The following is a 576,716-nucleotide window of genomic DNA, read 5'->3' as shown; positions in this document are numbered from 1 at the left end:
TGGCTAGAGGTGCGGATTCCTGAGCAACGGCTCTTGCACAAGAGCTGCTACTTCTGACGGGGGAGAACTGTGTCGTGAGGCAACAGCGTTCCAGACGGTGAGGAGGTCCTGGTAAAAGACAGGCAACTCCCGCAATGATGACGGGATAAGCCCCAGATTGCTATGCAGGTGCCACACGTCATAATTGAAGCCGCGCCACTGGCAGAAGAAATACGTCACCAGGGCGCACCATCGTGGAGGAGGCTCAACGTAAAGGTATCTCTGCAGGGTCTAGAGGCAGAAGGTCGCTATCTGCACGCGGAGGCACACCAGATCTTGGCCACCCTCCTCAATCGGGAGGTGCAGAACCTCGGCAGAGACCCAGTGCAGTTGGTTATTCCAGAAGAAACGCATGAGGGTTCTCTGGATATTGGCGACAAATCCAGGGGGAGGGGTCAAAGTGACCAGCCGATACCACAACAAGGAGGCGACCAGCTGGTTTATGACCAGAACTCGCGCCCTGTAGGAAGCACTCGGAGCAGTCCTGTCCAGCGAGCCAGGCGGGCAGTGAGGCACTGACTTTGGCCTCCAGCTCCTGCTAGTTCTCTTCCCAGGATTCCTCGGCTGGGCAGAGATGGACCCCCCAGGTGCAGGAGGTGGGTCCTGCTCCAGGTGAAAGGCCTGAGCTCCTCCGGAAGGGGGCCTGTCTCCCAAGGACCAACCAGGAGTCCGGAACACTTGCCCAGTTGATCCTGGCAGAGGACGCGGCGGAGTACACTGCCTGGTATTCTCACATCCTCCGCAGGTCAGCTGGGTCCGTGAACATGAGGAGCACGTCATTGGCGTAGGCTGACAGGACAACCCCTACGTCCGGGCCGCACAGAGTCAAAGCCGACAACCTCCTCCGCAAGAGACACAGGAAGGGCTCCACGCATATGGAATAGAGTTGGCTAGACAAGGGGCAGCCCTGCCGTACTCCTCTCCTGAAGCGAAGGGAGAGGAGTACGGCAACGACCTGTTAACCTTAATCAGACACTCTGCGGCAGAGTACAGTAATCGGATCAGGGCGACAAAATGCGTTCCGAACCCGAATGCCCGCAGAGTTCCGAGTAAATACTCGTGCCCCACCCTGTCGAATGCCTTCTCCTGATCTAAAGACAAGAAGGCGCTCGACAGACCAGCCCTCTGGGAATGATGGATCAGGTCTCGGACAAGATGGATGTTATCATGGATGGAGCGGCCCGGGACCGTGTAGGACTGGTCAGGGTGGATCATGTGGTCCAGCACGGATCTGAGGTGCAAAGAAACACCCTGGCAAAGATTTTACAATCCGTGCTGAGGAGGGAGACCGGATGCCAGTTTTTCAGCAACCGGAGATCCCCCTTCTTGGGCAGCAGGGCAATGACGGCCCTGCGCCACGAAAGGGGCATCTCCCCGGTCGCAATGCTCTCCCCCAGGACCCCTGCGTAGTCGTTCCCCAGGACGTCCCCAAACGCCCTGAAGAACTCCACGGTCAGCCCGTTGATTCCCGCCTTACCCCGTCTGAGGCCGTTTAAGGCGCCGGTCAGCTCAGCCAGGGTGATATTGGCCTCCAGCTGACTGATGCCCTCTGGGCTGACCTGCGGCAGGTCCTCCCTCAGAATTCTGCGGGCATCCTCGCTGGACAAATACGGAGAGAAGATGGAGGTGTAATAATCCCGGGCGACGGCCCGGATGCCCTCCGGATCCGAGACGGGGGAACCGTCGATGGCCAGCAGCATAAGGAGCTGCTGACAGTCAGCCCGCCATTTTTACAGTGAGTAGAAGAAGGGGGAGCCGTGGTCCAGGTCCACTCAGAACTGGATCCGCGACCTCACGTACGCGCTGCGAGACCCGACGAGTTGCAGGTCCTGCAGCGCGTCCTTCTTCTCCCTGTACTCCAGGCGCAGGGCCGGGTCCACGTCGGGCCGACCGAGACGTGCCTCCAGGTCGAACAGCTCCTTCTCCAACTCCTCGAGCCTGGATTTCCGCCTCCTCGTCGACCCCCTCGCGTACTCCTGACAGAAGGTACGGACGTGAGTCTTGCCCACATCCCACCATAGCCTCAAGGAGGGGAAGCCTCCCCGCTTCCTTCTCCAGCCGGAATGATCTCCTTCTCCACTGTAGGGATTCTATGAATTTGGGTGGAGCAATGGAACCCCAGACTATGTGATCTGCTAGTATTTATTGCCCAACCTCACAGTGAAGGATGACTTTTTGAAGACTGCCTACATAATGGCCACTCTACTGTACAAAGTAATCAATTTGCTGTACAAAGATAACTTGGGACATCTGATAAACTCATATCAATGGGAATTCTTTGCTGTTAAGTTAAATGTGAACACCATGGAGTTATACCCACTTTCCTAACACCAACTTTCCAATTAAGAAAATAATACTTTAACCATCAAAACTAATAGTGTCTCTGAAATCAAGAGAAAATGTAAAATCTCAGCAGGTCTGGCAGCATCTGTAAGGAGAGAAAAGAGCTGCTGTTTTGAATCCTTTGTCAAAGCTAAAAGGCATAGAAAGTGGGAGATGTTTAGGGTGAGGGAATGAACATAAGAACATAAGAAATAGGAGCAGGAGTAGGCCATCTAGCCCTTCGAGCCTGCCCCGCCATTCAATAAGATCATGGCTGATCTGTCGTGGCTCAGTTCCACATTCCCGCCCTCTCCCCATAACCCTTAATCCCCTCTCTTATCAAAAACCCATCAACCCGCGTCTTAAAAATATTTAGCGAGGCAGCCTCCACCACTTCAACGGGCAGAGAATTCCGGAGATTCACCACCCTTTGAGTGAAGAAGTTCCTCCTCAACTCCGTTCTAAACCGCCCCCCCTTTATCTTGAGGCTGTGCCCCCTAGTCCTATTATCCTTTCTGAGTGGGAAGAGTCTCTCCACCTCTATCCTATCCATCCCATTCATCATCTTATACATCTCAATGAGATCTCCCCTCATTCTTCTAAACTCTAACGAGTACAAGCCTAGTTTATTCAGCCTCTCCTCATAGCTCAACCCCCTCAACTCCGGCATCAGCCTACTAAACCTCCTCTGCACTCCCTCCAAGGCCAAAATATCCTTGCGTAAGTACGGCGCCCAAAACTGCACACAGTACTCTAGCTGCGGCCTCACCAATGCCCTATACGGCCGCAGCAAGACTCCCTACTTTTATATTCAATCCCCCTTGCTATGAAGGCCAGCATCCCATTAGCCTTCCTGACCACCTGCTGCACCTGCAAACTGGGTTTTTGCGACTCATGCACAAGGACCCCAAGGTCCCTCTGCACTGTCGCCTGCTGCAGTTTTTCGCCACGTAAGTGATAATCCTTCCTACCATTATTCCTACCAAAGTGGACCACCTCGCACTTGCCAACATTAAATTCCATTTGCCATTTCCTGGCCCATTCGCCCAGCCTATCTAGATCCTTCCGTAGACTCTCCACACCCTCCGCACAATTTGCCTTTCCTCCAATCTTGGTGTCATCAGCAAATTTCGACACCATACACTCGGTTCCCTCCTCCAGATCATCTATATAAATGGTAAATAGCTGAGGCCCCAGCACCGACCCCTGAGGCACTCCACTAGTCACCATCCGCCAATCCGAATAGCACCCATTGACCCCCACTCTCTGCCTCCTATTTGACAACCAATCCTCTATCCACGCTAACACCCTACCCCCAACTCCCTGTCCCCTGACCTTCTGCAGTAACCTCTTGTGAGGTACCTTGTCAAACGCCTTCTGAAAATAAGATGATTCATAGCCACAAAAACAAGGGGAAAGGCTAAGAAGGCAATCCATATAAAGAATAGAAGGTGTGAATGGCCAAATGGCAGAAAACTGAAACCAGTGGGTAAGCAGTGACAGGTGAAGATGTGGAGGAAAACACTTTAAGCAGCTTGCAGCTCTTTCAATTTGGTCTATTGCATTCGTTGCTCCCAATGTGGTTTCATCTATATCGCAAAGACCAAATGTGGATTAAATGATCGCTTTGCTGATCACAATCAGAATTCTGATTTTCTTTAGCTTGCCATTTTAACATATGATTCTGCTCCCATGCACACATGTCTGCCCTTGGCCTGCTGCTCACCTGATGAAGGAGCGGCGCTCCAGAAGCTTGTGGCTTGTGCTGCCAAATAAACCTGTTGGACTTTAACTTGGTATTGTGAGATTTCTTATTCCAATGAAGCTCAATGCAAACTGGAGGAACAGCATCTCATCTTGCTGCTAGGCATGTTACAGCCTTCCGGTCTCAACATAAAATACAACAACTTCAGATGATTAGCTCTACCCCACCTTGACCCCTTTCTTTTCATTTTATTTAATTTTTAATGGTTCTCTACTTTCATTTCTTTATTCTCTTTATTTTTCTTTCCTCTATTTTATCCTTTTTCTTCTCCCTTTGCTTCCCTTTTCCCCCTTTTTTCTCAATTTTATATCTCTCCCTGACCCCTTTTCATCTGTCACAGTTTACCCTCTGATTTCAGCTTCTCTGCCATTTGGCCACTCACACCTTCTATTCTTCCTTTGGACTTAGCAGTTCTTAGCCTTTCCTTTGTATTTGTGCCTATGACTCATCTTTCATTCCCTCACCCTATAGTATAAATATCTCCCATTTTCTATGCCTTTTGGCTTTCACAAAGGATCATCTAGACTCAAAACGTCAGTTGTTTTCTCTCCTTGCAGATACTGCCAGACCTGCTAAGATTTTCTAGCATTTTCTCTTTTGGTTTCAGATTCCAGCATCGGTGTAATTTGCTCTTATTAACTGTGTCTTTGTTCTAACGAAGGGTCATCGAGGCTCGAAATGTTTTTTCTGACTCCACAGATGCTATCAGACCTGCTGAGATTTCCAAGCATTTTCTGTTTCTGTCAAACTACTATATGCATCTGTGGCATGATCAGAAAATACTGAGGGTGTGCAGTATTGTCATAGGAGCTGGTTTTTGGATGAGATGAGACTGTAATCTGCTCACAGGTGAATGTGTTCATGCCATTGTGCAACTTGGAGGCAGGAATGAGTGCCCTGGCCAATATTCACTCAATCGTCATAAAAAAAACAGGTCTTTTATCTCGTTTGCAGGATTGTCTGTGTTATAGCAAATAGAGATTAATGGTTCATGGATGCTTTACAAACTGGAGTAAGGTTTGTAGCGGAGTTCCCCGGGGGGCCCTTGCTTTTCCCGGACATAAACCTTGACGTACAGGGCATAATTTGCACTTGGTATGAAAGATGGGCGCATTGTGAACAGGAAGGATGATTGGAACTTCCAAAGGACGTAGACAAGTTGGTGAAATTGCTCATTCAGGGAGCCAACACTAACGTGACGGGCTGAATGGCCTCCTCCTCATACGGCTGTGGCCATCCTGACTGCTCAAGGTTTCTTCACTAGCCCGCGAAGCTGACTGACCTCCCAGAGCTCACTAATCCGCTGCACTCGGAGTGCAGGAAACCCGCTAATCCTCCTGCAAGAACCGGGGGGGGGGTGCAAAGGGGAGGCTAGTCAGCTGACCAACGCTGGTCATGTGATCAGGGGTCCGCGATCAGCGGGTGACGCGATGGGCGGGGCTGAGAGACCGCACATGCTCAGGAGGGACCCTTGCTGTTGGAGTGTGGGAGTTGCTGTGGCAGCGCTGGAGAAGCCCCGCAGGCAACGGTAAGCAAGCCGCTCATGGGCGACAGGCAGGTCCTGGGTTGGGCTGATTAGCTGGCTTGGTCAGTCAGAGGCTTGTGTTTGATTGACTGCTAGCTCAGCAATTTGTCAAGGAACAAGGGATGTAACTGTGCGAAGTTGTCTGTCGCTGCTGATAGCCGACTTCCTAAACTTAATGTGTGTGTGATTTATTAACCTAATCTTAGAAAATATCTTTTTGTGTAAATGGATTTGCAATCTGCCTCATTTAAAACTAAAAGCAAAGTATTGCCAGTACCGGAAATCCGAAATAAAAACAATTCTGTATGAACTCAACACCTTACGGATCTATTTGATGCTTCTGAGCTGCTAACTCTTGCTTTCTGTGCAGATCTACTGGGTTTATCCAACACCTTTATATTTCAATTTAAAACTACCTGTGGTGGCCTTTCCTCCTCTTTCAGGGTTCTCGGTTCACAACTCATGATATGACTTGTTTTCAGTCCCGTGACATTGCACATGCACTTCCCTCTTGTACAATATTTGCCTTTAGTTGATATCTTGCCAGCTCTAACCTGCTTGACTTGATTTGAGATTATTAACATGTTATAAATAAAAATGCAAAACAGTGGGAAGATTTATAATAAACCATATTTAAATAAACATTACATTGTCTACAGTACTGACTAATGACAAACAAGTGAATACCCTTGACAACAAAAACATCATGAATGTATTTTTTTGTTATACGTTTTTACAACAAGTTACAAAAAACCCAATTTAATCCAATAAAGTGAGGCTCAGATCTCAAGGAGAGTACTGCTAAACATTAAATAAAAACAAAAAAAGTGTTGGACCTACTCAAACTGAAAACAGTGCTGGAAAAACTCTGTAGGTCCGGAAGAGAGAGAGGTTAACATTTCAAATCCAATATGACTTTTTGGAACTGAAATGGGAGAAATGCAATTTTGTTTTGGTTGGAAAAAAAAGGAAGGGGTACTGGAATGGGTGAGTAGAGATTGAGGAAGATTAAATATCAAAGATATCAGGGAGCAAAAGGCAACAGGAGGAGTAATAGTTGTGTTAGCAGGGTTTGCAAGGTGACAGGGTATCGTCGAAACTTCAGATGATAAACTCTCAAAGGCAGTGTCTGTTTAAAGATGTATCTTTCATTTGACCAGCAGCTGCTAGGAGTAGTCACGAAAGGGTTGGGGTCCTCTAAGCAGAGAGCAGCCAGGCTTCACCAATGAATTCTGATGTATACAATTTTAAACAGATCAATTGTACATTTTTTTACCAATTACTGGTGCATTTCATTAGCTTTAAGTCAATCATCTTCAATTCATAAGTCATTGAAAATACCTGTCATGTACTTTAGCCAATGGCAATTCATCTTCTGGCATAAAGGAGTTTTATTAGTCTGTACAATCCAGAAGCTAATTCCTGTCCTGGTTAAGCCCATTTCCTTTATCACTTAGCAATCCCAGAAGCCTGACCTCAGAGGTTAGAGGTAAGATTCCTACCAGCTAGTTCCACATCATTGGCCAAACCAGATGAATGTGGATTTCCCATATCTGGGTAGCATCTGTCTTCTCAGGACAATGAATGACGAATGCTGTTCCATAAGAAACTTTACTGATAATTTGCACATTGAAGTTTTTACTGTTCACTAAGAATGTGATTCTGCACTTTTCACTTTTACCATTCTGCTTTACAGCAATTTACCTTTGACTAAATTAATACATCAATTTTAAAAATACATTAATACATGAAAAATATCAGCTTATATATTTTAAATCCTAATCACTTCAGTCTCTTGCTGAAGTGATTTCATATGCATGTAAACTGCTTTCTTGTTAGCTTATGAGTCTGTTTTTAAAGTCAATGCTGGTAGTTCTTAATGGCTAATGGTTTAAAATCATGTCTAACCTATTAAGATTTTTTGCCCCTACATTGTACTCCCCTTCTGGCCATTGGCAAGCTCAATACTAGGCCAGTAAATAAAGGTATCTAAGGAAATATACTTAAATCCTAAAGGGTGATTTGGCTTCTTGATTTCTGTTTTTTTACTTTGATTGTCTTCGCTAATGCTGTATTGAATGTGCATAACTGTATTAAACTGATCATCCCCACTAATACCAAAATCATAAGGGAAAATAATATTACCTTGTAGGCTCTGAAATATTTGATAATATGTATCCTCATACATTGGAGGAGTGCTTGGTACCGGGGACATCTTTGTCCACGTGAATTGATGCAATTGCTGCTGCACTCCTCATAGACTTCCCTGCTGAAGAACAGCAGCATCTAAACATTCATATAATGACAAGAACATTAAAATAATAATGAAGAAAAGCACTATCCTTTGTACTACGGTCGTTCCCAGAAAACCCATCCAGCCAGTTGCCCAGTTCCATAGAGGAAAGGATTTTGGTTGATTGAGCTTATCAACCCCCTTTCAAATTAGTTATGTTCTGTTAAGTAACTGGTATATATGTATAACATTCTTATCCAATGAAAGCATGTGTTCCACCCTTAGCTGCCAAGATGAAGTCTAATGCCGTTCGATTTGGTCGTACAACAGTGCACATTTCAGTGAGGGAAAAGCTATACCTTTGGGAAACTTGTACACATTATGGTTTCAATCTCAATTGACAGTCTTATACATGCATACAGGGGCATCATTGTACCAAGGAAGTTGTTTAATCCCACACCGGCACGTTGATTTTTCCCAGAAGGGAGCTGGTGAGAATGATAAATACATAGAACCACTTATCTAAGGTAATATGACCCCCTTCTAGCCAGGAGTATTCCACAAATTCAATATCTGCCATTGAGAGTTGGATAAGTGTTCTCCTTGAAACAATAAAGAATATTGCAGGATAGATTGAGGCCGCAGCTGGAGTACTGTGTGCAGTTTTGGGCGCCGCACCTGCGCAAGGATATTTTGGCCCTGGAGGGAGTGCAGAGGAGGTTTACTAGGCTGATACCGGAGTTGAGGGGATTGAGCTATGAGGAGAGGCTGAATAAACTAGGCTTGTACTCGTTAGAGTTTAGAAGAATGAGGGGAGATCTCATTGAGACGTATAAGATGATGAATGGGATGGATAGGATAGAGGTGGAGAGACTCTTCCCGCTCAAAAAAGACAGTAGGACTAGGGGGCACAGCCTCAAGATAAAGGGGAGGCGGTTTAGAACGGAGTTGAGGAGGAACTTCTTCACTCAAAGGGTGGTGAATCTCTGGAATTCTCTGCCCGTTGAAGTGGTGGAGGCTGCCTCGCTAAATATTTTTAAGAAGCGGGTTGATGGGTTTTTGATAAGAGAAGGGATTAAGGGTTATGGGGAGAGGGCGGGAAAGTGGAACTGAGCCACGACAGATCAGCCATGATCTTATTGAATGGCGGGGCAGGCTCGAAGGGCTAGATGGCCTACTCCTGCTCCTATTTCTTATGTTCTTATGTTCTTATTACTGGGTGGATCCATACACGTCTGGCTGGTTAAACTGAGTGGTGGCTTCTGCATGTGTCCAAGTCCCCTCCAACCTTTTCTCAACACACAATATCCCTTTCAGTTTTGGTTCTACTTCATTTAAAATAAGGCTGGGTGCTGGACTGGGTGTGTTATAAACAGGTGAGTACCTATTTGTGTGACCTGGCCCACCTGAACAAGAACTACTCCCATGAATGTCTACCCTATTACAAGATCTAGGAAAACCCAGTGCCAATTTTCCAGGATCTCTGAAAGTTGTTCGTCCATCGTCATTGATGAGGACCTTAACACTATTAGTCATTTTGAGGCTGGTTTTGGTGTGTCCGAAGATGACTGATCAGGCCAATTCGAGCACAGAATGTTATGGCACATATTGGACAGACTTGTGTAGACACTGTAGTTGTTGCGCTGGTGGTTCTGCACTTGCGCAGCTCATGCTTAAGTTGTGCTTCAGCAATGCACTTTGCTTCGTAAGCTTGACAGTCCTTGTGAATGAGGCAGTGCCAGGTAAGGCGATTTTGTGCCAGTGTTTCCCAGGTGGTCATGTCTATGTCAGGCAACTTCAGGAGGCCTTGAGTGCGTCTTTGAAATGTTTCTTCTGCCCTCCATGCGAGCGTCTTCCAGCAGAGTTCCCCAAAAAGGAGCTGCTAGGGTATGCGCTCATCTGGCATACAGATGACATGACCTGCCCACCGGGTCTGCGCTCCCATCAGCAGTGCATGATGGTAGACTTGCTATAGAGAGAACTTCAGTGACTGGTACTTTGTTTTGCCATCTGATGCATAATATTCTGCGAAGACAAGTCATGTGGAAATGATTGAGCTGTCTTCCATGCCTTCGATACACAGTCCATGTTTCACAGGCATACAGGAGGGTACTGAGTACCATGGCACTGTGGACCTTCAGTTTTGTTGCTGGACTGATTCCTCGACGTTCCCAGTGAAACGCAGTGTACTGAAAGCAGAGCTTGCCTTTGCTATTCTGTAGTTAACTTCTGTATCAATTGTCACTGCTTGGGAGAGGTTGCTGCCAAGATAAGTGAACTGGTCCACTGCCAAACTTTCTGCCCTTTGATTGTGATTAAGGGTTCTGTGTACGATGCATGAGGAGCAGGCTGGTGCATGACTTAGGCCTTTCTAATGTTGATGGTGAGTCCAAAGTTGTCACAAGCCGTGGAAAATTTGTCCGTACTGACTTGCACCTCTGGCTCTGAGCCAGCATACAGGGCACAGTCATCAGCAAAGAGGATGTCTTGAAATTTTCATGCATGTAATATTCTGTAAATATAAACAGAGTGCCTTTCGACATTTAAGTTAGAATCATTTTAACTGAATTTCTCCTTCTTCTAATATTTCCCTGATTCTTTTGGTGTCATGATTTTGGCCTAACCTAGTCACTCATCTGCACATTCAAATTATCCCTATTATTAGTAATGCAGCTACAAGAGCTGTGATGATCCCTGTTCCACAGGATTATCCATCCACTAGGACAATTCCATTATTACTAAATTGCTCTTTGGGATGTGGTTCTGCTGTGTCCAATGTCACCATCACAGACTGTACTTTTCATCAATTAAGGCACATATTTGTCCTGTGACAATCATGCTATAAGGCTCCTTCCATTAGACCACTAGCCCTTTTTGCCTGTCATGAGTTTCACTGTTACCTTATCCTCTGGTGTAGGTAACATAAGAGTGTTCTCTGCCAATCTTATCCAGTCCCTGTACTGCTGTTGAGCGATTACTGTTTTTTGAGAGAATGTAAACAGTCTACTAAATCTCTCATACATCGAATCACTGCTTCTTGGCTAACTCCCTGTTGTTATATCCTCTGGGAGGCGCATTGCCCTACCAGTCATCAGTTCAAAAGGGGTTAATCCTGTATCTTGAGAAGGAATAGCTCTCTGTCACAACAATAGTGTAGGCAAAGCCTGTACCCAATTGTTTCCTCTTCTAAAATAGCTTTAGCTAGACCACTTTTCAGTGTCAGTTTCATTTGTCCTACCATTCCTGAACCCTGGGGGTGATATGGTATAGGAAACCTTTGTCTTATCCCTAACGTTCAACAGATTTAAAACTCTTCCTGTGAAGTTAGTTCCCTGACCTAAGTCAAACTCACGGCAGTTATTATTTCATTTACCAATATCATAATTACAGGTTTGACTATGGCATCTGTGCACAGGAATGTTTCCACCTATCAATAGTTTCTAAATAATAGGTCTTCCCTTTTGCTCTCGCTCGTGGTCCTGTGAAATCTATCTGCAAATATTCCCATGGTCATTTGGGTTTTGACTGGTTCCCCATCTTAACCCTTCATTGATGATCTGGTTCCACCAGGGTGCATGTAAACATCTTTGACAGAATTTTGCCATGTCTTCTCCCATACTTTTTCACCACCACCAATTTTAAACTAAACTTTATCACTTCCTATATGAGCTAATCCATGGTATACCTATAACAAGGTTTGCTGTACTGCTTCTGGAGATATTATTTTCCCTTCTCCATGAGCCATCTTGACCTTTCTGCCCCCCTTGTTTTTCCCACTTCTGCCCTTCCTCTAACACTTGTTCCTGTAATATCACCGTCTTGTAATGCTGCCACACCTACTGTTTGTGTCCCTTCCAAACTCTGTTCTAACAAATCTTTTGCTGCTTTGACAGCTTGACTATTTCCCTTCTGTGTTAATCTTGTATGTTGGCACTTTTATTATAATTGCTTCTAAGGGGCTATGAGCCACTTGGATCAGCTCTTTAATTAAATTCTCATGCCGTACATGCCCCCTGCTAGATTTTATAAAACCATGTCTATCCCAAGCTGTCATATAATCATTCACTACCCCAAAAGCATACTGACTGTATCGATGTTAATTTGATTCTCTTTACTCCATTCTAAAGCTAACAACTCTGCTACTTGTGCTGAGATTTGTTCTCATGCAATCACTGTTTCTTCATCATTTACCACTGCCCATGCAGTGTGGGGGTTTATCTTCAACATTTTCGAGCTCCATCTACTTATAGGTTGATTGCCCCTTTACCTGAGTGGTTCTTCTGCTAAGCCTTCTTCCTTTCTCAGTTAATTTTGCAACACATTCATGTTCTGTTTCCTGCACTGTCAACCCTCCTGTGGGATTTTCCCTTGCATCTCTGCTAATTTCTATATGCCTGTCTCCTGGCAAGAGATTTCCTTCCCATTTTCAATGTCTTTCTTCAGAAACTCCTTTTCAATCTCCCAGCTTCTGAAATCTGGGAGATTGTGTGAGGACTGTGGAGGATTATTTTTCCCGTCAGGACGAATGGCTCTGAAGCATTTACTGCCCATGGTTAGGATATTTTCCCCCTACAGATTGAAATAGAGTGATGCCACCTTTTTGGCACCACCTGTGTAAAGAGTTAACAGTGAAAGAAATGTTAACTTTTCTACCCACACAGGCTGCCCAGCTTTCTCAACATTTCCAGCACAGCTGTTGTTTCAGATTTCCAGCAGCCACAGTATTTTGCTCATTCTGCAATACGTTTATGTCATGTTCTTTGCCCCCAGTTCTACGATCAGGATTTAGAATCGCTGATTATGTCAGCGATCTCAATCTGCAAATTGAAGCTCAGTATCAGTGCAGGAAAGAAAAGGGCTAAGCAAGCCTTGACTGCTGGGGTAATACATGTGATGTGTGTCCCGCATATACAGGTAGTTTTGCCCAAGCCCTCATCAGTAGCAGAACTCAAGATACCAATTGGTGTTCTAGTCAACTCCCGCTGAAGGCAGCAGTTATGAACCTTACTGTTGATACATCAGTAAGCAGTGACGGATGTGGACTTAATGGGGCCGTGTGCAGTTCATTTTCAGTGGTCCTGGTCATTTGGGTGGTCCAATGTGCTCTTTGTGAATACATTAACATGCATACCTGTTCATACGACTTTTTTTTCTCTCTGCCAACTTTCCTAACAGTTGGATCCAATCTCTGTGGTTATGTAGTTACTTCTCTGACTGTGTTTGTGATTTTTTTTTTAAAATTCAGATGCGACTCTGCAAAGCTTTTTTTAGCAGAATCTTTGAAAATTTCCCCATTTTTACAAACAGTATGACAGACTCTCATGGATTAATAGAATAAGGCATAATCATTTTTCCACATATGCATACAAAGTGACAACCATCAAAGCAGTTGATTCAGATTATTCATTACAAGTGGCACCTCCCAAGATACAAACAATAAAGGGGGAAAACAGGGAAACCAGATAAAGCCTGACAACATGGCATAAAAGCTCATGCCCTTGCTTATAGGGTACTAGAGACAGCCACATAACTTAAGATTCTCGGACTTTCAGAGTAGCTACTGCTATTGTATATTCAGCCAAGGAGAAAATAGGATGCAAAGAAAATGCTGATCAGCCAAAGGCTCTCTCACTATGCCTAGGCATGCACGAAAGCATCCTTCCCCATCTCCACCTATATCAGAGGTACTACTGACATAAAACAATGACTTTTCCCAGGACATGTGCTCTGACTGCACCTTTACAGGCATTCATCAGAGATTCTTTGATCCAAAAATGAAGAAAATAAAATACAGAAGCAAGTTGTGTGACACCAATAATTCTGAGAGGGTTTTCCTTACCAGTTGTATGGGCTTATTGAGCTATCCCCGCAACCTCCACCAAACAGCCCAACCACCACCTCACGGTGGCGCGACTCATTAGTGCTGACAAACAAAAGATACCACATAGTACATACCACCACCATTATAAATGCATGGATTATAAGAAGAAAAAATAGCACAGCCCCCAAGACACTCAAGCCGTTCAAGGATATTAAACCATTAGGATTAAATTTTGAAACTGGACCAGAAGCAATCCATGCCACTTTGCATCCCTGGCATAATAAGGACATGATGTGGGTATGCCGGCGTTGGACTGGCGTAAACACAGTAAAAAGTCTGACAACACCAGGTTTTAGTCCAACCTATTTATTTGATAATATACTCACTAGGACAATAAGGACATTGCTGGATCAGATCTGTGTCTTAAGCTTGGAATAATTAAGCCATTGAAAGTAGAATCAGGGGTAGACTACTTGGAGCCTGCTCTGCCTTTCATTTTGATCATGGCTTATCATCAATTAAGTATTCTGAATTCCACCCCCCCCCCCCCCCCCCCCCCCCCCCCCCACCGCCACCGCCGCCACCATGTCCCTTGATCTCTTAGCCCCAAAAGCAAGATCTAATTTCTTCCTGAAATCTCTCGATGCTTTGGCCTCAACTACTTTCTGTGGTAATGAATTCCACACATTCACCACTCTCTGGGTGAGGAAATTTCTTCTCATCTCAGTTCTAAAAGGTTTATTTCTTATCCTCAAACTCTGACTGCTAGTTCTGGATTCCCCAACTAACAGGAACATTCTTTCTGAATCTACCCTGTCTAATCCTCATAGAAACTTAGAAAATTCTAAGATCCCATCTTACTCTTCTAAACTCCAGTGAATATAATCCTAACCAATTTAGCCTCTCCTCATAAGATAGACGTGCCATCCCAGGAATCAGTCTGGTAAACCTTCCCTGTACTCTCTGTAGCAAGTACATCCTTTTTCAGATAAGGACACCAAAACTGCACGATGCTCCTGCTGCAGCCTCACCAATGCCCTATATAATTGCAGTAAAACATCCCTATTCCTAAACTCGAATCCTCTTGCTACGAAAGCCAACATACCACTTGCTGCCTTTACTTCCTGCTGAACCTGCACGCTTGCTTTTAGCGACTGATGCATGAGGCCATTAATATCTTGCTGAAAATCCACCTCTTTCAATTTACACCCATTCAAGTAATAATATGTCATCTTATAAACTTACATTGATCCACATCTGAATGCATCTGCCTTGCATAGTCAGCCTATTCAAGTCACACTGAGGGATGCATTCCATTATAAACAAATGGACATTCCTGGTATTTGAAGGATAACAGGTAAAATTTGCCTCTGTTCTAACACCAGATCACCCCTGTCAGCTCGACTAAGACTAAAGTTCATCCACTGAGTTCAGAGAGATCAAAGTCTTAGTTGGATTGTCGAAGCCTGGAGGATCCATCAGATATCACCCTCAGGACTGCAGTGCAAACTGCAGTCATAGTTTTCGGATGTTTACAGCCTCATTGAAATCTCTGTGACCAAAGCTTTCTAAAGTGTATGATTACGAACTGGGGTCAGACCTTGAAAACAGAATACAATGTGAGCCTTTTACATTAATACCCACAGCTTTTCTGTCAAGATTAAGTAAATATGGTAGCCAGTTCTCAAAACAGTTAGCTAGGAGCTTACCCTCAGGTCCTTCTGGAAAGGCGTCATTCTCCAGCCCTGTTTCTCCAAATTGATCAGAGTATCTAACATTCCATTTACCTGAAAGCGGCCTCAACTGAGGAAGCTGTATACTCAACAATAAGGATCCTTTCTTCTGCTTCTTCAAACTTCTAATCAGCACTGTGCAGTTTATGAATATGAGCACTGAAATTCTTTACCAAAAGCAGAGTTTGTCATGCAAGCTGGCTAATCACTATGGCAATAAATTGCCTTGTTTGCAGAAATAAAACTCTAATCATCCCAATGAGCAAGACAAACTCTGAAAAGAATGCTGTTTTATAAATAGTCATTCAATTGCAAATTGCAATTGTTATTCTAATGCAGAAAAGTTTATTTTCATGGGTGTTTGATTCTGAAGTCATTTCGTGAATTCTGTATGTTAATCTTAAATAACCCATTCTTAATAGATGTGTTTACTTTTGATTAATCAAGATATCACCCTCTCTTAAATAATATGCAAGTTGGCAAATAGAAAAGTGAGATTTGCTACCAGAGACCTGACTGACTGTAGGCAGATGGAGATGCATCGGAGGTTTAGGCACATGACTACCAAATGATGTAGAGATATGCGGAATTGTGCATGAGAGCAGGGTGAATATTGCTCCCTTCAGGGAAAAGTACTGAGGCTGATGGGAGAGAAAAAAACCTGCTTGCTCACACACGATGTCTCAAAAGTTGTGGCTGCTGTGAGCAAATGAAACACTTTTATTGTCCTCTTAGAAGTTCTTTGTTAGACTTCAGAATGCAATTTTGGTTTCTTCCAATAATGAGTGATATTGAAGATTTGTAAATGGACAAGAGATAGACCATAAGTTTAAAGCATAATCTGTTCTAGGACCCTTGCTGTTTGTCATTTTCATAAATGACCTGGATGAGGAAGTGGAGGGATGGGTTAGTAAGTTCGCTGATGATACGAAGGTTGATGGTGTTGTGGATAGTCTGGAGGGATGTCAGAAGTTGCAGCGTGACATAGATAGGATGCAAGACTGGGCGGAGAAGTGGCAGATGGACTTCAACGTGGATAAATGTGTAGTGGTCCATTTTGGCAGGACCAACGGGATGTAGGAGTACAATATCAAGGGTAGGAGTCTTAGCTGGGTTGAAGAGCAGAAGAATCTTGGGGTCCAGGTCCATAGGACTCTTAAATCAGCCTCGCAGATGGAGGATGTGGTCAAGAAGGCATATGGTGTACTGGCCTTCATTAATCGAGGGATTGAGTTTAGGAGTCAGGAGGTAATGCTGCAACTTTATAAGACCCTTGTCAGACCCCACTTGGAGTACTGTGCACAGTTCTGGTCGCCTCACTACAAGAAGGATGTGGAAGCTATTGAGAGCGTGCAGAGGAGATTTACAAGGATGTTGCCTTCATTGGGAGGCATGCCTTATGAAGATAAGTTGAGGGAGCTAGGTCACTTCTCCCTGGAGAGACGAAGGTTGAGAGGTGACCTGATAGAGGTTTATAAAATGTTGAGAGGAATAGATAGGGTGCATTCTCGGAGGCTATTTCCCAGGGCTGAAATGGTCGCTGCGAGAGGACACAGGTTTAAGGTGCTGGGAAGCAAGTACAGAGGAGATGTTAGGGGAAAGTTTTTCACTGAGTGGTGAGTGAGTGGAATCGGCTGCCATCGGTGGTGGTAGAGGCGAACTCGCTGGGTCTTTTAAAAGACTTCTGGATGAGTATATGGGATCTAATGGCATTGGGAGTTGCACATAGTTCTATGGCTTGGTAGGTAAAGATGTGATCGGCGCAACTTGTGGGCCAAAGGGCCTGTTTGTGCTGTTGTGTTCTATGTTTGTAATCCCAAATCTCTTTACCAAGAGCAGCATAAAGAGCTTGGGCTTTACATTTTTAGAGGAGCTTAGGCTTTGGTGTCATTTGATCTAGATTGAAAATCATAGGATAGATTGACCTGGATTTTATGATCAATATAATGGCTGCATTCTCAAATGACCCAAGAAAGTTGGCTACAAATATCTAGTGATCTCCATTGTGTGAATTTCACAATTCCTGATGGTTTGTTTGTTTCTGTCTAGTTTACAGAATCTCCCAGTATGCAGCAAGAGCAATGTCACCGGGCAGGATTAGTAGAAAATATTGAAGAATTATCACAGACAGCAAATTGGGAAGTAAAAACAACTGATCTTTCATTTTAAAAATTGAATAGGGACTGCAATAGATTGGGACTGACACATTATCATTAGTTTTAAAAGGAAATTGGAATTTGTAGAATTTTTTTTATTGTATTTGTCACAAATGTCAGATTTGGACAAGGGTTGTTCAGCAATAGTTATCATTTACTACGTTGTCACAACACATTAAATGAGACATAATTTTTCAAGGCTTTTTACTATTGCAGTCTAAAAGGGGAAGTTCGCATCCATTCAGTGATCTCTAAGGTATTTCAACAATGTATCTGTGAGGAAATGCAGTTGTAGACAACAGAAGATTCTGTCAGTTTCATGCTTTATGACAAACTTGAGGACTAAGGTGGACATTTAGAGTTCTGACTGATTTTTACCTGATCTCATGACCACATTCTGTTTTTGTACTGCCCAGCTGTCCTAAATAGGGAAGAAATATCACAATGTTTATTAAATTTGTCTACGTTTTTTGGGGGAAAAAATGAGTTTGCCCAAAATAATATGACCGTTCCATCCAGAAGGCTGCACTGTACTGAATGACCTTTCCTCATATAGCACAGTATAGGCACTTTGAAGTACCTTATCATAACACCCTGTAATTTTGAATACCATATCAGATCTCATAACCTTGCTCCAATTTCTCCTGTACAAAAGCAAAATAGTGGAAACCTGACAACGCACACTGCTGAAAATGCTCAACAGATCTGCTTCTCTTTCTACAAGTGCTGCCAATATTGCTCACTTTTTCCAGCATTTTCTAGTTTTGTTTCCAGTTTCCTCCACCTCTTCTAATGACTAAAGCTTGTCCCCCTTATTGTCAATTTAGTGAATCATCTAAGAGCACCTGAAGTGCTCTTGCCAAGAACCAGCATGGATGCGATTATTAAAATCGCTGTCTCCTGTAGAGTAATCATTCTGTGATTCTGCACGCAATTGATGGCCTTGATATTCTTGCTGGAATGAAATGCCGACGCAATATTCTATCCAGTTATGAATTATTTGATCATCTTTCTTGTAGTTTATTTCTGATGGAATATTACTAATTTTATTTTGCAGACGTACAAGCTATTCGAACTTATGGTTTCATGATGTCATGGGAATGCCAGCAGAAAACTGTGTGCATTTAAACTTGGGCAGATTTCCAACTGCCATGATGCACTGGTTAAATGCTATGAGCATTGCATAGTATCTGGCTGTTTAACTGAGATTTCTGAGTATCGAATCAATATTAATTTTTATTTCAGATGGCAATACCCAGGAACAAGCTTTGTGGTTTAGTAGCGGCAACCTTTACACCCATGACACAAGATAAGTAAGAATGTTGGTGTTACTTAATATCTGATATCTACCTGCTTATTGTCATATTGGCCTAAAATTCTTTCTTGTCTTCCAGTGAAATAAATCTGTCTGTAATTGGTCAATATGTTGATTATCTGGTAGAAGTCCAGGGGATTAAAAATGTTTTTGGTAAGTTTATGCCAGAGTTGCAGGTACTGTTTTTTTTCATTTTTATTCTTCACCTTCCCAATAATTCCAAGTAATTTATTCTCACTTTACTATCAGAACTGCAATATCAATTGGAAACTGCCATCTACTTCAAATTGCTTCCAAATTGAAGTGGAATTATGGAAATGGGAATTGAGCATTGGTTGTTAATTTTTTTTAAATTGTATGTTAGAAATATTTCAGTTAATTTGCAACTTAGTGAAATATACATTTTTTTTAAAAAAATCTTTCGATTCCACCTTTCCTGCCATGCTCCGACTGTCCCCAAGTAAAATGTTGGTGTCTACCTATTTCACGATCTTTGTCCATGATGCATTTTTATTTTTTCTTTGTTCATTTGAAGGGGTGGAGTTTTCACTCTGCGTCTGTGGGGTTTAGCAGGAAAAATATTCTCTTTATTTGCATTATCACAGAACACATGATCTGTATTGAACCAGTCCAACCAGGCAACGTTTTAGAATGTAATACCGTCGCTAAAACACTTTTTAATTTTCTCTCATGTATTCAAAATTAGGTTTGATTAAAACTTTTTCTGTTATACTTTCATCACAATGTGCGTCTTGCACCATCTCCTTCCTCGGTAACGTGATTTTACATTTCTGAAATGTGCAAGACTTCTAAGTTTTGGACATGTGTAACTGATAAACCTCAACATAAATTTTATTTACACTAAACCCTGTCATTTGAGTGAACAAGTTTCATGCCATAATCTTGTGGGAATTCAAAACCTAGCTATATGGCCAATGTTCCAACTTAATATATCATCTGGTTCCCAAAATATGTGACCGTTGACCATCTTGGACTTTTGGTGCCAATGCCTTTAACATAGAGCAGTCAGCTAGTAAAATAATTGAGAAATGAAATAGAGGACAATGCAGGAAATTTGTCATTAAGAGAGGTACTAGTTTTATTTTATGGAATGTTACGATCCCTGAATGGACTGATAAAATGTGAAACCTTGACATGTCATTCCTTTAGCTATTAACTGGAAGTTTGCAATTATTTTAAAGTTAAGCCATTTACTGAAACAAACGACTAAAAACACTATCCCTTTATAGGCCATCTTTATTTTAAACCACAGAACAGAATATTTATGCATATATTAGGAACAAGAAGGTAGCAAGAGAAAGAGTAGGCCGACTCAGGGACAGTGCAGGGAAATTATGCGTGGAGCCACAAGAAGTGTGAGATCCTTAATAGATACTTTATTTCAGTATTCACCAAGGAGAAGGACATGGCAGATGTTGAGGTCAGGGATAGGTGTGCGAACGTTCTGGAGAATGTCAGCGTATTGAAGGAGGAAGTATTGCATATTCTAAATTGCACGAAGGTTAGACGAGTCCCCAGGGCTGGATCGGATCTATCCTGGGTTACTGCAGGAGACAAGGGGAAAAATATCTGGGGCCTTAACAAATATTTTCACTTTTTTGACCATAGGTGAGGTTCCAGAGGATTGGAGAATAACCAATATTATTCCCTTGTTTAAGAAACAGGGATAATCCAGGAAATCATAGGCCGGTGAGCCTGATGTCAGTGGTGGAGAAGCTTTTGGAGAAGATACTGAGGGACAGGATAATTGCACATTTGGAAGAAAATGAACTAGTTCATGACAGGCAGCATGGTTTTGCAGGGAAGGTCATGTCTCTCCAACTTGATTGAGTTTTTTTTTTGAAGAGGTGACAAAGATAATTGAGGAAAGGGCTGTGGATGTCGTTTATATGGACTTTAGTAAGGCATTTAACAAGGTCCCATATGGCAGACAGGGACAAAAACTAAAATCACATGGGATTTGGGGTGTGCTGGCTAGATGGATACTGAACTAGCTTGGTGACATAAGATAGTAGTGGTGGAAAAGTGTTTCTCAGAATGGAGATCTGTATTTAATGGTGTTCCACAGAGATCAGTGCACACAGTCCAGACAAATGCGAGATGATGCATTTTGGAGGATCAAATTTGGTTGTGAATTATACTGTAAATGGCAGTACCCTTAGGAATGTTAACATGCAGAGGGATCTGGACGTGCAGGTCCATCGATCCTAAGTGTCAACACAGGTAGCCAAAGTGACTAAGATGGCATATGGTATGCTTGCCTTCATCAGTTGGGGTGTTGAATGCAAGAGTTGTAAAATCATGTTCCAACTATATCAAACCTTGGTTCGACCACATTTAGAGTATTGTGTGCAGTTCTGGTCACCACACTACTAGAAGGATGTTGAAGCTTTGGAGAGAGTGCAAAGAAGGTTCACCAGGATGTTGCCTGGTTTTGATTGAGGTGAGGTTGAATAAACTAGAGTTGCTTTCACTGGAAAGACGGAGACTGAAGGGAAATGTGAAAGAGGTCTACAAAATTGGGAGGCATGAACAAGGTGGATAGTCAGAGGCTTTTTCCCAGGATGGTTTAAAAGGGAGTGCCAGCTCAAGATGAGAGGGGAAAATTTAAGGGAGATATGCAGAGGAAGTTTTTCATGTTGAGTGGTGGGTGCCTGGAACTAGCTGCCAGAGGAGGTGGTGGAAGCAGGTGCATCCGCAACATTTAAGAGATGTATGGATGGGTACACGTACAGGGAGGGAAGAGAAGGATATGGATCAAGTAAGAGAAGGCTTTTTTTTAGTTTAATTAGAGCATCATGATCAGCACAGGCTCAGGTCGGAGGGGAAGGAGCAAAGGCCCATATCTATACTGTTTTTTCTTTGCTCTCTTTGCCTTTTTATACTTATTACACATTGCACTCTCTCTAAAATTATAATCCTGATAGCAAACAGGCCCAATTGCTTTTTGAAAGTGCACATTTCCCCATTTTGCTATGGGCATGTTGTAACTTCAAGTGACTGCTTCCAGCTGCTTTCCTTTGTTTTTGGGGAGTTTCTTCAAAAACACACAAACACACACACACACACACACACACACCACCACCACCACCCCCAATACTGATGAGTTTTCCCCTTGGGCCACTTCATGATAGATGTCCTGGAATCTGTAGATGGCTATGGACTAAGTTTCGTCTGTTATACTCCCACTTTTTTTTATTCATTTGTGGCACATGCATTTATTGCCCATCCCTCATTTCCTGAAGGCAATTGAGAATCAACCACGTTGCTGTGGCTCTGGAGTCGCATGTAAGGTAAGGATGGCAGATTTCCTTCCCTAAAGGACATTAGTGAACGAGATGGGTTTTTCCAATAATCAACAGTGGTTTAATTTAATGACTTGGAGACTGCTGCTGTTATCTCCAAAAATGAGCAACTTATGCCATCACCCAGTTACACAATCTGGGCCTCCCTTTGATATTTACTTCCCTAGACCCGTCGTCAAGCTAACTTACAGGTCACATGGCTCCATCCATTATATCTTAGATTAAAGACTCGGTTCCAAAACACAATCTTAAACCTTATAATTGTAACAGGAACAATAAACTACAGAAGTGTTGAGCATGGTGACTGGGACTGGTGGGGAAAAGGGTGATAAAGATACAGAATATGATACCATTTAATCAACTTTAACTGAAACTTAAATGAAAAATCACAGTTGGAGGAAAATTCGTCATGTTGGCTATGTTATCAAAACGCAATAATGTTTTTCTTCTGCATAATTGTATGCTTGTCTCCATCTTGAATAGTTTCCTTTCACCTATCAAATGTGATGCTGATTTCCACAATGGCACCTGATTTGAGATTTTTTTGCCAGTCATAAACTAACTTCCAATATCTAGATAACGTGTTTTAACTGTTGCTTTTCAGTGAATGGCACAACCGGAGAGGGCCTGTCTCTGACTGTTGAAGAAAGAAAATTGCTTGCTGAAGAGTGGATTAACCAAGGAAAGGGCAAGTGAGTAGTCACATTTGGATCCAGTCTGTGGATAATAAATAATTAATCTTATCCAAGTCACTGATTTCTTTTTTGTATCTGTTTGTTTTTCCCCTTCCAACTCTGAATGATCTGTCCATTTCTGCTCCTCCCTCAAAGGTAGACACTTGGATTAGGATGTAATTTCAAAGGCATGTTAATTTTAAGAAATGCAATGTGACTGAACAAATGACATTAACTGCCCCAGTAAGAGGCTCGATATTATACAGGAGAGAATCATCTGTAATGCAGAAGGAAGCCATTTGGTCCATTGAGTCTGTACAGACTCTCTGACAGAGCATCTTACCCTGGCAATTTATGGCATTTTTGGAGTGTAGTCACTGTTGCAATATGGGCAATATAGTAACTTTGCACAGCAAGCTCCCAAGCAGTAATATGCAAGTTATCGGTTTAACTGTTGAAGGATAATTATTGACCAGCTCACTAGGAGAATTACCATGCTGTTGAAAATAGTGCTAGTGAATCTTTAAGTCCACAAACGAGAATAAATGATACCTTTGGCATAGATGTACTCCTTCAGTTTAGATTTTGCACTTATTCTCTGGGGTAGGACTTGAAATCCTAACCTTCTGACTTGGGTGACAGTGCAGCCATATGATCAGTGACACGTTGATTTATCATGAATGGAAGATGATCAGTTTTCCTGTGTCTATCAGGATATTGAATATCAAAGTGCAGCACAATTTTGGTCTGTCATTGGGCCAAATTATTCCTGCTAACTGAAAAATTGCCGAAGTACATTGTTATGCCACTTTGTATTTTGTGGATTCAATCGTGAAACTGGACATTTTCTGTAGAGAGTTTTTGTTAGTAATCTTGCTGAAATGTTTCAGCAAAAATGTGGATGTTATGCCGAAGTGCAGTTTACTCTATACCTGCCATTAAAATTTTTTGATCTCATTTCATTATTGAGAATTGCAATGCTAATATTATAGGCCTAATATTGTGGAGGATCTATCAGCATTCATATGGTACATTTAATTTTTTAAAAAAGGAACAAGAACTTGAAATTAAGTGTTGGGATTTGTGATAGAAATAATGGTGAGATGATTGGTAATCCAAGTAAATTTTAGTGACTGTAGGTATGCAGCTAAATTTTGAAATTTGCTGTCTGTATTATCCTGCTGATGCAGAAGTTTTGTTTGTCCATCAATAGTATCTTGCTGAGAGCTTGGCACCAAACCATGTAAAATGCCATGAAGTTGATGCACTCTCATAATAAACCATTCATGGATTCGGCAAAAGTTAAGGCTTACCCATTCCAGTGGGAATATCCTATTAACAGTGCAGTGGGATTAATTACAGCCGAACAAACTCACTGGTATCTGTGCAAAAGAATCATTCCTTCAGATTTGAACTTTTTCAAAACTATTTTCTCTTCCTCTAAATCTAACCTTTCTTTCCTTCTCTGTTTTGGATTTTTGTACCCAATTTGACGCTGAATTCAATAATCATCTGCTCATCAATAATTCTTCACAGATGTACAGTTTGAACTGCTGATCCAGAGCGTCATATTTTTTCAATATTTGCTTGACAGGGCCTTCCACTGCGAAGGTTTGATGTAGCCTGACAATTCAGCCCAACGTTAATCTCTTGCATTTTTCGACTTGAATTAATTTAAGCGTAATTGTCTTCTTTCTCTCTAGGTTAGATCAGGTGATAATTCATGTGGGTTCCTTGAGTATAAAAGATTCGCAACAGCTGGTGAGCTTAAATAATTTTAATATACTAACAGTAGTTAGATTTCATTTTTAAAGAAATTAATATGAATGATAAAAGTCATGTGTCCTGAAAGTCGCTACTTGGATAACACAACTAAAATCTGAGAATGCATAGAAGATTCATCAATCAGAAAATTAGGGAGAGGGAATGAGAAACCATGAAATACTGGATTTGAGCCACAATAAACAAGAGGATGACTACTGGAAGTTGAGGGCTATCATTAGATTATGTGGTTATGACACTTCTATGTATTCCATACTTGAACAGCATGCATACAAAGAAAGCTATGCTGACAAACAAAATATGAAAGAGCAGACCAGTGGGGTGTTGAAACCATGCTTTCACTGTCTGATTGCCTCTGGAGAAGTTCTGCATTTTCAGTATCTATGGTTCTGTAAGGCCACAATTGAATCCACAAAATACAAAGTGGCATAACAATGTACTTCAGACACATGGAAAGAGTGGCAGCAGCCTGACCAGCTGCCTGACTGAATGTCAAAAGCAGATGGAGCAGCAAGATGGCAGTCAAACGCTGTCCTGAGACAGGAGAAGAGACTAGTGCTCCATGGTGCCACTGTCATTTGCCTGTTGCAATCTAATGTTCTGGAGGACAGACTGCTGGTTAACATTTTGCAAGTCCCCTTTGAGTACTGATAAATTATCTGAGCTTCCATTACAGCACCAAGTTATTGAATGGCATCTTTTTATGCAGCAGTGGAATCTTGTTGCATCTGGAAGTGTGTTAATGGAGTTGACCAGCACTTAGAACTGGAAAGAATGGGCTCCAGGCGTTGTCCAAAGTTTTTTTTCCTTTCCAAAAATATACTTTATTCATAGCAGTCTGAAAAACACATTACAAAACATTTCCAATTATTTCCAACATTTCCAACAACAAAATTTGATATTTTCACTTTCACTTGGTCAAAATTTATGCTGAATTCAGTTTGAGACTATTCCATTTTGTTACAGATTCATTACAAACTATGAACATTGCTTACTTTGCATTCTTCAGTGCTTCAATAAAGTTAAAGTTCAATAAAGTGAGGGTTATATACGCAATCCATGGGGTGTACAGTTACTAGCTCCTCAGTGTACATTGGCCGAAAGGCTTTACACATTGGACTTTCCCCATTGCATCTTGGCAATCGCTGCCCCAAGCTTAGCACATAGGCCTGGACCTTTAGAATGTGCCAGTCTGCAACCCTCATTTGAGGATAGTTCTTTGCATTGGAAGATCAAGTTTCAGACAGACCAAAGAGCATCTCTCACTGAGTTGATGACCCTTGGAAAGCAATAGATGTTTGTCTTGGTGTGTGTGTCCCTGTCAACCACCTGAAGAGCATAGCATCCTGAGTCACAGAACTGCACAGGATGAACCTTGACAAATACCACGGCATCTCTCTCCTGACCGTCTTTGCAAAGAAGGTGGCGTGAGACCATCTCTTCTCCCCACAGCCACTTCGAGGGCAGCATGCAGGGGCACTGAGACTTCTGATGTGCATGAAGGATCTGACCAGGAATGCTCTTCTGACTACGAGTCAAGCTAGGTCTGGGGTGCTTGTTTGAAAGCTCTGGTGAAATTGTGTTCTGCCAATTGACTCTGGCAGTCTGTTCAGGGAACCAATCAATGGGATTGGCCTCCTTCTTTTCCCTCAGGGCCCTGAGGACATTACATACAGACCGCTGCCTTCCGGTCCCAGGAGTTTTTCTGAATGTATTTTTGCACAGGATCAGGTGATACGGTATGGTTCAACTACTTGAAGCATTCCGCAGCAACATGGCCAGACTGATCCTTCGCTAGACCAGGGACAGTAGAACCTCAGAATGTAGTGACACTCGATATTTACATGCTCAAGATCTACACACCGCTTGATGTGGCTGCACCTCAAGGTAGCTGTCAGGATGATGGTGGTGTGGGTACGTTTTTGTCTCCCTTGTCCAGAGATTTGTGGGTGGTGTCCCTCGGGACACGATCTATCTTGGATCTCCAGATGAAGTGGGAGATGGCTCAAGTGACAGCAGAAGCTCAGTATTACCATTTGGACCAGATGTGTTCAATGTATACAGCCCTGAGAGTACTTCACACCTGATGACCAGGTTTTACCCACAATAGAGGGGGAACATTGCTCACACGTGCCTAGTTTCTGCTTTACCTGAGCAATGTGCTTCTCCCAGTTTCTGGTGCATGCCCCAGCCTCTCCAAGCTATATCCTCAGCACCTCCAGGAAATCTGACCTGATGCAGAAGGGGACAAAGAATTAGTCACCCTCATTCCCAAGGAATATGGCCTCGCTCTTGCCTTGGTGTCCCTTGGCTCCTAAGGCCAGTTCAAACTGGTCACAGATGGTCAGGAGTCTATGCACCTGAGCAGAAAATGGCAATATCAACCATACACAGGGAGACTTTGACCTGCATGCCTCTGCTGCCCGGATCCCTCATGGGTTCGGCAAAAGCTTCCATACAACATACCAGCAGGATAGTGGAGAGAGGGCAGCCCTGCCTGATGCCAGATTTGATATGGAAACTTTCTGATTCCCACTCATTGATTGAAACTGCACTCCTGATGTTTGTATAGAACAGTTGAATCCAATTGTGGATTTCCTCCCTGAAATCAATTTTGGAGATAACCTCCATCACATGATATTCTGTCAAAATTCTTCTCTGGTTCAGGCTGATGAGGCAGGTGTCCTCTCTTCTGTCCTACGTCTCGACAATTGTGTCCCTGAGTAGTGCGAGGCTCTTACTGCTGGATATAGAGCAAGTCTGGTTAAGGTGGATCACCAGCTCCAGAGTAGACTTGATCTGATTGGCAATGACTTTGGCTAGAATTTTTTAGCCCACAATTAACAATGAAATGGGTTGCCAATTTCTAATTTCTTTTCTCTCCCTCTTATGCTAATGAGCTATTCCTCATGGATTTTGACATGATGCTGTCCAGAAGCGTATCTTGTAAACTTCCAGCAGGTCTGGATCGATCCAGTCCCAAAGATCCGAATACAGCTCAGCTGGTAAGCTGTCATTTCCAGGAGTTTTAATCAAAGGACTTAACAGCCTTTGTCAGCTCATCCAAAGATAATGGCTTGTCCAGCCTCCCCTGCTCATAGTCATCTAAGACCCCCTTGACAGACGACAAGAAGCACTGGGAGGACATGCTGTCTGGCTTCACGTTATACAGTCCAGCACAGACTCGTAGAATGTCAGATTGCGCTGACTTTACCGAACCGCTACTGATCATAGAGAGCTCTGTGTGGAACTTTTGGAAGAAGAAACGGGAGCACATTTTATCCTGCTGCTTGGAGCAGACTCTGGTTCGGAAGATGACTATGAAGGCTTCCAAGGCAAAGAGCAAAGCTTATTGGCACTTCACCTCCTGGAGATCCTCCTTGACATTGGCTCCCATTGACAGCAGCTGAAGCCGGTTCTGCATGTTTTCTGAAGTCAGGATATTCCCCCCACCCCCAATCCTCAGTCTCTCTCTTGCCTTTTGAACACCTTTTAAGGATGAAGAACCTCTTCATATTCCCATTGATTGCTTCCAACAGAGCAATGGAGACTCAAAGAAGGATTTCACGGCTCTTCAACCTCATCCTTTTGAGTTCCTCAAGGTTCTCTGGGATCAATGGTTTTACATTTAGCTTCCATTTCCACCTGACCACTTTCTGATTTCCTTGTAGGAGGCAGTGGTCAGAGAAGAATACTGGCTTGATGTTGATGGATCTGACCATGAGCACATGGGACACAAATGGGCAGTCACTCCTGGAGCAGACAGACCCATCTGGCTGCAACCATGTGTATCTATGCTGCGCTCATCTGCAGGTTTGCTGAAGATGTCGTGCAGCTTGGCATCTTTTACCGTTTTCATCAGGACTCTTAACATGGTGTCCATTTTGCTGTTGGTCCTGCTGGATCATCCAACTGTGATGCAGTTGAAGTCATTGTCCAGAATGATCGGCTTGGAAGTGGTCAGCAGCAATGGGAACTGCTGAAGATCTACCAGCTGCTCACTCTTTTACAGCAGGGCCATACACACTAATCTCTCTGAAGGGAGCGTTTTTCTACATAATGTCTGCTACAAGAAGGTATCCTCCCAATTCTTCCTTAACTGCAGAGCTGGTGAAGTTGTCCTCCTGCAGCAGAATATCCAGGTCGGAGAAACAGCGGTCGTTTCCTCCTGATCAGATGGATGGCTCTTGGGACTACAAGCTCGTCCAGCGTCTGTAGCTGCTGAGATGTGGTATCCCACGCTCCTGCAGGAGCAGCAAGTCGAGTTTGACGTTGGCTAAGTAAGTTGGCCACGTGTTGAACGTGTCTTTAATGTTTCACATGTTGATATTTTTAAACCCATTTTAAAGGAAGTGGATTAATGAGTCTCAAATGTCCAGAGTCTCTTTCAAAGTAGGTACAAGTTGTTGCATGTGTCTCTGCGTACCTGTTGTGTTGACAGGATTAGCTATGTGAGAACGGTATGGCTGTTATGTCCTCACCTCAATTCAATTAGAGGTGATTGTCATTATTGAAGTGGCCATGGCCAGCACTGTTAACTGAAAACATCAAAAGGTGATCGCGCCCTCAAACCTAATTCTATTTCTCGTATCTCACTCCCCTTCAATCCATGGTCTCTTCTGATTTACAAGCTGCAAATAGTGCAGGGCTGAAATCGAGTAGCTCTTCCTGAAAACTGATTTCTTGGCCTTGATCCAATACTTGATCTTAGCTTAAAGCCAAAAAGCTCAATTCAAAACTTTTGACACCATGTTGATGCACTCAGGCTTTCTAGCAGGCCTTCCAAAGTATTAAGCATTTCATTGCATATATCCATCAGCATTCTTCTGTAGCCTGTCTCACTAAAGTCCCCATCCAAGTCTTCTGCTGCAGGACTGGTGTGACATTATCATTTGATATGCTGACACTTGTGCTACCCTTGTTCCCTGCCCCAGCTGCAAGCCACTCTTATCCAGTCTCTTGCCATCTCCAGTCCTGTCTCCAAATTCTACCCTTGTAGTTAATATCTGAGCTGGTGGCTACACATATGAGAGCAAGTGAAGGTATTTTTTCTTTGCTGTCTTCCCATTTTTTAGTCACTACCTGACCAGGCTATCTGAAAGGGAAGGTCACAAGGATGGCGTTCAAGTGAGGGGACAGGGAAATGCCAGAACTGAACTTGCACTATTTGTAGCTTGTAAATCAGAAGAGACTATGGATTGAAGGAAAGTGAGATGTGAGAAATAGGATTAGGTGCGAGGGCGTGAATACCTTTTTGATGTTTTTAATTACAATGTTGGCCATGGCTGCTTCAAGAATGACAATCACCGTCACTTGAATTGAGGTGAGGACCTATAGCGGTACTGTTCTCACACAGCTAATTACAACTGTCTCCAGTTATGAGCTAACTTCTACATGAGAGCACAAAGTGCATCAGTAAAAGTGGTGCCATATGATTGGGTTATATAGTTGCTGTGGTTCAATAACTGATAAATGTGTGCGTGTTGAAATATGGGTATGCATCTGAGTAGCACTAAGTGTGCAAGAGTGCAATGAAGCTATGAATGTTAGATATGTCGTGATGAAGAAACTTGATTTGAGGTCACTATGTCAGTGTGTGTGTGTGTAATGTAATGTTAGCACAATGGAAAGTTTAATTTACAATTAGTCCACAAATCTTTAATGTTGAGCATTTATGGACGTATCATTAATGATTTCATTCATTTTTTAAGGTACACTAAGCTGCATTTTCTAACTATGGTGTCATTTGTAATGAAAATTATTTTATTAATGCTTCAAATGTTCTTATAATTAGAATTTGAACAAGCATAACTTGCCCATGACGAATTGGTGGTCATCCAGCTTCTTGAATTGCTGCAGTCTATTGGGTATGAGTGCACCCATAGTGCTGATGGAGAGATTGAAAGAAGGGTGATATAGTTCCATTCAGGATGATTTGGAGGGAAACTTGCAGGTGATGGTGTTCCCATGCACCTGCTGCTGTTGTTGTTCTAGGTGGTACTTAAAAGATGCTGTTGAAGGAGGTATGGTGAGTTGCTGCAGTGCATCTTGTATATAATAAACACTGCTGCCACAATGCACTGGTAGTGGAGGAGTGAATGTTTAAGTTCGTTGATGGAGCATCAATCAACCGGACTGTTTCTACCTTGAGTATGTAGAGTATTCCATCTCACACCTCGTGACTTGTGTCTTGTGTGGTGACCAGACTTTGGGAAATCAGGTGGTGAGTCGTTACTGCAAAATTCTCAGCCTCTGACCTGCTGTTGTAGCCAGTGTATTTGTATGGCTCGTCTAGTTCAATAGTAAAGCCTCAGGATGTTGATAAGAAATTCAGCAATGGTAATGCTGCTGAATGTCAAGGATGATGGTTTAATTATGTCGTGGGATGGTCATTATGTGGCAGTTGTTCGGCGCACGTTACTTGCCATTTCTCGCCCAGCCCTGAATGTCTTCCAGATCTTCCTGCGTGGCAATATGAACTGCTTCAGTGTCAGTTCTGTAATCAACCCCCATTTCTTGGAGAGAAGATGGTTGGGCCTAGAATGCAACCCCATGGAGATCCTTGGCTGTGACATGGTTAGTCTGAGAGCACAAGTCTTCAATACAATTGCCAGGCTGTGGTCAGAGCCCCTAGTGTTTACCGAAGCTATTGACTTCAGCCATTTCTTGATATCGTGAGTAAACTGAATTGGCTGAATCTGGAATTTGTGATGCTGGGTACATTGGGAGGAGGCTGAGATAGTTCATCCAACTAGTGCTTCTGGTGGAAGACAGTTGTCAATGCTTTAACCTTGTCTTTCACAGTAAGTGTGCTTGGCTCCTGAGTCAGAGGATGGGTTATTTGTGAAGCAGCCACTGGTTGATAGTTTAATTGTTCACCAACATGAACAATTGTATGTGGCTGAACTGCAGAGCTTTGATTTGATCCATTGGTTGTAGGATCAGTTAGCTTTGTCTATCACATGCTCTTCAACATGCAAGCAGTCACGTTGTTGTAGCTTCACCAGACTGACACCTCCATTTTCATACACCCCATCCCTATTTTGCCATTGCCATCAAGCCAAAGATTAACTCAAGTTCAAAGCATGTTGAGGGGTATGTAGGCAATAAAGTTGCAGCATGTGGTTGAATACAATTTTGCTGCTACTGATGGCCCATGACACCATGTGGATGCACATCTTCAAACTGCTAGATTGGTTCTGAATCTATCCCATCCACATGGTGGAAAGGACCCATAACCACTAATCTCAAATTATAATGCATTGTTTTAGAGCCTTTTGACAGTTTAATTGAAAATGGTGACCAGAACTTTTCAAACATCATGGGCTGGAGTGGAGGGAAAGTTGATCATTTCCAATTTGATCAATGAAAACACAAGGTGCGAATAATTTCTCAAACCACAAAAAATCGAAGAGATGCTTTGATACTTGAAAGGGAAAGGTTTATGTTCCCTTTTGTGTCCTTGTGTGAGGGAAAACATTCAAATCTCATATGTAGTTTTGATTGTAGTATGACCTCATACAGAAAGCAGTTAGCTCAAATGGCTGGAGTGTGATGCCAACAGTTCGTAAGACCTATTACTTTATCTTGGCCACATCGTGTTGTCATAGTATAAGCCATGATTAATGATCCTCAGAAAATGAGGGTACCACGTGAATAGAGAGTTGACTACATGCAGCCATGACATCGAATAAGGTGATTAATAGTGTTATTTCTTTGTATTTTGTTTCAGGCAAAACATGCTGCTGAGTACAATGCTTCTGGGATTGCAGTCATTTCACCGTTCTTCTTCAAACCTCAAAGTATAGGTTGTGTATTTATGTCAGTATTCCACAGATTACCACACAAGTGCTGACTGGTTATTCAGTTCATAGTACACAACATAGATTGAACTTTGTAGAAGATTGATATTTTTTATGCAGTGTAGGTGGAAAAACTGCTTTTGAAATGGAATGTGTATGAACTCCCCATTGAAAGGAAATCACACTGATTAATTTAAAGAACATTTTCAAGTGTATGAATGGTAAAATAAAACCCATGCTGAAAACCTGTATCTTCCTTACAATATCAGGGTAAGCTGTAGATGATCTGCCTTGACAAGTGAACTAAACTCTATTTTGCTTTTCAGTTTTCTATCCCTTTTTCTTAAAAGCAAACTTGTCGTGGTTTACACCTTCAAGGGCAACTGGATTTGTCGAACACGTCACAGAGATTAGTCTAGGCTTTGAGTATCAAAGGATAAGCAGTTAGGCCATATTCTGTCGGTATTGCAGCTGCATGTGCATTTTCTACTGGGGCAATTGGAAAGCGATCAGAAGAAGCCATCTTGACATTTTTTTTCCCCCTGTGACTGAGAGGTCCTGAGGCTAGATATAGCATTCGCCTTGCAATAGTATAGGAATCAAACCTGATCTGGTTCAGTAACACCATGATGGATTAAATATTTACCATAATCATCAGATCACTTGGGATTCATTACCCATCATTATAATGAAAACTAAGGTAAAATGTGATGAGTAGTAAACACACCATCCTCCTGACCACTTCAACCTGTCTCTTTAATACAGTAGTTGGATGGACTCCCAAATCAACAGCCTGCTTCACTCAATTATTTAAAAATGGCACTTGAGCTTGTTAAGAGGACAATGTATCGGGATAATACACTGCCCAATCTATAACATGATTGGCATAGGCAGGCCATTGTTAAAATTTAAAAAATTAAGTCAGTAAGGAAGGTGGGGAGCACAACATTTAGTGAATTGCCATTTGGTTATCAGGAGCACCACCCAATTAATTACCTCTTGCCTTGTTCTTTCCCGTCTGGTCTCCAATGTGTCCTCGCGCCTCTTTACCATAGGGCACTGAATCCAGCTTCGTTCGAGACCCCTGACCTGTTTGAGTCCGGATGCTGTTGTGGGCCTGCTTGTAGTTCCATCAGCACCCACTACTTGGTTCTGGCATTGTTGGCCCATCAGATTGCACTCATAGGGACTTAAGTTCACTCTGTCTATTCGCACCACTGTCAGCACATTCTTCTCAGTATGTTGACTGCAAGGTAACTCTTGCAATGAGGTGGGGTGAAAAATAACAGCACCAGCAGCACCACCACCACCACCACCCCCCTCTCAATATCACATCCTGTGACATCCAGTCAATGATTTCATGCTGCAACAAAATACCCTGCTGCTTTGGCTATGAGTGCTTCTAAACTACTTTTGACAATTGTAGATTTAGCTCCATAATCTCATGGGTATCTTTAGCACAGAAGCATTTGACTGTTTCTGTTTTAGGGTGTTCTCTGCCCCCTCTTCCTGTCCACTATGGCACTTTGGACCAAATCAAGAACACCTTTCTATTATCTATTTTTACTGGTTCAAATTTTAATCTAATTAAAAATAATTTTGATGAATATTTAAAAAAAATTAACTATTCTTTTGACCTGACTTTCTTGCCACAGCATGCAAATCTCCTCTGCCCTTTGTTGCTCAGGTTTAAATAATGTAAAAGACCCACAAGTTATATGTGCAATTTTTTTTTCATGTTATATCTTGGCATACTCCAGAGTGAATTATTTTGAAGTGCAGCAACTACTTTGTAAGAAAGGTTATGCCACAAAGTTGATAAATTAATTTGTTGTTACAGAGGCTTTGACAGAATTTTTAAAAGAAGTAGCTGCTGCTGCCCCCAGCACCCCTTTCTACTATTATCATCTCCCTGAATTTACTGGAGTATCTTGTAAGTATAAAAATGTGCAGCAGACTCTGGCTATTACAAGGACCTTCTCAAATCTAACACAACTTTTACTCATTGCAGTAAATATTGTGGAATTGCTAGATGGAATTGAGAAAAGGATTCCCACATTCCAGGGATTAAAGTTCACCAGCAGTGACTTGTTGGACTTTGGTCAATGTGTTCACAAGTACAAGGATAAATTTGCTATGCTGTATGGGAAAGATGAGGTATGAAAGTTTTTTGATAATTTACAAATAACATCTCATTCTTAACTAAATTGAGCAATAGCATGTTTTAAAATAGTGATTGGACTTGCATAACTTGAGGAATGGAAAGCCTTTGGAAAGGGGGAAAGGATGTCTATACTCTTACTAAGGGAACAGATAAGTGATGGGGAGCATATCTCTATCAAATTCTGCTCCAAAATGTACTCTGAAGAAATCACTGTGTAGTTTGGAGTATATATTTTCTATTGCAAACAATAAGAACATGATCTATTGAGTTTTTTTTTGCTGTCTGTAAATGTATTTCATTTTTGACATTAGATTGGTACACCTGTCTGGATTGAAAATTATATAAGCTGATCTCTATTATATAGAATTGTGCATTCTTTCTGCTTGACCTTGGCAAATTCTAAGGAAGTGTGATACAGAGCTAGGGGGAAATAATAAAAAAGCTAGGTTGTACAACTTGTATATAGTTGTACTAAAAATAGGGATGCGGACATTCCTTCATTATCTGTTTTCTAAAATTTTCCTATTCCTTGAGGTTCTTCATGTGCTGTGTAACTATGCCCTACTACCACTGCAGTAAGTGATTTCCTCTTAATGATGGTGCTCTATACTCATTGCTTTGTTAGTTCCTACTTGTTGGAAAAACATTCAAGATGTAGAAAAACTGAAACTCCCAAGGTTCACAATAATTCCCTGAAGGTATGCATGCACAAAGATAATGCTATATAAAAGGCTAACAGTGTTTTGGGCTATATAAATTAGAGATATTTGCCTACTTGAGGAAAGAAGAAAAAAATTAGCACGTAACATTATTTAGGCTACAGTTCGAGTAACCTCTGTAGTTTGAGGTACCAGATTAAAGAAGTACGTTGAATCCATGCAGAACACGCAGTAAAGATTTGCAAGGATGATGCCAGAGGTGAGACACTGGTTATGACAAGATTATGTTTGGGTCTACAGTTGTACCAATTTGTTGCTGACTATTGTAAAATCCAAAAGCAAACTTTGGTGTTTCTTCATGGAAAAGTCACATTTTTTGAGACCAATTGTTCAGTTAAAAAGTTAGATGAGTAATGTCTTTGAGAGATTGACATGCAAAATTGATTTGGGTCCAAAAAGGACCAAATTAACTGAAACGGTGTTCGTATTAGTTCTCTTTTTAAAAAAAAACTTTTATTGTTTTATCACTTTACAAACTAATGCATGTCATCCAATATAAATAATCTAGTATAATGAAATAACCAGGATAGTTAGCACTGCAGTTTCACAGTGCCAGGGACCTGGGTTCGATTCCAGCTTGGGTCACTGTCTGTATGGAGTTTGTATGTTTACCACATGTCTGCGTGGATTTCTTCTGGGTGCTCCAGTTTCCTCCCACAGTCCAAAAGACATGCTGGCTATGGTGTTAAATTCTCCCTCTGCACCAGCGCATGGCAGTTAGGGGATTTTCCACAGTAACTTCATTGCAGTGTTAATGTAAGCCTACTTGTGACAATAATAAAGTTTTTTTAAAAACTTGAAACAGATTACAGTAAAATATTTTAAGCACACTGATCACTGTCTGATTCGCCCCAATCACCTGGTTGTATAAAGTCGTCATATGAATCCATAAGTAATTGGCCTTGATATCATTTTAATTTTTCAGGTTTTAGAAATGATTTTTAATCAATATTAGGATCAAGTTTCCAGGTACCTGTGACCAATTGTGACAGTCTTGCTAGTGAGGATGTTCACGCATTGCTGCATTTAGTGAATGCTTCCAATTGTTCCACATATTTTGGATATTATCCTTTGGAGATTTATTTATGTGCGCACACTCAAGGGCTGAACAAACACTCATTGGACTGTGGGGAATAATACCACATTGGTGTTGGTTGATCTCACATCATGAACCACATCGTTGACAAAGATGGTATTTGAATGTATCTCAGATGAGCAAACGTTTTTTCCTTTGCATAGTCCTCTTGGGCTCAAATTCCTCACTCCCTTTAATACATTTCTTGTAATGGCCTTCATCCATTCTGCATTTGAACATTGATGACAATGCCTTTCTGAAATTTGCACTTGAATATTACCATTGGAGTTAATTTTGTGCTATTTGCCATAGTTAGGGACCACATCAGAAACCCCAATGTATATTCTGAAGTTGTACTAGAACCCATCTTTTTTTGGCATAAGTGTGAGAATAAGGGTTTTACTTAGGTGGGACACTATTGACACACTAGGAAGCTTTTAGCAAAACAAGTTTTATTTTAACAATACAGTTTAAATACGACAAATGAATCAGCTTACCCATTGCCAATTAAAATACTTGAACATGATAAGATATAATTCTTAACTGCTAGCCTATTTCTATTCATTCCAATTTAAACAATATTCCTCATAGATTTAAACCCCTTACCAAAACCACTCAGCAAACAGCACAGGCTTAAGTGCTTTTATTTGTTAGCAGTCTTAGAACCTTTGAACACTTCTAGAGAGAGACAGTGGGACATCTGTCTTCCACTCAGAACAGCAATCTTCAGAGAGGAAACAGAAACCCTTTGCTTCTTTCAGTATCAAAATTAAATTGAACAGCAATGAACAGAAAATTAACTTTTTTTTCCCCCCTATAAGCTTAGCTCCACCTATTCAAATAACACTGTCTTATCAATCAACCTTCTGAAACATAAGAACATAAGAACATAAGAACATAAGAAATAGGAGCAGGAGTAGGCCATCTGGCCCTTCGAGCCTGCCCCGCCATTCAATAAGATCATGGCTGATCTGTCGTGGCTCAGTTCCACTTTCCCGCCCTCTCCCCATAACCCTTAATCCCCTCTCTTATCAAAAACCCATCAACCCGCTTCTTAAAAATATTTAGCGAGGCAGCCTCCACCACTTCAACGGGCAGAGAATTCCAGAGATTCACCACCCTTTGAGTGAAGAAGTTCCTCCTCAACTCCGTTCTGAACCGCCCCCCCTTTATCTTGAGGCTGTGCCCCCTAGTCCTACTGTCTTTTTTGAAACCCTGGGAGAAAACCCTGAAATGCACAAAAATGCATTGACTCATAAAAACAAACGCCCCATTATCTTGAAGGAATTATTCTCCTGCATTCTCAGTATGTGGAATGCCTTTTGCAGACAAATTGGCAGCATCAACACAACAGACTTCTAAATGTATCCTTCACAAGAAACATGACATAAATACATTTGTTAAAGCCACAGTATCATTACACCATACAACATGGAACTACTGTGAACCATTCCTTATGGTTGGTCTTTATAAGGACATTTTGTTCATTAATCTTGGTAATGCTCTTCTTTGCTGCTAAGTTGAAGTTCATTAATGTTTCACTCATATTTCCAATGCAAGGCAATCACTGTTGGATAGCAACTGAGTTGAATTTGATTATTGTTGGGTTCAGGTGCTATGAAAATTTTGTTTCTTGAAGGAATGCTAAATCATGTCTTTTCATGAATCTTGTGCACCACCTGGCACTGACCTTGAATTCCAGGTCAGTGGATTCCATCTTTCTTTGCTTTTCTTTGGGTGATAACATTTTGCTGATTCCCGTTGATCCATTCTGCCACATTATTTTCTCCATTTAAATTGAGTTACTTGTTAATCTTTCTCAAAGGCATCTTGATAGATCATTTGGTACACGTTGGTCCAGGAGTCAATTGGGTACTGTTGGCAGAGGGGAAATCCAAAAATTTCCTGCATAGATCTTTTTAAATTAATGAACTGTAGTGGTTACTGAGAAATAATAAATACTTGATCCTTGTAAAAGTAGGGCCAACTTTTACGCAAGATATATGAAAAAGTGAAAAGATTTTTTAGACCAAAGATCATGGGGTCAACGTTTACATGAAATTAACTTTTAGACAAGCATATATGCTGTGTTTAAATAAAGCAAATTTCTGTGGGTGCTGGAATCTGAAACGAGAACAGAAAATGTTGTAAAATCTTAACTGGTCTGACAGCAATTGTGGAGAGAACACAACTAACCTGTACTGTGTGGATGACTCTTCATTGCTGAAGAAAAGTCATCTAGACTTGAAAATATCTTTTTCCACAGATGTTGTCTGACCTCCTGAGATTTTACAGCATTTTCTGTTTTTGATGTATATGCTGTGTGGTTCTTTTCACAACCAACGGACTTCTCAAAGTGTTTCACAGCCAATTACACTTTTTGGAGTGGAGGGAGCTGTTGTATGAAACAGCAAAACAAATATCTGAATTAGGAACAGGAGAAAGCCATTCAGGCCCTTCGAGCCATGAATGGCTGATCTGATTGTGGCCTCACTCCACATTCCTGTCTACCCCAACACCTTTTCACTCCCTTGACAGTTAGAAATGTCTACCTTTGCCTTAAAAACATTGAATGACTCTGTCTCCATTGCAATCTGGCAAAGAGCATTCCAAACCCTTTGAGAAAATTTCTCCTCATCTCCATAATACAAAAAAAGTCAGATAATCTGTTTTTTTGGTAATGGTTATTGAGGAACAAATGTTAGTCAGAACACCTGGGATAACCCCCTAGCTCTGCAAAATAATACTATACGATCCTTTGCAATCACCAACCAGTCAGACGGGTCTTTAGTTTAACGCCTCATCTGAAAGACAGTATCTCCTTCAGTACAGTACTCTTTGGCTGCACTGGAGTGTGGGGTTTAAGTTTGTGCTCAAAAACTGGAGGGGGACTTTAACCCAGTGATGGCCATATTATCACCTAGTCTTAAAACTTGTGACTCAGACAAGAGTGCTCCTGACTAAGCCACAGTGGACATGCAAGATAGATTGTGTCTTTCTATTCTGTTACCTTGAAATTACTTTCTGGTTATTTTTCCTCTAAAGTATTCCTTATTCCAGGTTTTTCCAAGAACATAAGAACATACCAAAAGTTTTTTTTATGAAGTGCTGATCTGTTTGTCTTACAGTTAAACAAAACAAAGGGTGCAAGCTTTTTTGGCTTTTTAACTGCTTTGAGTACCATGAAGCCTCGGAAAACAAATGTATTTTAACTTCTGTTATCTAATTAACTTGATTATAATAGATCTTATTCTGCTTAGGGATTTATCCATCTAGAAGGCAAGGACATTAAGAATGGCTCTTTCAAACTTCTAGGCTCATAACTTCAAACAGGAGAAAACATAAAGTAAACGATTGAAGTAGACCCAGCCGGTTGCCTAGTTTTTATGGACTTTTTGCAGTTTGCTCACCTGCTTGTATACCAGTTTTAAACTGAGCTTTTGTTTTTCAGCTACTCTTGTCTGCAATGGTATTAGGAGCAAGTGGAGCTGTTGGCAGGTAAACCTTTAATATTCAAACCCTTACAGGATTTGAAATTTCATTAATTGTTTGCATAGCATTATTGACAAGACCACTGATTATTAGTGATAGGTAAGTCAATTTTAAGTATATAACATTCTGGGGTTTAAATTAGTGCTCTTGTGATTAGGTTCTGCAGTTGTATTTTGATAGTAAAAGCACAAGCCCTTATCTCTAATAATAAATGGACTGCCTTGGCATTTTTATTTTTCTGGGTGTTACAAAAGATGCATTATATTTATTAATGATGGCATTTTGTTCTTCAGATATTGCTACCTTTTAGCAAATATCTGGGTCAATTTTCTTCTGTTGCATTCTCTCTAAGGTTCTTCAATTTGATATTCTGTTTTCCTGTTACACAAAAGTAGAACTTTTTTTTGTGTGGTTATGTAAAAATGTTTGGAACTGTAAATGATAAGTGTTGCTGCCTGTGCTAGTCAGGCCTCTGGAAGCAAGCAAACACGTTTATGTTAGAAAATATAATTTTGTTTAGAAAGGTTTGTGTAGTTTCTTCATCAGGTTCCCAAGATGTTGGGTAGTGATTGCAGAGAAGACCGTTTGGCGCAAATTGTAAATGCGCTAATATTATGCAACAAAAAACATGCTGGTCAAACTAAGAACAAACGCATTAAAGAATCATTTTTCCTTCACTGTATGCTCATAGGATTTTAAGATTTTGGCTTCTATGTCTAGTATTTCTATTAGGTGATTTTTCTTTTTATTAGGTGTATCCCAAGTCTTTGAAATACAATTTTTACCATCAAGTCTCGCTTCCCCTGTCAAAATGTATAAATTTGCCACTGCAAAATTGTTCTTCTTCTGTATTAAGTTTTTTCTTCCTATGATGCAGCTCCTGGAAAATGGGGTCATGATATTCCCAACTCAGAATATTCCCATTGTGACGACTGTTCCTTTTATGTAATATTTGAGCCCATTCAGCTTTAGTTTTCATACGAAATGAGTTGAAATGTGGAATGTGATTTCAGAATACAAATTTTAAAAATTGAATCACCCTAGTTAAATTCAGTTTTATTGCAGCCACTTTGAAACAGTGGTCTTGGTCATTGGCCTTCACTCGTGTTTTTCATTAGCCTGTTTAAAACTATTAATCAGTTTTTGCAAGTTTTCTCACTGCCATGTATGCCTCCTGGTTACTGGATTGCAGTGGCTGAGCTGAAGACCAAGGCTCAGTGTTGATCTTTGCTGTTTTACATTGTCCCTGAGCAGTTGCAGATTTCTACATATATGCACATAGTGCTGCAATAGTTTTTAAAAAGCGTGCACAGAAATGCTGTCATTTAAAATCTGAAAAATATGGGAACACTCAGCAGACTGGGCAGCATCTGCAGAGACGACAAAGTCAGTCATAGCCCATTCACATTTGTCTGAAATATCAACTGTTTAGGTTTTCCAGTCCAAAATGTAAATTAGCAGTTTCTCCAAAAATGCTGTCATTCAGAAATGTTAGCTGGCTGAAGACCGATGAACTGCAACTGTTGAGAGTAGTAGAATATTAGTTTCAATCAAATTTAAATGCATTATAGGTGCCTGACCAGGAGTCCAGTATTTGTCTGAGATGGGACCTATGATCAACTTATTTTTCAGGATTACTTCTGAATTCTTGGTGCAAAGAAAAGGAACAATAACGGCCTTAAATGTTTTTCCAGCTACTTATTGAAAATGAAGACTTGAATATTGAAGATCAGAGTATTTGTGCAGTATTCTTGCTACTCACTGTGATATGGTGTTTTCTTTCAGTACCTACAATTACATTGGAAATTTATGTAATAAAATGCTGTCTGTTACGGATAGAGGAGACTTCAACATGGCCAGGGAGCACCAGGTAAGCTCATTTTACAGCGTTCCTTTTATTTTCACTTCTACCAGTACAAAACATTTGTATGTATCATTTCAGAATCTTGTGAAAAAGCTGAAAAGTGAAGACCTTTAACTCACAGCATGATGATGTAGGAGTTTTATCCCAGTTTTCAAGAAATGTAACTCTAACTTGAGTTGCTGTTTAAAAGTCATTTTGGTGACCTCTGATGAGGATAGTTTAAAATCTGTTCCACGTTTTGTAACTTCACTTCAAATTGCCATTTGTATAGGGTGACCCATATATAAAATGACCTAATACTTTCCAGCCTCAAAACACCCTCAAGGTCTTGACTTATGATGAGGTACCTGTCCTCCAACAATGTCTTTGATCCTTTTCAATCTCCCTTTCCATCCTCTATTTGCCATTTATTGTTTTCACCTAGAAAGCATCAAGATGCCATCTTTTGGAGAGGAGATTGCTCGTGACCTTGGTATCGTATCTGACCCCAAGCTGTGTTTCCACCTCATACCTGTGCCACTAAGGCTGCCGAGCGCCACCTCTCACTTCACCCTGCTTCAGCTCATCTGCTGAAACACTTATTCATACCTCTAGACTATTCCAGCACCTTCCCCGCCTGCCTCCCATATTCTATCCTCTGTAAACTTTAAGCCATCCAAAACTCAGCCTATATCCTCCTTGTGCCATGTCCTATTCATCTATCACCCCTGTGTTTGCTGATATGCATTGGTTTTTGGCTAGGTGATGCTTGGATTTTAAAAATTCCCATCTTAGTTTTCAAATCCACCCCCACCCCCGCACCACATCAATAGCCTTGCCTCTACTCCCTCTTTGTAATTCCTCCAGCTCCACAACCCTTAGCTATCAACTTACCTCTAATTTTAGCCTTGCGACAATCCCCAATTTTAATTGCTCCACCATTGGTGGCTGTGCTTTCAGCTGCCGAGGCCCTAAGCCTGGGATTCCCTCATGAAACCTTTGTGTCTCTGTTGCATCCTTTAAAACTCTCAATGTCTAACTTTTGTCCAAACATTTGGCTATCTGTCCTAATGTTGACTTAGGTAGTTTGCTGGTTTAGAACATTACTGTAAGTGGTTGTGTTTCATCTTACAATGTTACAGGTGCTAACTAAATATAATTTATTGTTACTGAGTACTATGAAAATGCAAATTGTGAGGAATGCAGAGGGAGGGGGATGAAATCAGCTGGACCTCTTCTGATTACTGTTTGGTCTAAATTATGCGTTTGTAAATATTGAATGAGAATACAATTGGTCTGTGCTTTGTATCCAGGATCAAATAATCTGCCCGCTGTCTTCATTTGATATCATACATGGTGAATGAGGTATCAGAACTGCTGGATTTATAGCCTAGCATGAATCTGCATACTTAACTCTGGAAGGGAGGGCAAGATTTTGAATGAATGCGACCGAATATTGAAGCCATACAAGTGTATTTTGGTTCTGTTGCTTTTACTTTCTGCTTCCTTCCGCACATCTACACCAAGGACATCATAGTCATGCATAGCCTAATCATTTTCTTTAATCTGTCATCTTTTGCAGGCTGTAGTCCAGGAATTCATTGGTTCTGTGAGTCGATTTGGTGAGTAGATTGGGATTGTTATTGAAGATTCTTGACTACTTTTCAATTTACTGGATGCCAAGGCAAGGTCAGCATTTATTGTTGATCCCTAATGCTCTTGAGAGAATGCTGATGAGCCATACTCTTATACTGCTGCAGTCCATGTGAAGCAGGTATCCCCACAATGTTGGTGTGGCAAAAACATCATAGGCAGGATTTTCCAGTCTCGCTTGTCCCAAAACTGTGAAGTCCCAAAGGGAATTCCAATTTGATCCTGAAGGCAACGAACCTTTCCATATTCTGCCCCTCACCTGCTCTGATTCCCATGGCAGGCGGGGCAATAAAATTTGACTCATATGATACTTAATATCCCAAGTGTTAATATTATACTGTTGTTGCTGTCTGTTGGTGTGGACTGTTACCTTTCCAGTTGATTTTGCTACTGGATGGAAAGGTCCCAGAATGAAACCCTGCTTCAAAAGACCGTAACTTTTACTTTTTTTTAGCAAATGTGGATGAACAGAGGCACTGGACTGCTAATTAGCTTTTACCAGCAGAAAAATAATTATTAGACATGAAAAGTTGGATTATAATGCAATGCCCCTTCAATCTTCACAAATATACCCAAATTTATTGGATAACACAGTTTACATCTTAGTACAATGTCCTCAGTAAATACACAGTCCCTGTAACCCAGCAGTTCTAACTTCTACATTTTAAACCAAGGTTCTAATTAATGTCAACATTAACCTATCCTGATTGGACATATGGGGAAAAAAATTACTTGTTGTTGATCCACTCAAGTGATTGAAATGCTTAATCATCATGCTCTTAATAATAGTGTCTTTCAATTCACACTCTGGTGTATTTGTTGTGCTATCTGTTTTTACTTTTGGCCTTAAAAAAATAATTTTTAAGCAATATCATCACAGTTTCTTCCCAAGTAAATTCATTTGCAAGATAGAGTAGAATCATAGAATCCCTGTGGTGCAGAAGGGAGAAATTTGGCCCATTTGAGCTTCCCACCCAGGCTCTATCCCCATCACCCCATGTATTTACCCTGATAATCCCCCTGACACTAAGGGGCAATTTAGCATGGCCAATCACCTAACCTGTACATCTTTGGAGTGTGGGAGGAAACCAGTACAGTTGGAGGAAACCCGTGCAGACAAAGGGAGAACATGCAAACTCCACACGGACAGTTCCCCCAAGGCTGGAATTGAACCTGGGTCCCTGGTGCTATGAGGCAGCAGTGCTAAATACTATGCCACTATGCTGGAGGTGCTGTTCCTCCAGTTTGTTTTGGGCTTCATTAAAACATTGCAACAGGCCAAGGATGGACATGTGGATAACGGAGCAGAATGGTATGTTGAAATGACAAGCGACAGGAAAGTTTGGGTCCTGCTTGCGGACGGACCAGAGATGTTTTTGCAAAGCAGTCACCAGTCTGCAGTTAGTCTCTCCAATGTAGAGTAGGCTACTGGGAGCAGTGAATGCAGTAGACCAGATAAAGGAGGTGCACATGAAACGCTATTTCACCCAAAATGAGTTTGGATCCTGGGATGGTGAGCAGGAAGGAGGTAAAGGGGTTCCACCTTTTACAATTGCATGGGTAAAGTGTTGGGTATGATGGACAATTGCATGGGAAGGTGTGGTGGGTAAGAGATTGGGTGTGATACCGGAGTGAGCCAGGTTATCCTGGAAGGAACAGTCCTTGTGGAATGCTGTCGGGTAGATGTGTTAGATGGTAGCATAATCCTGGAGTAGGTGGAAATGGCAGAGGTAATTCTTTGAATGCAGAGACTGGTGGGGTGAAAAGTGAAGACAAGGGGGGGCCCCCTGTCCTGGTTCCGGGAGGGAGGGCAAGGAGTGAGAGCAATGGTGCAGGAGATGGGTTGAACACAGTTGAGAACCCTGTCGACTGCAGAAAAACCACGATCAAGGAAGGTGGAAGACAGCAGCAGTACTTCTGACATTTTGGAAAGTGGCATCATCAGAACAGATGTTGTGGAGGCAAAGGAACTGAAAGAATGGGATGGAGTTGTGACAAAATGTGATTTGATTTGTCTTGATTTATTATTGTCACATGTATTAGCATACAGTGAAAAGTATTGTTTCTTGCGTGCTATACAGACAAAACATACCAATCATAAAGAAGAAAATGAGAGACTGCAAAATCTAGTGTTACAGTTATGGCTAGAGTGTAGAGAAAGATCAACTTAATGCAAGGTAAATCCATTCAAAAGTCTGACGGCAGCAGGGAAGAAGCTGTTCTTGAGTCTGTTGGTACGTGACCTCGGACTTTTTCCCGAAGGAACAAAGTGAAAGAGAGAATGTCCAGGGTGCGTGGGGTCCTTCATTATGCTGGCTGCTTTGCCAAGACAGTGGGAAGTGTAGAGAGAGTCATTGGATTGCATGATGGATTGGGCTACATTGACGATCTGGGGTGCGAAGAGCTGTAGTCAAGGTAGCTGTGGGAGTTGGTGTGCTTGTAATGGATACTGGTGGACATTCTTATCACCAGAAATGTAGAGAGGTCAAGGAAGGGAATAGAAGTGTCAGGAATGGACCATGTGAAAGTGATGTTGGAATGGAAATTGATAAATTTTCCAAGTCCACATGGGAGCATGAAGCGGTACCAAAGTAGTAGTTGGTGTCCCTTGCAGAAGGGGGCCAGAGTAGGACTGGAACAAGGAATGTTCCACATACCCCATAAAGAGACAGGCATAATGAAGATCCATGCAGGTACCCATAGCCACACCTTTAATTTGGAGGAAGTGAGACAAGTTAAAGGAGAAATTGTTGAGAGGGAGAACAATTTCGGCCGGACAGGGGAGAGTGGTAGTGGATGGGGATAGTTCAGGCCTGGTTTGAGAAAGAGCTCTCAGGCAACCCTGATGGCGAATAGAGGTGTGGAGAGATTGGAATCCATCATCTGCATCCAGCATCTACAGTATTTTGCTTTTGTCTGAGGGATTTTAGGGGTTTAGGTTCACAGGATTTGAAGTCGCACCTTTAGTTGATAAAGTCACAAACAAAACACAATTCTATGTTTCACCACAAGGTACAGTCTAAATGAAGAAGTACTGATAAGATTACATAAAACAGAATTGTGTACACTATTGAACAGTATATTGTTGAGAATTGGAGAAGATACAATGAACTTTCACTAGAATTCTGCGTTATGTGAGGAAATACAAATGAGATGAAAGAATTGGAAAAAGTGGTTCTTTTTTCGTTAGGATAGTCCAAATTAGGAGACAAAACACTTAAGTCCAAAATTATGAAATAGAACTGAATAACTTGAGAGATTGTTTGCAGTTGCTGAGGAGTGTAGGCCACAGACAAAAGATCAAATGGAAGAGAATTAGAACAGAGGGTGGGGAAACGTTATTTCAAGAGTTAAAAGGCTGTGAAATTCTGAGATGAACAGCATAACATCTCTGATCAAAACTTCTGGCAGGCAGCTTGCAAAATCCTGTGCACCTGGAAGATATTTTTTCAGTCAAAATTTATATTTTAGACAGTTTATGAACATTCAAAAGCTGTGAACTCCATGATTCCTGGCTATGATGATTCACATGTAATTTTCTCTTTCTATTCTAAGTCAGGTGTAAATGTTGGGATTTCTGGATTAGCAGCTTTTGTTCTTAACATGCTGTCATCTGTGAAATATTCATTTTTTTAAGCCAGTAGTTTGATTATATTTCTTCTGGTGACAAAGCCAAAGACACTGCCATTTTTGCATGAACAATAAAATTTTGTTCTATTCCATTCATGTGCATACACTGTTTTGAGAGATTGATCACATCTTAAATAGATCAAATGCCACAGGTTAGTCAGATGTTAATTGTTAAGTTAAATTTCTAGAAATGCTACAAGTCTTTCTGGGGACAATAGAACTTAAGTTTTAAATTGAATTTCAGCATTTGAGTCAGAACTGTCTTCTTTGAGGTTTTTGTGATTTTAATTTTTATGTTTGAGGTTCATTTTCTAATTAGGTCTTGGACACTTGTAGAGTGCAGTGCATTGAAGTGTATGCTCCTACTGGTCTATCTACTTGTTAATACAAAACATAACTTGATACGATTGCTCTTTCAGAAGCACTTTTTCAAACCTTGATTTATAGTATAAATAGAAAATTATGGAATAGCTCAGCATAGCTGTGGGGATCCAGAAGAGAAAGGTGGGCTGAGTGTTCCTTGGATGACCCTTCAACCAAATTGACGAAAACGCAGTTAATATTTAAATCTTTTCTCCCAATTCTAGTTTAGAACTGAACTGATCTGCACATTTGTCTGACTTTTTATTCCTTCATTTACAATGGACTATTTAGTGATTCGACAGTCCCAACCTGGAAGCTTGATAGTTGGTAACGTAGGTCAGAGATACTATAATACCATTATATTATAAAATGTTTTGAAAACATATCCCAGTTTGAATCAGTTTGTAAAATAATTCTTACATTTTTCAAGTCTTATGTTTGGTAATTCTTTCCACAGGTTTTGGAGTGGCTGAAAACAAGGTAACAATGATGCTTGTATCAGGAATTCCACTTGGACCCCCTCGCCTACCGTTATTAGAATGCACTGAAGAGAAGCGAGCAAAAATATTGGCCAAACTGAAAATCCTGGGAATATTGACATGAGCAATCCTAGTAACAATGGGTGAAATTTAAGCTTTGGATATTCCTATTATGGTGTATTATTATCATTCAGTTTTTCTTTGCTATTGTCAGTTGGATACAGGATAAGGAAGACTCTGAAAATCACAGAATTGTTACAGCATGGAAGGAGGCCATTCAACCTGCTGTGTGCATCAAATGAGCAATGCACCTGTTGCAAGTCCCCTGGTTTCTCCCTGTAATCCTGCAATTCTTCCTTTTCTGATAATTCAATTCTTGAATGCTTTGATTGAACCTGCCTCCCTAAACACTCAAGCATTGCGTTCCAGATCTTAACCACTCACTGTATGAAGAAAGATTTCCTCATTTTCCATTGCTTCTTTTGCCAGTTGCCTTAAATGTGTGCCCTTTCATCTTTGATTCTTCCTGCAGTTGGAACAGTTTTTCCCCAGTCTGCTCTGTCCAGATCCCTTACAATCCTTCATAATTTTGAACATCTCTAACTCTTCTTCACCAAGGAAGACAGTCCCAACTTCTCCAATCTAGATGTCACAGAACTTCCTCATCCCTGGAACCATTCTCATTCATCTTTTCTGTGCTCTCTAATGCCTTTGTACCTTTTCTAAAGTAAGGCATTTGGAATTGGACAAAATAGTGTTTTAAACCAGTTTAACATGACCACCTTGATCTTGGCATTTATGCCCCTATTAATGACGCCGAGGATACTACCTGCTTCATGAACCATGCTTGCAACCTTTCCTACAAAGTTCATTAATTTCAGCATACATAGACTAGGACCATCTGCTCCTCATTTGGAATTGTACCCTTTATTTTGTATTTTCTTGGTGTTCCTCCTCTCAAAATTGTCTATGTCCTTTTGAAGTTCTACACTATCCTCCTCACTGTTCATAATGCTTGAAAGTTTTGTTTCATCCAAGTAAGTCCTATACACCAAAGCCTAGGCCATTAATATTGTAGGAGCGTTTTTCAGAGACTATTATGCTGGCTTTCACTTAATTATGAGACTTGGGGCAGTTCCAAATCACTCTGAAATTACATCATTCTCAGTATTGCAATTATACAATTTTCAAAAGCATTTGCCCATCCCTTGCTCGCCCCAGCTGGGTATGAGCCAATAAATATTGGTATAGATTATTTACCTTGGCCAATAACATTTTCTCCTGGACAGCATGTGACTGTGTGATCAGCTCATGGGCTTCAGCTGTCTTCCTCACCATCTCCTGATGCTTACTAGACAATTCTTATCTGGTGTAATGTATATCCTATTCATTACAAGTGTCTGGGACCTCTGGTGTGTCCTTGGTTAGTGAATATCCTACTCATTAGGCTAGTCTAGAGATACTGTTAAGAGTTGTTCTTCCCTTTGCTTAGTAGCTGCATTGTTCCAAGGAATGTGGTTCTTTTTACTTGACTGTCCCATCATGCCTTAGAACATTGTACTATTGACCAGGGTATATGCTTTTAGTATAGAATGTTTTTAAAAAATGCATATCGAAATTCTCTAACCGTGGTTATATATGCCTCTATGCAAGCAGTATTTTTAAGGCACTTTGTAACTTTTCTATACTCTCTCCACTCTGAATTTAATCTACCCTGATCAGTTAGGCTTTTAATCCCAAATTATTCTAAATGTTGTTTTAGAAATATCAAGAAAAGCAAGAGTTCTGATACTGACCCATGGGGAACTCCAAACCTTCCTCCAATCTGAAAAACATCCATTTACCACTATTCTGTTTTCCTACCACTCGGCCTATTTCGCATACCCCTTGTTTCTGACTCTTATTCCATGAGCTATAACTTTGCTCACAAGTCTATTGTCTGGCATTATACCAAGTGCCTTTTGGGTGTCCATGTAGAGCACAAGGATGACATTACCCTCCTCATTCCTCTGTTACTACTTCAAAAAATGATTTGTCCTTAAATCTTCAAGTAACTATTAAATTTAGTCCTGAATTATTGTTTCTAGAAGCTTCCGCACCATAGAAGTTAAACTGACTGACCTATATAGTTGCTGGGCTTATCTTTACACTAAAACGTTAAAAAAAAACACTTGCAGTTTTTCAGCCCTCCAGTACTAACCCCGAGTCTAAGGACGCCTGGAAAATTATTCCTGTTCCGCTGCATTTTCTATTCTCCATTCCATCAGTTTCCTTGGATACACCAAATCAGTTTTATCAAGTTTGTCTACAGCCAATCAAATACCTCTGTCAATTTTAAACCCTGCAAGTGTCTGAATTACCTCTTCTTTCACCATCATCCCAGCAGCATCTTCCTTGGCAAAGTAGATGAAAAGTCTTACTCAACCACGTCCCCTTCCTCCATGCATAAATCCCCTTTATGGTTTCTGATTGGTCCCACTCCTCCTTTTGCCACCCTTTTACTTTGGGATTCTCATTTATGTTAGAACACAGAACATTACAGCACAGTACAGGCCCTTCAGCCCTCAATGTTGTGCCAAGCTAAGCTGCCAATCTCTCTCCATTCTCTTAGCTTCTCTTATTTGCTTCATTTCTTCCCCTCTTAACCTTCTGCATTCAGCCAGATACCTAGTTGGATTATCCATCTGGCATGTCAGAAGCAGACTTTGTTGTCTTCATCATAATTTCTATCTCTTCTGTCTATCTCAAGGGATTTGTTTGCCCTACGTTCCCCTTTGTTGGACTATGCCTTGACTGTACCTGTACTTCAATGGTGATCCATTGTTCTGTTACTGTCTTGCCTGTTAACTTTTGATTCTAATTTATCTGGCCCACGTCCATTCTCTGCACATTCATGTTTGCTCTCCCTAGTTAATTATACTGGACTGTTCTTTGTCCTTTTCCATACCCAATCTAAAGCTTGTGATAGAATAATAAATGAGATCTAAATGTTCACATACTAACCATTGAACCACTTCATTTCCAAGAACCATGTCTACCAGTGCTTCCTTTCTTGTTGGATGGGACACATACTGCTGCAGAAAGTTTCCCTGAACACACTCGCTCCAGGAGCCTCTGCCTTTTACGCAACTACTATCCAAGTCATCTTCTGATAAATATTATCCCATTATAACTATATAATTCACGCATCTCTATAATTTCTGTGTGAATTTGCCCCTTTACATCTTTTTGCACTATTTGATGGCCTATGAACAATACCAAGCAATGAAATTGCACCTTTAATGTTCCTTAACCCTAGCCAAATAGATTCTGCCCTTGATGACTCTTGGAATATCCTCACTCTCCAACACTGTAATCAATTCATCACTCTTCGCTCTGTTCTTCTATTTATACCTTTCCTGAGCATCTTGTATCCAAGAATATTTAGTTCCCAGATCTTTCCTCGAGGCTAAGTTTCTGTTGTAGCGACAACATTGTATTTCCACATGGTAACTTGAACCTGTAACTAACCATTTAATTTGCTACACTTGGTACATGCACAGTAACCTTGCTATTGATTTGTTTGTATCATAGAATCCCTACAGTGCAGAAGGCGGCCATTTGGCCCATCAAGTGCACTGACTGAACATTTTACCCGTTTCCCACACAGTAACCCAAGACTGGAATCAAACCCAGATCCCTTATGCTGTGAGATTGCAGTGCTAACCACTGTGCCATCCTCAACTTTCTCCCTGACCCTGAACTCACCTAATAATTTCTGTGTTCTGTGCAATTTGGCATTCCTCTCTGATGTTGCCTCCTGGCTCCCACACCCAGCCAATTTTAAACACTTTCCAACTGCAATTGGAGTAGTTCATTCATTTTATCTGTTAGTGTATTAAAACTATTGCACTTTATATTGCTTGACATGCTTTAAAAGGCTGCAATGTGTTTTTATTACCAATGTTGTTTTTAAGTTGCACTGGTGGGTTGCCAAACAGTGATATAAAATTTGTTGCATAGGAAACAAACAGGCCGCACCTGTACAGCCACTCATTTAAAGCGACCACACATTGCCACAAAATCGACTATGCGCAACAAAGAAAAAGGGAACATTGGTTACGCATCTTATTTGTGGAAGTGTGATGACTGAAGTATCATTCCAGATTTCTACTCTTGCAACCTTAGTTTCCACAGATTAACTGAGGATAAAGTTTTCCATACCTAGACAGATTTAGGTAGTGCACTAACGTAGTTGAGTAACACACAAACAGTTTACTGAAAAAGAGTCATATTCAAGTCAAAACATGAATTCTCTCTTCAATGCTTCCAGTCATGCTGCTGATTTTCAACACTTAAGGCAGGGGATTAAATTTGGAATCTTCAATCTATATTCTAAATTATCGATTAAATAAACTTACTGAGGTATCTTGGGAAACACTATGAAATTCATTTGGAAGTCCATTTTCGAAAACATGAGTTTTGTGCATATAAAATATGGTGCTTTCTTTATATCGATGGAATTGTAAACTGAAAGAATTAAAACTTGACTTCCAATTTCCTATCCTTCTGATTCACACTTGTGCATTTATTTTTTATTGCATTTTTGTACTATGTAACAACATTTCACAGTCTTGTATGTTTTTAATCCATGCTTTTTGTTACTGGGCTGTCAAAATGTTTTATTTGTTGTAGTTAAAACTACTGTTCCCCTCAAGTAGCAAAAGTCACGGAGTGGATTCAAGATTTATTAACTGTAGCGCAATCTTTAAGATCTGTCAGGAGTCCAGAATTCAGAAATACACAAACAGTTATAGTTTCAAATTTGATTACAAGTAATTGGCAAATATCAATCGAGGTATGAGTTGTCTCTATCCATTCTTATTGATTAAGGTTACACCAATCAGATATTAAAACCAATCACAACCTCACAATTGCTTAATTATAATATCCAATCAGTGTGAGGTTTAATTACATCAATAGGTCTTTCCGATTGACTGGATTAAATGCCTTTCCCAGCATAAACTATGAACAATCCCATGCTATAGTATCTTTCTCCCTTTCTTATCTCAAGGTCTGGCATCTGGAACTAGTGACTTACTATTCTGATGTACATGTTTCTGCAGTTAAACGTTTTGTAGGCTTTTGTCTCTTTTAACCCTTTCATTGGACAGTTTTAGTATTGCCACTATTCTCTATAATTATTAGTATCGGTACTATTCCCCCTCACTTTTACCTAGTCGGTGGTTAAGTTTAATTTCTTCCTCCTCACCAGCTTTCCATTAACTGATAAATAATAAAGCTATTGGGAGTTTTTCTTGGCTGTTGTAAGCGGGTGACCTATAATCTCAGGATGAAACTGAGCTGATTGCTTTTATGAGACTGATTTTCTATTAATACTGATCATTCCAGATGGTTTGAAGTCAACCTTTTTGCCAACAATTTATGTCAAGATAACATAAATGAGCATAATATAACATCTTGGGTATAAAATTTATTTTCTCTGAAAGCAATACAATTCAATTGATCATCCTAACCACCAACACAATATCTAGTGAAAAATCACCATTTACTTCAATGTGTAGATGTAGCTAAACAAAAATGTTCAAACCAGTTTAATTTAAATTTTAAGTTTAAGGTCAGAACAATCAGGGTTTCATTTTGTCATGTTGATTATTGATGCAAATATTAAAGTTTTCACATTGTAGAATCTTGTGCGCTACAGTTGAAATACAAAATGAAAGGCTGTAGTTCCCTGTATGCTAAGAAGATGAGGTAATTTCCCATCGTTGTTGCCAAAAAAAATCATTTGTTAGCTGAGGAAAGACTTCCACAAATGTGTAATATGTTCCTAACAGAATTGAAGCAAAAGTTAATTTTCAGTTTTAAAAATCACAATATACTCTTAGCTAATTTATAGGGTGTTCCATGATCATCAAACTATATTGGGGAATGGTCTGTTGAAATAGCTACAAGTGAACCATAAGATTATGGAAAAAATTTAATTTGGGGGCAAAATGGTGTTTTGTAAACAGCACTTCAGTCAATTCAGTTCAAATTATTTGTAATCTGACTCTTTATTCAGCATTATATTCCTTATGGATTGCATATCTATAGCATACTGTGCCCAATGTGCATTTGATCTGTGCTCTGTGACACTGAGGGACATCGCATCTTAAGGCCTCACCCCATCGTAGGGAGAAAAATAATTGGCTGAAATAAGCACTTATGTTAAATTCTTAGTCAAAAATTGAAAAGCAACAATATCAAGAGGGCCAAAAAAGCCAGACTTTTTTTGTTCAAATCTGTTAATGTATGGAGGAACAACTGCACAACCAATTAGCGACACTTTTTAAACTTGTTTTTCTTCTCCATATGCATTGCTGTATATAATTTTTTAAAATGCTTTTGTGTTATGTGGGCATCATTTGCTAGGTCAGCGTTTGAAGCCTATTGTAAATTACCCTTGAGAAGATTGTAGTGAGCTGCCTTCTTGCACTGTTGCAGGTGTAGCTACAACTACAATGCCGTTAGGAAAGGAGTTCCAAAATTATGGCCCAATAATTGTGAAAGAACAGCAATATCTTTCCAGATCAGGATTGTGAATGGCTTGGAGAGAAGCTTCTAAATTGTGGTTCCCATATGTCTGCTGATATTTTAGATGGTAGCGCTATGAGGTTTTGGAGGTACTGCCGAGGAAACATTGGTGAGTTCCCACAGTGTCTTTTATAGATGGTTCATTGTGTGTTGGTGGTGGAGGGAGTGAATGTATATGGAAGGGATACCAATTAAGCAAACTGCTTTGTCCTGGATGGCGTTGAGTGTTCTTGGAGCTGCACCCATCCGGCTATGTGGACAGTATTCCCTTATACTCCTGACTTGTGCTTTGTAAATGGTGGACAGGTTTTGGAGAGTTGGGATGCAAGTTACTCACCACAGGATTCCCATTTCTGACCAGCTCTTGTTGCCACAGTATTTCTTTGAGTCCAGTTCAGTTTCTGGTCAATGGTAACCCCCAGGATCCAGATGGTGGAGGGTTCAGCAGGAATAATGCCCTTGAACGTGCGATGGTTATATTCTTGTTATGATCATTGCCTGGCACTCGTGGCATATATGCTAATTCTCACTTATCCGCTTGAGCCTGGATATTGTCAAGGTTATCTGCATTTGGGCATGGACTGCTTTGTTGTCTGAGTCGTCGTGAATGGTTTTGAACATTGAGCAATAATCAGCAAACATCCCCCACTTCTGACCTTAGAATGGAAGGAAGATCATTGAAGCAGCTCAAACTGGGTGAACCTTGGACACTATCCTGAGGAACTGAAACTGCAATAATTAATGAACAGCCACAGCAATCTCTTTGTGCTAGGTATGAGTTTTCTCCGATTTTCATTGATTTCAGTTTTGTGCGGACTTTTTGACATCACAAGTGGTCCAATGAAGCCTTGATTTCAAGGGCAGTCACTCTCCTCCCATCTTTGGAGTTCAGCTCTTTTGTCCATGTTTGGATCAAGGCTATAATGCAGTCAAGAGTTGATTAGCCCTGCCAGAACCCAAACTGGACATTAAGTTATTGCTGAGTAAGTACTGCTTGATAGTACAGACAAATCATTTTGCTGATGATCCAGAGTAGACTGATGAGATGCTAAATGGCTGGGTTGGAGTTTTCCTGCTTTGTGTGCACAGGCCAATTTTCTATTTTTATATACCAGATTTGTAGCTAGAAATTGTTGTAACTAGAAATAATATTTCAAATATACAGTTGCTGCAAATCAACAAAATTATATATTCCCAGGGAATTGTTTTTAATAAAAGCACTGCCGATAAATGTATCATCTCATGATTTTTTTTAAAAAAATGCCTCCAAAGCCTAGAAAAACATTCAATCATCAAGTAAAAATTTTGGTTTACAAGAAATCCCTGGCTTATTTTATAAAGCTATAATCAAGTGATTTTTTTTTTGATTTTGACAACAGGAATGTGAGGACATGTCCCTTTGCCTCCAATTATTTTTTTAAATGATGGTCTGCCTTAATAGCCACATGGGAAAATATTCCATGGTGTCATGTACCAGGTTAGATAGTGTCCACTTGTGATGTCATAGAATCCCTCCAGTGCAGAAGGAGATGATGTGGCCCATGAGCAACAATCCCACCCAGGCCCTCTTCCTAGAACACCAAATATTTACCCTGTAATCTCCCTGACACTTTGGACAATTTAGCATAACCAAACAACCTAATCTGCACCTCTTTGGACTATGGGAGGAAACCCAGACAGATGCAGGGATAATGTGCAAACTCCACACAGGCAGTTACCCAAGACTCAATGTCACTTCTTCAAAGAAATTATGGTGTATAAAGCAAGATCAGGCATCATGAGATATTTGAGCTAAAGCAATCGTACCATATAAGGTTCCAGAAAATGACTGAGAAGGACACAAGTAAGACAAAAATCATAACCTGGCAAATAAAAGTTGATTTGAAGATGATGAGAATGGAATAAACAATGAACCAGAATAGCAGTGGGAAACATTTAAAACTGTGATCAGTAGTGTCCTGGAGCAATATATCTAGCTGGAGAGCAAAATGAAATTAGCCAGTGCTGACACACCATAATTCAATAAGTATGGGCAACACTGAAATTTAAAGAAGAGTGTAGACTGAGTACATAGACAGTAAAGAAGAGGATGACGGAAGGCAATACACAAAGGTTAAGGAAGAACTTTTAAAAATTGGAAAGCAAAGAGAAAATGAAAAGTTTAACTCAAGGGATATAAAAAGAATTGGGGTTTGGCAGACCAACAAATAAAAATCAGAACAGGGATTGGGCTACTCAGGTTTGCATGATGAACTTGTCGATAATGATAGCGAAGTGGCTGAATTGGAAGTTATCAGGGAGAATGACAGGTGAACTTTAGAAGTAATCAAAACAGATATGAAGGCATTTAAAATAGAAAAGGGAAGATTGTTGATAAACTAAACTTAATATAAAATCCCTGGTTATAGAGGCACTGGAAATGATGCAAAAACATTTACTGAATGATGCCACAACAAAGCAGCTATCAGAAAAATTGAATTGGCTGGGCTCTGTTTTTGCTATAAAAAGAGAGGAAGACATGGCCTGATAAAGGTCTTTAAGATTATGGAAGTGTTTGGTGTTGCAGCTGTGGAGAGGATGTATCTACTTGTGACAATCATGCCACAGCTGAGCATTATTACCTATCAGCGAACAACTACATATGTGGCATTTGTGCCAGACTTTGATCTGTTTGTACCGTAAGTACTATGTAACCCCACATGTGAAAATATTTATTCCAATTTCTTAATTATTTGAAACAATCTTGTTAATGTCTGTTTGTTATACAATCCCAAGTTATGAGTGGGGGTGTACTAAGTTAGATTTCATTCGGTGGTCAGTCCATTCATTCACTCCTCTAACAATCACATACAATACTGGAAACACTTCACATCTGGAAAGAGAACCAGGTGATTTAATATTTAAATTAAGGGGAATAAAACACACTTTGCAGCAAAAATAAAGATTAAAGAGATAAGAGGAGAGACAATGTCAGGGCAGATGATAGATACAGAGCATATATTCAGCCTCCTTGATTTAGACTTAGAACTTAGAATCCCTACAGTACAGAAAGAGGCCATTTGGCCCATCAAGTCTGCACTGACCACAATCCCACTCAGGCCCTACCCCCATATCCCTACATATTTTACCCACTAATCCCTCTTACCTATGCATCTCAGGACACTAAGGGCAATTTTAGCGTGGCCAATCAACCTAACCTGCACATTTTTGGACTGTGGGAGGAAACTGGAGCACCTGGAGAAAAGCCATGCAGACACGAGGAGAATGTGCAACCTCCACACAGACAGTGACCCAAGCCGGGAATCGAACCCAGGACCCTGGAACTGTGAAGCCGCAGCGCTAACTACTGTGCTATCGGCTGCCTCTGCAGCTATATTTGCTGAGCCATCAGTCTCTTAAGGTCTCTTAGCCCTAACCTTGAGCTTGCATATTTTTCATGTCCGTGTCCTTTTGGAGGTCACGTTATCCATGAGACCCAACTGCTTTTTCTTTGACAGTCTTCCTGCTAAACTGCTAACCACTTAGTTTTTTTTAAAGTTTATGTATTAGTCACAAATGAGGCTTACGTTAAAACTGCAGTGAAGTTACTGCGAAATTTCCCTAGTCACCACAGTCCTGTCGGGTCAATGTACCTAACTAGCATGTTTTTCAGAATGTGGGAGGAAACAGGAGCACCCAGAGGAAACCCACACATCTTTGGGGTGAACGTGTAAACTCCACACAGATAGTGATCCAAGCCAGGAATCGAACCTCGGTCTCTGGCACTGAAGCAGCAGTGCTAACCATTGTGCTACCATGCCGCCTAATGTCCCTTCCTTGCTCCCATGTTAACTGACATTATTAATCATCATCTGTCCTCAGGTTCTGTTATCTGCTCTTCTAGATCTACCACCATCACCCTTCTCATTAAACATCATTCTTCTCATTAAACATCGTTAACACGGTTTCCTTGCAAATAACCATAGCGATCTTCAACTTTCCTTCTTCACCACAGTCCATGAACGTGTTGCCACTTCCCAAATCCCTGCCTATCTTTCCTGCAACTCCATGTTTGAATCACCCCAGTCATGTTTCCATCCCTACTACAGTTCTGAAACAGCTCTAATCAAAGTCACAAATGACATTCAGTGTGTGACAAAGGAAAACAATCTCATCTGTCACAATCTGCCCACAGCCTTTGAGATACTTAACAAGTAAACAGAAATAGGAGAAGATTGAGCCATATGGTCTGTCGAGCCTGTCTTATTATTCAATATAATCATGCTTGATCTTGGGGTCAATTCCACTTACCCAACCACTCCACGTATCCTCTGATTCCCTGGGAGCCTTAAATGTATTCAGTAATGGAGAATCTTTAAATCTCTGAGATAGAGAATATCAAAGATTGGTAATCATAGAATCTCTGCAGTGTAAAAACAGGCCATTCAGTTCATTGAGTCTGCGCTGACTGTCCAACAGAGCATCTTACCCAGGCCCACCCCCTACCCTATCCCCATAACCCCACACATTTATCCTGCTAATCCTAACCTACACATCTTAGGACTGTGGGAGGAAACTGGAGCATCTGGAAGAAACCCCCATAGCTGGGGGGCATGCGCAATCTCCACACAGTGACCCAAGGCTGGAATTGAACCTGGGTCCTTGGTGCTGTGAGGTAGCAGTGCTAACCTGTGTGTCACCATGCCACCAAACCCTTTGAACTAATTTCATCGTGGTGCTAAAAAATTGGCATCATATTCTGAGGCTGCCCTGTGTTTTAGATTTCCCAACCAGTGGAAACAACCTCTGCGATTATCCTCTTCAAAATCTTATTGGGTCATAACTTCCGTCCCAAATCCCAACTTAGAGTCATAGAGATTTACAGCATGGAAACAGGCCTTTGGCCCAACTTGTCCATGCTGCCTTTTTTGTATAAAGCCCCTAAGCTAATCCCAATTGCCCTCATTTGACTCATATCCCACAATACCCATTGTACCCATGTAACTATCCAAATGCTTTTTAAAAGACAAAATTGTACCTGCCTCTATTACTACCTCTGGCAGCTTGTTCCATATACTCACCACCCTTTGTGTGAAAAAATTGCTCCTCTGGACACTTTTGTATATCTCCCTTCTCACCTTAAACGTATGTTGTCTAGCTTTAGACTGTCCTATCTTTGGGAAAAGATATTGACTATCTAGCTGATCTGTGCCCCTCATTATTTTATAGACTTCCATAAGATCACCCCTCAGCCTTCATATGCTCCAGAGAAAAAAGTCCCAGTCTATCCAGCCTCTCCTTATAACATCAAGTCCCGATAGCATCCTACTAAATCTTTTCTTCACTCTTTCTAGTTTAATAATACCCTTTCTATAATGGGGTGACCAAAATTGCACAGAGTATTCCAAGTGTGGCCTTATCGATGTCTTGCACAACTTCAACAAGACATTCCAACTCCTGTATTCAATGTTCTGACAAATGAAACTAAGCATGCTGAATGCCTTCTTCACCACTCTGTCCACCTGTGACTCCATTTTCAAGGAGCTATGAATATGTACCCGTAGATCTCTTTGTTCTGTAACTCTCCCCAACACCCTACTATTAACTGAGTAAGTTCTGTCTGATTCAATTTACCAAAATACATCCCCTCACATTTGTCTAAATTGAACTCCATCTGCCATTCATTAGCACACTGGCCCAATTGATCAAGATCCCATTGCAATTGGAGACAACTTTCTTCACTGTTCACTATGCCACCAATCTAAGTGTCATCTGAACACTTACTAACATGCCTCCTATATTCTCATCCAAATCATTAATATAAATGATAAATAACAGTGCACCCAGCACTGATCCCTGAGGCACACCACTGGTCATAGGGCTCCAGTTTGAAAAACAACTCTCTACAACCACCCTCAGGCTTCTGTCAAGAAGCCAATTTTATATCTGTTTGGTACGTCACTCTGGATCCTGTGAGATTTAACCATTTCCAGAACCTACCATGCAGTACCTTATCAAAGGCCTTGCTAAAGTCCATATAGACAACATCAACTGCACTACCCTCATCTACTTTCTTGGTTATCCCTTCAAAAAACTCAATCAAATTTGTGAGACATGATTTTCCACTCACGAAGCCATGTTGACAGTCCCTAATCAATCCTTGTGTCTCGAAATGCTTGTAGATCCTATCTCTCAAAATACCTTCCAACAATTTATCCACCAGAGATGTGAGGCTCACTGGCCTGTAGTTCCCAGGCTTTTTCCCTGCAGCCCTTTTTAAACATAGGCACGACATTTGCCACTCTCCAATCTTCAGGCACCTCACCTGCGACTATCGATGATTCAAATATCTCTGCTTGGGGACCTACAATTTCCTCCCTAGCCTCCCACAATGTCCTGGGATACACTTCATCAGGTCTGGGGATTTATCTACCTTGATGCGCTTTAAGACTTCCAGCACCACCTCCTCTGTAACATATACACTCCTCAAGACATCACTATTTATTTCCCCAAGTTCCCTAAAATCCATGCTTTTTTCAACAGTAAATACTGATGAGAAATATTCATTTTGATTTTCACCCATCTCTTGTGGATCCACAAATAGACTATCTCACTGATACTTAAAAGGCCCTACTCTCTCTCTCGTTACTCTTTTGCCCTTTATGTATTTGCAGAAGCTCTTTGGATTCTCCTTTGCCTTATCTGCCAAAACAATTTTGTGTCCCCTTTTTTTGTCCTCCTGTTTTCTCTCTTAACTCTACTCCTACACCCATTATACTCTTCAAGGGATTCACTTGTTCCCAGTGGTCTATGCATGTCATGTGCCTCTTTCTTCTTCTTGACCAGGGCCTCAATATCCCGAGTCATCCAGGGTTCTCTACTTCTGACAGCCTTGCCCTTCACTCTAAGAGGAACGTGTTTACCCTGAAGCCTGGTTAACACACTCTTGAAAGCGTGCCACTTACCAGATGTCCGTTTGCCTTCCCGCAGACTCCCCTAATTAACTTTTGAAAATTCCATCCTAATACCATCAAAATTGGCCTTGCCCCAATTTAGAATTTTAACTTTTAGGCCAGACCTATCATTCTCCATAGCTATCTTAAAACCAATAGAATTACGGTCACTGGTCCCAAAAGTGATCCCTCACTAACACTTCTGTCACTGCCCTTTATAGTTCCCAAGAGGAGGTCAAGTTTTGCCCCCTCTCTAGTCAGGCCAACCACATACTGAACGAGAAATTCCTCCTGAATACACTCAACAAATTTCTCTTCATCCAACTCTCTAATACTATGGCTGTCCCAGTCAATATTGGGAAAGTTAAAATCACCGACTATTACCACCCTATTTTTCTTGGAGTTATCTGTAATCTCCTTACATATTTGCTCCTCAATTTCCCACAGAATATTTGGGAGCCTATAGTACAACCCTATCAAAGTGTTTTCCCCCTTTTTATTTCTCAGTTCTATCCATATCGACTCAGTGGCCGAACCATTGGATATATCTCCTCTCAGTACGGCCGTGATGCTGTGAGGCCTTCCATTGTTTGCTGGAGCAGAGGAGTGAAGGAGCAGAGAGAGAGAGATAAGAATTTACCTGTTAAAAACCTGTTTAAATTTAAGTTTAAAGCACTTTGTTCCTTGTAGAACTGTTTAAATCATTTAAAAGTATTTTTGCGGGCTTTTTGTATTTACCTCTTTAAGAATTCTGAGGGAGTGGTTAAAAGGGAGTTGTGGGCCAGCAAGCTTTAAATCAGCGCCAGGTTTAAAAAGAGGCCTGGTGTAGACAGCGGGCAGCGTCGGAGTGGGCAGCGGAGTGAGGGGGAAGCAGAGTGAGCTATTAGGGCTTAGGAGCAAAGGGCTGGGGAGAAACAGGGCCAGGTAAGTTATTGTTGAAATTTTCAATACTACTACAGTGAATAATGGAGGGGCATGTGATGTGTTGTTTCTGTACGATGTGGGAACTGGTGGACCCCAGGGTCCTTCCCAGTGACCATGTCTGCAGTAAGTGCAGGTTGCTGGAGGAGCTCCAGCTCAGGGTAAATGAGCTGGCCTCTGAGCTACGGACGCTGAGGCTCATCAAGGGGAGAGAGGGTGCCATTGTCAATGGGGTGCAAGTGACATCCACCCCCCCTAGACTGGCTAACTCTAAGGGTCAGGAACAAGAGGGGGCTGCTGAGAGGAGGAAGGAGGGTGGGGAGAGGAGGAAGGAGGGTGGGGAGAGGAGGCCTCAGCCTCTCAATCTGCATAACAGGTTTGAGGCTCTTGCTTCCAGTGTGGACGAGGACGAGGGAGGTGAGGTTGGTGAGCAAACTGCACACGGTACAGTGATGCAGCAGGGCATAGGCAAGGAGAAGGTGAAAAGGAACGTAGTAGTGATTGGGGATAGTGGGGTGAAGGGTATTGACACTGTCCTTTGTCACAATGACAAAGTGCACAGAAGGGTGTGTTGTCTGCCTGGTGCCCGGGTCTAGGATGTCGCATCTGGGCTGCAGAGGAACCTGGAGTGGGAGGGTGAGAATCCGGTCGTTGTGGTACATGTGGGTGCCAACGACGTAGGCAAAATGCAAACTGAGGATCTGGGGAGGGAGTATGAGAAGCTGGGAATGGAATTAAAGAGTAGAACCGACAAGGTAGTTATCTCTGGGCTAATGCCTGAACCGAGTGCAGACGGGCGTAGGGTAGATAGGATTAAGGAAGTGAATGGGTGGCTCAGGGATTGGTGTGGGAGGAATGGGTTTGAATTTATGGGGCATTGGCATCAGTATTGGGGTAGGTGGGACCTATTCAGGCGGGATGGGGTTGGTCTGAACCGTGCTGGGACCAGAGTGCTGGCGAATAGAGTAAAGAGGACTGTAGACAGGGCTTTAAACTAATTGGGGGGGGGGAGGGTGTGAGGGTAGGTGACGTTACGGGGGCTAAAGTTGAGGAGAGGGTACAGGTAAGGGAAGAGGCCGAGGATGTCCCAATAATAGAGGGAGTAGGGGGCGTGAGTATGGTTGGTGACATTACGGCAAATAGGGTCCAGGTGAAGGCTGGGATGAAGGCACTTCACCTGAATGCACGAAGCATTTGGAATAAAGTGGATGAGCTGGTGGCGCAGATCAGCACAAATGGATATGATCTGGTGGCCATTACAGAGACGTGGCTGCAAGGTGACAGGGACTGGGAGCTGAATGTCCAGGGATATCAAGTGTTTAGGAAGGATAGGCAGGAGGGAAAAGGGGGGGGTGTAGCTCTGCTGATTAAGGATAGCATCAGGGTGGGAGCAAGGGATGATATTGGAGCCAAGGAGCAGAAAGCGGAATCGTTGTGGGTAGAGATTAGGAACAGCAAAGGGAGGAAGACGCTGGTGGGTGTCGTCTATAGACCCCTGAATAATGATCTGGAGGTGGGGCAGGCTGTTAACGCGCAAATAAGTGCGGCGTGCAGGAATGGGACAGCCGTAGTTATGGGGGATTTCAATCTACATATAGATTGGTCGACCCATGTTGGATGCGGTGGGCTTGAGGAGGAGTTCTTGGAATGCTGCCGGGATAGTTTCCTCGAACAGTGTGTGTTGGAGCCGATGAGGGAGCGAGCTATCTTGGATCTGGTGCTATGTAATGAGGCGGGTAGAATTAGGGACCTTGCGGTGAAGGATCCTCTTGGGGAGAGTGATCATTGTATGGTGGAGTTTCTGGTGCAGATGGAGGAGGAGAAAGTGGGTTCCCAGGTGCGTGTCCTTTGTTTGAACAGAGGGGAGTACGGTAGGATGAGAGAAGAATTGGCGAATGTGGACTGGGGGAGTGCATTGGAAGGTAGGTCTGCTGAGGAGCAATGGAGGATCTTTAAGGAGATCTTTCTTGGTGCTCAGCAGAAATTTATTCCGATGGTCAAAAAGGACCGTAGGAGGAGAGGTAATAAGCCGTGGATAACGAAGGAGGTGAAGGAAAGTGTTAAATTAAAAGTGGAGGCGTTTAGAGTAGCAAAGAGTAGTGGGCGAGAAGAGGATTGGGAGAGGTTTAAATGTCAACAAAGATTGACAAAGAAGATGATAAAGAAGGGTAGGAGAAACTATGAAGCTGGGCTTGCGCTTAATATAAAAAAGGATAGCAAGAGTTTTTATAAATATATAAAAAGGAAGAGGCTGGCTAGGGTGAACGTTGGTCCCTTAGAGGATGAGAAGGGGGACTTAGTGGTAGGGGATGGGGATATGGCTGAGGTCCTGAACAACTTTTTTGTTTCTGTCTTCACGGAGGAGGACGTGAATAATTTGCCGGGTGTTAGCGATGGAAAGGTGGTAGGACTGGAGGGTCTTAATGACATTACTGTTACTAGAGAGGAGGTGCTCGACAGACTGGAGGGACTGATTGTGGACAAGTCGCCAGGACCGGATGGAATGCATCCGAGGGTTCTGAAAGAAATGGTGGAGGTGATAGTGGATGCCTTGGTGGTTATTTTCCAGACGTCGCTGGATTCCGGGGAAGTGCCGGAAGATTGGAAAGCGGCTAATGTTACACCGTTGTTTAAGAAGGGTGCCAGGCAAAAGGCAGGGAATTATAGGCCGGTTAGTTTAATGTCTGTTGTAGGTAAAATGTTAGAATCCGTCATCAAGGAGGAAATAGCGAGGCATCTTGAGAGGAATTGCTTGATAGAGCAGACGCAGCATGGTTTCGTTAAAGGGAAGTCGTGTCTGACAAATTTACTGGAGTTCTATGAGGATGTGTCTAGGGCGGTGGATAGAGGAGAGCCGGTGGATGTGGTCTTTCTGGATTTTCAGAAGGCCTTTGACAAGGTACCTCACAGGAGGTTATTGCAGAAGGTCAGGGGACATGGAGTTGGGGGTAGGGTGTTAGCGTGGATAGAGGATTGGTTGTCAAATAGGAGGCAGAGAGTGGGGGTCAATGGGTGCTATTCGGATTGGCAGATGGTGACTAGTGCAGTGCCTCAGGGGTCGGTGCTGGGGCCTCAGCTATTTACCATTTATATAGATGACCTGGAGGAGGGAACCGAGTGTAGGGTATCGAAATTTGCTGATGACACCAAGATTGGAGGAAAGGCAAATTGTGCGGAGGGTGTGGAGAGTCTACAGAAGGATCTAGATAGGCTGGGCGAATGGGCCAGGAAATGGCAAATGGAATTTAATGTTGGCAAGTGCGAGGTGGTCCACTTTGGTAGGAATAATGGCAGGAAGGATTATCACTTACGTGGCGAAAAACTGCAGCAGGCGACGGTGCAGAGGGACCTTGGGGTCCTTGTGCATGAGTCGCAAAAACCCAGCTTGCAGGTGCAGCAGGTGGTCAGGAAGGCGAATGGGATGCTGGCCTTCATTGCGAGGGGGATTGAATATAAAAGTAGGGAGGTCTTGCTGTGGCTGTATAGGGCATTGGTGAGGCCGCAGCTGGACTACTGTGTGCAGTTTTGGGCACCGTACTTACGCAAGGATATTTTGGCCTTGGAGGGAGTGCAGAGGAGGTTTACTAGGCTGATGCCGGAGTTGAGGGGGTTGAGCTATGAGGAGAGGCTGAATAAACTAGGCTTGTACTCGTTAGAGTTTAGAAGAATGAGGGGAGATCTCATTGAGACGTATAAGATGATGAATGGGATGGATAGGATAGAGGTGGAGAGACTCTTCCTGCTCAGAAAGGATAATAGGACTAGGGGGCACAGCCTCAAGATAAAGGGGGGGCGGTTTAGAACGGAGTTGAGGAGGAACTTCTTCACTCAAAGGGTGGTGAATCTCTGGAATTCTCAGCCTGTTGAAGTGGTGGAGGCTACCTCACTAAATGTTTTTAAGACACGGGTTGATGGGTTTTTGATAAGAGAGGGGATTAAGGGTTATGGGGAGAGGGTGGGAATGTGGAACTGAGCCACGACAGATCAGCCATGATCTTATTGAATGGCGGGGCAGGCTCGAAGGGCTAGATGGCCTACTCCTGCTCCTATTTCTTATGTTCCCCCTCCTCTCTTACTTCCTGTTCTATCTTTCCTATAGCATCTGTACCCTGGAACATTGAGCTGCCACTCCTGTCCCTCCCTTAGCCATGTTTCAGTAATTGCTATAATATCCCAATCCCACGTACCCATCCAGGCCCTGAGTTCATCTGCCTTGCCCATCAGGCCTTTTGCATTGAAATAAATGAAGTTTAATCTGGGCTTTCTTTGCTCTCTGTCTTGCTTTTGCCTGATCTGTCTGATACTAGGATTACTGATACTGCATTTACTACTTAATGTGCTCTCTTTAACTTCTGTGCTGTCCTCACACTTCTGTCTCCCTACTGCTTTGGATCCCACCCCCCTGCCAAACTAGTTTAAATCCTCCTGAGTGGTTCTAGCAAATCTCCCCGCCAGGATGTTAGTCCCCCTCCAGTTCAGATGTAAACCACCCCTCTTGAACAGGTCAGCCCTTCCCCAGAAAAGATCCTAATGATCCAAAAATCTAAATCCCTGCCCCCTGCACCAGCTCTCAAGCCTGGTATTCATCTGCCTAATCCTCCTATTCATACTCTCACTAGCACATAGCAGCGGTAGTAGTCCTGAAATTACTACCTTCACGGTTCTACACTTTAGCTTTCTGTCTAACTCCCTATATCCACATTTCAGGACCTCATTCCTTTTCCTACCTATGTATGGGGATTGTGCACTGCACATGCACTTCAGGATAATATGGAAGTCCCAATGCAAGATATGCACATTGAAAGCACACCAAGTTGAAACTTCTGGTTGACGAATAAGAATTGAAGTGCTGAAATCCCTCATAGAAAAGCTTTAACTTTGCTTACTTGCCCTGATGATAGGTGAGTATGGTTATTTATTTGCACACTTTTGATCTGCTCCAGCTGCAGCCAGTAGAGGTAGCAGACATTCTTTGGGTTGGTTAATCTTTTTTAAAAGATATTTAAAATGTATGTAATGTACAGAAAGTGAAAGATTTTTTTTACAACTTTGCCGTGACATACTGTTAATTCTATACAAAAATACGTTCCTATATAACAAGTGGATTTAAAGTCTGTAATAAGTTTCAACCCAAGTTCATTTGGAATTTGCTATGTCTTTTAAGCAGTGTTGTTTATCACAGTTTTAAGAGTCTCCCTGATGCAATGTTGATCCTTAGAAGCCTATTAAGACATAGGATGAAATGAGTTCTATATTTTCGGTGAGAGGCATGTGATTTGGCTATTTTAAATGCTTTAGGAAAGTGCATTCCTTAAGATGACATATACAAGCCTCCTGTAAGCTGATATGAACTATCTCTCTGATAGGTTTTGCAAAATTCAGTGCAGATTGAAAATCTGGGGTGATGCTCCACCGCCGCTAGCACATCATCACACTTTTGGTTTGGCTTCTTAAAATTGCTGAAGTTCTTTTGAGGCTTTGACATAGGTTCAGAGATCATGATACAGGCTACTTGTAAAAAGTACAATTAATATGTCCAAACGCTCCCCCTCCCTTCCCCCTCACTTCTCCTCGTCATTCTTCCCTCCTTTTCTTCCTTGTTTACAGAGATAACAAATCTGTTCTTTCAAAATAAAAATAAATTATTGATCATTGTGTTAAAGGAAAAACAGTTAATTGTAAGAAAATTGGAGAAGATGAAGCAATTTAACAAAATGTCACAGCATAGCTGCTAAAGTAAAATCGAAAGAGAAAATGCTGGAAAATCTCAGAAGATCTGGCAACATCTGTAAGGAGAAAAAAGAGCTGATGTTTTGTGTCCAGCTGACCCTTTGTTAAAGCTCTTTTGGTTTCAGATTCCAGCATCTGCAGTAATTAATGCTAAAGTAAACTGTTTAGTTAAATGTTAACATGGTGTCAAAGTTTTATATTTATAACATTATCTTTGTTAATAAATATTTTCCATTAAACCTTACAAAATTCTACAAGTGCTTTATTGAAATATCAAAGCATACAAACACTTGCACATGCCATGTGTAAAGTTGTACAATAATATGATGTAGATTTAAATAGTAGCTTCACCGATTTAAAACAAATAAAACCTATGTTCACTTATACACATTAAAAGTACTCATCTTCAATCATAAAAATAAAAATTACACTTTAAATGAGCAAATAATAGGATTATCTGCTTAAATGAAATAGCAAAAGGAAGGAAAAAATTCAACATACCTTTATAATAGCAGGGAATCCTTTTGATCTCTCTGCCCTCACTGTAAACTGCTGTTTCAAAGCTTGACCAAGCTGGCTGTCACAAGGGAGCAAAGCTAGAATCCTGCTGCGCCATGCTGACATCTGTGGAGATTGTTCCGCTGAATGCTGCTACTCCCATCGAGAATAAGATAACAACTTTTGCAGGTAAAAGTGCACAAAAATTCTCCTCTATTTGGTGGCCCATGGCTTTCCGCAGCTAGGTGGAGGTTATGGGTCATTCATGTTTTAATGTGATTGCCTCTCATTCTTTTAAACTTCAGAAAATATAGAGCCCAATTTATTCACCCCCTCATACTAGGAACCAATTTGGTGAACGATGCAATGTTTGGAAAGTTGTAAGATGCCTAACTGAGGTGTTGCTCCTCAAGCTTGATGAGGGAACACTGCAGGAGCCAAGGACTGAGATAAGCATGAAAGCAAAGTGGAGAATTAATCAGTATCTTGGGATCATTCTTGTGCAGAACAAAGGTGTTCTGCAAAACAGTTATCTAATCTGTATTTGGTCTCATTATAATATGACAGAGATGTGTTTTTTTTAATTAAAAAAATTCCTAATTTTTTGGCTGGATTTAAAAAGCAATAAGATATATTTCCTATTAAGACAATGATGGTCAGCCAAAATTTACAACTTGCATTCCACCTAAGCAGCATGAAAAAAGAACAGACACCCAGAACAGGGGGTTTCCCTGAGGAGCTCGAAAACTCCAGCTCCTTTTGATTTTCACATTAATGTAAGTTTGTGATACTATATAAATGCACATCCATAATCAGCGTTTAAAGTCTCCTTATACATTAAGTTTTATTGCTTTCTTTTCACATAACATAGCAGTCCATATATCCAATTGTGCTATAAGTATTAGTATTTTATATCCTGTAGAATTTATTAAAACGGAGACTTATCGATGTGTTTTTCTTGAGAGGTCTGCTTTGCCTTATGTTTTTGTTATATCTGTCATTGCTTGGTATGAGTCAATTAAAATGCAGAATAGCTTTACAAAAATTACGAAGTTACAGAAATTACAAAGTCTATACAAGGTGTATATGAGTCAAGTGCTTGAAAGGGATTGATGGCTAAATATAACATGACACATTCAACTAATACATATTTGAAAATTAAAAGAATAATAGAGTTGCAAAAATTAATTACAGAACTTGATTCTAAACTTACAAAATCAATGATGGTTCCATACCTTGAAAGAAATTGACTTCTTAAAATAATGCTTTTACTGAAAATTTTCAACTTTATGTTCCATATGGTACGGAACAAATTCACAGGATTCAGTACAGTGCAGAATGATCATCATTTCACATACATACATTGAATAGGAATTTTGTGTCAGTCTTCACAGTTGAAGATACAAATAATGTGCCAAAAATTGATGACAAGAAGGCTATGGCAGGTGAGTACCCAGAAACTATCATTATCACAAAAGAGGTAGTGTTGGGCAAGCTAATGGTGCTAAAGGTAGACAAGTCTCCTGGCTGTGATGGAATGCATCTCAGGGTACTAAAAGAGATTTTGGAAGGTCTAATACGGATAGGAAATATACAGTAAATGACAGAACTCTTAAGAGTATTGATGGACAGAGAGATCTGGGTGTGCAGGTACACAGGTCACTGAAAGTGGCAACACAGATGGAGAAGGGAGTCTAGAAGACATACGGCATGCTTGCCTTCATCGCCCGGGGCACTGAGTTTAAAAATTGGCAAGTCACGTTGCAACTTTATAGAATCTTAGTTAAGCCGCACTTGGAATATAGTATTCAATTCTGGTCGCCACATTACCAGAAGGATGTGGAGGCTTTGGAGAAGGTACAGAAAAGATTTACCAGGATGTTGCTTATGGAAGGCATTAACTATGAGGAGAGGTTGGGGAAACTTGGTTTGTTCTCACTGGAACGTCGGAGATTGAGGGGCAACCTGATAGATAGAAGTCTACAAGATTATGAGGGGCATGGACAGAGTGGATAGTCAGAAGCTTTTTTCCAGGGTGGAAGAGTCAATTACTAAGGGGCATTGGTTTACGGTGAGACGTGAACAGTTTAAAGGAGATGTACGAGGTAAATTTTTTACACAGAGGGTGGTGGGTGCCTGGAACTTGCTGCTGGGGGAAGTAGTGGAAGTAGATACAATAGTGACTTTTAATGGGCATCTTGACAAATACATGAATAGGATGGGAATTGAAGAAACTGTTCCCGGAAGGGTGGGGGTTTCATTTTAGCCGGACAACGTGGTTAATGCAGGCTTGGAGGGCTGAAGGGCCTGTTCCTGTGCTGTAATTGTCTTTGTTCTTTGTTAAAAGAGATGGTGGGAGAAATAGCAAATGCACTAGTGGTAAATTACCAAAGTTCGCTGGACTCTGGGTGGCTCCTGTAGATTGGGAAACAGCAAATGTGACACCACTGTTTAAAAAAGAAGGTAGACAAAAGATGGATAACTATAAGCTGGTTAGCTTAACTTTTGTAGTAGGGAAAATGCTTCATTCTATCAAGGAAGAAATAGCGAGACATCTGGATATAAATTGTCCCATTGGGAAGATGCAGCATGGGTTCATGAAGGGCAGGTCATGTTTGACTAATTTGATGAATTGTTTGAGAACATTGTATGTGCAGTGGATAATGGGGAACCTATGGATGTGGTGTTTCTGGATTTTCAGAAGGCATTTGACAAGGTGCTGCAACAAAGGCTGCTGCGTAAGATAAAGGTGCATGGTGTGACAGGTAATGTATAAGCATGGATAGAGGATTGGTTAACTGACAAAACAAAGAGTGGGGATAAATGGGTGTTTTTCTGGTTCGCGATCAGTGACTAGTGGTGTGCCTCAGGGATCAGTGTTTACGATTTACGTAGATGAATTGGAGTTGGGGACCAAGTGTAGTGTATCAAAATTTGCAGATGACACTGAAATGAGTGGCAGAGCAAAGTGTGCAGAGGATGGTGAAAGTTTGCAAAGGGATATAGATAGTGTAAGTGAGTGGGCAAGGGTCTGGCAGATGGAATACAATGTTGGTAAATGTGAGGTCATCCATTTTGATAGGAATAACAGCAAGATAGACTACTATTTAAAGGGCAAAAAATTGCAGCACGCTGCTGTGTAGAGGAACCTTGTGCATGAATCACAAAAAGTTGGTTTGCAGGTGTAGCAGATAATTAAGAAGGCAAATGGAATTTTGTCCTTCATTGCTAGAGGGAGGTTATGTTGCAGCTATATAAGGTGGTGATGAGGCCTCACCTGTGTATAGTTTTGTTTTTCTTACTTGGGAAAGGATATGTTGGCACTGGAGGTGCAGAGGAAATTCACTAGAATGACTCTGGAGATGAGAGGGCTGGCTTATGAGGAGAGATTGATTAGACAGGGGCTATATTCATTTGCATTCAGAAGAGGGGTGACCTTGTAGAAACATATAAGATTATGAGGTGAATAGATGAGATAGAAGCAGGGAAGTTGTTTCCACTGGCAGGTGAAACTACAACTAGGAGGCATGGCCTCAAAATAAGGGGGAACAGATTTAGGACTGAGTTCAGGAGGAACTTTTTCACACAAAGGCTTGTGAATCTGTGGAATTGCCTGCCCAGTGAAGCAGTTGAGGCTACCTCATTGAATGTTTTTAAGGCAAGGACAGATAAATGTTTTAACAGTAAAGGAATTAAGGGATATGGTGAGTGGGTGGGTAAATGGAGCTGAGTCCACGAAAAAATCAGCCATGATCTTATTGAATGGCAGAGCAGACTCGAAGGGCCAGATGGACTACTCCTGCTCCTCGTTCTTATGTTCTTACATGGAGAAGACCATCAAAGATCAATGCAAATAATTCAAAGAATCAGACATCTATTATTCTTTGTTTAAACTCATACAACCTAATTCTTTATAATCTGAAACCACACAAAGCAGGACTCCTACAGTATTAACAATATACATCCTCTCTAAGTTCACAAGAGAAAGCCGATACAGTCAGACCTGGAGTGTCGAGTACTTGGATAAGGGAATTTTTTTTGGTTCCTCTTTATGTGCTCATAAAAGTGGAGCAGGTTACATGGTGAGCAGTGAATAGTACGCTGAACTAAAAGTGGCTCACATAAATCACTGTTTCCCTTGAAAGGAGTGCCTTGGATGAGAAGATAGAAGAGCTGGTGTTGTACTGCCTGTGCTTGTGTGGGAAGGTGCAGTGGGAAGGGGGTATTGGGAAGGTGCAGTGGGAAGGGGGTATTGGGAATGATTGAGGAGTGGATCATGGTGTTACAGGAGGTTGGTGGTGATATAAAATTGGCTGTGGGTTGGAGGCTGGTGATATGGTTCTGTTGTGGTTCTGGATGGAAAAGGAAGAGGAGAAGCGTGGGAAATAGATAGGGCAAGATGGAGGAAGAGTTACACCCACCTCACTGACCAAACTGTTTAACTAAAGCTTTCTGTGCTTTGATGTTTCATTGCGTTTTATGGGGTTTTTTTGGTCATATCCAATTCAATCCAATCAAAGTCTCAACAAGTGAGACATTCCAAATCCAAGCTGACAAGACAGGCAAGCCTCTTCAGGTCTTAGGTTTGATCTATAAGATCCAAGCTGTTTGGAGCAGGCATTGCAACCCCTCGGGTGCTTGATCTCATTTGCATCTTAGCCAAAAGACCTAAATGCCGATTTAAAAAATACTTCAGATGAAGTCTCAGTGTAACCTCATTGACTTCTATCAAGTGCAGGGCACAAATACTACACTTTATCTTAGTTAATGGATTGTCAGCCTTACTTCTACAGGCGCTTTCTAAATGTAAGTTGTTGTTGGTGTAGGCTGTTGTCACCAGATATTATCCTGAGACAAACCAACTGACTCCAAGAGAAGGGGGAGTTCTATCAACTTTAAATAATAAATTACATTTCATACGGCTCAGTGTTAGATAATCACATTTTAGTTTTTAAGAATTTACAATACATATTCGCATTGTAATCATTTCCAGCACTTAGTCAATGTATATCTTTTAAAATACAACGAAGGCTTTCGGATTAATTCCCCCGTTGCTGCGGAAACCGCTGATCCGGGGGTCCAGTCGCCATTTTGATGTCCTGGGTCGGAGCCCCAAGGATCAGAGCCGCGGATCGGGGTGAGAGACCGGGACCGAGGAGAGGGAGAGACCGAACCGGGATCGGGATCGGGATGGGGGAAGAGACCGAACCGGGACCGGGAGAGACCGACAGGCCGAGGCTGGGACGGGGAGAGGGAGAGACTGAGGCGGGGAGAGGCCGAGGCCGTGGAGAGAGAGAGAGACCGGGAGAGAGGACTGGGGGAGCGGAGGACGGTGAGGGGGGGGGGGGAAGGGGAAAGAGAGACTGCGGCGCGGGTGGGAGGATGGAGTATCGGGGAGTGAGGGGAGAACGCATGGGGGAAGAGTGGCTGCGTGGGGAGTGATCAGATGGCTGGCGCATGTCAGGGGACAGGAGTGGGGGCAGGATTGGGCATAGGAGCTACAGGCAAGAGAGCAGGGTGAGTGAGTTGGAGGATTGGGGAGGGGGTGGTAGTGTAGGGGAGCGGAAATGTGAGTTCGAGGAGAGGAGAGGGGAGGGGAGGGGGCGGTTCGGGGAGAGGGATGATAGTTGGAGATGGGGTTGGCTTTGATGAATGTGAATGAAGAGAAGTTGGGGGTGGGGTTGTCCTGCTGCTGCTATGAAGCTGATGACTGCCGATGGCCACCTCCCCCTGCTAATGTGGTGCTGTTGGCCGAGGGGCTTCGCGGCATGGGGAAGTGGAGGAGCTGTGAGGATGGATAGGGGTCTGAATGAGAGTGTCTGCGGTTGTGTGGCCACAGTGCTTGGAGCTTTTGATTGTGGGGATGCAGATTGTAACCAACGGCGGGTTTTGTGATATTTTCAGAGAACTGTTACCTTTCCAGAACTAGCTGTATAAAGTAAAAGTTTGAGATTTGGACCTTAATGGAAGTTCCATGTTCGTAAGATTGCACCACACTGTTTAATTTCTCTCTCTTATGATGTGTCTTAAATCTTGTTTGAAAAAAAGTTGTCTTCATAATTGATAATGACCATATTAATAATTAAAACTGCCTTTGCAAGTTGGTTACACCAACTCCGGCTTTTGGTGTTGCTGTTGGAATTATATTGTGCCTCCTTCATCTGAGCACTTGGCCATGATGCTCAGTGTGAAATACAAAGAACAAAGAGAAGTACAGCACAGGAACAGACTCTTCGGCCCTACAAGCCTGTGACAATCATGATGTCCTAATGAAACAAAAAAAAACTTACTTGGTTCATATCCCTCTATTTCCTCCGTATTCATATGCCCATCTAGATGCCTCTTAAATGTTACTATTGTGTCTGCTTCCACCATCTCCTTTGACAGCGCATTCCAGGCACCCACCACTCTGTGTGGAAAAATATCCTCCACACATCTCCTTTAAACTTTGCCCCCTTGTAGGGGAAAAAGCCTCTTGATTATCAACCCTGTCTATGCCTCATAATTTTCTAGACAACTATCAGGTCTTCCCTCAGCCTCCATCTTTCCAGTGAATACAATCCTAGTTTGTTCAACCTCTCCTCCTGGTCAGCACTCATGAGACTAGGCAACATTCTGGTGAACCTTCCATGCACACTCTCCAAAGCTTCCACGTACTTCTGGTAGTGTGGTGACCAGAACAGCACACAGTATTCCAAATGCAGCCTATATAGCTGCAACATGATCTGCCAGGTCTTATAATCAGTCTGCTGGCTGATGAAGGCATGTGTGTCATATGCCTTCTTAATTACCTTGGTCACCTGTGTTGCTATTTTCAGGGAACAGTTGACCTGTATGCCCAGATCCCTCTGTAAATGTTCTGCAGGGTTCAACCACTTATAGTATAGTTCACAGCTAAATTTGATCCTCCAAAATGTGTCACCTCGCATTTGTGCAGATTAAACTCAATTTGCCAATTCTGTGCCCAAGTCTTCAATCTTATCTATATCCTATGCAATAGAAAATTGATTGTCAGCTTTATAGAGAAGCTTGTAGATTAGCTGATTACATTTTTTACTTGCAATATATTGTTCATGTGTTCGATTGTTGCAAATAAGGCATGCATTTTTTAACTGTGAAATTAGAATGATTTGTTACGTTTGGGATATTTATATTAGGATGTAAATCCAGATGCAATGGGTTCTGTGCCCATTGTAAACTGTTTCAACTAGATAGCAACTTTCTTGTAGTTTAAATTTATTTTTATCGTGATAATAGATTATGAGACATTGCACAGCATAGCTGTAAAAGAGAACTACCATCTTTGTAACTGGAAAGGGGAAGTTGAGGCTGTTAAAAACGGACACTGGATCCTTGATTGGAAGGTTGTGTCCAGTGGAGTCCTGCAGGGGTCACTGGGGTCGTTGCTGTTTGTGTTATATATCAATGATTTACACTTGAACTTGAATGTAAGAGGGTTGATCGGTAAGTTTGTGGATGATATGAAAATTGATAGGGTAGTAAATAGTGAGGAGGATAGCATTAGATTGTAAAGTTGTTAAAGTTTATTTATCAGTGTCACAAGTAGTCTTACACTAATGTTGCAATGAAGTTACTGTGAAAATTCTCTTGTCGTAACACACTGTACCTGTTTGGGTACACTGAGGGAGAATTTAAGATGCACCTAACCAGTACATCTTTCAGACCATGGGAGGAAACTGGAGGAAACTCACACAGACATGGGAGAACATACAGATTGCGCACAGGCGGTTATCCAAGCCCAGAATTGAACCTGGGACCCTAGCGTTGTTAGACAGCAGTACTAACCACTGTGCCAGCATGCTGCCCTTCAGGAGAATTAGATGGACTAGATTAGATGATCTGTGACAAATGGAATTCAGTCTGAATAAGGGTGAGGTGATGCATTTGGGTAGGGTAAACAAGACAAGGGAATACATGATGAATGGCAGGACTCTGGGAAGCACTGAGGATCAGAGTGACCTTGATGTCCATGTACATTGGTCCCATAAGGTAGTACAGGTGGATAAAATGGTTGAGAAGACATATGATGTTCTTGCCTTTAATTGCCAAGGCATCGAGTTTCAGAGCAGGGAGGTTATGCTGGAAGTAGCTAGAGTATTGTGTGCAATTCTGGAATCCTCATTATAGGAGGGATGTATAGCTTTAGAAAGGGTGCAGAGGAGATTTACCTGGATGAGCTTGGGCTGGGGGCATATTTTTTATGAAAAAAGATTGGATAGACAGGGATTTTCCTTGGAGCAGAGTAAACTGAGGGGGAACATGATTTGAGATGTATAAAATTATCAGGGACATAGATAGAGTAGACAGGAAGAAACTTTTCCACTTGGTGACGGATCAAGTGCTGAGGGCATAGATTTAAGATAAGGGGCAGGAGGTTTAATGGGGATGCAAGGAAAAACTTTTCCACCAGAGGGTGGTGGGAGTCTGAGACTCATTGCCTGAAAGAATGGTGGAGGCAGAGAGACTCGTACCATTTAAGAAATGTTTAGGTGTGCATTTGAGATGCCAAGGTGTACAAGGCTATGGGGTTAGAATAGTTGGGTGGTTTGTTTTTGACAAGCACAGACGCAATGGGCTGAGGGGCATTTTTTTGTGCTGTACATCTCTATGACTATGTATTGAGGTACAGGAGTATAAATACAAAGAAATGATGCCCAACCTTTTTTTTGTTACTGATTCAGTTTCAACCAAACCGTTATCCCCAATTCTGGGAGAATTTCAAAGCTTTAGAGAGGGTCCAAAGGAGATTCACTAAAATGCATTGGGACCACGGAAACAAGTCTTTAGAGAAAAGGATCTAAAAGGGAGACCCATCTGATGTCAGTAACCAGAGGGCACAACTTGAAGATCATTGATAAAAGAAACATACAGGAGTTTTTTTTAAATCTTCAAGCCATTATGAAATGTAATGCCTGAAATGAGTGCTGAGGCAGATTCATTAGTAAATTTTCAAAAGTTAATTGGATGCATACTTGAAACGGAAACATTTACTGAGTCAAAGGGAAGTGACATTAACTGGCTGCCCTTTAAAGAGCCAGCACGGTGTAATGGGTTGAGTGGCTTGCTTCTAAGCTGTCTGAATCTAAGATCTTTACAGCATCAAATCAAAAACATAAAATCAACAAAGCATAGAGATCAGACAAATTTGTTGACATCTTTAGTTACATTATGTAAATATTTACTTTTCTGGATCTTAAACCCATAGTGCAGGAACTTAGCACAGCTACTGACTTGATTGCCATGGACAAAGTTGTAGGTGTTGATGTTGTATGGCTTGAACTCATCAAACATGGGAAACTGACACTCCAGCTTCTGCACAAACTTTTCTGTCTTTTCTGGAGGATGTTGCAAAGATTGTGATCCTATACAAGAATATGGGTGACTGCAGTGATTCTAACAACTTCGGGGCATCTCTCTGCTGAGCAAGGTGGAAAAATATTTGCCCGTTTTGCCCTTGTCAGACTGCAGTTCTTAGCTGAGTCCCAGTTTTGTTTCAGAACTGAGATCTACAATTGAGCTGATCTTTTAAGTCTGGCAGCTGCAAGACAAATGCTATGAATCAAGAAGAGCACTATATATTGCCTTCGTTTATCTCAGCAGCGTATTTGATACTATGAACAGAAGTGGTCCATTTAAGATACTGGAGCAAATTGGCTGCCTGCTGAAGTGGCTCCATGTGATTTCCTCTTTCCAGACAACATAATGCGTAAGGTCATTTATGATGGGGCAAAAACCATTCAAACAGGATTGTGTTCTGGCACTGCCATGCTTCGGCATATTCTTCTCTTTGCTGCTGCCATATGTCTTCAGATCATCCACCGAGGATGTCTACTTACCTATCAGAACTGATAGAAAGCTGTTTAGTCTTCAGTAGCAAATGGAGATCCTTTCATGCCTGTAAATGGTTGATTTGACCAATAGCATCAGAAAATCAAATGTTACGGTCCAGATTGGCAATGCTGAAAAAGATGATTGGAAACAATGTGGTGCTGGAAGTTGTTGATAGCGTCACACAATTGACATATCTGTTGCTTCATAGTGAAATGAACATGCATCATAAACGCTACACTGCTGGACATTATATGCTAGGCACGAGAAAGGTTGAACTGTTCCCACCTTCACTGTCTCCGATGTATCATCAGCATCTCTTGGCAGGATGAAGTCACTAACTTTGAGATCCTGAAGGGGGCTAAGTCCATCAAGCATACACTCATTGCTAAGCCAGTGACATCTGCACTTGCTTAGCCATGTTCGTCAATGAATGATGGCCAAAGACCTTCACAACAGTGAGCTGATCACTGCATCACAACTTCCTGGATTTTCATACCTTTGCTGCATGGGCACTCCCAAGTGCAGTGTAATGATGGTGAACATTTACTGACAACTGAGCTGGTGGTCATAATGCCTGGGGGCTGTCTGTTTCGAAGAGGCGAACAGAAAAGATTAACACAGTTGACCGAGGAGAGTACCCAGAGAAATCAGGCCAGAGGATCGAATGCCCTGTCAGCCAAGTGTCTAATTTTCAACAAGTGTGGTAGAAACTTCCAAGCCAGAGTAGGGCTTCTGAGCCACACTGGGCAATGCTTAAGAGTTGATCACCAGAGCGCGAGTCACTGTCTCATGAGAGGGAAACCTACTGCCATGTAAATATTTCAAATCAAAATGCAAATACACAGAAAATCTGATAGCATCTGTAGAGAGAAAACAGGCATTCAGTTTTTGATTTGTATCAAAAATAACATGCAAGCCTAATAATGGAATTCGAGAAAGCTGCTGGGAGGGGAAAAACAAAATGGCGGAACATAAAAGCAGAGAAATATTAGTGTAATAATTGAATGGTGTAACTGATCTAGATATTTGAACGCCATTTTTCAGACATTTTTGATAGGAAGAGTCAAGGAGAGGAACCTTCAGTGTTTTTTACATTCGTTTATGTTGGGTCACGTGAGGTGTCCTGGGATGTCCCAACATTGATTTTGGACCCCGTGAACTCTCAACAAGTCAAACGTGGGCAAGGAAACCACTTGCTAATTAACATATACAATTTCCCCCTCAGCTAACTAATCAGTCTTCCTCTATGTTGAACACCACGTGGAGGAAGTACTGAGCACAGAAGGACACAGAATGTGCTCTGGTGGGGACCTTCAGTGTCCATCACCAAGAGTGACTCAGTAGTACTTGCCACAGATTGAGCCTAAAGAAATAGCTGTTAAACTATGTCTGTGGCAGGTGGTGAGGGAACCAACAGAAAAATCATACTAGACCACATTCTCATTGACCTGCCTACCTGCTGGTGATGTGTTGTCCATGACAGTTTTGATAGGAGTGACTGGTGTCCTTGCGGAGACAAAGTCCTGTTTTCATATTGAGGATACCTACCATCTATTGGCACTACCACCATGCTAAATGGGATAGACTTCAACAGTTCTAGCAACTCAAGACTGGGCATTCATAAGATGCTGTGGGCCATTAGTAATAGCACAATTATACTCAACTGCAATCTGTAACCTGATGGCCTGGCATATCCACCACTCTGTCGTTACCACCAAGCCAGGGGATCAACTTCAATGGAGAGTGCAGAAGGTAATTTCAAGGAACAACACCAGGCATACCTAAATATGAGGTGTCAACCTGGTGAAGCTATAACAAAGAACTACTTGTTGCCAATCAGCAAGTAATGTCCAGTAGACAGGGCGGCACAATTATACAACCAAGGAATCAGCTCTGAACTCAGCAGTCCTGCTACATGGAACCGTGAATGGTGGTGAACAAGTAAACAACAAATTGAATGATAAAAGTAAAATATTGCAGATGCTGGAATCTGAAACAAACAAAAAATGCTGGAAAATTTTAGCAGGTCTGACAGCATCTGTGGAGAGAGGAGAGCCAACATTTCAAGTCTGAATAACCTTTCGGCAGCTAAAGGAGGAGGCTCCACAAATATCTCTACCTTCAATGCTGGATGAGCACAGCATCTCAGTGCAAAAGAGAAGGCTGAAGCATTTGCAACAATTTTCAGCCAGAAGTGTCAAGTGGGTGATCCCCTAGCGGTCCCTTTCACTACAGATATCAATCTTCAACCAATTTGATTTGCTCCAGGTGTTATTAAGAAACGGTTGAAGACATTGGATATTGCAAAAGCTATGGGCCCTGATATTCTGGCAATGGTATGAAAGAGTTGTGCCCCAGAGTTTGCCATGCTGCGAGCCAGGTTGTTCCAGTACAGTTACAACACTGGCAACTAACCAGCAATGTGAAAAATTGCCCATGTATGTTCTGTATACAAGAAAAATCCAACAGTCAAACCTGGCCAATTACTGCTTCCATCAGTTTACTCTCAATTGTTAGTAAAGCAATTGGAGGATTCATCAACACTGCTATCAAGTGGTACTTAGGGCCACCCAACCTCATTACAACCTTGGTTCAAACATAGACAAAAGTGCTGAATGTCAGAGGTGAGGTGAGAGTGACTGCCCTTGACACCATACAGGTTTACAGCATGGAAACAGGCCCTTTGGCCCGACTTGTCCATGCCACCCTCTTGGCTGCATCAAGGTTACATTTGATCGAGAGTGGCATCACAAAGACCTCACTAAACTGGAGTCAGAGAGAATCAGGGAAAACTCTCCGCTGGTTGCAGTCATATCTGTCATAAAGGAAGATGTTGTAGTTGTTAGAGGTCAATCATCTCTGATCCAGGGCATCACTGCAGGAGTTGCTCAAGATCGTGTCCAAGGCCCAACCAGCTTTAGCTGCTTCGTCAAAGATCTTCTTTCCATCAGAAGGTCAGAAGTGGGGATGTTTGCTGATGACTTCACAATGTTCAATTTGCGACTCCACACACTGAAGCAACTTGTGTCCAAATGTAAAGCTGATAAGTGGCTAGAAAAATTTGTGTTGCACAAGTGCCAGCCAATGACCATCCCCAAAAAGAGAGAATCTAACCATTGCTGCCTCTTGATCAAGGGCGTTAAAATCCCTTTCTGGAGGTACCATTTGGCCAGAAACTGAGCAGGACTTATTCTTCCCTGCTGACATCAAACTTTTTGAATGGACCTTTTATGTTTTAAGCTGATCTTTCTCTTTACCCTGTTTGTAACTACAACATTTCCTTCTCCCTTATGTATTCAATGAACATTTTTGTCTGTGTAACATGCAATAAACATGCTTTTCACTGTATCCCAATACACGACCATAACAAAGCAAATCAAATAAAAATACTGTGGCTACAAGTGCAGATAAAGGCTTGGAATCCTATGAAGAGAAACTTGCCATCTCACTCCTCAAACCTGTCCACCATCTACAAGCCACACATCAGGAATGTGATGGAATACTCTTGGCATGCGTTGATGAGTACGGTTGCAACAACACTCGAAGCTCAACAGTATCCAGGACAAAGCAGCCTGCTTGGTTGGTACCCCTTCCACAAACATTCACTCCCTCCACCACCGATGGGACAGTCGCATTAGTGTGTATCATCTAAGAGATAGAACATAAAAGATGTACTGCAGGAACTCGCCATGGTTCTTTAGGCAGCACCTTCCAAATCATGACCGCTACCATATAGAAGGACAAGAACAGCAGATACCTGGGAACACCACCACCTGAACGTTCCCACCTAACTTACTCACCATCCTGACTTGGAAATATATTGATGACCCTCTTGATCATGGAGCAAATTTGAAGTACCTCATCTAAGGGAAGTGACTGCCACTTGGCCCATGTAACCTCCCTCCCCAGTGCATTGCAGTGTCTGAAGCTGATCAACTCTGAACCACCAAGTTTGTCATGTTGCTGATACTTACTATAAATGTGACTGTTGTGGATCACACTGATGTACACCAGCACACACCCCCATCCCCATGTTGCAGATGCTACAAAGCATCTGCTCTCCATCTTCACTATGATGCAGTAGAAATATTGCATTTAGGAATATCACTGAGCAATTACTTATATTTAGAACAAAAGGTGTATCTAGTTAACCTATAAACTTAATACTGTTTATCAGTATCTGTTTATAAAGAGGACAACAGTTTAGAGAGCAGAATATAATATCAAAATAAATTATTGGGGAAAGTTGCTCTTGAGAGACACAGTACCTGGAAACTGCTTGCCCATTGAAAAAATAAATTGCCTTCTCTCAATGGCATTTTTAAAGGTTTTGGTAGTTGACCACTGAGGAGCAAGAAAGAAATAGGGTAAAAAGGAGAAAAGGAAAACTTGCATTGATGTCACACTTCACATCTACCATGATGTCTCAAAGCTCTTACAGCCAGTGATGTGTCACTGTAATGTAAGGAATATGGCAGCTTATTTTCACTCAGCAAATTCCCAAAAACAGCAATTGCTAATTGATTTTTTTTGATATGTTGATTAATAAATATTAGTTTGCACTGGTTCATGTGTTCCCAGAAATTTGCCCTTTTTGCAATCTTGCTGAGTCCGTGGACCATGTTACAGGCTGCACTCCCTTTTCAGTTACCTTAAAAACCTTTATTGATGTTTTCTTTGCACTTCAGCCCTATGCTCCTGGTCAGTGGGCACCTAGTGGCAGGGAGGGGGGTGGGGAAGGTGGAGGACCTCCTAGTGAACCTGCTCCTAGGCCTGGCCAAACTTGCCATCAACAGATCCAGTCAGTTGGTGACCAAGGGGGCCGTCCAACTGTGCTCCTCTACTGCAGCTACATTTGCAGTTGGGTATCTATGGACAGGGAGCATGCGGTGTCCGAGGGTACTGTTTGAAGCCTCCCATGCTCATTGGGCACCCCAGAGCTGGGGTATATTATTGATCCCTTCAATCACATTTTGGTTTGATGTTTTAAGTTTTGTTTTCTGTTTCAGATTGTTCCTTTTTGGGGACTGGGCCTTTTAATTTGTCCCTCGGTTAATTTGATTTAATTTATTCATTTAGTCAAAAAGATTGACCAGGGATATCCCTGGTCCTCTTTAAAATAATGCAGTAGGATCTTTTACAACCAGTCAAGCAGGCAGGTGGATCCTCAGTTTAATGTCTCACCCAAAAGATAATGCAGTGCTCCCTCGATACTGCATTGGGGTGTCTGCATAGGTTTGTGCACCCAAGTCTGAAGTGAGACTTGAACCTGTTTGCACTACCACTAGAATCATGGCAGAGATGGGGTAATGTATTAAGCAAACAAAAAAAAACACTTTCAAAAGTGGACTTGTAACAAAATGTTCTAATTAACTATGCCTTGCAAATTCCTTCCGTGTTTCTATTTTGGCTTTTCATTTAATGCTGTTCTGTTTTCACAGGGAGCAAATAATTTCCATTGATACTGGCAGGGACTGAAACAGAATCATGACAGATATAAAGAATTTTCTGTACGCTTGGTGTGGAAAGCGCAAGGTCACTCCAAGTTATGACATCCGTGCAGCTGGTAACAAGAATAGACAGAAGTTTGTTTGTGAGGTATGATACTTTGAGTTTTCTGTTTAAATTGGTGTCCATGGAAAAATAGGACCGTGAGATTAAAACTGACATGTTGTTTGCAGAAATGTATTGATTAAGGAATAAATAATCTGTGGAGCCTGATATTTTGACTGACCCAGCTTTGATCGTTATTATTTTTGGACCTACAGTAATTGAAATTCTTTCCATATAGAATTTTGATTTAATTTGATTCCCTTTGTAAGGTGCTGGAAAAATTTATTTTCACTAAATCACTTCCCTTTCTCTTTCCCTTGTGGGGCTGATTAACATTTCAATTTAATGTGTTTTAGCCAAGCAGGGCAATTTTACATTAGTCAAGTTGATTAAATGTCATGAGTCTTCCTAATGACCTGATGCAAAACTGTGGAGGATGATTTTTTTTAAACTGCTGTTCATCTATTAGGTTTTCCCTTCAGCTTTTCCTCATGAACATTTGTACTTCCTATGTTAACAATAATGTTCATGCCATTTAAAAAGAAATCCTTGTAATTCTCAGATTAAGCAGCACCGATGGAGACAGAAATAAATTTAACACAGGTTATTCTGTTTTTCTCTTTCCACAGATGTCAGAACTGAACTTTTCAAGTATTTTTGCTTTTACTTCAGATTTTCAATAGCTGCAATTTTAAAAATGTTTTTGCCACTGTTTATTCTTTGCTATTTTTGCATGGGAGTGTGTCCTGGTGCAAGTTCATTATGTTCCATTTATTTACCTTTCAAACCTGGTAGTTAGCTCTGAAGATTTATGTTTGATTGGGAACGGAATTGAACAGGAAATTTAGATTCAATTTAAGTCTCTGGAGTTTTGGTGCTTTTATGAGAGACCATATTTAAGAGTCTGTTTAATTCGAGCTAAATTTAGGCTGGGTCTTTGCTCGTTTGAAATTTTCAGTGGTTTTGAATCTGATGGGATTCTTGGTCTTTTAATATCACCAATCAAGTAGTTATTGTCATGATGGATAGGATGGGAACCTAAGAAACTATTGCAAGTACCTATCCTACTGACTGCTATCACTGGTGAATCAGACTGCAGTTCACTTGCTCAAGGGAAGAGCATTCCTACGTTAGGCATACAGTTAACTGCACAATAGAATAGATTAGTTTAAAATGCTTACTGTTCAGTAAAGAGGTATGATGTGGCAATGCTGCCATTGGAGTGGAGTGGGCACAGTAAGAAGTCTCAACATCAGGTTAAAGTCTAGCAGGTTTATTTGGTAGCACGAGCTTCCAGAGCGCTGCTCCTTAGGAACAGTGCTCCGGAAGCTCGTGCTACCATTAAACCTGTTCGATTTTAACCTGTTGTGAGACTTCTTATAGTAAAAACGTAGGCATAGAATGGAACAATTTATGCCTGTAACAGCAAATTTAGCTACAAAATATGTTAGCTCAAGTACAATTAATACATTGTCTGCCAAGTAGACAGCCACACATATTTGCAAAGCTTTCATTTCCCCTGATGTTTGGTTTATATTCCATTTTAATATGCAGCTGTGCCCTCTCTCCTGTAATGTAATTTTATGATATTGACCACCTTTTTGAAACAAGTTATCATTTTCTTCCCTTTCCACAGCACTTTTGTGTTAAGTAGTTTTTCTCACAAGGTGAAGTCACTGATTATAAAAGAATGGGCCCCATTCTTCTGTGACATTGTTGGCAACAATCGTTATTTTCAAAAGTGATCTGAAGTATCCGCATCAAAATACAAACCCAACTTTTGATATTTTACATGTCCTTGTATAAGCTAGCTGCTTAGATGGACAGTCAACAAAAAGGTATTTGGAAAGTGGAAATGGAAACCACATTCATCCACAACCCAATTTTATTTAGGTTCGGATAGATGGATTTAATTACACTGGTATGGGAAACTCTACCAGCAAGAAGGATGCCCAGACGAATGCTGCCAGAGACTTTGTCAATTACCTTGTTAGGACTGGAGCGATGAAGGCAGATGAAGTTCCCAATTTGAAGGTTAGTATATGTGCATTTTTTTCCTCAAACGTAGTTAACGCAGGAACGAGTAAAATAGAAATTTTATTTGTGACCTTTACTACTTTTTGCGTTGTAGCAGGTCTTTGCCGTCGAGCCAATTCTGTTAAAAATATAAAAGGATGCAGGCACCTTTTTAAAAAAGCTTTAATTATTCTTGTTGTAGTTGGGATGCTTTTAACTATGTTCTTTTTCCTTTTCTCCTTGAATGTCTTTATAAAAAAAAACTCTAATGTAAAAGTTTGTGGATTGTACACAGGTTTTAGATCAGTGTTACAAATTACAGAGTAGAAGTTTCATGTTTGAACAAAGAACAACACAGCACGGGAAACAGGCCCTTTGGCCCAACGAGCCTGCGCCGCCATCCTAACAAAGCATTTTCCTTCACCTACCTTGACCCGTGTGTATGCGCATGGTACCCCCATAGGAAACCAGATTCAGGGGAGAATAATTTAGGGACAATTTGTTACACCAATCAGCCTAAGAGTACATCTTTGGGGTGTGGGAGGAAACCCATGCAACCACAGGGAGAATGCGCAAACTCCCACAGACACTGGCCCAAATCCATGTATCTGTACAGCTAGCAGTGATAGTCACTGAGCTGTTGTGGTGCCCATCTGCTGGTCCAGTTCTAAGCACACACATGACGCGAAGTACTAGGCCACTCTCGAAACATCCAAGAGCAGCCCACACACGACCCACCGTATGCATGCCCCTTGTTAGACAACTGTTTGCTGTTGCTTGAACTTTTATGCGAAACGTATGGCTAAAACCTTGAAAGTACCTCTAGCCTAGTTAATTACAAAATTATAAAGTTTACATAAGAAGTTGCTTTGTCATACAGAACTTGAATACAGCTGAAAAGAGAGACACAAGTAAGTAAGCAAACGAGCGCTAAGGCATCAGCTCATCACTGAGTACAGCTAATCACAGTGTGAATTTGGGGGCTGTGAGGGAATTCACTGCAGTGAAGGAGGAATGAAACAAATAATGAGGGTGGCAGATGGGCCTTTTAACTGAATAATGGAGACTGGATGGTATGCGAGAAGATGTTGAAATCCAAGGATAATGATAAGGACCAGAACAGGGTTGTGATTTGGATAAAGATAACCAGAATGTGACAGGAAGGAACAGAGTACAAACTTATTGCACCAGATCAGGCCAGAAATTACAAAAATGATAAAAAGACAGGCTTAAAGGCTTTATATCTGAATAGGTGCATTAACAAAATGAATGAACTGTTAGCAAAGGTAGATATAAATACGCAAGGTCTGATGACCATTATGGACCCATTGTTGCAGGGGGACCAAGGCTGGGACTTGAATATTGACGGTTATTTGACATTTCAAAACGATGTGCTGGGGCAAGATGTGGAGCAGCTGTATTACTTAAGGATGTCATTCATACAGTAGTGAGAGGATGACCTTAAATTGAAAGAGAAAGATGTGGAATCAGTTTAGGGTGACATAATTGTGGTCACAGTTTGTAGGCTGTCTAGCAGTAGTTGCACAGGACAGAGTATACAGGATAGAGGTAAATGGGATATGTGAGAAAGGTATCGCAATCATCAATCTATATGTAGATTGAGTGAACCAGATTTCACAGAATCTCCACAGTGCAGAAGGAGGCCATTTGGCTTTTGAGCCTGCACCAACAGCAATCCCGCCCAGGCCCTATCCCCTTAATCCCCACCTATTTACTTTACTAGTTCCCTGACACTAAGGGGCAATTTAGCATGGCCAATCAATCTAACCCACACATCTTTGGATTGTGAGAGGAAACTGGGACACTTGGGTGAAACGCGCACAGGCATTGACTTGAGATTGGCAATCTTTTCACCTGTGATGTGTAAGTTGTTATGATAATTTGTTAATTTTGCATTTGTTCTGATGAGCACAAGACAAAAGGCCTTGCTAACGTATCTCTCTTGTCAGCAAAATTGAATTTTATATAGATAAGAACATAATAAGAACATAAGAAATAGGAGCAGGAGTAGGCCTTCGAGCCTGCCCCGCCATTCAATAAGATCATGGCTGATCTGTCTTGGCTCAGTTCCACATTCCCGCCCTCTTCCCATAACCCTTAATCCCCTCACTTATCAAAAACCCATCAACTTGCGTCTTAAAAATATTTAGCGAGGCAGCCTCAACGGGCAGAGAATTCCAGAGGTTCACCACCCTTTGAGTGAAGAAGTTCCTCCTCAACTCCGTTCTAAACCGCCCCCCCTTTATCTTGAGGCTGTGCCCCCTAGTCCTACTGTCCTTTCTGAGTGGGAAGAGTCTCTCCACCTCTATCCTATCCATCCCATTCATCATCTTGCCAGCATCCCATTAGCCTTCCTGACCACCTGCTGCACCTGCAGGCTGGGTTTTTGCGACTCATGCACAAGGACCCTGAGGTCCCTCTGCACTGTCGCCTGCTGCAGTTTTTCGCCACGTAAGTAATAGTGCTTCCTACCATTATTCCTACCAAAGTGGACCACCTTGCACTTACCAACATTAAATTCCATTTGCCATTTCCTGGCCCATTCGCCCAGCCTATCTAGATCCTTCTGCAGACTCTCCACACCCTCCGCACAATTTGCCGTTCCACCAATCTTGGTGTCATCAGCAAATTTCGACACCATACACTTGGTTCCCTCCTCCAGATCATCTATATAAATGGTAAATAGCTGAGGCCCCAGCACCGACCCCTGGGGCACTCCACTAGTCACCAACTGCCAATCCGAATAGCACCCATTAACCCCCACTCTCTGCCTCCTATTTGACAGCCAATCCTCTATCCACGCTAACACCCTACCCCCAACTCCATGCCCCCTTACCTTCTGCAATAACCTCCTTGTGAGGTACCTTGTCAAACGCCTTCTGAAAATCCAGAAAGACCACATCCACCGGCTCTCCTCTATCCACCGCCCTAGACACATCCTCATAGAACTCCAATAAATTTGTCAGACACGACTTCCCCTTAACGAAACCGTGCTGCGTCTGCTCTATCAAGCAATTCCCCTCAAGATGCCTCGCTATTTCCTCCTTGATGACGGATTCTAACATTTTACCCACAACAGATGTTAAACTAACCGGCCTGTAATTCCCCGCCTTCTGCCTGGCACCCTTCTTAAACAATGGCGTAACATTAGCTGTTTTCCAATCTTCCGGCACTTCCCCGGAATCCAACGACGTTTGGAAAATAACCACCAAGGCGTCCACTATCACCTCCGCCATTTCTTTCAGAACCCTCGGATGCATTCCATCCGGTCCTGGGGACTTGTCCACAATCAGTCCCTCCAGTCTGTCGAGCACCGTCTCTCTAGTAACAGTAATGTCATTGAGACCCTCCAGTCCTGCCACCTTTCCATCGCTAACACCCGGCAAATTATTCACGTCTTCCTCCGTGAAGACCGAAACAAAAAAGTTATTCAAGGCCTCAGCCATTTCCCCATCCCCTACCACTAAGTCCCCCCCTCTCATCCTCTAAGGGTCCAACGTTCACCCTAGCCAGCCTCTTCCTTTTTATATACTTATAAAAACTCTTGCTATCCTTTTTTATATTAAGCGCTAGCCCAGCTTCGTAGTTTCTCCTACCCTTCTTTATCAACTTCTTTGTCAATCTTTGTTGACATTTAAACCTCTCCCAATCCTCTTCTTGCCCACTACTCTTAGCTACTCTAAACGCCTCCGCTTTTAATTTAACACTTTCCTTCACCTCCTTCATTATCCACGGCTTATTACCTCTCCTCCTACGGTCCTTTTTAACCATCGGAATAAATTTCTGCTGAGCACCAAGAAGGATCTCCTTAAAGATCCTCCACTGCTCCTCAGCAGATGTATGTGTTTAACTTCAGGTAGGTTCGTTTTATCAAGTTCTTGATTATGGCGGTAATTGTATGGTTTCAATTAGAACCACTCTACACTAATCTATTTGATCACTTGTCCATCCATGTATATATGAATGGGTTCTTGGTAGATGTTATTTTAAATTTAAATCAATGTTGCTGCCTTTAATTTTGATAGGGAATTGAACCTGATGCTGTTGATAGTGGTCAAAGTATCATACCAGGAGAATTGCCATCCAGTGTTCCCAATGCTCCTCACTTGGCTGTGAAGAGGGAAACCGGTGAGCCTTTCTGAAATTTTTTTGAAGTAGGGCTATTTCCGGCAATTATAATACACTGAATAAATTTCTTCATGCTTGGGAGCTGTTAGTAGGAAGTGAAAGTTAATTCAAAGTGGAGTTGCAGTCAAGTATTTAGTGAAGTATCAATTAACATTTTCACCGAATAATGTTCATGCAGCAATGTCTGTTTTGATTCATCTGCTTGGGCTTTTCTTTTCAGACTTCATGCTAACTTTGTTGCAATTACTTCCCTCACAGTTCAGAATTTGTCATATACTATGAAGCACTAATATAGTGCCATTTTTTTTCTTGCAAGAACAAACTCATTACACTTGAACTGTGTAGAATAACCGGCCAAGCTTCTTTCATTCTTTTTGTATGCTTGAGACTCTGGAAAGAACTTGTACAGTAGTTATTGTTGGATTGTATGGAAAACATTGTGAAAGTTGCAACAAAGAATTAAAAAATGTTTGAATAAGTTCATAGATACACTAAGTATCTTTCTTGAGAATTATTCAGATATCTTACCCTCTCCAAAAGGAAACACTCCTATGTTTAATTAAGAAATGATGCAGCAAATGACGGAGGAGTCAAAACAAATTGATTTGACATGTTAATTGCCGTATCTACTGTCTTCATAGGATCCTTTTCCGTATCACTTTTAAGCACATCTGCACCATACTTATTGTGACAGACAAATTCTTTTCCTTGTGTAAGTAGCACAATGTGAACTAGCTTGTATTTTTTTTTGCCTGCCACTGATTTTTTTCAATTTGTAAATTTTATTCTTTTGCTGTTTCCAACTTAACTTCCTTCTCAACTCTTATATAAACTTGGTTGACCGGTGCACATTAGGATGTTAAATGCATCTCATTTAATGAATATTGGAAGTGATAAGATGGCTCTTCAATAAATTCTGAAGTGTTTTACTCCATACTTTTCCTTTCCTCTGCTTTAACATCACTATCCCCAATTTTTTTAATGAACACCCAAGTTTTACTGTGAGTTTCAATCCCCCAAAGGGTTCTAACAATAGCTTTTGGATATTTAAATTTAAATTGTCCACTTGAAAAATATTCCTTTAAAACAAAAATCTGTGATCAGGCATGATTTTGTTCCTCTAAACCCAATGAGATGAAGTTCACAAATCATGCACAGTAAGAGACTTGCTTTTGCAGAGCAACATTCACATCGTTTTGGACTCTGAAGTGTTCTTTGAAAATGAACTTCTGAAGTACAGTCATGAGCAGTTAATTAGCATGCAGCAAGGTCTCACAACAATGAGCTAAATTATCAACTCATTTTTGTGGTTTTGGCTAAAGCATACTGGGACAACTCTGCTTTTATTAAACTAGTGCCTTAAGATCATTTACATTCACATAAGTAGGCCGAGAAGACACCTGTTTTATATCCCAAGCCTAAGGCAACAGGTTTTCAGTACAGTAACTAGTCAGCCTAGATTATGCAGCCAAGTTTTGAAGAGGCTCCAAAGTGAGACCCCAGCAAGTGCCAGATAGTGATTATCTCCACTCGACGTTGAATTCCATTGCCATAATTGAAATGTTCCAGCATATAATCCTGGAGGTCGCTATTGACCAGAACCTTAACTGGACCAACCACATAAATACTGAAAGAGCAGATTAGAGGTTGGGTATTTTATCGGAGTTGCTCCTACCTGGACTCCCCAGAAAATTCATCATTTTCAAGGCAAAATGCATGAGTGTGAAGGAATACTTTCACTTGCCTAGATGAGTGCAGCTCCGATAAAATTCAGAAGGCTCAATAACATTCAGAGCCAACAAGCCCACACAATCAGCACCCTATCCATTGTCTTAAAGCATTTGCTCCTTCCATCTCTGGTGCACTGTGTTCAAAATCATGGATTGTTTTGATAGTCTCTTGGCAGTCTTCTGTATCGTGTGGCAATGATTTACACCTTGATCAATTATCTGCCCCATTCTGGCATCTGCTGCATTTTCTGCAGATGAACACAATGGGCTGAGAAAGTGCAAGCTTTGCTAAGCTCTTTTCTCTAGGCTCTCTTCTTAGTCAGTCGAGATTTCTATTTCATATTGCTGTCGGGAAAAAGATACAAAAGCCTGAGGTCATGAACCAACTGACTCAGGAACAACATCCTCCCTGCTGCATATTACATTAAGTTGAGCTTTCTCTACACCCTAACTATGATTCTTAACACTTCATTCTGCACCCTCTTTTCTCCTCTATCTGCTCTATGAATGGTATTCTTTGTTTATAGTGCGCAAGAAACAATACTTCTCATTGTATGCCAATACATATGACAAATCGAATCAAATCTTCCAATGTTCTTCCAGACAGTCAGCCTCTAGAGGTAGTAGCTGTCAGCAATTCTCTCCAATTTGTCTGTTTTAGTGTATGCAGTCTCCATATTTTCATATCTCATTTACAAATATTTTTGTAGCGGAGATGTTGATATCCAGTCGGTTGTCACCCAGTGGCTACTTCTCTGTATAGAATGTTTTTGGGTATGTAGTTGTTATCCATCTGATGAACATGGCTGAGCAAGCACAGATATAATGGGCTTAAATGTGAGTGTATGCTGGGAGAAGTAGCACCCTCCAGAACTTCTGACTTGATGACCTTGCCATGTTAAGAGATGCTGAGGATATGTCAGAGACAGCAAAGTTGGAAACTGTTCAGCAGTTCCTCTTGTCTACTGTATGTTGTCCAGGTCTCACCACTATAGATGAGGACACAGGCACGATAGACCTACAGTTTGGTTTTCTTCGTCAGGCTGCTGCTGTTCCATGCTCTTGCTTAGCTTGGACATAACAGCTTTTGATTCTGCATCAAGCAACAGATTGCTGATTGTGGAGCCAAGCTACGTGAAACTATTAAATCCTCCAGCGTCATATTGTCAGTGCTGATTCTTTTTGAATACTCTTTCACAGGAAAGGGCAACACCAGCACTTTGTTGCCCATCTCTAATTGCCCTTGAGATGTTTGTTGGCAGTATGGATGTACCTTGGGCCATGATATTTGCCCACCTGCTGCTGATTGGTAAACCCAACTCTTTACAGATGCGGGTGTGTCTGCCATGTGCAGGTATTCCTCTATATGGAATGCTAGTGTGGTATCATTGTGTCAAGGACTTGTCATGTCTTTGCGTTGGATCTGAGGCAGGCAAGGCTGAACACATTCCTGTCAGGTCTGGAATGTGAGATGACACGAGGACAGAGTAAATAAGGAAAAACTGTTTCTGGTGGCAGAAGAGTTGATTCTGGCAATCACAATTTAAGGTGATTGGCAAAAGAACCAGAGGAAACATGAGGAAACATTTTTAAACCCAGTTGTTATGATGGGTAACACACTGCCTGAAAGTGTTGTGGAGAAGTAGATTTAATAGAGAATTGTATAAATACCTAAAAAATGGAAAAAATATAATTGGGGGTGGAGCAGGATTAATTAAATAGCTCTGTCAAAGAGCCAGAATAGGCACAGTGGGCCTAATATCTCCTTATGCTCTTTCATTTAATGGTTCTATTAAGGTTGATCTAGATGTGGTAAGTTTAAATCTCCAAGCATCACAACTTGATTGAAGAGAACATGTGTTATGGTGCCATGTCCATTGCTTGTAAGCCTAGTGAAAACAAGTTTGCCATGAGTCTTAAATAATACGGGTTTGAATTGATATCATTGTACGCGGGATGTATGCACAGGCACCAACAACTCGAAAGTCATATCAGAGTGCTTTAAAACTTGGCCTGAGTGTATTGTAGAAAAGGTTAATAATATTCCTTAATAAATATTGCTTAAAATGATTTTGCTGTTGTAGATTCTGGCTTTGGAGGAAGTGGGGCAGGAGGATTCGGCGGTTATTGGGAGCGTGGAGCCAATCTGAAGGAATATTATGAGAAGAGAGATGAACAAGAAGCCCAAGCAGTAAGGGACATGCATAATGATAAGTACGGTTGTAGTGTGACTGTCTCAGTAATTCAGTATGTTCATGAAGATGGTTTGAGAAATATTTTCTGCACAATGCATCCTAATAAAAACGATACCATTTCCCGCAAGAAAAATACTGCGAATGCTGGAAATTGGAAATTAAAAACAAATACACAGCAGGTCAGAACATTTTCACTTGTTGCAATTTTGAATTCAGATTGAGCCAAATTATATTGTAAAAAAGATGAAGTCTGAAATAAAAGTTTTACAGATGTCTTTAGTTGGAATTGTGAATTTAGAAATATATTTGTGCCTATTTGTAATTTAGTCTTCCTCATGAACTGCATAAATGTTGGAATAAACAAAAGGAAATGATACTCCCCGGTGGATCAGTGCGTGGGATGCTGTGGCATTGGGTTACACAAAAAGTTTGATCTCTGATTGGTAATGAAGTAACTGAGTGATGATAGTGGTGCTGCAATTGGTATTGATATTGTTGGGCTTGGAAATGAGCAGATTTTCACTTCTTGAAAGGTGGGGATAGAAACTGGATGAAAACATGATTTTGCTCTTATGGATCCTAGGTGCAGGGACCCTGACCAACCTAGTTTAGACCTGTCTTTCCCTTTCAGGGTATAGCACTGGTTGATAGCTAACCACAGACCAAGGGTTGAGCCTGAGTACCTCGGCGTGTTTGGCTCCACTTAGCCATTACAGAAATAATTGTATTTCTTCGCAGTATTTTTTATGTGTTGAAAATATAGCCACTGCAATTTGTATAACAAAAAGATGCAGAAGGTTATTTTTGCACAACTTTTTGTAACAAATAACTCTTTTTCCTAGACTTTGGAATCTGAAGGCTTAGATTTGAATGCTGGCCTTCATGGCAATTGGACACTTGAAAATGCCAAAGCACAACTTAACCAATTCTTCCAAAAAGAGAAGATTCAAGCAGATTATAAGTATTTACAAGTGGGACCTGACCACAACAGGTTTGATACATTTTAATTGTGGACTAATCAATTGAGCAATGCAGCAATAATAATTTTTATGGTTTTCATGTTGTGCAATTCTGAAATGTAAACTAGTATCCCATTCATCCCCACTTGTCAAGTGAGGTTAAATGGGAACAATGCAACTATTGCTTCCCATGGATGTGCCCGTACTGGTAGTAGATTTGCAATTCTGCTTGAAACAAAAATAGTAACCCTTCTAGAAACCACATAATAAAGAATAGAGCACCTTTTAAAGTTCATCTAGTTAAATGAATAAATGTTCCAGAGTAACATTTTATCGAAAATATTCAGTAAATCAAATGTATGCTATTCTTATAGATCCAGAAGATAATTAATTCACTCATTTGTAAGAATTACAAAAGTTGCAAACTACTTAAAAACGTAGAGTTGGTTCAGTGATAGTACATATGCATTTGAATCAGAAGCTGAATTGAATACAGACTTCAGACATTTAAGCACATATTCTAGACTGACACTTCAGAGCAGGACTGCAGAAGCCTGCACAGTCAAGGATGCTGTATTTTAGATTAAATGATGAACTGAGTCTGTCTACCCCCTCCAATGAATGTAAAAGATCCAATGTAAAGATTGTCATGAGTAACATCATCCTGGCTAACATTTATCCGTCAACCAATCTCAAAGAAAATGCTTGAAGATCTCAGCATCTGCGGTGAGGGAGAACAGAGCTAACGTTTCATAAGGGCCAACAAGTTCTAATGTTTTTCTCATTATGACAATGAGAACATCTCAAATGTATTTTATTGAGAGGTGCTTGGTAAACTCGGCGGATATTCGTGGTGCTCTTCAAATGCTTATTTACTTTTTTCTTAAGCTGCTAGGATTTCTTGTATTTTTAATTTTCTAAATTGGGCACCAATTCATTTTTATATTCAAAATTGAAAATAATTTGAAAATGCTTCAGGAATCGGTTGCAATGTTTTTTGGCATGATTCAGACTTACCCAGATGACAAAGATGCATTATGCATAAAAATGAACTTCTTTACTAATTACTCAAATTCGTTCTCCTTTCTTTTGGTTTTTACCTAGTTGTCCTGGTCCTAGACGATATGTGAGTAGTAACTGAGAAAGATGACCCGGTAATCTCTCAGGACATTGCAATGCCTTTCTGAATAATACTAGTTTGTATAAAAGCTTGACTTTTTTTCAAAATGTATTTTCATTGAAGTTTTTTTTTCATTTTATACAATTAATGCAACAAGCTCTCAAAGATTGGTGCAGTAAGGCAAGATCATTTTCAAACAAGCACGTGTTGAAAAAGAAAGGAAAATTACAAATCCAGTTAGTTCAGATTATTCATTGTAGTCAGCACCTCCCATCTCACAAAGGAACAAAATGATATATTGAAGGATGGGGGGAGTATTAGGACAACAGGATATGGCCACAGTTGACTCAGCGGTGCACAACTAAGCTTATAGGATAATGGTGACAGAGCCACGGAACTTGCTGTAAACCTTGTTGGAGTAAACTAGACCATGTGGTGTCCAGACTTTAAGATAAGGGACCCATGCTTTACGGAATGTATCTGATTTAGCTCAAAGTAAACTAGTTATGAATTCCACTGGTATACGTTCCAGAATGATTTTATGCCGTATCCAAATTGAAGGGGCTTATCACTAATCTGTGGACAAAGAATATTCTTCCGTGTTGCAGATAGCATCTTATATAGCCTTTTCTCATTCACGTTACTGATTCTTTTGTCTGGGAGACCCAGTATTGAATGCGTGGGAATGAACTTTAAGGCCATATCAAAGATCCTGTAAAGCTATTTAAGAACATTGAACCAATAGGCTTTCATTTTGACATGGGACCAACAACAGTGCAGGCAATCCTCTGCGTCCACCTCACACTTCTGGCAAAATGAGGATGTGGCTGGGTCAACCCTGTGCCACAAACTTAGAGTAATAGACAGGCGATGCCATGTTTAAGCTGAGTTTTTTTGTTTTATTCCAAACTGAAATTTTATTACTGCATTCTCAAATACCACCCTATGTCTCCTTGCCAAGATTTACTGTGAGGTCTCTTTCCTAAGAACACAGTGTCCAATGTAATGTAAAATCTAGAGCATAGTGGGTCGGAAAATTTACTAATGAAGTGCTTGGGCTCCACAGATAGTATCTAAAAGAAGAGTTGCTTTAAGGTCAAAGTCCCTAAGTTGCAAATATCTTAAAAAAAAGGAGTGTTTTGGAAAATCAACATAGCTGCTCAAAAGATAACAGGGTAATGCTATCAATTATGAGCCTTTATCTACAGAGTCTTCTGTCCTCCAGATATCAAACCATGATTCATGCGACCAGGTGGGAAATCTGGATTACCCTGAATTGAAGAGTGAATGTTAAATTTGATCTCCCCTCCAACTCATGGACAACAATGTATGACCCATCCAATAGAGGCTAGTAGTTGAGGAAAGTCCACTGTTTAGAACCGCTGAACACCAGGGGCAATAGGAATGCCCAGATAAGTAAACCCCGGGGGGGGGGGAGAAGACCTGAAGGGAAAATGAGAAGAATGAGGGGTTTACCCTTTAACATGCCCAGGGGCATTGCCTCTGATTTCGTGAAGTTAATCTTACAACGCAAAAAAACTACATCTAGCTCCCTTATCAGTAATAGCAGGACAGCCGACATGGAAACAAGCAGCAACATATCATCCACATATTTTATGCAGTCTTCCTGTACTCTAGAACCCAACAACCTGGGTCATGTCTAACGACCTGCACCAAAAATTCAATAGCTAGAGCAAACAAAAAGGATGAGGGACATCCCTGTCTTGTCCCTCTTGAGGCCAAAAATCTAAGATCTAAAACCATTTGTAAAGACCATCGCCACTGGGTTCTTAAAAGTACTTGAATTCACTTCACAATCCAAACTCTCCCAATCCAAACTTTTTCAAGGTATCGAAGAAATAATTCTAATCTACCCTATTTGAAGGCTTTTTCGACATCCAAGAAGGATGAGATCTGACCCTTAATAAATTCAGTCTTATCACAGGTAACCACAGGAACGATTTTCTCCAGGCATCTTAGCCAACACTTTCAAATCGACATTCAAGGAAGAAATTGGTCTGAGAAGTGCACTGCTCAGAATTTTTGTCCAGTTTCAGGATTAAGAGAATATTCGGCTCCTGAAGTGACTGCAGTAGCAGACCTACGCCAAATGAATGATTATACACACGAATTAGTGGGTATAATTACACGATGAAGTTTGACCAGCGAAAACACACTTTTTTTGAATCTCCAGCAACTTTCTTTTTTTTCCCATAATGCTGTTATTGAACTTAGTGGCAGTGCTGCAACGTGAACTTATAATGCTGAATGCATTCTGACAGACTGTAAAAGATAGTTTGTCTCATTTGATCAGTTTGAAATGTACGGCAACTATTGAATGTTTAGGGTCTTCAATCTGAAGTTACTCAAATAAGGTTGTTTTCAGTAATGGAAAAAAGATTTCAGCTAAGAGGTACTAGTCAGGTCACATCAAGTTTTTAAATTGATTTTCAGTACTTCAGCATTGAATCTCAAGGATTGACCCATGAAACTTCTTTAACTTAGCTGACAGAATGTAATCCTAATACATTTAGAACACTGAAGGAGCAGATAATTAGGATATTGTACTAGGCAATGGGAAAGCTAGTGTTAGTGAAAAGTATTTTTTAAATTGTCATAATAATGTTCCTGTTGTAGCTGATGGTTTCTGTTTGAAAACTGAGTTATTCCATACTTCGTGGTATGGTACCAGTATGTTTCTCAGCCAGCTTGCCTTGTTATTATAGAGCTTTCAATGGGGTAGTTGCCCAGTACCCCTATGAATGCTAAGAAACTTAAATATGATATAGTAGATTCCTGCTAATTGGGAAATAACAGATTGTTGAATTTCTATTGGATTTCAAGATGCAACATATTGTTCAGAGATGATGATTTTCATTTATTTGGAGATTTTATGACTTTACAGGCCCAAATAGCAGGGATCTACTGTAGAAGCAGTTTCCTATGTTGCCCATACGTTTGAGAAGGTACTAAATTACCAAATTACATTCGACCTCCCAAAACATTGTGCACTTATGTTGAGTATGCAAAATTGTTTTAAAAACATAGATGCACATAAGTTATGTACTTTGAAAACTCAATGGGCAGAATGTCTATAATGTGCAATGATATTATTTCAAAACTTGTGTGTTCGATTGCAAATATTTTTAACCATAGATGATAAATTGTAAGGTAGAAAACTTAAACTAAATAAAAGTGACAAACCTGTCACTCCTTTAATGTCATGGGAGTGAGGTGACACCAGAAACCGCTCTTGCAAACATGTGACGTTGCTTAGGCTGCACTAAGCTGTCACATGGTATCCTTCCATTGTAGGAATGATGGTACAAGCAATCATAGACAGCTGTTGATTTCTGGTGTCACTTTTCCTATAGGTGTTCTAGGGGACCTAGGGCTGATGGAGATTGGAACTTTACTAAGCTTGGCAGAGAAACATACTGGCATCCAAGAATGGTGGATAATGGGCCTATTAACAGGCTTCTCTGAATCGTGAAGTTGCTGTGCTTGATCTCAGTTGACCAAATATAGGATCAGAAGTGAGTTATACAGATTAAAACAAGATGCATGCATAGTACTGAAGAAAAGCTGTTGATGCCAAGGACTAGATTCCAGAACTGAACCATATATTGATGGCACATCATTGGGATGTTATCTTTAGAACTGGCCAAAACTTGTGTTTGGGTGCATGTCAAAGCAATAGAAAATTCGGATGATATGACAGTTCTGTTTTACTTTGTTCTTTAATGAAATTGGTCAGTCAGGAAGCTAGTTCCAGCTCAACAGTTTTCCATTCAAATGCTAATGCACAGTTGAAATTAACCACATATACAATGCTGCAGTACTAAAGTGTATTGGATGCAACTTTCCCTGTTTTTTCATACTCAGTGCAGGAATGTGTTTTTCTTAAGTGCCTCACTGACATTTTTTAAATTACAGGTATAAATAGAGAAAGTTTTATTACAGCTTAAAATCTTTGTATGTTGCATTCCAATTCATTTATTTATATCAATGCGTTTCTAAAAGTTTGCCGCTAATATAAAATGGCTGCCTTGGATTTAATGTATATATGAATAGGTAGTTTGTGGCAATTAATTATGATTGGATTGAAAAATTTAAAAAAATTGCATGCCCATGCAAAAACTTGCAAACTTGAGATTAGAGTACATGGTTCTAGAGCACATTGTTCTTCAAAGCTAGGAAATTCAATACTTTCGGGTAGCCATTGTTTTGTTATGTACATCAATCATTTATTTTTGTATCACAGGTAAAAATGGATTCATAAATGAGTATGGAATTTATTAAATTCTTCCACGCAAGTGTATGGCAAATATTTTCAAATACTTCTGAGCCTGTATATGGCAAAGGATGGGTTACATAAGCTGCTGTACTCAGCTGTGATGCACAGTAAGATGATGACATTTAACCACATTTGGTTCGTGGAACTCGTAAATAAGTTCCAAACAATGGATGCCCTATCGGTTATGGCTAATTTTTTTTTCTGTTTATGCCAAGACTCTGTTGCAAACCCAAGTAACCATTTAAATTAAGGATTTTTGTTTTTCAATTGATATTCAGTTTTCTCTGCTTCCATTCAATATTTTTGTGATAAATGGTACATACATAATCATCTATTAAGTTACTCTAATGCCTCTCTGTAATGCTCCCCAATGCCCCTCTGTAATCCTCCCCTGGGAGGTCTGCAAGTAGAAGAGCCCCACTTGCTTCTTGGGTTTCTACTTAATTGCCTAAATGCGATTATCTCCCTGTGGGGAGACATTGGTGTAAACGCTGTCCTGCATTTCCTGCAGCAACCAATAGAGTTGTGCCACTAATTGTGCACTATGCTAAAAATTTGCATTGCTTCACTAAGATTGGTTATATTTGACTTTGAAGCCCTTTGTTTTTTTTATCTTATTGTTTTGATATGTCTTATTGTCATCTTTAGAAGCTAGAATAGATGGAATATTTCAACTCATTTTAAACTTCTAGATTACTATTTGCAGCGATTTTATCACCTACATCTGAAGTATTTGCATTGTACTGTATTCTCACTTTACAAATCATGCCTTTTCCCATTTGTTCAAGATGTGTTGGGCGTTATTTTGTTAAATTTTATTATATGGTTCAGTATCACTGGGTTGGTGGAAGTGCTAAAATGGCAGATTTAATTTCATGTTGTGCATGTCATTTCAGGAGTTTTATTGCAGAGATGACTATTCACGTGAGACAGCTGGGAAGAAGTAAGTAGTCACTTACATTTGGAGGTGCCTAGTTTTGCCCTTGACTGTAAGACTTGTAAACAATACTATTTTAACCAGCTGCAATAACAGCTCAGCTGCCATGAAATTGTATTGGACATTCAGCCCAGCAAATCAGCATGCATTATTAAACGATTGGAATATATCAAACAAAACTGAGAAAAATACTTGATATAACAAATCTTTGAAATTGCTTACAAAGGTGGGGGGAAATCATATTTTGGTGAAGACTGAACCTAATAAGTGTGGCGATTAATTGGAAAAAAATCAGGGGGTACTCTTACCAAAAGAATTCGAAATGCTGAATGAGTGTGAAAACGGGATAGAATATCACCAATTTTTTAGGTGAGCTCTCAAATGGTAACTTATGCCACTTCGTGCAAAAAAGAGGCAAAGTGTGAATCACATCAGTAGGCAGAGTGGATGGAGTCTATTCTTGTTAGGAAGCGAGCTGCTGACTGCAAGGGGCACTGTCACACATGCATCTTGGATTTCTGTGTACGCTCCCCCTCCGCTCCCCCTCCGCTCCCCCTCCCCTCCCCTCCCCTCAGGTGGCTTCCCCAGTCAATTGCCATCTCAATCCCTGCTCACCACCCAAACCCCAGTTTGAGTGCACAGCCCCACCCCCTCCCCTTAGGCTCTGTCAGTGGGAAGTTCCAGGGTGCCAGGCTGGCACTGCTCCTTCCACTCGAAGGCCATCACGTCTTGGCCCCTGTTGCTGGGATCATACACGATCCTTGCTGGTGAGGATCTCCACCATGAGTCCATTAAGGCAAGTGAGCCCAGACGATTCCGCCCCGGGCTCACTAATAATACTTAATTTGAGATTTAAATATTATAATCAGCCTCATTCCTTTTGGGGGCACAAGCCCGATCACGCCAATGCCAGTAGTATCCCAAGAGATCAGAAACTGGGCACAAAGCCAGGTTTTCATCTGTCTTGCGATCTTACTGGCTCACCACACTGATTGACTGACATGAAGAGCCGGTAGGGTGCGCGCCTGTATTTAAGAATACAGTTAACAATTAGCAATAATTTTTACCAATTACAAACAAGAAATAAACAACTATGATATTGTATAAAACTTAACTGCTAAGTGCACTGTTCGAAACGAGCACCCTTTTTGGGATTAACACAGGAAGCTCTTATGCTCATGTTTTGTTGTGGGATTCTGCAGTTTTCTTAACACACACTTTTCTTGACAGTTCTCGTGACGCGCACAAACTTGAGGCCAGAACAGCTTCCCAAAACACCACGTTGAAAGAGGCAGAACACGACATCCAGCCTGAATTCTCTGTCAATAAGAATTCTTGACAGAGAAAAAAAAACTGTCCCTCCTGACTTGTCAATCATTCTTACCACAACAATTCAAAAGGTCATAAACTCCCAAAAAGTGCGTTAGGCCCAGAGTAAAAATGAACAAAATCATTTAAATCTCTTGAACAAAAATAGAAAGGACATCTAATCAGGCAGCTGGTGCCACAATGAACAAAAACAAAGCTGCCTGTAACTATAGAGAGCATGATTAAAAAAATATTTTTTCTAAAGGCATAGTAACACGATAGAATGAAGCATAACATTTTCTACTTTTATTTAGATAAATTGGCAAGCTGAAAATTCCAGGAAATACAGTGACTACCGTATATAAGACTAGAAATTTTATGTAAAGGCAAAATACTGTGAATGCTGAAATCTGAAACAAAAACAGAAAATGCTGGAAAATCTCAGCAGGACTGACAGCATCTGTGGAGAGAGAATGATCAGATCTGAAACGTTGGCTCTATTCTCTCGACAGATTCTGTCAGACCTGCTGAGATTTTCCAGCATTTCCTGTTTTTGTTGTGAAGAACTTATGCACCTCATTTAGAATTAAAAGCTAAACAGTTCTCTGTACTTGTACCAAGTCCTCCTGCAGGTTTTTATGCCGCTCAGTTTCTTTTAAAACTATTCTTTTCAAAGTTAAAGGCTGTAGATGGAGTACTCTACTGGTATATGGCTGAACACAAATGTTGTCATTGCTCTACATTGCTTTTTTTTTATTGAATTCAAATTCCACTTCTGCTGTGGTGGGATTTAACCCAGGTCCACAGAGCATTACCCTGGGCCTTTGGATTACTAGTCCAATGCAATACTGCACCACTGCCTCCCCTACTATTGAAATGCAGTAAAAAATGTGTTCAAATTAGAATCAATGCATTGGTCCAAGGATTAGAAAGCATTTTTCATTCTCTGTGCAAATATAAACTCTGTTCAGGATTGGGGCCATCATCCTGTTTCTTAGCTGAGCTGCGATGCAAAGAGGTCTATTTGAATCCTCACTTGGAAGTAGGGAACTTGAGAATGAGGCACATTTGAGTCTTGGTTGTGTCAAAGACATTGGCGAATGATAATTCTTCTTAAAACTCAAGTATCTCCAATTTATTTACAGTTGTCCGTCCAGATTACTAGCTTTTTAAAGACACACTAATTTCTTAATAAATTGTTTACATTGATAAGGTAACATGACAATTATGCCAAAGATTGTGGCTTATCCATATCGCCTTTGGATATCGCTATATCCATTGGCCTTTATAGTGAGGGGGATAGAATATAAAAGCAGGGAGGTCTTGCTGCGACTGTACAGGGCGTTGGTGAGGCCGCAACTGGAGTACTGTGTGCAGTTTTGGTCCCCGCATTTGCGAAAGGATATATTGGCGTTGGAGGGAGTACAGAGAAGGTTCAGCAGGCTGAAAGCTGAACATAAGAACATAAGAAATAGGAGTAGGACATCTAGCCCTTCGAGCCTGCCCCACCATTCAATAAGATCATGGCTGATCTGTCATATCTCAGTTCCACCTTCCCGCCCTCTCCCCATAACCCTAAATCCCCTTGCCTATCAAAAACCTATCAACCCGTGTCTTAAATATATTTAGCGAGGCAGCCTCCACCACTTCAACGGGCAGAGAATTCCAGAGATTCACCACCCTTTGAGTGAAGAAGTTCCTCCTCAACTCCGTTCTTAAACCGCCCCCCCTTTATCTTGAGGCTGTGCCCTCTAGTCCTACTGTCCTTTCTGAGCGGGAAGAGCCTCTCCACCTCTATCCTATCCATCCCATTCATCATCTTATACATCTCAATGAGATCTCCCCTCATTCTTCTAAACTCTAACGAGTACAAGCCTAGTTTATTCAGCCTCTCCTCATAGTTCAACCCCCTCAACTCTGGTATCAGCCTAGTAAACCTCCTCTGCACTCCCTCCAAGGCCAAAATATGCTTGCGTAAGTGCAGCGACCAAAACTGCACACAGTACTCCAGCTGCGGCCTCACCAGTGCCCTGTACAGTTGCAGCAAGACCTCCCTACTTTTATATTCAATCCCCCTTGCTATGAAGGCCAGCATCCCATTCGCCTTCCTGACCACCTGCTGCACCTGCAGGCTGGGTTTTTGCGACTCATGCACAAGGACCCTGAGGTCCCTCTGCACCGTCGCATGCTGCAGTTTTTCACCATGTAAGTAATAATCCTTCTTACCATTATTCCTACCAAAGTGGACAACTTCACACTTGCCAACATTAAATTCCATTTGCCAGTTCCTGGCCCATTCGCCCAGCCTATCTAGATCCTTCTGCAGACTCTCCACACCCTCCGCACAATTTGCTGTTCCACCAATCTTGGTGTCATCAGCAAATTTCGACACCGTACACTCGGTTCCCTCCTCCAGATCATCTATATAAATGGTAAATAGCTGAGGCCCCAACACCGACCCCTGGGGCACTCCACTAGTCACCAACCGCCAATCCGAATAGCACCCATTGACCCCCACTCTCTGCCTCCTATTTGACAGCCAATCCCCTATCCTCGCTAACACCCTACCCCCAACTCCATGCCCCCTGACCTTCTGTAATAACCTCTTGTGCGGCACCTTATCAAACGCCTTCTGAAAATCCAGAAAGACCACATCCACTGGCCCTCCTCTATCCACCGCCCTACACACATCCTCATAGAACTCCAATAAATTCGTCAGACACGACTTCCCCTTAACGAAACCGTGCTGCGTCTGCTCTATCAAACAATTCTCCTCAAGATGCCTTGCTATTTTCTCCTTGATCACAGATTCTAACATTTTACCTACAACAGACGTTAAACTAACCGGCCTATAATTCCCTGCCTTTTGCCTGCTACCCTTCTTAAACAACGGCATAACATTAGCCGTTTTCCAATCTTCCGGCACTTCCCCGGAATCCAGCGAGGTTTGGAAAAAAGTCACCAAGGTATCCACTATCACCTCCGCCATTTCAGAACCCTTGGATGCATTCCATCCGGTCCTGGGGACTTGTCCACAATCAGTCCCTCCAGTCTTTCGAGCACTGCCTCTCTAGTAACAATAATGTCATTCAGGCCCTCCACTCCTACCATCTTTCCATCGCTAACACCCGGCAAATTATTCACGTCCTCCGTGAAGACCGAAACAAAAAAGTTATTCAAGGCCTCAGCCATTCCCCCATCCCCTACCACTAAGTCCCCCCTCTCATCCTCTAAGGGTCCAATGTTCACCCTAGTTAGCCTCTTCCTTTTTTGAGATGAGGGGGTTAGCTTATGATGAGAGATTGAGTAGATTGGGCCTCGTTGGAGTTTAGAAGGCTGAGGGGGAATCTTATAGAGACTTACAAGATAATGAAGGGGCTAGATAGGGTAGAGGTAGAGAGATTCTTGCCGCTTGGAAAGGATAGCAGAACTAGAGAGCACAGCCTCAAAATAAGAGGGGGGGGGTGCAGTTTAGAACAGAGTTGAGGAGGAACTTCTTCACTCAAAGGGTGGGGAATCTCTGGAATTCTCTGCCCATTGAAGTGGTGGAGGCTACCTCGCTGAATATATTTAAGTCACGGATAGATAGATTTCTGATCAATAAGGGAATTAAGGGTTATGGGGAGAAAGCGGGAAAGTGGAACTGATCCACTTCAGATCAGCCATGATCTTATTGAATGGTGGGGCAGGCTCAAAGGGCTAGATGGCCTACTCCTGTTCCTATTTCTTATGTTCTTATATCGTGGATAGTTTATCAGTTGTCATTATTGCTTGGCTCAGCTCTTTTTTTTGCTTAAATGTTTGTTCCTTTTAGCCAGCTAAACGTTTGCAGGTAGGTAGAATTGAGTGAAGTAAACGGCAACAAGTTAAAACAGACTGAAAAGTTACAAGTTTAGTTTCCAATATTTAGGATGGTGAGTGCCACACTTTTAAAAAAGATTTTAAAAAAAAAGTCATTGACATTGGAAATTAACTTATTGTATAATTTCAGAGAACAGTTTCTGACTGCAGAAGAATATGGTGGTGACGTGCATGAACATTCACATATGCTGATAATCGTGAAATTTGTGCACACAAAACAAAAATCGTAATTGCAATTTTATAGCTGAGTAATTATAATAGTTGTAGGGATGGGGCATCTTGTTGGATGAAGCAATTTATATTCATCTTTAAGTTCCTAGTTTGAGCACCTTGTGAAACTGCATGTGCTGCATAAATAACGTAAAACTCGTGCTAAAAGATGAATTGGAACGTTGTATATTTTTCTCTGTCAAGGAATCACAGCTCGTGAACATGGTTCAAATAAGAAACTAGCTGCACAGTCGTGTGCACTGTCTTTGGTCAGACAGCTTTACCATCTGGGGGTGTTTGAAGCTTTCACTGGACATACAAAGAAAAAGGAAACAGAAAAGGTGAATCATTTAACATTTTGAATGTTTCATGACTTTACATGTTATTGTACTGCAAGGTGAAGGTACATTTATGATTACATTTACTTTAATCAAATTTTCCTTTCATGATGGCAGTTTGAATTGTTTCATGATGCATAAACTGACTGACAAAATACCTATTGTAAAGGCTCCCACATTAACCTAATTGGTTTAACGATAAATATTGAGCAGATGTAGGAATGCCACATCTTTGATTCTTTTGTCAATCCTCCACTCCCATTTCAGCTAAGTAGAAGAGACACAACAATGAACTATCTTGTCTCCTGATTAGGGAATAAAATGGATCAAGGTTCCTGTTCCTATTATCCACTAGTCCCTGCTGTAAGTGTGAATGTTAGATGAGTACAGGGGAAACAATTGAAAATTTCTGCTTTTCATTATCTTGGTGATCATTGTGACACACGAAGACTGACTGTGGATGAGGTACTGGAGGGTGATCAGCATCCATGGAATATTGTGCCTGCCATAAGTTCATGTCTTTAAGAAAAGAAGAGAAAACATTAGACAGTATAAGGGAAATATTTGCTGTGGTGGCTTCAAGAAGGTAAGTGGCAGTGGATGAGGTGAAGTAATGTTCAGTATGAAGCACTTCATTTTCCCCTTCCAAGAAATTATGGTTAAAGCCAAGTCCCAGGTTTAAGCGTTTTGAAATTTTATAACTTCCAAGCACAATGAGAGGTGTTCTGACCTGTATTAATCTCAAATAAATGTGTTAGAGTCTCTGCAAATCACTCTGCAATATTCAGTGAGGATAAGTGATAATTTGGGTTTTAGATCCGTCCAAAATCTTAGCAATTGTGAAATACACTATAGGAAACTATTTCTGTTTTGAATAGTTTTCTGTAACTTGTTTCTCTGAATTGCATTCTTTGTAAGTTAAAACATAATCTTAACTTGTAAGAAGGCTTTTACATTGGTGTCATTTATTCTTTTAGGTGGAACCATATGAACTGAATATTGCCAGTGACTTGGAACGTCAGCTTGAATCTGTTGTAAATGAGTTGGGATTGCAGCTTGTACCACCAGTAAGTATTTTTAATAACTAAATCAATTTATTGGAAATATTGAGAGGAAGAAAGTGGTCTTGACTGTACTATTATTAATTTGAAGTATTGTAACAATGTTGTCCCTAGTTTATCTTTGATATGGTAAAATGAAATTCATTTACTGTTTTTGATACTGCTCAAAGCAATCACATATTGGAGCACCACTGCAATAAAAATGCATAGGCTGTTTTCCTTTCATAAACTTATTGCTGTACATTTTTAAGATAAATCATTTGTTATCCAGCTATTAACCTCTCCGCTGGCTTTGTATCCCAGCAGATGCATCATTTTATTAGTTTGATGGCTGTAAAGTTAATTTTGTTTATAAATTATTGGTTACATTTAAAAAAAAGTTTAGAATGTGCTTTAGTTAGTTAAGGTTTTATCATTACTGAAATTTTAGAGAAAATATCTCAGACTCATAATGCTTATGCCTCGATGAATTTGGTGCCTCTACTTCCTTTTAGTGAATCAGCTCTATTTAAACTGGAATAGAGTCATAGAGGTTTACAGCATGGAAACAGGCCACTCAGCCCAACTTGCCCATGCTGCCCGTTTTTAACCACTATGCTCGTCCCAGTCTCAAATTCTGCTGTCTCTGCCTTCTGTCTCAGCCTGTTTGTTGCTGAAATCTGTTGTCACCTCTATAAATGTGTATTCTACTGCTGTCCACTGTCCATCTTCCATAAGCTTGAAGTAAAAGCCGTGCTGCCCATATCCTAACCCACAGCAAGTGCACTCAATCATCACCTCTTGCTAATCTACGTTGACACATGATGCATCAGTGCATCACGTTTAAAAATTTTCATTTGCATGTTCAAAACCCTTAAAGGTTTTGCCTGTCCCTTTCTCTGTAACTTTTTTCAAGAACTCTGCACTCTAATAACTCTAGTCTCTTAAAATGGACCTTTAACTATGTGGGCCTGAAAATCTGAATTTCCCTTTCTAAAAGTGCCCACCTTCCATTGCTCTATTTTTCTTTTGCATTACTCAAAACTTCCCTCAGATTAAGTTATTAGCCACCCCCTTCCTCCAGCGTAATATCCCCACATTATCTCCTCCTTTGACCCTCTGTCAATTTTGGCTAATTCGAAAGCACTTTTTAGTAGCGTAATGTTTTCCAACATCAGAGGCACAAAGCAATGCAAGTTGTCATTTCAGTGTTCAGTTTTGGCCTTGTGGGGAAGCACTTGAACAGGGGAATGTTAGAATACATAGTCAGAATGGTGGTTCGCCACAGATTGATCACCACCTTCATTTGGTTCACTGTTTTCCTTTTTTTAAGGAGAAGGAGGAAAATAAAAACTAAAATTTAGAATTGCTCAATGCAAGTACTTCCTGTGATTATGGTAAACAAAATAGTGTTGAGAATCCTATGTAAGTGTACAACTTTTGCACACTGATGCATTCAAAGCTGTTTTGTATACATATCATTAACGTTGATCTGCAATCATTTGATTCTATAGCCCGAAGACCCAGATAATCCAGTTTCACTTACAGTTGGCAAGCTTGCCCATTTTGAGCCATCAATTCGACAGAACTTTGCAGGGGTTGTACCGTGGTCACCTCCACAAGTCAACTGGAATCCTTGGACCAGTAGCAATATTGATGAAGGGCCTCTTGCATATGTAAGTAATTCCGGAAAATGGAGCGACTGTTACTGGAAACTTGAGAGTTGTAAAATGCACAATTATGTAGCTACTGAATAGACAAGCACAATTGATATAATTTCCAAAAATGGTTTGTGATCCGATTATATGGATGTGAGGAGCCATGTTTTCTTTTTTTGCTGTACAAGTTATAACTTCTGAGCAGTGCTGTTTTTATCCCTGAGTAACTTGGCATTTTAAAAGTTGCTGAACTTGCACAGCTGTGTGAGCAGACTGCATACACGATTGCAGCTTACCTATCCTATCTTTTCTCCTTCTCTGGTCCCTTCCTATCCCTACTTACGCATCCCACAGCTGGACTTCTAGGTCCCCTTTTCACTTAAAAGTGAGGAGGATATACAAAGTTTACAAGATTGGGACTAGATCATGCACAAGCTTAAAAATCCATTCATCTCACCAGCCGAAATGGAACCTGTGACATGGTGTCTTATCCATTAAGTATTAAGCAATGCATGTCAATTAACTTGCCAGATTCCAGACTGGCTTTTTATTATTTAGTGAAAGCAAATCTCTGAGTCGAAGCGATAGCCTCTTCATTTGCTGAGTTTAAAATAATTGGTCCACCATTTTGTCGGTGGTAATTTGCAGCATTGTTTTGTCTCTCCACGCATGCATAAGGGGTTTGTACTGATGTCCCAGTAGTGAAGGTTGACTGTGCAGGGTTCTGGTCTGCCCTGAACCTATTTAGCAAAGACCATTATTGCTGTAATAGTTCAAAGCCTGCCATTTGACAGATTAATTTGTCACAGAGAACATGTTAGTGACTTCCAATGTTTCCCATTCCTTGATCCAAAGGAACTCTGCTGGTGGATCTTGCTTGGCATATGGGGCATTGAGATGGAAGATGGGCAGTAGATGGGTTCAACAGGTCATCAAATGGCAAGGAAGGTGCAGGACACATTGTTTTGATGTGAGTTTTCGTCAGTGTACGTGTGGGGGCTGATCTTTTGAGAAGACTGGAAGCCGGGGAGGAGCATTGCATGGAGGTTTTCAGTTTTAATGCACATTGAGTTCAGTTGAGTTCCACAAGATGTGTGAGAGATGACCTTTAGCAGACAGGTGCCCAATACTCTGCTGGAGAGTATGATGGCGCAAATGCTGACATCCAGAATGTTGTGGCAGTAACAACCCACTTAGATCCTGGCAAATTTGGTTAGCAGATTGTTTCTGGTTTGAACATTGCTACAGTTTTTTTTCAAATGTTTCTGAAAGACAAGGTACTATCTAGAGTTGCTCCCAAGCATGTTAGGATGGGATCATGCTTCGTCTCTGGCCATTCATGTAGATATGCAATTTATTTTTTGGGTGCTGGCATTGTGGAGGTGGAATACATTACATATGGTTTTGGAGGGATTCAATGTGAGACGAGCTGCAGTAGTCAGTTTTGTAACATCTTCGTTAAGGGTCTGGTCGAGAGTAGATGGCTCAGTTTTAGCAGACTGAATTCCAGGCTGAAATATAGGACTCAGTCAGTGCTAAAGGTATGTCTTCTCAAAGATCACTCCCCCACACATAGGCTGACGAAACCCCATGTTGAAACAATCTGTACCGCACTTTGCTTGCCATTTGATAATGACCTGTTCAACCCACCTACCGTCCATCTTTAGTCCCCTTTATGGAGCACCCACCCCAAGCAAGATCCACCAGCAGAGCTCCTTTGGATCAAGGAATGGGAAACATTGGAAGTCACTAACAAGTTCTCTGTAACAAATCATACCTGTCAAATGGCAGGCTTTGAGCTATCACAGCAATAGTGGTTTTTGTTGGCCATATATAAACAATCTAATATCTTTCATAAACCTGTCCATCAGAAAGCATTGGTAGGGGTAAGGATAGTAAGATTCCTGTGGCTTTAAAATGGGCACTTTGCAGTGAAGTGCTCGGAAACTAATAACTCATCAGAGAAAATTTCCTTGTATTTTTGGAATTGAAAGTACTGTGGGTTGGAGAGATGGGTGGAGGAGTTCTTTTGTAAATCTAGAGAAACAGCAGGTTTTGTTTCACATTACACAAAAAGCAGTAAAGTTCTCTTATACAAGGAATAAACTAATGAGGAAGGCCATTAGATTCTCTAGCTCAGTAAAGTTTGTCTGGCTGGTTTGGAACTTTGATGACAGGCTGACCAGTACGACAGTGCCTTGCAGGAAAACCATGCAGCAGCATCACTGTTTGATTTAGACTTTCCATTCAAAAATTATATTTCCAATAAAGATGAAATGGGAGTGGTGGAATCTCCCTTGTTATGAATTTCATGCCACCCTAAGAGGGGAGCACCATTTTGTTCTCCATATAAGGGTGTTGATAAAACTTATTCTGTTATACTAAATATGCAGATTAAGTTTTCAAGCAAATCTTTTAAAATTCAGTCTCAACATTTCATTAGAAGATCCTAGTCATAAATTACTCTTTGCATTTGGAAACTTGAATTTATTGATGTAATGGCATACCATATTCTGATTTCACTAAAATTTGCATTATCTGTTATTGTGGAACCGTGTTGTGTAATCAGCAATACTCCTAGCACGTGTGTAACTTCAGCTTTCCAATTTAACACAAAAGGAGCTCATTAAAAACACTGCTTTGAACATGACCACATTCCTCTCCCCACAAGCTCTGCCCACATGCATGCACACACACGCGTGCGCACACACAGTACTCAAAGAGTGGATAGTATCAATTACCACAGTAACGCTGTCAACTAGTTTATTAATTTCAACAGTCCTAGCGACTTTGAAGGTGAAAAGAGAGGTGCTTTTTAAAATTTTTTTTTACTTACCTTTAACAACATTTTTGTCCTAGGCAGCCACATTAATTAGAAGTGCCATTGTAACTCAATTGTATTTTCTGTAGGCAACACCAGAACAAATCAGTGCAGACTTAAAGAATGAGCTACATTACCAGATGCAGAATGATAGCAACCTGCAACACGTATGTACTATTTTTCCTTTCTTGTGTATACTTTTAGTTTTGTTGCATAATAACATCAGCTGTTATTTTTGAGCACTGACCTGGTGTTGAATCATTTGACAGTTTTGCATAGTACCCAGCACATTCATCTCTTAATTAAAAATTGAGTTCAGGCTCATTCGGGGTTTAAGCACACAATCGAGACTGACAATTCCGTGCAATACTGAGGAGGAATACAGTATTTTCAGAAGTGCACCCTATTGAATGAGACATAATCATCTCAATGAATCTCTGTCTCTTAATCCAAGACTTTGAAACCCTTCCTAAGTACTTTATAAGTACTTATATTAAAAATCACACATGTGCCCACTACTTATGTTCACAATTTCACTTCAAGTTGCCTTTTTTTGTTTTTTTTTAATGTCACCCTTTTCCAGTTAGAAATTTCTGTCATTATTATGACTATGCAAAGTCTTCACTACTAGCTGAGCACTGGATTCTGATTCCAAAATTGCTAACAAAAAATGATCGTTATCAGAAAGGTGGAGCACGGGAAGCAATTTTGTTTCTAAACCAGTACTAATTTCACTCTTTACAGCTTACCTGAACTTAACATGGGAATTAAATTTTAAAATTCAGATCTCCCCATGGCCTTGTTCACTCCCTCCCCACCTCTGTTGCTTCCAACTTTACAATTCTCTGAAATTGATGTGTTCCTCCAATTCATATAAATCCACAATTTTAATCTTTGCTGTGCGATCAGTTGGCTGGGTCCTGAGATCTTGAATTCCCTTCCAAAATCTGACGTTCACTTTCTGAAGTGCTCCTTAAAGCCAACCCTTTTGACCAAAATATTGATCCCGTGTCCTAATATCTCCTGATGCATCTTGGTGTCACATTTTGTTTAATAATGCTGCTGTGAAATGCTTTGTGATGTTTTGCCACACTAAAGGTGCTCTATAAATGCTGGTTGTTGCTTCATCAGTAGGTTCTTGTTCTAAATTGTATCAGACTTTTGGGCCAGTGTGCCCTTGTGAGGGTGAAACAAGTTCAATAGCATGTCCTTTTTTAAGCTTGTGTTTTTAAATCAAAAGTTGAGTATTGACAATTGTGTTTTGTCTCACTACAGATACTGAATGAAAGAAGCCAGTTACCAGTCAAAAATTTTGAAAATGAAATCCTTAAATCAGTCAGCTGTAGTCCAGTAATCATTATTCGAGGCCAAACTGGGTGTGGTAAAACTACTCAAGTCCCTCAGTATATCCTGGATGACTACATTAGAAGTGGCAGAGGTTCTGAGTGTAACATTGTAGTCACACAGGTGCGTGAGAAATATTAGAACATAGAACATAGAACATAGAACACTACAGCACAAACAGGCCCTTCGGCCCACAAGTTGCGCCGACCACATCACCTACCAACCTACAGACCTATCTATAACCCTCAATCTCATTAAACCCCATATACTCATCCAGAAGTCTTTTAAAAGACCCCAGCGAGTTCGCCTCCACCACCACTGACGGCAGCCGATTCCATTCACTCACCACCCTCTGAGTGAAAAACTTACCCCTAACATCACTTCTGAACCTCCCTCCCCGCACCTTAAATCTGTGTCCTCTCGTAGCGACCATTTCAAACCGGGGAAATAGCCTCTGAGAGTCCACCCTATCTATTCCTCTCAACATTTTGTAAACTTCTATCAGGTCGCCTCTCAACCTTCGTCTCTCCAGGGAAAAGAGTCCCAGCTCCCTCAACCTAACTTCATAAGGCATGCCTCCCAGTCCAGGCAACATCCTTGTAAATCTCCTCTGCACCCTTTCAATAGCTTCTACATCTTTCCTATAGTGAGGCGACCAGAACTGCGCACAATACTCCAAATGAGGCCTGACAAGGGTCTTATAAAGTTCCAGCATTACCTCCCGACTCCTAAACTCAATCCCTCGATTAATGAAGGCCAGTACACCATACGCCTTCTTGACCACCTCCTCCACCTGCGAGGCCGATTTAAGAGTCCTGTGGACCCGGACCCCAAGATCCTTCTGCTCCTCAACACTACTCAGACTTCTGCCCTTAATAGTGTACTCGTTCATCCCGTTGGTTCTGCCAAAATGGACGACAACACATTTATCCGCGTTGAAGTCCATCTGCCACTTCTCCGCCCAGTCCTGCATCCTATCTATGTCCTGCTGCAACTTTTGCCATCCTTCCAGATCATCCACAACACCACCGACCTTCGTGTCATCAGCGAACTTACTTACCCATCCCTCCACTTCCTCATCCAGGTCATTTATGAAAATGACAAACAACAAGGGTCCCAGAACAGATCCTTGAGGCACTCCGCTGGTGACTGACCTCCATTCAGAAAAAGCCCCATCCACAACCACTCTCTGCCTTCTGCAGGCAAGCCAGTTCTGGATCCACAAGGCCAAAGGCCCTTGGATCCCATGCCCTCTCACCTTCTCAAGAAGTCTTGCATGGGGGACCTTATCAAACGCCTTGCTGAAGTCCATGTACACTACGTCCACGGCACTTCCTTCGTCAATGTGTTCAGTCACATTATCGAAGAACTCAACTAGGCTTGTAAGGCACGACCTGCCCTTGACAAATCCATGCTGACTATTCCTGATCATGTCAAACCTCTCCAAATGTTCGTAAATCTTGTCCCTCAGAAGCCTCTCCATCAGCTTACCAACCACTGAGGTCAGACTCACCGGTCGGTAATTTCCCGGGCTATCTCTGTTCCCTTTCTTAAAAATAGGAACTACATCCGCAATCCTCCAATCCTCTGGAACCTCTCCCGTCTCCATTGACGACGCAAAGATCATCGCCAGGGGCTCTGCAATCTCTTCCCTCGCCTCCCACAGTATCCTGGGGTACATCCCATCTGGTCCCGGCGACTTATCTACCTTGATAGAATTCAAAAGTTCCAACACATCCTCCTCCTTAATATTCACGTACTCAATCCTTTCCATCTGCTGCAAATCCATAACAAAATCTCCCAGATCGGCTTCCACCGTGAATACTGAGGCGAAGTACTCGTTAAGCACCTCCGCCATTTCTTCTGGTTCCACACAAACTTTTCCCCCCTCACCTTTTATCGGTCCTATCCCTTCTCTTCTTATCCTTTTACCTTTCACATATTTATAGAAGGCCTTGGGATTCTCCTTAATCTTACTCGCCAAGGTCTTCTCATGACCCCTTCTGGCTCTCCTAATTTCCCTTTTAAGTTCCCTCCTACAGTCCTTATACTCCTCAAGATCTTTAACATCTCCTAATTCCCTGAACCTCTTGTACACCTTCCTTTTCTTCCTGACTAGGTTCAACACATCCTTTGTGCACCACGGTTCCCTCGACCCACCAAACCCCCCTCGTCTCATCGGAACGTTGTCATTCAGAGCTCTAGACACACATTCCTTGAATATCTGCCACCTTCCTTCGGTACCTTTCCCTAAGAACGCCTCCTTCCAGTTTATTTGTCCAAGTAACTTCCTGACTTCTTCGTATCTCCCCTTACCCCAGACAAACGCCTTCCTAGCCTGAGAGTTGTATCTATGAGAAATATACTTATTCGCTTTATAGACCATCTCCAAAGGGATGAACCTGTCCATTTGATTCCAGATAATTGTGTAGTAGGTGGGTGATTCAACTTGGGTAGATAACGGGAAGATTGTGGTGCTGTCTGTTAGTAGCTGCAGTTTCAGACCTGATTAGAACCTCACCCAAGTCCTCTGGGTTCAGATAACTATAGAGTTCATTCTACGTTAGGCACGTAAAAATTGATGTGGTTTTGGAGACTCTTATAATTAAAACATTCTGATGCCAGAAAAATTACTCTTCCAAACCCACCACCTCCCAAAAAAACTCCCTTGTAAAGGAATGCCATTTTGATATCTTAGGTTACTCAAATCAACATAATGTGTGCAGGTGGTTCGTAGTTGACTGCTTGTAGAATAAGACTAAATTACTATTGCAGCCTACATTTCAAATTTAGATTTAATGAGTATTTTTGCGCATGCAGACATGTTAATGGATTTTTAATGTATTCAGTCAGATTGTTTTGGGTTTTCAAAATAATTAATACAGTGCATTTTTAAAATTCTGCAAGCTGGTTCGTAGCATATGTTGAAAGAATGCAAGTTGATGTTTTGGGCATTGAAACTTTCTGCTACTGGAAATTTATGTTTGCAAACCTATATTTAATTGCCTTTTGTATTATTTTCCAGCCTCGACGCATTAGTGCTGTGTCAGTTGCAGAACGTGTTGGTTGTGAACGTGGAGAAGAATTAGGCAAGAGTTGTGGTTACAGTGTTCGTTTTGAATCCATATTGCCAAGACCACATGGCAGCATAATGTTCTGTACTGTAGGTTAGTATTGCATTGCAAGATAGCTGTCTTGTAATAAAATTGTTTTGTCAGAAAATATAAAGCTAACAAGCAAATTTCAAAATTTTGTTTTGGTTTTGAGTAAAGAGCTGTTGAGACATTCTCATCTAAGTAAGGGATGGTTGGTATCTGGGGAAAATTAGAACGCAGTTGTACTTTTAAAAGATCCCATTGAAATTAAATGTTAAGCTGACTGAAGGGGTTCCTGAGCAACAATCACAGAATCATTCAGCACAGAAGAGACCCTTTGGCCTGTTGCGTTCACACCTGATGCATTAGAAACACCTGAATTCACACCTCATCCCATCTGCCAGCACTTTGCCCAGAGCCCTGAGTGTTACGATGTGCCAAGTGCTCATCCAGATACTTTTTAAAGGATGTGAGGCAATTCGTGTCTACCATCCTCCTAGGCAGCACATGCCAGACCGTCACCACCTTCTGGGTAGAAAAATTTTTCCTCACATTCTCTCTCTCTCTTCTCTCTCTCCCCCCCACCCCGCCCATTCCCTCTAGACCTTCAATCTATGTCTCCTTGTGACTGACTCTTCAACTAAGGGGAATAGCTGCTCTTTATCCACTCTGTCCATGTCTCTCATAATCGTGAAAAACCTCAATCAGGTCGCCCCTCAGTTGTGTCTGTTCTAATGAAAACAACCCAAGCCTATCGAAACTCTCCTAACCTAAATGTTCCATCCCAAACAGCATCCTGGTGAATCTCCTCTGCATCCCCTCCACAGCCATCACATCCTTTCAATAATGTGGCAAGTAGAACTGCACACATACTCTAGCTGTGGCCTCACCAATTCCAACATGATTTCTCTGCTTTTGTAATCTGTGCCTTGATTGATAAAGATAGGTGTCCCATATGCTTTTCTTCAGCAATCTACTAACATACCCTTCCTTCAAAGACCTGCGGTCAAATATGCCAAGGTCCCTTTGTTCCACAGAGCTTCCTCTATCCTACCATTCCAGAGTATCCTACCATTCATGTCAAATTCTTCGAAAGTGTGTTGCCTCACACTTTTCAGGGTTAAATTCCATCTGCCACTTATTTGCTCCTTTGACCATTTTGTCTATTTCTTCTTGTAGCCCAAGATAATCCGTCTCACTTAACTACCCATCCAATAATGTCCGGCCCTTTTCCCTTTGTGGGTTACTTTGCTTTGTATCAGAGAGTCTGCAGGCTACATATAAGATTAATTTTCATAGATTTAAAGGGGTGGGTAGTGCCGAGACAAGCCAGGGAAACTCAGACAGAAAACAGGTTTGGGGGAGTCATGATGGAGGGTCAAAATTATTGAATTACTTGTTGAATCCAGAGGACTGTAACATGCCTAACTGGAGGGTGAGGTGGTTTTCTGGTTTACATTGGGCTTCACTGGAGCATCACAGAAAGGACAGACTTAGGCATGAGGACAAAGTGCTAAGTTGAAATTGTAAGTGACCGGAAGGTTGAGGTCATGCTTGTGGACAAAGTGAAGATGTTTTGCAAAGTAGTCACCAGTCTCCGCAACGTAGAGAAGACTGCATAGGGAGCAGTGAATACAGCAGACCCAGTTGAAGGAGATGCAAGTGAAATTCAGTTTTAACCTGAAAGGAGTGTTTAAGCTCTAGAACAGTGAGAAGGGAGGAGGTAAAGGAGCAAATGTTGCAGCTTCTGCAATGGCATGGGAAAGGGATGAAGGGTTGGGTGCAATGGAGGAGTGGACATATGTCAAGGAGGGAGTGGTACTGGTGGAATGCTGATAATGGGAGAAGATGTGTAATTGATGACATCATGCAGGAAATGGCAGAGGATGATCCTTTGAGTATAACTGTGGAGTTGAAAGTGAGAGCAGAAGGGACTCTGTCACGGTTCTGGAGGTGGGTAGGGGAAGCGGTGAGGGCAGAGGTGTGGGAGATGAGTTGAACACAGTTGTGTTTAACTCATTGGTGGGGAGGAAACCTCTATTGAGGAAAAAGGAAAACAAGACTGAAGCACTGTTTTCGAAGGTGGCATCATCAGAACAGATGCAGTGGAGAAAAAGAAACTGAAAGATTGGGATGCAGTCCTTACAAGGAGTGGGGTGTGAGGAGCTGTTGTTGAGGTAGTTGTGGGAGTCAGTAGTTTTGTAATGAATATTGATGGTCAGTCTATCACTAGAAGTAGAGACAGAGTGGGGTCAAGAAAGGAGAGTGACGAAGATAGATCATGTGAAGGCTTGAGAGGGGTGGAAAATTGGAAGCAAATTCAATTGTTTTTTCCAGGTCTAGATGAAAGCATGAAGTGACACCGATTTATAGTCATCGATGTAGTGGAGAAAGAGTTGTGGGGAAGGACCGGAGTAAGACTGGAACAAGGGATGTTTCATATCCTCCATGAAATCCAGGCAAAAGACAATGCCCATGCGAGTACCCATTGCCACACTTTGTATTTGCAGGAAGTGAAATAAGTTAAAGGATTAATTTTTAAGTGAGAGAATGAGCTCGCCTAGGCAGAGGAGAGTAATGATGGATGGGGATTGTTCAGATCACTGCTTGAGGAAGAAGTGGAAAGCCCTTGGAACCTCCTGAAGTGGGGTGGAAATGTAGAAGAATTGGAAGTCCATTGTGAAGTGGCAGTGATTGGGGCAAGAAGTGGAAATTATTGATGTGACGTACGGCATCAGAGGAATCACAAATGCAGAAGAGACTGGACAAGGGACAATGAAAATTGAGTCAAGATAGGGAAAGAAAGAGTGACCAGAAACAGGCTGATATGATGAGCCTTCCTGGGCAGCCCTTGTTGTGGCCTTTGAGAACCAAGAAGGAGTGAACTGTGTAGGGTTGGAGGACCAAGAGGTTGGCAGCTGTGGAGGGAAGATTTCCAGAGGTGTTGAGGTCGGTGACAGTCCTGGAAACAATGGCTTCGTGTTCAGTGGTGGGGCCATGGTCCAATGGGAGGTAGGAGGAAATGTCAAAGTTGGCTCAGCCTCTGCATGGTAAAGGTCAGTCTGCCAGACAATACAAGCAACACCAGTACCCTTGTCAGCAAGTTTGATAACCCAGTCAGGATTGGACTTGAGAAAATGGAGTGTAGCAAGTTCAGAAGGAGTCACATTGTCGTGGGTACGAAAAATTGAGCCAGTCAAGGCTGCTCCACCAGTTCTCAATGAAAAGATCGAAGACTGGTCGGAGGTTAGAGGGAGAAGACTGGAGGCTGATGAAAAAGTCCATTGAATCAGGTACGTTCTCCCGCCCAAAGAAGTGAGCATGGAAGTGAAGGCAACAAGAAGAGTTCAGCGTAGTGCCAACCTGCAGCTCATCAGGTAAGGGTGTAACGAGATAAAGTGGAGTCCTTTGCTGAGTACTGAATGTTTGACATCAGAGAGGAGAAGGTCAGAGGTCATTATGAATACATAGCAAGGACTGAGATTGGAAGAAGGATAGGATCAGAAGGACGAGAAAAGTGTGGAGGTGTTGGATCGACATTGGGATCAGTAAGTCGCTGGAGCTTGCATTCTTTAATACCTGAAAGAAAGAGAGCTTTTTGTTCGTGTTGGGTGATGTGAAGAATGAAATGAAATTAGTGATAAGTATGACTTTGGGTGCTGCTGGTGGCATATGGTACTGTGTAGATCTCCAAATGCAGTGAGAATAGCAGTCTGAGGAGCATTGTATGTCATGGAGATATCTGTAATCCTAGGTGGATTCAAATCATGAAGGATGGAACTTCAGTTGAAATCCACATGAGGTGACTGCCCATGTGCCCACTGTTAGTCCTCAGCCTGATGCACTGCTCCAGTGAAGCAAAGTGGGAGAGCAACACCTTATCTTCCAATTGGGCATGTTACAGCCCACTGAACTAAATGTTTGAATTCTACACACACCCCCTCCCCTGCCTCAGTTTCTCTGGCTTGTTCCAATGCTACTCACCCCTCCCCCACATGGTCACTATTCCTTGTTCTTCCGCTTTGCCCCCACTGAGCACTGAACTGACCTTTGTTTTCCTATTAAACATCCTGCTATCCTACCTTTGTCACTATTGTCACTTTTCAGTTCCCAGTGGCACCATTAACAGCCCCTTTGTTTCATGTCTATGACACCATTAACAATCTATCTTTAGTTCCAGTCTATCATTGACTTCCCATTCTGACCCACCCCCTCCCCCGTACATAATTAATCATATCTTTTTAATCACTTTTCAGTTCTATAGAAGGGTCAGATGGACTCAAAATGTTAACTGTTTCTCTCTCCATGGATGCTGCCAGACCTATGGAACTTCTTAGGGTCCTACCATTCAAAATGCTCACACCTATCTGTAAACTCCACTTGCCATTTCTCGACCCATTTCAAAATCCTGCTGCAATTTTTGATGACCACCATCGCTGTCTACAATACCACCTATTTTAGTGTCATCTGCAAACTTACTGATCATGCCTTGTACATTCTCATAAATTGTTGATATAGATAATAAACAGCAATGGGCCCAGCACTGATCCCTGAGGCATACCACTAGTCACAGGCCTCCAGTCTGACAAGCATCCTTCCACCATTACGCTCTGCTTCCTACCATCAAGCCAATTGTATATCAAGTTTGCCAGTTCTCCCTGGAGTTAGTCCAGTATTTTCTGTTTTTATTTCCCATTTGACTTGCTGAGAATCCAATTCAGGATATTTTGCTTTTGAAAGTGGAGTGTTTTATCGCCTGGAACAAAAATGAGGAAATTTGATCAATACAGCAAGTGGTTAGATCTCAAATGCATTTTCCTGAGTGTGTAGTGGAGGCAAATTCAATGATGGCTTTCAAAACATAAGTGGATCAATATTTGAAGAGGGAAAAAAAAATCAGGATTATAGGGAGAGTGGGATTGGGTGAGTTGCTCTTCCAGACACAACAGGTTGTATGGTCTCACCATTCTCTGATTCTGTGGTAGGATTTTGAAAATTAATAGAAGGCTAGTGTGAGTACAGAGAAAGCTGCCTGTATATATATTACAGAAATTCTCAGCAGAGCCTGTGTAGGTTGCAAAAATGATGTCTCATCTTTTAGTAGACCAGGAGTGACCTGATGCAATCTACCTGAAAGCTTGACATAAATGTCAAATAGATTTCTTTGTACTTAATGAAATTGATGATTGTTGTTAACTTAGGTGTACTGCTAAGGAAATTAGAAGCTGGCCTTCGTGGTATAAGCCATGTAATAGTGGATGAAATCCATGAGAGGGACATTAATGTGAGTATTTGCACATTTTTTGCTTCCAGTTGGACATCCAATGTATCTGTCCTCCACTTTAATGTTCTTTTCTGTCATTTCAATTTTTTTGATGGGGATTTCTTTTCCTGTCAGTTGTCTTACATTCTATATGCTGTAGACACCATCCCCAGTCAGGGAAGTATGCCTCTGCAGACATCAAGTCCATTTGTTTTTGCATCGTTCTACAGAATTGGCAAAAATAGCATTCTGTGTTGGCTACAGATTCCAATTCAGAAGGCCCAGATTTTTGCAAGCTCCTGCACATATTTAATGGCAATCCCTTTGTCAAGGTCTCATTCTGTGTAAAATCTACAGCAAGTCCCAGAAGTTAACGGTGCAGCAGTGTTTCAACCATTTTTTCCAGATTATCAGCCAGAATCTTAGCTGAGCAAAGCCACACATGAGACACTGCTTTATTGTGTTGTATGCTAATACCTGTCCTATATTGTTTGGGATAAATTATCCCCATGTCCAGAACAAAACTTCAATTCATGTCAGCATTATTCTTAGACTCATAGAATCAATGGCATGGAGACAGGCCCTTTGGCCCAAAGTGGTCCATGCCAACCAAAATGCCCATCTAAGCTAACCCCACTTGCCTGCATTTGGCCAATATCCCTGTAAACCTTTCCTATCCATGTATGCAAATGCATTTTAAATGCTGTCCATGTCCCTGCCTCAACCACTCCTGTGGCAGCTCATTCCACAAACGTTCTCAGGTTCCCATTAATTCTTTCCCCTCTTAATTTAAACCTATGCCCTTTAGTTCTCAATTCCTCAACCCTAGGAAAAGTTTGAGTGCATTCACCCTATCCATGCCACTCATGATCTTATACACCTTTTTAAGATCACTCCTCAGTCTCCTACGCTCCAAAGAAAAAAGTCCTAGCCTGTCTAATCTTCCTGTAGTTCAGTCCCAACAATATCCTTGTAAACCTCTTCTGCACTCTCCAGTTTAATAATATTTTTCCTATAGCAAGATGACCAAAACTAAGGCCATCCAAGTGCAATCTCACCAACATCCTGTAGGACTGCAACATAACTACCCAACTTCTGTACTCAGTGCCCTGACTGATGAAGGCCAGCATGTCAAAAGCTGCCTTCACTGTGACTCCACCTTTAGAGAACCATGCACCTGAACTCCAAGGACCCTTTGTTCCATGGTACTTCTTAGGGTCCTACCATTCAAAATGCTCACACCTATCTGTATTGAACTCCACTCGCCATTTCTCGACCCATTTCCCCAGCTGATCAAAATCCTGCTGCAATTTTTGATGACCACCATCGCTGTCTACAATACCACCTATTTTAGTGTCATCTGCAAACTTACTGATCATGCCTTGTACATTCTCATAAATTGTTGATATAGATAATAAACAGCAATGGGCCCAGCACTGATCCCTGAGGCATACCACTAGTCACAGGCCTCCAGTCTGACAAGCATCCTTCCACCATTACGCTCTGCTTCCTACCATCAAGTCAATTGTATATCAAGTTTGCCAGTCTCCCTGGATTCTATATGATCTAACCTTCCAAAGCAGCTTTTGTGGAACTGAAGTCTACATAGACTGCATCCACACCCTGCCCTCATCAGCCTTCCTGGTCTTATTTTCTTCATTTGACTGAGAATATTGCTGTAGAATATGTTTGCTGGTGCTACTGGGGAGGGTTTAAACTAGAGCGATTGAAACCAAAGTGAAACATCAGCAAGAAAAAGCAAGCTGCACAAAAGATTTGCAGAGACTGATAGCACTATGTCAGAAATTGTGTAGTATTAGGTGGGATGAGAGTAAGATGGAATGCAATCAAGTCTGTTAGCTTTAAGATGCATGTTATGTGAATAATCAGAATTTGCAGACATTCAGTTATTCACCACTTTTCATTGACCATTGTTAGTGTAGATGTTTGGTTATTTAACACAAGGCACCTTTGACAAAGTGAAAAGGCTGCAAATTAGATGTGTTAAATTGAAAAAAGGGGGACAAAAAGTCATTATCCTTTTAGCACAGAAGCAGGCTATTTGGCCCACTGAGTCCCTGTTGTCTCTCTGGAGCAATCCTTTTCTTTGACTGAGATATCTTTGTAAAAGTAATTAATTGAATAAACTATGCCACATTAATTTGCTATGAATTACTGCTGGTATTTCTCTTCACATTTCAAAATGATGACCACCCACACCAGTAGCTGACATTTTTATACTTGCGTATTATTTGGAAAGATATTTAGAGGCTGCCAAGGTGGACTTATATGCCATAAGGTAGCCATCGCTTTTTTTCCCCAAATGTGAACTCCTGTGTAGTGAACTGCTTTCATTGGATCCCAAACTTCTTAAATCTCTTTCAGACGGATTTTCTCCTTGTGGTTTTGCGGGATGTTGTTCAAACTTATCCTGATATCCGTGTCATTCTCATGTCTGCCACTATTGACACCACCATGTTCAGAGAGTATTACTTTAACTGTCCAATAATTGAAGTATTTGGAAGAACGTTTCCTGTTCAAGGTACGTAAAACCTGGTGGAATGCATTGTACATGAGCTGCAAATTAAGGATTATACTTAATGTATAGTTACTTATTTTGTAACTTGAGGTTATGTATAATTTAAGTTATACATACTTGTATCACTTTTTGATTAGTTGTTTGTGTAAATTTAATCACTGAAGAATTTTATTGGAATAGGTTTTAGGCAGCATCATTCACCAAGCTAATTTGAGGTTATCTATACACTAAAGACATATCAATCCTCGTACAGTTGGACTGTCTTTTAAGATGGGTGGTTAGCAAGAATAATTGATCTATTACTGTCATAGTCATTTTGATGCTTCAACATACAAGTCTAATCAAAATAAGTTATTAAAAATCACACTTTGATATACTGTAAAAACTAGACATTCTAGAGAAAGAGGTTTAGTTGTAGCAACAGGGGTGCTTCAGTGCTGAAAGTGTTTTATGAAATAGTTGCTTTTTTTAAAAAAATGACTACCAAATTGTTTTCAAATTTTATTGTCGTATTTGTTTTAATGCTGTATGCAAGAGGTATAGAAAATAATATAAATATTTGATGAAATCGTAAGAAAATAAGAACATAAGAAATAGGAGCAGGAGTGGGCCATCTCTCTCTTTGAGCCTGCCCCGCCATTCAATAAGATCATGGCTGATCTGTCGTATCTCAGTTCCACATTCCCGCCCTCTCCCCATAACCCTTAATCCCCTTGTCTATCAAAAACCTATCAACCCGCGTCTTAAATATATTTAGCGAGGCAGCCTCCACCACTTCAACGGGCAGAGAATTCCAGAGATTCACCACCCTTTGAGTGAAGAAGTTCCTCCTCTGTTCTAAACCGCCCCCCCTTTATCTTGAGGCTGTGCCCTCTAGTCCTACTGTCCTTTCTGAGTGGGAAGAGCCTCTCCACCTCTATCCTATCCATCCCATTCATCATCTTATACGTCTCAATGAGATCTCCCCTCATTCTTCTAAACTCTAACGAGTACAAGCCTAGTTTATTCAGCCTCTCCTCATAGTTCAACCCCCTCAACTCCGGTATCAGCCTAGTAAACCTCCTTTTCACTCCCTCCAAGGCCAGAATACCCTTGCGTAAGTGCAGCAACCAAAACTGCACGCAGTACTCCAGCTGCGGCCTCACCAGTGCCCTGTACAGTTGCAGCAAGACCTCCCTACTTTTATATTCAATCCCCCTCGCTATGAAGGCCAGCATCCCATTAGCCTTCCTGACCACCTGCTGCACCTGCAGGCTGGGTTTTTGCGACTCATGCACAAGGACCCCAAGGTCCCTCTGCACCGTCGTATGCTACAGTTTTTTGCCATGTAAGTAATAGTCCTTCCTACCATTATTCCTACCAAAGTGGACAACTTCACACTTGCCAACATTAAATTCCATTTGCCAGTTACTGGCCCATTCGCCCAGCCTATCTAGATCCTTCTGCAGACTCTCCACACCCTCCGCACAATTTGCCGTTCCACCAATCTTGGTGTCATCAGCAAATTTCGACACCGTACACTTGGTTCCCTCCTCCAGATCATCTATATAAATGGTAAATAGCTGAGGCCCCAGCACCGACCCCTGAGGCACTCCACTAGTCACCAACCGCCAATCCGAATAGCACCCATTGACCCCCACTCTCTGCCTCCTATTTGACAGCCAATCCCCTATCCACGCTAACACCCTACCCCCAACTCCATGCCCCCTGACCTTCTGTAATAACGTCTTGTGCGGCACCTTATCAAACACCTTCTGAAAATCCAGAAAGACCACATCCACCGGCTCTCCTCCATCCACCGCCCTAGACACGTCCTCATAGAACTCCAATAAATTCGTCAGACATGACTTCCCCTTAACGAAACCGTGCTGCGTCTGCTCTATCAAACAATTCTCCTCAAGATGCCTTGCTATTTTCTCCTTGATCACGGATTCTAACATTTTACCTACAACAGACGTTAAACTAACCGGCCTATAATTCCCTGCCTTTTGCCTGCCACCCTTCTTAAACAACGGCGTAACATTAGCCGTTTTCCAATCTTCCGGCACTTCCCCGGAATCCAGCGAGGTTTGGAAAATAATCACCAAGGCATCCACTATCACCTCCGCCATTTCTTTCAGAACCCTTGGATGCATTCCATCCGGTCCTGGGGACTTGTCCACAATCAGTCCTTCCAGTCTTTCGAGCACTGCCTCTCTAGTAACAATAATGTCATTCAGGCCCTCCAGTCCTACCACCTTTCCATCTCTAACACCCGGCAAATTATTCACGTCCTCCTCCGTGAAGACCGAAACAAAAAAGTTATTCGAGGCCTCAGCCATTCCCCCATCCCCTACCACTAAGTCCCCCCTCTCATCCTCTAAGGGTCCAACGTTCACCCTAGTTAGCCTCTTCCTTTTTATATATTTATAAAAACTCTTACTATCCTTTTTTATATTAAGCGCTAGCCCAGCTTCATAGTTTATCCTACCCTTCTTTGTCAACTTCTTTGTCATTCTTTGTTGACATTTAAACCTCTCCCAACCCTCTTCTCGCCCACTACTCTTAGCTACTCTAAACGCACCCGCTTTTAATTTAATACTTTCGTTTACCTCCTTCGTTATCCACGGCTGATTATCTCTCCTCCTACGATCCTTTTTAACCATCGGAATAAATTTCTGCTGAGCACCAAGAAAGATCTCCTTAAAGATCCTCCACTGTTCCTCAGCAGACCTACCTTCCAATGCGCTCCCCTAGTGGAATATGATCCCCAGAACTTTGAAAAATTTTCAAGAAATTTCTGAATTTTATGTCAGGCAGCGTAAACCAATGGCAATTGCTGTAGATTGTCACCATTGTTAAAAAGTGTCCTGCCTTTTTAGATTTCATATTCATGTTACTAACTGCCTTGATGATTTTCATGCTTTAAATACCTTTGCTGATTATTTCAGAATATTTCTTAGAAGATTGCATACAGATGACTCGTTTTGTTCCTCCTCCAAGAGACAAGAAAAAGAAAGATAAAGATGAGGATGGTGGTGGAGATGATGAGGAGGTATAAAAAGAACTGAGTTCTGATTGGGATCTTTTAACTGTTCAAATTTTCTTAACTTGTGCTTTTATAGCATATGTAAATTACTATTACTATTCTAGTGGGAGAGCCCTGTAATTCCTCTCCATACACCAGCTTGGCTGTCACACTAATCCTTGTAGTAAAAAGTCTGACAACACCAGGTTTTAGTCCAACCTATTTATTTGATAATATACTCACAAGCTTTCGAGGGGACTGCCTCTGGAAAGAGGCAGTCCCCTCGAAAGCTTGTGAGTATATTATCAAATAAATAGGTTGGACTAAAACCTGGTGTTGTCAGACTTTTTACTGTGTTTACGCCAGTCCAACGCCGGCATACCCACATCAACACTAATCCTCCACAGAGGACCTATTGTACTGAGCAGATGTAGTACATTTACTGCTGTCCCAGCTATGATCAGGTCAGCATAGATCAATGAACAAACATAGGAACTTATATCTGCATGCCTCAGTTAATCACTGGAAAAACAAAGCCTTCATGGAATCCACCTTGCAGTTTTAGTGGAAGAAGTTTTAGTGTACATTATATCCAGAGTCACATTTGCTTGTCTCACCTCCAACTGGCAGTTGCACAAAAGTGGCACTTTTTTTTAATGAGGAGTAACAAAATGCAATAGATATTGTTATTAAACTTTCTGTTGGCAGTGTGCAATTATTCTTGATGCTTTGAATCCTGCACTCTTTATTCAATCTGACAAACCTGAAATTCACGCAAACTCTACATCTTTCAATCCAGGATCTTATTTGAAACATTGCACTGGAGGTTTGAATTTGTTATTGCCTAAAGATCTAAATTTGAAGTTGAAAAATGTAATCAAATGAGAAAGAAATATATTTAATATAATTATGCAAAGAAATAGAGCAATTTATGCTTTTCTTGGAGTTGCAGGTAGCAGCTTGGATCTCTGGGCAACAAGGTGGCACATTAATTAGCACTGTTGCCTCATGGCACCAAGGACCCAGGCTCGATTCCCAACTTGGGTCACTGTGCGGAATCTGCATATTCTCCCCATACCTGTGTGAGTTTCCTCCGGGTGATCCAGTTTCCTCCCACTGTCTGAAAGGTGTGCTGGTTAGGTGCATTGGCCATGTTAAACTCTCCCTCAATATACCCAAACAGGCGCCAAGTGTGACGATTAGGGCATTTTTACAGTAACTTCATTGCAGTGTTAATGTAAGCTTATTTGTGACACCAGCAAATAAATAAAATGGATATTGGTTGTGTTTGAAATAATGTCAGTTTATTGATGTTGCAGTTGAGTTTTTTGAATTTAATGAAGAATCTCTACCTTACTAGGTGAACTGTAACAATATCTGTGGTGATGACTATGGGCCAGAAACCAAACGTGCTATGGCTCAAATGAGTGAAAAAGAGACCCCTTTTGAACTGATAGAAGCTTTACTTAAGTACATTGAAACACTGGATGTAGATGGGGCAGTTCTTGTTTTCTTACCAGGCTGGAACTTGATTTTTGCAATGCAAAGACATCTGGAAACAAACCCATATTTTGGTATGTATTTGCCTTATTTTATTGTACTTTTTTTTTCGAGTGTGTATGTTGACATCTTGAAATTGCTCATTATGACCCATGAACTTAATAGTCTTTTTGTGCTATTAGTTCTTGGTTTGTCAATTTACTAAGTAGGAGGAAGGAGTTGTTGACTTAAACTTTTGTTTCCCTTCAATGGATCATGCAAAATACTTAAGATTTGCTTCCAAGCTTCTACCACTGAATCACGAAGAAGAATATGAGAAAGGCTTAAGGACAAGATTGCTTCTGCTATTTTCCCAATTACCCTAGCAAGCCTCATTTTTCAAAGTTATTTATATTTTACTTCTGTTTTTCTTGAAATTTCTTCTTCCATTCCGCCATCTTATTTCTCAATTCCCAATTTCATGCTTTTGCATAACTATATGGGTGCTGGTGCGCAGGCACACACATTATTCAAGATAGATAATGGTTAGGAGCAGGAACTCTGGGTGATTTTCACCTCCCTAAATCCAAGGGCATTGCAACCAATTTTAGCATCTTCATCGGGATTCTGTGCAGGATCAGATAACTCGAGGAACTGTGGTCAAAGGCTAGGATATTCCTGGTCTCCATGGCTCAGTTATTCACCGTGTGAATTCACTTAGCCGTTTGGCAGTGGTAAATATTTTTCAATGTCTGAACAAAGGTCACTTGTATTTGCCAAATCTGGATCATATTAGGGACCAGAGCAGAAACTCCAAGGTATATTGTGAAGTTAGCCTACATTCCCAACTGTTTTTGATTTTGGCATTAGTGTGAGCATAATGTATTTCACTCCGGGTGTGATTCTATTGACCCATTAGGAAGTCTTTATTAAACCAACCGTTATTTAACAATGCAGTTTAAATAACAGAAAGAATTAGCATAACTTCTGCCAACTGAAATACTTGAAAACAAGGTATAAATCTTAATTGTTAGCTATCTCTATTCATTCCAATTTAAGCAATATTCATCACAGATGTAAACTCGTCTTCAGAATCAGTTAGCAAACACACATAGGCTTACGTGAGTTGTTAGTCTTCCAGCTTGTTAACACCTCTGGACAGAGATACAGAGGGACACATGTCTTCTGACTCTCAAATAGCAACCTCCACAGGAAAACCTGTTTTCATACAGCAGAACTCCGGAATGAGTGAGGGAGAAAATGTCTCTTGCCTTCTGGAGTGTTATATCTATTTTCTAGTAGGTCCCCAGAGTTCAATTTCCAGAAAGAAAGAAGAGGTGCTGCCCTGTTCAAAACCAAATAGCAACTGCCTGTTTTTTTTTGCCTTATTTTCTTGTCAATCAAACACTACCCTAAAAACCCCAGGGACAACCTTAACGTAACAAAACTGCATTACCCCAGATTTAAAAAAAAAACTTCAATAATTAGGAACAATTAACCTGCTGCAGTATCAGCAGCTGGTGTGCCAGATGTAGACAATTTGGCATTGTTAAACAGAGTTGGCTTACAAACGCAACCTTTAGAAGAAGCATGACATGCACACATTTCTTAAAGGCACTGTATCGTCACAATCACGGGAAGTGAAATGGCGATGCTCTGATTCAGTGTGGCACCTAATCCCTGATTTTTAATCAGATCCTTTGCGTGAAGCAGTGAATGAGACTGATCATTTTTATCAGTGGCAATCCACAAATGATCTCTTAATGATTTTCACAACTTGAGTTTTAAACACAGCATAGAAGGAGAACAGTCAGGCCATTGTGCCTGTGCCTGTTCTTTTCTAATAGCATAACTACTACATCATTGATCTATTTTTCACAAGTAATTCATGTGAAAATTACAAGACATTAATCATTTTTTATTTTAATTATATTGTAGTTATGTAGAGATATGATTGGCGCAACTTGTGAGCTGAAGGGCCTGTTTGTGCTGTAATTTTTTTTCCTATATTCTGGAGAGCTCAAAATCTTGAGGGGTGTGAAACACAGGTGGAAGCGCTGTCACATTCTTTTCCTCAATAGCTTTCAGTACTGACTACTCTGATTAACTCACTAATATGGTTGAGAATTTTTCTATGTTAAATCATAATGTTTGAACTATGCAAGTTTAAAGTCTATGCAGAAAACTTGAGTATAGAATAATTTAAAAGAAATGACTGCTTAATAAATTGAAACTGTGAACCAAGTAAGTTTCCATTGCTTGACTTTTAGTCCTCAGATATTGCATGCACCTTTAATGTTGTTAAACTAATTTTTTTAAGCTAACACAGCTTTAACATACTTTAAAAGACTTAGAATCACCAGATTTGTTTTCAGTATTACTGATTTATAAGCCATTTCCTTTTATAATGCCAGTACAGTTTATGGTACAATAAATGTTAAAACCCTCTACTTAACAGGAAGCCACAGATACAGAATTTTGCCGTTACATTCGCAGATTCCAAGGGAAGAACAACGCAGAGTGTTTGATCCTGTGCCATCAGGAGTCAGAAAGGTAAGATAAATTATTATTTTGAGCCAAATGTGCATTTAACATGCAAGTAATGTTACTCGGCCCTTAACCAGTTGGTAGTATAAATAGTATTTTGACTCCAGTGGTAAAATATGAAGCTCGATGCTGTAGTTTTACAATGGTAGGGGTGAGAAACATAAAGTCTCCTGGCAATTTGATTGTGGAAATTTTTTTTAATATTGATTAAAATTGAGGTAGTGGCATCTCATGGGTGCAATGATATGTGGCACACAAATATCTTTTCTTAAATTACTATTGACAAAGAATTACGTTTTAGCAAATTAACTTTAAAATATCAAGAAGGATGGTTTGCATCCTGGATGTTGATCTTAGCCACTTAAAATTCAGGAAAAATACAGATGTTTGAGACATGGGAAATACTTCTGCACCTCTGCCTCCTACTGCCCCAACACAATCCTTGATTAAGTTCTTTTTGGGAACGGTAGGAGAGATGATTGAAAGACTTGTCTTCTACTTGAGACAATGCAATTTTACGTCCAACCTGTAGTAAATGATCAGCTTTTGAGATCTATAAAATAGATGACATTTTTGACATCCTGAGAAGTGTTGAACTGTTCTATGATTAGGACAATGCATTGAGTTTATGAAGTTGTGAGCAGTGCACTTTGTTTTAATTATATATGCTGTATGCTTTACTACCTCCAGGTTATTTTGGCCACAAACATTGCAGAAACAAGTATCACCATTAATGACGTGGTTTATGTCATTGATTCGTGCAAGTGAGTGAGCAGCTTTGCATTTTGAATTTTGAGGAGATTATGGTTTGTACATGTTAACTGGCATCAATATGTGTATTGTGTTCAGGATGATCCAAAGTACTTCACAGCCAATCTTTGAAGTGTAGTAATTGTTAATTGAGAGGTGAGTACACCACCCAGTGTATTACTGTCACTTCCCACGATCAAAAATGAGATAATGACCAGTTAATCTGTTTCTATGGTTTTGGTTGAAAGTGTGTCCCAACAGGGCAATGTGGCAAGTCTAGTGCGTGTTTGAAGAGAGTCTTCTGCTTTTGAGTTTGTGCTAAAAATAGTCCCAAATGAATGGGCGTGGGGAACAGTGGGAGGGACTTGGGTTTCTATTGATCAACCTCGTTGGGCAGCCCCTGACTAGTACGTTGCTATCCTGCCACAGTCCATCTGCTGCAATGGGTGTTTGAGCTTGGAGCTCTATCCGCAGAAAGCACAGGAGAGAAACTTTCTGTGATTAGAGGAGCAACTACCTACAAAATCTGTCACTTCCACTTGGTGTATTTTGAATTTTAATTGGCAGGCTAAATGGAAACCTTTGACAGTCTGGACTCTGGCTCACAGCAACATATGTAAGACAAGAACAAAGATGACCACAATGATCGAAACAACTGCGGAGGCATCTCTCTGCTGAGTATCATGAGGAAAGTATTTGCCTACATTGACCTAGTCAGACTGCAGATCCTGGCTGAATGCATCTACCCCAAATTTCAATATGACATTGAAGCTGGGATATCTACAGTTGACGTGGTATTCGCATTCCAACAGTTGCAAGAGAAATGCTGCGAACAAAGGAGACCATTATATATTACCTTCATCAATCTCACCAAGGCATTCAACCATATGAGCAGAGGTGGTCTATTTGCTACTGGAAAAAATTGGCTTAATGTGATCTCCTCTTCCCATGGCAACTAGATGGGTAGGGTCAGTGATGAGAGAGCAACATTGTACCCCTTTGTTATCTGTAATGGGGTCAAACAGGTTTGTGTTGTGGTGCTGACATACTTTGGCATATTCTTTCTTCCTGGCATATGCCCCAGGTCATTTACAGAGAGTTAGTTGCTTAGTGCCACATGAGCATTCTATATTGAGGAACTACTTCAGCAGCAAATGGACAGACTCTCATTCTTGTAACGAGTTTGCTTTGACTGTCAGCATCAGGAAGGTGAATGTCATGGTCCAGGATGTTGCCATACTACCAGCATTAACAATGTTGGACGTTGCTAATAGCTTCACAATCACCAGCATTCAGTCACTTAATGGTGAAATAAACTTGTGCATTTCAAAAGCTACAGTTATGTAATGTCCAAGCTAAAGAGGAGAGTGTGGAGTAACGGCAACGTGATCTTCCTATGTAATGATGCTGCAGTCAACCCAAAAAGACATTCTGCCTGCCATACATTTGAGCATCATCAAGTATGAATATCAGTGCTGGTGCAATCCTGACTGAGCTAAAAGCTGCATTAACAATCAGTTTAAGATAATCAATTAGATAGAGGTTTATAAAATGCTGAGAGGAATAGATAGGGTGGATTCTCAGAGGCTATTTCCCCGGGTTGAAATGGTCGCTACGAGAGGACACAGATTTAAGGTGCGGGGAGGCAAGTACAGAAGTGATGTTAGGGGTAAGTTTTTCACTCAGGGTGGTGAGTGAATGGAATCGGTTGCCGTCAGTGGTGGTGGAGGCGAACTCGCTGGGGTCTTTTAAAAGACTTCTGGATGAGTATATGGGATTTAATGGGATTGGGGGTTATAGATAGGTCTATGGATTGGTAGGTATTGATGTGATCGGCGCAACTTGTGGGCCGAAGGGCCTGTTTGTGCTGTAGTGTTCTATGTTCTATAATAACGCAGGAAACGCGACTTGAAAGGAACATCATTTATTATTATTAATAAATCCACAACCATGATGGGCACACACTAATCCCTGTCTGGTACTGCAGTTCAGCAGGTTCAGTCCTGGGCCTAACTTATAAAAGACTTTGGTAATGAGTTCCAGCTAGGTAAGCTACTGCCTGTTACCAGGAGAACTTGTACTCAAAAAACCCCACAGGGAGACCAATCGGTGATTCCCCATGGGCCTCGTGAGGGTTATCCTATCAGCCAAGCATATAACATAGCCTCATTTACTTTAGCAAGAAGTGCAGTTAACAGTCACCTATTCTCTGAAAACAGAAGGAATGAATTCAAGACTTGTGCTTTTTTTATTGAATAACTTGGGTACATGGACTGTCTATAGTTTTCCCCTTTTTTTACCATGGCAATGTCTTGGCCAATCAGAGTTGATTTGTTGACCAGTTGGCACCCTTACCTTCTGTAATATAAATTATTGTGATCATTTGAAATTTGGCATTTTTCATTTGTCCTGTGGAGTGTTAAATGAAGAGCTTCAGCATTTTGTATCTTTTTCAGCAAATTCAAGTTTTGTATTACCAAGTGGCTATTCAATAAAGCATATTCAGCCTGCCTGGTGCAGCAAACTAAACTAACAAATGAGTTATTGTGAATGTTGTTCTTTGTGGGATCATGCTGTGTTAACTTTGGTTGCTACATTTGCACGCACAACAATGAGCACATTTCAAGAGTCGTACATTGGCTGTGAAATGCTTTGGGCATTCTGAGGACATTAGAAGTGCTATATAACTATAAATTTTTTAACCCCTCTGCTGTTCAGCTTGTTTAATGTCAAACATTTAGCACATGTCCAGAACATCTTCAATAATTAAAAATGAAGGACTGAGATTTCACACCTCTTAAAATGTCAGTGCAAGAGATAGTTGCCTGTAATTACAATTTACACAGCTGTTTAAAAAATTATTTATGCTGGAATGGACAAACACTACCATTGTCTGGAGTGTTTAACATTTGTTAGGTGGGTAAGCACTGCAACTTCACATACTGTGTGTTTCGATGCCAAGTCTCTTGTTGAGGTACCAGCAAAGCTAAGTTTGTGAGGGTGTTTTGTAGGCCGTATAGCATCGTCCTGATTTCTACACTTAACAGATTTGTGGATGCTGCTAAGGTGCTATCTGATGTACTCCCTAAAGATGATGAGAACTGAGCTTTGTCATTCTTCTTGCAACAAAATCTGGGCTGTTGTGTTTCAGAAATGAAAAGCTTTCTGCACTGCCATCCAGTGGATTTGTGCTGAAACTGCATACTAATTTACTGGACCAAAGTGTAGTACAAGTGGTTTATTTATTACATGATAATTCAGTATTGATTGCTGTGATCCACCTGTTGTTTTTAAAATATGTTGTTACTAAAATATGTTGTTACTTAAAATGCTGGCATTTGGAAGAAAGCACAAGATAACTAATTTGCTTGCAGAATGTGAATATAAGCAGCTAATCAGTATCTGTCAATTTGTTAATGTTGACCATGCTCATACCACACTGTTTTTGTCATTGATACATATCCCTCAAGTAATCAAGATTATATCATGTCTTTACTGCACTTCTAAAAGTTACTTGATAACTGTTCAATTTTTGTCTTATTTAAACTTGCTTTTCAGGCAAAAAATGAAACTATTTACATCTCACAACAACATGACCAACTATGCGACAGTGTGGGCTTCAAAAACCAATTTGGAACAACGACGGGGTAGAGCAGGGCGTGTCCGTCCTGGATTCTGCTTCCATCTCTGTAGCAGGGCACGGTTTGAGAGGTATGAATTAAATTTCAACTTCAATGCAAGCAAACATGTGCCTGTGTGGTTTGCCTTCCAGTGCAAGTCAGTGAGCTTCCATGTTTTTTGTAGCTTTGTAGTCAGGTTCAAGTTTATTGAAATAGATTTCAAATTTGCAGAATTGATTTTAAAATTGTTCCAGGAAACAAGACGTTCTTCTTTCATCATCAACCAATCTTTGCCCACTCTCAGACTTGAAACACACATGACTCCGGAGATATTTCGCACGCCTCTTCACGAAGTTGCTCTGAGCATCAAGCTTCTTCGCCTAGGAGGAATTGGACCATTTTTGGCTAAAGCTATCGAACCCCCACCACTGGATGCAGTTATTGAGGCAGAACACACTTTGCGAGGTGACTCCTAGTTACGTGGTTATAAAGCTGCTTCGTTTTTTTAATAAAGACAAATTATTAAAACTGTAATGACCCTAAGAGACTAAGGCACCTTACCTTGCTGTAGCTTAACATTTAATTTTAGATAAGATTGTGCCACTTTTTAACTTTACCTAATGTATGAAAAATGATAGCTATGAAAACTCATTTAGTAATATGTACTCATTATAGTTTAAATTGAGAAGATTCTAGAGGGTTTTTCCAATGTAGTTCATCAGCCCTCAGTGTAATATTGCAGCACCAAGTTCCTAAATTGAATGGTGCCATTTGATTGATCACAATATCATCCTAATTCTGTCGTTTCTCCTCTTTCGCAGAACTTGATGCTTTAGATGCAAATGATGAGCTGACTCCCCTGGGCCGTATCTTGGCCAGACTTCCTATTGAACCACGTCTTGGCAAGATGATGATTATGGGTTGTATATTCCAGTGAGTCAATGCACAGAAAATGCTGGTGTGAATTACTGGGAAAGGATCATATTCAATAGAGTAGTATTGTCATTCTTTGCTGGCCTCAGGACTTGGAATTTAGAACAGAAAATGCAAATCACATATAGACAGTGACTTAGGCTTCATTAAATGTTCTCAATCTTTTACATAGATCCTTTAAGATGCGTGGAAAAAATGTAAAATTGTTGACCTGTTATTGGATGAACCAATATTGTGCGGTCAACAATAGAAAAGTATTAATAACTGGGAATTTTTGCTGTTGATTTTGTATTAATGGTCTTATGCTGCTTTCATTATTGCTCATCAAGGAAAATTGATTAGTTAACATAAGAATAATTGGAGACAGTAAGCCTACTTCCTGATCTAATGGCTTCCAGCATCCCTACCTATTGGTATAACAAATTAATTATTTCTGAAAGTATAAGTTAATTTTAGAGTCTGGAGATCAGCAACTCTTTGCAAAACCTCCTGTAATATTTTTGACATGTCATGTTTCCATGCAAGTCCTTCCTGCTGTTGCAAAGTAGAAACAATTAAAGGTGCACTTTGAGGTGATGGGATTTCACTGTTAGGTTAATCTGAGACTCATGCATTTCAAACTTGAAGTCTGCCTGTATCTGCATGTTGTCTGATGATCCCCACAGAATTTTTTATATATTATTTAAGGCACGTTCAAAGGAAGTTTCATACAGATGCACATTTGATATAATGTTACACAATCTGCTTCAAATATTATACAGATCCTATAATTTTGAATTAAATTAATTTCTGATGTTGACATTCTAAAATTGTAATTATAAATCTTGTGTGAATTCAAAAATGTCAACAAAATAGCTTGAAATAGCAAAACATTAATGTATAGCAAAGTAAAGGAACAAGCTGTATGTTTAGTTCCCTCAGTCTCACTCACTCTACTTAACAGTGTAACAGAGTAGGATAAGCAGGTGGTCATACTTCTTCCTGTATTCCGTCAACTGACCAGAGGGGGTTACAGCGGGACGTTGGGATTTATTATGTGGTATGGCTGGTGGGTCCAAAGTAGCAAATATAACCCCTCTATTGAAGAAGGGAGGAAGGCAGAAAACATGAAATTATAGATCAGTTAGCTTGATATCTGTCATGCGGAGTATTAGAATCGATCATCAATGTTTTAGGGGGGCACTTGGGAAAACTTGAGGTAATGGGGAGGAGTCGGTATTGTTTGGTGAAAGGGAAATCATGTTTAACCAATTTATTGGAGTTATTTGAACGTGCAACATGCCTTGTGGATAAAGGGGAGCCTAAAGACATACTGTGCTTGGATTTTAAGGCATTTGATAAGGTGCCACATGAGATCATGGTGTAAGTGATTACATATTAGCATGGATAGAAGATTGGCTGGCTGACAGAAAACAGTGTATACATAAATGGGTATTTTACTGATTGGCAGGAAATGACAAGTAGAATCCCATGGGTCTGTGCTGGGGCCTCAGAGCTTAGGAGCACTGTTTTTAAAATTAGGGAGTTGTTTTTAGGATAGAGATGAGAAAAAATTCTTCCTAAGGGCTGTGCGACTTTGTAGCTTTCTGTCTCAGAAGGTGGTGGAAGCAAGGTCATTGAATATTTTTAAGGTAATAGTACGTGGATTCTTGTTAGCAAGAAAGTCAAAGGTTATCAAGGGTAGGTGGGTTTGTGGCATTTGAAACACTTCAGACTGCGGGCAAGTTGGACATCAGACATGGGATGAGCATCTTGCCTGGTCAGTTTGTACAAAATTAGGATGAGGAGAGCATAGACTTCATCTTGTATCGTAGGCACAGTTGCATTGAATGCAGAAATGCTGAGGACACTTTGGTGATCTTGTACAAGTGCATTAATCCACAGTCTAGATGGTAATAGAAGGTAACAGAGGGAAAACACATTTTTCCATCTGTTTTACATATAACAATTTGATTGATTTGAAGTGGCCTAAAAACATTTGCGTTCACTATAGATCATAAAGGGCTAAAATTAAATGACTTCTTGTTGCAAAATTTCAGACCACTGTCATCCCTATTATTGCATTATAGGATTTCTACTTGTGAATATCCCATCTTCTATCCTCCATAACTGTGTTCATTGACCTACATTGGTTGATTTTAAAGATTCTTATGTTTTCAAATTCCTGCACGACTTTATTCCTCCATAGCTGTTTATTCTTCTCCAGTCCTGCAAGCATCTGTGATAGCTGTGTACCTCCAGTTCTTGTGTGCATCCCTGATTTTAATTGTTCCACACTTGCTCTGATGTCAACAGCTGCCTACACCATAGATCCTGGAATTTCCCTCCCCGTCCTTCTCCTTCAAAGCCTTCCTCTTCTACCTAATATCTCCTTATGTGACTAACTGTCAAACTTTGTTTGATAATGCTCATGTAAAGCACTGAGGTCCTTACTTTGAAGGCACTATGCAAATACACATTATTGCAATGCTTGTTTTGTTTGAATAGTCGCAACTGTTCCTAGCTTGTCATTTGTATGATTTTATTTCTACATATGTCTTTGTCCTAAATAGGATTGGAAAGCTATTGCTTTTGATGGCAATGTTATAGATTTTTTTTATCTGTTACAGTGTTGGGGATGCAGTGTGCACCATTTCTGCAGCTACCTGTTTTCCAGAGCCTTTTGTTAATGAAGGCAAACGTCTTGGTTACGTGCACAGGAACTTTGCAGGAACCAGATTTTCGGACCATGTGGCTCTGCTTTCTGTTTTTCAGGCCTGGGATGATGCAAGGTATTATTCCAGCGATAAACATGAGAACAAATCCCTGCCAAATATTGTTTGTTTTCGTATAGTACTTTATCAATTTTGTAAGCTTCATCATATCTGTATTTGTATTTCCACTTTTTCCTAGAATGGGAGGAGAAGATGCGGAAATGCGGTTTTGTGATCATAAAAGGTTAAATATGGCAACTTTGCGGATGACATGGGAAGCTAAGGTTCAGCTAAAGGATATCCTTATCAATTCTGGCTTCCCTGAAGGTAATGCTACGCATTTTTTTAATTGTTCATTAGATGTTATGAAGTCTAATATGTAATTTATTTTTATGTAGGATTCAGAAATATTTTAAGATTATAAAACTGAGATAAAGTAGAAGTATTCCAAGTGATGTACTGTATTTGTGTGTTTTTTTTCATTGAAAATAATGTGCACTATTCCTGTTTAATCTTATAAAAGACAATTTTTTAAAAAAACCTGGGTATATATATCAACTTGATGACATGCTGTAATCATTCAATGTCTGGAAGGAATCAATATCTTGCTTTAGAGTTTGGTGGTCTGAACAGTTTCAAAGCACTGTTGGCAACACCTGGTTGAAAAGCTTCCTTGCCCTCTCTCAGATAATGCTCTTTGTTGCAGGAGTTCTCAAAGCATGTCACACAAAGAGGTTGTTTGGTCTATCTGTGCTTGTGTCTGCTCTTTGAAAGAGCTGTCCCACGCCTCTGCTCTTTTCCTATCACGGTGCAATTTTTTCCCCTTCAAGTATTTACCTAACTTCCAATGGATGTTACCTTTGTGTCTTCTTCCATCACTCTTCTCTGACAGTACATTTCGGATCGTTGTAACTTAACTGCCTTTAAAAAAAAAGTTCCCTTCCTCCCTCTGGTTTCTTTGTCAGTTACCTTAAAACTGTGACCCTTTATTCCCTATCCTCCTGCTAGCAGAAAACGGTTTACCCTTATTTACTCCAAAACCCATAATGTGTTAGAACATTATGGAGAACAATTCAACTTCTCCAATCTCTCCACTAAATGAAGTCCCTCGACTATGGTATCATTTCTTTGAATCTCCACTAAACCGTCTCCAAAATCTTGGCATTGGGTACCCAGAATTGCACATTGTTTATAGCTAAAGTTTAACAAATGCCTTATAAAAGCTGCTTAGGTTTACACAGGAATCCACCTGGATAGTAAGTTTAATACATGAGCCTAATTTCATTCATTGCGTATCTGCAGCATTGAGACTTGTATTCCACATTAACATAGTTGTGGTAGTTTACAACTAGAATTTTTGTCCTTTTGCTTACCTTAAGCAGACTTCTGAAGCAGATGTTAATTGAAACACTTTTTCTTCTAAACAGAGTGCTTGATAACACAAGTATTTAACAATACTGGACCTGATAATAACCTTGATGTGGTTATCTCACTTCTTTGCTTTGGACTTTATCCCAATGTCTGCTACCACAAGGAAAAAAGAAAGATCTTAACTACAGAGGGACGCAATGCACTTATCCATAAGTCTTCTGTTAATTGTCCCTTCAGCAATCAAGATACAAAGTACCCTTCTCCATTCTTTGTGTTTGGGGAAAAGGTGAGTAATGTACTAGTGCAAACTACTTGCTTTTCAGGCTGTTCTGAACATTTATTTCATTTCAGAAATTTTGACTCGCAGATGATCAATTTCCACTTAATTTGTTTTCTGCCTTGTTTCCCATAGTTCCTCCTGTTAAACCTTTAGACCATAAGATACAGGAGCATAATTAGGCCATTTGACCCATTGAGAGTACTCAGCCATTCGATCGTGGCTGATAGGTTTCTCAACCCCATTCTCCTGCATTTCCCCTTAACCTTTTGATCCCCTTACCAATCAGGAACATATTTATCTCAGTCTCAAATATACTCAATGACCTGGCCCACTAAAATCAGCCTCTCCTATAGGACAATTTTAATTGCACAGTTTATCTTACTTTGAATTTTCCTAGCCAACTGCTAGTTCCCCGACTCCTCCAACCAGCTGAATTGTCACCCCCCCCACTCCCCCCGCCAAACCGGCTGCCTTGGCTGCCTTCCCCCCTGCTCCTCTGACCGGCTGGCTGCACATATGAAGATGTGCAGAATATGAATAAAATTGAACTTTTACCGAGTACTTAGTCTAATTCTTCACTTCAAATCTCTTAAAACAAAATCTTTCAAACTGCAGAGATTTGCATTTCATGCTGTGATTAATTTATTGTTGTGTTAGAATCTGAGGTATGGCCAGGCAACATTGTATCCTATTGTTTTTTCCTTAAGTTTAACAAATTTGCTTTGAAAAATGTTTAAGTGTTGAAAAATAACTGGCTTGGCCAATTCCTGAGATATTGATGGGCAGGTATTTCTCCTCAGATACGAACTCGGGCTGTATCTGCAAAGGCAATGACTTTGGTTAGCCCACTCCAATTACTCTTCTATGGTTCGAAGAAGGTAACTGCAAATGGAGAAATTATTCTGATGGATGAATGGTAAGAAAATTTGAAATTCCACAAACTATTAGTTTCAGTTTCTGTTGGAGCTTAATAATTGATGAAGGATCATTTCAGTCTATCAGTTGTCCTGTGTCTAATCATGGTTAGATGATTCAAAAAGATTACATTTGATAGTGTTAAGTAATGTCATGTAAAAGTGTAGTACTACATGATCATTGGCTTTTAAAAGCTGCCTATTTTGTGATCCAACCAGTGAATTATTATTCATTTTCCTCTCCCATTTGGAACTTTACAATTTCTGAGAAATGATATTGAATTTATTACTTCTGTTCACTTAAATTTCACTGTGTTTGAATTACAACTGTTACTGGAGCTGGCAAAGTTTCGTAACCTGTTCATACAAATGATCTTTCCAGTGACTAAATAGTGCTGAAGAGACTTTCATGGAAGTAATCATATATTTTAGCTGTGATAGCTGAATTGCTCCCTCTGGGAAAATGTCCCTGGGGTGGTGGCGGCGATGGGTAGTTTCTCCCAATAAATCACGGTGGTTTCTTCAGCGGGCATTTCACAACTAATCTCTCTCTCACTGTGAGTACTGAGTGCATTAGTGTGAATCACTCCAAAAGTCAGGAGGTGGGGCTTATCCCCACTGAAGAGGCCACCAGCATAGCGCTGAGTGGGCCACTGTGCATGTACTGATCTGTCAGCACTGAGATTGGTGCAAGCGCAGTGGTCTCACAGTGCTGGCCTCCAGATCACTGACCCATGACCAAATTGCAATCACTTCCAACATGCCCAGGCCAGTTTGACCCCCCACAACCCTGCCTCGAATCTCCCCAGTCCTCTTCACCGCTACCAGCCCCGCTCGCTGGCCTCCCTTCCTCTGTCATACAGCCCAAATGTAGAGTGGCAGCAAGAGGTCCTGCCCCCTATTAGGCCCTGTCTTGTGTGGTGGGCAGTGCCAAAATGCATTGGCACTTTATCTTCTTGGGCAATGCCAAGGGGAAACCTCTGGGAGGCCTCGATGGCTCCTCTTTCACTCCAGCAGGGTCAGAGTGAGTAAATAAATTATGCAGCTTGGCGCCCAAAATGCAGCTGCTGGAGACGCTCAGGGGATGTGCTGACCAGCAAGGAGCCTATGAAATGGCCTCCACTCAAGTCCCCTGGCCCGCTGCGTTACAAAAGCAGTGCAACCGCTGGGATAACCAGCCCCTCCAAATCTGAGTCAAGCAGTCTCTGATGAATGTATTTCTTCCTGTTAAGAATATGGTATACTAGTTTACAACATTCTCAAGATACTTGAAGCATTCTGTGTTTGGTTTGTCACCACTATATGCACCTGCAATCCTCTACTTAAGCTATTTTTAAAAATAATGTGTATTACAAAATGCGTCTGCATTTAGGGTAATGACTGTTTCCTGGGGCATTGAAGTTGATACTTACTTCCTAGGTTTGCAATGGAACGTCCATTTTAGTAGAGAAATATCTAGGGATATAGGGCGGCACAGTGGTTAGCACTGCTGCTTCACAGCTCCAGGGACCTGAGTTCGATTCCCAGCTTGGGTCTGTGTGGAGTTTGCACATTCTCCTTGTGTCTGTGTGGGTTTCCTCCTACAGTCCAACAATGTGTGGGTTAGGTTAATTGGCCATGCTAAAATTAGTGTCCTGAGATGTGTAGGTTACTGGGATTAGCGGGTAAATGTGTAGGGATATGAGGGTAGGGCCTGGGTGGGAATGTGGTTGGTTCAGACTCTATGGGCCAGATTGCCTCTTTCTGCACTGTAGGGTTTCTATGGTTCTATAAGGTGGGAAATTATTAATATTGCCAATTCTAACACTGGAATGTATTCATATTAACTTTGTTCTCCCAAAAATTATTTGTAATTTTGCCTTTTACTGGACAAAATGAAGCATTCTGCAACAAGAAATGCTTTCCATTGGTTTAAGTATATCATTATTTATTGTTGTATGGTTTTACTTTTCAGTTCTCATTAATTCTAAGGTGGCTTTTGCAGACCAACAAATAACTTGTTGATTTGTTTGACATTGGTAATGTTAAATACTAAATATAATTTATACCTTGTAGGATAAAGTTGAAGATGCCTCACTATACAGCAGCTGCAATTGTTGCTTTGCGTGCAGGAATGGAGGCATTGGTTGTCGAAGTTGCCAAAGATCCAGAATTCATACGTCAGCTGGATCCTACACATGAGCGGTTGTTGAATGTGATCCGGCAGATTTCAAAACCTGGGGCAGCGGGCATTAATCTCATGGCAAATTCAAGGTGAATTGCATTTTTATGATTTTAGATTACACTTGTAGGGCAATTGTGAAGGTCGAATAATTTCATAATTTTGCAGATTTTATTCTCTGATCAATGTGAATCCTAGAACTGATTGCAGAAACCATTATGCATTGTGCAAGGCTCTTGTGATCTAACCGTACCCTGTTATCTTTGCAGCATGGTTCATGTTGTCAATTGTGTAACATGTATATTACTGTTTAAAATTGTGTTCCTTAGAAAAATGAGAAAACGAGGCAGTTGTTGCACTCTTACCAACGACCCCCCTCCCCCCCAAACACACAAAAGATGGTGCGTATGCAAAGCCAGTCCTCAAGGGGACTTTTAAATGGCAATACCAGAACAAAAACATGATGGATGCAATGTTTACATATTTGAAGTTGTAGAAATAACTGCCTGGAAGGTTGTAAAGCTCCTTAAACTTCTCCATGAACTAGCCAGTGTCTTATTTGTCAGTGATTCATCTGTGTGTGCGGATACTGGGTAAGGGCAGGCTTATAGAATCATAGAACCCTACAGTGCAAAAGAGGCCCTTCAGCCCATCGAGTCTGCACCAAACATAATCCCACCCAGGCCCTACCCCCCATATCCAAACATATGCCCACTAATCCCTCTAACCTACGCATCCCTGGACACTAAGGGGCAATTTCTTAGCATGGCCAATCAACCTAACCCGTGCATGTTTGGACAGTAGGAGGAAACCGGAGCACCCAGAGGAAACCCACGCAGACACGAGGAGAACATGCAAACTCCACACAGACAGTGACCTGAGCCCTGGACCCTGGTGCTAACCACTGTGCTACCATGCCGCCTGTTTTTTAAACACACTTATAGCAAGCAATATTTCCACCAGGAGGCTTCCCTGCCTTTGAACACATAATCTACTATTAACATAAGCTATCCAGCCCCAGGCCGCCTCCTGATCTCACCAGTGCTTAATGGAGCAGGTCCATTCCTTGGATGACAGCAGCAGAACCTTGTCCTTCTGAAGCATGCAGATGGCCAGGCTTGGCCATTGCACACCTCATTTCAAAGAGTCTGCTGCTGCTCAGAAAATCAGTTCACATGAAGGGAATGAGCATTCAGATAACTGCTCGTAATTAAGTGGTCCAAGTGGTCTAATAGATTCTGAGGAAGTAGATTAGTGTGAGTGAGAGAAGGACGTAAATTGAGACGGCGAGTGTCTGACACATCCCAGTGAAGAGATTGAAGAGTACAGGTAGATTGAGATTTTTGTGCAGGGAAGATTCCTGGCAGAGCATAGGAATTTTTCCCAGCTAAGAACTAAAAATAGTTAGATTGATGCCTTGATGTTCCAGATCAAAATATCCTGCTACTGTAAATACTAGGCAGGAATCTTGCTTTAGTAACCTTTTTCTGCGATCTTGTATGTGGTTAAGATATTTTGATTGCAAGCCAGGGAATGTTTGCCATTACTGGTCAAGAGCAGTGGGTAATCCTTGCATCCAGTATATGTGGCTCCTTAAACTTTTCCACAAACTAGCCAGTGTCTTATTCATCAATGATTCATCTGTGTATGTGGATATTGGGTAATGGCAGGCTTGGCCATTGCACACCTCATTTCGAAGAGTCTACTGCTGCTCAGAAAATCAGCTTGCATGAAGGGAATGAGCACTTGGATAGCTGCTAGAAAGTAAGTGGTCCAACTACTCAGCTGAAGTCAGTAGATTTAGGAGGTGGGAGAGAAAGTAAATTTATTTGGGCAATCAAGTTATTCAGTTGGACTTGCCTCAAATACTGGATTAATAGAACAGTGGATTGGATGGGCTTTATTGTGAGGAAAGGTTGGACAGATTATGCTTGTATCCATTGAAGTTCAGCAGAATAAGAAATGACTTGATTGAAACCTAAGAGGTGGAGAGGTTGTTTCCCTTTGTAGGTGAATCTAGTACTAAGAGCCAGTTTTAAAGTAAGGGAGTCACCTGTTTAGCACAGAGATGAGGAGAAATTTTTTCTCAAAGGATTGAGTGTCTTTGGAACTCTCATCCTCAAAAGATGGTGGAAGCAGTGTCTTTTCATGTTTTAAGACAGTGGTAAATAGATTCTCGATAAGCAAGAAGGCGAAACTTTATTGGGGTAGACAAGAGTTGAGGTTACAATCAGATCAGCCATGATCTTAATGAATGGCTGAGCAGGTTTAAAGAACTGAGCGGCCCACTGTTGCTTCTAATTCACATGTATTCCCTGGATTGGAACAATGTTTGTAAAATAAAGGTAAACTCAAAGTCAGAGCTGCATTAATTCATTTGCATTTGGAAATTGCGAATGATGGAAAGTGCTAAGAGTCTGTCCCAGCTGCAAAGCTGAAACTGAAAACCAAATATTATTAGTAGCATCAGGCTTATGTATAAAAGAAAGTTTGATATATATTTAGAACGATTACAAAGAGCCACAGCCATTGAGAATTAAAACTTTATTAGAGGGAAGTTATAGTCAGCATTATCATTTTTCACTGATGTGGCAGAAATTAATTTGAGGTAAATGTACTCTGAAGGAAGAACAAGTCAGAAAGCTAAACTAATGATTTTGTCTTTTTGCTGTACTAACAACATTGTCATTGTAGCCCTCTGAGTATGTATTTGTGTTTTTTAACTCCACTTTTGTACTGATCATTATTGGAATTAAGTGGTTTAACTTGTAAAGACTAAAAAATAAGTTAGTAGGACAACTTGTTTACCAACTCACCACTTCACTTTCTTTTTTTTAATGTTATGGCTTGCACTGGTTATGAAGTGTTTTTGTAATCAATTCTGATTTATTTCAGATTTGGTGATGGTCCTCGTCCTCCCAAAATGGCTCGGTATGACAGCCAAGGATTTGGTGGAAGAGGAGGGGGTGCTCGTGGCTCCAGCTACAGGGGAGGAGGTGGTTACGGAAGAGGCAATGGCTATGGTGGTTCCCGTGGCAGTTACAATTCTGGATACTATGGAGGAGGAAGAGGTGGTAGTGGTGGAAGCTACCAAGGTGGTGGATACCGCAACTACCAAGGTGGTGGTGGTAGCGGAGGAGGATATGGAGGTTATCAAAGTGGTGGATATGGGGGCTACCAAGGTGGTGGGGGAAGTGGAGGATACAGTGGCTACCACAGTGGTGGCGGTGGAGGAGGATATGGTGAAGGCAGAGGTAACTATTAGAGATTGCAGGAGACCAAAAGTTGCAGTTTGTGCACAGTTTATAAGCACTGATAGTAATACAGTTTTGTATTTAATTATTTTCAGAACAGAAACAATGCATGCACATTGCAAATGTTGTAATCAGTTTGTCAGTTCTTTTTATGCAACTATTTTCCGTATTGGTGTGTACTTTAAAGTGCAGTCTTAGAATAAGCAAATGTACTTGTGACCCATCTTAAATGGTAGTTTAGAATCCTTAAATATATTAAAATTTACTTAGCGAATCACTAGTTTTGAATGTCTGTTTGATTCTCATTGTATTACAAAGAAGAAATAAAAAGGCAGTTGGAGAACAACAATATTTGTATTTGCTCTTTATTGCCTAGTTTCAATATAGGATGAAGTTGAGCAGCTTAATATAAAAACCTGTTCTGACTTGAAGTGATGATTAAACACTCTAATCAAGGCCAGGACTAGCAAAATTAAATGAACCACTCTGAAAGTAAACTCATTCTTCTACGTGTGTTACCTTTTAGCTCAATTGAAAGCACCAATTAGCATGGAAGGAATATTTCATCATTCATTTGAACCAAAGATTTAATCAAGCTGCACCTTGGCCATTCCTCAGCCTTAAACAGTACATCCCATTGCAGTTTGTGGGACCATGATGTATTTCTTTACATCAGTGATTATTGTTCAAAAATAATTAGTAGGGTGTGAAGCACTTTGGAACATCTAGAGATTCTGGAAGATATTATAAAACATGGTGAACTGTCAAAGATCAAATTGGATCACTGATGGATAATCGAGGACAAATTATAATGGACTTCTGGAATATGGAGAAATTTGAAACGAATACTTTGAAATTATTGATTATTAAAATAAATATTTAGAATGCTTATTAAGAATTTCACTTTCTTAAGTTAGCAGTAGCAGTTTACATTGTAGACTATCCCGGTATTTGGATGGTTTTAACAAGGCAGTTTCTGCATCAGTATTTCTGATTGGCCAAGAGCAAAAGTCTCTGGAGTTTCCATTCCCACTTCTAATAATTTACTGAGTGCAAACTGTTAATATATAGACCAAAGCAACCATTATCCTCTTGGATGCTTCCAATCAACACAGCTCATTATATTTGACGATTTTCACCCACTTTCCAGGACTAGCAGAGTTTCTTAATCCTTGTATTACCTTCCACTCATGCTTCCTACCCAGCTCACTATGCCCTTTATGGCAGTTTTTTTGTTCACATGCTACCTCTCATTAGGATAATGTTTCATGATCATGTGAGCTTAGGCTGTGACAGGACATTGTAGTTAAATCTCACCGTGTCCCATCCCAGTGTGAACAGGTGAAGGCTTTACATGCACTTGCAATGTGATAGGGGACTGGCATCAAGATTAGCCGTGGAAATTGGAACACCTTTTTATTCTTTCATGGGATGTGGGTGTCACTGGTAAGGCAAGCATTTGTTATCCATCCTTAACTTCTCCTTGAACTGAGTGGTTTGCTGGACCATTTCGGAGGCAATTTAGTGTCAACCTCATTGCTGTGGGTCTGGCATCACGTGTAGGCCAGATCATGTATTTACGGCATCTGTCCAGCATTGCAAAGTGTCATCACATCAGACTTTGAAATATGCCATTTAATTAGAACAGCAATAGTTCTATTTCTGTTAATCTAAATACTAAATTTGCTAGCAAGTCATCTGCTAGCAAGTCATCTGTGCTTATTATGGAAAACACAACACAAAATGTTTTCTGTCTACAACATTGACACTCACTTTCTTTTATACCATTATTAATTGTTTGTGTACTAAGGTGATGAAAATTTGGGTACACCTACTGTTAAGGTTATGACAAGTTTATATATTATTGTGCTCTTAATTTGCTTTGCATCATTTTGAACTGCCAGCTTTCTGGGTCTGCCAGTTTTGGTTTCTAGATCACTATGATTTAGGTAGTGTAGTGGTTTGAAAACAATCATGTTGTCTTAAAATGATATAAAAAGTCTGAAAAAATGCTATTCCCTTTGTTGATGTATTTCTGCAACACTTAGATCTTAGTCCAAAATGAACACAAATATAGTAAATTAGCAAATGCTACTGTCCAGACTACTCTTAATTGCTTGTGTAACATCATTAAATAGATCTTTGTGTACAGTCATTTGTAATTCAGGAAATCATTATTTCAGATTATTATTGTTAACAATGTCAAAAAATCATGGGGTTTATTAAGAATGATCTGTAAGATAAATAATCTGACAGATTTAACCACATGACTTCAAATTACTGAGCAAAGCGGTATTATTCACGTGTAGCCTTTTATTTTAACATGTCTCTGTGAAATGCCTTGGGCTATATTTCCGATTAATGGAGCTATTTAACCGCAAGGATATATTGAGGTAATTGAATTAGAGCAAATCTGAAATTAATAAAAGTGAGAGTTGGTCTATAAGCAAAATGGTCTCATAGTGAATAGAAAGCCAACTTTTTTTTTAATGGACAATCATATCTCCAGTGAAATTCACAGACTGACAGCTCAAACTTTTGAGACTTTTTCTTACTGTCATTTTAACTTAGTTTGGGAACAGATTTACATAGTTAAAATGCTTAACTCGTAAGATACAGTAGGAAGGAAATAATCGATTATTTGGTTAAAAAAAAGCTTAAAAGATAAAGCTCAAAGTGAAAAAAGTGAAAACATGATGAACAAAATAAGAGTATGTAATATCAAGGAAATGAAGTATAACCTAGCACAAGTAAAACAATACAGGAAGTTAACCCCATACAATGCCACTCCAAATGTCATTTCCCATTAATGTTGATCTCCAATACCCTGCATTTGGATTGCATTGCTGCTGTTTCACAATAATATGCAATGGATATTGTTGGAACTCTTACAACAACAATGAGAACAATTCTTAACACTGATAAAATTTTAAAAATTCTGCATGTTAATAACTCCTTTAGCCACTGTTTGATTAAATAGAAATACTGTAATTATGATGGACATGGGAAGACATTTCAATTGATCAAATGCACATCTTAATGTTAAAGATTATGGTGACAGTTCAAACATAGAACTATTTAATGCTAGTCATGGATAGTTTGCAAGGTATAAAACCTTACTGATTTGCAAAACAAAAGGTTGTAAATAGAGAAATATTTTATGGGATGTGGGTATCATTTGGCAAGGCCAGCATTTGTTGCCCATCCTAATTGTCCTTGAACTGAATGGTCTGTTAGGCTATGTCAGGGAGCAGTTAAGAGTCAACCACATTACTGTGGGCTTGGAGTCATAAATGGACTGGATCAAGTAAGAATGGTAATTTTCTTCTCAAAAGACATTAGTGAACCAGATGGGTTTTAATATTGATGATTGTCATGGTCAGCATTACTGATTTATTGATAGAATTCATATTCCAATAGCTGACATAATGGGATTTTGAACCCATGACCTAGGCATCTGGATTTATTGTGCTATTATCACATGCCACCATCAGCGAGACTAAGGATACAAATGGGTGGGATTTAGCATGAAAGAAAGTGAATATGATAGTGCTGTGCACAATTTTGAATTAGTTGAGGGTGGGTAAAAGGAGCCAACTAAGGAGAGTCAAATGTGGAAGTGCTGAAGCTTTAACAAGAGTCTTTCTGCTATGAGATTGGGGACATGTCTTTGTTTCAGAAGCCCTTACTGGCGGGACAATGCTCTTCTGATTTCTGATTAAATTAGTCTGACATAAGCTAAATTAACATCAGTGGGTCCTGATCAGTGCCTTTAGGGGATGTGGTTGGTTGCTGTTAAAAGCCCACATCCTCCATTGCATTGCTCACTCCTTCATAATATGGAGCTGGATTAGTGTTTTAAAGTCATGGATCATGGCTCTCAGAGGAACCTAGTCTGTACCAGGGTATCTTCTGAAAGGTGAGTTTAAGAAGTTCTCCTGAGCGTTCCCCCAGAAACACTCTCCTTCCAGACAAATCCCATGGCCCCTTACGCTCAGTGCTTTCCCTCCTATTCCATTTGGCTGCTCGTGCTCCTGATGCCGAGCTATGATACTTCAATGCTTGGCGACTTCATTTTATACTGTATAGAACCAATGAACCCAAAAGTGACAATAGGAAATGTAGAAGTTTCAAAAAATTTTCATAACCAATGTTAGAAAAAGTCATTTCACTGTAAGCTAATGAAAGTGTCAATCATTCAGACCCTTAAAGTAGCAATAACAAAACCACATTCTTGAAACCATTTAACCTTGTGCAAATATTGTGACATTGAGTGCAAAGATGAGGATCACTTAAGCCGAGTTTTCTTTGGGGCACAAGTCTTTCAATAAGTTTAATGGATCTCTGGGCGCTCTGTCTAACCTTGGGTGGTTTGGAGGGCCTTTGTGTTTTTATTTTAAAGTCCCACTGCATGGAGGGGGAATCTTATAAATAGCATACCTCTGCACCTGCCCACCATTGGCAAGGAAGATCTCGTCTTTGTGACCACTTTTCTCTTAGGTGTATGGGCTGAGCTGGGAACTTTCACGACTCCCTTTACCCAACTTAGCATTGCAAAATCCTGATGGTGCAAAAGGCCATTTGATCCATTAAATCTGCACTGACTCAGCATTTTACCCAGGCCCACACCCCAGCTGTCATATCCCCGTAACTACTAAACCATACAAGCTACACACTAAGGGGCAATTTAGCAAGGGCAATCCACATTTTTGGACGTAGGAGGAAACCCACACAGATATGGGCAGAACATGCAAATGCCACACAGTTACCCAAGGCTAGAATTGAACCCAGGTCTCTGGCGCTACGACAGTAGTGCTAACCACTGTGCATTGAGGATGAAAGTCAAGGCCATAATTTGTTGTACAATTTGGAATTGCATCAAGTTTCTTACCTCGTTTCAGCTTTGAGCAAATGGATACTGAACAACCTATAAGGTGTAAGATATGATTGTACTTTCTGCTAAACTGGCATTCTATGAGAATGAATTCTATGTCCCACTGAATCATCTGTAGTAATCGTTTCTTAACCGATGGTTAACTCATCTAGGCTTCTGGTGTAAATGTTTTTGCACTAATTAATTGTCCTTGGTTTCACCATATTGGCCTTTACCAAAAGGAGGAGGAGGACAGAAATGTCATGGCCCCAAAAATTGGGTTGCGGTTTTAGACTTGTTATCACAAAGTGGTTGCTCCCTTTAAATTCAAGATTTAAATTGCTGTAGCTCAACTGACAGTTTTACCTAATGTATCAGTAATGGTAGAATAAAAATGGTCAGTGTGAATTCAAACATCAATATATCATTTTGCTGATTGTCAATATTTCCTTAGTTGCCACTTTAAATTTGAAACCAAAATATAATCAGACAACTCTTAGATCAGGAAGTCTGATTTTGACGCAGATTTAGTTTATTTCAAAGTTCAGGATTTATAGATTTCAATTCGATCTGCACAAAATTTGCAATTCTGCAGACGTTTTACACCCACAACATAATTACACTGACTGCTCACAATGCTGTGTCTGCAGACATTTGCATCTGATAGTGAGATAATACATCATTTAATGAAATGCATACATACTGGAGTATACCCTTTAATATACAGCTGTATACTGTCATAAAAATACATTATTTCATACTTAGATCACAAGTGCTCTTGGATGTTAGGCTTCAAAGACTTTTATTATATATTTCAGGGATCCATACAGAATATCAATTTTGTCTTCTGAGAAATTGGGTTACACCATTTTGGGTAAATTTTCTTAAGACATTAAACTTGCTTTCCTTCAAATCAGTTGTAATCCATAACAATGTGGCAACTTTGTGATAATTCCATGCCATTTAGTTTGTCATAAACTTACAAAATATTCAACGTCTCTGCAGGTTACTTAAATACAGAAAATGTAACAAAATTAAAAAACAAGTCCCAAGTCTTTAATCAGCTTTTAAGTATAGATTCTTATCAATACTGGTAGCAAAGAGCAAGTTTGAAGCCCAGCTAAAGCACACTTTATGATTATCATTACTGCCCAACAGAGATAGAAAATAGTTGAAACAGTTTAGTATACAGATATCTTCTGAACTATTTTGATTTATTGTTTGCACTTGTATCTTAGCTGTACCACTTAAACATCAATGTGTTTATTACTGATTTAAAAAAAGAACAAGTATTACAAAACTGGTAATTAGAAATCTTTTTGATTCAAGACAAATGTTAAACAGAGTTTCTAACTCTGCAATATTCTTTCATATTAGAGTAATTAACAAACAATGACACCTATTTCTCCCATTGAATTGTTTTCAAACTTATTATTGTTCATTTCAAGACTCATGTTCTGCATTGCTTTGACAAGATCATCTCTCATATCACCCCCTGCAGCGCATTCTAGTACCTCCTCATCTGCTTCACGGCAATGTCTGTCATCAGGCTGGATTATGGTAACAGCGTAGCCATTATTAGAATGAACATAATTGTTATGAAGTTTCAGTTTTGGTGGAGGTAGAACCTAAAGAAGGCAATGTTTATTTAAAAAATATCAGCCATTACTCAAGAGTCCCTTCAACCCCATTCTTGCATGGATCCCAGAATTAAGAATACATTTTTAATTGGTGCTCCTAATGGGGACTTTATATGCTGAAACACATCTCAAAAAAATTGCATTTATACAGCCATTATACTATATTAGGACAGATCTTTAACAGAGCAAGGCCCTTTCACCCATCAGCCCTTTCCCCAATGACATTGGCTCTTGGCTTGACAACATCTTGACTTTAAACTCTTCTTGTTATCACAAGGAATTCAAATGCTTAAGAAGGCAGCTGAAGGCATAACCTTCAATGGATGAGTGTTAAAAATGGTGGAGTGCTTAAAAAATTGTGATTTTGAAGACTGAAGGTAGTTACAGAAATATTGAAGAGACGTGAAAATGGGAAATTTTAAAAATCGAAGTGTTGCCAAACCAAAAGGCAAAGTCATTGGGGAAAGGGGTGATGAAGCCAGGGTTGTGGAGAATTGCTTCTGACTGGAGGCCTGTGACGAGTGGTGTGCCGCAGGGATTGGTGTTGGGTCCATTGTTGTTTGTCATCTGTATCAATGATCTGGATGATAATGTGGTAAATTGGATCAGCAAATTTGCTGATGATACAAAGACTGGAGTTGTAGTGGACAGTGAGGAAGGTTTTCAAAGCTTGCAGAGGGATTTGGACCAACTGCAAAAATGGGCTGAAAAATGGCAAATGGAATTTAACACAGACAAGTGTGAGGTATTACACTTTGGAAGGACAAACCAAAGTAGAACGTACAGGGTAAATGGTAAGACTCTGAAGAGTGCAGTTGAACAGAGGGATCTGGGAATACAGGTACAGAATTCCCTAAAAGTGACGTCACAGGTGGATGGGGTCGTAAAGACTGCTTTTGGTACATTGGCCTTTATAAATCAGAGTATTGAATATAAAAGTTGGAGTGTTATGGTAAGATTGTATAAGGCATTGGTGAAGCCGATTTTAGAGTATTGTGTACAGTTTTGATCACCTAGTTACTGGAAGGATGTAAATAAGGTTGAAAGAGTGCAGAGAAGGTTCACAAGAATGTTGCCGGGACTTGAGAAGCTAAGTTAGACAGAGAGATTGAATAAGTTAGGACTTTATTCCGTGGAGCATAGAAGAATGAGAGGAGATCTGATAGAGGTGTATAAGATTTTGATGGATATAGATAGACTGAATGCAAGCAGGCTTTTTCCACTGAGGCTAGGTGAGAAAAAAACCAGAGGGCATGGGTTAAGGGTGAAAGGAGGAAAGTTTAAAGGGAATATTAAGGGGGGCTTCTTCACGCAGAGAGTGTTAGGTGTTGGAATGAACTGCCGGATAAAAAGTGGTAAATGCTTTTAACATTTAAGAAAAATTTGGATGGGTTCATGGATGAGAGGAGCGTGGCAGGATATGGTCCAGTGCAGGTCAGTGGGACTAGGCAAAAAATGGTTCGGCGTGGACAAGAAGGGCCAAAAGGCCTGTTTCTGAGCTGTAATTTTCTATGGTTTCTAGGAAGTGAAAGGGCCTTGCTGCAAGTTAGATAATGGAATTTTGGATGAACTCAAGTTTATGTACATAAAAGCAGGAGTAAGAGTAGGCCATTGAGCACTCTGAGCCTATTCCACCCTTTCAAGAGCAGGGCCGATTTTCTATCTCAACTCCACTTTACCACTCTATCCCCAAATCCCTTTCCATCCAAAGAATCACGGATCTCTGGTGTGAATACACATAATGAGTGATCATCCATGAATGAGTTGAAGAAATGTCTCCTCATTTCAGTGATATTTGACCATTAGCCTTATTCTGGGACGATAATGTCTAGTTCAAGACTCACCAGCCAGGGAGGACAACCTCCCAGCATAAACCCCTTTAGAATTTTACATATTTCAATCACATCACTTCATTTTCAAACAAGATGGAAGATGAGATATATGGAATAAGGTAACAAAAGCATGAATGAGGTCAGCAATGTAAAGGAAGTGGAAGTAATCTTGCAATCTTGTGCAGATAGCTTGCCAGAAACTCATCTCGTGGTCAGATACAATACCAAGGTTGTGAATGGTCTGGATTAGCTGCAGACGGTTGCCAGGGAGAGTGATGGAGTCAGTGGCTAGATGGGGACAGAGACAATGGCTTTGGTCTTTCCCATATTTAATTACAGGAAAATTCTGTTTGTTTGACATCCAGGACTGGATGAGCAATGTAACAAATTAAAGACGAGAGGCAAAGGAAGTGATGGTGGAGTAGAGCTAGGTGGGGTCAGTGTACATGTGGAATTGTTCAGAGGTGAGAAATGGAAGGGGGCCTCGGATGGAAATTTGGAGAATCCAGAGATAATCATGCATTGTGGGAAGAGAAGCCATTACAGCTGATTTTCTAGCTATGACAGGCTAAGTAGGAATGGAACCAAGCAGTGACTGTCCCACCCAAATGGACAATGGAGAACAGGAGATGGAGGGTAGTGTTAAGGGTTGCCAATAGATTGAGAATGATGAGGTGGATTATCTTACCCCATTCAGAAAGGATAAAATAAAATAATGCAGATGGATTTGAAACAAAAATAAACATGCTGGAAAAACTCAGCAGGTCTGGCAGCATCAAATTGCAACAAAGATGTGTAGATCATGAGGCAGATGAAGCATTAATGGCAGGGGTAGGTGCTGGTGGATGCATAAAGGTAAGATGTAAGAGTGTGTCAACGGAAGAATAAAGATCAGTGCTCAGTGAAAGGAAAACTTAAAGGACCAGTGTTGGATGGCCCAGTGAGGGAAGAGTTTTGGGATAAAAAATGCTTTGGCTGTACAAAAAGTCACAAAGGATGTCACAAAGGCTATTTCAGTACTCAGTAAGGCACACAAACCTGACTGAAGACATTCAAACATGAAGTAGCAAAGAATTTTGGAGGCTTCAAAAGATTCAAGAACTTTAGAGGAAAGCACCGGTGTTCCTTTCTAAAAGGTTGGACTTGAAAAACAGAGATGAGTTCAACTTGTACGGCACTGTGGTTAGATCAAACTTGCAGAAAAATACAGTGTTGATATCCATAACTTAAAGAGGACATAGAAGCACTGATAAAGAGTGCAAAAATGATCTAGCAGGATGATACAGAACTGAGAAGTTATGCCATAGGAAGGATTGAACCGGTTGGGGCTCTTTTCATCAGAAGGGAAAAGGCTAAGAGATGTAAACAGTTTTTAAGATCGTGAAAGGGTTTGGGCGGCATGGTAGCACAGTGGTTAGCACTGCTGCTTCACAGCTCCAGGGACCTGGGTTTGATTCCCGGCTCGGGTCACTGTCTGCGTGGGTTTCCTCCGGGTGCTCTGGTTTCCTCCCACAGTCCAAAGATGTGTGGGTTAGGTTGACTGGCCATGCTAAAATTGCCCCTTAGTGTCCGAAGATGCTTAGATTAGAGGGATTAATGGGTAATAATATGTAGGGATATGGGGGTAGGGTCTGGGTGGGATTCTGCACTGTAGAAGATGTTTCTGGGACCATAGTTCAGGACCATAAATAAAAGATCATTAACAAATCTGATTGGGAATTTTTCAATCTGAGGGCGAAAGGAATAGAAAGATATGTTGACAAGGTTACATGAAAAGGGGAGGGGCAGCTCATGTTGATCACAGACACCAGCACAGATCAGCTTGACACACGTGACCTGTTTCTATGATTTTTCACTCAGTTAGCTAATGGGAATGAGGAATTAACAATTCTGGTAGAAGATATTTGGAAATTAGGCGTGGGATGTCCAGAGTTATCCTTTAAGATATGCAGCTCAATTTCTGATATGTTCCTCTGGCTGGTGAGGCTTAAACTCAGAAAATTAAGATTTTATATACAAATTGCAGGTCTACTGATGACCAAGGTGTGACACTATCCACAACCCTAAGGTCCCAGGTTAGAGTCTCACTTTGTGACAGACTAGTTAAATTTAGTCAGGGCAGTATCTGGGACACTGTGATTGACCTCAGTGCCCCTGAACAGGGAGAAATAAGATCAGGCAGGGCTCCAACTCTTGATTACCAATTTATGATCACCAATGGAACCACATGTAAGGATACGAGCTGAGAACTGGGCTGTCTGTGTACAAGATATCCTCCAAAGGCCACTTGTACCTGTGCAAAGACTGCTCAGCATCAGCCAGCACCTTCAGGACAGCAGGAATGGGGATAATACTTGAAAGAAAATTATTTAATTATACCTTGTTATTGTATCACTTAAGTAAAGTCTACAATCAATTTTAATGATTTATTCACAACCTTATTTTACAGGTTAGCTTTTTGGGAATTATTTAACAAAAACTTTGCAACACAAAATCTTATTTCCAGTTATAAAATTTATACACTAATTTATAGATCAGCAGCAGAAAAGTAATAATTTAAAATGCCTTTCTCGATCACTTAAATGCATTTCAATGGCAAGTTTCAAAGTACCCATACTGAATAGTTCATGGTTCCAACTTCATCAGTTCTCTACAATCAAATGACTCTTCAAAAATACTTTTATCCAAAGTGAAAATGATCATTACTCTAGACTTACCTTCAATTTAATTCCTCCCAACATACTCTTGAGGACATCAGAACTTTTAATACTACTGCATTTGTGAATATCATTTCCTTCCAAACAAGCTACACTTCCTGGGTATAGCTCAACACCTGGTCCCTGTTAATATTAAGATTGCAAGTTTGACATTGTAACATAACATTCAATTAAAGTACTACATATTTTTGTAAATACCAAAAATTAGAAATGATGAAAATACTAGCTGAAATGAAATTTTAATTGGCTTTGAAATGAAATTTGACAGGCTAACCTATCAAAGCAACCTAGGTTCAACAATCATTTGCAGTGTACATGTATAAAATAAAAAAAAGACCATTCAGCGGAACCCATGATGAACCATGCACCACCACTTCTGAAAAAGTGGATCACATTAAAGTGAATAAATAAAAGGAGATTTAGGATCAGTAGACACATTTTTGGATAGATTTTGCATTTACTGTTTAGCTTTCATATTAGCTTGCTATAGAAAATGCCCTATTTGCAACACTGATTTCACAACCAGACAGCAAGTTGAAAATTTACCCAATAAATTCAAAGAATGTGGTCAAAAATTTAAACACCATTAGAGTGCTGGGATGGATAACCAGAAAAATAGAATATATGCTCAGTGAAGTTTTGCTTTGGCAGAACACAATTAGGATGCAATCTACTTGTCTTATTATTTCAAATATACTTAATTAAAACTAATTTAGTATTCAAAATTCCCACTTGCCTGTGTCTTTTATCTGTTTAATAATTCAAATTATTGAATAATTCAATGATTTTGAATTAACAAAATTAGGGTTAGTCTACACTATCTTTAGTTTTGGTCACCATGACAAAAGAACACGCATGTGCATTCAACACAGAAGAAAAACATGGTTGTTCTAGGGTTCCTGAATTTGGTATAGAAAATTATCATTTTTTGTTCTGTAAAATAAAATCTGCTGCTCGTTAGATCTAGTACTACAAAATAGCCTGACTTCCATTTTAGTGGCTTAGATTATCCCTACTGAGGACATATCATCGTCCAGACAGATGCTGAGCTGATAAATTCATTGCTTTATGTCTGCACCATGCCTCCACAAATATTCTAAGAAAAAGCTAAATCTGGGAATCATAGCTCTACCATGATTTGACTCAGATAGTTCTCAAAGTAGTTGATGGTCAACAAAACAACCTTACTAAGGTTATTATGCCAGCAGTAACTCTGGAAATGCCACATTCCTAAACTCAATCCTTCCTCTTGGGCTCTCTTCTGAAAAGAATAATGATTCCTAATAATAGGGGTAGAAACTGCAGTCACCAACTTGCCAACAAATTTGTGATTATTCTCTCTTTTTCGCTATGTTCAAATTCAGGGTAAATATGGATTCCTAATTGCTTGCTGTACGTGCATACTAAGCATTTGACATTTATGCACTAGGATACACAGATCTTTCTGCACCTCAGAGCTTTTTCTTCTCTCACCACTTAGATAATATGCTTCTTTTTATTCCTCTTGCCAAAATGGAAATTTCATCTTTTCCTACATTATATAGGGGTGGCACAGTAGCAGTGGTTAGCCTGCTGCTTCACAGCACCAGAGCACTGGGTTCGATTCCTGGCTTGGGTCACTGTCTGTGTGAAGTTTGCACATTCTCCTCGTGTCTGTGTGGGTTTCCTCTGGGTGCTCTGGTTTCCTCCCACAGTCCAAAGATATGCTGGTTAGGTTGATTGGCCATGGTAAAATTGTCCTGGTGTCCTGAGATGTGTAGGTTAGAGGGATTAGTGCGTAAAATATGTAGGGATATGGGGGTAGGGCCTAGATGGGATTGTGGTCAGTGCACACTCCATGGGCCAAAAGGGCCTCTTTCTGCACTGTAGGGTTTTATATATACGCCATTTGCCAGATTTTTGCCCACTCCCTTAAACTTATCTATATCCCTTTGTGGCTCCTTATGTCCTCTTCACAGTCTACTGTCCTACCTATCTTTGTGTTCCAAACCATGACGCACAAGTAAAAGCATAAGTCAAGTTCAAAGTTTCTGAATGCAGACTAGTTTCTATTTTGTCACCATACTAACTTGAGCTCCTGTCAGTTCACAGTTTTTCATCGTTAAGGCTGCTCCTGTGAGAACACAAATGCCAGTGCCTTCACATTTTAAAAGACAATCTTCAAGAGTCATGTGGCCAGATTCTACCACCACAATGCCATCAGTAGTTCCCCGCTGTACTAATGTCAGGTGAACTAAGCTAATGTTTTGGGATTTTGATGCCACAAAATTGTCTTGTGTCGGATCTGAAAAGATTACAATTTCTTCACGGCTTCCAGCTCCTGTAAATGAATCAAATATATCTTTATTCTGAATATGTAAGTTTTAACAATTGCAATTACTAGCATCACCTTTGATTGAAATAATGATTTTTTTTATAAGGATCTTTAAATTTCAATGTCGCTATTAAAACAAAGAATTTTTGCGCAAGTTGAAAAAACGTATTTGAAGTTCTGCACATCATATAACCACTATGAGCAGTTCAAAGACAGGAAACAGTTAAATCATTAAAATTTAGGAACTCTCAGATAGGCCTTGTAAGATTCAGTGCTTCCTGACATTGATCTAATTATTTTGTTATAATTGGAATTTTAATACCACAATTATATCAGCACTATTGGAAAAAAAAATACATTAGTAAGGATGTACAACAGGAATGTTTGAAAGCAGCAAACATTTGGGTCAGTTCTTGTCCTTCTATTTCCAGGAAATATTGCAGATGGAGTTCTCCATCTGATTTAACCGGACCTCATCTGTACAGGTAATTTTAATCACCCCTTAATCTGTAGCAAGGGCACTGATGATGTCTTCAGGATCTTCTAAGAAGTATTCAGAAACTCTGTCACTCTGTGGGTACATAGCACTCTTGTCTCAGGATATTGTGAGTTCAAGTCCCATTCAGGAGATGAAAACAAAATCTGGGCTGCATCTCAAGTAGTCACCATAGTCCCAAATGACTACAGAGAGAGCTGACTGGTGGTGATTTAACCTAAGGATCACCACACCTCAGGACAGGGCTAAGGGTGAATAAACTCAGCCAGTGTGGAAATTGAACTCACATTGTTGGCCTCACTCTTCATCACTAACCAGTGGTCCAGCCAATTGAGCTATCCAACTCCAAATACTGCCGTCCAGCATGGGGCCCAAACCATGACCCTGAGATTAAAAGTCTTATGCTCTCTCTTAAGCTAAGCTAGCCGGGCAGCTTGCACTCTGAGCGAGTGCTGTGCTGTTGAAAGTGTTGTTTTTGGAAGAGATATGAAAGCAAGGCTCCATCTACTCTTTCAGAGGGACATAAAAGATGCTGAAACACCTTGACAGAAGAGTAGGGAATTATCCCTGTTGACCTGATCAAATGAGGTCAGATACAAGTCACATTGGAATGGCCAGCATATCAAGTTCAATCAATCCGGTCAGTCAGGCTGAGGTGGAAGTTGGCATCAAGGCCATGACTGTGTTTCCCCAGGTGGACGGGATCATTGACCCTATTCAGGTGCAAATCAAGGATGCCTCATAACAACCTGACACCTTTGTAAACAGGGGGAGGATTCACTCACATAATGTTCCAGTTGTTTGCAACCACTGTGAGGACGGCATGGTGGCAGTGTGGTTAGCACTGTTACCTCTCAGCGCCAGGGACCTGGGTTCAATTCCATCCTTGGGTCACTGCCTGTGAGGAGTCTGTACGTTCTGTGTCTGTGTGGGTTTCCTCCTACACTCCAAAGATGTGCGGGTTAGGTTGATTGGCCTTACTAAATTGTCCTTTAGTGTCAGGGGGATTAGCAGGGTAAATATATGGGGTTATGAAGAAAGGGCATGTGTGATGTTGTGGTTGGTGCAGACTCAATGGGCCAAATGGCCTCCTTCTGCACTGTAGGAATTCTATGATTCAGATCATATAGGGTTTGTGCAGCTTCCAGGAAGCTGCTCTGGCTCCTTCATCTTTAGATAGCCCATTTGTCTCAGCTATTCAGGCCATCTAAATATCTTTGTGGCTGAATCCTGGGCTAAGTAGTAATTACTCAAGTCATGGCTTCTGGCCCTTTACACAAATCCAACTGGCACAGGACATATACAACCACTGCCAGCCATCAAAGCATCTTGAGGGGAGCTCCACTGCCTGAAGCTTGCTCCTTCTCTGTCTTTTCACTCTTCTGCGGTTGCCTAGAATGGCAACAGCAAATGAGCAAATGCCCATTTTACCAGCTCATCGCTCCATAATCTTCATGAGTGAGGCCATGTTACAGAGGTCTATAACATACGCTATGTTCAACAGTGCAACGCTCTATGTGTCTCTCTCTCTGAGGTTTGCCACTCCCTTAAATGGAGGATTGTGTGCATTCACATGTCATGGATAGAGTCCTCATGGTTTGTGCAGGAGGCTTCTTGGCCTTTGGAAACCAATCTTCACACATATGGAACAGCTGAAACTTCAGCTGCTTTGCTGATGACACCCAAAGCTTGCCATTTCAGCCTCTCCTCATTCCTTCTAGGGGAAATGGCCACAGTTGTCACTGCCTCCATTACTTCCCCTGCAAGTTTGTGCAGTGTCCAGATTATGCCACCTATTCTACATGTGGAACACAATCCACTCTCATGAGCGTATCTGCATTGATGGAAGGTGCCCTGGAATAAAAAAAAGTGCAGTGCATCCTGTGAACTTTCCAATGTAGAAGCAGACATGGTTTGTTCTTCATCTGCTGTTGTTCCTGATGGAAATAAATTATTTAAGTGAAACAGCTGCTCCTTCAACCAAGCCCTGGTGCATCCCCCTTAGTCAGGAACTTCAGTGGTGTTAAAAGCCCACACAGATGTGACAGGTCTTTCACGATCTAGCGAACAAAAACAGAAAATGCTGGAAATACTGAACAGGTTTGGTAGCATCTGTGAAGGATGAAACAGAGTTGACACTTCAGGTCAATCCACTTAGACCTAAGTGAGTAGAATTCAGTGATCAAGGGGTACGGAAGTAATGTACACTAAATATAGAGCAACATAGTGAGAAAATGCAGTTTTAATTTTTCTGTTCTCTTAAATGTCCTTCGTACACTCTTCCTTTGTTATTTTAGCAGAGATGCTAGCATATATAAAACAAATAAGTTAATGTTTGTTAATTTAGATGTTAAATTTCTATACAGTCTGTCTAATCATTAAAACATTTATAATTCAGTCAAGATTGGCTACCTTCCAAGTGACAAAACCAATACTAATTGGAAGCCTTCTATGCGGTGGTTGAATATTCCCAAATAAACTGTACCTAATATTCTTCCATATTTACATAATTATATAGTTAAGATTATCTAATTAGTAAACGGATACGTAAGAATACATGTTATTTCAAGACATACCTCTAATGATGATATCATCTGTTAGCATTCCAAATCCCGAGGCATGATATTCTCCAGGAAAAATTACCACTGTGTCACCACTGAAACAATTGTCCAAGGATGCATCTAAGTTGTCGTGTTGTTGAATTAGTGTATTAGCAGAGAAATCCTTAACCTGCAGAAAGCAAGCATAACTGTAGCCCAAATAAGTAATTGTATTCAATTTGAAAGATAATATCATCTTGTGTGATCAATAAATTGAAGAAACTTGGATAGAAGTCCCTTTCAGCTTGTGCACCCAGCTTCATGTTGCATTAAATCATGCACTAGAGTCATTCTAAGACGTATCTACTGAAAAATCATTGGCTTTATGGCTGATTGCTCATGCTCTATACCAGCGTTTCCCAAGCTTACCCAGCTGTGAAACCTCTGGTTACCTCCCAAGAGCACTGGGAAACCCTAAACATTCTTATCATGTCAAAGATACTTCTTTGTCATGAAATAGGTGCGAACACAGAAACAAGACATATACAAGTCTTTTCTAGCTATATGTATAAAGCTACATTCACTAGTTCCACGATATGCGCATGTCATCTCCCCACAAAGTCGTCTTTCCCATGGCCCCCCACACATCAGCCTCTGCTATGGCCTCCATCACATGAATCCCATCCCATTGCCTCCCGCTCACATCAGCCTCTCCCGCAGCTCCCCTCACATGAATCCTCTGCTTGGTCTCCCTCACATCAGCCTCTCCCATGGCTCCCCTCACATAAATCCCCCACCCTCCCCACCTCACATTAGCTCTCATATGGGAAAATTTTACTGCACTGTAAGAGGGAAATAATGAATATGGTTAAAGGATCTTTAAAGGATTTGAACGATCACATCAAAACGAATTAGGGAAACTATGTAATTTAGTAAAGGGATTTTTTAGAAGGATTTGATGACTATATGGTTGAATTTGGAAATATTTTCAGCGTTGAATGCCTAAGTAATTAAACAGACTAGTATCAGTAAACTCAGATGTCTCTAGAGCCCATATCAGTAACCTGAATGCCTTTTGTACTCCTCAAATACCTGGTTTAGTAAATAAAGTCCAAAGAGAAAGGCCGAGCCTGGTAGCACCAGACACTGGGACAAAGGTTAAAAACAGCCTCTGGGAGACAGGAAGGACGGATAATGCCTGGGATAGTAGACACTCTGCCTCATGAAATTCTGCAGTCAAAAGGTATTTGTTAAATGTAAACCTAAACTAGAAAAGGTTGGAATTCAAACAATATACTGTCTGCATGCTTCTCAATGTATAAATGACCTATGGTTTGGGATGGCACGGTGGCAGTGATTAGCACTGCTGCCTCACAGCACCAGGGACCCAGGTTCGATTCTGGCCTTGGGTGTTTGTCTGTGCGCAGTTTGCATGTTCTCCCGGGTTTCCTCTAGGTGATCTGGTTTCCTTCCACAGTCCAAAGATATGCAGAGTAGGTGGATCGGCCACAGTAAATTGCCCCTTAGAGGGCAAACTTACAAAAGAAGCTGAACCAGCATGAAACTGGGGGAGTTTCAGGCTTGTTTTTTTTGGAGAGTTGAAAAGTGAAATCTTATGTCTTTTAAAAGCATTTAGGCAGTTACATGGGTAAGATGGGTATAGAGGGATATGGGCTAAATGCGGACAATTGGGATTAGCTTAGGGTTTTAAAAAAAGTGGCATGGACAAGTTGGACCAAAGGGCCTGCTTCCATGCTGTGAACCTCCTTGACTCTATGAGTCAAAAAAAAACCTGATTCTCAGCAGCAGAGGGAGGGAGCCTATTGGGAAGCCGGCTGCTGAGGTCTAGGGGCCATAATGTGCTGGGAGAATAGGGCGCCTGCACACTGTGTACGCTTGACACTCCACCCGTTCCCTCCCTCTCCATGGACAATGGAACCCATTGCCAAAAGTTCCCTATGCCAGGCTAGCCCCCCTTATCCTGTCACCCCCCCACCTCCTCTCTCTGCCCAAAGGACCCCCCACGTAGAATCCCCACAGTGCAGAAGGAGGCCATTCAGCCCATTGAATCTACACTGACCACAATCCCACCAGGCCCTATTCCTGTACCTCCATACATTTACCATGCCAATCCCCCGACACTAGGGTCAATTCCGCATGGCTAATCAACCTAATTTGCGTATTTTTGGAGTGTGGGAGGAAATCAGAGCACCTGGAGGAAACCCACACAGACACAGGGAGAATGTGCAAACTCCACACAGACAGTGGCCCAAGGCCGGAACTGAACCTGGGTTCCTGGCACTGTGAGGCAGCAGTGCTAACCACAATACCACTGTGTCACCCTGCAGAGCTCCCCCCGCCTCCTCCCCCATCACGGCCCTGGCCCCCACCCCTTTGGCACTACCTGGTGAGCAGTGCCAGAGTGCCTGGTGGACACTGTCAGCATGCCAGCTGGAAGTGCCAGGATGCCAGTGCAAGACTGGCACTACCCAAGGGACACTGCCCAACCCTGCCCCTGACCATGTGGAGGTTTCAATGACCTCCGTACCAACCAGCTTAGTCATTATGCCTGGCCCCTTTTGGTGGGGACCATACATGATCCTCATCAGTGAGGATCTCGAACAGTGAGGGGGTAAGTGCAAGTGAGCTCAGGTGATAGTGTCCAGGACTCAGTCATGTTGAAATTAAGTAATGAATATTTAAATTCAGAAAGGCACAAAGCCAATTTCACCAGCAAGTCTGCAAACCCGATTTAATCGCCTCTCATGATCTTACCAACTCACTGCGCTGATTGACCAGTGTGACAAACCAATACGATTTCCCCCTGGTGTCTAAAGATATGTCAGGTGGATTATTCATGGTGAATGTGTAAGGTTATGGGGATAGGGGAATGGACTCAAGTAAAATGTTCTTTTCGAGAGTTGGTGCAGATGTGATTGCCCAAATGGCCTTCTCCTGCTCTTTGGGGATTCGATGATAACTGGGAGAGTCTCGCTTCATAGATACCCTCTGAGATAGAACTCTCCCAACATTTTGAATAAGTGATTGTTCTACACCCGAGACTCCTGACATTATTTTGTATAATAATCATCTCCTACAACAAATACAGTTTCTCTTTCTTAAACCTTTCCTCCACTGCCTTTGCTGCTCCTCCGACTGCTACCTCCAATGTTTCTTGCCCATTGCACTTCTCTTCAGCACAAAGACCACTCTTTCAAATCACTCAACCCCTGCCTCCCACTTTTATTCTTGGTGTCCAACAATGGAAAAAAACAAAAATCAAATTGGCCAGAGTCAGGATTCCCCATGAGCTTGTTAATGATAAGCTAACTAGCCAATCTATCACAAGCTAATTCTCAGACAGGCTGGCCTCTGATTGGACAATGGGGTCTTTTTGTTCTTTTCTAATGTGGTCGTTGTTTCCCTGCTTTTTTTCGAATCTTTGCTGCAATATTCTACTCTGACTCCCATACTAAATTATTTAACGTGCTTATTTTTCCAGTTTTTTAAAAATGTTTTTTGTCATGTTACCCCCTGGACTTCCATGGAACTCTTAGAGGCCTCTTGTGGAACCCTGGTTCCAAGGAACCCAGTTTAGGAATCCCTGCTCTGTAGAAAGTTAATGGGGTGAGTATACTTGGGGTGAGAGGTTTAAAAGGGGGATGCCCCTTCGAAGAATCCCAGCCTACTCAAACATTCTTAACGGTTCCATCTTTTTAAAACTGCTAACATTCTTCTAGCTCTTTTCTGCACCATCTCTAGTGCTTAAATATCCTTTTTGCAATATGTAGACCAAAACTGTACACATTACTCCAAGTGTAATCTAATCAAGGGTCTATATAAATTGATCATTAGTTTCCTCTATGTATTACTTCAGAAATGAGCTTTAGTATTTTCTGTATTGTTTGTATGGTACAGGACAACCAACACCATTGCTATAAACTAACTTTATTAGTAACAAATTTTCAAAAGCAAACACAACTGCAAGGCATCTAAAAGCTTTATTCCAAATATCTCTAAAGTGTGTTATCTGACTTTTGACCCTGAGATCAGGTGATTCTTTATACAGTACACAATTTACCATTTGGTCTAATAGAGTCTATACTCAAAATCGTCTATTATCGTGACATTTCCCTTTGTTAAAGCTGGTTTCTGTTAGAACAAAATAGGTTGGAAATATAGTCTACTCAAATACACAAAGGCTGTGCTCATATCGGCCTCATCAGACCAGGTTGATTGGCATGGCGAGCAAGAAAGATTGTGCGAGAGGCCAAAAATTCGGTATGCCCGGTGCAAAACAGTTTCTCGCCGCAGGAAATCTTAACAGTCCTGTTTTGCTGGTGAGATTGGCTTTGCGCCCAGAAATAGCCAAAGCTGATTTAAATGTTAATGATTTACTTGAAACATCATTAGTGAATCCTGGATGGCATTGTCCAGGCTCACTTGCACTTACTTCCTTACCGGTTGGACCTCAAACCGGCAAGCCTGATTGGCAAGGAGGGGTGGGGCACACAAGGGGATGATTGACATGACTGGGGGGAGATCAGCATAGAAAACAATTGGCAGTGAGTGGGGAGGGAAGAGACCAATATAGGGAATGATCGGCAGGTGAATCGCATTTCTGTCCAAAAATGTAGTAGATTGTCATTGCATCTTTAAACTCACTGAAAAGACAGGTCTGACATTCTCCCATTTTGTTTATTTAGTACTTAATGGGTGCAATCCTATCAGCTCACCATGCTGGCCGATCAGTACGGCAAGCCCATTAGATAGGTGGAGAGGCAAAAAACAAAAATCAGGTTCAAGCTCTTACCTCTAGTGATCTTGCCCAGAAGGGGCACAGGACTGACTTCAATAGTAATGATATGATTAATTTGTCATTAACGAACCCTGGACACTATTGTCCAGGCTCGCTTACTCTAGCCCCCTCTCATTGAGGCTCTCTCATGGGGACCAGATGTGATGGCTTCGCCAGTGGGACTAGAGGCCACTGAAGCCCCCAAGTGGTCAGCAGCAGGGCTGGGCAGTGCCCATGGAACAACACCTGCCTGACACTCTGGCGGTGCCAAGGGGGCAGGCTGAGAAGGGATGGAGCCTGATTGGGGGGTGAGGGGGAGCCTCATGGACATCGGAGACCCTCCCAATATTACTGGCCCCCTCATCACCCCCGTGCCCTGATGGCTGACTGACATGAGCCTTTCTTTTCCCTGCTCCCAATCACCACCCTCTCTTCCCACCACACACACAATTCCGTCAGCACACCTGCAAGTCCTGGCTTGACTTGTCCATCATGGTAACAACGCAGACTGCATTAAGCTAGTTGGGATGCTCTAACAGGGGCACGACTCGCCCAAACTGCCTGCACCTGATCTGCCCGAACAAGGGAATGCTCCATAAAAAACCCCAAGAAAGACAGACAGGCAGGCAATACAGGAAGAAATGGCCTCCAGGAAGGCAGCTCCCTGTTTTTCAGATGCAGTTCTGGCGGCGGTGGACGAAGGGAGGACTCCCTCTTTCCCCCAGCAGACGCCATCCCAGAGGAAGGGATGGAAACAAAGTCTGGGAGGCAGTTCAGCACGCGTTAGAGCCAGGGCACTGGCCAGGAGAACCAGGAAGCAGTGCTGCAAAAAAACGGAAAGACCTCATCTGGGCAGCAAGGGTTTTCCCCCTAAAGTATCTCAACCTCTGACAGCCAGCCCCGGAAATCCTCCAGGACTCGTGCATCAGATTTTACATGGCTCCTTTTGTCCCCAGAGAAGAATAACCATAACTACCAGGAGAGGGCAAAGACAGGAGGTGGCCCTCACACCCACCCACCCTTTAAGCAGCAGGCACTGGAACTTGTGGAAGAGATAGGGATGTGGTCCATTAGTGACAGCATGTTCAAGCTGGAGCATGGAGCTAAACACTTGCCAATCCTCCAATTGTTGGTGAAATCACAAGCAAGTTGCATGCAGCCCAGATTCCTCTCCCTCCCTTGCGTCCTATGTTACAGGTAGGGACCCTGACATGCCTGGGCCATCTGGCGTCACGGGCCCCACCCATCCTGCCCTGACAGCTCGGAGGACTCCAAAGGAAGCCGATGAAGGGACCTCTGAGGCTGGCACCAGTTTTGAGTCAGCTTCCACCTCGCAATTCACCATCCCAGAGATTCTCTCATCGGTGGGTCAAGTTAATGCTGAGGCATCTGGATCACTCTCTGATGTACGTTGGGTGGAGGAAGGAACGCTGAGGCCTCTGGCACATGGGAGCCTGCTGCAGGTAAGGACTACATGTTGGGCCTCTGTGATTACTTCTCCCTCAGCTACTGGAGATGCAGCAATAGAACCACGGAATGCAGGAGGGGTTGACAGCAATACTGGACTGACTACAAGGCTGTTGCAGACTAGCTATTGCCTGTTTTGCACAATTTCCAAGCCAAAACTATAAAAAGGGAGGAATCTGTGGCAGAAAGCCTGGGGCAGGAAATTCTCACCATGAGTGGCAGGGTCCAAATGATGGCCAAGTCACGGAGGGCCACAGGCGAGGGCCTCAACAGGCTTCAAGATTCTGCGGCCAATGGCTGAGCGGTTCGAGAGCTTGCAGGAGACCCAGCGGACAGCGCTGAGACACGGTGGGCTACGGCAGCAGTCCTTGAGAGCATGGCCCTATCAAAGATCATGGCTGAGGCGCTTTAAAGTGTGGTCCAGTCTGAGGGCACTTGCTGCTGCCATTGACACATGGCTCTTGACTCAGAGGGCCTCTCTGCAAAAGCACCTCTGTCCCATGGAGTGACCCAACAGAGGAGGAAGGGCTTGAGTCCATGCCAGGGCCTTCCACCCAGAAGACAGCGACTGTGGCTACACCTTCTGACTCCCCTCTTCCTGGGGCATCTCAGGGGGATGAAAAGGGTGTCATGGATATGTCTGTGACACCTGGAAGCCAGACAGGGCCCTCTAGGTCCAGGCGCTCCAGAGGACAATTAAGAAGGGCATCACAGGCTATAGGGCACGAAAGGCAGCTGGTCACTTCCAATCTCCATCCTGGGGAGACACTTAAGATGGCACGAGTGAAGGGCAACACTAGTAGGTTTTAAAGTCTCACATTCATATGTATATCATTTATTTTGAAATCACTATACTACTGGCAACAATAAATGTTATTTCACCCCTCACCTGTGACTAAATTGTCTCTAATTAGCCTCTAACAGAGGTGCATTTACCCCAATGATCGCCAGAGGGACCCTGTTGATGCCAGTGAGGGAGGTCTTTTAATGCAATTCTACTGAGAAAATCAAGGCACTCAAATAATTTACTGGCATACATTGGCAACGACTTGCAGCAGCCATGGCATCTCCAGAACCCACTCCCTCTCGCACTACTCCCCACCTCAGGGCTCTGCATGGAGGTTTAGTGCTCCCTTACCCAGCATCCAGATGTGGGCCCAGGTGCCAGCATACATGCAGGACTCAGGCAGGAGTCAGACTACTTTGCATCAGAACGTCATCACAATGATATTTCTTGTCACCACCCTCCTGCCTGCCATAGAAACTTGCTAACAATGTATCCAGACCCATCACTCTGGTTTACAATCACAGAATCCCTGCAGTGCAGAAAGCGGCCATTTGGCCCAACATATATCTGCACTGACAACAATCCCATCCATGCCTTATCCTGTAATCCCACCTATTTACTCTGCTAATCCCTCTAACCTGTGCATCCCAGGACATTAAGGAACAATTTAGTATGGCCAATCTATATAATCCACATATCTTTGGACTGTGGGAGGAAACCCACACAGACACAGAGACAGAGAGAATTTGCAACTCCACACAGATAGGTGACCCAAGCTGGGAATTGAATTCAGGTCCCTGGAGCTGTGTGACAGCAGTGCTACCCACTGTGCCACCCTACAATGTTGCAGGAGATTGCAGGACTCCAATGTTGGGGGAGGGGGGTTGGGGTTTGATGGTGGTGGTGGAACCCATGTGTGGCAACACAAGCCCCTAGTGACTGAAGCGTGGTGATCCGGACCTCCCTCGCATGCCTGATCGTTGGTCCTGCCAGCCCTCCAATGCCTGGGTGGTGTTGATCATCATCATCAGTGGTGGTGGTGGTGGTGGTGATGACAATGACGATGATGGGTAGCCTCTTCCCCAGTGGTCAGCTTCCATGTCCTCTTCCTAAAAAAAGTCTCCTCGCTGCTGCGCCAGGTTGTGTAGGGCATAGCACACCACCATGAAGCAAGATGATAGTGGGGGCAAGGCACGTGAACCTCATTTTGAGGAGCCCTATGCAGCTCTTCACTAAACGATGGCAACGTGGACCTCCTTATAATCAGGTCTCTGCGTAAGTCTTAAGCCTCCACATTGGCGTCATCAGCAAGTACCCTATGTCCCCCGCGAGCCATCTATCACTGTGGGCTCCTCCTCAAAAAGGTCTCCGGGCCACCAGAACTGCTCAATATAAAGCTGTCATGCATGCTGCTAGGGTGTCTGATGCAGACGTGCATGATATTCAGCTGATGGTCACATACCAATTGCATATTTATTGAATAGAAGGCCTTTCTGTTTATGAATCCTCCTAGGGATTCGTCACTGCGGCCTTGAAGGCAACGTGGGAGCAGTCAATAGCACCCTGCACACTTGGCATCCCTGCGATGGCCATGAATCCTGTAGCCCAGGCTTCAGGCTGGGCTTGGTCCAGGTCTAATTTAATATACTGACCAGCCCAAGCATATAGAGCTTTCCATACCTCCTTGACACATTTGTGGAGAGATGATTGGGAATGCCATAAAAAGTTTCCACTGGCAGTCTGGCAGGACCAACGATCAGGCATGCGAGGGAGGTCCGGATCACCACGCTTCAGTCACTAGGGGCTTGTGTTGCCACACATGGGTTCCACCACCACCATCAAACCCCAACCCCCCTCCCCCAACATTGGAGTCCTACAATCTCCTGCAACATGGCGTAAAAGGTTTAAGGGAGGGAATTTGGGAAAGGAGAGACACAGAAGGAGAGGTTCATGAACTCTGCTCACCTCTAGCCCAGCAACACACACTCCTCATACTCAACAGCCCCCACAACACCTCCCCCCCCCCAACAGATACAAGAATGGGAAGACAGCCCCCTTACCCCAATATGGGTCCCAATAGCTTTTTCCCCCACCATAGTAAAAATGGGAATAACATGCAAAGGGGGCATCACACGATTCAGACTTTCCAGCTGCAAAACAGCCACAATGAGGTTATAAAATTCCACCAGTCTCTTATCTATTCTCTTGTACTCTTTTCGCTCAGTCTGTTTTGTCTTTCACTCATTGCCACAGAAGACTGTGGAGGCCAGTTCATGGAGTATGCAAGAGATCAAAGGTTATGGCAAAAAAGGTAGGAGAATAGGGTTGAGAAACTTATCAGCCATGATTCAATGGTGAAGCACACTCAGTCTCTGTATCTGTGATTTTTTCACAATTCTTCCACTGGGCGTTCTGAATGGTGACAGATGATATTGAAGGACAAGGGGTCATCTCCAGCTTTGTGTCACTTTCACTCAGACAGTTTTCAGGATTTGCAGGCTTTAGTTGATTATCTATTGCTTCACTAGAGGATTCTAGTCTTTGATCTTCAACTGCACTTTCTGGTTCAAAGCAGGGTTGTTTCATTTGGTTTCTGTAGGAACCTCCAGTTTCTCTTGTCTGTTTGGAGTGTTTCTCCTGTGATTCCTACGACAACAGTGGAAGTGAGTCCCTGCCTGTTGAAACCTCATTTAAGTGCATGACCCCTGTCTGAACTTAACATGGGACAGACGAAGTATTGTTTCTGCTTCTACTGCCTCAGTTTGAGCAGGTCCTGTATGCTGTAGTTTACTGAGTGTGGAAATAGAAGTTTAGCTCTTCATCTTCTATCAAGAGCTGTGTTGGAGATGATCCAATGCTCTCTTCCTGAAATCCAACAGGGCCAGGTCTGTGTTCACCTTCTTTGACAGTTGTTTTAAGGTCTACAAGGTCCACCATTCCCTTGGAGCAATCGTTACTGTTGTGATTCACTATATTTTTGGCACACTGCACACATTCACCATTTCAGTTGTGCTCCCATTCCAAACTAATGCATTGAATCTCGAGCTCTTCTCCTGCATATTTAATACTGAGGCAACTTTCATGTATACATTGCAGCATTTCTTTCTTCAGTGTTGCAGGAATTATCATTTCTCCCTTGAAAAGTATTCCCACTGAAGTTCCTCCATGTGAAGTTCCTCACAAAAGTTCCAGTACTCAGAAGGGGCTTTACTCCAATATAGGCCAGCCAGTTTGCAAAATTTGCTGCAGCTTTTTTCAGGGTGGCGTCGTCCTTGGTCTCTCCCCTGATTTCATTCAGTTTGGTTACAGCCACAGGCAAGTTTTTTTCAGCACATGAATTGTGCTTCCATTCTTTGCCCTCTTATTTGATAGGTAGATATGCATGTAACAGAATATTAGCAATGTATGTTTCTCTTCCCGGTTTATATTTAACTCGGACCTGATCTTCCTGCAGACGCAGTAGTAATCCTTGGATTCTTTGTGGTGCGTAATTCAAGGGCTTTTAAGTAGAGCTTCCAAAGGCTTATGATTAGACTCTGCCTCTACGTTTTCGTCATAGACAAATTTACAAAAAAGTGTTCTGGGTCAAACACGATTGTTAGTATTTCTCTCTCACACGTTTATTGCTGCTGCATTTCAGTTGTTGCTTTTGAAGTTGACACAAACGGTGCCTTAATTTGCAATTGGTCTGCTTCCAGGCCAGGTTTTGAAGTGTCCACCAATATCTTGACTTACTGACATTGTAATATTTTAACACTGGTGTCTGGCTCAGTGTTTTCTTTAGGCTGGTCAAAGCATCTTGGTGACTTTGTTTCCAGTGCCATTCTACAGTATTATGCAGATGTTCTCAGAGGTGCTGTCAGGTCTGACATGTGTGGAATTAATTTCTCAAGACAGATCACTGTACCCGAAAATCTCCGAGTCTTTCCTACATTCTGGGGGTAGCATGTTTACGACGGCTCAAATTTTACCCTGATCTAGCTTCAGCTTCTCACTTGTTAGCATATGGCCCAAATAGTTGGTTTCATGAAGACCTATCTTGCACTTTTCCTTCTCAATATTGAAGTTCCTTTCCCTTGCTCTTGCCTGCAGCTGCCTCAATTTGTGGTTGTGTTCTTCCCTAGTAGCTCCCCTGACCAGCATATTGTCAAAAGAGGTTTCGACACCTCTAACCTTCAAACAGCTGCTTCACTGTTCTGTGGGACATCGAAGGAGTTAAATTAATACCAAAAACTACGTGTAAAAACATGTAACACCTGTGTGGTGTGTTGAAGGTAGAGAAAGAAGCTGCGTTCATCCAGCTTGATCTGCCAAAAGCCTGAACTCGCATCCAAGACTGAATAATTTCCGCTTGATCCCTTCTATTGTGGGCAACTGATAATGCTCTTTGTATTGCCTAGTTTAGGTCTCTGAAATCCAGACAAACTCATAGAATCCCATCTGATTTTTCTACGATCACATCTGGTTTAACCTGTTTTGTTGGTTCTTCAAATTTCTTGATTTTGTGAAGTTTCTCCATTTTGCCCAGCTTTGCTTTCAGTTGGTCTCTCATTACTGGTTTTTTTTCCTGGGTGGGTATATATTGGGTATCACAGTTTTGTCAAGTTTGATTATGTCTTCCCCCTTTCGGCAACCAATCTTCTTAGACACATCTTTGTGTTCATTCAGGATATCAGAGGTGACAATCATTATTCTCTTGATTAGCTGCAGATTTTCAAAAGCTTTGATTCCAAAAATAGTGTGAATTTGGAGAGCTTGAAGAATCACTCATTCATGATACTCACTTGCAGGATCACAGATTGTTCTGAGGGAATGGCTTTTCAAAGAAGTGGATCTCACACAGGAGAAAGCAATAAATATCTGCTGAGCAGCAGAGGCAATAAAATTAAATTGATGGCAGAAGATGGTAAACCACACACGGTTAGGCAATTTTTAAAGTTTATTTATTAGTGTCACTAGCAGGCTTACTGCAATGAAGCTGTGAAAATCCCCTAATTGCCACACTTTGACACCTGTTCGGGTATACTGAGTGAGAATTTAACTTGGCCAATGCACATAACCAACATGTCTTTTGGACTGTGGGAGGAACCTGGAACACTTGGAGGAAACTCATGCAGACACAGGGAGAACATGCAGGCTTTGCATGTATATATAAACGACTTGGAAGAGGGTGTACGTGGTGTGATCAGCAAATTTGCGGATGACACCAAGATGGTAGGATTGGCAAATACTGAGGAAGACTGTCAGGTGACACAGCAGGATATAGATAGGTTGGTATATTGGGCAGATAGATGGCAGATGGAATTTAATCCTGACAAATGCGAGGTGATGCATTTTGGAAGGAATAATGCAGGGAGGAGTTATGTGATAAAAGGTAGACCGATTAAGAGTATAGAGATACAAAGGGACCTGGGAGTGCAGGTGCACAACTGTCTGAAGGTGTCAACACAGGTAGAGAAGGTTGTGAAGAAAGCTTATGGAATGCTAGCCTTTATAGGAAGGGGTATAGAGTATAAGAGCTGCTGTCTAATGCTTCAGTTGTACAGAACGTTGGTTAGACCGCATTTGGAGTACTGCGTCCAGTTCTGGTCACCTTACTACCGGAAGGACGTGGAGACCCTGGAGAGGGTGCAGAGGAGGTTTACCAGGATGTTGCCTGGCATGGAAGGACTGAGTTACGAGGAAAGGTTGGAGAAACTGGGGCTCTTCTCCTTAGAGAGACGGAGATTAAGGGGTGATATGATAGAGGTATATAAAATACTGATGGGAATAGATAAACAGTGGTAGGCTTTTCCCTAGATTGGGGACAATTACGAGAGGTCACGATCTAAGGGTGAAGGGGGAGAAGTATAATTTGGATATGAGAGGAAGGTTTTTCACGCAGAGGGTTGTGGGGGTGTGGAACGCACTACCAAGTAGGGTGCTGGAGGCAGGCATGTTGGACTTGTTTAAGGTTTACTTAGACAGACACATGAGCGAAGCAAGGATGGAGGGTTATAGTAGAGGGTATTAAATAGGGTCAGAGCCTCGGGACGACACCGGAAATATGGTTTTATATGTTAACGTATTGTCTTTTTATTCCACAGGGTCGGTCCACCTTGTTGTCAAATGAGGGGCATGCACACGGTGGGTCGTGCGTGGGCTGCTCTTGGAGGTTCCGGGAGTGGCCTAGTACTTCGTGTCGTTGTGTGTGCTTAATCCTGGACCAGCAGATGGGCACCGCAACAGCTCAGTGACTATCACTGCTAGCTGTGCAGATACATGGATTTGGGCCTGTGTCTGTGGGAGTTTGCGCATTCTCCCTGTGGTTGCGTGGGTTTCCTCCGGGCGCTCCGGTTTCCTCCCACACCCCAAAGATGTGCTCTTAGGCTGATTGGTGTACCAAATTGACACTATTCTCCCCTGAATCTGGCTACATTAGGGGTTCCACTCACATACACACAGGGCGGGGTAGGTGTGGGAAGATGCGGCGGCGCGGGCTCGTTGGGCCGAAGGGCCTGTTTCCCATGCTGGGATGTTCTTTGTTCGCAGTGACCCAAGCTGGGAATCAAAACTGGGTCCCTGGCACTGTGAGACAGTTAAACAGATTTCTTCAAGCTCTCCAAATTCACACAATTCAGCTTGTTTTCTCAGCTTAGTTACATACTGACTAATGTTGTCACTGCGTTGAATGCATGCTAAATATTTGTATTTTTCATGTAATTTTTTTTGGGTCTGCAATAGCCTTAGGATTTTTCCATTATTTCTTTCAAGTCATTTTGATTCTGATCAGTTTCAAATGTGGATGTTTCTAGGGCTTCTTCCTGGGTATATGAAAAAAAGATGGAACACTATATCTGCAGATCTTTCTTATCACTACCCATCGCTGTCAGGTACAGGTGGAAGTGCTGCTAGAAGTGCCTGTTTTCGTCGAGATTGCCCTGCAAACTAAGCTTTGTCAGTGGTTTCAAAACCTCCATTGATGCGACTAGTTTATTTCCAACACCATGCATTGTGGATGTGATGATGTCAGAAGAATGACACCATTGCTGTAAACTAACTTTATTAATAACATTTTTTGCAACATGAACACAGAACTGCAGGACATCGCAGCTTTATTGCAACATTCTCTAACATGTGCTATCTGACCTTCAATTCCCAGGTCAGACAACCCAATGTGCAGTACAAAGCGTATTGTGTAGTAGCTAATACTGGAATCCATAACCACAATAACCTAATAACATGACACTTTTTTTGCAATCTTTATGGCCTTTTCAACTTAAAGTCATGCTTAGTATTTTAAGTATTTGAATTCTCAGACGTTATTGCCCCCTTAATGATTTAGTTTTTTTACGTTCCAAGAATTAGGTGGCCTCCTTATGGATTAAACCTATGACCTTGTGCTGCATGGTAAAGAATGGCACAAAACAACAACCAACCCATTAAGGTAAGGTATCTCCAAAAAAACAAAATTTTACTTTTTTATTTTAACAATAACATTTGTACGTTACTAATCATGCACATTCATCAGGGCTGTTACTTCACATTTGCCAACAGGTATGCATATTTAAGCAGTCAACCTAATAACACAAAATTGTAATAACTCACCATGTCAGCTGTCATCATCTTTGCCACGATATGAGTTACAATTTTTCCAGAAGGTCGTTGTCCCTTCCTACGCCTCAATATTCGTGGAAAGAATGGTCCATGTGCTCTATTATCAACAAGAATATTGATTAAAAAAAAACTGAATTCATTTTGTAATATTAACAACTTTGTATTTAGGTTTTCACATCACGGAAACACAGTATTCCTTTCCATCACATATCCTTTTGAGGAAACTTACATTAGTATAGAATTTGTCAGAGCTTAAGTCCTTTGGGATTATCCAAGGTTTTTTTCATTAACATCCATTTTGAAAAAGTTGACGTCTTTATTTACAGCTTTTTCTACAATACTGCAGAGTTCAAAAATCTGATTGTCTTCTTGTTGACAGCCTCTTCTTGCGACCAATAGTATTTTACTTGGGGTCCTCCTGATTATGATTCGTAATATGCTCAGACTGTGCATCCCCCTCTCCTACTCCCCACCCCAGCTACAAGAGTCACCTCCTCTGGAGAACACTCCCCTACCTTCACAATCCACCTCCAACCCCAAAACCTCTCTTGACAAGGTCTTGCCTAATTTGCCCCAGCATGCCTGACATCTTTACTTTGCACTTTAAGCTCCCTTGAAGGTGACTAGTTCAAGGCCTGCTAGAACACAAGAACAGGCCATCTGGCTCCTCAAGCCTGTCCACCATTCAATAAGATCATGGCTGATCTTTTCGTGGACTCAGCTCCACTTACCCGCCCACTCACCATACCCTTAATTCCTTTACTGTTCAAAAATTTATCTATCTTTGCCTTGAAAATGTTCAATGAGGTAGCCTCAACTGCTTCACTGGGCAGGGAATTCCAGATTCACAACCCTTAATGTGAAGTTCCTCCTCAACTCAATCTCAAATCTGCTTCGCTTTATTTTGAGGCTGTGCCCCCCAGTTTAATTTCACCCGCCAGTGGAAACATCTTTTATGTTTCTATAAGATCTCCCGTCATTCTTCTGAATTCCAATGAGTATAGCCCCAGTCTACTCAGTCTTTCCTCATAAGCCAACCCTCTCCACTCTGGAATCATCCTAGTGAATCTCCTCTGCACCCCCTCCAGTGCCAGCATATCCTTTCTCAAGGAAGAAGACCAAAATTGTACACAGTGCTCCAGGTATAGCCTCACCAGCACCTTATACAGCTGCAACATAACCTCGCTGTTTTTAAACTCCGTCCCTCTAGCAATGAAGAACAAAATTCCATTTGCCTTCTTAATTACTTGCTGCACCTGCAAACCAACTCCTTGAGATTCCTGCACAAGGACACCCAGGTCCCTCTGCTTAGCAGCATGCTGCATTATTTAACCATTTAAATAATAGTCTGTTTTGCTGTTATTCCTACCAAAATGGATGACCTCACATTTACCAACATTGTACTCATCTGCCAGACCCTTGGCCACTCACTGAGACTATATATATTCCTTTGTAGACTTAGCGTCTTCTACACACTTTGCTCTGCCACTCATCTTAGTGTCATCTGCGAATTTTGACACACTATACTTGGTCCCCAACTCCAAATCATCTATGTAAATTGTAAACAATTGCAGTCCCAACACTGATCCCTGAAGGCACACCACTAGTCACTAATCGCCAACCAGTAAAACATCCATTTACCCCCACTCTTTGCTTTCTGTTAGATAACCAATCCTCTATCCATGCTAATACATTACCTGTAATACCATGCATCTTTATCTTATGTAGCAGTTTTTGGTATAACACCTTGTCAAATGCCTTCTGGAAATCCAGATACACCACATCAACAGGTTTCCCACTGTCCACTGCACATGTAATGTTCTCAAAGAATTCCACCAAATTAGTCAAACATGGCCTTCCCTTCATGAGCCCATGCTGCATCTTACTAAAGGGATAATTGATATCCAGATGTCTCACTATTTCTTCCTTGATGACAGAGTCAAGCATTTTCCCAACTAAGTTACGCTACTGTTACCTGCCTTTCGTCTACCTCCTTTTTTAAACAGTAGCATTACATTTGCTGTTTTCCAATCTGCGGGAACCACTTCAGAGTCCAGTGAACTTTGGTAAATTACCACTAGTGCATTCGTTATTTTTCCCACCATCTCTTTTAGTACCCTGGGATGCATTCTATCAGGACCAGGAGACTTGTCTATCTTTAGCCCATTAACTTGCCCAACACTACCTCTTTCGTGATGATAGCTTCTAGGTCCTCATCTGCCATAGCCTTCCTGTCATCAATTTTTAGCATGTTATTTGTATCTTCCACTGTGAAGACTGACAAAACACTTGTCAATGCCTCAACCATTTTCTTATTTCCAGTTATTACATCCCCCTTTTCATCCTATAAAAGGACCGATGTTTACTTTAGCCATTCTTTTTCATTTTATATATTTGTAGAAACTTCTGTTATCTGTTTTTATATTCTGAGCTAGTTTACTCTCATAATCCATTTTACTTTTCTTTACGGTTTTTTTCATGACTTTCTGCTGACCTTTAAAGATTTTCCAATCCTCTAGGTTCCCACTAATCTTTGCCACTTTGAATGCCTTTTCTTTCAATTTGATATCCTCCTTTACTTCCTCATATAGCCATGGCTGATTATCTCTTTTACTATAGTCCTTCCTTATCACTGGTATATACTTTTGCTGAGTACTGTGAAAGATTGTTTTGCAAGTTCTCCACTGTTCCTCAACTGTCCCACCACAAAGTTTTTGCTCCCAGTCTACCTAAGCCAACTCCTCTCTCATCCCTTTGTAGTCTCCCAGCAGCAGCCACTGCTCCCGATGGTTGCATGGATCAAAGGGTTGCTGGTCATCCAATTGGCTGACAGCTCCTGGAGGCAGGACATACTGCTTCAGGAGGTGCAAAAGTCATGGCTGCAGGCAATTAATTGAATTGTGGCTTGCAGGGTCAGTGGAGCCAGGCTTATCCCAATTTACTGGGTGGGTCCACCGCTTCCATGTAAAATCTTGGTTGGAGTTGCATGATGACAAAATATTTTAGGTATTTTTGCTTGTCTGTTCTAAAAGTTAAATGGAAAAGCAGGTGAGATAGCCCTAAAACTAAAAGGATGAGATAAAGACAGAAAAAAGAAAGGATCTTAGCCCAGAAAATCCGGGTGTTGAAGAAATATGTATAGAGTTAAGAAAAAACAAAGCGTGTGTATTTATTGATCCCTTGACAGTAATCATAGTGTTGGAGTACAAATCAGGAAATTATTTGATCAAAACAAACGATGGAAGTTTGAGGGACTAGTTAGCTGAGCTGGATCAAGGGCATAATTAAAATGTACAACAGTAAATGAGAAATGGTAAACATTTAAAGAAATAATTCATAATTCTCAAGGAATATACATTCCCTTGGGGAATAAAGGCTCCAGTGGAAAAATAGTACCGCCATGCCAACTAAGTAAGTTAAGGAGGGTGTTAGATTAAAAGCTTACACTATTCCTATAAAAGGGGAATAAGCCTGAAGACTAAGTGCTCTAAAAATCAGACAATGACAAGAAGTTGATAGAAGAAAATCTAGAAACATTGAAAATAGAAGCAGGAGTAGGCCATTTGGCCCTTCGAGCCTGCTCCACCACTCATTTGATCATGGCTGATCACCAAATTCAACATCCTGATCCTGCCTTTCCCCATATCCCTTGATTCCCTTTAGCCCAAGAGCTATGTCTAATTTCTTCTTGAAATCACACTGTTTTGGCTTCAGCTACTTTCTATGGTAGTGAATTCCAGAGATTCACCACACTTGGGATGAAGAAATTTCTCCTCCCCTTAGTACTAAAAGGTTTACACCTTATTCTCAAACTATGACCCCTAGTTCTGGACTCCCCCACCACTGGGAACATTCTTTCTGATTCTACCCTGTCTAATCTTGTTAGAAGTCCACAAGTTTCTAGGGGATTCCCTCTCACTCTTCTAAACTCCAATGAATACAATCCTCCCCATATGACAGGGTTCAATCCTCCCCGTATGACAATCTAGTTCTCAACTCGATTGTCAACTAATCCTCTCATTGCATATTACCAGGTCCAAATGGTCTATTCCTTTGTTCGTTTCTCCATGTATTAGACCATACACACGCCAGAAATTCCTTCTCTATTGTACCGTGACTAATTTGATTCACCCAATCTATATGCAGATTTGAGACATCCATAATCACAGATGTTCCTTTATCACATGCATCTCGGATTTCCTGTCTAATGCTATTCCCAACATTATTATTAAGTCTGGTGGTCTGTACACCAACCCCACAAATGTTTTTTGCCCCTTGGTGTTTTATACCTTGGCCCGTACAGATTCCACATTGTCTGTGCTAATATCTTTCCTCAATATTGTATCAATATCTTCTTTAATCAACAATGCAAATCCACCACTTTTTCCTTTCTTTGTCCTTCTTAAACACAGAATAGCCTTAAATGTTTAGTTCCCACCCGTGGTCACCTTGGAGCCATGTCTCCATAATCCCTACTATATCATACCTCTACACGTAATTCTGCAACTAATTCATCAATTTTGGACAGCAATGTGGTACAGTGTTTAACACTGCTGCCTCATAGTACCAGGGCTCAATTCCAGCTTTGGGTGACTGTGGAGTTTGTGGGTTCTCCCCTTCTGCATTGGTTTCCACCAGGTGCGCCAGTTTCCTCCCACACTCCAAAGACGTGTGGGTTAGGCTGATTGCCCATGCTAAATTGCCCCGATAGGAATGGGACCTGGGTAACATGCTCTATCAATCAGAGAGTTGGTGTAGAACCAATGGGCAGAATGGTCTCCCTTTGCACAGTAGGGATTCCATGATTTTATTTTGAATGCTCAGTGTTCAGGTACAAAACCTAGGCTAGTCCTTTAACATTCCCACCTTTTTTTTAAAAGCTGTGTCCTCTGATTCTGGTCCCTGATTTCTTTGCCTATCACTTTTATTCTCCTTGCTGTCTTGTTCTTGTTTCCCCCGGGTCTGAATCCTTGCAGGGGATTTTCCACAATAACTTAACTGCAATATTAATGTAAGCCTACTTATAACACTAATAAATACTTATACTTAAAGCATAGGGTATAACCCGTCCAGTTTGTACAGGTCCCACCTCCCCCAAAACCAGTCCCAAACTCCAGGAATCCGAAACCCTTTCCTTCAAACCATCTTTTCAAGTGGCATTGGTAGTAACCCTGAGATAACTACCTTTGAAGTCCTACTTTTCAACTTGCTTCCTAGCTCTCTACATTCTGCTTTTAGGACCTCATCCATTTTTGGAACATGGAACACAATGGCCAATGCAATGCTCATAATGAACATCTTGTTAAAGATGCTCATGACACCACAGACAGACAATGGATGAAGCTTGGAGTAGACCTCTTCACATTCATTGGAACTGATTATCTCATTGTAATTGACTATTATCCAAACAACTGGGAGTTAGTCCAGCTGATGACAGTGAGATTGTAAAAGGAGTATAAACATCTCTACACTATTCCCAAGTCAAATTGATAGCGGTGGCACTGAAAACCATAGGGATCATTTAAAAATTGATGAGATACAACATAATTGTGCACAAGGCAATCTTATTTGAGTGGAGAAATCCACCTATTGAAATCATGGAAAATAATGCAGGCAGTAACAAATGTCACAGCATAACCAAATTACTCTTCTAACAACTAAAAAAATCTATTGAAGCTTGAAGTGGTACAGCAGTAAATGACAAGATGAAAGTGAAACAATAGAAAACCAAATTTCAGTCCACCAAATCATTAAAACTGGCAGTTGGAGAGTTGGTCATAGTACAAATATTCAACTCATCTCAACAAAAGGTCAGCCTAATTAGCAACTTGGAACCTATAAGGAAAGGTTGTCACTTCAGTGGAAAGTGAACAATCAGATCTATCACCACAACTACAGCCATCTATGCTCAACTGGAGAAGCAGCTCCTGCATAGCAGACAGCCAATGAGGCAGATATTACATCTGGTGAACTGGATGACCATTTTCGTGGGGGTGGGGGGAGAAAGGGGAGGGCTGTTGCTTGAACATCCATGATTCACAAAAGCAGTTGTACATGTTAAACTGCAGCTGCCCTCAGTCTAGATTAGTTTTTGTTAGTGTGGTGTGCAAAATATTATGTGTGCATCTTAGGCCTATCAAGGGAAGGTCTAAACTTTCCAGAGTTCTTTGGAGATATAGGAAACCCTTTTGGAGAGGTAAAGTACCCTTTTGGAAGTAGTAAGGTCCCCTTTGGGATGATAAACATAGATATGAATGAGCATAAAAAGTGTATACTCATTGGAATGGTCAAACATGGAAATCTTTTGCCCTTTAAAATTTGAAACAAAAACTACAGCTTTATATAAAAAAAACAGTGCTTGCTATTTCACTCTGTTGGCTCACAAAATCCTGAGGGGTATAGGGATAGTATTTCATGACTGATTTAACCACCTTTTATCACAGTGGGGTACTTGTCAGATCACAATTTGATTGATAGTTCTAAGTGATTATAATGTCTTGGAAGTGGGACTATTATATAAAACTTGTTTTTAAAAAGCTATAGCGAACTCTAAAAAAAAATCAGTGATTTTTGAAATGTTGAATTCATTAAACATTTATCTCTGTATGAGTCCTGAGATCTGCCCTTGATGGACACTGGGTAAGTTGGGTGTAATGGTAAAGGGTGGTGGATGGGGGGCATGAGATGGCATGAATTGGCATTAAGTTTGCTCGAAGCTTTAAAGAGCCATGGCAGGTAGGTAGGCAGCATATGCTGGCATGGAGGGTATGAGTGTCTGGGGGCATGAAGAGACATGGGAGCTGTGTGGGTAAGTGAGGGCTGGATGGCTTTGTTTCATTTTATTATTATTTTTAAAAACAGTGCTGGAGCACCAGGGTAGACCTTTCCACAGCCCACCTCTGTATCTGAGAACACCTATGGCTGCCTCCAAACTTCGCCCCAAGTGTCATATCTAACTACTTCTTGAAAACACACTGCTTTGGCCTTAGCTACTTTCTGTGATAGCAAATTCCACAGGCTGACCAGTGTGGGTAAAGAAATTTCTCCTCATCTCTGTCCTAAACAGTCTACAACGTATCCTCAGACTGTGACCTTTGGTTCTGGATACCCCACAATCAGGAACACCCTTCTTGCATCTACCATATCTAATCCTATTAGGATTTTGTAGGTTTCTATGAGACCTTCCCTCATTCTTCTGAGCTCCAGGAAATACAATCCTAACGAACTCAATTTCTCCTCATATGTCAGTCTTGCTATCCCAGGAATCAGTCTGGTAGCCTTTTTTGCACTCCATTTAGAGCAAGAATATCCCTCCTCAGATAAGGAGACCAAAATTGCATACAATATTCCAGATGCAATCTCACCAAGGCCCTGTGTAATTGCAGCAAGACATCCCTGCTCCTGTACTCAAAATTCTCTTGCTATGAAGGCCAATATACCAATTGCCTTTTTTATTGTCTGCTGCATCTAGAATCCATACAATGCGAAGGACGCCATTTCGGCCAATTGAACCTGCACTGACAGCAATCTCAACCAGGCCCTATACTCAAAACGCCCATGTATTTACCCAACTTGTCCTCCTGACAAAGTCAATTTGGCATAGCCAATCAAGCCAACCCCATATCTTTGCAGTGTGGGAGGAGTACCCAGAGGAAACCCATGCAGACACAGGGAGTATGTGCAAACTCCACACAAACATTCACCCAAGGCCGGAATTGAACCCAGTCCCTGGTGTTGTGAGGCAGCATTGCTAGATCAGTGCGCCACCACACCTGCATGCTTACCTTCAGTGACTGGTATATCTGGATACCCAGATCTTGTTGCACATTCCTATCTCCTAATTTACAGCCAGTTAATGTGTGTCCCTGTTTTTGCTATCAACGTGGATAACTTCACATTTATCCGAATTATATTGCTCTGCCATTCATTTGCTCACTCAACTTGTCTAAATCACACTGAAGGATCTCTGCATCCTCCTCACAGCTCATGCTCCCAGCTTCATGTCATCAGCAAATTTGGAGATATTACATTTAGTTCCCTCATCTAAATCAATATATATAGTGAATATCTGGGGTCCAAGCATTAATCCCTGCGGTACCCCACTGCCTGCCATTTGGAGAATGACCAGCTTATTCCTACTCTGGTGGGGTTTTATGACCTCGCTCATCCTGAAACTGTAAAATCTGGCCAGAGATCAACCGACATTTCCATTGTCTGTCCCTTGCCTGATGTGACTCTGTGGCAGGCAGGATGGTAAAATTCCAGCCTTCGTTTCCTGTCTGCTTACCAGTTTCCTATCCATCTCAGTCCATTACCCACAATCCCATGATGTGGGACTTTGTCCCAGTAAACCACATCCATTGGTTTCCCTTCATCAACTCTATTAGTTATTCCAATAGATTAGAATTCCAATAGATTTGTCAAGCATGATTTCCCTTTTATAGATCCATGCTGACTCTATCCAGTCCTGCCACTGTTTTCCAAGTGTTTTGCTATAAAATCTTTGATAATGGATTCTAGAATTTTCACCACTACCAACATCAGGTTTACAGTTCCTCATTTTCTCTTTACCTCCCTTTTTAAATAGTGGAGTGATATTAGCTACCTTCTAATCAGGAGGAATAGTTCTCCAGTCTATGGAATCTTGGAAGACGACCACCAATGCATCCACTGTTTTTTGGGCCACTTACTTGCATAGTCCAGGATGTAGATCATCAGGCCCTGGGAATTTATTGGCCTTGAATCCCATCAGTTTCCCCAACACCATTTCCCTACTAATATGGATCTCCTCCAGTTCTTCCATCTCACTAAACCCTGTGCTCCCCAACAAGAATAAAGTTGAAGCCTTCAATTTTCCATGAGTTTCCAATCTTGTTTGCACTGTCAGGGAAAGATGAATTTCAATCAAGAATGAAATTCAAAATGGTAGGGTTTTCCAAGATGATGTCAAGTATTTACAAGTGACCATTCAAGAGTACAATCATCACAGCATTAAAATAAGATTGCCTGATTTCAATCGATTCTAAATGTATCCAGTAAGCAAAGGCTTAAGGAAGGGAAATAAATGTGATGGGAGATAAATTTTCAGCATAATAAAATTTAGCATTAAATTTTACATAATCAAGATTAATTTTGATGTTGTTACCTAAGACGCAAATCCTCCCAGATTTTTAACAGTCCGCAAATCATTAGGATTTCGTAATATTTTTTCCAACATTCTACTGCTTCAGCTGCTGATGGATCTTCTCTAATATTGCTTTGGTATTCTATCAGCTCCACACGTTTGTTTCTATATTTTTCCAATGTTCTTTTGAAACGCTGGCCTACTGGGCCTGGTATTGTTCCATCTTGAATATCATAAAATCTAAGAAAGTTTAAAGAAAAGTGAATTACAGAAACAAAAACACTTAAAATATTGCAAAAACTTAGCAATGGCTTAGCAAAGTATGTTACTAAACTATGAAAGGCATTTCCCAACTATTGAACATTATTAAATACATTTCTATCTTGGTCACAGTTTGATCTTCTCAAAAGTTGATATAGTGGTGATTTGGTTTTATGTGGTAACATAAAAAATTTAAAACGCAATTGCAAATATTTCTTTTAAAGGCATCCATCCACACCACAGTGCAGTGCAATCTTGAAGGGACCAGTTTTTAGTTTGATGAGAAAGAGTACAGGAAAGAGATAGAGGATCTGGTGAACTGGTGCAATGATAATAATCTCTTGCTCAATGTCAACAAAACGAAGGAGACAGTCATTGACTTCAGGAAGCATAATGGAGGACATACCCCTGTCTACTTCAGTGGGGACAAAGTAGAAATGGTCGAAAGCTTCAAGTTTTACATATCCAGATCACCAACAGCCTGTCCTGGTCCCTGCATGCCAACATTACAGTGAGCTTTCATAACTAATGCCCCTATTTTTTCCAGAAGACTAAGGAAATTTGGCATATCAGCTGCAAATCTCACCAACTTTTACACGTGCACCATTCTTTCTGGTTGTATCACAGATTGGTATGGCTCATGCTCTGTCCAAGACCACAAGAAACTAAAAAAGGATCGTGAACAAAGCCTAGTTCATCCACTCAAACGAGCCTCCCACCTACTGACACTGTCTACACTTCCTGCTGCCTCAGAAAAGCAGGCAGCATAATTAAGGATCCCATGCACCCCAGACATACTCTCCTCCATCTTCTTCCATCGGGAAAAGATACAAACATCTGAGGACATGTTCCAACCAACTCAAGAACAGCTTCTTCCTTGCTGCCATCAGACTTTTGAATGGACCTACCTCACATTAAGTTGATCTTTCTCTACACCCAGCTATGACTGTAACATTATATTCTGCACTCTCTCCTTTCCTTCTCTGAACAGTATGCTTTGACTGTGTAGCACACAAGAAATAATACTTTTTGCTGTATACTAATACATGTGACAATAAATCAAATCAAAGAATTTCAATGATTCAGATCCATTCAAGAGTAGAATTTTCTCTTCATCAGTTCTAAATGCTGACCTTTAATCCTGAAATTATGACCCCTAATTCTATACTCCCCAGCTAAGGAAATCAGCCTTTCAGCATCTATTCTATCAAGCACTCACTCTCATTTTTCTGAACAACAGAGAATATAGGTCAATTCTACTCAGTCTCACCTCACAGGACAAACCCCTCTTATCCCAGGAACCAATCTAGTAACCTGTTACACCCCATCAAAGGCAAGCATATTCTTCCTTTGATAAGGAGACCCCACTGCACATTACATACCAGGTGTGGTCTCACCAAAGTTCTATATAATGCAACAAGATTTATTTTCTTTTTTCAGTCCAATTTGCTAAAAACACACCATTTGGCTTTTTAATTGCTTGTTGCACCTACGTTACCTTTATGCAATTCATGTACAAGGACATCCACATTCCTTTGCATACCAACATTTAGTAGTATCTCATCTTTTAAAAAATGTTTACTTTTTATTCTTCCTGGCAAAGTGCATAATTTCACATTTATAGCACATCTGCCAAGTTCTGACCCACTCACTTAACCTGTTAATACACCTTTGCAACCTCTTTGCATCCATTCACAATTTGGGCAGAATTTAATGGGACTCACTGAATTGGGCAGGCAGCCCAAGAGAATTGCATAAAAGACTCTATGTCCAACTCCCAACTGGGAAAAAACTATCCTGCATTTAGTGACTGGTAGGAAGGCAATTAGATTCATTAATTAACCATTTAAATCCAATTATCTGAGATGATGGGGATTTATTGGTTCAGGGATTGCATGAAACTAACAAGTATTTGTCAGTCATTTACAGGAAGGAAGGGAGTTCATTCACAGCCAGTGTCCAATCAAGGGCTTCCAATCAAGAAAGCGAAAGCTCACTGAGGACCAACCCCTGCCCTTGAATCCAACCCTCTTTGCCTGCAATCCTTCCCTGTAACTTCCATCCCATCCCACTTACCTCTGCCAAAGGATGCAGCAACCCTCCCTGATCCTAATGAGTTACCAGCAGCAGCCAGCACTTCCAGTTGTGCTGCTTGTAATAGAGAGTAAGAAGTCTCACAACAGGAGACTGAAAGGAGCAGCGCTCTGAAAGCTCATGATTTCAAATAAACCTGTTGGACTTTAACCTGGTGCTGTAAAACTTCTTACTGTGCCTACCCAAGTCCAATGCAGCATCTCTATATCATGTAACGAGAGCTACCAACCTCTGATTGGTTGGTACTCTCAGAGGGTGGGCCTCCCATTTTACTGGGGCCTTAACTGCATGTAAGACCATGTTGTCTAGATAAGTGCCTGCTTACCTTGTAATTGTATCATGCCTCCTGGAGCAAATCTTGTACATTGTTGATTATCCCCTTAAATGATGGGAGTGACGGTGGTGGTGAGTTGGGGGGTTGCCCTTCATTCAGCTTAATGTTCAACTGTGCGGGATTAAGAGAGGGTGTAAACTGATACATGGAGGTCCTAAATGGCAGCACTGACAACAAAACAGCACCATATGTCATGTTCTATCTGCTTTGCTTGATTTCTACAGACAATAGGTAAACCCTTTACTAATATGGTGTCCTTTGCAATTTTCATCAGATGTGTGGAGGTCTGGAATTTCAGGAGCAGCGATTTTGCTCCTAATGTGACTGAATTTTAAAGTTCTCACTATCTAAAACAATTTTAAGCTTAGGCACCATGCTTTATCAGTTGTGTAACACAGTAGAAATGGTCCAATGTCTTATTTTGAAAAATAACTATGCTGGTGCATGGAGGCAGGGATCTTATTCTCCTAAACTTGTTCGTAAGCAATGCCAAGCACAACATGTACTCTGTCAAGTCAACAGGCTTTATAGCAAACATTCCATTCTTCAACATTTGTTTGATAACAGTCCTGTGAACTGCTTCGAGGTGCTTTATGTTAAAGACGCTTTATAATTACAAGTTGTTATTATTCTTTTACTGAAGGAACAGGCTTGTGTGGGATTAGACAAATTTGCTTGATTGAGAAAATATTCATTACATTTACAGATTCATTTAGTATGATCAAATTATAATTTTCCATCCTCTCTGACCAACATTTTGACAGTATTGTGGAGGAACTTAAGCAGGAACTGATGGCAATTCTTGTTCATAATGCTGTGAAATATAAAGTTGTGAGAGATTCAGTTGTGAACCAGTTCAGAAACTCTGTGGTTTCACCCCAATATGGCTTAAAAACATTTCTTTCACTCAATTTTTGAGACAATGAAGGGATAGTAGCTACATGTTGACAGATCAATTGGATTTATATCATTCAAAATTGCAAACCTATCATTTAAACTAAACACCTTTAGTGGAGGAGTTCCATTTTTGAGATTGACTTGTTTTCGAATTTAGAACACAAATGTACATTATTATTCAAACAGTTATCAAGCAATGTTTCATTCTTATAAACTATTGCCACTGTCCTTGAGTGTGCTAGAATCAGTTGAAATTTTAAGCTCCCCACAGGAAACTGGTTGGCAGGTGGGGGGAAGGGATCTAAATTCAGATGAGTGACAGGGAGTGGTGCCCAAATTGACAACCAAACTCCACTGGAATTTTATCAACAGCGGGATGAAATGTTAGGTAGCCCATCTGCCTTTGAACAATTGATGCTGTTAAGTGGCCAATTAATAACCTTTCTGATGTAACTGTGGGCTGGGGGTGCCTCCTACACTTAAATGGAAGAAGAGGAATTCTTGCTGGTGATTTGCATTCACATGCAAGGAGCCAAGAAGTTACTTTGTGTGACCCAGACTTCTGGGGCATGTTGGAAATCACTTGCCTTTGCCATCGATAGCTTCGTAGAGAAGTTGAGCCATTTACTGACTTTCAGACAACATCCAACTTCAGGACAGTTTTACCTGATGCATTTAGTTACCACTGAATTGCACTTTTATGTTACTGGCTTATATTTTCAGGGTTAGTCATCTGTACACTGATACATCAAACAGGTCACTTCAGCCTTATCTGCCAGAACCAATACATTTGCCACTTAACTAGTGGAAAGGAGGAAACAAAATAGAAACGACCCACACTAACTTTGACTCTTACATCTTCTGATAATTAATGGTACCAAAATATTGGAAAAGCAGATGAGAAAGATGGATGGCTGCTGGACTAGAGATATATTTCCTTCCACTGACAGTAATTGGGAAACTCCACACCAAAACTTAAAGTAAAAAGGCCTACATTTCCAGCTAAATTCTTGTTGAATGTTGAAACAATGTATCCAAAACCTGACAGTTTGAGGGTAGGATTCTACCCCACACGTAGCAAAAAGGATTATTTATGTTAGCTGTGTTCTGCACAACTTCACCAATAGAGTTGAAGAATCCAAGGAGGGAAAATGAGACAGTGGAGGAAGATGATGAGAAAGGAGAAGTCTCACCAGATGATATACAACTAGGCATACAGGCCGAGCATTTCAAGGCACTGTTCACCTCTATAAGAGCAGCCTCATGACTATCTATACATTATTTGCTCCATGTTATCAAATCGAGCAAAAATCATATCTACTACCTTTATGCATTTGCCACTAACATCAATAGATGGTACTAATTGGTTGCTATTGCTTCTGTCTGCCTCTTCTGCAACTAAGGTTGACAGCTGGGGTTCATATTACTCCTTATCCTGCCAGGTAAAATTGTTCTGTTTTCCTTGTGCCATATCATCATTGTTGGCATATTTCTTGAAGATGGCCAAAGATCTGTTCTTGGCTATCGCTAAACATAGTGGAGCTTAGTTATGAAGATATCTCCAAATCAGCTCGTAGCCTCTACAGACCAAAAGTACAGCCTATTGTAAAGTGGATCTTTAGGTCTTCACTATGACAGATATCGTGCTACCATACAAAACTGCATCATAGCTTTGGACCTCTATGCATAGGAGATTCATATCCCACATTTAAACCAAGATTGGGATTTTACAGGTTATTATTCAATTTCTTAATTTACATCCATGCATTAATCAAAAAACAGTGAGTTTTGCTCATCTCTGTATTTTGCATCATCCTTAGTTGTTACTCTTTTAGAAACAATTTTGTAGAGCTGACTTACAAACGTATACGTTCCTCTATAAGTGCAGTGTAATTTTCACAGCCTTCCTCATCATCCCAGTCTCGCCACAGAAAGTCGTAAAAAAACCTGAAAAAAAAATAACAAAAGTGTGTCTGTAGTTAACAATCCATGGAAATTAATGTGATTATTAATGCGGAAAAGCTTATTTTTGGATTTACCGAACATTTTCCAGAGCTTGAGCAATGCCACATACAGCAGAATCCTGATCATCTATTGGATAAACTTCCAACAATGGAACACAGTGATCTAACTCATCCAAAACTTCCTCAACAAGTTCCCTTGGCAAATTAGCAATATTAGAAGAATAAGGTTCTATAATTGATACGGTAGCTCGGAGATGAGAAGATTGGCTTTGCCGAGGCCTGCACGTAACCTACAAAGCATTACAGACAACATAAAATGTTAGATTGTCCAGAATTACTATGACCTTCATCATTCATTTAAAAAGTGTAGGCTCTGTATATTTAAAAAGTTACCATTATCATGCAAGGGAAAAATACTTGAAGATAAGAACATAAGAACATAAGAAATAGGAGCAGGAGTAGGCCATCTAGCCCTTCGAGCCTGCCCCGCCATTCAATAAGATCATGGCTGATCTGTCGTGGCTCAGTTCCACTTTCCCGCCCTCTCCCCATAACCCTTAATCCCTTCTCTTATCAAAAACCCATCAACCCGCTTCTTAAAAATATTTAGCGAGGCAGCCTCCACCACTTCAACGGGCAGAGAATTCCAGAGATTCACCACCCTTTGAGTGAAGAAGTTCCTCCTCAACTCCGTTCTAAACCGCCTCCCCTTTATCTTGAGGCTGTGCCCCCTAGTCCTACTGTCTTTTTTGAGCGGGAAGAGTCTCTCCACCTCTATCCTATCCATCCCATTCATCATCTTATACGTCTCAATGAGATCTCCCCTCATTCTTCTAAACTCTAACGAGTACAAGCCTAGTTTATTCAGCCTCTCCTCATAGCTCAATCCCCTCAACTCCGGTATCAGCCTAGTAAACCTCCTCTGCACTCCCTCCAGGGCCAAAATATCCTTGCGCAGGTGCGGCGCCCAAAACTGCACACAGTACTCCAGCTGCGGCCTCACCAATGCCCTATACAGCTGCAGCAAGACCTCCCTACTTTTATATTCAATCCCCCTCGCTATGAAGGCCAGCATCCCATTCGCCTTCCTGACCACCTGCTGCACCTGCAAGCTGGGTTTTTGCGACTCATGCACAAGGACCCCGAGGTCCCTCTGCACCGTCGCCTGCTGCAGTTTTTCGCCACGTAAGTAATAGTCCTTCCTACCATTCTTCCTACCAAAGTGGACCACCTCACACTTGCCAACATTAAATTCCATACTTTCCTTTCAAGACTTTTCATTCTGCTGTCAGATAATGTTCCCTCCTGTACATAGAGCTTTGTTTATGACATCATTTTTTTAACCAAAGTAAGCAATGTAACCGAAAGAGCATGAAAACATAACCAACTAAATATTAAGTAACTCCTAGCCATGTCAGAACAGAAAATGAAGTGACAGGCAGACTGCAAAGAAGCTTTTTATGAGGAGTTTGAATTTCTTTCAAAACTTGAGGAAGACGGCATCTAAGGTAGGAATCTAACAGTCTTCCCGATTAATTTCTTAATTTCATCTCTACCAAGTTAAGCACGTTATAGTACCAAAACAACTGGGTCTCTATGGATCTTCATCAGCAGACTGGCTGAAGCTCAGCTTTACTAATGTGACAACCATATCTTCTCCATCACAAAGACTACTCTACTGCAACATTATCTGTCTTCATCCCTGCAGATGGAACTCTCATCCATGCTCTTGTTACCTCCAGGCTACACTACTCCAATGCTTTCCTGAATAGCCTCCCATTTTTCACCTTTATAAACTTGAGCTTCTCTATTTCTACCGCCAACATTCTAATCAGTACCAAGGCCTACTGAACCATCACGTACATCTCAATCTAAAATTCTAAACCTTTTGTTCAAATCCCTCCACTGTTTCACCTGTATTTTTCTAAACTCATCCAACTCTATAACCCTCCAAGGACTTTGGTTTCTTCCAAAAGTGGACTCACCCAACAACTACTGGCTGTGGCACAGGTCCTAAGCTCTCGAACCGTTATTTGTATACCTCTGTGCCTCCTGATTTCTTTCCCCTCCCTCTTAAACCATACCTCTTTCTTCAAGCTTCATTATCTTAATATCTCCTTCTGTTTTTCCTAACTCCACCTTTCAAGTTACAAAGCCAATGCTCAGAGTGGAATGGGCAAACTCAAATCCATTCCTTTCTTGCTCCAAAAGCCAATTTAAAACAATAATGGTCTCAAGCAACAAGCTTCATATTAGTCCAGGATTTTAAAAACTGCATGTATGAATCAACCATCTAATTAGAACCCAATTTTCCAGAAAATAAAACCGGAACATACAGTTCACTTCACAGTTGCTGTGTGCTGCTTAGTGATGATTTTACCTGAAGTTCAATCTATAAAGTGGAGAAACACTGGCTGATTATTTTCCTTGACCAATCTGCATCCTTTGGCACAGTTCACCACACCATCCTCCTCCAACGCTTCTCCACCGAATCACTGTCTGCAGACTCTGGCTGCAGGATAGCAGTCTCTTCTGCAGACTTTTTTGCCATGCATTCCACGTGGTCCTGCATCCCACTGTGCCTGTATCTCTCCTCCTCCAGGTAGGTCGCTAGGACACTGCCTATGGATACCTGGACTCCTCGCCCTTATGTCTCTCTCCTCCTCAACTGGTGAGATCCCACCAACAGAAATCCTCCGAGAAAGTTGGAAAAATGAAAGAGACCTCAAACAAAGCTATTAATGCAGAGTTTAGCAGAAACCACAGGAAATGCCACGAAAAATAGCAGTAACCCAGCAGCAAACTCTCACCTGAACTCCTAACAACTCACACTGCCAATGCTCTAATTCTCTTTTGTCCCACCCTTGGATAAGAAGTGCAACAAAAAGTATGGCTGTCTTTCCATGTTACACTTACAATGAACACAAAATCATGCAGGTAGCCTAAAATTATGTTCAACTGTCATTAATGGAGTTAATTGCCCGTTTAATTGTTCATGGGTCTGCTTCCAATTCCTGCATGTGCCTACTGGCTATAATATTGTGAGAGAACAGTAAGATGTTGGGACATGTGCCTGGTGTGTTCTCAAGCAATTTCACATGAGTTTGGGTCAGGCATATGCTTCGTAGCAAGCAATGTAGAATTCTGGTCTCCCTGGTCATCCACATCTATTAGTCTTTCGAGTATGTGGTTCCATTATCTATTTTGCCTCCCAAACAATGTATTACTTCATATTAAATTATATCTGCTAAATATCTGCAGATATTTCTTCATGGCCAGTATTTATTGCCATTCCAAATATCCTTGAAAAGGTGTTCAGCCATCTAGTTGAGGTGTTGCAGCCCATGTGGTATAGGTTACCACAGTGCTATTAGGAAGGGAGTTCCAGCTTTTCAAACCAGCAACAGTGAAGAAATAGTGATATTGTTCCAAGTCAGGATAGTGTGGGGGAACTTGCAGTTGATAGTAGTCCCATGTATTTAATACCATTGTTCTTCCAGGTGGTAGAAGTCTGCATTTGGACGGCGATGCCCAAACAGCCTTGGTGAGCTGCTGTGGTACATTTGGTAAATGGCACATATGCTGCCCTTATGTGTCAATATTTGAGGGAATAAATCTTTAAGATGGTGGATAGGGTACTGATCAAGTGGGATGCTTTACATTGTCCAGAGTGGTGTCAAGCTTCATGAATTTTGGAGCTGCATTCATCCAGCTGAGTGTGGAGCATTCCAGCTGACTCCTAACATTTGTTCTGTAGATGTTGGGCAGGTCGTGAGTTACTTGCCACAAAATTGACAGACTCTGATTTGCTATTGCAACCACAGTATTTATGTGACCGATTCAATTACATTTCGCGAATGCTAGGATTTTGATGGCATGGGATTTCAGTAATTTCATTTAATGTCAGAAGCAGTTAATTTCATGTTGAAAATGGTCATTGACTGGCAATGGTGTGGCACTTATCAGATTAAGGCTGAATGTTGACCAAGTCTCACTGCATATGAGCATAGGAACATAACATAGGAATTGGAAGCATAAGTTGGCAAATTCAGCTTTTCGAGCCTGCTCCGCCATTCAGATCATGGCTGATCTCTCACTGGTCTCAAATCCACCTCCCCACCTGTTCCCCATATCCCCTTATCGCATTTTTTATTACAAATATTTCTAACTCCTCCTTGAAACCATTCAACGATTCAGACTCCACTATGCTGAGTTTCATAAATTTACCACTCTGCAAGAAGTAATTCCTCCTCATCTCAGTGTTAAATCTACCGCCTCTTAACCCAGACCTGTGACATTTTACTCCTGATTGCCTCATTTTGTCTACATTTACTTTGGTGGACTTTATTATTTGAGGAGTTTTAAATGGAACTGAAGACTGTGCAATCATCAATGACTATCCGCATTTCTGACCATTTAACAAAGGGAAGGTCATTTACGAAACCTGTGACAATCACCTAGATATCACTTCAGTTAGTAGAAAGTCAGTTCCCACTGATTTCAATTTTACTCCTTGATGTCTTGGCATCCTTTTGAAGAGGAAATCTGCTGTCCTCACCTGCAATGTTTTACATATGGCTCCATGCTGATGGCCCTCTGAAGTAACCTAGAAAGCTACTTAGTACTATCAAACCACTACAGAAAAGTTGAATAGGAACAAATCCAAATCGGTCACCCAGCATCAACATAGGAAATGAAAAAGACAAAGGCACACCCAGCCAGATGACTCTATGAAGCTCTCCTCACTAACACGAGGCGGAAAATTGGGAGAGTTGCCTCACAATCAAGCAACAGCCCGACACTGGCTGATTTTCGTTGAATTTGCCTATGTGCCAGACTCTAAGATCACCATTCTTGGATTTGTCCTGTCCAGAGGTGGTGGCACAGTGGTATACAGTATACAGGGAGTGGGCCTGAGAGACGTTAATGTTGATTTTGTACCCCATGACGTTTCATGGAATAAAATCAAACAAGGAAACCTTCTGCTGATAGCTACCTATCACCTTACCTTAACTGATGAATCAGTACTTCTCCATGCTGAATACTTGGAAGAATCAATTAGGGTAGCAAGGTCACAGACTGACAGAATGCACTCTGGGTGCAGAACTTCAATGCCTAACACCAAATATGACTCAACAGCATCACTACTGACTGAGCTGGCTGAGTCCAAATGACTTATCTGCAAAGCTGCACATAGAGCAGGTAATGTGCTACAGTTTCAAAGTATTTTATGGAGCCTGGATCATAAGTTTTGCATCTTGAATTTGGCTAGGATAAGCATGACATATTTCACTTCAGGTATGATTCAAATGACCCACTAGGGAGCTTTTATCAAACAAAGTTTATTTAAGAATACAGTTAACATGTATAGTCAGAAAATTAGCAAGAACTTTTATCAATTACAACAAGAAACAAAACAACCACTATAATGTATAACCCTTAACAAATATATCTAATGTGTTCCAATCAAACCAATCTCATAGACAAAAGACCCTTTTCACAGGTTTAGCATATCAAAGACTAACGCTCACGATACTGGACTTGAGTCCTTTGGATGAACGTTGCGAGCCTCCTGATATTCAGAACAGTTTGAAGTCAGACCAACAGGGAGAGACTCTGGTCAAACCACAACAGCAGATTTTCTCCTTCAGAGAGGCAAACCTTGCTTTCAGATAACTAGCAGAATTTCCAAACAAAACATAGAGAGAGAGAGAAATACTTCTTTCCAGCATGCTGTCCCTTCTAAAACTCAACTCTAACTGCAGCCAAACAAAAAAATGAAACCTTAAACTCACTGGAAAGAAAAGAAAAAACTGTCCAGAAACACATGACCATCAACAATGCAGGATCATAAAACAACCCACAGTTAATATAAACAGACCCCTTTTGAGCTATTAAAGTAGCAATAAAAGGACCCCTCATAGACAACCTGGCAGCAATGAAACCAAACTGAAAAAGATCTGCTTACAACTGCAGAGAACAGGATTAAAAAAAACACCTTTCCTAATGGTAGACAAACATCACAAATGGGAAAACAAATTGGAGTAAAAAACCTACTTGATCTTGACCTCACTAATTTACCTGTTGTAAGCATACAGTAAGTTCTCATTTAACATTGGAAAATCATCACTTTAAGTACAATGACAAGTGAAATATTTTACATTGTTAATTTTCTATATTGATAAATGAAATAACCTATAATCAAAAAGTTTAAAAATATAAATGAAAAATGTCGCTTCCTACTTATAATACAGCCAGTTTGCTGCCAATCCTACTTTCTGAGCCTCCTGGTCCCTAATCCTCCTGGTCGCTGCTGATTCTCTCCTTCCCCAATCCTCTGAGCTGTGGCCTCTCCCTCTCCCCAGCCTGAGTTGTGGCCTTTGCCCCTCCCCAATATCTGAGTTGTGGCCTCTCCCCCTTTACCTCAGGCATACAATGCTAGTTATGATTATAATACATTAGTTGTACTGCAACAACTCACCAAGTCTCCTTTGACGACATCTTCCAAACCCATGACCTACTCCACTGAGAAGGGCATGTATAACAAATGCAAGGGAACCTCAGCTTTAAGTTCCTCTCCAAGCCACACATCATGCTAACTTGAACTATATCATTATTCCTTCACTATTGCTGAGTCAAAAACCTGGGACTTCCTTCCTAATAACACTGTGAGCATACCTACAGCAGATGGACTGCAGGAACTCAGGAAAGCAGTTCACCGCCATCTTTTTAAGAGCAACTAGGGATGGGCAATAAATCCTGGTCTTACCATTGATACTTATACCCCATTAGAGTTTCTGCCAAGAAAGTACAAAGGGTTCTGAACATAGCCCAGTCTATCACGCAAACCAGCCTCCCATCCATTGAGTCCGTCTACACTTTCTGCTGCCTCAGAAAAGCAATCAGCATAATCGAGGACCCCACACTCACCAGATATACTTTCTTCCACACTGTTCCATCAGGGAATTAGGGATATGGGTCAAATGCAGGTAACTGGGAGTAGCTTCGGGGTTTTTTAAAAAAAGGGCGGCATGGACAAGTTGGGCTGAAGCGCCATTTTTTAAAGCTCTATGACTCAGTGAAAAAGATACAAAAGTCTGAGATCACGTACTAACTGACCTAAAAACAGTTTCTTCCCTGCTGCCATCAGACTTTTGAATGGACCTACCTTATATTAAGGTGATCTTCCTCTACACCCTGTAACACTACATTCTGCACCCTCTCCTTTCCTTCTCCCCTATGTACTCAGTGAACGGTATGCTTTGTCTGTACAGCGAGCAAGAAATGATACTTTTCACTGTAAACCAATACATGTGACATTAATAATTCAAAAATAACATTTCAACTTTCCCCTTGCTTGCACTGCCTCTGTCAATCAAATATTATTGATACTACATCAGTTCTTAAAGATGAATGTCTCAATACCAAGAAACATCAACCAAGGAAATTCCCTGATTTAAACTTCTGTCAGTATTAAGTTAGTCACTGCAGTGGTAAGAGCACACCAGATGGCCTTGGTGTCCCTGGCTAGGGCAAAAAAGATATTGCTGGGGAACCCTGCTCATTACCATTATCCAGTAATCATTACTCATTAAGTGTGTATGTCTGGGTAACAGAATTTGGCCCTGATTAGATGCCCCATCATGTGACCAGTGATTCATTAAGCAAGGTCATATGTTTTGCCTGGAGACTTACGGTCAATTAGGTTTAATAGTCATGAACAAAAGTTGTCAGTTTGGAAATGTAACCTACCTCAACCAAAACACCAACATAAGGTATAGATCCTTCATCATACTTTACAAAGAATAGCTCAGGATTTGTTTTCCATACTCCTAACCATGTACTTCTTGCACGGAGCTTTTCGGTGAGGTACTTGCTCATTGCTTCATCTGCTTCTTCTGCCTTTGTAGAAATATAAAAAAAAATTAAGTTTTAGTCCACACAAATGACAAGGCAGGCAATGAATACATTTAATCTATTTGACAAATATGTTCTGTAATTCAACCAAAACTATCACACTACATGATCTTTAAAACAAAACTGTATTTTTCAATTTTCTTTATGGCAGACTTCCATTATCTCATTCGAGTTACTATTTTTCAGGTGTTCTGTGCCGTATTCTATGTAATCTTTTATAATATTCCGTAAGCTGTTAGCAGGTTATTCAATCATTGGAGAAATCCCAATGAGCCAGATCCTGTCTTCACTTGACCTTGACTAGTGTACTTTCCAGCAGGATGAAGATAGATAGCTATTATGTGAATCCTTGCTAATCATTTTGCCTCCATAACTCAATCCCAGCTGAGGTTGCTCCTGGGCAACCAGATTCCAGCAGCTCAATAGATCGTAACTCCTATTTTTTTGTTTAAAAGACATGGATGAACAGATGGATGGATAGCCATTTAACTTTTAACAAAAAATAATGCATTCATTAAACAAGAAAATATTAACTATAAATACTACTCCTTCACCCCAGCTATACATTTATAGATGTGCACAGATTTATAAGGATAATACAAGTTACAAAATATCTTATATCTTAATATTCTCAGTAAGTAGTCCATGTAAACCAATAAGCAAAATGTGGTGAGACACCCCACTCTGAATCCAAGTGACAGATTCCACCCAATACAACTTCTGTGGATTTCTCATCAAATCTCCCCAGAAGCTTCTCACATTGTGAGCCAACAGATCGCACTGGAATTCTGACTTCCATACAAAGCTTTCTAAACTCCTGTCGAAGTACACAATTTGAAATCTTCTCCCACATGAGGCTGTCCCTCAGATTCATTCACCAAGGATCCACATCCAGGACTTCAACCTGTTTCAGTATTCCCCTGCCTTGGACTGCCACATGCATTCAAGTTACCACACAATCTTTAGGTACCCAGCCATGCCAATAGAACATAGAAACATAGAAGATAGGAGAAGGCCATTTGGCTCTTCGAACCTGCTCCACCATTCATTATGATCATGGCTGATTGTCCAATCAGTAGTCTAATCCTGCTTTCTCCCCATAATCTTTGATTCCATTCGCCCCAAGTGCTATATCTAGCCGCCTCTTGAATACATTCAATGTTTTGGTATCAACTACTCCCTGTGGTAATGAATTTCATAGGCTCACCACTCTTTGAATGAAGAAATTCTCCTCACGTCCGTCTGAAATGGTCTACTCTGAATCCTCTGACTGTGACCCCTGGTTCTGAACACCCTACCATTGGGAACATCCTCCATGCACCTACCCCGTCTAGTCCTGTTAGAACTTTATAAGTCTCTATGAGATCTCCCCTCATTCATCTGAACTCTATGAAAACAATCCTAACCTAATCAGTCAATCTCTCATCATACTTTAGTCCCACACTCCCCGGAATCAGCCTGGTAAACCTTCGCTGCATTCCCTTGAAAGCAAGAACATCCTTCCTCAGAAAAGGAGACCAAAACTACACACAATATTCTAGGCGTGGCTAGACCAAGGCCCTGTATAATTACAACATCACATTCCTGCTCCTGTACTCAAAATCTCTCACAATGAAGATCAACATACCATTTGCCTTCTTTTACCATCTGGTGCACCTGCATGCTTACCATGAGACTTGTGCACAAGGATGTCCACTTTCTGCTGCACATCCCCTTTCCCAATTTACAGCCATTCAGATAGTGATCTGCCTTTTTAGTTTTGCTTCCAAAGTGAATAACCTCACATTTATCCAAATTATACAGCATCTGCCCTTGATTTGTCCACTCACCCAACCTGTCCAGATCATGCTGAAGGTTCTCTGCATCCTCGTCACAGTACACCCTCTCACCCAACTTGGTATCATCTGCAAACTTTGAGATGTTCCATTTTGTTCCCTCATCCAAATCATTAATAAATGTTGTGAATAGCTGAGGTCCCAACATCGGTCCCTGTGGCACCCCACTAGTTACTGCCTGCCAATTTGAAAAGAACCCATTAATTCCTACTCTTTGTTTCCTCTCTGCCAACCAGTTTTCTATCTATCTCAATACACTTCCCCCAATCCCATGCACTTTAATGTGGCACAATAATTTCTTATGCGGGACTTTGGCAAACACTTTCTGAAAGTCCAGATATACCGCATCAACTGGCTACCCCATGTCAACACTACTAGTTAAATCTTCAAAGAATTCCAACAGATTTGTCAAGCATGATTTCCCCTTCATAAATCTATGCTGATTCTGTCAGATCCTGCCACTGCTTGCTAAATGCTCAGCTATGAAGTCCTTGATAATGGATTTGAGAATAGTCCCCCTTACCGATGTTAGGTTTAATGGCCTATAATTTCTTGTTTTCTTTCTACCTCCCTTTTTGAATATTGACCACTGCTTCACCGGCTATACTAAGCAGTCATCAATCATAGGATTACTGTGGACCTCTGGCTTCTTACTAGCTGACTACTCAAAGTATGTACCTTGCAGCTGTTGTTAACTAGGCACCTCTCTCTGCTTTTTCACTTTAGTGAATAGTACCATTTCAGATTTTGGTTCTTTGTTCCTTACTTCAATCTTCCAAAGATTTTTCCTTTTCATTCCTGTTTTTTGGAACTATCTGTACTTTAAGTTTCTGTGAGTTGTTTTCTGTCCCTTACTCTATTGTCCCCTGCCTGTCCTGGTAGCTTCTGTTAAAAGACTCTTGCTTCTCTGTGACCTGGTTACAACTGAATGCAAACACTTCTACTTTTCAGTGTGGGCCTCTGGTTATTAAGCAACAGCTTAGCCTTTTTAAAGCTTATAATTGTTTTTATGTCGTAAACTCTTAATTACAATACAGGCAAGTTTAAAGTGAAACTAAAATTTATAAAAGTGTAGGCACTTTTGATTAACATAAAGCGGCATGGTGGAACAGTGGTTTGTACTGCTGTCTCACAGCGCCAAGAACCTTCTGGCCTTGGGTGACTGTGTGGAACTTGCACATTCACCTTATGTCTGCGTGGCTTTCCTCCGGCTGTTCCAGTTTCCTGCCAAAGTCCAAAGATGTGTAGGTTATGTTGACTGGCCATGCTAAATTGCCCTTTGGGTCCCAAGATGTGTAGGTTAGGCGATTATCAGGGTAAATATGTGAAATTATGGTGATAGATTTAGGTAAGATACTCTGTTGGAGATTCAGTGCAGGCTCAAACAGCCAAATGGCCTCCTTCTGCACTGTAGGGAGTCAACGATCCTAGGCTAACAAAAGTTTTAATCCTTTCCTTGCACACAAATACAGAAACATAAATTAAGCTTGAATTTAAAACTTGTTCCCAATACACACAGTACAAATATAAATCACTTAAATGGTCTCTATTTCCTAACAAGCTGCATTGATGATTAGAGGATGGAAAGTAAATAGTAAGTCAGTTAATTATTTCTTAAACTGACAGGATATAAATATGCCTCAGAGTCCTCTGCTGAAACCGCTTTTGCTTTCCATTTATGTAATTATGTCATATGACACAGAGGAATTATATTGAAGGTTGCTATCCTCCCTGTGAGCCTGAAAACTCATCTCTCCATGCATTCCTGGGATTTAAGCTCTGTGGACTTGCTGAATCTCCACTTCTGTCCACTGCAGCTTCTCTCGCTGCAGGGACTAGGGAGCTGCCAGCCAATCTGATTGGCCAGCAGTTCTCTAAGGTGGACGTCCCTCACTTCCACCTGAGTGAGGGGCTGAAGTTCCATCTGCAGCCAAATAATGCTAATTTGAATGTGAAATGGCTGCACAGCAGGCAGTATTGGCAGGAATGTATTTCCTGTCTGACTTACCCCAGATTACTTTATATGATTTTATTTAAGAATGGACATAACTGCAGCAGAATCAGAGAAGGTTCACTCCACTGATTCCTGAAAGGAGGGAGTTAGCCTATCAGGAAAGTTTGAACAGGTTTGCCCTGTATACATTGAAGTTTAGAAGAACTACAGATAATCTGATTGAAATTATATAAAACTTTGAGGGAACTTGACAGGGTGGATGCTCTTTGTGGGAAGGACTAGAATGACGGGAACCATTTAAAAGTAAGAGTCTCCCATTTAAAATGAAGATGAGGGGAATTTCTTTCTCTCAGTCTATGGAACCCTCTTCTCTAGAGACAGTGGAAGCAGGGTCACTGAATATTTTTAAGGCTGAACTAGATTGACTCATTCGCCAATCAAGAATCTAAGGGTACAGGGGATAGGAAGGAAAGTGGAATTGAGGCCATAATTAAATAAACCATAATTTTACAGAATGGTGGAGCAAACTTAAGTGTTGAAATGGGCATGTACATAACATTTAAAATGACATACAATTCTCTAAGTTCCGCTCTTTTTAATGTTTCTCATTCAGTGCCCAAGCATTAAGATTTTAGATAGTTTTGCACCATTATTTCCTTTTTATGAATTTACTCATAACAAAAGTTAAGCCTATCCAGTTGGAAACAACATATTGTGAAAGATAATTCTGTACAGAAACCTATAAACAAGCTTTAATAGTACTTATTACACAGCTATAACAGTTGCATAACATACATCAAAATAAGCCACCATCTGAATGGGAAAAGCACCGTGATACTGTTCCTAAGAAGCATACAGAAACCTCATGGATCATTCTGCTGTATACTAAATTTCATTTTGGGAAGAATCCCTCAGTTCAAAATTGCTTGAATTTGATGACTAATTGTGTTGCATAAAAGATTATTTTACTCTTAATGTCAGTTCACTATTAAATACGCAAAATGCTTATGTTCTCTAGAACATATTAGCTACAATGCAGGGATGTTCATGGTCCAGACATTGCTATGAATCACAATATAAAATCTTGAGCAGGTTACAACTGTTAGGTAAAATCAGTTCCGTATTCTGATCACTATTTCGAATATCACTTTTGTGCTATTAGGACATTTTATTCTACTGTGGGTCCAATCTTATTTAACAGAAAACACTGTGAAAGAAGTATTGGAAATTCAGGGCAAATGAGTTTTGGGGGGAGGGGGGAGTGCCACACACACACACACAGGTTCTGCTCGCTGATGGCAGGAATCCCGATTGCCTACTGAATCATATGTGGGGACTAAAAATGGGATCCCTGTCGGACATGAAGACATTTGGAATTCACCCGGTCTGTCTAACTGGCCCAGAGTGGGCAAGAACCTCAAAATTATGTAAAACCTCTCATTGACATAGCATTAGTGGGTTGGATGGCCCATTCCATGGCCAACTGCTATTCACCTGCCACTCCAGTGGAAACTCTACTTGGGTGCCTTTGGTGTTGGTCATGACCACCACAGACCCGGTGTGTTCACCCCAAGAACGGTCAAGAAGGTAAACATGATGTGGAGATACCGGCGTTGGACTGGGTAAACACAGTAAGAAGTCTCACAACACCAGGTTAAAGTCCAACAAGTCTACTTGATAGTAAACCCGCAAGCTTTCAGAACGCTGTTATATGCCCTGCTTTTGATCAGAACTTTCCACTCACCTGACAAAGGAACAGCGTACGGCAGCACAGTCGTTAGCACTGCTGCTTCACAGCTCCAGGGACCTGGGTTCGAGTCCCGGCTCGGGTCACTGTCCGTGTGGAGTTTGCACATTCTCCTCGTGTCTGCATGGGTTTCCTCCGGGCTCTGGTTTCCTCCCACAGTCCAAAGATGTGCGGGTTAGGTTGATTGGCCATACTAAAAAAATTGCCCCTTAGTGTCCTGGGATGTGTAGGTTAGAGGGATTAGTGGGTTTAATATATAGGGGTATGGGGGTAGGGCCTGGGTGGGATGGTGTTCAGTGCAGACTCAATGAGCTGAAGAGCCTCTTTCTGCACTGTAGGGTTCTATGATTCTAAAGAAAATGGTTTTGTTAACAATTCGTTAGATGTGTCCAAGAAGGCTTTTTGATACAGTATGTTGACTATCCAACCAGGGAAGGGGCCATACTAGACTTGGTATTGGGGAATGAGCCAGGCCAGGTGATCGATGTTTCAGTGGGGGAGAATTTTGAGCTTAGCGACCATAATTTCAAAAGATTTCAGGTAGTCATGGATAAGGACAAGAGTGGCCATCGAGAGGTCAATTGGGTGAAGGCCAATTACATCCAATTAGAGAGGAACTGGGGAATGTGGATTGGGAGCCGCTATTTGAGAGCAAATTCACGTCTGGGAGGCTTTTAAAGGCTGGTTGACTGAAGTGCAGTTACAGGCATGACGTTGTGAAAAAGGAAAGATAGCAATGACAGAATTCGGGAACCATGGATGACAAGAGAAATTGTAAGCTAAGTCAAAAGGAGGCATACGACAGGCCTAGGCATCTAAAAACTAACAAAACCCTTAAGAAGTAGAGTGGAAGTAGGAAGGAACTTAAACACAGAATTAGGAGGGCTAAAAGGAGCCATGAAATGTCTTTAGCGAACAGGGTAAAGGAGAATCCCAGAGCAAGAGGGTAGCAAGAGAAAGAGTAGGTCCACTAAAGGACAATGGAGGGAAGTTATACGTGGAGCCAGGAAACGGGCAAGATCCTTAATGAGTCCTTTGTTATGATATTCACCACGGAGAAGGACATGACAGATGTTGAGGTCAGGGATAGGTGTGTGAATGCTCTAGAGAACATCAATATATCTAAGGAGGAAGTGTTGGGTATTCTAAATTACATTAAGATAGAAAGTCGACTTGTCTACCTTATTGTAATTTAGAATACTCAATACCCAACCATCTCAGGTTACTGTGAGAGGCAAGGGGAGAAATAGCTGGGGCCTTAACAGATATCTTCACATCCTCTTTGACCACAAGCGAGGTTCCACAGGATTGAAGAATAGTCAATGTTGTTCCCTTGTTTAAGGAAGGAAGCAGGGATAATCCAGGAAATTATAGGCCGGTAAACCTGACGTCAGTGAAATGGAAGCTTTTGGAGATGAACTGAAGGGCAGGATATATGCACATTTGGAAGAAAATGGACCAGTTAGTGACAAGCAGCATGTTTTCATATGGGGAAGGTTGAGTTTTTTAAAGAAGTGGCAAAGATAATTGATGAGGGAAGGGCTGTGGATATAGCTTATACGGACTTTAATAAGGCGTTTGACAAGGTCCCACATAGCAAACCAGTACAAAAACTAAAATCACATGGGTTTTGGGATGGCTGGCTGGATGGATACAGAACTAGCTTGGTTACAGAAGACAGAGAGTAGCAGTAGTAGGGTGTTTTTCCAAATGGGGATCTGTAGCTAGTGGTGTTCCGCAGGGATCAGTGCTGGGACCTCTGTTTGTGGCGTATATAAATGATCTGGAGGAAAACGTGGATAATCTGGTCAGTATGTTTGTGGATGATGCAAAAATTGGAGTTGCTGATAGTGCTGGGGATTGCCAAAGGATACAACAGGATATATATCGATAGATTGGAGACTTGGACTTTTCCACCATTAAACCCCAACACGATTTTCCAAAACAAGCAGTCTAAGTGACAGAATTTTGCAGAAAATCGAAGCTTATGTATGAGAGGTGCCAGTAAGAAGTCTTACTACACCACTTAAAGTCTAACAGGTCTAACACCTGATGAAGGGGCAGCACTTTAAAAGCTTGTGCTACCAAATAAACCTATTGGACTTCAACCTGGTGTTGTGAGACTTTTTACTCTGCCTACCCCAGTCCAACGCCAGCACCTCCACATTATGTATGAGAACTGTGCTCCATGCGACTCAACAACTTGGCACAGTTATTGACTGCCTGCGTGTTTTTTTTAATAACTGGTCAGTTTTTGCAAGTTTGAAGGCTGGCATGCAAGTGTACAAAAGATGGGGTTCAAAAACCAAAATTAGAATCATCCTTTCATGACCTCCCCGCACCTTGTGCCTCAGCTATTGCTCCTGGTCTTTGGCTACCTGTGTATCCCACACTTTCCTTTCCCTATCGCCTCCCCCCGCCCCCCACCATTCATCAAACTCCTCTTAGTTGCTTAAATCTCTTGGTCTCTCCAATTTTGCTTTATACCTTGCAAGAAGCTAAAATCTGATCACAGTACAGGTTCATCCTGCTCTCGGGGGTGAATTTGACGGTTGACACGTAAACCGGCGGCAGAACATTCGCTTCTTCCAACTCCTCGGACTCCGCCGGTCTGCGCTTCATCTCCCGCTGAGCTGCTCTCACCGGCCGAGGGGAGGAAGTCAGGAGTCGAACAGAGCTGCTTTCACCGGCGCTTTTGTCATCCAGCTCAACTTCTGCCGAATGGCTCGTTTGCACCTCGCAGGCGATATCCTTCTCCGAAGAGCACGACGCCATGGCTACTCTAGCCCGTTGCTCTCAGCCCAGTCCAACTAACCGCCCACAGGAGCGCGCGGTGCTGCCTGCCTGAAACAGGGCAGTGGGGTAGAGGGAGGGGCCGCGAGGGTGCAGGGGCGGCGGGGACAGAAGCTTGAGGGAAGGGTGGCAACCGCGCGAGAGCACGTCCTCTAACAGGCAAAACGACAAAGGAACAATTTGACGCCCAACGACACAAAAGAACACGAGACAATGAGCGTGCGTTGGGGCACAGGCGCAGAGTTGACCGGCGGGCGGAAAGCGCGCACGTGCTGGGCTTTGCTTTTAAATTGGCGCGTGCCGAGCGGTTGAGTAATGGCCAAAGCAATATCAAAAGAAGCTTTTGCTGCGGGATAAACTGAGCGCCAGGTGTTTACTGCATTAGATTTCTTTTTTGATTGCATTTTTAGTGCCTTTTGTTTATTTTGCGCTACAGCTCATCGCGCGCACCCATTTCCAGCTGTAGAGCGTTGGCTTCCTTGATTTTCTCCCCCCCCCCCAAAGTGGGCTACATCCTTCGGAGTCCATCCAACTAACCCCGTACACGGGAAGACAACAACCTGCAGGGTTCGTCGAGGATAACTTTCGATGTGCGGATGTTTGGTGCTATGTTGCAATGATGGGCTTAAAATTAAATTTCTGAACTCAACTGGATATGTGGGCGTTTTGTAGACGCCACCCACGTTGATAATTAGCTTTTTAAAAACTCATTCATGGGACATGGACATTGCTGGCTGGCCAGCATTTATTGCCCATCCTTAGTTGTCCATGGAGTGCAGTTGAGAGTTAACCACATTGCTGTGGCTCTGGAGTCACATGTAGGCCAATTAATCCCTGGATGAGAGGTGATAAATAACCATGCGGTAGCTCAGTCTTAAAGCCATTCCCGTCTTTTGTTCACCATTTTCTTTACTTTTCTGCCATCGAGTGTAATATTTGATTCTGTAAGCTCAGGTAATTTGATGCAGGCAGCATTCAGGCTTCGTGCTCAGCTCGCAACCACAATCGTGGCCAGTATGCTGCCCATTGCTGAAGATGATGCTGCTCCATGTTCAACAACCGGTAAGCTGTGCAAGGCTAGCACAAGTTTCAACTACCCAGCACGTAAAGACAACTTGCACCTAGTGTGATCAGCTGCTCCATACTTCAAATGATTTTCCCTCACATTGTGAACCCTGCCTTTTTGTCACAAATGATGGCCTGTGGGAGGTTGAGCTTGCTCTTCGTGACCAAGCAACTGTCTGTGGAGTTATGACCACCTTCCCCTCCTCTTATGGTTACATGGTCGAAGTATCCCTGCTTTTGTCTGGTAGAATTGGTCATCCCACCTGCAACTCTTAATTGGGACTGTGCTCAGCTTACTGGTTTATCCGTCTGTTAACTGCATTTCAGAGAAGGAATAAGACCAATGGAGCAAGAAGCAGGCTATAGAGAGAGTTCTCTTGTGCAGCCTTATTGATGGAGATGAAAAAGAGGATATTGGCCATTTTCCACAGAGGGCCAGGAGAATATAAGAGCAAAGGAAATAGGAAGTCCTTTGAATGCACACTGAAGGAAATGGGTGGTATCCATAAAGATTAACAAAGAATAAGGGACGAGTTATGATTCTATTGATACGGCTTTATGAAAGGTCTGATGTTCATCAATAAGGATGTTCTGCTCTGCAAGATATTTCATCAGCTATCAGTGATGAGTTCTAGTAATTTACAGCAAACACTAGTAAGCATAATAGGTCCAATATGTGAAACTGAGAAAGGCTAAGCCACAGTTGAAATCAAGCTTGTGAGATTCAGGGATTCTCAGAACACACATCTGCCATGGCTGGAAAGAAGATCTGAAGTTCTGGGTCTATCAAAGGGTTAGGTGTCCAAAGGGATGGGAATGTTCTCAAGCCACGCGTGGATGATCAGGGGTTGGGGACACAGTATGTCATTGAAGGCGGAGAATTGATTGCTCAATGGAGCTCTGCACTTACTTGCAGGAGAAGCAGAACCAAAACAACATAGAGAGATCTCTTCATTGATGGTGGGGTGCATAATCTGGCGATCCTCAACAGCCATGCGCTGGGAAACCTGGTCCTTAAGTGTGAGCAGTGAGGGAGCAGAGACAGGCTGGCATCTGTGAGGAAGGTAAGAGTTCAGTGGGCTGAAACGTGACAGGCTGAGAGTGAATTTCTCATCCCTCATAAGGACTTCAGTGATACACCAATTCCTGAGCCATAATGCCGTTGAAACCAATTACACCAGACAGCATGTTGTGGAAGTTGACTCTGATATGACTAATAGTTCTGACTGATTGACTCGTCTGATGGATGAAAACATTCTCCAGAGCCAGCCAGGAGGCCAATGACCCTCCACTGACACCAGAGCAGTGTCAGTGGAAAACACTGACACTTGCAACAGTGGAAGATGCACCCATGGCATACCCTCTCCCAGCACCAAGCACCAGCACAGATACAGACATGTTAAGGGAAATAGCTCATCAGGTTGGTTGGTGGTGCACAGTGGTGATGGCACATTATGGTGGCTGGAGCAGATGGTGATGGCAGGGAATGCCCAGGATGTCAACATTTGGAGGATTGCTGGAGACCAAGAAGGTGAAGACTCTAGATAGTCATCTATCAGGTGGCAAATGCTGAATGTCCAGGATGCATGGCAAGATCTGGTGGAGATCCCAGTGGGACTGTGTGCTATGGTCTCTATCATGAGGAGTCCTACGCAGAGCATGAATGTTTAATTGACCATTAGCTCTGACCTCACAGCTTCATCCACAGAGAGAACAGTGAGTCATGGAGGAGCAGCTCCAGGAGCTCAATGAGGGGCTCATGGGGTTGTACTTGGACTTGCAAGCCCTCACACAGGCACTGACCACAGGAGGTCATTGCTAGTGTAGGAAAAGGAAGCGGCACCTACTCTCACAGACGGGTGCCCATCCTTTCTTGGCAAGCAGGGAGGTTAAGACAGCTCACATTGACGGATGAACTGGCTGTCATCTCTGGGGTCTCCTCTCACAGTGCCCCTGATGAGGGCAGCAGCTCCTCCACCTTTCTGCTAGTCACTGCACCATCCTTAGAATCTGCAGCAACTGAAGACTGCCCAGCCATGTCACTGAGTGCACCCTCCTAGGCAGTGTTTGCTTAGGCCCTGCTGGCCAGAGGATGACCACCAAGGTCACATATGCCAACAGAGTACCAGTCACCAACTTTCCTCTAATTCAACTGTCAGTGAGTGGGGCATCTAGATGTAACACCCACAAATGCAAGCTTAAGACACAGTAAACACAGCCGAGGGTTTGCACTGAATGTTTATGTTTTCTCTTCATATCACTTGAGTTTATAAATAATCCAATTGGATGTTTGTGCTTTGTTCAACACTTCTGTTATCATCATAAATTACTACTTGCTTAGCCATGAATGTCCTGTGTATTCGATTACTGTTATGTCTGCCTGGTGAGAGACGTTTGGGGCATCAAACTTTAGTACTAAGGCAGTGATGATGTGTGGAACTCATGGAATGCTTAAATGTGAGATGTTTAGAATGAAGATGGTGCCCATGACTCAGGCGGATGCAAGGCATGCTAGCTTATCTGGCCAGACTCTAAATCAAGTCCTGCCTGGTGTCCCTGCCTCCATAATGATTGCTGATTTCAATTTCTTCATCCTTGCCTTCTGGCTGCCCAGGCTCTGCATCAGAATTGTTCTCAGGTTCCTCATCTGAGGCAGATGCACCAGCATCAGTGTCTTTCTGGTCCATTGGTGCCTCTCTCGAGAAAGCAAAATTGTGCAAAACACAGCAGACAATGCCAATGACTGACATTTGTTTTAGCAGATACTATAGGGTAGCCTGGAGCAGTTCAAGCGTTTGAACCTCATTTTCAACAGGGCCAGTCGTCCTCTCCACTATTGCCCTTGTGAATACATGGCAGCAGTGATTGTATTGTTCATCTCAGTTGGCTGGACAGAGCAATGCCAACAGCGTGAGTTCAATTCTGGTTGAGGTTATTCATGAAGACCTGCCTTCAAGCTTGCCTCTCGCCTGAAGTGTGATGATTTTCAGTTTAGAGGTCCACCAGGGAGAACAGCCTATGGTCAACTGGGACTGTGGCGACTTTACCTTACCTTTTACCTTTTGTTTTAAATAGAAGGGCTGTGATTTAATGCATTTTCAGACCTGGAGTTCAGGATTTACGTGCATCTTGTCGCCTGCAAATGTTTCTCACTAAACTGATTGAGTGAAAATTTATTTAGACTTCGAACAGTGGCATAAAAGGGAACAGACACATAGTAATTGAATGTCACTACGATAAAGCTCAGTACACATAAAAATAGGATATCAATCATATTACTAAATATTCTTCAGTGATAGAGCAATTTATTTAAATAATTATTATGGTGGAGCACAGCTAAAATTTTGCCACTAACAAAATTCTGTTTAATTAGAAAGTTATCAGCACCTGGAATTTTTGTTTAGGTTCATGCAAGTTTCTGAAAAAGTGACTTTTTTTTTCAAAAAATGAGAAATTATATATGTATTGCTTTGTGGACATATCTCATTGGTTATGTAATATTTTCAAACCAGAAGCAAGATATAAAGCTGAAATTATGGAAAATGCAACATCACTACAAAATGCTTATATCAATTCATGGAATCCCTGCAGAGCAGAAGAGGCTATTTGCCCCATTGAGTCTGCACTAACTCTGACAGAGTATCTTACCCAGGCCCTCTCCTCTGTCCTATGCTTGGAATTCCACATTTACCATGGCTAATCCCATATAATCTGCACATTTTAGAACATCAAGGGACAATTTAACATGTCCAGTCCACCTAACCTGTACATCTTTGGACTATAGGAGGAAACAGAACACCTGGAGAAACCCATGCAGACACGGGGAGAACGTACAAACTCCACACAGACAGTCACCCAAGGCCGGAATAGAACTTGGGTCCCTGGAGCTGTGAGGCAGCAGTGCTAACCGCTGCACTATGTTGATTCTCATTTGACCAGGACCACAAGCAGAACCCGGTAGAAACACTAAAGTTTTTTTTGCTTTATAAGTCAATGTAATTCAACTTATATCAAATTTTAGTAAATCAACACTTTGATTACTATACTGTATGGAGGTCTGGTTCCAATATTATAAAAAGAAAGAGGATCTAGTTAGGGTGCAAAGAAGATTTAGAAGGATCATACTACAGTTGTGAAATTACAGCTATCAGGAAAAGGCACAGTTTTTTTTCTTGAAAACGGAAGATTGAGTGATCTAATAGAGGTCAATTAGAATTATTAAAGAATTTGATTGAGTAGGAAAGAATAAAACTAAATGTCATCAATATAAGATAGCCCAAAAAACAAAATAGGGAATTCAGAAGAAATTCTTCACCCAGATATTGCTAAGAATATTGAACTCTGTACCAGAAGGACTGGTTGAGGCAAATGGTATAGATACCTTTAAGGAAATACTAGATTAGTATATAAGGGAGAATGAAATAGAGGATTGTGCTGATAGAATCAGATGAGGATGAATAGGTGAATGTTCAATTGAAACATAAACAATGGCATAGACTAGTTTGGCTGAAAAAAACAATTTCTCTGCTGTATATTTTGTTTAATTAAATGTAATGCAATTTACTCCACTTAAATGGAAAAATAACTTATGATTTGAGAAATTATTCATACACATGATTGTCACTAGAGGCTACTGTTGGCATCACAGCCTGACCACAATTCAATCTTAGTATTGATCTTCAATACAAGTTTGAAGTAATGTTGAAAAGATTTCTTGAGTTTACAGTTTTATGAAACTAATATTGATAGTTTTCTGGGGGAAGAGCAGCTGAATTACATGACTGTAAATACTTTCAAATTAAAGCCTTTATTAAAATAATTTTCTATTTTTTAGGATATATTGCTTATATGTACACTTAAGTAAGCATATATATGCATACACACCATTCATGCCAATGCAAATTTCACATAATATTTTGGTGTTTTAACTTCCCATATGTACTGATACCCACCAGAGGTTAAAATTCCTCCCATATCTCCAGATCAGTAATCCAGGCCTTGGATTAACATAACATAATCGCCATTCAACTGTGCCTTCTGACACCAGTGAAGATAAAAGAAGGACATGAATTAATAAAGTGTCTTTCATGAAGTTAGGACATCCCAAAGCACTTTTCAGCCAATATTTAAAGCAAGCTCCCATAAACAACATTGTGATGACCAGATAATCTGTTTTTGTGATGTTGTTTGAGGAATAAATATTGGCAAAGGCACCAGGATAATTCCCTTTTTCTTCTTTAAATCATGCCAGGGGATCTCTTATCTTCATCTGAGAGGCTAGTTTAATGTTGAATCAGAAAAGGTGGAAAACCTGGATAACAAAGACACTTATGACAGACTCCTATTTATTGACTACAGCTCAGCCTTCAACACCATTATTCCTACAAAATTCATCTCCATGGTCTAGGGCTCGGCTGCTCCCTTTGCGATTGGATCCTAAATTTCCTAACCCAGAGACTGCAATCAGTAAGGATAGACAACATCATGTCCTCCTTGATTATCCTCAGCACTGATGCCCCACAAAACTGTGTCTTCAGCCCCTTATTATACTCCTCATACACCTATGACTGGCCAAATTCCCCTCCAACTTGGTTTTTAAGTTAGCTGATGACACCACCATAGTTGCTTCTCAAACAATGATGAGACAGAGTATAGGAAAGAGACAGAGAAGAATTGGAGCGAATACAATAATCTTCCCATCAATATCAGTAAAACGAAGGAAATAGTCATCAACTTCAGGAAGCACAGTGGAGGACATGCTGCTATGTACATCAAAGGGGATGAAATGGGAATGGTCGCAAATTTCTAGGTGTCTAGATCACCATCAATCTGTCCAGGTCCCTCCACTCCAATGCTATAGTTAAGAAAGCCCACCAACACCTCTACTTTCTCAGGAAGCTAAGGAAATTCAGCATGTCTGATGCGATTCTCACCGATTTTTACAGATGCACCATTGAAAGCATCCTTTATGGATGTATAACAGCTTGGTATGGCTCCTGCTCTGTCGAAGACCACAAGAAACTACAAAGGATTGTGAACGAAACCCAATCCATCATGCAAACCAGCCTCCCATTCATTGACTGTCTACACTTGCCATTGCCTTGGAAAAGCAGCCAGCATAATCAAGGACCCCATGAATCTGGGACATACTCTCTCCTACCTTCTTCTGTCAGGAAAAAGATACAAAATGCTGAAATCGTGTACAACTGACTCAAGAACAGCTTCTTCCCTGCTGCCATCAGACCTTTGGACCTAGCTCGCAGTAAGTTGATCTTTCTCTACATCCTAGCTATGATTAACACCACATTCTGCACCCTCTTTTTCTCTATGAATGGCATGCTTTGTCTGTATTGCATGCAAGAAATAATACTTTACAAAGTATTGTACTTGTGACAATAATAAATCAAATCAGAATCAGTAGAACACTCCCTTACTACTGCATAGAGTGTCTACTATCGTGCTCAAATCTCTGGAGTGGTTCTTGAACACAATATTTTCACACAGGAGTGAGAGTGCTACCAATTGAACACATGGCTGATAGAGAACAAGAATCATGGTAGAATTCTAGCTGTAGTAGAAGAGGAGAAAATTAAGTATAGAAGAAGATTCAAAATTTCTGTGGATCTCATTAGTGACTCAACTGAAAAAACAATGTTTGATTATGGACCAAAAGCTCAAGGTGAAAAAAAAGTCTTAAAAGAGTAGAAAGGTTTGGTGGAAAAAAGATTTCAATAAATCTACAGGAAATGTTTGGGAACAAAGGAAAATACAGCTTGCTTCACTTTGAAGCCTGTGGGACTGCACAAAGTTAGGCATAGGAGCCAACACATTTGTAAAGCTCTCCAAAGTTTTGAATATAGTTTGATAAGTATAAGTCTTTGATTATTTTGTTTTCAGACTTCCTGTTCACTTTATTTTTAAGATTGTAAATCACTATTTAATCTTGATAGAAATTAGCCTTAAATTGTACATTATGCAACATTTTGAAATTTTGAAAAATGACAAGGTAACATTGGACTGGATTTTACAATTTCTGGCGTGATGACAGGGAGACAAAATGCGAAGTGCCTGGTTTGCTCGCTTCAACCCTTGGCTGTTTCAGTGAGGTGAATCAAGCATCAACTGACCACTTAGAATTGGGAAGGGGGCTCAACACGCTATCAAGCATGATCAGTATGAGTGGGGTTAAGCCATGAACCAGAGGTCGGTCATAGTCTTCCATTTAAAGGCACACTGACATTGAGTTGTTGGCAGTTTCACAAGAAGTCCACATTTGGTGACAGTACTCTTCGCAGACACTGAAGCAGTGGTACAGCAGCTGATGATTACAAGGTTTTACATTCAGTGGATTAATGTGCCATCAGTGATTCAATCAGTACCCTTGTCAAGGAGAAAAGAGTATCTGAATATACCATTCCCTTTCAAAATAATGGGTTTCAGAAAAAAGAGTCATTAATATTAATAACCCTTTAATTTGTTTTATCCCTTCACAATGGGTGAAAGACCAACTGACTATTTACAGCACTTCCTGTTTTAAATCCTCACCATCTCTTTCAGCTGCCAGCTCATATTACTGATGGCCCTACAGTTGGATGACGGTTTCCTGCGTGTCTCAGACTCATCCTGAGAGCCATTGTTAGAGGGTACAGCTCTCTCTCATTAGATACTCTGCCAGGGCCAGCCGTCTGAAGTGCCAGTTTGTGCAGACCACATTAGGTGAGACAGGATCCGGAAAACATCACAGTCTAAGCATCAAAATCACGTTTTGAGCAGACCAGTGATCTGCTTGATGATGGAATGATAAATGCATGGCTCGCATCACAATGCATCTTAGCCTTTTTACATGATTTTCTCACTGGACTCATGAGCCACATATTCAGCAGTATTCCTTCTCTCTAAGAAACCAACCATCTGATGCACTGTGGACAGAATGTCTTTGGCATCTGGGAGTATCTACAGATGTAAGAATGATGACTACTCCTAGGACAGAGGGCATACATCTGTATGGTCTTTTGGAGAAGCATCAGAAACAAGTTGGACATCGATGGAACTAAAACCTTTATGATTAACAAATATCCTTGGCTAGCCTGATAAAATTTGATGGCCAAATGTGTGCAATGTATCTAACCTTGATCTTTGAGAAATTCAGCACTGCATGCAAAGCCTCTGGCTCTTGGCTTGACTTTTTCAATGTTATTTGTTCACAGGATAGGGGCATTGCTGGCTAGGCCAGCATTTATTGTCCATCCCTAATTGCCTTTAATCCACTTAACACCATCAGTGGTGAAGGAGGTGAAGTCATTCATTCATGTGAACATGGTGTCCTTGACTGCCTTTATGCAGTGGTGAGCGAAATCATGAGACATGCCATAAAGGTTTCCGACTGGTTTCTGGAATGACCCCAATGCATAAGAAGTTCCAGGCCAGAGTCATGTTGAGAATGACAGGCATAGGTGGCCACCAGTGCAATTTAAGCTAATCTCCCCAGCCAGCAATTTATAAAGGAACATTACTGTGTCCTTGGAAAGATGCAGTCTGTGCAGACAGTAGTGCTCAGAGCTAAAGGTAGTTCATTCTTTGCTGGAAGATTCTGCACAAGATAGTGTCTTCTACTATTGTCAAGCTATTGTTAGATCAGCGTCTGTGGAGAGGTCATAGAGCTCATGTTTTGAGTCTGGGTGACCCTTCATCAGAGCTGAAGACAATAGGACAAGATTTATACTGGTAGGGCGTGGGAATGGAAGGGAAGGTGATGAGGATTGACAAAAAATTCGTAGATAAAAAGACAAAGGGAACGTAAAAGGTGGTGATCATGGCTAAGAAGTGTGATAGCAGCCATTAAGTTCAGAATATGTAAAGTGTAGAACAAAGGAAAGCAAAGACTAAAAGAGAAAATGCTGGAAAATCTCAGGTCTGGTAGCATCTCTAAGGACTGGTCAGCTTTGACAAAGGGTCATCTGGACTCAAAATGTCAGCCTTTTTCTCTCCTTACAGATGCTGCCAGACCTGTGAGATTTTCCAGCATTTTCTCTTTTGGTTTCAGATTCCAGCGTCCGCAATAATTTGCTTTTATCCAAGGAAAACAAAGTATCACAGGACAACCTGAGACATGTAACAGATAACCCTAGTGGGTGGAAGGGAGGGCAGACTATGGTTGGGGGGGACGGAGATGGAAATTGAGATTTTTTAACAAGTGGACAAATGAAACAATGGAAAAAATGAAAAAAAAATAAGATAAAATAAATGGAAATGAGATGAAGTTGAGAATTCATGCTGTGAAGTTATTGAACTCAATGTTTAAGCCCAGAAGGCTGTAAAGTGCCCAGTTGGAAGATCAGGTGCTATTCCTCCACTTTGGTCTTCACTGGAATATTATAACAGGCCAAGGATGGACACATGGACACTAGAGAAGGATGGTGTTGAAATGGCAAGTGACAGGAAGTGGTCCCCTTATTTGCGAAAGGATATATTGGCCTTGGAGGGACTACAGAGAAGGTTCACCAGGCTGATAGCAGAGATGAGGGGGTTAGCTTATGAGGAGAGATTGAGTAGGTTGGGCCTGTACTTGTTGGAGTTTAGAAGGCCGAGGGGGGATCTTATAGAGACATATAAGATAATGAAGGGGCTAGGTAGAGAGATTCTTTCCACTTAGAAAGGAAACCACAACTAGAGGGCACAGCCTCAAAATAAGGCGGGGGGGGAATAGTTTAGAACAGAGTTGAGAGGAGGGACTTCTTCTCTCAGAGGATGGTGAATCTCTGGAATTCTCTGCCCATTGAAGTGGTGGAGGCTACCTTGTTGAATATGTTTAAGTCATGGGTAGATAGATTTCTGATTGATAAGGGAATTAAGGGTTATGGGGAGCAGGCAGGTAAGTGGAACTGAACCACTTCAGATCAACCATGATCTTATTGAATGGCGGGATGGGCTCAAAGGGCTAGATGGCCTATTCCTGCTCCTATTTCTTATGTTCTTATATTCTTAGGTCTGAGTCCTGCTTGCAGATAGACCAAAGTTGTTCTGCAAAGTGGTTACCTAGCCTGCACTTGGTCTCTGATTACGAACAGCGAATGCAATAGATCCGCTTGAAGGAGATGCATGTAAAGCATTGCTTCACTTGAAAACAGTGTTCAAGCCCTTGGATAATGAGCAAGGAGGAAGTAAACGGTCAGGTTTTGCACCTTCTGAAATTGCATGGGAAGGTGCCGTGGGCAGGTGATAAGGTTTTGGATGTGATGGAGGAGTGGACCAGGGTGTCCCAGAGGGAATGATCCCTGCGGAATGCTGACAGTGGTGAAAATGGAGGAGGATGATCCTTTGAATATGGAGGCTGGTGGAGTGAAAAGTGAAGACAAATGGGACCTTATCCTGCTCTGGGGAGGCGGGGATATTGAACATGATTGAAATCCCTGTCAACCACAGTAGATGGGAAACCATGATTAAGGAAGAAGGAAGACATATCAGCAGTGCCAGTTTGGAGACATCATTGGAGGTGAAGGAACTGAGAGATTTGGGGTGTGAGGTGCTGTAGTCAAAATAGCTGAGAGAGTTACCGGGCTTATGGCATTGGTGAGGCCGCAGCTGGAGTACTGTGTGCAGTTTTGGGCGCCGCACCTGCGCAAAGATATTTTGGCCTTGGAGGGAGTGCAGAGGAGGTTTACTAGGCTGATACCGGAGTTGGGGGGGTTGAGCTATGAGGAGAGGCTGAATAAACTAGGCTTGTACTCATTGGAGTTTAGAAGAATGAGGGGAGATCTCATTGAGACGTATAAGATGATGAATGGGATGGATAGGATAGAGGTGGAGAGACTCTTCCCGCTCAAAAAAGACACTAGGACTAGGGGGCACAGCCTCAAGATAAAGGGGGGGCGTTTTAGAACGGAGTTGAGGAGGAACTTCTTCACTCAAAGGGTGGTGAATCTCTGGAATTCTCTACCCGTTGAAGTGGTGGAGGCTGCCTCGCTAAATATTTTCAAGATGCGGGTTGATGGGTTTTTGATAAGAGAGGGGATTAAGGGTTATGGGGAGAGGGCGGGAAAGTGGAACTGAGCCACGACAGATCAGCCATGATCTTATTGAATGGCGGGGCAGGCTCGAGAGGCCAGATGGCCTACTCCTGCTCCTATTTCTTATGTTCTTATAATTGATACTAGTGGACAGTCTGTTGCCAGAAATGGAGATAATGAGGTCAAGGATGGGAAGAGAAATATCAGAGATAGAGCATGTGAAGGTGATAGAGGGGTGGAAATTGGAAGCAAAATTGGTGAATTTTTTCAGGTCAAGATGAGGGCAGTGAAGTGACACAAAATAATTGTCGATGTATCAGTAAAAGTTGTGGAGGGGGCTGGAGTAGGACTGGAACAAGGAATGTTCCACATACCACATAAAGAGACAGGTACAGGTACCCATAGCCACACCTTTAATTCACTGCTCCCAATGAGGCCCCTTTCTACATTCGAGAGACCAAGCACAAACCAGGTGATTGCTTTGCTGAACACCTCTAATCTGTCTGCAAGCAGGCGCTGGACCTTCCTGTTGCTTGTCATTCCAACACACCATACAGTCCACATGTCTGTCCTTGGCCTGTTGCAATGTTTCAGTGATGTCAAATGCAAACTAGAGGAACAGTTTCTGATCTTCTGATTAGGCACGTTACAGCCTTCAGGCTTAACATTGAGTTCAACAACTTAAGAGCATGAATTCTCTCCTTCATCTTCACCCCATTTCCATTTATTATATTTTATTTCATTTTATCTTATTTCTTGATATCTTTTTTTAAAAGATTTCATTTCTTCCATCATTTGTTTCGTTGGTCCAGTTTTTGTCACTATCCATCTTGTTCCCCCCCTCCCCATTGTTTGCCCCCTTTCCTCACCCAGTAGAGCCATCTGTTTCATTTATCAGGTTGTCCTGCTTACCTTTATTCTGCCATTTATGCATTCTGATTACTATTAGCACCCTTCTTAGCCATGATCACCACCATTTATATTCCCTTTGTCTTTATGTCTAAAACATCTTTGTCAATTCCCCTCCCCAACCTAACCTCCCCAATCTTGCCCCATTTTCTATTGTCTTCAGCTCTGATGAAGAGTCTTTAGACTCAAAATGTTAACTCTTCTCTCTACACAGATATGTATGTATGGATACGTGCATGCGCGCGTGTGTGTGTGTAGGAAACTTTGATTAGTCACTGTACTGCTGGGATAAGGAGGAGGTAATATCAGAATTGAAGCATCCAATTGCCATTTACTGACTTTATTGGTGTATATTTTTTGGCTGGTGAGAACGGGATCTGGATTACCTTGTCCACATAATGTTTAGGTTCAAGCAAAATGACAAGCTGTGTGAGCTACAAATTGAATGCCATAATACATGGAAGCATCCCTGAGCAACTCTTATGCTTTCGAGAGTATTATTGAGGGAAAAATAGAATGGTTGATGGAGAAACCATGTAAGCATGCAGACAGTTCACTCTATAATACTTAGAATAAAACTGTCTATTAAATGCCCAAGATTAGAAATTGTTTTCTGATTACTGTCCTCAGAGCAAGTAAAAAATTGCTTTAACATGTTTCACAGTTATTTCTGTTTTCTCATTTAGAATCTCAAACAGGACAATTCCTTACAATGCCTGTCTGTTGGAATGATTTCAATCTGAAATTTTCAACATTATTTACTTTTCATCACTCATTAACAGGCTTCATCCAGCAATGTTTCTGCAAGCTAAAAGAAACAGTACTCTTCAATATTTTACCTGTCAAAATTCAGGTACAAATTTCAGGCTACAGATTTACAAGCATCCTTTCATCTTTATCCATTATTGCATATATGGAGAGAACCACATTTTTATTTGGCACTTAAGTTGTTTTTTTATAGCTTGACATTGTTTATCCTTCAAGAAGGTAGTGATTTAGTCCAAGCTTCTGTTCCACAGACAGACTTATGATTCATTGCATAAACAGCCATTCAACATGAATGAGCTTGCATAGCAAGCACCCAGATAAAGACAGGCTCATATTTATATGTGAAACTCCTACAGTTGAAAAGGTTGTTATAGTATTTAACCAGCTTTTTCACATGCATCCTTACAGTAGAGTTGTTAAGTAGAAACTACTAAAGATTCATTACCTCCATGAAAATATGAGTAAATGTTCTTTAGAAATAAAAAATAAATTTGACACATGACTCGGAGGAAATCTACCGCTATCAGAAACTTACACCAACTTTTTTCCTTTCCAACTGAGGGATCTTGGGGCCAACCGCATCACCGAGCTACAACTCCAGTTGAGAGTGCAAGATCAACACAGGCTAGGGATCCAATGTATTGCATGTCTCTCGGGGCTATTCAAATATCATCTAAGGAAAGGGGCTTTTTGAACTGTTATATTTTTAGGAAAGGAAGAAGAGAATCACTTGAACTTTCTGCTTCTGATGGTACTGATCTCAGTAGATTACCTATGCACAGGGGATTAGGAATCCTGATTTGGTTCATCCAGCTGGCTTTAACAATGAAGCATTACAGTTTATTTGATCATTGAGGGCATCACAACTAAACCCTGTCCTGTTCTTACTTTTCTGCAGGGGTCACTGTATTTCAGAATTAGGAACATTGGCTCTTTTCTCTTTAATCCAGTTGAAGTCACCCACAATGCCACAATCCATCTAAAGACAGTTACATCAAAACAGAAGTAGAACCTGACTGCATGGCTTCGTGCAGCTCAAGGAAGTGGGAGATACTAGCAGGATGTTTATCCAACTGGCCAGTGAATGGTAAAAGTAGCTTTTTAAACAATATTCAACTGATTAAGTACAAACTCAGAAACAGCATTAGCATGTAGGGTAAGTAGGTAGATCAAAGAGACTGGACTTTGAATGCAGATCACATGAACTACTCCTTTGATGGTGTGTTGCAAGAGATCTTTGCTGGTGCTCATTTTTAATTTTGAATTGATAAAGATCTCAAGACATATAAACATGAACAGTTATTAATCTACTTTGGTCTAGTAATAGCACCCCCAGCAACATCATTCAATAATGCACAGAATGGGTCAATCACTTGCATTATCGAGTATTTTGCCTTTGAACATGAACATTAGTTAGAAATAGCTTTGTCAAATTGTTTATAAGATAAGCACATTGCTATATACAATGTAACAGCTACAGTTCTGGGTGGAAATAATAGTATTTCCTATTGTTGACAAAAGCAGTAGGGAGTGGAAAATAAACTCAAGAAGGACTCTGATGTCAGGAGCAAATGTATTTCCAGTTTTAAATTAAACAAGCTTTGGCACAATGGAACATATTGGATGTCTTTTGACACAATTGGTTAGTGTTCCTGCCTCTGAGCCAGAAACTCTGGATTCATATCCCACCCCAGGATTGTTGAAGCTGCTACCATCGCTATCTATACTACAACATGAATGCAAAAGAGCATGTTGCTACAGCAACTCTGACTCCGAGTAAACTGTAACACAACACCACGATAGAATGCAAAAAAAACTGATATTTTTGTGAATAGAATCCTCATTAAAATTCAGTGTTCAAATTCCAGGATGATGCATACATCTAATGGAGTTTATACACTTCACATTTACATTGTCATGTGGTTGATTGTAAGAAATCAACAGTGTACAGAAGTCTGTAAGATGCCAACAGGTGTATACCTTTCATTAGAAAGAAGGCCAATAATGTGCCCTATGAGTTCAATCAGAACAGATTGAACTTGGTGGGCCAAAATAGGTATGTGTTGCACCTGTGTTACAATCCCCATAGAGAATGATAACTTTTAGAAGATATTTGAATTCCAGTGAACAACTGAGAAGATTTAGTGTTCTAACACTTTTACTGTAATAAATTAAAAACAGTGACTAAACACTATCAGAAGGCAAATTTTACTCTAAACTACCGAAAAGATAATGACCTCAATGAGATCCACGAGGTGGGCCTCTCGGAGTATGAGCTTTCTGATTGAGGTAATGATTGCCTGCCCAATCAGTGAGTCTCACCTGTGTATATAATTAGGAATGTCAGATATACTGCCACACCGGATTCTGATTTTGTACCTGAAATGTTCTTAGGATTGGAAATAAGTTTGTAAATAAAGCGAATCAGGTGAAGGGATATCGGCCTCTATGGAGTTATTTCAAGATCTGCCATTTAACCTGTAAACTAACAAAAAACTCTCCTCTGTGGTTATACTTCACCCTGTCCCTTACCTAGAACTTCACTCCAGGAATCAGCCCAAAGCTATTCTCAGTTCCTGATGGCTTGCTTCCTTTTTCCTTTTCAGTTGGATAGCTTCTCGTGCCCAAACTGACTTTCGTAGAAATTCCTGCCTCAGCTAAAGCTAGATGAATCCTCCAGCGTCATTTAAACCTTCAAAGTTGGTCTCTGAAATCTGAGTGCAAGGCCCATCCACATTCTCCATGATGAAGAGCAGAGAGTGGCTGCTTCTATCTCTGCAATAAATGCTGGCCCAGTCAGTGATTCTCACATCCCAGGAACAAATTTAAAAATGTAGACATTACAGTTTATTCACCATTTTACAGCTGCCCTGATCATTATCTACAGGTGTGAATACCTTACAACTTCTTCCCAATAAGACAACCTAGGCTGTCCTTTAAGCTTCAACATCTGATCCACTCAGCTTGTTGAGCAGAGTTCAAAACAGACCACATGACACCCTTCATCTTGAAACAGTGGTAAAATATAAAAACTTACAAACTTCATTTTGAATGTAAAATAGTTGCAAGGTACATTAGTTTAACTAGTATACTAATTTAACAGCGGGATGGTATGCACACAATCCGTGTAGACATTATTTAGAGCATTATCATTTAGGCATTCTGAGATTATGTGTAAATTTTCCACTTATATTAGGGCCCTAATGCTTCTTGACCCTTTTTTGAATTTTCATTAGAATAATCTGAACATAAGATTAAGTTCAATTGAGAAACTGTTATAATGATAAATTAGAATATTATACATGTTAATTCAGATATTCTGAGGGGGGAAATTGCATTTGCAGCGCCATTTTAAGCTAGATAGGCTACATTGATTCCCTGGGGACATACAGGGCTGTTACCTGCATAGGCCATTTGGGTGTCTACCAATTGACATTGAAGAGCCAGGTGGCTCATGCTGCCACCTTACATAGTACTTCTTGAAACCCTGTAATAACTAATTTGCATTGGTCATGGTAGGTCCATAGGTTTCCAGTGGACACTGAGGGAGTGATCTGACTGTTGTACCCTGCCGGGCGGGGCTGGGTGGGGGGGGTGGTGGTGGTGAGGGGGCAAGGTGGTAAGATCACAAGAGAGCTGGGAAATCAATTTTACGTCCAATTTCTTGCATCTCATCTTACCGGCAATGGACATCCGGCGCAATCAACCACATGCCCATTTCTGGCAAGAGGCTGAATAAATTATTTAAATTTATTTTAATAATGTGATTAGTGAGAGCAGGGCAGAATCGTCCAGGCTCATTTATCTGTGTGGCCTTGCTGGGGGATGTTCTCTCCAGCAAGGATCTCGTATGGTCCCCCAGCAATAGGGACCAAACATGATGGTCTCACTGGCGGAATTGGAGGTCACTGAGGGCCCCCTCCCCCCCCGAGATTGTGGCAAGGGGGATGGCCATTGGGTAGTGCCAGCTTGGCACCCTGGCACTGCCCACCAGTCAGTGCCAAAGGGGCAAACCAAATTGGGGCGACAGGTCAATCAGTGGGGGGAGGGAACCGCTGCCACTCTGCAATAATGATCATATGGGGGGAACTACCACTCTTCACAGAGATCGGTGGAGTGGTGGGGGGGGGGACAAATCCTGCTCAGCACAGCGATTGGTGAGGGAGAGGGTATGGGCGGTGGGGGAGGAGGTAATTCTTCAGGTGAGGGTGATTGTTCTAGTCAAGAGGTAGGCTTGTGATCCTCTGTGGGGAGGTAGAGATGCTAGGCCATGGAGGCTTGCCTGAAAGTGTGCTGTGCTGTCAGAGCAGAGACCTGTACATGCACAATAGTACCCTCTGCTATTACCAGTTGGCCTTCATGCAAGCAAGATCCAGCCCACTCTCCCACTGGTGAATTTCAGGTTTCTCAGGGTGGTTTTTTTGCCAGTGTCCTATGATTCAATTTTTAAGTCGCCCAAAAAAATGACGCAAATTTCTCCTGTTTTCACACTCGTTTGACACTTAGAATTGTTTTGGTAAGATGCCCCCCCCCCATATGTTCCCTCTCGAGGCCACTCAGGCACAGACATGACTGCAGAAGAGACCCAAGCAGTCAGAGAATATCTTTATGTGGTTATGCTGATCTTGGATGTGTGAAATCACATATGCAATAAAACTATCAAGGACTTATTAAAAAAAAATGTTTAAACCAAAAATTGGACATCCTACAGGAGCACAAAACTATTGAGTTAAGTACCTTTGCCTGATTGTACAAAACTACATTTGCTGGTGAACTTTGATCTCCCTGAATAAGCAGAAGAGTGAGGGCTTTCAAAAATTGAAAATAAAATCCTTAACGTGTAGTTGTTGCCCCAAGTTTAGTTAATTAATCACATCCTGAATTAAAGGCAAGGGCTTGGATATTCCCCAAGTCAGGCCAAATCAGGAGACCTTCAAAATTGATGGCCGGACCCAATCATAGGGTTCTTGCCTCTAATCCCTTTTCCAGCAATTTTCAGCAGCAGCTGAGAGGGTAAGCTCAACCAGCCTACATGCATGCAGCAATCCTAATCTTCCCGACTCCACTGGGGAGGATGAGTATCTCAAATCCTCTCTGTAATTTTGATGGCATTGAGGTTGTTCCATGAGGAGACATTGTTCACAGCCCCCCAGAGGTGTCATGAAACACAGGAACCCCCCAAAGTCTCAAGTCAACCAAAAAGGAAACAGCCACTTAACATTCCCATTGAAATACATTGCCCCTCTGAACTTTTTATATAGTTGTCAATCACAGCCATCGAAAAACTACATCAGAGAAAGATCAAGTTCTTACAAGGCAATAGAAATGTCAATCAGTCAAAGCTTCTACTTCCATTCAAGCTGTGCAAACATTGCCTGTTGAGCTTCATAGATTTGACATTTTTGGAGCATTAATAATGAATCCACCTGACAGGTGCAGCAAAAGCAGACATTTGTTTTATCTGTTGGTATGGAGAGGGCATGGGGGATATGAGGGAGGATTGGAAGGGGGATGTGGGGTGCTGGTTTGAGGGCCTGACAGTTGTGATTGCAATAGGATAAATGGTCCAAGTAAATGGAAGCTGAAGCTGTGCAGTTTTAAGTACCTTCTCAAACCCTCACCCTATATCCTCCTTCGTACCCTCCCATGCCCACTCCATTCCCCCCTTAGGTTATCAGTTTCAGAATCATTTCAAAGACATACTAAGGGCTCTTTGTAAAGTACATAGTGGATACTAAGTGAGTGCTTATGGAAGATATATGTGGGTCTTGGATGGGGCAGGGGGGTCATGGACAAGGTATGGAAGGGGCATGGAGTTAAGCAGCATAGCAAATATGAATGCATAGGAGATATGGGGGGAATGGGAGGGTTGAAAGGGGTTGAAGCTTTACGGGCCAGGCAGTCATGAGTAGGACTGATTTTCTAGTAAATGAAAGTGGGCCTTTTAGCCTGATGGCATTGCCATCTGCCCACCTTTGTCACAGGCCTCCTGAGATGGGCCTGACTTCATCTTGCTCCCATGTCCCCAACATGAAACTATGGTGGGGTCTTCTTAATGAAGACAGGAGCTTCCCTTGTTGAAAATATGGCTAAGGGTCACTACTCTTGTGTTGATCAAAGAACAAAAACAATGACAATTACAGCACAGGAACAGACCCTTTGGCCCTCCAAGCCTGCACCGAACATGCTGCCCAATTGAACTAAATCCCCCTACCCTTCCAGGGACCATATCCCTCTATTCCCATCCTATTCAGGTATTTGTCAAGATGCCCCTTAAAAATCACTATAGTATCTGCTTCTGTTACCTCTCCCGGCAGCAAGTTTCAGGAACCCACCACCCTCTGTGTAAAAAGCGTGCCTCATACATCTCCTTTAAACTTGCTCCTCGTACCTTAAATCTATGCCCCCTAGTAATTGACTACCACCTGGGAAAAAGCTTCTGACTATCCACTCTGTTCATGCCCCTCGTAATCTTGTAGACTTCTATCAGGTCGCCCCTCAACCTCCATCATTCCAGTGAGAGCAAACCATGTTTTTCCAACCTCTCCTCATCGTTAATGTCCTCCATACCAGACAACATCTTGATAAATCTTTCCTGTAACCTCTCCAAAGCCTCCACATCCTTCTGGTAGTGTGGCAACCAGAACTTATTGCAAACAGCCAAGATCCCATCACTGATCTCTGAAGAATGCCACTTCTCACAGCCCTCCATTCAGAAATGCACCCTTCCACCACTGCCCTCTTTCTTCTATGACCAAGCCAGTGCTGTATCCACCTTGCCAGCTCACCTCTGCTCCCATGCAACTTCACCTTCTGCATGAGGGACCTTGTCAAAGGCCTTACTGAAGTCCGTCCACTGCCCTACCCTCATCAGTCACCTTTGTCACTTCCTTGAAAAAATCAAGTTAGTGAGACATGACCTCCCCTTCATGAAACCATTGCCTTTTGTTAATACGTACACTTATTTCTAAGTGGGTATAAATCCTGTCTCAAAGAATCCTCTCTAATAATTTCCTTACCACTGACATAAGGCTCACCAGCCTGTAAGTACCTGGATTGTTCTTGCTATCCTTCTTAAACAAAGGAACAACATTGGCTATTCTCCAGTCCTCTGGGACTTCCCCTGTATGTGGAAATGCCAGTGTTGGACTAGGGTAAACACAGTAAGAAGTCTCACAACACCAGGTTAAAGTTCAACAGGTTTATTTGGTAGCAAACTCCACTAGCTTTCAGAGCACTCTCCTTCATTAGGTGAGTGGGGAGTTCTAATCAGAAACAGGGCATATAAAGGCACGCACTCAGTTTACAGAATACTGATTAGAATGCAAGTCTTTACAGCTAATCAAGTCTTAAAGGTGCAGTCAATGTGAGTGGAGATAGCATTAAGCATAGGTTAAAGAGATGTGTGTTGTGTCCAGACAGTACAATAAGTGAGATGTTGCAAGCCCAGGCAAATCATGGGGGGTATAAATAGTGTGACATGAACCCAAAATCCCGATTGAGGCCATCCTCGTGTGGAGAACTTGGCTATCAGTTTTTGCTCAGCGACTGCGCTGTCGTGTGTCGTGAAGGCCGCCTTGGAGAACGTTTACCTGAAGATCAGAGGCCAAATGCCCGTGACCGCTGAAGTGTTCGCCAACAGGAAGAGAACAGTCTTGCCTGGTGGTTGTTTGAAGTTGTACCTCAAGAAGTGGGAGTGTGGGGATGGCCTTGGCAAGATGTTCGTCTTCATCAATGACATGTTGAAGACTCTGGAGAAGATGTCGTAGCTTCTCCGCTTTGGGGAAGTACTGGATGACGAAGGGTATTCTGTCCACTGTGTCCCTGTTTGTCTTCTGAGGAGGTCAGTGTGGTTTTTCGCTGTGGCGCGTTGGAACTGTCAATCGATGAGTCGAGTGCCATATCCTGTTCTTATGAGGGCATCTTTCATCATCTGGAGGTGTCTGTTGCGATCCTCCTCATCTGAGCAGATCCTGTGTGTACAAAAGGCTCGTCCATAGGGGATGGCTTCTTTAATGTGTTTAGGGTGGAAGCTGGAGAAGTGGAGCACCGTGAGGTTATCTATGGACTTGTGGTACAGTGAGGTGCTGAGGTGATTGTCCTTAATGGAGATGTGTGTGTCCAAGAATGCACTTCCAGAGAGTAGTCCATGGTGAGTCTGATGGTGGGATGGAATTTGTTGATGTCATCATATAGTTGTTTCAGTGATTGTTCACCATGAGTCCAAAGGAAGAAAATGTCATCGATGTATCTAGCGTATAGCATCAGTTAAAGGTCCTGTGTGGTGAAGAAATCTTGTTTGAGCCTGTGCATGAAGATGTTGGCATATTGAGGTGCGAATTTGGTCCCCATGGCTGTACTGTGTGTCTGGATGAAGAACTGGTTGTTGAAGGTGAAGACATTGTGGTCCAGGATGAAGTGGATAAGTTGTAAAATTGCGTCTGGAAACTGGCAGTTGTCGGCATTGTGCACTGAGGCAGTTGCAGCAATGCCATTGTTGTGGGGGAATGCTGGTGTAGACTGCCGAGACATCCATTGTGACAAGGAGTGCTACTGGTTCAACTGCACCATGTGTGCTGAGTTTCTGTAGGAAGCCCATAGTGTCGTGACAAAAGCTGGGGGTTCTTTGTACATTGGGTTTCAGGATGCCCTTGACGTAGCCGGAGAGGTTCTCGCACAGGGCCCCATTGCCCGATACAATGGGACGGCTGGGTGTGTTTGCCTTATGTATCTTTGGGAGGCAGTAGAGATCTCCAACGCAGGGAGTCCGTGGGATGAGAGCATGGACGGGACTCTGAAGATCCGGATCAAAGGTGTTGATCAGAGTGTTGGGTTGACAGATGTGTTCTTTGGTTGGAAATGCGGGTAACTATCTGTAGTGTTCCTCGTTGTTCAGTCGTTGGTACACTTCTTTGCAGTAATCCATTCTGTTCGGTATGACGTTGGCCCCTCCTTTGTCTACTGGTTTGATGACAATGTTGCGGTTGGTCTTGAGAGCGCGGATGGCGTTGCGTTGTGCTTGGGTGATGATTGGGGATGTCTTGTGAGTGCAGTTGATGAATCTGGTGTCGATGCACCTCCTGATGGCTTGGGCATACATGTCAAGTCGAGGGCAGCGGCCTTCCGGAGGAGTCCAATTGGACTCTTTCATCTTCGGTTGCTTCACTGCAGATCTCTCTGTCGGCTGTTCCGGTTCATTGGCTGTCACATTGTGTTCGCTGTTGGCCTCTTGGGGTTTGTGGAAGAATTCCCACAGCCTCATTTGCCTGATGAATTCCTCTGTGTCCGCTGCGAGACTGATGGGGTCCATTTTGGTGGTGGGGCAAAAATTGAGCCTTCGGCTGAGAACTTCAACTTCATCTGTTGAAGTGCGTAGTTCGACAAGTTGACAATGGACTTCCCTGCGGTGGTACAGTTTTCTACTGTGGTGCTGCCGGGGGAGGCACTCACAAGACAGCCCCGAACATCAACCAAGCACAACGCAACGCCATCCGCGCTTTTAAGACCGACCGCAACATTGTCATCAAACAAGCAGACAAAGGAGGAGCCGTCGTCATACTGAACAAAATGGATTATTGCAAAGAAGTGTACTGACAACTGAACAATGAGGAACACTCAGTTACCTGCAGACCTGACCAAAGAACACTGTTTGATGACATCAACAAGTTCATCCCACCATCAGACTCACCATGGACTACTCTCTAGAATCGGTTGCATTCTTGGACACATGCATCTCCATTAAGGACGGTCACCCCAGCACCTCATTGTACAGCAAGCCCATAGATAACCTCACGATGCTCCACTTCTCAGCTTCCACCCTAAACATGTTAAAGAAGCCATCCCCTACGGACAAGCCCTCTGTATACACAGGATTGCTCTGATGAGGAGGATCGCAACAGATATCTCCAGACGCTGAAAGATGCCCTCATCCTGTAACAGGATATGGCGCTCGACTCATCGATTGACAGTTCCCACGTGCCACATTTAAAAACTGCACTGATCTCCTCAAGAAGACAAACACAGAGTACCCTTCGTCGTCCAGTACTTCCCCAAAGCGGAGAAGCTACGACATCTTCTCCGGAGTCTTCAACATGTCATTGATGAAGACGAACATCTCACCAAGATTATTCCCACACCCCCAATTATTGCCTTCAAACAACCGCACAACCTCAAACAGACCATTGTCCACAGCAAACTACCCAGCCTTTAGGGGAACAGTGACCACGACACCACACAACCCTGCCACAGCAACTTCTGCAAGACATGCTGGATCAAAGACACAGTGCCATCAACTCACATGAGAATACCATCCACCAGGTACACGGTACATACTCTTGCAACTCAACCAACATTGTCTACCTGATACTCTGCAGGAAAGGATGTCCCGAGGCATGGTACACTGGGGAGACCGTGCAGATGCTATGACAATGGATGAATGACAATCACCAGGGAAGACTGTTCTCTTCCTGTTGGCGAACATTTCAGTGGTCATGGGCATTCGGCCTCTGATCTTCAGGTAAACGTTCTCCAAGGCAGCTTTCATGACACACAACAGCGCAGTCGCTGAGCAAAAACTGATAGCCAAGTTCCCCACACATGAGGATGGCCTCAACCGGGGTTTTGGGTTCATGTCACACTATTTGTACCCCCCATGACTTGCCTGGGCTTGCAACATGTCACTTACTATACTGTCTGGAGACAGTACACATCTCTTTAACCTATGCTTAATGCTATCTCCATTCACAATGACTGCACCTTTAAGACTTGATTAGCTGTAAAAACTGGCATTCTAATCAGTATTCTGTAAACTGAGTGTGTGCCTTAATATGCCCTGTTTGTGATCAGAACTCCCCATTCACTTGACAAAGGAGCAGTGCTCTGAAAGATAGTGGTGTTTGCTACCAAATAAACCTGTTGGACTTTAACCTGGTGTTGTGAGACTTCTGACTGTGACCTCCCTTGTAGCCAATGAGGATACAAAGATTTCTCTCAAGCCCTAGCAATTTTCCTCCCTTGCCCTGCAATATTGTTGACTAAGTTATTTAAAGACAGCAATGAAGACACAAGATAGCCACATCTTCATACGGACCATTTAAGAAATGCAATTTCATAAGCTACTTTACACAATTTATGTTCCATTCGCAACAATCTTCAGCCAGAAGTGCCAAGTGGATGATCCATCTCGGCCTCCTCCGGAGGTCTCCAGCAGCGCAGATGTCAGTCTTCAGCCAATTCAATTCACTCCAAATGATATTAAGAAATGGATGAAGGTATTGGATACTGCAAAGGCTATTGGCCCTGACAATATTCTGGCCAAGGTCCTGAAGACTTGTGCTCCAGCACTAGCTGTGTCCCTAGTAAAGCTGTTCCAGTACAACTGCAGCATCTACCGGGCAATGTGGAAAATTGCCTAGATGTGTCTTGTACACAAGAAACAGGACAAATCCAACCCAGCCAATTATCACCCCATCAGTATAGTCCTGATCATCAAAGTGATGGAAGGGAACAGCAATAACACGCTCACATACTCTCAGTTTGTCTTCTACCAGAGTCATTCAGCTCCTGACCTTATTACAGTCTTGGTTCAAACATGGATGAGAAAGCTGAATGCCAGAAGTGAGGTGAGAGTGACTACCCTTGACATCATAATCACTTGCTATACATGCATGTATGAAAGTAACCAGATCCCTCTGTACCAGCATTCTGTAATCTCTCTACATTTAAAATAATGTTTTTTAGTTCTTCCTGCCAAAGTAAACAACATCATACTTTCCCACATTATAGCCCATGTGCCAAAATATTGCCACTTATTTAACCTATCTATATCCCTTTGCAGACTCTTTGGGCTGGATTTAATGCTCCCTATTAATGGCCTTCAAGATGGCAGGGCATATCAAATTCAATGGGTTAATTGTCTTCTACCCATACTTGTTGCCCCATGTGCAGAACAAGGAGGGTCCAGTGCTCCTGCTGATGCTGCTGCAAATGGAGAGTTCATAGAATCATAAAATCCCTATAGCACAGAAGGAGGCCATCGGTCCATCGAGTCTGACAGAGCATCTTACCCAAGCCCACTCCCAGTCTATCTCCTTAATCCCATGCGTTAACCTTGCCAATCTCCCAACCGACATATCTTTGGACATGAAAGGGTAACTTAGCATGGCCAATCCATCTAAGCTGCACATCTTTGACCATGGGAGTGTTGTAGATTAACCCAAATAATGCACAGTGAGTACTCAAATCTTTTTAAGTTTTTTATTACCTGCTAGCAAGGAGAACAGACGCAGCGAACAGTGCATTTCACTATGTTGTTCTGTTGATTCATACAGATACTTAGCAGTTATAGTTGATTATAACAAATGAGTCCACCAATCATAGCATAGCTTTTTGCCCGTTCATGTCCAGTAGAAAACTACCTCCTTCATTAGTGTAATATGTCAACATATCTTGTTAATTGGTATTTGTCATGGTAACTTGTCTTTGTTTTCATTCTGTGTCCTGGCCTGGAATGCAGTGTTTATGAAACTGATGCAAGGTTAATTAGTCTCTTAGCCTGAGTACACAAACACTGGCCTCACAGAAGGCTTTGTTTTGCTAATAAACATTTTCCATTACTTGACAGAGTTGTTTGTCGTAACTTAATTTCCACAATTGTTGTAACTCAATTTTTCATTACCAGCATGTGCAGTTTTTAACTGTTGTTAACTATAGTTTCACAAGTTCCAGGAACTCCATGGTGTTTTATTTGAAGTGATCATCTATAATCTTGCAGAACAAAGTGAATTAAATATTTGGCCATACCTGGCATTACAACTTAATTTCCACAGGAGGAAACCAGAGCACCCAGAGGAAACACAGACACAGGAAGAACATGCAAACTCTACATAGACAGTCATCCAAGGCTGGAATCGAACTCATGTCCCTGGCGCTGTGAGTTAGCAGTATTAACCGCTGTGCCACTGTGGCGCCTTCTGATTAACCAGCAGTTCTCTGGGTTGGAATTTCTTGCCTCTGACATGCAGAAACCCCACTTCCAACCTACTACATTCCAACTAGCCATTAAACCACTGTTTAAGGGCAGCCTTTCTTTCTCTGGGAAAACTCTCCAACTTTTTAGCTAGGAGGAATGGGTCTGTGATGCCTTATATGATTCGGGACCTTGTATCCTTGACATAGCTTGTTTTCCCACTCACCTTAATATTATCAGCAGAACTGGCTAAAATACACCTTGTCCTTTCATTCAAATCATTACTAAAAACTGTAAGTAGTTGAGGCCCTAGAATTGATCCCTGTGGCACCCCATTAGTCAGCTTGTCAACCTGAAAATTACCTATTTATCCTGATTTTCTGTTACCTATTCTTCAACTAATCCTCTATCCACGCTGATATATCACACACAATACCATGAGATCTTAGCTTGTGTAGCAACCTTTTATATGATAACAAATTGAATGCCTTTGGAAATCCAAATGCACTATCTATCCTGGTTCCCTTTTATCCTCCAGGCCTGTTACATCCTTAAAGAGTTCTAAGAAATGTTTTGAACATGGTTTCTCTTTCATTAAACTATGTTGACTCTTGACTGTATTATGATTTTCTAAATGTCTTGCAACTTTTTTTTAATAATGAATTCCAGCATTTCCTAATGACAGAAGTTGACCTGACTGTCCTATAGTAGCCTGTTTTCTGTCTCCCTCTTTCCATGACTCATCATCTTAGTTATAGTCCCAAAGGACCATTGGCATCTTCCTCCTTTAGAGAGAGACAATCTTGGTAATGTGATCATTGCTTGAGCAGCACCAGTCCACAAATTTGGGGTAAGGTGAGAATTTAGGACCTCCAAGAAATACCATAGCTGTTGCAGGATTGACCAAGTGCCTTTGATATCATGTTGCATCACAACCAAGTCAACTGGATTAACTGATCCTGGCCATTCATTTCTAGATCATGAACATTATATTTGTTGTTTTCTAAACTGCTGGGAGCTTTCTATAATACAGGGAATTTTGGAAGATTGCAACTAATGCATTCACTATTTTGCAGCCACTTTTCAAGTTAATTTTCATATTCTAACTTCTCCTTTTTTTTAGCTTCTTTTTGGCTTCTAAAACTTTTCCTATCTCCCAGCGTACTACAAATCTTTTCAGCATTGTTTGACTTTTCTTACAAGCTAATAACATCCTTAACTTTTATATAGCTCTGAATGTTTCATCCTTTTTATGTCTTTCTTTCCCAATGGAGTATATCTTTGATTGGAAAATATTGATTGGAAAAGCTATAGTTCGAGTATGTTAGAGCGGTCAGTTTTTGTTCAATGTATGCAGGAAGGTTTCCTGACACAGTATGTAGATAGGCCAACAAGTAGTGAGGCCACATTGGATTTGGTACTGGGTAATGAACCAGACCAGGTGTTAGGCTTGGAGGTAGGTGGGCACTTTGGTGATAGTGACCACAATTCGGTTACGTTTACCTTAGTGATGGAAAGGGATAGGTATATACCCGAAGGGCAGAAGTTATAACTGGGGGAAAGGAAATTATGAGGCGATTAGGCGAGATTTAGGATTCATAGGTTGGAGTAGGAAACTGCAGGGGATGGGAACAATTGAATTATGGAGGATAGCAAATGTCCCCTTGTTCAAGGAGCAGCTTCTGTGAGTCCTTGATAAATGTATACCTGTCAGGCAGGGAGGAAGTGGTTGAGCGAGGGAACCGTGGTTTACTAAGGAAATTGAATCTCTGGTGAAGAGAAAGAAGGAGACTTATGTAAAGATGAGACGTGAAGGCTCAGTTAGGGCACTGGAGAGTTACAAATTAGCCAGGAAGGAGCAAAAGAGACAGTTAAGAAGAGCTAGAAGAGGACATGAGAAGACTTTGGCAGGGAGGATCAAGGAGGACCCTAAAGCTTTCTATAGGTATGTCAGGAATAAAAGATTGATTAGGGCAAGATTAGGGCCAGTCAGGGACAGTAGTGGGAAGTTGCACGTGGAGCCTGAAGAGATAGGAGAAGCACTAAATGAATATTTTTCATCAGTATTGACGCAGGAGAATGTCAATGTAGTTGAGGAGAATACTGAGAGGCAGGCTTTTAGACTAGACGGGACTGAGGTACATAAGAAGGAGGTGTTAGCAATTCTTGAAAGTATGAAAATAGATAAGTCCCCTGGGCCGGATGGGATTTATCCTAGGATTCTCTGGGGGGCTTTGGAGGAGATTGCAGAGCCTTTGGCTTTGATCTTTATGTCATCATTGGCTACAGGTATAGTGCTGGAAGACTAGACGATAGCAAATGTTGTCCCCTTCTTCAAGAAGGGGAGTAGAGACCATCCTGGAAATTATAGACCGGTGAGCCTTACTTCTGTTGTGGGCAAAGTTTTGGAAAGGATTATAAGAGATAGGATTTATAATCATCTAGAGAGAAATAATTTGTTTAGGGATAGTCAACATGGTTTTGTGAAGGATAGGTCGTGCCTCACAAACCTTATTGAGTTCTTTGAGAAGGTGACCAAAGAGGTGGATACGGGTAAAGCAGTTGACGTGGTGTATGTGGATTTTAGCAAAGCGTTTGATAAGGTTCCCCATGGTAAGCTACTACAGAAAATACGGATGCATGGGATTGAGGTTGATTTAGCGGTTTGGATCAGGAATTGGCTAGCTGATAGAAGACAGAGAGTGGTGGTTGATGGGAAATATTCAACCTGGAATCCAGTTACTAGTGGTGTACCGCAGGGATCTGTTTTGGGGCCACTGCTGTTTGTCATTTCTGTAAATGACCTAGATGAGGGTGTAGAAGGATGGGTTAGTAAATTTGCGGATGACACTAAAGTCAGAGGATTTGTAGACAGTGAAGATGGATGTTACAGTTTGCAGAGGGACATAGATAAACTGCAGAGCTGGGCTGAGAGGTGGCAAATGGAGTTTAATGCGGAAAAGTGTGAGGTGATTCACCTTGGGAGTAACAACATTACAGAGTATTGGGCTAATGGAAGGACTCTTGGTAGTGTCGATGAGTAGAGGGATCTCGGTGTACATGTGCGTAGATCCCTGAAAGTTGGACCCCGGTTGATAAGGTTGTTAAGAAGGCATATGGTGTGTTAGCTTTTATTGGTAGAGGGATTGAATTTCGGAGCCATGAGATCATGTTGCAGCTGTACAAAACTCTGGTGCGGCCACATATGGAGTAGTGCATACAGTTCTGGTCGCCACATCATAAGAAGGGTGTGGAAGCATTGGAAAGGGTGCAGAGGAGGTTTACCAGGATGTTGCCTGGTATGGTGGGAAGGTCTTATGAGGAAAGGTTGAGAGACTTGAGGTTATTTTTGTTTGAGAGAAGAAGGTTAAGATCATCTTGTATGCCTAATTGAGGCATACAAGATGATCAGAGGATTAGATAGGGTGGACAGTGAGAGCCTTTTTCCTCAGATGGTGATGGCTAATACGAGAGGACATAGCTTTAAATTGAGGGGTGATAAATAAACGATGGATGTCAGAGGTAGGTTCTTTACTCAGAGGGTAGTAAGGGCGTGGAATGCCCTGCCTGCGGCAGTTGTGGACTCACCAACTTTAAGGGCATTCAAATGGTCATTGGATAGGCATATGGATAATATTGGAATAGTTTAGGTTAGAGGGTCATTAGATTGGTTCCACTGGTCAGCGCAACATCGAGGGCCGAAGGGCCTGTACTGCACTGTAACGTTCTATGTTCTATGTTTGTTAAGCATTATGAAATACTTCCTGAAATATCTGCCACTGCTCACTTACTATGTTACATTTTAAGCTATTTTTCCCGTCTACTAGCGCCAACTCTATTTTTATTGCTTTGTAAATGTCTTTATTTAAGTTTAAAACTCTTGTTTCAGATCCATGTTTCTCACCCTCAAACTGAATATGAAATTCTATCATGCTATGACCAGTCATAGAATCATAAGTTCTCCCTTCCTGTGAATCCTTTATTATGAGATTGTTAATAAGTCATGGTGAAATGGTAATAAACCACAGCACGGTGGCACAGTAGTTAGCAGTGTTGCCTCACAGCACCAGGATCCCAGATTCATTTCTGGCTTTGGGTGACTGTCTGTGGAGTTTGCATATTCTCCCAAGTCTGTGTGGGTTTCCTTCGGGTGCTCAGGTTTTCCCTCACAGTTCAAAAATGTGCAGGTTAGGTTGATTGACCATGGTGGATTGACCCTTAGAGTCGGGGGATTAGCAGGGTAAATCGAATGCGGTTATGGGGATAGGGCCTGGGTGGGATTGTGCAGGCACAATGGGCTGAACAGCCTCTTTCTGCATTGTAGAGATTCTATGAAAGAATGTTTTATTTCACATTACAAGGTCTAAAGCAGCCTGTTCCCGGTTGGTTCCTCAAAATATTGTTCCATGAAACAAGCCTAAATAAGCTCAATTAACTCGTCCTCAAAGCTAATTTGCAAATTGGTTTGGTCCAACCTATATATATACATGTTAAAACTAACCAGAATATTACGGTATCTTTCTTATAAGCCATCCTTATTTTTTGACTTATATCCTGAGAGTAGCTGCCATTAATTCAGTTTTTTTTTACCATTTTGCCTCCTCTTACTACAGCTATTTGCTGATGCATAATTATGTTTGTACATTCTGTTCCTTCCTGTCACATTTGAGTTAGCATTATTCAGATCACCACTCTGCATTATTGCCTCATCCTAATGGTTTAGAGATATTTCAGATGAGTTTCCTAAAGACACAAATTCACAAAAATGTGCCTTCAACAACAAATGGGGTCAAAATTAGAAATGAAGGTGTTATGAAAATGAGGAAACAAGTTACTTTAAATAGAAAATCATAGATAGGAATTTTCTCAGAGCTGCAGGTGTCCACCTCAATTCATGTCCATAATGTTCTCAGGCATGATCAACTTTTATTAGACATCAAACAGTAAATACAGGTTTGACCATTCTTTTTATTATGAGAGCATTGATAGCTTTACTGCACAGGTAACAATTGTTCCTCAGTGCTTCATCAAAATGTCATTATTCATGTGCAAAACTTGTCATTGAGTGTTGATAGGTTATCTGAATTGGGAGATATTTATACCCAAACCTTATCCTATCCTCAGTCAATGAACAACAGAGATCAACCGTTTTCCTTCAATTCTTTTAACTTTTTTTTAAAGTAAAGTTAAAGTTTATTTATTAGTCACAAGTGAGCTTACATTCACACTGCAATGAAGTTACTATGAAAATCCCCAAGTCGCCACACACCAATACCTATTCGGGTACACTGAGGGGGAACTTAGCATGGCCAATTCACCTAATCTGCACATCTTTGGACTGTGAGGAACCCCCTAAAATAGCACCCAGAAGAAATCACAGACAGTGACCCAAGCCTGAAATTGAACCCACGTCCCTGGCACTGTGAGGCAGCAGTGCTAACCACTGTGCTTTTGTATCATTTCATCACATTCTCCCTGTCCTGCCCCCATCCCAACAGACATTGGTTATGCAGAGATGTAGTTCTGCAACCAACATCTGTTCTCCAGTACCTCATCCAATGGATTGCACTTTATGCCTGAGCCTTTCCAATATCAGTATTCTATTGAACTAGAGATTACACACAAGTTACTAACCAGCAAAGGGCTTGAACAATCAGAACTTAAACTTCAACTGATATTGCTCCATAATGCAAAGGCATTAATGCAACCCAAGCAACTCTAAAGACTCCAGATACAATAGCTTGCTCAGCACAGATCCAACCAGGAATCTTCCTGATCTATATAATAGTATTGCTTAACCAGCTGATTTCTTGCAAGAATTCCAATAATTGGAGCAAATTCTTGATCAATGTAACAGAGGGTGATGTGGAAAGAAAACATCTAACTTGTATACAAGATAAATGGTTACATCAGTACTGATCTAATATGAAAGAAAATAGAAATGTTTACTTCCAATTCTATGTAATGCCAGATTTCAAACTGTCCAGAATGGATAAGGTTAATTCTCATTAACTTACATAGATTTTAAGATGCTGAAATTAGCAGATCTTGGTGCACCTGCCTCAAAAATGGTTGAATCAACATAATAGGTCTATGCAGTTCTCCAAAATTAAATACAGCAAAGCCAAAGCAGCAAGTAGTACAGCACATTTGAATGAGACTAAATTGTTTGTGTTTTATGAGATGCAAATTGCCCTTTGGCCGTAATTTGGACATCCATAATTTGATGCACATTCTAAATACTTTTTAATTCATGCATCTTAAATGTTCCATGTCTCACTGATCTGTGCTTATGAATCACTTCCACATTTCAATCACTTCTTGTACAGTGGTGTGATAAAATGTAGGTGTTCTGAGAACAGCATTGGGTGGCACCACTTTCCAACCTGTGATTCAGAAACCAATTCATCAACAACATAAGAAAAAAAAGATTTGAAACACGAGCAGCTAAAATAGGGAATTATTAGATTGTAGTGGGGTGGGGTGGGGGCGGGGCGGGGGTGGTGGGGGAGATTGGTGGGGTGGGGGGGCAGGGGGTGGAAACACAAAGCAGAAATTAGTATTGTTGTCCATTAGTTTAATAATTGACCAAAATGGTTATGATTGTTTTGGTTTTTGGTTGCCAACAAATTCCCAATTGATCTATTTCAGAATCAACACTCCTGAGAGATTGGAGGATAGATTGAAAGTTTTTTTTTCAGAAATGGAGTGTTTTATCACCGGAAACAAAATTAGCTTAGAAGTTTCAACATGGCAATTGTGGCATGAAGAAGAACATTTTTGTACAGCGAGTGGAGGCAGATTCCATCATGGCTTCCAAAAGAGAATTAGGTCATTATCTGAAAAGGAAATATTTGTAGGGCTATGAGGAAAAAGTGGGTGAGTGGCACTGGATGAATTGCTCTTACAGAGAGTCTGCACAGACATGCAGATCAAATGACCTCCTCTGTGCTGTGACCATTCAGTGATTCTTTCTACAGTGGCTAATTAAATATTGTAGGCTGACAGCAATTTATGAGATGCAAATTGCCCCCTGGGTAATTTTGATATCCATGATTTGATGCACATTCCAAATACTTTTCAATTCATGCATCTTAAATGTTCCATCTCCCACTGTTCTGTGCTTAGGAATGTCCGCGTAAAAATCAAGGGCTGCATTTTATATGGCCCTGTCAGCATGCTTTCTGGGCATGCCCATCGCAAAACCTCACCACTCACATTTGAAGTCATCCCCATAATACTGGTGACGAGAGCATCAGCCTGCCCACCATTATTTAAATAGATAATCAAGGGTCAATTAGGTTTGTTACCACGGTTATTGACCCAGCTAATACACTGCTAACATCATAAAATCTTTGGTGTTGGCAGTTGAATGAGACTGGGAAGCCCAATTTTTAAAATAGTCTCAAAGATGGGAGTGATGGGGTGGGTGGGGGGTGGGAGGGTGGGGGGGAGGTGGGGAGTGGTTTCTATCTTCAGGGGCTGCCTTTCACCCATTGAGGTGACTCCCCCTAAGATAGAACTCCCCTTTCTTTCTACCTGCCTTAAACCCATTGTCTCTTATGTCTTCCTGATCTACCCATCCCCTCCTTGCCCTAGACCCCAGATTTACGAGATCCATTGGACCTTCTTCCCCACTCCTCTTGCAGACCCAGCAGTGCCTATGTGCTCTTGGTGCTGTGGGACTGACAAACTGCTGGGCAATTGGATTGTCTGATAACTCCTGAGGGTGGAGTTTCCTCCCGCCGAGAGCAGCTGAAGTGCTGTTTCAAAGATAGCCCTCAATGGGCATTCCCAGTCTGGCCCTGTCATAAGGGGACGTGGCCATAGTCCTCCTGTGCCACACTGGGGTCTGCGGAGATTGTATCGCTGAAGGCTGAAGGCTGCTGCTCCCATCGGGAAATGGATTGTGATTTTTCAACTTGGGTAAGTACGCAGAAAATGCAACTATTTTTGGTGACCCGTGGCTTTCTGCTGCTAGTCAGAAATTATGAGCCTTTATTTCTTCAGTTTTTATTACTCGATATTACAGATAAAGAAGAGGAGAAGGGTGGAAGCTGGGAAAAAGGCAATCCTGGACACTGAGGATTCCAGCAGATGAAGCAGAAATTGCTATCCAGGCTCTTCCAATGAGGAAGAATGGGAGACAAAACAGAAGGAACCAGCTATCCAAGGACAGGTGAGTACTACAAATAAGGCAGGACCTACAGCTGCACAAGGGCCATATTATGTCAGATAACAACAATATGATAAAAGCAAATTATGCGGATGCTGGAATTTGAAACAAAAATAAAAAAATGCTGGAAAATCTCAGCAGGTCTGACAGCATTGGTCGAGAGACAATAGAGCTAACGTTTTGAGTCTGGATGACCCTTCATCATTTGATTTATTATTGTCACAAATATTAGTATACAGTGAAAAGTATTGTTTCTCGCATGCTATCCAGACAAGACATACTGTTCATAGAGAAGGAAAGGAGAGAGTGCAGAATGTAATGTAGAGGGTCAGATCTCAAACAATGACGAGACAGGAATTAGATAGGAAATCTGGTGAACTGGTGTGGCATCAATAATCTCTCCCTCAATGTTAACAAAACGAAAGAGATTGTCCTCGACTTCAAGAAGTGTAAAAGAGAACATGCTCCTGTCTACATCAATGGGGACGTTGAAAGTGTCGAGAGCTTCAAGTTTTTGGGTATCCAGATTACCAACAACCTGTCCTGGTCCCCCCATGCTGACACTATAGTTAAGAAAGCCCACCTATGCCTCTACTTTCTCAGAAGACTAAGGAAATTTGTCATGTCAACTACGATTCTCACCAACTTTTACAGATACCATAGAAAGCATTCTTTCTGGTTGTATCACAGCTTGGTATGGCTCCTGCTCCGTCCAAGACCACAAGCAACTTCAAAAAGTCGTGAATGTCGCCCAATCCATCACAGAAACTAGCCTCCCATCCATTGACTCTGCCTACACTTTCTGCTGCCTCGGCAAAGCAGCCAGCATAATTAAAGACCCCACATACCCCAGACATTCTCTCTTCCATCTTCTGTCGGAAAAAAGATATAAAAGTCTGAGGTCATGTACCAACTGACTCAAGAACAGCTTCTTCCCTGCTGCTGTCAGACTTTTGAATGAACTTACCTTGCATTAAGCTGATCTTTCTCTACACCCCAGCTATGTCTGCAACAGTACATTCTTCACTCTCTTGTTTCTTTCTCTATGAATGATATGCTTTGTCTGTATAGCACGCAAAAAGCAATACTTTTCACTGTATGTTAATACGTGACAGTGATAAATCAAATCAAATAATGGTACAGTCATAGCTAAGATGTAGAGAAAGGTCAACTTGGTATGAGGTAGATCCATTCAAACGTCTGATGGCAACAGGGAACAATCTGTTCTTGGGTCAGTTGATATGTGACCTTAGACTTTTGTATCTTTTTCCTGATGGAAGAAGGTGGTAGAAAGTACGTCCAGGGTGTGTGGCATCCTTGATTATGCTGGCTGCTTTTCTGAGGCAGTGGGAAGTGTAGATAGAGTCAATGGATGGGTGGTTGGTTTGCGCGATGGTCTGTGCTCCATTATGATCCTTTTTAGTTTCTTGCGGTCTTGGACAGAACAGGCACCATACCAAGCTGTGACATAACCAGAAAGAATACTTTCTGTGGTGCATCTGTAAAAGTTGGTGAGAGTCATAGTGGATATGCCAAATTTCTTTAGGCTTCTGAGAAAGTAGAGATGTTGGTGGGCTTTCTTAACTATAGTGTTGGCATGGGGGGACCGGGGAAGAGTGTTGGTGATCTGGACATCTAAAAACTTGAAGCTCTCGATCAGAGCTGAAGACAAAAGAAAATAGGATGAGATTTATACTTTTAGGGTGAGGGGGGGAGGAATTGACAAAGAGATCGCAGACAAAAAGACAAAGGGAATGTAAATAGTGGTGATCATAGTTAAGAAGAGTCCTGAAAGAGGCCATTAAGAGATCAGAATGTGTAAAAGGCAGAACAAAGGTAAGCAGTGTGTCAAGGACAACCTGAGACATGTAGCAGATGGCCCTAGTGAGGTTGGGAAAGGGAAGACCGTGGGGTCAAAACAAGATGGAAAGCGAGATCTTTAAAAGTGGACAAATGAAACAATGGAAGAAGAATAAAAATATGTATGAATAAAATAAATGAAAATGAGGTAAAGATTCATGCTGTGAAGTTGTTAAACACAATATTTAATCTGAAGGCTGTAGAGTGCCTCATCGGATGATCAGGCGTTGTTCCTCCAGTTTACATTGGGCTTCGCTGGAACATTGCAACAGGCCATGGACAGACATGTGGACATGAGAGCAGGATGATGGGTTGAAATGGCAAGCAACAGGAAGGTATGGGTCCTAGTTACGGATGGACCAAAGGTATTCTGCAAAGCGGTCACTCAGTCTGCGTTCGGTCTCCAGTTGACTGCATTGGATGCATTTTCAGCTATTGCTTCCTGCTGAATTTGGGTCGGAGACTGATGGAGCCTTTGCAGCTGAGGTCCAGGAGCTAAAACCATCCACATTTAATTAAAAACTAATAGCATAGCTCCACTATGAGGAAGAAAACTATACAAACCTTGAAGCATACAGCTAGAGAAGGTCCAAGTTTTGTTCCTACTCTGTGCTGAGAGAGCTAATCCCAATTAGCTGAGTTACAGGAATGGTAAAAGGAAGCTCCTTCCTTGATTTAGCAAGGGGAAAATGTTCTTGTTTCTACTGCTTCTACCTAGTGACTCCTAGCAGAAATGTATGTACAGACATCAAGTGAGTGCAGGATCAGGCTCAGCTGTGACTCATCCCTTGGCCATTTTCCCACTAGCATTAGTTGTCTTGGCACATGTAAAAGGTGAAGAAAGTGCATAGTGCCAATGAGACTGCCCACGGCAAGAACCAACATTTTAGATGAGGGATAAAATTGGGGAAAGAGTAGGTAAAGTGGGCTTATTTGGATAGCTCTTACAAAGAGCTGACACAAGCACAATGAGTTAAATGTGATGCTTCTACATGGTACAAGTCCATATGACTCTCTTGCCCAGTTAAAATGGGTCATAAAGTGTTTGTTCATAAGTTATCTGTGATAAGTATTTTTAGAGCATGGATTGACAATAGGGGGACTGCGAAACACCACTTGATACCTAGATTTGTCAAAAACAATAAGGATTATGCGACAATTCAGTAGAATATATCTTTCCCTTTAAGAAAATATTGCCATTGCATGGATTAGTGTTCACGAAAATATGTTTTTAAAATAATTTATTGCATATGTGCAGTGAGTGTAATATTAAAAGTAAATGTGACGTATTGCCTTAGATATGCTTCACACCCAAACTGAACTTTATTTAAACCTAGAAGTATGCTGTTCTGTTTGAGTGTACCTGATAAAAATAAGAGTCCCTATCCACAGAAACTAGAGTCATTTGGAATTATTAGCACACCTGCAATACCCGGCTGGAGCTTTCAATGGCGACATAACACTGTTGATGATAGGCTCCCTCCACCTTCCAGTTTCTCCCTCTATTAAGCTCTGTATTTATTATTTCCTTTCTGCAAAGTGCTGATTTATCATTTCGCTAAATGACTGTCCTTCATGTGTAAGCTTTGACAATGAAGAGAAATTCATGAAGAAAAGTGTGTGATCCACGCAGCTAGCCACTTGCCCCCGGGAAGCCGAGGTAACTCAGCGTTTTAACATAAATGAGTTTTTCTCCCTGACTGTCTGAGGCTACATCAGAAGCGCTGCTCCTTCATCAGGAGCAGTGCTCTGGAAGCTTGTGCTACCAAATAAACCTGGTGGACTTTAACCTGGTGTTGTGAGACTACTCACTGTGTTAGCTTTGACAGTGAAATGGAGCAATTCATGATACCATTAGCAAGTAGCATGTAAGTCACGCAGGTGGCAGCCTGCCCACAGGAAATTGAGGTCACTATGGAATGTCATTTCTACATTAATGAATTACTCCCCCAGCTATCTGAGGCTATTTGATTGTGCTCAATCTCACACCACAGCTCAATCTTGTTGTCATGACACATGTAGGACACATAATCCTTTGTATATGTATAGTTTCTTGAGAAGCTGACTGAATAGTAATCAAGAAAATAACTTGGCTATTTTACTTTTCTTTCCCCTCGATTATCCTGGGTTGCTAAGATCAATTGTAACACCCAGTTGTTTCCAGCAGAGATCAATTAACTTGGCACAGGGATTGAATTGAATCAGGGAAATTGCAGTGAAGCTGCAATGAGGTGGAAAGTCAATCTGCAAGTCTGTCCTGATTTTAGCTCTATCCAAAATTCTGTGTCAGTGCAATTTGCATAGAATGCATAAGCGCACACAACATTTTCAGTGTTCCCTGGATGTCTTCTACTTTGAGGGCCAGGACCATGTCAACAAAATCTTGACCCTCTTGTCAAGAGCAGATGTATTTGGAGCAAACACCTTCTTAAAAAATTACAATATTGAAGTTACTGCCTTTCTGAAGACATTGTTGTTGATTATCATAGGTCAAAGGCCAAGTTTCTTGGACCAAGTTTGGCTCTATCATATCCCATTAAATTGGTTATAGATCTTCAGCATTAATGAAGGCAATTTTCATGAAATAGTAAGGAAATACCAAGAAGTATTTCAAAACGAACTGGGCAAGATACAGATCAAGGCAAAAATCTAGATTGATCCTGAGTCAACATTCAAGTTCTGTGGAGCTCGTACAGTGCCCTGAATTCAATGAGGCACATAATGTTGGCCTCTTGGAGCATGAGCTCCCTAATTAAGGTCATCAATAAAAGATGTCCCCATTTGAGGTCATAATTGCCTGCCTAATCAGGGAGCCTCATCTTTTTATAAAATGGGGGTGTCAGATCTTTCAGCACCCGTGATTCTGACCTTGTACCAGAAGCATGCTATGAGTGGAATAGAATTGATAAATAAAGGGAATCTGATGGAGAGTTTTTTCACTGTATTCTTTTCATGAAAAAGTAAAAGTTGATCTCAAGCGACCAGAAGACTTAGAAAACTGCACAGGCTTAATTATTCCTGAGTGGACTTCCCCCTTCAGTTATTAAGGTGGACAGGACTGAGGGGATATGTGGAGATTATAATCTATATCAGTCAATCAGCAAAACTGGATCGGTCCCCTTCTTCAAAAACCTATATGTCAAGTTAGCTGGAGGGTTGACTTGTAAGAAAGGTGACATTGTTCATGCTTATCAGCAGATTTAGTTAGGTCAGGCATCTAGGGAATCCATAACAGTCAACACCCACAAATGTTCATATCAAAATACCCTACTGCTGTTTGGGGTACCTTTGGTGTGTGCCATATTTCAATGTACCATGGAAAGCATGTTACAGGACCTGTCCAAGCTAGTTTTCTGTTTAGACAATGTGTGAATTACAAGAGCTTTTGAAGAAGAGCACTTGGCAAATTTGGAGGAAATGTTGAACAGATTTTAAAAAAGCCCACAAAGTAACATATTTGAGATTCAGGGTAGGTGCTCAAGGACAGTAACCTATGGAGGAGAAGGTTAAGGCAGTCCAAAGAACACCAGCCCCCAGAAATGTATCAGAACCAAAATCAGTCTGAGGCTTGGTGAATTAATATGGGTGACTTATCCCCAACATGCCTATGTCGCTGGCATCTTTACATATGCTTCTCAAGAAGTACCGAAGATGGCATTGGAGTGAACATCAAAAGGAAGCATTTCAGTAGGTTAAATTGGCATTGCAGTCTTCAAGACTCTTGGTCCATTTTGATCAAAAGAAATAGTCCTGACCTGTGACACTTCACCCTTCGGAATAGGAAGCAGTATTGTCGCATAAACTTGAGGATGATCTACAGAGATCTATCGCTTTTGCTTCTAGAACACTAACAGATGCTGAGAGGACCTATTCTCAGAATGAAAAGGGAGGTTTGGCAATTATTAATGGGATAAAAAAGTTTCATCAATACATTTATGGGCATCACTTTATAATAATTACCAACCATGAACTTTTATGTTTGTTCAGAGAGGACAAAGCCATTCTGCCCATCACTTCAACAAGGGCCCAATGTTGGGCTCTACTGTTAGTGGCCTGCGACTATACATTCCAACATAAGCCAGGCACTCACATTGCCAATGTGGATGCTTTAAGCTGCCTTACTTTGCCGCAAAGTATTCTACCAGCACAAGCACCCCAAGAAATTGTACTCACTCTTCGCTTTCTGGACACTTTACTGGTACTGGCAAGACAAATCAAGTTGTGGACCCGAAGGGTCCCAACGAATATTATCTAAAATTAAACAGATGGTCTTTCATAGCTGGCATTATGACAGGTCCAAACAATTTCAACCTTTCCAAATCAAAGGATGAGCTGACCTGTGAGGATGGAGTACTGTTGTGGCGAGCCAGGGTGGTTGTTCCTGCTCCTGCTTGGACAACACTATTACAATAATTACACCGTGCACATCCCAGACTGATGAAAATATTACTCCAGTATTACATGTGGTGGCCTGAGATCGAGAAAACAAAGACTTCATTAGAAACTGCAACCAATGTTAAGTACAGCAAACTTCTGTACATGTGAGAATGGCCAGATTGGCCATGGGTGTGACTCCATGTTGACTTTGTGAGCCCCTTCATGGGCAGCATGTTCCTCATCATTATTGATGCTCATTTGAAAAGGGTGGACATTCATGAGATGAAGACCATGACTTCCTTAGCCACAAATGATAAACTACGTTTGCCATACATGGGTTACTTGAAGTCCTGGTCTCTGATGATGGAACTGCATCAACAACAAAAAATTTCACACTTCAAGAGATTCAACATGTTAGAACAGCCCCCTGACACCTGGACTCAAATGGATTCGCTGAAAAAGCCATCCAGATGTTTAAATCTGCTATAAATAAAAGGTCCTCTGCATCTTTACAACTTCGTCTATATTTTTAACTAACAATTTCTCATACTAGTATGGGAGTTATCCCTGCTGAATTGCTCAAGGGAAGATGTCTTTGGACAAGACTTGATTTAATATTTTTAAATTTGCTGAGGTGGGTGGAGGTAAAACAGAATGCACAGAAGAGATATGATTCCACAAGATTGAAAGGGCTTTTCAGGTAAATGATTTAGGTTACATAAGAAATTTCAGTGCTGGTCAGAATTGAATCCCTGGGTTGGTTGTGGCCAAGGTAGGCCCAGTGTCATTATGTAGTTCATGTACAAGAAAAGAGAATGAAGAAGCATATGGATCATCTGAGGAGAAGAGAACCATGCACAGTACCAAATTAACAGTCTCTCCCTTCTATGCTTGTTAGTGTGGTTCCAGCTATTGCAAGTGAAATCGAATCCAACAACTCTGAGAAGGGGCTGAGTGACATTCTGGTGGGAACTGGAGGGGTTATCTGCACTAGAGCGCCTTTGCAAACTGAAAGCCTTCCTGCTGTTGTTCAAGATGAAACTATCTTGATTGATGAAGCACCTGCTCATGAATTACAATGCTCTCAAAGAATTAGAAAGTCTCCAGTTAGATTTACTTTCTAAGAGACTGTATCAAGTGTTCCCCTATAATATTCTAATAATTTTGTTAATGTAAAATATTAATTACAACTTAAAAGGAGACGGATGTGGTAGCATACCCCTTTTAAGATAATGAAGATAATGTATAAGATAATGAAAGGATGAACCTCAGTTGCAACTGAGATTCTCCAGTCCCATTGCTGTGAATGGAGATTTTGCTAAGTGCTAAATTTTCCATTCTCACTGGCAGCAGTAACGGGGCATGTGAGACCAGAGGATTCTGTTCAATATATAGCATACACATCCATTAACCCTTTATACTATGCCTCACTCCACAATGGGTAGAATTTTCCGTTCTAGGGACTATGCAGAGCCAACACTCGGTGCACTGCTTCACCATGTCAGGTTCACCCAAGAGCAGAGTACTGCTGCTCAACGTGGCTTCCATACAAACATGGTGGATATCCATCTCCAAGAAAGTGTGAAGATTATTTCTGGGATGTTGATATCAACAAAGCCCAGGTAGCTTCCTGTGCCAGCATATTGTTATGGCCACATAAGATGGGGTAAAATATGATCTCTCTGTCCTTATGTACTGGCTGCAAAGAAACAAGACTGACAGACTTTCTTAAAAAGAAAAAATGGTTAGATCTTATTGAGTTAAAAACTCATCCAGATAAAGATAGCAAAATATTTCAAAGGTAAACCTATGCTTCTTGAACTTTTACGGCCACATTCACACACACGCAAACATGCAAAATTTACAAGTTACACTGTAGTTAATTACTTAGCCAAATTGTGACAGTGATTTTTCCAAGTTCTTTCAGACTCCAGAAGTTGAATGGAGACTCGTGTAACTGCAATATCCAGAAACAATCCTTTTTTTAATCTATAATTGGTCAAAGTCCAATTTTACTCCAAAGTCCAAACTGGGAGCCAGTGCAACACCAAGCAGCAGACACCACATACAAAGCAACAACCTGCAATGTCACAGGGGCAATGTCAGAGATGGCTAAGGATGTCACAGTAGACAGTCACTGACCCCCAATAACAGACACTTAAGGAAGATCCACATCTTTGTGGGGTGGAAGGCAATCTTGTAGCCTTAAAAGTCACTGCACCACTGAATTTCTACACCACTCATTACTGGATCATTCCTGGGCACCATGGGGAACATGAGTGACATCTCATTGTCGGCCACTCAGTTATATCAGGGAAGTCACCAATGCCCTATTGAAAAAGATCGATGGTTTTGTGAGTCATCACAAACCCTGAGAGTCATGCAACCAAAGCTGTTGAATTCGGCTCCATCATTGGATTTCCCCAAGTACAAAGGCCAACTGATTACACACGTGGAGCTGAGAGATCCCTGGGAACAGCAGCAGCATTCATAAACTGAAAGAGGGAGTGGTAATGTCACTAGACCAGTAATCCAAAGACTTAGGCTAATTCTCTCTTGGGATGTGAGTTCAAATCTCAACAAAGGCAACTGGTGGAATTTGAATCCAATCATCAAATTTGCAATTACAAAGCTAATCTCAGTAACGGCAACCATGATAGCTATCATCGCTCATTGTAAAAACTCATCTGGTTCATTCACCCAGTTTGATTGCGTCCTCTGCTGAGATCAATATTTAGAGGTCAGGTACATCTCTATTCATCTTCAAATGCCCCCTTGTGTTATGCTGTCTTTTGTCGTGTTGGCAAATGGAAGGATTGAGGATCATCAATGGGCAGCTAACCTCTTTATGAGCAAGCAGCCCTGTGATAGCCAATGATGCCTCCATTGCAAGTATTTACACAAGCACTGATGTGCAACTAGTCCAACTTTCTCAGCATGAACTGCTCTCATATGTCCAGGCCTCGTGTTCCTTCTTTGCTGAGGCTTAAATACAAACTTACAACTGGCATATCTCTCCATTTGTACATATATATTGTTTCGGGCCCTCATGAGTGCCATTTCACTGAAATTAGACCATGCCATCTACCCTTATGGACTTCAGGATGTCAGTTACCCTTTTCCAGCATGAAACCCAGTTTTGCGAATCCAATGGTTGCTAATCTCTGCTGTGATCTATAAGAACAAGACCACTTGCCGTTCCTGGATGATCTAAACAATAACGTGTAGGGAGTCATGGCTAAACCATGGTGTCACTCATTCTCTGCACTGGGAGGTTTGTTCAGTTTTGTATGAGGTGACAGTGGGTAATTATGATAACAGGTGGAGACAGGGTAGCAACAGCTAATGGGATCCAAATGGCAGAGGGTTAGCAGCAGATACAGAGAACCAAGGATGGCAGATGAGGAATGGGTGGCAGTAGTTCGAGTTCAACAACCTCCTCACAGACAGCCGGACTGATGCTGCTAGCTGTAGGGAGTGAATGCCTGTCTGGATGCCATTTAAACATGGCACCTGACTTTCGACCCTGTTAGGTAACAGTGGAGTTGATGAGTATCTGCTACCCCCATTGGCAGGGCGCCACAACTCTAAATATCTAGGATAAATGCAAAATACTGTGGATGTTAATTGATTGGCCATCGTGCATGGCCTGCCATTTCACTTCCAAGAGGAAGTCCCCTGCACTTGGGGTTCCACAGTCAAGAAATTTGCTGCTGCAACAGAATTTCTTCCTGAGATCCCATGTCCTAACCTCCTCCTACCCCCAAACCTGTAATATTGGTAAAGACAGTTCTATCACTGCTTATTCAAAATTAAACTTTTAAGGAGCAGCCACTTTCAGCCTTTTGGGCTTGGGAAATATAATGAGTTAAAATCCAAAATTGCCAACTTTTGTTAGTGAAATCAACAGAACTTTCTCATAACATCTCAAAGTAGCTTATGGGCTACGTTTGGCCTGTGTCTTGAACACAAATATTGTCCAAAATAGGTGTAAGAAAAACATTAAACCAAAAGATGCATTGGCCTTGGATGTCTGATGCACACAATTGTTGATGGGGTAATATAGTCACAGGAATATATAGAATCAACCTGAGGGATTTGATTTGATTTATTATTGCAACATGTATTGGGATATAATGGAAAGCATTGTTTCTTGTGCGCTATACAGACAAAGCATACCGTTCATAGAGTACATAGAGTAGAAGGAAAGGTGAAGGTGCAGAATATAGTGGTACAACCATACGAGGATGCAGAAAAAGGTCAGCTTAATATATGATAGATTTATTCAAAAGTCTGATGATAACAAAGAAGGAACTATTCTTAAGAAGGTAAGTACGTGTTCTCAGACTTCTGTATTTTTTCCTGACAAAGAAGTTTTAAGAGAGTATGTCCAGGGTGCGTGGGGAACAGCATGAATGTTAGAATCTTGCTACTACCATGACTAGGGATAAATACCACACTGAGGTATTGTTGATTTGCTATTGATGCCAGTTTCACTGTTGGCTGTTAGCTGGCTTGAACTAAATCTCGTTTTCTGTGGTTTTTACTTCATTCCACACAGCCAAAAAGGCCATGATTCATCAAGGATATAGTTCAAAAGACCTCAGAAGCACAACTGTTATTCACTGGGCATTGTCTAGGTGTGAGTCTTGTGAACGAGAAACAGCAGACTACTTGGCAATGGAATATTGTCTGTTCGCACTAATCATAATGTTTGTTTGACTGCTTCAAACTATTTTCCCCATCAGAGCCCAGGGCCCTATTGTTGAACTCCTACAAAAACCTCAACTAATGGTAAATTCATCACAGATCAAAAAGTAAAACTGAGACATTCCAGATCTGTATTTTTCAATTGCATACTTGTCATGCATCCAATATTTGAATCGTGGTGAAATACGCATTTCCTTGCACTTGTGATTCCTAGTGCCTTCTAGCCCTGAACATTTCCAAAGCTAAAAACATATGCTCATGAAATCAATGAACAGTGCAATGAGATCATGACTAATCCTATGATTTGAGTGGTTTCCTTTGTCCTTACTATGCAGTAATGCTTTGGGGCTGAATTTTAAAGACCCTGCCACACATCTGAAGGGGTGAGGGTGCTCATAAAATGAAGTAGATGGCCAGCCTGTTGTCCATCTAAACCTGACCTGACCCAGAAACCACCCACAGACTTGACACAACCCTTACTCCTCTTGACCCCCACCCTGTGACTCAGATCCTGCAATCCTTGACCTGACTTGTTGGGTCAACAAGCATCTACGTTGTACTAAAATAGCCTACTCTTGCAAACCTTAGTGGTTTGTATCAGCAGAGTATTCAGTCATGGGAAGCATCATAATTGAATCCAAGCATATGAATTAGGAGCAGGAGTAGGCCACTCAGCCCCTCAAGCCTGTTCCACCATTCAATAAGATCATGGCTGATCTAATTTTAACTTCAATTTCCCATTCCTGCCTACCCTTGATAGATAACCTTTAACCCCTTGCATATCAAGACTGTATCTACTTCTCCCTTAAAGGTATTCAAAGACTACCTCAACCACCTTTTGAAGAAGAGAATTCCAAAGTCTCATATTCCTCTGAGAGAAAAAAAAACACATTCATCCTGTCAAGTCCACTCATGATCTTACATGTTTCAATCAAGTTACCTCTTACCCTTCTAAATTCCAGCAGATACAAGCCTAGCATGCTCAGCCTTTCCTCATAAGACAACCCACCCATTCCAAGAATAAATCTAGTGTATCTTCTCTGAACTGCTTCCAACACATTTACATTTTTCCTTAAATAATGGGACCAACACTGTACATAGTATTCCAGATGTGGTCTCACCAATACCTTGTATAACTGAAGCATAACTTCAGTATTCGGTATGCTGGCTGAGTTAACATTTGCCCACATCTCATGAGTGAATTAAAAAATATTACTTGCTGCGTCTGCATATTAAACTTTTACAATTCATGTACTATGACACCCAGATTCCTCTGCATCTCAAAGCTCTGCAGTCATTCACTATATAGATAATGGGAGGGATTTTACAGCCTCACTTGAGTGAGATTGGAAATTCCCACCCAAGGTCAACAGACATTTCCAATACCTGCCCCTTGCCCGCTCTGATTCTGTGGCGATGGGGCAGTAGAATTCCAGTGACTTTGTTTTTTTATTCAACTGTCAAAATGGACAACCTCACATTTTCCCACATTATATTCCATTTGCCAGATCTTCGCCCACTCACCTAACCTATCTATATTTTTATGAATCTTCCTTAAATCCTCATCGTAACTTATTTCCTTCCTATCTTTATGTCATCAGCAAATTTAGCAACCATACCATTATTCCCTTCATCCAAAAACCTTTCCTCATTTGATACCTCTTTTCATTCCTGAATGTGAGTATTGCTGACAAGGCCAGTATTAGTCGCTCATCCCTAATTGCATAATTTTCAAAACATGTCCCTGCATACCAAGCAGGAGCAGCCATGATAGACTTTCACCCTCTTTAATTTAAGCATTGAGGTAAAATGCATCAACCATCCTTCCTGGGACCATAAAACCATAAGTTTCTTCTGCCATTCAATGAGATCATGACTGACCTGATATGATAACCCTCAAATCCACATTCCTGTCTTATTCCCATAACCCTTGATTCCTATTGATTAAATATCTGTCTATCTTAGCTTTAAAAATACTTAATAACCCAATCCCTACAGCCCTGTATGGTGAAGAATTGCATAGCTCTTCTCATTTCTGTCTTAAATGGGTGACCCTTAACCCCTTACCTTGAGATTATGCCCTCTGGTCCTGGATCTTCCTACAAGGGGAAACAATGTCTCAGCATTTATCCTACCAAGTCTCCTAAGAATCTTATATACCTCAATAAGGTCACCTCTCATTCTTCTGAATTCCAATGCATATAGGGTCAACTTCTCTTAAGAAAATCCCTCTACCTAGGATCAACCTATTGAACATCCTCAGGACTGCTGCTGATACCAATATATCTTTCCTTAGAAGAGGGAACAAAACTGTTTACAATATTCCAGGTGTGATCTAACTAGTGCCTTGTATAGTTTTAGGAAGACTTCCTATTTTTATTCTCCATTCCCTTTGAAATGAAGGTCAGCATTCCTTGTTTTAGCAATTGCTACACAACCATATTTTTGACTGGGTTTGCCTTTATAGATATTATTTTGTATCAGCATTTCAACTTACTGATATGTATCTGCAAAACCTCCTGTTATTATTTTACAACAGCATTGTGTGAGCCCAGATTCCAATGAGCTGTATTTATAAGATAGGTTATTTAAGTTGGTGTAAGTAGTTGATGAACATTGAAAGTATAACATTATTTTGTCTGTTATTTTAATAGAAACATTAAACACAAAAAAAAAGAACATTTTTAGGCCAGGAAAGATCATGACCTAGAAAATCTACAAGTGGGACATCAAGGCATAAGTGCTTGAAGGCAAGCTCTGCTGCTGACTTTGCTGAAGTTCATGGACTGGGGGAAGGATTTGAATAATGGGCCTTTGGCAGTGTGTGCACCATCCTTGCTGAAGATCCCAGAAATGCAGGCTAAAGTTCACTGGCCAGTGTAGTTAAATACCCTGCAATGGGTGTGCAGATGCACACAGCATCCCCCTATGTAACACTTAAAATAATACTTCTGTCCCCTACTGAAATGTTTGTATGTGGGCAGCCAGTGATGATAGAATTGGTGGATCTGCAGTGGCCCATGTAAGTTAATAGGTTTCAGAAAGCCACTGTCAAAGCAGACCTGTGATAAATGGAGCCTTGAATAAGTTATCAGAGGGCTACATGTGCCCAGAAGTGAAAGCAACTTTTATGGAGGAGCATAAAAAATGGTGCTATATGAAAAGAAATAAATAGTAGAAACAAAGGAGGAAAAATAATTTTACAGCGCACTATTTCTGGCAAAGTTAATCACTTTCTTGCCAGTGAACTCAATTTTCTTTCATTGAATCCATGAGATTACCACCCTTGATGTGAAGTTGAAAGTTTATCCCTTGCTATCTTTGGACAATATGGCCACAATTCTCCCATTGTGAGGTGCAACTTTTCTGTCAGGTCGAGCTGGGAGATGCGCATGTCAGGCATTTTGCGGGTTCCCCGACAGTTTTTACGACCTCACACCTGGCATATCTCCCAGCTAGAGAAAAATGGTGCTGCCAGAAACCTGCTGAAAATCGGCGGGCCGCTGTTTAGCATGAGTTTACATACCTTTGCATGCCATTATTGGAATCCACATAGCAATCTCCGCCTGTGTCTGCATCTCCCACCTCTTTAGCGTGATGTTATCTTGGCACGATTCAGCATAACATAACTTTTGAGGTGGAGGTCTCAGCACTCAATGGAGCTCCAAGCTGACTTTCAGGAGAATGGTGTCATATAAATGGGTGAGATCTGTGGATGTTACCAAACCTAGCATTCCCCACCAGCCATGAGCTGGGAGCCCTGAAGCAGGAGATAAGCTAGAAGAAAGGTCATCAGGCTTCAGAGAGACTGATGTCTCTGACAGGGGCAGGGCAGGAACTGGGAGTGGTTCCTGGTGCGGAGCCCAATGGGAAAGCTCGCCATACCTTTGGCTTCAACTTCATTGATTATATATTCAGGAATTTAGCCATTTTATTCTATGGCAGGATGAGCTTGATTGCACAAGTCTTGCCATCATATCTGGGTGCCATTGAAGAGAGAAGATCAATCACCTGAAATAAGAGGATGGATCTCCAGGAAAAATCCAAGGCTGGAAGATGGACCTCCTCGATGACAATGAAGTGGGAAGATCCATCTGACAGAGGCTTCCTCACGTGCTGTATTAATTATGCAACCTGGAGTTTAGTGCTGTATTCTATAAGGGGGTGGACTTGATTGCTTGTGTCTCACTATCGTATTTGGGTGCCATATTGAAAAGGCACCCAACATCAATGGACCACCATTGAAGAGGGAAGATGAAAAGACCAAAGAAACAACTTGGATCTCCAGTAACAATCATAAGCTGGCTAATGGATATCCTTGAATAAACTGAAGCTGGAAGATCCACTTGATAAATGCTACCCCACCCACTGTTGTCATGCCCCAGGGTCAAGGGCACTGGTGGTCTCCATCCCCAAGTCCGGAGTCAGCCCCAGGCATTCTTCAGGTAAGTCCAGACTTTTGCATGCTACATCTTTCCAGACGTGTTCTGGACTGGCATGTTTTCTCACAGGCATTGCAGGGAATTTGGCATGGGGGTAAGATTCCAGTCAGGCTTTCATCTGCATCCTATTATGGGGATGAAAATCAGTTTCACACCAGCCACCAGCAGATCTCTTGGCACAAACAGAACATCCTGCAGGAAATTCATGCTGCATGAAACCATATTTCTGGACTCCTGCCAAACTTTCTCCATCCCATCCCTGTCTGCTATTGAACCTGTCAGTGGGGCTTGGGAGAATTCAACCCTTTGCCGCTATTAAAAATTCTTCCACCTGATAAGTTAATGAGATACACAGTTGCTTGCCCAATACAGACAGGTTTGTGACTCTGTAACACAACCACATAATCTTGGCTTTCTAATTTACAGTAAATTTTAGAGAAAAGAACACAGAAAATCAATGCACAAGTGCAAGATGATTCCGAGATCAAAATTTGGCCCAGTATTCACTGAGTTAACTGCTAAAGCCTTTTTGGTACGTTGAGCATTGTAGACTGGAGCTAATTTTGGCTTCAATATGATAAACTGATGTGATGTGACTATAGCATACTAAAAACAGCAGCAGTTATTTGAAAGAGAATATAATTTCACTTTTAAATGACCTTCTGAAATAATTAGAAGTGTAGACAAACAAACGATAAACATTGTGCAATTCATGTAGGAATGTTTTTTTTGAATTATGGACTGTGGGAATTTCCTTTTTCACAAGTCTGACAAAATCCTCCAGCCAATAATATCAAGCAGGGTGATCCCCCTCATCCCCACTCCAGACCCTTCCGCACAAGGCCTCCATCTCCTCTGGACTCCAGTGGCTGTGGGACACCTCTCTCTCTCCCCCCCTGCCCCCAATCATTGAGGCACTCATCCACCACCCACCTGCCTCTCCATCTGCACACCTGCAAATGCTCACTTGCCTTCCCCTCAATGCTAACAAGCAAACTGCGTGTAATTTGCTGAAATGCTCTGTCAAACCGCCCGCAGCTGATCTGCCCTAATTAGGGGCAGCTCCATTAAAAACTCAAGAACAGACAGCAGGCAGGCATTTCTGCACAAAATGTGTGCACGACCAGCCCCTAATTCTCTGAGGGCGATCTGGGGAGGAGGCGAGGCGGGACACCCTCTTCCCCCCTAGGAGGTCACAGACCAAGGGGCTGATGGAAATGTGGCCTGGAAGGAAGCCGCTGTCTTGGTCAGTGCCAGGGCACTGGCCTCCTGAACCAGGAAGCAGTGCCAGGAAAAGATCAATGATCACATTCGTTCAGCAAGGATGAATGTTAAACCACGTCTTGCATCTTCCCCCAAATCTCCCCCAGATCCTCCCATCCCCAGCATCCAGCATGCTTCCAGCTCCTGATCCCCAAGCACCTCCTTCCTTTCCCCCCAATGAGCCCCACTGTGCTTGCTCTCTAAGGGCCACCACCTAATATTCTGCAGGAGTCACACCACCATTTCTTTCATGGCTCCTTCTGTCTCGAGGTGGAGATGCCAGCGTTGGACAGCAAGAAGTCTCACAACACCAGATTAAAGTCCAACAGGTTTATTTGGTAGCAAAAGCCACCGGCATTGTTTTGGTAGCAAAAGTGGCTTTTGCTACCATATAAATCTGTTGGATTTTAACCTGGTGTTGTGAGACTTCTTACTGCCCTTCTGGCTCCACAGGAGAAGACTGGTCACAATATCTGTGAGGAGGTGAAAATAGGGGGTGGTCAGCCAGACCTCCAGGTTCTCACCCCCTTTGAGAAGCGGATGCTGGAGCTCTCAAGGGAAGGGGAGATGCAGGCTGTCAGCGACAGCATGGTTGGGCTGCCATCAAGACATGAGCACCCATCATTCCTTCAATCACTTTGAGGCAACTTCTTGGAGGCACATGTTTTGGGTGCGAGGAGCAAAGAGATGTACAAGGCATGTTTATTTGCACAGAAAGGGTAATAGGTGCCTGGAACTCGCTGCCGTTGGAGGTCATGGATGCAGATATGGTAGTGACCCTTAAGGGACATCTTTACAGCTATGTGAATGGAATGGAAATACAGGCATATGGTCCCTGGAAGATTAGAGTGTTATAAATCAGATGGGTCGCCTGTTTGCTACAGGTTTGGAGGGCTGAAGGGCCTGTTCCTGTGATGTAATTTTGTTGGTTCTTTGTTTTGTGTTCAATGGAGACATGTGAATCATGTGTTTGGCACCCTGGATTCCTCTCCCTCCCTTGCACTTAACCTTGTGTCTGTGTTGCACAACATCTGGATAGAATGCCTTGGGGCTTTCTGGGCTATAGGCCCCTGCTGCAGCTCCCGCCCATTCTGGTCGAGACAGTTCAGAGGAATCCTTGGAGGATATGGGTGAAAGAACCTCTGAATGTGGCACCGTTTCGGTATCAGTTTCCACCTCACAACTCACAATCCCAGATGCTGACACGTCAGTGGGTCTAGTTATTGTTGAGGCTTCTGGGTCACTCTCTGGTGAGGACGACACATTTGCTGATGTACATTGGGTGGAGGAGGGAACGTCCAAGGCCTCTGGCATGTGGGGGCCTGCCGGAGGCAAGGATTTAGCTGTCCCCAGGCTACATGCTGGGCCTCTGAGATCACTTCTTCCTCAGCTGCTGGAGATGCAGCAACAGAGCCAAGTAATGTAGGAGGGGCTAATGTCCACACTGGACCAACTGCAAGGCAGTTGGGAGGAGTCCCAAAGCTTTCAGGTGGACCAGCTATTGCCTGTTGAGCATGCTTCCCAGGCCAACACTGCAAGGGTGGCGTCCACAGTGGAAGGCCTAAGGCAGGGGATCCTCACTATGAGTGGCAGGCTCCAAGTGATGGCCAAGTCACAGCAAGCCACAGCTGAGGGACTGAACAGGCTACTCGAGATTCTATGGTCCATGGCTGAGAGGCTTGAGAGCTTGCAGGAGACCCAGCGCTGAGACACAGCAGGCTCTGGCAGCAGCTGTTGAGAATGTAGCCCAGTCTCAGAGGGCCATGGCTGAGGGCTTGCACACCGTGGCCCAGTCTCAGAGGGGCAAGGCACAGGAGTTGCAGAATATGTCCCAGTCTCAGAGGGTGCTTGCTGTGGCCATTGACAGGTGGCTCCCGACTCAGGTGGCCATTGCAGAGGGCTCAACCACTTGGGTAGAACGCAGGTGGTCCTTCAGACTGGCAGGCCAGGTGATGCTGGAGCTTCTAGAGCTCAGTGCAGAAGCACCACCGTCCCATGGAGTGACCCAGGGGCCCACAGGAACCCCAAGGGAGGAGAAAGGACTTGAGCCCATGCTGGGGCCTTTCACCCAGGAGACTGTGGCTGTGGCTACAGCTTCTGACTCCCCCCCACTTCCTGACACTGGGGCACCGCAGGGGCAGCGGAATGAATAAGGTGTCATGGAAACATCCCAGACACCTGGAAACAGGCCAGGGCCCTCAAGGTCCAGGGCCACCACATGCATCACAGGCCATGGGTCATGATAGGCAGCTGGCCCCCTCCACCTCCAATTTCCATTCTGGGAAATCACTGAGACATTGTTGTAGGCCACTTAAGGTTAGGAAGTTGTGGTTGCACTGAGAAGGCATGGGTGATGGACTGCCCTAGTTAGAAAGATATTTAAGCATGAAAACGTTTTCTGTTCACAAGTTTTTATGTTAGAATGTCTTATTTAAACACCTTTATTGCAAATAAAATGTTTTTTCACCACCCACCTGTGACTAATTTGTCTCCATTATTAATCCTTTTCCATTGATGATTGCCGGAGGGATGCTTCATGTTGGTGTCAGTTGGGGAGGCCCCTCAATGTGTCACCAAGAAAAGGAAGGCATTGGTTCCCCAGACCCCATGAGCTATACCTGCCCCAGGGCCCTGTATGGGGGTTTCAGATCATTTACCCACTACACAGATGTGGGCCCAGCTGCCAGCGTGCATGTGGAGCTCAGGTAGGAATAAGAACATAAGAACATAAGAAATAGGAGCAGGAGTAGGCCATCTAGCCTGCCCCGCCATTCAATAAGATCATGGCTGACCTGTCGCTGCTCAGTTCCACTTTCCCGCCCTCTCCCCATAACCCTTAATCCCCTCTCTTATCAAAAACCCATCAACCCGCGTCTTAAAAATATTTAGCGAGGCAGCCTCCACCACTTCAACGGGCAGAGAATTCCAGAGATTCACCACCCTTTGAGTGAAGAAGTTCCTCCTCAACTCCGTTCTAAACCGCCCCCCTTTTATCTTGAGGCTGTGCCCCCTAGTCCTACTGTCTTTTTTGAGCGGGAAGAGTCTCTCCACCTCTATCCTATCCATCCCATTCATCATCTTATATGTCTCAATGAGATCTCCCCTCATTCTTCTAAACTCTAACGAGTACAAGCCTAGTTTATTCAGCCTCTCCTCATAGCTCAACCCCCTCAACTCCGGTATCAGCCTAGTAAACCTCCTCTGCACTCCCTCCAAGGCCAAAATATCTTTGCGCTGGTGTGGCGCCCAAAACTGCACACAGTACTCCAGCTGCAGCCTCACCAATGCCCTATACAGCTGCAGCAAGACCTCCCTACTTTTATATTCAATCCCCCTCGCTATGAAGGCCAGCATCCCATTCGCCTTCCTGACCACCTGCTGCACCTGCAAGCTGGGTTTTTGCGACTCATGCACAAGGACCCCGAGGTCCCTCTGCACCGTCGCCTGCTGCAGTTTTTCGCCCCGTAAGTAATAGTCCTTCCTACCATTATTCCTACCAAAGTGGACCACCTCACACTTGCCAACATTAAATTCCATTTGCCATTTCCTGGCCCATTCGCCCAGCCTATCTAGATCCTTCTGCAGACTCTCCACACCCTCCGCACAATTTGCCGTTCCTCCAATCTTGGTGTCATCAGCAAATCAGACTAGTTTGCACCACAGCATCATCATAATGGTGTTTAACGAGTCGTCATCACCTCCTGCCTGCCAAAAAACTTGCTAACACAGAGTACTCCGGCCACCACTCTGTGACAGTGTTGCAGGATATAGAAGAAATTTTGCTGGGGTGGGAGGGGCCGGATGGAACCCACAGTTATAAACTCCTAGCGATCAGGACCTCCCTTGCCACCCTCACATGCCTCATTTGGGCTGATCCTCAGCATGCTCTTCCTCATCCTCCTCTTCCTTCTCCTCCTGCTGGTCATCCTCCCCAGCAGTGCCTGGCTTGGTCAGCCTCCACATCCTCCTCCTCTTCCAATAGGTTACCTCTCTGTAGAGCTGGATTGTGCAAGGCACAACACACGACCACTATGTGGGAAGAGATCACTAGGCTATATTGGAGGACCCCGCCAGACCAGTCTAGGCACCAGAATCACATTTTGAAGAGCTCAATATACCTCTCCACTAAGGCGCAGGTGGCTACATGGGCCTCATTATAGCGGGTATCCACCTCAGACAGAGGCCTCGATACCATGTCGGAAGCAGTAACCCATATCACCCATCAGCCACCCTGCAGCTTGGGGTCCTTCTCAAATGCCTCTGGGATGTCCGAGCTCCTGACAATGAAGCTATCATGCACACTGCCTGGATATCTTGCACAGACATGCATAATTTTCATGTTATGGTCGTACATGAGTTGAAGGTTCAGGAAGTGGAACCCCTTTCTGTTGGTGAATCTCTGCAGTTACTGCAGGGGGTCTTTAAGGATGACGGGTGTACAGTCAATGGCCCCCTGAACATTAGGTGTCCCCACAATGGCTGCGAACCCTGCAACTCGGGCTTCCTGATGGGCATGATCCAGATTAAATTGATGTACTGGCCAGCCTGGGTATATAGGGCTTCTGTGACCTGCTTGACACAGCTGTGCACGGCTGATTAGGAAATGTTAGAGACACCTCTGCTAGGGGTCTGGAAGGAGCCAGTCACATAAAAGTTCAGAGCGGCCATCAATTTGATAGCCACCAAGAATAGGTGCTCCCCCCCCTTTTCCTCTAAATGCCAGTTCTTGCGACAGGCTGCACAAGTATTGCACTGTCTCCTTTCAGAGGCAGAGATGTTGGCGGCATATGGCATCCGACAGCTGTTCAAATGACACTTATGCACAAAACTGCTGGGATCTCTGCTCCCTCCTTCTCCTGCCCCCCCGCCCCCCCGCCCCCCCCCCCCCCCCCCACCACCTGTCTCTGGTGGTTGTCTCTCTATTCCTGCAAGCGGTAAGGCCTGGGCCCCCTGTGCCTGCAATTCTTCCTCCAGCTCCTCCTCTTCAGCTCCAGCAGCAATCAAAAGAACAGCAAGATCGATTGGTTGCATTGCAAAAGCCATCTCGCCATTTTGAAGGGGTGAGGGGAGATGGAAAGGAACACATGTGGATGTTAAGGAATGCTGCTTGCCCTTAGCACTTCAACAGTCACAGTCCCTCCCCCAGACCCACCCAATCCCCCAGCTACATACTCCCGACAATCACATCGCCCCCCCCCCCCTCAATAATTCTCCCGACCGCATGTTCCTCACAATCACAGCTCCTTGCAAAGTTGAGAGGCTGCAGCAGTGCAATTTGCAAGGGCTTTGTACACATCCTCCAGCTGGAAGTGAGCTGAGTGCACTAGGATCCAGCAGCACCGCAAGACCCGGGACCATGCTACAGGTCGGACATCGGAGACCCTGCAACAGCCCCCTCCCTCACCACACACTTGCAGAGCCACCACCAACCCAACACAGAAAATGGTCACAACAACAGGACTCCTGTAATTAGCGGAGAGATGTCGGGTACCATGCATATACTCCTCACTAATCCTTACTGATGGAGCGCCCGAATTGGACTTTTATTGATTCATACTGATTCTTGATTGGTGAACGCGGTGGTAAAGGAGGAAATGCTGGTAAAATTGGGCATACAGCCTATTAATTCAATTTAAATGCATTCAAATGCCTGTTTGCGCGCATTCCTGAATCCAGCTATTTTGAGCCTTTGGTAAAGGGGGAATGCCGAGGAGGCAGCCGCGAATCACGCTACTTGCCTCATGTCCGACTTTACCAAATTTTTACCAAATAATGGGAACAATTTGATGGTTAAATTGGATCCATAGTTTTGTATTTTTGGAAGAGAAGGGAAATCATTTGCGTGGAGGTGCTTAAAATGTACTGTTATGTATAACTTGTATTATTTGGTTAATTTCTTAGATATTCAGTTTCATTGACAAAGTATAGGAAACTAATAAAGATAAAAAGAGAGGAGAAAAGAAAGTCACAAATTTAAAGAAGGTGACAAAAGACACAAAACAGATGAAGACATTGTGATCATGTTAAATAGCCTGTATTTACATTGCAGATAAGAAATTAAATTGTAGTTCCCCAGCAATCCCTTTACTGACTGATTTACCATTTCAAGGATATTTTTTCCAAATGGGCTCAGTAAGCTGAAAGAAAATTCATTTTGGGAAAAAACCCCACAATTCAGTCGAAATTATCTCTGGAGTTTCCAGAGTAACTATGTGAATAACCTTGAGTTGATAAGGAAAACAGAAAATGATTGGAATGCCTGGGCACCAAAGCGTTGTTTTGGTTACAATTTGTAAGCTGTGGAGGACCACATATCCAGGTTTAGTTACTCGAGCATGACAGAAGTGAAAGATACTTGAATGACTCTCAAGGGGAGGAAAGTAGATAAAGATATCTAACAACATGCTATTTACTCCCAAGTTTAGTTCAGAACACCTCCATCACCAAAACAGCATTGTTGACATTTCCCTAATTAGCCTTCCTTCTGGCCTTTCAGGATAACTTGTTTAGTTCAGCAGTCATCATTGAAATTTCGTACTGCAGATTTGTGCCCACAAGATACTAGACTGAGACTGTTTACATTCATATAAACCTAGCTAACAGGAAAAAAATGTATCTTTTATTTGATGAGCTGGATTTAAACCTGACTTCAAAGATAGACAGATACAGCTAACTAACTCAATGTTTCAGTTCATCTCCTTTTCCGCACCCCCCCTGCTTTCATTGATAATACGGATAGGAGAGAGAAGCGAATTGAATTTTTTTTTGTCCTCTCACCGTCGGTGCGTAAGCCGACGTATTTTCCAATTAATTTAAAAGTAGGCTATGACGTGCTTCCCCAAACCCTCAGTTTGTGTGGTCCAAATTTATAAGTAGCTCACAGAAAACTCTCTTTATGATTTACACAAAAGGTTCATTTATTCCACATTCAAACCTGGGAAGTATGATACACATTAAAGTGATAGGATAGGAAAAATGAGTTTTACAACAATGGATAATAACAGTAAAAGAACCAAAATGAATATTAGTTTATGCGATTTCCAGAGATCAGAAGGTCAAAGTCCAGCGGAAGTGTTCTTCATGAAGAAGTTCAGTTCAGATGAGACCCTGGTTGTAGATAGCAACATGCTTTAAATAAAATGACAATATAGCACAATGGGGTTTCTGTACATTAGACTGTTAGGTAGATGATGGTCAGATGCTTTTGAAATGAAACAAGCTTTGAGGAGTTGTGAAATGGTGGCCGGCTTCTTCGATTGCCAGGAGACTTGATAAAATTCTTTCCAATTGATGTTAAATCAGTTCTTGAGGGTGAGAGCTGACTGATGGCGATTTACCCTGAGGATCACCACATCTCAGATGAGGAGCAAAGTTGAGAAGGTGGGCCTTCATAAATAACCTCAGTTGAAAGGGGAAGGTCAGGCAAGACGGGTTAACAAAGAAGAAATAGTCAGAGTTTATCAGAAAGGTCTGCAGATTACCACGGGGGATTTTAATCTTACACGTGAACTAAAATAATCAGATAGGCAAAAGTAGTGTAGATGACAGATCCATAGAATATTTTCAGGATTCTTACTTAGATTAGCACATTCTGGACCCAACCCAGGAGCAGATTATACTTGACCTGGTACTGTGCAATGAGTTACAATTAATTCACAACTTTCATAGTGAAGGTGTCCTAAGGTAGCAGTGGTCAAAATATGATTGAATTTTACATACAGTTTGAGGGAGAGAAAAGTAGGTCCAATACTAATATTTTAAACTTAAATAAGGGCAAATATGAGGGCATGAATACAAAGAGAGTGAAGGTGAACTGGCAATTTAGCCGTAGAGATATATCTATGGAGATGCAATGGCAGTCATTTAAAGGGATATTTCAGAATTCCAATGAAAAAGTAAAACTCCAAAGACAGGACCCACCACCTATGGAAAACAAAAGTGTATAATTGCATGAGGATGGGTGGCAGGTCAGAAGATTGGATAGAATAGGGAATAAACAGCAAAGAATCTCCAAAAGATTAATAAGGAAGGAAAAAAAGAGTACGAGAAAACGAATGCTAGAATTATAAAGATGAACATTAAGAGTTTCTATAGATAATTAAAAGGGAAAAGAGTTAACAAAGTGGGAGTTTGTCCTATAGAAAATGAGTCTGGGGAATTAATAATGTAAAATAAGGAAATGGCAGATGAATTGAAAAGGTATTTTCCATCAGTCTTCACTGTAGAGGATACAAATAACATCCTAGGAATAGTTGTAAATCAATGGCAGTGTGGGAGGAACTCAAGAAAATGACAATCACCAGGAAAGTGGTATTGAGTAAATTGTTGGAACTGCAGGTTGTTAAATCCTGGAGCCCTGATGATTTTCATTCTAAGGTTTCAAAAGAAGTTGCTGGTAAGATAGTATGATGCCCTGATTTTAATTTTCCAAAATTCCCTAGATTTGTGTAAGGTTCCATTGGATTGTAAAATAGCAGATGTAACTGTTTTATTCAGAAAGGACAGAAAGGTCAGTTAGTTCAACATCTGTTATAGGGAAAATATGATAAATCATTATTAAAGGTGTAAATTGAAAACAATCAGGCATGGTTTTGTAAAAGGAAGGTCATGTTTAACTAGTTTATTAAAGCTTTTTAAAGGAGTCACATATGCTGTGGATAAAGAGGAACTGATGGATGTACTGAATTTAGGTTCACAGAAGGCATTTGAGAAGGTGCCTTAATAAAGATTAATATAAAATAACTTATAGTGTAGGAATAACATTTTGGCATTGAATAGAAGATTGATTAGCTAATGGGAAATTAAAAGGATAATTTTCTGTTTAGCAGGATGTGGTGAGCAATGTGCCATAGGTATCAGTATTGGAGCCTCAACTTTTTACTATTTAATTAAATGATTTGAATTAAGGGACCAATGGTAGGTTTGATAGATTTGCTGATGTATAAGATAAGTAGGAAAGTAAGTTGTGAAGAGGACATAAGGGGCTAGAAAAATATCTAATAGGTTAGGTGAATAGGCGAAGATCTGAAAAAATGGAACATCATATGGATAAAATGTGAGGTTATCCATTTTGGTTGGACAGGTTAGGCTTGTATTCCCTGAATTTAGAAGAGTAAGAGGTGATTTGATTGAACCATATAGGCCGGGATTCTCCCAAAAAACTTCTAAGTTCCCAACATGTGGGAAAATGGGAGAAAATCCCACTGGTTTTTTTAGGGTGATTTCCAGAAAGGATTTTCACAAAAGGGGACGTCACTCAAACTTCATTTGAGCTATAAGGAGAGACCGAATAGACTGGGACTTTTCTCTCTGGAGCCTCCCTGGAGGCTGAGGGGTGACCTTATAGAGATATACAAAATAATGAGGGGCATAGAAAGGTAGATAGTCAATATCTTTTCCCAAAGGTAGGGAAGTCTAAAACTAAAGGGCATAGATTTAAGGTGAGAGGGGAGAGATAAAGAAGTGTCCAAAGGGGCAATTTTTTCACACAGAGGGTGGTGAGTGTCTGGAACAAGCTGCCAGAGAAGTAGTTGAGGCATGTACAATTTTATCTTTTAAAAAGCATTTAGACGTGGGTATGATGACTATAGAGGAATATGGGCCAAATGCGGGCAATTGGGATTACCTTACGGGTTTCAGAAAAAAAGGGCGGCATGAATAAGTTGGCCCAAAGGCCTGTTTCCATGCTGTAAACCTCTATGACTCTATTGCAGTGTTAATGTAAGTCTACTTGTGACACTAATAAATAAATTTTAAAAACTTAATAATTTAAAAAAACTTAAAAAGGAATCTCTGACACTTTGTGCATCAGAGTGCCCTACTGTGATTCCCTCTGAAAATCTGGAGGTGGGGCCTATTCCTGCCCAAGAGGCCAGCAGCATAGCACTGAGTGGGCCACTGTGCATGCGTTGATCTGTCAATGTGATGCATACACACTGCTTCCCCCCCCACCGTTGCTGGCCTCCCATGCAACACCCATCACTGGCGCTCCAAATCCCCACTTCTTAATTGTTGGCCTCTCTGACCTCGATGTGGAGATGCCGGCGTTGGACTGGGGTAAGCACAGTAAGAAGTTTCAAAACACCAGGTCAAAGTCCAATGAGTTTATCTGGTAGCACAAGCTACAAGCTTTTGGAGCATTGCCCCTTCATCAAGTGAGTGGAAGTTTTGTCCACAAACAGGGCATATAGAGACACAAACTCAATTTACAAGATAATGGTTGGAATGAAACCTGTAAAGACTCACGTTCCAACCATTATCTTGTAAGTTGAGTTTGTGTCTATATATGCCTTGTTTGTGAACTCAACTTCTACTCACCTGATGAAGGGGCAGTGCTCCGAAAGTTTGAAGCCTGTGCTACCAAATAAAGTCCAACAGGACTTTAACCTGGTATTGTGAGACTTCTAACTCTCTGACCTCCCCAGGCAAGACCTGATGTGCCTCCCTGCCATCCTAATCTCCCTGACTCTCCTCCCCCATCCAACCAACCCCGATCTCCCCAATCACCCACACGGCCAGCCCTGATCTTCTCAACCCCCTCACCTGGACAGCCCCATTCCCCCCAGACCCCACTGGCCAGCCCTGACATCTCCCCTGATCACTTGAATGGACAGCCCAATCACTTCCTCCCTCCCTCTTCCAGTCATCCCGATTGCAGAGTGGCAGAGGGTCCCCCCCCACCCCAACGATTGTCCCTAAAATGCCCTGTCCCCCAGTAGGCCCCGCTCCCTCTGGTCCCGTCATCCCTTGGCACTGCCCGATGCTTCCTTGCCCACAAAATGGCTGCCGCTGATATCTCTTGGCCCACTACACTGCTCGAGTAGCACACCGGGATGGGAGAATTGCCCCCATAAGATCCTGAGTTGAATTAACATCATGGATGTGGAATGGAAGCTTCTTCTTGTGGGAGAACCTCGAACTATGAGACACTGTTTAAAAATACTGCATTGCCCATTTAAGAGAGAGATGAGGGTCTTTTTTCCCATTAGAGGGTGTGAGACTTTGGAATTCTTTTCATCAAGTGGTGGTTGAGACACTCTTTGAATATCTTTAAGGGAAAAGTAGACAGATTCTTGATAAGGAAAAGGGTGAAAGGTTATCAGGGGTAGGCATGAATGTGGTTGAGATTTAAATTAGATCATCCATGATCATACTGAATGGCGGACCAGGCTCAAGAAGCCAATTCCTGTTCCTAATTCATATGTTTGGATGTTTGTATGTAAATCAGCAGATTGCTTGTTTCTTAGTTCTCAACTGAATATAGAGATTTCAAAATGGTCATTTGAGACATGTGACCTCTTTCCATCTCTATGATTTCAAAAGGGATGTTGATCTGGTGTGTGGACCTGGCTTTTGATTTTAGTCCTAGTCATTAGCTATGCTGAGAACCTTGTTTCAGGGCACTATCTTCTGGGCAGACCCTATGATTCTGCTGAAGGCATAAACTGGATGTAAATTACATCTATTTTCCAAACCTCAGAAGAAGTCACTCCCTTAGGAGAGATGGAATCTAAATTAGAGAAAGGTTTTCTGTGCTTTGTGATATTGCATGTTACTGTTTCAGTATACCGTACTGCCACACTGCATCTTTTCTTGATTTATAATAGGTATACCAAGTATGAGCATCATGTGGTTTTATTTGTTCACCAGTGGTGCAATGACTTAACAAGTAGATGATGGAAAACGTGTACCTTTGATAACATATTCACTAATTTTTAGTGAATATATCATCAGATTAAACATAAAACTATAAACATAATGTTGATGTGCTTGTTAGGAAGCGTTTACCTCTCTACCGTACTAACATGTGCTGACATGCAAATAGGCATAAACTATGTAGCTTTGCCTTTTGTTCTGTGTGCTTGAATGAATTTTACTGTCTAGACACTAGTACTGGAGCTGATTTCTTTATGTGGGGGAAGAAATTGCTGATGGATGTTGTGGCACAGATTAAATAAATTTAGAAAGACTGTGGGTTACATTGTGTTGATCTTAGTATTATTAGTAACCTCATACCATAGTTATTCTCTTAACACCAAACTGTAAACTGGGTGGTTTCACCAGCAGCAGGAAGAAAAGAAACATGAGCATGGCAAGACCACCTGAGTTAAAAAGGAGGCTGTATTTATTTCAGATGCCTCCAATTTACCTTAACTGACTATAACTGTCAAGGACACAAAACATGGAAATATTGTGATCTTCTAGTAGAATAGTGTTAAACTTCAAAAGGATGTGGATAGGATGGTGGAAAAAGCTGACAAGTGACAGGTGAAGTGTATTACAGAGAAGTGCAAAGTGATTCATTTTGGTAAAAAAGGACAAAGAGACACAATGGGTGCAGGAGCAGAGAACATCAGAGTATATCATTGAAGATGGTGGGGCAGGTTGTGAAAGGGATTGATAAAACACATGGGATCCTGGTATTTATAAATAGGGGACAGAGATTAAAAAAGCAAGGAATTTATGATAAACTTGAAGAAGTTGCTGGTTCAACCTCAGTTGGAGTATTGTGTCCAGTTAGGGGAGGAGGTTGCATAGTGGTATTGTCACTGACTCGTAATCTGGACTATTAAATGCCCTCTGAAATGGCCTAGCAAGCAATTTCAAGGGCAATTAGGAATGGGCAATAAATGCTGGCTGAGTCAACAATGTCCATATCCCATTAAAAAAAGTTCTGGGCACCACACTTTAGGAAGGATCTTGAGGTCATTGGGAGGCTATAGAAAGATTCATGATTCATTATTCAAGAAAGGATAAACCAGAAAACTAACTACATGTAAGTCTGTCTAACCTCAGGGTGGGGAAACTATTGGAAGCAATTCTGAGAAACAGAATTGACCTGCATTTGGAGGGACAGAGATTAATTAAGAACAGTCAGCATGATTTTGTTAAAGGGAAGTCTTGTTTGACCACCTTGATTGAATTTTTCGAAGAGGCGACCAGCTGTGTAGCTGAGAGCAATGCATTTGATACAATCTATTTGGACTCCAGCAAGGCTTCTGATAATCTCCCATGTGGGACCTTGATAGCAAATGCAAGATCCCAAGGGATCCAAGGAAATTTGGAAAATTGGATCCAAAATAGGTTGAATGGCAGGAAGCATAGCACGAAGGTCAAGGAATGTTTTTCTGACAGGAAGACTGTGTCCAGTGGGGTCCCGCAGGGATCAGTGTTGGGGCCCTTGCTGCTTGTGGTTTATACGAATGATTTAGAGTTGAAAGTAGGAGAGTTGATCAGTAAATTTGTGGCTTATATGAAAATTGATAGGGTGGTAAATAGTGAGGAAGATAGTCTTAGATTGCAGGAAGATATGGATGGGCTGATCGGATAGGCTGATCAGTGGCAAATGGAATTCAATCCAGATAAATGTGAGGTGATGCATTTGGGCAGGACAAACAAGGCAAAGGAATACATGATGAATGACAGGACCCTGGGAAGCACCAAAGATCAGAGGGATCTTGGTATGTATGTACACCATCCCTTGTAGCTGTACCATTAGAAGCCATAACACATGAAATATCATGCATGAAGAGAACTCTACAGTCATAACCAGAACAGATGAGCTAGAGGCTATGGCAGGTTTAGTCCATAAATTTGTCATTTATATTAATGATTTGGATGAGAATTTAGTAGGCGTGGTTAGTAAGTTTGCAGGTGACACCAAGATTGGTGGCATAGTGGACTATGAAGAACATTATCTAGGATTGCAACGGGATCTTGATCAGTTGGGCCAGTGGGCTGATGAATGGCAGATGGAGGTTAATTTAGATAAATGTGAGGTGATGCATTTTGGTCGATCGAACCAGGGCAGGCTTTACTCAGTTAATAGTAGGGCACTGGGGAGAGTTATAGAACTAAGAGATCTAGGAGTACAGGTTCATAGCTCCTTGAAAGTGGAGTCACAAGTGGACAGAGTGGTGAAAAAGACATTTGGCATGCTTGGTTTCATTGGTTAAAGCATTGAATATAGGAGTTGGGACATCTTGGTGAAGTTGTACAAGACATTGGTAAGGCTACACTTGGAATACTGTGTACAGTTCTGGTCACCCTATTATAAAAAAGATATTATTAAATTAGAAAGAGTGCAGAAAAAATGTACTAGGATGCTATGGGGACTTGATGGTTTGAGTTATAAGGAGAGGCTGGATAGACTGGGAAACTTTTCCGCTAGAGTGTAGGACGCTTAGGGATGATCTCATAGCGGCCTCTAAAATAATGAGGGGCATAGATCAGCTAGATAGTCAATAACTTTTCCCAAAGGTAGGAAAGTCTAAAACTAGAGGGCACTGTTATAAGGTGAGATGGGAGAAGACAAAAGTGTCCAGAGGGACAATTTTTTCACACAGCAGGTGGAGAGTGTCTGGAACAAGCTGACAGAGGCAGTAGTAGAGGCAGGTACATTCTTATCTTTTAAAAAGTGTTTAATCAGTTACATGGGTAAGATGGGTATAGAGGGATTTGGGCCAAACGCGGGCAATTGGGACTAGCTTAGGGGTTAAAAAAGGGCAGCATGGACAAGTTAGGCTGAAAGGCCTGTTACCATGCTGTAAACATCTATGACTCTAGTCAAAAGACACATTGGGGTGGATTTTATGGAGGTATAGGGCTCCTGCGTATCAGAGAGCCAGCAAAATCCTGTATCATGTCCTCTGAGAAGGCCCCTAGTATGAAATGCATCTCAAGCACTTAGTGGTCAGTGATGGGCCTTTTGTGAGATCAAGGACCTAAGGAGACGTAAATTCCACCCACCAAGAGCTGCAAGCTCATCAGCATCATCAAGGAAGTGTTCGCTGCTACCCAAATGACAGCCACCAAAGGGCCAGAATCAATGAGCAACCCAGGCCAGAGGTAAGCAATGGTGGGAGGGTTGTATAGGGTGGAAATAGCAGAATATTGGCAGCAAGGGCAGGGGATTGCCTCTCCACAGACTGCCACTCTCAATCAGGCATTAAATGCCTTTGAAGAATGCACCTCCTCTGCCAGAGATCACAAGTGACCTGCACAAATTTGCTTATGATGTTCCCCAAGTGGCAGCAGTCCCACCCATTGCTGGGTTAATCCCAGTGATGGGATGAAGCCCTTAAAGCGCCTCAATTAGCAGCTGGGTGGGAAGTCTGACCATGAGCTTTTCCATCTGGCTTAATCTTGTCAGAGGTGGGAAGGCAGTGGGGTGCTCACCTGCCACCCTCCCATTTTATTAAAATGCTCTTCCTACTTCCAAATATGCCACAAGGGTAGACATAGATTTTCACCTAAGTGAGCCTTTTGGACTGAAAGTCAAAGAGGCAAAGACCAATGGTATGTCTCTAAATAGTACCTGTAATGGAAAAATGGAGATTGCAAACACTTAGAGGCAATGGATAAATTCAAGAAAGCCGGAGAAAACAAAATCAAGACAATGCCAATAACCCCACTAAAACTATAGTGACAAGAATGAATGATTGTCAGGGTGTTGTCTTTCTTCTATATTCTACTTAAGTCACTGGGTATGCATAGCCAGGGGACTTGAATTCCCTACTGCTATATTGAACTACAAGGAGTTTTCTATTAGGAATTCTCAGTAAGCTTTATTGCAGGATTGTAAATAGAATAGATTGTGCCTCAGGTGACCTGTGACCACCCAACCTTGCTTTGGAATATGTAGGAAAAGGCATACATTCTTCTCTGTTTTTTTGCCACCAATTCCATCAAAATACTTGCAGACTCATTCGTGATGCAACATCTTAATTTCTGTTGTAGCATAAGGCGAAGCTGCACAATCTCTGGTGCTTGCAGTGGAAGTTCAAATTGAATTCATGCAACCTCAGCCTGCTTGCATACAATTTCAGTTCACTGCCAATAAAGGCTGAGACTGTTGTCATGATAACTACAAATAACAGTGCTCAAGGGAGCTTGCAGAGTGTTAAGGCAGTTCAGAAACCTGTCCTCCAACACATTGTTACCCTTGATGAGGCACTCTTGGGTGAGGGGGAATGGCTTGATGGAGTAAGAACCTCTGTCCTCTCTCAGGATGACAGCATTTGTCCTCCCATTTCTGTCACTCTACTAGTTCTACTGCTGTTATCTGTCAGTTAGCTGGCCCAGACTGCTGCTACCCATGCTGAAATGGTGAAGTCCAAGCCAGCACTTTTAGGGACAGAAGGTTGTCATACAATACCATTTGCAGAGTCCCCCACTGAAAGTCAGCAGCCTTCCACCAGCTATGCCATAGCCGCAGACATAACAAGCACTGTCTAGGAGCACCAGTAAGAAGGTACCTTCCACACACCTGACGAAGGAACAGCATTTCTGAAAGCTTGTGGGATTACTATCAAATAAACTGGTTGGACTTTAACCTGGTGTTGTGAGACTTCTTACTGTGTTTACCCCAGTCCAATGCTGGCATCTCTACATTAGGAGCACCAGGACAGTGAAAGGCACATGAAAAACAGGCATTAGGGAATGCATCAGTGTAATCAGTTGACTTTTGGAAAGAATATTTAATGGTGAACTTTCTGTTTCTGGCATGTTTGTCTGTTTTAGGTTAAGAGCATTAGCTGGAATCTTGAGTTTGAAAATGGCAACACGAGCTTATCATGCAACAAACACCTGAACTGTGTGCATGTGCCACACTCACATTTTGGAACTAAAATGGCAACTATGGTGCCAAAATAAAGGTGCTACTCAACAAAATTTTATAGGGGGCAATGTGGACTAGGGCTCATGCATGGTCATCACTGTTAGCAAGAGAGAATGTTGTGAATTTCTATCCTGGACTGACAGTGATGGATTATGGAAATTCCTTTCACAGAGGTTTAGAAGAGGACTTGCAGATGGGAAGGTAAAATCTTTTCCTAGAGGGATATTTTACTGCAATCATGTTGGTCTGTGTTTCTAAACTCTGTCTCACTATTCCAGTAATGTAAGAGGATAGTACATTGCTGTGAGTATTAAACTATAGTACCTCTACTCATTATTTCCTCTTCTGCCACTCTGCGATCCAGGCTGCTGGCTCCAGTAGTAAGATCATTAAATTCCTGTGCATGCATGGACAAGTGAACATGTGAAGAATGGCATCTTGCATGTCATTAGAGGAGACATGGGGCGATCTGATATTGTGTCCCGTCGGCTGATGAGTGGGGCAAGCTGGTAAGATCACAAGAGAGCTGGGAAATCAGGCAATAGCCTGATTTTACTGGCACTGGATATTTGGCGAGTTCAGCCTCACTCCCATTTGCAGTGCAAGGCTAAATAAATTACTGAATAAATTACTCAAATTAAATTTAAATACCTGTTTAGTGAGCCTGGGACTCAATTGTTCGGGTTCACGTCCCTTTGTGGCCTCATTGGGAGAGGTTTTCTCCAGCAATGGGGACCAGGTGCAATGGACTTGTCAGTAGAACTAGAGGCCACTGAGGCTCCCTGAGGAGGTTGGGGGCAAGGGGGAGGGGGGGGCTGCACCTTGCTGGCACTGTCCACTGGGCACCCTGGCATTGTACACTGGGCAGTGCCAACAGGGTGGGACCTGCAGCTGGTGGGGGGGGGGTGGCGGAGCGAGGCTGGGATGGCTAATTGGTAGTAAGGGGGACCACTGCACACTCTGCACAATGATCAGTGAGGGAGGGATGGGGGTGATCATGGCTGGCCATTGGGGAGTCAGGCTGACCGTTGGGGGTGGACGGGCAGGCTGTCAGAGGGGGTAGGACTGACGATCATAGGGGAGTTGGGGCCTGCGAGTCGGGGAGAGTCAGGCCCAGCAATTGGAGGGGGGGAGCGTCGAGGCACCCGTTGCTACTTTGCATTGCAATTGGTGAGGGAGCAAGAAGGGATCAGTTTTGGTGAAGAGATCGTGGGGTCAATCAGTCTGAGTGGGTGAGGCAGGAGTCATGATAGCAGGAGGGGACTGCTGTGCTGAAGCCATGGAGGCTGGCTGACAGCAGCAGAGCATAAGTGACAGGCCTCTCTGCTCTTAAAGCAGAGTTCAGCTGAATGCCCAGTTTCTGCTAGAAATGCACACAGGCCTGCCCTCCATTGCTGTAGCCATGGGTGACCTTTTGCAATGGCAATGCAATGGGGGATGGCACACCTTGACATATCCAAATGATCCCCTTTCCCTCCAGGAATCAGGGAAGGGGCCTAGGGTAGCCAAGGAGAGGACACCTCTGGGACCACCACTTAGAACTCTCCAAGTCTGTCCAGGCATTTCAAATTCCTTCAGTTTTTGACCTTATCAGCTTCAGCCACAGGGGACCTTCCTGACACTCAAAGAAAGCCTTGAGCATTCAGAGAATGTCTGCTAAACTCATCAGAAACAAGAGGGCATTGTAGTCAGCAGCTGCCTCCATCCCTGTTGTAGATATCAGGAAGCACCTGATGCAGTGGTAGGCAAGGCAAAATTAAAAAATTCTAGTTCACTCTGGTGCCACAAGTGCATATTATTGTTCATTTTTGCTTCACAATTGTAAATATATGTGTATTTGCACTTCATGGAGATCCTCAGATTTTCTTGCTTCTGTTAATATGTGTGTATCACCAAATTCAAGGGGTTAACTTGTGTAGTTGCATAGCCATTGCAAAAGCTCACCCTCAGCTACAGCAATGGAGGGCAGGCCTGTGTACATCTCCAGCAGGAACTGGGGCCAGGTTCTCCATGGTGTCTGTCATACTCCCATTGGAAACCTCGATATGCACACATGTTGGTGCCACTACATGAGACAGAAGGCAGATGGACTCCTCCACTTTATGTGTGTCACTCTGTTGAATCATGCCTGTGCATGGAGGCATCAATTTTTGCTAGGGCCTTTGCGAGCCATGTGAGAGAAGCCTCCCACACACACACTATTCCTTTGCCCTTCACAGCTTATTCTATTTAATGAACTTTCCCTTGTCAGGAATAAATGTTGGGATTCCCCTTCAGTTGTCCAGTTGATCTGACTTGCAGGCCGCTTACCTGATGACCCTTCTCCCATCTAGCACTTAGCGAGCTGGATATCAATATGGTGGCAATGGTGTGCATTTCGCTCCAGGTCTCCTTAAATTTCCTGTTAAGTTGCTTTCGGTTAGGATGCTATATTTAGCCTCATTATGTCTGGTCTACGCAAGACAAAACTGTCTAACCATTCCTGTTAAAAAGCATCCCTGTTGCAATATATGCTTGTGTGAATGCCTGAGTACATGTTTCAGCTTGTTTATAATTCCCTCATGATTGAATAATCCACTAATACTCATTTTTCAGTTTACATACGCAGAATAGAAATCTGGCTGAGGTACAGGTATCCTGTTGTGGGCCATAGAGGTATACTGAGCATGAGATACCCAAATGCAGAGAAGGAAGGAAAATAATGTTCCGGTCAGGTTGCTTAAAATGTTAAAATACCATGTTTCACGATTTAAAGCAAAAGGAATACATACTTCAAAGTTATCAATATTGAAATAAGACAATAACAAATAGCATTAGCTTCCCCAGAGCCTTACTTCTTTCAGATTTTCACTTTTATTGGCAGTTTCAGTATCCTCCTACCATAACATATTTTGTCAAGCAGGTGTGGATAAAACAAGTGCTGTACTTCATATTTATAGAAAATTAGGGATGGGGATGAAAGAAAATTTGGTTTTTCTTTTACACTACTGTTTTGCATACATCTTTGAGCAATGTGATCATTGTGGATGTATTAAAATGTGTTTGTTCATGCTGCACATAAATTAGATTTAGAAATATTTAAAAACTGTCTTGAATCTTCATTAATCAAAATGTGAAGCATGCAAAATTGGGCTGTAAGCAATGCTGTTGCCAGTGTTCTAGAAGCCCCAAAACAAGCAAATGGTACTGCCTGCACAGATAGCCCCATATTGTGAAGGGTGCTGTGTATATGCTGTGTGTACATTGGAAGCATCAGGAATGGAGCCATTGTGATGTCATCTGGATGTCCAATGAATGTCAATAAAGTCATAATCATAGAGTTCTGCAGCACAGAAAAAGGCCCTTTAGCCCATCACATCTGTGCTGGTTGAAGAGAAACCACCTGACCTTTCTAATCCCATTTTCCAACACTTGGTCCATAGCCTTGCATGCCTAGGTATACTAAACTTCTTAAACGTTATGAGACTCTCTGTATCCATCACTCTTTCAGGCAGTGAGTTCCAGATTTCCACCACCCTTTGAGTGAAAACGTTTTTCCACACACCTTCTCTAAACCTCCTGCCCTCATCTTAAGTTTATGCCCTCAAGTCATTGATCTCTCCACAAAGGGAGAAAGTTTCTTCCTGTCTATCTATGTCCCTCATAACTTTATACCTTTCAATCATGTCTCCTCAGTCACCTCCGCTCCAAGAAAAACGACACCAGTCTATCCAATCTGTCTTCATAACTAAAACTCTCCAGTCCAGGCAACATCCAGTTAAATCTCTTTTGCACCCTTCCCAGTGCTACCACATCCCTCCTATAATATGGATTCCAGAACTGCACGCTATACCCTAGCTGTGGCCTAATCAATATTTTATGTAGTTCCCTGCCCTTAAACTCTGTGCATCAGCTAATAAGAGCAAATATACCATATGCCTTCTTAACCAATTTATACATCAGTCCTACTACCTTAAGGGACTGGTGTACATGCCATACAAAAAACAACAATCACTCTCAGCTGAGCAAGCATACCGCAACACAAGCCCTAACCTTTCTAATCCCATTTCCCAGCTCTTGGTCCATAGCCTTGCATGCCTAGGCACACTAAACTTCTTAAACATTATGAGAGTCTCTGAATCCATCACTCTTTCCGGCAGTGAGTTCCAGATTTCCACCACCCCACATAATTGACACTATTCAAAAGTTCAGACATGAATTTGCATACTAAAAGGCTGGAAAAATCAAATAGGTTAAGGTCACCTAGATGAAGAGTTCATAAAATGTCTTTGGGATAGTTTCTTAGCAAAGCACATAGTGGAGCCAACCAGACAACAAGCTATACTAGACTTGATATTGTGCAACGACATAGATTTTCATAATGAGGTAGTTAACTAAACCTATCTGCAGCAGCGATCATAACACAATTGAATTTTACATTCAGTTTGAGGGAGAGAAGAGTAGTTCCAAGACTAGTATTATAAACTTAAATAAGTACAATTATGAGGGGATGAAAACAAAGTTAGCTAAAGTGAACTGGTAAGTGAGTTAAGGAATACGTCAATAGACTTGCAGTGGCAGACATTTAACAGGACATTTTGGAATACATAGAGTAGATATATTCCAAATAGAAAGAAAAATTCCAGGAAAGATCCACCATCCATAGTTAATTAAAAAAGTTAAAGTCAATGGGGAGGATTCACCAATCTTGTGAGATAGCCAGTGGAAATCCCTGCTGAAAGGGGCATCAGCCAAAATAATGGGGTTTCTATCACAAATGAGAGCTATTGGGATTTTCCTGACCCTGATCAGGTTCCTGCCCATAATGGACTGGAGGGTTAGAGGGATGTGAAGAAAAACCTTTTCACCCAAAGAGTGGTGGGAGTCTGGAACTGATTGCCTAAAAGGCTGATGGAAGCAGAGACCCTCATAACATTTAAGAAGTATTTAGTATGCCAAGACATACAAGGTTATGGACCAAGTGCTGGAAAATGGGATTAGAATAGTTGGATAGTTTGTCTTTGACTGGTGTACATGTGATGGACCAAAGGGCCTTTTTCTATGCTGTAGACCTCTATGACTGTGACTCCATTGGCATTCAATGGACTTGCATTCCCTTCTTATTCACCTATCAGATGGAGGTTTTGTTGCCATCATCTGTATTTATGCACTAATCTTATATACCCATGCTGAAGAGTAAGATCATTTATAAGACTCTGTAGGTGGTATTTTAGGGCATCTGCCACAAGGAGTTAAGTTATTTCTCCTTAATTTAACTTTAATACAAGATTTGGATCTGGCAGAGTTTCATGACAAGCATGTTTCAATCACCATGACTTTGGCAAGGTGAATGAAAATGGGCAATGGCTACTAGAACTTTTCACACAGCATGGTCTTTGTGTTACCAACGCCTTCTGCCATAGCAGACATATCCATGGGCACCAATGTAACCTGATAATCACTAGAAGACATGATTTGTCCAGCATTCTTCACACCTACACCTATCACATGCAGTTTGCAATATTGATCATTCGTTTATCAGTAGCAGGGTAAATACGGCAGTCTAAACATAATGCATCAGTATTCTGTGCAAAATGGGAGGGGGAGAATTCAACGGTCATAGTCCATGCAGGTACCATGATGTAGATAAAACTAAGAAAGAGGTTCTGCACGGACAATATGAGGAGCTGGGCACTAAATTAAAAAGCAGTACCTCAAAGGTAATAATCAATGTACTGGTGTGGGAGAAGTGGATTAGGGTTGCTCTCACCAGTGAAAATTACCAGGGATTATGATTTCATTTTTAAAAATCATAGAAACCCTACAGTGCACAAGGAGACCATTTGGCCCATCGAGTCTGCACCAACCACAATCCCACCCAGGCCCTACCCCCATATCCCTACATATTTACCCACTAATCCCTCTAACCTACACATCTCATGACTCTAAGGGGCATTTTTTTTTAGCATAGCCAATCAACTGAACCCACACAGCTTTGGACAGTGGGAGGAAACCGGAGCACCGGAGGAAACCCACGCAGACATGAGGAGAATGTACAAACTCCACACAGACAGTGACCCAAGCCAGGAATCCAACCCAGGTCCCTGGAGCTGTGAAGCAGCAGTGCTAACCACTGTGCTACCATGCCGCCCATAGGTGGCACAGTGGCCTCAAGATCATCATAGGATGATCTTGAGCAGTTTTGACAGATGAGGCCAAGATATTGAATTCTGGGTCCACTTAAGGAAAATGCAACAAGATAGCAGTCACAAAGGATGTCGTTTGTGACTTTGATTAAAGTCATTTCAGGAAGTGTGGGGCAACGATTGGAGTGATTCAAACATGGAGCCATTCTTAGTCTGGCCACTAGGAGTTGCTATTTCAGATCTATGTTTGTACTATTTCATTTAGGTTTGATTGCTGACTTAATTCCTATTGTTGAGTTGGACTGAGATTTCCAGGATCCCAGTTTGTGTCAGGTACAATAATTAGAATGATTCACTGAACAAAAAGGTTTAGGAATACTTCTGCTACAGTTTCCTTCAAACAAATCCTGTGGAAAGAAAAGCAGAGAAGTTATTGCTAATGTTACAGTGCAAGTGGTTAGTTCTGGGCAATTGAATCCAGTAAGAATTCTAGTCAACAGTTTTAATTTGCTTGATGCAAATCTTTAAAATATTAAAATCTGACATCAGTATTTACAGAAGGTATCATTGCCATATACATCATGTCATCTCTAAAACTGGAAAACAAACAGCTGATCCTACTTAGACTAGACTGCAACTACTCAGCTCATTCCAGCTGGCACCAAACTGTCTTCAAGACATCACATTGGGCTGTTACATGTGTAAAGGGCTAATGTTAATTGATGCAGTGGGCACCATAATCAGAATGTGAATATATTATGTGAAAGAGTAATAAAATGCAGTTTTAATTTGTTCAATTCCTTGTCTCTGACATGTTAGTTGCAAGGAAAAGGAAACAGAAAGGGAATTAAAGTATGAAAGAGCATTATCCCTAAACAAACCTGAGTGGAATCTCTCTGACCTTGCATTGTTCTCTAGTTTCTCTCCAGGGCTTCTTCAAATTGTCTTCATAAAACCATCTCTTCTGGGCAGGATTCTCTGGCTGCTCACAGCAGCAGGATTTCCTGGTCCTGCTGCAATGAGCGGAGATTTCTCTAAGCCTGCCACGTTCTACATCCCAGTTGGCAGTGGTGGCAGGGTGTGAAAGGCTGGAAAATTCCAGCTCCTGTCTTTTCCACTCACATCTCCATTTTGTTACTAAGGCCATCCGATCAATTACCTCTGCCACTTCCCTCCCTCTCTCCTAGCCTACTGGGCCAATCTTCTTGTAAAGTTCCCCCTTGCCCTAGCTGAACTGCCTTCATTCTCTCATTTCTGTCCTATCATTCCTAATGTCTTTTCTGAGTTCTTCTTGTCCACAAGACCCAGCACCTGCTCTCTTAACCCTATTTATGCTAAGTTGCTGACCACACAATTTCCTATTATGTTCTCCTTCCTCAGCTACAGTGACTAGAGAACCATACAAAAGTTATAGCACAGAAAGAGGCCATTCACATGAAATAAAAGTACAATTTGATACTTTCAATGATTTATTCTTGGCAATATTTTGAATTCCCTCCTTTAATGTAAATTGAGAAAATTCAGAGTAGAGGGGAACTTTAAGATATTGCAAAGTGCTTCAACTTTGCAGCAGTTAGGTGATGTAAAACAGGGCAGTAGGGCATGTAATCATAAACTTTTTTGCAAACCCACTTCACCACCCGTTATTCAATTGCTCCTTAAGATGAGAGAAATCATTGCATTGGCCCGAATCAATAATCAGCTGTAAGGACGGACTGAGGGGTGGCAGAGGGAACCAAAGCTCAGCAGCTTGATAAGAATACCAATGGAGCATTATTTTCTGAGTAGTGTGTAGCTCAGACAAATCAAAGCAGTGCTGGTGTCAAGCCACTTATAACAATAGGTGGAGGAATATGATTAGGGAAAGTTGTGTGGGGTGCTTGGTCATTGAATTGACAGTTTAGTATGAGTGCAAGCACTTCTCTCTCTCTGAGTGTCTAGGCATTAAATTGGCAGTTTAGTATGAGTGCAATCTCTGCTCCCCTTCTATGTATGGGCGGACTGTTTGTAAACCCCATGACTTGCCTGGGCTTGCAACATCTCACTTACTGTTCTGTCTGGAGACAATACACATCTCTTTAACCTATGCTTAATGCTATCTCCACTCACATTGTCTGCACCTTTAAGACTTGATTCGCTGTAAAGACTTGCATTCTAATCAGTATTCTGTAAACTGAGTGTGTGCCTTTATATGCCCTGTTTCTGATTAGAACTCCCCACTCACCTGACGAAGGAACAGTGTTCCGAAAGCTAGTGGCGTTTGTTACTAAATAAACTTGTTGGACTTTGACCTGGTATTGTGAGACTTTTTACTGTGTTTACCGCAGTCTAACGCCGGCATCTCTACATCATGGGCGGAAGTGGTCAAACTTTTGGAGTGCAGTGTTAATGATCCACTCCTTGGTCCCAGATTGCACTGCGAGGGTGTGGAGCCTGTGCCTTTTCGTTGGGAGTGAGTGTGTGTGTGTGTTGTGTGTGAGAGTTGTGATGGCGCTGGGAGGACCTGGAGCTCGGAAGAAAGGTGCAGCGGCGGCCGCGGGAAGCCTGGACTGGAGCCTGCGGCTGGCTCTGTTCGGCTGCCTGCTCTGGCAGTGCCTGGCAGCCATGGACGAGTGCTACGACGGGAACTCGCGGGCTCAGCGCTGCATGCCCGAATTCGTCAACGCCGCCTTCAACGTGACCGTGGTAGCCAGCAACACTTGTGGTTCCCCCCCAGAAGAGTACTGCGTGCAAACCGGAGTGACCGGGGTCACCAAGTCCTGCCACATCTGCGACTCCAGCGACCCCCGGCTCCAGCACGGCGCCGGCTACCTGACCGACTACAATAACCAAGCCGATACTACTTGGTGGCAAAGTCAGACGATGCTCGCTGGGATCCAGTACCCCAACTCTATCAGCCTGACTTTGCACTTGGGTGAGTGAGCTTTAAAAAGTTACCCCAAAACTTTCCAGGTGGCCAACAGTCTTCAGCTTAAATGTAGCTTGTGTGAAAGATGGGTCAGAGTCCTGCAGCTGACTTTTTGTAACAACTTCCAGTCGTTTCCTCCATAGGTGTGTGGGTTTTACATTATTCAAGTAGGGGTTTTGAAGATGCGTTGGATACTGTACAGTGTAGTTCCCAGTCAAACAGCAGCGATCATCGAGAACGTGTGGACCCTCCAAGCCTTCAGTCCATGTCGAGGTGGAAAGGCAAGGGGTCTTAGTTACGCGTTTAGAAAAGCATCAAATACCATCACTCCCGATTTTTAGTGATTATAAAACTTACAATATCGATTATGGGAGTTAAACTTTGAAGCGAATAAAGAGATGGGGAGGAGTCGATCTTGCGTAGTTTTTTGACTCGGTCTGGATAGTTTAAAAGACTCACTCAGCATGTGTTGGAGTTACCACCCTTTCCCGATCCTCCGAGTAACCATTCTACCCTACACTTGGGCCGAGATACCTTCCCTTTCCCGACCAGTTGAGCGAGTGGAGTTGGCTTTGGTGTCTGGAGGATACACTTTAATCAAGCTGGCGTTTAAATGCGCTCGAGCAAACGAACGGCTTTGGAGCCAACTCTAACCTCAGTTAACATCTGCATGAATTACTCAGATGTTTTCCCTGTCTGTGTGTTTTTATTCCCTTCCTATTCCAAGATGGCGCAGTTTGTGAACTCCATTAGGCAGCGAGCTTTGGATGGGAAGCAGGGGGAATTACCGAGTGGGACGGGAGGGAGAGGTCGCTGGCATTTTATTCCAGGGAGTGCCACCAGCGGATCGCGCTCCGCACTTACTGAGAAGGACACTAAACAGGGAGTAATGCGGGTGGTGGTGGGGGGGGGGAGCACAGGCAACTGCATCGATAAAACAGGAACTACATTTCGGGTGACTGCTGATTTACGCTGCTCGCAAAGTTAGAAATCGATGGGCATGACTCCTGGGATTTCCATTCTCACGCTGGTGGTCGCACACTTTCCCAGGACCCATCCCCCTTTGCTATGATCTTAGATTGGATTTGACAGTTCTTTTGCATTGCCTTCCATTCTGTTCAAAGCACTTGCTGTGAATCTCTACTGAAGTTCGTTTTCCTTGCTCTTTTACGAGGAACACTTAAATCTGGACGAGTTTGGATGTTGCAAAAATCTGCGCTGCCGACATAACTTTTTTTACATTGATCACTTAAACATCGAGAAGCCGAGACTGTTCTGTGTTGAGCAATGTATTCAGATTTCGAGTAAGGTGGGATGTGTTAAAGTAGATAATTACCTGATAAGTACACATTGTGGGCTCACAGGAAGCTGGCTTCTTTCAGGCAGTAGTTATTCGACTGTCTGCAATTCTCTTTTTTTAATCCTGTGATGGTACAGCAAATGACTTCTATTTAGGACGTTCAATCGTGAATTATTGACTGCCTAAATTAGCAGAACTTTAGCTCAAGATAACCCTACCGTGTACTGTAACATCTAAATATACATTTTATCCGGGTAGGATAACGAAGTAATGTCATTTAGCTCGCTCAGGAGTTGATGCGTTCAATTCTTTTTAAAATTAACTTTGTAATCCTATTGTCACTAGTGTAGTTATTTTAAAAGTGGATCTCTCCTATCTCTGTGATGTATCTTAAACTTTTGCCTTGGTTTTCACATTGATCCTTGATCATCTTTTGGTGCACTTATTTGAAAGCAAATGCTGCTTAGATTAAGCAGAAATAGATGGAACCATCAGGAGTTCACTAAATGTTTTGGTAGTGTGAGGCAAACATCTGTTCTTTGCCAAACTGGGGAGCTATTAGCTTGCATGTTACTTTAGGTGGCAGGTATCTAGTCTGGATGAGGTGACCCAGTTCTTGAAAGAGGAAAAACTGGAAGTAAAAGTCAAATGGGATGTCATGTCACTTGCATCTCACTTTAGTTGCTCTATATCCAGTCAGTAATGCTGGATTGAGCAGAGAGTAAATTTGCTATTACAACACAGAAGAAGGAAAATGACAGTGAGATAGTATTGAAGTTGAAGAAATCCTTATTGCTTTGAAAACTGGTTTTAAAAAATATTGAGATAAGGTTATACTTGAACTGCTGACAATCAAGAGAAAATGCTGGAAAATCGCAGGTCTGACAGCATCTGTAAGGAGAGAAAAGAGCTGAAGTTTCGAGTCCAGATGACCCTTTGTCAAAACAGTTAGTTAAATAACAGCTTTGACAAAGGATCATCTGGATGTGAAACGCCAGCTCCTTACAGATGCTGCCAGACCGGCTGAGATTTTCCAGCACTTTTTCTTTTGGTTTCAGATTCCATCATCTGCAGTAATTTGCTTTTGCCCAGTGCTGATAATTGAACTTGATTATGTGGTTCAGTGTTAAGTTATGTATTCATTTGGGTGGTACTGACTAATTATAATATTTTGACAAGGAAAAAGATAAGTTTAGGTTGCCTGTTGTAGATAAATTATTGGAATTGGTGACATTACCTTGAAGTCAACTAGTGAATCTTTTTGGAGGACAATCATTCCCATGGGTATTTGGCTTTACATTGGGCCTTTAAATCTTGCAGTTCTTGGCACGGCCTTGAGTAAATCAGCATTCCCAATGTCAGTACAGTGTCCTTCCAGCCAGTTGGCCAAATCTTATTTGAACCTCCTCCCACCTAGCCTGCCAAACCTAGCTCTTGCTGTTGGTGGCATAGCAGCAATCCTAAAACTTATCAATTATTTTCTGGTTAGTTAAATGACAGCTCATTTACTGGGTGGCTGATGGTTGATAAATGAGTTGCTTATTCTACGTAAACATAGATGAAGTTAGTAACAGTAACTTAGAACATGTCTGGAAAGTCAAGAACTCCTTCAGGTTCTATAAACTTTGTTTGGTTTACCCTTTATTACAACAGGCATGTTGTAGAAGTTTCAAGAAATGTCAGTTCTTAAGCATTCACTTGTTGCAGTTTGTAAATTTAAAGAGCTTAATTTCTTTATAATGAAATATTTACAGAAGTTGCTGTTTTAAATATAGCACTAACAAGACATTATCTTTTCGAGCAGTTTTAGACAGATAATGCACTATTACATAAGATGTGTGTGGAGCGCTTCCTTGTAAAATCCAGTTTGGAGCGCTGTTAGAAGTCACGGTTGCTCCCTTGGAATTTATTAACTCAAAATTGATTTACTTCATTGTGGTTGTCTGACACTGATACAAATTCATGCATTTCTTATTTTTTGTCAAGGATCGTAGCTTCTTTGGTAAATACTGGAATTTCCCTTGTAACCAAAGTTCTGTATTTATTAAACTTTTACTTGTAAATATTTTTTGTTTACAATGGACTTTATCATTGCTTGAGGCAAGAATAGATAGGAAAGATCCTGGAATTAGGAAATGATTTTGGATTCTCTCTGCAATGGGACTGTTCTTCAACTAGGCTAAATTCATTTTGATTTGTTTAGTACAAGCTGTATGATTTTAAAATTTCATAATAGTATAAATTACTGTCAAGGTCTAGTTAATAAACATTTTCTTGCTGACAGTTTGTGAAGCACAGTAACAATAACGTATATATTGTTTTTTAACATAAAACATCCAGACTCCCAAAGCAAGTGCTGTACTGGAAATTTAGTTGCTGCAGGAGACATCCACAAGCATAGTGAAAGTGCCTTACGCATGTCTCGAAGCATTCCTGCCAACTCTTGGAAGACTAGTAAACAATCAAAACGGCAAAGGCTCATCTGGGAAGGTGCTGAATATATAGAAAGATTTTGTCGAGAACAAAATCTGACAAAGGTCATTCAGACTCAAAGTTGGTTCTATTCTCTCTCCTCAGATGCTGTCAGACCTGCTAAGATTTTCCAGCTTTTACTGCTTTTGTCCAGAACATTGCAGTTTCTCCCTGTCCACTCCATCCTGACCCATCATGATTTTGAACAGCTCTATTCACTCTGCTGTCAAGCTGCTCTCTTGTTAGGAAAATAGCCCCAGCTTATCCATTGTCTCCATCTAAAGTGCCTCATCCCTGGAAACATGCTTGTAATTCTTTCCTGCACCGTCTCCAATGTCTTCATGTTCTTCTTGAGTGTGGAGCCTGAACATAATTTGAGATGAAAGTGTCTTATTACAGCTTTTGTACTTTGTGCCTCTGTTTAAAAAGCCCAGGATCCTGTATACTACTTAAACCATTTTCACAATTTTCCCTGCCATCTTCAACAATTTGTGCGCATAGACCTCTCTACTGCACACCCTTTATATTTATTTAGTATTGCCTCTCCCCATTCTTGCTATCAAAATGAAATGCTTCATACTCCTCTGTATTCAATTTCACATGTACACACCCTTTACACCAGTCTGACTGTATTCTTGAAGTCTATCACAATCCTCAGCACAGCTCACATACTTCCCAGTTTTGTGTCATGTGCTGATTTTGAAATTGTGCCCTGAATGACCAAATCTAGGTCACTAATATAGATCAAGAAAAACAATAGTTATAATATTCAGCTCCTAGGGAAATCCCACAATGAACTATCCACCAGTCTGAAAAACAAATCTCCCACTTCTGTTTTCTGTCACTTGGGCAACTTTTAATCCAAGCTGAAACCCTCAGCTGATGACTGGCGTCTACCTGGCAATGTGGAAAATTGCCCAGATATATCCTGTACACAAAAAATAGGACACATCCAACCCAGCCAATTCCAGAAAAATGATGGAAGCGGTCATCAACAGTGCTATGACTGACTCAGCCTCAGCAATAACCTGCTCATGGATGCTCAGTTTCTGTTCAGCTAGGACCACTTAGTTTCTGACCTCATTATAATTTTGGTTCAAACATGGAGAAAGGAGTTGAATGTCAGAGGTAGGGTGAGAGTGACTGCCCTTACATCAAGGCAGCATTTGACTGAGTGTGGCATCAAATGCCCTAGTAAACCTAGGAATCAGGGAGAACTCTGCTGTTTGGAGTCATATGTAGCACAAAGGGAAATGATTATGGTTGTTTGAGGTCAACATTTCCGTTCCAGGGTATCACTGCGGGGATTCCTCAGGGTAGTGTCTTGGGCCTGACTGTTTTCTGCTGCTTCATCGTGACCTTCCTTGCATCTTAAGGTTGGAAGTGGAATGTTTGCTGATGACCGCACAAATGTTCAGCCCCGTTGTGACCCCACAACTGTTGAAGCAGTTCATGTCCAATTGCAGTATGATCTGGACAATATCCAGGCTTGGGCTTATAAGTGGCAAGTAATATTCACACTTCACAATTGCCAGGCAATGACTATTTCCAACAAGAAAGAATCTAATAACTATCATCCCTTGACATTCAATAGCATTGCCATTGCTGAATCCCTCACAGTCAACATCCTGGGTGTTACCATTGACCAAAGACTGAACTGGACTACCCATGTAAATACTGTAAATGATCAGACCAGCTCAAAGGCTAGGAACGCTGGCTACCTTCGGATGACAACTCTGATGCATGCCTGGTCAATTGCCCACATTCTATCCTCTGAGGCCATCTAAAACTCTGCTGCCTATGTCCTTACTCCATTATCCCTTTCACCAATCACTCCTATGTTCCGTGACCTATCTTTGTTTCCAATTAAGCAACGTCTCAATTTTGAAATTTACGTTTTGGCACTTGTAACACATTCCTTGAAACATACCTCTCTGGATGAGTCTCCTGACTTCTCCAAAAAAGCCTGTCCACCATCTACAAGGCAGGAATATGATGTAAGGGCGGTAAGGTAGCAAAGTGGTTACCACTGCTGCTTCACAGCTCCTGGGACCTGGGTTCGATTCCTGGCTTGGGTCACTGTCTGTGTGGAGTTTGCACATTCTCCTTGTGTCTACATGGGTTTCCTCTGGGTGCTCTGGTTTCCTCTCACAGTCCAAAGATGTGCGAGTTAGGTTGCTTCGCCATGCTAAAAAATTGCCCTTAGTGTCCTGAGATGCATAGGTCAGAGGGGCTAGTGGGTAAATATATAGGGATATGGGGGTAGGTTTTGGGTGGGATTGTGGTCGATGCAGACTCGATGGGCCAAATGGCCTCTTTCTGCACTGTAGGGTTTCTAAGATTCTATATCCTTGTTTACAAATTGCTCCATGACTAACTCTTATCACCTCCAGGTCTGCATTTTTCCAATATATTTGTGCTCCTCTAATTCTTGGATTTTAACTGCTCCACTATTTGTGCTGCACCTTCAATTGTAAAGGCTCCAAGCTCTGGAATACTAACCCTACACGTCTCTGCCTCTTGAACACATTTTCCCACTTGTAAGACACTCCTTTTAAACATACTTCTCTGGATGAGTCTCCTGACTTCTACAACGAAGCTAGTCCACCATTGACAATAAGAAGTCTCTCGACACCAGGTTAAAATCCAACAAGTTTATTTGACTATCAAATAAACTTGTTGGACTTTAACCTGGTGTTGAGACTTCTTACTGTGTTTACCCCAGTCCAACGCCGGCATCTCCACATCATGACCACCATCGACAAGGCAGGAGTGTGATGGTGCCTGGATGAGTGCAGTTCCAACAGCATTCAAGAAGTTTGACACCATCCTGAACAAAGCAGCTTGCTTGATTGAAACCCTAACCACAAACATTCAATCCTTCCACCGCCGATGAACAGTGGCAAGATGCACTGCAGGAATTCAAAGGTTACTAACTATGATGCCTTTCCTTCACTCTCCCTGGGTCAAAATTCTGGAATGTGGAAAATTTATAGGCGGGGAGAACCTTCTTTTCAGAAGACAATTACACGTTAAGGTGAACAGGATAACTCTACTTCTAACAAAGTCAATTTGCGTGTATATTTGTTATTTGGAGAGAGAAGGAAATGCAAGGGAAAGAAAGAAGTTGTATTTGCTGGTTGCCCTTTTATGTTTGCTGGCAGCATGCATTCCCAGTTGTAACATATTGAGTTCTCTCAGGACAGCCAAAAGGCTCCGATGGCATGTGCTGACTGGTTCGGTGGATATATCCTAAGTGACCCTGTTTTCTACAAGAAAAATTACAACGATGTGTAACTAATTTTAAAACCCTAAATGTTTAATGAGCACAATGTATACATATTAGAGTTACTACCCATAGGCAGGTTATGGTTCAAACCAATTAAGTTACGGTTTGTGGGGATTCTGTAATTGAGTGTTCCTACTAGGTAAGCGATTATTGTTGCTTTTTAAGTCCAATTTTAACCAGAGCTGGAGAGGAAGAATATCACTTTAATTCCATTTCAATGCATAAGTTCTCTTGGGCAGTGTCTTTGTCCTTTGGACCAATGCCACATAGATACTTGGTATGTAAATGGTACACACTGCCACAGCTTCAATTTATGTGGCACCTTCATCAAAATAAAATATCGCAAGGCCCTTCACAAGGACATTGTAAGCAAAATATGCTAAGGCAGAATATTTTAGGGCATATAATCAAACATGACCAAAGAGGTATGTTTTAAGGAGTGTCTTACAAGTGGGAAAATGTGTTTGAGAGGCAGAGACGTGTAAGGTTAGCATTCCAGAGCTTGAAGCCTTTACAATTGAAGGTGCAATCACAAATAGTGGAGCAGTTAAAATCCAAGAATTAGAGGAGCACAGATATATTGGAAAAACATAGACCTGGAGATGATAAGAGTTAGTGAGAAGCACAGTCATGGAGCAGTTTGTAAACAAGGATTGAAATTTCAAAATTGAGACGTTGCTCAAGTGGAAACCAAGATAGGTCCCTGAGCATAGGAGTGATTGGTGAAAGGAACAATCGAGTAAAGATGTAGGTAGCAGAGTTTTAGATGGCTTTGGAGGGTAGAATGTGGGCAGTTGGCCAGGCATGCATTAGAGTAGTCAAATCTGGAGGTAGCATTGGCATGGATTAATGAAAACAGAAACTGCTGAAAATAGTGAGCAGGTCAGACAACATCAGAGAGAGACACAGTTAATTTTTAGGTCAGAACAATCCTCCTTCAGAGCTTTGCCTCTATTTCAGGGTGCTAGATAAAGACGAACTATCCTTCTGCATACTCCCATCAACGTTTATCTTCTGACAATCATGGTTTGCTGTTTTTGGTGATCAATCTAAGCTTCATAAGTTTTTTTTTGTGCCGTTCCCAACATTAATGGAATTGACCTAGCCCTTGCCTTCTGTAGGTGGGAACAGGGGCTGGGTTTTTAGTTCCCACTGAATACAAGAATGAAGGCAGGTATAGAGGCATGGAATTTAACACAAGCAGTCTGCATGCTGGTTCACTGGCCAGAATTCTTCAGCCTCGTCTGCAGCTGGATTCTGTGGTCCCACTGTGGTGAATGAAGATTTGGTTGAGTTCCAAATTCTCTATCCTTGCTGGCAGTGGTGGTAGGGCATATATAATCAGTGGCTGGGATCCTCTGATGCCACTCACCACCAGGCCATCTCTCTGGCAGTGAAATAGAATGGGGGTTGGGCAGGGGATGGTGGGCAGCAAGCTATATCTCCTTACAAGCAGCCAATTGACCCACGTTAAAGGATTTTTGAGTTGGTCGGACCAGGTGCTAGACTTGGAAGTTGGGGTGCATTTTGGTGATAGTGACCACAATTCGGTTACGTTCACCTTAGTGATGGAAAGGGATAGGCATGAACCTCAGGCCAGTAGTTTTAGCTGGGGGAAGGGTAATTATGAGGCCATTAGGAGAGAATTAAGAAGCATAGGTTGGACTAGGAGATTACAGGGACTGGGAACGTCCGAAATGTGGAGTTTTTTCAAGGAGCAGCTACTGCGAGTCTGTGATAGGTATGTCCCTGTCAGGCAAGGAGGAATTGGTAGGGCTAGGGAACCGTGGTGCACTAAAAAAGTTGATTCGTTGGTTAAAAAGAAAAAGGAGGCTTATGTTCGGATGAGACTTGAGGGCTCGGGTAGTGCACCAGAAAACTTTAGATTGGCTAGGAGGGAGTTGAAGAGTGAGTTAAGAAGGGCTAAAAGAGGACATGAGAAGACTTTGGCTGATAGGATTAAGGAGAATCCTAAGGCGTTCTATAGGTATGTCAAGAACAGAAGGTTGGTTAGGGCAAGATTAGGGCCAGTTATAGACAGCAGAGGGAAGTTATGTGTGGAACCGGAAGAGATTGGAGAGGCATTGAACCAATATTTCTCTTCGGTGTTCACGCAGGGGGACAAGAATATAGCTGAGGAGGACACTGGGTTGCAGGGGAGTAGAATAGACAGTATTACAGTTGATAAGGAGGATGTGCTGGATATTCTTGAGGGATTGAAGATAGATGAGTCCCCTGGTCTGGATGGGATTTACCCTAGGATTCTCTGGGAGGCAAGAGAAGTGATTGCAGACCCTCTGGCTCTGATCTTCAGGTTGTCGTTGGCCTCTGGTATAGTACCGGAAGATTGGAGGTTAGCGAATGTTGTCCCATTGTTTAAGAAGGGGAACAGAGACTTCCCCGGGAATTATAGACCGGTGAGTCTCACTTCTGTTGTGGGCAAGGTTTTAGAAAAAATTATTAGGGATAGGATTTATAGTTATTTGGAGAGTAATGAATTGATTGGAGATAGTCAGCGTGGTTTTGTAGCGGGTAGGTCATGCCTTACTAACCTTATTGAGTTTTTTGAAAAAGTGACCAAAGAGGTGGATGGGGGTAAGGCAGTTGACGTGGTATACATGGATTTTAGTAAGGCATTTGATAAGGTTCACCATGGTAGGCTTCTGCAGAAAATGCAGATGTATGGGATTGAGGGTAATCAAGGAAATTGGATCAGGAATTGGCTAGCAGATAGGAGACAGAGGGTGGCGGTTGATGGTAAATATTCGTCATGGAGTTCGGTTACAAGTGGTGTGCCTCAGGGATCTGTTTTGGGGCCACTGCTGTTTGTAATTTTTATTAATGATCTGGATGAGGGTATAGTTGGGTGGATTAGTAAATTTGCTGATGACACCAAAGTCGGAGGTGTGGTAGATTGTGAGGAAGGGTGTCATAGTTTGCAGGAAGACTTGGACAGGTTGCAGAGCTGGGCCGAGAGGTGGCGGATGGAGTTTAATGCGGAGAAGTGTGAGGTAATTCACTTTGGTAGGAATAACAGATGTGTTGAGTATAGGGCTAACGGGAGGACTTTGAATAGTGTGGATGAACAGAGGGATCTAGGTGTATGTGTACATAGATCCCTGAAAGTTGGGAATCAAGTAGATAGGGTTGTTAAGAAGGCATACGGTGTCTTGGCGTTTATTGGTAGGGGGATTGAATTTAGGAGCCGCAGCGTCATGTTGCAACTGTACACAACTCTGGTGCGGCCGCACTTGGAGTAATGTGTGCAGTACTGGTCCCCACATTACAGGAAGGATGTGGAGGCTTTGGAGAGGGTGCAGAGGAGGTTTACCAGGATGTTGCCTGGTATGGAGGGGAGGTCCTATGAGGAGAGACTGAGGGATTTGGGGTTGTTTTCGCTGGAAAGAAGGTGGCTAAGAGGGGATCTTATTGAAACATATAAGATGATTAGAGGTTTAGATAGGGTGGACAGTGATAGCCTTTTTCCTCGGATGGAGAAAGCTAGCACGAGGGGGCATGGCTTTAAATTAAGGGGGGGTAGTTATAGGACGGATGTCAGGGGTAAGTTCTTTACCCAGAGGGTGGTGAGGGATTGGAATGCCCTGCCTGCTGCAGTTGTAAATGTGCCTAGTTTGGGGGCGTTTAAGAGATCCATGGATAGGTTTATGGACGAAAAGGGATTGGTTTAGGTTAGTGGGTCATTGTTTTTTAACTGGTCGGCGCAACATCGTGGGCCGAAGGGCCTGTTCTGCGCTGTTATGTTCTATGTCTCCACCTCTAGCTTCCAAAGCCTGACTACCACCATTATTTGGAAGGCAAGTCTCCCCTCTGACCATTAATTGGCTACTCAAGGGAAAATCACAATTGAGTGATCGTCTCTGACATGGCATTGAACCTGACAGCAGAGTCTGGAAGCTTGCAGAGAAAATGCTGTCCCAGGAGTTGCTACCTACAAGGTGCAATGATCAATTGCTTTAATCAGCAAGGCTTGAGTAGGAGTGATGTAAAAGAGAGGCAGGGAGTTGGATCATTGTTTTTGGATGAGAGTGCTCCACTGTGAATTAGGGAATCAGATTGAAATAGTGCCATCGTGAATTGTTTTGAAGGATGGTAGGGAAGAAGAGCAGCAAAATGAATGGAACAGGGAGAAAAAGACCAGACTGAATTACTTAAGATTCAGTAGCATATGTGAAGAGGGTGGTACAAAGTTATTAACACAAGCTAGGAATGTTAAAATAGAATGTACAAATAGATCAGATTTAGATGAATGAAAGTGTTTTCAATGAACTTTTCTGTGGTGTCGAATGTGGGCAAATGGCAGTCAAGGTGGCTTAAGTAAGGAAAAATCTGATTGATCTACTGAAAAATCCAAGTGAAATTTTATTTAAAAAGTCAAATATGAATTGAAACCTGAGCTCAGTGATTAATAATCCAGTGAAGCGTGTCCTGGATCTCTCGCCACTGTTTTACCTTGTTATATATGAAGCTTAATGGTGTTTGGCTACTGATAAGTTTAGCTTAACATAGGGAGACAAATTTGATGAAATAGGATAAATGCTGGGGGGGGGGTTTGCAAAAGAAGACCCCAAACTCTTCATGTGAAGACTCTGCACCAAAAATGCCTTGCTTTTTGTTATAAATGTAGTGCGCAATTTAACTTTTGACTCATGCCAATTTGAAGTTTTCTCATGGTATGAAAGGAGGCCATTTCAGTGTTCCTCCCGTGTGGTCCACTGTGTTTTTGAGATTCCATAGGTATTATAATTAGTCAGATTTTGGACTTTGGATTTTGAAATTTGAGCACCTCTCCTTTTTGCAGAAACCCAACCTGAAATGGGGAACTTTAACACTTACTACTTTAGAATGGGAAAATCATTTTGGAACTACTTTACACTGGTATGTTTTTTGGAAATGTTTCCACATCCACTGATTATAAAAATCTTGATCTAAAGAAAGATTCTAAATTTCATTTTTAACTGATTGCTCTATTTCTAGATTGTAGATTATAAGGAAAGACAAATCTGCATGTATATAGTGCTTTTCATGATCACTGGCTGTCTCAAACTGCTTACTTCCAAAAAGTCATGGGCAGTAATAGTTCTTGGTCACCCATCATCATCAATGAGTACCTCGACACCATTATTCATTTTGAGGCTGGATGCAGTGTGTTCGAAGATGAGTGAACAGGCCAATTCGGGCACGGAATGTCCTGGCACGTATTGGACAGACTTGTGTAGGCACTGTAGTTGTTGCGCTGATGGCTCTGGAGTTGCGCAGCTTGCGCTTAAGTTGTGCTTTAGCAATGCACCTTGCTTTGTAAGCTTGACAGCCCTTGTGGATGAGGCAGCGCCAGGTAGGGTGGTTTTGTGCCAGTGTTTCCCAGGTGATCGTGTCTATGTCAAGCGACTTCAGGGAGGCCTTCAGTGCGTATTTGTAATGTTTCTTCTGCCCTCCATGCATGCGTCTTCCAGCAGAGAGTTCCCCAAAAAGGAGCTGTTTGGGTACGTGCTCGTCTGGCATACGGATGACATGACCTGTCCATCGGGCCTGCACTCTCATCAGCAGTGTGTGGACTGATGGTAGACTTGTTCTAGAGAGAACTCCAGTGTCTGGTACTTTGTCTTGCCATCTGATGCGTAATATTCTGTGAAGACAAGTCATGTGGAAATGATTGAGCTATTTTGCATGCCTTCGATACACAATCCACATTTTACAGGCATACAGGAGGGTAGTGAGTAACACGGCACTGTAGACCTTCAGTTTTGTTGCTGAGCTGATTCTTCAACATTCCCATGCAGTGGAGCGCAGTCTACCAAAAGCAGAACTTGCCTTTGCTATTCTGCAATTAACTTCTGTATCAATAGTCACTGCTTGGGAGAGGGTGCTGCCAAGATAAGTGAACTGGTCCACTGCCTGTAGTTTCTGCCCTTTGATTGTGATTATGGGTTCTGTGTATGGTGCATGAGGAGCAGGCTGGTGTATGACTTCAGTCTTTTTAATGTTGATGGTGAGTCCAAAGTTGTCATAAGCCATGGAAAATTTGTCCATACTGACTTGCATCTCTGGTTCTGAGCCATTATGCAGGGCACAGTCATCGGCAAAGAGGAAGTCTCTCAGACCAGTCTCCTTCACTTTGGTAATAGCTTGAAGTCTCCTCAGATTGAAGAGCTTCCCATCCACTCTGTACTTGAGGCTGATTCCAGCCTCAAGACATCATTCAGCATGGCAGTAAACATCATGCTGAACAGTGTGGGTGTGAGCACGCAGCTTTGTTTGATGCCATTGGTGACTAGAAATGCCTCAGAATATTCTCCGCCATCCAGTACTCTGGCCACCATGCCATCGTGGAACTGGCGTACCATCTGAATGAATTTGGGGGGGCAGTCAAACTTTGACATGATCCTCCGCAGGCTGTATCGGCTGACAGCGTCAAAGTCTTTTGCAAAGTCAACAAAGGTTGTGTAGAGCTTGCGATTCTGCTCCTGACACTTTTCCTGAAGTTGGCACGCAGCAAAAATCACATTAATAGTTCCACGACCTTTGTGGAAGCCACATTGTGACTGGAAGCAGGCCCGCTTCAGATGAGTGACCGGACGATTTAGCAGGGCTCTTGCAAGGGTTTCTCCTGTGATGGAGAGCAGAGAGGTTCCTCAGTGGTTGTCGCATTCTTGCCGATTGCCCCTCCTCTTATAGAGGTATACGATGGAAGCATCTTTAAGTTCCTGAGGAATGGATCCTTGCTTCCAAAAGGACTGGAACAACTCTGAGTTTCTCTAAGTACAGGGCCAGCAGCTTTGTAGATCTCTGTGGGTATGGCATCTGCACCTGGGGCTTTGCCACTGGATAGCTGGCTGACAGCTTTCGTGATTTCGGCTACTACTGGTAGGTCATCCATGGCGCTGTTGATATCGATCTGGGGAATCCTGTCTATTACCTCATCGTTAATAGATGATGGTTGGTTGAGGGCGGCTTCAAAGTATTCAGCCCATCTCTGCAGGATCTGAGCCCCTCTTTAATGAGAGTTGTACCATCTGTACTCAGGAGGGGGGAACTCCCGAGAGAAGATTGAGGTCCATAGAGAGTGTTGAGGGCTTCATAGAACCATTTCAAGTTGTTTCTTGCAGCGTATCCCTGTATTTCATCTGCTTCGACGCTCAGCCAGGCATCCTGCATATTAAGCAGTTTATTCTGGACTGTCCTGTGAGAACTGGTAAAAGCATTTTTCTTGGCAGCTGATGATGTGTCGTACTGACAGGCCCGAAGGAGACGATGCTTTTCAATAAGTAGAGCCTGTATCTCCTCATTATTCTTATGCAATCAGTCATGCTGCTTGTGGGTAGAGGGCCCAAGCATCTTCAGCGCAGATGAATGGACAGCATCCCTGAAGCATTCCTTGTCGTACTCAGTGCTGCCTGCAAGGTGTAAGTCAGCAAGGTTGATTTCTAAGTCTTCAGCCAGTGCTGAAGCTATGCAGGGATTCTTTTAGCTTGGCTGCATTGATTCTTTTCATAACCTTGCTTCCTTTTGGTTGCCTCTAGGGTCTGATGTGGAGTGTCATTATGGAGACAATGAGCCTGTGATCTGTCCAGCAGTCAGCACCACATATGGCCTTGGTTATTCTGACATCCTGCCTGTCTTTTCTCCCAACAATGACTAAGTTGCCAATGCTTAGAGCGGGGGTGCATCCAGGAGGCCTTGTTGCAGGCAGACGGAAGGTTGTGTTGATGAGGAGGTTGTATGCTGCACAAGTCTTCATTAAAAGTAGGCCGTCACTGTTACACTTGCCCACTCCATATCTCCCCATGACTCCCTGCCAGATTGCAGAATCACGCCCTACTGTTGCATTGAAATCGCCAAGCAAGATCAGCTTGTTGGTACTGCTCACTGCTGATAGTAGGGCGTCTAGTAGAACATGTCTTTCATCTCATCCAGGTTGTTTATTGTGGGGGCATAGGTGCTGATCAGGGTGGTTTGACTTCTGTTCTGTAGTGGAAGCTGTAATGCCATGAGTCGGTTGTTCACACCTTTGGGTAGACTAGCAAGTTTCCAAACAAGGTGACTCCTGATGGCGAATCCAACTCCAGCATCACGACGCTCATCGCTGCCACGACAACTCCAGAAAAAAGTGTATCCACCTCCAGTTTCAGTCAACGTTGGCGAGATGAGTTTCACTCAGGGCTGCAATGTCAGTGTTGTATCTTGCAAGAAGACTGTTCTTCTCTCTGGTCTGTCTGTTGTAGGGTTGTCCAAAAGCGTGTGCACATTCCGAGTGCCAGTGTCACCTTGTGTTTTATTTTGTTTGTTTGACCATAAGATGGGATCCCCGCCAGCCGTGGTAAACTGGCCAGGGTGTAGTGAAGCAGGCAATGTTTAGGGCACCTTTTCTAATCCCATCCTCATTCTACGGAGGTGAGCAGTCGCCCAGGTAGACGCCAATTTTCACTGCTGCTTCACGCAGTGGAAAACGACCATTAGATCTGAGCTGCCTGTGTGCAGGTCTGTGACTACAGCTCCCGGTGTATCCACACCTGCTTCGTCGCTCACCCATTGCCACAGGACGATGATGATGGTGTCGAGACTAGTGCTTGATTTGGATTAAAGTGAGAGAGTTGTGCAGCATGAGCCTCACTCGCTCTCCCCAATTCCCATCTAGATCCAGTGGCAAGACAAGAGTCGAGATGGCTGGAGATGGGACGTTTCCTGTATCTTGTCCTGATCGTCGTGCTCCACGATGCTGGCAGAGACTGCCTTCTTTACTGTTGGTCTCGTCCCAACACCCTATTCCACCCTGGAAGTATAGTGGTGTTCTAATGTCGGATATGTGCAGCCAATTTGCGCTCAGCCATTTCCCACCAACAACAATGTGATTTTTGAAAAGAGAATTTTTTTTGTGAAACTGATTTGAAGGATAAATTGTCTAGGATACTAGAGAATTCTATTGCTATCTATATGGCTATTGTTTGAAATAATGCCATGTGATCTTGTACGTTCACTGGAATAGGCAGCTGGAGCCTTGGTTTAATGTCTCATCTAAAGAACAGCACCTATCATGGTGAAGTGCTTCCTTGTTTTTGTGTTCAAACCTTCAAGTACTATCTATAATTTTTTAATGTGTACAGAGTAAGCTGTTTCCAAAATTTTGGAAGCGTGTTCTTGCTGCAAGATGTTAAATTGAAGTGCGGGAAAAGAATGTTCAAGCCCAGTACTATAGAATTGGCAATCTCCAGTCTGTTTCCCTTTGTACCTGCATATGTGAGTTAACTGATTAAATTGTTCATATCAAATTAATGTGTTTTTTTTACCCTGCTTAAGAAGCAAATTAATATTGTGGAGGAGTTGTTATTTAGGTTGGGAGAGAACATTGGTCTGGCGAAACATTTGGTGCTTAGTTCAAATCCTTGGATGCAAAGTGGTAAGAAGTTGTAAATTTGAGAGATTGGAACTTTTTTTGGTTCCTTGCTGAAATGTTTTGTTGTATTGATATAAATTACCATAGGTGGGATGATACCTATCCTCTGAGATAATATGCTAATGTGCAGTCCCATGATCCAGTTGGAGAATACCACAATGCTTTGGCAGAAGGAAAGCAAGTGCTTAGATAATGCAAAGCTTGAATTTTAGAAACTTGAAGTTGGATTGAAAATGAAGTATTTCACCAACCTACCTACTTGGAATACAGCTAATTAGATTCTGAGATCATAAGATCATAAGATCATAAGAACATAAGAACATAAGAAATAGGAGCAGGAGTAGGCCATCTGGCCCTTCGAGCCTGCCCCGCCATTCAATAAGATCATGGCTGATCTGTCGTGGCCCAGTTCCACTTTCCGGCCCTCTCCCCATAACCCTTAATCCCCTCTCTTATCAAAAACCCATCAACCCGCTTCTTGAAAATATTTAGCGAGGCAGCCTCCACCACTTCAATGGGTAGAGAATTCCAGAGATTCACCACCCTTTGAGTGAAGAAGTTCTTCCTCAACTCCGTTCTAAAACGCCCCCCCCTTTATCTTGAGGCTGTGCCTCCTAGTCCTACTGTCTTTTTTCAGTGGGAAGAGTCTCTCCACCTCTATCCTATCCATCCCATTCATCATCTTATACGTCTCAATGAGATCTCCCCTCATTCTTCTAAACTCCAACGAGTACAAGCCTAGTTTATTCAGCCTCTCCTCATAGCTCAACCCCCTCAACTCCGGTATCAGCCTAGTAAACCTCCTCTGCACTCCCTCCAAGGCCAAAATATCTTTGCGCAGGTGTGGCGCCCAAAACTGCACACAGTACTCCAGCTGCGGCCTCACCAATGCCCTATACAGCTGCAGCAAGACCTCCCTACTTTTATATTCAATCCCCCTCGCTATGAAGGCCAGCATCCCATTCGCCTTCCTGACCACCTGCTGCACCTGCAAGCTGGGTTTTTGCGACTCATGCACAAGGACCCCGAGGTCCCTCTGCACCGTTGCCTGCTGCAGTTTTTCGCCCCGTAAGTAATAGATCGTGCTGTGATGTCGAGGATTATGTTCTCCCTTCATGACTGGACAATGCATAGATATCTCTTGGATCAGTTTGATCAAATTTCCACTGACACATTCAATTTTTTTTCTATGAACCAGTTTAAAAAAAAAAGTTTATTTTCCTCAAAGTTTGGAAAAGGTCTGAAATTCTAATTTGGTTGCCGTATTCAGGGTCATAGGTGTACATCACATCTGGAAAAGATCAGATTTCAGCTAGAAAAACGAAGAGACTGCAATTGAACTTTCTTCAAAAAGACTTGGATCATCTTAGGTATTGCTGTGAGGACAATATTCTTCATATAGTGGCAAATCTTAATCTTTTGTTCCAATGTTAGGTATGGGGTAAGGACAGCTTTCTGTTGCATTACCATTGCAAAGATTAAGGTCCATCAAAAACTGATTTAGGTTTCCATGTTATGGCCTAGAAAGAGTCCATTAGATCTATTCTGTGTCTCTGAATAAACAACCCATCTATTTCCATTTGTCTAACTCCTGTAAGCCTGCATAGTCTTTCATTTCAAATAACAGCCTAATTTTTCTTTTTAATGTTTGAATTGAACCTGCCTACACCACACACTCAGGCAGTGTGTTCAGGATCCTAATCACTTGCTGTTTGAAAAATGTTTTCCTCCTATCACTATTGCTTTTTTTTTGCTAATTATTTTAAATCTCTGTCCTCTTGTTTTCAATCCTTTCATGAGTGGAAACAGTTTCTTCCTAACCACTCTGTACAAGCCCCCCAAATCAAATCTCCTTTTGACCTTTTCTGTAAAGAAAGCAGCCCTAACTTTTTCAAACTATCTTTATAACTCAAGTTCCTCAGCCCAGGAACCCGTCTTGTGAATCTCTTCTGCACTCCAATGCTTTCACATCTTCCTAAAAGTACAGTACCCAGAACTGGATGCAGTACTCCAGCAGAGGCTGAACTTGTGACTTGTACGAGTTCAGCATGATCTCTTTGCTTTTGTACTCTATTAATAAAGCTCAATACACTGTTTGCCTTATCAATTGCTGTCTCAACTTATCCTGCCAACTTCAATGACTTGTGCACATTAAAAACCACATTCACCTGTCTGCTCCTGCACCCCTTATTTGTCTTTCCGTGTTCATTCTACCAAAATAAATCACTTTACGTTTCTCTGCATTGGACCTCATCTGCTATCTGTTTACTCATTCCACCAACTTGTCTGTGTCCTTTTTGAAGTTCTACACTGTCCTCACAGTTCACAATACTTAGTTTTGTATTATATTCAAACTTTGAGTTTGTGCCTTGTACACCAGCGTCTGGGCCATCTATCTGGAAAAGCAAGGGCCCCAACGTAGACCCCTGAGAAACTCCACTGCAAACCTTCCTCCAGCCTGAAAAACATGAATTTTCCTGTTTTCTACCACTCAGCCAATTCCGTATTTCGCCAACATTTCGAGTTTAGTAACCCTTTGTCAGAGCAGAGAGAATCAGCAGGGGTTTATACAATTGAGGTGGGGGGGGGGCTGGAATTGGACAAAGGGAATGTAAATGACGATACAGAAAACTGAGAAGGTGCTGAGAGTGTCCATTAAATGATCAGAATGTGAGAATGGCAGAACAGATTGTGAAAGAACTGCCTGAGGAATGTGACGTTGCACTGAGGGTGGGAGTATGGGTGTGAAAAGAAAGCAGGCTGGAATGGAGAAATGGAAAAATAGAAGTGAGAAAGAAGGATAATAAAATGGATGGATGAGATGAAATTAAAATGGAAATGGGGTGAAGGTGGAGGAGAGAGTTCATCCTCTGAAGTTGTTGAACTCCATGTTCAGTCCAGAAAGCTGTAAAGTGCCCAATCAGAAGATGAGGTGCTGTTCCTCCAATTTGCATTGGGGTTCACTAGCACGTTGTGAAAGCCAAGAATAAGAACATAAGAACATAAGAAATAGGAGCAGGAGTAGGCCATCTAGTCCTTCGAGCCTGCCCCGCCATTCAATAAGATCATGGCTGATCTGTCGTGGCTCAGTTCCGCCTTCCCGCCCTCTCCCCATAACCCTTAATCCCCTCTCTTATCAAAAACCCATCAACCCGCGTCTTAAAAATATTTAGCGAGGCAGCCTCCACCACTTCAACGGGCAGAGAATTCCAGAGATTCACCACCCTTTGAGTGAAGAAGTTCCTCCTCAACTCCGTTCTAAACCGCCCCCCCCTTTATCTTGAGGCTGTGCCCCCTAGTCCTACTGTCTTTTTTGAGCGGGAAGAGTCTCTCCACCTCTATCCTATCCATCCCATTCATCATCTTATACGTCTCAATGAGATCTCCCCTCATTCTTCTAAACTCCAACGAGTACAAGCCTAGTTTATTCAGCCTCTCCTCGTAGCTCAACCCCCTCAACTCCGGTATCAGCCTAGTAAACCTCCTCTGCACTCCCTCCAAGGCCAAAATATCTTTGCGCAGGTGCGGCGCCCAAAACTGCACACAGTACTCCAGCTGCGGCCTCACCAATGCCCTATACAGCTGCAGCAAGACCTCCCTACTTTTATATTCAATCCCCCTCGCTATGAAGGCCAGCATCTCATTCGCCTTCCTGACCACCTGCTGCACCTGCAAGCTGGGTTTTTGCGACTCATGCACAAGGACCCCGAGGTCCCTCTGCCCCGTCGCCTGCTGCAGTTTTTCGTCACGTAAGTAATAGTCCTTCCTACCATTATTCCTACCAAAGTGGACCACCTCACACTTGCCAACATTAAATTCCATTTGCCATTTCCTGGCCCATTCGCCCAGCCTATCTAGATCCTTCTGCAGACTCTCCACACCCTCCGCACAATTTGCGTGGATAGGAGAGCAGGATGGTGTGTTTAAAGTGGCAAGTGACAGGAAGGTCTGGGTCTGCTTGTGGACGGATTGAATATGATCAGCAAAGCAGTCAAGCTATATTAGGTCTCTCAAATGTACAGTAGACTGCATTGGGAGCAGTGAATGCAATAGACCAGATTGAAGGAGGTGTATATGAAGTGTTACTTCACCTGAAAGGGGTGTTAGGACTTGGGATGATAAGCAGGGAGAAGGTAAAGGGGCAGGTGTTGCACCTTCTACGATTGTATGGGAAGGTGCCGTGGGCAGAGGGTGAGGTGTTGTGTATGATGGAGAAGTGGACCAGGGTATCCCAGAGATAGCGGTCCCTGTGAAATGCTGATGAGGGTAGGGCAGTGAGTGCAGGATGTATTGGGTAGTGGCATTATGCTGGAGTTGGTGGAAATGATGGAGGATGATCCTTTGAATGTGGAGACTGGTGGGGTGAAAAGTGAGGACAAAGAAGACCCTATTCTAGTTCTCGGAGGGAGGGGAGATGCTGAGAGCAGTGGTCTGGGGGGTGGGTTGGACACGGTTGAGAGCCCTGTCAACCACAGTGGGTGGAACACCACAATTTGAGGAAGAAGGAAGACATAATAGCAGTGCTATTTTGGAAAGAGGCATCATCAGAACAGATGTGGTGGAAGGGAAGGAGCTGAGAGAATAGAATGGAGTCCTTGCAGGATGTGGAATGTGAAGAGCTGTAGTCAAGGTACTGTGGGAATTGTTGGGCTTGTAATGGATGCTAGTAAACAATTTATCACCAGAAATTGAGTCTGAGTGGTCAAGGAAGGGAAGTGTGTCAGAGATGGACTATGTGAAGGTGACAGAGGGGTGGAAATTGGAAGCAAAATTGATAAATTTTTCCAGGTGCAGACAAGAGTATGAAGTGGCACTGAAATAGTCATTGATGTACTGATAAAGAAGTTATGGGAGGGGGGTGGAGTTGGACTGCTCTACATAACCCATAAAGAGACATGTGCAAATGGGACCCATGCGGGTGCCCATAGCCTCACCTTTTCTTTGGAAGAAGTGAGATGAGTTGAATGAGAAATTGTTGAGTGAGAACCAGTTCAGCCAGACAGAGGAGAGTGGTGGTGGATGGGGATTGTTCAGATTATTTAGCTATACTCTTAATGCAAAAACAACTATTTAAGGTTAACTGAATGTGATGATGAGTCAGATCAGTGATGCTCATGATCTCCAAGTAATTATGGATTATCCTTCAATATTTATAAAAAAAAATTGCTTTTTTTTCCCTTTCTGAATTTATTTTAGTTTTTAGAGACTCAATTTTCTTCCCACCCCACTTCAAAAATAAGACCCAAATAAAGCAACGCAATTTGGCAAAATGTTGCCTTGATTATTCATAACAACTTAGGCCATTACTCTAGTTCTTACTTTTGGAATAACATTTTTGGTCAATAAACATTTCTGTGCTTATTAGTGCCTGAGCTTGTGTTGTGGTAGAAAAGGAGGATGTCTGTGTGACATCCATAGGCAGGAAGATGTTGTGAAGGATAGGAAAGGTCTGTACTCAAGGTTGAGTATGATGTAATGCTTTCAATGTGATTGTGGCATTGTTTTAGGATTTTATCAGAATAGCACAGCACTTCCGAAAGGACAGAGAAGTTTTAATTCAGGAAATATGCTGTGATGTGGTTTGATTGTAATTTAAATACTTTTAAAATTTTAATTGATTTTCCATTTGACAGTTATGGGAAACATTTAAATTTACAATTAGACTTTGTGCTAAATCCTCACCAAGCACAGTTTTATTGTGGGGAAAACGGCGTGAGCATTTATCGCTCTCTCGCTCTCTTTTGAGCGTGATCTCTCAAAATACATTTTGAAAAAGCTCACTATTATAGCCTCTTTAGTGTATGGCAGCTGTGCCATGGAGTAAAGTGAGCTGAGTTCATTTCTGGCATAGTATTTTATTACCTTGACCGTACTGTGGTAGAGAGTGGCAGTGTTTCTTCTTTTGAGATAGAAGGTTCATCAAACGGGACCTTGACTTAAGAGATATAAATTGGGAAGCATTGAATATGATGCCAAGTTTACGTTTTGAAAGTTTTAAGATAGAGGAAAAAATATCTAAGAAGGTAAGGAATTCTGTGGAATGGTTTGGGAATATGCAAGTTGAAGCCACAGACTCCACAACTGTCATTTTCAACTTCTCTGGGATGGAGGGAGGTGTGCTGGATAATATATTCCATGGATATCAAGGTGAAGGGCAGAGTGGGGTGGAGCAGTGATTAAAGTAATTGACAAGAAAGTCTGTGATGGTAGTGGCTAGGGAAGGAAAATTAGAAGCAACAGGTGAGAGGAAAGTTGTTTCTCTCAGATGGCAAACCGTTTCTAATAACTTGTTCAGGAGTTTGAGAATTGCTTGAAGAGCCTCTCCAGATATAGGACTAGTACTGATGTTTTTAGTAGTCTTGAGAATGGAGTTTTGCTGGCGGCTGGTCATTTAAGGCCTAAGGTGAGAAGGAAACAAGGAATATTGACGTCTAAAGGACCATGTGTGAAGCCATCAAAAGAAAGAACAATTAGCTGAACTTGAAAAATCATTAGTAAATTTTTTATTTTACTGGCTCATTTAAGGTTGTAGGGCAGCTCAAGATACTGTCCTTCTCTGCCTATTTGTAGCCTTTGATGTGGTTGACCCAGACCATCATCCTTCAACATCTCTCCACTGTTTTCCAGCTGGGTGGGGTTGTTCTCAACTAGTTCTACTCTTACCGATAATCATAGACAGAGTATCACTTGCAATGACTTTTCTTCCTGCTTCTGCGTTGCTACCTCTGATGAACGCAAGAAACTATCCCTGGCCCATTCCTGTTTTCTATCTGCACGCCACCTTCAGCAACACCCTCTGAAAGAACCGTTTTTATGTATGTGGACGACATCCAATTCTACCTAATCACCTCCCCCATTATTGCTGGATTATCAGATTGAGATGAACAGAAATTTCCTCCATTTAAATAAGAGTGAAACCTTTTTTTTGGACCCACTCCAACCTCCATTCCCTTGCTACTGACTCCACCCCTCTCCCCGTTTTTAAAAAAAAAATTAGATTGAACCAGTCTGAGTTCTGTTTTCCGTTCTGAGGTGAGATCTGAAACTCACTTTTGCCATGACCTAAGATCGTTGAATTCCACTTCTGTAATATCACCTGACTTGGCTCTTGGCTCAGTTCATCTACTGCCTAACCCCTTGGTTGTGCCTTTTGTTATCTTCAGGTTTGACTGTTGGTCTTCTACATTCTACCCTCTAAGTTTGAGGTAATCCAAAACTCTGCAACCCGTGTCTTAACTTTCAGTCAGTCTTGTGCCCTTGTCATCCCTGTGTTTGCTGATCCATGTAAGCTCCTGGTCAAGAAGTGTATTGATTTTAAAATTTTCACCCTTGTTTTCAAATCCCTCCATGCCCTCACTGTCTCTGCAATCTGGTCCAGCACCACAACTCTCCGAGATAACTGAGTTCATCTAATTATGGTCTCTTGAACATCTCCAATTTTAATTGCTGTAACATTGGCCGTGCCTTTGGTTACCAAAGCCCCAAAATATAGAGTACCGTTCCAAAACTTGTTTTCCCCCTTTAAGACTCCTTTAAAATCAATTTCATTGAGTAAGCTTTTAGTCATCTGTTGTAACATCTCCTTAAGTGACTTGGACATTTTATTATACTAGAAGTGTTATCTAAATATAAGCTGTTGTTGCAGTACACTGTGGGAAGTGGAGATGGTTGAGGGTTAGAAAAAATACCCTTAATGTGTTCTTTCAAATATTGTATCCAGTGGTCAAATAATAAAGGGTTGGCAGCTGGCTCCCTTGTCTACCTTTTTTGAGGCATAGTGGGTTGGTGTGTTAGTCACGACTGAGTGAAATCATGAGAAAAGCTCCCACCTGTGGCAGGGCTGGGGAGGGGATCATTACCAGGCCATACTGATATTCCGATCACCTTCCAATTTAAAATGTGGGAAATAAGACTTATCCACAAATTGATTTCAGGCAATCACCTGGAGAGATCAAGAGGTGGTGGAGAGGGAGAATTGGGTATCATCTCTGAGTGGACACTGGCCCCCGTGTCAGTTGGAGTGTTGCTGAGGGCAGCATGCAGGTGAGGAGGTTGGGGGGAAGCAAAAGGTGGATCCCTGGGGCCTCAGGAGAGAACTTTTTAGGTGGGAAGAGAAGCCATAGCTGAAGGTGGTCTTCCATATTCAGATTTACAGAGAGAGTAGTGCTATGAAGGTGGACAGTGGAGGAGAAATACTCTTGAATGTATATAATTAACTGTGTCCAATTCTGCATTTGAAGTGAAGGGGGAATGAAACAACGTTACTGTCGTCACCTTATGTCTGCAGTTTAATTAGCGCCATTCCAGTGCTATCATACAAGCAGAAGCCAGATTGGAATGATTAGAAAGGAATTTTGGAAGAGTTAGTTGACCAGTTGGGAGGCAACAATCTTGTGAAAGGAAGGGAGGATGCAGGTGGGACTTAAATTGATGAAGATATTTGAGGAAGGTGTGATAATTCTTTGTAGTTTTGGAGGAAAAAAGAAAAGAGCATGTAAAGGAACCATTGATAATGTTGGTTAGCAGGAAGTGAGGTTGAGTGACTGGAGGAAGGGGGAAATCAAGAATTAGAAAAACATCCTGACAATTTGGAGTAGGCAAGAGGGCAGCTGGAGGTGGATGGTGAAATTGTAGAGATGGTAATTTGGGGCTAGAGTGGGTAGAAAATGGGGGGGGGGGGGGGGGGTGGTGCTGGTGGGCAATTGCTAAGCAATGTAGAGGAAGCAGCCAATACATGGACAATCTCAAACTTAGTGACAAAGAAATCCGTGAGGCCCGCTAACGCAGAGGGTAAAGTTATTAACTTTCTATCTTATTCTAAACCCAGCAATCTTTATGAAGAGGAAATTGTTTGCTGCCATCATTAATCGGTCCAATTGTTTTTTGCCTTTCCTACCAATTCTCCCTGATAGCAAGAATGATAATTGCTTGTAGTTTTCTAATGCATTTTTTTATTCCAGTAAATTTAGGAGTTGTTGGTGAATTACAGGCTGGGGGGAGAGAGAGAGATACCAAAAGCATTTTAGCCTTGTAATTGAGGGAGAAGTGGCGTGTATTTTCAGGACGACTTCTGGAATTAAGCCATCTTGTCCACCTTCCTTCTCCAAAACCTAAAATGGATCTGTAGCCCTTATTCTTTTATTCTCTTTCCCTTTGTGCATGACCACTTGTGTGTTTTCCAAAAGTAGTTAATTGACTGTGAGGCTACCTTGGGACATTCTGACTTGTTAAAGCTACAATGTAAATTCAAGTTTTTATCTAGATTGGTGTCTGGATATGTGATTCTTGCCTGGTTCACTGAATGCTTTAAAAAAAATCTAAATATAAGAGCACTGAAAATTTTGTTATACCTACATGTCCCATTCCAGGAGAAACTAAATCGTAAATTATTTGGGTAGGAGACTATGTTGTGGCCTTTCCTCTTGGCTTTTGCCATTTCTTTGTTCTTTGACATGTCCCATCTAATTGATAAAACAGTTCACTGACAGATGGGAAGACTGTGAATGCTCATGGATGTTTTTCAGCAAGGATATGCTGTCTGATCTTGGCACTTTTAACTTCTTCATTACTGGATGATACTATCTGTTCCTGTACCGATTTTGGTGATGGTAAATCAAGACTGTGGCAGTGATAATTATGGGCATGAAAGTGTTGGATCAGAATGAATAAAAATATATGTGCTAGAATCTCTGTATATCTAAGACTTAACTTCTAAGCTGTTTCACGCAGAGTGGAAATCCTGCTCTTTTTACTTAAATATACATGCAACCCTTTTTGACACTGCTAAAAAATCAAGCCTTAACATAGTAGGAGTTGAAACAACAGTTTGTATTTTAGGCTGGCTCATTGATTTGAAGCAGAAAAATCAAGTTTCCCAAATGTTTCTATTTGAGGTGATCCTTTAAAACTTCTTATTTCCCAATAAGTGTTACATGTGTATTGTGACTTTTTTCTGTAGTACGTCTACCCTCTTAGGAAAAGTTCTTGTGAAAGAAAAGATCATGTTTATTGAGCTGATATAGCTTATAAAGAAATGTCCAAAGCAGGTCTTATCTTGTATGCCTTGCAACTCTATATAAGGTATTTTTGCTGTTGAACTGAATTCCTGAGCACTTCACTGTCCTTGAAAGGAGGTTTGATTTCTTCAATTATACAGACTAAGAGCATGGTGCACATGTGAACTGCAGCCTGGGAGCTAGAAAATCTGAATGTAGTATGGAGAAAATACTTAACTAAAGCAAAGTGGTTCAGATCCCATAGTTGATTCAGATACATAGTAAAAGCTTTATACATGTGTACTGTAAAATAGAGCTTTATGCTTAATTTTTTTTATCTGAAAGGGTGTGCTTGTAACTCTTGGTGAAACTATACTTTTATTTTTTTAAAAAGTCAAAAATTCTGGGAATGCTTTGTTTTCTAGCAAGGTCAGTTTGCTTTGCATGCTTTGAATGCATGCCTCTGGGCATCCCCATTGCACAATGGGCTTAATTGTGTCAGTTCCCAGCAGGAAGCATGGCAAGAAATCACCCCATTTCATCTTTTTACTATTATGACCACTGTTAGCAGCTAGGTATCATTTGTGATAGAATTGCCCTATTCCAATGAGCCAAGCAAGCAGCTTTACTAGTAGGCAGCATTTGACTAATTAGAGGCTACAATGTAAGGCGTGGTCTCCTGGAGTTCTAGTTTGGGAACTGCGCTGTCGAAGAATTTAGAGCTGGGGTGGGGGAGAAGGAAGATATTTAAATTCTTGAATTACAAATAGGGTGCATTTAGGGGTGCACTTTTATGTAGCTCACTTGCTGTAATATGTCACAGAATTGTATGTGGGAAATTGCTGTTCCCAGCTCATTAATGAATATCTGTTTTGAGTGCTGAAGGCTTTAAAAATGGAAATATGAAAAAGTTCATTGGGGATATGTTTCTGATCTTATTACAAATTTTAGAAGTTTTGGTCATGGGGAGAGGGTGTGGTTGGGTAGAGGAATTTGGAAACAAATTCGAGCAAATATTCACGAATTGATTTTATACACTGCCAGATTATTTTCAAGTTAATACATTTTAAAAATGTATTCACAGGATATAGATACCACTGGCTAGGCCAACATTTTTTATGGTACATCACTAATTGCCTTCAGAAGAGGGTGGTGAACTACTGCCTTGAACCACTGCAGTTCATGTGGTGTAGGTACACATACAGTGCTGTTAAGGAGAGAGTGCCAGGATTTTGACCCAGCAATGGTAAAGGAACAATGCTAAAAATCCCCAGTATGGATGGTGTGGGGCTTGGGAGAATGGTTGTAAGTGGTTCCCATTCATCTGTTGCCCTTCTAGCTGGTAAAGGTTATGGGTTTAAAAGCTTTAGTGCCTAGGAAAGCAGTCCATTTGCTTTTCATTCCCTTCCTTAAATGAAGGAGTATTTTCCTTGTTTCCTTATGCAATTTTCTTTTTCCTTTTTGAAAGCCCTAGCTTGTGCTAAGGTTATGTTCCATGGATGATGACAGTGGGCAAGTACCACCATACAGAAGTAAGCATTCCTTAACATGTTGATCTGGATAATGAATAGTTATTCAACTTGGGAGGACGGGTTATCAAAGTTGAGTCAAATCTTGTCTGTTACATTCTGCTGCAATCTGCCTTGAATTTCTCTCGCGTGTACCTACCCTTATTCATTTGGCAGCCATGTGACATCATTTTATCCTCTCCCACCCTCTTATCACAGACACTGCCGTCTCAGCATTCACATCTTTCTACTTCCTTCCAACCCTAATACCTTCTGTGTCTGCTCTCACAATAAACTCTGCAAGTTACCTTGAATCTTTTCTTTTACATCACTGCTGTCTAGCCTTTGGTCCTCCATTCGTCATATTTATCTAAGACATTTCTCGGTACCTCGTAACTGATTTTTTCAATGAGAAATTCATGCTAGCAAGTTGTTTTATTTAAAGTTTACATTTCCTTGCTGTTGCAATAAGGGGTCTTTCAGACAGAAAAATGGCAATCTGTTTGGACTCAATAGTGTGTAGCATGCAGCTTTCATACAGAGCTGACTTTTATTCCTTTACTCTGCAGATTGATGGGCTGTTATGCTTAACAGTTAAGAGTTTCCATATATGTTTGAAATGCTGTGCTTCTTTCACAGTCATGTGGATTGTGAAATGTTGCAACATTCTTCCATTACTTTCTTGCTTGCAAAAGTTAAAATATATAATTTATTTTATCTACCTTATGCTTGTCACTAATTCAATGTAAAAGTGGCATCCTGTTGCAATGTATTTTCTCCTCCTTCCAAACCCGGATAAAAAAAACATGCAATATTTACTGTGTTTTCTTTTAATTTTGATTGTATCTTTATCCCTAACTTGAAGACTGATGTAAACTGCGTACATTCTTGTCTGGTGAAGTGCACCTTTCAATGTGTGCAAAATTTGGTTAATGTGTAAACCTGACTGCTGAGAATTTGGCAGTGGCACTCTTTTATGTTTGTCATTGGTACAGTTTCATCCTCTTGGCATTGGTATCCAAAATTAAAAATCTCTTTTGTCAGACATGCAGACAACATTAAAAATTTAGTTATTTTAATATGGTGCTAAAACCACTGGGATTTTCAGCTTTGGTGTTACCATTGTACTTAGCAATCGTGTGAATGGTTATGGATCTTTGAGTTTTAGCATAGTTGGAAGTGCAACAGACAATTGTTGTCTGCTAATATCTTTGTAGGCAGATGCAAAAGCAAGAGTGCAGGAATTTAATTGTGTCTGAAATGACTAATGTGGTAATTCACCTGCATTCTAAATATGTGCTGGTGTTAGGAGCAGTCGTTAGATGTACCGTTTTGCAAACTATACTTCAAAGACACCTCTTGTGACACTTGCTGCTTTCCAACTGCTGCAAATTGCACCAGGCACATATGTGATATGGCCAGGTGAAGTTTGGAATTTTGAAGCTATTATTTAGTAATAATGCCTATCATGCAGTTATCCAGCTATCGTGGAGTTTATAAGTTTATTTTGGCCATAGCGAGATTGAGTTTGTTATGGAATCCTTTTGGAAGTATCCTTTCCATTCCTATCCCTGTTCAGTCTTTCCTGGCTGCTTTATCTAAAGATGGTGTAATCCCAGACTTCATTGGGATAATTTTCATCTCTCTGCCCCTTTTGCCTCAGCTACCAACAAGAAATAAACAACTTATTACTTGACTGCTGGTAGAAGCTACATTTTGCCTTCCTAAGAATCAAATGTGATCAGAAATAGTTTTTTCTCTCTCGCTGCTTTTCTCCACTCCCCTGTTACCATTTTGGAAGAGATTGATCCTTTGCTGAAGAACTGTTCTGCAATTGCCTTTGCCTAAACAGCCAATGGGTATTAACAAGTTACCTGCGATAGGTATTACAGCACTCCTGCTCTCATCCAGCATCTACACAAATGTACTTCCAACAGCCGTTACTAAATAATGATTGGGTGCAGTAATCTGATAAACATTCCTGCTCTCTAACCCAACCCTCTTATTTTAATTTTTGTACCTGCGGTGAGAGGGTGTAAGAGGTGGAATAAAATAGCAGTTGGTTTTGATGTAACTCATTACTTGGCTACTCAGGTTATATCAGGCAAGAGTATAAATTTTTCAAGCATTGAATATAAAATATTTGGTCTCAGTTTGCAAGTATCACTATAGATTCATCTTGGCTAGTGTAAAATGGCAGAAAACCACTGAATGCTAAAACATTTTGTTTTACTTGGGTACTAAAATAAATGTCATTTTGAATAACTTCCTTGCATATTTTATTCATACTTAAAAAAAAATTTAAAAACTTGGTGTCCTTTTTCTATATTTTCAGTACCAATTGCCTTGTCAGATGTGAAAGGTACCTAAATTCTCAAGACTGGCCAGATACCAGTTGAGCACCAATTCTAAAAGTAGTTCAGTTTGGGCAAAATATCCTGTAAGAATGACATTTACCTGCTATTGACACCCTCTGGCCACACTTCCTGTTGACCTTTTGCAAGTAGCTAGACAAATCATCTGGACAGAATTCCAAAGAAGATCTTCAAACAATGTCACTTTAGTAACCCTATCAATCACCATGTTTACCTATTGCCCTTCATCAAGGAATTATCTAACCACATGTCTGTGCAAACCCTTGAAACAGAATTTGCCAGTGGCAGCGATCCAGCATTTTTGAAATCTCTGGGCATTTTATAATTGGATGTTCCTTTTGAAAAAGCAGATTCAGAAGAATGTTGCTGTACCTTTTGTCCTTTTAGTGATTACGTAAAAGTTTGTTGCATTTGTGGTATATCATCTTTGCTTTAAAATGAACTGTGGTTTAGCAAAGCTGTAACTCATTTTGTGTGAATGGTTAGCATTAAAGCACTTTTTTTTTGTAGGTCTCGTACGTCATGACCCTTGATGTATGGTGTATTTTTAGCTTCATTATTATATTTTTCCAGTATATTAAATACTGTTGTAGCCAGCGTGAGGTATTAATCTGGCAACAGATGTGTTTTGCTGTTAAGGAGATAAACATGGACACAGTGAGGATAATCAAGTCAAAACAGAGCCAGGCATATTTATTGAAGGTGTTGAAAAAAATTAGTAATTGTGAAATGGTTTGAGTGCACTGTGGATGAACATATTTTCTGGTCTAGGTAGCATACATCATGGGGTCTAAAAGATGGTACAGATAAAATTTGCAGGATGTAGACTAAATTTGTGAGCTATTGAAACTGATGAAATTAATGAGATCTAGAAATAATCAAATCCAGTATCAGAGAGCCATGGACCTAACCTAAGTTAGTAGATAAATAACAGGAAACTCAAATAAATGGAGAAGTACCTATACAACATAACTTATGAAAAGGTCATAACAAATTTAGCGGGTAGCTTGTCTGCTTCCTCAACCTATGGGAGCATGGATTGATAAATATAAAGAAAGAAGCAGGAGCTTGAAGTTTTTTTTAAGGAAAGAACTAACTTGCTTGAGTCAGTCTACGGACTTTGCATCATACTCGGTTTTGAATGAACGTTTACATAAGTCGTCTTCATATAAATTTGTCAGTCAAATTTTAACTGACCAAATTTCCTTTACGAAGTCTGGTATGGCTGTGGTATTGGTTACACAGTGCAGTGGAGCAGTTACTTATAGCCATATCATATAATTCTGATTAAACAACTTTTACATTTTAAAAATACTTTTAATCCTAACTTGGCCCTAATGTCAACATCCTGGAGCCCAGATGTTTCCCTTGCAGAACCATTAAGTACTTGGTACCCATGTGCTGTCATTGCAAATGAATTGGCAGATCACCAGAGTGGTGTGAATAATAGCTTTGTGATGTATTTTCCTTATTTGCTGCCCTCTCTTAGGAAGTTCAATAATGGCTGCTGCAGTTGGCATATGTTAGTCTTACTCTGTGCAATATACAATAAAGATAGTGGCAATTCTGAGATGGAATTATTTTTAACACTTCATTTGAAAAATTAAGGATTGAAGAACATGACACTGCTTGGAAACTCTGAAGTTGATTTTGAGGAAGTTTGAGCAATTTGAAATTTGCTTTATGTGCATATGGTATTCAGGTACACAGTGAGTTAGCGTGGTATGTAAATGAAAGGAAAGAAAGAGAAAGTACAAGGAAGATGAGGGTTTTGGGGTTGAAGATAAAATTCCAGTGCACAAAGTCAAATGAAAACCCGAGATTCACAACTGATTTGAATTGTTAATTGAGCTGGAGCTCTGTCTGTTAATTCAGAATGAGTGAAAGTGGTCCTAAGTTATATTCCTATGCATATGATTAGTGTGTAACTGGTTATTCCAAGAACAGTATCTCCGTTATAGGTGAAGTTAGTGTTGGGATTCTATTTCTTGCCATTATTGCAGTCAGAGGGAAGGAATTGGCTTAAGAAAATTTGGTTAAACTGGGCAGAGTTATTTACAGTGGAGATCAGTACATATGTCTGACACTGAACAAAGGACTAAATTTATAAAATTGGCCACCAGTACAGTATTATTGTAAGTCAGTGGATCATGCTAATGTGGGCATTCTTTTAAAATTCTTCATGAATTGTGAATCTCTTATATCACAATTGACAGTGCCAGTGTCTGACATAGATACGTTGAACATTTGGAAGCTTTTCCCCAGCGCAGAAATGACAATTACAAGGGGGCACAAGTTCAAGGTAAAGGGGGAAATATTCAGTAGAGATGTGTGGGGGAAGCTTTTTGTACAGAGGACGATGGGGGCCTGAAATGCACTGCCAAGTGAGGTGGTTGAGGCAGACACGTTAGTGGTATTTAAGACTTATCTGGATAGACAAATGAACGGGTGGGGAATAGAGGGATATAGGCAGTTGGTGTCGATAGGACAAAGTGATTGGGGCAGACTTGGTGGGCCGAAGGGCCTGTTCTGTGCTGTACTCTTCTTTGTCCTTTGCTTGTTGTCATTGAATTTAGTGAAGAAACTTGCAAGCATATGTTCAATAAAGTGCTCAATTATGCCATGAATGGGAGTGATGGGAAATTGCAGGGGTATTTCACGTGTATGATTGAACTGACTGTAGATGAAACCTGTCTTCTGTGGGGTTTAAGAGTTGTTGTTTTGCCAAGGTGTAGAGAGAGATGGTTAAAAACACACAGGGATAATTCATACGAAAGCAATAGCAAAAATCTATTTTTGGTATCCAAAGGTAGATAGTTTACAACTTTTCACCAACTCTTCACTATTTCTGTGTCTCAACATCTATTCATTTGACTTAATTGAGATTTCGAGGAGTTTGAATGAAATTGAAAAGGTAAATAGGAAGTCTTGGGCAAGAGGCTGTAACTGTAACATATGAGTCAAGTTTTTCAAGGGGATAAACCTTGGAAACGTTATAACAAAGATCATTCAGCCCATCATGTCTGTTTAGTTTTTAAAAAAAAACTAGCCACCCATTCTAACCCTTTGCAAGTTACAGCACCTCAGATGTAGATCCGGGTACCTTTCAAATACCCGGGTATTCTGGGTTTCTGTCTCACTCCCTAATCTGGGCTGCTGTCAGACTTTTGAATGGACTTGCCTTGCATTAAGTTGATCTTTCTCTATGCCCTAACTATAACTGTAACGCTACATTCTGCATCCTCTCGTTTCCTTCTCTATGTATGGTAAGCTTTGTCTGTGTAGTGCGGAACAAACAATACTTTTCATAGTTATTACATGAGACAATAATTCAAATCAAATTGCTGCTGTACTACAGTATTGCCTGGACTCCACTGCATCTTCTGGATTCAGTGGGTGGATTGTTGAACAACTGCTAATGTTCTTCTTGAAGCCAGTACCACAAAGATTCAGGAAAAGCCCCTACAAAATCAACTTCAATAGACTGGACATAGTCCAGATGATTGAAAGGCATCTCCCCTGGTCCACGTTTGTTTTCTGAACTCTCAAATGGCTAATATTCCAGTGCAGGCTGAGGAAAGTGCTTCAAAAACACTCTGAAGCTCTCCTTGAAGTGTGCCAGCATTGAAATTAATTAATGGGGGGAATGATAGCGAGGAAAAGAAGAAGGAGCAAATCTTGCACGCAGGATCTCATTGCCACGTGACATCCTTCCACACATGCTCAAAGATCTGTGGGTCAGGAATCGATCTGTTCAGTTAGATTAAGACCCATGGCAGGAACCTGCAATCTTGAATTGGCATCACCCTCAGACATCTAATAGTGTTTGGGTGAGAAAGCTTTTTCCAATATCCGCTCTAATCCTTTGACCAGTCACTGTAAATCTATGCCCCTTGGTAATTAACCTCTCCACTAGGGGAAACAAATCTTCTATCAGGGCCCTTCATAATTTTGTATATCTCAATCAAGTCATCACTCATCCTCTTCTGTTCCAAGGAGAACAACCCCAACCTACCTAATCTCTCCTCATTGCAACAGTTTTTCAGCCCTGGCAGCATTCATGTAAATCTCTTTTGCACTTTCTCCAGAGCAATTATACTTTATAATGTGGTGACCAGAACTGTATATAAATCTCAAGCTATGGCCTAATCAACAGTTTTATTCCGTTCCAGCATTATATCCCTGCTGTTCATGCTACACCTCATGCAATAAAAGAAAGCATTCCATATGTCTTCTTTACTAACTGTTGTAGAATCCCTACAGTGAATTGGCTCGTTGAGTCTGAGCCAATTCTGTCTGACAGAATACCTTACCCAGGCCCCTTTTTCCCCCATTGTATCCCCATAACCCACAAATTTTACCTTGGCTAATCCATCTAACTTGCAGATCTTTGGTCTGTGGGAGGAAACCAGAGCACACAGAGGAAACACATACAGACCAGGGAAGAACATGCAAACTCCACACAGTCACCAAAGGTCAGAATTAAACTGGGTTCCTGACACTGAGAGACAGCAGTGTTAACTGCTGTGCCAGCATGCTGCACCTCAGTTCTGCCATCTTCAGGGACCTGTGGACATGTACTCAAAGGTCTCTCATGTTCTCTAATTTTCCAGTGCCTTCCTTTTTATTGTGTATTGCTTTGCTTTGTTTGCCCTCCCAAAATGTGTATCTCATTTTTCTTGATTTAATTTCATTTGCCACTTTTCCAATCACACAACCAAACCATTGATATAAATCTGGAGACAATAGCTATCCTCTTCACTATCAACTATGTAACTCAGTTTTGATTTATGACAGTCCCCGCATTTTTATCATACACGTTGATCACCTTTTCTTGCAGTTTTAAAGTTGCTCTGTGGAGAGAGCAGAATGAGTAAGAGTAGGTAAGTTGATGGGAACTGGTCTGCCAAACATGAGCTCTGCTGATGATGGAATAGTTGCAGTTGAAGGTGTGGTGCTCAGACGTAACATTGAATGTGTAGATCTTGTTTGGTCTGGGGACACGTGTCTCTGAGAATTTGCTGAGTGCATGTTGACACTTGTCCCGTGTCAATCTTGGCCAATAATGAGTAGTTACCAACTTTCTAAGGCAGATAATGCGAATCTTGGTAACACTTCAGACGACGAGATAGACGGTATCAAATGTGTTCACCACTCTGTCTTGTGTGCACATTGTCGTTTTCTGGTTTATCATTTACTTCATGCATATGTTTCTAGTGCGATAGTGGATAGTCGTTCTTATTACTTGAAGGTAACTATTGAGTACAGTCTGTTTGGATCAGTGCATGGCTCTTCGTAGTTGGATCAGTGCATGGCTCTTCGTAGTTGCATCAGCCTTTGTACTATTCTGTCATTGCCAATGACCTTTTCTGCACGTGCATTGGAGAATTACCAGAAAGCTGGGCATTTCCTTGGTGCATGCAGAAGGCCAGATCTTCCAAATATTTTGCTAGGTTTAATGTGCGAGTAACTGCGTCAACTACTGATGTTGTGTTTAGATTGATGAAAAGAGGAATTACAATTGGAACAGGATACTGTTAAAGTTAATGTGGGACGTGGGAAGAGCAGAGCAGATGAGATTGTCTAGAGAAAAGTCACATGTCTGAAGTGTGTTTATTTCCAATCTTTGAAACAGTAGTATTCTGGGGACTGAGTACTTGAGAGTTTGGATGAAAGATTAGATGCATGTGGCAATTTGAGAAAGGAACACAAAAGAGAGCTGGAAGTCTTTGGGGTGGTTCCTTGCTAAAACAGCTAAGAAAAAGTCTTGTTTGAAATGAGAGTTGGAAACCATGGAGGTGGATTCTTGACTAAAACAGCTGACAGAAAGCATTGTTTGAGATAATATTTTAAAGCATGCCATTCAGATGGGAGTTTGTAAACACTTGTGCGACAGTCATTTGGGGGGAATTTGTGGAAAAATCTGTAAATTATCAATTGAGTGCCATGGCTTTCAAAGTGGGGTGTTGTCTGACCATGGTTAACTTGTTGGGCTACAGGGGCTGTGTATTTACCAAGAACATTATAGCATAAGACATGTTGTTTAACCTGTGTTACCCTAGAAATCTGTATACACTTGTGAAGATAAGCGGTGAGGAGGAGGTTGATGGAGTATTATATTATAGTCAAACTTTTCATGACTAATGTTTTTCTTGTTAAAAGCTAATGCGCAGTCCTGTGATTCCTGCCGTTTTTTTTTAGAAAGTGAAACATTACGATTTTCTGAGCCAGGGTTCCATTTTTTTCTCTCGCACGTTTTCCCTTCCGTGGCCAACAAGCCCTTGCGTGGGACTTGAACACAGAGCTTCTAGCCCAGACATAAGGATGCTGCCACTGCACTACAAGAGCTCCAGTTCTAAAAAAAATCCTCAACCTGAAACATGGGATGGAATTTTTCGGTCACCTGTGCCATGTTTCGTGGCACCAGGGGCAGCCTGCCATTGGCTGGCAGAGGGATCCTCTAGTCCCACTCCTGTTAATGTGGGTTCCTGTTCTAAGCCCCCTCCACTGCCAGGAAACCTGTGGCAGGATTTTGCCATTGGTGGGATTGGAAGATTGGCAGAGAGCAGCCTGAAATATTTGTTCTTGGACTCTGTTTATCTTATCTTTCTACAAATGCTGCCAAATCTGCTGAGCATTTCTAGATTTTTCTTTAAGGATTTTTACTATCTGCAGTATTTTGATTTTATGCAATAAGTATTGAGGTGGCTGGAGAGGACCTGGAAGCAGTTTAGCAGGAAATACAGTTGATCAGTAATGGCAAAAGTTTCTGAAAATAGTTCATGACTCAGCACAACAATATATCCCAGTGAGGAAGAAGAACTCTAGGAGTGGAATAAATCAACCAAGGTTTATCATGGAAATTGAAGGTGGTATTAGTATGAAAGAAAAACATAATGTGGCAAAGATTAGTGGTAAGCCAGAAGATTGGGAAAGTTTTTTAAAAACCAACAAAAGATGACCAGAAAATAGAGGGAGAAGGTAAATTGAGTGCAAGCTAGCACATAATATAAAAATGGACAGCAAAAGCTTCTTTAAATATATAAATAAAAAAGGAATGACCATAGGCCCCTTAGAGAATGAGACTGGGGAAATAATGGGGAATCAGGAAATGGCAGAGGAGTTAAACAAATACTTTTTCTTCTTGTTAGCCATGACAGTAGAAGACACTATAACATTCCAAAAAATACTAAATAATCAAGGGGTGGGGGAGAAAAAAATGCAATAAGAATCATGAGAGAAAAAGTACTAGGGAAACTAATAAATCCCCTGGACTTGATGGGATGCATCTGAGGATATTAAAGTACGTAGCTACAGAGATATTGGATGCACTGATAGTAATCTTCCAAGAATCCTTAAATTCTGAAAATGTTCCAGAAGTTTGGAAATGGCCAATGTAACACCTTTATCCAAAAAATGAGGGAGACAACAAAAACAGGTAACTAAGTGAGTTAGCTTAATTTATTGGGAAATTTTTAGCATCCATTATAAAGAATGTAATAGCAGAACATTTAGAAATGTATATTATAATCAAGCAAGAGTCAGCGTGGCTTCATAAAGGGAAAATGAAGATTGACAGATTTATTAGAATTCTTTAAGGTGGTAATGAGCAGGATAAATGAAAGGGAACCAGTAGATGTAATGTATTTGGATTTCCAAAAAAGCATTTGATAAGGCACTGCACAAAAGGCTACTTAATAAGACAAGAACCTTTGGTGCTGGGGATAGTATATTAGCATGGATAGAGGCTTGGTTGACTAGTAGAAAAGAGAGAATTGGGGCAAGAGGTGTATTTTCAGGGTGACAGTCTGTAATTAGTGGAGTGCAACAGGGATCCGTGCTAAGGCCACAATTATTTACAATATGTATCAATGACTTGGATGAGTGAAATGACTATACCACTTTCAAGTTTACAGATGACACAAAAATAGATGGCAAATGGTGAGGATGATGAGAGTTTACGGAGGGATGTAGACAGGTTAGGGAAGTGGGCAAAAACCTGGCAGATAGAATATAATGTCAGAAAATGTGAAGTTATGCACTTTGGTAGGAAGAAAAATGGAGCTGAATGTTATTTAAATGGAGAAGGACTGGAGAAAGTGGTAGTACAGAGGGATTAAGGGGTCCTTGTGCAAAAATCACAAAGCTGGCATGCAAGTTTGCAGGTAATTGGGAAGGCAAATGGAATGTTAGCCTTTATGCCGAAGGAAATGGAGTATAAAAATAGGGAAGTCTTGCTAAAGCTATGATAAAAGTAATGTACTGCAGAAGCTGTAATCTAAAACAAAAATACAAAATGCTGGGAAATCCCAGCAGGTCTGACAGCACCTATGGCTCTATTCTCTCCCCAGTGTTTCAAGTCTAGATGTCCCTTCATCAAAACCCCGTGTCTGGCTGCTCCAGTTTCCTCACAAATGCTGAAAACGTGCAGGTTATTTTGACTGGCCATGCTAAATTGACTCTTAAGGTCAGGGGAATTAGTGAGGCAAATACGTGAGGTTATGGGGATAGCTTTTAGGTGAAATTGTTACTGGTGCAGGCTCAATGGGCTGATTGGCCTTCTCCTGCACTTTCGGGAATCTTTGAAAAAGTCAGATAAGGTACCTACAGTTTGATTGGAGTGATTATACAAAATTCTGAAGGGGCTTGATGCTGAGGTTGTTTCTCCTGGCTAGGAACTTAAAACCCAAGGGTACAGTCTCAAAATAGATCATTTTGGATTGAGATGAGGCAAAATTTCTTTGCTCAAAGGGTTGTGAATCTTTGGAATTCTGTACCCCAAAAGGATGTGGATGCTCCATTGGTGAATATGTTTAAGGCTAGGATGGACAGATATTTGCGGTCTCGAGGGATTTGGGGCATAGGGAAAAGTAACTGAAGTTGAATATCAGCCATTGTGATATTGAATGAATTGGGCTTGATGGATCGACTCCTGTTCCTATTTCTTATGCACTTACGTTATTATGAAGAATTCACATGTTCAGTGCTGAGACAGCAGCATCCATAAAAGCGAAAGTAAAAGTAGTTTAAACTGACCTCTTTCATAGAAATGAGCATACTGAATGTTGTCCAACAGTTTCATTTTAAATTGGCAGGTGAAAGGTGCTGAGGATTGCCAGATGAGCTTAGTTGAACAATCCTTAACTATGCTTCACGCCCCGATAAGGAATCCCCAATTGCTTCTTAGAAGGACATGAGACTTGTGTGTTTTTTTAATCCAAAATTACTCTGCTAGATTGTTGCACTTTAAATTACTTGAAAATCAAGCTTGGAACTCTTAATTTTTTTCACTGTTGCTTGGGGAAAGTTTTAACGTTTAGTTATGATGCTTTATGGTTTCAAAAGACCAGAATTCACCACTTTAGAACTTAAGACATTACAAAACCTCTTAGATGGGCTTGCGGTGGATCAGAAAAGAGGTCTTTTTTTTTAGTTTTGTTAAGGTTGTATCAGATAAGATTGCACGACTTTAAAAGACTGCTGAAGCAATGTACTCCATTCAGAGGACCAGACATAACAAAGCTGTGAACTAAACTGTTTTGTGTTCCTGGAAGAAAGCACTGTAGGGCAAAAACTGACATCACTGCTTTCATCTTGTGCAGATTTCCATCGGGCCTGTCGTCTGCGCCTGAAACTTTGATGCTCCTACACTATCTCTTTACTTGCTTTCTGGCTCCAACCAGCTGTTAAGAATGAATAAACAAAACTTAACTGTCACAGGAGACATACTAGGAGATAGTATGCATTACCTGCCACAATTTCATTTTTAGGAATACCAATGAAATGGAACTGAGGCACATTTTAAATGATTCTTCAATTGCAAAGCTCATCTCCAAATTGTGATCTTTCTGATTTGAGCAGCTTTGTAATCTATTTGTTGCTCTTTGCAGTTGTGTAGTCTGTTTAGTAGCCATGTCTTCTACTGTATTATGCAGGTTGGAAAGTTGTGCTGCTTTTTAACAATGGGCACTGAATGAGTAACTCATTGCAGATGTGTTAGCACTACACTGAATCATTAGTGTGCAACTTGTGGTCATGGATTTATTCTCTTACATATTACTGATAGTTAATGTTCAAGCCAACAAAAATCTAAAATGTGAATTATTGCTGCATAATGTTTTTAAACATTGACATCCTTCATTCACTGGGATAGAAGAGTGAGAATGGTTATAAGTGTTATTTAGCCATTGTCTTTTAATCAGCCCGTTAATGTGATTCATCTGGCTTAATGTGGCCTAATTGTTGAGTAATGAGAAGAAATATTTGAGTCCAGACATATATCCATGGTGGTTAAGCTGGCTTATCTTGTATAAAGGGTCAGATTTAGAATATTTAACTTTTCTTAAAGATAGATACTTTGGTTCTTGCAACGTTAGACACATGGTAAAGTTTTTTGGCTTGCTTTCATATGGAAAGCTGAAGATAAGGGATCATTTTGATCAATGTTTTCAATGGTATGATCTCCTCCCTCCTATCTCAACCTTCTCCTGTATGCTCCCAACTGGGAAGTTCGTGCTCTGCAATGCAACATTTTCCTTTACTTGGTTAATGTTTCATGCATCTCCTCTTTTCCCCCTTCTCACATCTTCCCCTCCTTTCCTCTCTTCGCCTCCATCATAAATGTTTGGATGAGAACCGCTAGCAGCATTGCCCCACAAGCTTATTTACTTGATAAATTTTAAGCCTTTGTGTTATGCAAATAAACCTGTTGCATACGTAAGGTGCCTGCAACTTGGATTTATATCTGTATCACTTAAAGTACATATCGTTTAACTGAGATATGGGGAAGGGTTAGGCAAATACCCAGGGCCAGATGGCATCTATCCCAGATTACTGAGGGAGACGAGAGGAAATTCCTGGGCCTCTTAACAGAAATCTGTGTTTCCTGTTTGGCTACAGGTGAGATCCCAGAGGATTGAAGGATAGCCAATGTCCTGTTATTTAAGAAGGATTGTAGCAAAGATAACCCGGGTAATTATAGGCCAGTGGACTTGACATCAGTGATAGTAAAATTGTTGGAAAAGATTCTTAGGGACAGGATCTATACACATTTGGAACTGCATAGTCTTATTAACGACAGAGCATGGTTTTGTACAAGGGAGGTCATGTCTCACTAATTTGATTGAGATTTTTTTGAGGAGATGACAAAAATGATTGACAAGGAAAGGGCCATGGATGTTGTCTGCATGGACTTTAGTATAACATTTGATAACATTCGCCCGTGGCAAGCTGGTGCAGAAGGTTAAATCACATGAGATTGGGTGAACTAGCTAGATAGATTCAGAACTAGCTTGGCCATTGCAGACAGAGGGTAGCAGTGGAGGGTGTTTTTCCTAATGGAGGTGTTCTGTATCTAGTAGCATTCCACAGGAAACAGTACTGGGACCTCTGTTATTTGTGATATAAATAACTTGGAAGAAATTTTGCTGGTCTGATTAGCAAGTTTATAAGAACATAACATAAGAAATAGGAGCAGGAGTAGGCCATCTAGCCCTTCGAGCCTGCCCCGCCATTCAATAAGATCATGACTGATCTGAAGTGGCTCAGTTCCACTTTCCCGCTTTCTCCCCATAACCCTTAATCCCCTTGCCTACCAAAAACCTATCTACCCGCGTCTTAAATATATTTAGCGAGGTAGCCTCCACCACTTCAACAGGCAGAGAATTCCGGAGATTCACCACCCTTCGAGTGAAGAAGTTCCTCCTCAACTCTGTTCTAAACTGCTCCCCCCCCCCCAATCTTGAGGCTGTGCCCCCTAGTCCTGCTGTCCTTTCTGAGCGGGGAGAACCTCTCCATCTCTACCCTATCCATCCCTTTCATCATCTTATACGTCTCAATGAGATCCCCCCTCATCCTTCTAAACTCTAAAGAGTACAAGCCCAGTCTATTCAGCCTCTCCTCATAGCTCAACCCCCTCAACTCCGGAATCAGCCTAGTGAACCTCCTCTGCACTCCCTCCAAGGCCAAAATATCCTTGCGCAAGTGCAGCGACCAAAACTGCAGACAGTACTCCAGCTGCGGCCTCACCAGTGCCCTGTACAGTTGCAGCAAGACCTCCCTACTTTTATATTCAATCCCCCTCGCTATGAAGGCCAGCCTCCCATTTGCCTTCCTGACCACCTGCTGCACCTGTAGGCTGGGTTTTTGCGACTCATGCACAAGGACCCCCAGGTCCCTCTGCACCGTAGCATGCTGCAGCTTTTCGCCCTGTAAGTAGTAGTCCTTCCTACTATTATTCCTACCAAAGTGGATAACCTCACACTTGCCAACATTGTATTCCATCTGCCAGGTCCTCGCCCACTCGCTCAGCCTATCTAGATCCCTCTGCAGACTTTCCACACCCTCCGCACAATTTGCTGTTCCACTTATCTTTGTGTCGTCGGCAAATTTCGACACCTTACACTCGACTCCTTCCTCCAGATCATCTATATAAATGGTAAATAGCTGAGGCCCCAGCACTGACCCCTGGGGCACTCCACTAGTCACCACCCGCCAATCCGAATAGCACCCGTTGACACCCACTCTCTGCCTCCTATTTGACAGCCAATCCCCTATCCACGCTAACACCTTACCCCCAACTCCATGCCCCCTAACCTTTCTGTAACAACCCTAAAGGTGATGGTAAGAATTAAAAGCAAATCCCTATTTAGCAAAATAGATCAGGACTTGATGCTTAGAATCATAAAATCAGACAATCCTACAGTGCAGAAGGAGCCCATTCAACCCATTGAATCCACACTGACCACAATCCCACCCAGGCCTTATCCCCATAACCCCATAATTTACCCTAGCTAGTCCCCCTGACATTAAGCTTCTTATTCTTTCATAATTTCATTACACACTATTGACCAGATTTTAAAATACTATTCACTGCAGTGCTACACTTGACAGTGAGGAAGTGGTTTCCTATAGAGGTAAGAATAATTTATGTAAGGGCTTTCTGGGACATGCTGAGGATGCATAACTTTGGTTAAGAGGCAGGGAGCAAAGAACTTCAAATCTATCTTCTTCTCTTGCTAGCCTATTCAATTAATGAATGGCTTTTTGAACAAGAATGAGGCTATTTCTGGACTGGAAGATTAAATCAATTGAGATAGATAGAATAGAAACCCTACTGTGCAGAAAGATGCTATTTGACCCATTAAGTCTGCACCGACCACAATCCCACCCATTCCCTACCCCCCTATCCCTATACATTTTACCCACTAATCCCTCTAACCTACACATCTCCGAACACTAAGGGGCAATTTTAGCATTGTCAATCGACCTAGCCCGCACATCTTTGGACTGTGGGAGGAAATCGGAGCACCCAGAGGAAACCCACGCAGACACAAGGAGAATGTGCAAACTCCACAAAGACAGTGACCCAAGCCAGGAATCGAACCCAGGTCCTTGGAGTTGTGAAGCAGCAGTGCTAACCACCGTGCTAGCGTGCCAATAAATATTTAGAAAACAATATCTACACATATTTGGATAGACTAATTTTATTACATAGGAACTTCCAAAGTTGCCTTCTAGAGACATAGATTTTAACCCACTGAGAATCAAACAAAATATAAACAGAAAAATACTTTAGCACAAAAAATACAATTTATTCCAACAGTATAAACTACATGATTCTACAGACTCTCTTCAAGATGGCATATAAATTGTGCTGTGCAGATAATGCTCCCACGTTTTAAATGCAAGAAATGGTGTTCAGTAACCCAGCGGGTTCAATGTTCTGAAACTTATCAATTGCACAACTAGAGCAAACTACAAATGTTAAATCCTCATTTTAGTAACACCTCCAAGTTTTCAGTCTTACAGGGGAATCATATCCCAATGTTTTACCTATAATATCAAGCGGAAGTTTCAAAGATGCTGCAGTGATGATGGCCAGATTGTTGCTGCCCCGCCCATGTCAGCTCTCATTGCATCCATACCTGATGCAGGTTTAATTGAAATTCCACCAGATGGTACTAAGATTGTTGGAGTTGTGGATAGTGATGATTGTCTGAGACTACAGCAGGATATAGGCTGGAAAATTGGGTGGAGAAATGGTAGATGAAATTTAATCCAGACAAATGCAAGGTTGATGCATTTTGGGAGATCCAATTCAGGTGGGAGCTATAAGGTAAATGGCAGAACCACGAGGAGCATAAATACTCAGATCTGGGAGTACAGGTCCACAGTTCCTTAAAAGTGGCAGCACAGGTGGAAAAGAAAGCATATGGCATGCTTGCCATCATAAACTGGGGCATCGAGTGTAAAAGTTGGCAGATTATGTTACAGTTGTATAAAACGCTGTTAGGCAATGTTTGAAATACAGTGTCCAATACTGGTTGCCACAATACCAGAAGGTCATGGCAGCTTTGGAGGGAGTACTGAAAAGGTTTACCAGGATGTTGCCTGGTATGGAGGGTATTAGCTATGAGGAGAGATTGAATAAACTGGGATTGTTGTCCCTGAAAAGATGGAGGCTGAGGGGTGACCTTCATAAAATTGAGGGGCATCAATAAGGTGAACAGTTGGAAGCTTTTTCCCAGGACATAAATGGCAGTTACAAGGGGGCACAAGTTCAAGGTAAGGGGGGAAAGATTCAGTGGAGATATGTGGGGGAAGTTTTTTTGCACAGAGCGTGATGGGGGCCTGAAGTGCACTGTCAAGTGAGGTGGTTGAGGCAGACGTGAGCAACATTGAAGACTTATCTGGAGAGTCACATGAATAGACAGGGAATGGGGGGCGGTAGGGGGTGGGGGGGTGCACAGGCAGTTGGCCTAGATAGGACAACATGATTGGCGTGGGCTTGGTGGGCCGAAGGCCTGTTCCTGTGCTGTATTGTTCTTTGTTGGGATAAGGAATGAGCCTGAATTTTGGAGTGATTGGAATCTGTGGAGGGCGGGAAACCAGCCACGAACGCACTGAAGCAAATTCTGAAATATGAGATGAATACAAATTTCAGCAGCATATCTGCTGTGGCAGGAACATATGAATTGGAATTTAGTTGGTCAAGTGGTAGATTGCAAGCTTGCTTTGAGATCAGATAGGTTATTAAGTGTCAACAGCATTCTTGTTCAATCTTAGGAAGTAGCTGAAGATGCGGCTGGAAATGATGGCAAGGATACAGAGCTTGTGGCAGTGTACAAAGATGATGTCATCAGTTTTTCCAATGTTCAGCCAGAGCAAAGTATTTTGCTTCCTTTAAAAGTCCTCAAATGTTGTTACTTGTCTTTGATTAATAAGAGACACTTTTTTTTTCTTGTATATGGTCTACGTTAGATGCAATGTTACAAGAACTCTTGCATGGGAGAATCCTACCTTTTTAGACTAGTTTTAATTCAAACTTGAAAGGCCATTATATCACAGGTGTAATTTCAATAAAAGGTTCAAAGGGGTATATGTGGTAATATTAGTGTACTACAAGGTACAGCTTTGTAAAACAAGATTAGCTTGGCAAGAGGCCTGCTGTTGTTCAGGCTGGCTTATTAAATATCTGCAGTAAGATCAGCTGGGTAAGTGGGCAGTACTTGGCTTGTTAGTTGGATTATTTCCAAAATTGTCCTTTTGCCTGCATATAGATTTGTTCCTGTTGCCAAATTTAGAAGTTAGTTACAGGCAATATCTTCTTTCTCCTACAGTTCTTAAGAATTGCGTTGTATAAAAGATTGCACACACCACTGAATGTTTTAGCAAAGCTGACAAATCATAGAATCCCTACATTGCAGAAAGAGGCCATTTGGCCTGTTGAGTCTGCATCGACTCTCTGAAAGAGCATCTTGCTCAGGCCCAACCATCTGCCTTATCCCCCCTAACCTACACATCTTTGGATACTAAGGGGCAATTTAACATGGGAGAGCGGTGTAACTCCTCTGTCAGGGTGCTTCCACTGGAGTGCTTTCTGCAGAAACCACTTTACCACGCATCTTCTCTGGTATTGGCAACCCTGCTTCATCTGTTGGCAGCATAGTTTCAGGTGGCAGTGCTGGCTGCTGGAACAACTCTCATCCTCTTAAGTGGTCTACGTGCTTCCAGACAATTCTCCTTGTATGTTCACTTCATAAGTAAAGGTCCTATTTTTGGTACAGCAATTCCTGGAATCTAACTTGAGCCTCTTCCAAAATTTCTGACATGCCCATCTTCCTCCACTGAAAATTACCTTGTTGATTTGCCTGAATCATAGTTTTTCTTCTGACTGGCCTTTACCCTCCCCAGCAAATTTGGAAACACCAGCTTTAGTCTGGTCCTAAGACGCCGGCTATTCAACAACTCTGTTGGTGGCATTTCTGTTGGAGAGTGTGGAGTGGTTCTAAAGCCTAGAGGGAGTCATGAATCACTGATCTCCAAAGTCACCTGACTGTTTCTTGAAGTTTTGGATTGTTTATTCAGCCAGCCCATTGGATACTGAGTGGTAAGGTGGAGTCCTGATGTGCTGAATACCATTTAAGGAGGTAAAACTTTGAAATTCAGCACTCGTGAAGGCTGTTGCTGACACTAACTTAAAAGTTTAATTTCTTAGTGTCACAAGTAGGCTTATTTTGACATTGCAATGAAGTTACTGTCAAAATCCCATAGTTACCGCACAAAACATGCATTTTCCTATCACTGTGGCAGAGACTCCCATTATCAACTTCCATCTTTAATGGCCTCCTGTTTACCAAAAGCATTAAAGTGATGTTGCGGGGTTGGGGCTTCCTTTCCCACTTTCACACTGAACAATTAATAAATTAAATTCATAATGCTGGACTCTTCCATACTATGCATTTGTGATGTAGCACTAACTGACTTGCTTTTACATTGGTGCCTTAAGTCATGTGTCAGAAAAAATGTTCAGTCTCTTTATACCAGTAGGCTTTGGGAAAGTGATTCCCCCCACACCTCTAACGCTCTAATTCGATCCTTGGTGATAGATTGGCTCTTTAAATATTTTCACTCTATTTGTGGCTGCTTTTGCAGGGGATGGTGCCATTTTGCATGTTCTGAAGCTCCTGTGAGCCCTTCTCAGCACTTTCCATTGTCAGTGCTATCTCCAGTACATCTTAAAATGTACATTTGCCTCTGCTAATAGCTTCCTTTGGATGGCTTCATTATTTACAGTAAAAAGTCTGACAACACCAGGTTTTAGTCCAACCGATTTATTTGATAATAGACTCTCAAGCTTTCGGGGTTAGCCCCTTCGTCAGGTGAACCAAGCTTGTGAGTCTGTTATCAAATAAATCGGTTGGACTAAAACCTGGTGTTGTCAGACTTTTTACTGTGTTTACGCCAGTCCAACGCCGGCATACCCACTTCATTATTTACCTGAAAGGTGGTTGTGGTTCAAAACATGATATTGCATTGACTTTTAGTAAGAAATAAAGAATCACATTATTCCTGTTATTTAAAATTTATTGAGAATTGTAGTAAGGGAAAGTTTGTGACATCAAAACCATTTTTAATTTTAACTCCTTTTTTTCCTATTAGAAAAGTCAAACCCATTTGTCTTAAACTGAAATTGTATCCAGACATTGGTTCCACAAAATGAATATACATAACATAAAGCACCTTATTTTAATAAATTACACTTTGGTTTGTATTAAGTCTGCTGGTTCTCTGGAAAAGCTGTACATTTAGGTCCTTTCATTTTGTTCTTTTCTCATGCCTTATTTATTGTTTTTTTTCATCTTCAGATCAAGTCTCTTGATTTTCTTCTCAACTCCCTGCCTTAAATATTTAAAGCTGTGAACAATGATATGATTTTATACATTACAGCAACCTTTTAAGACCTTCACCCAGTTGTTCTTGTATGTGTTTTCACAGTGGCATTTTGAAAAGGTTTTTGGAACATTCTATTTGAGATCAAGAGAAAAGGGTTAACATTTGCTGCCAGAACAAGAGCCAAAAATTTAAATACATATGTAATAAGCCCACAAAATCCAAACTGAAGTGGGCTAATTATAGACGTGCTATTCAGCACAGGGAAGAGATTGAATCTGAGGTTAATTATGGCAGAATATAGGGCCACAACTTCCCAGCTTCAAATGTGGGTGCTATCCCAAAGGTGTGCTTGAGAACCCTTCTTGGAAGTTCCCACATAAGGGTTTACCTAGTAATTGTCCAGAAGGACTACCTTCCTCTGGACTCTTATCCCAGGACAAGAACCATCCAACACTAACTTCAGATGGTGCTGCCTGTTTTACCGTCATAGTTACTCTGAAAGAGTTGGAAGGAAAAGAAGCGCTTCTGACTTAGATTAACTATTTTAAACATCTAGACTGAGCCCACCAGGGGAGGCAATGGCTGAATGGTATTATCACTAGACTATTAATCCAGAAACTCAGCTAATGTTCTGAGGAGCTGGGTTTGAATCCCACCAAGGCAGATGGTGGAATTTGAATTCAATACAAAAATAAAATCTGGAATTAAGAATCCACTGACCATGAAACTATTGTTGATGTTAGGAAAAACGCATCTGGTATCGGACTGTAAATGGAGCATGTTGCACACAGTTTGTAAATTTTGAGGGGAGAATAGAGATTGAATTTCTGTTAATGGCAAAGAATAGATATTATCATCACTGAATAGCTCTGAAATTGTTGACACAACATTTGAAATCTATATTCACTGAAATTATATATCCAGCGAAACCATTATAGATATGGCTCTTTGAAAATCAGGTTGTGCATGGGCAGTATTTTGAGCTGTAGGCTGATAGAAAAGGCAATTATTGGTTTGTCCTTGATAGATAAAATAGATTGACAACATATCAATAGAAGTTGATTTTTATATACTTAATTTAGTTCTTTCATTGCCCCATATGAAAGAGCAAAAGTATTTTTGGTTCAGTATTGAAGCTTCTTTTATGTACTGGCACAATGTTATCCATATGCGCACATCTTGTGGAAAGCAGTTGAAGTGGAAATCCTTCAGGATATTGCCATCGTCTCGATGGTGTTGTTAAATTACCTGTGATTTTAATAAATACCAAGTTAACAATTGGTGCTAATTGATGCAGTTTGTGATTATGTAAGTTATACAGGAAGTTACAAATAAAACAAACCAATTTATTGAAGAGAATATAGCTGAATATAACCATTTCATTGGGCAATTCACCTCTATAGGGCACTATTTATTAAGAATCTGTGATGACAGATGACTCCAGGAAAAGGCTATTCGTATAGCATACCAAGCAAGCCAAGCCTGATTTAAAATTGCCCTAACAGGCCAGTGTTGTCTAGAGCTATTTCTACTTCTTGCCATATAAGCATAGGTATTGAAGTCATTGGCACCTATTGTTTGGGAGGAGAAATTTCTGCTTTCAGATGTATTTAGCTGTTTGAGAACTTCTGAATGTTTTTCTCCACAGTTTAATTTTACAGTCTGTTCCATGTTTGTCTCCTGTGTGATGCTGTTGGTTTCTGTCTGTTATTACCAAAGGGGGAATGTTCACTTGGGTCATTGTGCCCCTTGACATGAGTCTGTTTACAAAAATATCCAAATGATACTTACAAAAGTCCCACCCCTTTTCCAATTCCAAAAGGAGAACTTTAAATTTAGTATTAAATATCAGTTGTTTGGTTTCCTACTTCATTTCCTTCAGAACGAATTAATGGGTGTCAGTAAGTTGGACTGAGCAATAGTTCATAGAGTTAAAATGATACAAGACCATTTGGCCCATCAAGGTTCACTGTCTGTTCATTTTATTTTTCCTGTATTTTTATTCTCTGGTCCTTTTGAGCCTTCCTGTTTGATCACCTCCCATTTCTACTACTGTCCTCCTCCACGCTCAATTTGTCCCTCATACCTACTTGTTGTCTCAACACGCATTCCCAGTAAATTCTTTACCACCAACTTCTCACCAATCTCCCAAACTGCCAGTGATGTTAATTGTTCCCTCTGGGATACTGTGACAAAATCACCGTGTCTGGCCCTGTACTTAAATGACTGTAACTCAAGATGATATCCTCAGAGTCGGTGACTTGGATGCATTATCCCTCCTTGACTTTGCTGTGCCCTGACAATCGACCTCATTCTTCACCTCCAATGTTTCTATTCCATTGTTCAGCTCTGGGTCGAGTAACTTGAGATTTTACTTGCATCTATCTGATCATAAGTGCAATGTCTCTAGCAATAGCTTCTCTTCCTGCAGTGTATCATTTTTATCAGTATTTCTCCAAACATTTCTCAACTTTTGAACTGTAGTCCTTGATAAGCTGCAATTGCTTCTAGTTGAGTACTGATAAGACTGAAATCAACATCTGAGTCCCTGTACGGTACTCATCAATTCTGTCTCCCTTGGCCATTTTCTTGGGCAAAATCAGATTGTTCGCAACCACGATGCTGATTCAATACCCCTTCCCCTGTTTCAGGTTGAACCAGATTGACCATGGTCTCTGTTCTATTGAAAATCTGCCATGAACTTCTGACATTATCTTCTCCATCACAACCCTTCCCACTTACCCAACATCACTTACTTTCGGCAAGCCCTAGCCTGTCTGCTGCTGAAATGTTTATCCATATATTTGCCATCCCTAGACTATTCCAGAGCACCTAACCAGCATATCTTTCAGACTGTGGGAGGAAACCAGAGCACCCGGAAGAAACCTATGCAGACATGGAGAGAATGTGCAGACTTCACACAGAAGTGGCTCAAGCTGGGAATTGAATCCAGATCCCTGTGAGGAAGCAGTGCTAACCACTGTGCCACCCCATTGCTCCTGCCCCCAGTGGTCCTTCAAAACCTCCATGCAAATCTATGGTCCCTCATTTTCCATGCTAATCCATGGCCCTTGCACCCCAGTAACCCCGTTATATCCTCCATGCTAGCATATGACCTCCATTTACCACCTTTCCCTTTATGTGCTCCAGTATCTATCACAGGCCAACCTGAAGAGTCACGTTGAGATGAAACAAAATGAACATCTAAATATCCATTTAATCTTTTCCTTAGTAAATAAAGCCATCCCATTCATGGAAGTGCATTCAAAATATTTTGATTGTATGTATTTACTTAAGCCCTTAGAAAAACAGCATTGTAATCATAGCCCCTACATAAAAAATAGCTAATTCTTTAATAACTCTGTCAATCAGACTGAGTTTAGGAAGCCCTGCTGGTATAATGATGGGTTGCGGAAAATAGCCACAATTTAATAATGATAACCCTTAGGGTAATGTCAACAGCTATTGCACCTTGCAGAACAGATTTTTTTCAACTCCCCACAAACAACAATTTTTAACATTTTAAAGGATTGGGCCTTTAATATCTTGATTATTCCATTTTCTTTATCCACCCTTCAAGAGCATTTAGAATTATTCTAAAAGTTTGTAACTCCCACACTGCTGATTTAAGATTGTTGCTGCAAAAATGATGTGTGATTGAATTTAGCAATTAGCTCAAAAGGCCCTGCTTATTCTGGGATTCTGGTGTGAGTCACACAGTTCCCCCATTTCTACTGGTCCATTGAAAATGGGGTACGATTTCAGGACCTGGGTTACATAGACTAGATGAGTTATGGGCAGGAGGTCTATTTCCCTCAGAAGTGAGTAAATGAGTTGGTTTTTTGCAACATTCTAACAGCTTAATTTTTCACTTTTATTGACGACACGTTATTTCCAGTTTTTTCAACTTTATTTAATTTCTCAAACTGTCATTGTAGATTTGAGCTCCAAATTATTGGCCCAGTAAGACGCTCAAATCCATCTTTACCCTATATTTATCTTGCAGCATCACTAACTCAGATTGTTATTATTTCTTGTTTATGGGACCTTGCTGTGTGCAAATTTGCTGTGCCGCTTCCTATACTGCTACATTTAAAAAATAAGTACTTAGTGGTTGTAGAACACTTTGGGATGTCCTAATGTCAAGAAAGATGCTGTATGAATGTAAGTCACACACACATTTGTTTACTTAGCTGACATATTCACTTTTATCTTCCCCTTACTGGTACAGGAATGATTAGAAGACGTTTAGGTCATTTTTGTTGTCCTAAATCTAATCTAATCTAATAATTCAAGGAAACATACCAGAGACGTTACTAGTCTGTGACTTTTAGATAAATAGGATGTGTGGAAGCAACTTTGTGGGTTGCGACAAGTTGACTATTTTGGCATAGTATTGACAGGTAGACCATGAAGAATGTACAGAAGCTGGATGTTTTTACAGAGCATTTGAGAAATATGTTGGCCATGAACTGGTAATCCTGAGTGCACCAGTGTTGAAGTAGTTCTAAAGCATTGTGTGCCCATACGCAGCAAGAGTGAGACAGCATTAAGGCTTGGGCTGAGAAATAGCAAGTGATATTTGTGCCACACAAGTGCCAGGCAATGACTATCTTCAGCAAGCGAGGTAGTCTTCCCATGACATTCAAAGGCATCAGCATTGCTCAAACTCCACCATGAACATCCTGCAGGTTCCTAGCTACCAAACATTTAACTGGACCAGCCACACAGTTTACTGTGGCTACAAGAGCAGGTTAGAGGCTGAGAATTCTACAGCGAATAACTCATCTCCCGAAAGCTTGCCTATCATTTAAGGAACATGTCAGAAGTGTGATTGAAATCCTGCATGCATGCTGCTTTAACACTCAAAGCTTTACATCATCCAGGACAAAGCAGCCCATTTGCTTGGCACCCATTGACCACTTTAAACATTCATTCCCTTTAACACTGATGCACAGTGGCAGCAGTGTGTATCATAGAAAAAATGCACTGCAGTAGCTTGTCGCGCCTTCTTCAACAGTCTTGAGACTTGGACCACTTAGATGGGAACACCACCATCTGCAATTTCTCTTCCAAGCTTGGAAGAAAGCCACCATCCTTACTTGGAAAGATATCACTGTTCCATCATTGTCACTGGGTCAAAATCCTGAAGCTCCTTTTTAACAGCATTGTGACGGTACCTACACTACATGGATTATAGTGATTCAAGAAGGCTTCTCACCAGCACCATATCGAGGGTGATTAATAATGGGAAAGAAATGTTGGCCTTGTCAGCAATACTTGTATTCCATGAATGAATAAAAGAAATAGCTCAGAGACCTAGAGCACATTACAGTGAAGGGTGCAAAGCAAAATGTTTGTGGTGGGTTGGGCACCAAAATCATACAACTGAGGGTCAGTACTTTATAATTGGCTTTCGGCTCATTCAAGGTTTGCAACTGTTGAGCTTCTGCTCTGACTTAATAAATTTTTTTCCCTCAGGCTCAAGTCACTAATTCTGAGGAAAAACGTATTTCAGTACAATCCAGATTACGTATGTCCAGAATCTAAATCTAGTTTATTTTTTAAATATAAAAGCCTCCCTATTTTTATGAATGACCATTACGGATCCGTTACCCATTTGTTGATCCTGACTAGGAATGGTTACCATTTGATCCACATCAGTAAGTGTCATTTTAATGGCAGCAGATGGGCAAACCTATGAAAGACTACTTCAGAAGGATAACAAGCAAACAGCTGTGAATGTGATGGCAGCTATGAGCAGTCCAGTGAGGAATGACTTATAATCTTATTAATTTAATTAAAATCTAGCATCAGATATTCCATTTGAAGAGGTGACATCATATTCTCCTCGTAATTTTGATCTGATGTCCTAACATTGAAGCATATGTTGCAATAAATGACCACTTTGATCATAAATTGTGTTGTTAAAATTCAATGTCTTTTTTTCCAGTTAATATAGAAGAGGGAGATATAGAAAATCTTTAAAACAATAGTATTTTAACAATTTTAAGTGACTACAACGATGAAAGGAGCAGCTGTACTGAGTTTCCAGTAATAGTCCTGTGACCAGCTGAGGGATATTTGTGTATGGGTCAGCCAGCACAGGGCAAGATCTTGGGCTGATTGAGCCTCGTTCAAGTGTTGAGGCAGCTGTTGAGCTTCTGCTCTTTTCTACTAAATTGTTTATTCTTGGGTGTAAAGTCCTTTTAATTGCAAGGAAAAATGTATTTTAGCACTGTCGATTACTTGCTTCACACCTATTTATTTTGGTTTGTAATTTTTAAAAATATGGCAACCTCCCTCAGGTTTTATTTTATTAATGACCATTGCATATTTGTTACTTAGTCTTTCATTCCAGCTAGAAATGATTATCACATGACCCACACAATTGGACGTCATCATCATTGTTACTGCTTTTAATGCAGCTAAACGCACGAATAAAGTTGGACAAGGTGTTTGTTTTTGTGACAAAATATCTGCCTTCTGTATATCATTTGAGATATTGCCTGCTGACTGATTTGCCTGAGGACTTGCACTTTAAACCTCTGGCTGGGAATTTAGAGCTTTAACCAAAGCAGTAATGAGCTGGCCTTTACACCACAGCAATGGCAAGTTAATCAGTGGTTTGATGCTGTATCATTTCATGTAACTTACACTCATGTCTGCATGACAAATAGGGAGTGGATTATTTTGGTACATGTAATTTATGGATGTGCTCATCTAGTAGATGTGAGCTGTCTTGTGAAATATAATATCAAGTGACTGTTTTAAATTTTAAAAGGCTCAATTTGGAAATTCCTTGCATAGGGTTTCTAAGACTGTGCTGTGGAGTGCTTCTACACTGCCTTCTAATGCAGGAGGAGCTACTGCACAGAGGAGAAAAATAAATACACCAAGCATCATTGCAAAGTTAGAAATGGTGAACAAAGATTTAGATAAGGTATGCTATTGAGGAATTTCAAAAGCTGGATAAAGTGAGTCAGTAGGAATTTAATGAGTTGTGGAGATTCGGACAGAGACAACTGAAAGCACTGGCATTAGTGGTTATGTGATTAGCTGAGGAGTAGAGAATGCACTGGGTGACCACTCTGAATTTTAGGGCCAAAAGATCAAGTGAGGCTGGAGGAAATCTGAAAGTTGGAGAGGGTGGCAGTTGAGCCATGCAGTGATGTTTAGATGAGGACAAGAAATTTGAGATGGAAGCATTGGGGGCATAGAGAGCGAGTGCGGACGAACAAAAGGATCAGGGTAGGGGTAGATTTTTGGGTTAGTTGAAATGTCAAGTATAAAAATGGCCCATTTATCTTGTACTCTAAATTGAATTGGGTTGCTTATGGCAGTCTAGAATTTTTGTACTTCATTCTCTATCTCTATCTGTAACCTAAGTTATTTGCCACTTAACAGGAAAATGGAGAGTCTTTCTCATTATTGTTGTAAAATGACCATAATTACCAATGTAGTTTCATGTGTTTTTTTTACAGCTGTAAGGCTGTATTTTCAAGTCCCCCTTCTCCAGGTACCTTAATGCATTTGCTAAAAATTGCCTAACTTTTTTCAAGTTGTGCCGCAAACATAATTGATGGGACTAATATTTTTAATTCAGTAATGCAGTTTTTGAATTCTAGTTATGTTTGTAAACCTTACGTGTACTCACTAAATAACATTTGGTTCCATCTCTGGTATTTTTGTGAAGTGGGAAAATGGAGTTTTTCACTTTTGGCACTAACTTGAGATAAAGTTTGTTTGTGTTTTGTTCAAAAGTGTACTCTATTGTATTGTTTTCCAATTTGCACGTTTGCTTAAGAGAAAAGTTGCATCAAGATTGTGACCTACTCTGTTAGACCTGTGCTTTGTTGCTGACTTAGTAAACAAACTGTTGGAAAGGCTGACACCAAAATACTACAGATTACTTTTTACAAACGGTGGTTCATGTGATGAGGTACTAGAGAATGATGTGGAAAAGTTCTTTAAAGTAATTGTTTTGAAGAAGTTAGCCAACTCATTTCTGATACTGCAAAAATGCAATTAGTGCTGTGTATTAGAAAATAGTGAATGCTTAATTTTGGTGAAGGGATGGATAGATAAATCTTGTAAATAACCTGTCAGTTATGGGCAACTAAGCAAAGGTCATAGCATGGATTGATAGAAAACATTTAATGTGTGTACACAGACAATGGGAAAGACACTGAAAGGTTAGATAAAGACTTTGGCATTTAAATATATTATTTCTTTGTCCTTTGATCTTAACTGAAACCTCGTGAAATTTTTTAGTGACATTATCATGGAAAAGTTGCTGAGATTACCTTGTTTAGGGTTTTTATTTTCAGAGCACCCTCTCCTAGACTTTTAAAAGTACTTTTATGGGATGTGAATGTCGCTGGCAAGACTGCGAGAAACTACAAAGGGTTGTGAACGTAGCCCAGTTCATCATGCAAACCAGCGTTCTATCCAGTGACTCGATCTACACTTCCTGCTGCTTCAGGAAAGCAGGCAGGCAACATAATGCAGGACCCATCACACCTCAAACAGCTTCACCTCCTTCCAATGGGGGGGGGGCGGCGGCGGTGGAAAAGATACAAAAGTCTGAGATCACATTCCAACCGATTCAAGAACAGGTTCTTTCCTGCTACCATCAGACTTTTGAAGGGGCCTGATTATATTAAGTTGATCTTTCCCCACACCCTAGCTATGACTGGAATGCTACATTCTGCACCCTCTCCTTTCCTTTCCCCCACGCACTGTATGAACAGTATGTTTTGTATAGCACTTAATAAACGATACTTTTCATTATGTAATACGTGCAACAATAAATCAAATCAGCTTTTATTGCCTACCCTGAGTTGTCCTTGAGAAGGTGGTGGTAAATTGTCATCTTGAACGGCTGCAGTCTCTGATGTGTACATATATCCACAGTGCTGTTAAGGAGGGAGTTCCAGGATTTTGACTCATCACTCTATGTCCAAGACAGGATCATAAGTGACTTAGATGGGATCCTCCAGGTGGTGGTGTTACAAGGTGTCTGCTTTTCTCATCTTTCTAGATGATAGTGGCCATGGGTTTGGAAGGTGCTGCCTAAGGAATTTTGGTGAGTTTTGTAGTGCATCTTGTAGATGGCATATACTGCTGTTCATCAATGGTGGAGGGATTGAATGTTTGTGGAAGTGGTAACAGTCATATGCACTGCTTTGCCTTGGATGTTGGCAAACTTCTCGAGTGTTCTTGAAGCAGCACTCAACCAGACAAGTGGAGCATATTCCATTACACTCATGACTTGTGCCTTGTAGATAGTGGGCAGACTTTGAGGAGTCATGAGGTGAGTTACTCACTTCAAGATTTAAAGCCTTTGACTTGTAGCTACAGTATTTATATGACTAGTCCAATTCAGTTTCTGGTCAATGGTAACCACCAGGATGTTGAAAGTGGGGGAATGCATTAATGGTAATGCCATAGTATGTTGAGGAGTGATGGTTTGATCCTTTGTTATTTGAGATGGATGTTGTCTCATACTTGTGTGGCGCAAATGTTAGTTGCCACTTGTCAGTCCAAACCTGGATATTGGCTAGGTCCTCCTGCTTTTGGACATGAACTGTTTCAGTATCTGTGGAGTCCGAAATGATACTGAACATTGTGATCATCAGTGAATATCCCCACTTATGATCTTATGATGGATGGAGGATCATTGATGAAGCAGCTGAAGATGGCTAGGCCTGGGTCATATCCTGAGGAACTGTTACGGTGATGTCCTGAAGATGAGATGACTAACCTCCAACAACCACAACTGTATACCACTACTGGGTCTGTGCTACCAGTGACACAGGCAGGAATGATTTTGATTTCATTTATTATTGTCACATGTAAACAGTGAGAAGTATTGTTTCTTGCATGCTATTCAGACAAAGCATACTGTTCATAAAGAAGGAAAGTAGAGAGTGCACTAAATGTGAATCCATTATCTGGACTCGAACTTAATCTCAATCCTTCTATTGGCTTATTCCTTGAAGTTTGGGTGGAAGCAGAAAATGCCCTAAAAATGGCCATTTTTGGCTTTTATAATTTTCTTCAGACATGGAATACTTTGTGAAAGGACTTGCTGAATCAGAGACCATTGCATCTTTTAAAAATATAAATATTTGAAGCTGAGACAGATGGAAGCTATTGAGAGTAAAGAATGGTGGGATTAGTTCTACATTGTTCTAAACATGAAAACAGCATTGAATGATTGGTATCTTTCTGCGCAATGAACTGTTTCTAACACTGCTTCAGCAAATCGAGTCTAAAAGGCTGAGTTGATAACTGTATAAACATTGTTATTATAAATGCTCTACACCTGAATCAGAGGGGAACCAATATCTTGGGGGGAAAATTTGCTAAGGCTATGCAGGGGGGTTTAAACTGATTCAGAGGGGGGGTGGGATCCTGAGTAGCAGGGATGAAAGTGAGGGGGGCATAGATGGGGACTGCAATGCACGGCATCGTGGGGGTGGAGCAGAGCAGGGTTTGAAATGCGTATACTTTAATGCGAGGAGTATTCGCAATAAAGTGGATGAACTTGCAGCATGGATCAGTACCTGGAACTTTGATGTTGTGGCCATTTCAGAGACATGGATAGAGCAGGGACAGGAATGGTTGTTGCAGGTTCTGGGGTTCAAATGCTTCAGTCAGAGTAGGGAAGGAGGTAGAAGGGGGGGAGGGGTAGCATTATTAGTCAAGGATTGTATCACAGTGTCAGAGAGGAAGTTTGATGAGGACTTGTCTGTTGAGGTAGTATGGGCTGAGATTAGAAATAGGAGAGGAGAGGTCACCCTGTTCAGAGTCTTTTATAGACCTCCTAAAAGTTGTAGAGAGGTTGAGGAAAGGATAGCGGAGACAATCCTGGACAGGAGTGAAAGTAATAGGGTAATTGTTATGGGGGACTTTAACTTTACTAATATTGATTGGAATAGCTATAGCTCTAGCTCATTAGAGGGGTCAGTTTTTGCACAAAGCGTGCAGGAAGGTTTTTTGACTCAGTATGTAGATAGGCCAACTAGAGGTGAGGCTATATTGGATTTGGTGCTGGGAAATGACCCAGACCAGGTGTTAGACTTGGAAGTTGGTGTGCATTTTGGTGATAGTGACCACAATTTGGTTACGTTCACCTTAGTGATGGAAAGGGATAGGCATGAACCTCGGGTCAGTAGTTTTAGCTGGGGGAAGGGTAATTATGAGGCTATTAGGAGAGAATTAGGAAGCATAGGTTGGACTAGGAGACTACAGGGTTTGGGAATGTCCGAAATGTGGAGTTTTTCAAGGAGCAGCTACTGCGAGTCCTTGATATGTATGTCCCTGTCAGGCAAGGAGGAAATGGTCGAGCTAGGGAACCGTGGTGCACTAAAAAAGTTGATTCGCTGGTTAAAAGGAAAAAGGAGGCTTATGTCAGGATGAGACTTGAGGGCTCAGGTAGTGCACTGGAAAGCTTTTGATTGGCTAGGAGGGAGTTAAAGAGTGAGTTAAGGAGGGCTAAAAGAGGACATGAGAAGATTTTGGCTGATAGGATTAAGGAGAATCCTAAGGCGTTCTATAGATATGTTAAGAACAGAAGATTGGTTAGGGCAAGATTAGGGCCAGTTAGAGACAGTAGTGGGAAGTTGTGTGTGGAACCGGAAGAGATTTGGAGAGGCATTGAACCAATATTTCTCTTCGGTATTCACGCAGGGAGACATAAATGTAGCTGTGGAGAACACTGGGTTACAGGGTTGTAAACTGGATAGTATTGCAGTTGATAAGGAGGATGTGCTAGATATTCTTGAGGGTTTGAAAATAGATAAGTCCCCTGGGCCGGACGGGATTTACCCTAGGATTCTCTGGGAGGCAAGAGAGGCGATTGCAGAGCCTCTGGCTCTGATCTTCAGGTCGTCGTTGGTCACAGGTATAGTGCCAGAAGATTGGAGGATAGCGAATGTTGTCCCATTGTTTAAGAAGGGGAACAGAGACTTTCCCGGGAATTATAGACCGGTGAGTCTTACTTCTGTTGTGGGCAAGGTTTTAGAAAAAATTATTAGGGATAGGATTTATAGTTATTTAGAGAGCAATGAATTGATTGGAGATAGTCAGCATGGTTTTGTGGAGGGTAGGTCGTGCCTTACTAACCTTATTGAGTTTTTTTGAGAAAGTGACCAAAGAGGTGGATGGGGGTAAGGCAGTTGACGTGGTATATATGGACTTTAGTAAGGCGTTTGATAAGGTTCACCATGGAAGGCTTCTGCAGAAAATGCAGATGTATGGGATTGAGGGTGATTTAGTTAATTGGATCAGGAATTGGCTAGCAGATAGGAGACAGAGGGTCGTGGTTGATGGTAAGTATTCGTCATGGAGTTCGGTTACAAGTGGTGTGCCTCAGGGATCTGTTTTGGGGCCACTGCTGTTTGTAATTTTTATAAATGATCTGGATGAGGGTATAGTTGGGTGGATTAGTAAATTTGCTGATGATGCCAAAGTCAGAGGTGTGGTAGATAGTGAGGAGGGGTGTCATAGTTTACAGAGAGACTTGGACAAGTTGCAGAGCTGGGCCGAGAGGTGGCGGATGGAGTTTAATGCGGAAAAGTGTGAGGTAATTCACTTTGGCAGGAATAACAGATGTGTAGAGTATAGGGCTAACGGTAGGACTCTGAATAGTGTGGATGAACAGAGGGATCTAGGTGTATGTGTACATAGATCCCTGAAAGTTGGGAATCAAGTAGATAAGGTTGTTAGGAAGGCATACAGTGTCTTGGCGTTTATTGGTAGGGGGATTGAATTTAGGAGCCGCAGCGTCATGTTGCAACTGTACAAAACTCTGGTGCGTCCGCACTTGGAGTATTCTGTGCAGTTCTGGTCCCCACATTATAGGAAGGATGTGGAGGCAGTGGAGAGGGTGCAGAGGAGGTTTACCAGGATGTTGCCTGGTATGGAGGGGAGGTCCTATGAGGAGAGACTGAGGGATTTGAGGTTGTTTTCGTTAGAAAGAAGGCGGCTAAGAGGGGATCTTATTGAAACATATAAGATGATTAGAGGTTTAGATAGGGTGGACAGTGATAGCCTTTTTCCTCGGATGGAGAAAGCTAGCACGAGGGGGCATAGCTTTAAATTAAGGGGTGGTAGTTATAGGATGGATGTCAGAGGTAGGTTCTTTACCCGGAGAGTGGTGAGGGATTGGAATGCCCTGCCTGCTGCAGTTGTAAATGTGCCTAGTTTGGGGGCGTTTAAGAGATCCGTGGATAGGTTTATGGAAAGGGATTGGTTTAGGTTAGAGGGTCATTGCTTTTTAATTGGCGCAACATCGTGGGCCGAAGGGCCTGTTCTGCGCTGTTATGTTCTATGTTCTATTTCCTCACTCTTCCTTCTACTTCCCATTTTCTTTTGCTCTGGTGTCTCTTAACCTTCTGCCCCATCGCCCACCACCTCCTCCATTGCCAGCCCCCTTCTGCTTTCCCTGAGAGTAATTTTGTGGTAGAATTTTGTTGGATCAAACAGAGTTTATTTTCTGTTTAAATATGGATATTTTGAATCTTACTGATCTTTGGAACTGTCCACACACAGTACAGGCAAGCAAATGCCTGTACTCTGGGGAAATGTGTGGGGAAATGGGAGTAAATTCCATCCCTCTTCCTCGCACTACTCACCCCATCACCACCATCACTCCCCAGAATCCTGAGTTGTCCTTTAATGCTAATTCTAAAAAAAAATTGAGAAAGATTAGTTTAGGTTTTCATTTGATCCTTTGTGACATATCAGCATTTTATTTTAGCATAGTTATATGAATGGAGTCCAACTGTCTGGATTATTCTAAATGGGGCAGTAGCTGTTCCAGTATAGTTTATTCCACTTTGTTATGCAAATCCATAGGTGTGCAATGACTGTTGCAGCAATAATGTCTGAACATTTTAAGGATGATTAGATCAGATTAACTCCTTTGTTTCCCAGACAAACACTTAAATTTGTTAAAGTCCTAGTGGAAGTCTAGTAGTGTGTTGTGACACTCTTTTTGCTGTAGATCAATTGTGAGATGTTGTAGTTTATTTGCAAACTTCATTGGACTTTTGGTATTTGCATATTATTACTGTCTTCTGTGATGAGTCAAACTTTGCTTGATGCTGACCATTTGAATGAGCAGGGCCAGTATTCATTAACTCCATGTAGTTCCACAGGTGTCCTTTAGTTTTTCCTTTCATACCCTGTGGTTGGTTCACATGGGGTACATTTTGGTTCATTTTCACAAGTGCAGCTGTGCTATTTTTCTAGTTTATATTCCCTGAAGTTATTTTTGAGAGGTTTCGGTCTTTGGGATGTACATCAAAACAAATGTTGTTTATTTCAGTGCCCATCTTAAATAAAAACAGGGAGCTGAAGGAATAGTGAAGAGTGGGATGCCACTTAGCTCTCCACAAAATATAGATCATCTGGTATTCAGCTTGTCTGAGGTTGGAGGTGATGTGCGTTGGGACCATGTGGAAGTCCCGATGAGCTGGGAATTGCCTGGGACTTTGAACTGATGGGCAATTCACCTGCTACTGGAACCTTCCAAAAAAGTTTCCAGCTGTAAGATAGAGTGCTAAACTTAAGATGAGTTCCAATTTATTTGGATAGTTACCTAGGTAATGTTAGTTAGTAAAATCCCCATGTAATTCCTGGGTAATGATACAACAAGCTCCCCTAAAGTCACCACCCAACTCTGCTTGACCCCCTTTCCCTCCAGACTGCACCACCTCACACTCCCTTTTTGAACACCCCCCCCCCACCTTCAGTTCATCCTAACCACCTACCACTTTCCTGCTTATCTCACACAAACCTACCCACTTACGTCAACTACTTAACCTGCCTACTTGCTACATATTCATACAGTATTAAAAATCCCAGCTTCTCCATGTGTTATTGAATGCTTACCTGGATACAACAGCTCATGGTGTCAAGAGGGTGAGTGGCTTGTCTTTCCCCTAACCCTGTGCGGGTTGGGTTGATTGGCCATGCTAAAATTGCCCTTTAGTGTCCTAAGATGCTTAGGTTAGAGGGATTAGTGGGTGATTAATATGTAGGGATATGGGGGTAGGGCCTGGGTGGGATTGTGGTCGGTGCAGACTTGATAGGTCAAAGGGCCTCTTTCTGCACTGTAGGGTTCTATGATTCTATGAACCCATCACTGTGCGAAAACGGTTTGATTTCAGTTATGTTCTGTACTTGTGGAGAAATCAGAATTGGAACTCCCAGCCACAAATGTGGAGCTCCCGCAAGACACTGAAAAATAGGAGCAGGGTTGCCAACCAACGGTGATTGCCACTTCTCGGAAGATTTGGGCTAAAATGTGAGAGTGAATGTTGGCCGGGTGAATTGATTTCTGTTGGTTTATCGTGTCGTCCTCATTCATGAGAAAGTAGTAATGGAATCTGGTTAGAACTGGTGAATTTATTTGCAATTTTATATTTTTCTTTTATGGACAAAAGGTCAATTCTTATCATTTCTCCAGTGATTTAGTGTTAAGCCTTGTTCAGTTGATTTTTTTTTTTGCAAAGTCTCTGCTCTTGCTCATGTTTGATCAAATTCAGGACCCCTGCCTTGCATGCATGGTTGGTCGCATTATATAGCGCTGTTAAAGGGCGAAAAGCTGCAGCATGCTACGGTGCAGAGGGACCTGGGGGTCCTTGTGCATGAGTCGCAAAAACCCAGCCTACAAGTGCAGCAGGCGATCAGGAAGGCAAATGGGATGCTGGCCTCCATAGTGAGGGGGATTGAATATAAAAGCCAGGGAGGTCTTGCTGCAACTGTACAGGGCACTGGTGAGGCCGCAGCTGGAGTACTGTCTGCAGTTTTGGTCGTCGCACTTGCGCAAGGATATTTTGGCCTTGGAGGGAGTGCAGAGGAGGTTCACTAGGCTGATACCCGAGTTGAGAGGGTTGAACTATGAAGAGAGGCTGAATAGACTGGGCTTACACTCGTTGGAGTTTAGAAGGATGAGGGGGGATCTTATAGAGATGTATAAGATGATGAAGGGGATGGATAGGGTAGAGGTAGAGAGATTCTTCCCACTCAAAGGACAGCAGGACTGGAGGGCACAGCCTCAAGATAAGGGGGGGGGGGCAGTTTAGAATGGAGTTGAGGAGGAACTTCTTCACTCAAAGGGTGGTGAATCTCTGGAATTCTCTGCCCGTTGAAGTGGTGGAGGCTAACTTGCTAAATATATTTAAGACGCGGGTAGATAGGTTTTTGGTAGGCAAGGGGATTAAGGGTTATGGGGAGAAAGCAGGAAAGTGGAACTGAGCCACTTCAGATCAGCCATGATCTTATTGAATGGCAGGGCAGGCTTGAGGGGCTAGATGGCCTACTCCTGCTCCTATTTCTTATGTTCTTATGTCATTTCTGAACTAGCATGCAGTACTTTTATTTAATTTTCTTAATGGCACCATTGCTGTGTGTGGTTGTCCTGGTGTGAAATGGGCAAAAACTAATGGTGATTTGTGTTCTTGGATAATCACTGGGAGGGCAGAGCAAGTTACTAGACTTAATACAGTTGTACCCACAGAAGTGACAAACCATTTGATTGCAGATTCTTCCTGTTATGGTAGTAATAGTAACACTACAAAGTCTGGGGAGAGAAAAATGTACACATCAACCATAAATAAAACCAGAAATGGCTGAAAATATTTAGCATGCGCAGAGAGTAAGAGAGCTAACTTTTGTGTCAAATATAGGTCCTCTTCAGAACTGCTTTGGTACACAATTGTTATTTGTAGTGAGCATAAAGTTATCAGTGTTTAATTATAATTTTCACAATTAACATAGTAGTACTTGTTCTGAAGTCTAACATGCATGTTTTGAGTGAAGCAAAATGGGAAATGGAATCTGTTCTGCAGACATTCTGTGCCATTAATAAGAGAAAATTTGAGGTGTTAAGATATTTAGTTACTACGTGGTTTACACTTGATCACAATTATACTTGTGATGCTACTTTGCTGCACCCTTGTTCCTTTTGACTTTCTTTTTCTGCTATTGTAGAAGCGCTATTGGCACGATGCAGGGCCCGTGTATTTTTCTCTCAGTAGGATTTTTTTTCACAACATAGTTTTATTTTCATGAAGCATAACTGTGCAACACGTTCCCTCTGTTAATCCTTCAAAAACTATTTTTTCCCAAGTGATGAGACTCATGGTCTATATTACATTGTGTACTAGCTGAATATTTTTATAATTAGGTGTGATTTCATAGTTTTAACATCAAGCTTCTTTCTAATCCAGCTACACACTTCTCAGTCATCTGTGAACTGCTTAATAAAGGAGTGTTTTTGAAATTATCTGCAATTTCTTGTAGCGTCGTGGTGATCAAGAATCCTGAGGATTAAATCTGCACTTGATAGTACTGCTCCAACCAGATATCTCTGGCTCTACAAAAAGCATTTACTGAGTTTATTTTGTTAGGATGGAGGAGCTTGGGATTGTTATGTCCATTTCAGTGAGGATTTGTGTTGAAAGTGGTGAAATGGCTTGTTGCCTTCAGTATATTGTAAATTATATTGGGATAAAACATTTCACTTGCTGTACTTTGTGGGACCATTTTCCTGTACTGGTTGTGTAAAAGTAGTAATTGGTAAATCAATTTGTTGCAAGAGTTATTCCATAATGGTCAAAAAAGATCCTGGGTGGAAATAGCTTTTTTAAAGAACACATCCATATTGCTGTTTGGGTTCCATTGTTTTCTGGTTCCCATTGTCTTGGCAGTTGCTAAACCCATTTTTTAACAAAAACTGCCCTTTTTAAGAGCTGTTGAGAGAGAATTAAAATGTGGTAAGCAGTGGTTAACATATAGAGCAAGGATATTTGTTCTATGTTTAGGCAATGCTATTTACTTTAAGGTTAAACTTTTACATTTTTGTGAGACTAATTCAGTTGAAAGTTGAATAGTGGCTTGATTAGCAATATGTGGAAAATCATTTTGATGTGATCCAGAAAGATTTCTTTTCAGATATTTCCATTAGAATCCACTCTACCCCTTTTTGAGTTTGTTTTAATTCTTGCTTTGTTTTTTGACTCACTATAAAGTGAAAATGTGTATTCTTTGATTATATGCATAGAAAGAGTTTCTATTAAAAAAAAACTCAAAGCTTGAAAGAAGGTCAGTGACTGTTTAGTTACGTAGCTTATTAGCACATTGACTATTATAGAGAAAGCTCACTTCATATTTAATTGGTGTCACTAAAATTTAGTCCATATGTCATCAGTGATGGTGCCCTTGGTATAATTCCATAAACCATGGGAGCACAACATTTTTCACAGCTCTGCAGTGGAACACTGCCTGGTTTTTGCTGAAAGGATCTTCAATTGAATTGTAAAAGCTCCAATAATTTTCACACAGCAAATAGGATGAATGGGTCCCAAGTTCAATGTGAATTCACTATGTTTTCTTAATGGACAGTCTGCAAATTTCTGGAATGTTAATCTGATCCAAAAATCATCTTTTAAAGTGAAAGCTGTTGACTTTTCCTGGATACTTTTATAGCATGACTTGAAGGCGCTCTTGAGGATATTTTTGAATTTTCATCAGTAGTGACAAAAATCTAAATAGTCAAACCATCACCCCACCTCTCTAGTTTTGATCTTGTCAAAATGTGGCAGTCTTTGGGTGGAGGAGGAGTCTATTAATCTGCTGAACAGGAATTTGAATTATTTTCATTAAAATAGCTTGAACGGGTGGTTAAAATCAGTTTTTTTAAAAAAGAAAAATTTTTCCCTAATCTGCATGTCCAGCATACTTGTCATTTTCCTGGAACATCTGTTTTCGTTTGGCTATCTCATGGGTGGCATGGTGGCACAATGGTTAGCATGGCTGCCGCACGGTGCCAGGAACCGGGGTTCAATTCCTGCCTCAGCTCACTGTCTTTGTGGAGTTTGTACCTTCTCCCTGTGTCTGTGTGGATTTCTCTTGGGTGCTCCAGTTTCCTCCCATAGTCACAGATGTGCAGGTTAGATTGGTTGTGCTAAATTGCCCCTTTGTGTCAGGGGGATTAGTGGGGTGTGTGAGAGAGGTTTGGGGATAGGACCTGGGTGGGCTTGTTGTCAGCACAGACTTGATGGACTGAAAGAATCCCTGTAGTGCAGAAGGAGGCCAATGATTTTATCTCCAGTCCAGTGCTGAATCTGTACGTAATGAAGTTGATTAGAATTGTTGCTTTAAACCACTTAATTTTGACCTCTAAAAATGGCCACAACTGATATGGGAGGATGTAACCAGTTTCTTTTTTGGATATTCATTCTTGCTGTGATTATCCTTTGCTGCTTTAATGGCATATAAAAGCAACGTAACTCATGGCAGAAAGCCTGAGTAAGTATGTGGTTTAGGCTAGCCACCAAAATTTAGTCCATTGACCATCAGTGATGGTGCTTTTGGTATAATTCCATCAACAATGACAAATGCCCACTGAGCACAACATTTACGAAATGTCATATTTCTGATCTTGTTAAATTGTCATATTTGCAGTTCTCCTTTGACTTCTCCCTTACCTCATGCCTTAGTTTAGATCCATTTCCAGCTGTATAGGGCATTGGTGAGGCCGCAGCTGGAGTACTGTGTGCAGTTTTGGGCGCCGCACCTGCGCAAGGATATTTTGGCCTTGGAGGGAGTGCAGAGGAGGTTTACTAGGCTGATACCGGAGTTGAGGGGGTTGAGCTATGAGGAGAGGCTGAATAAACTAGGCTTGTACTCGTTAGAGTTTAGAAGAATGAGGGGAGATCTCATTGAGACGTATAAGATGATGAATGGGATGGATAGGATAGAGGTGGAAAGACTCTTCCCGCTCAAAAAAGACAGTAGGACTAGGGGGCACAGCCTCAAGATAAAGGGGGGGCAGTTCAGAACGGAGTTGAGGAGGAACTTCTTCACTCAAAGGGTGGTGAATCTCTGGAATTCTCTGCCCGTTGAAGTGGTGGAGGCTGCCTCGCTAAATATTTTTAAGAAGCGGGTTGATGGGTTTTTGATAAGAGAGGGGATTAAGGGTTATGGGGAGAGGGCGGGAAAGTGGAACTGAGCCACGACAGATCAGCCATGATCTTATTGAATGGCGGGGCAGGCTCGAAGGGCCAGATGGCCTACTCCTGCTCCTATTTCTTATGTTCTTATGTTCTTATGTTCTTATTTCAGGTGGCCCTTTATGCATAGCAGATTAAGTGGTAATCTAGATGAAGTGCTTAAGTTTAAAGATGTATGTGGGCCATAACCTTGACGTTAGAGCAGAATTGTGAACATAGAAACATAGAAAATAGAAGCAGGAGTAGGCAATTCAGGCCTTTGTGTTTGCTCCGATTTATTATGATCAGCCCTGATCAAATTCAATATCCAGATCCCACCTTCTCCATATCCCTTGATCTCTTTAGCCCAAAGATCTATGTCTAATTCCTTGAAATCGCACAACATTTTGGCCTCAAATATTTTCTGTGGTAATGAATTCCACAGATTCACCACTCTGGGTGAAGAAATTTCTCCTCATCTCAGTCCTAAAAGGTTTACACATCCTAGTTCTGGACTCCTTAGGAAGATGAAATCAGGAAGCAGTTCTTCGCAGAACAGTTGAGATTCAACAAAATCAAAAATTTCAAAGCAAGATTGATGGATTTTGTTATACAAGGGTATTAGGGACAACAAAATCAGCCATGATTTGAAAATTGAAGCAAGCTTGAGGGGCTGAATAGTCTACTCTTGTTCCTGTGTTCTTTTTGATAGCTACTCAGCCAAGTATTTTGAGGAAAATAGCTTAGCACAATGTTTCCTGTTTTAGTGCAATTGGTACTGAGCTTGTGAATTGCAGATTTTTTTTCATTGATCTTGTCTAGATTTGTCCAAAAGAATAGGTTTTGGTCTCGGCGTTTGTTGAGTTATATGGTTTGGTGTCATGGCAGAGTTTATCCATTAATACTGTCATTAGGGAACTTAATTTAGACTTCGCTTATTCTGTTTTATAGTGTCTTGTATTAAATTTGGAAATTGGTTTAATGCGATCGCTCTGAAAAGGCTGGCTTGCTATCAAGAATTCCTGCAAAATTTGATTCCGGAGCAGCAGGCTTCTAATAAAGTTCAATAAATTTCAGTAACTATACTTGAGTTGGGGCAGTGTCCTGGGGCTTTGTTCTCGACTGTTTTGCTGAAGGTTTTTCTGTTGTATGTTAATGGTTAATTATTTGGGGTCAGTTCTTGACGCGATACATGAATATATCAGTCCCAGTGCCATCAATAACCATAATTTTTAATAGAGAAAATGATTAGGAAAAATACTGTGCAGCTTACTAGAGACTATTCTTGGAGAACCGAATAAGTTTGTCAATTTTGGTTCTGTAACCAGATCTTGGTTTTGACCCTGTTGCTTCAGGGATTTGCTATATTGTACAGTTTTACCAGTTACAACTTCTGAGTGTAGTAGGTTGCCCTCATTGATCATTTTGTCCTGATTGCAAAGTTTAAGAAGAAATGGGTCATTTTTAAATATTCAGTGTGATTATATTCAGAGGAGCTATGGCTTCCTTTATCCAACTGAAATGGGGTGTAATTCCTTATTTTGTTTTCTGCTGAATGATAATTAGACCTCCAATGTTTGATTTAATTTAAACAAACCTGGACTCCATCTTGATTTAAATGGATAGGTTCAAAGTAATCTGCCAAAGTTTTCTGTGACTTTGTAATGAAATTTCATGGGTCAGGGCTGGGTCACATTGTGCAAAGAGTACTGTGACTTCCTCTTGTAGGTTGCTGCATGCAGTGCTTGGGTCCACTGCAATCACAGGGGGTTCGCAATTTATATAAAAATGTTATATCCTTATGGCATAACCTGTAGCTTAGATTGTTATAAGTGTTGTGTAGATCACTATTTATGTACAATAATTGAAAAGCCTCAGTTTTCAGTATTCTTTTAAAATGCCCATATAAATTTGGAACTGCTTTATCTGAAAAAAATTAGCAGTATTTTTGCAGGTTCTTGTATTCATGACAAACAAACCTCCATTGTCTAAATATGCACACTTTAATACATTTAATACATAAAAGATGATTGGTTTGAAGATTCCAAATGTTAAGGCTATATCATCGGTAGGCAATTAAATTCCCAGAAGAAGATAGCAGAGTAAAGATTAGCAACCAATCAATACTGCAAGACGTAGATACAGTAAGATCAACTTAAAATAATTCTAGTTCTCCTCAAAAATGAACTGAAATGTTTTGCTCATATTACATAGAACATGGGAATTAGCCGAAGTTGTTTCTTCTTTGTATAAAAACTAAGTTGGCAATGCATACTTTCCCCTTGAACTACTGTTGAATTCAAACACTTTTGTTAGGTTACCTTGATGGTGGTTAGACTAACAACGAAACTATTTATTCAGAGTTGCTTGAACAGATTTTTTTTTCCTTGGGATAGCTCTTCAGGCAGTTTAAACTTGATTACATATTCTGTAGTTTCCATTGGCTCCTTTAGAAGCCACAGGATTACAGTTGGCTCAGGACTTTCTGCCACTGAAAGAACTTGCTCAGCTTTCAACTTCAAGGTGAGCAATCTTGACACGATCAGATGTTCTGATCAGGAAATGGCTGTATAGTGTACTGTGTCAACTGATTGTAGAATGAAGTTTATTTTCCTATCCATAGAAGCTCGTTCAGTGTTTGAATTGCCTTAATTTCTGGCCAGATATTATGAAATGAACATGTCTTTTGGATTCAACCATGAACCAAGGTGCTTCTAGCACTTACGCAATATATTTTATGTTAACGCGATTTAATTTATCCCTCAAACTTTTATTTGTAGGTCTTTCAAATAGTAGCTGCATTGTAGGACAGAGTATAAGTTGAGCCATAGTGAGGACTTGTAAGAAAAATATTGTAATAGTTGAGTAATTTTAATCTTAATGTAAATTGGAAAAGCCAAATTGGCAAATATAGCCTGAAGGATGAGGCCATATAATGTACTTGGGACAGTTTCTTAGAACAATACATTTGGAACCAACCAGGGAGTAGACTATTTTAAATGTGGTACTGTATAACAAGACAGGAAAAATTAGTGTCTTTTTTATTTATTCATATGAGATGTGGGTCCTATTTTGAGTCCCTCCCTGAGGGCATTTAAAAGTTGACCATTGTGGGTCTGGACTCACGTGTAGGCCTAAGTAAGGATGATCGAAATTGTTTCCTAAAGGACATAATGAAGCAGATGGGTTTTTACAATAATCAACAATGGTTTCATAGTCATCTTCAGACTTTTAATTCTAGTTTTTTTTATTGAATTCAAGCTTTACCATCTGTCATGGTGGGATTTGAAACCCGGTCCCTAGAGCATTACCCTGGGTTCCTAGATTATTATACAATAGTGATATCTAGTAAAAGGTTCTCGAGCATGATCACAACATATAATTTCACATGTAGTGTAAGGGTGAGAAACTTGGACTTGAAACTAGTGTCCTAAATTTAAAGGCACTAACTAAGGTATCGGGTGGGATTTTGCAGCCTTGTTCATCCCAAAACTGAGAGATCCTGCCCAAATACACTGGATCTTTCTTTGTTCCGTCCCTTTCTGATTCCTCTGGTGGTTTGGGCCGTAAAATTACAAACGTTAAGTCAGTTGGCCATAGTGCACTGGGACAACAGATTAAAAGGGAAGATGCTGGGGAAACTGTGGCAAGAAATTGAAGGAATATTTTGTTAGTCAACAAGGATATATTCCATTGTGGAATAATCTACAAGAAGGGTCATCCTTGGTTAACTGAGGAAGTTGTTTCAAATTGGAAGAAAAGGCATACAGTGCTGCAGATTTTAGTGGCTGGCCAGAAGACTGGGAAAATTTTAGAAATTAGCGAAGGATGACTAGAAATGTAACAAAAGATAGAAATTAGAATGTGAAAGTAAACAATTAAGAAATATAAACATAGACAGAGTTTCTACAAATGTAATAAAAGGAAGAGGATAGTTAAAGTGGGCTTTGGGCTTTTGTAGGATGAAGTTGGGGAATAAAAGGGAACAAGAAAATGGAAGAGACATTGAGTACGCATTTTTGATCTGTTCACATTAGAAGACACAAAAAGTATTCCAAGAAGGATAGGAGCAAATCAAGAGAAAGGGAAGGGAAGAACTTCAAACAAAAATGTACTAGGAAGACTAATGGCTGACAAGTCTCATGGGATGTGAGGCATCAAAAAGAACTGGTTGTAGAGATAGTGAATGCATTGTTTGTAATCTTTCAAAGTTTGCTAGATTTTGGAAATATCCCAGCAGATTGGAAAACTGCACATGTGACACCTCTTCGAGAGACCGAAAGCTGGAAAACAGAGGCCAGTTAGACTCCAGGGGCAAAGTGGTTGACACTGCTGTCTCACAGTACCAGGAATCGAGATTCGATTCCTGGCTTGGGTCACTGTCTGTGTGGAGTCTGCACATTCTCCCTGTGTTTGCATGGGTTTTCTCCGAGTGTTCTGGTTTCCTCCCACAGTCTGAAAGACGTGCTGGTTAGGTGCATTGGCCCTGCTAAATTCTCCTTAGTTGTACCCGAACAGGCGCTGGAGTATGTCAACTTGGAGATTTTCATAGTAACCTCATAGCAGTGTTAATGTAAGCTTACTTGTGACACCGATAAATGGGAAAAAAGAACAAATGTCTGTCATTGGAGGAAATGCCAGAATCCATTATATGGGAAGCAGCAGCAGGGCATTTAGAAAATCATATAATAAGCAGAATCGACATGGATTTCTGCAAAGGAATTTAATGTTTGACAGATTAACTAGCGTTCTTTTGAAAATGTAGTAATCAGGACGGATAATAAAAGAATCATAGAACCCTACAGTGCAGATAAAGGCCCTTTGGCCCATTTGAGTCTGCACCGACCACAATCCCACCTAGACCCCACCTCCATATCCCTATATATTTATTACCTGCTAATTCCTCTAATCCACGCATCTCAGGACACTAAGGGGCAATTTAGCATGGCCAATCAACCTAACCCGCACATCTTTCGACTGGGAGGAAACCGTAGCACCCGGAGGAAACCCATGGCAGACACGAGGAGAATGTGCAAACTCCACACAGGTAGTGACCCGAGCTGGGAATGGTTTCCAGGTCCCTGGAGCTGTGAAACAGCAGTGCTAACCACTGTGCTACCGTGCCACCCCACGATAAAGGGGATCCATTGATGTGGTGTGTTTAAATTACCAAAAGGAGTGCTGCAAATGAAATTTTGGGTTTATTACAGGGGGAAATGGAGCAGAAGTAGGGATAAATGCAAAATACTGTGCTGGAATCTGTAAGGTCTTGCTATAACTGTTCTGGGCATTGGTAATACCACACCAAGAGTTGGTCATCTTTAAGAGCAATAAATGTGCATTGAAGGTAATTCTATGAAGGTTCAATAGGCTGACTCCTGAGATAAAGGGGCTGTCTTAAGAGTCGCCATTAAATAAGATGATGACTAAACTAACTGCTTCTGTAAGAAGAAATATTTCCTCATCTGAAATGGGAGGCACCTTATTTTTTAAATTGAACTCCCTAGATTCCCTTATGAAGGGAAAGATTATATCCACCCTGTCAAGCACTCTCAGTATTTTATGCTTTTCAATAAGACCATCTTTCATTCTTCTAAACACCAATGGGTATTGTTATGTCCCAACATCTGGCTGGCGATTGAGTTCTTTGAGTTTAAGGGAGCTGAATACATTAAAGATATCGACTCAACATATTAAACTTTTTTTCTCGTAAAACAATCCCTTCATTCCAGAAATCAATCTCACAAGCTTTCTCTGAACTGCTTCATCGAAATTTAGTGTTTTATGCCTCACCTATGTGTAAACGGACTCTGTTTCTGAAATGGTATCTTGCACAGTGATGGATGGGGCAGACTTGCTCACATTCCGGCCACTCAAGGTGGAACCAGGAATTGCATTTCGAATTTTAAAATGACATTTGAGACATAGACATGTTGGATTTTAAAAACAATGCAGCAAAGCTGTTTATTTGGAGACCACAATGGTTGCTGAATGAAATTAGATGGAAGTACACAAAAAGTAGCACTTGCGATCATGCTATTGGCAATATGCAGATCTTTTTTGATTTTAAAAGACTACATGTGAATGAACTCCAGTCCTACTGGGTATGCATTTCAAAGCTGTGCAAGCTATTAAGGTAATAAATGTTTGTGTATATGGTATTTTGTTAAAACTTGTTCCCTTTTGTAGAACGTATTCAGCTGTACTTCTTGAACACACACGAGTATCATTGCTTCAACTTTCACACAGAATCCTAGTTTACAGTAGGTTGGACTAAATTCATGCAAGAGAAATCCTTGCACTTTATTGCAGCTATTAACTGGATTGTTACACCTACTCAAAGAAATGTGGATATTTTGGTGGTTATGAACTCGTTAAACAGGAAGCGCACTGCATTTTTTTTTACAACTGTGCTGAACTGGATAACCAACTTGATCATACATGAATTGAATTGGAAATCTTATGGATTGTATGATCCCACGATAATCAGAATAGTATTTTCATCCACTAAGCTTTTGGGGAGCTGAATGCACATAGCTTTTCAAGGGGCTGGAAAAATTTTGGTCACTGGCTTTCATAAATTTATGTTGGATAATTTTACAGTTGCAGCCAGTTTTATGAGACACATGTAATGGAAACTGACATTTTCCTCAGGTGTCTTAATCTTTAGCAGCAAAAGAAAGCCAATATGCCCCTATGGGCTTGTTCTGCTCTTCAGTAATATCGTGGCTCATCCCTCGCCCCCGCAAAAAAAAACTGACACTGATGTCTCTGTAATTCAGCCTTGAATGAAGTCAATGATCCAACCTCTGCTACTCTGAGGGATAGGATGATTCAAAACCCTAATTTCCATTGACATGAACCCTGGCTGATGTTATTTACAAGCGTATCCCAAATTGAAAACACTGGTGCTGGTGTCTAATTTTGCATGCAGGAATGGTTAAGGGGGCCATACCCAGTGAGAATAATCACCAGCCCTGTCGTAGTGTTATACTTACTAAAGACCATTTCTTACAAGAAAAGACGCATGTACACAGAACTATAATGATCTCAGACAGTTACAAGCAAGAGATTACTACATAGACCTACACAATTTAAGTAGGAATTATGTTTTTGATCCTCTGTACATTCACAAGATCTGAACTCTTTCTTGGACTTCCCTCTTCCCAAACAAATCCCAGTCCAATAGATCTATAAGTAAAGGTCAGCTTAAAGTTACTACACGTCTCTTCTTGGTTCAGCAAAGGTATGGTTTTAAGCCTCCATGATGGTTTCTGTGTTCTTGCTTCTGGGCTACTTGCTTGAATTGTCTTACAATATGCTAAATTGTAATCTGCCCCTGATTGCACAGAGTTCCTAATTTTGAAGATTCTCTCTATATGTTTAGTTGTTGATCCCCTTTGCTTTTGTTAGTTCTAAAAAGTTAACACATGTATGTCTTTCCTGAGTGGTGCAATTGTTTACCCAAATTGTTTCCTATTAGCAGGATGATGGTTTTTTTTTTGTGTCTGTCTACAATTGCTAATCTCATTATTGGGATTCACATTCTGTGAAAATACCTTTTGAAGTGCTGGTGACTTTGGACCTGCTGGCACATTCATGACATCATCTTAAAAGGGACATTTCTTACTTTTAAACTGTGTCCTCTAGTTCTAGTCTTCTCCAAGAGGAAATATCTTCCTGGTAACCACACCATGAAGTCCTGTCAGGATCTTAACATCTTCGAAGAAGGTCACCTTTCATTCAAAACTCCAGTTGTGAAGGTTCAACCTTTCTTCAAAAGATAAGCCTTTCATCCTCGTAACGAGTTGAGTGAACCTTCTCTGAATTACTAATACAGTTATATCTTTCCTTAAATAAGGACTGTATGGAGTATTCCAGATGTGGACTTACCAAGGTCCTGTAAAGTTGCAGTAAAACTGTCCCCTTATTATTCATTCTCTTTGCAATTAACGCCAATATTCCATTTTCTGTCCTATTCAGTACCTGCATACTAATGTTTTGTGGTTCATGTACCAGGACACCCAGATCCTTGTACCAAATGCTGCAGTCTCTCATTGTTTAATATACTAATTTTCTATTATTTCTGCCAAAGTCTAAAAAAAAATCCAAAACTTACTCTGGGAATTTCGCTTAACGTGTGAGTGGGTTACAATAATGGGTGAGTTGTTGATATTAGAATTGACTTTCAGCGGCGCCAATCCATTCTGCAGGATGGTTTATGCACGCACATCCATTACTAAATTCATGACACAAGCTTTGATCAGTCAGCCATAACTTCATCTGTATCTAGCTTTAATCTTATTTGATAACTGGACTCCATTTAATGGAATAGCAACATTTTCTTTTGCAAGTACCTTAATGAACTACATTTGCTTTCGGGACTACAGTTGAGTGGCTTACTTTTAATAGTCGGTATTCATTTAACAATGGCTTTAGAAGGCAGATAATCTATTTTGTTCTAACAAATGTAGTCTGTTTTTTCCCCTGCTTTGTTATTTTGGGGACTAGGGGAAAGTTGTATGGATTTGGAACGGCAGAGCCCTGTGAGATGCACTGCATCTTGCTTGTTATTTTTCAATAAACTAATTATGACCAATGTCAATAAAATAAGAACATAAGAAATAGGAGCAGGAGTAGGCCATCTAGCCCTTCGAGCCTGCCCTGCCATTCAATAAGATCATGGCTGATCTGTCGTGGCTCAGTTCCACATTCCCGTCCTTTCCCCATAACCCTTAATCCCCTTGCCTATCAAAAACCTATCAACCCGCGTTTTAAAAATATTTAGCGAGGCAGCCTCCACCACTTCAACAGGCAGAGAATTCCAGAGATTCACCACCCTTTGAGTGAAGAAGTTCCTCCTCATCTCTGTTCTAAACCGTCCCGCCTTTATCTTGAGGCTGTGCCCTCTAGTCCTACTGTCCTTTCTGAGCGGGAAGAGCCTCTCCACCTCTATCCTATCCATCCCATTCATCATCTTGTATGTCTCAATGAGATCTCCCCTCATTCTTCTAAACTCTAACGAGTACAAGCCTAGTTTATTCAGCCTCTCCTCATAGTTCAACCCCCTCAACTCCAGAATCAGCCAAGTAAACCTCCTCTGCACTCCCTCCAAGGCCAAAATATCCTTGCGTAAGTGCGGTGACCAAAACTGCACACGGTACTCCAGCTGTGGCCTCACCAGTGCCCTATACAGCTTCAGCAAGACCTCCCTACTTTTATATTCAATCCCCCTCGCTATGAAGGCCAGCATCCCATTAGCTTTCCTGACCACCTGCTGCACCTGCAGGCTGGGTTTTTGCGACTCATGCACAAGGACCCCGAGGTCCCTCTGCACCGTCGCATGCTGCAGTTTTTCGCCATGTAAGTAATAGTCCTTCCTACCATTATTCCTACCAAAGTGGACAACCTCACATTTGCCAACATTAAATTCCATTTGCCAGTTCCTGGCCCATTCACCCAGCCTATCTAGATCCTTCTGCAGACTCTCCACACCCTCCGCGCAATTTGCCGTTCCACCAATTTTGGTGTCATCAGCAAATTTCGACACCATACACTCGGTTCCCTCCTCCAGATCATCTATATAAATGGTAAATAGCTGAGGCCCCAGCACCGACCCCTGGGGCACTCCACTAGTCACCAACCGCCAATCCGAGTAGCACCCATTGACCCCCACTCTGTCTCCTATTTGACAGCCAATCCTCTATCCACGCTAACACCCTACCCCCAACTCCATGCTCCCGACCTTCTGTAATAACCTCCTTGTGAGGCACCTTGTCAAACGCCTTCTGAAAATCAAGAAACACCACATCCACTGGCTCTCCTCTATCCACCGCCCTAGACACATCCTCATAGAACTCTAATAAATTCGTCAGACACGACTTCCCCTTAACGAAACCATGCTGTGTCTGCTCTACCAAACAATTCTCCTCAAGATGCCTTGCTATTTTCTCGTTGATCACGGATTCTAACGTTTTTCCTACAACAGACGTTAAACTAACCGGCCTATAATTCCCCGCCTTTTGCCTGCCACCCTTCTTAAACAACGGTGTAACATTAGCCGTTTTCCAATCTTCCAGCACTTCCCCGGAATCCAGCGATGTTTGGAAAATAATCACCAAGGCATCCGCTATCACCTCCGCCATTTCTTTCAGAACCCTTGGATGCATTCCATCCGGTCCTGGGGACTTGTCCACAACCAGTCCCTCCAGTCTGTCGAGCACCGCCTCTCTAGTAACAATAATGTCATTCAGGCCCTCCACTCCTACCATCTTTCCATTGCTAACACCCGGCAAATTATTCACGTCCTCCTCCATGAAGACCGAAACAAAAAAGTTATTCAAGGCCTCAGCCATTTCCCCATCCCCTACCACTAAGTCCCCCCTCTCATCCTCTAAGGGTCCAACGTTCACCCTAGCCAGCCTCTTCCTTTTTATGTATTTATAAAAACTCCTGCTATCCTTTTTTATATTAAGCGCTAGCCCAGCTTCATAGTTTATCCTACCCTTCTTTATCAACTTCTTTGTCAATCTTTGTTGACATTTAAACCTCTCCCAATCCTCTTCTCGCCCACTACTCTTAGCTACTCTAAACGCATCCACTTTTAATTTAACACTTTCCTTTACCTCCTTCGTTATCCATGGCTGATTATCTCTCCTCCTACGATCCTTTTTAACCGTCGGAATAAATTTCTGCTGAGCACCAAGAAAGATCTCCTTAAAGATCCTCCACTGTTCCTCAGCAGACCTACCTTCCAATGCGCTCCCCCAATCAACATTCGCCAGTTCCTCTCTCATCCTACCGTACTCCCCTCTGTTCAAACGAAGGACACATGTCCGGGAACCCACTTTCTCCTCCTCCATCTGCATCAGAAACTCCACCATACAATGATCACCCTTCCCAAGAGGATCCTTCACCACAAGGTCCCTAATTCTACCTGCCTCATTACATAACACCAGATCCAAGATAGCTCGTTCCCTCGTCGGCTCCAACACACACTGTTCGAGGAAACTATCCCGACAGCATTCCAAGAACTCCTCCTCAAGCCCACCGTGTCCAACATGGGTCGACCAATCAATATTTAGATTGAAATCCCCCATAATTATCGCCGTTCCATTCCTGCACGCCGCATTTATTTGCGCGTTAACAGCCCGCCCCACCTCCAGATCATTATTTGGGGGCCTATAAACGACACCCACCAGCGTCTTCCTCCCTTTGCTGTTCCTAATCTCCACCCAAAACGATTCCACTTTCTGCTCTTTGGTTCCTATATCATCCCTTACTACCACCCTGATGCTATCCTTAATCAGCAGAGCTACCCCCCCCCCCCCCCCCCCCCCCCCAGACCCCTTTTTCCTCCTGCCTATCCTTCCTAAACACTTGATACCCCTGGATATTCAGCTCCCAGTCCCTGTCACCTTGCAGCCACGTCTCTGTAATGGCCACCAGATCATATCCATTTGTGTTGATCTGCGCCACCAGCTCATCCACTTTGCACGAAGCATTCGGAGTATTCAGATAAAGTGCCTTCACCCCAGCCTTCACCTGGACCCTATTTGCCAGAACGCCACCAACCATACTCACGCCCCCTACTCCTTTTATTATTGGGACATCCTTGGCCGCCTCCCTTACCTGCACCCTCTCCTTTACTTTAGACCCCGTAATGTCACCTACCCTCGCACTCTCTTCCTTTTCTCTTCTTCTTCTTCTTCTCCCCCCCCCCCCCCCCCCCCCCCCCCCCAAAATTAGTTTAAAGCCCTGTCTACAGTCCTATTTACATGATTAGCCAGGACTCTGGTCCCAGCACGGTTCAGACCAACCCCATCCCTCCCGAACAGGTCCCACCTACCCCGATACTGATGCCGATGCCCCATAAATTCAAACCCATTCCTCCCACACCAATCCCTGAGCCACCCATTCACTTCCTTAATCTTATCAACCCTACGCCCGTCTGCACTCGGTTCAGGCAGTAGTCCGGAGATAACCACCTTGTTGGTTCTACTTTTTAATTCCATTCCCAGCTTTTCATACTCCCTCCCCAGATCCTCAGTTCGCATTTTGCCTACATCGACTGGATTCTCACCCTCCCACTCCAGGTTCCTCTGCAGCCCAGATGCGACATCCTAAACTCGAGCACCAGGCAGACAACACACCCTTCTGTGCACTTTGTCACTGTGACAAAGGACAGTGTCAATACCCTTAACCACACTATCCCCAATTACTACTACGTTCCTTTTCACCTTCTCTTTGCCTATGACCTGTGTCTGCATCACTGTACCGTGTGCAGTTTGCTCATCAACCTCACTGCCCTCGTTCTCGTCCACACTGGAAGCAAGAACCTCAAACCTGTTATGCAGATTGAGAGGCTGAGGCATTTGGTCCCCACCCTTCTTCCTCCGGTCCCTACCCTTCCTCCTCTCAGCAGCTCCCTCCTGTTCCTGACCCTTAGAGTTAGCCAGTCTAGGGAGGGTGGATGTCACTTGCACCCCATTGACAATGGCACCCTCTCTCCCCCTGATGAGCCTCAGTGTCTGTAGCTCAGAGGCCAGCTCATCTACCTTGAGCTGGAGCTCCTCCAGCAACCAGCACTTGCTGCAGACATGGTCACTGGGAAGGACCCTGGGGTCCACCAGCTCCCACATCATACAGAAACAGCACATCACATGCCCCTTCATTATTCCCTGTAGTAATATTGAACGAATTCAATGCAAACTTACCTGGCCCTTTTCTCCAAAGCCCTTTGATCCTAAGCCCTAGTAGCACACTCTGCTTCCCTCTCACTCTGCTGCCTGCTGTCTACACCAGGCCTCCTTTTAAACCTGGCGCTGTTTAAAAGCCTGCTTACCCACAAATCCCTGCTATCCACTCCCTTTGAATTCTTAAAGCGGTAAACACAAAAAGCCTGTGAAAATGCTTTTAAATACTTTAAACAGGTAATTTCTTACCTGACTCTCTGCTCCTTCACTCGCCTGTTCCAGCAAACAATGGAAGGCTTCACCCCACCTGAATCTGAACAGAAAACCCTTAATTTCACACTGCTGTTGTAGTTCAAGATAATGATGTTGAATTTCAATCACCAACCACAGAATTGGAATTAATGTGACTGTATTTCTGTGTGAAATTCACAGTAACTTCATTAAGGTTTTGCAAAAGATGCTCAATAGTTAGATGCTGAGGATTACACAATAATAAAGTATTGCTGAAAAGAGAGATATCGCCGAAGGTTTTTGTCTCATACTCAGTGGGACAAACAATGCCAATTTCAAATAATCGCAACCATTTATTCTATGGGAGAAAAGGGTGCTGATTGGTTGGCAAGTTAACTATAACTCAAGGCATTGCCACAAGAAAACAATAGGTTGTTTTTAGTTGCTTCTTCCCACCTGTGAGGAGCATTTTGCATTTTATTTGGCTTTACATTCACTGATGTTTTGTTTCGGTTAGAAGTTCTCTTGGTTCCTGTCCCAACTGTGCTTGAGTAAATAATCCATGCTTGCACTTCATTGCACAAGCATTTTCCGAGGTATGTCTTTTGGATGAGGGCCAATCTTCCTATTAGTCTGAAAGTTGAGGTTCGTTCTTGTTTATAAATTGGCAATTGTTCTCTTTTTGTAAATTGTTACAAGCTCAGGGAATCGGAGGCAAATTGGTATCTGAACACTATTAGCATAAAAGCATACTTGTATGTGATTTACAATGAAACATGCATGCCGAGGGACAGGGCCCTGAGCGACGGGGAGGAGGGGTGGGGTACAAAATCCAGGATAGTCCCTGAACACTGCTGGCCAGACCAAAATTTAAAGCTGTTCAGTCAACCAAAGGCTGATCCCGCCCTACGTTTGCTTTTGAGAGGCTCAAACTAATGAACCCCTCAGTAGCAAATGCAGGGAGGAATCAGCCTGTGATTAAAAGAGAGGCAAAGAGTTGGAGGGAATATAATTTATGGTTACGAAGAAGGAAATTTAAACAACTGCACCCCAACAGCAGACGAGGCCCAAAGGGAGAGACAGTGAGCATCAGGTGTGGATGAGGTGGACGGTGAGGCACTGTTGTGACAGTACGTGTGCATTTTGTAACAATTACAAAATTCAAAGACATTATAGATGGAGCATTTTATGGTTTAGAAGACATTCTGATGAAATCAACACACCAAAGAATGATATTTAAAATGTGCTATATAGTGATTCTTCTTCTGTTTCTTTCCTCCTGTAATATGTACCATACTCTCCTTATCTCTTTAAGGCATAAACTTCTGAAGGTGAGACTACAACTCTATCACTTTTTGGATCACTTCTGCTGTAAGCTCTAATGTTTAGTCTGGGTGTTATCGTTGGGGTTAATGTTGCATGCATCTACAAGAACAGCACATCAGTTTATAATGAAGTTATATTTTTCATTTCTTTTTAACTGGAATTAGTTGTGTAAGTATGATTACAATATTTCTCAACAAAACCTACTGTTCATAATATAAATCATGTAACTGTAAAGTATCTCTGTCTTGTTAATGAAGCAGGCAGTGCTGGAAAAAATTAAATCACAGCTGTGACACCATTTTCAGTAATGGAAGATTTAAAATTTTGTTCGATCCAAAAAAGAAGAGACTTCTAAAAGTTAATTGCAGTATACTTCTAAATTGAAAATATACTTGTGTAAAACTACCACTGGAGAAGCAGTGGCAAAGGTATGGTTGGAGAGGGGTAATGGTAGGGTTGGGATTAGCTTTGTGCCGCCTTGGTGGATTTGGGATATGAAATAGGGAAAATGGGAGGAAACAAAAGAGATGTTATTCTGCTCGATTCAGATTAAAGTTTCGTTTGCATTTTCCTTAATCCATGTACTGTAATTATTTTAACCATCTAAACTAAAATAATGATTCTGCCACTCATACATGGAGATGGGTATAATCATTAGAAAATATATTGGATGCCACAAAACAACCTCTTGAATGTTTTTGCCAGAAACATGATCAGGATCTTTTAGTTGATCAAAAATAAGATGAAAGACATTTGTTTGGTTGAGATTAATCGGAACAACTGTCTGTCTGGGAAAAGCTGTGGTCGATGAGATAGTGTGAAGCAGACCACAAATCTGCCTTTGGTATTGCAAGAAAGCTGCCAGTAGTGATTACTGGGCCATATTTGAAGTGGATGAACTCATGTTTTGTTGTTTTAAGCTTCTGAAGACTTAGAGTGACAAAAAAGTGTTCTTAGTTTTGGGACATTTAGAATAGTACAAGTGAAATGTGCCTTCTCTTAGAGCTTTCTGAGGACAATGTACATGGAAATCTAAGTGCATGAAGAGGGAAGGCAATGTATGTCCCATACATTTATAATTATTAATGCAGAAACCTATCGCTTCACATGCATTTTCTAACTTGTTTTCAGTTGAATCTTTGGGGATGATCTCTCACTTGTGATAAGATGAATGTTTCCTACTTTTTGGAGTTTTCCTGATGAGTTAATTATTTCTGGATTACTGCTGAAATACATTGATTTTAGGTGGATATTGATTCCAATTCTGTAGCGGTTTCTGAATTATAATTCATTGCTGAACACACAGATTGGAGTTGAGCCATAGATTGTTTTTACAGCTGTCTACAGTCCACAAAAGTGGGTGTCTTGGATTCTTTTAAACATGATGTCTATAAACCTCAAATTCTGACTTTGCTTTGCTTATCTCTCCTGTGTAGCAGACTATCATTTTATTGTTGAAGGTTTAATTTTGTTTTTAATTTTATTAATAAAACTATATTTTTATGCTGCAGTTTAGATAACGTTTTGTAAATGGCAAACAAGCATTGTTTAAAGTCAAGTCAGATCTTTTAAATCTTGATTTAATGTTTTGTAAAACATCATTTTAGTGATCTAGTGTCCAAAAAAGTCTAGTTTGTATTTAGATGAAAATGCCTGTATTTGGAACAAAGCCTCTAACAATGAGCAAATTAAAATGGCAGTGAAATTAGCAATTAACCAAGTGTCATCCTCTAGTAGTTTTAGCTATGCATGGGATAGATTTAAAAAGAATGAAGGGTGACAGCTTTGTTTTAAAATGAGTACGTCTGAGCCAGGTGCAGCAGGTGGTCAGGAAGGCGAATGGGATGCTGGCCTTCATAGCGAGGGGGATTGAATATAAAAGTAGGGAGGTCTTGCTGCAGCTGTATAGGGCATTGGTGAGGCCGCAGCTGGAGTACTGTGTGCAGTTTTGGGCGCCGCACCTGCGCAAGGATATTTTGGCCTTGGAGGGAGTGCAGAGGAGGTTTACTAGGCTGATACCGGAGTTGAGGGGGTTGAGCTATGAGGAGAGGCTGAATAAACTAGGCTTGTACTCGTTAGAGTTTAGAAGAATGAGGGGAGATCTCATTGAGACGTATAAGATGATGAATGGGATGGATAGGATAGAGGTGGAAAGACTCTTCCCGCTCAAAAAAGACAGTAGGACTAGGGGGCACAGCCTCAAGATAAAGGGGGGGCGGTTCAGAACGGAGTTGAGGAGGAACTTCTTCACTCAAAGGGTGGTGAATCTCTGGAATTCTCTGCCCGTTGAAGTGGTGGAGGCTGCCTCGCTAAATATTTTTAAGAAGCGGGTTGATGGGTTTTTGATAAGAGAAGGGATTAAGGGTTATGGGGAGAGGGCGGGAAAGTGGAACTGAGCCACGACAGATCAGCCATGATCTTATTGAATGGCGGGGCAGGCTCGAAGGGCCAGATGGCCTACTTCTGCTCCTATTTCTTATGTTCTTATTTGAAATCGTGAAGTGAGGAAGCTTCATGGGAAGGGTAGAAGGATAACTAAGTTGAATTTCACATCAGGTTACAAATTGGATGATTAGGCTGTTACAGCATTGGGTTGTCAGACACGAAGGTTAGTTAGTGCCTTGCCTCCATTGTTACCAATTAGATGAATCTGCTAGTCACAGATAACCTATATTTTATTGCATGAAGTGCCATGTCGAGGGGATCTTGTGATTCTCTATGATGCTAGTACCTATTTGTTATGAAGTGGATCAAGCGGGAGACATAGAGGATTAGCTGATGCATTGCGGACGTTATTGTAGGAATTTTTAAGTCACGAATCCCTACAGTGCAGAAGGAGGCCATTCAGCTCATCAACTCTGCACCAACTCTCCCGCCCTATCCCTGTAATTCTACACATTTACCATGGCTAATCCACCTAACCTGCACAACTTTGGACTGTGAAAAGGAACCAGAGCACCCAGAGGAAACCCATGCAGACATAGGGTGAAGGGGCAAACTCCACACACAGTCGCCCAAGGCTGAAATTAAGGCAACAGTGCTCACCACTGTGCCACCATAACACCTTGAAGCCAACTTTATACTTGTACTTCAGCAAATCGTGTGACTGATTATATATGCATCCCTGAATTTCTCTTGAAATTCTAACCAACATATCTCCCTACCACTCCCTCTACACAATTCCAAACATCAGTCTTGTGAATGTGTATCTGTCAACAATTCATTTGAAAAGCAATGTATATTTTTAATCTAATAGTTCTATGCATTGACTCAAGCCATGAGAATTTATGAAAGGTCATCAGCCTTAGATGTTAGCATTGTTGCTCTCTACAGAGCATTTTCAGCATTTTTGCCATAATTCTACTGGAAGATTAGCTAGTTGCACATTTGTGTGATTTGAATTTTTTAACTGTGATTACTTAGTTATTAAAATAAGTGGTTCCTCCCCATTGACCTTGCATTCACCTGTTATAATATTGAGTCAGTAGTTAGGAATTAGCAAATGATGGTGTAAAACACTGAACAGAAAACATAAGCATTGGTAGTTTGGGAAATATCTTGGCTTTTGCGTTATTTATTTCACTTCCTTTTAATCTACTGTTGCTATCAGAAGTTGAAAGGTACTTAGTATTTCAGTTGTATTCTGGATACCCACCATTTCACCCCTCTACCTGACTTTTGCCTGCAAATTAGATTTTGGGCTGAAGGAAAAAACTCAAGTCTGACAACATCTATGGGGAGAGAAGCAGTGAGTGTTTTGAGTCCGTAAAACACTTTAGAGCTAAAACTTTGAAGAAGGGTCATGTAGGTTCAAAATGTTCTCCAACAGATATGCGAGACCTGCTGAGTTTTTCTAGCATTTTGTTTTTATTTTATGCTGGTAATCCAGAGTACCAGACTAAAGGTCTGGTGAGATGGGCTCAAATTTCACCGTGGCAACTGATGGAATTTAAATTCAGTTAATGAATCTAGAGCTCAACATAGTCATAATGAACATGATAATTATCAGATTATTATCTGAATGGTGGCAGTACAGGAAAAGGGGAAGTGCAACGCGATCTATGTTTCATAGTGGAACAGTTACTGAAGGTTGGCATGCAGTGAGGAAAGCTAATGGTATGCTGGCCTTCATAGCAAAAGGATTTGAGAATAGGAATAAGGATGTTTGCTGCAGTTACGTAGGGCCATAGTGAGGCCAAACTCTTGATATTGTGTGCAGTTTTGATCTCGTAGTTTGAGGAAAGACATTCTTGCAATTGAGGTAGTCCAGTGAAGGTTCACCAGACTGATTCCTGGAATGGCAGGATTGACATGAAGAGAGACTGGATCGACTGTGCTTGTACCCACTGGAATTTAGAAGAAATGAGAAGGGACCTTATAGAAACACATAAAATCCTGATGGGACCCGATAGGCTAGATGTGGGAAGAATGTTCCCTATGTTGGGAAAGTGCAGAACTGGGGGTCGCAGCCTAAGAATAAAGGATAAGTCATTCAGGACTGAGTTGAGGAACAATTTCTTCACTCAGAGTTGTGAACCTATGGAATTCCCTACCTCGGAAAGCTGTTGGGCTAGTTTGTTAGATATGTTCAAGAGGAGCTGGATGTGACCCTTGTGGCTAAAGAGATCAAGGGGAATGGAGAGAAAGCAGGAGTGGGATACTGAAAATGCATGATCATATTGAATGGGGATGCAGGCTCAAAGGGCCGAATGGCCGCCTCCTGCATCGTTTTTCTTTGTTTTCCATGTTATTGTTGTAAAATCTTATCTGGTTTATTGCTGTCCTTGAAAATCTGCTGCTCTTCCCTGGCTTAGCCTACATGTGATCACAGACCAGGTCAATATGCAATGTGTTGGCTCTTAGCTGTCCTCTGAAATGGCTGAGTCATTAAGGCCAAGGATGATTCGGGAAGGACAACAACTGCCGTACCAACAATGTCCACACCACATGAATAAAAACAAGAAATTGACTGCTGCATTTTTCGCAAAGTGGTGATTAAATTTCAAAAGCAATTCTTGACTGGGAAACGTTCTGGGGATATCAAAGATGTAATGTAAATGTCAGTTGGTTTTTTTTCCCCTCCTTTTTAATTGTTTTTGTCCCTTTATTTAACAACTCCCAGAATTCAAACCAATTTAGAGGCCCTTATGTGGACCTGGAATTGGCCTGTACATAACAAATTATAAAACACTTGCCAGTTGTATTGAAGCAATTGACCCTGGTCCTAGAATTGAGTTGTTTCTTCCAATTTGTACTCTCTCATAGTTAACTTGGTCCTCTAGCATTATTGAATCAAAATAATGGCTGCTTGTGGTAAGTTTTTTTTCTTTTTAAAATGAGAAGACTCGATAATGTTTGCTAAACTACCTTGTGAAATGGAGTTAGAAGTTAATTAGTCAATGTGAGAGAGGGACTGTTGGTCCAATTAGTGCTGGTTAATTTGGAAAATGAACAGCCCAACTTTAAAACAATTTTGTGCACAAGATGTTTTGTCTTTTGAGGTAACATGCTACAGAATTCTGTAATATTTTCACAGATGAATTGACAGATAAATTGGCCAATTTCTTTGTTCATAGTATGAGGAAAACTTGAGGAAATTTGAAAAATGTGGGCTGCTGGATAGCAAACAGATTGTATCGACCACTTATCTTACCTGGTGGAGACTGCAATATTACTTGAACTCTTAATTTGCAATTTTGATCCAAAATATTCATTCTCCAGCAGGGAGGATGAAATGGTTGAACTACAATTTTCTGTGCAATAGATATTAACGCCCGTTTGGTTATGTTGTTTAATCTTTAGTGTTTGCTACCATGATAGATTAGGAAACATTAGCCCATAGGGCCTGTGTGTAGTGGTCTTGACAAAATTCTTGGCTCCCAACTGTGGCCTGTCTGTCAGTGTTTCAACTAAAGGTCATATATTCTCACTTTTTGTTTTTCATGCAATATATTGTTCAGAAATAGAGATTGTTTAAATGACTTTTATTTGTGCTGTAGGTATTAAAACTAAGGTACAAGTTTAAGTTCAGTTTGTGTTTCTGTATTTGTATGCTAAGAAAGGATTAGAACTTCAGTTGGTCTCATATTAAAAGTGCCTACACACCTTCAGGTTTTAGTTTTGCTTTAAACTTTGCTTGCATTGTAATGAAGGGTTTACAATGTAAAAGCAATTGCAGGGCTAAAGAAGAGCAAGCTGTTGTTTAGCAACCGAAGGCTCGTGCTGAGCAGCAGGAACATTTGAGTTCAGTCTGCAACCAGGTCACCTAGAAGCAAGACACTTTTCAGAAAAACTGCCAGTAGAGGCAAGATGTTAAAGGGCAGAAAGCAAGCCCCAAGAGCTACAGAACAGTGAAAAACCAGGGAATGAAAAGAGGAAAGTCCCAGGAAGTATGAGTCATAAGGGACAAAAAACAACAAAATCTGAACAAGTCACTCAAGTTAAAGGAACAAGGAGGGAGAGGCTGCCTATCAAAACCTGAGCTGTGAAGTGAAGACCTGGAGAAGTCAGCAGTGTGAAGCTAGACATCTGAAGTTGGTGACACATTAATGCAACCTGTGAAGCAGCGGTGTTCTGTGGCGCAGCTGGGTACCTCAGGTGCATGTGGTGATCTAAGGGAGGGGAACACTGAAAGGAGATTGACATCCTGGATGTGGTTCTTTGGTGAAGACATCTGAGAGCAAACGTGTGGGAGAAGATTTCAAAGTGTTTCCTTTGAAAGCCTGGTGTGAAAGCCAGAGTTCCAGTGAGACTAGTTGGCTCACAGTGCAATATGCATCTGGGGGTTTTGATGAGAAATCTGCAGAATTTGCATTAGGTGACATATATCACTTGGTTTCAGAGTGTGGTTTATCTGACCACATCTTGCCTATTGGATTATGTGGACTGTATATTTAACTGAGAACATTAGAATATAAGGTGTATTCTATAACTTGTGTTATCCTTACAAATCTGTATATAGGTATACCTACAAAGGTATAGATGGGGTAGTGGAGTATTGTATTATAACTAATCTTTGTTTAATAAATGTTTTGTTGTTTAATTTTTTTTGTTAAAAGTTAATTGGTGGTCCTGTAACTCTATTCATCCATGTCTGTAAATAACAAATAAAAGTTACAATCTACCAAACTGGGATTGTAATGAATTAAACATTTATATGGCCTTCCTTATTGTAGTATTTTCATACACATTGGAATTCTAATAGATTGGGGTGAGATTAGAGTAGGGTAAAATTTGAGTTATGTTTCCACCTCCATAGAGACTGATAACTTTTTTAAAGATTTAAACTTCCAGTTGCTAGCTGAAAGAATGATACAAGATTTCACCTTTCTACTGTAACAAATGACGAAGATAATATTTGAGTAAACATTATTTCCTTTTGGAGACAACTTGTACTTTGTACTAAGTGACATTTCCCCTGTATTGTTATCTCCCATTTCACTCTATAGAGAATTAAGGTCCATTTAGCAAGCAAGTCACAGTTGCTCCCAGCTTCCCCTGGATTTCTGCATCCCTGTGTTCACCAAGTAGTAACTTCAAATGATTGTTTTCAGATGCTTTCCTCCAGTTTTTGGGGAGTTCTTCAAACCATCACCAACAGTAAATCCTGTTCCAATTATGATTCTATCCATGGCTATGCCAGGACAAATCTTCTAGAATCCTTAAGATGTATCCTTTTGATAAGGGTTATCTCCGTCTTGCATCTGGCTGTGGTAGCTTTCAGAGCCAAGCAGTCTCTTCTTTGCTGATGTTGCTGTCTGCTGTGATAGTTATTGATTTATTGAGAAACCTGATCTCAGAGGTGGCTTCCTTAGCTGCTGATTTCATGGCAATATGAAACAAAGCCTTGTATCGAGATAGAAATACTAATTGGCTGCCCTTGCCCTCAACTTTCTTTCACCTTCAAAGTAAATGGAATATGTATCCTATTGCCGTCAACACCTTTCTGGGACTTGAGACTCTTAGTCTCCTAGTTTATAATGAGTAGACTTCTGACATTGTCTCGAAGTATAAATACCTTACAATGAGTCTGGGACATTGCCCGTAAGATATGATTTGGTGAGTTTGGATTCGATATAAAAGTGCCATGTAAATATATGTTCTTGATAATTGTTCCCCTGTAGGCATTGTTTATCTGACACGAACTTCATTTCAGTGTGGTCATGCAGTATAAGGGAGCATTGTCTATCGCAAGAGGTTACAAGATGTGCATATCAGCTTGCAATTTTCTCTAGTGCAATTATTTTTCTATCTCAACCATGCTATTGTAGAGAGGCAATTACAAGTAAGAGGGAACATCCTGTGATATGTATGGTGCTGCTATAAATTATAGAGTAGCATTGGCAAGAGGCTTGGAAACAAGTTATCTGCCTGTCTTACACGTGGATGGTTTGGGAGACCAGGTATGGGAAAAGAAGGTAGCACATCTAATCTGGAATGCTGACTTTGCTTAGATAGTTGTTAGTTGAAACACTTGGAAACTAATATAATGGTTGTAGGAAGATTATGGTTGCCATCTCTTCAATTCCCCTTTCCATCAAAGTGATGCAGATAGCAAAACCACTTGGAGTCATTTGCTCAGATACTTGAACCACACTTTGGACATATCGTGAACCTAATTCTGTCATTGTGAACAAAAGTCTGTTTTTATTTCTTGATGGGATGTGACTACTATTGGCAAGGCCAGCATTTGTTCCCCATACCAAATTTCTGTTGGGAAGGTGATAATGAACTACCTTCTAGAAAGTCTGCAGTCTTATCTGGCTTATGTATACCCATAGCGAATTTAGGAAGGGAGTTCCAGGTTTTTGATTAAGCAAAAGTGAAGGAACAGCCAATCCTGCTTGGACATACTTGGTGGTGGGTATTGAAATCCACCAATCAGTATATGTTCTGTGTCCTTGCTACCTTGGTGCTTCCTGTAGGTGGTGGTTAACGTGGAGGAATGCTGATTCATCACCTAAAGGAAGGTGGTAGGTGGCAATCAGCAAGAAATTTCCTTCTCCATATTTAAACTGACGGCATGAGACTTCAGTGGTGTTAAGGATTTCCAGAGCAGCTCTCTCCTCACTCTACCACTATGCTGCCATCTCTGGAGGGTTTGTCCTACTGGACATACCAAGGTTTGGGGATGAGTCTGGGACATTGCCCAAAAGATATGACTTGGTGAGTTTGATTAAATCGGGCTGTTCCTTGACTAAACTATATGGCAGCTCCCTCAAGTTTGGCACAAGTCTCCAGACCTTAGTAAGAAGGACTTGGTGTCACCTGGGCAGAGCGTGCTGTTGTCATTTCTGGTGTTTAGGTCAAAGCTGAATGGCCTATTTGATTTTATTCCTCTTCGCATTGTAGAACTGTTGAATGGCTTGTTAGAACATTTCAGAGACTAATTGAGTCAAGTCAACTATGTTGTTGCGTGCTTGAAGAGACATGTAGCTCAGATCAGGTAAGTACCCAAGATTTTATTTTCTAAAGAGCATTAATAAACCAGATGAATTTTTAGGACAGTCTAATAATTTCTTGGTTATCATGACCAATGCTATCTTTACTAATTCCAGATTCACTTAATTGAATTTAAATTTCACCAGCTACTATGGTAGGATTTGAATGTGTCCCCATATTATCCTACATATATGCTAAGTAGGACTAGTTTAGCAAAATGACCACAATGCCAGTATCTCCAGTGTTCATAGCCTGACATGTTTCTCAAATAGATTTGCTTTTGATATATTTATAAAATAACCAATTAGTTATATTACAGTTTTGCATTACCTGAACTCCAATATCTAAGGGGGGGGGGCTTTAAGAATGGACTTAATAAGGTAATGCCTTTGAGATGGATTTGTTTGATTACTTGCACTGTCATATTCTGTTCTAAAGGGAATATCAAAGAATTTATAAGCCCATTTGTGATAGTTTCAGGTACTTTTCTCCCCCCTCTCCCATCATTGTCTTTTAGTTGTAGGCGTAATGTCTGTTTTGACATCCTCATTGGTGGTACAGTGCTTAATGCCACTCAGTTGGAACACTGCAAAACGTGTGTAGTTTCTTGTGTAGTATTCCTTTTTATCAGTAGGATTGGTGACAGTGACACTTTTTTAAAAAGAGGTGGGCCAAAATGAAGAGGAAAATCTGCCCTGAGTGTGGTGTATCTTCCAATTGCTTGGTTTAGAAGTAGACTTGTGACTAAGTTTTGTCTGCCTGTTCCTCACAACTGCATTGTTCTTTTAAGGGTCGGGTTAGATCCATTTTGTTTTGGATTGTTTGTGTGTTTTAAGAAATTTATTGTTGAACTACTTTCTGCTCTTTGCTCAGTGTTAAACTAAAGGGTTGGCTTTAGGCCTTATTATTAGAACCTGGTCATTAGAGGTATTTGTCTTTGAAGTTCTTTGCGGTATCCTGAGTTATTGTATGTTATAACCAGTGAGGTAGACTTCAAAAGTGTAGCATTGTGAGCATTTCTGCCCGTTTGAAGTCCTCACTAGTGGTTGGCATGGGAATTGTTAAGCCTGCAACCAAGTCCCTTGATCCCTGTGAACTCAATTGGCAATCAACAGCCAGATCCTTCCCTGACTGATAATGTATGTGACCTCTACTTGACCCTAGGCACTTATACAACTGTAGACCTATAACAGCTATTTGAAATTAGATGTAAAATGTTATTGATCCATCTACACAGGTTCTCCCTTCTTAACATAGTTTTCCCACCCAGTTATTGATATTTTGTCTTCAGCTGACTTTGCTAGCCATGATGCTTGCTTCTAAAATTGTTTCATTGAATTTCCACTATCATTTTTTTCGTTTTTTGGCCTCTTCTCCCAAAATGCTGGAATTTTATTAATCTTCCTAGAAATGTAAATGATCTGTTTTTGTAATCTATGTGCCACAGTACAAAAAAAATCAGATAATAAAATGGGCAGTTTCAGTTAGTTATCCATTTGTAAACAGAATTTGTGTTTAAAGATATTCTTTTGGAATATTGCAGATGAAATCCAGGGTAAATGTGTTTAAACTAAAATCCTCTCAAGTAACTACTGTATTTACCTATCAGTCTAGGAATATAATTGTTTGAACCATTGTCAGTAACATGAACACCCATCATTCATATCATGATATAATAAAAAATAACTGGGTTTCCATTGATATGAAGTTATAAAGTAGTCTCTGTTTAATTCTGCAAGTCTTTTGGGGAATGCCAACTTGCTTGGACGTTTCCACCATGTAAAAGATTAACTATTCGGGTATGTCAGATAAAGGAAACTGAAGGTCATCTGATAATAGCCTGAGTTTTGCATGCTCAGTTGGGTAGAGTCATGGGAATTCTTGCAGTGTAACTGAAGAGAAATGTGTAACTGTAGTGTACACAACGAGTGCTGCATTCCACAGCTGCAGAAATATGCAAGGAGAGAAATGGAATGAATCTGGCAATGAAGGCCGTTTACATAAAAGATAAAATAATAACAGCTGAGTCATCTTTTTTGTAAATATCACATTTTTAGCAACTTCAGACTGCAATGCCACCTTTTATGGTGCTATACTGTGACATCCATGCTCTCTGCTATTTATATATTTACAATGCCTGTTGCTATGATACCTAATTTTACTGTTCTTTTGATTTTCCATAGAAGTATTATGGAAATGAATTGTTTTGTGATTAACTTGTATCTAGGGCAATGACTCTTGCAGTAGATTATAGGGTTGCCACCAGCAAAGATCAGAAATATTAGACATGAGCCACAGATCCTGGCATGCCCACTCCTGTGCATGCATAGACATGCAAATGGGATGAGGCCTGGCTGGCCTGCTGATTATAATTAATTAAATCCACTTGATACATGCCCATGTCCACACAATGCTTTCTTCAAGAGATTTTTTATTAAGGCTGCATAAGCACTTGTTTGTCCAGTAGATTCTCGCAAATATTTTGTGAAAAGCCAGAAGGTAATCCATTTTCATTGGCAGATAATGGTAGAAGACAGTCCTTCACATGCTAACTCATTGTGCTATTTAAAACCGCTCACAGGTTTTTCTCTCAAAAATATACTAAGTTTCCCTTTAGTATGGATATGCAGTGTAAAGAATTACAAACAAGGAGAACAAAATTACTTGACATGATGGAAGCATTAAAGGTTTTCACTAGCAATAAACTTCATAGTTTGAAAAAAAAATCCACAATAACAAATCTGGGTGTTGCCTAACATCCATCCTAACTAAATTAACAGGGTTTTCATAAATCTCACCAATTTCTATTTTAAATTAGAGTGAATAAGAAAATGAATGTGTAATCAATCACTGAACACTTACATCAACACTTGCATATGAAATTAAGTTAGCCTGTTGCACTTGCTGTGCTATTCAATACAATCATGGCTGATCATGGGCCTCAACTCCATTTTTCTGCCTGCTCCCCATGTCCCTTTATTCCATGAGAGACGAAAAATCTATCTATCCCAGCATTAAATTTATTTAATGGTGAAACATTCTCAACCCTCCAGGGTAGAGAATTGAAAAGGTTCACAATCCTTTGAGTGAAATGATTTTTCCTCATCTTAGTGCTAAATGATTGGCCCCTTATGATGAGACTGTGCCTGTGTTTTTGTTTCTCTGATAAGAGGAAATGATCTCTCAATGTCTACCCTTCAGCATTTTGCGTATTCCAGTGACATAACCTCACTCTTCTAAACGCTAGAGAAAGTCCAGGCCTAATCGACTCAGCCTCATCATAGAATAACCACTGTAGTTTATTGGTGAAATTTGGTAACATTTTATCCCAATAGGGGAGGTGATGAGGCTAGTGGTAATACTGCTAGATTATTAATCCAGAAACTCAGCTAATATTCTGGGGACCCAGGTTTGAATCCTGCCATGGCAGATGGTGGAATTTGAATTCAATAAAAAAAATGGAATTAAGAATCTACTGGGAAATCACTGATTGTCAGAAAAAACCATCTGGTTCACTTGTGCCCTTTAGGGAAGGATATCTGCTGTCTTAACTCTTCTGGCCTACATGTGACTCCAGAGCCACAACAATGTGGTTGACTCTGAACTGCCCTGAGGCAACTGGGGATGGGCAACAAAGGCTAGCCAGCTAGTAATGCCCGTATCCTAGGAATTAATTTTAAAAAATTTTGACATACTGGATGGAAGTCTGTTACGTTACCAGAATCAGCACTGATGTGGGAAAATCCAGAATGACTGGTACTAAATTCTCAAAATTAGCCTTTGTCTGGTGATGTGAATCTTCATGGGATTATTGTTTGGTGCTAGGGGCGGACTTGGAAGGCTGGTGAAGGGTACAGAAGAAAGAAAGAGTATAAAAAAAGACTTGTGACTATATGGCACCTTTCACATCACAGAATGGCTATAAAGCACTTTAAGGCAATGAAGTATTTTTGAAATGTAGTCACTGTTGTAATGCAGGAAAACCAGCCAATTTGTGCTCAACATGTTCTGATAAACAACAATGGATGATGACTTGTAATCTGTGTTTGTGATGTTGAGTGAGAGATGAATACTAGCCAGGGTCCTTGTTTAGCAATTCATCTGAAAGAAGAAACTTCTGAAAGTGCAGCACTTCCTCAGTATTGTACACAAGGGCCAGCCTTGATTTTGTACTCGAGCCCTAGAGTGGGACTTGAATGCACAGCCTTCTGATTCAAGAGCTGAGAATGCTATTAACTAAGTCACAGCTGACATAAAAGTTTATAGGTGGTGTATATATTTCAGAGTGGACGATGACCATATCAGATACTGCAAACCAAATGGCTGTAAGTTGTCTATTGCTTATAATGTCAGTGGGGTCTCTGACAGTTGATTTAGTTTCATTATCCAATTTGGAATGTTGATGTGATTACCAATTTTGCATCCGCCACGTTGTGCCTGCTGCTGACCAGAAGCATTGGTCTTGTCTGATGGCGATATTATATATAATGCCCTTTTGTTGCTGAGTCTGGAACTGTTGAGTCACACACAATTCCTGAATTTTCAAAATTTTTGATGTTCAGGCTTATTTTACTGCCTCCCCCACTTTATAAAATATTGTTGTACGTAGACAGAGTGATCTTTAGTGAATTGTGACAAATTCTGGAATGGAATCCCAAATCACTTACATTTACGCTGTATCTGCATTCGTACATTCTGTTGCTTTGTTGTCCATCAGTCAATTCAAGACAGAACCCAGACAGCTGTGTTGTGTGATAGGAGTGACATTTCAAAAGGTTACTCGAATTGTTTACCAAAAGTAACAAAGCAATTACTGAATAGAGAAAATTAAGCACTTCCCAGATATACTAAGTGCAGCAGCAATAGAAAACTGAATTGTAGAAACCACGTGTTGCCTTGAGATTATTTAAATTGCACTTTTCCTTTCCTGCTCTGATTTTCAAGTCAGCTTATTGGAAAGACATGATGCAAGTTTTAAAGTCTTATGAAAACCTGTTGGTGTCAGTTGAATTCCTACACCACGTTTAAGTCAGTACAATATGATCACAGAGAATTAGTTTAATGTTTGTTGTATTTTTAAGATATTTCAAATGGTCTCTGTGTTGGATCATGAGTGAAGAAGAATTCTATGATGGAGCATCAAATAAACAGCCTGTTTAAGTAGATAAATGAACTGTGGTGTGCTGTAGTTTCTCACCCTAGAATCACATGTGGTTAGTGGCTCTTCAGCAAAAGCCTGTAATGTGTGTAACACCATAATTCATGGTGTTACACCATGTAAGTGGCACCAATGTAAAATCCTAATAATACACCAGCTCAAACCATGGACATAAGACTGTAATGACAGCTTTACATTTTAATCTTGACTGCTGTTAAAATTATGAAAGATCAACAACTTGAGGTGAGCTTTTCCTTTATTGTATGATTATCCATATTATCAATCCAGAAAATGTATTGTCCATTAAACTAGCAGTTGACTAAAGCATGTTTTTGCATTCTGTTCAATACTAAGTAATTGTGGATGTAATAAATGAAACAGCCGTTTGGAAAATTCCAACTTCAAGCCTGTCCCACATTTGAGGTCCAGAACGTCCTAGATACATGACTGTAAGGTGGTAGGAAATAACCCCTTGGGAGAGGTGAAAAAAACGTAGGAAAGCAATACCCACAGCCAATAAGGGGAAAAGAATATCTGAAAAATCATCTGTTTCAGTGGTGATCTTTGCATTGTAAAAGATCTGGTGCAGCTCCCTCTTAAAGTGAGTAAATAGTCAGAACGTACTGTATTTATTTGAAACTGTGACCTATTGAGTTACCCATGCTATTTAATTAAAATTCATTCAGTAGTTCATTCAGCCAGTTGAGGCTGCTTTGCTATTTAATATGATCATGGCTGATCATGCTTCAATGCCTTTACAGCCACTATCACTGTGCTGCTCTAAATTTAAATATCAGATCTGTCACCTCAATTCTTTGAACTATATACTGTATTTTGCAAAGATCATTTCTCTCGCATCTCTCAGCTAGGTGAAAAAAACCCAGGTTTTTCAGCCTTTGCTTGTAAGGTCAGGAGTGCAGCTTTTCGGCCCGTTTCCTCTGCTTAAAACTTCCTTGGCACAACCTGTGATATTTGCAATCTCTCCTCAGTGACTGCAGCCTGGCCTGTTATATTTCACCCATAGTGTATTCCTAAGGGATTTTGAGTGGGTCTGTCTGTGATGATCATTGTTTCAGTATCCAGTTCTTTGCATTTTAGTATCTCTTTAGACCATGACAAGTTTCAATTGATCATTGAATTATAGGAAATGCCCCTCTCTTCACACTCCCCTGATGGTACCTGGTTTGCTTTTTCGCTTTCATCTTCAAATGTGGCCTGATGTTTTACGTAACCTGTCTTGTCAAATTTCAAATTACACAATTTCCAGTCAGTTTGAAGTTGTAAAGTTATACTTTCAAAGCTAAAGAGGCATAGCTTTGTATTCATGGTCTAATTATTTTCTGGGTTAAAAATGTTTCCCCATGAATTCCCTCTTGGATTTATTAATAACCGCCTCTGCTTAATGGTCCCTAGTTTTGAACACCCTCACAAGTCAGAGTGTGTTCTCTGATCAAATCCTTCTGGAATTTTAAAATATCTCTTATCATGCTATTCTTCCGCCACCTTTGATCTGCAGAGAAGAGCCCCAGCCTATTCAGTGTCTTTTGATGCATAAAATGGCTCAGTTGTGTTATCAGTCCAGAACATTTATGTTTCATCTTTTCCCGTGTGTCTCTTTTATAATGTGATGACCAATGTTCTCTGAAAGCTGCACAAATGTGTAGTGACCTCCAGAGATTCCCATAGCAGTCGAGCACAAATCAATTACTGTACGTGGATGAATGTATAAAAGGTCTAAAGGACCAAGCACTTAAATTATTAGGCCAAATGCAACAACAAAGAAAAAATGGAATTTTGATGAAGAGCAGAACCGTTCAAGGTATTCCAAGTGTAGTGTAACCAATATTATATTCAAGTTTAACATTACCCCTCTGATTTGAATTCTATCCCTCTAGAAATGAATGCCTAGTACTTTATTTGCACTTTATGGCTTTATTAACCTGGGTCTCTACTTTTTGTTGCTAATTATTTTCTTTTGAAACTGAAACTTGCCTACAGCTACCTAGGCCCACCCAAAGATCACAAGAGGAAACCTAGTGAGATGTGATGCATTTTATTTTATATTGTCCTTGAACACAAATGTACCTATTTTGTTCTGGAATGTAAATTCATATGCTGAATACAAGCAGCACAGTTATGAGTTATCACTTTCAATTCTTCCACTAAAAAAGGATTGAAGGTGAAACATTGTTGATTATGCATAGCACCTTTGTATAGCTGGAGCCTTCAAAGCACTTCACATTAATTATCCACACAGCAGATATTAGGCAGGTAACTTAGCCCAATGTTGCTACAGTTTCTGGATCAATGTATCAAAACAAGAAAGTCAAATTGGGGATCACCCCAGATTTTGGACATTATAAATGCTTCTTGCTTTGTTGAAGTTCCTCTCCTGCTGGCAAAAGAAGTGCTTAGCTGAAGGTTATGCACTTGCCCAATCGAGAGGGCCATTTAGTGAGGGTGCTTTAACTGGCGTCAGTTGGCAGGAACAGAGGTTCATGTCCCAGCAAATTATGTTACTCAACATCCCCTTTCATATCTCATCGTTTTATTAACAGTGATAAAAGTGAAACAGTATTTTATATTGCACCTCACAAGAGTGTAATCACACAATCAAGTCACATAAGAAGAGATTAAGGCAGGTGACCAAAAGCTTGGTAAGAGAGTTAGGTTTTAATGAAAATCATAGAGGAGAAGTACATTGATTTAGAGAGAGGGTTCTGGTGTACATGGTCAAGCCATGAAAATTGGGGGTGTGTAAGAGGCTAAAGTCGTCCATGTGCGGATATTTTGGAAGGTTGCGTGCAGATGGAGATGAATTGAAAGCAAATTAAAATCGAGGTGTTTTGAGACCAGAGCCAAGGTAGATAGGTCAGTAAGCATAGGAATGAATAGGAGGACTTGGTGTGAGTTAGGATATGGGCATAGGCCAGACTGAGACAGTATGCTTTACAGCAAAACTCTGAAAGTTGTGTGTATGTGAAACAGGCACGAGGGAGAGGTTAGAGAAGACGGATGACAAATTACTGTTGAAACAAGCCAAAATCACTTCAGAAAGATAGAAATACTGAGCTAAACTGGGTGGCACAATGGTTAGCACTGCTGCTTCACCGTGTCAGGGAGCCGAGTTTGATTCCCGGTTTGGGTCACTGTGCGGAATCTGCACCTTCTCCCCGTATCTCGAGAGTTTCCTCTGGATGCTTTGGTTTTCTCCAATCGTCCAAAAGACTGGCTGGTTAGGTGCAATTGCCCACGCTAAATTCTCCCTCAGTGCACCCGAACAGGCGCTGGAGTGTGGAGACTAGGGGATTTTCAGTAATCTCATCACAGTGTTAATGTAAGCCTACTTGCATTATACCTAATAAATAAACTTTACAAATACAAATTGCACACAATCAAACTGCTTCCACCCTAGTCAGTCATTTCAGTTGAATGTTTTCCTATGTATCATTGTTAGATATTTGGAATTCAGTTCCCCATTCATATATACAAATAGATCTCTGGATACCACTTGCCGCATAAAAAGCACAAACTTTGCAGAAATTATTTAACCTGCACAATGCTTTGTATTCATAATTGCATTTACAGTATAGCTTTTTTTCTCCAGGCAGTCTAATAACCAAATTTAAACTGCATGGCTGAAAGGAGCACATACTGTACATGTCTAGTTCAAATGTTCAATCTGAAAATATTTTTATTATGAATTTGATTATGCAAGTTGAACTGGTTGGTGCAAAGACTACCTAGCCCAAAAATCCTTTCTGAAATTGTTTTGTTTACTTTGTATTAGCAATTTTTTCTGAATCTTCATAATCATAAATTAGGTTAGGCTGTTTAAATCAGAATTCCTGATTTGCAATCAGATGGGTTAATTTTGACTGCTTTGGTCAAGCTCTAATTTTTTTATGTTTTAATGCTTCTTTTGCATTGCTCTATTTGTCCTTCTGTACCCCCCACTCAAAGAAAACCATCATGCAACGTTTAGCCATGTCAAACTACAGATCTCAACTAAGAGGATTTGCATTTCATATTGACATTCAACAGCCTTCTAGGCTCAGCATTGCGATCAAAAAGTTTAAATCATAATCACTGTCCTATCTTATTTAATGTCTTTTTTTTTTTGCTGGCTTGTTCTTTACCAGTCCTTGCTGCATTCAAATGGCTCTTCTATAACCATTGTGTTCTCACCTCAGATAAAAGCAAAATACTGCGGATGCGGGAATCTGAAACAAAAACAGAATGTTGGAAAGTCTCAGCAGGTCTGACAGCACCTGTGGGGAGAGAATAGAGCCAACGTTGCACGTCTAGATGACCCTTCCGGCTCTGACAAAAGGTCATCTAGACTCAAAACGCTGGCTGTATTCTGTCCCCACAGATTCTGTCAGACCCGCTGAGGTTTTCCAGCATTTTCTGTTTTTGTGCTCTCACCTCACCTGGACAAAACCTTTTTGTTTCTTTACTATACTCATTACCACTCCCTTTTGCTTTTGCATCATCTTTTGTTTGTTCATCTCTCCCACCTTCCACTATATCAGTGACCTTCCCTTTTTGTTCTCCCTGACCCATTCCTCCACATCCCATCTTAACTCTTACACTCCTGCTGTATCTCTGTTTTGATGAAAGTTCATTGACCTGAAATGTTAATTCTTGTTTCTTTCCAGCGACGCTCAGTTTTTCTGGTGTGTTTTTGTTTTAAGTTTTCATTTGTATTGTCTTTTGAATGCTAGTTTCACCTAAGTGAATTGTTTTAAAGAGTAGTCGCTCTTGAAAAGCAAGGCTAGTTGGCAGTCAATAAAATGACCAGTTCATTTTCTTTAGTAGCATTTTCTGATGCATAACTGTTAACCAGTAAATTGGAAGAGCTCCCTTTATTCTCCATTGAATGGTCCTAAGCAATCTTTCACGTCAACCCAATCAGGCTGTGCTTTGGTTCGAAGTTTTACCAAAAGTCAGTGCCTCCATTGTTGCTGATTTATGTGCTGAAGGCCTGGGGTAGTACTTAAACGCAGTAAGAAGTCTCTCAACACCAGTTTAAAGCCCAACAGGTTTATTTGGTTGCAAAAGCCACTAGCTTTCGAAGCGCTGCTCCTTCATCAGTTCGCTATCAGCCATCAGCAGCACTCCCAACCGGGAACATGTTACGTTTTTAAAAATTCATTTACTGGATGTTGATTTTGCTGGCTAGGCTGGCATGTGTTGCCCATCAGAATGTGGTGGAAAATTGTCATCTTGAATAGCTGCAGTTCCTGAGGCACAGAAAGACTCAGTGCTGTTACAACGGGAGTTCCGGTACTTTGATCCAGGGACAGTAGAGGAATGGTGATATATTTCCAAGTCAGGATGGTAAATGTCTTGGAGGGAAACCTCCAGTTGGTGGTGTTCCTGGGTATCTGCTACTCTTGTCCTTCCAAATGGTAGTGATCATGGGTTTGGAATGAGTTGCCAAAGGAACCTAGGTGAGTTGCTGTGGTGTATCTGGTAGGTGGTGTACATTGTTGCCACTGTTTGTCGCTGGTGGAGGGATTGAATGTGGAATGGATAACAGTCAAGTAGACAGCATTGCCCTGGGTGGTGTGTTAGTGGAACTGCACTCATCCAGGCAAGTGCCTTTGTAGATGGTGGGTAGGCTTTGGGGAGTCAGGAGGTGAGTTATTTGCCACAAGATTCCTAGCCTTTGACCTGCTCTGGTGGCCACATATTTATATGGCTATTCCAGTTCAGTTTGTGATCAGTGGTAGCCTCAGGATGTTGATAGTGGGGGATTCAGTACTGGTAATCCCACTGAATGTGATGGGGTGTTGGTTAGATCCTGTCTGTTGGAGATGGTCATTGCCTGGCACTTTTGTGGTTGAATATTACTTGCCACTTGTCAGCTATGGTACTCTGCATTAGGCCGAAAGTGAGCAGAATAGTTCTCACCAAAGGATGCCAAGCCTGGAGAATTACTGAAGGCAATTGCTAAACTTGGGTGTAATCCAGAATCAGAAGTCAGTAGATTCCTTGGTGGTTAGGTAAAAACTGAAAATACATAAACATTCTGCATCAGTAGAGAGAATAGATGGGTTCATTTCTGAAAAGTTGAAAAAAATTCAAGAACTGCTGTTGTGATTTAACCGGGCCACTTGCTTCACCCCCTTACTCATTGTAATCGATTCTCTCTCTCCCTCGCCCCTCTAAATTTAGAGTGTTCCATTCCTCCTTGTGTAATTCTGACGTCATGGTCAAATCTACTGATAAAAGACAACCACCTTGATTGGTGTTCAAATTTCTGATTCTGCGCTCAGTCCAGTAGTCAACACCACACATGGTCTTAGTCATCCTTACCCCTGTCTGTCATTCTTCCTAACAGTGACATAGTCAGTAAGATGCTGGTGCTCAGGACATTTTATTTCAGTTTGGGAGCCAGAAGACTGTTAGTGAAAAGAAGCTTATGTTCAATACAGAATTACAGCATTGTTGTTGCCTTTCCCAACTTTGTTTTTCCCCCAATAATGCCGCCTCAGGTTTGGTGGTCTGTGCTGACTCTGACATCAAAGTCACCAACTATAATTGGCTTGTCTGACTTTATTGTAGTCAAGAAGTGGAATTTCTCCTTGATGACCTCAGGATTGGCCATTGTCGGGGTATATGCGCTGATGATGGTAGCTTGCTTCTTGCCCGCCTTTGGGATCTTGAGTGACGGGAGGTGGTCATTTAGACGCTTTGGAAGGCTGGCCAGCTTGTTCACCTGTTCATTTTTGACTGCAAAGCATACGCCAACCTCCCACCGGTCCTCTTTGGCTCAACCATTCCAGAAGAATGTGTATTCTGGCCCTATTTCCCAGAGTTGACTTTGCCCTGGAAAACGTGCTTTGCTTGTGCGGCAGTGTCAACTTTGTATGGTGCTCGCTGTCTGCCCACTAGGGCAGTTCTCTGGTCTGCTCTGAGCTTTGGTGTTGTCCCTGAGAGTGCTTATATTTCATACACCAAAGGTGAGACATGTCCTGTTTGCTTTCTTTCTCTTTTTGACATTGCTACTGCTAAAGTTACACCAGCCATGGTAAGTTGGCCATGTTTTGGCCAACAGTCAATGCTTGGGGCACCTTTTCTAGCCCCTTCCTCAGACTACAAAGGTGAGCAGTGTGGCCCTAAAAGGGCTGCTCAGGTGACTATTGGTTGTCATTGCTCCTTCAGTTCATTGAAAGATGTGTACAGATTTGCAGCAACAGCTTCCAGTGAATCACACCTGCTTCATCACTCGCCAATCTCCACAAGACTTGAGTTTCAAATGAAAAATGTATCAAGATGACTTGCGTGCAAATTAGATTGAAGTGAAGCATTGTGCACAGTTAACCTCACTCTACTCCCGTGTCAACCTGTATCCAGTGGCAGGGCAGAATCCAGATGGCTGGAGATAAAATAGGGTACAGTGGATGACTAGCGCATCTTCAGTGATGGACCTGGTCATCTTGCTGCACAACATGTTGCTGAATCTGCCTTCTGGGCCCGTTGAATCTGTCAGTGGTTTCCTCTGCACAGCCTGCCAAAAACTGACTTCTTGTTCTCAGGTAGACCAGCCCTGTCTCACAGAGACTTAGGCCCATCAGCTATCCTCACCTGGTTTAGCCCATCCGTTGAGCCAGTTTTCCAGGGTGTGGCTGCTGTCCGATGCAAACAGTTACTTAAAGCCACAGGTGAGAGCTGAGTGGGTAGGGTTCAAATCAGGTGAACTGCTCTGAAAAGCACGATCAGTTCCTTTGATAGAGATACTAACCCCTAGTATGGCACCCCATACACACCATGTGAACATTAGTGCCCACCAAAAGTAAAGGACTAAGCACTCTCCATGAGTAAAACAGTGCCTGTGGTGGTTATTTTGCCAAAAAAAATTCACTGCCTATTTTGGATAAGATATTGGTGGAGGGAAAGAACAGAATACTGAAAATAGCACCGTTGTATTTCTACATGGCTGAAATACTACTAGCTACTCCTCCTGGGTAGTCAGTCAAATATGGATTGGATCCACTTTTCCGTTTTTTTTCATGTGGTGCCAGAAATCAGCAGCAAACGTCATCAATTGTCCATGTCGTGATCAGAAGAGCAATAGGTTTCTTCAATTCAAAAAGTGCTTAGTTCTCCCAGTGTGGATTTTGCCACTAATGGAACTTTTATTTTGCAATGAATGACTTGGTGTAGAGCTCAGCACTTAATGCATTTTCAGCAAAATTGAGTACTTATGAATAGTCCTGTTTAATATTTTTTAAAAATTTCAAATCAAAAATGGACATGTTAAACAATATACCCATTTGTGCAGCTAATTTGACGGTTGTAGAGAGACTAAAGGCCACAGTACCTCCCCCAACTAGAGAATGCATATATCAAAAATTGCCTTGAAGCAGAACATGATTCCATGTTAATTTTTGTCAAGACAGTCTATTGATTCGCCGGACAGTTGCAGCATTCAGAAAAAGTATTGAAAAGCATTAACAATTTATGGGAGCACTATTGTTTTCAACTTCACAGTAACTTCTAAATTATTGCAAATTAAACTACTGTGGAAAGGCTCAAAGGCATTTTTTGTGCTTAAGATAAGTATTTCAGTCAATTTAAGACAACAGATGTCAACAGTGCCTTTTCAATATTTTACCAACAGGAAATACAAATTGTCCAGATTTTGAAAAGAAATAAGCTGGCCTGGGTGTAATGGGCATTTCAAACAGTATAGGGTTGGAGTGAATAAATTATGGCTCATTGGTCATATGCAATATAATGAGTTATTTCAAGGCAATTCATGAAGCTCATAACTTCGTTTTGACTTGCAATGTATAAGATTGCAATTTTATGGACCTGGAAGTTTATGAAGACTGCACTTATTGTTGCCCCAAAGATAAATGATGACCCAGAACACTAAAGTCTTTTAGTATTGGTGATGAGAATCAAGTTAATGACAATGTGTTTAAACATTGTATGTGGCACATGAGACATCACAATGTACACCTAAGTGCTTCACAGAGGCAGAAAGGTTGGGACAATTTTGGCTGAGCTAATCTTGTCCTCCTCTAACATACACACGTACATATTTTTCATTGAACAACAACCAGATCTGATATTTTCCTTCCGCTTTGTTATTTGCAATCATAAAACAAAATGTCTCATAGGTCTCACTTTGCTGCCACATTGCCAAAAAAAACTGTTACTATAAAAAAAACTAGTCTTTGGGAATACTCCAACTTGGAAGTAATGTGTCATATTGGAGCCAAGCATTCTTTTGATCACAGGATAGTATTCAATGCGTACCTGTTCATCTGCAGTAGACATCCCTTTGACTGAAATGAACAATATTGACCTGTGGTTAATATCACCTCAGGACAGTTATGCTGTATCTATAAATCACTTTTTCAATGTTTTAGTATCTGAAAATAAGTCAGAAAGGTTGGGCATGTGTTGACAGTGAATATCCCAGGTTCAGTGGTTCTACTGTGAAAGCACGACATTTGTAACTTTGAGCTCCTTTCAGTCACCACTTTCTGTTCCCTAGACTTGGCACTCAATGACTTCAGCCCATGCCTGCTGGTCGTTTTCCATTCTGTTTCCAGCAAGGAAACCTCCTCTGAGTTTCAGTCAATTGCCCCTTTATCCACAAGTCATGTCTTGGTAGCTGTAAGTTGGGTAATCATTGCTAAAATCTTGCCATGAGAGAGGTTTTTAAGGCCATACAACGTATGCTTTAGGGTGGAATTTTACAACCCAGTCGTGGTGGGATGGGGCCTAAAAATGCAACATTTAAAAGTCTGCAGCAGAATTGGAAGATGCTGGTGGTGGGTGAGACTGGCAATTTCCACCATTAAAGTAAAATAAAATCTCTTGGAGTGCCTTTTAAATAAAAACAGATTTGTGTTAAGAAGCACAAATTGCAGGAAAAGTCAGAAACTAACTTAAACTTCTGCAATTTCCAGCAATGGCCATTATGTAAGTGAAAAACCGGAGCTGAATTTGTCCTCCCGAACATGCAGATACTAAGGCCACCTTTAACACATCAATCACCATCATGGTCAGCTAAGGCAACATAATCATGAATTAGACTGTACCTCGGGTATTGCATCCAATTCCTAAGAATTAGGAGCAGGCCATTTGTGGCTGACCTGTTTTGTAGTCTTAAATTCACGCGTCTGCCTGTCCCCTATAACTTTTGACTTCCATGTCAATCATATCTGTCTATTGCAACTTTGCAAACATTGTGACCAAGCCTCCACTGCTTCTGAGGAAGAAAATTTCGAAGTTTAATGACCCTCAGTGAAAAAGTTCTTCCCTCCATCTTAAAAGGGTAATGTCTTATTTGTAAACAGTTAGACTCCTCTACAATGGGAACCATCCTGCTCCAGATGATGCAGTGTCATAATCTTTGACTTGCCATAGACCTACTCCACCTCTGTCTCCAGCATCGGTACATACTTTCACCAGTTTGTTTTCCTTGCATTTGAGATGCACATACCTTTTGAGCAGTGGGTGTATCTGTGCTGATGCTTGGTGTGGAGCAAGGAAAAGACATTGCATCCTCCGGCATTCACTTCCTTCTTGAAGGTTATTGTGGATCCTCCGGGCAAGTGCTAGCAGCTGCTGATGTTACACCAGTGGGTCAGCTTCACCCTTCAAGGTGAGTGCACTGAAGCTTCATCATTGCAAATACTGGAACCATTGTGACATGCCACTCAGTATTTGAACGTTATGCTTTCAATGTAGATTCACACCTTCCTCCTCAGTACAGGAACATGCTGCCTTACACACTTGGTTAACAAAACAAGATGATCCCATAATGGATCAGCGTCACAACCTTCTCTGCATGTCAATTTTAGAAGGTAATTGAACTTTTTGTGATTGGCTGGACAGCCCTAAAACTGCCTCTGACTTTTACCACCTCCACCAGGCTGCTTTGATCCAGCTGGAAATTCTCCTCTCAGGCAGGCATGAGGCATCATTATCGAATCTTGGAATTGTCTTTGATTTTTTTTTGTCCTTTCCCGTCTCCTGGCTTCCATGGCATCTGTGCAGGGAAAAAGTTACCAGCCTAATGTTCAATATCTCTGCATTCCAGTGCTGTTTTCTCCCAGGCAAATATCCTAAATGCTTCTGAAGTATAAGAATTGTCACGGATGGACAATTCACCTACTGGAATAGTTAAAATAAATTCAATATCTTCAACACAAAGTTCTGATCTAGCCACATACTGTTTCCTGATGCAGCTACTGGCTCTGAGTGACTGTGACCTCCTCCCAGTTCACTCTCCCCATCCCCCATCTTCATTAGCTGAGTGCACAGCCCATTATCTCCCAAAGTTGTTGGCCTGCTTTCTGCATGTGGCCATTATTATTTAAATCTTTCAAATATGCGGATGGGAGCCCATGACTTCTGAATGGCTCCATTTTGTTCTGTGACAGGGCATTCCAAGACTGGGTGCAATATTACAACTGCATCCCCACCAGTTTCTTCAAATAACGTAGCATTACTTTCCTTTCTCTTATATTCAGTGCAGATGTATAAAACTCAGTTGCATGTTTTATGGTGTTTTCTACCTGTGCTTATCATAGAATCCCTACAGTGGAGAATGAGGCCATTCAACCCATCCAGTCTGCACAGAATCCCACTAGGACTTTCTGCCTGCCCTATCCCCACAACCCCACACACCATGGCAAATCCATCTATACATCTTGGGAAACTAAGGGGCAATTTAGCATGACTAATTCATCTAACCTGTGCACCTTTGGATTGTGGGAGGAAACAGGAGCAACACACAGACATGGGGAGAACATGCAAATTCAACACACACAATCACCCAAGGCCAGAATCAAAACCTGGGTCCCTGGCGTTGAGGCAGCAATGCTAACCACTATGCCGCCAACACACACGCACGCACATATCCCAGCCTTCAGAAAAGTGTATCATTCTCTTATGCCCATCTCCAATTCATTGACTCTGTGATGGAAATCAAAGTGGTTCCATCAATAATTCTGGGAATGTATTAATACCCACATTTTGAAAAATATACTTTGCTCCAGTTTTTACCATCGCCATCTCTATCTGCGTCTTAGTTTCCTTCAGGATAATATTCCTTAATTTTTGTAACAATCTTTTAAGTAGTACTTTACCAAAACTCATCTGAAAATCCCCACATGCAACTTGTTCAAATTTCAAATATTACTGTAGATATTCTTTGCAGTTCTCAAGTCCTCAAACATGGTGTTGCCTCCCAAATCCATTCCCATCTTCCCCAGAACTTGCTGTGTGAATGCCTTCAACCAGGTTTCCACCCCCTGGCATAGTACTGAAACTACTCTAAGTTACAAATTATATACTGGGTGACTGTGACAAAGGTAACTTTCCCCTTATCCATCTCAACCATTCTGTAACCTTTGACATCACACCATTCTCCCCCAAAGCCTCGCCACTACCCTCCAGCTGGGTGTGAATACTTTTGCATGTTTCCTTTCTTATCTTTTTAATCATAGCCAAAGAATCACTTGTGCTGGTTTCGATCCCTGCTCCTGCACTGTTATCTCTGGTGCCTCCTCGCCCACCTCCCTCCCCCAATGCCCCCTCCTATTTCTCATCTACATGCTGCCCCTTGACAACATCATCCATAGGCACAGCATTAGCTTTCACTTGTTTGCTTATTATACTCGGGCTCTAATTCATTGCCACCTCTCTTGACTTTGCCATGAATGCTAAACTGTCAGACTGCTTACCTGATATCCAGTACTGAAGAAATATCTTCAAGTTAAGTACTGACAAAACTGAGGTCAGTGTTTGTTTTTTGGATCATGCATCAAACTCCACTCTCCAGCAACAAACTGTCTTTCCTTGGGAACAGTCTGAGATCAAATTAGTTTGTTCGGGACCTTCATGTCGCATTTGACCCTGAGATGAGCTTCTGACCTAATATCCATGCCATGTAAGACTGCCCATTTCCATTCCTATAACGTCACCTGACTTTATCTGTCTCTAAGCCAAAACCCTCTCATAGAATTATACAGTACAGAAGGAGGCCATTCAGCCCATTGAGTTTGCACTGACCACAATCCCACCCAAACCCTATCCCTGTAATCCTATGCACTTACTCTAGTTAGTCCCCCTGACACTAAGAGCAATTTAACATGACCAATCCACCTAACCTGCACATCTTTGGACTACGGGAGGAAACTGGAGCATCCGAAGGAAACTCATGCAGATACTGGGAGAATGTACAAACTTCACAGTGACCCAAGCCAGGAATCAAACCGGGTCCCTGGCACTGTGAAGCAGCAGTGCTAACCACTGTGCCGCCGTGCTGCCTTTTGTGTTCATGCCTTTGTTCTCTCTATACACTTGACCATTTATTCAAAATTCTACTGCTCCTATATTAAGTCACATTCCCCTATCACCATGCTTGCTGACCTACATTGGCTCCCTGTCACACAATGTCTTGGACTTCAAAATACGTGCCATTGCATTAAAATCCTTGCCCTCCCCATCTCTCTCATCATCTTCAGGCTCCACAACTCCCTAGGATGTCTGTGTTTCTCTGGCCACACCTTCAGTTGAATAGGCCTCCATGTGTAGAATTTTCTTTTCTTTGCTTCGCTTCTCTAATATGCGTTCTTCCTTTAAGACATTCTTCGAAACCAACCTCTTTGACCAAACCTTTGGTCATCTAATCTTGTGTTTTCTCAGTGTCATACTTTATTATATAATGCTCCTACGAAGTGCCTTGAGATGTTAAAAGCACTATATAAATATATATTGCTAATGCTAATATTTCTCCTTGTGATCTGAACTGGATATTTGTATCTTTGACACATTTTTTTGCTCTCTTAAAGATGCACCAAAAATGCACTAATTACATTAAATCATACTGTTTAAGGATGTTTTAATGCTGCCTGCAATATTTTAACAAAAATATATTAAATCAGTCTGAGTCTTGAGAGACACTTTATGCCTCATTAATGTTGCAGAACCTCTTGTTAGATGTGTTGAGTCCAGTGCTGTGAGTTAATTTTGTTCACATTTCAGTGCAGAATCTTGAACAGCTGCACTACAAATCGTTGGAAAGCCAAAATGTAGGTTCTAACTCATCTTTTATACTAGAGAAGAGATGTATGCCCACCAGCCGTATGTAATGAGAGTCTGTTCTATCATTAGCCTATAAACGTATACTTTGAATTATTTCATAATGGTGTCGATATAATTGGGTTTTGAGCTTAGTTTTACATTTTTAAAAAGTGAACTTGTAGGGCTATGTACAAAACCATCTGAAATGCAGCATTGTTCTTGCTTGAAAAAGAAAAACAAAATTGCCCTCGGGATTGATAGAAAATGTTTCCCATGCTGGCAGCTGAAATACATATTTTTGGATAATGTATGTTTTTGTTTGAAGAGTTGACTAATATGTTAGAATCTGATTAACATTGTAGGCGGTGAGGGAAAAAAAAGTATTCTATTCCTGTCTGTGCTTGCTTTTTTGCTTAATTATTTGAGTGTTAACTGGAAAGTTGGGAACTCCAGCATTTGGATTGCAGCAACTGAAATTTGGGGATAGTTATTTTGTTTGACATCAGTAATGTTCTGTGAAATAGGTTTTCAATGTGACTTTTTCCAATTTAGTTTTAAATTGACAATAGTCAACATGATTCCCTTTTGACGCAAAATGCTGAGAAGTCTCACAAAAGTGAAAGGTGCTTGCATTTCTGGAGTCATTCCCAGGCTGCAATGAAACAATACAAGAACAATTTAAAAAAAAATGGAATTCCACTTTAATTTACCCTTGAAGTGCAGAACCAGAACAAGTGTTTTGCAGCACAAATAACTATACATAACATAGTTCTTTGCACTTTGTCATCTTGGGACTAGAGGAATAGAGAAAAATACTGCTATTCTGGTGCTGGCCTTAAACATCTAAAACATTTCATTGGGAATCAAGTTGCAATTGCTCAAATATTGGTTACCTGGCATTGTAATGTGAATGAAGGGAATTGACTGCAAACCAATTCTAAATATGTTTCATCTTTTTATTTCTGCCCAATCCTTGCAGTAATACTCCCTCCCCACCAAAAATAATTGATACTTTATTTGGCATTTTCAAAAATGTATGCATCACATTAGTTTTTATAGAAAAACTTTTTTTTAACTTTTAGTGCCAAATAATAATGGACTTGAGTTGAGCAAAATAAGTGCACTATCTCATCAGGCTAACTGAATAGTAAGTATTCTATGTTGGGTTACTAAGCCAATTGCCAATATTTTCCACAGTTGTGATTCTCACAGCTGGATGTGTGAACTGTACTTGTTTCAGTAAATTGCATAGCTACACAGCTGTCTTATGTGCTGAAAGAAGGATTCCTTCTGTTGTGAATCATTTGAACTCATGCACTCGAGGTCTGATTTGAACAAGATAATTCCAAATTGCATAGCCTTTTGGGTAGTTCATTTTCTCTTGCTCCCTGCTGTCAACAGAACAATTATCTATTTTACTAACAGTGTTTGCCAGTTAAATTTGAAAAAAAAATTGAAATATTACGAACTGTTTTTGGTGAATTGATGGAATCACAATTGGGATTAACTCATTTTGTCTCAGACTCAAGTAAGTGCAGTTATTTAAGGTGGAAGAGAGAATTAAAGCGTGACTCCATGTCTGATTGCTTTATTTCAGTCATCCATAAAGGAAGAGGAAAGGTTTGATTAGAGACAGTCAACCTAATGAATTTGATTGAATTTTTTGAGGAGGTGACCAGGTGTTTAGATGCAGATAGTGCAGTTGATGTAGTTTCTCTGGATTTTAGCAAAGCCCTTGACAAGTCCCATGTGAGAGATTAATAAAGAAGGTTAAAAACACATGGAAGTGAGGGTAACTTGGCTAGATGGATCCAAAACTGGATTTGTGGTAAGAGACGGGGGGTGTTGGTAAAAGTTTATTTGTGTGACTGGAGACCAGTGTCCAGTGGCATACCACAGCCTCAGTGCTAGGTCTCTTATTGTTTGTGATATATCTAAACTGATGAGAATGTTGGAGGAGGGTAGGATAATAAGTTTGCAGATGACACAAAGATTGGCAAGGTAACTAACTGTGAGGAAGAAGGTCTTTCTTACGTTGCAGAAAGATATGGATGGTTGGTCAGATAGGCAGATCAGTGGCAGATGAAATTTGAGCATGGGCATGCACTTTGGAAGGAGTGACAAGACAAGGGAGATCTTAAATAATGGCATGATACTAGGAAGCTCAGAGAAACAGAGGGATGTTTGCCCACAGAAATTGGGGTGCTTGTCCACTGATCACTGAGGCAGCAGCGTGGGTTAATAGGGTAATTAAGGCATATGAGGCACTTGCCTTTATCAGTTGCAGCATAGATACCAAGAGCAGGGAGGTTATGTTGGAACTGTATGAAATTTTGGAGTGCTGTGTCCAGTTCTGATCGCTTCACTCTATGAAGAATGTGATTACATTGGAGAGGATGCAGAGGAGATTCACCAGACACTTGGGATGGAGCATTTGCGCTATGAAGTGAGGCTGGATAAGTTTGTGCTGTTTTCTTTAGGCTGAGAAGGGAACCTGATAGAGGTGAGATTATGATGGGCATGGACAAGGTGGATAGGAAACAGCTGTTCTGCTTAACTAAAAGATCAATATTGGGGGCAGGCGGCTCAGAGGGGATTTAAGGGAAAGCAAATTCATCAAGAGGGAACCTTTAAAAAGTACATGGATAAGCACTTGAAATATCATTTAATGTTCAAGGCTATGGGCTAAGTGCTGGGAAGTGGGATTGGTGTTGATTAGTGTAGTTTTGTCGGTGCAGACTCAGTGGGCCAAAGGGCCTCTTCTGTAACGTATGATTGAAATTTGTGTTTTATTAATGGTAACTACAACACAGATTGTGCAAAGTATCTATTGCTTGTTGTATGCAATGTTTTTTTTTAAACAAAAGCCGCAGATGGGTTTTATTACAAATTTGACAGCAGGAAATGTTTAATTTACCTGGTCTGTCTGTTCCAGGATCTGTAGCAGCTTGTCAGAGTGAGATATCTGGATGATGTCAGCAGACACTCTTTAATAAATTGCTGACCAACAATACATCCAATTCAGTTTTGCCGTAACAGTGATTGGCTGATACCAACCACAGGTTAGGGTGACAACCATTATACTTCAATTGCCAATGAACATTTCTTGGCGGGGCACACCATGGTATATAACCATAGTTGCAGAGGTGGGCTACACAGCTGAGAAAGGAGACTTAACTAATTTTATTGATGAAATTCCTTCTTGTCATGGAAACAAATATATCTTGGTTGTATCTTGCTCGTTCAGGACGTGAGCATGTAGAAATGAGCATATGGAAATATATCAAGACTGGTAGGTCCTTTCTCATAATCTTTCAAAGATCTTTTTTTCTCTCCAACTTTATCTACTCTAAACGAAGTAGTAGCCTATGTTTTGGTTTGGTCAGTGGTTACTCTCCAGTATCTCTGGTTCGTTCTTGTATATTCCTCTGCCGTGAAGATTAACCTGGTACAGATCTACCTAACCCAATCTTGTTCTGACCAAAGTAAAATTAAATTTAACTTAAAATATTAAATCAAACCTTAAAAATACTTTATAACCAGTGTAAAAACGTTGACTGGGGAAAATGTTGAGATCCAGAGGTTAATCTTAAAACAAATTCTTTGCATCCCTTTCACAAAGGAAGCGGATGATTTTAAAAAAGAGAGGAATGTTGTGGACAGATTAATAATAAATGAGGATGCATATAGGAAAAATTAGCTGGCATTACTGAAGATGGTAAGTAACCTGGCCTGAATGGAATGTATCCAAAGCTGCTGAAGTAATCAAAAGTAGAAATATTAAATTCACAACCTTCACTTGCTACAAGACTTGTTGCAGAGGACTGGTTGGTTGTTAATGTCCTGCTACTATTCAAGAAAAGGGGGAAGGATCGCCAGTCAATTTCATACTAGCCAACCTAACATCAGAGGTGGGGAGGCTATTGGAAATTATAATTACGGAAAAAAATAAACATTGATTTGGAAAGGTGAAGGTTAATCAGAGAGAGCCAGCATGGTTTTGTTAAGATGTATCTTGTTTGACTGACTGAATTGAATTATTGAGGTTACAAAGAAGCTTGAACAAGATAGCTCAGTCAATATTGTATGTATGAACTTCCTTAAAGCATTCAGCAAATTGCCCCACAGTGACTTACTAAGAAATGATAGCCCACATAATGAGGGCAGTGGCAGTATGGATGTGAAATCAGTTCAGTAACAGAGGGTGATGGAGGCTGAGTGTTTTTTCAGACTGGGTGTGGTTTGTGATAATGTTCTCCAGAGCTCAGTTTTGGAATATTATTCTTTTCAATCTTTATGTATGACCTCGACTCGGGTGTAGCTAGCAGTATAATAAAGTTTGCCAATGATACACAATTTGCCATAATAATGGATAGTGATAAAGATGGTTGTAAATTTTCAGGATGATGTAGACAGGATCGTTAAATCAGAAGAAATGTATTTGTGAAGCTCAGTGTGAAGAAGTCTGACGTGATGCATTTTTGGGAATACTAATATGGAAATACAGCATAATGTAAGTGGTGCTATTTTAAAAAACATGAGCAGTGATTTATGTGCCATATATACAAGTCCTTAAAGGTGGCAGGGCATTTTGATAAGTGATTTTTAAAAAAGCTACTTGGTTTATATATTTAAAAGGGTTACAGGTTGCTTTAAAAGCTGATCACGTGATTTGATCGTGATGTAATTAGCGTGTTGCCAAAGGCCACTGTTTTGCTTTCAGTTTGTACCATTGTGTCTTGTAGAAAGCATATTTCAATAAAACCTGTTGTGTTAGTTTGAATCTGTGTGTGCGAACCCCATTCTTTTATTTGTGTTAAAACCCACAACCGTGAACATAGGACATTACACTTGAGTTTATAAATAAGGAAAGAGATGATGCTGGAATTTTATCAATGACAGGTCTCATTCGGTCATAACTTCTGTATTCGCTGACTTGTATTGGTATCCAATTTTTAAAATTTTCATGTTTGTTTTCAAATTCCTCACCTGTCCCTATGTCTGTAATCTCCTTCGGTCCCAAAAACCACCAAGATGTTTGTGCTGTTCTAATTCTGGCTTCTGATGCATTATTGGCTTTAATTGCTCCATCATTTGTTGCTGTGCCTTCAACTGCTAAAAGGCTATGTTCTGGAGTTCCTCTCCTAAACCCTTCCACCTCACTAACTCTCTTTTAAGGCATACTTAGAGTCTACCTCTTTGAACAATATTTTACTTGTCTGCCACATGTGGACTGGTAGCAAATTTTGCTTAACACTTGTGTGAAGCTCTTTGTGACGTTAAAGGCACCAAGTTTATGGTGGCTTTAGGCACCACACACAAGGAACAATTTACCCTGGAAAATATACTAGGGGTGTCGCCAGGGGTAAAAAACTTTAGTTACGTGGAGAGGTGGGAAAAGTTTGGACTCTTCTCATTCATAGAATCCTACAGTGCGGAAGGAGACCATTTGGCTCATCAAATCTGCACCGACCACAGTCCCACACAGACCCTATTCCCGTAACCCCACACTGCTAATCCCCCTGACACTAGGGTCAATTTAACATGGCCAATCAACCTAACCCACACATCTTTGGACGGTGGGAGGAATCCGGAGCACCCAGAGGAAATCCATGCAGACACGGGGAGAAAACTCCACACAGACAGTGATCTGAGGCAGGAATTGAATCCAGGTCCCTGACGCTGTGAAGCAGCAGTGCTAACCACTGCGCCACCATGCCGCTCCTTGGAAGAGAGACCTAATTGAGGTTTTGAAGATAACACTATGGACAAAATATGGGGCATGGGGCTAAGCAGGATTGCTCTCCCAAAGTGCCAGTAGTGGTCACCTGTGGCCTACTTTTTTACTGTCTGTGCTCTCCTTAACCAAATAAGTTAAACACAGAAATGAAAGCAAGTAACAATGGAGAATTAAATCTGGTGAATTAGAGTCAAATTAGATGCAGAGTAAGAAAATGAGACGCTGAAAGCAAAAGTTAAAAAAGAAACCCATAGGAACAATTTACCACTTATAGGAGTGAGGCTCCATGATTTGCCTTTATGGGCCTCCCTTTTAAAATGTCCAGTAATGCCTGGTGAATTTGATCCCAAGACATTTTCTCCTCTTCAGATTGCTGGGCTTTTTATGTGCTAATAATGATGGCATGGTGAATTTGGTGGGTCACTATGCTTCAATTAAACTATACTGAAAAGTATTTAACTGAATTAAGCTTTTTGTTGAAGAGGTGTACATTGCTTTATTTTTAGTATTTATTGTTACACCTGATGTGTTCATAGCAAGATTTACACTTTCGTATTTCTTTGAGTCATGTTTATATGGAGTCTACTTCAAAGGAAGTTTTTTCTTTCCTTCTTTCCCCTTTCCTCCCCTCCCCTCTCCAACACTTAAGTTGTACCAACACATCAAAGTTCACCTGTCTGCTCTGATCTTGCATGTCATTTAACAGTCTTTTTGAAGTGATGAGGTTGATGTTTTCTCAATTCCGGAGTTTGTAGTGGGGGGTCACGGTTAGGAAGTAAGTAACTCAGTGGCAAGAAACTTGGGAATTACTTGACTGTGAAGGAATTGTGGGCAACTTTATATGAAAAAAAACACCCACATAAATAAGCTGGTAAATTGCCCTTGAAGGGCTTTGAGAAAAGGAGCTTCCTACTATTTACAGCAAACACACCCTCTGGCAGTACTGGAACATTACTCTGCAGTTTTGTTTTATATCCTGTTTAGCAGTTGGATACAGTGAGATAATACAGCAGTTTTCACACACAATTAACGTTCACAAAATCTCAGACAATACATGTGTGCTTCTGTTATTATCAGTTTCTCTGACATGTTGTTTCCCTTCACCCGTCCTCAGGATATCGATATCAGGTACCTTGTCTAAAGTGCTTTGTCCACATAGAAGCCTGGGTCAAAATATTTGGCAGGTTGTTCAGTCTGTGGGGTCTTACTGAAGAGCTTCAAGGACATATACAGCTCCATGAGTGCAATGGAACGATCCTGAGGATTTGGTCTTGATATGTTATATATGCAGGGAAGGGAGCCTTCGAATTGTATTGTTGCAAAACCTTGCATTATATCAAAAAATATTGCCTTAACTGGCTGGAAATCTTCACCTTTCAAACTAAAGGCTAAAGCTACATTTCAGTGACTTGGGGGCATAGCCAAAAGTGGCTGCATATTTGCATCATTGTACCTTATACATTCCAAAACTATTGAAAGGAAGCCAACATGTCTGCAAAGCTATACCAGCAGCAATAGCCTTGAAAGATGTCAAGAAACAGAGGTAGTTGTAAGTAATGAATATTTTTACTTGTATTATAAATAATTTGTGATATTAGAAATATTTTGTAGTTTAAGTAAGTTGTTTTGTATTTTTGTGTGAGAAAGGGTTAAAAGCCAGATATCTGAGGTACATGACATCTTAATACAGCCTATGAAGCAGCAGTGTTTGGTTGGCATGACTGGATACCTCAGCACATGAAAGCTTGAAAGTTCATGGTAATCTAAAGTAGAGGAATACTGAAAGGAGAAATTGAAATCCTTGGTGCATTTTTGGTGAAGGCATCCGAGAGATGTTTGGGAGAAGGTTCCGAGCTGTATTTTTTTTTGAGTGGAACTTGGAAACACTTGGTGGAAGTCAGATTACAGTGAGATTAGTTGGTTCACAGAGTGATCAGCATCTAGCGGAATTTAATGAGAAATTCAGAGGTTGTACTGGGTGGCGCCCCTCCTGCTCTTTTGCACCCACACTGCCTTTTGTGTACCCCCCACCCGCTGCCCCATGCAACTTGCAAGTTGAGCCCTGCGTGCTGATTTTTACCATCATGGTGCAGCAGATAGATTTTAAAAAGAACTCGACTCACTGCTATTGTTTTCGGAAGAACAGTTAAGCCACCCGTCCAAATCTTTAAGATGGATGTGAAGGTCCTACTGTTTGGTGTTGAGGCGATTCAAAGCCAACCTAGTCACTAACTTTCAAGTGCCATCTGCCATTTTGATTTTACTGGAATCTGAATTACTTGATTTATGTGGTCCCCCTGCCCCCAATTCCATACTCCCTCCCCAATTCCAAATTTCATTTGTGTGTGAAAGTTGGAACATTTTTATTGTTTTCCTTAGAATGACTTAAATGCAATAAATCAATCCTTTTTCCTTTTTAAATATCAAACAAGCTGTGTATTTTATGGTCACGGCAAGTGGACTGTTAAGCACTCATGGAATTGGCAGATGTCATTTTCTTCAAAAAGCCTATTGCAGTTGAATGAGGAGAGCGAAAAATGGGGAACCAATAAATCCTGCCTCACCCTGGATTTAACAGTATGTTAACCACAGCGACCTCATCCTGACATGTTATGCCATACAATGAAATACTTTCTCATCCTTTGCTTAATTAAATTTCGTTGGTAAGCTATAGACTTGGAATAATTATGGCCTTTTGAGAGTTCTCTGGGTATTAGTCTTGCTGCTTTACATACATAGTTTCAGTGAGGAAGGAAATATGGGGGTAGCATTACATTTTATAATGGAGGACAAATATCCACTTGCATCAACACTTCCATGTTAGAAGGGTGCTTGATCTTTTATGGTGAGATCTGCCACTACCACTGGTGGGCCATCACAAGCAAGGGTTGGGCTATGAGTGGTTGGTATGGCTTACATGAAAAGGTATAGAAGTCTCTTTGTAATAAGGAAGTAGGAAAAATGATTCTATAGATTAGTTGTGGTTTTAGAGTGGACCATATAGATTTTTAAGAAGATTCATAATTAAGTGGATTACATTTGAGGACCAATCAAACATTGGAACATCCTTTTGTGTATCATGCATAGGATATAACAATTAGGCGGTGTCACAAAACTGTAATCTTGGCCCTCTAGTTTCAGATTTCACACTCCTCTCCCTCCACCAGCCCTCTTTGTGTGTATCTTGCACTACTCAGACTGCAGAAGGTGGTTTACAATCACCTCCTGAATGGAAAATCAGGTTGGACAATAAATCTAGCCGTGCCTGTGGCACTTGTGTTCCAAGGACTAAAAACAAAAAAGCAAACAAATGAAAAGTTGTGTTTCAAATGTATTGAACACGAAGGGTGACCATTACTTCATTCATTTTCCATTTTTGTGTTCGTTAAGATTGAAATCTGAAATGGGGAGAGTGTGCTTGTCAAATAGGACGCAATGTGAGAATTCAAAACTGCCAAATGTAATTTCTATTCATTGCCTTCTGACTGACATGAAATTTTTTCAGTCGCATATTATTATCCCTTGTAAGCAGTGGAGGGTAGCTCAGCTGATGTATTGCTCCATATCCTAGCTTCTTCCTGTTTCTGATTTTTATCAGAGTTTTGCAGTTCTCCATTAGTAATGGAAAAGAGCATTCAAAAATGTCAGCTTTGGCAACACGCAGTAGTGTAGGCTAGGCTTCGGTGGATGTAATTACCAGAATTATCTGAATGAGCCTTGTGTTCTCTGCATTTTTAATTGTCAGGTGATCCAAAGCTCCACTTTTAGTACATAGTCTTGAAGATTATGATGTAATTCCAGAACAAAATCCTATGTGAGTGTAGTTGAAATCAGTCCTCAAAGCTTGGTGTTTTGTGTGTTCATGTGCCTATGTAGTCAATTAAACCGTATTCAAGTGCTTGGCATTGTTTAGGGAAAATAGCCACTAATTATTGAGCCCTTTGCTGTAACAGAACTCTTGCTTTTCTTTTTGATCTTTGTGACTAGTGCGGTAGACAGAGGGGAACCAGTAGATGTGTTTTTAGATTTCCAGAAGGCGTTCGATAAAGTGCCCCTGAAAAGGTTGCTGCAGAAGGTTAGGGTACACGGAGTTGTGGGTGAAGTGTTAGCGTGGATTGAGGATTGGCTATCTAATAGGAAGCAGAGATTTGGAATAAATGGGTGCTTTTCTGGTTGGCAGTTGGTGACGAGTGGAGTGCTGCAGGGATCGGTGCTGGGGCCTCAACTGTTTACCATATACATAGACGATCTGGAGGAGGGGGCTAAGTGTAGGGTAACAAAATTTGCTGATGACACGAAGACGAGTGGAAAAGCGAATTGCGTGGAGGATGCGGAAAGTCTGCAGAGAGATCTGGATAGGCCGAGTGAGTGGGTGAGGACCTGGCAGATGGAGCATAACGTTAGCAAATGTGAGGTTATCCACTTTGGAAGAAATAATAGTAGGATGGAATATTATTTGAATGGTGAAAAGTTGCAACATGCTACTGTGCAGAGGAAGCTGCAGGCCCTTGTGCACGAATCGCAGGTGCAGGTGATCAAGAAGGCGAATGGAATGTTGGCCTTTATCGTGAGAGGGATAGAATATAAAAGCAGGGAGGTCTTGCTGCAACTGTACAGGGTACTGGTGAGGCTGCAACTGGAGTACTGTGTGCAGTTTTGGTCCCTTTATTTGTGTAAGGATATATTGGCCTTGGAGGGAGTACAGAGAAGGTTCACCAGGCTGATACTGGAGATGAGGGGGTTAGCTTATGAGGAGAGATTGAATAGACTGGGCCTGTACTCGTTGGAGTTTAGAAGGCTGAGGGAGGATCTTATAGAAACATATAAGATAATGAAGGGGCTAGATAGGGTAGAAGTAGAGAGATTCTTTCCACTTAGAAAGGAAACCAGAACTAGAGGGCACAGCCTCAAAATAAGGTGGGGGGGGGGTGCAGTTCAGAACAGAGCTGAGGAGGAACTTCTTTTCTCAGAGGGTGGTGAATCTCTGGAATTCTCTGCCCGTTGAAGTGGTGGAGGCTACCTTGTTGAATAGGTTTAAGTCGCGGCTAGATAAATTAAGGGTTATGGGGAGCAGGCGGGAAAGCGGAACTGATCCACTTCAGATCAGCCATGATCTTATTGAATGGCGGGGCAGGCTCAAAGGGCTAGATGGCCTACTCCTGCTCCTATTTCTTATGTTCATATATATTAGCTTTGTTTCTTCCTCCTTTTAATGCTGACTGAGCTGCTGAGTGATTCCAACATTTTCTGTTTGTATTTGATTTCCAGAATCTCGCAGTATTTTGCTTTTGTTTTATTGAAGCAGTTGTTGCTTTGTGTTGCTACCGTGGTCATAAAGATATCAGCAAAACCTTCATCTTATAGAGACTTGTTGAAAGTGTTTTGTATTGCAGCTAATTACAGAGATACAGAGACTTTGGGTGTTCAAATCTTTGATTTGCAGTTGTAGTGGTTAGCACTGCTGCTGCACAGCATCAGGGACCCAGGTTTGATTCTGGCCTTGGATGACTCTGTATATTCTCTGCATCTGCGTGGGTTTCCTCCTAGTGTTCCAAATTCCCCCCCTCAGTCCAAAGATGTGCAGTTTAGGTGGATTGGTCATGCTAAATTACCCCTTAGTTTCTCAGTATGTGTAGGTTAGATGGATTAATCATGGGAAGTATGTGGGGTTATGGGGATAAGGCATCTGGATAAAACAGTCAGCACAGATTCTATGGGCTTCATAACCTCTTTTTGCACTTTAGGGATTCTATGACATTAGAATATGTAAAATTTGAGGTTTGAGTGTCTCTTCATCAGAGATTCTCTGACATATAGCATTTAACTCACTAGCAGATAGCCAACATTGAGGATAATGATAAAGACATCTGTGTGGTGGTGGAGAAATGCCCTATTCATACCAGTACTTCTGAAGTCTTCACTGCAGCCTGCGTCTAATCTAGTCAGAGCTCTAAGCTCCCACCATGTCTCTGTTATTTCCTGACTACTTTAGCAGCTGTTTTATTCTGAAGATGGTTGAAAAGTGAATATTCATTCTTTTTATGTCAGTGATTTTGTGCAATTTGTTTAGTTTAGGCACCCCAGAACAGTCTATTTTAAAATCTCTAGTGGTTTGGTGAGTATCGTTGTGGTTATGTTATAGATGTACAAAAGTTCTGGAGAAGTTCAAATCATTACCAGACTTGAAAAAGTAATCTTGTTTCCTTCCTTTCTTTGTCTCTAAGGATTTGAAGCATCCCATCTTTTTTGGCTCAACTTCAATTAGACTATACTTTTACCTCTCTTACGTTTATTTTTCTGTCTCCTCTTCCTCTTTCAATTCCAGCTTAGCAAAAAAAAGTGTGAATAGTACAGATTAGTGCAGAAACCACTCTTCTTACTAATCTGGAAGCCTTGTTCATGCTAACACATTTCCATACTATATGATGTGTGCATAATTTCCAAGTTTAAGTGAGGGTTACAGCATCGTGGGGCAGTGATGTAAAATTGTTTCCCACACTTGATTGAGTTTGGTATTCTATCAATTCTGCAATGTCAGTGAAAATAAGGGATGTGCTCATTGGGAGGGAGAGGTTTTTCAACTGTTCTCATCTGCTGACAGCAATCTTAGTCGGAGTAGTTCAGGCTTTTGAACCACATAGTTTGTAAGAAGATGGAGAATCATTTCCCCAAAATAAATTGAATGAAAATATTTATCTTGACATTGTTCGTGCAAGGCGGCACGGTAGCACAGTGGTTAGCACTGCTGCTTCACAGCGCCAGGGTCCTGGGTTTGATTCCTGGCTAGGGCCACTGTCTGTGTGGAGTTTGCACATTCTCCTCATGTCTGCATGGGTTTCCCCTGGGTACACCGGTTTCCTCCCACAGTCCAAAGTTGTGTGGATTAGGTTGATTGGCCAAGCTAAGAAATTGCCCCTTAGTGTCCAGGGATACATAGGCTAGAGGGATTAGTGGAATACGTAGGGATATGGGGTAGACCTGGGTGGGATTGTGTTCGGTGCAGACTCGATGGGCCGAAGGGCCGCTTTCTGCACTGTGGGGTTCTATGATCTAGGCTTGCAAACCATGGCTTTTGTTATACAAGCAGTGGTGTGGGAAGTATTTGAGATTACATTATAATTTTTTAGGAGTGGGAGTGGCAATGATGGAGTGATCAGGTACAGCTGCTTGTGCTTTTTTAGATTGTACACCTGATTTTGTCCAACCTTCTCTAGTTGAATTGTATCTGCAATTATTTGGAATATTTTAACGTTCACACTTGGTGTTGGATTCATAATTTCTTTCTGTTAGCATCATTACGTTCAGTGGGACAGCTTGAGGAATCAACTGCTGAATGGTGGGTTTGTGTAATCTGCAGAGCAACTTGCAAATAGATTATTTGGACAACAATCTAGACTACAGATTTTAAAATGGGACATGGTTATTTCAATGTGATGGACGTCATGAAAATCAGTGCAAGCCCAGATGTCACAGCTGCTGATTATTTTACACTTGCATTCCCATGGACACTTTTCTGGGTGATTTTTCAAGTAGGACGCAACTATATAATTTTAACTTTATTGTTCAATTTACATGGGAATACTTAACTATGTAGGCATTTGCAAATTATGTGAAGATTCAACATCGGATCATTTGGCTAACTTGAATATGCCCATTAAGAACATTCCAGCAGTATGAAGAAAAATGAAATGCAAACCAGAATCTTCATCAAGTACATTTATTGAATTAAAAATGACCCTTGAAATCTGCCCTAAGTAGGCGTTAAAACTCCCTTGCCTTCCGTTTTCAATGAATATCCATTCACTCTACTGGCATTCTTCTAACACTTCTGCTGTTGCTACACACAACCCAGTATCATTCTTATTCAGAACCGTCATGGGCAGTGCTGTAATTTGATAAAAGATCTGTTGTGTTGGTCGGCTTGAACTGATGGCTGTGAATTACCCTTATAATATGCACGCTCATACTATTTCCCTAGTGTGTTTACTCCAAAGGAGGATTAAAAATGTGTAACAAAAAGGTGGAAATGTTCTTTAAACGAAGACAAATTTGTGCTGTTCTTTGCACCACAATGAAAAAATTGATGTTCAAACACGACGAGCAGTACAATCTAGTATGTTTTTCACTTTTGGGTAGATAGGAGAGAAAAATAAAACTGAAACACCAACCTTCTTTGTGTATAATTAGACACTTCTGGTCGTGTTCTGAGAAACTTACTAAATATTTCCACATCTCTAACAACAGTCTCAAATTTAAATTTCAGTTCATTGGGATAATGCTGCATTAAAGCAGCATTATTTGATTAGTGCAGGTTTTATTTGCTGCTTAAATTATTAATTCCCACCAAACACTTGTCCAGTCAAGTGCTATGAAGGTTACACAAACCTATCGGGCTTAGAGTAAAAGCATTCAACTTTCGGATTAACCATTTTATATTGTAACATTGCTGGTATTTTGCCACAGTGGGAATCACCCAGTTTTAAACAGTTGTGTTCACTATCTTACTATTAAAGATTCAGGTTGGAACTTGAAGTATGCTTAGCTTCTACACCATGCAGGAGCAGTTGTGCACTTAAATTTATTGACAGTTCAAACTTATTTTTTTTTACTGCTAGGGGATAATCAGAACATTACTGTCCATTTATAAAGTGTGATTATATGAATGCATTGTGAGGATGAATTGAAGCTTAGTTCTAGTGCAAGAGTTTTCCAACATGTTCGACAAAGACTCACATGTGAAGAATGATCAATTGGAAGAAATATCAGAGAGCAAACGTTGGAGACCTTTTAAGGTGCCATTTAAGCACAGATTGAAACTTGTTATTGTACCTCTTTTTTAATGAGATACTTGGAAATGCAAGAAAATATATAATCCTGCAATTTTACTTAGATCTGTTGACCTCATCTAACCTAAAATTAGCCCTGTAATCCTTGAAGAATTTGTTGGATTCTTAGTTTTTGCACTGTAGAAAAGAAATAACACTACTACAGGTACCTCAGGGGAAGTTGTTGGAGAGGATTAGGAAATCAAATTCACAATGAACCATCTGGATTGGCTAGATGTGTCAGTAAGTATGAGGTAATAGATTTTGTTGAGTCAAGTATCAGTTGATTACACTCAGTGGAAGAATGCATGATGCCATGGAAGAGCTGAGGTTTTGTTGTACCAACCTATAAATAAATGGGAACATCTTCCTGCTCAGAAAGGACAGTAGGACTAGAGGGCACAGTCTCAGGATAAAGGGGGGGCGGTTTAGAACAGAGTTGAGGAGGAACTTCTTCACTCAAAGGGTGGTGAATCTCTGGAATTCTCTGCCCGTTGAAGTGGTGGAGGCTGCCTCGCTCAATATTTTTAAGACGCGGGTTGATGGGTTTTTGATAAGAGAGGGGATTAAGGGTTATGGGGAGAGGGCGGGAATGTGGAACTGAGCCAAGACAGATCAGCCATGATCTTATTGAATGGCGGGGCAGGCTCGAAGGGCTAGATGGCCTACTCCTGCTCCTATTTCTTATGTTCTTATGTTCTTATCCTGATGGCCAACTTTTTGTGCTGTTCCATCAAATTCTGCATGAATCCTCCAACACCAAATGTCACTACACAGTGAAGTTCTATAGTATCTGTACCCTGTGTTGCAAAGGATGGGTTTGACCATGTTGTTACAAATGCTCCATTCAGTTGGACTGTGCCGTACCACCTGTTCCTTGTGGAAAGATTTATGCAGATAAAGACATTTGACCAGAGGTCCACTGGGGAGTGATGCAAATGTGATGTCCCCTGTTGGAAAGGAGGTGATGGATCTTGTTGGAAGTTTCCCTGGATAGATTGTCAAAGTCAACAGGCAGAATGTCTCTTGGCCAGAATTTTCAAACAAGATTAGCTTGGCTGGCTTTGCCTGCCTGATCCTTTCTGTATGCCCGATGCTTCACCCCCTTCGCATATTAGTCTAGAAACAGTTGCAGTGGGGAAGAGACTATTGTCCTTCTCCTTCTGGAATGTACCTTTGTAAAACAGGTTTGGAAAAAGTTGCAGTTTTTTGTCAGTGTTCAGCCTGACCAGCTCCATGATGCAGTATGTTGTGCGTGTCCCCTGGTAAAAGCCCGTAGAGCGCAAAGAAAATATCAACTGCTGTTTTAGGAATGACTTGGTGAAAGACACTGAAGCTTGCTGGCTTTCCAGAGCAAAGAGCTATTGATGACCAACTGTTGCAGACTGACACATTCTAAGGTTCAAGACTACAAGGTGAAGGACGTACAAAAGCTTGGGCAACCATCTCAGGCTCAATGGAGGAAGGCCTTACTCTCATTGCACACGGAAGGATTGAACACTGCCTGAAACTCCTTGGGCTGTATGGTTGATGTGGATTGAATATTGTGTGTGTGTGTAAGATCTAAATATAGTTAGGCACCTCAGAATGCCACATACTGATGAAGGAAACTGACCTTGTTTGCATTTTTGGGTGGCTATAAAATCTTAAGACTGCAGAATACTGTGCACAGTGCCATGTTAAACATATTGGGGCTTTTATGAACGTACAGTTGATCACTAGGATATTTCTTGGGGTAAGGATTTTGTGCAAAAACTTTAAACATTCTGTATTCATCACTAGCACAGTTGTGTTACATAAAGAATAGGAGGTAATATACGTCCTATAAAAGAAATGATCAAAATCATGTATAGACTACCTCTGGTAGTTGATGGGTCTAGAATAAGTGGCCAGTCAAATAGAAATAATTCTAAAGTTTAGAGTGGGAGAAACTTCTTTATAAAGAACATTTTGAGGCTATAGATTTCACTTTCACGGTTATTAGTTTTGGGAAAAATCACTAGGATTAAATTGGTGATATGGATGAAGGCAAAGGAATGGGAGTTGGGCAAATAAATGTAGATTAATTGGGCTGGAAGGCCTAATTTTGTACCTTTTTAATGTTCTCTCTAAGCTCTTTGGTGAGCTGTGGTGTAGCAGTTGGAAGTGTAATGTTCCATTTGAAATGATGTGCATGTGCATGATTATACCAGTCTTAGAGGGTTAGCACACAGCAACATGCTGGCAGTGCACACCAAACAAAGTGGAAGGAATGTTGCCTCGTAAATACTTAATCTTTGGAACTTCTCTGTTTTACTTGCTTTGGACTACACACGTTTTCTTATTGCAGATTATATTTAAATTCATTCTTTCATAGGATTAGGGCTTTGTTGGCTAGGCTGACGTTTATTGTGCACCATGTCCAACCCTCAAGGCTGGTGATGAGCTGCCGCCTTGAACCGTTGCTGTGTGTGTGGTGTAGGTATTCCCACAGAGCTGTTATGGAGGAGTTTCCAGGACTTCGATCCAGCAACAGTGAAGGAATGGTGATATGGTTCCAATTCAAGATTTTGTGCAGCTTAGGGGGAAACTTGCAGGTGGTAGTGCTCCCGTGTATCTTCTGCTCTTGTCCTTCTAGGTGGTAGAGCTTGTGATTTTGGAGGGGGTCGTCATGTCGTAAGAGCCTTAATGAGTTGCTATTTAGCACCTTGCTATTTTACAGTATCATCTCTCACCAAACATGTCAATATCCTAGATTTTCTATTTGAAGCTCTGTGAGCATCACAGCCATGGTACACAGGAAAGAATAAACGTGAAGGCTGTAACAATGCAATGTTCTGCTTTTGGCAGGTAGAAATATGTTTTTAAACCTTAGTCAATTCATTAGAAGCTGGCACAATCAAAACTGTGGGCCATAACCAATAAAGTTGAAGATCTTTATAGTCCTCTGAGGAAAATGGGGGCAGTGAGAGGAGGTTACATTTTACCTGCCCTTTAACATTGCTGCTGTCTTTAAAACCCCCTTAGGTCCAAGCAATCCATCTATGCTCTGAGCTCTCTTCCAATGGACCATCTTTACTTGCCTCTGATTAGGCTTGTGGAAAGGTTGTGTTCTGGTCAGCATGTGGGAAGAATATCTACACCAAGAACTCAAAGTAGATTTAATGGCAAAATTTAACCATTTCCAGTGTCCAGGTTTATGCTTGTCTTTTATAGTGGCTTCCCTCTTGTAACCAGTCTGATGCACATGTAAATCTTTGTATTTCCCAAATTAGAAATGTTAGTTTTTTTTCTGTAGCTTTACATTGTGAACCTGTAACCATGTTTATTGGCTACATTTTGTCTGAAGATGAGGTGGTGGTCAAAATTCGACAAGATACAACTTGCCACCAAGTTAAATACTTCAAAGTAGTCCTCCTGATGAATATACTTTGAATGCCGGCCTTGGTTTTGCCCTTAAGGTAGAATTTTAATTTGATTATAGTGACTTGATCTTGTGTTTGAAGTTATCAACTATTAAAATGATTACAGTTGTTGTCCATTTGCTGCACTGAAAAGTACTGCATTCAGTTTTAGGCTGTAACTGAAGGATGCAATTTTATTGTAAGTTAACAAAGAACAATGTGAACACTGAAATCCTTTTGAGAAAATTACAAACTCCTTGATGAATTAATGTTGTGCACAGTTTATTGTACGAAAGGTTTTTGTATTAGTATTTGAACATCACTGGCGAGACCAACATTTGATGCTCAACCCTCATCCTTGAGAAGGCAGTGGTGACCTGCTACCTTGAACTACTGGAATCCAGCTGGTATAGGTACACTCAAAATGCTGTTAGGAAGTACCAGAATTTTAACCCCCATGGGGGCAATATGAATGTTGTGCCCTGCTGGTCAATGGGCAGAGCAAGCCAGTAAGATCGTGCAAAAGCTGAGAAATCAGGTTTTGTCTGTCTGTCTATATTACTGGCATTGGATATCCAGTGAGGCTGAAATGAATTATTTAAATTAGGTTCCAGTGTCATTTACATGGCATTAGTGAGCCTGGGACTCGATTGTATGGCTCAGTTGCCTTTGATTTGATTTTATTATTGTCACATGAATTAGTACAGTGAAAAGTATTGTTTCTTGTGCGCTATGCAGACAAAGGATTCTGTACATAGAGAAGGAAAGGAGAGGGTGCAGAATGTAACATTACAGTCATAGATCAATTTCATCTAAGTTCATTCAAAAGTCTGACGGCAGCAGGGAAGAAGGTGTTCTTGAGTTGGTTAGTATGTGACCCCAGACTTATCCTTTTCCTGATGGGAGAAGGTGGAAGAATATGTCCTGTGTGCGTGCGTTCTTGAATATGCATGCTGTTTTACCGAGGCAGCAGGAAGTGTAGGCAGAGTCAATGGATGGGCGGCTGGTTTGTGAGATGGACTAGGCTTCATTTCCAACATGGCCTCGCCGGGAGAGGTTCTCCCCGGTGAGAGTCACAGCTGGTCCTGTGCAATGTGAATGAGTAGTGAAGGCCTCACCAGTAGAACTGGAGGTTATTTAGGTTCCCTGGGGAAGTTAGGGGCAAGGGGGGCTACCCCTTAGGCAGTGCCAGTCATCCACCATGGCACTGCCCACCCAGGGGCATAAGTCGGGCATGGTCTTCTGGGGGCAGTCTTGGGGTGCCCACTGCCACTGTGCAGGTGATCAGTGGGGGAGGGAGTGTGGACAGTCGGTCTTGCGGGTTGGTGGGGGCTCACAGGCTTGCTGGCAATTTAAGCCCCGCGTCTTCCCCAGCAGGCAAGGAATGGTTTAGCCCATTTTCTCTGCACTTGAGTGCATAAGGTACTGGTTTGAACTTGCCCAAAAAATGGATGAGAAGCTGCCCTGTTTTCACACCCTGGATTTAGAATGATGGAGTGTGACTTATATGTGGTGGTGTTCCATGTATCTGTCGCTGTTGTCCTTCTCTGTGGGAGGACTCTTAGGTTTGGAAGGTGCTGTTGAAAGAGGCTTTGTGGGTTGCTGCAGTGAATAATGTATTTGATGCACATTACTGTCACTGTGCATCGGTGGTGGAGGGGGTGGATAAAATTCTGATCAATTGGGCTACTTTGTTCTGGATGGTGTCAAGCTTCTTGAGTGTTGTAGGAGCTGCACTCATCCAAGCAAGTGGAGAGTATTCTATCACTCCATTCATGACTTTTACCTTGTAAATGGTGTACAGACTTTGGGAAGTCAAGGCGTGAGTTATTTGCCACTGAATTCCCAGCCTCTGACTTCTGGTTGTGGCCGCAGTTTGTATTTGTCTGGTGCAGTTCAGTTTTTGGTCAGGATATTAACTGCAAGGATGTCGGTGGGGGATTCAGAGTGGTGGTAATGCCATTGAATAGAACAAAGAAAATTACAGCACAGGAACAGGCCCTTCCACCCTCCAAGCTTGCACCAATCATGCTATAAAACCCCCTATGCTTCCGGGGACCATATCCCTCTATTCCCATCTCATTCATGTACTTGTCAAGACGCCCTTTAAAAGTCACTACCGTATCTGCTTCCACTACCTCCCCCAGCAACATGTGCCAGGCACCCACCACTCTGTAAAAGATCTGCCTCATATATCTCTTTTAAAACTTGTCCCTCACACCTTAAACCTATTCCCCCTAGTAATTGACTCTTCCATCCTGGGAAAAAGCTTCTGATTGTCCAATCTGTCCATGCCTCTCATAATCTTGTAGACTTCTATCAGATCTCCCCTCAACCTCCGTCGCTCCAGTGAGAACAAACCAAGTTTCTCCAACCTCTCCTCATAGCTAATGCCCTCCACATCAAGGCAACATCCTGGTAAATCTATTTTTTTGTACCCTCTCCAAAGCCTCCACGACCAGGATTGAACACTATATTCTAAGTGCGGCCTCAGTAAGGTTCTAAGTGTCAACATGATTTGCCAATTTTTAAACTCAATACCCTGGTTGATGAAGGCAAGCATTCCGTATGCCCACTTGACTACCTTCTCCACTTGCATTGCCACTTCCAGTGACCTGTGTACCTGTACACCCAGATCTCTTTGCTCATCAATACTCCTAAGGATTCTGCCATTTACTGTACATTTCCTATCTGTACTAGACCTTCCAGAATGCATTACATAAGAACATAAGAAATAGGAGCAGGAGTAGGCCATCCAGCCCTTCGAGCCTGCCCCGCCATTCAGTAAGATCATGGCTGATCTGTCGTGGCTCAGTTCCACATTCCCGCCCTCTCCCCATAACCCTTAATCCTCTCGCTTATCAAAAACCCATCAACCCGCGTCTTAAAAATATTGAGCGAGGCAGCCTCCACCACTTCAACGGGCAGAGAATTCCAGAGATTCACCACCCTTTGAGTGAAGAAGTTCCTCCTCAACTCTGTTCTAAACCGCCCCCCCCCTTCATAGCGAGGGGGATTGAATATAAAAGTAGGGAGGTCTTGCTGCAGCTGTAAAGGGCATTGGTGAGGCCACAGCTGGAGTAGTGTGTGCAGTTTTGGTCGCCGCACTTACGCAAGGTTATTTTGGCCTTGGAGGGAGTGCAGAGGAGGTTTACTAGGCTGATACCGGAGTTGAGGGGGTTGAGCTATGAGGAGAGGCTGAATAAACTAGGCTTGTACTCGTTAGAGTTTAGAAGAATGAGGGGAGATCTCATTGAGACGTATAAGATGATGAATGGGATGGATAGGGTAGAGGTGGAGAGACTCTTCCTGCTCAGAAAGGACAGTAGGACTAGGGCCTCACATTTGTCTGGATTAAACTCCATCTGTCATCTCTTCGTCCAAGTCTCCAACTGACTTGTATCCTCCTGTATCCTCTGTTGGCCCTCATCGCTATCTGCAAATCCACCAACCTTTGTGTCGTCTGCAAACTTACTAATCAATCCAGTTACATTTTCCTCCAAATCATTTATATATATATTACAAACAGCAAAGGTCCCAGCACTGATCCCTGAGGAACACCACTTGTCACAGCCCTCCATTCAGGAACACACCCTTCCACTGCTCGCCTCTGTTGTCTTTGACCGAGCCAGTTTTGTATCCACCTTGCCAGCTCACTTCTGATCCCATGCGACTTCACCCTCTGCACTAGCCTGGCATGAGGGACCTTGTTAAAGGCCTTACTGAAGTCCATGTAGACAACATCCACTGCCCTACCCTCATCAATCATCTTTGTTGCTTCCTGTCAAAATTCAATCAAGCTCGTGAGACAAGACCTGCCCTTCACAAAGTCATGTTGCCCCTCACTAATACGTCCACTTATTTCCAAATGGGAATAAATCATGAATGTTAAGGGAAGATGGTTAGATTCCCTCATGTTGGAACTGATCATTACCTGGCAGTTGTGTGATGTAAATGTTAGCTTGCCACTTATCAGCCTAATCGTGAATGTTGTCCATGTCTTGCTGCATTTGGACACATTGCATCAGTCTCTGAGGAGTTGCAAATGTGACTGAACCTTGTGCAGTCATCAAGCATCCCTGCCTCTGACCTTCTAGTGGAGGAAAGGTATTTGATGAAGTAACTGAAGATGATTGGACCTATGGAGTTAACCTGAGAAACTCCTGCAGATATAGCCTGGGACTGAGATTATTGGCCTCCAACAACAACAACCACCTCTTTTATGATGCCAAATAATGGAAAGTTTGCCTCTGATTCCTGTAATTTTGGAGTACACAAATTGAACAATATAATCTGTAATGTATGTTTAAGACCTCATACTACATATTTTTTGAACATATATAGCTATGTCTATCGCTATTTGTAAAATTTAAAAAAAAATTAAAGTTATTTAAATTGGCTAAAACTGTCCATTTGTGGTCTCAGAACAAAAGAAGCCACCTGGCACTTTCGGTCAAACTGATCACCTCTGAGTAGCCATGAATGACCCTTTGCCTGGAGTGAAACATCCTATCCCCACATTTTTGCCAAAATAGAACATTGTTGGGATCTAGTCTGGCTTTATTATATATCTTGGGGTTTTCATCTGGCAACCTAATACCACCGACCTCTGAAGGAATACCTCATTGGACTTTGATTCTGGACTCTGGCATCTATGTGGAACAAATCAAAACACCTTTCTGTTTATGGACGGGTGGTGTGAGGAGAAATTAATGGTGTTTAAATTCATCCCCACCAGTCTGCAGCAAATGTCTGATGAATGAAACCCAATTGCTACTGTTGTAAAGTGCATCTAGCAAATAAACTCTTCTGGTGGGAAGAAAAATTTATAGCAAGATGAACTTGAAGTCTTTGCTGCTCTCAGCAGTAGCTGAGTTTTATGCCTTTTTTTTAGAAGTATGAAGACAGTGCCTAGCCATTCAGCAATCTTGTGTTCGACTGTGACAAAGCATGAACAAGGGCCTCTACTTGTCTTTGTGGTTTAGATATTCAACTAGCTGTGAGACAGAAGAATATTCTGAGGAACATGTCAAAATGCTTCCTATTGTGGAAATGAGAACGAGTGATATATTGTTGCATATTTTATGGGTGATCCTATTTATTATTCTTGCCAGTGTGAACGGAGAATTTGGCGCTCAGCCAGAACTCCCATTTACTGCAACAGGGCTGGAGAATTCCAGCTGCGGTCCAGGTTGGAGAATTCCAGTCATAGCTTTTTCTGCATTTCGTATCTTTAATGATACATGGAGTAAACCAAGTATACTGGATGCTGGTGTCTGCAATGGCAACATCTGCAGGAGGCTATATAGGATTATCCTATTATCTATTTTGTGATTGATACTTGCCAACATTTCAGCTTTGGCTCTTGCACATTCATTTTGTGCATCAACTGGAGATGATCATAAAACTTACTAATAGCTCCCTGATTGCCCAACACCATTCTGGAATAAATGTAGTTGGGCTGCAGAGCTTTGGTTTGCTTCAAGATGCACAAGAATTTAAATAGTTCTTAGAATTTAAATAATTTAAATGAACGTCAGAGCTTTTTGTTTTAAATTGCATCTTTGTCTCCTTTCCTCTGTACCTCTCCTCATAACTATCCTTTCCTTTCTTGTCTATCTATACCATCTTGTTTGCCTGCTTAAATGCTCAAGTATTTGTTGGATTGTTTCTTGATTTTTGCATGAAATTTCTTGAACTCCCCAGGTTTTCTAAGGTTAAGGAACATAGGAGTCAGTGCAGAGCAGCTGAGAATTTGAGTGCACTTCTTAGGAGGTGGTCACCTGCAGCTACAGAGAGTTGAAAGGAATAGTAAATGAGTAACCATCTGGCAGGCTTGGAAGAGGCGAGCAGTATAAAAATTCTCCAGGGGTGTGACATTCTCAAAATGGTTTGCAGTGCTGAATACCAGTGAAGGTGATGGCACGTTAGGGAAATGCTGTCTAGAGAACTCTACAGCATTGAGGTAAATAGCTGCAAAGGGTAAAGACAAAGAGGTTCCACAGTCAAAAGGAATTTGACAGGGCAATAGGCATTTCTGCAATCATCAACATGAGTCCTGCATAGTGTGTTGCCTATCTGGTGCCAGGGTAAAGGACATGACTGATACAATGCAGAACATTTGAGATGGGAAGGAGGACAGCAAGAAGTTAAGGTTGATGTGGGAACCAGTGCAATTGGAAGGAAAAGATTTGAGGTCTTGCAGTCAATATTTCAGATATTAGGAGGTAGCAAGACCTCAAATGGGAATACAAAAGTCGTAATTGCTTGATTATTCCCTGTCATATAGAAGTGAGTGTAGGGCGACATAAGTGGTTAATGTAAGCTGGCGCAGTGATGTAGGCTTCACATTCAGGGGGAGGCATTTTCACAGGTCAGGGGCAGAAGGGACCTATAAAGATGGATGAGTTGTGCCTCAACAGATCAGGGGTCACTGCCCTAGCGGTAAAGTTAACTTGCATTGTTGGGAAGAGTTTAAATTCATCATGCTCCGAGAAATGAAAGTGACAAATAGCTATAGAGTAAGGAATGGTTTAGAAATAGCAGATATCAAACAGTGGGCAAATGTAGAGTAGTCTAAAATGGGTTTGGACTGCAACATAGTGTGTTAAATAAAATTCAGCATAAGTTGTCACGTTGGAAATTGCCTCACAACACAGGTGAGAAGGAGCAGTGTTCCAAAAGCTCATGCTACCAAATAAACTTATTGGGCTTTAACCTGGTGTTGTGAGACTTCTGACTGTGCCGTCCCCAGTCAGATATCTCCACAACATTGGAAATTGGTGCTAATGATAATTTGGCTGAGAGAATTAGCAACTTAATATTCCTAGATACAAGGTGTTGTGGGAAATTACCACTTTGGAGTCAGATTGGGGGTGCAACAACACAGTTTTATTTAACAAAGCTTTGTGGAGAAAAAGCACTGGCACTCTGCAGTACCAGGCAGCTACCTTCTCTCAATAATGCAATAGGAGTGGTTTATTTTTATACCTTTCAGACAATGGATAGTCTGGACATTAGCCATTTAACACATTGTTATAGTTGAATAGGATCAATAGTTTAGTTTAAAACATCATTACAGCCAGACATATACAGACATTGGCATTTAACGTTGCATTGTTTCATAGAATGCATACATTTCCTCTATCAATGACTTAGTTTTGGCCTATACGTACAGTAATTGGTTTTCCTGCATTTATGTATTCCCATTCGTATTTATGGCTAATCTCCTTATTGTCCTAGGTCTGTCCTTACCTTAAAAGTGCCTCAGACTCTCTACTGGCTTCCTGCAAAATCTGATTCCTGCAGGTTTAACTTCAAATAACTGTCTGTCCTGCATGTTTTTAGTTTCAAGTAGCTGTCTGCGCTGCAATGTCTAAGGAATAAAATTGGACAGAACATCTGTCTTTGAACTAGGCACCAAAAATGATGATGGCAAACTGTTGACCTTGCAAAGTCCTCCTTACTAAACCTTGAGGACTAAACTGTGCCAAAATTGAGAGAGCCATACCTTATGCAATGTACCAGACGCTATCATCACCATTCCTGGGTATGTCCTATCTCTGTGGCATGATAGACCCAGCAGAGATGGTGGCGGCCTGATGGTATACAGTAGGGAGGAAGTTTCCTGAAAGTCCTTAACATCAGCTCTGATCCCATGAAGTCTCATGGCATTAGATCAAACTTGGGTAAGGAAACCACCTACATCCAGCCCATTTCAACTAATGAATCAGTAGTCCTCTACATTGAATATCAGTAGGAACAAGCATGGAGGGTGGCAAGGGCAGAGAATGTATACTGGTGGCGAATTCAATTTCCATCACCAAGAGTGGCTCAGTAGCACCACCACAGACCAGGCTGTCTGAGTCATAAAGGATGTCGCTACTAGGCTGGTCGTGCCCAGTGGTGAGAGAACCAACTTGATCTTGTTCTCACCAATCCACCTGTTGCTGCTGCATCTGTCCGTGACAGTCTTGGTAGGAATGACTAACAGATAGTCTTTGGGGAGATGAAGTCCCATCTTCACGTGCAGGATATTTTCCATCGTGTTGTGTGCCACTACTGCCATGTTAGATGGGAATTAAAACACAACTGATAACTAAAAACTAGGCATCCATGAGGTGCTGTGGACCATCAGCAGCAGCAGGATTATATTCAACACAGTCTAACCTCATGGCTCAGCATGTCACCCACTCTCTGATTACTATCAACGTTGGTTCAATGCAGGAGAGCATATCAGGAGCAGCACCAGGCATTCCTAAACATGAATTTGTCAACCTGATGAAGAAACTACAATGCAGGACTGTTCGCATGCAAAACAATGGAAACAATGATCACAGAACTAACTAATCAGATCTAAGTCATGCTGCACCCGGTCACGAATGGTGGTGGACTAAGCAACTAAGTGGAGGAGGAGGTTCCACAAATATCCCCATCCTCAGTAATGGGGGAGCCCAGCACACCTGTGCAAAAGGTGAGGCTGAAACATTTGCAACTATCTTCAGAAGTACCAAATGGATGATCCATCTTGGCTTCCTCCTGATTGATGCCAGTTTTTACCAACTTGATTCACTCTACATGATATTAAGAAATGGCTGAAAGCACTGGATACTGCAAAGGCTGAAATGTTGAGGTCCCTTATGGTGATTTTGTATAAATGCATTGATTCACAATTTTGATGGTAATTGAAGATAAGCAAGGAGCAAACTAATGTTTCTACCTACTTGCAGTTTGTTAATTTCACCCATGTGAAATGACCTAAAAACATTTGTATTTTAATACACACCATAAAACTTACCATAATTACATGGTTCCTTATCCCAAAAGGCTTTGCATCTTTTTACATCATATAAGAAAGGAAGGACGCCTAAAGCTAGAGCTCCTTAGATAACTAAAGATAGATGTTAAAATGATGCATAAAAAGGAGGCTTCTGGCAATTGTCAATTACTAATCCAGTGGCAAACCAACTGAATATAAAAAGTACATAGGGGATCTGAAAGAAAGGAAAAAAAGGGCATAGAGAGAGGGTGAATGAGAAATTAGAGTCTAACATGAAAAGAAACACAAAAATCTTGTAAGTTGTGGGAGCACATTACGTGTATCAAGCATTAAATGAATACTCTGCAGCTTCCTCCACTAGAGAAGAGGATAATGTCAAGAAACAGTAAAGGAGAAGGCAGTAGTAATTTTGGATGGGATAAAAATAGAGTTAATTAGAAGGTTGGCAATCCTCAAAGTAGAAAAGTCACCTGTTCAGGTGGAATCTTGTGTTATTTCAGGAAATAAGTTTGGAAAGTACGGAGGCTCTCGTCTCAATCTTTCAATCTTCTTTGGGTATGTGGTGAGAGAACTGGAGGATTGCAAATGTTAAATCCCATTTTTAAGAAAGCCAAGTGAAATAAACCTGCCAACTACCACCTGTCAGCCTGATCTTAACAGTGGAAAGTTTAGAGATAATAATATACAACAAAATTAATTGACATTTAGAAAAGTTGGACTTTCATGAAAGTTAAGAGCAAATCATCTTTGATTAATTTGGCGGAGTTGCTTGAAGTATCAAAGCGCGTTGATGAGTGTAGTGTTATGTGCACATGTACTTTCAAAGGCTTTTGATAAAGTGCTGTGGAATAGATTTTGTTACCTAAAATTAAGACCCATGGGATTCAAGGGGCCATGGATACAAAAATGGCTAAGGGACAGAAAACAGAAAGGAAAGACTTGCAACAGTGTACCACCTTGACCACTTTATAAACCAGCTGTAAATCAGCTTTTTACCATTTATATAGATGATCTGGAGGAGGGAACCGAGTGTAGGATGTCGAAATTTGCTGATGACACCAAAATTGGTGGAAAGGCAAATTGTGCGGAGGGTGGTGAGAATCTACAGAAGGATCTAGATAGGCTGGGCGAATGGGCCAGGAAATGGCAAATGGAATTTAATGTTGGCAAGTGTGAGGTGGTCCACTTTGGTAGGAATAATGGTAGGAAGGACTATTACTTACGTGGCAAAAAACTGCAGCAGGCGACGGTGCAGAGGGACCTCGGGGTCCTTGTGCATGAATCGCAAAAACCCAGCTTGCAGGTGCAGCAGGTGGTCAGGAAGGCGAATGGGATGCTGGCCTTCATAGCGAGGGGGATTGAATATAAAAGTAGGGAGGTCTTGCTGCGGCTGTATAGGGCATTGGTGAGGCCGCAGCTGGAGTACTGTGTGCAGTTTTGGGTGCCGTACTTACGCAAGGATATTTTGGCCTTGGAGGGAGTGCAGAGGAGGTTTACTAGGCTGATGCTGGAGTTGAGGGGGTTGAACTATGAGGAGAGGCTGAATAAATTAGGCTTGTACTCGTTAGAGTTTAGAAGAATGAGGGGAGATCTCATTGAGATGTATAAGATGATGAATGGGATGGATAGGATAGAGGTGGAGAGACTCTTCCCGCTCAGAAAGGATAGTAGGACTAGGGGGCACAGTCTCAAGATAAAGGGGGGGCGGTTTAGAACGGAGTTGAGGAGGAACTTCTTCACTCAAAGGGTGGTGAATCTCTGGAATTCTCTGCCCGTTGAGGTGGTGGAGGCTACCTCGCTAAATATTTTTAAGACGCGGGTTGATGGGTTTTTGATGAGAGAGGGGATTAAGGGTTATGGGGAGAGGGCGGGAATGTGGAACTGAGCCAAGACAGATCAACCATGATCTTATTGAATGGCGGGGCAGGCTCGAAGGGCTAGTTGGCCTATTCCTGCTCCTATTTCTTATGTTCTTATGTTCTTAAACAGTTGCATACTTTTGAAGTTGTCATTTTTGTAATACAGGAAATGGTTATTTTTCAGCCAGGAGGGAAATATGCAGTGGCATTTTCCAGGAGTCAGTTGCAGGACCACTGCTTTCTTTGATATATAGTAACTGGACTTAAGTATACAGGACATAATTTTCAAAGTTTGCAGATGATATGAAATTCAAAAATGCAATAAACAGAGATGGATACTAACTGTCTTCAGCAATCCAGCACTTTAGAGTTAAAGATTAGACTGAAGAATTTGCAACAATCTTCAGTCAGAGATGCTGAGTGGATGATCCATCTCAGCTGCCTTCAGAACTCTCCAGCATCACACGAGATCAAATTGTTTGAGTCACTCCATGTGACACCAAGTTGAAGGCATTAGATACTGCAATGACTAAGAGACCTGACAATATACCAGCCATAGTACTGAAAACTTGTGCTCCAGAACTTGCCATTCCCCTAGATGTGTCTAGGGCGGTGGATAGAGGAGAGCCAGTAGATGTGGTCTTTCTGGATTTTCAGAAGGCGTTTGACAAAGTACCTCACAAGAGGTAATTGCAGAAGGTCGAGGGACATGGAGTTGGGGGTAGGGTGTTAGCGTGGATAGAGGATTGGTTGTCAAATAGGAGGCAGAGAGTGGGGGTCAATGGGTGCTATTCGGATTGGCGGATGGTGACTAGTGGAGTGCCCCAGGGGTCGGTGCTGGGGCCTCAGCTTTTTACCATTTATATAGATGATCTGGAGGAGGGAACCGAGTGTAGGGTGTCGAAATTTGCTGATGACACCAAGATTGGGGGAACGGCAAATTGTGCAGAGGGTGTGGAGAGTCTGCAGAAGGACCTAGATAGGCTGGGCGAATGGGCCAGGAAATGGCAAATGGAATTTAATGTTGGCAAGTGCGAGGTGGTCCACTTTGGTAGGAAGGACTATTACTTACGTGGCGAAAAACTGCAGCAGGCGACGGTGCAGAGGGACCTCGGGGTCCTTGTGCATGAGTCGCAAAAACCCAGCTTGCAGGTGCAGCAGGTGGTCAGGAAGGCGAATGGGATGCTGGCCTTCATAGCGAGGGGGATTGAATATAAAAGTAGGGAGGTCTTGCTGCGGCTGTATAGGGCATTGGTGAGGCCGCAGCTGGAGTACTGTGTGCAGTTTTGGGCGCCGCACCTGCGCAAAGATATTTTGGCCTTGGGAGTGCAGAGGAGGTTTACTAGGCTGATACCGGAGTTGAGGGGGTTGAGCTATGAGGAGAGGCTGAATAAACTAGGCTTGTACTCGTTGGAGTTTAGAAGAATGAGGGGAGATCTCATTGAGACGTATAAGATGATGAATGGGATGGATAGGATAGAGGTGGAGAGACTCTTCCCGCTCAAAAAAGACAGTAGGACTAGGGGGCACAGCCTCAAGATAAAGGGGGGGTGGTTTAGAACGGAGTTGAGGAGGAACTTCTTCACTCAAAGGGTGGTGAATCTCTGGAATTCTCTGCCCGTTGAGGTGGTGGAGGCTGCCTCGCTAAATATTTTTAAGAAGCGGGTTGATGGGTTTTTGATAAGAGAGGGGATTAAGGGTTATGGGGAGAGGGCGGGAATGTGGAACTGAGCCAAGACAGATCAGCCATGATCTTATTGAATGGCGGGGCAGGCTCGAAGGGCTAGATGGCCTACTCCTGCTCCTATTTCTTATGTTCTTATGTTCTTAGCCAAACCGATCCAAAGCAAGTACAGCATTGGTATCTGCCCAGCAATGTGAAAAATTGTTCAGGCATGTCTTGTACAAAAGAAACAGGACAAATACAACCTGGTTGATTGCCACCCATCAGTTTAGTCTTGATAATCTGTAAGGCGATGGAAGAGGTCATCAACAGCACTATCAAGCAGCGATTGCTCACCGACGCTCAGTTTGGGTTGCATCTGACATCATTACAGCCTTGGTTCAAACATGGACAAAAGAGCTGAACTCTAGACGTGAGGTGAGAATGACTGTTGCTATCAAGACAGCATTTGAAAGAGTTGAAGGAGCCCTAGCAAAGCTGGAATTAGTGGGAATTGGAGGGAAAACTTTGGTTGGAATTGTACCTAGAGACAGTGGTTGTAGTTGTTGGAGGTCAATCATCTCATCTCCAGGAAATCACTGCAGGAGTTCTTAGGGTAGTGTCCATGGCCCAACCATCTTCAGCTGCCTCAATACCTTCCTTCCATAAGCTCAGAAGTGGGGATGTTCATTACAATTCGTGACTCCTCAGATACTGAAGCAGCCCGTGTCTAAATGCAACAAGACCTGGACGATATCTAGGCTTGGGCTAACGTGGAAAGCAATGTTCAGTCCACACAAGTGCCAGGCAATGACCATGTGTAATGAGAGAATCTAACCTTCGTCCTTTGACATTCAGTGGCAGTATCATCACTGAGTCCCCCAATATCAACATCATTGTGGGTGGGTGGGCGGGGACAGGAGCAAATAACTCACTTCCGGACCCCTCCCAAAGCCTGTCCACCATCTACATGGCACATGTGATGGCATGCTCTCCTCCTTGCCTGAATGACACTCAGTAACACTAATATCAGGAATAACACTCCAGTAACAGTCAGGAAGCTTGACACCATTCAGGAAGAAGCACCCCATCCACGAGCATTCACTCCTCAACTACAGCTGCACAGTGTCAAGCCATCTGTACCACTTACAAGACACACTACAGGAGCTCCCCAGTGCTCCTTTGACAGCTGCTTCTAAACCCATGATTGTTGCCATCTCAAAGGACAAGAGCATCAGACACAAGGAAACCACCTGGAATATTCCCTCCAAGCCGCTCGCTACCCTGACTTGGAAATATATCGCTGTTCTTTCAGTGTCGCTGGGACAAAATTCTGGAACTTACTCCTTGTACCACATAAATTGCAACTGTTCAAGAAGGCATTTCACCACCACCTTCTCGTGGCCAGTTGGACATGGACAATAAATGCTTGCTTAACCAGTGACGCTTGTGTCCCATTAATGAATTTTTAAAAAGAGCATAGTTGATCAAGTAGAACAGACACATAGCTGATGCAAATTAATGTGGAAAAGTGTGAAGTGATGCATAACATTGGGAAGAATGAGGAGAGACAACGTGAACCAAGTAGTGCAGCTTTAAAGATGATGGAGGAACAGATACATTGAGGTTTACGTGCACAAATCTTTGAAGCATGGAGTGTATGGAGGCTTTCCTTTTATTAATAGAGGAATAGCATGTAACAAAGCTTGCGTAAAAAGCAAGGCCTGGAAGGGGATGCAGAAAATATTTCATGGAGTGATACCAGGGACTTCAAGTAAGCAGAGACTGAAAGTAGGATTTTTGTTTTGGAGCAGGGAAGGTTAAGTAACAATTTGCTGCTGCTGTTCAAAACCATGAACAGTTTGATAGACTAAATAAGAAGAAGCCATTTCCAGTGACAGATGGGTTGTTGACGAAAGAAAACAGGTTCAAGGCAATAATGAAAGAAGCTGAGACCGCGTGAAAACTTTTTTTTACCAAGTGGAAACAGACTTGATAGTAATATTCAAAAGGGAATTAGGTAAATATTTGAAGGGAAAGAGCAAGGAAATATTAATTGGATAGCTTTACCAAAAAGCTGCACAAATATGAATGGCCAAATGGCTACCTTCTGGGTGCCCTTGTATGTCCAGATTAATTCTGTTCCAAGAATCTTTATTACCTGAACAACTTATTCATCTATTGAGCTTGTAAATTGTATCTATTTCCCTCATGTTAGAAAATTACCATCTTGTTAGTTATCCTGTATAAATACAGTTTTCTGTAACTTTTGATCAATTGGCTAATTTATACATTTTCTGTTGATACCTGCCCTTAGTATATTTGCTCCTTTTATGTGCTTGTTATATCTCTGGTATATAAATTGGTATTGCACATTTGCCCAATTTAGATCATTTTTGTAGGACCCCTGCATGGATTTAAGCTGACACTACAATATGGAGATGAGACATTTAAATCAGGCCCCACTGCAATGTTCTATATGCAGGTGAATGCATAAGAGCCTGTGACATGACTTGAAAAGAGCACAAAATTGTGATCTGACCAAAATGCCTCTCTTAACTAACACCATCAAGAAATGGCTTAATAACTAGTCACCTCATTTGTTATTTGTGGGAACTTGTGTCTGCACACCGGCTGTTGCATTTGCTGGCATAAATGACTGCTGCAAAAGTAGTTGATGGATCTGAAGCATTGTGATGGCAGACTCTGAAAACACAAGGCACTTAGAAACTTGCTGTCAGCAAATTGAAGGAGCAGTACAGTAGCACATTGGTTAGCATTGCTGCTTCACAGTGCCAAGGACCTGGGTTCAATTCCCGGCTTGGGTCACTGTGTGGAGTTTGTACCTTCTCCTCGTGTTAGCATGGGTTTCCTCCCACACTCTGAGAGACGTGTTGGTTAGGTGCATTGATCCAGACAGGCCTGGACTATGGTGACTAGGGGAATTTCATAGTAACTTCATTGCAGTGTTAATGTAAACCTTACTTGTGACTAATAAATAAATTTTTAAAAACTTTTTTAAAGTGCAAAATTTTAACTGATAAAAATTAAGTTCACTTTTTTTTTGGTTACAGGAAAAGCATTTGATATCACATACGTAAGACTGAAATTTCACACAAGTCGACCTGAGAGTTTTGTTATTTATAAACGAACTAATGAAGGTGGGCCTTGGATACCTTACCAGTATTACAGTGGATCCTGTGAGAAAACCTACCAGAAAAAGAATCGCGGGTTTATCCGAACAGGAGAAGATGAAAAGCAGGCACTGTGTACAGATGAATTTAGTGATATATCACCCCTCACTGGAGGAAATGTTGCCTTTTCTACTCTGGAAGGGAGGCCCAGCGCTTACAACTTTGACAACAGCCCTGTGCTGCAGGTATAGTCAAGAAAAAACATTATCAGTTGTAAATTTAAAATGGTTGTATTGCTCTGTGTACTTTAATCCATGCAGTAGTCTTTTGACCTTGACCGTAGAAATTATTGTTCTAATTGTTAAGAATTTTGTCACTGTTACCAATATTTGATGAGGGAATGAATGGCTCCTTTTTCATTTAATCACAACAGATTTTTTGAAAGAATAAACTTGGCAGGTCAGTGAGTATTTAACTGCTTACTGTGATCTTAAAGGACTTAAAAGGACAGATTTTCGAGTTGTATGAAGAATGAGTTGGATATATTACTTAAATGTGGCCCTTCACCCGTGATTTTCCAACCTCATGCCCCAAGTGGAAGTCGTGGCCTCTGTTTTCCTCTCATTGGGTTGCAATGTGGAGTGCACAGTGATGTAAATTGCATATCCATCTCTGTTGTGAGCTCAACTCACTCTTCTAATCTGGGTCTTAAAATCTGGCTGTTTTTAAAAGTTCTGTTTTCCAGTCAGTGGATTAAAAATCATTATTTGGCATAAAGCATGTTTCTGTAACCATCACAAACTTTTAAATGTGTTCTAGACACTAATCATCTTAGTTCTTTAGAGTCCATTCCCACATGTTTTTCTCTTTTCCCCTTTTCCTGAAGGTGTTTTTAAGTGAGCACTAGTTTCATAAGCACTTGACCACAAAGTGTCTCCTCTCCCAGCTGATGCCATCTGCAGCTTCTTCAGAAGATGATGTGAGAGGAAGATTAGGTTTAAGGTACCATTGTCTTCTACCATTTTAATCTCCCACTGGCCATTTGCCTCAACAGTAGCTACTCTAGTGATACCCAGCACGTTCACCTGCATGGGGGTTAGTTGTACCTCTTCCCCACCAGTTAGCATCTGCCGTCTCCAGTTCTGCAGCGCCTTGTCCCTGCAAAAGAAAGAGAAGTTTGCCAATAAGTGCTATCGGTTTGACTGCTGCAATTTGAATGGTTAGGAGTATGAGTTAGCTGTGAGGAGTGGTTTAAGTGTATAAGGTTGAAGTGAAGCTTAAAATGTTGGGTATGAATGAGCCCAGATTGATAGAGACTGGTGAGTAGAAGTGTGGAACAGCATGTGAGGCTAATAGGGCAAATAGATAAAGCACGTGAAGACATATTCACTAACCTTGACCCCTCGTGAAGTTGTTGAATTCTTGGGGCTTGACTCCTGGCACTGGTCCCAATATGTTTGGTTTGTCTGGAAGGTTTCCTGGCCCCCTGTGGATTGAGCACATCTCTTCTGTCCACCTCTGACTAAGGCTTCCATTATTTGTGAGTATTCCTTCCCACGTTATCTCCTATCTTTCTTGTGTTTCTCCTAAGTTGGAAGCAGTTGCAGAATGAAATCCAGCTCCTCATCCAGCAGCAATGCATCTCCTATTTAAGAAGTGCATTCAAACTCATTTATTTAAATTAATCCTGCATCATCTCAATGCCAGTTATGGGGGATACCAAATGTATATTAATTGTATGTGCAGTTGAATTTGATAGAATTTGTATTAGATTTTCAATTTCTACTGCATGTAACAGCTAGATTTATCTATTGTGTTATGGTTTCTATGTTTATTACAATGGGAGCAGATTAATTAACCTTTGAGAATCTGCTATATTTTACTGTATAGACTACCAAACAACTTCATTAATGATAGGAGCAGAAATGCAAAATACTGCAAATGCTCAATCTGAAATTTCACAAGATGCTAGAACTACCCTTTGGTGGTCCAAATATTCATCAACCTGAAGCATTAACTTTACTTCTCTCTCCACAGAGAGAGCTGACGGTTTTCAGAATTTTCTGCACTATTAACAATTAAGGAAAATTATTTGACACACTCTTGCTACATGTTAGGACAGTCTCATTTACTTCTTCACTGCTGCAGTTTTTTTTGGGGCAGCCAAAAACCATGAAGACATTGGAAGCATGGATATTTGAGGGCTAGCTTAGTGAGAATAGCATGTAGACCTTTGGTCTTAATACCAGGACCTTGAAGAGATTCTGCAGGAGAGGATTTCTGAACTTTTAAGCACTAAGTTGCTTGTCTTGCATCTGTGAGTTGTTCTTAACCTAGAAGCTGAGTTTGCCAATTTACAATGCTCAACTATTTTAAAATCCCCTCTGTTTCTTAAAAATCAGAACATTTCATTGCCTCGCATATAATAGTGGGGGAGAAACTAGGTGATGGCGGTATTTTAATGTTGTCTAATTTTTGACATTTGTTCAAATTATAAAATATTTAAAATAATTTGTGTTCTCTGTTGCAATCCTTTTTTGGATTAATATCTTGCAAGGAGGCCATTGATACAAGTGTGACCTGAACTATGTTTGGAAGCACTTTTTCTTTTGAAAGTTTGCTTTGGAAACCAGCTGTTGGATGCATTCCCAGCTACTCTTTTGTTCAGTTCCTGGCTGCTTTTGTAATGCTGTCCGAGTTGTTTCCGGATAGGAAATGGCAACTTCCAGTTTGGAAAAACTGTAGAAAGGAAGCTGTTGCCACCTGCATTGCCAATAGGTCCTGAAAGCTCAGGCTATTTGTTTACAATGGAAATACCTCTGTATTTTTACATTATGGCAAGCCTGACTACCAATAGCACTGCAACTCTTCGTCCTATGTGCTGTAATTTTTTTTTGGTGAATCATCTACGTCTGTATGGTTGATACCAACTTTATTGGAACATAGAAACACATGCTATGTATGAATGCAATTTGATGCCTGTCTGTGGAACAAATTTAATGCAGGTAATGTGTAGCATATTGGAGTTAGAGTTGCTTCTGGGTTAAGAACACCACCTACATAGCATTGCCTGTGAGGTGCTTTCTCTCTTATTCATTTGGGGCAGCACAGTGGCACACTGATTAGTACTGCTGTCTCACAGTGCCAGGGACCCAGCCTCGAGTGACGATATAGAGACCATATAGAGTTCTTCCTTTGTCTGTGTGGGTTTCCTCTGGGTGCTCAGGTGTCCTCCCCCAGTGAGATTTAGATGGATTGTGCAGAGATGTGTAGGTTAGGTGGATGGCTATACTAAACTTCCCCTTAATGTGAGGGGGATTAGCAGGGTAAATATGTGGACTTATGGGGATAAGGTCTAGGTGGGATTGTTGTTGGAGCAGGCTTGATGCACCGATTGGTCTCCTTCAGCACTGTAGGGATTCTATTCTATCACCACCTTTACCACAAAATAACAGAATGCACTGCCATACTACCTGGTGGTGATTAAGTGAATAACTTCAGTGAGGGCAGGGTGTTGTTATTCGCAATGGCAAGGTTTTAAGAGAGCAGTTAAATGTGATGGGAAGGGAGCTTTTCTCAAAATTAATGCAATATCTCTGTTCTCTAAATACACTGGTAGCTAACCTGCCTTTGTGCTGATCTTGAGGGTGCCTTCATAAAGTTTGTTGCTACTCACAGGCTCAGTAGACTTCTGACCAGCAAAAAAAAAAGTTCTGAAATGCTGCCAATGTTTCCAAGATGCATTTTTAAGCTATGCATTTATTATGCAAAATGCCCAAGAGCCTTTTTGTCAGCTTGAAACTACAGATGTAGCTGAAATTATTCAAGCTGCTCCTGTGACTTGGCATCCTTCTGAGGGCCGCTGCCACCGCCCCCCCGCCACACACATGTATTGTTCGTATAACGCACTGGAATTTATCTGCAAATTACAGGTGAGCATATTGGCCATGGCTGTGAAAGGCTATCATGATTCATCCCAGTGTTCAGCGACAAATTTTTTTTTTACTGAACTGTTAAAGGTATTGTTTTCATGCAAGTATTTGGAAACCTTTTTCATTGGAGAGAGTGAATCATTTTTTGGCACAGGATGAATTTTGACATTTATGTAATTAAGTTTCATTTGCAAACAACAAATTTTTGGCAAACACTCTTTTGAAGCTAGTGCCCTTTTTAAAAAGGTGGAACCCTGCCATTTTCTGTAGGCAATCAAATTGTGAGTTGTGAACTTGAAGACCCAGTTATATAAAGTATTCATCATGCTGTCTAATAGCCAACTGTTTACTGCAGCAGTGACTGTCAGGCGTGTTTAAAACAATGGGTTTTTTGTTAAAATGAAGGTCACAGCCAGCCATTTCGATCCTGAGTTGTATTTCCTTTAATAGTACGTTCAGATTTCAGATCCTTTTCCAACTAGTTGCAGCATAATATAAAATTGTTTCGGGATCATCTAGATCTATGTTCTCAGTTAAAAGATTAATTTTCTTAAATGCTAATATTCTAAACTACATTTGCAGAATATGTTAATGTTGTTATAATAATACATCTTTCTGTACATTCTGTAACACACCATGTGACCTGGCATAAGGGAAAGAGGAAATCTGTAATTGACCTATATGGGATACTTTTGGTGACAGTCTGCCCTCACAGCTGGACATAAAAAACCCGTAGTATTATTTTGAAGAAGGTATTGAGGCCAAAATGTATCCTTCGATCACTTTACTAAAGCGTTATTGCTCGGGCACTCCCACCTTCGCACTCTGCTCGGCCCCTCACCTTCCTGCCTGGCCAACAACAGCACCCCCCATCCAGCTAGAGGTCCCCACCTGTTCCCCCTTCTCCCAAGCCCAGGCTCCTTGCACCAGCCATCACCCACATTCCATTGTTCTCACCCCTGCCTGCTTGACCCTTGCCTTCATGCCCTGTTTTTCTGCCCTCTTTTCGGCCCTCGGGACACCCATCTTCTCCTGGCTCTTGCCTAACCCCTCTTGTACCACCCTGAGCAAGATACTTGCTATCGTTCCATCATGGATGTATGGCATTCACTATTACTTACTGCACCATACACAATCTAAATCTAAATTAGCTGGGTTTTTTAACCCCCATATAATTACTGATTCATGATAATGTACTGTGATACAAATTAATACCTAGATTCCTTTATCCAACACTTTTGGAAGTATGGGTCTTTTTAGTGGACTAATGACATCTCAAAATGAAGATATTTTTAGTATTTTCAGTTTAGGTGGAACAGTTCATCAAATGTCACTACTGCATAATTAGGCAAAGTTAGATCACTTGAATCAAATGCTCTAATGGAGAATATATGCAACCAAAATGAGGAGCTATGGTTTATGAAGCATTGTGCACAGAAATCCGGTATTTGAGTCAATATTTGGTACTTGAACTGGTCCATTCCAGTAAGGAGGACTACCATATATTCTTGGGAAAATGGGTGCTAAAGATGAAGTACAGCCCTCTCTCCATTCCTCCCACCCCTCCAAACCAACAAGTTCCAGCTAAGCAATGCAAAGATACAAAGGCTACGATAAATGGACAGATTGTTCCAAAGCTTAAAATTTTGATTCGTTGCAAGTTTTCATATTTGAGTCCACTTGACCTGAATTGATTCAATAATGAATAATATGGCTACAAATGACATTAAAGTTTAGGCAGGTTAAAGGAGCTTAAACACATACTTTTCCAAAAATAGAAAATGTTTATATCTGAGAGCTTAAAATGACTTGGAAGGAGATTTTGAGACATTGATGATAGCCCAGAGGGAGGTACTGGACCAAGAAGGGTAGACTGGAATGGACTACCAGACAAAGTCTAGGAGGTAATTAGACTTTAGACTCTTCTTTGTTGGGTAATGTTGTAGAGAAAATGTAGGGGAGCCAAATGGCTTTTGACACCTGTAATGATCTTGTGAGAAAATGCATCTGAGCTCATTCCTAGCATTCTTTGGGGGGTTTCATCTCTTGCATAAAGAAAAACTTTACTATGAGAGGGTGTTGGTTAATTAACTGCAATAACCTAGGTGCAAGAATTTTTATTTTGAATTGTGTCAACCCTTATTATGTATTCCACATTTGTCACCCTAGCTTGATCACTGAATTAGTCCATGATGCTGCTGAGAGATGCAGAATGTCTTCTGTTATGTTCAGGTCAGATACTCCCAAAGTGTTTTATGAAGGCTGTCTGGATTTTAAGTTTTGCACTTTGAATTTAGCTGAGAGAAACATGACATGCTTCATTTCAGGTTTGATTCAAGTGGCCCATCAGGGAGCTTGTATCAAAGATAATTTAAGAGTATAGTTGACATGTATGGAAAGAAAATTAGCAATAACTTCTATCAATTACAAACAGAAACAAAACAATCATGATAATGTATAACCTTTAACAAATATATTTACAATCAAACAAAGCTTCCCATAGACAAAAAAGCCCTTTCCACAGGTTTAACACAGCAATGACTAGTGCTCACGTGATGCTGGAACTGAGTCCTTTGGATGAATGCTGCAATTCTCTTGAGGCACACACACACAGGCTTGGAGTTGGAACGGCTTCCCAGAACACAAGGGAGAGCTTCTGGCCGAGTCACCAACAATAGATTCTTTACCCCAGGAAGGCAAGAAGCCTTGCTTTCAACTAACCAGCAGAATTTCCAAAACCAGGAGAGAGAAAAACACTTTACAACTTGATGTCCCTTGTAAACTAAAACTGCTCTGGCCAAAACAGAAAGTGAAACTTCAGTTCATTTGCCTTCCTAGTGAACTTTCCAAAAGAAATTGGCTAGCTGTAAGAAGACAGAGGGTGGTGGTTGATGGGAAATGTTCATCCTGGAGTTCAGTTACTAGTGGTGTACTGCGAGGATCTGTTTTGGGGCCACACTGCTGTTAGTCATTTTTATAAGTGACCTGGACGAGGGTGTGGAAGGATGGGTTAGTAAATTTGCGGATGACACTAAAGTCGGTGGAGTTGTGGACAGTGCGGACGGATGTTGCAGGTTACAGAAGGGCATAGATAAGCTACAGAGCTAGGCTGAGAGGTGACAAATGGAATTTAATGTGGAAAAGTGTGAGGTGATTCACTTTGGAAGGAGTAACACGAATACAGAGTTCTGGGCTAATGGTAAGATACTTGGTAGTGTGGATGAGCAGAGAGATCTTGGTGTCCATGTGCACAGATTCTTGGAAGTTGGCACCCAGGTTGATAGGGTTGTTAAGAAGGTGTATGGTGTGTTAGCTTTGGTAGCAGGATGGAGTTTGAAGCCATGAAGTCATATTGTAGCTGTACAAAAGTCTGGTACAGCCGCACTTGGAGTATTGTGTACAGTCCTGGTCACTGCATTATAGGAAGGATGTGGAAGCATTGGAAAGGATGCAAGAGGAGATTTACCAAGATGTTGCCTGGTATAGTGGGAAGGTCTTATGAGGAAAGGCTGAGAGACTTGAGGCTGTTTTTTGTTGGAGAGAAGAAAGTTAAGAGCTGACTTAATAGAGGCATATAAGATGATTAGACAGGGTGGACAGTGAGAGCCTTTTTCCTTGGATGGAGATGGATAGCACGAGGGGGCATAGCTTTAAATTGAGGAGTGATAGATATAGGGCAGATGTTGGAGGTAGGTTCTTTACTCAGAGTAGTAAGGGCATGGAATGCCCTGCCTACAACAGTAGTGGACTCGCCAACATTAAGGGCATTTAAATGGTCATTGGATAAACATATGGATGATATTGGAATAGTGTAAGTTAGATGGGCTTTAGATTGGTTTCACAGCTTGGCGCAATATTGTGGGCAGAAGAGCATGTGCTGCGCTGTTATGTTCTATGATCTTTCTCCTAACAATGCAGGGTCATAAAAGATTCTAGAGTAAAAATAAACCCCATTTAAGTAGCAATAAAACGACTTGTACAGACAACTCGTAGCACAGAGTTGCAGAGCACATGATTAAATTAAAATCTCTTAAAGGTACACTAACATCACACTTCATAGAACTATTGCAACCCTACTGTGCAAAAGGCGACCATTTGACCCATCCAGTCTGCACTGTCTCTCTGAATGAACATCCCATTTAGACACTCTGTCTGCCCTATCCCCATAAGCCCCCACTTTTACCAAAGCTAATCCACTTTATCTGCACATCATAGTGTGGGAGGAAACTGGTGCAGTTAGAGGAAACCCACACAGACATGGCTTTCTGCCTTTTAAGTGACAGTAAAGACGCATCAGCCTAGCTGCTTCAAAGGCAATGAGCTCTTTTTGAGGTCATGTGCTGTATCGTCTACAGCAACATTTGAACTTATTCCGAAATATATCGTGAAGAAAGGAAATTGATCCTGAGTTTGTTTTTTGTTGCTGAGCTGTTATGATTACTTTTACAATTGTATATACTATATTAAACTATATCTTGGATAAAAGGTGTCATCCACAGAAAAGAAGACATGATCAGTGGCTTCAGCAGCAAGGAGGGAGAATGATGATCAAGAAATTTGACGACAGCTCAGTTGTGGGAAGTGACACAGGAGGATGTATAATGATTAGAGGACAGTTGACATGGTGTCAGCTATGTATTTTGAGTGTCAGTATCATTGTTATATAGTGGAAAAGCAAACATAGACATCCCACCTGGAGTATGAGATATTTGTATATCCACTGTAAAGATTTATCTTTAAGCTAGTTCTGCCTTTAGCATTCATAACATTTATAGTAGTTGTTAGGAGCAAGATCATCAATTTGACCCCCTTTTTGTTGCTATAAGTGACACACAAAGCTCTGAGTTCAGGCAGATTAAGAGCTTTAGGACTAAAGGCATCTGTTCCTTTTACTGAGATGCATTCCATAGCTTTTGTGCACGTTTAGTGGTCAAATTTTTATTCTTAAGTGGGAAGCATCAATGCAACATGTTAAGTTATTGCACTTTTTTCGGTACAGTTTTGAATTTGATGCCTTTTGCTTTATAGCTAGTTCTGTGAATTGTACTGAACACCCTCCATTTTTTTTTCTTTCCTACCTAACTGCCAGCTTTATCTGGCCTGTTTCTGTCTCCAGTAAGAGAAATCTATAAATCAAAGCCAAGTCAAAAACCTGCATGCGCATTTGCAGGCCAGTTGTCATTTTTTTTCCTATTAATTTTGACCTTTTGCAGCTAAAAGTAAATATTACAGTTTAAATTAAATGTTTGTAAGTGGACATTTGTAAAGAAGTTCATGCTAATTGATTGACTGTTTAGAAGTATGTGAATTCCAGATAAAGTATTCTGACCATGTATTCGTACAACAATGTCTTGTTACCTCTCTCTTCAGTCTAGCTACGGGCATTGTTTCAATTCTGCCAACCTTCAATTTAGAGAACAACAAGTTATAGCACAGGAACAGGCCCTTCAACCCTCCAAGCCTGCACTGACCATGCTGCCCAACTGAACCCTTCTAGGGACCATATCCCTCTATTTCATCCCTATTCTTGTATTTGTCAAGATGTCCCTTTAAAAGTCACCATCGTATCTGCTTCCACAACTTCCCTGGCAGCGGGTTCCAGGCACCCGCCACCCTCTGTAAAAAAAAAACTTGCCTTGTATATCTCCTTTAAACCTTTCACCTTGCACTTTAAACTTATGTCCCCTAGTAATTGACTGTTCCACCCTGGGAAATAGCTTCTGACTATCCACTCTGTCCATGCCCCTCATAATCTTGTAGATTTCTATTAGATCGTCCCTTACCCTCCATAATTCCAGTGAGAACAAGCAACATTTCTCCAACCTCTCCTCATAGCTAATGCCTTCTATGCCAGACAGTTTTTTCTGTACCCTCTCCAAAGCCTCCACATCCTTCTGGTAGTGTGGTGACCAGAATTGAACACTATATTCCAAGCATGGCCTAAATAAGGTTCTATAAAGCTGCAACATGACTTGCCAATTTTTAAACTCAGTGCCCTGGCTGATGAAGGCAAGCATGCAGTAAGCTTTCTTGACTACCTTCTCCACCTGCAGTGCCACTTTCAGTGATCTGTGTACCTGTGCATCCAGATCCCTCTGCCTATCAATACTCTTAAGGATTCTGCCATTTACTGTATATTTCCTATCTGTATTAGACCTTCCAGAATGCATTACCTCACATTTGTCTGGATTAAACTCCATCTGCCATCTCTCCATCCAAGTCTCCAATCAATGTTTATATCCTGCTGTATCCTCTGATGGTCCTCATTGTTATCCGCAAATCCACTAACCTTTGTGTCATCTGCAAACTTACTAATCAAACCAGTTACATTTTCCTCCAGGTCATTTATATATATTACAAACAGCAAAGGTCCCAGCACTGATTTCTGAGGAACGCCACTTGTCACAGGCCCCCATTCAGAAATGCACCCTTCCACTGCCTCCCTCTGTCTTTTGTGACCGAGCCAGTTTTGTACCCACCTTGCCAGCTCACCTCTCATCCCTTGCAGCTTCACCTTCTGCACCAGTCTGCCATGAGAGATCTTGTTAAAAGCCTTACTGAAGTTCATGTAGTCCACTGCCCTACCTTCATCAATCATCTTTGTCACATCCTTGAAAAAATCAAGTTAGTGAGACACGATCTCCCCTTCACAAGCCATGCTGCCTCTCGCTAATATGTCCATTTATTTCCAAGTGGGAGTAAATCCTGTCTTGAAGAATCCTCTCCAATAATTTCCCTACCACTGACGTAAGGCTCACTGGCCAGTAATTACCTGGATTATTCTTGTTACCCTTGTTAATCAAAGGATCAACATTGGCTATTCTCCAGTCCTCTGAGACCTCCCCTGTAGCGAGTGAGCATACGAAGATTTATCTCAAGGCCCCAGAAATTTCCTCCCTTGCTTCTCTCAGTATTCTGAGTTACATTCCATCAGGACCTGGGGACTTGTCTACCATAACGTCTCAAGACCTCCAATACCACCATGTTTTTGGTCCCAACATGACTACACACCCTTCCCTAGACTCACCATCCACGAAGCCCCTCTCTTTGGTGAATACTGACACAAATCACTCATTTAATACTTTGCCATTTCCTCTGGCTCCACACATAGATTCCCTCCCCATCCTTGAGTGAGCCAACCATTTCCCTGGCTATAATCTTGCTTTTTATGTATGTATAAAAAGCTTTGGGATTTTCCTTAATCCTGCTGGCCAATAATTTATTGTGACTCCTTTTAGCCCTCCTTCCTCCTTGCTTAAGTTTCTTTTCCTTTCCTCGTTGCTCGGGTGGAAGCCAGGATGGGTCCCTGAGCATGGGAGTGATTGGTGAGGGGAACGGTTGAGTGGGGATGTAGGTAGCAGAGTTTTGGATGGCTTTGGAGGGTGGAGTGTGGGCGGTTGGCCAGGCATGCATTAGAGTAGTCAAATCTGGAGGTAGCATTGGCATGGATTAATAAAAACAGAAACTGCTGAAAATAGTGAGCAGGTCAGACAACATCAGAGAGAGACACAGTTAATTTTTAGGTCAGAACAATCCTCCTTCAGAGCTTTGCCTCTATTTCAGGGTGCTAGATAAAGACGAACAACTTGCCTTCTGCATACTCCCATCAATGTTTATCTTCTGACAATCATGGTTTGCTGTTTTTGGTGATCAATCTAAGCTTCATAAGTTTTTTTTTGTGCCGTTCCCAACATTAATGGAATTGACCTAGCCCTTGCCTTCTGTAGGTGGGAACAGGGGCTGGGTTTTTAGTTCCCACTGAATACAAGAATGAAGGCAGGTATAGAGGCATGGAATTTAACACAAGCAGTCTGCATGCTGGTTCACTGGCCAGAATTCTTCAGCCTCGTCTGCAGCTGGATTCTGTGGTCCCACTGTGGTGAATGAAGATTTGGCTGAGTTCCAAATTCTCTATCCTTGCTGGCAGTGGTGGTAGGGCATATATAATCAGTGGCTGGGATCCTCTGATGCCACTCACCACCAGGCCATCTCTCTGGCAGTGAAATAGAATGGGGGTTGGGCAGGGGATGGTGGGCAGCAAGCTATATCTCCTTACAAGCAGCCAATTGACCCACGTTAAAGGATTTTTGAGTTGGTCGGACCAGGTGCTAGACTTGGAAGTTGGGGTGCATTTTGGTGATAGCGACCACAATTCGGTTACGTTCACCTTAGTGATGGAAAGGGATAGGCATGAACCTCAGGCCAGTAGTTTTAGCTGAGGGAAGGGTAATTATGAGGCCATTAGGAGAGAATTAAGAAGCATAGGTTGGACTAGGAGATTACAGGGACTGGGAACGTCCGAAATGTGGAGTTTTTTCAAGGAGCAGCTACTGCGAGTCTGTGATAGGTATGTCCCTGCCAGGCAAGGAGGAATTGGTAGGGCTAGGGAACCGTGGTGCACTAAAAAAGTTGATTCGTTGGTTAAAAAGAAAAAGGAGGCTTATGTTCGGATGAGACTTGAGGGCTCGGGTAGTGCACTAGAAAACTTTAGATTGGCTAGGAGGGAGTTGAAGAGTGAGTTAAGAAGGGCTAAAAGAGGACATGAGAAGACTTTGGCTGATAGGATTAAGGAGAATCCTAAGGCGTTCTATAGGTATGTCAAGAACAGAAGGTTGGTTAGGGCAAGATTAGGGCCAGTTATAGACAGCAGAGGGAAGTTATGTGTGGAACCGGAAGAGATTGGAGAGGCATTGAACCAATATTTCTCTTCGGTGTTCACGCAGGGGGACAAGAATATAGCTGAGGAGGACACTGGGTTGCAGGGGAGTAGAATAGACAGTATTACAGTTGATAAGGAGGATGTGCTGGATATTCTTGAGGGATTGAAGATAGATAAGTCCCCTGGTCCGGATGGGATTTACCCTAGGATTCTCTGGGAGGCAAGAGAAGTGATTGCAGACCCTCTGGCTCTGATCTTCAGGTTGTCGTTGGCCTCTGGTATAGTACCGGAAGATTGGAGGTTAGCGAATGTTGTCCCATTGTTTAAGAAGGGGAACAGAGACTTCCCCGGGAATTATAGACCGGTGAGTCTCACTTCTGTTGTGGGCAAGGTTTTAGAAAAAATTATTAGGGATAGGATTTATAGTTATTTGGAGAGTAATGAATTGATTGGAGATAGTCAGCGTGGTTTTGTAGCGGGTAGGTCGTGCCTTACTAACCTTATTGAGTTTTTTGAAAAAGTGACCAAAGAGGTGGATGGGGGTAAGGCAGTTGACGTGGTATATATGGATTTTAGTAAGGCGTTTGATAAGGTTCACCATGGTAGGCTTCTGCAGAAAATGCAGATGTATGGGATTGAGGGTAATCTAGGAAATTGGATCAGGAATTGGCTAGCAGATAGGAGACAGAGGGTGGCGGTTGATGGTAAATATTCGTCATGGAGTTCGGTTACGAGTGTTGTGCCTCAGGGATCTGTTTTGGGGCCACTGCTGTTTGTAATTTTTATTAATGATCTGGATGAGGGTATAGTTGGGTGGATTAGTAAATTTGCTGATGACACCAAAGTCGGAGGTGTGGTAGATTGTGAGGAAGGGTGTCATAGTTTGCAGGAAGACTTGGACAGGTTGCAGAGCTGGGCCGAGAGGTGGCGGATGGAGTTTAATGCGGAGAAGTGTGAGGTAATTCACTTTGGTAGGAATAACAGATGTGTTGCGTATAGGGCTAACGGGAGGACTTTGAATAGTGTGGATGAACAGAGGGATCTAGGTGTATGTGTACATAGATCCCTGAAAGTTGGGAATCAAGTAGATAGGGTTGTTAAGAAGGCATACGGTGTCTTGGCGTTTATTGGTAGGGGGATTGAATTTAGGAGTCGCAGCGTCATGTTGCAACTGTACACAACTCTGGTGCGGCCGCACTTGGAGTAATGTGTGCAGTACTGGTCCCCACATTACAGGAAGGATGTGGAGGCTTTGGAGAGGGTGCAGAGGAGGTTTACCAGGATGTTGCCTGGTATGGAGGGGAGGTCCTATGAGGAGAGACTGAGGGATTTGGGGTTGTTTTCGCTGGAAAGAAGGTGGCTAAGAGGGGACCTTATTGAAACATATAAGATGATTAGAGGTTTAGATAGGGTGGACAGTGATAGCCTTTTTCCTCGGATGGAGAAAGCTAGCACGAGGGGGCATGGCTTTAAATTAAGGGGGGGTAGTTATAGGACGGATGTCAGGGGTAGGTTCTTTACCCAGAGGGTGGTGAGGGATTGGAATGCCCTGCCTGCTGCAGTTGTAAATGCGCCTAGTTTGGGGGCGTTTAAGAGATCCGTGGATAGGTTTATGGACGAAAAGGGATTGGTTTAGGTTAGTGGGTCATTGTTTTTTAACTGGTCGGCGCAACATCGTGGGCCGAAGGGCCTGTTCTGCGCTGTTATGTTCTATGTCTATGTCATATTCCACACTTGCTTTGTGTGTTCCTAGCCTTGACAAATGCTTCCTTCCTTTCTTTGACTAGGCTAACAATATATCTCGTTATCCACAGTTCCTAAAACTTGCCATACTTATCCATCATCCTTACAGGAATGTGCCAGTCCTGAATCCCTATCAACTTGCATTTGAAAGCCTCCCGCATACCAGATGTTGATTTTCCCCTCAAACATTTGCCCCCAGTCTACATTCTTCAGTTCCTGGCTAATATTATTGTAATAAGCTTTCTCTCAATTTAGCACCTTAACTACACTTATCTTTATCCATCAGTACCTTAAAGCTTACTGAATTGTGGTCACTGTTCCCAGATTGCTTCCCCACTGAAATGTTGATAATCTGGCTGGGCTCATTCCCCAATGCCAGGCCCAGTATGGCTCATTCCCCAGTTGGACCATCTATATACTGTTTCAAGAAGCCCTCCTGGATGTTCCATACAAACTCTGTCCCATCCGTGCCCCTAGCACTGAGTCCCAGTCAATGTAAGGGAAGTTAAAATCTCCCATGACGACAACCCTGTTACTTTTTACACCTTGTCAAAATCTGCCTGCATATCTGTTCCTCCATCTCCTGCTGGCAGTTGGGCAGCCTATAGTAAACTCCCAACATTGACTACACCCTATTCCTGAGTTCCACCTATATTGTCTCGCTGTATGAGCTCTCCAAGGTGTACAGTTGTGATATTCTCCTTAACCAGTAGTGCAACTCCTTCACTTCCTTTATATCCCCTTCTATCCCGCCTGAAATATCTGTATCCTGGGATGTTAAGTCGCCAATCCTGTCTTTCCCTTAACCAAGTCTCTCTAATAGCACCAACGTCATAGTTCCAAGTACTAATCCAAGCTCTAAGTTCATCTGCCTTACCTGTTAGACTTCTTGCATTGAAGTAAATGCACTTCAGTCCACCAGAACCTCCCTGCTCTTCCTCTGAGTCTCACTGGCCCTACTCTTTGGTTCTCCTTCAGTTAAATCTTTGCTTTGGGTTCCCACCTCCCTGGCAAACTAGTTTAAATCCTCCCTTGTGACACTAGCAAACTTCCTGACCAGAATATTTATGCCCTTCCGGATTAGGTGCAATCCCTCCTCCTTGTAGAGGTCCCACCTGCCTGGAATAGATCCCAAGGGTCCAGATATGTGAAACCCTCCCTCCTACACCAGCTGTTCAGCAAAGTGTTGAGCTGTACTGTCTTCCTATTTCTAGCCTCACTGGCACGTGGCACAGGGAGTAATCCTGAGATTGCAACCCGAGAGGTCCTGTTTTTTAACTTTCCACCTAACTCCCTAAACTATTGCTGCAGGACCTCATCACTCTTGCTACCTACGTTGTTAGTACCAATATGTACCATGACCTCTGGCTGTTCACCCTCTCCCTTCAAAATGCTTTCTGCCCACTCAGAGACATCCAGGATCCTGGCATCAGGGAGACAACGTATCATCCTGGAGTCTCTTTTACATCTACATATCATTGTTCATCCTTTGTTATGTTTCATATTCCAGCTGAGATGTGAAACTATTCCTAGGTTATTGTCAGTGTTGTGATGAGGTTTAAAGGTGACTGTCAATTGCAGACATCTGAAAAGATGTAAACCAATGTATTGCTATTTTGAAAAGGCAACAAACCTGACCCAGACTCCTAATGATCCATTTGTTTAATATGTTAAAATGCAAGAGATGTTATAAATATGTGATAAAAACAAATGCTGGAAATATTCGGCAGATTAGGCAACATTTGCAGAGAGAGAAATAGAGTTAACATTTCAGGTCTCTATCCTTTCATCAGTGAGATTCTCTCCTAAAACTTCAGCAGCTCGCTGTCCACTTTTTAGATGCTACTCAATACTATTGACCAAGCTTTTGGTCATCTAGCTTAATATCGCTTTAATTTGCTCATTGTCATATGTTTAGTAACATTCTTTTGAAGACCGTGAGATACTTGTGGTGGCACAGTGGTTAGCACTACTGCCTCACAAAGCCAGGTTCAATTCCTGGCTTCGGTTACTGTCTGTGTGGAGTTTACACATTCTTCCCATGTCTGTGTGTACTCCACCCTCCCACAGCCTGAAGATGTGTAGGTTAGGTGGATTGGCCATGCTAAGTTGCCTCTTAGTGTCGAGGGGACCAGCTACGGTAAATACATTGGGTATAGAGATGGGGTCTGAGTAGGATTGTAGTCAGGGCAGACTTGATGGGCTGAATGGCCACTTCCTGCATTGTAGGATGTTATGAATCCAAATTTTATTACGTTAAAGATGCTATATAAATGAAAGTTGCTTAACAAGCAAATGAATACATGGCACAGAAGTCAACTTCCCACAAGATAAGGATTGGATTGCAATCTAATCCATGTTTAGATTAGTTTTTTTATATATTAAGATTATTTTAATGTTCGTGAAATCCGTCCTGGTAATCTCTCCCGTTGACAACCTGGTCACTCTGGAGACCTGCTCTAATTTAGCTCTTGCTGATTCTCATCTAATATAGCTACTTGAAAGTTACTTTATTTTAAATGTAATTGCATGAGGATATGATAGTGGTCAACCAGTTTGAAAACGTGAAGATGCAAATTTGATTTAAAAATTTCTTTTGAATAAGTAGCTAGAAATATGGGGAGCTGTAATAGATTTGGATACAGGTCAGCTGTAGGCCACTGTATTGGGATTAGTTTTAGAATTGTTCTTCCTTCTTGAAGATGTTCATTTTGAGGTAGAGTTCTGTGTGCATGGTAGCTATCTGGGACCTTATTAAATGAGCATTCTTTATCTGTAGGATTCTGATACTGATTCTGTCCCTATCTAATCAGCAATTTCCAGTAAGAACTACTGGTGAGTTGGTACTGCCTTGAACTCAGTGCCACTATTTGTTACTGCGACCGCCTGTTTGTTTAAGACTTCTTTCACCATGTGGCGCGCTCCTCTGAATGCACAGACTGCCCCCAGCTGCCAGTTATCTTCCCATTCCCAGTAGAAGTCCCCAGACGACAATCCAGAATGGGAATTGACTTTTCCTTCTCCTCAACTTGTAGCCTAAGGTCTCTGCAGGACCGTAGCTGAGTCAGCAGAGTCAGTATTTTGATCAGCATGGCTCAGTGCCGTTTTAAAATTCTGTACCCATCGGGCACAAGATAATCATGGTAATTTTTATCACTGAAATAACCAATTGGCCAGTTTTAGGTGCCTATTTTTGGCCATATTGCTGATAAAATGTGCACCAGTTTGGTGCATTTGTAAATGTCAGTCTGGAGTTCCAAATATTCACCTGCAGGGTCTGTTGCCTTTAAACCATTTTAGATTAAATCTGTGCTTTCTAACAAAGATTTTTAACAACTGTAATTACTAATAATCATAATGTTTGAACTTTGCAGGTGCTACTGCATTAGTGTAGTTGAACAGTGCTTTGAGGAAGAGGCAAATGGACCTCTTAATTTTGATTATCAGTCTGACTGCAATATTTTGTCACCATTGCTGGATTCTTGTTTCTTTTATGTTGAATTCATGAACTGATTTTGACATGTCTAAGAACTTGAATTCATATTTGTAAACTTCCAGATCACATTTATTTCAAGATTATACAAAAAGAAAATGTTCAATCTCAAGGTTAAATGGAATGACTTTTATTCTTTACTATAGTGAAGTTTAATGCACTTTTAACCGGTGCTGTATAGGCAAGCAGGTGATAAATAGGACTTGCTTGTTTGCAGCTGCTGCTTTCTACACATTTGCCAGTGATAATCTAGTTTGATTGGAAATTTAGTATGCACACATACTCTTGTTAAGTGGTCTGCATTTGGCCAACACCAGTATACAATATGAACCCTGCGTTCTGAGAAACACCGGTTCTAGAAAAAATCAATATTGTTGTGCAAATAGATCACACCCCAAATTGATAAGCCAAGGAAGAATTATACTTTTTTGCATGTGATACCAGCTGAGAAGATGATGTCAGCAGATTCTGCATTTTCAATTTGCTTTCATATTGTTTTGAAGTTTATTGTTACAGAAATTTCAACCTTAAGTGTACTGTAGGCATGCCAACATTAAAAAGTTTGGTGCTGGCATCCAGACAAGAGAAGTTTCAGCCCCCCCCTCAAATAATCTAATTTCCTGTTTAAAGATTTGCCCTCATGTTTATTCCAAAGAGTGTAGTATTAGAGTGCAGTGAATTAGGATCCTAGCCATCATGAGAGCAAAGCCCCTGAACCCACAATTACTGACAGAAAGAAGACTTTTGGCAGCTAATGTTAACACTTGTCTTTTCTCTTGACGTTGCAGTCAGGAGACCATCATGAGGATGGAGCTTGAATTCATTGCAATCTGCTTTTCAGTTACAGGCAGGAGAGGAGAAGAAGATTGTGACAAAGGCAGCTGACTCGCCAAAGGGAGGAGCAAAATCCTTCAAAGAGCCAGCAGGATCTATGGACACAGAGGATCCCTGTGACACTCTGCATCAGTGGCTCGCAATACTTAGGGTGTACAGATGTCACATATCGTCTCTGTAGATGAGCAAGAATGTGTTGCCAGTGCTTTTGCATGTTCAGGAATCTGGTGATTCATTCGTCACGTTTTCTCGGAATTGATGCCACGGGAACTGGAGGCACATCCGTTGCCAGGCATGTCTGTAGCTCTTTCCAGGGCTTTGCTAGGGATCTCTGTGGGATCTCAATGTCCACACACAAATGCATTCATGATGTGACAGATGTCCTTTTTTCCAGTGCTCATAATAGAAACATAGAAACTAGCAGCAGGAGTAGGCTATTCAGCCCTTCACGCGTGCTCTGCCTTTCATTATGATGGCTGATTTTCTGATTCAGTAACCTGTTATATATTCAAAAGGTTGCAGGTTGGTTTAAGAGCTTATCACAGGATCTGATGGTGATGTCATCAGGGTGTTGGCAGAGGCTGTTGGCTGTTCTGCTTTCAGTTTTGGACTCTCTGCAGTGCAGAGAGTATCTCTTCAATAAATCTGTTACTTTGAATCCACTTGTGCAAACCACAATCTTTTTCAGTGTAAAACCCACAACACCTAAAGTAGGATATTACACCTGTTGCTGGTGTAATATTCTAGTGAAGAAATTTCTCCTCATCTCAAACCTAAATGGTTTACCCCCTATTCCTCAGACTGAGACCATTGGTTCTGGACTCCCCTGCCATCAAGAATGTCCTTTCCACACCTACTGTGTCTAGTCCTGTTATAACTTTATAGGTTTCTGAGATCCACTCCCTCATTCTTCTTAACTCCAGTGAATGTAATCCTAAACAACTCAATCTCTCCCAACCCAACCCATACATCAGTTCTTCTATCCCTGAGTTGGTCTGGTGAACTTCAACTGAGATCAAACAAATCAGGAAAAAGCTACATGGATGGAAAGCAGTGAAATGTGGCAACTCTGCATGTGGCTGCCAGTCAACAAAATGTCTCATGGACCACGCTCAGAACCCTGATGGGCTGCAGGTAGCTCACCACTGGTCCAGAAGGTCTCGTACATCATTGTGCAGTGCACAGCAAGCCACAATCTGGCATTGCAAAGGGGCAGGACTTGCCAGTTGACAAGATGGAGGAGTTCCTAGGATGAAAAGGACCTTAAAGAGGGTGAGATCAAGGAAGCCAAAGCTACAGATGAAGAGTCCATAACACTTGCCAGATGAGGAAAGTGTGCACGCAACAGGAGTAATGAGTTGCATTGTGCATCCTCTTAGATAAGTGTCCTCCATCATGGCGTAATTGAACAGCAAGGTTGCTGTTTCTCTCTAGAGATGACTCAGTTCTTTGTGCCACCTTCTTCTCAATCACATTGAAATCCTGCACTCGGTTATGGATGCTAGCCTGTATTTGTCCTCAACTTACTGTAGATGTGGACCATCTGAGGATGATAATGTTCAACCAGTTGCTTGCCAGACATATTGTGCTTTCATAGCCAGCCCTGGCCCTTGTGTACTCAAAAATGCACAGACACCATGAGACAAAGGTCATCCCTCATTTCTAATAAAGAATGCTTCAGCGCTTCCTTCCTCCTATCCCATTGCTCCTCTTGGCATTGTTTAAAGTGATGGTGGACACTTTCCAAACATGTCAAAGCCTTTATCACCAATCAGAATGACCATTTGGAATTAACACCCCTGACCTTAGCCAGTGTTTTGGTAAAGGAACGCACAATGCTTCATCCCTATATTTCATGTGTTGCAGGCAAGGTGAGGGGCATTCACAGTTGTAGGTTCAACAAGAACGTGGCTGATAGGAATAGAGTTTGTCACTTTGAGTGGCAAAATGCTCTCACTCACCAGGCAGGAGTGCACATAAGCCTAAGTATATGCTCATGACATGAAAACCCTGGCAGATGATACTGTACATGGAGTTCCAGGATATTTAACCCTTCTTCATGCATTTACACATTTACCCTTCTACATGGCACACACTTCTTCATCTTTCAGTCATGCAGACAAGGTTGGAGAACACCTCAGCCTCAATCTTACACATCCAAGAGTGAACTTGACATGACTGCAGAGCAAGTAAATGACATGCCTTCCACCAGCACACTTAAAACTAAAGCAAGGCATCAGTGACATCAGCTTTGATCTGAAAATCGGCGCGTGTTGTTGTGAAATGAAAGCAGATTAGATAAATTAGATGCCTATGATCTTAGTGGCATCTGAGATAAAAGGTGGGTGAGACATTGCTGTCAATCAGGTGACACACCAACACAGCATGCACAATAGATGTGGATTGGGTGTGGTTCTATTTACAGTTGTGAACATCAAATGTATGTTGTGAACATGCCTTGTACTCAAACCTTTTTAACTTTCCTAATGCTGCTACGTCTTGGTGCTTCCCCGACATCCACAGCAGAGTTGGAGGCAGCCTCCTGACTGCTATGCTTTGTTGTCTATGATGATGTGATGAAATTGTGTCCTCTGGAGGTATCCTGCTGTGGGGCAGGTGAACCCTCCTCAGCCTGGGAGCTGGAGGTAATGGGGTCAGAGGAAGAGGAGTTTGGGATTGGCTGAAGAGGCCCAGAGCCACCTGGGGACCAGCTATTGGTTCACCTCCTTTTGGGTACTCATGAGCACCTGACTTGACTCCTTGAGGATAAGGGGCAGCTGGAGTAAGATCAAGGTGTCCCACAACCTCCTTACATTGGTTCGGTGGCATCCATGGGGCAATATCCTGGACCAAGGTGTCCATGGTGAGCGTTGTTCTTGGTGCATTGGTATGCTTGCATTATCACCTTAGTGCAAAAACCGATCATTGCGGCCAGAGGGTAGAGAGCTGGTTTTACATTCACACCAATCCCGCCTCCAATTTCTAACCGCCCTAACCACCATTTCAATTAGATAACTCTTAATCTTATGCACTCAAAAGTATACGAGCCTGATCTATGCAATTTATCCTTTTTTATTTTAACTATTTAGCCTATTAATCATTCTGATGAATTAGCACAGCACCACTTTCAAGGCCAGTATATGCTTCCTGAGGTGCACTGACCAGAACTGAATGCAACTAATAAGGTAGGGTTTGACAGGAGTGTCCTGCGTCTGCAACACAACTTCCACCCCTTTTTTATTTCAGCTCTTTTTTATACCTGTCCACTAGTTATGAGTGATATTTATACATGGCCCCTAAATCCTTTAGAAAATACTTTCATATTTCATGGATTTAAGGGTGGATAAGCTCAAACTATTTTATCCGTCATAGTTTTATCCACTCAGCTCATGTAATTGCCGCTGATACAAGTTTTTATTCATTGTTGATTGTATTGCTTTTATTGTTAGCAAATTTAGATATGCAGTTCACTAATTTTTCATCTAAGTTATTTTTAAATATAGTGAAAAGCTGAGGTGCAACAACACTAGTCACTCTGCCAGTTTGGGTACGTATATGTTTCCTAATTCTGAACTAATTTCCTGTTCAAGCAGATAAGGTTGCCTCTCAGCAATTCTTTCGAGCAAGCAGTGTGAGATTCCAATTGCATTGGTTTGAGTTGTAAAGTTTATGACCCAGTGCCATTGCAGACAATCAAGTAAAGTAAATGACCCACACCAGGCCCCAGAAATGAAAGGCCAACATTTCTGGTCTATTGCCCCACCATGTCCTTTTATCAAACTGTTTCCTGTGTGTAATTTAAAGAAAATTTATACTAGCTGGATTTCTAAATTATATTTGGCTAATATTTTGTCATTTTAAGGTTTATTAATAAAGCCTTGGTATGGGGCTTGGATGTTAAGAGGAAATTATCTTCAAAAATTATTGATTGTACCTTGCTGTGTCAACATTAGCTGCTGCATTCCCCTCAGTAGAAGTAACCACACTTCATTTAAATGAATATATTGGGTGCACTTTAACTTGGTCATATGCTTAGTTAAAATGGGTTATTTAATTTTGCTGTCTTTCCTGCTCATGCACTTTGCTCTCTACATATGTGCACTCTCCCACAGCTCCATCCATGCAAACTTGCACACCAGAATCCAGTAAATTTGATTTCCTGACATGAACATTCTTGGCATAAAAAAAGACAAAGGGGCAAAAATGTGTTCATGTACAAGCAACTCTACATGAACAACTTTATCCCCCAACATGTTAGTTTTATATTGTGCATCTGTGCCTACATATAAAACGACTCCCAAACACATCTGAAGGATGAGCAGCAAAGGTTAAATGTGATCCAGAATGGAAGAGAGGTTAAATAATCATAACTGTTTCCTGCTTAAGGTGTGGCAAAACAAGCTAAACTGTTTTCAGGATTACAACAACTGCTTAATGACTGCATCCTTCAATTTTTGTGGAGGCTTGCAGTAGTCTGCAATGTATGATTAGTGATTTTCTGGCTGCATACTTGTTGGATTTACTAATTATGGGGAGAGGTTCCTATGGCTTGTGATGCATATTTCTGATTGAAAATTGCAAAGCAATTTCTTCGCATCATAGTTATTCTGAGGTGGATTGGTGTAATCCATGATGTGTTCAAATTTGTTTAATGTAGTTGTGGTGCGGACATTTGATTTACAAATTTTAGTATATTCTCTAATTATTGCAGAAGGCCTCGTGGGCAAATCAGGAGGCAGTAAGGGCAAGTGTGAACAGAATGAATGCATCAGCTTATATGTGAGTTTGTATTCTGTGCCTGTTCTACCATATACTTGTAATGAATGACTGAAATCTGCATGGTATGAGACCATTTCTAGATGTGGTTTACAGTGGTGTCAATTAGAAACTTGGAATGAGGACTTTCTTAGAATTACGACTGGAGTCCAGCTACATATATAACTGGAACCATATAAGATATTTCTTTTAATCTTAAAAATACAAGATGATTAGACCAAATCATCTATTTTAAATAACTGAAACATTACTGTAAAGTTGCTATGCATCTGTTTCACCTTGTGGTTTAAACATTTAGAATATAAATATATATAAGGTCAAATAAATTGAATCCTTTTACTCCAACCATTGAGGAAAAAATGTTCAATGCACCTTGTAACTAAAATTTGATAGTGGAAGGACGGTAATTTTAATGTTGGTTGATGCTGGAATTCAGGTAGGTTTTTTTTTGTATGGTTATCTAAAGAATCCATCCTAAGGAAAGTATCAGTGAGTGTTGACTTGGTTTTGATTTTTTTTTTGGTGATACAATATGTACATACACATCGAATTATACGTAATACTTGTCAGTCTGCAGAGGTATTGCACATTAAGACCAAATGTTATCTTAAGTGAAGCTGGGTAAAAGATCAGGGGATTTGGATCAGAGTGCCAGATATAATTTGGTCTCCATTTTAAAGACAAAGATTGTGCCCTGATTGTTTGTTAGTTTCATTAGGTACATTCCTATATCTGCATTTCAAAGATGTTACTATAGTATGATCAGTTTGAACAGACAATTCCCTTTGAGTGTGAGCATAAGAATTTGAATGGAATGTCTACAAATGCAAGATATTAAATATGGATTATGAAAGCCTGTTGTGCTAATAAGAAACTCTGGTCAAGAAAACGCTGTCCAAAAACAGAAAAATGCAGGAAAAACTCAGGTCTTGTTGCATCTGTGGAAAGAACGGACGGTAGAATTCCTACCGTGCAGAAAGAGGCCACTTGGCCCATCAAGTCTGCACCGCCTCTGAGAAAATAGAGTTAATGATTCCAGTCTGTGTATGAATGCTTTGGAACTTGGAATGTGTTTATAGTTTTGAGTTGTACTGTTTTAGAAAGAAGACTCCAGTTTTATAATTGATTTTTTTTTCTTATATAAGCCTGAAATTGTAGTCAGGAAATTAGAATTCTTAACGAACTGCCTTGAAGAAGAATCATATGGACTCAAAACTGATGCTGCCAGACCTACTGAGTTTTTCCAGCATTTTTCTGTTTTTGTTCGATTCTAGCATCTGTAGTATTTTGCTTTCATTTTCTTGCACACAAAACTTGTTTATTCATTACAGAAATTTTGTTTTGCTGTTTGTAAATTTATGGGCTGTATGCCTGGAATCTGTAGGATGTGGGCAGATGTGCACTGTGGATATGATGTACTGCAGGCAATCAGTGATGGAAAAACCTAGAAACAACAGCTTAAGAATGTTCTTGTACGAATTCCAGTCTGCCCTCCATGACCTCCATCTCTTGAGACAATCTATGGAAGCAACATGCAAACTTATGTGTTCTTGTTGTCTTTTGGATTCCTGATGTTAGTAATAATCACATTTTAAGCTTGGAAAGATGAGCTCTTTATGTTTCATGACAGCCATGCTGCTTGTACAAAAGAAGAACTGGTTTGAACTGGTTCTGCTAAGCATCACTTCATTAATTGAACAATGCACGTACGTTCTAACTGCACTAAATCCCGCTCATGCGTTCTTATGTCCTTGCTGATATTCAAAGTGCTCCATGCTGATTTGAGCAATCCATTTATGGCTATGGTTACACCCAACCCTGTTTATGCAACATATAATGGGGAAACCACTTGATTGAAGACTGGGAAGTTTTCTTTAATGGCACTACAGATGTTTGTCATTATCCCTTCTGAAAGTAAAATATATATAGATTGATGGAGCTGACATTTCTTTCTATAGTGATGAAGAATTGTTTTTGGCAATGTCACTTGAATGTTTAGTGTGGCACCAGTAATACTATGGTAAATAGAATAATTAAACCAGTACACTGCTTTTATGATGATCATTTATTATGTGATATTGGTGCCACCATTAATTATCACCACCAGTGACAGACGTAATATTGAGTGCAAAGTAGACTGGTTTAGAGCTGAGTTTCCTGTACTTGAACAAGGATAGCCACAGGGGTTACTTTTTACTGACACAAGCATTTCTTCTATTGATCCATTTATCCATCTGTCTTTTGTATCTTGCCTTTTTATCTAGCACGTTTTGAGTGCCACACTGCCTTTAATACAAATACCATAAATCGCAGTATATGGATTGACCCGGTGTATAAGCCAACCCAGTTTTTCTGGCCTCAGCATGTACGTTGACAGATCCATCTTTGCATATCGGCTGTGAAATGCAATACTTACATTAATAGTCGGCTTCAAATTTTCGCTCTCCAAATAAATGTTTTGCCTATCTTATAACTGGGTGCAAGAATCAAGGAAGAGAGATGAGCTATGTTACAAAAATGTACAGGCCTTAAAGCACACTCGCACACAGAGGAGAGCCTATGTGACGAACGACTAAGAGAAATGAATCTTCCAATGAAACAAATGAAGTATGAAACTGGTTTCAAGCGAAGTTTGCAACATTTGGTATCCTGTCAGATAACTGCTGCTACAAGGAAATTTGGTGTTACTGAGAAACTGGTGCGAGACTGGAAGGAATATGCCTAAAGAAGATGCTCAAGACCAAATATGCCATGAGAACAGGGACCAGCTCTCTGGCCTGATCTTGAGAAGCATGTGGGTCTTTGAAATTCAGAATGATTTCTTCATCATCACTGAAAATGCAATGTGTATATCTGCACTTAAGTGGGACAAATCAAACCCCAAGCCAGTAAAGATTTCAGGCCAAATATTGGTTGTTGCAGCTGCTTTATGGAACAGAAGTATTTAGTGTTGTGGCAGAAGACCAAGATCACTCCAAGACTACCAAAAGACCTCAACGCCAAAATTAGCAGTTTCCAATGAATCATCATCAGAGAGTCAAAACCATGAGTACCCATTATGCCACATTGGCAACATGGATGAAACACTGAATTTAGATATGTCCAGCAACTGAACTGTGAAATGGAAAGTTTAGAAAAGCATTCTGGTGAAACCTGCAGGACATGAGAAGACTAGATTCGTGGTACTGTAGCCTGCACGGCTAATGGAACAAAATTAAAGACTACGGTCATTTTCAACCATGCCGAACATCAAGTTTCCTGCAGTGGTCAGTTGGATCAGGATGGAGTGATGTTTATGGATTGATAATGTGTGGAATAGACTTTCCATTTGCCTGTGTAAAGCATACAGTTTCTAAAATCCTCTTTTTCTAAATCAAAAGTTCCCACCTAATGTGGTTGACTGGGCCTTTCACCATATCCAATCCATTTCACTTCCAATTTCAATTTTTCCCCACCCTCCCAAAACATAGATGAAGATTCCCCTTGTCCTAATTTTCCACCTCAGCAGCCTCCTTATTGAATGATCATCCTGTGCCATTTTTGTCAGTTCCAATGTGATGCCACCATCAAATAAGTCTTCCCTTCCCTGTTCAACACTATAAGGAATCATTTCCTCTGTGACACATGATCCACCTAGCACTCTGTCCCTTTTCTATGGTACCTTTTTTCATGCAACTGTAAGAGATGAGCACCTGTCCTTTTTATCTTCTCCCTTCTCATCATTCAAAGCTCCAAACGCACTTTATAAGTTCTTTCAATTCAATATACTCACAGTTTATAATATGCTCTTCTCCTCTCCATTGGGAAGATCAAATATGAGTGCTTTGCGGAACGCCTCTGTTCAATCTGCAAGCATGATTCAAGCTTCCCATCACTTGTCATTTTAATTCTGCACCTTGCTTCCACTGTGATTTTTCTGTCCATGTCCTACTTCAGTATTCAAATGAAACTCAGTGCAAGCTCGAGACAAAAAACCACATGGGTCATCTTGTGAAAAAAAATTCTAAGTCCAGAACTAGTGCGAAAACAGGAGAATTTCGGATTCATGTTTTTGGTGAGCCCAAATGTCATATCTTACGTACTTAATGCATGACAAAATGCTGAAAATCATTTCTTGCCTCGGGGGGCGGGGGGGGGATGGGGCTTAAATTGCCAGAAAGCCAACTGATAGCAGCAAAGGGCACAATTGCACATGTATAGGTCTCTCTGATATGAGCAGCAAAGCAATGAAGTTACTGTGAAAATCCCCTTGTTGCCCCATTCCGGTGGCTCTTTGGCCATGCTAAATTCTCCCTCAGTGTATCCAATGTACCTAACCAGCACCTCTTTTAGATTGTAGGATGAACCCGGAGCACCCAGAGGAAACCCACACACGCTGGGAGAACGAGCAGACTCTGCGCAGATACTGATGGAAGCCGGGAATTGAACCCAGATTCCTCGTGCTATGAAGCAGCAGTGCTAATCACTATTGCTACCATGCTGCCTACCAATCACCTTAAATCTGTGCCCCCTGGTAATTGACCCCTCAGTGAGAGGAAGCAATTCTTTCCTGTCAACCTTGTCTAGGTTCCTTATAAAGAGCCATCCAGATGCGAAACGTGAGCTCTTAAGTCTCCACAGATACTTTCAGACCTGCTGTGATCTTCTAGCATTTTTTTGTTTATTTTTGGATTTCAGCATCCAAAGTAATTTTGCTTTTAAATTTGAGAAGCCTTGAGTTTGCCTCCCAAATATCTGAGACAGACAAGACGAAAGGAAAAAAAATTAAAACGGAACCTGTAGTTATAAAGAAAAAGGTGCAGATGATAGTATTGACAAGGGAGACAATGAAATTATGTAGTTGTGGAGGTATATGTGAAAGGGAGACTATTGAAGACAAGTATAGTGACAAAATGTTTAAAGAAAATATTCTGAGCAAATCCATGGAACATTTATTGGATATATTCAAAGTAATAAATTAGGCATGCCTAATTTATTTACAAGTTTCAACTTGTACTTCACTGTTTTCATAATGGGATTATCACGTAACTCTGATTTGACAGCATTGCTGCCATTTTGGAGATCCACCAACCAATGAATTAATTATGAATGTCTCGATGTGTTTAGCAACAGGGAGCATAGCCCCCTCCCCAACCCCACCAACAGCATTATTTGGAGGGATCATCTATTCTTTTCAGGTTAGTTGCTGATTTGTTTTATTTTGGTTACTGCTAGTGTTATAGAAGTCCAGCATTTGCTGGAGTTCTGCCAATTTGTTAAAATCTGCAGCAAGTGCTGAGGTAGGTGTTAAAACACTTGATCCTGACTGAAAGGCTTTTGTACAAATCAGCCTCTCCCAAAATTAGGTATAGTTGTAGATATTCCCTGATGAATTAAGCATGACTGGGAAAATGAACAAGAGGTAGCACAAGTCAGGACCAGCTACCAGAAAAAGGAGGGGAAGAAAGGCCCTGATCCTCTGGTTGTGCATTGCCTTGTACTGCACTAAAGAGAAAAGCATGTCAGTTAATGTTGGCAGAAAATGCAGAAATAAATGTTGACCAGGACAGTGGATGAGCTTCCCTGCTGTTTGAATCATATTATCAGATCTTTTACACCTACTCTTGGTTTAAGGTCTCATCTGGAAGACATTTCTACTACTGCTACAAGTGTTCTAAGAATGTCAACCTAGATTGGGGGCTTGAAGTCAAAATTTGCATGACTGCATTTAAAATGGAACACAAATAGATGAGAGTACTTCAGATGTGTTCAGAACAATTTCTATTTTATATGGACTGAGGTTGAAACAATTGCAGTTTAACACAGTGCCACACATGTACGAATAACCTGAACCTTCTGTTCAGTAGTCAGCTCATGTGATTTTAATTATGTGACAATTGACTAAAAATTAGTCTAATTGCTCGACTGATGTATCTGTTTTTACACACTGGCTGTAAAAGCTTGGCTGTCTTGGGCTAGAATAATCCAAGTTGTCTTTGAGGCATAGTGATTTCTTCCAGTTCTCTCTATATTGCTTTCGTATTTAAGAAAATGATTTCACCAGTACCAACTGCCATAGAATTGCTACATTTTTGTTACCATGGATTGTTACAACTGCTCAGCAGCTGGGTCTTTTAATGAATTTTAGTTATAATTACAAATCCATTTACACTTTGTCAAATACTTGGTCATCATTTTCGGGTGGACTTTTTATATAATTAAAAGTTTAGTTCAATTTTCCCAAATGTGCATTGACTTAAGTGCATAGTTGTAATTATGTTCTGGTAAGGCAACTGATTGCAGGGTTTAATTTACTTGCTAAGACTCTCTGCTGTGATTTTCTTGATAATGACACCAGCCTATATTGTGTTCATATCTTGACAATGTAGGTTCTTGACTGGTCCAGAGATTGCCTTCTGAAATACAATCCCTGCCCCCTAGGGGACAGTGTGGTCCACAGTGTAAGCATTTCAGTTTTGTGACTAGCAGGTAGATTTGGTGTAAATAAGTGAGAAGTTTCTGACTTGATGCAACTAATGTGAATTGGATGTGTATGTATTAAAAATAACAACATGACAAATGTGCATTTGATAAATATAAATGGCTTTGGCTACCTTTCTACTTGAAGTCTTTTTGTTGGGCCATTGATGGAACAAAGTCAGTGATAATGCTTTGCATAAAGACCTGTTTCCCTGCTCAGGTCAGTTGAAGTGCATTCATGCTCTTATCACTAATACTCCAGGCTATACAATTGAGTCACATCAGGAACTACCATTCCTCAAAATCAAGCTAACGTAAACCTTAAATAAGTTTTACCCTCATTAGAAGATATTCTTGGTTTACTTTTAACCAATTTCCGTGGAAACTTGAACAGATAAATTTTGGATGAACTGCAGAACTGAGGCCCTATCTATTCCCACGTGAACATAAAGGATTCCCAAAGCAGAGCAAGGTAGTTCCCCTGGTGGTTGGCCAACACCAAACATCCCTGAGAAACAGAGCGTCTGAATAATTATACAGCAAAGAACAATTCTGTTCAACATATTGCAGTGATGGGCAACATGGACTAATGAGTGGGCCTCATGAGTGACCCTTCAATTCAGTGGGCTGCAAGATTAAAATTAGGCATGTTCACTACGAAGCTCGATTAAGATTGAATACAATTAAATGTATGCCAACACTTCATAAGTTATAGAAAATGTATAATCATTCAAATGTTAATATATCTCATCAACTTCAAGTGGAAAAGCAAAAATATTTACCCTTGGGCACAGAGGCATGGCTCTCAGTCAATGTCGTGTGCAATCAGCACACCCCTTGCTTCACGTGCCCTTGCTTACAGTGCATGTCACTGATAGGAAAAAGGCTATGTGGATGGAAACCAGTGGAATATGACAACTCTGTGCGTAGCAACAGTCAACAAAATAAAATGTCTTGTGGGCCGCACTCAGAATGTTGATGGGCCGTATGCAGCTCCTGGGCTGCAGATTGCTCACCATTGGCCTACTGTGTCTGTGAAGGCTTTTTTGTAAAACTAGTTCTACTCCCATAGTTTTTCTTTTTCAAATATATAGCAATTCCCTCAAGTTACTGTTGAATCAGTTTCCACCATTTAGTGCATACAGTGGATTCTAGGTTGGAAGAGTGCGCTGCAAAAAGATAGGCAGCAGCTATCACATTACTGTTTGTAGGATTTGCCATATGGAAATAGGTTCCCTGTTAATAGGATGTTGACTCCTTTTGGCAATATAAAATATTACTAGTTGTTAACTCTTGAGCACTGTGTTCTGTACCATGATGCCTTGTTTTCTGCTTTAAAATCTGTGTTCTTATTGACTTGCATGTAGTTGAATCTACATGCGTCACTAGTGATGCAACTGTGCAGACCTCAGACTACAAAATTCAATAAGGTGAACGAACCAAAACAAAGTACTTGGATGCTGGAAATTTGGAATAAAACACAAAATTCTGGAAGTACTCAGGTATTCACAGGGAACTGATTTTAATTATAGTCATCTGAATCCCTTTAAGGATCGCACAATGGCTAGCTGTGCGCAACGTATTTGGTATGCAGAATTGGTAGCTGATTTTAATGGACTTGGAATGACTTCAAGGAATACCAAATTGTTGTATCAGATAGAGACATCAAGTGTTCAATAAAACCTAGCTTTCCTCACACTTTGAGTTTCCAAAAGATGTCATTGTTTAATATGGTGTTGGCAGTCACAATCTATACTAACACAGATGATGGATTTCCAAAGTATGGCTTCATCTTTTGACAACAGCTGAATAAAATTTGACAAGATTTGGAGTTTTACCCAAACCCTTCTGTGTAGGTCAATGACTCTATTGCAAAACATAAAACATCATATCCTCTTCTCCACTTTCATTCCCTGGGATTAAAGTTAGTTTCGCAATGTGCCATTCTTTTGAATCCTCTGTTTGCATATCTTGATGACTGCACTATTTTTTCTGGCTAAGTAAATACACAATGATTTATGAGAATACATTTTTTTAACACACCATTGGCACATCTGGAAAGCACACATACTAAAAATTCCAATAATTTTCCCAGCTTTTACTTGCAATGTAAAATTAAAATTCCAGTTGATCCAAAATTGATAGTTCTACCTGGAAGCTGTGTTTTGTTCTGCAGCATTTTGGTGATTTGGGGAAGGAGAGTTTTCACCCCTGGTTTAATTTTGCACTATCTACAATTTACAGGCTTGTCCCATATTCAGCATAACCACTGTCACTGGGGAAGGTCTCTTCTGTTCACTGTACAAATAAACTGTAATTTTTAAAGAACAGGTTTATGGTTTGAGGATGCACAGTGCAACTTCTAATATAAAAGCACAAAATTAGTTGAATTTATTTACGTTTTAATAAATACAAATAATATCTGATGGTCTAGTCACCTTTTGTTTCATGCACACTTTCCTGGGTGTATTATTGTGGGAGATGTAGTAAGGTATTTATGCAATATGTATTGCTGTACTAGATGTCCCCTGGTGCATTATCCTTAAGACTTCAGTGTCTGATTTGTTCGTGGCATTGTGTTAACCTGGTTTTTATTTGCTGTTTTGTAGGAATGGGTCACCGCAACTGACATCCAAGTGACTTTGAATAGGTTGAATACCTTTGGAGACGAGGTTTTTAATGACCCAAAGGTTCTGAAGTCCTACTATTACGCCATTTCAGACTTTGCAGTTGGTGGCAGGTACTTTTATTTTTTGTTCATTTTAACCTTCATTTTTAGAACCTGTTGGTGAATCCAGGTACATGCAATTGCGTGAGTTTTGCTATTTTCTCCCTTCCCAGTCATTGAAATTAAATGTCAGGTCATCAAATTTACTCTGGCATTGGTAATCTAAACCCTGGGAGAAGAATTGGAATTCATGCCATTGTGCAGTAGGCTGTAAAAGAGATTGAATTGGCATTGGAGTTTCTGCAGGCCTGGTATTTCAAGTGCTTAACATATCTTCAGTATGTTGTATTGCTCTTGTAATGGTTCATTTCAACTCAGAAAACACTGCATTTTATCAAAGTAGTGTATGTTTGATTGGTTTTGACCTTCAGAAGAGATCAACGACCTTTAGAAAAGATTGTTGAGACTTGAAAGCTCTTTTGTGAATTGTTTTCCATTAAACATCAGTAGAGTAGGCAAACTGTGCATGTGCATGCATGGCCATGCAGCAAGGCTTAAGGTACTGTGCAGGCTATTCATGAGCTTTCCCTTTCAAGACACTGCACGTGCAGTTTCATGAGCATAACTTAAAGGTACTGCACACTAGAATGGACAGGCCACGTGCAAGAGAGATCTGTCAGTTGCCAGTTTTGAAAAAATTCAGTTTACTCAGCATTCACTCCCTCAGAGAATGGATTCTGCATTTCCACTATCCTTCACATGCTTTCTGATTTCGCTCTTGAATGTTCTAATTCTAATTGTGCCCACTTTGTTTTGTGTTTCCCATCAGAGGAAAATAGTTTTATATATTTACCCAATCAAATTCACCATTTTAAACATCTGAATTAGATTAATCTTAACGCAGGGAATGCAAGCAATGTTTATGCAACCAATTCAGTAGGTCAAGGTATCATTCTGTAAATCTACTCTAACCTTCTGAGGTAAGTATATATTTCTTGAGTTGCAATGCTCAAAATAGTAGTTATAGCATTCTGAATGAAATCTGAGCAAAACTCTCAACATTGAAGCATAATGGCTAACCCATTGAAGATTATAAAGGCCATTCTATTAGCCTTGTTAATTTTTTTATACCTTACACTTTTGTGTACCTGAAGACACACATTCCTTTGCTTCTACACATGTTCTTATCTCTTGCCATTAAGAAAATATTCTGATTTGTTTGTCTTGGGTCCAAAGTGGATGATGATCTTGCACTTCCCCATGTTGAACTTCATCTGTCACAGTTTTGCCATTTACTTATTCTGTCCATGTTCGTCTGCATCTTCTCCTATTTACATAAATGGGGGCAGAAAATGGGAATAAGAGGACAATTGCTTAATAGCTAGCAGAATGGAGTTAGATTCAACTCTGAAAACAAAAAGATTTAATGAATTAACGTGAAATTTAATGAAACAAGAAGGGATCTGGTTCAAATTAACTGGACAGAAAGGCAGGCAAACAGGGCAATGGATCTGAGTAGTGCGTGGGCAAGGGGAATCGGTGTGGCGCGTGGGCAAGGGGAATCGGTGTGGCGCGTGGGCAAGGGGAATCGGCGTGGCGCGTGGGCAAGGGGAATCGGCGTGGTGCGTGGGCAAGGGGAATCGGCGTGGTGCGTGGGTAGGGGTAAAATAGATGAATATTTCTGCAGGAGGTGTATCAAGGAGTTTTATGCTTTTAGAAGTTAAAAACCAAATTTTAAAACTGAGACATAAGGAAACTATTGTAAACTGTATTAAAGAAAATTGACATATATATATATATATATATATATATAGAGTAAAAAGGAGGCGAAAAAAAATATTGAAGTGCTTAAAGGGAATCAAAGAAAAGACTAAATACTTCATCTTAGTAAGAGGGGGGAGGAGAGAAGCCTAATCCTGCTGGAGTGGCCAACAGCGAAGTGCTCAGGGGCCATTAGGCATGCTGTGATCTCCCAGTATACCTTCACTGGCGAGGTCGCAAATCCAAGTTAGCCTGGCCAATAGAGCCCAGAGCTCGCTAAAAGGATTTAAATAATGAATATTAAATTCAGCCTCGTGTCATTCTCCTGTGCAAGGCTGATCATGTCAATAAAAGTGCCCGGGGAAGATTGCAATTGGCGGGATGCTGGACGCTGGACACTATTCTTGTTATTTGGGTTCCCGCTTACATTTAAAGTTTCTTTTAGTGTTTATTTGTTAGTGTCACAAGTAGACTTACGTTAACACTGCAATGAAGTTACTGCAAAAATCCCCTGGTCGGCACACTCCAGCACCTGCTTGGGTACATTGAGGGAGAATTTAGCATGGCCAGTGCACCTAACCGGCACGTCTTTTGGACTGTGGGAAGAAATCAAAGTACCTGGAGGAAACCCACGCAGACATGGAGAGAACATGTAGTCTCCACACAGATAGTGACCCAAGCTGTGAATCGAACCCAGGTCCCTGGTGCGAATCACTGCGCCACTGTACCTAACTGGTCTCTCTTGTACTTTATTACCAATGTGCCTACCTATAGCACTGCGCGCGCACACACCCACACACACCACATTCTGTTTGGATGTGGTAATTTTGTTGGGGGTTGCATCACATCTCTGTTCAATAAGCCAGATAATTACAAGCTAAAAAGTCATAGGGTTTTACAGCCCAGAAAGAGGCTCTCCAGCTCATTGTGTCTGCACCAGCTATAAAACACCTATCTTCTAATCCTTTTTTCCAGTATTTAGTCAGAAGCCTTGTATGCTATGGCATTTTAAGTGCACAATTAGCAACAGTGTTTCTGTCAATTTATCTGAGTCGCTCTGCATCTGAAATACATTACATTGATACATGCAGGTATATCAATGTGGGTGGCTATAAGCATGGATATTTGCCTATATGTGCCTATGCCTTGTGTGTTTGTGTTGATGTACACACCTGTCTAGGTGGTTTCCAGCGTGGCTTAGACTTTCGACATGTCTGACTGTCTCTGGTCCCCTCTCTCATAAATCTGCATAATTCTGAACAATCAATGCAAAATGATGGGAACGTGAATGATAGGTTTTCCTCCAAAAATGGACGATTGTACATTAACTCACTAACTGAAGTGTCAGGGATTTGACATCCTTCAAAGATTTTTGGACAAGCGCCCAAGGTTCCTCTGGTCCTCTGTACTCCTGGTGTCTGCTGTTCATTGTCAATGGTACAATCAATGGTAACTGTTGCCAAGCTTTTAAAAAGCATAGTTTGCAATCAAATAAGTGAGAATTGGGAAATTGATGAGTCCATTGAGGATATCATAGCGAGGGGGATTGAATATAAAAGTAGGGAGGTCTTGCTGCAGCTGTATAGGGCATTGGTGAGGCCGCAGCTGGAGTACTGTGTGCAGTTTTGGGCGCCGCACCTGCGCAAGGATATTTTGGCCTTGGAGGGAGTGCAGAGGAGGTTTACTAGGCTGATACCGGAGTTGAGGGGGTTGAGCTGTGAGGAGAGGCTGAATAAACTAGGCTTGTACTCGTTAGAGTTTAGAAGAATGAGGGGAGATCTCATTGAGACATATAAGATGATGAATGGGATGGATAGGATAGAGGTGGAGAGACTCTTCCCGCTCAAAAAAGACAGTAGGACTAGGGGGCACAGCCTCAAGATAAAGGGGGGGCGGTTTAGAACGGAGTTGAGGAGGAACTTCTTCACTCAAAGGGTGGTGAATCTCTGGAATTCTCTGCCCGTTGAAGTGGTGGAGGCTGCCTCGCTAAATATTTTTAAGAAGCGGGTTGATGGGTTTTTGATAAGAGAGGGGATTAAGGGTTATGGGGAGAGGGCGGGAATGTGGAACTGAGCCACGACAGATCAGCCATGATCTTATTGAATGGCGGGGCAGGCTCGAAGGGCCAGATGGCCTACTCCTGCTCCTATTTCTTATGTTCTTATGTTCTTATATCTAACACAGTTTTGTTAAAAAGGAAATTTACTTCACAAATCTGAATGTTTTTATGAAAAATTGTATAGTCTAATGTCAGTGATTGTGAAACCTTTAGAGACATTTTAAAAAATTGAGTGAATACAAGATCTGTTGAACGGCAATTTGTTTTATCCTAACTTGATTAACTACTTGGTTGAAGTAACAGAGAGGGTCGATGAGGATAAAGCAATTGATGTATTAATTGACTTTCACAAGACATTTGTCACAGTACTGTTTGTAGATTTGTTAGTCAAATTAAAACCCATAGGATTAAAGGGGCAGTGGTGGCATGGTTACAAAACTGGCTAAATGGCAGGATCCAAACACTAGTAATGAACAATTGTTTTTTAGATTGAAGGGCATTATACAAAGATTGCTTGTTGCTCTTTTTGATATATCAGTGCAAATGAGTATACAGGGCATAATTTCAAAGCAGACCATAAATTCAGAAATGTAGCAAACATTGAAGATCGTAATAGACATCAGGAGGACACTGATAGAGGAAGAGACATATAGAAGCCATCATATATTGTGTTTTTTAGAAACACCAGATGTCTTGAGGTGCTTTACGGCCAATGCAATACTCGTTGAAATGTAGGGGAAAATTTTCCCATCCCACCTGCCATGGGAATCGTGTGATTGACTGACCATGCAAAGATCCATTGACCTCAGATGTAATTTCCTGGTTTTGGGACGAGCGTAGTTGGAAAATCCTGCCGTAGTCTCTGTTGTAATGTTGGAAATGAGTGCCAACGTCCACACAGCAAACTCCCAGAAACTGCAACGTGATTTTGTGATGTTGTCAATATTGGCCAGAACATCAGGGTAACTCCCCTGCTCTTCTTGAAATAGTATGACCAGAGAAACTGGGATTATAATCCTTAGAACAGGAAGGTTAAGAGAAGATTTGAAAGAGGTGCTCAAAATCATGAACTATTTTGGTAGAGTGAGTTAAGCTTTTGGTAACCATTAAGGACAGCTTTAGGGTGTTTGGCAGAAGAATTAGAGGTGGCATTAGAAAATGTTTTGCTCTGCAAGAAGTGGTGATCTGGAATGCATTACCTAAAAGCATGGTGGCAATAGATTCAATGGTGACACTCAAAAGTGATGATTACTTGAAGGACTAAGGGGAAAGAATAAAGGCATGGGATTAATTAAATTGCTTTGAGAGCCAACTCCAATTTGTTAATTGTTTTCTGCAATGTATCATCTGATTTTGTAAGGGAATACAGTAGCTATGTCTGTGGTTTTAGAAGTTAGTAGGTAAGATTTATTGTGGGAAGCTTGTTACAATTCCAGTGGGCGGTGTAAAAGCACATGTAGAATGCAACATGGATTTTTAAAAAAACAAATGAGAACAAAGAGTTAACTTTAATAGATGTTGCTCGGATTGGAGAAATGTTGGAAATGTGCACCAGGTTATTTGCTGAGGTAAGTTTTATTCTGTGTAAAGGTATAATAGTGATGTTTATTGACAATACAAAACTTGGCATATTTCATGCCTGAGACTAGATGTGATTGCTGATAGCCTGTTAAAACATTGATATTTCCGTTGCATCCATGCAGAGCACTTTCTAAACTTTGTCATGTACCAGTCGGAGGAACTCTAGTTAATTTTTAGATTTTGTTTAGTTGTGCTGTAACTATTATATTACATTCTCTGCTGCAACCTTCCCACTAACTAAATATAGCTGGAGATCAAGGGAGATTGATTATTTTTAATGGGAGGTATGTTGTTTTGAGATCTCAAGTGGATAAGGTATGGAGGATTTGGAATGGAAATCTTCCCAGGAAAAATGTCTGGTTTGCTTAAGAAGCTCAAACTTTCAAAGAAATGTCTCAGAAAAACACTCTCAGTGCCCACGCTTTATCTTACAGTTCAATAATTGGCGATTGCCAGTTAGCTAACAAAAAAAAGGTTTATTGCTGTTTACTGCTATATACAGGCTGCTGCAAATGACATGTTCATTCTCAGCTCTAGGACCAATCTGGCCGCAAAAGCTTGTGCTCTGCCCCGAGATCCCCACGCTCGTTCCCCATTGGGCAATCAGGTCACGTTACCCTTGCATTGCATGGCCCTTAAATGGGCTTGCTACTGCATTCCCTCCCTGTAAGTCCATTCTCACACAGTGCATTGATAACTTGCACAATTTTCAAAACATTAGCAATAATGAACATTTTTAACACTTTATCAAAAACTCAGTCTGTCAGGGACTTTCTCTGGGAGAGACATAGCTCAATTAGCTGAGGTTCCATTGTAAATAGTTTTGGTTAGTCAGGCTTCTTTGGGACTCTTTCTTGGTACCAGCACATCACTTTCTTCGGTTTCATTGGGAGAGCACTTTGACCTGCTACTGGCTGATTAGCCACTTCACTCCTCGGGCAAACAAGAACATTACTTAGTTGCACAGTTGCATCAGGTAGCAACACTGGCACTTGGGATGGCTCCTGTCTCTGCAAATGGTCTATAAGTTTCTTCAGAAACTTGTCCTGCCCTGTCACTTCATAGGAAAGTGACCCTGTCCTTGCCATAACAACTCCTGGGACCCAAGTTGATCTGCTTCCAAAAACTAGACTATCTGCTTCCAAAAACTGGTTTGTCTAGCTCAAATCCTCTTTCCACTTCTGATGAATAATGGTGGCGGCTAACTTGCTCACTTCTACGTTATTTAATGACAAAATGTTTAGTTCATTTGTTGGGCAATCCTTCATACTATGCACTGGGACTGGGGGCTCAGCGCCAGTGACCTGGGTTCAATTCTTTGGGTCTGTGCAGAGTTTGCACATTCCGTGTCTCCATGGGTTTCCCCTGGGTGCTCCGGTTTCCTCCCACAGTCCAAAGATGTGTGGGTTAGCTTGATTTACCCATGTTAAACTTCACCTTAGTTTCCCAATATGTGTGGGTTAGGAGGATTAGCAGGATAAATACATGGGATTACGGGGATAGGAGCTGGGTGGGACTGTTGTTGATGCAGGCTTGAAGGGCCAAATGGCCTGCTTCTGAACTGTACAGATTATATGATTTACTCTGCTGGTACTGGTCAGGTCCTGCTTGCTTTTATACTTGTGCCTCAAATGTACTTTCCTTCCACCCACAAAGCACTCTGTTTCTCTAATCGTACATGTTTCTGGAGAGTGACTTCCTCTGTACCAATAGCACTTTGCATTATTGTTGTTGTTGAAATATTCTATACTTTGTTACTCTTCTGGCTTCTGCATTTACCTCTCTACTTAAACCAGTGTCTTCGTTCCTGGCACCACTGCTGCTCACAGATCCCGCTGTAACTAGTGAATCTTGTCACTCTGTGCATCTGTAGTGCATGGGTGCCCTTCACAGTGCTCTCCATTGCTGACGCCATTTCCACTACTCTCTTAAAAGTAATCTTTGATTCAGCTAACAATTTTCCCTGTACAGTTGTACTGTTTACACCACATACCCGTCAGTCCCATAACATGTCATTCAGTGCTGATCCAAAATCTCAATACTCCACAATTTGTCTTTGCCTTGGTATAAAAGCTGCAATAGTTTCCCCTTGGGCTCTTTCCGTAGAGCTAAATTTGTATCTTTGTACTATCCCTGAAGACCTATGTGGTCATGTCTCTTTTCTAGCTCAGTGAGCACTGCAAATGTTTTCATGTCGGGAGCTCCTGGGGACATTAAACTTTCGATCAAATTATAAGTCTAGGTCCTGCATACGATTAGCAATGTAACTTCCTCTTATCCTCAAACCTCTACTTCATTAGCACAAGGGATCCTGGGTTTTATAAATAGGGGCATAGAGAGCAAAAGCAAGGAAGCTATGATGAACTCTTATGAAATTGATTCAGCCTAAACTGGACTATTGTGTCCAATTCTGGGCACTGCACTTCAGAACGCATTTCTATCAAACCTTCTGCTTTCTGTTTAAACAAAACCCACCACTTTATCCATGTTGCTAAAGTCCCTCATCTCTGGATCCATATTTTCTGTATCCTCTGTAATGTTTAAAAGGTCAGGTGCATTGGCCATGCCAAATTCTCCCTCAACATATGTGACGACGAAGAGATTTTCACAGTAACTTCATTGCAGTGTCAATATAAGCTCACTTGTGACTTAATGCCTTGAAGAGATTTACAAGAATAGTTCCAGGGATGATAGAATTCAGTTATGTAGATTAATTGGAGAAATTGGGTTTCGTTCTCCTTGGAGAAGAGAATGTTGAGAGAAGATTTGATAGAAGTACTTAAAATGCATGAGGCCTGGACAGTGTTGATAGAGTTGATAGAAGGCCATCCATTTAAAGTGATTGGCAAAAGAACCAACAGTGACATGAAAAACCTTTTTACGCAGCAAGTGGATAGGGTCTAGAATATGATGTCCAAGAATTGATTGAAAGTAGATTTAATAGGGGTTTTCAGAAGGGACTTAAATATCTGAAGAGAGAACATTTGTGGGACAGGGGAATGGGACAAACTGAGTTACTCTTGCAGAGAACTATCACAGGCACAAGATTGAATAGCCCTCTGCGCTGTAACCAGTCGATGAATCTAAAAGAGTGAGTGAGTATTTAAAAAGCAGCATGTGAAGTTTATAATGCATTCCTAAGGATGCAGTTATGCAGCCGCTTTGTGATGACTTGTTTTTCTATTGAATATAAGGCTGGCAACATGACTGAGGAGACTAGTACAGGCAACAAAGTTGAGACTTCTGCCATAGGCAGATATTCATCAGATGCAGTGTAACTTAAACCTAAAACGTTGGCCGGATTTTCCTGTGGCAAAGATAGTAAAATTGTCAGTAAACCTGCTCGTTGCTCCAGTAAAACTGACAGCAATATCAGCAGTTTGAATATCTGAAAAATAGCCTGGAAATTCAGAAGTGACTGCCACTTAGTGACATTCCCATACTTGTAGACATTCAGACAAGATGTAATCTCCCTTGCTTTGAGAATAAGAGTTTCCATATCCATGCTGTGTTGGTCTTTGCACCTTGTTAAATGTAATATCATTGAATTTTTAATAGCATACCAAATTCTTAATTACTGCAGTGCATTTTACTGCCACTAATTTTGTTTTTGTAATGCCAAATTTTTCCTACAATGATTTTTTAAAAACTTGTCTTTCTTTTTAAATTCTTTTTCTGCTTATCTATAATTTAGCTTCTGTCTTAATGCAATCATATTATTTAGTTTCTGAAATCTTAAATTAAAAGTGTAATAATTTAACTGCTTTTAACTACAGGTTTGTTGAGTTTGAAACATTAAATGTTGTCTATCTGCTTGCTGACATTATTCCTCGATGCTATGATTTCCCCTGATTTGATGCCAGATTTAATCTGCTGTGGGGAAATTCCAGTCACGCAGATCACTGGATCTTCGTGGACAGTTTTCTTTGAAATCAGTGGTGACCAGAAATTATCCTTACTATTAGTTGAGGAATTACATAAGCCAGTGAGAAAACATGGAAAATAATTTGCAAACTTCAGTGCCCAATAATTACTTAAATTGTAATTGTCATTTTGCATAATCAAGTTTACAAAAAATGCGTGTTCCATTTATTTCAGTTGACTTGAAGGTTTGTTGCAGAGAATTGTGTGTACATTAGTTACTTTTTTCTTTGTGTGTTTTGAAATTCAATATGTTTGGCCAGTTTAAGTCTGTTATGAAGCCTTATCATTTTACTGGGGTCCAGGGAGGCAGATCAGGGGTGCATGTAATGCCATTAACCAGAGACTTGGGGGAGCCTCGGCTCAGTTTTGTAAAAGAGCTTCTTATCGTCCAAACTGAGCAGCCAAACCTATTGACCTGAAAGACTGGCTTTAAAACAAAATCTGAAATGTCAGGCTGACTATCCTGATTTCTTTTAAAGATGATCTTTCAGATCATTTTTACTGACAGTTGCTGAGCTGTTGCTTCCAGTCTTCAGGCAAGTTTGTCATTCATATTTTTTTAAAAGCCTGCTTGAAAGCCATAAAGCTGCCTGGAGGTCAGCAGCAGTGGTTCTTATTCACAGCAAGTGCCACGAGAGTGCTCTTGGTTAAATATCTGGTTTTTAAAAAATGAAAGTATTCCCTGGTATCATTTTAGAGTGCAGGGGATCACTTTTGGTACTTTTAGTAGGTTTAGTTCTGAAAAATTAAGTACTTGAACACTTCTCAATGTTCTTTTGAATTTAAATTGGCATTGTCTTAAGATTTCATGATGCCCTACAGTGCTATAGTTCTGATGTGTTGTGTCGACGTTCCCGGGACTTAAGAATCTTGGGCTTCAGCAAACTAAATATAAGAAACTAAAAACCAAGAGTGAAACATGGTGTTGACTCACCATCGCCTGTTTTATTATTCTTGCAAATTCGAGAAATGGAATCTCTATCTCTCACTAAAAGATCGCTTATTGAAAGATCTTACAAATCTCTACTTGATGCTAGGTCTATTCCATCCTGTTTAAAATCTAGCAGAAAGTGGTCACTCCAGTGGTGCGGTAAGCAAGGATTCTCCAGATCATCCATTGCACTTGGGCAAAGAAAGAACTCCATTAAAATTCCAGAGGAACAGCATAAAGAACTTTTACCATAAAGAGCCTCTATAGAAATCCGATCCTATGATTTAAGTACTCTAGAAATGGTTTCACTAAGGATATTGCTGTCATACCTTTTTTGCTTATTTATTAATTACATTTTTCCACGAGATTAAAAACAATACTATTTGCACATTTATTTGGTACAAAAGTAATGCAACATGATCTGGAACTTGTGGGGATAGGATATAAGTTTGAAATGTTGGCTAGATATAATTCGTATGATAGTTTCTGGGAGAAGTGGAAAGTACTCTTCTTCTAAAATATTCAGTTCGACAGTTCAATCTGTATTTTTCCTGAGTTGTTGGTAAACATCTGATGGATAACTCCATGTTTTGTCTGTTCTCCATAACCCTTCAATCTGTTACTATTTAAAAAATCTGTCTTGGTTTTCTCCACTCCATCCTAGGTTTAGCCCAGTTGGGCTGTAAGTTCACACCGAGTTTCAACAATTCAATCAACATTTTCCTGAGCTGTTAGTACATATCTGATTGACACACCCTGGGGATAGTGTCATTCGCATAAAAGGGACAAGTGCCATTTAGAACATAAGAAATAGGAGTAGGCCATCCAGCCCTTCGAGCCTGCCCCGCCATTCAATAAGATCATGGCTGATCTGTCGTGGCTCAGTTCCACATTCCCGCCCTCTCCCCATAACCCTTAATCCCCTCGCTTATCAAAAACCCATCAACCCGCGTCTTAAAAATATTTAGCAAGGCAGCCTCCACCACCTCAAGGGGCAGAGAATTCCAGAGATTCACCACCCTTTGAGTGAAGAAGTTCCTCCTCAACTCCGTTCTAAACCGCCCCCCCTTTATCTTGAGGCTGTGCCCCCTAGTCCTACTGTCCTTATTTATGATGTATTGTGGGCCAAATCGCCAAAAAAGATAGTTGTAGTCACTGATATAATGTAGGCAATGTTATCAAATGGCAGTAGAAAGTCTGACAACACCAGGTTTTAGTCCAACCGATTTATTTGATAGTAAACGCACAAGCTTTCGAGGTTTCCCTCTTCATCAGGTGAATGGAGAGTTCTGGCCTCGAGCAGAGCATATAAAGCACAGACAGTTTAGAGATTACTGATTAGAATGCGAATCTTTACACCTAACCTGCTGTTCAAGTCCTAAAGTGGCTGACAATGTGAGTGGAAGGAGCACTGATCACAGGTTAAAGAGATGTGTATTGTCTCCAGACAGCACAGTGAGCGAGGTTTTGCAAATCTTGGGTTCATGTCACACTATCTGTAACCCCCGTGACTTGCCTGGGTTTGCAAAACCTCACTCACTGTGCTGTCTGGAGACAATACACATCTCTTTAACCTGTGATCAGTGCTCCTTCCACACACATTGTCAGCCACTTTAGGACTTGAACAGCAGGTTAGGTGTAAAGATTCGCATTCTAATCAGTAATCTCTAAACTATCTGTGCTTTATATGCTCTGTTCGAGGCCAGAACTCTCCATTCACCTGACGAAGAGGGAAACCTCGAAAGCTTGTGCGTTTACTATCAAATAAATTGGTTGGACTAAAACCTGGTGTTGTCAGACTTTTTACTGTGTTTACCCCAGTCCAACGCCGGCACATCCACATCATCAAATGGCAGGGCAGGCTTGAGAGACTGTGTGGTCTGCTTCTCCTAACACGTTATCTTTCAATGGCATTCTAGATAAATGAGGAGCTAGGCTAGCAGACAGGAAATTATAGGCCGGTTAGCCTGACTTCGGTCATTTGCAAGATGTTAGAGTCCATTATTAAAGATGAGATCACAGGGTACTTGAAAGTGAATGATAAAGTAGGACTGAGTCAGCACGACTTTGTCAAGGGGAGATCATGTCTGATAAATCTGTTAGAGTTCACTGAGGAGGTAACAAGGAAGTTAGATAAAGGAGAACCGGTGAACATGATTTATTTAGATTTCTAGAAGGCTTTTGACAAGATACTGCATAGGAGACTGTTAAATAAGTTAAGAGCCCATGGTGTTAAGGGTAAAATCCTGGCATGGATAGAGGATTGGCAGAAGGCAGAGTGTGGGGATAAAGGGGTCTTTTTCACGATGGCAGCTCGTGACCAGTGATGTGCCTCAGGGGTCAGTACTGGGACCACAACTTTTCACAATATACATTAACGATTTGGAGGAAGAAACTGAAGACACTTGCTAAGTTTGCAGATGATACAAAGCTATGTAGTGGGACAGGTAGTATTGAGGAAGCAGGGGGACTGCAGAAGGACTCGGACAGATTAGGAGAGTGAGCAAAGAAGTGGCAGATGGAATATAATGTGGAAAAGTATGAGGTTATACACTTTGGAAAGAGGAATGGAGGCATAGACTATTTTCTAAGTGGGACAATGCTTAGGAAATGAGAAACACAAAGGGATTTGGGAGTCATTGTTCAAGATTCTTTTAAAGTTAATGTGCAGGTTCAGTTGGCAGTTAGGAAGGCAAATTCAATGTTAGCATTCATGTTGAGAGGGCTGGAAGTGCAGGGATGTAGTTCTGAGGCTGTATAAGGCCATGGTCAGACCCCATTTGGAGTATTGTGAGCAATTTTGGGCCCCATATCTAAGGAAGATGGGCTGGCCTTGGAAAGGGTTCAGAGGAGGTCCACAAGAATGATCCCTGGAATGAAGAGCTTGTTGTATGAGGAAAGGTTGAGGACTCTGGGTCTGTACTCTTTGGGGTTTAGAAGGATGAGGGGGGATCTTATTGAAACTTACAAAATACTTTGAGGTCTGGATAGAGTGGACGTGGAGAGGATGTTTCCACTAGTAGGACAAACTAGAACCAGAGGGCACAACCTCAGGCTAAAGGAACAATCCTTTAGAACAGAGATGAGGAGGAATTTCTTCAGCCAGAGTGTGCTGAATCTGTGGAACTCTTTTTGCCGCAGAAGGCTGTGGAGGCCAGGTCATTGAGTTCTTTATGACACTCTTTGAGTGGAAAATCATGTCTCTCAAATTTGCTTGGCTTTGTGAGTAGAAAATCATGTCTCACAAATTCAATTGAGTTTTTTTGAAAGGGTAATCAAGGTGGATGAGGACAATGCAATTGATGTTATCTACATGGACTTTAGCAAAGCCTTTGACAAGGTACCGCATGGTAGGTTGTTGCATGAAGTTAAATCTCATGGGATCTAGGGTGAGGTATCTAAATGGATACAAAATTGGCTTGATGACAGAAGCCAGAGGGTGATTGTAGTGAGTTAGTTTTCAAACTGGAGAACTGTGACCAGTGGTGTGCCTCAGGGATTGGTGCTGAGTCCGTTGATATTTGTTGTTTATATTAATGATTTGGATGAGAATATGGAAGGCATGGTTAGTAAGTTTGCAGATGACACCAAGATTGATGGCATAGTGGACAGTGAAGATGATTATCTTGGAGTGCAGTGGGATCTTGATCAGTTGGGCCAGTGGGCTGACGATTGGCAGATGGAGTTTAATTTAGATAAATGTGAGGTGGTTCATTTTGGTAGATTGAACCAGGGCAGGACCTATTCATTTAATGGTAGGGCACTGGGGAGAGTTACAGAACAAAGAGATCTAAGGGTACAGGTTCGTAGCTGGTTGAAAGTGGAGTCATAGGTGGACAGAGTGGTGAAGAAGGCATTCGGCATGCTTGGTTTCATTGGTCAGAGCATTGAATACAGGAGTTGGGTCATCTTGTTGAAGTTTTACAAGACATTGGTAAGGCCACACTTGGTATACTGTGTACAATTTTGGTCACCCTATTATAGAAAGGATATTATTAAACTAGAAAGAGTATAGAAAAGATTTACTACAATGTTACTGGGACCTGATGGTTTGAGTTATAAGGAGCGGCTGGATAGAATGGGACTTTTTCCTCTGGAGCATAGGAGATTGAGGGATGATCTTATAGAGGTCTATTAAATAATGAGGGACAGATATTAGCTAGATAGTCAATATCTTTTCCCAAAGGTAGGGGAATCTAAAACTAGAGGGTATAGGTTTAAGGTGAGAAGGGGAGATGCAGAAGGGTCCAGAGGGGCGATGTTTTCCCACAGAAGGTGGTGTCTGAAACAAGCTTGTCAGAGGTGGTAGTAGAGGCAGTTACAATTTTGTCTTTTAAAAAGCGTTTACAGTTACATGGGTATGATAGGTATAGAGGCATATGGGCCAAATGCAGGCAAATGGGACTAGCTTAGGCGTTTCAAAAAAAAAGGGCGATATGGACATGTTGGGCTGATGGGCCTATTTCCATGCTGTAAACCTCTGACTGAAAGAGAGAGAGATTCTTGATTAATAAGGGGATCAGGTGTTATGGGGAAAAGGCAGGAGAATGGGGATGAGAAAAATATCAGCCATGATTGAATGGTGGAGCAGATTTGATGTGCCGCGTGGTCCAATTCTGCTCATACGTTTTATGGCTAGCTGACTTTTGTCATCTATAATTATCGGGTGGACAGAAGGCAGATTTTGGCTGGATCGGTAACTTGTTTTGCACTGCAGGTAATGAGTCTTTTCCATTGACTTTATTTGAGTCCTTTTCTCTACTTAGCTACTATCCTACTCTATCTTGGCACTTTTATGAATTTTAGAGGTATTGAAATACTTAATCGTAGATATTGAGAAGCAGCAATCAGCAGAGCCTTCAGATTTGCTGATGAAGAAAACATGGATGCAGTTATGAAGCATTCTGTCTTTGTCCTCTGGCTTCCTAAAAGTACTGCTGCACAGAGGCACCTAAGAGTTCTAGTGCTTCTCACTGACAATGAAGCTGTATGTTCAATCATTCTACTTTGTTGTTCAAGAATCTTTTGATTTTTCTACCCTAAGACATTACTGATAAAATAGAATCCAATTACACTTCTTGAATGAAATAATTATACTGAATAATTCATGTGCCCAGGCAGAAGAAAGTTTTATAGTTTTTCTAGAAAATGAAAACTATCTTGTACAGCTTATTTGTATTGCAAGTTTTGAATCTTTTCCCCCAAATATAAGTTTACTGTCACTATGTTCACATGGTGCAATAGAGTCAGAGGTTTACAGTACAGAAACAGGCCCTTCAGCCCAATGTCCATGCCGCCCTTTTATAAACCCCTAAGCTAATCCCAATTGCCCGTATTTGGCCCATATCCCTCTATACCCATCATACCCATGTAACTAGCTAAATGCTTTTTAAAAGACAAAATTGTACTCATCTCTACTATCACCACTGGCAGCTTGTTCCAGACATTCACCACTCTGAAAAAATCGCCCCTCTGGACACTTTTGCATCTCTCCCCTCTCACTTTAAACCTATGCCCTTTAGTTTTAGGCTCCCTGACCTTCGAGAAAAGATATTGACTATCTAGCTGATCTGTGTCCCTCGTTATTATATAGACTTCTATAAGATCATCCCTCAGCCTCCTACACTCCAGAGAAAAAAGTCCCAGTCTATCCAGCCTCTCCTTATTATTTAATCCATCAAGTCCCGGTAGCATCCTAGTAAATCTTTTCTGCACTCTTTCTAGTTTAATAATATCCTTTCTATAATACGGTGACCAGAATCGCACACAGTATTCCATGTGTGGCCTTACCAATGTCTTGTACAACTTCAACAAGACATTCTAACTCCTGTATTCAATGTTCTGACTAATGAAACCAAGCATGCTGAATGCCGCCTTCACCATTCTGTCCACCTGTACTCCACTTTCAAGGAGCTATGAACATGTACTCCTAGATCTCTTTGTTCTATAACACTCCCCAACGCCCTACCATTCAGTGTACAGATTATGTAAATTAGATCTGAGGCAGTCACCGAAATCAGTGTCATCAACTACACAGTGTTATAAATAACTAATGGGCTATTTTCCTACCAAATTAATAATATTGAAAGATGCTATTTAAGTAAAATTTGTACTCTCTGGTTTGTTTAATAGTCATGGTGGAATCACCTGTGAGGTGCACACCCACGCAAACTCTGCATTATATCATTGCTGCTTTAATATTAATGACCAATGCTGCATATGTAACGAGAAGATATTTGTGACCAGATGCCAAAAACGGCATCATTTTACTAGGCCCTTTCTGTGGTTGTTTGGTGAATTGATTGGTTAATCTTGATTGGGGGAAAAACATATCATGTATGATTGGGGGTGGGGGGGGTGGAGCTGCAGGTTGTAGTAAGGGACTGGAAACAGGAGAAGCATTGGGGACCATGATTTATCTCCCTGGCTCTACATTTTACTATCATGTTGAAATTTGTTGTGGTACAAAGGATATACTTAACTGGTCACAAAATGTAAACCAAGGCTGTGTGCAAAGATTAGTCAAGTTCAAATTGCAAGAGAGTAAGGTTTTTCATGATTTTTAGTGCACGCAATCTCAATTAGCACTATGGCACTTAAATCAAAACCTAAGCCAGATAGAATTGCTTAGGGTACTATGAATTAAATCTTCTATTAGGCCATACCCTTTTGATATTAAAAGTTTAATGAATTACTTCCATTGTGATGTATGGTAGAATTGTGGGTTTCCTCCAGATGCTCTAGTTTCCTGCCATAGTCTGAACGAAGCACTGGTTAGGTGCATTGGCCATACTAAATTCTCCCTCAGTATATCCAAACAGGTGCCAGCGTGTGATGAGTAGGGGATTTTCACAATAACTTCATTGAAGTGTTAATGTAAACCTACTTGTGACACTTATAAATAAACTTAAACTTTAGCCAGTGCTTCTTGTTTCAGTGCAAATAAGGGCAGACATGGTGTTACCATCAATGCTGTGCACAATTATGAAGTATGTAATTTTGAGTTCTGATGGTCTTGGAAACTTCAGTTCATATTGGTCTTGCAAATGCTGAGGCACATTCTAGAATGGATTGTTAAAACTGCATGCTAGTCTCACCAATACATAACATCTCCAAAGATTACTACAATCATTAATTGTCTGTTCCAGTTGTGGTCCCTTTTCTTTTTAAGAAATGGTGCTATTTGGTAAATGGGGTGGGTGTGGTGGGGGGTGATGAAGGGAGTAAAGGAGGTGGGACTATGACAAATTTTGGGTCTGTCTTAGATTTTTTTTGCATTAAGCATTGTTCAAGACTTTCTAAGCAATCTTTAAATCTTGTAATTTAGGACCATAGCTATATGGCCCAATAAATGGTACAGTAACACCAGGGTGATCGATTCTTAGGAAACTAAATAAGGGACACTTTTTGACAAGGTTAGGGGATTGTGCTTATGGCGGATGGTGATCTTGTTCCATCTCATTAAAAGAAAAGTTGCATGTTCACTGCCAATCCTGCAGTCCTGTTCCCCCCCCACTCCATTTCTCCATCTTGTGAACAAAGGCAGAAGCTTGGTGTACCAAAAGACAAAGGCACAATAGTCTCCCACAGTCATCTCCTAGAGATATGGGACAAATTGTGGCCCAGGGTGACACAAATTTGAACACGGGACAAACTGCAAAATTATCGGACAAACCTGAAAAAAAGGGCAGTCAGGTCACCCTGAATAATAGCCGGTGAGATCGGAGGTGGCCATCGTTTCTTTCATACATGTCATAGAATGCCTCTCTGTTTATGTGGTGAATGAGAGAAAACACTTTGTCAGATGAGGCTTGTTTATTTCTGGTCTGCAAGTCAACGTTCACAGTACAAGTTGTAATCCAAATTTACTTCCTGTTCTTAACTGTAATTCCTTCTTTTGAATAAGAAAAAAAGCTATGCTACATTATTGTGCATTGGACGACTAAATAACCTTTCTTGGCAGCCAACCAATTTCAAGCTTAAGTTGAGCAACTTTTTGCCTCCCAAAGTTGAACTTCTCAGAACCAGTTGAACTTACTGATCAAGAATATGGGTTTCCCTTTACTTTTGATTGCAGAAAGTGAGCGTAGACAGTTTTCTGTACAGGAGTCTCATGATTATTAGAAACTGGAGGAGAAAAGTGATCAATATCAGCCTTAAAAAATCCACAGTGAAGATCATTTTTCTTGGGCTGCAAGGACAGTGCATCAACCTGCTACAGTTGCCCAGCAACTACTTTATCAGTTTGAGAGCTCACGTGTTTGACTTAACATCAAGTGTTCATCTAAAAATGTCAAAACATTTTGAACATTTCAGATGCTGCTCTTTGACCTCCCATTCTTTTTCTATTTCCAGTTTTTTCTGTTAAGATTACCACTTCATATCACTGACGGTTCAGAATATGTCTGACGCATTGCTAGAGTGTCGCATTCTAAGCCTGGGCTGAAATAAGATGTTCAGTCACTTTAACCTATCGTTATACTTTTGAATCAACATGACTAATAGTTTTATTTTATTTTATTCTTAATCTTAGAAGAAGTTGTTGCAATGCAAAGCAAAGAATTGAAGAAATTTGGTCCTTTTTTCATCATTGAACCAGAATTGCAGCATCTAATTGCTCTATTACTTCAATTCATATCCTTCAATAGCCTTGTTTTAGCAAATAATTTCAATTTATTAATTGCAATTGCATTTGCATTTTTTTGGGAGAGTGATTCATACTTACACCACCCTATGCATGTAGAAGTGTTTTCTAATATATCTCCTGAACACACAGGCTCTGGTTTTAAGGTTATGTCTCTGTTCAAGCTTACCAACAGTGGACTTTGTCACTATAAATTACTCATTCCAAAACTACTTCAGAAATGACTTGGATTTCATTGGGTAGATTTTTAGACATTGACTGACTATTCTGCAGTGTGCCATCTGTCTATCACTTGCTGCTGGCTTATATCTACCCAACAATGTGAAAGATTATCTAGTTATGCCCTGTTTGTTAAAATTAAATGTAAGACAGTAGTAATGAGCTGAGTTTATTATTCTCTCAAAATTAGTAAAGTGATGGAAGGAATCATCAACAACATCTCTCTGGAATTTTCTCCCTGGGTCACACTACCAAAGCTACTTAAAATTCACATCTTCAACCATCTTTCCTAATCTATCTCTTGTAGTTAAATTAGATAAGAGGTCACATGACACCAGGTTATAGTCAAACAGGTTTGTTTTGAAATCACAGGGTTTGGAGCGCTGTTTCTTTGTCAGGTTACACCTGACGAAGGAGCGGCGTTCCAAGCGCTTGTGCGCTATAACCTGGTGTTGTGTGACCTCTCATTTTGTCTACCCATCCAAAACCGGCACCTCGATATTGTAGCTAGATATGTTTTGCCTCATGTATTCCTGTTGTGAAGCAGCTTGAGGTTTTTATTTTAAAAGTGCTATATTAATGTTTCTAGTTAAAGTTCAGACGAGCCACATTGTCAGTTGAAAATCAGAGCACAAGAAAGAGAAAAGAAATGTTGCAAATGATGTGCTTTTTAATGAAAAAAATCAACTGTACGCATGAAAAGAAGCGCATTGTTATGAATGCAAGGTTTTATTGAATGATTGTTTTGGGACTGTCAAGGTAAAATGGAGCAATGAAAAGGGTTATGTGATCTGTTTTGAATTTGGCCTCTAATATGTTTGAGTGGCTGGGTTACTTGGGGAAAGGGAGGGCCAAGTTGAGCCTCACTGAGCAAGTTGTGAAATGTTTACATCTGAAACCAAGACAAGGACAGCTGGGTGAGCTGTGGACAGACTTCCTGTCTCCCAGGTTTTGGAGCATCCTGCACATTGTATCTCTGTTATTCTGTCGCTGTGGGTGAGGGCTTGGCAGAGAGCAGCAAGAGGAGCTGCTGCATGTAGATGGGTTAGCGGATTTAAGGATGGTGAGGGAGGCAGTGAATCAAGAGGGTCAAAGAGGAGGCAGCAATTTGTTTATTAGTGGCACAGGTAGGCTTTAATTAACACTGCAATGAAGCTACTGTGAAAATCCCCTAGTCGCCACACTCTGGTGTCTGTTTGGATACACAGGGAGAATTATAGCAACAGTAATTTGTGCAAACCATAATCATAGCTACTTTGTTATTTTTGAATAGCTTGAGCTCTCGGTATTATGCTCAAAGCAGTTCCACGAATGGTTCTTCCTTAGGAGATCATTATTAGGCAGTAATATGGCATGGTTGATTTCAGCCCCATGTCGCATTGTTCCAGATGTGCATTGTAAGAAAATGAGGTTAAAAACAAACAGATTTCAGTTTAGATTGAAAATTATGGATGCATTGAAGACTTCATCCAACATTGGCACCTTTTTGATGCAAGGGCATAGCACACTGTCTTTGGTTGCTTGTCAACCCTGCCTGCAGCAGTTGTGGGCTCGCCAACTTTCAGGGCGTTCAAATGGTCAGTGGATAGGCATGTGGATAACATTGGAATAGTTTGGGTTAGAGGGTCATTAGATTCGGTCCACTGGTTGGCGCAACATCGAGGGCCGAAGGGCCTGTACCGCGCTGTAATGTTCTATGTTCTAACCCCAGGTTACAGATATCATAAAGTTAGGAAAAATGATGCTGCATTTCCTTATAAGCAAGTAAAGTGAAATGGTTTTGCCTATTTGCTAATATTCCTGCAGAGCAACAGTTGACTGAAAAACTCACGAACTGAAATATATTTTTTGATTGCGATTGAAGACATTCAAATGTTATTTACCTTGTTTGATTATATATATTTGTTCATCCCCACCCTCGCAGGTGTAAGTGTCACGGTCATGCCAGTGAATGCATAAAGAATGAATTCAATAAATTGGTCTGCAATTGCAAACACAACACGATGGGAGTGGACTGTGAGAGTTGTCTGCCATTCTACAATGACCGACCTTGGCGCAGGGCCACGGCAGAGAATCCAAATGAGTGTTTGCGTAAGTATGAGAGTGTGGAAAACATGTACGTTTTCTGCATTCTTTCAACAGGAATAGTAAGCGAAATGTTTCTGTCCATTTATACTTAATTGGTGAAAAACTAACTCCTATAATCAGTCTATGACTAGATCCATTTTGATTACATAAATGTTAACTTATGTGAACTATTAGCAGGTGTATATCGAAATAAGGTGCATTAATGAGGAGCTATAGTATTTCTCCAAAGAGAATATGAGTTGAAGTATTCAGCATTCATATTTGAATTACTAAATTTGCTTTTTATTTGATACTTGCTTCTTTTTTCTTGAAACCTGACATCTTGTTTATTCAAGCATTCCATTTCCCTTGTTCCTCTAACTGCCAAATGTTAATAAACTAAAGTTCCAGTCAGGCCTTTAGTGACTAATAGTTCATCCCACTGGCAATTTACATTCCAGCATTCATGTTAAATCGAACTGATAATGAAAAGAATTTGGTAAGCTAGATCCATCATGCACATAAAATAGAACCAAAAGTCCAAATTATCCCAGAAGATTTTACTGCACTGAAATTACCCATTCAGACCATCAAATCTGTGTTTACCTTGTCTAATCCTACTTTCTTACTTAGGCATTTGCAGTGGTTCTTTGTTCTTTTTCAAACTGTATGATTTGCTCTTTAAAATAACCTGCTCTGCAATAAGGATTTTGACAAAAAAAAATTCCCCCCACCCCCCTACCAGTTTATCCTGTAATTCTTTATTCCCTTTTCCTTGGGAGATGGAATCTATAGGGTTTCAACGGAAAGTTTTGCTTGCTGTGAAAGTGTAAGTTTCTCCACCACCTACATATTTTAAAAAAAACCCTTTAATAGTTCATAAAATTAAAATCTACTTAAAATATATTGCCAAACTTACAAATGCTTATTGCTATGTTTGTGATGTGGCAGAGAAGTGTTTAGTTAGAAGCATGTTACTGAACTGTCAGGGAAACATTGGGTGATCCTATAAATGGAAGTTTTAAACTCAAAAATTCTAAATGAGCGTTTTCAGTAATTCCTTCCACACCCCCGTCATCGCTTCTACACCCACCCCTCCCATCAAAAATCCATTTCTTGGGCATATTAGGAGAGCTTTTGGATAGGTTATTAAGTTTCGTTTTAGTTAGGGTTTATTCTGAAGCTGCAATAAATCAACAAGGGAATTCAGTGGGATATAAAATCCTCGTTCTGGTGCGTTAGTAGGCGTAATTAAAAATTTGTTCCTCTGAAGGTTCTGCTTTCAGTTGTTAACCCTTGTAAACTTGTCCACAAGTAGTGAGTGAGATGCCACAATGTGTAAATATTGTATATATCTTTTGAACAGTATGCTTTCCAATTAAAAGGGAAGTTAAGACAGTTCAGCTGATTCACGTACTGTGTGGCTGAACGATAAATGCCAGAAAGCTTCCCCAACCCCGACCGAACTACATATCTCTTCTCATCTCTATCAAATTGGCTAGTTTCACCCAATGTTGAGAGGGCTGGGTTAGAACCATAGAACCCTGCAGTGCAGAAAGAGACCGTTCAGCCCATCGAGTCTGCACCGAGCACAATCCCACCCAGACCCTACCCCCACATCTCTACATATTTTACCTACTAATCCCTCTAACCTACGCATCTCAGGACACTAAGGGGCAATTTTATCATGGCCAATCAACCTAACCTGCGCACCTTTGGACTGTGGGAGGAAACCGGAGCACCCGGAGGAAACCCATGCAGACACGAGGAGAATGTGCAAACTCCACACAGACAGTGACCTGAGCCGGGAATCGAACCCAAGACCCTGGCGCTGTGAAGCAGTGGTGGTAACCACTGTGCTACCGTGCTTGGGGGATACAGTTGGCCTCAGTATCTTTTGGTTAGGCGGAGAAAGGCGGCTGCAGGTTCAATTCATAGTTGCTGTCAAAGGACTTCTGCAAAGCAAATGTGTGCAAACTTTGAGTGGAACAGAATCACTCTGGGCTGTGTCACTCTTCTTATTTTGCTGATTTTGGAACTTTCAAATTGATGTATGTATTTTTTATGTGGAAAATTTATTTTTTTTGTTGGTTTTGATATAGTTGAAAACATATTTTTAAATCAAGATTTGAGGTTTTACTTTATGGTAGTTATATTTTAGAATTGTTTAGTTGACCTCATTTTGAAAGGTATCCCGGTTGTTCAGATGAATGGGCCATAATTCCAACACAACTGTAGCCACCAACTATTTGAATGGGAAGCTCAATCAGCATTTCACTAGTTAACTTTAAATTTTTCCTTATTGGGAAGGGTTTCCAATTCTTGGTTATTAGTCAGTTAGTTCCGAGTATTAACTATGTTATCCTGAAACATCAATTCTCCTTTTCTTTCTTCCTCTCCTAATTTCAGCCCCCATCAGTCAAACAATGAATGGAGGATTTCTTAAAGATTGAATTGGCAGTTTTTCAATCTCAGTCACAGCCTATCTTGCTGGTTACTGAGTGTTAAGTCTGACACTAACTTGAATCTGCTAAGTTGCACTTCAATGATGTCCTGTCCACCGGCATCCAAGTATTTGACTGGAATTTTGTTCCATCGCCACATGGAACCAGAATGCTTGTCATACCTGCAGTGTTGGCTTGTCGAGATCTGCAATTGTTGTGGAGAACTCTGACATGAACGAACTTTGCTAGAGAAGAACCCAGTGTCCCCTGTTTCTCCTCTACACACACACACACACACACACACACACACACACACACACACACACACACACACAAAATTAAAGAATAATCCACTGGGCACTAGGCAGTGCCACAGGGACTACTGGGGGCAGATGGATCAGTGGTTGGGGGTGGAATGCTGTGCACTCTGCAGTTGCAATCAGTAGGAGGAAGGAGGGGGAGCCCGTGCCACTCTACAGTTGTCGGTGGGGGGAGGGGGAGTAGTTTGGGGGGCCAGTCTGTTGAGGGAGAGGGATGGGTCGCAGTAGGCTATGGGATGCTGTGGTAGTACATAAGGTGGGGTGCTGTGTTTAGGCCACAGAGGCTGTGTGACAGGTATTTCTATCTCTCAGAGCAGAGAGACCTGCGCATGTGTAATGGCACCCTCTTCTGATCTCGGCGTTTGGGTGATTTGAGCCCGCCCCCGATTCTAAGTGCATAAAATTGCAGATTTGGACTCGCGTAAAAAACAGATCAGAATGTCCCATTTTCATGCTCGTTGTGGACTTAATTTATTTTTTCAAAAGATCACCCCGCCCCCCCCCCAGCTAAATCTCCAGCTAAATAAGTCCATCTGCTGGTTTGTGATCTTACCTTTCTAGCTCTTAACTCCCTTAGTCACCATGGCCTCAACCTTTTAATTGTAATAATCTTCAAGCTGCTTTTGTTGCATTATCCTATTTCCTTCAGCTAAACTTCAATCTTCCCAGAACTAAAAAAATGTCTAAAATAGCTATGACCTGTGAACTAGATATTTATAATAACACCCAAATCTTCTGACACCAATATTTAATTTCTCAACATTTAAAAAATGTTTTCTATTCTACCTCCAAAGTGAATAACCTCACATTTTCCTACATTATGTTCCTGTCTGTCACTTTCGTGCCCTGTCATTTAACTGATCTATATTCTGTTACAGACTCTTTGCTTTCTGCTCAGAGCTGACATAATAAACTCGAGTTTTGTATCATCAAATTTGGATACATTACACTCCACCTCTTTATTTAAGTTATTAATATAGATTGTGGATGGAATTGTAGAGTGTCATCACCCCACTGTCCCCAACACCCCAGCACTGGTCCTTGTGGGACCCCACTGCTCACAGCCATAGAATCTGAAAATTTAGTTGTACAGAAGCAAAATACTGTAAGATGCTGGAAATCCAAAATAAAAATCAAGTGCTGGCAATGCTGAACAGGTCCAGCAGCATCTGTAAAGAGAAGCAGAGCTAACGTGGGTTGTGATAAAGGTCATCAGCCTGAAATGTTAACCCTGTTTTCTCCAACTATTTCTATCCTCTGTTTTCTGCCCTCTTACCAACGTTGTATCCATGCTAATATTTTACTCTGAGCACCTTGAGGTCCTGTTTTATTTGGAAGTTTTAGTTTGAAAAGAAAGTATTGCATTTATATAGTGTCCTTCATTACCTCAGATGACCCAAAGTGCATTACAGTCAATTAAGTATTTTTGAATTAACGTCATTAATGTAGTGTAGGAATCACAGCAGCCAATTTGTGCACAAGGTCATATAAATAGCAATAGGATGATGATCAGATTATTTGTTTTAGTGATGTTAGTTGAAGGATAACCATTTTACTAGAATACTGTTTTGCAATGATGAAGAACTAGCTGAGTATTTTGCATGGTGATCAGCTAAAATTTATTTTACAATTTCTACTTTTGCAGCTTGCAATTGCCATGGCAAATCAGCAGAATGCTATTTTGATTCTGAGCTCTACCGAGCCACTGGACACGGTGGACACTGTCGCAACTGTATTGAAAATACAGATGGCCCCAACTGTGAGAGGTGCAGGGATGATTTCTACCGCCAGGGTCCAGAAGCCCAATGTTTGCCCTGCAATTGTAACCCAGTGGGTGAGTGCAGATCTGTTGCAAACAGAACTTATTTTTGGCACTCGTGTACACAATATTAGTACCATAACATTTTGAGGAAAAGCATTTATTGCTTTGGTTATGTAGAATCTTTACTCACAGGCATGTCCATCATCTCATTGAGCAAGAAATACAAAAATGACATGGTGGTGGAGTCAGAAGAAAATTAAAATTATACACATTGCTTTGAGAGTCTTGGAAACGTCAAAAACTTGGCCATGGCAATGGCACCAATTTAAAATAATTGGTATCTCTCCAGACTTATTAGATGACCTTCTATTGGTTTTTAAATACTTTCCGAGATTATTAGGCAGGAACCCACAAACCTGTTTCAGTACGTATCTATAGAACAGAGCAGCCACCACAGTATCTCAACGATACGGTGCAATTTTAGAATGCTTAAAGATTCCATGTGGGCCTTAAAAAAAGTTACAAATAATTTGTACAATTACATGCATTTTGAGCTTAACTTATCATGACATTTGACTAACATTTTGGCTTCCTAAACTCTCGTGCTCTTTAAGTATTGACGAGCGGACCAATTTTCAGATGGGTTTGATTTGTCCCTGGAGCTCAGGATACTATATCAACACTTTTTCCAGCTAAACATCTTATGCATAAAGAAGAGTGCATGCTGTGTGCACTTGTATCAGTAACTGTGTATTGTGTTAAGATGAAGATGAACATGTTAGCACTTAATTTTTGTGAATATTTTTTCATCTCTCTGTAAGGTCACAGCTCTTCTTTATTGCTAAATATCATTTAGACTGTCTCATTGCGACATACATTTATTTTTTGGGATTTGATGTCTCGGTTCTTGTGGAGGAGACAGTCTGAACTTTAACAATAGATAGCTTCCAGAAAATGCGGCCTGGTGTTATCATTGGAATGGTAGAGAACTGAAGATTTTGATTACTAAAATTAAAAATTGTGCAGTAAAAGTAACATTACTATTTTTAATCAATCCTTGTTTTCTTCCTTTTCTCCACAGCCTTAGAAATTCTTACTTTCTAGGTGGGTAAATTTTATTTGCTCCTCTTTGTTTTCAAGGTTCAATCAGTACACAGTGTGATATCTATGGTCGATGTAGCTGCAAGCCAGGAGTGATGGGAGATAAATGTGACCATTGCCAACCTGGCTACCACTCACTAACTGAAGCAGGATGCAGGTAACTGTATTATAGTTTCCTTGCCTTTCATGCATTTCCAGGTAACAGATAATGAAGTAACTTATTTTTGACAGATGGTTATGATGATGGTAGGCATCCAACAATCCAATTGCTATTAATGCGGGCATTGTGTTTGTGGATTGCGCTCCCCCTCTCAGCAATGCTGGCTGTAGCTTTTAATCGTTATGTGGTAGAAACTGCTGAAGTTGGTTAACAGCAGCTAGGTGATTAATTCTCAGGTAATATTCCCCAATCACAGCTTGATAGTAACATCGATTTGTTTCTTTGAAATATGTTACATCTCTAACATAAATAATATGTTTTACAGTAGCATTTGCTGGCACTATCTTTCAATTTATGGTAACTACAAAAACTCTTGCGTTAAAGTTTTAAGTTTATTTATTAGTGTCACAAATAGGTTCAGATTAACACCGCAATGACGTTACTCTGAAAGTCCTCTCATTGCCACACTCTGGGGCCGGTTCAGGTACACTGAGGGAGAATTTAGCATAGCCAATGTATCTAACTAGCACGTTTGTTTTTAAACTGTGGGAGGAAACCGGAGCACCTGGAGTAAACCCACTCAGACATTGGGAGATTGTACAAACTCTGCATAGTCACCCAAGCCGGTAATCGAACTTGGGTCCTTGGAGTTGTGAGGTAGCAGTGCTAACCACTGTGACGTCCACTCTGTTTTAAGAATGAGCTTGTTTTCAAGTTTTGGAGAACTGTGGAGCAGCCTTACTTAATGTTCTCAAAATCAGTGCATCACTTGTAAGCCACGCCATAATGGAGATACCATGGATGGTAGGCGGAATATTCCCAGAAAAGCGTGTAAATGAGAGTCCTCTTTTGGACAAGCTTGGTGTTGCAATCTTCCGACACTCTGACAGCCCTACCCCATCACCCCCCACTTGGGCCACGCCCCCATGACATTGTACCTGGCACACCTGTGGTGCCCAACTGGGCATTGCTAGACTGGCATTGCCCAATGGGCACAGCCTGGCCATGCCCCCCCACCATGACCTGCGGGCTTCAGTGGCCTCACACTCCCCCTGCATGGCCACTTTGTTCATCAATAAAGCAGTAGTGTCATGCCGGCAAGGTGGAAAGAAGCATCCATGAGGGTGAAAGCAGCCGTGCTGAAGCCATTCTCATTGGCAAAGCAGGGTTGGGATGTGAATTGGATCTTCCCCTCTCCCAACTCGCCAAGCCTATTGACTGGCACGGTGAACCAGTAAGACTGTGCCCCATATTTTATAAAATATGAAGAAAAGACACTTAATATATTTTGCTATGGTTCAATCTATTGTATATTCACTTAAGTCTGGGGGCATCACAATTGTACATTGTGCAAAGAGCTATACAGCTAACTAATTGACAGTGACTTCATTAGTTAGTGGCGACATAAATAGTGTTGAAAATGCGCAACACGGCGGCAGCATCTACAAAGGGAGGAGCAGTTCATGTTTTAGGTGGGTGACCTTTCATGTAAGTGTACAGATGTGATAGATTTTAGTTAAAGTTTATTTATTAATGTCACAAGTAGGCTTTTGTTAATACTGATTAAGCAAATACAGAAGCAGGAGAAAGTGGGGAGAAGAGTGAAAGAAGGAAAGGGAAAGGTGTGAAAAGTAGGATTGATTAAATAACAAAACAGATAATAGTATAAGACAAAGTTAATGGGACAAGAAAAGAAGTGATGACTAGGCCTGGACTGTGAATAACAACAGGAACATTACCAGCACCTGCTGTGAGAGAAAAATGGAAGCAGTGATGATGATGTGCCTTACACTTGTAATACTTTTCAGTTCTGGAGAAAGATTACTGACTTGAAATGTAAATTCTGTTTCTCCCTCCACAGATGCTGCCTCACCTGCTGAGTATTTTCAGATTTCCAGCATTTGCAGTATTAGCATTTGCATTAACTACTGGTGCTCCAGTTACCATATCTGTTCCACAGAAATTTTGGATTAAATGTAGAAGCACTGTTGGGGTTCAGATGTCTTTGTATTTCTTACCTGCTTTCTTTGTTGGCAGACCGTGTGCCTGTAACCCTTCTGGTAGCACAGCAGAATGCAGTGTCGATACAGGACGTTGTATTTGCAAAAATAATGTAGAGGGATTCAACTGTGAGAGGTAAATTTTATGGGATTTTTTGTTGGTGTGTGATTCTAACAGTTGTAAAGTTGTATTTCTGCATATTTTATATTTTGCATGAAATTAATAACACAGCAATATGCCAACTTGCCTACGTCAGTGTTTATGCTCCACACAAGTCCAATTAAAGCTAGACAAGGCAGGAATGGAAGTGGGTTTCAGGCATTCTAGGTAGCTATCATTGAAGCAACTGGTTTGCCCTGAGGGGAGAGTTTGTGCCAAAGCTTGCTTTTTAGACCACTGAGTCCTGAGATAACACAGTAGAGCTGGAGGACTGGCACCCATTAGGGAGAAAAGGAAAGTCATTTGCTCTAATTCTAATTCTAATTTTTGAAATTTCCTGTGTGGCAAGTGACCTGGCCCAATGTGACATCCTGTAAAAATTGCACAACTTCACACCTGTTTATTTAGAATGACTTGCTGTCTAGCTATTGCAATTTTGCATTTAAGAACCTGTTCCTGAAAGCAAATACACTATATAACCTACTTGCTTCCATACTGCAGGATTTTTATTGATTTTCAAAATTAAATGCTCTGGTGTATTGTACACGGTTTCAAAATCCTATAGAACGCTGCACTTGTGTAGACTGTTGTTGACTCTGACTTAAAGGTTTATGTTTATTTATTAATGTCACAAGTAGGCTTACAATAACACTGCAATGAAGTTACTGTGAAGTCACCACACTCCAGTGCCTGTTTCTATTCTATCGCCATCTATTTTAAAGCATCTTTAGTTGAAAAAAACTGTTACGTTGGATCACTTAATAGGCAACCCTTGTGTAGTGATTTTATTTTCGGTGTTGATATTAGGAGAATTTTAATAAGTGAAGCAAGATTTGAATGCTAGGTAGATTTGAAAGTAATACAGGAGTTATACTGATTTCAAGTATTTTCTAAGTGTTGATGTAGAAAACTAGGTTGTTGACACCCATAAAATTAAACAATCTTATGGTTCTACTGTCAATAGTATTTAGCAGCCAGTATTTATCTCTTAGCCAACATCATTAAGAAAGAGACTGTGTGGTTGTTATCATATTTCTGTTTGTGGGATCTTGCTATGCTTAAATTTGGCAACAGCATTACTGCATTTTAAAAAGTACCCAATTGGCTGTCAGGTGCATTAGGACCTTCAGAAGTCACAAAAAGCATTGTAAAAATGTAATCTAATTTGACAGGAACCAAAGTTTGTTCTGTGCATCTAACATTCCACCAGGGGAAAATATTCATTTAATCTCTCGTCTCACTTGATGCTGATTAATTTAAAACCTGTTTCTTCTAGTTTTGTGGCCATTGTCCAAGTCAAATAGCTCACATAGATGTCTCTCAGCATCTTGAAAGATCTGGATCATGTCTCACTGCAGTTATCTTCTCTAAAACAAAAACATGTTCAGCTCTATAAGTTTCTTCATAACTCAGGCTTCATGTCTCTGGTTCATCTTTGTTATTCTTCCCTGAACGCCCTCCCACAGCCTTGGGTTCTAGGTCAACTTGTACTTTTGCAATCTGTAAACTGTGCAATTGCAACTGAAAGGATCATCTTCAATACTCCATGTACATGCTGTGGACTGGCCCACAATATGGAACCTTTCACATGCTAAATTGTAACTCAGAATAACCTCTGAAGTCATTGTCCTTTGTCATCTCCATTCAGAAGTAATACAAATAGTTGAATAGAATTTTCATTGGGTATTACTAAATTGTATTAGCTGATGACACTATTTGTTTGAATTTAGATAATTTGTTGATTTGAGGTTTATTTTAATTAAAAGCAAATAACCACACACAGATTATTTGGTTTTTGAATTTTGTACAAATAATTCAATAATTTAGCAGTAAGATTCTTATAAATGAACAAATTAATTTAAAATGTTAGTAATTAATATATTGATACTCTTTCCTTTGTCTACTTAGATGCAAGCCAGGCTTTTTCAACCTGAATCCCGAGAATCCCCATGGCTGCACTGCTTGCTTCTGTTTTGGCCATTCATCTGTTTGTAGCAAAGCAGAGGGCTACAGGACAGAGAGGATCACATCAAGCTTTGATACAGGTGTTACTGAGATTTTCTAATGTACACATCCCCATGTTTTCTAGCTATAGCCATGTACTTACTTGACTTGGTATTGCTGAACTTCATGCAGACTTGACAAATATCGTAACATCCAGCTCAGCCTCCGGTACAAACGTTGTTGCATGAAAAAGTGATTAAACCCTCAATCTTAACATCCCCATTTTGTGTATATGGGAACATAGTTTAGACTGAAAAGTAAGTTACTTTTGGTGACTCCTTTCTTTCCAGTGGAACATGTCCAACTTGCACTGTTACTCTATCTTGTACTCCATCTCTGTTCTCAATCCTCTGAGGTAGATAATAGGTTGAACGCCTAATAGATTGCTTTTGTTCCACAAAGCTAATCGGGAAAACCCTGCAGGATATAATCTGTTGTTTACCCTGACTAGCTCTTTTATAATAGAAGCATCCCTGGGGACCAAGCAGACTATTTTTCAATGAGTTCTATATGGTATTTGTGTGTATCTTAATTTATCCATGTAACTAAACCCTTCGGAAAACATTTATTCAGCTCTACCTTAAAGGAGTTAATTTACACAGTAATCATTAACTTTGGGCACTCCTTTCCTTGTTGCTGTTGTGTGGATGGCCAGTTGCTCTGTCTACCTTCTAATTGCTGCAATTATGTTTGCTAAGCTGTGGGAGCACATTGTAAAAAAAACTGTGCGTTATCGTCTTGCTAGATATTACTTCTGATCTGCTTTCATTTTTTTGTGTTTTTGTGGGGGGTGGGGAGGGGGGGGTGGGGTCAGTATTTCTATAGGGGATTTCTGTTCATCTCTCCATTCCTAACCCTTTTTACTAAGTATCGTACAAAGTAATTGTAAATGACCAGACTCTCCTGTCAAGTAGAAATTGTACTTCATTATGATCCTGTTGCTCTGTTGAAAGATCTGTGTTGGACTGCCAAGTAAACATGCAGTGAAAATGAACATAGTTCCGGCATAACGGCATTGAGTGAAACAGTGATAATAGGCAAAAGGCCAGTACATCACTATGCTTGTAGTGTGGCGTGAACTTCTCTGTTTGGATATGCAGGTGACGATGGATGGCGGGCTGAGCAGCGAGACGGCACAGAGGTCCTGCTTCAGTGGTCCCCAGTGAGCCGTGACATCTCTGTGGTCTCTAATGATTATTTTCCTGTTTACTACATTGCTCCTGGTACGTAAATTCAGTCATTGCACAATATGTTCCAAAGCAAATGAGTATACAACAGATTTGGTAGTTGCTGCTTCAAAAATCACAACAAACAGAAAATTTACTGAGTTGATGACTAAGGTTGAAGGCCTATAACCATCAGAGATTACATAAATTATTCTTTTTTTTGAAAAAAGTAACATCAACTTAGACCCTTGCCAATCTAATCATTGATTTTCCTTGTGTTCTTTTTACAGCAAATATTTTGGGGAATCAGCTGCTGAGCTATGGTCAGAACCTGTCTTTCAATTTCCACGTGGACAAGAGAGACACACGTTTATCAGCCGAAGATCTAGTGCTGGAAGGAGCAGGCCTGAGAGTAACAGTTCCACTGATAGCTCAAGGAAATCAATATCCCACAGAAAGCCCACAGAACTATGTCTTCAGGTGAAATGAGATCCAGAATATAATGCATATTTTAATTAAAAGATTGGAACCACTGATCATTCTTTTAATCATCTATTAGATAATGCATTAAAGAACCAGGCTGAGTAGAGAACTTTTAGCAGAGTGACAAAGCAAATAAGAGAAGCACAGTGTGTGTCAAAAGAGACTAGTAGTTAACATAAAATTGAATCCCAAAGTCTTCTGTTGGCACATAAATAAAAAGGTGATCAAGGGTGGTAATATGAGAAGTGAGACTAATTAGGGACTAAAAATGGAATTTGTGCATCACAGCAGGGGGCATGTCTGAGGTATTAAATGAATATTTTGCATCTGCCTTTACCAAGAAAAATATGTTACCTGGGCCACAATAAAAGAGGAGGTAATTAATAACTAGAAGGATTTAAAATTGATAAGGATGTATTAGAGACATTATCTATACTCAAGTTGATGAAGCACCAGGCCTGGATGAGATGCATCCACAGAGACACGAGAGTGGGAATTGCAGAGGCATTAATCATTTTCCAGTTTTCCATTAATCATTCTCCAATTGGAAAATTGCAAACATTACAGCCTTCTTCAAAAAGCCTGTCAGTTAACTTTGGTGACAGGAAATCTTCTGGAAACAATGATTTTGTCCCAAATTAATAGCCACAGGGACAAATGCAGGTCAATTAAGGAAAGCCAGCACAGATTTATTAAGGGAGAATCATGTTTAACCAATTTTCTGGAGCTTTTAAAGAGGGATGAGGGTAATTGCTGTTGATGGGCTGTGCATGGACTTGCAAAAGACGTCTGATACAATATCACAAAACAGTCCTGTGAGCTATGTTATAGCTTATGGAATAAAAGGAGCAGTAGCAACATGCAAACAAAATGTGCTGAGTGATAGTAAACAAGAGTAGTGGTTAATGGATGTTTTTCAGGCTGGATGGAGGCAGGTTTGTCATGGAGTTCCCCAGGCACCAGTGTTGGGACCATTCTTTTCCTGGGTAAATATTAATTACCTAAACATTGGTGTATGGGGCACAATTTCAAAATTTGGAGATGATATGAAAATTAGAAGCAATGTTAGTTGTAAAGGTGATAGTGTAGAACTTCAGAAAAACATAAAACAAGTTGGTAGGATGGGGGGATAAGTAATGAAGTTCATTGCAGAAAAATATGAAGGGATTTGTTTTGGTTGGAAGAACATGGGGACACAATACAAAATAGAAGATACAACTCTAATGGGGGCGGAGGAGCTGAGGGACCTGGGTGTATATGTGCATAAATCATAAGTCAAATAGACCGTGCAATAAGGTATACCGTATTCTAGACTTTATTATAGGAGCATAGAGTACAAAGAACAAAAACAGCCCGGGAAACAGGCCCTTCGGCCCAACAAGCCTGCGCCGCCATTTTAACATTACCAGTCCCCCCTCCACCCATGACCCTTATCTTTGCTTACGGCAAGAGCAAGGAGATTATGTTGAACGTGCATAAGACAATATTTCAGCCTCAATTGGAGTATCGTAGTCCGTTCTGAGAAGATCTTTCAGAAAGACACGAGCACATTGAAGGGAATGATCATTGGCGATGAACTTTGTGTCGTCGATGGACAGGTTCCAGAAGATTGGAGGATTGCGGATGTGGTTCCTGTATTCAAGAAAGGGAATAGGGATAGCCCAGGAAATTACTGACCACTGAGTCTAACCTCAGTGGTTGGTAAGCTGATGGAGAAGATCCTGAGGGACAGGATTTATGAACACTTAGAGAAGTTTAGTATGCTCAAAAGTAGTCAGCACAGCTTTGTCAAAGGCAGATTGTGCCTTACGAGCTTGCTTGAATTCTTTGAAAATGTGACTAAACACATTGACGAAGGAAGAGCGGTAGATGTGGTTTATATGGACTTCAGCAAGGCGTTCAATAAGGTCCCCCATACAAGACTTCTTGACAAAATGAGAGGGCATGGGATCCAAGGGGCTGTTGCCTTGTGGATCCAGAACTGGCTTGCCCACAGAAGGCAGAGAGTGGTTGTAGATGGGTCTTTTTCTGCATGGAGGTTGGCCACCAGTGGAGTGCCCCTGGGATCTGTTCTGGGACCCTTGATGTTTGTAATTTTCATAAATGACCTGGATGAGGAAGTGGAGGGACGGGTTGGTAAGTTTGCGGACGACACAAAGGTTGGTGGTGTTGTGGATAGTTTGGAGAGATGTCAGAAGTTGCAGCATGACGTAGATAGGATGCAAGACTGGGCGGAGAAGTGGCAGATGGACTTCAACCCAGATAAATGTGTAGTGGTCCATTTTGGGGGGTCAAATTGGATGAAGGAGTATAATATCAAGGGTAAGACTCTTAGCAGTGTAGAGGATCAGAAGGACATTGGGGTTCGGGTCCATAGGACTCTTAAATTGGCCTCGCAGGTAGTGGATGTGGTTAAGAAGGCGTACGGTGTACTGGCCTTCATCAGTCGAGGGATTGAGTTTAGGAGTTGAGAGATAATGCTGCAGCTTTATAAGACCCTGGTCAGACCTCTCTTGGAATACTGTGCTCAGTTCTGGTCGCCTCATTACAGGAGGGATGTGGAAGCCATTGAAAGGATGTAGAGGAGATTTACAAGGATGTTGCCTGGATTGGGTGGCATGCCTTATTAGGATAGGTTGAGGGAGCCCGGTCTTTTCTCCTTGGAGAGATGAAAGATGAGAGGTGACCTGATAGAGGTGTATAAGATGTTGAGAGGTTGAGAATCCACCCGATCTATGAGGCTTTTTCCTGGGGCTGAAATGGTTGCTACAAGAGGACACAGGTTTAAGGTGCTGGGGAGTAGGTACAGAGATGTCAGGGGTAAGTTTTTCACTGAGGGTGGTGGGTGAGTGGAATCGGCTGCTGTCGGTGGTGGTGGACGCAAATTTGATAGGGTCTTTTAAGAGACTTCTGGATGAGTACATGGAACTTAATAGGATTGAGAGTTATAGGTAAGCCTAGTAGATAGGGATACGATCGGTGCAACTTGTGGGCTGAAGGGCCTGTTTGTGCTGTAGTTGTTTTATGTTCTGTGTTCTCATACAAAAAAGATTCACAAAAATGGTTCCAGCAGTGAGGAACTTCAGCTTTGGAGAAGTTGGGACTCTTTTCCTTGGAGAAGAAAAGGCTGAGAAGAAGCTTTTATAAAGATGAAATATCATGAGGGGTCTGGACAAAGCAGATCGGAAGAAACTGCGAAGGACTGAGAATGAGAGGGCACAGGTTCAAAGTAATTAGCAAAAGAAACCCAAACTGACATGGCATCGTTTTCATGCAGGGAGTGGTCATGTCCACTGCCTGAGTGTGTGGTGGAGGTAGGTTCAAGCAAGGCATTCAAAAGGGAATTGACTGTTATTTCAAAGGGAAGAATATGCAGGGTTATAGGGGAAGGCAAAGCAATGGCACTGGATGAATTACTCATTTGGAGAGCTTGTGCAGCCACAATGGGCTGAATGGCCTCCTTCATGTTGTAACAGTTATTGTGATTGTCCTGTTGAATTACATTTGCTCAGTTCAGGGCTCCAGACCTTGAGATGGCCCAAATACGTTCACTCTAATCTGGGAATTTATTCATGGCAAGCAGAATTTTGGACAGTGTGCTGGAGTCACTAACTTGTTTATCACAAAGGGTTGAAATCTGTATTTCTTTGTAGACCTCACTCTGACGACTCCAACACTACCACCACACCCTCCCCCTGCCATGCGCACGCACGCACACACACACAGTGGAGTCGGGAACCATCTGACAAACAATTTAAATCGTGAACTTCAGATGGTTCTGTCTGAAAAAGGCACTTCTAATTCCAGAGTAACTATTTTAAAGACCCCCCCCAGATGGGACAACCTCCCCCACTCCTGAACCTCTGCCCCAGATCGCCGGACTCTGTTATCATTTCAAAATAAGAGATGAAGTACATGACTTTTGTTTTGCAGCAGTGCAGAGTCTGATGTTTAAGGCAAATATCTCTGCTGCATACAATAGATTGGATGTTGTCTAAAACTATCTTGAGGTCATTATTTCACACTAGCTTCATTGTAGAGTATATTTATCTATACCTGCTTCATGCTCCATGTTGCTTCCAGACTACATGAGGTAGTTGTTTCACACCAGCTTATGTTTAAGTATGCATGCACGAAGTCCCATGTTGCATGAACAGTGTGAAACCGTATGCTGGTCTCAAAGCAAGAGCCATTATCTGTACTATAATAGCAGGATCAAAGTTTCCTTCCCTTACATATATCCCATCTGCTTTGACTAAGTTGAAAGCCAGGACTCAGAGGTGAAAGCTTGTTGGTGTGTACTTGAAGCACCCAGTTCCGTATGTTCAAAGCAATGTCAATTTGATTAGGAACAAACTGTACTCCCACTCCCTGCAAGAATCTGCTTTTCTTTGTGCACGATGATTCAAATTACATTCAGGGCTCTCAAATATCCAAAGTCAATCTTACATTTTGACTTAAATTTGAAATAACTACCAATTACACTTTAACTTGAAAGTACTGTTGTAAATAACTGTTCTTAATAGCTTATTTATTTTGTTTGCAGACTTCATGAAGTGACAAGTTATCCCTGGAGGCCTCAGCTTTCCTCTTTTGAATTTCAGAAGCTTCTCCACAATCTGACAGCTATCAAGATTCGAGGCACATACAGTGAGCATAGTAAGTGTCTTCTGATCAATGTATGCACTTGAGATTCACTAGAGTTTAAAAGAATGAGAGCGGATCTCATTAAAATGTATAAAATTCTGGCAGGGCTGGGCAGACTGGATCCTGAGATCATGTTCCCCCTGGTTGTGGGTTTAGAACCCTATAGTCTGAGATCATGGTCTCAGACTATAGGGTGGGCCATTTAGGACTGAGATGAAGAGGAACTTCTTCACTCAGAAGCTGGGGAATCTGTGGCATTCTGTACCACATATGGCTGTGAGGCCAAGGTACTGAATATATTTGAGAAGAAAATACATTTCTAGACACTAAAAATGTCAATGGAAAGAGGAGATGGAGGAGAGTATGCATTGATCAGCCATAATCCGATGGAATGGTGGAGTAGGCTTGGTGGGTTTAATGGCCTACTCCTGCTCCCATTATTTATAAAACTGCGTATGCGCCCAGCCTATAGGAAGGATGTGCTTGCACATGTGCAGAGAAGATTCACCAAGATGTTGCCTAGGCTGGAGCGTTTCACTATGATGAAAGGCTGGTTAGGCTGGGATTGTTTTCCTTAGCGCAGGGAAGGCTGAGAGGGATCTGATTGAGGTGTACAAAAAGTACGAGGGACATAAATAGGGTAGATAGGAAGAAGCTTTTCCTCTTAGAAGAGCGGTTAATACCAGGAGGCATAGATTTAAGGTCAGGGACAGATGATTTAAAGGGAATTTGAGAAGATCATTTTCACCCAGAGAGTGATGGAAATCTGAAACTCACTACCTGCCAGGGTGGTAGAGACATTTAAGAATCATCTAGATGAGCACTTGAAATATCATGGCATTCGAGGCTATGGATAAGTCCTGGAAAATGGGATGAGCAATGATAGGTGCTTGATGGCCGTACAGATATGATGGGGCATTTTGCTGTGCTGTAAAATTCTGACTTTGTGGGACGACTGGAAACCCTTTCCAATTGGGCCTCCACGCTGAAGCATGTTTACTCCCAAACCTGTTCTATTACCTAGCCAAACTTCATAGACTTAAAGAAGCAGAATCTAATTATAAGTGGCTTGATAAGCAGCAGGAACTTCCTCCCTCCAGGCTGTGAAACAACATGCTTCAGCAAGTTTGACTTCAGGCAGCAGGCTCCAGGCGCAGCAACTTCTGGAACAGAGGCCACAAGTGTGACCTGCCTGCGAAAACATGTTGTTGCCACACTGGAACCTATTACATTGATAAACCTGAAGTGGGGTCTGCTGAAGCATATTGCTCCTAAACTGGAGGCAGGCATTTACTGCTGAAACTAAGGGGGCAATTCTCACAAAAACATTAAGTGCTGAATTCACAGGAACACTGGTGTAAATCGCGATTGTTTTTTCAATGGGAATTCAGACTCAAATCTCCCACACTCTGTGCAATGCAGAGATATTCACAATTGTGAATATCATTAAAAGCTCAGGGGGCAGAGCCTATTCACACCAGTCTGACAGTTCTGGGCCTCTGTGCATGTGCAGTGGCCCCAATTTGTCATCTTCCCAATCACTGGCCAGCCTGGGATCCTCAGTGTTGGCCCCCCTCCCCCCTGCCCCAATGACCATTCCTGGGCCAGCCCCAACCACTGTCCCCTCCCCAAAACCACCACTGGCCTCCTTCCAATCCCGGCCAATCCTAATGGCAGCAGAACCCCCCCATCACCACAATCGCCCCTAGGCTGCAACTGCTTGGCACTGCCCAATGCTCAGTGGGTGGTGCCAAGATGCCCGGGCATGGGCACTTTGCCCCTGGCACTGCCACAATGCCCGTACTCAGGAGACGGCACTCCCCTCACTGCCCAACCCCCTAGGAAGCCCTGATTGCACAGCCCCCCCCACCTCCAACTTCACTCCAGTGAGGGGTCTCACTCATTCCCCAAAAGTGTGGAGCTACTCAACCCCACCAGAGTGAAATTGGACTGGCGGGGTGGGAGATGCTATCAGGCCCGATAATGATATTTAAATTACATTAAAATAACTTGCCTGCTGTTCTCCAGCACGGTCCCAACCTCGCTGGATATCCAGCGCTTGGAGATACATGCGCATCAGAGAACGCTTGTGCAAACCCTGCGAATCAGCCTACGTGCGATTCTCCCAGACCTCCAAATGAATAAATCGGAAATTTGAGTCAACCCGCTTGCTGCAAATAAATGTGATCATGAAGTAATATGAAGATGGTAGACACTGACAAATGGGAGAGTGTTGCTGATAGCTGTGATTTCTGGAGGCTAATTGGTAGGGCATTGGAAGAAGTAAGCCAAAGTGCAAAATTCAGCTGGTGAAAAAAAGGACCAAGTGAATCTTGCAGCTTTTAGCCCTCTGTCTTCACCTTCACCAAAAGCAGCAGAGATTGCCATGCCATCTGGTGACATTTAACAGAGTTGGCCACCACAGTGCTAACAATTGTCTTGCAAGGCCCCTGAGGTTGCCAAGAGGAGACTAAAAAAATGTGAAGTTGAACAACAGAGCAGGAAAAGGCAAATTTTAGCACTTCAAGCCTATTCCCTCCTTCAATGGGATTATTGTTGATCTGTAATCTAAATCCATATATCCCTTAATTTAATATCTTTGGTTAAGAGTAATATATGAATCTCAGATTTTAAACTAATAATTGATCCAGCATCAATTACAGTTTACAAAAGAGAGTTTTAAACTTTGTATGTTTGTGCAGATGGACACTGATGGATTGTACAAATCGGCCATGATTTTACTGCAAGGCAGAGCAGGCTTAAGCCAAATGGCCTACTCCTGCCCCTAAATTGTATGTTTGTAACTTTTGCCACCCTTTGTATGTAGAACTGTTTCTAATTTCATTTATGAAAGTCTGTAATTTTAAGGCTGTGTACTAATCCTAGATCACCAAACTTGTTTCTATGTAGCCCATCAGTTCCCCATAATATATTGAAACTTCAATTAGATTCAATTAATCTTCTAAATTCCAATCCAATGCAATACAAATATATGTAGTCTTTCCTTGTAATTTAACCATTGCAGACCAGGTATTGTTCAGTAATTCTCTGCTCTGTTTCCTCTAATGGTCAAAAAAATCAATCCTAAGGTATGGTGCCCAGAACTGAAGACAATATTTCAGTAGTGATCCAACTAGGGCTTTTCGTAGCTGAACCATTACTTCTGTCCCTTTGTATTTAATCCCTAAAAGAGAAATGCCAGAATTCCTGTAGCTTTTTTTACTTTTTTTATTGTACCTGATAGTAATATTTTCTGCAGACATGGACAGCTGGGGACACCAATGTCTCTTTGGATCTCCATTGCTTCCAGCTTCTCTCCATTTATAAAATACACTAACTTTACAGTCCAAAATAAATGATTCACATTTGCCTATTCTTAGATTTGTCTACCAGCACTGCCCATTTAGTCTGTTAATATCTTTTGTAATTTTGTGCTTCCATTGACTTACACTGCAGCATATCTTTGTGTCATCACCAGTCTAAGTTAATAAATAGTGAATTGCTGAAGCTTCCTTTGGGACGGCATTAGTTTTCTTGTGCTAGTTAAGAGTGCCTGCCAATTATATGTTGGGGGAGTTTTCCCATCCCGCTTGCCACGGGAATCATAGTGGGCAGGGGGTAGACCATACATAAGTCCATTGACCATGAATGGGATTGTCTGGTTTTGGGGCGAGTATGGCTGGAAAATCCCACCCATGGTCTGTTTTCTGCCATTAACCAGAAAATACCTTGCACCCAGTTCCATAAACCTCAACTTTAGTTAAGCCTCTTACGAGGGACTTCTGGAAGTCCTTATAAATAACATCTCGATATCCTCCTTTCCGATACTTTAGGAACCTGTTCAAAAATTTCAATCAAGTGCATTCTGATTCTCTCTCATCAGCTGAAAATTTTAATTGTTCAGTCTTTCCATCCTTAATTACAGACACTAATATTTTGATTTGATTTATTTTTGTCCACATGTATTATTTTGCAGTGAAAAGTATTGTTTCTTGTGCACTATACAGACAAAGCATATCATACATAGGGAAGGAAAGGAAGAGTACAGAATGTAGTGTTACAGTCATAACTAGGGCATAGAGAAAGATCAACTTAATGTGAGATAGGTCCATTCAAAACTCTGATGACAGCAGGGAAGAAGCCGTTTTTGAGTTGGTTGGTATGTAATCTCAGGCTTGTATCTTTTTCCCAATGGAAGAATGTGGAAGAGAGTATGGCTGGAATGTGTGAAGCCCTTGATTATGCTGGTTACTTTTCCAAGGCACCAGGAAGTGCAAACGGTGTCAGTGGGTGGGAGGCTGGTTAAGTGATGGATCAGGCTTTGTTCACAACCCATTGCAGTTTCTTGAGGTAATTTCCTATCAATGGATGTTAGGCTAACCAGTCCATAATTCCCTGGTTTTCCTCTCTTAAATTGCAGAGATGTGAAATTTTCTAATCTAAAGGAATAGTTCCTGAATTGATAATGCTTTGGAAGATTACAATTAGGGCATCTGCAATGTTCTCCCTATCAAACCTATCTGATTAAGGAAGATACGGAATAAAATTTCACGCACCCTTAGATTGTTAGCTAAATTTGGCATTGCTCATATATTAAATCTAGTATGGTCTGCACTTTTGGACATGTTGCTGTAGAAAACTAATGTGACAGTAGAGATCTTTGCTGCTTTTCTGACACAAACTTGTCTGCTTATTCAACAATCCATGCAGTAGAAGTTAATCCCCAGTAAAACCACTCTTTTACTGCTTTTACTGCATGCTTGTTCAATCTCTGCAGCCGTAGCTTGCCTCTTTGTAGCTGTTTCTGGGAAGCCTATACACAGCTCATTATTTTTCTTAGTTCTACCTATAAAGGCTTCACTGCCTGCTTATCTCCTGTTATGCTATATCTTATATCATATTACCTGCAGAGATGGACTGATCACTTTGAGGCCGTCCTCAACCAACCATCATCAATTATGATGAGGCAATAGACAGGGCTCCACAGGCTGATATCAACAGTGCCATGGATGATCCACCGGTAGTAGCAGAAGTCACAAAAGCTGTCAGCCAGCTATCCAGTGGCAAAGCCCCAGATGCCATACCCGCAGAGATCTATAAAGCTGCTGGTCCTGCACTTATCGAGAAGCTCATTGAGTTGTTCCAGTCCTTTTGGAAGCAAGAATCCTTCCTCAGGAACTTAAAAAAATGCTTCCATCGTACATCTCTACAAGAGGAAGGGCAATTGGCAAGTATGCAACAGCCACCGAGGAATCTCGCTGCCCTCCATCACAGGAAAAACCCTTGCAAGAGTCCTGCTAAATCGTCTGGTCATTCATCTGGAGGTGGGCCTGCTTCCAGAGTCGCTGTGGTTTCTGCAAACGTCGCGAGATTATTGACCTGATTTTTGCTGCGCGCCAACTTCAGGAGAAGTGTCGGGAGCAGAATCGCGAGCTCTACACAACCTTTGTTGACCTTGCGAAAGCCTTCGACACTGTAAGCCGACAAGGCCCGTGTAGGATCATGTCAAAGTTCAGCTGCCCTCCCAAATTCATTCAGATGGTATGCCAGTTCCATAATGGCATTCCCAGTCACCAGTGGCATCAAACATGGCTGTGTGCTCGCACCCACATTGTTTAGCATGATGTTTACTGCCATGCTGAATGATGCCTTCCAGGATAGTGTTGCTGGAATCAGCTTCAAGTACAGAGTGGATGAGAAGCTCTTCAATCTGAGGAGACTTCAAGCTATCACTAAAGTGAAAGAGATTGTTCTGAGAGATTTCCCTTTTGCCTATGACTGCGCCCTGTATGCTGGCTCAGAGCCAGAGATGCAAGTCAGTATGGACAAATTTTCCACGGTTTGTGACAACTTTGGACTCACCATCAACATTAAAAAGACTGAAGTCACGCACCAGCCTGCTCCTCATGCACCGTACACAGAACACATAATCACAATCAAAGGGCAGAAACTACAGGCAGTGGACCAGTTCACTTATCAGCACCCTCTCCCAAGCAGTGACTATTGATGCAGAAGTTAACTGCAGAATAGTAAAGGCAAGTTCTGCTTTTGGTAGACTGCGCTCCACTATATGGGAACGTCGAGGAATCAGCCCAGCAACAAAACTGAAGGTCTACAGCACCGCGGTACTCACTATCCTCCTGTATGCCTGTGAAACGTGGACTGTGTATCAAAGGCATGGAAGACAACTCAATCATTTCCACGTGACTTGTCTTCACAGAATATTACACATCAGATGGCAAGACAAAGTACCAGACACTTAAGTTCTCTCTAGAACAAGTCTACCATCAGTCCACACACTGCTGATGAGAGCGCAGACCTGCTGGCAGGTCATGTTATCCGTATGTCAGATGAGCACATGCCCAAGCAGCTCCTTTTTGGGGAACTCTCTGTTGGAAGATGCTCACGTGGAGGGCAGAAGAAATGTTTCAAAGACACGCTCAAGGCCTCCCTGAAGTCACTTGACATTGACACGACCACCTGGGAAATACTGCTCACAAAGCAAGGTGTATTGCTGAAGCACAACTTAAGCGCGAGCTGCGCAAGTCCAGAGCCACTGGCTCAACAACAGTGTCTACACAAGTCTGTCCAATATGTGCCAGGACGTTCCATGCCTGAATTGGCCTGATCAGTCATCTTCGGACACACCGCAACCAGCCTCAAAATGACTCATAGTGTCGAGGTCCTCATCGATGACGATGGACGAACAACATATCTTATAGAAGTAATTTAACCCTTCATCATTGATGCTACTTTCTTCTTTCTGCCAATTTCCTATCCTTCATGTAAACCTTATAACCTGGTAATTTAGTTTCCAGTCCTGACCATATGATTGCCATGTCTCAGTAATGACCACCATGTTGTGCGCATTAAGTTGAATTTACATGTGCAGTTCATTATGTTTGATTCATCATTTATTTCTCATAATTTATGTATTTATATCATTGAAAATTTAGTTAAACATTTAAATATTTCTTTGTGATCTTAAGGCATTAAACCAACCTACTTTTATGTTTTCCTGTAATGAAACGAAATAGGAATGCCACGCCAGGAAGAGGGACTTTGAAGACTGACCAAGTCAAAAGAAATAGCTTTGAAGATGTTTTTAAAGGTGGAAAAAGAGGCAGTGAAATTTAAGGAGGAAGTTTCATAGAATAGGAAAGACTGCAGTATGTAATTATTTATGTGCCGTCTGTATAAATTTAATTCCATAGAAGGAATAAAACCAACACTTAACCTGGCCTACGTACATTCTGAACCTTTTTGAATATGATGCATCTTTTCCTGCTGGTGTCCAAATGTTTTCAAGTAATTTTCATAAAGTTGAGTGTGTTTGTGGCTAATTTCAGTTTATTTCTCCACAGGTGCTGGACACTTGGATGACGTAACTCTGCTTACTGCTCGTCCAGGCTCTGGATCACCAGCTGAATGGGTAGAACAATGTATCTGCCCAGCCGCATACCGAGGACAATTCTGTGAGCAATGTGCATTAGGCTACAGAAGGGAGGATCCTCATCGTGGAGCTTTCGGTCCCTGTGTGCCTTGTAGTTGCAATGCACATAGTGATTCCTGTGATCCTGAAAGTGGTGAGCAGCAAGAGCCTAAGACTGGAAAAACTCTGCTTAGATTGGTGTTTTGTGTCACATATACAAGCTGAATAAACCCACGTTTGGGATGGGTTGTTTATTTTATTATATATTTAATGTTTTCTGTGGTGTGATTCTTTCTCCTTCACTCCCCACAGCTTTCTTGTTTTCCCTGTTCTATTTTACTATACTTTTTCCACCTCTCCCAGTGTGTAATATAATTCATAGTAGGAAGGCAATTTAACTTCTGAATTTATGGTGCATAAGAATGGTGTGAATGGCATTGTACGTTTTTCTTTTTCACTTTGAGTGAATTACATTGATTTCACTCCCAAATCTGCCTGAGAAGTTGTGATGAGGTTTTTTTTTCGTTCACCAACCTAGATCCCTATCCATAATAGCACTTGCGCAATATGCACGCTGACTGAATCAGAGTATGGTTGAATGCAAGAAGGTAATGTCATTATTAGTATGTGGCTTCACTAAAGAAAAAACATTTTTATTGGCAGTTTTGCCTGCCTTTATCATGGATGTCAGGGGACTGAAATTAATGTTTTAACATCTGCCTTTTAATATTTGGAGGTTTTCAGTAAGCTTCTTTTAAACAATTGCTTCAAATTTGCAGTGATTGTTGCAAAAGGGTATGTTGCCTGGGAGGAGGCGTACAGATGTAGGTGAAGTTGGGGTGGTGTGGAATTGGTGAGGCAGTCCAGATATCATGGGGTGGGTGTCCAGCTTGGGGCTCAGTCTGGATGTTTAAAATAGTGACACTGAAATTGGAAGTGATTTTTATTTCCTTCTAACTCTTTTGGAGTAACTATGTTTAAAACTGTCAGAACCATCCTAAGTTGGCAATGTAAATCATTTTATTGAATTGTTTCCATTCAGTGCAATTGTCCAGGAGAAGTTAGCACTTCTGGACAATCACTGGGTGAACCCTAATGTGGGAACAATCACAAAAGATTCAGCAATGCATCTTTGGGATATCCCCCAAATGCGGTCCTAGGGAGCCAGGAAATTATGGCCCATTATTTTCACCTCTGTTTATCTGTGAGCGCCTTCATCTGTAGCAATGCATTCATTTGAAACCTCGTTAAAACAATGCATACCTGATTGTAGTTTCTGGGTTGAAACCCTGGAACTCCTTGGCTATCAGCATTGTGAAAACACCTTTACTGCGTGGACTTCAGTGGCTTAAGAAGTGGTTCCAGCAGCGCCTTCTTAAGGTATATTAGGAGTGGACAATAAATTCTGACCATATCAGTGCTGCTCAGATTCTGAGAATTAACTTTTCTTTTAAAAAATGGCTTCTTTAATTCAGTAGATAAATAATCCTAACTGAGTGTTAATTTTCCGAAATGTTCAGTGCTGCTGTTGTTTGTAAGACACTGAGGTTGTTACCAATAACGATCGCCCTATCATGTTTATGGATCACATTTAGGCCAAGACTGGCCAGAAGGACTCATCAGATCTTCCTATGTTGAATAACTAATAATTAACTCTGCAATGTTCATATAGCTACACTGAGTGAGGCTTTCCTGTGAATTTTCGAACAAATGTGGGCAATCCCAAGGCAAATCACCCCCTATATCTGGTACATTAATAATTAATTGCTTTGTCTGGTTGTTCTACAGGTGAATGCTACTGCAGGGACAACACAGCAGGATCAAACTGTGAGCGGTGTAGGGATGGTTACTATGGTGATCCTACAGTTGGTAGTTCAGACGATTGTAGTCCATGCCCTTGTCCAAGTGGTTCAAGTTGTGCTATTGTCCCAAAAACTCGGGATATAGTATGTACCAACTGCCCTACAGGAACTACTGGTGAGATCCTCAAAGTTTGAGAAGTGTTTTTAAATTCTGTTCTGGTTTGCCATATTGTCACATTTATCATTCACACAAATTTGAAATTTGTGTGGGTAATTATTTAATTTACATTTTTTTAATATTGCATCTGTATTCTAATGCTCAAATAGGATGGCACAGTGATCAGCATTATTGCCTTACAGCGCCAAGGACCCAGTTCGAGTCTGACTTGGGTTACTGTTGAGCAGGGTCTGCACGCTCTCTGTGTCTGCGTGGGCTTCCTCTGGGTGCTCTGGTTTCTTCCCACAGTTCCAAAAGACATGCTGTTAGGTATATTGGCCATGCTAAATTCTCCTTTTGTGTACCCAAATAGGTATGATGTGGAGATGCTGGCGTTGGACTGGGGGTAAGTACAGTAAGAAGTCTCACAGCACCAAGTTAAAGTCTAACAGGTTTTTTTTATATATAAGCACAAGCTTTCAGAGGGCTTGAGACTTCTTACTGTGCTTACCCAAATAGGTGCCAGAGTATGGTGACTAGGGAATTCAGTAACTTCATTGCAATATTAATGTAAGCCTACTTGTGACACTAATAAATAAACTTAAACATTTACTTGATAAATATTTGTGATTGAAAGTATGATCCAACATTCAGCAACAATTCAGGAAGTGGGTTTAAACCCTGTACACTCAGCTGACATGTTTCGAGAAAGCCGTCACACACACATGATCTGGCCTACAATTCTGCATTGTTGACTGTAATGGCTTCAGGATAACGAAAGTAGCCTGACCCTGTCCTTGCACAGCAGGGGTACTCTTGAACTCTCTGTAGGGGTGCCTGGACAGTGATTAGAAGTGGAATGCATGCCTGATTTTTCCCCTCCTGAGACCATGGGCACTGAAGCCAACAGCCATGCTTCAGGAGATGTTAGCTAGTCCAGCACAGAGAGGGTACTGAAACCATTTTCCAGCTACTCGTTGGTAAAGTTGTTCAGCTATCAGGAGTGTAACTTTCGTGTGCATCTAATTTGGTTGGGCAGGTTGTAAGTTTTATTCTATTTTATTTAATTTATTCATAAACAATTGAGCTGCATTTGGATCAAGTACAACATACAGTTGAAGAGCCAATGCCTCAGAGGTTGCCCTCACTGGTAATAGAAGTAATTACTTCAGTAGTATGGAACACTAAATATGGTTGGCTGGAATGCTGCCATGATAACTAATTTTACTAGCTGGCAGAGATAGTTCATTCCAGTGTGCAGTTAGAACAGCTCATGCAGATCTTTCACAGAAAAGGCTATAATCTTATGAAACAAGAGAATTTCACAGACTTTTGAACTCTGTTTCATGCAAAGCTTCAACAAAAATAAGCATTGATCTCAGTTGCAGAAGTTTGCAAGCATTAGAAAGCATCATGGCTGAAGGGATTACATATTATTACCTCCTGATGTCATGATTTAGTCTACTTAGCCTACTTAACTGCTCACTAAAAATAAATGTATTCTTTCTAAAATGTTTCCTTTTAGACTAGGTTTCATATTTTGTTTATTGGTTAGAGTCCAAAGGTTGAGCACTACTAGTTCTGAGCACTGTATTTTGTAAATTGGTCCATGCCAAGCTGGAATGAGTATTAATTTTAAGTGCAGGATTATTTAATTTGCCTTTGTGACTATCCTTGTATAAGCTTAAGAAGAACCATTTGTTTTCTTCATTCCAATCGCTATTGTAATACCGAAACTTGGGGGATTCTTTTTCACAAACGTGGGAATGTTCATTTTAATGAACTTGGTGTATGTACTGTAATAAAGTGTCTTTTATTTTAAACAGGTAAAAGGTGTGAGCTGTGTGATGATGGGTACTATGGTGATCCATTAGGAAATGAGGGGCCCGTGAGACCATGCAAACCGTGTCACTGCAGTGACAACATTGATCCAAATGCTGTAGGGAACTGTAATCGGCTGACAGGAGAGTGTCTAAAGTGCATCTACAACACTGATGGATTTTACTGTGATAGATGTAAAGATGGATTTTATGGAAATGCATTAAATCCAATTCCATCAGAAAAATGTAATGGTGAGCCTCACGTTTGACTTCGCCTCAATTAAATGCTCCTAAAATAATTAAATCTTCTGTTAAAATGCATAAAAACAACTCGGAGAAATTGGAGTTCCAGATTCCCTTATCTTGAACATTACGATGTAAAGTGTATTGAGTCATTTTACTCCCTTAAAAAGGCACTGTATAAATGCAAGTTGTTGTGCAGAGATAAAATTAAATTTCCAACTCTTCTGGTAAACTCCACCCCCAACCATTTGTTCACTTGTGTACCTCGAGCGTTCTTTAAAACTGCTTTCAATGCAAATTTATGTTTGACTGACAAAAATCTCTTGACTGCGGAAAACTTTTATAACCCAACAAAAATCCTTTGTATTGCAGTATTTCCCTGATAGTTATTTTGTTAGTTCCTTCCTCATGTCTTGCATTGTGTTTTCTCTGGACATGACATTTCTGGATTAAAATCATACAAGTTTCTGTGAGTGAGAGAAGGTGTCTTGGTTATATTTTTTACTAGGTAATAGTATGAGAAGAAAATATATAAATGATCCTTCGTGCTCTCTCTACCCACTCTACCTCCTCCTTCCTGCTCTTACGATCCAAGGACCTTTTCTTCAAACAAAGGCTATAATGCACTTCTCTTTTTTGCAGCTTGTAATTGTTCTCCTTATGGCACCGTGGATCAGCAAAGGAACTGCAACCAAGTTACTGGGCTGTGCGAGTGCTTAATTCATGTCGTGGGCAGGGACTGTAGTCAATGCGAGCCAGGCTATTATAATCTTCGTAGTGGTCAGGGCTGTCAGAGGTAAGTCAAGTAGAGGAGTTTGAGTAAAATGATTTTCTAGCTGCAGATGTTTGTAATTGAGGTAACAGGACAATGGTATATTTAAAGGGCCTTAAATGAAGTTGTGTAAATTTATTTTAGACACTTTAGACCTCTAACTCCCATCTGTTTTGTATAAATAACCCGTATTTAATTTGTTTGTATAACCAAATACAGAACGGGGTAAAGTTGTAGTAAAGGCAAATATTTTTCAAAATTGACCCTTTCTATACAGTAATAAAGTTGGTTTTCTCTTTCTGTGTGGACTGACTGTACTCAGCCAACCCATGCGCAGCACATAATTGAAGCATGTTGTATGTATAGTTGGAGGACATCGTAGGATACAAATATGTTGAAAGCCACTGATTTTGTGTGAAAGCTAACAGGATCAGAGGAAGTGTTTGGCGACAGGGAAGTTACTGCCATCACTTTGATTGCTGCTGTCTATTTCTCTTGATCTGTTGTTCTTCTATCCACGGAAATTCTGATACATGCAATATTAATAAATCATACAGCAATACTCAAAGTGCTGTGAACAGAATAATCTTTCACAAAATTGCAGTGGCAACACATGAAAAATGTATGTGCAAGCTGTAGGTGTGAAAGATGGCAATTTGAAGAAAGAATGGTTGTGCTTGAGGAACAGGTAACAAGGACCAGGAAAAGCAAATAATTGATAATAATTGAAAAACAAAGCCTACTTTATTTTTCAAAAAGAACAAAGTATGAGTGGACAGAAAAGTTTTGAGGCAACCAGTGTTGAAATCTGTAATCCCAGGTTGAGATAAAGTTCCTTCTACACAACATTCCTTCACTTTTACTTTTTACAAATAGAAGTTCCAGTTCTGTTCTGCTTGAAGTCTTAGCTTGATGACAGCTAGTCAGCAGAAATTGGAAGGAATCTGATGTTTAGCATTGGTTGTGGGATTTTTGTCATAAATCAGTAAATTGTCTTCCGATAGATGCTCTGATTTAGAATAGCTGTAGATACCGAAGAATTATTCCAGCAGTGTAGACATATCTGCACTGTATCCATACATCAGTGTGTCTGGCAATCTTGCTAACGTGTGGAGTAAAGACACTATAAGACACCTTGCATACGTGAAACAATGTTCATTCATAGCATTATGGATTCAGGAATATTAAGAAAGAAAATGACTCTCATGTAAATTGTATCCATCTCTAAACAATGGAACTTAACAGCTAATGTTGTTCTTCACAGTGCAACATGAAGGGCTTCATTAATTGAATTTACTGCTTGTCTGCTTCCAGGTGTGACTGTAATCCTATTGGTTCTGTTAATGGTCAGTGCGATGCCCAGAGTGGACAGTGTGAATGCCAACCTGGTATTGTTGGCCAGCAGTGTGATGAGTGTGAACCATATCACTTTGGGTTTGGTCAGGATGGATGCAAACGTAAGCAAAATAATTTAATATCTCAAAAATCTGATCATCAATTTCTTAAAGAAACAAGTGCAAGAATAGCTTTATCTATTTTTGCAGCCTGTGACTGTGACCGTGAGGGCTCTCAATCTCTACAGTGCAAGGAAGATGGAAAATGTGACTGCAAGGCAGGGTTCGTGGGTACACACTGTGACCAGTGCGAAGAAAACTATTTCTACAATCGAACGAGACCTGGCTGCCAGGAATGTCCTACTTGTTACAGGCTGGTGAAAGATAAGGTAGGAGAATTCATTTGTAGTATAGCATTTGGTAGTTCTACACAGTACTTCATTTGATCCTTCTGATGCTGGAGCTACTTGAAAATGAGAGATTATGAATGTTTGGTGAGAGTAAGATCAGGTTCACTGTTAAAACCCAAAAATACGACTAATCGCTCAGCAGCATTTACCCCCTCCACTTGCATGTAAAGAAACTACTTAAGTAGTTTAAGCTGAGAAGATACCAGCAGCACTCAGGCCTGTGATACCACAGCTGGTTCTGTTGTGGGACAGGGTTGGGCAAAGAGCAAGCGAGAGTAGTAATAGGGGACACGCTAGTTAGAGGCATGGACAGGCGTTTCTGTGGCCGCAATCGAGACTCCCGGATGATATGTTGCCTCCTTGGCGCCGGGGTCAAGGACGTCTCTGAGCGCTGAAGGGCATTCTTAAGGGGGAGGGTGAGCAGCCAGAGGTCATTGTACATATTGGTACCAACGACACAGGTAGAAAAAGGGATGAGATCCTGAAGTGTGAATATAGAGAGTTAGGCAAAAGGCTAAAGTGCAGGACCTCGGAGGTAGTAATTTCAGGACTACTACCACGTACTAATGATTTGGAGGATTAGGCAGATGAATGTGTGGCTTGAGAGCTGGTGCAGGAGGCATGGATTTAGATTTGTGGGTCATTGGGATCTTTTCTGGGGAAGGGCTGATCTGTTCAAGAGGGGTGGTTTACATCTGAACTGGAGTGGGACTAACATTCTGGCCAGGAAATTTGCTAGAGCCACTCGGGAGGATTCAAACTAGTTTGGCAGGGGGGTGGCATCCAAAGCTGTAGGGAGATAGAAGAGAAGTGTGAGAACAGCACGGAAGTTAAGGAGAGCACATTAAGTAGTAAAGGCAGTGTCAGTAATCCTAGTACCAGACAGATCAGGCAAAAGAAGGACAGAAAACAAGGGAAGTCCAGGATTAAACTACATTTATTTCAATGCAAGAGACCTGACAGGCAAGGCAGATGAACTCAGGGCATGGATGGTACGTGGGACTGGGATATTATAGCAATTACTGAAACATGGCTAAGGGAGGACAGGACTGGCAGCTCAATGTTCCAGGGTACAGATGCTATAGGAAAGATAGAACAGGAGGAAAGGAGATAGGGGAGTTGTACTTTTGATCAGGGAAAGCATCACGGCTGTACTGCAAGGAGATATATCCAAGGATTCGGCCACTGAGTCTATGTGTAGAACTGAGAAATAAAAGGAGGAAATCACTTTGATAGGGTTACTTTAGGCCCCCAATTTCTGTGGGAAATTGAGGAGCAAATATGTAAGGAGATTACAGATAGCTCCAAGAAAAATAGGGTGGTAATAGTCAGAGATTTTAACTTTCCCAACATTGACTGGGACAGCCATAGTATTAGAGAGTTGGATGAAGAGAAATTTGTCGAGTAGATTCAGGAGGAATTTCTTATTCAGTATGTAGTTGGTCCAACTAGAGGGGGCAAAACTTGACCTCCTCTTGGGAAATAAGGAAGGGCAGGTGACAGAAGTGTTAGTGAGGGATCACTTTGGGACCAATGGCCATAATTCTATTGGTTTTAAGATAGCTATGGAAAATATTAGATCTGGTCCAAAAGTTAATATTCTAAATTGGGGCAGGGCCAATTTTGATGGTATCAGGTAGGAACTTTCAAAAGTTAACTGGGGGAGTCTGTGGGAAGGCAAAGGGATGCCTAGTAAGTGGCACGCTTTCAAAAGTGTGTTATTCAGGGTTCGGGGTGAATGCATTCCTCTTAGAGTAAAGGGCAAGGCTGGGAGAAGTAGGGAACATTGGATGGCTCAGGATTTTGAGGCCCTGGTCAAGAAGAAAAAAGAGGCATATGACATGCATAGGCAGCTGGGATCAAATGAATCCCGTGAAGAGTACAGGGGGTGTAGGAGTAGAGTTGAGAGAAACCAGGAGGGCAAAAAGGGGATACGAAATTGTTTTGGCAGATAAGGCAACAGAGAATTCAAAGGGCTTCTACAATTATATAAAGGACAAAAGAGTAACAAGGGAGAGAGTAGGGCCTCTTGAGGATCAAAAAGATCATCTATGTGCAGAACCAAAAGAGATCGGTGAGATCCTAAATGAATATTTCTCATCAGTATTTACTGTTGAGAAAAGCATGGATGTTAGGGAACTTGGGGAAATAGTGATGTCTTGAGCAGTGTATGTACTACAGAGAAGGAGGTGCTAGACGTCTTAAAACGTATCCAGGTAGATTAATCCCCAGGACCCAATGAGGTATATCCCAGGACATTGTGGGAGGCTAGGGAGGAAATTGCGGGTCCCCTAGCCGAGATATTTGAATCATCGATAGTCACGGATGAGTTGCCTGAAGATTGGAGAGTGGCAAATGTTGTGCCTTTGTTTTAAAAAGACTGCAAGGAAAAGACTGGGAACTACAGGCCAGTGAGCCTCACATCTGTGGTGGGTAAATTGTTGGAAGGTATTTTGAGAGACAGGATCTACAGGCATGTAGAGACGCAAGAACTGATTCGGGACAGTCAGCATGGCTTTATGAGTAGAAAATCATGTCTCACAAATTTGATTGTGTTTTTTGAAGGGGTAACCAAGAAGGTAGATGAGGGCAGTACAGTCGATGTTGTCTACATGGACTTTAGCAAGGCCTTTGACAACGTACCACATAGTAGGTTGTGCATAAAGTTAAATCTCACGGAATCCAGGTTGAGGTATCTAAATGGATACAAAAATTGGTTTCTTGACAGAAGCCTGGGGGTAGTTGTAGAGAATTGTTTTTCAAACTGGAGGCCTGTGACCAGCAGTGTGCCTCAGGGATCAGTGCTGGGTCCACTGTTACTTGTCATTTATATTAATGATTTGGATGAGAATATAAGACGCATAGTTAGTTGCAAATGACATAAAGATTGGTGGCATGGTGGGCAGTGAAGAAAGTTATCTTCAATTACAAAGGGATCTTGATCAATTGGGCCAGTGGGCTGACAAATGGCAGATGGAGTTTAATTTAGACAAATGTGAGGTGATCCATTTTGGTAGATTGAACCAGGGCAGGACTTACTCGTTTAATGGGCACTGGGGAGAGTTACAGAACAAAGAGATCTAGGGGTACGTGTTCTTAGCTCCTTGAAAGTGGAGTCACAGGTGGACAGAGTGGTGAAGAAGGCATTCAGCATGCTTGGTTTTATCGGTCAGAACATTGAATACAGGAGTTGGAACGTCTTGTTGAAGTTGTACAAGACATTGGTAAGGCCACATTTGGAATACCATGCGTAATTCTGGTCACCCTATTATAGAAAGGATATTATTAATCTAGAAACAGTGCAGAAAAGATATACTAGGATCAGGACTTGGATTGAGTCATAAAGAGAGGTTGGATAGACTAGGACTTTTTCCTATGGAGATAGGAGGCTGAGAGGTGATCTTATAAAGGTCTATAAAATAATGAGGGGCTTTGATCAGATAGATAATGATTATCTTTTCCTGAAGTTAGGGGAATCTATAACTAGAGGGCATAAGTTTAAGGTGAGAGGGGAGAGATACAAAAGTGTCCAGATGGGCAATTTTTTCACAGAGGCGGTGAGTGTCTGGAACAAGCTGTCAGAGGTAGTAGTAGAAGCAGGTACAATTTTGGCTCTTAAAAAGCATTTAGATAGTTGCATAGGTACAATGGATATAGAGGGATATGCAGGCAATTCAGATTAGCTTAGGCATTTAAAAAAAAGAGCATGGATAAATTGAGGGCCTGTTTCCATGCTGTACATCTCTGTGACTCTAAGTAAAATACCAGATAAGGATTAAATCCTTGTCTGTCCCATCAAATCTACGCTGGATGTTTTCTTCGTTTTGAAATCCATCTCTCTCTCCTCCTTGCTTCATTTCTTAATACTCTTTTCAATGCAACTTTCCAAGTTCTTTTCAAATGTATTTACACTTTCTGCTTCAACTACAGATTGTGACAGACTTTCAAATTTGAGCTATACGTTGCGTTACGGTACCTGTTATTTTAGTTTTAGATCCATTTAACCCTCTTAAATTTCTGTCCTGTTCCTGTGGCAACAGTTATCATCACTTAGTTTTACCTTGACTCTTAATTTTGAAGATCTTGATCAGGTCAACTGTAAGCTCAGATTTTTTGTGGTCAGTAGCAAATCAAGAAAGCAAGCTGCAAAGATCTAATAATTGCTGTGGCATGGACTTCCCCTTTCCCAACAACAGTTTAAATCTGTTTCCAAGTCAAGAGGATGTCTTGGTGTGCAGCAGTGATGTTAGCAGGTACTTAAACCAAGCATGTTGGTTTAATCAGAAAATTAAACTTTATATCCTTTACTTTTTTTTGGAAATTTCAGATCCCAAAACAAATGATTGATCAGACTAAGAAGCTAACATAAAGATAAACTTCAAAAAGATTTTAATTTTGTTATCATTATAAAGAAACTTGATATTCCACAATTATACAATTAGCTTCTCAGGGTCAATGGGTATTTGGCAGTAATTATAAAGTTGGTACACTGTTAAAAACATTTTCAACGGATTTTTAACTGAGATTAATGGTTTGAAAGTGAAAGTTGTTGTCTATTCAATTGATTGTCTTGGATGCCTCAACTGTGCACCCACTGGAAAACATAGAATCACTATGAGAGCAGTTTTTAGATTTTAGTATTATATACATGTGTGAACTCCAGAAACTGCAGTCAGTTTTAGTGGAGTAGTGAATGCAAATGCTGACAGATTTGTCATCAATATCATTGCAAAACCCAGCCAAATTATTTTGCCAAGTGTTAGATGAAAAAGCCCTGCTTTCTATTTTTTCTCTCTAACTATTGTGCTTCAGCTGTGGTAACATGCCAGAGTTTAGAGCATGTTCTGGAGTCAGCTTTCAAAGATTACATGAAATTTACCTAAGGTCATAATAATAATTCCCTTTTCTGGGAGTCCAAAACTAATACAAATGAATATAAGAAAACCAGTGTTACGATCCCTGTGGGGAAGCATAAAACAAAATAACAATTTGCTGAATGACACTCGCATCACCCACATGAAGAAATTACCAACAAGTTTCCACACTTTGTAGCTTTTCCTTAACACTAAAACCAAATGAAATTTCGCGTAAAGTATCATTTGCCTGTTAATTCAAATAAAAAGGAAATTTTCACTTTAAAAGTTGATGCAAGAAAGATATATCTTGTACAACCATAAACAATGGCATTACTCCCCACACCAATGTGATATTACTGGTATTGACTACTGTTGCAAAGTTGAGTTTAGAATGTTAAAATTTGGTATTTGTGAAATTGTAAAATGCTAGAATGGAAAGCAGTGCACAGTCCCTTTAAAAGATGGTGCTTTTTCTGTACTTAGAGTTTTAAAAAAGGTGTACATGCATGGAGAGCCCAAAATTGAGACAAATAGGTAGTGCAACTGTCATCAATCGCAGCTTTACAGAGAGAAAGAGACTTGCTGGCTCTCATAGCTGCATTTATGTCTTAAAAGAAAGCACCATCTGAATAGCAAAGGTATCAAAAGAAGACAGAGGTTCCAGATGGAAGAAATCAACAAAGAAGACAGGAAGATTCCAGTCTTAAAAACAATTAGTGATTTCAGAGGTATTTTAAAATAATTACAAATTTTCCCTCTTGTTTTGAATCTGGGTGAAACTTCGTCATGTAAGGAACTTGGGAGTAGGGTTGCAGAGTGTGGTTAAAATGTGAAGCCTGCTACCAGATGGAAAAGCTGAGGAATGTGGTGCAGATGCATTTAAGCGATAGCTAAGTAAATACATGAGGAAGAAAGCGTTTTAGGATTAGGTGAGTTTGGGTGGGTGGAGGCCCACATGGAGGATAGTCACTGATATAGACTAATTGGACTGAGTGACCTGTTTCCATGCTGAAGGGATAGGGACAGGATTTTACGGCCTCGCTCGGGCAAAACTGGAAATTCCCGCCCATGGTTAACAGAAATTTCCATTGACTCTTACCTGTGCCGGATGAGATGATAGAATTCTGGCATGTATATCCAATTTTCCATTATCAGACTTTAGTGCTCTTCCCCAGGTTACAAAGTCTAAATAAATCCATATTGGGTTCTCTACTCCGGCATGAATCAGTATCCTTAAGGAGACTGATGGAATCAAATCTTCCTCACATGGTCGGATAATGTGAAAGCATTCTTTATGCATGAATGATCATTACTAGCAAGGAAAGAAAGGTATTTTCAGCAAACCTAAAATTGATTAAATAGTTATCTTAACAATAGATGACCATGGATTACCATTGAAGAGTGTTATTAATAAGTATTGCAGTTAATGAGAGAGTTATGCATGTAGGTTAGCACTTGCATATTTCAACCAGTGAGTCCAGAGATAGGACTAAAGAGAAGTGAAGAACTCCTTTTTATAAAGGAAATCAACTTGTTTCTAGGAATGTAATACTTTGAATCATTGATTAAATCTTAAATAATAACTTTGAAGCCAAGGGCACGTGCATTACTTTTTATTCTTGCACCAGGATTTGGCTTCAGTTGCCAAAATGCGTTCTGGATGATATGCTAGTTTATCTTGTTTTGATTGGCTGTGTAATTGTATGTTGGTAGATAAGATTGCATAAGCTGCAATTGATTTAATTGGTTCTCCACTGGATATCTTTTATCCTGTGACATTTGCTCAGGTAACTGAACACAGGCAAAAACTTAAGGACCTGGAAGATTTAATTGCAAATCTTGGGGCAAGCCAGGATACAGTGAGTGACAAGGCCTTTGAAGAAAGACTCAAGGAAGCTGAACAAACCATTATGGACTTGCTGAGGGATGCTGAAAACATGAGAGGTATATACATTGACTGGTGTCTTGATAACAAAATAATTAAAACTTCCAATTATCTTTTTGACACTTGACCTTTATTGCAATTTCCTTAACTGAAATCATTGCTGGCTAGAACTCAAACATTGCTGAAAAGACACAAATGTTGCGAAAGCTTTTTACCTTGCATTCATCAGGACAAATCCAAAAATGCCACATTTTAAACGATCACGACAGTTTATGCTAAAGGAGAAGAGAATACTGTTGAAAGCAGTGGGAAACTATAGGCTCCCCAAGCCTGGGTAATTCAAAAAATGGTGCGAGGCTTACACATTTCCTTTTTGTTTGGAAAGAACAGGTCCCTGTACTTCGAGCAAGCATAGGTGAGCCATATGTTACGAGCTTGACTGGTTATCTTGAATTGGTTGTTAGTGTAGTTAATAACAGGATTGTTCAGCAATGTTGCCCTGTCGCAAAATGAGATCTAACACTAGATGCATTATAAGACATTTTGTTTGGGATTTGCAAGTGCATGCTGGTTGAGTGCACTGTATATCCTGTCTGTTGTGAACAACCTAAGAAAGGTGATGTGTGATTCGATCAAGCAATCTCTGGGGTGTATGGCCTACATATTTGACATTGACTGGCAGTGTAATTCATACAAGGCATTTCTCAGTTATATTGTTGGCAGCATGTCTTTTTAGGCTGATGCCAGCATCCTGCAGCTACTTCATGGTATCAAGGTGAAGGCACTTTTTTAATCTTTTGAGAAACTTTGCCTTTCCAGAGTGATTTCAGGAAATTGTGGCCTTAGGTTCTTCTCAAGTTATGCAATAAATAATGAACAATGATATGACCAGGATATCTTTGCACTCTATTTCTGCATCAAGCTTATGAGGTGAACAAATAGCTAGGGTTCTATTTACAAGATGGCTAATGAGATTAATTTTGTGACGTAAAGCTATACAAATCTGAATGAAGGGGTAGACTGTGGTAGAACTTGCACATCGAGGAACAGCAACATGTTGGATTGCTCCATCTGGAAAGTGAATCAGAGCATGTGATGGAGTGGCTTAAGGTGTGTAAGGAAATTCTTACAGGCTGGTGCAGATTCAAGATCGCGAATATTAGCATGAATTAAGACACATGGTTGAGTGAATTATTACAGGAGTTCTTATTGAGTTTATTAAATACATAATAAGAGATATCTTCACGCAGGCTATAAACAACCTGCATATTTAAAGCAATGCTTGACATTGCAAGCCTATTTATGAACGTGCTGCTGAAGAAAGCCATTAACAGTAGTTCTGCATCATTATATCAAAACAAGATAGAGCACCACTATTTTCTAAATCTGTATTCATTATGAACTTGCAAACTTAGCAACTTGTAGAATAAAATTCAGTTTTGATAACACTATATATGCCCAAATGTCGCTGTGGGATCCTTTCTAGACCCAATGTTTGCTAGCATTTTCATCAGTTTCCACGAGAAACATGTTTTTGATGGAATGAGCCCTAAATCACCACCTCCATGTATATTTCTGATACATAGATGAAACATTTGCGAACTTCAAATCTACAAGGATTTTCTTTGCTTAATATCGTCCACCCATGCTCAAGTTGCAGCAATCTAACGTGCTTCCTTTCCTCAACCTGCTAGTTGAGAAATCCATTCATGGGTTTCTCCATTACAGTCTACTGCAAGCCTCCTTTCACCTGCCAGTATACATGTTGGCATTTTTATATCTCCATTCACTGTAAAATTGGTTTTCTCAACTGCCTGGGAATAGAACTTTGCCTAACAAAATAGGTACTGAAATGAAATAGGACTTACTGAATTATAATTAAATAGAATATATAATTTGTACACTCTGAATCAGATACAAGCCACTATCATTTGTTCCTCACTGCCTTTTTTATTTGCTGATTATTAAGTAAGGATAGAATATTCATGATTGATTAATTTGTTGGCATTGCCTGTGTTCTCAAATGAATCACTTTAACAAAACACTGAAAGGCAACTGGCATTCAGAACAATTTGACATATGAGTTGGTGTCTTAAGTGATGGAAAGGAAATGGCAAAATATTCAGAGAAGTAAAGAAGAAAATAAATCTCAATATAAGAAACATTTTTGATTTTTAAATGATGAGAACAGATTATTTCATTGGAATTTCATTAATCCCATTTTGTCAGGTTCTTTCTTTCTTGTATCTAGTTTTTGATGAGGCATTTCAAGCGAGTTCAGTTTCCATCAGCCTTGCACAATGCACGTAGAATATAGAAGGATGATAGCAAATCGAACCAGAGAGAAAAAACTGCATAAGAACATAAGAAATAGGAGCAGGAGTAGGTCAACTAGCCCTTCGAGCCTGCCCCGCCATTCAATAAGATCATGGCTGATCTGTTGTGGCTCAGTTCCACATTCCCGCCCTCTCCCCATAACCCTTAATCCCCTCTCTCATCAAAAACCCATCAACCCGCGTCTTAAAATTATTTAGCGAGGCAGCCTCCACCACTTCAACGGGCAGAGAATTCCAGAGATTCACCACCCTTTGAGTGAAGAAGTTCCTCCTCAACTCTGTGTTCTAAACCACCCCCCCTTTATCTTGAGGCTATGCCCCCTAGTCCTACTATCCTTTCTGAGCGGGAAGAGTCTCTCCACCTCTATCCTATCCATCCCATTCATCATCTTATACGTCTCAATGAGATCTCCCCTCATTTTTCTAAACTCTAACGAGTACAAGCCTAATCTATTCAGCCTCTCCTCATAGCTCAACCCCCTCAACTCCGGAATCAGCCTAGTAAACCTCCTCTGCATTCCCTCCAAGGCTAAAATATCCTTGCGCAAGTATGGCGCCCAAAACTGCACACACTACTCCAGCTGCGGCCTCACCAACGCCCTATACAGCCGCAGCAAGACCTCCCTACTTTTATATTCAATCCCCCTCGCGACGAAAGCCAGCATCCCATTCGCCTTCCTGACCACCTGCTGCACCTGCAAGCTGGGTTTTTGCGACTCATGCACAAGGACCCCGAGGTCCCTCTGTACCGTCGCCTGCTGCAGTTTTTTGCCACGTAAGTAATAATCCTTCCTACCAAAGTGGACCACCTCGCACTTGCCAACATTAAATTCCATTTGCCATTTCCTGGCCCATTCGTCCAGCCTATCTAGATCCTTCTGTAGACTCTCCCCACCCTCCGCACAATTCGCCTTTCCACCAATTTTGGTGTCATCAGCAAATTTCGACACCCTACACTCGGTTCCCTCCTCCAGATCATCTATATAAATGGTAAAAAGCTGAGGCCCCAGCACCGACCCCTGGGGCACTCCACTAGTCACCATCCGCCAATCCGAATAGCACCCATTGACCCCCACTCTCTGCCTCCTATTTGACAACCAGTCCTCTATCCACGCTAACACCCTACCCCCGACCTTCTGTAATAACCTCTTGTGAGGTACCTTGTCAAACGCCTTCTGAAAATCCAGAAAGACCACATCCACCGGCTCTCCTCTATCCACCGCCCTAGACACATCCTCATAGAACTCCAGTAAATTTGTCAGACAAGACTTCCCTTTTAGGAAACCGTGCTGCGTCTGCTCTATCAAGCAGTTCCCCTCAAGATGCCTCGCTATTTCCTCCTTGATGACGGATTCTAACATTTTACCTACAACAGACGTTAAACTAACAGGCCTATAATTCCCCGCCTTTTGCCTGGCACCCTTCTTAAACAACGGCATAACATTAGCCGTTTTCCAATCTTCCGGCACTTCCCCGGAATCCAGCGACGTCTGGAAAATAACCACCAAGGCATCCACTGTCACCTCCGCCATTTCTTTCAGGACCCTCGGATGCATTCCATCCGGTCCTGGGGACTTGTCCACAATCAGCCCCTCCAGTCTGTCGAGCACCACCTCTCTAGTAACAGTAATGTCATCGAGACCCTCCAGTCCTACCACCTTTACATCTGTAACATCCGGCAAATTATTCACGTCCTCCTCCGTGAAGACCGAAACAAAAAAGTTGTTCAAGACCTCAGCCATGTCCCCATCCCCTACCACTAAGTCCCCCTTCTCATCCTCTAAATAGGAACACACAGCTACGCTGGGCCACTGAAAAGCCTTTGGAGTAGATTTTAATTCCCAGATTGATTCTGGAGGGAAATTGTGGAAGTCAGCAAGTTTCCTCCTGGCTGGTCGCAAATGGATACCATGGCAAATGCCAGGGAAATAGTGGCGGCTGACTATGCGAAAATTGAATGTTTCATGGGTGCCTGTTTGTGTGCAGACAGGTGTGAAAAATTCTGAAATTAGTCAACAACTAAAAATGTTCTATTTCTCTGGACTAAAGAAGCAGAGCTACTCATTGGCTAATACTATCAAGGTTGTCATTCGGGCTTACTTAATTGGTAATTTATCTTCCCCAAACAAGCAGGGCGCCCATGACATTTGTGCAGTTAAATGAAAAAAATTGCTCATGCATTTTTCTTGCCCTGTTTCTGTTATGGAGGATTTGTGGTCTACCTTGGATTGGATTACTGCGCATTAATAGGCATTGCATATCCCATAAGATATGGTGGCATATTTTCTCTCAATACTCATTAGCTGATGGGTAAACTTGCTCACCCAGCTGTGTGAAAATACGTAACTGATGTGAAATCTTCCCTACGTGGGCTTATAACTTTGTGCAATACCTTTTTAACAGATGTAGACAAAAATCTTATGGACCGTTTGGCTGAAATTAATAACACTCTGTCAACCCAGTGGGGACGTCTTCAAAATATAAAGGATACAGTAGATAACACTGAAGAATTGGCCGAGCGTTCTAATAATCGTATCCAGGATGCGGAGAAAGTGATCTCAAATGCTCGGACGGAGCTTGAAAAGGCCAAGGAAATCTTGGGCAACGTGGTATGTGTTTCTGTGCAAACCTCTCTGAATTCGGGTTAAATACAAGTATATGAATGAACTAAAGATCAGTACTTGTTAATTAATTAAGTAATGACGTGTTCTTGCATTGCAACAGTATCCAGAGTTAAAGATTTTATAAACTGTGGTTTAAAGTATTATTTTCCCATCCAAACATTTGATATCAAAGGAATCAGAGAAGACAGCCCCATTGAAAAATGAGAGTTCTAATACTGGAGTTCATTTTTCTCTTGGCTCTTTTTTTCCTTCCAGCTGGATTATAGCAAGGACATTCTGTAATGTCCTATTGACCAGTTAAGGGCGTGCAAAATTTCAGTTTATTTTTACAGAGAGGATTAGTCAACTATTTCAGTCGATTGTATTATATCCCAAATGTGACATTGGGACATATGATGTCCTGCCTGTCATGAAGACTGATAATTAATTATATTATTATAGCCCTTAAACTTTCAGCATAAATAGGATTTACTAACCCAGTAGTTATTTGGTATCAAAATACATGCACTCATCATACTGTGTCTGCATGCTGCTATGTCTTTCTGCTGTCCAGATGAATTATTCTTGGCAATAATATTGTTCTTTCCTTTCTGGAGAATGAATAAAGGACCTATCTTGTATGTAGGTCTCAGCTATTCATTAAATAAGTTTGTAAACATGAATTGTTTTGCCCAAGAGAATTGCTTGCCTAGCTTCAGACTATGAAGGATCTACCTATATGAATGTTTCAGCTATTCATTAAATAAGTTGTTAAACAACATTTGTTGTCTAGCTTCAGATTATAGTTGTAGCTGGAAAAATGAGTTTATATGCCAATTGCCTTGTTCATTTCTCTCTCTTTTTTTTTGTGTCACTTCTTGTGTGGGTGACAAGGCCATGTGCGGGTCCCAAGCTAACACTTGTTATCTAGGTGCAACTTTTTGAAACAAGCTCCTAATTGGCCACATCTGTGTTCGCTTCCAGTTGAGATCAGTGGATGGATTTGTGAGACAGGAAGCCCAAACTGAGCATCATATTATTGATTGGCCAGTAGAACTACTGGAGGGGGAGATGGGGTTGCTAAGGAAGGACACCCCAAAATGGAGACACTCTTGGAAGCCTGCTCAAAAATTAAAATTAAATCATTGAGGTCATCTGCCCCTCGACAGAAATGGCTGTGGCCTTTTCATGCATGCAGCTCGTTCATTGAGCTAGTGAGACGAGGAGCCAGAGGCCTTCCAACTTGCTTTTGGTGCTGAACTCCCGTCTCAGCAGGGGACAGTTTAATGCTGGGAAAATGATGGTGAATTCTTAACATGTCCTAATTGAGGACTTGGCTGCCTATCTCAGTGCAGGTTGCCAATTCCCGTGACAACTCACTCTGAGGAAGCTTGCCTGGAGGTGGGGCAGCATTAGGGAGCCTTTCTGACGTATAACTACCTAAATTTGCCTGCCTGTCCTCCTCTGTGGCTAGACTCAGTCTGTGGGTTTGAGATTTGAAGCTTTGGGAGCCAGTATAAATATTGTGTGCTGACTTTCAATTTTATGGGTGACAATAGTGGCCCTCTGAATCATCCTAGATATTTTTATCTGGTAAGAAAAATTCTGGCTTTGCATAAATCGTTGAATGTATGTGGCCACCTATAACTGTTGGCGGATGATCATTTAGCTCCATGCACAGATTCCACTTTGTCAGCTGGCAGCTAAATAGCAGCTTAATGTGAAGCCAGTAAGCTTACTGGAGATGTTGGTCAAGTGTTAACCTGAGCTGTGCAGCGCCAATTATTATGCAAATAGGATTGCTGGAAGTGAGCAGAGTACAGCCTTTGGCATTCTCTCAAGAGCGCCATGGGTTGGATACAATGATAATATATTTCCTGCACATTTAAATTACAATTTAACACATGGCTAATGACAGCCTCAGTCCAGATACCTATTATATCATTTGGAAATCATCTTTTTGGTACAGTAGTCAACCAGGGAGCATGAGCAATCTTCTCTCAAGAGAGTGACTCTATTTCAATTCAGAAGATGTGTAGAGAATATTCCTGCATCTTGAATTGATTTTTTTTTAATTTTCCTATAGTCAATAACAGTTCCGGATCCGAGCGCTGATCCAAATAACATGACACTTCTGGCAGAAGAGGCTCGTAACCTTGCAGAAAGGTACGGTTTCATTCATAGTATTAAGTAACTTGGTGGGTTAATCACCTCATGTTTTTCATCCAGAAGCTGAGATTTCCATTCAACCAAACTGATAAGATTACTGTTTGTCTGTGTGTCTATGCCCTTTTGCCAAAAGTCTTAATCTAATTCAAATTAGCACAGTTCCATAACTCAAAACTGCTTTTAAAACTGTCTTTGTTGGATGGCTGCAGAGGAATTGCTGCTCTGAGGAGATAATTTTTCATAGAATCCCTACAGTACAGAAGGAGGCCATTCAGCCCATCAAGCCTGTACTAACAACAATCCCACCCAGGCCCTATTCCCATACCTCATGTATTTACTCTGCTAATCTTCCTGACAAAAGGGGCATTTTACCAATCAAACTAACCTGCACATCTTTGGAGGATATGGGTAAACTTTAAACTTGGTTTTATTCAGCACCTTACAATTCCTGAGTTGAAATACTAAACAAATTAACTACGTATTATAAAGGGGATGAGGTATCTATTTTGATAGTGCCGATCTCCTTCATCGATCCACGGATGCATGATTTTCCTCTGCTAACTATTTCAAATTGGATATTATACAAAATGCTGACTTTAAATTGTACTATAAAATCCAATTTATAGACCAACTGGGACAACTTTCCCTCTGTACTTTGTAGCAAAACCATATATACGTTCTTTACAAGGAAATCTTAAAAAGAAAGATTTCGCTCCTCTCCACCCCATTGCCTGATAATGCCTTAATCTGTGTGGCCATCCACTTATTGTTTAACTTTTAATAGCTAATTTGCTAATACCCTGGCTACAAATTGGTGAGTAAATTAGTAATTTATAATATTGAGTAAATTTGGAACTTTATAATTAGCTTTCATATTGTCCCCATGATCATTATGGAATGTGTCTGCAAAGCATCATCATGTGTGTGTATAAACGGGTTTATTTGGAATCACGAGCTTTTGGAGTGCTACTTCTTCAGCTGATGAAGGGCAGTGCTCTGAAAGCTTGTGATTCCAAATAAACCTGTTGGACTTTAACTTGGTGTTGAGACTTTTTACTGTGCCCACCCCAATCCAATGCCAGCATCTCCACATCATATGAGTGTAAAATAAGAGGCATGAATTTATTTAACTGTCGACTATGTACAAAAGATATATTTGCTGCTGTTGGAAATTTGTAACATTGAATAGACTGGAAAACCATGTCAGTAGTGGTTTAATGGCAGGTGCAGGGTGGAATCGTGCAGCAGGAGCTGGAAAATCATTTTCCTGCCAGCGTAAAATGACAGCAGGAACATGTGTTCCCACTCATTGTGGGCTGCCATCTCTGTCAGAGGCTGATGTGAAGCTATTTTGCACCCATTAATGGGATGCAGATGAAGACTGACTGGGAACTGTTTCCTCTTGCCCAATTTTGTGCGAGTCCAGTGGGATATCATATGGGTCCAGAGCATGTTCGGACCAATAAGGTGTGGACATGCCAGGCCTCACCTTGAAGGAGGCTTGGGACCTCTTGCAGAGGTTGGAAGATGGAGGCTTCCAGGGACTGTGGACCCTGGATCATAATGTGCAATGGTGGGTGGGTGGAGCATCAACCACATAGATCATAGCACTACAGGAACTTTCAGAAGGTGGATAGTTCTCATTGCACGTGGTTGGCAGTTTGAGGTCCTGTTGGACAGATGGTCTGTGCAGCAGGGGAGCTGTTGGATTGTGTGAGGGGAAGCATAGAAATGGGATGGGTGTGGAGGCCTGAAGAATGGGGGCAGGGACATACATTAGGAGTGGTGGGGGAAAGAGATGCTACAGCATTATGGAATGTGGGAGGCTAGAGGGCAAGGGTTTGGAAATGTGTGTGCAGGTGTGAAGGGACATGGTGGAGGAAGAGGGTAAAGTGGTTCTGAGGGAAGGGTCTGATGTAAATTGATGAATCCTGGGTTCCAAACTGAGGGAATTGTTAGGAAGAGATGGTGAAGGTTAAAGCAGGCAGTGAGGGTCCTGCAATGATAGGTGAAGGACACGGGGTTGTTGGATGCGACATAGTACTAACACTGGATCTGGGGGTCATGTGTATTATCCCAGCGTGGACTTCTCGTGAAGGTCAGGGATGTGGGCATTTAAATGCATAGGAAGGAGTTTCCGGGGGAAGGGTTGTAGGGTGATACTAAGAAGGTTAACAGTTATAAGGAGGAGAGTGTGGGTCACGGAGGTGGGGTGGGGGAGAAGGGGGCATATTGGCAGGTGTTGGGGCAAAGTACCATGGCAACCTGCAAATATCTAGAGCCCTCAACTGGTGATCTTGAGGTTCTGCATGGGTGAAGGGATAGGTTTGTGGGCGAACGGCAAGTCTGCTCAACCAAGCAACTGAAGGGGAATCCTAGCATGTTGGCGGGGGTGGTTGGTGGAGGTAGTGAATGAGCACACATACTTGAGGACTGTGAATTGCAACTAAACCACGTTAGACCTCCATTTATGACAGTGTAAGAACATCAACTAACACAATGCACCCCTGCAGCCACATGCGAAATCATACCTTCCGAATCTTTTGTTCCCTATTATATCTTCTATGTGCTCCCCTGACATCTGTAGCAGAGTTAAGGCAGTCTGCTCACTAGTGGGCCTTGTCCTGGGTGACCTCCAGTGACTGAAGGCGTAGAGAGCTATTGTTTACTTTGGCTGCATTGCTACGGGGAACCTGATACCTCTGCAGTCACAGAGGGCATAGGTAAAGGGAGAATCTAAAGGGCTAGACACCCTCAGAGTCCTAAGTGAAAGTCCCAGTTGTTTAGCAGCTTTCTCCCTTTGGGTGCTTGAGGGCACCTTCTTTTCCCAAATCCTTGAAGAAAAGGGTTACCTGGAGGCAAGTCAATGTCATTCATCCTTTTCCAGCACTGCAGTGGAGCCCTGCCTCATCGTGCGATATGTTGGGAAACCCCTGACTGCATAATTAATAACACCAGCATTGTGTAATTCTGTGAAAATTCCCACCAGCCTCCACAACAGGAAACACTGTCAGTTCCTATCTCCGCCACAGGACTTGGGCTGAAATGGAAAATTCTGATCATTTTTAGCAAAGTTTCTGAAATGTGTGTCTAAATTCTATGGGGGTAAACGTTTTTCAATCTGCAGAATGTCCATTTTTAAAAATAATACTGGTAGAAAATTTTTGCGTCTGAACTAATTAACGCCTTTCACTGGGGCTAATCAACCAAAGTCAAAATCATTTTCAGCCTGTGAACTTTGTGCTTGCGAATTTCAAAGTAAGTACTAAAACCACATTTTTGTGTATATAATATGCAGAAAATGCCCCAAGCCGATGTTAGACATTGGAGATGGAATGAATTTCTCATCGTGCTGGCATTGTGATAACCTTACCTGTAGTAAGAATCCCTATTGGAAAAGATGGAATTTGGTGAAAGAAACTGCACTATGTAAACATCTGGCTGTTTAAGTACTGGACAAACACCATTTCGTGTCCAGGGGTGGTGTGTTTTGTGGCTCCAAGTAGAGCTTCTAACAATACACATCTCAAAAAATGATTTAGGAAAGCAAAACTAGAAGTGGGGGAATCTGATTAGAGTGCCAATGCAAACATGCAGAGTGAACTTTGAGTGTATGAAGCAGGACAAATTTCACTAATATAAGTATCCTTCAATTCCTACAGGCATAAGAATGAAGCAGATGAAATTGAACGGATTGCCAAGAATGCTAATGACACTTCCACCAAAGCTTATGAATTGCTGCGCAAAACCTTAGCAGCTGAAAGTGAAATTGCCAACACAATTGATGATTTGAACAGAAAGTAAGTAGATGATGTTAAATGATCTATACTGGAACTGTGGAGACATTAGGATGCAGATGGTATTAATGGATCAAGAACCTATGTCAGTTCATGATTAGAGGAATAAGAGGAGATCTGATTGAGGTATATAAGATAATAGAGGAGATCGACAAAGTAAACATAGAGCGGGTGTTTCCACTTGTGGGGAAATCTAGAACAGGAGGTTGTAGTTTTAGGATAAGGGTTGGCAGATTTAAAACAGATGAAGAGAAGTTACTTCACTCAGAGGATTGAGGGTATGGAATTCATTACCTCAGAGTGCAGTGGATGTTGGGACATTGAGTAAATTTAGAGGAGTTAGATTTTTAATTAGTAATGGATTGAAGGGTTATGGAGAACGGGAAGGAAAGTGGGATTGAGGTTGAGATGAGATCAGCCTTGGTCATATTAAATGGCGGAGCAAGCTCAAGGGGCTGAATTGCCTACTCCTCTTTGTTTTCATGTTCTTCTGAGATAAATGTTTAATATTGAGGTCTCCCTCTGGAAGGATGTGCAGAGCCTGCAAGTTATAGCTAAACCTGTGAGAAATTTATATCTTGTCAATTGGAGAGTAGATAACTTTGATATGGCATGTGGAAAACTGTAGTATGAAGTGCAAAAAGAACTTCATGAAGGAGTGGAGGATTCAACCGTCGGTTTGTTCACCAGTAAGAACCATGAGACAAACATCTTCGAACAGTTCAACAAGCAGGCATTCTCTCCAGCAAGGAAGGGAATAAGAAAGCTATCCATCCCAATGTTGCATAAACAGCTAACATGGTTCAAGGCAGCAAGAGCAAAGACTGATCCCATCTCTGATTCACCCCTATATGAACGTGGTGTCACCCAGGCAAAGAAACTGGACCACATGAGAATTCATCTGCAGTGATGGATGGCTAGACCAATTCAAAACAAGGGCACATATCATCTCCTGCACAGTAAGTGATGGGGATATGGCAATTACAGCATTAATGACAGATGATTAGCTCCAAAATGGTCTCATCCACACCTTGAATGAGATGCACCATGAGAGATATTTAATGAGGATGAAATTGGACTGCTCTTTTATACTTAAAGGTAAAACATGCAATGGTGGAAAGCACAACCAGGAGTGTCTCTCTACTGTGGCCTGCAGCAACATGGATAGCATCATAAAGCTGCCACTTCTGGTGACAGGGAAGTCTAAGCAGCCATGTTGTTTGGCAAATGTTAGCATGCTATCCCCTCTGTACAAGGCTAAGAAAACTGCTTGGCTGACCTAGATTTTTAAGGCATGGATCAAGAAAGCAGATGAAATGTATCAGCCAAAGAGGTCGTCATTGCAGACAACTGTTCAGCATATGTTCAACTGTCAAACTGATGTTACCTCCTAATACTATGGCTAAACTACAGTCAGTGGATCAGGAGGTGATTAGGATCCTAAAAACCCACCAACAACGCAGCTGACTTCTCGAGTTATCAAGGCATTCGATAAGAGGCAGGAGTACAATCTGATCATTCTTAGAGACCATGTTCATGATGAAGAAAGCACGGAATGAGGAGGAGCTGGGTGAGGTCAACCGATCAATTGCCTGCAGGAGCCTGGAATAGAAATTCCAGCAGAGACAACCTTGGAAACTTACACACAACTGACAGATGATACAATCGCAGATACAGTACAGCCTGCTCGCCTGCCTGTCTCCTAGACAATATTGCACAGTAAAGATACTGTGGAATTTTGCACTGCAGCATGAAAACACTGAATACATGTTTGACTGCATTGTTGACTGTATCATGCATGTATGAAGATAGTACACCAAGTAGAAAAAAGATACAAAGTTTTTCTGGAGTACTCCTGTCAGGTGTGAACAAATTGAGTAAAGACTTTATCTCACATTTGCTTCTTTACTGTGTTTTCATTTGGCATTTGAATCTGTTGCTTTTGGTGACCTCATTTTTAGACATATTGGGTTACGTAGAGACACATTTGTTAGGAATGAGCCCTCCTCGGCAATCACAAAGCTGCACGTAAGACAAATTTGAGGGTGGATCCCCTGGGATTTAAAGCATCAGTATTCTGCTGTAAATTTAGACAGAGAAATTCCATTTGTAAAAGGAAAACAGTAATAGGGAACAATCTTGGGGCAGAGCTTTTGTTGTGTTGAAAGTCTGGGTGTAAATGACAAAGGTGCCAATATGTCAAGGAGCCAATCCCATCTTGAAACCATCGTGTGTGTGCACGCTCCAGACAGTTGATTCAATTCTGTACCACTTTACCATTGTTCATAAAAATTTCCCCTGCATGTTGAGTAACCTATTGGGGTTGCCAGCTTTTTGTTGGAAAGCTGTCCAGAGAGAAGCAATGTACTTAGAAGATGATGCTAATTGCCAAACATTGAGAGGCCCCAAAAAGGTTTGGGACTCTTCAACTAGCTGTAGCACAAAATACTAATACTTTTTTCAGCATGGGGTTAGTGTGTAAGGAACTGCACCCAATGGATGATGTTTCCAATGCAAATGGTGTGTACTTTTCTCATGGTCTATGAAGTGTTTGTGCAATATATATGGTGTTAATTTTTCTGAATTTATTTCCAGGTTCTCTAGCAATGTCTGCCACCCCCCCACCACCCAAACAGAGAACATTACAGCGCAGTACAGGCCCTTCGGCCCTCGATGTTGCGCCGATCAGTGGAACCAATCTAATGACCCTCTAACCGAAACTATTCCAATGTTATCCATTTGCCTAACCACTGACCATTTGAACGCCCTGATCTAAATGGGACAGCACCTTTTCAAAGAATAGGCAGTCTTGACATATGTGCCTGTTCAGCACATTCCATGTAATTCTGTTTATTTTTCCCAGATTCTGAAAATCTCTTGAATGAGCTGGAGTGGCTCAAAGGAGGGGGAGAACTGCCAGGACCGGGTTCATGCTTTACCATTTGGTGAACTGCCGAGCAGCTTTGGTCACATTAATAAAAAAAAGGCAACAATTCTGTCCTTCACAACAAAATAAAATGTAGCTGATTGGAATGGGGTTTTGAAGGATATTGTAAATTGGTGACCAATGCAGATATTAGTGAATTTCTAATCTATTTTAGAATGCAAACTTAACTTTGTGTGTTATACGACACTTGAAAATAAGCATATTCAGCAAGGACAGTGTGTGGGCAGTGTTTCAATACCAATTCTTAATTAGTAAGGGAGTCCAAAAATGTGAGCCATAGCATGCCACAACATTTAGGGAGTCTCAGTGCTTCTGCCTAGTTACATATTTTAACTGATCTAAAACTCACAACTAGGTATGATGCAGCAAAAAATATGTCCAGGGAGCTGGAAAGACAAGCTACCAAAGTACACAGTGAGGCAGAAGAAGCTGGTAGCAAAGCCTTGCAGATCTATGCCAATCTGACGAGTTTGCCTGTTGTGGACACCAAGGCTTTAGAGGTATTTAGATTTCTGCATTATTTGTAATTTTTTTTGTTAAAAATTGTCTTTTGTGGGTTGTAGACAGGGACTGAATAGTACTTTTGGAAATATGTAATTAGGATTTCCTGATTGTGACCCATCATGAAATGGAAGGGTGCAGATTTGTCTCCTAAAAATTGCATTGATTATGATCATCCTATCAAATGCTCATGGGAAGGAGGTACAAACAGATTTGCATGTTGAAAGAGAAACTTGAGGGTAAATTGCCCCATGTGTAAATCAGTAACTCATAGCAGTGGATTATGTTGCACAAACAACTGTACTTTATGGGGAGGGTGGTGTTGCGGGGAACAAATATGCCCTGTGTAAATTGAAATTCATGACGTTCTTTCTGTTAGAACGAAGCAGAAAAGATAAAAAAGGATGCTGCAGATTTGGATGGTGTGATTGACAGTAAGGTGAAGGCTTATAATGATATGCGGGATGACCTGAAAGCAAAGGAAACTGAAGTGAAGAGCCTTTTGGAAAAGGGAAAAACTGAACAGCAGGTAAAACTCAAATTCCAGGTTTGTTGCTATATAAAATTGAAAACGTAATTCAAAGATTGTGTACTACTTTTCCAAAATTTTCCTCACATAGAATATTAATTTCCACATCCACAGTTCTCACCAATAAATTATCTAATTGTTTTCAATTTTCTTTTACCACTTTTCAACAGTGTAGGGTTGGGAGAAAAGGAAGAAAAGAGTGAGAAAGAGATGTGGAGATTGACCTCAAAAGTAGGGCATGCAAGTCTTGAGATGTGAAATAATAGGTGAACAGTGATGAGAATATAAAATGTTACATTTTAATGACCCGTTATCATTCATGGCTCAGATAAGTGGGACGGTGGCAAATTTTCATATGTTTTCTTTGCAGAGAAGTAGGCCTATTAACTATGTTTAAGTTTATTAGTGTCACAAGTAGGCTTATATTATCACTGCAATGAAGCTACTGTGAAAATCCCCGAGTCGCCACACTCTAGCGCCTGTTTGGGTACACTGAGGGAGAATTTAGTATGACCAATGCACCTAACCAACATGTCTTTCGGACAGTGTGACAAAACTGGAGCACCTGGAGGAAACCCACCCAACCCTGACACGGGAAGAATGTGCAAACTCCTCATAGACAGTGACCCAAGCAATGGATTGAACCCGGGTTCCTGGCACTGTGAGGCAGCAGTGCTAACCACTGTGCCACCGTGCCGCCACTAAGAACATTATACAAGATACTTCAGACAGAGTGCTACATGGATTTAGGAAGCACAGGTCATATGCTAGTAATTTGTAATTTGATTAAGTACTGAGTATTAAATCAGCAGGAAAACTTCTGAAGTTTTCTGAGGTAGCTAATCGAAAAGATAAGGTGTCACAGTGTATTGGGGAAATAATAGGCTGATTGGCAATTGAACGAAATTATGTGAGAAAGGGTTACTATTGGAATCTGAGGGATTAAGATTTCCTGGAGCAGCTTATTGTTTTTATTCATGTTCATCATATTTTTAATAATCTTGAGGGCATCAGTGCTTTAGCTATTTGAATTCCAGGTTCCACATTCCAGGAACATGTGCAAACGTTGACAGTGAGGAGATTTTGGCTGATTTTCAGATAACGTAAGCTGTTGAATAAATGGCAAAAGTTTTTCAGTATAGACAAGTATTGTCTTGTGCACAAAGGGCCGGAAAATTTAAGCCACTACCATGCATGAGTGCTCACTAAATTAAGAGTTGAAAAGAAACTAATGGTAGTCATTGGGCCTGCTGAAGGCTCAAAAGCAAGATAAGACAACTATAGGGAAACCAAATAAGTTTCTACTTGATAAATAAAATGCAGAACTAAATCCACTGTTGGCTCGTAATAGGGCTTGGTCCATCCATATATGGGGCCTTAAAATAAGAGTTGTTCACTTTGGAGAAACTTGCCCTTATGGTGTAAATACTGAAGTGTTGAAAATTATAAAGGCATTGAATATAGAAAATAGTGGAACCTGAGGTTTATAACTGTAAAATAAACTGCCAAGTTGCTGAGTGATTTAGTCTGGAATCCCCATAAATGACTGTTGAGATATTCATTCTGAACCTATTTTCTATCTTGAAGACTGCTGACCAGTTGCTAGCCCGTGCAGATGCTGCTAAAGCCTTGGCTGAAGATGCTGCCAAGAAAGGAAATGCTACACTGCAGGAGGCTCAGGATATTCTCAAAAACCTGCAAGGTCTGTAAGCTGATATTCCTCGTGTATTAAAGTACAAGATATACTCAACAAAAAGGCCCTTGACTAAAAAATGGTTAAGCCAAGATCCAGACATCTCTTCTGTTTAACTGTCAGTGTTAGTATGCTGTTGTTAAATTCCGACAAGTGCCGTCTTTAGAAGATGCTGGAATGAGAATAGAGAATATTTGTACACTGAACAATTGGTATTGGAAACTCTAGTTGCTTTGGGGCTCCAGTTACTTCAAAATTGCACAACATTCTAGGTCAATGTGGTTGAGTTTCTAAAACTGGTGTATATTGTTACCTCCTGGATCATTCACAGGTTTATTCTGTTTTTTTTATCTTGTGTATCTCAAAGAGGAATCTGTAATATAAGTTCCATAACTTAAAATTAAAGGGCTTGACTTGGCTGATGCTTCAGTGCAACACTGAGGCATGGAGTTTTGTTGAAGGTGCTATCTTTCAGGTGAAGCATTAGCCAGTATCTTGTCTGGCTACTCAGGTGGGCATTAATTGATTGCATGTCACAATTTGAAGAGGAGTAGGGAATTATCCTGCTTTGCCCAGCACTTATCCATCAACCTGTATCGCCAGAAATGAATGAATGATCATTTATATATATTATAGAACATAGAACATTACAGCGCAGTACAGGCCCTTTGGCCCTCGATGTTGTGCCGACCAGTGGAACCAATCCAATGACCCTCTAACCTAAACTATTCCAATGTTATCCATATGCCTATCCACAGACCATTTGAACGCCCTTAAAGTTGGCGAGTCCACAACTGCTGCAGGCAGGGCATTCCACGACCTTACTACCCTCTGAGTAAAGAACCTACCTCTGACATCCGTCCTATAATTACCACCCCTTAATTTAAAGCTATGTCCCCTTATGTTAGCCATCACCATCCGAGGTAAAAGGCTCTCACTGTCCACCCTATCCAATCCTTTGATCATCTTGTATGCCTCAATCAGGTCACCTTGTAACCTTCTTCTCTCCAATGAAAATAACCTCAAGTCCCTCAGCCTTTCCTCATAAGACCTTCCCACCATACCAGGCAACATCCTGGTAAACCACCTCTGCACGCTTTCCAATGCCTCCACATCTTTCTTATAATGCGGCGACCAGAACTGTACACAATACTCCAAGTGCGGCCGCACCAGAGTTTTGTACAGTTGTAACATGACCTCACGGCTCCGAAATTCAGTCCCTCTACCAATAAAAGCTAACACACTGTACGCCTTCTTAACAACCTTATCAACCTGGGTGCCAACTTTCAGGGAGCTATGCACATGTACCCCGAGATCCCTCTGCTCGTCCACACTACTAAGAGTCCTTCCATTAGCCCTATATTCTGTACCCCTGTTATTCTTACCAAAGTGAATCACCTCACACTTTTCCGTATTAAACTCCATCTGCCACCTCTCGGCCCAGCTCTGCAGCTTATCTATGTCCCTCTGCAAACTGTAACATCCATCCTCACTGTCTACAACTCCTCCGACTTTGGTGTCGTCAGCAAATTTACTAATCCATCCTTCTAAACCCTCATCCAGGTCATTTATGAAAATGACAAACAGCAGTGGCCCCAAAACAGATCCTTGAGGTGCACCACTTGTAACTGCACTCCAGGTTGAATATTTCCCATCAACTACCACCCTCTGTCTTCTATCAGCTAGCCAATTCCTGATCCAAACTGCTAAATCACCCTCAATCCAATGCATCTGCATTTTCTGCAATAGCCTACCATGGGGAACCTTATCAAACGCTTTGCTAAAATCCATATACACCATGTCAACTGCCTTACCCTTATCCACCTCTTTGGTCACCTTTTCAAAAAAAACTAAGGGATCGTGTGTGTCTGCAAACAACACTGACTAAAATTCAAAATGATCTCATGGGGCGTGAAGTACTATGGTACGTTCTGAAAACATGGAAAGTGCTTAAGATGTTCTGTTCATTTCATATGTTGGTTAGATATCTTACTTTAAAGCTTACCATGCAAAGGGACAGTTTTGTTCTGTTACTTGTGTAACTTGAGGAAAATGTTGCAAATGTATATTAACAGAATAGAACACAGTACAATTACATTTTACATAATTTTTAACTTCTCTTCCTTTTATTTCTTTATTGTCTTTCTTTTTCTTTCTCCCCCTTTTGCCTCTTCTCAATTTTACCCTTCTCTCATCTATCTCTCCCTCCCCCAATATCCTCATCTGTAACAGCTTACTGTCTGATTTCAGCTTTTCTGTCGTTTGGCCATTCACACCTTCTATTCTCTTTATGGACTGCCCTTTAGCAACCTTTCTCCTTGGTTTTGTGGCTATTACTCATCTTTCATTCCCTCACCTTACAGTAAAAATATCTCTCACTTACTATGCCTTTTAGCTTTGGACTTGCAAACATCAGCTGTTTTCTGTCCTTACAGATGCTGCCAGACCTGCTGAGATTTTCCAGCATTCTCTGATTTGGTCACATTTTACAACTGGCTTTTCTGTTCAGATTGCCACATATCTCCGTACTTTGGATTCAACTATAATAACCTTAACAAATGCTCATTTCTCTTTCCTTTCTTTGTGTCCCTTTTCTTGCTTTCGACTTCCCCACAACACACTTTCCCAAAAATGTAGAGGACCCACATGCATTTTTTCAATGCCATGGACTTGCATTTCTGTTTAAAATTACTGTGGCAAGTAGAGCGGAAAATGCAACTAATCTTGTCAGTGATTGAGGAAACAAATAAAAAGATAAATATTAACTAAGGGAGCAGCAGCTGTTCTGAATCATATCCAAGTGTTAATAGTCAAAATAATTTTGTTTCATGCAGATTTTGACAAGAGAGTGAATGACAACAAGACTGCAGCTGAAGAAGCTTTGAAAAAAATACCAAACATCAGGAAGACCATCGATGATGCCAATGCAAAGACGAAACAGGCTGAGGATGCATTAGGGAATGCAAGAATGGATGCTTCTGAAGCCAAAAAAAAGGCTGAAGATGCAGAGCAAATGGCAAAATCCTTACAGGAGGTAAAAATTGTTCATTTTGTGAAGACATTTATAATTAAGGATTATATTAAACCTGTTGAACTTTCTTGCAGCCTGCTTTTTTCAGAAGCTGTATTTCTTATATAAAGTGGCCAGTTGTGTTATCAGCAGAAAGTTTTGGTCCAGTACCTTGTACCTTAATTCTGTCACCCGCAGATGTTTGCAAAATCAGCAAATTTAAATTGCTTCATTATGTATTCAAACTTGAGTTCTGGAAAATCAATTCAGAAGATGCATGTCTGCAGATAATTTGACTGGATTAGTCTTTAAGATACTTGAAATTAAAATGTTTCTTTTCTGTACACTTTTATGTTGTAGATTTTTAGTAACTTGACGTCATATGGGGATCTTAATGAAGTTGAATTAACATAGTTTCATTCATTGCACCAATCTTACTTCCATTGAGAATGACAACTGCTCTTATGTATCTATGCTTTCTGATAATTGTATAGGAATTAGATGTTTGCTCATATCTATAATATGGATATCTCTATGACAGGCAGTGTGTACTAGCAGTTTTTATAACAGGAAGTAGCCAGTGATTCAGATCTGCATGTTTTAGGTGATATCAGCATGCTGCTGAATTAAGGGTTTCTGCACAAATATGTTTCCTTGAAACAAACTATGTGAATATCACAATTCAGCAAGTTGAGGCTTATTTCAATATTTCTTTGAAAGAAACACTGCAAGTCCAGGCATGATCAGGCCACTTCACTTGACTGCCACAGCCCTTTAATTAAGTAAAGCTTAAGTATTGTTTAAATTCTTCACCAATTTTTTTCTTTGTAGAATGCTACTGAGACAAAACAGAATGCTGATGACACCTTTACTGAAGCCATGGCCTTAGAGACTGAAGTAAGTGACATGATGAAACGACTGAAGGAAGTAGAGGATGAACTTGCAGAGAAAAAGGATGAAGCAGACCAAGACATGATGATGGCAGATATGGTGAGGGTCTTCCAGTTTCTGAATTAACTCTTAAATTGCAGTGATGCACAACCTATATCATAAAAGTGCTGTTAGTATGATTTTTGACTTGTTATTCTACTGCATCTGATCAGAAATACATAGAGGCATTTTTTAGAACTCTAATTATGTTGACACAATGTTCTTTCAGGCTTCACAAGCTGCAAAAGAGGCTGATGAGCAGTCAAGAAAGGCCAAAATGGCTGTGCAGGGTGTGCTAAATACCATCAATAAACTGATGGGAGAACTGGGTAGGTATTACTGGATTTGCATTGATCAAATGAAGCAACAAACTTGTATTACACAGATGAATTTGAGTTTCTGGTAAAGGCTGGGACTGACCTTTCCTTTGGGTGATTTCCAGATTACTTCACTTGTTCTGGTACATCATCTCTCGCTGTTATATATTTGTGATTTTTATCTAATGGTATCTCCATAGTTGGCAGCAACTGTAAACAAAGTGGTCACAGGCACAGCAGAAAAAGTTTGGACAGAGCTGTCTCCAGCAACATTAACAGCAAGCAGCTTACTGGCAGAGGCTGTCAGAAACCCATGCCAATCAGCAGTGAGTGATTTACTGCCAGCTGCCACACAGGCCAGCAAAGCAATTCCACCATCACCCATCCTCTGTGTCTTTCCCGTCTATGCACAGGTTGCAGCATTGAACAATAAAAAGTTGATTGTGATTTTAAAATGACGAAACATGTATAATTAATCACGGGTTGCTGTAGGCAGTTGGCAGTGTTAAGTAGAGTGGCTTCTATGGGAGAATAGCTGAAAGCAGTCACTAGAGAAATATAAGTGCAATATTCAAGATTTATATCCATTTGTGCAATGGTGGCAATATGGTAAGTTATATTTTTCAGATGGTAGTCTCTGAGCCTAGTAAAAACAATGATTTTCATAAGACACTTAAGGTGCATCTCTCCCTCCCCTCCCCACACACACACACACACACACACACACACAATATAATCTTATAGTGTTTGTTGTGAAATTTTTGTACACTTTAATACTAGCCTCCTGATGCAGGACATTGGTGTGCATGAGTTTTCTTTATCTTGGTTAAGGCTTTGGACCTGATGATTATTGTTACCAGATAGCAGGAACTTTCTGAAACATTGGTTTATAAACAATATGTGCAGAGATAGCGATGTTGCATCTGGTGTTTAAAATTGTATGTACACCACATTGTAAAAAGTTGTGCTGCAGCAAGTATTGTATCTGCTTCATCACAAACTAATCCAATAGCTAACAAGAAATATCTTCAGTGAGAAACTTTTTTTTGAAAACTAACATGCTCCTTTTAATTGAAACACATTAGCAGCTTTTTTTTTGAGAAACCATTTTAATATTATGGTCAAAGTTATAATTTGCTTCCCGCCCACTATCCTTTCTGTATCAGATACAATTAATTTTAATAGATTGTAAGACAACAATAGTTGGCAAAATAGAAGTCAACTCAGGTGTTGCTATGGGACTGGGGAGCCAAGGCAATCTCATTGAAACCTAATTGCCAGAATTAACATTGCTATAATGGACTTGCTGACTCTGAGATATTGGACAGAGAGACTGAGAGAGCAAGAGAAGGTCAGCAACTAGGAATCCTGCGATGAATAACTCATTTCCTGATTCCCCAAGGTCTGTCCACCATCTACAAGCCACAAGTCAGGAATGTGATGGAGTACTCTCCACTTGCCTAGATGAGTGTAGCTCCAACAACATTCAAGAAGCTTGATGCCAAGAAAACAAAGGAGCCCGTATTCTAGTGTCCTATCATCCATGGAGACCAACTTTCTATGGCAACATGCACTTTTATGTTGTAATCTGGAATTGTGAATAGTGTAGCTCCTTTCAATCAAATGGCTAACTAAGAATTGCTTCCAGTCCTTACACCTGCCATTGAAGTGGGTTGGAAGGATTTGAACCTCCTTGGACACTTTTCTTAGTCAACAAGTTCTAGGGTGGGACTTGAAACCACGGCATCTGGATCAGAGGCAGGGACACTACCCACTGAGCCTTCAGACCTTCATTCTGTCAAGAGGACTGGAATACCACTGAGTGAATTTAGGCATCAACTATACGTTGACCGAATCTGGAGTAATGTTTGTAGTTTTGGGTACCATATCTTGAGTGCAGCATAGATATATCAGAATGAGACCAAACCTCCATGGATTAAAGTACATATTTCCCGTAATTAAGTTTTTAAGGAAAGAGGGGAAAAGTTAAGTGTAAGGAATTATGTCATAGATCAGCTGTGATATCACTGAATGACAGGACAAACCTGAGGGGGTTAAATGGTCAGTTCTTGTTCCTATGCACCTCACTTTGATTACACATTAATATTTATATTTGAATCACATGGCTTGGTTCCTTAGTCAGGCTTGCCATTTTGGAGACAATTGGTAATATCAAATTAGTCTGAGGACACAAATTCTAACTGCAGCTAGTATATAAACTGCTTAGCATGTTGTGGCCAAGCCAAAGCAAGATGATAAATACTTCACACACTATCCATTAGATGGTTCACCACCATCTCCAATTTCTAATAATGTACAGCAGGCAGCTGAAAAATCTGAAGATGTACCATCAAATCCATTGGCAGGATAGGTGCACCAGCGTCAGTGTATTCACTCAGGCCAATTTTCCCAATGCCAAAGCATTGACCGTGCTTGATCAGCTCCACTGATGTGTCACATCATCCAAATGCCTGACATAAGTTTCCTGAAACAAGGGCTCTGCTTAGAGCTTCGATTTGACAAGCGAGGATGGCAGAGGCAATGCTTTTAAGGGACCCTCAAAACTTCCTTGAAAATTACAACATCCCACTGACACCTGGGAATACCTAGCCCAAGACCACCCAAAGTGAAAAAAACCATCCAAGAAGGAACTCAACAAGCCAAATGTTAACGGTGAAGGGAACATGTGGCAACACTGGCATCCCACCCACTCCTCCAACCACCACCTCTCCATCTGTGGCAGAGACTGTAGGTCTCACATTAGACTCCTTTTTATGTGGAAGCTCTGAGGGACTGGCTAAGTAGATGAAACATCTTGGAAGATTTGTGGAAAAATTTAAAGAGACAACTACCAAGCCAAATCTATATAAAAGAAATACTTAAAACACTTTATTAGATGGTGCACCACCATCTCCGACTACTAACAATGTCAACTTGCAGCTTTTGGGCTGGCATACGTTAAATATTATGTTGAGTTGAGTTGGCAGCAATTAACAACTTGTTAGAATGTGCCTATCAACTTAGAGACGCACAGCTATTCCCCCACCACCCCCTTAACTTCCTAACACAACTGCAAACTCCGTATTAAGATTTGGTAGATACTCCACAGAACTGTAAATTTTACACCCCAAAGTTAATCCCCACTTCAAAAAGCTCACTTTTTATTTCACCAAGTCATAATGTCCAGGGTCTGTCAAAAGTTGTTTCCCTCCATCTTCTGAGAATCTCAGAATGGATTTCCAGCAGCAAGGCCCACTACAGTGACTTTTTCTCCCAGCAGGGCAAATTGTTATATTTCCAAAAGTACTGTCCCTTTGATTAGGAAACTTGCTCCCACCTGCATTCTGTCTGGTAGCAACAGTACATTTTCCCCCTCACCTCACAGCAACTGATGGTTCATTTGTGCTGTCTCTCTCTCTCTCACTCTGTCTCTCCCTCTCTCATGCTTTCTGTTATCCACTTGTGTTTTCTTGTTCTCTTGCGCACTCCTGCACATTCGCTCTCACTATCCCTTGCACTTGCTTTCTTCGATCTATTTTGCACCCTCACTTTCACTGCCTCTCTTTTGCTCACTCTCTCAGCACGCAAGCACCCTCTTGTACTTTCTCTTGTGTACGCTCCTCTCTCTGGCTCTCGCTCTCTCTATCTCTATCTCTCTGTCCAAAGTCTGAGTCAGTAAGTCCATAGTGGCAATGTTAACTCTGACAGTTGGGTTTCAGCAGGACTTGCCCTGGGCCCCAGGCGACCAGATCATATCACCAGATAGAACTAGCAGAAGATTACATACTCCATTTCACCTTGAATTAAAATATAAATTTAAAACATAACCATTTTATAACATCTCACACTTATAAGCTTTCTTTCACAATGTGATGATGAATCACATATTTGAGTTTCAACACATTTGATGCCAACAGAGGCAGGTGAAGTATTATTTACAAATCTGATCCAGGATAATGTCCAAGGTATGATTCTATATTTATACATTTAACGTTAAGGTTGTTTTGCTTTGCATTGTAAGATAGAATTGTGCCTATTTATTTAGTAGCCAATCGTGCCTTCAGCCATGACGTTTAGAATTAGCATTTCTTCTGCAGTGATGTTAACTGTGGTGTTTGAATTTGAGTTTGTATACTTAACTGATACTTCCTTGTCAAACTAGAATATTGATTACTTTGGCTGGGCTTGTCTTTACAGGTCAGCTCGATAATGTAGATGTTAACCGAGTAAAAGAAATTGAGGAAACTCTCAACAATGCCAAGATTCAGATGAATGATAGTGATTTAGAACGGAGGTTGGCAGATCTGGAAAAAGCTGAAAAAGAGCAGGCTGACGCAATAATTACTTATGAACAAGACATTCAAGAAATCCTGAAAGACATCAAAAACCTAGAGGACATCAAACAAACATTGCCTCCCGGCTGTTACAATACCCAGTCTCTGGAGACCCCATAGTCACCTCCTTGGTCACCATGCCCTACCCAAAATCTAAAGTGACACTGTACAGAAATTGCCTTATTACCAAATTCTTTTCAATGTCTGACACACAATATTAAGTATTCCAAGGCTCATAAATGAAACTCCTCAGGCATCAAATGCAGCTGCTTGGATGAAGCGCAAGATTGTGGACATTAGGTGGGTGGCAGGGTGCGAGTGACATACCTACATGGCAAGCTACTGGGATCCTGGATGAACCAAGCATATGGTGGAGGGACAATCTGAAAAAGCCACACTCCAAGCATTTGATTTAAGTCACTCCACACCATTAGACTTGAGATATCAGATCTATCTGCACAATGGGCAGACATGGAGACTCTTTCTGCAATGAGAAAGCAGAGGGCCTGCCTTGAGTATAATGGTGGTTAAAACAAACACAAAAGGTTATTAATGTAGGTTTGTCTCTCCTCCTGCTGCTGGAGGCATTGGTTCTTTATTGCATTCACATCATGAGTATTAACATGGCTTTATATTTTAGGGTACTGTACTATTTTTCCCTTTTAAATGACCAGACTAGCTGTGAAGGATTATGAATTGATAACATTTAACTTTTTACCACATCACTTCCTAACAGCATTAAAATACATTGCTTGTAGAGTAGCAATAAGTCATTTTGTTCACAATGTATGCAGTATTCACCAGGTTAAGTTACCATGAAAGCTGGTCTTCTCATTAGAAAATGGAATTAATTATGCAATACTAATTTTCCCCTACTCCCTCCTTCCCTTACTTTAAGCTACTCTGTGACGAAGTGAAACGCCCATAGCAGTGTCTTACACGGTGCATTTTATGTGGACTACACTATATTTCCGTTCCCAAGACTGCTGCTTCATCTATGTCAAAGTTAAAAGCAGAACTTATTTTTTACAGCGACACTCTATGCAACTTTGTACATTGCGTAGCAAAAGAAAATAAAATTACCTGATACACTGGTGCTATTAATTATTTCAAATGTTATATTTTTGTGTGAATGTTTTTTTATTATGGAATAGTATGAGGAAATGTTGAGTCTCTTTTTGTGTAAATATACTCCATAAATGTTTCAGGATTGGCTCTGTGAGTTACCTTCCCACCCTCAAGATCCTGTCATCAATAGTAACCATGTTTTAGATCTGCTTCTGATTGCCTTGCATATTTCTGTGGTATTCTGCTTGCTTGTATACACAGCTTAGTTTTTATTTTCTATTTAGGGCTACTGCTCTTTAAATTCAGCTGGTGATCAGTCACCAGAAGAATATTACTGATCTGTAAATGTTGTTTACAACATTCAAATTAAGGTTATTTTGAATGCTTCCCTTCCACCCCCAAGTCCTTTCTAACTTCCCTATCCAAGCATGTTTTAAAAAAAACACACTGTGTTAAGCTAATAGTTTTAAAGCAAGGGTTTTCCCTGCATCTGGCCCAGATGAAAATTCATAAATTAAGTCTGTTATACAAACCAGAGAGAACAAAGGTTTGGCAGTCAGAGCTGTTACTTTTCCAACACATGCTTTGGTGGAGAAAAGGCTGTGTGCCTTTTGCCCTTTATCCTGACAGTGCAATACCAGCCAGATTGACTTGCCTCTGCAAACTGACTTGATGTAAAATTTAACCAGTGTTTGCCTGTTTCATTTTTGTTTGTAATACTTTTAAACCAACTTAATGCGTGTAATTACTATCACTGCTGAACATTATTATCGCTAATTACTTAATCATTTATAATTGCACATTTAGTGCCTGAAAGTATCACTGAATTAGCTTCACTATAAGGAGTGCAGGCTTTATCTAATGAGCACTGGGCAGGTCTAAAGGGTTGCATGCTCTTTCCCAAATATTGTGTCTGAAGCAGGAACTACATCTTTATTTTGAAGCTTTACTATTAACAGCCTCTCCTGACACTGTACTTAGCAGATACAGCAGTTTTTTTCTTTATGCAACAGTAATACATTCTTAGTATTTATCGTGTAAGGAAGACAATTAATCAAACGTATGAGGTTAACGTCCTACCAGTAGAAAAGACCTGCACAGAATGATCGACGTTAGTGTGGAAAAAATGCAGCAAACTCCAGGCATATTCTGCCATGAGAACTAGATCCATACTGTCTTGTCCTTTGCTTTTTGTTTTTAGCCTTTTGCCTTAAAATGTCATCATACTGTTGGGAAAGACGTGCAACACTTATACAATTTTATGTATAAAACAGTATTTCTTATTTATAAGACGCAATATTTGTTATCTTTATCCAGGTCTCCTTTTGTTGTTGCACATTCTTTTTATAATGGTGTGACTTAAGGACACTTCTTTCCTTAAGACCTATTTTGACCCCACACAGTGGCCAAAATGCCTAGCAAATTATTGTTTAATATCATTTTGCCTGTAAATCAAATTGTACCATTTAAATAAATAAAAATGTGGTATTACAGGAATTATGCTTAGATGGATTGTTTTGTTTTCCTAAACTGTTTCATTTTCCTATAATTTAGCATTCTATTGAGTAGCTGAGCAAAGAGTACAGCAATAATTCAGGGTTTTTTTTAGTTTCCATAACTCACGTGAAGATGCTAACTTGTCCTTTTCAGTGAGGATATGTAATTTTGGATTGTTATGTTGATAAATGTTTATGCCTTGAATTCAAAGAAGAATCATATGGATTCTCAGAGTTAACTCTTTCTCTGCTTAGATGCTGCTGGACCTGCTGAGTTTATCTGGCATCCACAGTATTTTTGCCTTTAAAGAAGTGCTTTAACATATCAGGTGAAAAGCAATATGAAAGTCTTTATTTATTAAAAGAAATATGATTTTTCTTCCTGTCTTGCCTTCCAGATCCTCTCCCCTCTTTCTGAATTCATTGTTTTACATGAGTAGAGCTTTATAGCCATTCTCTAGTGTGTCTCTATTGTATGAATTCACACAGTCAAATGTTAGGGCACCATGACTTGACCTCATCTGATGTGTATATTTTCCAATGGAAGTTGTGGACAATGATTAAGGGTGGGGACCTGACTAATTTTTCCCCTCCTTACCCAGGGAAACTTGGCTTAACTATAGTATCCAAGCTACCACTCCAGTTAAACTGGCACAAACTGGAAACCTCCTAGCCTGTACAACTCATTACCACAACAGATTCAATATCTAATGAGCCACTTTGATGTTTTAAATATTTTTCTTCCATTAGTTGATTTCCAGTGACATCATATACAATTCAGATATGAGTATGACAGTAGAGACCGGATATTGCTCAGTGAAAAATTGAACTTGCATAAAAAAGAGGGTGCATGGTAGGAACAATAGAATGTAGTTAGATGCTATGGAGAGAAGGGCTAGAAACTGGAGTGAAGGCAGCAAATTAAGGAAAAAATTGGGTGGAGGAAAACAGTTTAGATGCAAAAGAAAAGATGGAGCTGGATTAGAGGCTGGGTGCTGCAGTGGTGGAAATATAACACAGCCAGAGGAGAGTTAGAATCTGGGAAGTGGGTGGTGTGCAGTGCAATGGTCTGCAGCTCATCAAGTAACAGATGTGTGCAGAGTGGGAAGTTGTAGCATCAGGATATGTCAATTTGTTCGCCTTAAGATGCAAATTGGCAAGCCTCTTAACGGCCATTTCTTGCTGCAAAAATGATCCCGAATGCCAAAATTTTTCAAAATCTATATGATTCAGCCACTTTTGAGTTAAAACATAGAACATTACAGCGCAGAACAGGCCCTTCGGCCCACGATGTTGCGCCGACCAGTTAAAAAACAATGACCCACTAACCTAAACCAATCCCTTTTCGTCCATAAACCTATCCATGGATCTCTTAAACGCCCCAAACTAGGCGCATTTACAACCGCAGCAGCAGGGCATTCCAATCCCTCACCACCCTCTGGGTAAAGAACCTACCCCTGACATCCGTCCTATAACTACCCCCCCTTAATTTAAATCCATGCCCCCTCGTGCTAGCTTTCTCCATCCGAGGAAAAAGGCTATCACTGTCCACCCTATCTAAACCTCTAATCATCTTATATGTTTCAATAAGATCCCCTCTTAGCCGCCTTCTTTCCAGCGAAAACAACCCCAAATCCCTCAGTCTCTCCTTACTGAGTTGGTGTAAATATTTAAGCAATGTGCTTCTGTTATGTCTTGTGACTCAGAGAAGTTTGAAATAATCACACTTATGGACACAAATGCTGGATCTAACCTCTAACATATTTCTTGGATCTCGCCATGTGCTGTAGACATTGTTACTTGGCATACTGACTACAACGCAGTGGTGAGTGAAGTGGCATTCTGGATATGTGTGCATAGGTGTGTATAAATGAATGAAAATAACTATAGATCCTCTTTGAATAATATATCCTTTAATCTATGAATGTCAGTACATCTTCTATATTATCAAAATTAAAGATGAACAAATGTTGGCACACTATGCTGGTGATTTTGTGTGCTGCTGATGTTGCAAGAGTGTGCTTAATGTTGCTGATTTGTGCTGTTTGTTGATGTTGACATTGTCTCACTTGTTATTAGTATTGGCAATGGCCTTTTCCAAGTCGGGTGTCGATTGGATGTGAACTCTTCCTTCTCACTTGCTTACCAGTTTCAGTGTCAATGATATATGACCTTGGAGATCAGCTTCACTTCAACTTTTGTTGGCTTACATGATTGGATCCTGTGCATTTACTGTTTGTCATCTCAATAACTCGGGAAAGGATTTGGCATCCTTGTTGAAGTGTTGGCCTCCTACATGTGCATCAGAGAGCTGTAATTCTACAATTGGAGGGTGTATCTTGTAAATGGGCCAAAGGTCACCACTTTGGACCTCCAAAAATGCCTGAGCTATCTCAAATTACCCTAGAAAGGCAAAGCATTTTAAAAATTTGAACAACAGATTAAGCAAGCTGTCTCAAGCTACTTGCTACACAGTGGTCATGCAAGTGGTATTTTATACAACTGGATGCTGCTGTCATTCCAAAAAGATGTTCTGCCTACCACACAATTTAATAATATGTAACTATTGGAATGCAGTTATAATATGAGGTACATAGGCCATTCGTCCCAGCAATTAGCATGTTCCTTCAGTTGTTCACATTAGGCAGAATACCCATCTTGCAAAATCCAAAGCAGAATGTCTCCTATTAGATGTTATTCTGTTATTGGGCAGTACTTTCTGAAAACTCCTTGGTGTGCTAATACCTACGCTAACAACAAATTTATCATAATCTGTCAAGCTTCTAACACTTGTTAGGAGCAACATTCATATACAGCAGCCTGTTCTCTGCAATCTGCAAACAAATATGTTTAAGCCTTGCGCTTTTTAAAAAATTACTTGGAAGCTTGTTGAGCCAATTGTTACCCATTGCTTTTGATATGGCAGTACTGTGTCAACTTGCCAACCAATCATAACCCTCTTCTCCTACAGTATAAATTATTGTGATCATTTGAAATCTGGCATTCTGTCCTGATGAATGCAATATGAAAAGTTTGAGCACCCTGTCTCCTTTTAGAAACAGCTCAAAAACTGGCATTCTGTTACCTTCAAAATGTGTCTGATTTTAACTTCATCTGATCTTTTTTTCTGGTTCATTATTGTAGATTGTAGCTATGGTCTTTTATACCTACACTGTAGACATGGATATCATCAGCTGGTGCCAACTGCTCTTTTGCTTCCTCAGTGTCTCATCTGCTTTCCGCTGGAATACATCCTGGCTCATTTAAAGGCCAAAGCATAGGCGCAGGAATTTGTACTGTGCAAACGATTTGTTAAATGTTGTCAACATCAAAAATTCCTCATCAGACTCCCATCCCCATAGTCATTTCTGGCATAAAGCTTGGTGATAATGTTTGCTCTGCCATTACTAGTTTGATCGCTTTCAGTGTTGGAATAAGGTGATGGTTTCCACTTTATGGCTTGATATAAATCTTTGTGATCAAATATGGCTTCTCTGTCACAACAGAGAGGTTTACCCAATCTGTAGGCTCTGGCCGAAATCTATTCATCGTTCACGCTGGCGGGATTTTCCCATCTCACCGCAGTGAACAGAGATCTGACTGGCTGCCAAATTCTCAGACTTTGCTGCAGCAGGAGCATGGTGTGCACGGCAGATAAGGTGTGATCTTATCACACCTCTTGGAGCTGTCAAGTTTTCCTCTTAAATCTTTTAATACTTTATGTGAGGGATGAATCATCATTTTTTCCTCTGGATCTATGGTGTTGTGATACTCAAAAGCATCTGACAAACTCATCAAAACACTTCGGATGCATTTGGACAAGTTCATTTTTGCTGCTGATTTGAAAGGGTTTTTTAGTGGGTGTACTATCTTCAACGCTGAGTGACTTCTCCATTATCTCTCTTTACTGAGATCAGCTATAGCTCTTTGCAACTGCTCAGCACTAGGCTAGCAGGAAGTTGGTTCAATGGTGTAGTTGTTGAGCATACAGTAAACATAGTTTCCTTGAATTGCTCTGATTTGCATTGTTCCGAACTGCCAAATATCAAATCCTCCATATGTTATTATCATGGTATTGTTCAGTTTCTGAACATCATTCTTTCAGTGTGCTTTTTTTTTCAGATTTTCAGGAAATATATCCTGATATAGTCTGGGCGGGATGATGTTGACTCTATCAAGTTTCTTACTTTTTTCCTGATCTGATTGTAAGAATTTATTTTCTCACGAACTGTTGCATCCAAACATTTCATACATATCTGTTGTATCCTCGTACTCATCATCATCACGATACAAAGGTATGGATGTTTGCACTTTTTCTCATTTGCAATGTCACTCTGCCTCTGCTAACTAGTTTATTTTCTTCTTCCTTTGTTCTGCACACATTTCCCAGTGACTGGGCTTTCCACAAGCTCTCCAGTTTGATTTGTATGTGAAACGTTTCCTTCTGTCTCCGAACTCAAATGAACCCACTCTTCACGTATTTTCATACACGTGGTCATCCATACCTGTTGCACATCTTTCTCTCATATGGCGTGCATTCATTTGTTCCTGTTTCACTATCAGCCCTGGTACCTTTTAACTTATCTGAAGGCTCGCTGCTTAGTAGTCAGTGTCTTCACCTGTCTACTCATTGCTTCATGTCCTCTGTACCAAAAGCCTATGAAATTGTGGCAGAGATAAAACTGCTTTTGAGTTCTGATCGAGATTAGTATAGGGCTGCTCTCCCCACAAAATCTCTCTAAAAGCATCAAGACACCCCTCATAGGAAGTATATTTATGGTTCCTAATTATATTGAGTGTTTTTGTAAGTCTGTAAGAAGAATGTTGCTTATTTGGAACTGAAACAGTGATGGGTTAGAACTTAGAGTTGTTTCTTTACAAGTTTAAATGTTCAAACAAGTAATAGTTAAGCTGCTTCATTTGTTGGATGTAATGAAATAATACAGCTCTGAGAAAAGGTTATCAATATTAGCTCTATTCTCTCCACAGATGCTGTAAGACTTGTGATTTTCCAGTATTTTTGGTTTTTGTTATGAAACAAAGTTTGTTTTAGTATAAAAGACCAATAATTTGTCAGCAGAATTACTCCTGGAGTGAAACATCCTATCTGCACATTATATGAAAATAAGAAAAATGTTGGGGCCTTGTCTGGCTTCCCAATTTAATTTGGGATTCTGGTCCAGAGATCCAACATTCTTCAAATAATATAATTTTAACCATGATTGCCATTTGAAAATATGAAGTTGTGGTGATAACGGAGACCTAGCTCAAGGGAGGGATGGTTCTGGATATACATCTGGGTATGGTGTTCAGAAAAGACAGGAAAGGAAGAAAAAGGGAAGGAGTGGTGGTACTGGTAAAGAGAACACTGCAGTGCTGGAGAAAGAGGATGTTCTAAAGGGGTCAAGGACAGAATCAATCTGGCTAGAGCTAAGGAATAAAAAAAGGTGCAATTACATTGCTTGGCACAGTATCTGGACTGCCAACTAGTGGGAAGGATGTAGAAGGACACATCTGCAGGGAAATTGCAGAGAGAAGCAAATAGTATAGAGTAGCTAACATAGAATTGTTACAGTGCAGAAAGAGGCCCAACTGGTCTGCACCAACTCTGCAAATGAGCTTCATGATGTTGTGCCACTTCCTGCCTTTACCCCATGCCCCTGCATATTGCTTCTATTTAAAGAATCATCTAATACTCTCTTGAACACCTCTATGGTACTTGCCTCCTCCACTCCAGGCAGTGCATTCCAGATGCAAACCACTCGTCGCAAGAAAAAGATTTTCTCATATCACATTTGCTTCTTTTGCTAATCATTTTAAATCTGCCCTCGGATCTACAAGTGGGAACAGTTTCTCCCTCCATACTCTTTCCAGCCCATTCATAATTTTAAACATCATTATCAAATCTCCACTTAGCCATCTTCCCTCCGAAGAGGATGTCCTAGCCTCTCCAATCTGTCCCCATTACCGAAGTTTCTCATCGCTGGAACCATTCTGTAAATCTGTTCAGCTCTGTCTCCAATATGTTCACATCCTTTGTATGGCATGCACCATACACACATTCAACTGAAGTTTAACTTGTAACAGTTAAAACCTTAGCAAATTGCACTAAGTTCTAGTGTTTTGCATAAGTGCGGCATAACTGCTTTGCTCTTGGACTCTGCCTCTAATAAATACAGAATCCTGTATATTTTAATGACTTTCCACCTGTGCTTCTACCTTCAATGATCTGTACATCTATACAAACAGAACCCTCTGCTTCTGCCCCCTTAAAAATGGGACCCCTTATTTTATATTGTCAATGTTCTTCCTACCAAAATGCTTCACCTCACACTTTTCCTCATTGAACTTCATCCGCTATCTATCTGCCCCCTCCCCCAAACTTATCTATGCTCTTCTAAAGTTCTACACCGTCCTCACTGTTTACAATGCTTCCAAATTTCATGTCATCTGTAAACTGAAAATGTCCCTTGCACACCAAGATCTGAATTAATATATATCAGGAAAAGCAAGAATCCCTACTCTGACTGCTGGGGAACACCATTACAAACATTTCTCCAGCATGAAAAGATATTCATTGATTACTACCCTGTCACCAGACAATTTTGTATCCATATTTCTACTGTCCCTTTTATTCCATGAGCTATAAATTTTCTCGCATCAACTGTTACTTCTTCAAAAAAAAACTCCACCATGTTAGTTAAACCAGATTTTCTCCTTTAGAAATGCATGCTGGCTCTTCCTAATCAGCACTTATTTTTCCATGTGACTATTAATTCTATCCCAAATAATTGTTTCTAGAAGCGTCCCTAGCAATTTAAACCGACTGAATTTAATCCTCCTTGCCTGTGGGATGGTCACTAATTCCTTCTTTGCCTGCAGACTTGTAAACTACAGGGTGGCCATATCTGTGACATTTAACTCTCAGATTCACAGATTTATTGCAGTGACACCCAGAGGTGCTCAAACTCCAGGTTTCAAATTTTGAGCACCTTTAGGTATAACATCACCTGCTTGTCCACAAGAAGCATTCTGGAGTTCCCACATGGAACAGGATGTACATATAAAAAGAGACTAAGTTGATCTGAAAAACAGAAATGACAGAAACAAAGTGGAACAGAAATAAGCTAAACACTTGAAATAAAAACACTCACCAAGCAATATCTTATTTTGGTCTGTTGTCACTTTAGGGTATTTCGCTTCATTCTCTCCCTGATATAACAAACTCTTGTTGCATTGCTGCTCCATCCTGAATTCTTCAGAACCATAGTCCTTCCCTCTGCACTCTCCATTTGCAATTGCTTGTCGCAAAAGTCTTGGGATTGTCACCAGCAATCAAAGTTTTCTTGAATGAACATATCCCTTCGTTCTCTCCCTAGTTTCCCAGACCATTCTTTTTTCTTGGTTCGGTCACAGTCCAGGGACCAAGCCAATGTGGTTTCTTGTCAAGGAAAAGTTACTGACCTCTTTTCAATCCCTCTCTGCTTCAGCATAGCTGAGAATTAAATGTTAGAAGAGGTTGGACATATGTCCATTATTCATCCAAATTCTTTTACTCTATTTTGCACAAATCATATCCTTTCAAAATGAAGGAAGGGAGCAGAAAATTAGGGTGAAAAATTTGCACCTCATTCTCAATTGTTCTGCATTGCTATCCCAGTGTGCTGCGTCACTATGTTGCCTGAACTTAAATTGGTGTTTCAAAATAGCTTTTCCCCCAGAATGTCTCCACTTCTTCCCCACAAACTCCCAATCTCACTGGCTTTGGTCCTATGAGGGTCAGCTGTTCTTCAGTGCCTCATCCAAGTGGCCACGTCTTCTGTGAGCACAGATGTTGGTCAGCAGGTTATTAATCTGGGAAGAACATTATAGCTGATCCTGTATCTGTCCAGTATTCACATGTCACATTTACAGCAGAGGTCAATGGCTGCTTGTCCTTAGCTGGAACCCTGCCTGAAAATGTTATCCCCTTGGCCTCAGAAACTCTAGTCTTTTCTGTACCTAGTCTAAAATGATAAACAATTGTTTGAAATCTTGAATCCATGCCTTCAATTTTATTGGCCAACGTATGCTCTTGTCCCAACTTGTAGCCTATTATTCCACTAGCCGTGTTCTGTTTTGAATGTCTGCCACATTCCTTGAAACTGTTTGTATAATTTAATGTCAAAATATTCACGTGAAAAGGAGAATATCCTGGAGTTTCAGGATTCTCAACATTCGCTTTCATCGTTCAGATCACTGAGTAAAGGAGTTAGAACATTGTTACAACTGTAAAAGACACTGGCGAAGCCACATTTGGAGTACTGTGTACAAGTCTGGTTACCCTGCTATAGGAAGGATGTTATTAAACTGGAAAGGGTGCAAAAAGATTTACAAGGATGTTACCAGGACTGGAAATTTTGAATTTTAAGGATAGGCTGGCGCTTTCTTCCCTGGAATGTAGGAGAATGAGAGGTGACTTTATAGAGGATTATAAAAGCAAGAGAGGCATAGATCAGTTGAATAGCCAAGACCTTTTTGAAGGGTAGGGGAGTCCAAAATTAGAGAGCATAGGTTTACGGTGAGAGGGAAAAGATTTAAAAGGAACCTGAGGGACAAGTTTTTCACATAGAGGGTGGTGCATATATGGAACATTTAAGAGATTTGAACAGGTACATGAATAGGGAGGTTTAGAGGGATATTGGCCAAACACAGGCAAACGGAGTTAGTTCAGTTTAGGAAACCTGGTTGGCATGGAAGAATTGGGCAAAAGGGCCTGTTTCTGTGCTGTATATCTCTGACCCTATGAGTGGGATTTTCTGGCTGTGATCGCCCAAGACCAGAAAGTCTGCCCCAAGGTCAACGGACTTTTGCATGATCCTGTCCTGCCTGCTATGATACTCAGTGGCAGTGGGGACAGGAAAATTCCACCCTATGACTCTCGTTAAACTCTGATTTTAATTACAGTGTGGCTGTTTTGTTAAGGATATACTTCCATTCATAGGCAGGACGGTTGGCAATTAGATATTAATGGTAAGGAGCACAGTGGCCGATGTAGTGGGGCAGACAGGAAGTCAATGTTCCCACTATTACCGCAGGGATTGAATGTCCAGACGCCATTTTTAAAGGGCACCCACAGGCCTTCATTCTCTGCATGTCAGAAGTACTATTTTTGCTGCACGAGGTTTTCGGAACTGCAACTGCTGCTACCCTCTCTTTCACCTGCCATCTGGATCCCTACAACTGTTGCCATCCCCTCCACACCTTCCACCTATGTATCCCTGAAGGTGCTGCTACCTCTTCCCCTGCCTCCCTGCCCACCACACCTTCCTCAGTCAGCTGTGCCCATTCCCCTTTGACTTCCACCACCTGATCTCAATCATGAGTGCCTCCTCTCTCGTAGTTGAATAAAGTTACCCATACAAGAAAATCTACCAGAAAGGCGACCTCTCAACCTGCATACCACATTTGAGCAAATGTGAAGGCACGTGTTTCTCATCTGCAGACTACTTATCTGGAAAGGATCAGTGCTGGGCCCACTGTTATTTGTCATTTATATTAATGATTTGGATGAGAATATAGGGGGCATGGTTAGTAAGTTTGCAGATGACACCGAGATTGGTGGCATGGTGGACAGTGAGGAATTGCAGGAGGATCTTGATCAATTGGGCCAGTGGGCTGACGAATGGCAGATGGAGTTTAATTTAGACAAATGCAAGATAATACATTTTGGTAGATTGAAGCAGGGCAGGACTTATTTAGTTAATGGTAGGACATTGGGGAGAGTTACCTAACAAAGAGATCTAGGGGTACATGTTCATAGCTCCTTGAAAGTGGACAGAGTGGTGAAGAAGACATTCAGCATGTTTGGTTTCATTGGTCAGGACATTGAATATAGGAGTTGGAATGTCTTGTTGAAGTTGTACAAGACATTGGTAAGGCCACACTTGGAATACTGTGTGCAATTCTGGTCACCCTATTATAGAAAGGACATTATTAAACTAGAAAGAATACAGAAAAGATTTACTAGGATGCTAATGGGACTTGATGGATTGAGTTATAAGGAGAGGCTGGATAGACTAGAACTTTTTTCTCTGGAGCGTAGGAGGCTGAGGGGTGACCTTATAGAGGCCAATAAAATAATGAGAGGCATAGACAAGGTAGATAGTTGTTATATTTTCCCAAAGATAGGGGAGTCTAAAACTAGAGGGCATAGGTTTAAGGTGAGAGGGGAGTGATACAAAAATGTCCAGAGGGGCAATTTTTTTCACACACAGGGTGGTGAGTGGAACAAGTTGCCAGAGGTGGTGGTAGAAGCAGCTACGATTTTATCTTTTAAAAAACATTTAGATAGTTACATGGGTACGATGGGTATAAAGGGATATGGGTTAAATGCAGGCAATTGGGATTAGCTTAGGGTGTTTAAAAAAAAAAGCGGCATGAACAAGTTTGAGCCAAAGGAGCTGTTTCCATACTGTAACCCTCTATGACTCTAGGTACAGTTAATTCTGGTGTGATTGTTGCTCAATGAGCGTGCACGACATGCAAATGTATTGAAGAGGTTCCCAATACTAGAAAGTTTGATTCACCAACGATCTAAGGTCAACTAAGGGTGCCAGGCAAAAGGCGGGGAATTATAGGCCGGTTAGTTTAACGTCTGTGGTAGGTAAAATGTTAGAATCCGTCATTAAGGAGGAAATTGCGAGGCATCTTGAAGGGAATTGCTTGATAGGGCGGACGCAACACGGTTTCATTAAAGGGAAGTCGTGTCTGACAAATTTACTGGAGTTCTATGAGGATGTGTCTAGGGCAGTGGATAGAGGAGAGCCGGTGGATGTGGTCTTTCTGGATTTTCAGAAGGCGTTTGACAAGGTACCTCACAAGAGGTTATTGCAGAAGGTCAGGGGACATGGAGTTGGGGGTAGGGTGTTAGCGTGGATAGAGGATTGGTTGTCAAATAGGAGGCAGAGAGTGGGGGTCAATGGGTGCTATTCGGATTGGCGGTTGGTGACTAGTGGGGTGCCCCAGGTGTCGGTACTGGGGCCTCAGCTATTTACCATTTATATAGATGATCTGGAGGAGGGAACCGAGTGTAGGGTGTCGAAATTTGCTGATGACACCAAGATTGGGGGAAAGGCAAATTGTGCGGAGGGTGTGGAGAGTCTGCAGAAGGATCTAGATAGGCTGGGCGAATGGGCCAGGAAATGGCAAATGGAATTTAATGTTGGCAAGTGTGAGGTGGTCCACTTTGGTAGGAAGAATGGTAGGAAGGACTATTACTTACGTGGCGAAAAACTGCAGCAGGCGACGGTGCAGAGGGACCTCGGGGTCCTTGTGCATGAGTCGCAAAAACCCAGCTTGCAGGTGCAGCAGGTGGTCAGGAAGGCGAATGGGATGCTGGCCTTCATAGCGAGGGGGATTGAATATAAAAGTAGGGAGGTCTTGCTGCAGCTGTATAGGGCATTGGTGAGGCCGCAGCTGGAGTACTGTGTGCAGTTTTGGGCGCCGCACCTGCGCAAGGATATTTTGGCCCTGGAGGGAGTGCAGAGGAGGTTTACTAGGCTGATACCGGAGTTGAGGGGGTTGAGCTATGAGGAGAGGCTGAATAAACTAGGCTTGTACTCGTTAGAGTTTAGAAGAATGAGGGGAGATCTCATTGAGACGTATAAGATGATGAATGGGATGGATAGGATAGAGGTGGAGAGACTCTTCCCGCTCAAAAAAGACAGTAGGACTAGGGGGCACAGCCTCAAGATAAAGGGGAGGCGGTTTAGAACGGAGTTGAGGAGGAACTTCTTCACTCAAAGGGTGGTGAATCTCTGGAATTCTCTGCCCGTTGAAGTGGTGGAGGCTGCCTCGCTAAATATTTTTAAGAAGCGGGTTGATGGGTTCTTGATAAGAGAGGGGATTAAGGGTTATGGGGAGAGGGCGGGAAAGTGGAACTGAGCCACAACAGATCAGCCATGATCTTATTGAATGGCGGGGCAGGCTCGAAGGGCTAGATGGCCTACTCCTGCTCCTATTTCTTATGTTCTTATGTTCTTATTAACTAAATACTATCGTTGCATCTCTCCACCAGGAAGCTGACTTAGAACTATAAACTTTTGGCCTCCCACACAATTCAGTTACAGTTAAGAAAGCCCACCAATGTTTCTACTCAGAAGGCGAAGGAAATTAAACATGTCCTCTACAACACTCGCCAATTTTTACAGATGCATTATATAAAGCATTCTTTCTGGTTGTATCACAACTTATATGGCTCCTGCTCTGCCCAAAATGGCAAGAAATTACAAAGAGTCATGAACACAACCCAATCCATTTCATAAACCAGCCTCCCATCCATTGACCCTGTCTGCACTTCCCGCTGCCCCAGAAAAGCAGCTAGCAAAATCAAGGATCCCATACACTCTGGGGCATTCTCTTCTACCACCTTCTGTCAGAAAAAAGATACAAAAGTCTGAGATCAATTGACTGAAAAATAGCTTCTTCCCTGCTGCCATCAGACTTTTGAATGGACCTACCTTATATTAGGTTTATCTTTCTCTACACCCTAGGTATGACTGTAACACTATATTCTGCACTCTCTCCTATGTACTCTATGAATGGTAAGTTTTGTCTGTACACTGTGCAAGAAACCATACTTTTCACTATACCAATACATGTAACAATAATAAGTCAAATCAATTTATGCCCCACTCACTTCATTTTTTGCTCCTGGGAATGTCATAAGATTCTAGTCGCCCTATCAATCTTCAGTGTCCTCTTGAATAAGCCAAAACCAATGTTATTGTAAAAATATCTTGGCACTTAAAAGCAGATGGTTTCCTAATCATCCACCTAAGCATGTTGACAACTTCAGTGTGCCAATGTATTTTCCTGCAAGTGTTGAGTGAAGTAACAACGCAATCGTTTCACAAAGTATATTGTTTTCTAACTGGGTTAAAAATAAATATTCAGCTGATCGAAAGAAAAAAAATGAATACAACCCAGCCCCAAAAGGTTTTTTTCCTAATTAAGTATTATGTGCAAAGTTGCTGCTGAAAGACAGGAGATAGTTCCAATATTTTTGCCTTTTGAATATGCTTAACTAGCTTCTCATTATGTTCTTTTGAAATCATTACTTGTCTTACTGTTTATCTGACCTCTACATTCAACAAATTTAAACCCCACTGATTTGTGTTCCTTTTGAAACCATCTGTCAAATCTGTATAAACAATGACTTTAGCCCTTTTTCAAATATTATCATTCTCACTGTGATTGACAGAGAACTATATTTGTGAACCTTGTGAATGATATCGCTCCTTTGGCTTTCTGCAGTGTATTTTGTTCAGCTTATGTACAGAATCAAAGTCAACTTAAATAAGATTCTGTTTAGTGATTTTTGAGGCCTCAGAAGGTGACATACCTGCAATGCTCCTTTCCCCAGTGTTTCCCATTATTATTGTGCCAAACCAATCTTTGTTTAGAGATTGGAAGTTGGCATCTGCCACCAATTTTCTAATCCTAATTATTCTGCAATTCATTAATCCACATGCATTTCATGGCTCCCCCATAGGAAATTCTTGGGGATTATACCATCACATTGATTTGAGCTGCTTAGACAGCTGGTTTGCAAAATTCCAGAGATGAGCTCAGCAGGTGTGAATGTTCCTGATGTGAAATGCGTACAGATTAACAACATAATAATTAATAAGTATTGGGAGATTCAGAACACTCTGGTATTGATACCCTGTCATTTAAAGCATACCTACCATTGGGCAACAAACTCTTTATCATTTGGAAAGATGAAACAGCAAAGTGAGACAACTCCATGCCAATTGACAACTCTCACTAAATGATGAGTTGTGTGACAGGATTCAAACAGAGCATCAGAAAAGGCCAGAATTGAACCCTGGAATCTGGTGCTATGAGGCAGCAGCGCTAACCAATTTGCCACCATAACTATCCCCGCTATGGGGATAGGGAATCCTGGGTGGGTTGGTACAGACACGATAGGCCGAATGGCTTCCTTCTGCACTACAGGGATTCTATGAAAATATATTTTTCAAGACGAAAGTGCTGATACGTTAATAAGATTAATGATACGATGGGGCTAGATGAGAGCAGTGGAGGTGTTTTGTCTAGAACATTAAACTGTCGGACTGAACTGCCTGTTTGTGGGTTGTCACCAGCTTGCTGGTTTTTTTAAGCTGCATTTACAGTATTGAGATGTTTCAAAATCCTGGCTACAGCTGCTATAGAATCTGCATCAGATGCTGCAGAGTTTGGTGAGCCTTCCCAGTATTTAGCTTTCAGGTGCCACAGAACTCCAGTGCTCCAATTATATATAAATTTAATCAAATAGCTTCTCTTAACTTTACACGGAGGAATTCTCAATCTTTAAACAACATATGCATTATCTTCTGTAAAAATGTACATGAGTGACGGTGCATCTTAATGAGGCATGACACTGCTGCCTCACAGTGCCAGGGACCCGGGTACGATTCCCAACTTGGATCACTGTTTGTGTGATGTTTGCACTTTTTCTCCATGTCTGCGTGGGTTTCCTCAGGGTGCTCCGGTTTCCTCCCACAGTCCAAAGATATGTGGTTAGGTGGATTGGCCATGGTAAGTTGCCCTTTAGTGTCAGGGGGACTAACTAGCGTAAATGCATGGGGTTGTGGGGATAGAGCCTGGGTGGGATTGTGGTCGGTGCAGACATGATCGGCCAAATGGCCTCCTTCTGTACTGTAGGGATTCTATGAAAACTACAAAAGAAAGGCTGCAACAGTTACACCCCCAGCTCGTATGGCAAGTAAGCATTTAAAAAAAACATTGTTTCAGCAGGAGCCTTTTTTGTTGCATCTACTTCATGGTGGGGATATTCAGTGATTTATTTGATTTGGTATATGGGTGGTAACTTACAATGGAAATAATTGATTTCTATCTATTGAACAATCTGTAATTAGCAGAAGGGTTATAGACATTCTACCTCCCAATGTGAATAGAGCTGTTTCTTTGATGGATCCACCATCTTAACAACTGTGTTTTGAATTACTGGACCAGCATGCTGTCTGCCAACATAACTTTTAAATAAATAAAGCTTTTCATTTTCTTTTACAAATTTCACAACAGACAAAACTATTTTCCCTGCGCTAGGACAGGAAACAACATCTGCTCTCATCGGAATTGTAGCTTGCTGCAGGAGTTTACCCAGCTGTGCTTGGGAACTAGCTCTAGTTTAGTTACAGCCTAGAAATAACCCAATGGTCCTGAGCTGTTTCATATTTGTTCTAATAACTCCTTTTAATGGATGATTAAACATTCGCTGCATAGTTTTACAGACTGGGAGCCCATAGCTTGCTTGTTACTCCTGATCTGGTGCATTGTCTACATTTTATCTGATTAGAGTGCAAATAGCGACATTGTTAACTTCAGTGCTGCCCAGAGTTCAGTTCTGTTTAAACATTTCCTGCCTTGTCCACTGACTCTATGAGCAATGTTGGCAGAATGCGAGGATCAGGGGGGCGGGGGGGGCGGTGTCACAACCTGAGGGGCTGAGACAGAATCAAATAGTTCATACGCTTAACAAAAAAAACCAAAAATAAGGCAAGCAGCTCAGTTAGAGTTCACTAACCCTCCTCAATGATAAAGAGTAAGAAGAATATTCTCCGCAACAAGACAGAAATGAAAGCTGTTTGCTAGATGAAGGGTGAGATGAAAATTGCTGATGTGATTTATTGTATTAATCTCACCATTGCTTTCTTTTTGCAGAATGGCAGTATTTGACAATCTCAAATCTCTTTGTGAGTGAGGCAGGAGGAGTTGAGTTTGCTGAAAAGGTTTGGAGGGAGCAAACTGGTCTTTCAAAGAGATAGGTGTGACAGAAACACAAAACTTTTCTTATCATGGATCAGATCGTTGGCTGCTTTCTTCCTGTCAAGGCTATCGAAGGCTCACTTAGACAAAATAACCCACCTTCCTTTGATATGCGAGTTCCCTAAACAGACATTTGCCGGACTATTTTCACTGATTGGAAAAGCATGGCAGAATTGTGGGGCCTCTGGGTGTGCACTCCCAGTGTGTGCCTGGAAGTGCTGAACAGAAAATCCTGCCATTAACTCTGTGATATGTTTTCAAGGAAGGAAGCCAAGAGTTTTAATTGAATTAAAATACAGGCATTCTCCAATCCTTCTGTGAATAAGCGTTGGATCACAGAATTGTTCTGGCATAAAGGCCATTTGGCCCGTTGTATCTGCACCGGCTCTCCAAATGAACATTATGACTTAGTGTCATTCTCCAGCTTTTCCCCATGCCTCTGCATATCGTTCCTATTCAAGTAATCATCCAATGCCCTCTTGAATGCCTCAATTGAAACTGCGTCCATCACACTTCCAAACAGTATGTTCCAGATCCGAGCTACCCGTTGTGTGAAAATGTTTTTTCTCACTCACGTTTGCCAACTCTGCTTTTCAGATACATTTTCTTTTCCAGTATCAAACGTTGAAATGATGTTGAATAATGTTACCGAGACTTGATGATTTGGGTTATAATATAGACTATGTTTCAAATTGAGACATCAATGGGAAAGAAAGAGGCTTTAAAAATGGTCAGAAATCTAAACATTAGTGTTCTGTTCATTTTATAGTTTAAACAAAGTAATAAATGACAGAAAATGCTCCATGCATTGTCAGACTGACACAAGCTGGCTTAATAAACTGAACATTGATCTCTGGTCCAGTTCACTTTGACATTGAGTGCAGCAGATGTGGCTTTTCAGCTATTTTGAGTAGATGATAGCTCATAGAATCACAAAGGTTTACACATGGAAATAGGCCCTTTGGCCCAACTTGTCCATGCTGCTTTTTTTAAAAAAACCCTAAGCTAGTCCCAATTTGGCCCATGTCTCTGTACCCATCTCACCCATGTAACTCTCAATGCTTTTTAAAAGACAAAATTGTACCTGCCTCTACTATCACCTCTGGCAGCTTGTTCCAGACACTCACCACTCTCTGGATCCTTGTATATATCTCTCTCTCTCTCTTCTCACCTTAAATCTATGCCGTCTAGTTTTAGACTCCCCTACCTTTGGGAAAAGATATTGACTATCTAGCTGATCTATGCCCATAATATCCTTTCTATAATAGGGTGACCAGAACTGTACACAATATTCCAAGTGTGGTCTTACCAATATCTTGCACAACTTCGAGACATTCCAACACAATATTCAATGTTCTGACCAATGAAACCAAGCACGCTAATGCCGTTTTCACCACTCTGTCCACCTGTGACTCCACTTTCAAGGAACTATAAACCTGTACCCCTAGATCTCTTTGTTCTGTAACTCTCCCCAACACCCCACCTGCCCTGGTTCAATCTACCAAAATGCATCACCTCGCATTTAACTAAATTAAACTCCATCGGCCACTTATCAGCCCACTGGCTCAATTGATCAAGATCCCATTGCAATCTAAGCTAACTTTCTTCACTGTCTGCTGTGTCACCAATCTTGGTGTCAGCTGCAAGCTTATGACCATGCCTCCTATATTCCCATCCAAATCATAAATATAAATAACAAATAACTGGACCCAGCACTGATCCCTGAGGCACAGGCCTCCAATTTACAAACCAACCCTCTAAAACCTTGTGCTACCAAATAAACCTGTTGGACTTTAACCTGGCTTTGTGAGACTTCTTACTGTTGATGTCAGAAGCCAGAAGGTGGTTGTAGAGTGCTGCCCCTTCATCAAGTGAGCGGGAGTTCTGTTCACAAACAAGGGATATAAAGAGACAAACTCAATTTACAAAATAATGGTTGGAATGCGAGTCTTTACAGGTAATCAAATCTTAAAGGTACAGACAATGTGAGTAGAGAGAGGGTTAAACACAGGTTAAAGAGATATGTCTTGTCTCCAGCCAGGACACATCAGAATCTTCTCCACATCAGAAGGAAAAAGGACAGGATTTGATTCTAATTCAGAAAGAAACTAGATTCTACAAAGAACAATTGAAAATTCACAAAGGTAATGCCTCAGCTTGTGAGGAAATCTAAAACTTTTTTTTTATTAAACAGCTGGAAAGGAGATTAGTCTGGTATATTCCTATCTTAACTTGATGAAGGATATCTTACCGCCTGAAATATTTTTGGATATATGATGGTGCAAACTAATGAAGCCATCATCAAATTCAAGTTAATTCTAATGATTAATTTCATTTTCTTTGAATACACCATCTATTATTGACTCTGAAGACATTTTCTCTCCCCAAAATCTATGTTTATAAAACAGGGTAGAATACAAAGAAGCACAGATAAACTTGACTTTTTCCCTTTCCAGTTTAACAACTGGACCATCTCATTCAATTTTGGAATTTGCATTACTTGGATTCGGTAAGCAATTCTATTCGCAAAAGTGTTGTTCGACTTTCTGAATTAAATGACTACCGTAAATTTGACAAACGGAATGGACAAAAACAGTGCTTGGGAAGGCGGAGTCATTCTGGTTTTAGACATTCCTGACTACCCAGTGTGGCTGGAGCTGTTCCTTATTTCCCCTGCTAGTTGCTACTTAAACAACACAATGATCTCAAAACCAATCTAAAACACAAAACCCGGCACAAGTGAAAGCCGAAGGACTGACCTAAATGACTGACTCCTCCATACACATCTTATTTCGTGTAATACAGCTGACCATTGAGGAATGAGTTCTTCAAACCAGAATTCAATCCCTGCTCTGTTTCCTATACTTGATATGAAAACTATGGATATATTGGATGAGGAGAGGGTGGGGTGTGGTCGTGCTGACAACCTTCTTGATTTAGGTACACACATAAATACTTGAACCAAATGCTAGAGTGTTACAAACACATATACAGGAGGAAAGCAGTAGGGGAGAATTTAAAAAATCCATTAGTTCAAATAAAGTAACTATGATTTCTGAGTCCCTTCAAATTAGTCTTAAGGTGCTTAGTCTATTTGCATCTATTGATTAAACTATGGGCATAAACTTTCAAAGTTTTTCAATAATTATGTGAAGTATAATTTATTACAATGCAATTATTTCGTTGGTGTGCTTGATTCAATAGAGCCACAGTTTTTCTGGTAAATGCAGCTTAAAGATTCACGTAATGCTAATTTGCCATCTGTTTTAAATCTGATATAACATCCTATACACTCTCATTTTCTCATGGGTTTTGCATCCTTGGCAAAACATCCATACCGCCTCCACAAACATTGTGAAAGAAGATGCTGAAAGGTGATTAGATTAATCACACAGAAATGTAGCAATAATCTTTCCCTGCTTGCTGTACTATTTGACCCTGAGCTGAGGTTCCAACCCATATCTTCTCCATCACTAAGATTGCTTTCTTCCACTTCCATCACATTGCCTACCTTTACCCTTGCAACTCATCTGCTGCTAAAACTATCAGTCATGACTTTATTACCTCAACGATTTAACTCTTTAATACTTCCTTGTCCAACTTTTCACATTGCATAAATTTGATCTCATCCAAATTATAACTCACACCAAATCCTGTTCACCCATTCGCCCAGTGTTCTCTGGCCGATATTAACTTCCAGCCCAGCAATGCCTCATCTTCAATTTTTCATCCTTCTTTTCAAATCTATCCATGGCTTCATCCCTGCTCTTTATCTCTGAAACCTCCCCCAAGTTTGCACCACTCCAAAATCTCCACACTCGCCCAATTTGGGCCTTTTGTGCATCTTTGGTTTTTATTGCTCCACCATCAGTAGCCATCTTTTCAGCTGTCTAAGCTCTAAACCCTGGAGTTCCCTCCTTAAACATCATCTCCTTTTCCTCTGTGCTGCTTTAAGAACCTTCTCAAAACCTACATATTTGACCAAGCATTTTGCCACCCACCCTAATAACTCATTCTATGGCTTGGTGCATTTATTAATGCTTTTACAAAGCACTGCGGGGTGCAAGTTGTTGTTTTGTTGCTTGTAGGTGGCAGGACCTTTGTTGGGAGATGCATCTCTTCAGTATTTTGCCTGTTCTTCAGCTATGAGCAAGGTACAGAACCTGAAAATTGATAACTTGAGCATATTTTTCAAACATGGAACACAGCATCACAATTCAGACCAATTCTGTCCTTAATCCACAATGACACATTCACATTTCCAAGCTAGAGACACAGTAAGAAGAAAAGCTGGCTCGTTTTCATCCATCTCTGCAGCCTGGGGATCCGGAACTTAATTGTAAAAACCCCACTGCCATCTTGGCTGAGGTTTGCTGACTCAGCACAGACCAGGCAATATACCAACCATCAGCTTATTCTCACTGAATCACACTAACCAGTGGATCTAATCACTGAGCCACGAGTCAAGTTTCTCTCAGAGGATAGTTCGTCAGGGCGGGCCCTAGGCCCAACTATCTTCAGCTGCTTCATCAATGACCTTTCCTCTGTCATTGTGTCAGAAGTGAGGATGTTCACTGATGATTGTACAATGTTCAACACCATTTGCTAATTCTCAGATACTGAAGCAGCCCATGATCAAATGCAACAAGGTCTGGACAACATTCAGGCTTGAGCTGATGAGTAACATTCACATCACACAAATGCCAGGCAATGAGCATCACCAATAAGAGACAGCCTATCCACTGCCCCTCGACATTCAATGGTGTGTCCATCACTGAATCCACTGTCAACATCCTTGGGGGTTACCATTGACCAGAAACTTAACTAGACTTGCCATGTAAACACAGTGGCAACAAGAGCAGGTCAGGGGCTAAGAATACTGCGCCAAGTAACTCACCACATGACTAGCCAAAGCCTACCCACCATTTACAAAGCACAAGTCAGGAGTGTGATGGCATTCTCCCCACTTGTCTGGATGGGTGCAGCTCTAACAACGCTCAAGAAGCTTTACACCATCCAGGACAAAGCTGCCCACTTGATCGGCACTATGTCCACAAACATCCACTCTCTCCACTTTACGTTCAATAGCAGCAGTGTGTACTATCCACAAGATGCACTGCAGCAATTCACCAAAGATCCTTAGACAGCACCTTCCAAACACATGACCACTTCCATCTGGAAGGACAAGGGCAGCAGATACATGGGAACACCACCACCTGCAAATTCCCCTCCAAGCCACTCATCATCCTAACTTGGAAATATATTGCCGTTCCTTTACAGTTACTGGGTCAAAATCCTGGAATTCCCTCCTTAATGGCATTGTGGGTCAATCCACAACGTGTGGATTGCAGTGATTCAAGAAGGCAGCTCACCACCACTCTTCAAGGTCAACTAGGGATGGGCAATGAATCCTGGCCAGCCAGTGATGCCCAAGTTCATTCATTCTGTGAATGATTCACTCTCTCTTTTGCCATTGCTTACTGTTTTTATTTGAGGCAATTTATTGAGCATGTTATCATATTTCAAGAAGTGTTGGTTTCACCAAGTTACTTTGTAGGCTAATATGATTGGCACCTTAAAAAGGAACCAATGTCAAATAGTCAAACTGTAACAATTTCTTCAGTCTAATGATTGTGATTTCAATTAGGACACTTAACCACTGATGCAAGACAACATGTTCAGATTTAAAGAACCTGGATCTCTCACACTGGCCAAAATCCTCCATCCTCATTCACAGCTCAGATTTCCCAGTGCCGCTGAAAGTGAATTGAGTTTTGGCTGAAGTACTAAATTTTCTGTTCTTATTCGCAGTGGGTCTTGCTGTGGATGAGACTGGAGAATGCCGCCTAACGTCTTGTGTACCAATGGAGTGGGGGAGTCACACGTTCAATGATGAAGTCACATCAGAGGCTTATAAGTCATACCAATCATTGCTAACTTCATGCTCATTCCACTGGTTAAAATTGGGAGAGTGTAAAACAGGCTGACCCTGTCAGTTTCCTAAAAGGGAAGTTAGGATAAAATGATCCGCCTGGTTATAGTGCATTGTAATACAATAATAACAGGAGATTTATTGTGTAGCTATATTGAGGTAAATTGCTGTTCTGTGATCACGCAGTGTGAACACTTAAATTTGTTCAAATTCCAGTCAGCATTGTAACACAAGCACATTAAATAATGACACTGTGATTGTAGATCAGTAAATCAACCCTGTTATCTTTCAGTTTTTGGACTTGTTGAGTTGAAGAAGGCACATTAGTACCCAGCTGGCATTCACCTATCTCCTTCCATTCTGCTTGCCCCTTCATGGAGCTGGAGAACCATTGGCATTTGTCTAGGAGGTTTGACCTCAAGATGACCCATTGTGGGAAATGGAAAATATTTTTACATTTGACATCCAATGTCACAATTAAATATTCCCATGATAGATGTAGCATAATTTAGATATTGAATCTCTGCACTGTGTCAACAATAGACTTTAAGGAACTCCAAATTGAGGTGGCACCCACTGTGACATACCTATTTCACATGCACGTCATTGCTTGTTAGCTCCTGAGTGAAGAGACACAATTTAATATCTCAAAGAAATTTGGGATTTGGGTGTATAATGAAAATGTGTACTTGGCTCACATCTTCCAACAGCTGCAGGATCCATGTAATTTATGAGGTTTATTGGATTATTAAGATCTGCATGCTCCATTAGCATGTGGAAAGCGATGATCATAGATTTAATTGTTTAATCTCTCCATATGCCTAATGTAATATTATCTGAAACCCTCACTTTCTCACGCCTTTTTAAGCTCTGCTGGGTGCATAAGCAAGGAGTGAAATTAATGATCAAGCAACAATCCTTAACCTGGCGAGCACATTAATGCTCAGAGCTTGTATTTATAACCAGCGCAGATGTTGAGTATTTGCCTTAACCACTGAGAAACTGGAATCCCTGAATCACAACTTCAAAATCTAGAAATCTATAGTGTAAGCTATTCCAATGGGAATATAAACACTTCAGTTTTTAAAACATCTTGGGCCAAAATAGTCCATATCATGGGAGATATCCAAATGAACAGGATGTTCTTCTGTGCAGGTGCATATATGGAGGCGGAGAGGTCATGAATGCAATCTTGGCAATGACGTGGAGGCCATTACAAAGCCAGATGTTGCCTTTTTTTAAAATGCATTCCTTTTATTTGGTATTTTCATATCTGAACTGTCAGCAGAATGTACAACAACATGTATTTATGCAATATTTTTAACACAGGAAAAAAAAGATTCTGCACTGTCCTGCCAATTGGATCTGTTGTTCAGGAGAATATCTGATAGAATGCACAAATAACAGTTCGTGTGTTCATTAAATCAATGGTTTGGTCATTACTGGAAAATAGAAAATTCTTCCTGTTTTTGTATCAAACGTCAGTAGAATGATAAGATCTAACAGCATGGAGGAAGGTTATTCAGCCCATTGTGTCTGTCTGACTCTTTCCAGTTCTTTCCCTGTAGACCCAGGAATGGTTCAGTTTTTTTTTGAAAGTTACTGTTGATTCTGAATCCATCTTCCTTTCACACAGTGATTCCAGATCACTATAACTTACCGCACAAAAGAATTTTCCTGATCTCCACTCCCATTCTTTGGCCAACTTTCTTCAATCTGTGTCCATGGATTACTGACTCAACTTTCCATTATTTGCTCTCTCAGGACTCTATTATTCTGAGCACCCCTTTTTATATCATCTGTTCTAAGAACAATCCAGCTTAGTCTAATCAAATGATATATCAAGTCCACTCAGTGGAAGCCAATAGAATTTTCCAATTGACTTGCGTATTCTCCCTTGCCAAAACTCAGCCAAGGCAGGCCTCATGATGCCAGACCTAGTTGTGAGCTGATGGGGGAACAAGCGCTGTATCATAGTAGGAAACTGACCCACATTCGCCACGGGCTGTTAGGCTACACCTGTAGCCATTGGCCACCCTGTGGAAGATTACCCCTCAACTCTGTGTCACAAATGATATAAGGTGGGAACCCGAATGTCGAGTACCAAAGCCAAAACAAAAATCAAGCCCAATACTCTAGTTTGGGCCTTACCAGTCATTTAAACATAACTTCATTGAATATGTACTGAATTATGTCATAGAATCATAGTCATTATGGCATAGAAGGATGCCATTCAGCCCATTGTTTCCATGCTGGCTCTCTGGAGAGCAATCCAATACATTCCCCACTCTAGCCTGTAGTCCTGCAAACTTGCCCCAATTCCCTAATCCAATTGCTTTTGAAATAATTTTTCAGCCTGCTTCCACCATCCTTTGGATTAGGCATAAAGAGGTAAACAGATTCCCCAACACAGTTACTTATACATTAAGTGTAAGTGTTGCATCAAATTAAATTTGGTGTGATAGTTTTATAAACTGGTCTATATTCAGATTTGGAAACTTGCCACTATAACGGCCAGAACTTTATTGGCCCTTATACATTTTTGTAAGGATGAAAACAAAGTTGGAGGGAAAATGTTCTATTTTAATTAATGGCTAGTTTAACAATGTAATTTTTTGATAGCGTAGAAACCCAAATTAAATTATTTTTATTGAATTTGCCTAACATTTAATTCATGGTATTCAGTCAGCATGGTATCCACAAATTATCTTGGCTTTAAAATAGTTTTGAACTCATGGGTGGGTGATTGTTTACTGGGGAGCGACGTTGCCCAGTGCTGTTTTTGGCTTGATGATCTTAAGGTGTAATACCTTTCTTCATTGCCACTGGGTCAAAATCTTGGCACTCCGTTCCTAACAGCATTATGAATGTATGTCAGCGATGTGGGCTGTAGCCATTCATGAAGGCAGCTCACAAAGCAGCCGGGGTTGGGCAACAAATGTGATCACACCCGTGATAGGATAAGTAATAAAAATAAATCCTTACAACGGGGAAATACTTCAAAAATATTTCATTGTCTGCAAAGTAATTTGGGAAATCTGGAGATTGTGAAAAGCACAAATGCAAGTATTTCTCTCTTTGGTACTGAACCTAGCCAATATGAAAGCTCCAACATGAGTGATATAATGATAGGGATGGGGGAAGAGATTCAGCACTAGCCTAAGGATCTTTGTGTACCGGCCAGTAAGTTCAGAATTTAAATTTGGCGTCATGAATTTTATGGATGATCAATCCTCAAATCTAAAGAATCCTGAACTCTCCAGCACGTGTCTTCCTATTCCATTCATTTGCAGATCTGGCAGATTGAATTGAAATACACATTCACAAATCTCCAACACTTTAGGTAAATGGAGTATTAGTTGAAATGTATCAGCCTGCTTGGTATGTCAGCAAAACATTATGGGTGGATTTTACAGCCTTGCTCATCCCAAAACCATAAAATTCTGCCCAAGTTCAAAGGACGTCTCCATGGTCTGTCCTTCATCTGCTCCGATTCCCATGGTGGGCAGGACAGGAAAACTTCCCCCTATGTTTCAGCATGTTCTCTGAACAAATAAGGTAAAAAAGATTCGGTGTGAAGTGTCAAAAGGAGCACTTTCGCTGGACCAGAACTCCTCTCTTGAATCTGGGCAGCACGATGGCACAGTGGTTAGCACTGCTGTTTCACAGCGCCAGGGACCCAGATTCGATTCTGGCCTTGGGTCATTGTGTGGAATTTGCGCATTGTCCCTGTCTCTGCGTGGGTTTCCTCTGGGTGCTCCGGCTTCCTCCCACAGTCTGAAAAATGTGCTGGTCAGGTGCATTGGCCATACCAAATTCTCCCTCAGTGTACCTGAACAGGTGCCGGAGTGTGGCGACCAGGGGATTTCACAGTAATTTCACTGCAGTGTAAACCTAAGCCTACTTATGAATAAATTTTAAAAACTTTCAACTTATTCTGCACTTAAATCAAAGAGTTGCTTCTTGAAGAAATTCTGCAATACTGGTTCCATTAACACCATCCTAAGCAGTCTGCCTTGATTGTCAGCTGTACACACTCTCCACCAGTCTGGCTGTATCCACAGTAAATACTATCCACGGGATGTACTGCAACAAGCCAGCAAAGCTTCTTTGAACAGCACCTTGTGATCTCTTCCTGCTTACCAGGACAAAGGCTGCAGGTACATGGGTCATACATCATCCTGGCTTGGACATATTTCACTGTCCCTTCTTCACTGCTTGGTCAGAATCCTGGAACTCTCAATGACACTGTTGGAGTTCCTTCCTCAAAAGGAATGCAGTGATTCAAGAAATTGGCTCACCACCACCTTCTCAGCGGTAACTAGGGATGGGCCATAAATACTGGTCTTGAGTAGGAAAGCATGACAAGACTGAAAGAATAAACGAAGGAGCAATTTATTGGGGTGGCACAGCGGTTAGCATTGCTGCCTCACAGCACGAGGGACCCAGGTTCGATTCCGACATTGGGTAACTGTGCGGAGTTTGCACGTTCTCCCGGTGGTTTCTTTTGGTTATTCCAGTTTCCTCCCACAGCCCAAGTGTAAGTTAGGTAAATTGACCTTGGTATTGTGTGGGGTTACGGCAGAGAGCTGGCTCTGGTGCAGACTTGATGGGCCGAATGGCCTTCTTCTATGGTTCAATGCTGAGTGCGAGGGAATTAAACAAGTCGCACCAGGTCAGATAGAATATGTACAGGACAGTGGTGACTGTAGGGATAGGGACAGGAAGACACTGAATGCTATTCATTACAAAGGTTGTGAGCTTCCACCTCCTACCTTCACCTTGCCTGACCTTACCACCATCAAACCCCTCTTCTTGCACTCCTCACTTCTAGATTTCATCTCTACAAAGTTAGTCAAGCTGTCTTTTGTCCTCAACTCCACCAAGTTCTGTTTATTTCAAACTCTGCTTCCTGCATCCTATCCTACAACCCACTATCCTCAGTCACTTGGGCCCCATTCTCTGGAACTCCTTTCCTATTTGCCTGGCCACCTTTAAAAGCCACCTTAAATTAATCTTGTCAGTCAAGTTTTGTTTTGTCAATTTTCCTAACTTAAAGGTCAGCAGATGCTCTTTTCCCCCAGTCCACCACCCCCCTCCCCCAGTGACTTGTTTCTGTGTTAAAACCATTATAGAGTGCAAGCA

General features: G+C 41.3%; 4 protein-coding genes across 8 annotated transcripts; 3 read left to right on the top strand and 1 right to left on the bottom strand.

Moving 5' to 3' along the window:
* Window positions 1-5,542: 5,542 nt before the first annotated feature.
* Window positions 5,543-52,456, top strand: npl (N-acetylneuraminate pyruvate lyase (dihydrodipicolinate synthase)). 3 transcript variants are annotated; one of them, XM_080195718.1, is made up of 12 exons: window positions 5,543-5,654; window positions 18,840-18,907; window positions 18,989-19,062; window positions 22,840-22,927; window positions 24,613-24,670; window positions 32,424-32,499; window positions 34,334-34,426; window positions 34,505-34,650; window positions 39,903-39,949; window positions 41,729-41,813; window positions 43,369-43,408; window positions 47,890-52,456. In XM_080195718.1, exons 2-12 carry the CDS (start codon window positions 18,840-18,842, stop codon window positions 48,033-48,035), a joined length of 921 nt encoding a protein of 306 aa, XP_080051844.1. In that variant the 5' UTR covers window positions 5,543-5,654; the 3' UTR covers window positions 48,036-52,456. The 3 variants fall into 3 exon arrangements, with proteins under 3 accessions (XP_080051844.1, XP_080051845.1, XP_080051846.1); XM_080195719.1 differs by lacking the exon at window positions 5,543-5,654 and adding an exon at window positions 17,561-17,580; XM_080195720.1 differs by lacking the exons at window positions 5,543-5,654; window positions 18,989-19,062.
* Window positions 52,457-73,639: 21,183 nt separating this feature from the next.
* On the top strand, window positions 73,640-148,211 carry dhx9 (DEAH (Asp-Glu-Ala-His) box helicase 9). 3 transcript variants are annotated; one of them, XM_080195715.1, is made up of 28 exons: window positions 73,640-73,705; window positions 83,862-84,018; window positions 85,867-86,007; window positions 90,036-90,138; window positions 93,953-94,059; window positions 94,906-95,054; window positions 101,336-101,382; window positions 106,960-107,096; window positions 108,071-108,160; window positions 109,648-109,809; window positions 112,702-112,779; window positions 113,888-114,079; window positions 116,982-117,123; window positions 122,253-122,335; window positions 124,700-124,856; window positions 127,784-127,887; window positions 129,221-129,434; window positions 131,798-131,892; window positions 132,577-132,650; window positions 136,195-136,347; window positions 136,561-136,721; window positions 137,078-137,189; window positions 139,799-139,960; window positions 140,082-140,209; window positions 141,310-141,539; window positions 142,334-142,449; window positions 144,503-144,700; window positions 147,504-148,211. In XM_080195715.1, the coding sequence occupies exons 2-28, from the start codon at window positions 83,908-83,910 to the stop codon at window positions 147,871-147,873; spliced, it is 3,816 nt and encodes a 1,271-aa protein (XP_080051841.1). In that variant the 5' UTR covers window positions 73,640-73,705; window positions 83,862-83,907; the 3' UTR covers window positions 147,874-148,211. The 3 variants fall into 3 exon arrangements, with proteins under 3 accessions (XP_080051841.1, XP_080051842.1, XP_080051843.1); XM_080195716.1 differs by lacking the exon at window positions 139,799-139,960; XM_080195717.1 differs by lacking the exons at window positions 73,640-73,705; window positions 83,862-84,018; window positions 85,867-86,007; ... (1 more) ...; window positions 93,953-94,059; window positions 94,906-95,054 and adding an exon at window positions 99,570-99,678.
* Window positions 148,212-154,117: 5,906 nt separating this feature from the next.
* LOC145348380 (testicular spindle-associated protein SHCBP1L-like) lies at window positions 154,118-209,824 on the bottom strand. The gene is made up of 10 exons (XM_080196592.1): window positions 209,537-209,824; window positions 201,349-201,498; window positions 193,672-193,886; window positions 193,493-193,579; window positions 188,068-188,286; window positions 178,914-179,019; window positions 164,311-164,464; window positions 160,994-161,244; window positions 158,925-159,047; window positions 154,118-154,363 (listed from the first exon to the last, which is right to left on the bottom strand). The coding sequence occupies exons 1-10, from the start codon at window positions 209,822-209,824 to the stop codon at window positions 154,118-154,120; spliced, it is 1,839 nt and encodes a 612-aa protein (XP_080052718.1).
* A 76,718-nt stretch (window positions 209,825-286,542) lies between these two features.
* lamc1 (laminin, gamma 1) lies at window positions 286,543-549,803 on the top strand. Its single transcript, XM_080195713.1, has 28 exons — window positions 286,543-287,042; window positions 431,305-431,609; window positions 463,870-464,000; window positions 484,972-485,138; window positions 489,524-489,712; window positions 490,781-490,898; window positions 492,939-493,037; window positions 494,970-495,106; window positions 496,166-496,288; window positions 496,522-496,711; window positions 501,261-501,373; window positions 508,726-508,947; window positions 510,582-510,770; window positions 512,579-512,824; window positions 513,458-513,611; window positions 514,902-515,044; window positions 515,132-515,310; window positions 521,975-522,131; window positions 526,812-527,017; window positions 529,098-529,177; window positions 532,843-532,980; window positions 536,280-536,424; window positions 536,805-536,954; window positions 538,542-538,656; window positions 541,482-541,681; window positions 542,489-542,647; window positions 542,817-542,916; window positions 547,102-549,803. The coding sequence occupies exons 1-28, from the start codon at window positions 286,616-286,618 to the stop codon at window positions 547,356-547,358; spliced, it is 4,839 nt and encodes a 1,612-aa protein (XP_080051839.1). The 5' UTR covers window positions 286,543-286,615; the 3' UTR covers window positions 547,359-549,803.
* The last annotated feature ends 26,913 nt before the right edge of the window (window positions 549,804-576,716 follow it).

This window comes from Carcharhinus amblyrhynchos, chromosome 9, assembly GCF_965287045.1.
Source record: "Carcharhinus amblyrhynchos chromosome 9, sCarAmb.v2.hapA, whole genome shotgun sequence".
Lineage (NCBI taxonomy): Eukaryota > Metazoa > Chordata > Chondrichthyes > Carcharhiniformes > Carcharhinidae > Carcharhinus > Carcharhinus amblyrhynchos.
The sequence above is the reverse complement of the archived record's forward strand: the minus strand, read 5'-3'. Positions and strand labels throughout refer to the sequence as shown.

Bases quoted from the DNA above. Each gene is read 5' to 3' on its own strand.
- lamc1 (XM_080195713.1), top strand. From the start codon at position 286,616: ATGGCGCTGGGAGGACCTGGAGCTCGGAAGAAAGGTGCAGCGGCGGCC. The intron at 513,612-514,901 runs GTAAGTCAAGTA...GTCTGCTTCCAG, and splicing joins AGTGGTCAGGGCTGTCAGAG to GTGTGACTGTAATCCTATTG. The intron at 529,178-532,842 runs GTACGGTTTCAT...CAATTCCTACAG, and splicing joins GCTCGTAACCTTGCAGAAAG to GCATAAGAATGAAGCAGATG.
- LOC145348380 (XM_080196592.1), bottom strand. From the start codon at position 209,824: ATGGCGTCGTGCTCTTCGGAGAAGGATATCGCCTGCGAGGTGCAAACG. The intron at 193,887-201,348 runs GTAGGTTACATT...AATGCTTTGTAG, and splicing joins ATGTTGGTGTTTTGGTTGAG to GTTACGTGCAGGCCTCGGCA. The intron at 164,465-178,913 runs GTGAGTTATTAC...TGCTTTCTGCAG, and splicing joins AGATGATGACAGCTGACATG to GTTAAGGATTTCTCTGCTAA.
- npl (XM_080195718.1), top strand. From the start codon at position 18,840: ATGGCAATACCCAGGAACAAGCTTTGTGGTTTAGTAGCGGCAACCTTT. The intron at 19,063-22,839 runs GTAAGTTTATGC...GTTGCTTTTCAG, and splicing joins GGGGATTAAAAATGTTTTTG to TGAATGGCACAACCGGAGAG. The intron at 32,500-34,333 runs GTTGTGTATTTA...TTGTTGTTACAG, and splicing joins CTTCAAACCTCAAAGTATAG to AGGCTTTGACAGAATTTTTA.
- dhx9 (XM_080195715.1), top strand. From the start codon at position 83,908: ATGACAGATATAAAGAATTTTCTGTACGCTTGGTGTGGAAAGCGCAAG. The intron at 129,435-131,797 runs GTATGTATTTGC...TCTACTTAACAG, and splicing joins GGAAACAAACCCATATTTTG to GAAGCCACAGATACAGAATT. The intron at 131,893-132,576 runs GTAAGATAAATT...TACTACCTCCAG, and splicing joins TGCCATCAGGAGTCAGAAAG to GTTATTTTGGCCACAAACAT.